General features: G+C 41.3%; 1 protein-coding gene, 2 non-coding genes and 1 pseudogene across 4 annotated transcripts; 2 read left to right on the top strand and 2 right to left on the bottom strand.

The window, feature by feature from the left end:
* The first annotated feature begins 23,004 nt into the window (after positions 1-23,004).
* Positions 23,005-23,121, top strand: LOC126163782 (5S ribosomal RNA; annotated as a pseudogene).
* A 101,201-nt stretch (positions 23,122-124,322) lies between these two features.
* Trnas-cga (transfer RNA serine (anticodon CGA)) lies at positions 124,323-124,397 on the bottom strand. Its single transcript has one exon. It is a non-coding gene; the product is annotated as a tRNA-Ser (tRNA).
* Positions 124,398-124,835: 438 nt separating this feature from the next.
* Positions 124,836-124,910, top strand: Trnas-cga (transfer RNA serine (anticodon CGA)). Its single transcript has one exon. It is a non-coding gene; the product is annotated as a tRNA-Ser (tRNA).
* Positions 124,911-299,873: 174,963 nt separating this feature from the next.
* LOC126161801 (serine/threonine-protein kinase mTOR) lies at positions 299,874-576,061 on the bottom strand. Of its 2 annotated transcripts, XM_049917889.1 has the most exons (42): positions 575,819-576,061; positions 570,573-570,684; positions 557,953-558,082; positions 557,571-557,806; positions 542,551-542,747; positions 535,618-535,816; positions 524,575-524,828; positions 519,125-519,293; positions 511,331-511,541; positions 507,904-508,083; positions 506,706-506,912; positions 499,439-499,644; positions 494,183-494,389; positions 493,715-493,935; positions 483,609-483,754; positions 472,092-472,228; positions 470,773-470,970; positions 470,111-470,278; positions 461,317-461,685; positions 446,580-446,624; positions 425,100-425,210; positions 412,979-413,109; positions 405,495-405,699; positions 404,396-404,567; positions 400,453-400,633; positions 395,233-395,449; positions 391,953-392,138; positions 384,037-384,162; positions 376,105-376,250; positions 373,923-374,027; positions 368,328-368,556; positions 344,518-344,715; positions 343,581-343,802; positions 342,788-342,970; positions 326,790-327,099; positions 322,814-322,956; positions 319,328-319,468; positions 318,988-319,193; positions 318,655-318,802; positions 309,110-309,395; positions 306,895-307,075; positions 299,874-300,038 (listed from the first exon to the last, which is right to left on the bottom strand). In XM_049917889.1, exons 2-42 carry the CDS (start codon positions 570,663-570,665, stop codon positions 300,023-300,025), a joined length of 7,416 nt encoding a protein of 2,471 aa, XP_049773846.1. In that variant the 5' UTR covers positions 570,666-570,684; positions 575,819-576,061; the 3' UTR covers positions 299,874-300,022. The 2 variants fall into 2 exon arrangements, with proteins under 2 accessions (XP_049773846.1, XP_049773847.1); XM_049917890.1 differs by lacking the exon at positions 446,580-446,624 and having other exon boundaries at positions 575,819-576,060.
* Between the last annotated feature and the right edge of the window lie 655 nt (positions 576,062-576,716).

Raw genomic sequence — 576,716 nt, 5'->3', positions numbered from 1 at the left:
AATCTTACGTAAATGGTTCAGAGGTTATATACCGGAAAATTGTTACTTCCATACTTCTCATTTCGATACTTCTTGTTAAGTCTGTTGTTACTGATAATGAAACTTTGTAAGGCGACGTTTCTAAACCATTTGCGAAAGATTAAGTACTATAAACGATATAAAATTACAGAGACATCCAAAACCTGTATGAGTACACCACTACCTAACACAAAGAAAGAGTGGAGACATTTGCATAAGTGTTGCAGAAGTAAGGTACATCTTGGCCCAAAAATACTGTGTAATTCATGACCAATTCTTACTTGTATCTTTTACAGTGTGACTTCGTTTGGAAACATTCACCCAAAACTCTGAGAGGAAACATATAACGATTACGAGGCTGTCGTGCGTCTGGGTCAGAGGTGTACACATTCCGCTTTCAACCTACCCATGCTTGTCTACTAGCCAAGCAGGTAAGCTGCCGCACGGGAGCAGCAGAACAGGCAGGCTGCTTCCCTCCCATTGAAGCCCAGCTTCGCTCAACCCAAGCAGTCTAAAGGAATCTTGCTTGTCTGCCCATCTTCCAGTTCTGCTACATTGCATAGCAGTTTTTTCTGCATGCTTTCATTGTAGTGTTATTGGTAACATTTGGAAGCTGATGTAAAGTCTTTTTTTTTTTACCCGACCATCAAAGGACGAGGCTCAATGAAATACACATTCATTTTAAGTAGTTGTAGGCTAGAAAATGGTGAATTTTATTTGTCCATTTTTCCTTTTCGGCGTATTTCGGGATTATTTATTTCGATATGAACTGTTTTCTCTGGAAATTCACCCTCTTTCGACTAGATGTGGTTACTCTCAATTCGAACCACCATCAGGTCACCTTAATACATGTCTTCTGTAGTCAGCAGAAGCATCTCTGAAAGTCAAGTTCCTTTGCACCTAAGAACCTGAACATGTCACTTATATGCCAACTAAACAAAGGTTTTGGAAGTCTAGTTTCTGTAACCTTTGTGTGTTTCAGGTAAATGTGACCCCAGTTATATCAGTTTTAATTAATTTTTCCAGGATGTGTCTTGCGGATTCGCTGAATTCATTCTAAGTGACCGAAATATTCATTCTAAATTCCCCAAATGTATTCTATAATAGAAAACACGAAGTTCGTTTTTCATATAATGTTAATGTAAAACGTAAAAACTAGAAGAAAAGCTTTTCTTTTGTACAAAACCTTCTTCACATTATGTTGCATACCACCAGAATGTGGTTTTTAATATCCATTCTGCTACTTTTTCCTGCTTCAGTCAATGCTTGCCCTAAACTTAAAAAGCCTATGTTAAATGGCCTCAAGTCCTTAGAACACGTTTCCACACACTCATCAGCTACTAAATCTTTGCTCTCATCCAAAATATTATGGAGTGAGGAAACTGCTCATCAAATTTACAGACATGTCGTAAAATACTCGTGGTTCCTGAATGATTGTCTAGTAACTTATTACATCGTTTGCGTTGCTAGATACCTACCGACTTTTTTGAAACTGCTTCATAAATACACGAAAAATGTTTCCGTACTATACTTGGCCTCCTTTTCGTGACTGGCATACATTCCCCAGTCCTTAATTTCTCCTCGATCGCCTCTAAGTTTGGTTTGTTTGTTTTGCTGCTCCCATCGTTATAACAAATGAGCTGCAATAAAATTACCTGAGCAAACATACACCTGGCTGTTCTGTTGTTACGTTGGACTGATAGCGCAACCTGTTGGTACACTCAGCAGGCTGAAGGGGTCCTGTGAAACTTTCCGGTCTTGAGGAAACCCAAATTGACCTGATTTAACCACAGTGCTTCAATACACATGCTCTCTCTTGTGTCTCCGTTGCGGCAGGCTGAGTTGCTTTAATGGTTGCAGCGGAAATAGGGGCAGGAAGGCTGGAAGGAGAATTTGTGCGCCCCTGGTCTGGATACCGTTGCTGATACACACGTACTGCGGGTTGCATAAAACGAATCGGTAGGAGCAGCTGTATTATCTCGTGTATCATCTTTGATGAACTTAAGGGGAATGTGCATTGAGTGTCATTGTTGTCACTGACATTCCGAAGCCTTCAGTGGCTCAGGATTACTTAAATGACCACGAGTTCCTGTTCGAAAGTTATATTTTGAATGCATTAATTATCAGCTCCTTCAACTTGTGCGAAAGCTTTTGACCCACCCTGTATACACTGTGGCACATGGATGCGTCCGTTTTTCTCATCTCCTTCCGTCATAAAGAAACTACGGGAGTGTCTGCGCGGGAAGGGGAAATGTAACGAGGCCTCTTGAGCACTGGTTGGGCGGACAGCAATCCGTGCTTGGTGTTGGGCCGTGTGGACAAAGCCCGCGGTGACGAGCTTCGCGTGCGGCTCAGTGCTGTTTTTCTGCAGCGTCTTCCAGGGATCCGAGCCACTCAGCCACGACGAAACGAGGCAATTGCGACTCGGTCGCATTCCTACCAGGTCTACCGCTTCCTGTGGGCCACCAAATCGCCTTTAAAAATGTTAAACGCCTGTACGTGCTCTACTTCCTGTTTTCGGTAGGCCTGTTCAAAAGTGCCGAACCGCTACAGGCTGTGGCCACAAGCCACGGCTCTTCTCCCCTCCCCCCCCTCCCTCCACTCCCCTCCCAGCTCAACTTGTTATGAAAAGAGCTTCAGGCATGCTTTGTTACTTGAGTGACAAAGCTGGGAGGACAGAATATCCTGCCGTCTCACTGAGACGCTACAAAAGGTGGACGCAAAATTCAAAAGGTTTGTTACCTCTGTGTTGGCTGTGTGAGTACAATCAGACGAGCTTTGTTACGGGAGACACCACAAACTTGGGAGTGAACACTTGCTGTGCCTCGGTTACAGCACGGGACGACAGCGTTGTTCACGGTCTGAAGAAGTAAAAACATCGAGCCTGTTAGGTCCATCATGTCTTTCGCCTCATCAAGAAACACCGTGCAAACCCGATAACCGCAATTTTAGCTCCATTAGGAAGTGAAGGAAAGTAATTTCCCTTTAACGTTCTCGAGTGGTTTCACATCCTACTATGAAAGGCGACATTTGGTAGACGTAGTAGGTTCGAACCTCAGAAAGTAAGTTAACACATGTAGGTCGAGAGGAGGAGATTAGTGTTTAGCGTTCCGTAGACAACGAGATCATTGGAGACGGCACAGAAGCTCGGATTAGGGAAGGATGGGGAAGGAAATCGGCCAAGCCCTTTCAAAGGAACCATTCTGGCATTTGCCTGAAGCGATTTAGGGAAATCACGGAAAACCTGTATCAGGGGGGCCAGACGCGGGTTTGAACCGTCATCCTCCGGAATGCGAGTCCATTGTGCTAACAACTGCGCCACCACGCTTGGTAACAAGTTCCACATGTAGCCCCACGCTATGACTAATACGCAACAAGACTGACACTGCCAGAAGAGAGTGCATTTTTCAGGTTTCCTGCAGTCACGGTTCTGCTGCGGAACGGATAACACGTACTCCACAGTGTGCGACTGAAATGGCCCAGCAACTGGAAACGTACTCCAAAATTGAAGTGTGCGGGACAGTACGATCTTTGTGGACAAAACGTCTAAACTGCACGCAGATTCACCGTGAAATTCAGGTGTTATAAGAAGCAAATGCAATGCCGCATCCAGCCGTAGTGAAATGGTGCCAACGGTTTGACCGAGGCCACGGATGTAGGTGACACTGGTGGGGAAGCTGAAAGAACATCTGGGGCGAAAGAGATTTTCCAATGATGAGGACGTTCACAAAGCGTTTCTCGGACGGCTCCATGGCAAAGAAACGTATTTCTATCGTCGAGGAATTGAACGAAAGTTACTTGGCCTGCCATAGTAATATGTAACTTACTTGTGGAAGTACCCCATAGTAGCAGTAATGAGCCAACCTCAGTTCGAAGACTAGTTCGATGCAGGTCTCCAACCTACGTAATCCTATGCAAGACTCTTCGTCTTTACATAAACACTGAAAGTAAATTCCATTTGAATATTAGTACTGTTTTCAAGCCTCGCGCATTACAATATTTAATCATCATACTCCCTCCACTGCCAAATTAACTATTCCTTGATGCCTTACGACATTTCCTAAAAAAAAAAAAAAAAAAAAAAAAAAAAAAAAAAAAAATCCTGTCTCATAACTAGTTATGCCTTAAATGTTCCCCTCTGATTAGATTCAACATCTCATCATCATCATCATCGTCATCATCATTATAATATTCTTGGAGATGTGTTTTGTCTATGCAAGTAAGTAAATTCATGGGGCACTAAGAAAGAATGGACTCAAACAGGTTAACGCACAAAATCCATACATTTTTAAAGAACAAAACTACAAGACCGAACTGGTACAAACAGACGGAAAAAGACCTGAGAGAATTAGGGTCTCCACATCTACATGATAGAAATGAAATCAGAAAAATCACAAACACACGGGGTTTTGAGGAAGAAGAGAGAAAAACTAACCGACATACATGGTCTACGCAACGAAATCTAGCCCATTCGTTGTTTATGAAGGAATACTGGGCGAAAAGGAAGGCCAACAAATGTTGATTACGCGTGGTCCTAAGTGATCCATCCGCGAAGAAGAAGAAGAAAAAGGTCTGTGTTTGAGCCACTCGCGCGTTTTGCTTCATTTTACTTACGAAGCGTTGTAATATACGTTTTCTATCTGTGTATAACAAATACGTTATATGCTATTTCCAGATATATTATCATACTGCAGTTTTTTCGTTATTCTCTTATTGTTAGGTAAGAAACTACTTTTGGAGCATAAGTTTCGTAAGGGTAAATTACTGTTTAGTTTTACCTATGATTTTGCGATCTTATTAGTGCACATGTGTCGCTCTGGAGTTGTACGTCGTGCCTTGAGTACACCAGGAGCCCGATTTTCGGAGTTTACGAGTACATTTCACTTGAATTCTTCTCTTTCTCTGTATGTTGGTTGTATATGTTTACTGCATGTGGTATTGCCAGCTGGTCGGTATTTGTTTCTCGGCCGCCTTTTGTTTGCATTGTGCTGCCTGTATGCAGTTTGATATGTTTGTTTCACTAATTAAAATGCTTCGGCGTCTCCAAGGGGAATTGAACCTATTCTAAGGTCTTATGCACGAACTAGCTCGCAACCAAGCGTGACGTTACATGTTCTGAATCGTGGCCAACGAGATAATCGGGCCCTGGGGCGGTCAGGTACGTCACAGCACGTGACACTACAGTTGTTGCGAGTTGCAGCGACCCTCTCCAGGAGGGAGCGAGTTACTACTTGAAATCACTTTAAACACCTCGTAGCTGCGGGTTTAGACTGACTCATGCTCTCTATAACATATGGCAAAGTTAAGGACTTTATTCGGTACCTCTTCAATCAATTATTGATTTTCCACCTAGCTCCGGACGTCGAAGAGCATTCGTGACGAATGTCTTGCGGGGCAACTAGTGTGACGTTACAAAACTATTGCGACGCAACAAGTTCGTTGCGGGGCTTGTATTTCGCGTGGGTCTCGTTTCGAATAATCGAGAACAGTTGTCCGTTGTATAAGTCTTCCACCTGAGGTGACGGCAACACCGGACGATACCAACCGACAACAGCCAAATGCACTTGAGCATTCAAAACATATGACATCATGCCTGTGGGTGAGAGCACGCGCCATGCGGAGACCGAATTTTCTTCAGCTAGTACCGAGCCAGGGTGTGCACCGTACCTTCAAAAAAGCTTCAGCCCTCTTTAAAGATGTCCTCCACAGATGGGGACGGAACGTCCGGTTTCAATAAGAAAGTCAACGACCACGCCGCGCGGTCTATGGGCGTCTTGCCACGGTTCGCGCGGTTCCCCCCGTCGAAGGTTCGAGTCCTCCATCCGGCATGGGTGTGTGTGTTGTCCTTAGCGTAAGTCAGTTTAAGTTAGATTAAGTGGTGTGTAAGCCTGGGGACCGATGACCTCAGCACTTTATCCCTCATGAACTTACCACAAAATCAACGACCACAGCATAATAGCCCGGAATATTTTAGCAAGTTTGCCATCCCTGGTCGTTATAGTTTACATTTTACTGTTAGTTTATTTTGTGTTGGAAGATGTTCTTGGGAAGAGGGAAACGCATATACAACTCTGGTGCGACCAATTCTTGAGTACTGCTCGAGTGTTTGGGATCCGTGCCAGGTCGTAGTCAAGTAAAACATCGAAGTAATTCAGAGGGGGGCTGCTAGATTCGTTACCGGTAGGTTCGAACAACACGCAAGTGTTACGGAGATGCTTAGGTAACTCAAATGGGAGTTCCTGCCGGGAGGGCGACGTTCTCTTCACGGAATACTATTGAGAAAATTTAGAGGACCGGCATTTGAAGCTGACTGCCGAACGATTCTACTGCCGCCAACATACACTCCTGGAAATTGAAATAAGAACACCGTGAATTCATTGTCCCAGGAAGGGGAAACTTTATTGACACATACCTGGGGTCAGATACATCACATGATCACACTGACAGAACCACAGGCGCATAGACACAGGCAACAGAGCATGCACAATGTCGGCACTAGTACAGTGTATATCCACCTTTCGCAGCAATGCAGGCTGCTATTCTCCCATGGAGACGATCATAGAGATGCTGGATGTAGTCCTGTGGAACGGCTTGCCATGCCATTTCCACCTGGCGCCTCAGTTGGACCAGCGTTCGTGCTGGACGTGCAGACCGCGTGAGACGACGCTTCATCCAGTCCCAAACATGCTCAATGGCGGACAGATCCGGAGATCTTGCTGGCCAGGGTAGTTGACTTACACCTTCTAGAGCACGTTGGGTGGCACGGGATACATGCGGACGTGCATTGTCCTGTTGGAACAGCAAGTTCCCTTGCCGGTCTAGGAATGGTAGAACGATGGGTTCGATGACGGTTTGGATGTACCGTGCACTATTCAGTGTCCCCTCGATGATCACCAGTGGTGTACGGCCAGTGTAGGAGATCGCTCTCCACACCATGATGCCGGGTGTTGGCCCTGTGTGCCTCGGTCGTATGCAGTCCTGATTGTGGCGCTCACCTGCACGGCGCCAAACACGCATACGACCATCATTGGCACCAAGGCAGAAGCGACTCTCATCGCTGAAGACGACACGTCTCCATTCGTCCCTCCATTCACGCCTGTCCCGACACCACTGGAGGCGGGCTGCACGATGTTGGGGCGTGAGCGGAAGACGGCCTAACGGTGTGCGGGACCGTAGCCCAGCTTCATGGAGACGGTTGTGAATGGTCCTCGCCGATACCCCAGGAGCAACAGTGTCCCTAATTTGCTGGGAAGTGGCGGTGCGGTCCCCTACGGCACTGCGTAGGATCCTACGGTCTTGGCGTGCATCCGTGCGTCGCTGCGGTCCGGTCCCAGGTCGACGGGCACGTGCACCTTCCGCCGACCACTGGCGACCACATCGATGTACTGTGCAGACCTCACGCCCCACGTGTTGAGCAATTCGGCGGTACGTCCACCCGGCCTCCCGCATGCCCACTATACGCCCTCGCTCAAAGTCCGTCAACTGCACATACGGTTCACGTCCACGCTGTCGCGGCATGCTACCAGTGTTAAAGACTGCGATGGAGCTCCGTATGCCACGGCAAACTGGCTGACACTGACGGCGGCGGTGCACAAATGCTGCGCAGCTGGCGCCATTCGACGGCCAACACCGCGGTTCCTGGTGTGTCCGCTGTGCCGTGCGTGTGATCATTGCTTGTACAGCCCTCTCGCAGTGTCCGGAGCAAGTATGGTGGGTCTGACACACCGGTGTCAATGTGTTCTTTTTTCCATTTCCAGGAGTGTATATTGCGCGTAAGGTTCACACTGAGGCATAAAATTATGGCTCATACAGAGGCCATAGACAGTCGCTTTTCCCTCGCTCTGTGTGCGTGTTGAACGGGAAGAGAAATGACTAGCAGTGGTACTGGGTACCCTCCGCCACACACCATTACGGTGGCTTGCGGATTATGTATGTGGATGTGGAAGGGAGATATTTGAGTGGAGGGAATCGTAAACATCAGACTTTTTCTTTCCTTCTTATGTAAGCAAAGATGGCAACAAAAGAGTAATTTCCGACTTTTATTTGCGAAATCGAAAGCAGCAGAAAATTTCGCTTCATTACTCTACTTGGCGTAACGAAGTACCATAAATTATTGACACTAAGCTTACGATTTCACGACAGACCAGTTGTTTCGTCGCCGGTTTTGGCGGTTAACTACCGACAGTGGACTCTAAAAAAAAAAAATGAAGGCGTTTAACAGCAGCAGTTCGCCGCTGCCACACACTTGTTCCTGGAAGTTCCAGGCCGCAGCAGCAGAGTCGCTCTGAATGTAGAGCTGATGGCTGCTAGCCGAGCAGAAGAGAATCAGTTCAAAATTATAGCTACTACACAAGTATGTTACCTTTGAAGATTTCCTCCCTGTATACTCCATGCTCAGTGACAGACCAGTTGCTACACTGAAACTTTCTGGCAGGTTGCGATTGTGTATCAGTGTACCAGACCAGGACCCGAAACTGGAACTCTAAATTTCGCGGGCAGTGCTCCTAACGACTCGTGATCCGCCCTTTCAGAACAGCTGGTGCCAGAAGTTCTCACAGCTGGTCTGTTGCCGGGCACGGATCCAGGGCTCAGTACTAGTTGGAAGGGGGGGGGGGGGGAGGGGTGAGTGCCATAGTTGGTTACAGTCTCTCGCCCCCCTCCCCGCAGAACTAACTTGCCACCAACCCCTCCCCCCGCCCCCCACCACACACACAACACACATATGTACATTTTTAAGAAGCTGTGAAGGAGGGTTCTGAATCGTTCTTGGATAGCTCAGTCGGTAGGGGCATTGCTCAGGATACGAAAGACACCAGATTCCAGGCTCTGTCCGAAATCTGAGAAATTTGCAAATTACTATCTGCAAAGATATAAACGCTTCTACTTTATTTTTTGCGGGAGGTGAAGAGGGGGAGAGAGGGGGGCGCTCATGGCGTCCATGTAACCCGGTCTCCCTCGGATCCGCGTCTTTGTGATAACCCAGATGCTCCTCTTGTGATACCACATCATTTATTAGGGAATTAATACATTCCACACTGCTATCTCTCCTCTTCGATTGCGTTGGTGAACTGGCTATTTTCTAGCAAATTTGGAGAATCAGTACACAATAGTCAGGCTTCTTAGAGGCATACACCTAGCGTCATTTTAAACCCCTTACTTTATATATCAGGAAATATCCTTGGATATACAGGGTGAGTCACCTAACATTACCGCTGGATATATTTCGTAAACCACATCAAATACTGACGAATCAATTCCACAGACCGAACGTGAGGAGAGGGGCTAGTGTAATTGGTTAAAACAAACCATAAAAAATTGCACGGAAGTAGGTTTTTCAACACAAACCTCCGTTTTTTAAAGGGAACCACGTTAGTTTTGTTAGCACATCTGAACAAATACGTAATCAGTGCCGTTTGTTGCATTGTAAAATGTTAATTACATCCGGAGATATTGTAACCTAAAGTTGACGCTTGAGTACCACTCCTCCGCTGTTCGATCGTGTGTAGGAGAGCACCGAATTACGTAGGGATCCAAAGGGAACGGTGATGGACCTTAGGTACAGAAGAGACTAGAACAGCACATTACGTCCACATGCTAACACCTTTTTATTTGTCTTTTTCACTGACGCACGTGTACATTACCATGAGGGGTGAGGTACACGTTCGACGGGCGTTTCATAGGACGTGGAGGACCCATAAATTGGCCAGCCCGTTCTCCTGATCTTACACCTCTGGACTTCTTTCTGTGGGGTACGTTAAAGGAAAACGTGTACCGTGATGTGCCTACAACCCCAGAGGATATGAAACAACGTATTGTGGCAGCCTGCGGCGACATTACACCAGATGTACTGTGGCGTGTACGACATTCATTACGCCAGAGATTGCAATTGTGTGCAGAAAATGATGGCCACCACATTGAACATCTATTGGCCAGACATGTCGGGACACACTCTATTCCACTCCGTAATTGAAAACGGAAACCACGTGTGTGCGTGTACTTCACCCCTCTTAGTAATGTACACGTGCGTCAGTGAAAAAGACCAATAAAAAGGTGTTAGCATGTGGACGTAATGTGCTGTTCCAGTCTCTTCTGTACCTAAGATCCATCACCGTTCCCTTTGGATCCCTACGTAATTCGGTGCTCTCCGATACACACGATCGAACAGTGGAGGAGTGGTACTCAAGAGTCAACTTTAGGTTACAATATCTCCGGATGTAATAAACATTTTACAATGCAACAAACGGCACTGATTACGTATTTGTTTATATGTTCAGATGTGCTAACAAAACTAACGGGGTTCCATTTAAAAAACGTAGGTTTGTGTTAAAAAACCTACTTCCGTGCATTTTTTAATGGTTTGTATTAACCAATTGCACTAGCCCCTCTCCTCACGTTCGGTCTGTGGAATCGATTCGTCAGTATTTGATGTGGTTTACGAAATATATCCAGCGGTAACGTTAGGTGACTCACCCTATATATATATATATTAGCATCGGTACTGGTGTATTAGCGTTGCTAAAAACAAGAAAAATGACTTTTACATTTGCTCGCGGCCGGCCGCGACGCTACAGTCTGGAACCGCGCGACCGCTACGGTCGCAGCTTCGAATCCTGCCTCAGGCATGGATGTATGTCATGTCCTTAGGTTAGTTAGGTTTAAGTAGTTCTAAGTTCTAGGGGACTGATGATCTCAGTCTCACAGTGCTCAGAGCCATTTGAACCATTTTCTCGCAAAGACTAGAAGTAGAAATAAAAACAAAAATTAAATTCACGAGTGCGTATTTATTACATATTTTTCAACCAAAAGAATTAACTGTAATTTATACATAATTTACTTAGAAATGGTAGTCTTGAAAACATTGTGATACGCGAAGTCCAGCTTTGCAGTCTTTGTGCCCTGCTTCCTTTCCTTATTCTCAGTGGCAAAGGGTGTTTACTTTGTTGACAGTCGGTGATACCTTTTCTAGAATATGTCTTGGGAAAACGCGAAAGAAAAGTTTTATCACCACGTCATTGTTTTGTTTGCGAATGAGTAGTAGCTGTAAAGTTGATTGACATGGTCTACACCAGTCTTGGCCGTATTATAATGTATGACAATATTTGGTTTTACTGTTCTTGTAAAATCTCCTTTTGAATGTACAGAAACTGCTTTGGTGGTTGCCTGATGTATTATGGAGAGGCAACATATCTCACGTTCATTTTTCCACTTGAGCGCTAAAATACGATCCTTCCTGGAAAAAAAAATAAAAATAAAAATAAAAAGTTGCTTCATCTTCCTTGTTTTGAAACTTGTTGGCAGGCACTTTCTGTTCTTCATGACAGTTCCGATAGCTAGTGTCTGATCTACCTACAACATATTTAGTAAATGCGTACTTGCATGTCGACTCCTGCTGCATTTAGTGGACAAAATGTGAACTGCTACATCTATCCCATAGCCGGCAGTCGTGTAACTTGTGAGAAAACACATTTCTGCGAATGGAAAAGCTGCCCCAGATTCCCCGAGAAGAGAGGTGACGGAAATTACTGAATATTTGGCAACGCCTTTCGAACTGTGACTACCGGTGGTCAACAAAATGGCGATCACCATGGGAGAAACTCCTCTTTTTGAAGAATGATGGAGCACAATCCTAGGTGGTAGTTTGCGACTAGGGCCTGTCAGGTACTGGCAACCTAACAGATCTGGAGATTTCCCTCGCAACTCTCTGGTAAGACAAACGCGGCTTTTGCAGGAACGACCGTTTAGGTTAGCATTAGAAACTAGTGCCTACCCTGACAGTCTGCTTACTGGCACCGAGTAGTTAAATAGGGCCCAGCAGGGTCACTCATCCTGAGTTTTGTCGGTGTTCACCACGTAGCGTAGCGCCAGCGTCCTTCACCAAGGACCTCGCGGACAACAGCCAACCGCCGTCGCCACAGCACGACGAGATGCTACGGTTTATAGAGCAGGTAACGCGCCAAATGCTCCACTGTTGTCCGTCGTTGCTAGCATTTTTCTCTCTCTCGCCCTTTTCGACTTTATAGGTGCTTCATTGATTACAATTTTGTAACTTTTGTTTTAAGTGATGGATGGTAACATGTGAACTTGATAGTTAACATTAGTGCTCTCTTTCCTTCCGATTTCAGTTCTAAATATCCGTTTCCTGTTTCTTGTAAGTCTTGAATGCAGAATATATCGCAGTTAAGGACTAGGATTTTGGCTCTTTCCACTGTTATAACCCTTCTTGCTCGACCATTGAATGGTTAGCTACGATTAATCAATGTTCAAAGTGACTGATTGACACACATCAGCAAGTAGGATCGAGTCGATAGCTTTCAAGGCCACACGGTCACACGGTATGGCATCACCTTCACTGGATTCTATTTGTTAGCGGAAGTAGTGCACAGAGAAAAGTAACACTGAAAAGATCTCTAGCTTATTTTTGATTGCTATGAGTTCTTTTTATGTACGACAGGTCTTCATACTTGTACGCTAGATATTTACAAGACACAAGTCTTTAATAGTCGACATGTTACGCCACAGAGGTTCTGACTTCAAGTAATGTGATCTTTTCTTGCCAGTAGTTTCGTTGTTGCCAGTGAAGCATTCGCGATTATTGTTAAGGGGCACAGTCTGGTGTCCGTCGCGCTGCTGTGCGGGTTGAGAAAATAACAAGCAGAACACGGAGATGAAGACGCAGAAGATGTTCGTTTTTGGAAAAATGGTTTCGTAAAGGTTGATTTTAGAAGACTGAAGACATTCAGATAATATTGGCGCTGCATTGCTTGCTCGTCCGTAATTTATGATGAGATGAGAGGGGCCAATTTTCTTTATGATTGTTCTTTATTGATTCGGATCGCTTAGTTTGATTCAGGAGGCGAGATTCAACAAAATTATCTAGTCACGTGCCTTGAAGTCAGAGTCACAGATTGCCACTCCTTTACCATCTCATTAAAGAGTTACATGGCACAGTTATATTTTTTTATAATAAGCAAATTTTGTAAAGATTGTTGTAATCGTTAACAGTCAGTTTCATAACACAGTTTTTAAATGCTAGCTCTTTTGTATCACTCAGTAGCTACAGCTTCTTTCGCCGGCCCCTTGCTAAAGCTTTATTCAGTAGTCGAGTGTTACCGCATTGCAGTTACGGGAAACATATACTTTAAGCTTAAAGTGTAATGTGCTTATCATAGTTGCTTTTCCTTGCACTGCACTTGATCAAGGTTTTCTTTAGCTGGTCTGAATCTGAAGCAGTGCTGAATTCTTACATCCATCACTTTCGAGCAGTACCGAGTTTCCGTTGCAACGGGTTTAAGTTACGAAAGTTTGTTGGGGCCAGTTTAACATCACTGTTAGGACACAGTTCTGACGATTACAGCTGCGATAAACTGTACGAAATACATTCGCATTCTGCGATTGTGCATCGACGTCAGCTGTTTGCGTCAAATGACTTTTGCGTAACATATGGAAATTTGTATCGGTCCTGGAGGCGAGCACGGATAGCTGAAGTGGTTAAGGCGATCCCCCGCGATAAGAGGTCCCGGTGCGGCACGAATTTTCATGTGTCGCACACAGTTGACGTCAATACACAATCACAAAAGACAACTCTGTTGTTAAGTAGGCGACAGTGCGATACCTACGGAACGCTTTCTGGAAGTCACGGAACATGGAAACAACCTGGGCGCCGGCATCTACATCTCATGAGAGGTTGCATCGCGTAAGCTGTGAGAGGGTCGTGTGACTGAAATGTGGACGGTATTACCGAGTTTGGCTGAAACCGGAAATCGGCCACGTGATGTCCCTCGCTCACTGCTTTTGGCACACCATATTGGATTTACTTATTTCGTCGTTTTCGTGTAACAAGTTGTGTTCTATTAGAGTATGCCGCTTCAAGGCAACGGTGCACTGAAGAGGCACAGTTTGTTAGAATTCAATGCCAGTTAATGGCACATCGTCGATTAAAGCCTTGAGGAGTTCCTGAGATGAACGATAGTAATGTTCAGAGGTGTATGTGTTCACCTTGGTCTAATAGTTAGTGACGTGCAGTTCTGGAATCTAAAAAAGTAGTGTCGTGTTCTGCTACATGCTAATATTTTTATCTTCGCGTTTGTAACACAGTCTGGGACTTCCTTTTTCTTGTAATAGAAGTATGTTGTGCAATATTGGATGCTATTTACATACAGGGTACTTATAAATAAGTAATCTTTTACTGTGAAAAAGGTGCATAACTTACAGAAATCTTTGATACAACACTGAATGCAGTATATGTTCAAATTTTATTTACAAATTTTCATTGTGGCTACCTTTTGTAACACGACAATAGTCCCATTTGTGATCAGTTGCCTGCCAAATCCTATGGAGCAAATTCTGATATACGGTGGCAGCTGCTTGTTTTATCCTTTGTCGCAGCTCGTCGACGTTCCCCGAAAGCGGTCGAATAAACACTCTGTCTTTAATGTAACCCCATTCACAGAAGACCATTGAAGTTACAGTAGGTGATCGTGGTGGCCAGGATATTGGTCCATCACCTCCGATCCAGATCGGCACATTGCTACGGAGATATGAAACTACTTCACAATGACAATACGGTGACGCGCCCACTCGCTGTAAAATAAATTCTGTGCCCATATCCCTATTCTAATTGAGGCATTAAATAATGTTCAAGCATATCCAGGTACGTCGTCACACCTTCCACACTGTAACACTAGGAGTATTCAATTCTACGCTGGCAAGTTTCGTAGATTTACCCGTAATACGAAAGGAACACAGCCAAACTACACTGAAGCGCCAAAGAGACTGGTGTATTCGAATGCAGAGGCACGTTAACAGGCACAATACGGCGCTGCGGTCGGCAACGCCTACATAAGACAACGAGTGTTTGGCGCAGTTATTAGATCGGTTACTGCTGCTAAAACGGCAGGTTATCGAGATTTAAGTGAGTTTGAGAGCGGTGTTGTAGTCGGCGCACGAGCGATGGGACACAGCACTTCCAAGGCAGCGATGAAGAAGGGATTTTCCCGTACGACCATTTCACGAGTGTACCGTGAATATCAGGAATCCGGTAAAACATCCATCTCCGATATCGCTGCGGCCGGAAAAAGATCGTGCAAGAACGGGACCAACGATGAGTGAAGAGAACGGTTCAACGAGACAGAAGTGCAACCCTTCCGGAAACTGCAGCAGATTTCAATGCTGGGCCATCAACAAGTATCAGCGTGCGAACCATTCAAGAAAATATCATCGATATAGGCTTTCGGAGCCGAAGGCCCCTCTTCTACCCTTGGTGACTGCACGATACAAAGCTTTACTCCTCGCCTGGGCCCATCAACACTGATATTGGACTGTTGATGACTGGAAACATGTTGCCTGGTCGGACGAGTCTCGTTTCAAGTTGTATCGAGCAGATGGACGTGTACGGATATGGAGAAAATCTCACGAATCCATAGACCCTGCATGTTAGCAGGCTGGTCCTGGCGGAGGTTCGAGTCCTCCATCGGGCATGGGTGTGTGTGTTTGTCCCTAGGATAATTTAGGTTAAGTAGTGTGTAAGTTTAGGGACTGATGACCTAAGCAGTTAAGTCCCATAAGATTTCACACACATTTGAACTTTTTTTTTGCATGTCTTCAGGGTTCAAGTTGGTGGAGACTTTGTAATGGTGTGGGGAGTGTGCAGTTGGAGTGATATGGGACTCCTGATACGTCTAGATACAACTCTGGCAGGTGACACGTACGTAACCATCCTATCTGACACCTGCATCCATTCATGTCCATTGTGCATTCCGAAGGACATGGGCAATTCTAGCAGGGCAATGCGACACACCATACGTCCAGAATTGCTACAGAGTGGCTCCAGGAACACTCTTCTGAGTTTAAACACTTCCACTAGCCACCAAACTTGTGAGACATGATCATTATTGAGCATATCTGGGATGCCTTGCAACGTGCTGTTCAGAAGACATCGCCACCCCCTCGTACTGTTACGGATTTATGGACATCCCTGCAGCATTCATGATATCAGTTCCCTCCAGGACTTCTTCAGACATAAGTCGAGTCCATGCCACGTCGTGTTGCGCCACTTCTGTGTGCTCGCGTGGGCCCTACACGATATTAGGCAGGTGTACCAGTTGCTTTGGTCTTCAGCGTAGTTCAGCTGCTGCGTCAGAGATTGCTAAGCTAATCTTGACCGAGCATCCTATGTGATACACAGCTATTTTCGGTGGAACGATCGTACCAATTAACAACAATTTGTCTCTGAGGTAGTAGTTTGTGATATTTACAATTGGAGTAAGGAACGATGGCTGTCGAGTTTAGGCTTGTTGCCTTCATCTGCGTCACGTGTTATTCGACAACCAATGAGCGTTCATTGGTGTTCTCGACGGTCTGTTGTGAATGTCGGAACCAATGAAGGCATTAAACGTGATTGTTGCGAGTTATTTAGTAAATTTTTATTCCACCTGTTGCGAGCTGTCAGGTCTGACAGTGGTGGTAAGCGACAAATTCTGCACAAGCAAGCTAGATACATAATTTGCAGTATGCACGCTTTCTTAAAACGCACAGCTTATGTGCGTTCCGCAACCATCATTTGGAACCAGCAATAATGTAATCCCCGTCTCCGTCCCGAGCTGAGCGAACCGCATCGTTCGTGGATCGGACTATAGTCGCAAATTGTCTCTGAATTGTAGTAGCGGATTTGGATTCATGAGACCATAAACGACAAGGCAAACGTTCTGCACCGTTGCACGACTCGATAATGACTGCTGGAATAACTCATTCGCGCATTCCACCTGTCGGGAACGTCGGGAGCTAACAGGGTTAGGCGGGAATATAACTTGGAAGATATACTGCATTCAGTGTATGAAACATTTCTGTAAGTTTTTACCTTTTTCGCAATTAAAGGTTACTTCTGTATAACTATAAACACTTTATGTAGGAGCGCTCTGTCTCAGGAATGAGTGGATTCGATTTTGTCCCTTCAGTCTGATTACAAAACGAAAGATGAATTCGCTTGTCATTTAGCCATTTTCCGAGGATGCGGCTGGGCCGAAATCTAAAAGCACAGCTTAAATTGCTCAGAGTGGAACGAGCAGCAGTGGCGTATATATTGTTGCTTGTCACAAATATTTAGCTGCGATCGAATCCGTAGCAACGCTACGGCCAAGAGAAACGTCGCACCACACAGGGAGCAAGGGACGTCGTGTGACCCGAACGCTGTTCTAGCGTCCTCATTTCAGTCGCTCGAGTGAGGGGCGCGGCGTGGAATAGTTGTTTGGTTGATTTGGGGGAGGGAACCAAAAAGGGAGGCCATTCGTCCCCATCTGATTAGGGGAGGATGGCGAAGGAAATTGGCCGTGCCCTTTCAAAGTAACCATCCCCAGCGTTTGCCTGAAGCGATTTAGGGAAATCACGGAAAACCTAAATCAGGATGGCCGTACGCGGGTTTGAAGTCGTCCTCCCGAATGGGAGTCCAGTGTGCTAACCACTGCGCCACATCGCTCGGTGTGGCGTGGGTCGCGCCCAGACAGCTCACAAGGTAAGAGCAGTACCTACCTCTAAGGTAAGGTTCTGGTTTTGAATCCCGATCCGGCACATATTTTACATTGCTAATAAATTCTAAAACAGCTGAAGAGTGAATTTTAACTGTGCACTTTACAGCATGTAGTATGCACATACATACACATACACGACACTGATATTTTGAAGGAAGAAAGAAGAATGAAATGTTTCTTTTAGGCAGGAGACGTCTTAAGCCGCAGCTTTCTCTCGCGCCGTACTTATCTCCTAGCCACGGGGATGTCAGCTTATCTCTGATGGCAATAAAGTCACAGAGATGAGTTCACGTGACGTGCAGCTTTCTTTCTAAACCTGAGTGGAAGTACGTGGAACGTCGACCCTAGACACTCCGATGGTACGGAAATATTCAAAGTCCTTAAACACTTATCTGAACCATTTTTGAGAACTCTGCTGCATTGCTTCGTAAAAACATACTCCACAATTTTACGGGCTGTTCTAGGAAGAATGGTTAGTATTCAGGGATATGACAGCAACGATGATTCGAAGGAAAAAAGTCTAGTAAACAGGGGCTCTAAACCGCATATCATAAGACCTATGACCTCTAGTTCATCTTCACTACTGTGAAACACATCTCTTCTACTGAACAAGTGCTCGTAGCTCTTAAGTTCTGCATTTCAGAGCCAATTTTTAGAAGCCTTTTTGTTCCGAATGGTCGTTCTTGTCACATTCCTGAACACTGACAATTCCTCCTGGGACATATGTGTATTAAAACTTCGTACGTATAAGAAAAGTATTATCTGCACCATAGTACTGCCAAATCCCCTATCAGTACCCGAAAGTCTTTTATGCGCATTCGTGGATAACAAATTTTTGAAAACCACTTCGACCCATTCGATTCGACGGAGCTTAGAGGGTAGGCTTCCGTTTTGGCTTAGAATCTACTATCGGTGCCGCTTCGTGCGAAAGACCTCATCGATCGCATGTAACAAAAATCCTGATATTGGCAGTGTCCTTTAACTCTCAATCACAAAGTATGTATTTCTGTGAATGTCCGCCGATATAACCACGGATATGCCCACAGGAAAATCCCTGTACCCCAAAAATAAACGACTGATGACCTTAGAAGTTAAGTCCCACAGCGCTCAGAGCCATTTGAACCAAAATAATTCGTTACTGTGTCGACAGAAATCCGCATCTGCGCAAATATCTACAAGGGTTTGAACTTTAACAGTGGCAACTATTTATTTACAACTCGTACAAAATAGATAAGCTTTTCAAAGTTTTACTGACATTCAAAGTAGTCACCAGCATTGTGTATAACACGTTGCCAGCGATGTGGAAGTCGTAGGATACTCTTAGCAGTGCCATTTGTGTTGACAGTTCGAGCGGCGCGGTCTATTGCCCGACGAATTTGCAGCAGTTCTGAAGCGAATGCCGTGAAGTGTTTCCTTCAGGTTAGAAATCGAGCTAAACTCACGAGGGCCTAAGTCAGGGGAGTGCAGTAGGTGGTATAGCACTTAGCAACCCCATCAGTCAAACAAATCAGTAACAGCTTGCACTGTACGTGCTTGAGCATTGTCCTGCAAAATGATGGTCAGGTCGTGCTGAAAGTGTGAACACCTCTGTCTCTAAGCTGGTCATAGGTTGTGTTCCAAAAATGAACAGCATAGAGACAGAAGTGATGACACTTTCAGCACGATCTGGCCATCATTTTGCAGGACAATGCTCAAGCACTACAGTGCAAGCTGTTACTGATTTGTTTGACTGATGGGGCTGCCAACCTACTGCACTCCCCTGACTTAAGCCCTCGTGAGTTCAGCTCGATTTCTAAACTGAAGGAAAACTTCACGGCATTCGCTTCAGAACTGCTGCAAATTCGTCGGGCAATAGAGCGCGCCGCTCGAACTGTCAACGCAACCGGCACTGCTAAGAGTATCCTACGACTTCCATATCGCTGGCAACGTGTTATACACAATTCTGGTGACTACTCTGAAGGTCAGTAAAACTTTGAAACACGTATCTATTTTGTACGAGTTGTAAATGAGTAGTTGCCACTATTAAAGTTCCAACCCTCGTATAAATGGTACATCAGAGACTTTTTGGCAGTAGAAATTTTGCGATGCAGGAGCTGTCAGCATTAATTGGAAAAAAGTAGTTGCAGTGCCATGTGGGAATTCTTTCATCGGCGTAGGGCAAATTTACTGAACTCAATAACGGCACAGTAACAAAGCACTAGCGACACATCGGAAATGAAAGAAATTACACCGTTCAATGGAGAACACACTATAATAAAGAGCACGTCAACAGTTGGCGAAGCCGGCCGCGGTGGTCTAGTGGTTCTAGGCGCGCAGTACGGAACCGCGGAACTGCTACGGTCGCAGGTTCGAATCCTGCCTCGGGCATTTATGTGTGTGATGTCCTTAGGTTAGTTAGGTTTAAGTAGTTCTAAGTTCTAGGGGACTGATGACCACAGAAGTTAAGTCCCATAGTGCTCAGAGCCATTTGAACCATTTGAACAGTTGGCGAAACAAGTCCAAGTCTCAACTGCAAGTACAAGTCCGTAATCAAAGCGTGGCAACGTCGAGAATCGATGGGTGAAGGCAGGCGAGATTGGAAGAATTATTTATTTTTTTCTTGCTTGCAATCACGATACCAAACAGCAGCATTCTAATGTGGGACGTGCTTCCACATAGTTATAGAAATTTGTATACGACGGTAAGTAAACATTCACTTCAGGATTTCTAATGTAGTTTACCAATTTCCGATAATTGGTGAAATTAGGTATAATACCAGGAGCGTTAAGTAAGGCAACACATTTTTTCTTTTGAAAGCAAGTTGGTTTTATTCAGGATTCCGATACACCATGTTATTCGCTAGTCATACGGTTACAAAACCCTATTTTTCAACATAATTTCTGTTCAATGCGGCGGCCTTACCCCACCTAACGTGGAGAGCCTGTATGACCAATAGTGCCACTTTACTGGTCGACATCGGAGCCAACGTCTTGCTGTATCAATATCTTCTCCATCATCCACGTATTGCTTCTTGTGGTGTGCGTCCTTCATTGGGCCAAACAGATGAAAGTCAGTAACCGCGAGATCCCGGCTGTAGGGTGGACGAGGAAGAGCAGTATAATGAATTTTTATGAGCTACTCTTGGGATCGCAGACTTGTATGAGGCCTTCGATTGTAATGGAGAAGTAGTTCACTTGAATTTTTGTGGTTAGGAACACGTTAAAGTCGTGCAGGAATCACAGTTGTATGCGGCCGGTCGGCGGGGACATCGGCCGGGTTTGCGAGGATGGCAGAAGCCTCACCCAACGACTCATCGTGCTTTTGTTCACTGCCAGGTCTCCTTAACCACTGAGCAGGTGCCTATGAATATCTACGATGCTCTTGTTTTCCACCGAAAGAAACTCAATGACAGCTATCTGCTGGGAACGCACCTCTGTTAGAGACACGTCTTTGAAGGCTACGTATACATCGGAACGTCATGAAATACATCGTAGTAAACAAAAATGAATAAAACGTTGTTAACTGATTTTTGGACGTAGCATAAAATATATCCCCCAGAAGATTAAGAAACTCATTTCAAATAAGGAGGAGGGCTACAAGTGGTGCACATCATCTACTAAATACAGCTACAAATACATAAGAAATAAAGCATTTAGCGACTGTTGAAACTGTAAAAAAAAAAGCGACTAAAGTGGCAATATTCTACGATGTCCCAAAACAAATTCCGAATTTTTCCAACTGAAATTGGGCGATAAAATAATGTTGTATTTATAACTGAATACCCTCGCATATAAAAGAAAAACCCTTAAACCATGATATATTTGTTGCTCGCCTGCACTACCGTCGCAGCAGATGGCTTACAGCCAGTTCCTGATCTTAACCGCTGGGACATCTCAGGAAGTTATATTCTTTAGGAAACACCTGTTGCCGAATTCTGCATGTATGACCTATGCTAGCATTACTTCTTTGAGTGTGGATTCCCCGGGAGAATATGCTAAATCTCTGGAACCGGAGTTCGAGGATACCCCTACTATCCGCTAACAACCCTAAACTCAAAGCTCTGAGATGGGGGCCACAGGTGGTCTAATTCCGACTTCGTGTCAGCCAATGGGGCTAAAGAGCCATAAAAACGCACCAACCGACCGGCCAATTTCGTATGCAGTCGAAAATACCCCGATTACAGCAACGCCTTTTCCAGTCGCTGGTTGCGAATTGTTTGTAGTGAGTTCATTGAGCTTATGGACGACGAGATGCTGCTTGGTATGACACAGAAATAAAAACCGGAATTGTTTTGGTTGCTATAGATGCAACAAGGCTAAGAAAGTCAGAGAAAGCTGTGGGCAAAGATCTGGCGAATGCGTAGAAAGAAATTCACCAACGTTCTGTTACTTCAGGGGATGGGAGCCAATCATTTTCGTTAACTATCTAAGATAAGCTGGAACACGCTTTTCGGAGCTGCTGAACATCATCAAACCTTTCTTGAGCATCATCAAATCATTCTTAACGAAAATGAATACAGTCATAAAAGAGGCAGAAGCTGCGAGGAGAGGCTATTAGCTACAGTGCGGTTTCTAGTCACTGGTAGAAGTCACGAGGCTCCCAAATTCAGTTCAGGTCTATCCCTACAATTGATATGTAAAATGACCGTTGAAAACTCCAGCGTGATTTATAATTGCCTGGGGAAATACATCGTAATAAAGCAAAATGAATAAAACGTTATTAACTGATTTTTGGACGTAGCATAAAATATATCCCCCAGAAGATTAAGAAATTCATTTGGAGGATTGCAAGTGGTGCACATCATATAATAAATACAGCAACAAATACATAAGAAATGAAGCATTTAGCGACTGTTAAAACTGTTAAAAAGGTCCAGGATTTTGTTCTTGCCGGCCGGAGTGGCCGTGCGGTTCTAGGCGCTACAGTCTGGAACCGAGCGACCGCTACGGTCGCAGGTTCGAATCCTGCCTCGGGCATGGATGTGTGTGATGTCCTTAGGTTAGTTCGGTTTAATTAGTTCTAAGTTCTAGGTGACTGATGACCTCAGAAGTTAAGTCGCATAGTGCTCAGAGCCATTTGAGCCACTTTGTTCTTTGTAGCAGAGGGCATGGCGAAAGCCTGGATTTTTAACACTTCACAAAATGAAGCAAGCATTCGAGTAGAAGCCCGTTGACAGTCGGTATTTTGGTTTATAGGTTTTATTTCCGGAGCGTATCGAAAGTGAAACCTAAAATTTAATCTGTCTCTGTTTCAGTCTTTTCATTTCCGATGCATCTGAAATCCAGTAAGTACATTTCGGCTGTTAGATTTCATTTTCGAAAATCATCGGAAATACTAAAAACACAGACGGTCGAAGGACATTTATTCAAAAAATATATTTATCCTTTAGCGTATCTGTGACACATGGAACAATAACGGATTCGTTAAAAAATGAAACAAGTGTTTCGTATCTTACATTTCTGTTAATGTACTCCTCGCACGCTATGGCAACGGCCTTGCCACAGTGGATCCACCGGTTCCCGTGAGATCACCGAAGTTAAGCGCTGTCGGGCGTGGCCGGCACTTGGATGGGTGACCATCCAGCCGCCATGCGCTGTTGCCATTTTTCGGGGTGCACTCAGCCTCGTGATGCCAATTGAGGAGTACTCGACCGAATAGTAGCGGCTCTGGTCAAAGAAAACCATCATAATGACCGGGAGCGCGGTGTGCTGACCACACGCCCCTCCTATCCGCATCCTCAGCTGAAGATGATACGGCGGTCGGGTGGTCCCGATGGGCCACTTGTGGCCCGAAGACGGAGTGCTTGCTACTCCTCGCACGCTGTGTCTCACAAATGTCTGCAGTCCTTAAATTTCTCCAAAAATTCTGTGGTCAAAGTTCCGTACTCCTCACACTCTCCCATATAGGTCAAATCTGAAAAGCGTTTAAACTGCGCGCAGTGACATGAGACCAACTTTTGTTCGGCGAATAGCGCGATAGCGCTGTACACGGCACATTGGTTCAAAGGGAAAGGGGGGGGGCGTCTGTCAGTTGTTCATATCTAACGACCAACAGCTAGTCTGCTGGTCGGTCGGCCGATTGGTGGCGCGTGTAGGGCCCTTTAACCGATTCACCACAGCACAACACAGAACACAACACCCAGCAACTTGCTCTGAATGGGAGAGACACGCATATAATCACCTACAACTTCCCATCCATTCTGCTGGTTCTGCCGCAGTTCCCATATTGTTGGCCACATATACACACACTGAAGAAACACGCACACGATCAGAACTGCCTGTAAAAAGCTGCGTGAGGGTAGATACAGGCCTCTGGTTGGCTACTTACAGCGCCACGCTCCTGACGTCGCATAGTCATAGCATTTTTCGAAGCTTCCAAGACTTCTTTTTATTTCATCGCTAAACAAAATAATATACGGCTCTGTAGATTGAAAATCTTTAAAACAACCGTGAAACGTATTGGAGCCTCGCCAACAGTGAAAGTAAACCTTGAAAAATTTGCTTCCGTGTATTCTTGCTACAAATTGCAGCTTGTTCACCATTGGTACCAATTGCAGAGCACCAATTTTATCAACGCACTTTTTAACTCCATTAAAAATATCCAAACTTTTTGTTCCGTGTATTGTATCTAAAGCGAGAAACTCTTCATGTACAAAAAAGTCGTTCTCCATCACGCGAAAAAAATTAGTAAAAAATGCTATTTTCAGTCTAGAGTCCACATCCTCTCTGCTTCGACCGTCGCCATTTATTTTGCTGCCAAAACGCTTATTTTAATATGAATCACTGTGTCAAACGTATAATTGGTTCAAAAATGACTCTGAGCACTATGGGACTTAACATCGGAGGTCATCAGTCTCCTAGAATTAGAATTACCTAAATCTAACTAACCTAAGGACATCACAAACATCGACGCCCGAGGTAGGATTCGAACCTGCGACCGTAGCAGTCGCGCGGTTCCGGACTGAAGCGCCTAGAACCGCTCGGACACCGCGACCGGCCGAACGTATTATTTTGCTTTGCTTTTTTTACTGAGCTGTGCAGGAAGTAAACGTTCCCTTTAGTGTAACGGATTGACCTAACAAGCCTTGTTGACACTGGTAATGCTTCTGGCATTCCGCGAGCAATGGATGATCTCACTTCTACGCCGGCGTCTCATACACTGTACTGGGTCAGCCGAGGGTCCGCCAAAATTCAGTTAACTGGCTCTCCCACGCCCTTACTTCTACATAGCAGCCACCCGGGCATAGCAGAGGCAGCCGTAACGTTGGGAGGTGGGGAGGGAGGGGAGGGCAAGAAGAGGCACTGCAGGCAGTGGAGGGGGGTTGTCAGTTGCCGGCATTGTTTGCTGCCGGAAGCCTGCGTCGCTGCGACAGCAGCGCCGGCCGCTGGTGCTGGAGAATTTGCGCGCAGCAGAAGGGACGGCAGCGCGCATCCAAGACTTCCATTTCAGGGAGGTCACAGTTTACTCACGTTTTAGGGTGATATTCAAAACATGTTTTTTTTTTCTCATCGCTGTACCCATTATATTTGGAGTCGGGAGGGGGCTCAAACTGACAGCTATAGCCTCCAGAAATCTTTTCCTTCTTCAGTATGTACTCTAGTTTCAACATAAATTCTCCATGTCCACAGATATTGTCCTCTCCCACCCCCACCCTCTCTCTGGGCAAGTACAGTTTGTTTTAGCAGAATTAGTAAATATTTGGTAGTTTAGCAAGAATGGATGACCAAGGAACGCTTGGATTAAAAAGGATGCTATAGGGATGCAGTTTTCCGTCTCTGTGTTCAATCGATATTTCGAAGATGCAATGCTAGAAAGGAAAGGAAGGTTGAAGAGTGGAACTAAAATTTAGGGTGAAAAGATTTTCAATGATAGCCGGCCGGAGTGACCGAGCGGTTCTAGGCGCTACAGTGAGGAGCCGCGCAACCGCTACGGTTGCAGGTTCGAATCCTGCCTCGGGTATGGATGTGTGTGATGTCCTTAGGTTAGTTAGGTTTAAGTAGTTCTAAGTTCTAGGGGACTGATGACCTCAGAAGTTAAGTCCAATAGTGCTCAGAGCCATTATCAATGATAAAGATTCGCTGGTGACATTGCTATCTCCAATGAAACTGGATAAGAATTACAAGACCTTTTGAATGAAAAAATATTGTCAAATAATTACAGAAGGCGAATTAAGGGTGAATCGAAAAAAGACGAAAGGAACGAGGAGTATCAGAAATGAGACTAGCGATAAACTTAACATCAAAACTGGTCATCACGAAGTAGATGAAGTTAAGGAAATCTGTTGCCTTGGAAGCAAAATAACACATGATGGAAGAAAGAACACTAAACGCAGACTAGCACCGGCAAGGAGTGAATTCCTCGGCAAAGATGTCTACTACTATCGAACATGGACCTTAACTTGAAGATGAATTTTCTGAGAATGTATGTTTGGAGCACAGAGTTGTGTGGTACTGAATTATGGTTTGTGGGAAAACCGGAAAAGAAGAGAATCAGAGCGTTTGAGGTGCGATGCTACATAATGTAAGTGGACTGATGAGATGAGGAATGAAGTGTTCTGGGCAGAATCGGCGAAGAAAGGGGCATATAGAAAACATAGACAAGAAGGGGAAGGATAATAGGACATGTCTTAAGATATCATTTTAATGTGCATAAGACATATATTTATTATAGAAAAAAATCCAAAATCATTATGTGATGTGTGTGGTGGTAGTGGTAAGGTCTTATGGGACCAAACTGCTGAGGTCGTCGGTCCGACATGTGTAATCCACAAGTTGTGGAGAACAGAGATTTCAGAGAGAAACGTGTTACAAAAAGTTTGCTTTTAAGTAAACTGTATGTAGCACGCAGTTAAATTTGTGCTTTAAATATACTGTGTGTTACATGGATCAAATACAGAAACACTGACTCAGTTATCAGGTATAGTACGACGTAACCTACCCAGCCAGTCGGATAAGCCACGGTTGGCTGATCGTAAGTTTATGAAATTACGACACTACGAGCCCCGCTGCCAGCCATGTTCTACAACGGCCCGCCTAGCTTTCATGAGTAGGAAATGAAAACAAAACATACAATCCTATTATTTTGGACAGGCAAGGAATACTGTGTAATCCCGCCTCATACTATTATCAGAAAGATGAATCTCATGCCAACTACGCAACATAAATTAATCAACATTTACGTCCCAAGCACCTCTGGAGCGCAATTAGAACAGCGCGAATTTAAAAAAAAAAAAAAAATTGGCCCAGTTACTTACTTGCTAACCAGAGCACTCACAATTGTTGCCGAATGCTGAAACGGCGTTATAGACAAGAAGGATCAACACTCCAACTTTAATTATGGTCTCAAATTATATAACATGTTCAAAGATGGGAATTTAACCAATCACTGGCGTAATGACTACCTCACGCAAATAGTAATCACTTAGGTCGCAAATAATAAGGGTAGAGTATTTGATCTATGTACGCACAAACAGAACTGTTACCTAACACTTGGAACAGGAAATTTATGCCTCTCAGATTTTCTGACCACACTGCTTTTGTTCCTTAAAAAAAAGCAAACTATACGAAAAGTATATAAACTGCGAGGTCTGTGGCACTTGAATGTAAATCAATTAAAGAGCGACTTATTTCTGATGTTTCGATTCTTGTCCTAAGTTTCAAAAAGGCGTTGACCGGTCGTTATTCTAACCCAAACGAAAATTGTACGCATATTAAAGCAATTTTCGGCACACGCTGCACGTTGGAGACACCGCTTCCAAAATTATTATTCGATAGCGCTGAACTAGAGATATACAACACAACGTACCGCAAATTTAAAAAATCTAGAACAGTACAGCTAACACATATCGCTAAACAGGGATATGTCGTAAGATCAATGGATCACGAAGCCAAATCCAGAAAAATCATATCATAAAAGACCAATTATCAAATATAGCAACACATCATAAAGTCGCTAATGGAATCCGACATGAGATAAAAATACATTTTACGACCTTTCCAGGGTCTGTACATCAATTCATCAGCGCCAGAAATTCATATCCCGAATTCCACACCAGCATTACTTCCTCGGCGCCGATGATATATCCCACAGAACTGTGTACATGCTATTGGTATCAGACAGGACCGAAATTGACACGTATTTATAATGATTTACTACGAGCAGACGTGTTGGCAGGTAATTTTACGGAAGGGATCACAAGTTTTAATTGAGTAACAATCTTTTCAATCGTCATATTCTTCCTGTAACGTGTTTCAGTACTGATTAGAGACTTTATTCGTGCGTTGTCAGCTCACGCTTACACCAAGTTGTTCACCGAAACTTGGGTGATAATGAAAAACATGTAATTCCTAGACGAATACAATCAGTGTACTGGCTACATATCGTGATATGCTGGCAATGGCTCGTAGCCAAGTTTCTCTATGGTATTTGCGATATTACATTTTAAAACATAACGCATGCTGTCGAGTAGGTCGTTCCTATACCCTTGAGTGCATGCATCAAAACGGTATCGTCGATTGGTCTGTCAAGATAATCATGCGATGTGTCACTACCACCAAAATTAAGATTAAGAAATTCCCAATCCGTCAATGCAGCAACATTGTTTCTACAAGGTTTCCGGCAAGTATACCAGTATCAGCTACATTATTTGTTTTGGCAGTAGAGCTGCTGCTGCGAAAGTCACTCTGATGAACCAAAACGTTATGGTCGCCTACGAGGGGCGTTCGGTAAGTAATGCACCATTTTTTTTTTTTCTTTGGGCAGTTTCGTTTGAGAAATTTCTTTTGAGACACCGTGGAATATCCCCTTCTGCTCCTATAGTTTCAGGAAGTTCCGGAACGTGGCGGAGCTATATGCAGCCTTCAAAATGGCATATGTAACTAATGTGCGTTCCAAGCAGAGAACTGTCATTGAGTTTCTTTTGGTGGAAAACTAGAGCATCGCAGATATTTATAGGCGCTTGCACAATGTCTACAGAGAGCTAGCAGTGAACAAAAGCAAGTTGATCGTTCTCGCTACACAACTGGACGTATTTGTTGGTAGTGCTGACATATTCATCAGCAACACGTTGGCTCCGACATCGATCAGTAGAGCGGTAATACGCGGGCATACAGGCCCTTCCAGTAAGTTGGCATAAGGCTGTGACCGTGTACGGCATCCTGGTCTCCTCTTTAAATTCCAAACCTACGCCCTGCCTATCAATTTTGGCCGTCTGGTCGCTTCCTTCCTCTCGTGCCGCCCTTCCTATGTCACCCTCCACAACACCAACTCCCGTATCTTTTATCCCACAGCTGGCGTCCCCCAGGGTTCTGTCCTCTCCCCTCTCCTCTATCTCTTGTATACAGCTGATATGCCCAAGCAACCCCCACCTGTCCACCTTCTCCAATATGCTGACGACACCGCCTTCCTGGCTCTCAATCCTACACTTCAACGGTCCCAATGCACCCTCCAAACCCACCTTGACCAGTTCACCACTTGGTGTAACCAGTGGCTCCTTCCTCTCAACCCCTCCAAAACCCAGGCAATCATCATAGGCCGCACCACCCGCTCCTTCCATCTCCATGATTTCTACCTCACCCTTTGTGGTCGTCCCATCCAGCTCACCCCCACCCTGAGATACCTTGGCCTCACCCTTGACTGTCACCTCACAAGGACCCCTCACCTCCTGACCATCCAGCAGAAAGCCCATTCCCACCTCCACCTCCTGAAACTTCTGTCTGGCCAGACATGGGGATTGCATCCTTCCACCATCCTCCAGACCTACAAATCCCTTATCCATCCTATTCTCTATTATGCTAGCATTGTCTGGATCTCTACACCCACCTGCTTTTACAAGGCTCTCCAAATCCTCGAACGCCATGCGCTTTGCCTTGCCTTCCGTATCCGCTTTCCTTCCCCCACACGGCTTCTGTATGAGATCATCCCCTTCCCCCACCTCCTCCTTTTCCTCTAACATCTCCATATCCTTTACACTGTCTGCAGGCTTGATCCCCCCCACCCCCTGGTTTCCTCCTCCCTCTCCACCCCCTGCCTGTTGCCACACCTCTATCGCTGTATCCCTCCCTCTCTCCACCTCCACACCCTCCATCTCCTGCATCAGGGCAATTTCCAGAACCTGACCCTCCCAGATGATGAACATCGCCATGACGTTTATCCTTCCTTCCAACTGTAACCTGGTCTTGCTCCCCTCCCACCCCCTGGGCCCCCCTTTTCCTTTCCCCTGCTTCTCCCAGAGCGGATTTTCCTGCTCCCCCCCACCTGAGTCCTTGTGCCCCATCTGCAACTCTTTCCCTCCCACATTCTTCCCTCCCCGGTCCTCTTCGGCGCGCCCCCCAACCGTCTCCCCCTTCACCTCCCCTCCCACCCTTCTTCCCTTCTCCCTCATCACCATGCGCCTGGCAGATCCTCTGTTTGCTCAAACTTCATCAGTGTGGTACGTCAGTGTTGTGTTGGTGCTGTTTTCCTGTGTGTCGAGAGCTGTGATTTTGATTGTGTGCTGGACTTGTATATAGTGTTACTGTCAGTGATTGTTATGTGCTACGCCGTCCGTCGATACTGTTATGCTCTGGTCATGCTTCACCTTGTGTTCTTTTAATTGTCCCAGAGTGTGGTTTTTTTGTGTGTGCTACTTTTTTACGGCTTTTATCTCCTTTGTACAGTCGCCCCCTTTTTGTCTATTGTCTTCATGATGTTCCCTCCCTTTTTATATCTCTGTACACCGTATTTTCTCCTTTGTTATTTTTAATGTTTCCTATTTTTTGATCTCTGTCTTTCAGCTTAAGAGCAGCGTATATGCTGCTGCCAGCCCGCCCCTATGGGGAATTGAATCACAATAAAGGAAAAAAAAATGGCATAAGGCCGGCGCATTGAACGGGGATTTTGTAGCCAAAAGAGTGGGGAATGATATGGTGTATAGCGGTCTTGAATGAAACCAACCTGCTTTCAGGAAAAAAAAATGTATTGCATTACTTATTGAAGGCCCCTCGTACTTAAAAAAAAGTTTGTTAACTTTTGGAACGCAATGCAGCAGCAATTCTGCGTGGCACGGATACAAGACCTTGGTAGTTTTCTGGAAGGGTGTGGTGCCGGATTTCTACGCACAGATCACTCAATGTCCGTTAAATTGTGTGCCACTGGTTTCTGGGCGCGGAGATGCCACCCTGATAGCGTTCACCCAGGTTCATATTTGCTGAATTCGGCGACCAAGAAGAGTTCGCTAGCACGCTACTCAAGAAGAAGTAGGTCGAGCCTGGCGTCAACCTCTTGGAAGATGCCATCACCTCAGGAAAGACATCATGCATGAAGGGATGCAGGTGGTCCTCAATAATGTCCACAGCTCTCATTGTGCCCTGGATTACTGCCACAGGCCCCACGGAAGCCCAGGTGAATGTCTCCCACAGTATAACACTGTCTCCATCGACCGACGGAGCAGCCATTCGCCTACTTGATGGCATACCGAGGACGACCATCAATCTGTTGTAACAAAAAACGTGATTCATCGGACCATGCGGCACGTCTCCACTGATCTACGGTTCAATCTCAATTGTAGTAATAGAGGATGTCATTGGGCCAACATAGGAACAAGCAATTGCCGTTTGCTGCGGAACTCCATGTTCAAGAACGTCGTTTGAACGATGTACTCCGAAAGACTTGTGCCTGCAACGGCATTGTAATCGTCATCCTGACACAGTTGGCCGCCTATCCTGCTTTACATAACGGGCACAATTTCGAGCTCCGCGTTGCGTAATGACGCGTGGGCGACCATGACATTGTCCTCTACACGTGGTTTCAACCGCTTTCCATGACAGTAGCACACTAACAGCCGACCGCCTTCGGCGTTTCCGAGCTTCTCGTTCCCAGCCGCCGTGCCATAACAATCAGCACTTAATCAGGGTCCCTTATGTTACTGGAGTTCTCCAGTTGCGGTCCCTTTCGGCGCCAGAACGATTCCCCATTCGTCTCTGCTCCGCTTGTATACTTCCTTGCCGCTTCACCTAGCACAGACTACAAGTTACACCCTCCGCACACGGAACGATCCAAATGCAACTCGCCGACGTGAGTTGGTAATCACTTCCTGCGTCGTTAATAGGGCTCCGCAAACGGCGCGACTGCAGAGTTACTCACCAGGTAGTCGCTTGCAGTGCGTTGCCAACCCTTTGCTAGCGAAACGGCGCCCGCGCCCTACCCTCTGCGCTCGCACGCGACAATTGCAGAGTCTCATATCTGAGTTGCCCCGTATACGTGACTGCGTTGCCAGGTAGTCGACAACCAGTTGCCGATGTAGACTGCCTGTCTCTTACCTTCCTTTCCAGTCGCTCAGTGTGCGGAATGCCTTAGGCTGCTAGTCCACCGGTGCAACGCGACTCAAATGCGACGTTTTGGGTACAATTACATGAGAGTTGCGTTGTACGTTCTTCGTCCACTGATGCACCTCAGATGCAACGACGTGCGACCATCTCAAAAATGCTGATTTTTTTCTGCCTGCTCCACAATGCCAAGTATGCAGTTAGTAATGTTCTTGTTGCGTATTGGTATTTGAGCAAGCTTAAAAGAAAGTGTAAATTCTCGAGTCATCCATTCATTCGCGATAATTAAACACGTTCAGCTTTCGTATTAGCGCAAGAAGAAAAGGACGAAGTAAAATTAAAAGGAATTTATAGGCTGCTGAAGAATGTGTGAGGAGCTGGCTGAAAATCTTCGCTCAATCATTACAAAAAAGAATAGAAATTTCAGGAAAAGTGTCTCAGTTGAAAACTACTTATTGATTTGCGGTAAGATCCATTTTATTAATCGTTATAATATATCAGAGAAATTTATTATGAAGCAAACCCATATAATTACAAATTGTACCCGTGTAAATCTATGAGCCAAAACAAGCTTAATAGCTTGTTTGTCCGTCTTTGGAACTAAACAGATCACTGATTCTCCGTACCAGGGATCCGACGGTTTGTTGAGCTATGTGGCATTATACGTCTACGCACAGATCATGTAATCCGCGTAAACAACGGGCCGCTGATTTCCGTACGTGGTGATGGCCCCCGACAGCGACCGAGATGGGTTCCATAGGATTTACATGAGGCGAATTTGGTCGCGGAGACATAGACGTGAGTTCACTATAATTCTCCTCAAAGCACTGTAGCACGGTTCTGGCTCCGAGACAGGGACAATTCTGCTGCTCAAAGATGACATAGCCGTGGAGGAAGACATCAAACATAAAGGGATGCAGGTGGTTGGCAGCTGTCAGTGTGTCTTCGATTGCTACCGTAAGTCCCATGCAAGCGCAGGAGAATATCTCCCATAGCATAATACAGGTCCCAACAGTCTGTGTCCGTGACGCGCTGCACGTTTCGAGCCGTGCGCCGTTCATCTCGATGACGGCGTTTGTGGAGACTAGCATCAACCTAGTGCAGCAAAGATGTGATTCACCAGAGGAGTCGACACGTTTCCACTGATCGACTGCCGAATCCCGATGGTCCCGTGCCCACTTCAGTCGTAATTGACGGTGTAGTTGGGTCAAGATATGAACACGTAGAGATGAACATATGAACACGATCAACAGTGTGCTCCGACACATTTGTTTGTCCACCATCGTTGCTCTCTATCGGTAGAGATGCCACAGATCACCATCTATACTACTTAACAAAGGAGAAAAGCCTTCGAAGCCCAGGTCGTGGACGTCCAGCCATTTGGGGCCTAGTGGTAGTTTCACTGCCCTACCTCTTTCCGTAAATACGCACGACAGTAGCACGTCAACATTCGACCAGCTTCGCCGTTCTCGAGATACGCGTTCGTACCACCAGACAGCATCCAACGTCCCGGTGGGCAATGGCCATATACAGGGTGGTCCATTGATCATGACCGGACCAAATATCTCAAGAAATAAGCATCAAACGAAAAGCTACAAAGAACGAAACTTGTCTAGCTTGAGGGGGGAAACCAGATGGCGGTATGGTTGGCCCGCTAGATGGCGCTGCCATAGGTCGAACGGATATCAACTGCGTTTTTTTTTTAAATAGGAACCCCAATTTTTTATTACATGTTCGTGTAGTACGTAAAGAAATATGAATGTCTTAGTTGGACCACTTTTTCCGCTTTGTGATAGATGGCGCTGTAATAGTCACAAACGTATGGCTCACAATTTTAGACGAACAGTTGGTAACATATAGGTTTTTTAAATTAAAATACAGAACGTAGGTACGTTTGGACATTTTATTTTGGTTGTTCCAATGTGATACATGTACCTTTGTGAACTTATAATTTCTGAGAAAGCATGCTGTTACAGCGTGATTATCTGTAAATACCACATAAATGCAATAAATGCTCAAAATGATGTTCGTCAACCTCAATGCATTTGGCAATACGTGTAACGACATTCCTCTCAACAGCGAGTAGTTCGCCTTCCGTAATGTTCGCACACGCGCTGACTTATGTTGTCACGCGTTGTCGGTGGATCACGATAGCAAATATCCTTCAACTTTCCTCACAGAAAGAAATCCGGGTACGTCAGATCCGGTGAACGTGTGGGCCATGGTATGGTGCTTCGACAACCAATCAACCTGTCATGCAATATGCTATTCAATACCGCTTAACCCGCCAAGGTCGCTGATGTTCCACTTGTCGCAGCCATCGTGGATTTTCCGTTGCCCAATAGCGCATATTATGCCGGCTTACGTTACCGCTGTTGGTGAATGACGTTTCGTCGCTAAATAGAACGCGGGCGAAAAATCTGTCATCGTCTCATAATCTCTCTTGTGTCCAGTGGCAGTACTGTACACGACGTTGCAATCTATGTTGTAGCACTCTCAACATCGACGTTTTTGAGATTCCCGATTCTCGCCCAATTTGTCTGATACTGATGTGCGGATTAGACGCGAAAGCAGCTAAAACACCTACTTGGGCATCATCATTTGTTGCAGGTCGTGGTTGACGTTTCACATGTGGCTGAACACTTTCTGTTTCCTTAAATAACCTAACTATCCGGCGAACGGTCCGGACACTTGGATGACGTCGTCCAGGATACTGAGCAGCATACTTAACACACGCCCGTTGGGCATTTTGATCACAATAGCCATACATCAACACGATATCGACCTTTCCCGCAATTGGTAAACGGTCCATTTTAACACGGGTAATGTATCACGAAGCAAATACCGTCCGCACTGGCGGAATGTTACGTGATACCACGTACTTATACGTTTGTGACTATTACAGCGCCATCTATCACAAAGCGAAAAAAGTGGTCAACTAAAACATTCATATTTCTTTACGTACTACACGAATATGTAATAAAAAATGGGGGTTCCTATTTAAAAAAAACGCAGTTGATATCCGTTTGACCTATGGCAGCGCCATCTAGCGGGCCAACCATAGCGCCATCTGGTTTCCTCCTTCGAGCTAGACGAGTTTCGTTCTTTGTAGTTTTTTCGTTTGATACTTATTTTGTGAGATATTTGGCCCGGTCACTACCAATGGATCACCCTATATATATAATTCTACTGTTTTCAAATTTTTTAACATAAAGAAATGAAAAACAACGATGTGAGTTCTTATTATTAAACATTTCGGGTGGCAGCATCAAATTGCCACCAGCTGACTGATGGGTGCCTGAAATCCTGAGCGGTAGATAGCTCGTGGGATGTGGCAGTGGGAATTGAGGTTACACGTTCGTGAGTGGTATACTTAATTGCAAAAACAATGAACGCAGTAATGCCTGACACATAATGTCCTTTACTTCGGCACTGGAAGTATTGTGTTAATAACTGTTTTTATTTTGATTTAATTATTGCCACCTGTACAAGAGCATGATAGTTTTGTTGTTGCTCTAATACAGATAACTCACAGCAATTAAAAAAAAAATCAGATGATACTGAACAATACTGTATCTACAGATAGTTAAAACTGACTTACGTTTTTCCACGAATTCATATATATAATGGCACTATGAAATAATCAACGTATTTATCACTCGCATCAGTTTCTTTTCCTACAGTTCTCCATGCCTTTTCCACAACAGTATTGTTCGAATACTCTGGCAAACCTTGATTGTATAGACACAGCTGTCTCCCCACTGCTTCAGCCAGCTTGTCGCAAAACTTGGTCTCAGTCTGACATAACTAATAAGTACGAAAGAACACACAATGCGGCGGGAGATGGCACTAGTGATGCATCAGTTCGACAACTGCCAGAGCAGCTGCATCGCATGTGGTCCCATAGGAGTTGCAGTTGCAGTTGCGCCAGTGGACGAGGTACAATACAGTGTAATGGGTCAGACTCGCAAGCGACTTTCTTTCGACGCTGACGCGACATTTCGTTGAAGTTGTGTTGCGCCAGTGAACGAACGGCGTTTCCTCGCACGACTTAATTAAATAGTCTGCCTAAGCAAGGGAGATAGGAAACCTGATAAACAGCACGGAAGTTTAGGTTTAAGTAAAGCCGGAAGCCGGAACTTCATTTATTAAAGTACTGCCGGCCATCTCAAAAGCCAGAGCCGGCTCTGCTGAGGGAAATTAAGTTTCATGGAACGCATGAACGCCGTAAACTAAAAGTACATCAAAGCATAGCGTAGTGGGCACCGGAAGTCGAAATGTAGTGCGAAAAGCGTCGCAGATAACAACGAGAGCACAGTCTGAAGTCGGTGAAATAACACTTTAAACAACATCGCCCGTCACAGCTGAAGAAGATGGCGAAGTCAGTCACAGAAATATTATACGGAAATACATAAGCGCCAAGCCGACTGGGTAGCTGGAAACACACGATGTGATCAAAAGTATCCGGACACCCCAAAGAACATACGTTTTTCATATTAGGTGCATTGTGCTGCCACCTACTGCCAGGTTCTCCATATCAGCGACCTCAGTAGTCATTAGACGTCGTGAGAGAGAGGAATGGGGCGCTCCGCGCCTCACGGACTTCGAACGTGGTCAGGTGATTGGGTGTCACTTGTCTCATACGTCTGTACGCGAGATTTCCACACTCCTAAATATCCCTAGGTCCGCTGTTTCCGATGTAATAGTGAAGCAGAAACTTGAAGGGACATGTACAGCACAAAAGCGTACAGGCCGACCTCGTCTGTTAACTGACAAGAGACCGCCGTAATGTGTAATAGGCAGACATCTATCCAGACCATCACACAGGAATTCCAAACTGCATCAGGATCCACTGCAAGTACTATGACAGTTAGGCGGGAGGTGAGAAAACTTGGATTTCATGGTCGAGCGGGTGCTCATAAGCCACACATCACGCCGTAAATGCCAAACGACGCCTCGCTTGGTGTAAGGAGCGTACACATTAGACGATTGAACAGTGGAAAAACGTTGTTTGGAGTGACTAATCACGATGCACAATTTGGCGATCCGGTGGCAGGGTGTGGGTATGGCGAATACCCGGTGAACGTCATCTGCCAGCGTGTGTAGTGCCAACTGTAAAATTCGGAGTCGGTGGTGTTATGGTGCGGTCGTGTTTTACGGCTCTGAACACTATGGGACTTAACATCTGAGGACATGAGTCCCCTAGAACTTACAACTACTTAAACCTAACTAACCTAAGGACATCACACACATCCATGCCCGAGGCAGGATTCGAACCTGCGACCGTAGCGGTCGCGCGGTTCCAGACTGAAGCGCCTAGAATCGCATGGCCACTCCGGGCGGCGCGTTTTACGTCGAGGGGGCTTGCACCCCTTGTTGTTTTGCGTAGCACTATCACAGCACAGACATACATTGATGTTTAAGCACCTTCTTGCTTCCAAATGTTGAAGAGCAATTCGGGGATACCGATTGCAGCTTTCAACACGATCGAACACCTGTTCATAATACACGGCCTGTGGCGGGGTGTTTACACGACAATAACATCCCTGTAATGGACTGGCCTGCACATTGTCCCTACCTGACCTTTTCGATGTTTTGGAACGCCGACTTCGTGCCAGGCTTCACCTCTGTGCAGCAGTCCGTGAAGAATGGGCTGCCATTCCCTAAGAAACCTTCCAGCACCTGACTGAACGTATGCATGCGAGAGTGGAAGCTGTCATCAAGGCTCAGGGAGGGCCAATACCATACTGAATTTCAGCATTACCGATGGAGGGCGCCACGAACTTGTAAGGCATTTTCAGCCAGGCGTCCGGACACTTTTGATCACATAGTGTGTATCGTGTATTCGTAATTTTTCTTTCGATTATTGGAGTCTACTTCCATTCATCCGCAGGTTAATTTCATCATTCAGCTCTGTGTTCTTGTTCTTTTATGTGTGTTACACTTTTATTTGATAATTTTACCACATGCGTTTGGTATTTTGTAAAGAGATTGCCCGCATCTCGTGGTCGTGCGGTAGCGTTCGCGCTTCCCACGCCCGGGTTCCCGGGTTCGATTCCCGGCGGGGTCAGGGATTTTCTCTGCCTCGTGATGGCTGGGTGTTGTGTGCTGTCCTTAGGTTAGTTCTACGTTCTAGGGGACTGATGACCATAGATGTTAAGTCCCATAGTGCTCAGAGCCATTTGAACCATTTTTTTGTAAAGAGATTCCTTGTGAACGTGCCCACGGCCTTGTCGCAGATCACCGAAGTTAGGCGCTGATGGGCTTGGCTAGCATCTCCATAGGTCACTGTCCGGGTCTGCCGAGCGCTGTTGGCAAGCAGGGTGCACTCAGCCCATGTGACACCAATTGAGGAGCTCCTTGCCGGCCGCGGTGGCCGTGCGGTTCTAGGCGCTGCAGTCTGGAACCGCGGGACTGCCACGGTCGCAGGTTCGAATCCTGCCTCGGGCATGGATGTGTGTCATGTCCTTAGGTTAGTTAGGTTTAAGTAGTTCTAAGTTCTAGGGGACTGATGACCTAAGATGTTAAGTCCCATAGTGGTCAGAGCTATTTGAACCATTTTGAGGAGCTACGGTCTCGTAAACTGACAGCGGCCGGGAGAGCGGTGTGCTAACGACTTGTCGCAGCATTCGACATCTAGTGACGTCAGTCGGTGAGGATGAAACAGTGGTCGGTCGGTACCGTTGGGCTTTCCGAGGTCTGTTCGGACGGAGAGGGAGAGATACGGAGGGACTGCTTTTGAACACAATGGAAGGCGGTCAATTTGTGGTGTTAGACTACTGGCACCATACGCTGTACATGTTGCAAGCGAGCAACGAGCTGAAGTCTATATTCGGATTAAAATTACTTTGTGATAGACGTTTCAGCGAATCTAGTGGTAGAGGCCACCATCCAATCGTTTCTCGAGTGTCACATTCTAGCTGTGTTGCCCGTGTCGTAGGTACGCGAGCGCCTTGTGAAAAGTGACTGGCTGTATGGCGGCAACACTGCCTCCCTCCCCCTCCCCCCCCTTCAACCATTGCATTCTGCCAGTCACAGTTATTTTAATCGGCGTATAGAAATCCGACAGTGGCGACGGTGCGGCAATGTACGCAACACGTATTGTGGTATGAAAGAATCGAAAGCAAACAGATAAATAAATAGCGAATGAAGGCCACGTTACGCACTTCAGTGAGGCGAATGTGCCGTGACCAGCGCACGACTGCACCGGCCGTGTCGCCTCAGCGACGCCTGTTCACAGCAGTCGGTGTTTGTTCGGTCGTGTGGCAGTGCACATCAGCGGCCGGGACGAGGATCTCACGCTGACTGCTGTGATTTTGGATGAAGAAGAGGAAAAACACACGAAAGAAATAGAAAAAACGGAAGTGGGTCCATCTGGCGTGCAAACAAGAAGGAACATAAGAGGGTTTGACACTGTGTACAGTGAATTGATGGACCATGCAACAAAGTTTTATCAACATTTGAGAATGTCAGGAATACATTCAGCTAACTATTGAGCAAGTTAAAAGTTCACCTGTAAAAGCGGAACACACACTGGAGAAAAGCCATTACAGCGAGAGAACGGCCTCGTCGTTTGCCTGAGGTCAGTTAGTATATAACTAACGCAGCCTTTGGCAGTTTATTGATAATTAAATGTATGAAATCAACATTCATCTTTATTGGCTTCTATTATATTGTCTTGAGTGTTTTCTTCTGTTTCGAGCGATACTGATTCACAAACTGCCTATTGGCTTCTGTCTCGGGTTCTTCGGCCGACGTTCGTCTAATGCTTTTTCTGACGTTTCGCCAGCACGAGTGGCTGGCATTGTCAAATCTTCACCCTCCATTGCCGGTGGTGAACTGGAGCCCAGCTCGCGGCCGCAGACTATATGTACCTGGCGCGCCAACGTCCAAGGGGTTCTCCGCGGTCATTTCCGGTGCGGTTCTCCTCTTGCTACCTGCGACGGTCGTTCGCTGCAGTACGGGAAGCCAGGATCCGTTTACCTTAAGGCTTTCCTCTTTCTTGTTCAAACTGTTCGCGTGTTTTTGTATTTCTACAGCTTCTCTGAACAAGCGCATGTGATAGTGCTTCTCTACAGCCAGAACTTCCGTGTCGGCGAATTTTATTACGTGGTCGGTCTCATTCAGTGCGTGCTGTGCCACGGCCGATTTATCCACCTGCCCCAACCCGCAATGTCGCTTATGCTCTTTGATCCTGGTGTTAATTGATCGTCCAGTCATTCCGACATAAACTTTTCCGCATCACCTCGGTTCCGAGAGTTCCGCAACCTGTACAGAAAATTGTAACAGAGATCAGCATAAACATTATTTCCGCCCTTTTTATTGCTTATGAAAACCACACATTTGTATGCTGTACCACCATACAACGAGAACTACAGTGGTGGTGGTCCAGATTGCTGTACACATCAGCATTTCTGATACCGAGTAGCACGTCCTCTTGCACTGATGCATGCCTGTATTCGTCGTGGCATACTACCCACAAGTTCATCAAGGCACTGTTGGTCCAGATTGTCCCACTCCTCAACGGCGATTCGACGTAGATCCCTCAGAGTGTTGATGTTTGAGTTGGTGAGTCACGTCGTCTATAAACAGCCCTTTTCAATCTATTCCACGCATGTTCGATAGGGTTCATATCTGTAGAACATGCTGGCCACTCTAGTCGAGCGATGTCGTTATCCTGAAGGAAGCCATTCACAAGATGTGCACGATGGGCGCGCGAATTGTCGTCTGTTGTTGTTGTTGTGGTCTTCAGTCCTGAGACTGGTTTGATGCAGCTCTCCATGCTACTCTATCCTGTGCAAGCTTCTTCATCTCCCAGTACCTACTGCAACCTACATCCTTCTGAATCTGCTTAGTGTATTCATCTCTTGGTCTCCCCCTACGATTTTTACCCTCTACGCTGCCCTCCAATACTAAATTGGTGATCCCTTGATGCCTCAGAACATGTCCTACCAACCGATCCCTTCTTCTGGTCAAGTTGTGCCACAAACTTCTCTTCTCCCCAATCCTATTCTCGTCTATGAAGACAAATGCCTCGCCAATATGCTTGCACTATCGGTCGGAGGCTGGCATTCACGTATCGTATAGCCGTTACGGCGCCTTCCATGACCACCAGTGGCATACGTCTGCCCCCCGTAATATCACCCCAAACTAGCAGGGAACCTCCACCTTCGTACACTCGCTGGACAGTGTCTAAGGCGTTCAGCCTGACCGGGTTGTCTCCAAACACGTCTCCGACGATTGTCTGGTTGAAGGCATATGCGACACTCGTCGGTGAAGAGAACGTAATGCCAATCCGGAGAGGTCCATTCGGCATGTTGCTGGGCCCATCTGTACCGCGCTGCATGGTGTCGTGGTTGCAAAGATGGACCTCGCCATGGACGTCGGGAGTGAAGTTGAGCATCATGCAGCCCACTGCCCACAGTTTGAGTCGTAACACGACGTCCTGTGGCTGCACGAGAAGCATTATTCAACATGGTGGAGTTGCTGTCAGGGTTCCTCCGAGCCATAATCCGTAGGTAGCGGTCATCCTCTGCAGTAGTAGCCCTTGGGCTGCCTGAGCGAGGCATGCCATCGATAGTTCATGTCTCTCCGTATATCCTCCATGTCCGAAAAACATCGCTTTGGTTCACTCCGAAACACCTGGACTCTTCCCTTGTTGAGGGCCCTTCCTGGCACTAAGTAACAATGGGGACGCGATGGAACCGCAGTATTGACCACTACAGTCAAGATGAGCCGTGTACCTCCTTCCTGGTGGAATGACTGGAACTGACCGGCTGTCGGACCCCTCAGTCTAATAGGCGCTGCTCATGCATGGTTGTTTACATCTTTGGGCGAGTTTAGTGGAATCTCTGAACAGTCAAAGGGATTGTGTTTGCGATACAATATCCACAGTTAACGTCTATCTTCAGGAGTTCTGGGAACCGGATCATGCAAAACGTTTTTTGATGCGTGTCTATCGCTACTGATGTCAAGGTATATGGAAAGAAAATGTTACAACTATAGCGAACACTCACAGACATTAATGTTTTACCTAGCTGGATGTATTCGTTGATGTAAGATAAGAAATATACATGAATGTACTTATCAGGTGTTTTTATTTCTGCTCTTATTTCATTCCAGTGTGTAGTCTTCCATATCTATGTCCATGAGTTTGGAATTGGAGAGATCATACAACGCAGGGTAGTTGCGCATTAATTCAATAAGTTTTTCCTCATTCATACTTATGATGATAAACTACTGCATGGTAACACAACGACTTGACCGTGTCTCGGCCGCGAAGCGAGGAAGTATCGGCGCAAGAAATACAGGGACGACAGTACTGCGCCGCCGCAGCTCGGTTTGCACTGTCACGGTCACGCCACAGGCGAGCGTGAACGCTGCCCCTTAAATTCCCAGAACAGTACCTTCAAACACGTCGGCGGTATAACGGGATAGTCACGGCACTGTCTCGTCACTGATGTGTGTTAAGCGGCTTTTGCAGGATTAATCTGATTGGGAATGCAAGCTTTGGAAGAAAAGGTAGTAGGCTTTTTGAATAAATTTCTGATTTTTACTTTTTATAAGACCTAGATAAAAAGAATTGTGTGCACACAAGCAGCGGGATGTGGGTGATGCAGCTGACGTGAAAATAAGTAATAATTGATTTATTATATTGCCTATTTTCATAAGGATGTGTAATTTTTTGCCTGAAAAAAAAGTGTCATTTCTAATCCATCCTTAGTGGAGATGGCTTGGAACTGTACTAAAGTCTTATCTGTGTTACAGTACATTCAGGTACTTCCTTGTTCTTTTCGAATCTGCCCGGATCGCCGAAAGCGTTAAAAAGCACTCCGTCCTCAGATCACAATTGACCTGTCGGGACCATCCGACCGCCGTGTCATCCTCAATGAGTATGCAGGTAGGAGGGGCATGCGGTCAGCACACTGCTCTCCCGCTCATTATGATAGTTTTCTGTAACCGGAGCCGCTACTATTCGGTCGAATAGCTCCTCAATTGGCATCACGAGGCTGAGTGGACCCCGAAAAATGGCAACAGCGCATGGCGGCCTGGATGGTCACCCATCCAAGTGCCGGCCATGCCCGACAGCGCTTATATCCTGTGATTTCACGAGAACCTGTGTATCCACTGCGGCAGGGTCGTTGCCGAGAGCGTTAAAGCGCCCGCTTTAAAGAACTACTACATCGAAACTATCCCAGCTGGACTCACACTGCTTATTCCGGGTCTGTCTGTCTGCCAGTTTTAGTAGACCGTACTGCTTCATTTTCATAGCACTGTGACAAGCGATACTCAGTTTTCTGCGATCTTATGGCAGGATTATACCGGAGCAAACAACCATCAGTGAACAGCTATTCTGTTATAAACGTTTGGCTAGCATGAGCAAACAGCATTCGGTCGTGTTCGGTACGCATTGGCAGATACTGGTCGGTGTTCGGTTGGTTGTCGGTCTTTCAGCGCGAAGCGTCAAAGGAGATCACGCGCTCACAGCACAGCCTGCGTTCCTCTACTGTTTTGCGTGCGAACACCTTTTCTTGTTGGCTTGAGCAATTTCGACCAGGGTAAACAGATGCGAAGATGTATCTATTACACTGAATAATGTAAAATTACAAAATATAGCTTTTGACGTAATAACCGAATATATGAAAATCGTTTCTTCCTCAATGACATCAAATCTCCTCTAGCAAAAAAATGTAGAAAATTTTATCAAATAGTTGGCTCTGAGCACTATGGGACTTAGAATCTATGGTCATCAGTCCCCTAGACCTTAGAACTACTTAAACCTAACTAACCTAAGGACATCGCACAACACCCAGTCATCACGACGCAGAGATAATCCCTGATATCAAATAGTTGTAAGGTTTCTGTTTTATTTTCGGTATTCAAGGAAAGTCATTTGAGCTTTATATTTTCATTGGATGTGTCATATTTCACATTTGCTCGCTAAACATTTTTCAGACAATACGTTACGCCACAGAGGTTCCGAGTACATACACTTTGATCTTTGGTTGTTAGCACCATTGTCATTTGTCTCTGCAGTCGGCATTGTAAGATCATCTGGTGAGACAATCGTTTGTTGGCTGTGCTACTGAGCGGATGGAAATGGCTTGCAAAGCTCGGAGATAAAGATACAAAGAAGGATAAGTTGTGAATTACGTTTTCGTAACGATTAATCAGGCAAGTGTAAATTTTTTTGAGGTAAAGTGTTACTGCATTTCTTGCTTGCACGTAATTGTGGTGTTTGAAAACCGAAAAGTTTTGGTTGAACCTTTTTATTTGTTCGGGTTTGTTGGTTTCATTGTTCAGATGAGAGTTGGTGAAGTATTCTGTTCATATAGTTCGTACTCAGAAGTTAATGATTTTACCACTTCTTTACCGTTTCACTAAATAATTTTGGCAGAGAAAAATTTGTTATAAAGAATAAATTTTGCAAATATGATTGTTATAATCAGAGAATGAATTTGTTTGTGTTATGTAGTTTTTTTCTGGAGCACAATTTTTAAAGGTCAGTTTTCCTTCAATTATTTAAGAAGTTCAAAATGCAGCGCTGTCTCTTCACAAAAGAATTTTATTTTCCTATTATGTGTGTCACCGCATTGCACTGCGGAACAGAGTGGCAAAAAGTGACACATGATGTCTTTGCAATAGTTGCACGTTCTTACACTGCACTTTCGCAAGACTTTTCTTTCCTATTTAGCTTTCTTGCTTGCTGCTGCGCTGTGTATTTCATGTCCGTTGCCACTTGGAAGCCACATGAAATTTGTTAGGAGCCAGTTTTGCATTACCGTCGAGATAGTTAGATTATTTACTGTTATGTTTGCTTTTTTAAAACTCATTGTCAGGTCAGTTTAGGCAAGGATCAGTTCACAAGACATTTCACATGCAGACAATTTTATTTTCACACTGCAGTGTCACATTTGCTTGTGAATTTTCTGTATTTTAAATTTTGTTTAGTCGATCAGAGTATGTAAATTTGAAGGGCATTTTTGTAGACACTTTTTTTTGTTATTTTTTCTTAATTCGATTGGTAATTTTTACAGCTTTTTCACTCTGTTGAAATTGCAAGTCAGGTATTGTGACGTGATGTATTGGAGCACTTCCTGTGCTGTAAACCAGAATTTCACATAACAGTTAAGTTTCCAGTCACCTTGATAAGGTTAATAAAAAAATAGTTATACAATTTTAGTTTTTCTTCATCTTGGTTGGCTCTACAGTCCTTGAAGACCCTAGGCCTCCTGTATCACCTGCCTCCATTCTTCTCTGTCCATCGCCTTCCTTCTCCAATTTCTTATTCCCATGGCCCTTAGATCGTCTTCCATATCGTCCAGCCACCTTTTCCTGGGTCTACCTCATCCCCTTCTCCCATCAGGTTTTCCCAAGAAAACTTTCTTGACACTCCGAGTTTCTGGCATTCTCTGTACATGTCCTGCCCATCTTATTCTTCCCTCCTTAATTTTAGCAACAATATCCATCTGTCCAAAAAGCGTTTGTAGTTCTACATTTGTCCTTACTCTCCAGCCATCTTCCTCTCTCACTGCCCCAAAAATCCTTCTCAGTGTCTTTCTTTCCAATCTCAATAACCAGTTCTCCTCCTTTAATGTCAATACCCAGCCTTCTGATCCATGTATTACTATAGGTCTTAATATGGTCGTGTATATTTTGATTTTTGTATTCCTAGGAAGCCACCTGATAGAATTTTGCACAGAGCACAACTTAATCATAGCTAACACTTGGTTTAAGAATCATGATAGAAGGTTGTATACATGGAAGAACCCTGGAGATACTAAAAGGTATCAGATAGGTTATATAATGGTAAGACAGAGATTTAGGAACCAGGTTTTAAATTGTAAGACATTTCCAGGGGCAGATGTGGACTCTGGCCACAATCTATTGGTTATGAACTGTAGATTAAAACTGAAGAAACTCCAAAAAGGTGGGAATTTAAGGAGATGGGACCTGGATAAACTGAAAGAACCAGAGATTGTACGGAGTTTCAGGGAGAGCATAAGGGAACAATTGACAGGAATGGGGGAAAGAAATACAGTAGAAGAAGAATGGGTAGCTTTGAGGGATGAAGTAGTGAAGGTAGCAGAGGATCAAGTAGGTAAAAAGACGAGGGCTAGTAGAAATCCTTGGGTAACAAAAGAAATATTGAATTTAATTGATGAAAGGAGAAAATATAAAAATGCAGTAAATGAAGCAGGCAAAAAGGAATACAAACGTCACAAAAATGAGATCGACAGGAAATGCAAAATGGCTAAGCAGGGATGGCTAGAGGACAAATGTAAGGATGTAGAGGCTTATCTCACTAGGGGTAAGATAGATACTGCCTACAGGAAAATTAAAGAGACCTTTGGAGATAAGAGAACCACTTGTATGAACATCAAGAGCTCAGATGGAAACCCAGTTTTAAGCAAAGAAGGGAAAGCAGGAAGGTGGAAGGAGTATATAGAGGGTCTATACAAGGGCGATGTACTTGAGGACAATATTATGGAAATGGAAGAGGATGTAGATGAAGATGAAATGGGAGATACGATACTGCGTGAAGAGTTTGACAGAGCACTGAAAGACCTGAGTCGAAACAAGGCCCCCGGAGTAGACAACATTGCATTGGAACTACTGACGGCCTTGGGAGAGCCAGTCCTGACAAAACTGTACCATCTGGTGAGCAAGATGTATGAAACAGGCGAAATACCCTCTGACTTCAAGAAGAATATAATAATTCCAATCACAAAGAAAGCAGGTCTTGACAGATGTGAAAATTACCTAACAATCAGTTTAATAAGCCACAGCTGCAAAGTACTAACTCGAATTCTTTACAGACCAATGGAAAAACTAGTAGAAGCCGACTTCGGGGAAGATCAGTTTGGATTCCGTAGAAATACTGGAACACGTGAGGCAATACTGATCTTACGACTTATCTTCGAAGAAAGATTAAGGAAAGGCAAACCTACGTTTCTAGCATTTGTAGACTTACAGAAAGCTTTTGACAATGTTGACTGGAATACTCTTTCAAATTCTAAAGATGGCAGGGGTAAGACAGCAAAGGACTTGGAAGAGCAGTTGAACGGGATGGATGGAGTCATGAAGGGAGGATATAAGATGAACATCAACAAAAGCAAAACGAGGATAATGGAGTGTAGTCGAATTAAGTCGGGTGATGCTGAGGGTATTAGATTAGGAAATGAGACACTTAAAGTAGTAAAGGAGTTTTGCTATTTGGGGAGCAAAGTAACTGATGATGGTCGAAGTAGAGAGGATATAAAATGTAGACTGGCAATGGCAAGGAAAGCGTTTCTGAAGAAGAGAAATTTGTTAACATCGAGTATAGATTTAAGTGTCAGGAAGTCATTTCTGAAAGTATTTGTATGGAGTGTAGCCATGTATGGAAGTGAAACATGGACGGTAAATAGTTTGGACAAAAATAGAATAGAAGCTTTTGAAATGTGGTGCTACAGAAGAATGCTGAAGGTTAGATGGGTAGATCACATAACTAATGAGGAAGTATTGAATAGGATTGGGGAGAAGAGAAGTTTGTGGCACAACTTGACCAGAAGAAGGGATCGGTTGGTAGGACATGTTCTGAGGCATCAAGGGATCACCAATTTAGTATTGGAGGGCAGCGTGGAGGGTAAAAACCATAGGGGGAGACCAAGAGATGAATACACTAAGCAGATTCAGAAGGATGTAGGTTGCAGTAGGTACTGGGAGATGAATAAGCTTGCACAGGATAGAGTAGCATGGAGAGCTGCATCAAACCAGTCTCAGGACTGAAGACCACAACAACAACAACAAAAACTAACATTCCTGGAATTAATTACATTCTACAAGGAAAAATAGCAACGATTTCCACTTGCTATCCTTTCTTGAGTTTCTACTGCTTCTTTATTATTGTCCTCCATTATTACAGAACCTAAATATTTAAATGTTTTCTCTCTTTCATATTCTTTCCCATTCATTACTATTAAATTCTTTTCTCTGTTTATACTGGGCTCCCCCATCACCATATACTTTGTTTTGTTTACTTCTAAACCTACTTCTCTTGCTGCTTCCTCTAACGCATCGTAGTTCCCCTTTAACGCCCTTACATTCCTTGCTATTAATGCTACGTCATCCGCATATGCTATCACTTGAACTTGTCATTTAAGTACCGTTCCTCCTGGGTTTATCGGCATTTGCCGCATCACCTTTACTAAAACTAAATTAAAATGCATTGTAGACATCACATCTCCCTGTCGTAGCCCCCTCCGTACTTGGATTTCACCGGACAGTTCTTGCTCTATTCTTACTTTACACACTGTTGCTCTCATTGTCATTTGCGTTAAATTGCTCAGTTTGAGTGGTATTCTAAATTATTTCACGATCTGTATAATTTTCTTCCTGTGTAGGCTGTCGTACGCTTGCTTAAAATCCATGTACAACTGATGTAGTTGCTTCTCATACTCATAAAACTTCTCTAGCACTTGTCTTAATAAAAATATCTGATCCATCGTGGATCTGTACCTCCTAAATCCATCCTGATAGTCCCCCAATATCCCTTCTATCATCCCTTCACGTCTGAAGGTTAAAATTTTATTAAATATCTTACATGTTACGTCCGAGAGAGTGATTCCACGATAATGGCTACATTCTGACTTGTCGCCTTTTTGATGTAACAGGCAGATAATTCCCATTTTCAATTTTGGCGACTGCGTTTCCGTAATTACACTACTTGTATTGTTCAGCACAACAACAAAACTCTCCCTCTCTCACACACACACACATGTAGGTGTATAAAGACCAACAGTTCAGTATACTCCAGAAGACAAAAATAAACAAGTAGAAAAGTTACATAATTCATGATATATTACATTAATCATATTTCGTGACTCTTTCTTATACGTACTTTAGTAAAATATTACAGAGTTTCGCAGTCGTCAGGAACTAACAGAAGCCATTGAAATGTGAAACAATTGTAACTTAAGTTGCTAAGAACTAATGTAAATGCTAGCCTTTCTACAGATTACATTACTCGTCTGTAATTAGTGACCCGCTTTTGTGTTTTCTACAGGTTATATTAACTGTCGGTAATGATAGAGTAACGCTTTTCTAATTCCTCCTCAAATGCAATGAGGAGCCAGCGAAAAGCGACAACGACATATGTGCAGGGTTTATAATAATGCTGAGGAATGCTGGAACTGCTGTTCAGTGATAGATGCACTACTTTTAAGCATTTCTCGCCTGCGTAAAAATTCAGACACTTCTTTTTTCCCCTACCTCATTTTTCTTTCTTCGTCAAAAACAGCACCCCAACCATGCAAAATAATCCTATCTAAATACCACTGCTCTGAATCGCGGATACAACTGTCTTTGTATCGAGTGAAAATGTGCAGTTGTGGCGATTATGCCACATCTCTTCCTTACGTTAGTACATTTTATTGTTACGATTTAACGTGCAGTACAGAAAGAGTCACGTCGCTGTATGCTAGCGAGGATACAGGATCATTAGGCGCACAGGTAGCGAACGCGACAGATGGTCTCCGAGCGTGTGAACGTTGGGGTGAGGACAAGCCTCTTCTGCTGAGACCTACACAGACAGCGAGAAATCAACACCTACGAGGTTTGGCGCCAAGAAGTGTATCGTACATTATTTGGAATTACTGTCTGAATGTTAATATAGATATCCAACCGAACCGCTGACGTTACCTGCACTGAAAACTTGCTAACAATAATTTTCAGTAACTCTCAATTCATATGCAAAAGATAAGTGCAGTTACTACTGCTAATCATTGAAGCGCAAGATGAACCAATCTCAAGTGCCCCCTTAGTGGACAGGCTCCAGATTGTTAAATGGATCCACACACGAGCGACGGATCGCTTCCTATAACGCACATGTGTAGGCAAATCGCAACGATCGGTCGCTGGTAGCTGATCGCATGGAAATCCCAGACAATCTACCGGATCGCAAGCGATTCGTGCACGCAATTGACTAGTTAGCAGTGGTATGTAGCAATATGGTTGCGACTCTTTCTCCACTGATCAAGCGTGGCTGGGCAGTTTTGTTACGTTTTGCTTTGCTCACGCTGAGTAATAAATTATCATTAGAATTTATAGTTGTCCGTGGGCTACGAACTACTCTGAGAAGTGAAGTGGAAGCCCGAATAGCCATTTATATGAAAAGAAAACTAAACTAAACTCCATCTGCGTTTGATCGTAAAAATTACACTTGCGATACCCCCTTAAATATACTCATTCACTTGTGTTCGCTTCCATTTGCTCCGATGCAAACGAGGCTTTCATCAGCATGAGCACAGTCTGTTGCAGACATCCCATAGCACCTCTTGGCTGCGAGTAAGCATCTAGGCTGTGACTAGCTTACGGGCGATTCTGAAGGCTGAGGGTGCCGGAACAAACACCAAGGCATGTGTGAAGCTTAGTTTTTCCCTGTATTTCAGTCGCATTATGCACACATTTCCTTTCGGCAGTCACTGAACCAGGCGTCGCGTAAGTGCGAAGCCTGTTGTTGACTGTCATGACGTGAAATCAACAGCGTTTTCGCGTGAAACGCAGGGACAATACCGTGTCAATCCATACTAAGTGGTCCAGCAGTGGTTGCTTGACGATCTCAGAAAAAATTGATATTTTCTGGGTGAATTCCCTAGTGTTTAGTGGACTCGTAAATATTTAAAATTTGTTGTTGTTGTTTATCATTTAGAAACGGCGCCCATTTTGGTTTCAAGCCGCAAGCGTTTTCTCATTTGCAAGCATCTGTGTTTTTTTTTTTTTAATTGTTCAGTTATAAGTTGCCCGAGGCCTTTCAAGTGAAAAGCATTTAGTTGAGCACACACTGACCTACAAAGCCGGCCGGGTGGCCGAGCGGTTCTAGGCGCTACAGTCTGGAACCGCGCGACCACTACGGTCGCAGGTTCGAATACTGCCTCGGACATGGATGTGTGTGGTGTCCTTAGGTTGGTTAGGTTTAAGTAGTTCTAAGTTCTAGGGGACTGATGACCTCAGAAGTTAAGTCCCATAGTGCTCAGAGCCATTTGAATTTGACCTATAAATTGAAACTAGTATCACCTAGCTGAATGTATTCCTTAATATATTGAAATAGCCCAGATTTACTGGTCGCGAATTAAATTTTTTTTTTTAGGAGTAGATTTCCAAAGGAGTGGTGATTTCTCAGCCCTAATATATTTTTTTCTATTAAACTATATAGTATAGTTACTTTGTAGGAGTATCAATGTTCAGAAGCTTACACTTAAAAAAATACTGTTTTAAAAAACTGTTTTTTTAGTTATTCCATTTTTTGGCCTGCAGTATCTTGTTTATTTTTATTTAAAACGCCTAGGGCAACCCATTACTGCATAATTAAAAAAACCGCAAATGCCAGGAAATGCTTGCCGAGTAAAACAAAAATGGCAGCCGTTTGTAAGTAATAACACTAAAAAGTTTTTAAAAGTGTTTTTCAGTCCACGAAACATTCGGGAATTCACCTAGCAAATATCACATTTTTCTGAGATGGTCAAGCAACCAATTTTTGCTTTTTGCACCGCTTGATATGGAGTGACCCTGGCGTGGCGGTTCGCCACATTCGGCGGAACACGCGCGCCCGCATCCACTCTGCTCGCAGCTGCCAAGAAGCCGCGAAATACGGATGGTGGCACACACGGCCGCGCCAAGTTCCGCTCGCGCGAGCAACTGATGAAGCGACAATGAAATATTCATATCCCTCGTACAGCTGTTCCACAAAAATATGGGAACAACAAAAACACAGCACATTACCTTACGGTGTAGGAAACACGTTGGCATTCAAACAGTTTCCAGTCGTCTCTGTATGGTCTTTAGTGGATTCTTAAACCACCCTTCCTGCAAAATTGTGCCAAGTTCAGATAACGGTGATGGAGCTGTATGGCGATCACGCTCCCTTCTCTCCGAAGTAGACCACAAAGGCTCAGTAATATTGAGATCTGGTGACTGGTGGCCAGGGGAGATGCAGCAGTTCATCCCTGTGCTCACACGACCAACCCTAAACGATGCGAGCTGCGTGAAAATGGGCCGTTTCGCCTTGGATCCCAGCGTCACCATTGGGGAACAAACATTTTTCCATAAAATGCACCTAATCAGCCAGAACGGTCACATAATTTTTTTGCAGTACTGCGACCTTGCAAAGTAACCAAGGGGCCCATGGAATAACGCGACTTGGTTGCCCAAATCAAGAAAATGGCTCCAAGCACTATGGGACTTAACATCTGAGGTCATCAGTCCCCTAGACTTAGAACTACTTAAACCTAACTAACCTGAGGACATCACACACATCCATGCCCGAGGCAAGATTCGAACCTGCGACTGTAGCAGCCGCGTGGTTCCGGACTGAAGTGCCTAGAACCGCTCGGCCACAACGGTCGGCTTGCCCAAATCATTAAGATGTTCAAATGTGTGTGAATTCCTAAGGGATCAAACTGCTGACGTCATCGGTCCTTAGACTTACACCACTACGTAAACTTACTTACACTAACTTATGCTAAGAACAACACACACACACCCATGCCCGAGCGAGGACTCGAACCTCCGGCGGGAGGGGCCGCGCAGTCAGTGACATGGCGCCTCTAACCGCGCGGCCCAAATCATTACCGAACCCTCGTCATGTGAACCCTTGGGACGTAAACTCCACCAAATGTTGGAAACAATGTGAAACAAGGCTCATCCGCCCAAAATGGCATTCTTCCATTGGTCCATGGCCGAGGTTTTAATGGCTTCGGCGCCACCTTTTTTTTGTTAGCATCACTGATGAGTGGTTCTGAAACTGCAGCTCGCTCTGATATTCCCCGTTTCTGGCGCTGCCTTCATGTTATTTTGGTGATGGCAGAGTCATCACATTCCTCTTCAATGACTGTCCGTCACGATCACTCAACACGCACTTTCGTCCGCGTTGTGACTTAGCGGATGATGTTTTTTCCCTTTCCCTGTATGCTGTGAATATCTTCGATGTGGTGCCTCTTGAAACACCAAACACGGCAGCTGCCTTGGTTTCGGAAGGACCTACTATACGAGCACCAACAAATTTACCCACTTAGAAGTCACTTTGCTCCGACATAATGCACTCGCAACTACACAAACAGTGATCTGTTCACGACTGACATTTGCAACGCTGACGGCATAGCAGTCTCGGCTAGCATCTCCATTAATGTTCAAGCATGCATTTCTCGCGGCATTCCATACTTGTCCAACACCTGCATCTCATAAACGGTCTATGAGACATCGAAACGAGATTTTGACAAGTGATAATCCGCAAAGAGGAGAGTATTTCGCAACATCGTTAATATGTGAAATTTTCTTATACTGCGACAGACAGATTTTTTTCAGTGAAGTAGTGTAATTTTATAAAGGCTGCCGGTAGCTGGTGACATTAGAATTGCTGTGGGTTTTGCAACAATAAAAGTGAAAAGAATTACCCTTTTATACCGAGACTGGGTTTTTTCGCTGTTTCACGGTTTAGAATGTTAGTGAGATGGACTTTTGTAAACTCTGCTATGTTTTGGCAAAAGAAGCAAACTGTCACGTGGCTGAAAGAAAAGTGTAGGTCTTACTCAAAATTCGTCACTGATGACACTTCTTTGAAGGAAAAAAGGATGAACAAGTTTATAGAAAATAAATCGCCACTTAAATTGTAGTTTCAGCAGAATCCTATATCCCGAGTGGGCCTGAAACTCGCCAATGGATTTTATTTCCAAACTGACAGAAACAAATTCTCAACACCAAGAAGGAGTGGTGCGCATAAACGAAAGATAGCAGGCGTGTTTCTACGACTGAAAGATGATGTCTATTCAAATTTCGCGCCACTTTGAGGGTGCAAATCAGGTTTGCTTCAAATACACCGTGTAACGGTCGTGAGCGTTAGCTACCTTTGAGGCTGGACGTAGTGAGTTGATGTCAGTGAAGAATGCCTTTACGGCAGGAGTGTGCAAGACTTCGAATCGCGGGCCAAGTCGCGGCCCGAAAACCATAGCGCTCAGTCTCGCTTCCCCCACTGCCACGTGGAGCTGTCTGTGCGCGTGGAGGGGGAAGAGGGGACAACAGCGAACGCGCCGCATTTAAATGCCAGCCGAAATTGGAAATTTGTGGTAAGGGCTTATGGGACCAAACTCCTGAGGTCCTCGGTCCCTATAAATGGCAGTACAGTGGCTACTGCATACGACTTGGTTTTGTGTTTCACATTTTTCAACAACATAGATCAAAAACAAAATAAGTTTTCAGTATCGATTAATTATTTTTGGCGCACTGAAGACATAATACAATTTTTATCTGGTACAAACCGTCGACATACGGGCAGGGGCATACAAGTTCACAGAGTTTTGCACTCATGTAATTGTGACCTACTTAAGTTTCATAATCGAAAAATGGTCTTTCACACAAATATGACGATCGAAATATTTTGCACTTTTGCAACCTCTGTATGGCGATTTGGAGAATCTACCTGAGCAAAGCCTTGTTGATCTTCTGGATAGTTTTAACGTAAAAAGATTTGTAATTAAAAACTGGGATTACCTTGTAGCTCAATCTGTTACATCTGCACATGCACAGGGATGCTTTCAACTGAAGCGAAAAACGGTCTCGAAAACAGCACGAAAACAGGTGTAAGATTGACAGTATCCTCAAAATACTTGAAAAAAGAGACAGCATTGGTCGTATATTTTTTACTATCGCAAAATCGATTTTCTGTCACTGAGTGACCACCTTCAGTGCTATATTGTATAACTTAAATTACGATGCACTGTTCACTAAGCTTACGGCAATCACATATGTGATTGCCGTAAGCTTAGTGAACAGTGCATCGTAATTTAAGTTATACAATATAGCACTGAAGGTGGTCACTCAGTGACAGAAAATCGATTTTGCGATAGTAAAAAATATACGACCAATGCTCTTTTTTCAAGTAACTATGTGATTGCCGTAAGCTTAGTGAACAGTGCATCGTAATTTAAGTTATACAATATAGCACTGAAGGTGGTCACTCAGTGACAGAAAATCGCTTTTGCGATAGTAAAAAATATACGACCAATGCTGTCTCTTTTTTCAAGTATACCTGTTATCTGGTCTTGGTGCACAAGACAACATGGAGTCGCCAATCAATCCTCAAAATACTTATAATACTATCATTGTAATAGACCGCATGGTTGGCCGTGCGGTCTAACGCACGGCTTTCCGGGCGGTAAGGAGCGCCTGGTCCGCGGCACGAATCCGCCCGGCGGATTTGTGTCGAGGTCCGGTGACCCGGCCAGACAGATGGCTTTTAGGCGGTTTTCCATCTGCCTCGGCGAATGCGGGCTGGTTCCCCTTATTCCGTCTCAGTTACACTATGTTGGCGATTGCTGCGCAAACAAGTTCTCCACGTACGCGTACACCACCATTACTGTACCACGCAAACATAGGGGCTAAACTCGTCTGGTGTGAGACGTTTCCTGGGGGGTCCACCGGGGGCCGAACCACACAATAACCCTGGGTTCGGTGTGGGGCGGCGGAGGAGTGAAGTGGACTGCGGTAGTCGTCGCGCGGTTGTGGCTCAAATGGGTCTGAGCACTATGGGACTTAACTTCTGAGGTCATCAGTCCCCTAGAACTCAGAACTACTTAAACCTAACTAACACACATCCATGCCCGAGGCAGGGTTCGAACCTGCGACCGTAGCGGGCGCGCGGTTCCGGAATGTAGCGCCTAGAACCGCTCGGCCACTCGGCCGGCGTGGGGTTGTGGACCACTGCGGCTGCGGCGGGGACGGAGCCTCTCCGTTGTTTCTAGGTCCCCGGTTAACATACAATACAATACAAATCATTGTAAATCTTGCACGGACACAATGAATTCTTCACGCTTTGCGCTTTCTATAACGCCAGTGAGCTTACGTAACTGGATTGTCTTTGTCAGAATTTTTTTTTTAAATGCATCTCCATCAAATTAGAAAGAACTTACCTTGCAGTGTCTTACTGTGGACAATGTGCGGTAAAGTCCGCTTAAAATGTGAAGTCTGCAATCCATTCCGCCTGTTCTAATTTTAGTTCCTACACTTTTTTTCCTTCGTAAATTCAACAATAGCGAAGTTTAAATCGAAAAATCGTTCCAAGCATACCCCTTGACTTAACCAATGTAATTTGCAATAATATATGAGGGCTGTATACTCTTCCTTCATTTCCATTGAGAACTGTTGCAACTCGAAATAATGGGAGCGACTTCAGAAATTTTACTATTCGTACCATCAGTTTCTACAAGTGTTCCATACCTGCAAATTTAACACAGAGCGCTTCTTGGTGTACTGAACAATGAATCCCATCTTTAGATCGTCGTAATTTTTTGCTCTTTCATTGTCACCCAAAAATTTAAATTCTTTCTGGATGGTACTATAAAGTCGTTTCGTAGCAAATAAGCAGAACTCATCGCTTGTGGGATTTGACAATTCTCATCTCTCGCTCTCTTCTGTCATTATCATTCATTTTAAATGATTATGACTATAGGTCGCTAGCTGCCTCTTTTTGTGCAAACAGCCCTGGACCTGTGAACGTTCTTCATACCACGAACAAATAGCGAAGGGTAAACAGCGCTGATATCACGATTCTGCCGAACTCAGAGAGCTGTGCCGACCGCAAAATGCCACACCGCACTGCTAAATGAATGTCGCGCTGCACCGGGTACTTCCGAGAAGGGCCGAACAAAGCCGATGACAGCCAGGCCTCTCCCCGTCCGCGGACCGCGTACGCTGCACACGTGAAGTGTGGCACGCCGTGACCGGCCCTGATTTACGGCGACAAAGGCACCATTCTCAACACCTCACTGAGTTTAAACGAGCTCGTGTAATAGGGCCACGGGAAACGGATATTCCTTCTGCTATGTTGCAGAAAGACTTGGCAGCACTGTAGCCACTGTACGTGGTTGATGGTAGCAGTGATCAAGAGAACTTACAGCCGCAAGAAGACCAGGTTCCGAACGGCCGCATTATACTACAGAGAAGGAAGACCGCATTCGGCGCGTGCCTCTGGCGCATCGTACTGCATCTTCAGCTCGTGGTCTCGCGGTAGCGTTCTCGCTTCCCGAGCACGGGGTCCCGGGTTCGATTCCCGGCGGGGTCAGGGATTTTCACCTGCCTCGAGATGACTGGGTGTTTGTGTTGTCCTCATCATTTCATCATCATCCAGGAAAGTGGCGAATTTGGACTGAGCAAAGATTGGGTAATTGTACGGGCGCTGATAACCACGCAGTTGAGCGCCCCACAAACCAAACATCATCATCATCATGCATCTTCAGCAGCAATTCGAACTGCGGTCGGCACCACAGTGACGCAACGAACTGTTTCAAATCGGTTACTTCAAGGATAGCTCCAACCCAGGCGCCTTGAAGCGTGTATCCCACCAGCCCAAACCACTGCCATTTGCTACTTCAGTGATGTCAAGTGAGAGCTCATTGGAAGGAAGGGTGGACGTTCCTGATGAAAGCTCTTTCTGCAGTTGGTTTGAAGGAGGCCGTCTGAGTGCCTGCAACCAACGTGTCTGCATGCTAGACACACTGGACATACACCTGGATTTATAATCTGGGGTGGGATTTCGTATGACAGCAGGAGCACTTTCGTGGCTATCTCACGCACGCTAACTGCAAATCTATGCGTCAATTTGGCGATTCGACCTGTTGTGCTGCCATTACAGCATCCCAGGGGGTGTTTTCCAACAGGATAACGTTCGCCCATATACCGCTGTTGTAATCCGACATACTCTACAGAGTATCGACGTGTTGTCTTGGCCTGTTCGCCGGCCGTGGTGGCCAAGCGGTTAAAGGCGCTACAGTGTGGAACCGCGCGGCCGCTACGGTCGCAGGTTCGAATCCTGCCTCGGGCATGGATGTGTGTGATGTCCTTAGGTTAGTTAGGTTTAAGTAGTTCTAAGTTCTAGGGGACTGATGACCTTAGAAGTTAAGTCCCATAGCGCACAGACCCATTTGAACCATTTTCTTGGCCTGTTCGATCACCACTTCTGTCTCCAATCGAGCACATATGGGACATCAGCGGAAGACAACTCGAGCGTGTTCACGAAAGGCATTAACTGTCCCTGTATTGAGCGACATGTTCACGAGAAGCATTAACCGTCTCTGTATTGAGCGACCAAGTGCAAGAGGCTTGGATCCCCATCCCACAAACACATCCAGTACCTGTACAACACAATGTATACACATTTACATGTTTGCATTCAACATTCTGACGGTTACACCGGTTATTGTATGAGCATTTCATGAAACCGCAATGGTTTAACTCGCATTAAATTAACCTGTGATCTTGCAGTTTTAATCGTTTAAATATGTTACCTAGACAAATCTATTCCCGAAATTTAATTGCTCTAAATGGATTATTTTTTGGTACTGTGATATTTTTCCGTCAATGTATACCTCAATGATCTCAGGAATATCGACTCACAGCACATGGTGTACCGTCTTTTATCTCGTGTCCCTATACAGAGTGAAGGAATGTACTTTTTCATCTCAATTGTCTTTCAGTTCGACACAGATACTGATAATTTATAGAAATGGTTCAAATGGCTCTAAGCACTATGGGACTTAACATCTGAGGTCATCAGTCCCCTAGACTTAGAACTACTTAAACCTAACTAATCTAAGGAAATCACACACATCCATGCCCGAGGCACGATTCGAACCTGCAACCGTAGAAGCAGCGCGGTTCCGGACTAAAGCGCCTAGAACCGCTCGGCCTAAGCGGCCGGTTACTGATAATTTTTTTTCCCTTGACAGTTAGTAGACAGGATTCTGCAAATCATCAGTGTGTCACAGCTTCGCAGCTACGAAATAATTGTATTGTCTCTGCAAAAACTATTCCGGTTCCATAAAGGACTATGTTTCTATTCGAAAAATTTCGGTCGATTCCTTTTTCGAGCCTTTGCAACAGCCCGTCAAGCAGAAAATAGAGTCTATCTTAACATATCGAAAAGTATCTTACTCCTTCTTCATGTTCAGAGAAACGTGATGAGAGGCAAGTTTTACCTAATGCCTACACTGGCGACACGACGAAGCATTCATGTCTCTTTCTATATAGAACGCACGCCATTATTGTGCTAGAGAAGTGCGAAATTGTTGTAGTTACAAACATTACTCATAAGATTATGTTGTTGTTGTTGAGGTCTTCAGTTCTGAGACTGGTTTGATGCAGCTCTCCATGCTACTCTATCCTGTGCAAGCTTCTTTATCTCCCAGTACCTACTGCAACCTACATCCTTCTGAATCTGCTTGGTGTATTCATCTCTTGGGCTCCCTCTACGATTTTTATCCTCCACGCTTCCCTCCAATACTAAATTTGTGATCCCTTGATGCCTCACAACATGTCCTACCAACCGATCCCTTCTTCTTGTCAAGTAGTGCTACAAGCTTCTGTTCTCCCCAATCCTATTCAACACCTCCTCCTTAGTTATGTGATCTACCCATCTAATCTTCAGCATTCTTCTGTAGCACCACATTTCAAAAGCTTCTATTCTCTTCTTGTCTAAACTATTTATCGTCCATGTTTCACTTCCATACATGACTACACTCCATACAAATACTTTCCGAAACGACTTCCTGACACTTAAATCAATATTCGATGTTAACAAATTTCTCTTCTTCAGAAACGCTTTCCTTGCCATTGCCAGTCTACATTTTATATCCTCTCTACTTCGACCATCATCAGTTATTTTGCTCCCCAAATAGCAAAACTCATTTACTACTTTAAGTGTCTCATTTCCTAATCTAATACCCTCAACATCACCCGACTTAATTCGACTACATTCCATTATCCTCGCGTTGCTCTTGTTGATGTTCATCTTATATCCATTCCGTTCAACTGCTCTTCCAAGTCCTTTGCTGTCTCTGACAGAATTACAATGTCATCGGCGATTATGTATTAACAACAATAAATTCATAGTTAATACAAGATATATAGCCCTGTTGCTAGTTACGTTTTTTGTAACTCATTTGCATGATTTTTAACGATAAGATGTGGAACAAGTCTGTTTACAGACTACGTGTTCCTGAAAAGTCTTACAGGTACACGCTGGCCATTTTCGGCATAAGAATTAGAATATTGCTTATATTCAATAACAACGAACAAATTAGTCTTTAACACTATTCTTGTAGCTTTTGATTCACTTATATGGGGCGATCAAAAACTTTCCTTTTGAGGGCGTTTCTGCAGCGCATATGCAACGTTGCGCGACTCTGATGCGGGTATATAGGTACCGACACGTACACAAGGAGTTGGTGTGGAATTCGTGTCTTTCTGAACTGCGTGCGGTAAATGCGGAAACGTGAAATGTGGCGACGTTATTATCAAATGCGTTTAAACAGGCCCAACGTGTTGTTATTCTCTTCTTGGTTCCCGAAGCACAACCACCAATAGACATCAGTCGGAGGATGAATGTGTACGGGGCAGCTTGCCTATTGAAAACCATCATTGCGGAATAGTGCGCAAAGTTCCCTGCTGGTTACGATCCAACACAAGGCGCCGGTCGATCTGGGAGGCCAGCCTCATCCATTACAGACCAACTAAACTCATGCTCATAAATTAAGGATAATTGCAGAATGTGGTGCCACACAACGTGGCACTACACAAAACTGGCGCTAATAGCAAAGGCACATAGGGAACACACACGACACAGATATGTAAGTCCACGGTATTGGTGACATGTGAGAAAACCGTCCCGAAACTCATGTGCTACAAAACGCCACTGTTTCCTGCGCATGTACCCCGCCATCAGTATGGGATATGGTCACCATACACACGTACACAGGCCGCACAACGGGTTGGCATACTCAGGTGGTCCAACAGCTACTGGGTTGGCTTGGCTCTGAGCACTATGGGACTTAACTTCTGAGGTCATCAGTCCCTTAGAACGTAGAACTACCTAAACCTAACTAACCTAAGGACATCACACACATCCATGCCCGAGGCAGGATTCGAAACTGCGACCGCAGCAGTCACGCGGTTCCAGACTGTAGCGCCTAGAACAGCTCGGCCACTCCGGCCGGCGCAGCTACTGGGGTATAGTCTCCCATTCTTGCACCAGTGCCTGTCGGAGCTCCTGATGTGTCCTAGGGGTTTGAAGACGTGCAGCGATACATCGACCGAGAGCATCCCAGACGTGCTCGATGAGGTTTAGGTCTGGAGAACATTCACGGCACGCCATTCGCCTGATATTTTCTGTTTCAAGATACTCCTCCACAATGGCAGCTCAGTGGGGCAGTGCGTTATCATCCATCAGGAGGAAGGTGGGATCCACTGCACCCCTGAAAAATCGGAGATATTGGTGCAAAATGACGCCCCGATAGACCTGACCTGTTACAGTTTCTCTGTCAAATACATGCAGGGGTGTACGGGCACCAATCATAATCCCACCCCACACCATCAAAACACGATCTCCATACAGGTCCCTTTCAAGGACATTAAGTGGTTGGTATCTGGTTCCTGGTTCACGCCAGACGAAAACCCGGCGAGAATCACTGTTCAGACTATACCTGGACTCGTCCGTGAACATAACCTGGGACCACGGTTCCAATGACCATGTACTGTGTTCTTGACACCAGGCTTTACGGGCTCTCTTGCGACCAGGGTCAGTGGAATGAACCTTGCAGGTCTCCGGGCGAATAAACCATGTCTGTTCAGTCGTCTGTAGACTGTGTGTCTGGAGACAACTGTTCCAGTGGCTGCAGTAAGGTCCCGAACAAGGCTACTTGCGGTACTCCGTGGCTGTCTGCAGGCACTGATGGTGAGGTATCGGTCTTCTTGTGGTGTTGTACACTGTGGACGTCCCGTACTGTAGCGCCTGGACACGTTTCCTGTCTGCTGGAATCGTTGCCATAATCTTGAAATCACACTTTGTGGCACACGGAGGACCCGTGCTACGACCTGCTGTGTTTGACCAGCCTCTAGTCGCACTAGTATTCTACCCCTCATAACGTCATCAATATCTGTTCTTTGAGCCACTTTCAACACACAGTCACCATTAGCACGTCTGAAAACGTCTGCACATTTGCTCACTGCACCGTACTCTGACATGCACCAACACACCTCTGCGTATGTGGACTGCTGCCAGCGCCACCGTGCGACGACCGCAGGTCAAATGCACCGCATTGTCATACCCCGAGGTGATTTAAAACCGTAAACTGCGCACCAAAGCGTTGTTTCACCATGTATCGGCATTATCCTTAATTTATGAGCATGGTTGTAGGATGGAACGCACTCAGGCATCCGCCATATAGTCCTGATCTCTCTCCTTGGTAATATCACGCCTTCAGTCCCTTAAAAAAGGCCTTGAAGGGGGACGATTGCTGTCGGACGGATATGTGTAGCAGGCAGCTACGGACTTCTTCACGCAGAAGGAGACGGCGTTTTACCAAGCGGGTATATTCAACCTGGTGCGTCGGTGGGATGGTTGCCTCAATGCTCATGGCGATTTGCCAGATTGGAGTACCGGCTCTGGACTGTAGGCCATCGAAATGAATTTTTTTTATCGCCCCTTATAATTTCACTTTCTTTAGCTATACAACACCTCTCAGCTCTCTTTCCTAGCTGTTATCCCTGCTCATGGAGTAGGGTATTTCGTGATTTGGAAAATATATATTAGTTATTTCATATTTGTGGACGGATGCCCTCTGCCTCAACATAATCATTCCCTAACCTAAGGGACGGAATTTCTGTGCGCCATCCGTCTGTGTGCTGTCGTATTTTAACTGTGTGTTGTATGCTTTGACGCGGAGACTGGGAACCAGCCCAGCATTTGCCTAAACGTGCATGGAAAACAATCTAAAAACCATAATCAGGCAGGTCACTGCGTCAGCACGACGGTCTTTCATCCACTGCACGTATTCAGTACATGTCTGGCTCACATCCGTCTCGCAAGCTAGCACGCCACGTGTTAGGCTGTACGAGCATAATTTTAGTTACAAAGACTATCAGTTACTGTTTAAAGGTTCGTCTGCAGTATAAAAGAAGTTATCCAAATGAAATGTTTTTAGGCTAGATTTAAAATCTGCTTTGATATCTTTCATAATATGAGGTGCATTCAATAAGTAAAGCAACATTTTTTTTTTTTTTGTGAAAGCTGGGCGGTTTTATTCAAGATTCCAATACACCATATTATTCCCAACTCTTTTGGCTACATAAACCTATTATTCGACATATTGTACGTTCAATGCGATGGCCTTACGCCACATTACTGGGAGCGCCTCTAGTGCCGCTTGATACCACTCGACTGGTCCACGTCGCTGACAAAGTCTTGCTGTATCACTAACCTACCCATCAACCACGTACTGCTTCCCGCGGAGTGCATTCTTCAGTGGGCCAAACATATTGCGAGAACCTGGTTGTCGGGTGGATAAAGGAGAACAGTCCAATGAAGTTTAGTGATTTCCTCTCGGGTGCGGTGACTCGTGTGTAGCCTTGCGTTGTATTGGAGAAGGAGAAGTTCGTCTCCAATTTTGTGGCGTCGAACACGCTGCACCATGAGGAAGGACATCAAACCCCGTCAAAGTCCAGCTTTGAACTTCGGAGGAGAGGTGGTGTGGCGCCACTTTATGGATTGCCGTTTTGTTTCCGGTTCGAATTGATGAACCCATGTTTCATCGCCTGTGACGATGTTCCATAAAAATTTTTCTCAATCAGTCTCGCAGCGCGCAAGCAATTCTGCGCGGCATGTCCTTTGTTGTTTCTTACTGTCTTGTGTTAGGCGGCGAGGAACCCAGCGGAAACACACCTTTGGGTACCCCAGCTGGTGGATGAGTGTGTCAACATTACCATCCGAGACATCCAGTTCTGCAGCGAGGTGTTTGATTGTGAATGAGAATGTCCGCACGTTCCAACATCATTGCATTGAGTCACGGCTGTGTGCGGCCGGCCGGCACGTGGGAGATCGGACAAGTTTGCGCGACCCTGTTGGCGACGATGACAGAGGCCCCGCCAGCAAACTGCGTACTTTTGTTCACTGCCGGGTCTTCATAGACATTCTACAAACGCCTATGAATGTATGCGATACTCTGGTTTTCCGCCAAAAGAAACTGCTGGGAACGCAGCTCCTTTACAGACGCCGTTTTGAAGGGTACGTATTGCGCCGTCACCTATCGGAACTACATAAACTATAGGGGCTGAAGCAAAAATATCCCACTATGCCCGACAACAGAAATTGGACGGAAAAAATAAGTGTTGCATTACTTATTGAACGCCCCTTTTGTGCTGTTGAATAAATGATTAAAATTTTTGCACTGCTTATTGAACTTCTTTCTAAGTTACCAGCGGCATTAGTAATGAGCGATAAAACGTCATACTTATTGTTCTATAGAGTTGTAATGCGAACATCACTACAAATTCGAAGTTTCTGTCACTTGCGAATCTTCGGCCTCTATGGAAAAATGCCATGTTACCCAGTGTTTCGCAGTCCACGTTAAACTGAAAAGTTGTTTTTGACTGGCTGCGTAAGCCAGTTTACAAGAAGGAGGAAGGCAATGGTATACCATCTCTAACAGAAACTGCCTAGTTGAACAGTGTTGTGTATATCAGCCTTCGGGCTGAGGACAACTTTATTTACTTACAGAGAAAGAGCTATAGACAGGGATGTCTGGGATGACCGCATCCCAGAATGCAGTTCTGGGCTCTTTGTATTTTTCACCTTGAAACGGTGGCGTATATAAATTTGTTGGTGACTTAGAATTTAAAGCCAGCAAACATCAACTCGCGGCTTCATACAGCACTCAGTGCCGTCGAGACTGTGCCACAACGAACGTCAACCTGCTCTCGTGCCGACGTCATATCTACAAAGCAGCAGACCCGTACCGAGGTGATCCTGCGCCCTTGGCAGAACTGCCAAATCTGCGCTCCTCCCCCTTTTCCTTCGTAAAACTACGAAATGCAGTGGTAATGAATATTGGACAGCGGGAAACCGGAAAAGAAGAGAGTTGAAGTGTTTGAGATATGATACTACAGCAAGATGTTGAAAATTATGTGACTTGTAAGATAAGGAGTGAGGAGGGTCTCCGCAGCATCGGCGAAGAAAGGAAAATATGGAAAACACGGACAAATAGGAAAACTTACAAATGAAATCCGTCTACTGATTTCTCAATAGGGTTTCTAATACGCCAGTTTACAATTCGAAGTCACAGCTTCATCAAGAGTTCATTCCTTAGATAACGAATATCACAGCGATGTTAACATGCCGGAATCGCATATATGCGAATCTTGTTGGTTTCTTTTTTATATTACATCGCACTGAAGTCTCTCCCATATGCTGTTTACTCTTTATTATCAACATTCACAAACTGGGTATGTTGATGTTACTGTCCAACCAACGTAAGGAAGGGACTTCATTGTGATATCATGTATAGTATAAAAACAAAATACAGATACACGTTTCCGGTGTGTTGACATCGTAATGAAGGTCCTTGCATAAGAACTGATACAGCGGACGGACTTTACTATTAAGCTCTTCAGATGTGTACCTGATGATGGTAGCATGTTTCCGAAACGTGTCTTACTAAAGTAATTATTGCTATTAAACGGGACTGAAGCAGCAGATTGTGTTGTTTATAAAAGATAAGTCAGTCGCGTACTTCATCTAGATGAATACAATACGGATAAATTAAATTTATAGCTGAATTGTCAGTAGTTGACACTGTAAGGGCTTCTTGGTTGTATTATAAGGTACGTTATAAAAACAGCTACAACTATTAATTTAAAGACTTTTGTTTACCACATTTTCTTATAAGTTTGTAAGCCATCATTGCATGTAGAATACGTGAAATTATGGTGAAATCAGATTATATGTAAAAGTGCTAATGATGCCCCACCTTTTACTCTGTTCGATATTGTGTTCATAGTACAGGGTTGCGGTTATCATCACAACATTGCTTTACACGGAAAATAACCACTTTACAATTCCTCAAAGGTATCGCGACACGCTCAGTGGAACCATGGCACGCGAAACACACAGCATCTGTTTCACTGTTCGTCTTGTAATGCAACCACCTGATGATGAATGAAAATTTGGTACCGGTAATGGCAAGGAACAATAAAATGTGTCAAACGAAAACGTCTTTAAATTAATGGTTAGCAGTCGTTCTTATAACATACACTATTTGAGTACCCGACGCTGCACAGGTACGTATTCATTCCAATCTTTTTTTAGTCCATCTTCTCCTTGCCCCTCTTTCCATCTCCTCCTCCCGCCACCCTGTTTACACTTCCTTCTGCCCTTCTCCCTTTCCATATGTTCCTCACCCCTCTCTCTGTCCATCTGCTACTCCCTCCCTCTCTGTTCATCTGCTCCTTCCCCCACTCTATCACCTCCTTTCCCCTTCTTAGCTCATCCCCTCTTTCCCTCTCTAAATTCAACTCATCCCCTCTCTCTCTCGCTCTTCTCACCCCCCCCCCACCCTCTCTATCAATCTTCTCATCGTCCCTCTCTCTGTTCATCTCCTCATTCTTCTCTCTCTCTATTCATTTCGCCCTTCCTCCCCTCAGTTCATGTCTTACACCCTACCATCTCTCTAAATCACAAAGTTATCACCCCTACCCCAAGAGCAGGCTGGTGGTTCTTACCCCCACAGTATTTTTTTCTAGATAGTAAGGAATGCGAGTACCGATATTGGTAGAAACTGATTCAAAGGTTTAGGAAGAGCTTTTTGCTTGCGTCCTTGCCAGAGTATGCACATGTCACACATATTTCACATACATTTAACATATTTCACTCATATTTGTACACATATTTCACCTATATCTGTACCGAATTTCACCCTGCAGTTTTTTTTCCACGTCATATGACCTGAACTATGTGTCGTACAATGATATAATTTACGGGTATATTCGATGGTGTTGCGACGTGTGTTGTGAATAGAGTTAGAAGACGTAATAAATCAAAACGACATGCTTAATGCGGCAGTCTTTCATGCATCTCCGTGTTTCTTATGTATATTCTGAATTACGTGTCGTACATTGATACAGCTTTGTAGGTACATTCAATGGCATAAACGAATATAGTCTGTGAAATTTTTTTGTTGCGAGTTAAGTTATTACCAGGTAAGTAACAAATTTAAACGTAATGCTTGATACGGAGGTTTTTCAGGCATCTCAGTTTTTATAACACAAAATCTCCCTGAACTATGTGCCATACAATGGTATAATTTGGTAGGTACATTCAGTGGTATACGTGAATATTGTCTGCAAAATGTGTCGTGAATATAGTCAATAGTGATGAAGTAATAAATCAAAACATCATGTCTGATCCGGCAGTTTTACTGCATGAACAGCCAAAATGTAGTAAGCGATAAATATTTTTTTTCGTTTCATCATTTTGTGCGGCTTGTCAACTAGTAAAAATTTCGTAAAGGTCTGAAATCGTGTGAAATTCGCTGCACGTCACTAAATGCTCTCATTCTCAAATGCTGGATTTTTTTTTTTTTTGATAGGTACATCGTTCTTACTCCCAAAGTGATTCTTTTCAGAGAGTAAGTGATACGTGTACCAATTTTGGTTGAAATCTACCCAGTGGTTTCGGAGACGTGGAACATAAATACATACATAGACATATAGTACAGGGTGATCAGAAACAGTCTGAAAAGCTTGTAAGGGCGTTGAGGGGCGGTTGTGCTGACAAATAATTGTCAAGAAGAAAATTTTTGAATGTTGGTCTCCATAAGGTTCACTTTCTGTGTAGCGACCGTGGAACATAAAATTGTAAAGAATGTAGCAACCAGTCGCGGAAACACAATTGCCGCGCGGGATTAGCCGAGCGGTCTTAGGCGCTGCAGTCATGGACTGTGCGGCTGGTCCCGGCGGAGGTTCGAGTCCTCCCTTGGGCATGGGTGTCTGTGTGTGTTTGTCCTTAGGATAATTTAGGTTAAGTAGTGTGTAAGCTTAGCGGCTGATAACCTTAGCAGTTAAGTCCCATCAGATTTCACACATTTTTTTGAAACACAATTTATTTAACTTGTTGCAAATCGATTTCGACTGATATCAGTCATCATAGGCGCAGTTTTCTAACCGATACATGCCATAAGTAGAAGGACTGTTCTTGGAAGATTTCTATCATGGCATGTATCGGTTAGAAAAATGCACCGATGTTGAGTGACATCAGTCGAAATCGATTTGCAAGAAGATGAATAAATTATGTTTCCGCGACTGGTTACTACATTCTTTATAATTTTAAGAAGAAAATTGCCGATACGATTCATTTACCATCGAAGATAGCAAATTAGGTCGTCGAGAGCGCAAATTCAAACACCTGACCGCGCTAAAATGCAATAATACATAGGTATCTGTGAGCCCGTGAGTTACCACTTGTTCCAATGCCCATTACTATTTAAAATATACCTTTTCTGGAAATGGTACATTGAGCTAGATGAACTAAAAGCTACGTTTGTTCGGCATGAGCAAATCAAAAAAAGAACGCGTTGTGCGACTCTTGCCTCTGGGAGGCTGGTTGAATTTGCTCGTGCGACCACCCGATTGGCTAACTTCGATGCTAAATAATTCGGGAACGAGCAACGCCTCGAATTTTTTTCCTTAACAATTATTTCTCAGCCCTACCTCTCCCGCGGCACACTTACAAGCGTTTCAGACTGTTTCTGGCCTCCGTGTATACGTACACCCATTTTTATAATATTTGTGATTTAAGTTTATTTATCGCCGTGTGCACATTAGGCCAATGAAGGCCAACCAACGACAAAGCCTGAATTCAGCCGAACGTTGGTCGCCAATGCAGTTGCGTTCGGCTTCTCATCCACACCAAACGAAGAGCTTGTGGCCAAGGGATTCGGCTATTTGATATTGCATTTGACCCCGGTAACTTGCCAATGTTACTCCCGTTTTGTTATCGTTATAAAGTAGCATTTTAATTACGAGTACAATTTAATTTCGCCGGCCGATACTGTGAGGGAAGAAGAAGATTTAGCTGTCATCGCAAGTGCAGCATTTATTTTAGTGCAAGAAGCTGGTCATCAGAGAAAGAAGAAGAAGAAACGACGCTAGAGGACGCCTGCTTTTAAGAAGTAGGGAGGAGCGTGGTGAGAACAAATTAATGTCTGACCTGAAAACTGAATTAGAATATGGGCTATTTCATATTTTTTTCCCAAATGAAGGCCAGAGATTTCGAACTTTTATTGAATTGTGTAGGACCTAAAATTTCCAAAAGATAACACCACTTTTAGGAGAAATGTAACTGCAGCAGAAAGTTAATAGTCACTCCCAGTTTTGTTTGTTTTTCTTTATCATTCACGGCGATGTCAATAAAGATACCGTTTTCTTTTCAACACGCGCATATCACTCAGTAATAGCCGAGTTATTTTCCTCCAAGCGTCTAGTCTTTTCAGTTGGTTTTTACAGCCGCGTTTCGCAAGGGACCATTAAAATTCCACACTATACTCGATATTCCACAGTATACTTCAGCATTTTTAATCACAAAAAATACACACTTTTAGAGAGAGAAGGCATTGCCTACAGGGAAAACAGCGACTGCTGAAATTAAAGTTTTTCAAGGCGGCCACAAGTCGCACTCAGTATGTTTTATTGAGTGATTTCGGTCTTTGATTTAATAGCCAACTACTGTACTTTATAAATTCCAGAGTTTCTGATGATGCTCTTGTTAAATAAAAAACATTAAGTGCAACTTGTGTCTATCCTGAAAAATTTTGCAGGGCCGCCCATAGATTTCAAGGGCCTTCAAACTTTCTTAGCTCATGAGTTAAATACCACAAATACTGATTCTTCAGTACATTGTTTTCCAGGTAATTAAATACTGCCTGTATGGAACACTGTGAACAATTTATTTATTTATTCAATGTAGCGTTATATATGAATAATAGTACGCGCAATGTTAATAACAGCTACTAAAAGAAACAAACCTAATATTCACTGAAAAACGTTTATAGCAGAATTCATTATACTGATTTTAAAAGTCTTTTTGAAATTGTCAATGCCAGCTAAACAGTTTCGGGCAACTATAGATAGAACACTGAATCTTCCATTCTTGCATCAGTGAAGCTCATTTTAGAAGCAAGTTCATGTTCTATTGATAACTGTGCTAGCTGACTAAGTTCTATTGGTTTAAAATTATTGCTAAATGATTTTTTGATTAATGTAATTTACTAAATCCTCTCTCAGCTGAAGCAACAGTCATTCGTAGGGTAATGAAAATCCTGAGTTCAAAACGAAGTTTCGGATTGTAAATTTCATTTAGGAGAAGAAATGGAAGTCCTTTGTTTTCTGTTGTCTTTGTCCAGTCTAGAACAGTAGCAGTACTCACTGACTTCAACATTTGTATTTCTTTGATAAGATGATGACTCATGTTATCAGGAAAAGTTCTGATCATTTTCTTAATGTTATCACGATCCATATGAGAAACAATCTTGCTATGATCACGCCGAAAATCTGTTATTGAAACTGTTTGTTCATCAGTTTCATCTGAGAGTATGTCAGGTGTTCCACTACTACCCCAGTCAGATTCATCAATGAAAATCTTCGTCTTCCTTCCTCTCTTTAACGAAAAAATTGTCTCAGTCTCAGTTTCATTAGCCATTTTTTTAGTTCTGCTTAAGCATTGACACCAGAAAGCTCTTACCTCCTTATCTTCCGTAACCGTCAGAGCTTTAATATTTTTCATTTATCAAGAGAAATAACTTTTGACTACAGAATCAAAGTTAGATGGTCTACATTCCAACCATTCAAGAGAATCAGTGTCCCAAACTTGGAGTAGTAATTGGTCAACATTGCCCAAGAAAAGTCGGACAAGCTATAAAATCATTTTGTTGCGTCAATATATTTTCTGTTATCTCAATTTATAAACTAACAAAACCAATGACCGCACGTGCTTGTACGATCGTCCAGCACAGACAGTTCGCCGAAAATTTCCATCTTCAAAAAAATGAGAATTGAATAAAGAGCAAAAATAGATATAAAGACATAATTTTTTTCCATCCTGAGCTAACGAACATTCGACCCGGCATCTGCCCTAGGAGAGGGATCCAAACGCCGAACGCCAACCAACTAGCCACGCTTTGATGTTACCGTACGCAGATCGAACCGTAACCAAGGCCAACCGCTTCGTTGGCTCCCATTTACCGTCCGCACACAATAAGCAGATATCGGAAAACGAAACGGTTGTCTGTCGTTCGTTGGCCTTTGTTGACCTAGTGTATACGTGCGTTTACAAACTTTTCACATTGCTCCTGACCACCCTGTGTACGTATATCGAGTTTTACAAAGTGTATGTGTTCAACTTATTTGACAGAACCACTTAGTGCGATCATACGGGGTATCAAGTGAAATTTTTGACTGGATTGAGGGCTTTTTGGTAGGGAGAACGCAGCATGTTATCTTGGATGGAGTGTCATCGTCAGATGTAGAAGTAACTTCGGATGTGTCCCAGGGAGGTGTACTGGGATCCTTGCTATTCGTGTTGCATTTTAATGACGTTGTTGACAATATTAATAGAAACCTCAGACATGTCGCAGGTGTATGATGAAGTACTATCTGGAAGACGCTGCATAAATATTCAGTCAGTTCTTGATAAAATAAGTGGCGCAAAAATTGGCAACTGGCTTTAAATGTTCGGAAATGTAAGATTGTTCACTTCCCAAAACAAAAACAAAAAAACATAGTATCCTATGACTGTGATATCAGTGAGACACTGTTGGAGTTGGCCAACTCGTACCTGGGTGTAAGACTTTGTAGGGACATGAAATGGAATGATCACATAGGGTCAGTAGTGGGTAAGGCAGGTTGTAGACTTGGTACAATACTGGGGACGTGCAGTCAGTCTACAGAGGAGATTGCTTACGAGTCACTCGTGCGACAGGCTCTAGAATATTGCTAAAATGCGTGGGGCCCTTACCAAATAGGATTAACAGGGGATATTGATCGTATACAGAGAAGGGCAGCACGAATGGTCACGGGTTTGTTTAATCAGTAGGAGAGTGTCACAGAGATACCGAAGAAACTGCACCGGCAGAATCTTACAGATAAACGTGAACTATTCGAAGAAAACAAAATTTCAAGAATCGGCTTTAAATGATTTAGCACAACTCCCTATATATCGCTGACATAAGAATCGTGAGGATAAATTGGAATAATTAAACGACGCACAGATGCATTCGAACATTCTTCCCGCACTCCGTACGTGAGTGGTAGGTGAATAAACCAGATTAACTGATACAATGGGTCGTAGCCTCTGCCATGCGCTTCACGGTGGTTTGCGTAGTAGATGTAGAAGTTTATCTACGAGAAGGTTTTACGTGTGCGCTGTAGGCGAACCGGCAGGCACGCACCTGGTGACGACGACGTCCAGGTCGAGGTAGGTGCCGCCGAACTTGTAGAGCGTGAGGAAGCGCAGCACGTCGGAGGCGTGCGAGCGCGGCCAGCGCGAGGCTCGCAGCGCGCCGCCGCGGTACCAGCCGGCGAGCGGCGTGCCGCGCACGTAGCGCTCCAGGCTGACGCGGCGCAGCCGCACGTTGCCGTAGTGGCGCAGCTGGCGCGCCGCGCGCGACCACGACGCGTTGGCGGCCGCGGGCGCCGCCGCCATCAGCAGGTAGACGGCCAGGTGCGGGTTGGCGCGCGCCGCCGACTCGACGGCGCACGCCTGCCGCGGCGTCAGCGTCACCTCGCCGTCCGTCGCCGACGCGCACGACGTCTCGTGGAAGAAGATGGCGGCTCCCGCGTGCTCGGCGGGCTCCGCGCCCACGTCGGGCAGCGCCCACGAATCGTCCGCCGTCGGGGAGACGGAGCCGGGGGCGGCGTCGTCGGAGGCGGCGCCGCCGCGCTCGTAGCACGCGATGCCGTCGGCGGAGGCGCCGACGCCCGTGACGTCGGAGAAGGCGGCGCCCGCGCCGGCCAGCACGGAGCGCAGGAAGGCGTCGTCGGCGGCGGCGGCCCACAGCGTGAGCAGCAGCGCGGCGGCGGCCGCCAGCGCCAGCCCGGCCGCCAGCGTGGAGCGGCGCGCCAGCAGGCACGGCGCCCGCATCTCGCGAAGCAGCGCACCCACCCGCGTCCGCGTACGCGGCGCTACTGACCGCCACCTCGCCGGCGAGGGTCCTCTCCGGCCCAGTGCGCATGCGCGCCGCGCACGCGCCCCGCCACCTGACCCCGTGCTTAACAGCTGACTGCCACTTCCCCTGCCGCGGCGACAACCTTTCGCGACGACTACCTTTTGCTTCCGAAACGCCCGCGTGATCGGCTGTCTGGCTTCCGGCACAGAGTGCTTCCGGCCATCCATACGGGTCTGCAAGGGGGTGATTTCACCCAGAATTCGGTCTTCTACACTACTGGCCATTAAAATTGCTACATCAAGAAGAAATGCAGATGATAAACGGGTATTCATTGGACAAACATATTATACTAGAACTGACATGTTTGGTTTTGCCAATGAGGTTATCAGCGTATATTGGTTCATTAACGTGGTGAAAGTAGTTGATGTTTCTACACAGTATATGATGCATGGGTAAAATCAGTGCGTGAGTAAGCATTTATCATTTAATTAATGAAAGGTACATTTGCCGTTTCACAGCAGCTCTCTTTATTCTAAAAATGGTGAAAATCAATGCATTCTGGCAATATATTCAGATAATCAGTTTTGGTACTGGAAACTTCAATGCTCTTTAAAAACCTGTCCAGTGGATTTAAGAAAGGAAGTAACAAGGTTTCTGCTGGCAGTTTTATTTCTGATTGAGTGTAGTTTTTAACAAAAGGATATCAGCTATAGGGCTACTACAATGTCGTTTAATGCAGTTGTTCGATACCTACCGGTAGCCCCAAAATTCGGTAGAGAACGGGTTTAATATTTCGTAGTACTTGGAACGCAAGAGTGAAAATATTAGCCTTTAAATTAATCTATACGGCATCGTCAATAACATCCAACGTTTCATATAAAAACTTTGTAATCGTAGTTTCAGAAGGTTGTGTAGGCCTACATATTGGAAAGATGTAAACGCCAGATTTTAAATATTCAGGTGTCACTTCTAGTTTTACTCGAGCCAAAATGGACCTTTAATTTGAGAAGGGGATTTTGTGGTAAAACTCGAATCACACCTCGAGTAGCATTTGAAAAGCAAGATTACAAACACTCTGTTCTGCTGAATTAATCTCCAGCTGTGCAGACGTACGCCAATTAATCTTTAATATTGTCATCCAGCATACGTGCGAAAGACAAACATGATGTTTATAATAAGATACTCTGAATACATAAAGCACTGAAAAGTGGAAACACATTACACCACATTCGCAAACCACTTCATGTAACAGAATCACCACCCTGCTCGCGTAGAAACGCCAGTAAGCAGTAATAATAATTTGCAGCAGTTAATGTCCACCTACCACAACTCAAAAAAGATGCACGACAGTAACTTAAAGCGGTAAGATAGGCCATCCTTCTCACTTGAACAAATTATTTTTTGAATATATAATTTACACCTAAAATTACCGATAAAGGTCTTGCCTACTTGTGGTTTTCAATAAACCTGCTAATTTGGTTCGTTGATTTAGATCTATATCACGACAACGATATTTCTCGTCCTCAGAATGCCACAAACTCCTTCTTTGACTAAACTTACGTTTCTCTCAGTCCATATTTCATGTTATTTCGGCCGATATGACCGAAGAAAACAAACTGATTTGAATTTCACCGATTGTCATCCGATATTTGTACGTTCGGGCGATGAGATCGGCTGCATTGTGATGGAGTACATAGTGGCGTACCGATTTTAAAAAATCGACTATCTTCGACCGATGTCGGTTATCGCGGAATCCGCCGATATCGGTTCCACTGTGACCGCAGCCTTACGGTTCCCAACCTTTTCTCGGTCTGCCAGGATCTCTTTTGGTTTAATGTCCTTTATCTGACGTGGAAGCCCCTCTGGATCCATTACTTGTAGATCTTCCTTCCATTTATTTTTGTTTTCATCTAGCTTTACTTTCATACTCCAAATTTTGAACTCCTTTAGAATATCTTCATTTCGTATTTTGTCTACCCCTTTACATCCCTTCACCGCTCTAAGCAATCTCTTTTCTATTCCCTGTATTTGATTTTCTTGTTTTATATCAATACCCGCGATTCACTTCCATTTAATAGGGTTCGCAATGCGACTTTCGTAAAATTTCAGTCGTGTTTTTCTCCATGTCTTATTCTTTAAAGTCCTGTTAACTGTTTCACAAATCTATTCAAATTAATATCGATGTCTTCTTCGTATTCATATGGTATTGGTGGGCTGAAAAGTAATGCTTCCGAATTTTTTATGCGGAAATTCTTAAAGCTTTTTAAATAAGTTAAACGTTATCGACATTCTACATCTTTATTCTGCATGTCTATAAATTTATTTCTCAACATATTCACCCTGTTGACCATCACATTTCTCTCAACGACAGACCGGTGTGCTGGTACCGTCATTGTAAAATGCTTGTCTTTGTTGAAGGTGCGACAGCCTCAGCTCTGCTTGCACCATTTCATAAGCATGAAAGTTAAGTCCTCGAAGGTATTCTTTAAGTTTTCGAAACACATGAAATCTGATGCGGTGAAGTCGCATGGAAGATGATTAGTGACAATGAACCCAAGACGTCGGACTGCTGCAAATGTTGCATCGCTTTGTATAGTCTGGTATTGACATGCTGAAGGAGAGGCTGCTTCACGTTTGAACGAACTCTTCAAATTTTAGATTCGATTACAGCACACTGTTTCTCACGCACCGACAATTTAGTTACTCACCGCCATGTTGTTCGCCCCGATAGCTGAGTGGCCAGCTTGACGGATTGCCGTCTTACGGGCCCGGGTTTGATTCCCGGCTGGGTCGGGGATTTTCTGCGCTCAGGCACAGGGTGTTGTGTTGCCTTCATCATCATTTCATCCCCATCCGGCGCGCAGGGAGCCCAATGTTGCGCCGAATGTAATAAGACCTACACCAAGGTGGCCGAATGACACCAAACGTTCATTTCCATCTTACCGCCATGTTATACGCTACAATTCAGTACACACTAGCGGCAGAGTGCTGCAAATATGCAGACATGGAGAATAACGATGTAGAGTGTAAATAACGTTTGTTTTATTTAAAAGCTTTGAGTTCTTACATAAAAAATCGGGGCATTACTTTTCAGCACGCCCTTGTATATCGAAGATAGTTAAAATATTTTACATGTTCCGTTGTTTTCCCAATAATTATGTAGTTCTCACTGAGTAGTTTCCAAAAAATGCCGTTGACTTAGGTTTACTAAAAGAAATTTTTTTCACATATTTTATTTAGTTAGCAAATTCCTTTTTTAAACCATATTCCCTTCAGAAAATCAGTATGAAATCATCAGCACATATGAGTGATTTTAGCTTTATCGAATTATTTAGTACTACCTCAGTGTTTATATTAGATTTCATGTGCGAACTGCATCATCAGTGTCAATACTGAACAGCATAGGGAGTAAACAACGGCCTTGTCACATCCCTTAATTTTAATTATTTGCATCGGTCGTGGTATAAATATCTTCTGTATCTACGATTACTGAACTTTCTTCACACAGACGTTTGATAGATGATTAAAGCTATTGATGGTAACCTCTGTGCTTCATTATTCCCTATAACTTTTCTCTGATCAAACTGTCGAAAGGCTCCTCAAAATCTACAAAGGCAATACACGTCTATTTGTTACAGCCTCTGCTTTTCAAAAAAACTATCCGAAAGTAAAAACTGCATCAGTCGTTGAGCATCCGTTTCTAAATTCGACCCGTTCTTCCACAAATAAACATTCTGCTGTCGTTTTCAGTCTTGTGTTTAAAATTCTTGCATAAAATTTGTATGCTGTGTCAAGTAAGCTACGGAATGTAGCTTTCGCATTGTCCCGTCCTTCCTTATTTTTCGTTATTACTTTTGCTTTATTCCAATTTCACGACATGTCTGTATGCTTCCGGCATATGTTGAACAAATATAACAATTTCAGGCGTAATTGTAATCCTCAACATTTAATTATCTCTGGATTAACTGCATGTAGACCTGTTGCGTTTCGACTTTTTTTGTTCTTCAAGGTTGTTGTAAATTCTCTTATTGTTTTATCATCTGGTCCTTTTGCTTCCATTTCCGGATGTTTTCCTTTCTTCTATTCCCTGTTAGCATCATACCATAGGCTTTTATAGTGCTTAGCCCACTATACTTTCGTAATTTTGTTCAAATGAAATGTATTCTTTTCTGTTTTATTAAATGTTTTCATAGTTTTATATGATATCTGTTGATGCCCATGAATATCATGTGCACAGTGTTATTATTCATTATAGAATTCTGATACACTTCTAGAACTGAGTGAATGACCATCAATTCTCTGTGATATAATAAGTTCTTTGTCCAATTTAATAAAATGTATTTCTTGTGACGTGACACTGACCAAATCATTTATATAAAAAAGGGCAATTTTAGAGACTTGTTCGCCCCTCCTCCTCATGGATAAAATTTCTGCGGACGGCCATGCATCCACCGAACCTCTCCCCCAAACATTCACGCTAAACCTCTCGCCGCGGCTATGCGTACTTCGCGCTGCCCAACTAACTCGTTCAGCACCCGCGGTGTTGAACAACGATTGTGATTTATCGCCAGTTGACAAGTGCCGAACGAGACTTGTTCTAATTAGTAATGACATCACTGGGCTCTACTCGACGCAAATGGTCAGCTGATGACTAAATCAATGAAAAATGAAAAGCAACAGTACAAATCGCTATTTATTTTTGTTCTCTTTCATGTAACCGGTTTCGGTTACAATAACAATCATCAGAGTAAGGTGTGAAGTGGTATAAGGACCCGGTCAGGTGTCCAGTTGGTAACAAGGTACCCTACGGTATTACACAGCAGCGCCGGGCACCGGCTCTATATGTCATCTCGTATCTTGATCAGATGATGGTTTTTATAACTGGTCACCTCCAGCAGAACAGCATAAATCGCTTTTTGGAATGCTACTGTTTCTTTTTGTATCTAGTACACGCGCTGAAATTCTAACATGGTACCAACATTACTTTAGAAGGAATTAGTTTCATATGAGAGGAAGAAGAAACACAGAGCAAGCCTCGAGGCGTTTGAGCAGTGGGCGGGAAAAATAAGTTGGATGGGTGCCGAGGTACTGAGAAGAGTGTGGTAAAAAGAATGAAAGGAATTAAATAGGACTAATAAAAGCAGGGGCACAGTCTTAGATGAGTACACGGAAGGGAAGGAGAGACGAGGGAGAATAAACAGACAGAAAGAGTTATTATTGGATCATTAAACGATTGCATAAGAGTTCCTGGAAGCAGTCACATCCATTAAATATCTGGAAGTTCGCATAGGAAGCCGTTTAAAGTGGAACGACATCACATAACTAACCGCAAACAAGGTTGATGCCAGAGTCAAGATTCGTTGGAAGAGCCCTCAGATAGTGCAGTCCACTCACAAAGGAAGTAGCTTACAAACCCCTCTTACGACCAATACATGAATATTGCTCGTCAATCTGGAATCTATACCAGGTAGGACTGGTAGAAGAAGTAAAGAAGATCCAAAGAAAGGCAGTACGTTTCGTCACAGATTCATCTAGTGAGCACGAAAGCGCCATGGAGATGCATATCAAACTCCAATTGCAGACGCTACAAGAGAGGTTACGTTCCTAGAAGAGTCAACCAAGATATTGCTTCCTCCTGCGTATATATCGCGAAAACATCACGAAGATAAAATTAGAAAGATTCCAGTTCACAAGGGAGCTTGCCAACAACCGTTCTTCCCGCGAACCATCCGTGAATCGAACAGGAAAAAGGAGTGACAGTGGTGCAAAAAGTACCTTCCGCCATGCGCCATAAGTAAATGTAATCCAAATGTAGACGTAGAAGATAGTCCAGATCCTACAAGATGTCCTGCACGGTACTGCATGCTGTAACGGAACGGAGCAAAAAAAATAAGGAGATAGCCGGTGTCAGGTTTTGTGGTTGCGATGAACATTGGTGTGAGGGCAGTTAATGGAGTGTAAAGACGCCAGCCAGGCTTGACGGGAGTCTGGAGTGAAACAATAGCCCTTTGTAAAAACGTGGGTGGAATGCGACACGGCGAATTCCGAACTGCTGCCAGGCAAAACAAGCCGTTGCCCGCTGCACAAGGCTACAACGCGTCCAGCCTGGCACGCCTTGAAAAACAGTGGAGTCCACCAAAATGTGGAGTTGACGAATTGGAGCCCTGTGTTTAAATTGTGTATGTCCTCTTTACCATGAAAAACAATCCATGTGTTCAACATACACTCTATGAAGAGGGGGAACAAACAACGAAGGAGTTTTTCCGAATGGGACGGATATCGGTTAATGTGATCTAAATGTACAGACAAACAAATGATTACAGTTCCAGAATAATTGGATGATTTATTCAGGAGGAAGAGGTTCACAAACTGAGCAAATCAATAATGTGTTGGTTCACTCTGGTCCCTATACAACCAGTTATCCGGCTTTGCATAGACTGAAAGTTGGTGGATGTCTTTCTGAGAGTGATTGTGCCAAATTCTGTCCAACTGGCGCGTTAAATCGTCAAAATCCCGAGGTAGTTGGAAGGCCGTGCCCTAACTACTCCAAACTTTCGCAATTGGGGAGGGACCTGGTGACCTTCCTGGCCAAGGTAGCCATGAAGACAAGCCGTAGAAATACTCGCCGTGTGCGGGCCGGCATTATCTTGCTGAAATGTAAACCCAGGATAGCTTGTCAACAAACGAGGTGTAGAATATCGTCGACGTACCACTCTGTTGTAAGGGTGCAGTGGATGACAACCAAACGGGGGTTTCTGTGCTATGAAAAGAAATGGCACTGCAGACCAGCACTCCTGGTTGTCCAGCTGTATGGCGGGCAATAGTCGATTTGGTAATCCATCGTTGTCTGGAGCGTCTTCAGACACGTCTTCGCTGGTCATCTGGGCTTAGATCGTAGACAGACATATCAGTGAAGACAATTCTATTCCAGTCATGAGATTTCAGGCCGAAATTACGTTGAGATTACTTTTTTCACGCAGCACGTTGCACGTTGCCAAACATATTTTATATTACTACAGGTAAGTCGATTACATTCTGTTATTGTATAAAGATGGAAACGATTGCCTGCAGGAGATCCTTAAAACTTTCAATGCCCATCATTCTAACAAAGCTTTCACACACGAAGTTGAAGAGAATTGCAAGATTAATTTTTTAGATGTTTTAATCAGTAACGATGACAGGCATAAGTTTGACATTTAGAGAAAGCCGATCACTTCAATTAGTGCACAGAGAAAAATATAAGATGGCTTTCTTTTACAGTATGATTAGTAGAATGATTAAAATCGCACTAGAAGAAAATAGATGACCTGAAGGATATAACTGTCAAAGACAGGTTTCAAACAAGCGTGATCGACTACGAGTACATGAAAGTCATGAAGAGAAAATCAAACTTGTTAAACAATATTACGCTTCACTGGGTTACTAAAAAGAAAAAAAAGATTTTTGAAGTATGAGCTATCAAGGCGGATTGGATAGCTCAAATACTCCGGAAGGCAGACGTTTGTGTCGGATTCCGAAGCAGTAACACCTTGGCTAGAGTACTGACTAATTCAATCAAACAATCTGATATTTATTCAAACTCTGGAGTATATAAACAAAGTACAATAAATGCGATTTCTTAAGGAGCCAGGAAGGATACTTAACGATCAGACTGAATCGAAAAATAATTGAGTACTTTAGGAAGGCCCTTAGATGAGGCATACTAATCTTTTATCTTGACTATCCCTCAGGGTGGTAAACTAAATGATCATCCCCTCTGCCATACATATTCCCCCCCCCCCACCCTGGAATCTCTACCCCTCTCTTTGCCGTCCCACTTTTCCCCCTGTTTCTCTCTCTCCTCTCACTATTCTGTAATAGGACATTTTCTGTGTCGGTTCATATACAGGTCCTTTCTATTTCGATGTACTGCCTGTACACATATTATTTACATTACACCACCATAATAGTATTCGTTTTCAGGTTGCTTTTACTTATGACTTTTCCTGATGGCGCTTATACTTTCTGGTTATTCTGTTTTAAATAGCTAACGTAGTAGATCTTTCGCCATTGGATACGGTGTTTATCTTCTACCAAGGGAGACTCCACATCGCATGCCCCCCCTTCCCTCTCCCCCTCGTAAAATGGCCCAGTGGATAGCCTGTAGAAAACTGAACACAGATCATTACCATCCCGAGTAGATGTTTATATGCCGTGACGTATTTAATATATATGGATTTTATGTCTGTGCGTTCGTGGTTATGTAGCTGAGATTGCGCGGCGACATGATACACGGTTAAACGTTTCTTACTGTGGAAAGTAAACTGCTGCATATGTGTTTTTTTTCTATTTATGTATGATGCTGTTCCATAATATGCTTGTTTCTTCTCAGATATAATGGGTGTACTTTACACGCATTATTTTAGCTGCGTCTACGGCGTGGTTTGCAGCTACATATAAGTGTTATCGATAGATAATTCGGTCCCTTTACTTTATAAGATATTTCTGGTGTTTCTGTTATTTCTGAGATGTTTTGATTGGAGGATTTTTACCCTGTACCACGTCTGTCTGCTACTTTGTAATGTTGAGCATTGTATATGACTGTTCGATTTCGATGTTGTGTAGCACACACAAGCAATACTGACGCAACTGAGATGCTGTGTTATTTGTTTTTGTGCATTTGGTTTCCTTAACCAGATGTTAAGATGCAAGTATGTTCTTGCGCTCGTATAGAATTTGTATGCGATCAGGATTATCTTTTTCTGACACCACACACTGCATTCGCCATAAAGCTTTGTGTGGTATACACTGAATACTCTATTTTCTTTTAGATGGGGCTTACGTAGAATTTTATAACTCTATCTCCTAATGGTTACTCACACATTAATTTTTGTGATTCGCTGCTTTTATTGGTCCAGATTTTAGAATGATGGTTTTATTTTATTCACATCTTATTATTCCTTTTACTAACTAATATATTGGGAACCTACACATATTGCTGTAGCGGTGTAGTACTACTTTTAAATTCTGCCAGTTTGTAACGTTTAGTTGTTGGCTTCTTAATATAATTATGTATAATGATAATGGGTAATTCATATGAAGTTTGTTACCCATAATTTTATTCGCCCTCAAGTGTTCTCATTGCTTGTGTTATGTCGTTCATAGGGCCTGGTGACGGCATAATAAAATTCCGAAACCGGTGGCTTCTGGAATAAATCAGAGATGAAAATGTAGCTGTTGATTTATTGCTGGTTATACTCTGTCGGCTGTCGTCCCTCATAGTAAGGATGGATGAAATGAAATTAGATTGTAACATATTTTTCTCTACAAAACAGCCAGGCTGTCCTGAACTTCTGAAAAACACCGAGAAAAACCACTGCAACACAGCACCTACACTGATCAACCATAACATTATGACCACCTATCTAATAGCCGGTATGTCCATCTTTAGCAAAGATAACGGCAGCGACACGTCGTGACATGAAAGCAATGAGGCCTTGGTAGTCGCTGGCGGAAGTTGGCACCACATCTGCGGACACAACTCACCTAATTCCCGTAAACTCTCGGAAGGAGGGCGATGAGCTCTGACGTCACGTTACAATCACAGCCCAGATGTGTTTGATGGGATTCACATCTGGTGAGCTGAGGGGCCAGCACATCAATTGGAACTCGCGATTGTGTTCCTCTAACCACTCCATTACGCTCCTGGTCTTGTGACATGGAGCGTTATCTTGTTGAAAAATACCACAGTCGTTGGGAAACAAGATCGTCATGAAGGAATGTACGCCGTCTGCAACCAGTGTACGGTACTTCTTGGCCGTTATGGTGCCTTGCACGAGTTCCATTGGACTCTTGGATACCCAGAGTAATGTTCCCCAGAGCATAATGGAGCCGCCACCAGCTTATCTCCGTTCCACAGTACAGGTGTCGAGGAGCTATTCACCTGGAAGACGACGGATTCGTGCCCTCCAATCACCATGATGAAGAAGGTATCGGGATTAATCATACCATGCACCGCTCTGCCACTGCGCCAACATCCAGTGTCGATGGTCACGTGCTCGTTTCAGTCGTAGTTGCCGATATCGTGGTGTTAACATTGGCATGAGCATGAGTCGTCAGCTGCGGAGGTCCATCGTGAGGAGTGTTCGGTGCACAGTGTGCAGACAAACTTGCACTTTGCCCAGCATTTAAGTCTTATGTTAGCTCCGCCACAGTTCGCCACCTGCCCTGTTTTACCAGACTGCTCAGCCCATAACGTCAGATATCTGTAATGAGGAGTGGCCGCCCAACCCACGACATCTGAACGTGGTTTCACCTTAGTTACCCCACCTGTTGAAGACACTCACCACAGCACCCGGCAAGTCGTACAGTTTCCGAAATGCTCGTACCGAGTTCCGAGTCATCGCAGTCTGCCCTCGGTCAAACTTGGATAGATCGCCGCGCGGGATAGCCGCGCGGTCTAGGGCGCCTTGCCACGGCCCGCGCGGCTCTCCCCGTCGGAGGTTCCAGTCCTCTCTCGGGTATGGGTGTGTGTGTTGTCCTTAGCGTAAGTTAATTTAAGTTAGATTAAGTAGTGTGTAAACCTAGGAACCGATGTCCTCAGCAGTTTGCTGCAATAGGAACTTACCACAGATTTCCAAAAAGGGAGTGTACCTTCCGCATTCTACATACGTACAGCACGCTCAATGATACTACATGCACCGTACACGTGTCTGACTAGCAGCCATTCCTCGCCAGGTGACACTGCTATCTCCTGGACAGGTTTATTTCGACAGTAAGTCGGTGGTTGTAATGTTCTGGCCGACCAGTGTAAGCTGCAGGTCCATGTGGGTTTCAGGCTGACTGCACTAACGGTAGGAGATACGTTTTTCTGTAGTGAATCAACCCAACAACATGTGACCAACCACTAGCTTTGGGTGCTATTTAAAAGTTCAAAGGAAACAGTGGACTGTCCAGGGAGGCTGTAACCTTTACAGCCAACGTAAATGTGTTTGAGCCGTGGCGCCATTGAATTATTAGACTGTTCTGTCTGGCGCCACTGGCTCAGGTGCAGTATCGATTAACCCTCTTGCAGCCCCATTGCCAATATCTAAGAGGACGAGTTGATATATGTGGGTTGTGTCCTTAGAAGGCCTTTGATTGCCGATATATATACGGGGTTCGCTGGTCCGAGAGGAGGCACCAAGTTTGGGGATTGGCGGTAGCGTCGCGACAAAAGATGCACACGAGGTCCGAGCGGCCGAAGCCACGAGCTGCGCAAGGAGGGCCTGCGCACAGCGAAGATACCGGAGTATTTCACCGGTGTCAGTGTCGGCTACAAGCAGCAGGCCGACATCCTGTCTGTTGGTTGGCAACATCCGTGTCGGACGACCGCTCGTGGCCTGGCTGCCCTCTTCTACCTGGCTTTCATAGGCACCACTCAGTAACCGCTGCGACGCACTGTGGATCAAATGGTTCAAATGGCTCTGAGCACTATGGGACTTAACATCTGTGGTCATCAGTCCCCTAGAACTTAGAACTACTTAAACCTAACTAACCTAAGGACATCACACACATCCATGCCCGAAGCAGGATTCGAACCTGTGTCCGTAGCGGTCGCGCGGTTCCAGACTGAAGCGCCTAGAATCGCTCGGCCACTCCGGCCGGTCGCACTGTGGATCCATGGAACTGCTTTCTGATAAAGGGGGGTAACATTCTATAATCCTCATGGTGATTTGCGTCATCGCCTAGCTGCCTTCCTTATTATTTTCTGGTTTCTACCCGACCCTCAGAGTTTTACACGGTCGGCTCTTTGGTCGTAAATATAGGCCGTAGTATTGTACTCAGACACTCGTTGTCATTTAAAATTTTGTCCCGTTATTATATTGCCTTTCCTTTCTGGTTTGTACCCGATCATTAATGTTCTAATGAATCAGCTCCTGGTCGTAAGTACAGCCGGAACAGTTGTAGTAAGGCACAGGCTGCCGTTAAACAAAAGAGGCACCTTGTGGATAGATTTGGATGTTAACTGGTTCAATTTTTTGATTGAAACTACATTTTCAGTCATTAGATATAATCTGAACAACCTGTTGTACTAAGCTGCACGTTCCAGTGTTTGAAAGACCGGGTCATTATTGGTGTATTTTAGCTGCATCTTGTGGTTCCGCCGGGTGAGTTTTCTTGTAATAAGCGATCACAAGTAATTTTTTAAGATGTTCCTTCAGAGCGGTCTTAATAACTGACAATCGGTTTAACTTTGAAAATATTAACAGCCAACTGTCACCATGGTTTTGTTGACTAAAATTTGTCAAAAGGGACGGGGTTGGGATCCAATGGCACCTTGGTTGTCGATTGAAATTAAGAAGTTGGTTGCTTTGAAGTAAGCATTATAATTGTCATACTTTTTCCTAATATGTTTAATCTTTAAGCACAGGTGCACATCTTAACCCCGAACCTTTCGACATACGGTTTTCAAATTATCAGTTACGTCATCTGTTTTGAGTAATTGAATCACCTTTGTCATCAATGGTGCTTATATAGTTTTCATGTGTTGCAGAAGGGCGTTTAATAAAAGAGACTGTGTCCAGAGAGACAGTAAACACCGCTGTTTGACCCGGTAACGGGCGGGCTACAGGTCCGGCCGTCTTGTAAATTTTGCAAAGTTGCTCAGTTTGTAAAAAAATAAAGGTTATGGTTGTATATTGTTAAATAAACAGGTTGTGTGAAAAGAAATTTATATTGGTGGGTCCTCCCTTCCACGTTTTCCTTAATTCCAGTAAGTACCATGTCTCAGTGTTCTTTTCGATCGCTTTTAGGAGGCTTCTCAGACCCACGAATCGAAGAAGCAATGATGGCAATAAAACATAGGTTCAAGAGTGGCACCAAAATTCAATATGAAAAGATATCAGTATTAAGACTGACTAACGACATTGCTGTCCTCAGTGAAAGTGAACTGCAGGATCTGTTAAATGGAATGAACAGTCTAATGCAGGGCTTCCCAACGTGTGGTCCGCGGACCCCTTAGGGGTCCGCCAGCTCTTTCTAGGGGGTCCGCCGCCACATTTCACCAAATCGTGTAAAATAATGAGTAAAATTATTGAATAAAAATGTTAAAGTCAAATTCATCACTATATTTTTTTATGTGTGAAAAACATGAGTACTTCTACTTCAGGTCGTATCCCCAAGCAGCCTTTGCGGTTCCTAAGTGAGAACGCATACACAGTTTAGTGCCGGAGAATGCGGCTTCTCTGACCGACTGTTTCGCAACAATACGGGGGTCGTTTGTGCGCCAGCTCACGGCGCTAGATGCGCTGAAATGTTTTACGCATGCGCGGAGCGAGCTTTGTCGACCAATCACAGCGCTCGCTGGCACGTATGCGGCCCCAGGCTTCGTTAAATGTTAAACTTGCTTTGTCAGTGCACTACCTATTTTATAAGTCGATTTTTGACCAGTTTATTACTTCTAACGTGGATCGGTGGCTGAAGTCAGGATCATTGAAGAAGGGTGCAGTTTCTCCATCATCTTCACAACAAGGGAAGTTTCCAGTTGAAATGAATGGGGAAGGAGGACGACCAAAGGAAGACTCTACATACATTTGAACATTTTTCTTCGGATTTCACGAAAAACCACACACACACACACACACACACACACACACACACAAGACTGTTACGAAATATGCATGATCCTTACACAACAGTAGCCAAACAGTGGAAGTGAACAGACCATAAGCGGCAGCTTGTCAACAGCGAACAGTTTGGACGCGACGTTGATTGCTCTTGGAGGAAGACGGCTCCATCGTGTGAAATTTCAATTACCAAGTAATTTTAATCAGGCTACAGTGTGTTGAACAGAGGGAGTAAATCCACTAGCAAGTGTCTGGATACAGTGGGAATTCAAATTGGATCGTTAATTTCAAGTTGTTTTCATTCATCTCTAAACCAAAGACTATTGATACTTGGGGGGGGGGGGGTTCATTGGGAACACGGCACTTGCATTAAGAAGCTTTCAGTTCCCATGGGTTCTCTCTGAAATTTAGTGTGTTCTTGACTGACTAGGGGTCCGCCATGGATTTTCGACTGAGGAAGGTGTCCGCCAGCTGAAAAGGTTGGGAAGCCCTGGTCTAATGAGTACAGAATATGGATTGAGAGTAAACTGAAAAAAAAACCGAAAGTAATAAGAAGTAGCAAATATGGGAACACCAAGAAACATAACATCGCCATTGGCAATCACGAAGTATGTGAAGTTAATGAATTCTGTTATCTAGGTAGCAAAATAACCCATGACGGATGGAGTAAGGAGGATATCAAAAGCAGACTAGCGCTGGCAAAAGGAGAATTTGTAGCCAAGAGGAGTCTGCTAGTATCAAACATAGGTCTTAATTTGAGAAAGAAATTAATGAGAATGTACGTTTCGAGCACAGCATTGTATGGGAGTGAGACATGGATTGTGCGAAAACCAAAACAGAAGAGAATAGAAGCATTTGAGATGTGGTGCTACAGAAGAATGCTGAAAATTACTTTATCTGATGAGATAGGGAATGAGGAGTTTCTCCGCAGAATCGGCGTGGAAATGAATAGATGGAAAACACTGACAAGAAGAAAGGACAGAATGATATTACATATGTCAAGCCATCAGGGAATAACTTCCGTGGTACTAGAGGGAGCTGTAGAGGGCAAAAACTGCAGAGGAAGGCAGAGATTGGGACACATCTAGCAAATAGTTGAGGACGTAACGCAAAATGACTTCTTAGTGAAAGCACTAGAACCTGTCCCTAGAGCCGGCCCATAGTGCTCAGAGCCATTTGAACCATTTGAACCTGTCCTTGGAGGTCCCGGGTTTCTGGGGTATCTTCCTCGTTCCTGTCCTTCCACGATGGTCTCAAGTAGCGGGGATTACTGGCTGCCAGCGCTTAAAGGTGGCCGGGACCACGACCTTGCCTCCATTCCTCTCCAGTGCTACGGCGAATAATGGTTGTAATCTACCTGTGGTCAGGCCAATACCCCGGTCACGGGGTTGTGCCACAGACTTCAACTTTTAAGCACACATTATTCAGTTCAAATATCTATTAAGAAACAAAGGAAAAGTTCGGATATCTATTAAGACATAAAGGAATTACAGACATTGGTCGCAAGCGGACATTGATTGAAATCAATGGAGGAGTTGAAAATTTGTGCTGGACCGGGATTCAAAGCCGGATCTTCTACTTAATGGGCAGGTGCTTTCACCCCCAAGCCATCTGGACACTGCACGGTCAAGCCTAGCATGCCTCCTCTCAAACCCAAATTCTCAACTCATCCACACACTTCTAATGTACTGGCCCTGACCCATTATCGACATTACACGCGACATTTCGCCGATTCCATTAAAAGTTCGAGCCTGGTATGCATCCTTGCTGAAGAAATCATTGGCCGTCTCGTCTTAATTATCCATGGTCGCAGGAAAATACTCACGCAACAGCGAAAACTAATTTCCAAGTTCGTTTTTCGATCAGGGTTTGGATGCATCATGATCGGTAAATCAGTCATTTCAGAAAAGCGAATGACGGGACAGAATTACTTGCATTTTTTTAAGAAATCGTTTGTCGAACACCTTGGCGACGTTCCTTTGGTCACGCCGACTGCAATGTACTTCTAGTGTGACGGAACCCCTCCAGATTTTACCACACGTTTTGGAAAAATTCTCAACTGCGCTTGCCCTAATCGCTGGATTGGTAGTGGTAGTACAATTAACTGGCCGTCAGACCTTACGCCATTAGGTTTTTGTGTATGGTGTTGGTTGAATTCTGAGGTGTACAAACTTAAGGTGAATACGCGAGATGAACTGCTTGGTCGCAACTTGGACGCTGCTGCCGTCATTAAGGAACGTGCAGAGGCCCTCAGACAAGCAACACATTTTCTCCCAAAAGTGAGCAAATGGACTGAAGTTGTCGGTAGGAGTTGATGGTGGGATATTCGAACATTTAATGTGAACTGTAAAATAACTGCAGCGTGACTTGCCCAATAATGCTTACAGGTGAACGTGTTGGAAATACGATTGTTTCAATTGATACTATGTAAAATACGTTTGGTAATGCTTACTAACTGCTGTACATGTGTAAATCCGACAACCTGTTGAATTATACGGAAAACAAATAACTAAATACATTAAACGTGTTCTGGCTCGGAAATCATTCAGAATGAGACAACCAGTGGTGAGCTAAAACATCATGACCGCTTGCTTAATAACTTGTTTGTCTCTCTTTGGAACGAAATACATCACTGATTCTGCGTATCATGTATCCTACAGTTTGTTGGTAGGTATGTGGCATTAGATGTCTACGCACAGGTCATGTAATTCGCGTAAATAACTGGCAGCTGATTTGCGTGCGCGGTGATGGCCCCTAATAGAATCCCAGAGGTTCCATAGGATTTACATCAGGCGAATTTGGTCGCCGAGACATCAACGTGAGTTCAATATAATGCTCCTCAAATCACTGTAGCGCGGTTATGGCTTCGAAACACGGAAGACGGACAATAATACTGCTCAAAAATGACATGGCCGTCGAGGAAGACATCTACATCTACATTTATACTCCGCAAGCCACCCCAGCCGTGTGTGGCGGAGGGCACTTTAAGTGCCACTGTCATTACCTCCCTTTCCTGTTCCAGTCGCGTATGGTTCGCGGGAAGAACGACTACCGGAAAGCCCCTGTGCGCGCTCGAATCTAATTTTACATTCGTGATCTCCTCGGGAGGTATAAGTAGGGAGAAGCAATATATTCGATACCTCATTCAGAAACTCACCCTCTCGAAACCTGGACAGCAAACTACACCGCGATGCAGAGCGCCTCTCTTGCAGAGTCTGCCACTTGAGTTTGCTAAACATCTCCGTAACGCTATCACGCTTACCAAATAACCCTGTGACATCAAGGATGAAGTGATGCAGGTGGTTTGAAATTGTCAGCCTGTCTTCGATTACTACCGCATGTCCCATGCAAGCTCAGGAGAATATCTTCCATAGCATAATAATGCTCCCACCAGCCTGTGTCCTTTGCGCGATGCACGTTTCGAGATCCATTCACTTCAATGACGGCGTTTGTGGAGACGATCATCGACCTAGCGTAGCAAAAATGTGGATTGCCCGAAGAACCGATTCGTTTCCATTGATCGAAGGTCGAATCCCGATGGTTCCGTGCCCACTGCAATCGTAACTGACGGTGTCGTTGGGTCAACATGTGAACATGGAGGGGTGGTCTGCTGCACAGTTCCATGTTCAGCAATGTACGATGAACGATGTGCTCTGAAACACTTGTGCGTGCAGCATCTTTGTGCTCTTTTGGCACAGATACAACAGATAACCATCTATGCCACTTCACAGAGCAGTCAAGCTTCCGAACCCCACGTTCGTGGACGCTCAACCATTTAGCGCCTAATGGTATTTTCACTGTCCTACTTCTTTCCGCAGGTGCTCACGACAGTAGCACGTGAACATTCGACCAGCTTCGCCGTTCTAGAGATCCTCGTTCACAGATCCGCAAAATAATACTCTCCACTTAGTCAAAGTCGCTTATCTCAATGGATTTCCCGATTTGCAGCCGATATCTTCGCCAGGGTGTTCCTCCGTCCCTGTCTGCTCCGCTTACATACACACACTCCTGGAAATTGAAATAAGAACACCGTGAATTGATTGTCCCAGGAAGGGGAAACTTTATTGACACATTCCTGGGGTCAGATACATCACATGATCACACTGACAGAACCACAGGCACATAGACACAGGCAACAGAGCATGCACAATGTCGGCACTAGTACAGTGTATATCCACCTTTCGCAGCAATGCAGGCTGCTATTCTCCCATGGAGACGAGCGTAGAGATGCTGGATGTAGTCCTGTGGAACGGCTTGCCATGCCATTTCCACCTGGCGCCTCAGTTGGACCAGCGTTCGTGCTGGACGTGCAGACCGCGTGAGACGACGCTTCATCCAGTCCCAAACATGCTCAATCGGGGACAGATCCGGAGATCTTGCTGGCCAGGGTAGTTGACTTACACCTTCTAGAGCACGTTGGGTGGCACGGGATACATGCGGACGTGCATTGTCTTGTTGGAACAGCAAGTTCCCTTGCCGGTCTAGGAATGGTAGAACGATGGGTTCGATGAAGGTTTGGATGTACCGTGCACTATTCAGTGTCCCCTCGACGATCACCAGTGGTGTACGGCCAGTGTAGGAGATCGCTCCCCACACCATGATGCCGGGTGTTGGCCCTGTGTGCCTCGGTCGTATGCAGTCCTGATTGTGGCGCTCACCTGCACGGCGCCAAACACGCATACGACCATCATTGGCACCAAGGCAGAAGCGACTCTCATCGCTGAAGACGACACGTCTCAATTCGTCCCTCGATTCACGCCTGTCGCGACACCACTCGAGGCGGGCTGCACGATGTTGGGGCGTGAGCGAAAGACGGCCTAACGGTGTGCGGGACCGTAGCCCAGCTTCATGGAGACGGTTGCGAATGGTCCTCGCCGATACCCCAGGAGCAACAGTGTCCCTAATTTGCTGGGAAGTGACGGTGCGGTCCCCTACGGCACTGCGTAGGATCCTACGGTCTTGGCGTGCATCCGTGCGTCGCTGCGGTCCGGTCCCAGGTCGACGGGCACGTGCACCTTCCGCCGACCACTGGCGACAACATCGATGTACTGTGGAGACCTCACGCCCCACGTGTTGAGCAATTCGGCGGTACGTCCACCCGGCCTCCCGCATGCCCACTATACGCCCTCGCTCAAAGTCCGTCAACTGCACATACGGTTCACGTCCACGCTGTCGCGGCATGCTACCAGTGTTAAAGACTGCGATGGAGCTCCGTATGCCACGGCAAACTGGCTGACACTGACGGCGGCGGTGCACAAATGCTGCGCAGCTAGCGCCATTCGACGGCCAACACCGCGGTTCCTGGTGTGTCCGCTGTGCCGTGCGTGTGATCATTGCTTGTACAGCCCTCTCGCAGTGTCCGGAGCAAATATGGTGGGTCTGACACACCGGTGTCAATGTGTTCTTTTTTCCATTTCCAGGAGTGTATTTTTTACCGCGCCACGTGCCCGCAACGCCATCAGGCGGCATCCAACATCTCGATGGGCAGTGGTCATAATGTTTCGGCTCATCAGTGTATGTCCATTTGAAGTTTTTTGCCTCATACTATCGTTTTCGTCATGTCCCTGAATATCGGCCATTTCTCCTGGGACACCCTGTATAAGGCTTTAACCGAAAACCACTAGTAGTTATCCTTGTCAAGGCTTCCTGTAATAATGGCAGCAACGTCTGTAGTTTTGTCATAATATCTTCACATGGTCACACGACTAGCAGAATTGTACTGAAACGGGCTTCATAGTAAATAAAGTTTCTTTATAGTAAATAACTGAAACACCAGCTCCTCGATGACGTCGTGATGTCCACTTGTTTTTGGGCGGCCACCAACTTCATTTGGATGCACCATGGAAGGCATGTCGCCCTCTCAGCTACTGTCAGCTTTCCCACTGCTGCTTGTCATTCACGTCGCTTCTCGACGGCGCTAGCGAGGCTGAGAGCACCTCGATCCAATCCTGCCACTAGTACCGAGAACTGAAACCGTGGAAACTTATTTCGAAACTAGATAGCCCACTAGCTTCGGAAAATAGAAGAAATCGCGTAAGAAGTGTAAATTAAAACAAGGAACTATTGAGTGAGAGAAAGAATGACAATGTAACAGAAACAAAGCGGTCGTTGTGGATAATGTACCAGTATTAAAAAAACTAGAGCAATGTCCATTAGTTGGCGTTGTAACGTGTCCTTCCTTACTGGCAGAATAAAATTTAGAAAAAAAAATTGTTACCACAATGTGTGCAGTGGATTCAAGAAAGGTTTGCTTCGAGAAACACACGTCACAACTATGATGACACGCTGCAGAGATCATAACACACATCGCTATACAGGGTGGTCCATTGATCGTGACCGGGCCAAATATCTCACTAAATAAGCATCAAGCGAAAAAACTACAAAGAACGAAACTTGTCTAGCTTGAAGGGGGAAACCAGATGGCGCTATGGTTGGCCTGCTAGATGGCGCTGCCATCGCTCAAACGGATATCAACTGCGTTTTTTTTAAAATAGGAACCCCCATTTTATTACATATTCTTGTAGTACGTAAAGAAATATGAATGCTTTAGTTGGACCACTTTTTTCGCTTTGTGATAGATGACGCTGTAATAGCCACAAACGTATAAGTACGTGGTATCACGTAACATTCCGCCAGTGCGGACGGTATTTGCTTCGTGATACATTACCCGTGTTAAAATGGACCATTTACCAATTGCGGAAAAGGTCGATATCGTATTGATGTATGGCTATTGTGATCAAAATGCCCAACGGGCGTGTGCTATGTATGCTGCTCGGTATCCTGGACGACATCATCCAAGTGTCCGGACCGTTCGCCGGATAGCTTCGTTATTTAAGGAAACAGAAAGTGTTCAGCCACATGTGAACGTCAACCACGACCTGCAACAAATGATGATGCCCAAGAAGGTGTTTAGCTGCTGTCGCGGCTAATCCGCACATCAGTAGCAGACAAATTGCGCGAGAATCGAGAATCTCAAAAACGTCGGTGTTGAGAATGCTACATCAACATCGATTGCACCCGTATCATATTTCTATGCAGCAGGAATTGCATGACGACGACTTTGAACGTCGTGTACAGTTCTGCCACTAGGCACAAGAGAAATTACGGGAAGATGACAGATTTTTTGCACGCGTTCTATTTAGCGACGAAGCGACATTCACCAACAGCGGTAACGTAAACCGGCATAATATGCACTATTGGGCAACGGAAAATCAACGATGGCTGCGACAAGTGGAACATCAGCGACCTTGGCGGGTTAATGTATGGTGCGGCATTATGGGAGGATGGATAATTGGGCCCCATTTTATCGATGGCAATCTAAATGGCGCAATGTATGCTGATTTCCTACGTAATATTCTACCGATGTTACTACAAGATGTTTCACTGCATGACAGAATGGTGATGTACTTTCAACATGATGGATATCCGGCACATACCTCGCGTGCGGTTGAAGCGGTACTGAATAGCATATTTCATGACAGATGGATTGGTCGTCGAAGCACCGGATCTGACGTACCCGGATTTCTTTCCGTGGGGAAAGTTGAAGGATATTTGCTATCGTGATCCACCGACAACGCCTGACAACATGCATCAGCGCATTGTCAATGCATGTGCGAACATTACGGAAGGCGAACTACTCGCTGTTGAGAGGAATGTCGTTACACGTATTGCCAAATGCGTTGAGGTTGACGGACATCATTTTGAGCATTCATTGCATTAATGTGGTATTTACAGGTAATCACGCTGTAACAGCATGCGTTCTCAGAAATGATAAGTTCACAAAGGTACATGTATCACATTGGAACAACCGAAATAAAATGTTCAAACGTACGTACGTTCTGTATTTTAATTTAAATAACCTACCTGTTACGAACTGTTCGTCTAAAATTGTGAGCCATATGTTTGCGACTATTACAGCGTCATCTATGACAAAGTGAAAAGGTGGTCCAACTAAAACATTCCTATTTCTTTACGTACTACACGAATATGTAATAAAAAATGGCGGTTCCTGTTTAAAAAAAACGGATTTGATATCCGTTTGTCCTATGGCAGCGCCATCTAGCGGGCCAGCCATAGCGCCATCTGGTTTTCCCCCTTCAATCTAAACAAGTTTCGTTCTTTGTCGTTTTTTCGTTTGACGCTTATTTCGTGAGCTATTTGGCCCGGTCACGATCAGTGGACGACCCTGTATATATAATTATTTGGTTGACTCTCATTCACGTTGTTATTTAATTTATGCCGACACAATTTTGGTGTTGTCTCGACGCATAAGGACCCTGGTAACTATTGTACATAGTCATTTTTTAAAGGCACTGAACGCGAAAATATTTTATGTTGACTTTCACACACAAGGTGGTAAAGGGTATGAATTCGGACTAAGTAGGAAAATACATAAAAGTGAAATGACCCGACGCGATAAGCTTTCTGCCGTTTTGCTTCCAAACAATGTGCGCACAGTCCTAATACACAGACCTGAAATATTAAAACTCATAAGCCAGATTAGCGTGTGTGATCCAAATGGATTCTACAAATGATTGCAAACGCATTTGTAAGAAAATTAACTTATTATTCAGTAATAATAATAAATTACTCATGAAACACAAGAACAAATGAAGCGAACATCAAGAGGGGATGACCACATTTCACTACTTTTGTTTTAAAAGGTAAATAACATATAGATATAATCTTCGCTGATTTTCGCTATACACAGTGTGTAACACTACATTTATCTTTTACGATACAGATGACGTATAGCGTAATCATTTCATCACAATATACAGGGTATCCATAATTAAAGTTCCAGTTTCAAACCACTGTAGAAAGAGAACCACTGCTCAGAATGACGTCAAATTTCAACATCTCATTATTGATGCACGTGGAAACGTCATAGGAAAAATTAACCCAATAGATGGCACTGTAAGTCTCAGAATATGTACACCAACACACGCGCGACACATGGTTGCTCCTCTGTTTGCGTCGGCGGAGAGCCCAGCATGATTGTCCCCGTAAAGGGTCGCGCGCTGCGTGCACCAGTAGCCCTGCAGGGGTTCCGGACGAAACAGGCATGCGCCCGATGCCTACTAAGAGTCTGCCGGGGGCTAGCAGTGTATTTAACACTAAATTCTTCTAGAATCTTCATATGGAAATGATGCTCTAAGCCCCTCCTTTTCTAACTCCGACTTTTGCTGTTGCACATGGATTAAGAAGGAACGCGAATTGACTGTAATCGACCCTTCAAGTGGAGTAGAAAAGAGTTTGGCACCTGCAATAATTTAATTTGATAGAAATTAATTTGATAAAGGAAAGTTTCATTAACGTAGTGAGAAATAAAGGGTTGCTTTACTGACCCACAGAATGAAAGTTCTGTCCAAAATAACAATTTGATTTGTTATGACTAAACTCAAAATAATAAACAAAACACATGAAACATTTACAATACGTCAAATTGAATACTCAAATAAGCTGTGAAGGTGTAGTCGATAAACTAGCTTGTGACGTTTATGACCAAGTGGTATGTGGAGCCAATTCCTTGCAACTCAAATATTAAGAGAAACACCCAACCAACCCAACATTAATTGCTGCTACAGTAGTGAGAACTCAGAAAATGAACATCCAAGACAGAACAACGTAAGAAAAGACGGGAACAGGTGCGCTCTGCTGAGCTCTGATTATCACAGAGCAAAATTCCCTAATCTGCCGGTGCTGCGGACATACATTACCAAGCTGTCTTCTTAACTGCAAGGACACGATCTGGCGTACCGGAGGCGATGGCTGGTAGCTTCGACGTCCCGTCGTGTTGATGATAATGTCGCGAGTATAGTCCGAAACAAATTCTCCTGATCTGGTTGTTCCAGACTAAAGACTTCCTAGCAACACAAATTCGCCTCTGAGGGAAATGAAGAAGGCTCGCCACACAATCACTGATACAGTGAGTGATTTTAACAAGCGAAGCCACACAGTAACTCTGATACAGTCAACTTTAGCCAAAACTGCTCGAGACAGACAACATAGGCCGCTTGTACCCAGAACTACCCAGAACGCTCAATTGCAAACTGTACTCGGAAAGTTACGTTGAAGTCGGAACTTCAGCAACTTCATCAAACAGTTACAATTAAATAAAAGTATATTAGACAGCCAACGGAAGGCAGGCTGTCCAGAGCAGCGAGAGCTCAGTCTTGTAACCTACTCCGACTGAAAGGCAGGAGCCGACCCCTCAAGAGCACCCATACAAGCCAAACACAGAACATTCCTGCTCCCACTACAGTGGCCGTGGTTAAACGTTCCAATCAGCAACTCGAAAAACGGCGGAAAATTCCACTCTATTGCCGACGCACTACTATTCCACCAATGGAGATACTTGGCGCCAATTTCTGCGCCGATTTTGCTACGTCATGGAGCTATCCCGTGAGCAAGTCAATCACAGTTATGATTTTGCAGAAAACGCGGGAATTTGCCCGCCAAGACTGCCTGGGAACACAAGTCATAACCACGCCTGGGCCTGCATCTCGTGGTCGTGCGGTAGCGTTCTCGCTTCCCAAGCTCGGGTTCCCGGGTTCGATTCCCAGCGGGGTCAGGGATTTTCTCTGCCTCGTGATGGCTGGGTGTTGTGTGCTGTCCTTAGGTTAGTTAGGTTTAAGTAGTTCTAAGTTCTAGGGGACTGATGACCATCGATGTTAAGTCCCATAGTGCTCAGAGCCATTTGAACCATTTGAACCACGCCTCGCTGGTAGCCCGGAATCTCTAGCCTTCTGCGAAGTAACGGAATCTCTAGCCCAGCCGCTCCGTCGGGCCCCTGTGGGCGTGTCGCCCCCGCTCTTATGACAATGTTGGCGTCTGGAAAGCATCCACTCGACTCCCTCACACCCGTCGGCTTAATCCTTTCGAGATCAACAGAACGCGCCTGTCACCGGACCACCCAGGTGACCAGAGACGCTGCGTGGGAAGTCCGCATGTGAAGGAATAGCGACTTTTCACCGCATGCAATTAGAGAGGAAAATCGAATTACTCATAGTAAGAAATATGAGAGGGGGCTCATGCCACCTCTCAAGTGTGTAACACTACATTTATCTTTTACGATACAGATGTCGTATAGCGTAATCATTTCATCACAATACACAGGGTGTCCATAATTAAAGTTCCAGTTTCAAACCACTGTAGAAAGAGAACCACTGCTCAGAATGACGTCAAATTTCATCATCTCATTACTGACGCAGGAGGAAATCTCATAGGACAAATTAACGAAAATTTGCCCAATAGATGGCACTGTAAGTGTCAGAATATGTTCACCAACAGACGAGCGACACATGGCTGCTCCTCTTTTTGCGTCGGAGACGCACAATATGACTGTCCCCGTAAAGGATCGCGCGCTGCGTGCACCAGTAGCCCTGCAGGGGTTCCGGACACGCAAGGGTATGAAAAAAAGGCATGGGTCCGATGCCTGCTAAGAGTCTGGAGAAAATTATTGCAGAATTCGGAAAGACAGGTCCTTTTGATGTGCCGTCTGGCGGAGAGAGGAAAACAGTTGATCCGACATCTATCGAAGATGAGGCCACAGCATTACAGGAGGGGTCGAGCGGTGACGTGCAAACACACAGTGCACGGGGAATAGCCCGATTGATGGACATGCCTGCGAGCACGGTGCACAAAATTCTATGAAACATCCTGTATTGCTAGCCATACAAAATCACACACGTTCATTAGTTACTACCTGCTTACCTGCCTGCAAGACAAATGTTCGATCTGGAATTTGTTGTACGCATGGAAGTGGACAATGAATGGCCATGGAATATTCTGTGATCAGAAAAAGTCCATTTCCATCTCCAAGGACACGTCATTACGTAGAATTGCAGATTATAGACGACGGAAAATCCGCACGCACATCAGCCGGTACCAGTACGTTCTGCAAAGGTGACTATGTGGTGCGTGTTGACAGCATCGTTCATCGTAGGGCCGTATTTTCTCGAGGAGATGAGTTCTGGGGGTCCTGTTGCTTGCACCGTCACTGGTAAACGCTACGAGAGTCTTTTGCGCACCAACGTCAGTCCAACCTTTCAACAGCGAGGATGTGTGGATAGCATCATTGTTTTGCAGGTTGGCGCTCCTCTGCACATTGCACAGCCAGTGAAACGATTGCCGCTGAGGCATTTCGGAAACGCTAGAATTGTGAGCCTTGCTTTCCCAACAGCCTGGCCTTTCAGATCACCTGATCTCAATTTGTGTGACCTCTGGCTGTGAAGTTATCTGAAAGATGTTGTGTTCAGTGCTACATTTACGAACGTTCCTGCATTTAAGGCACGCATTGCCCAAGCACTCTGCACGCGACCCTCGAGACACTCCGATCTGTTGTGGAACATGTTGTTTCTCGATTTCAACTTGCGGCAGAAAACGGTGGACAGACTACTGAACGTGTCTAGCACCAGTCCCACGACAATATTAGAAACCGGTGTCATTTTGTTTTGCATGCGGTTTCTGGCCTCATGCCAGTTAAAAACCAGTTTTTCCCATCGGATGTGATACGGGCTTGCCATGCTGGATGGGCTTATCTAACCAACAGCGCCACAACTGTTGACTGCAGAACTTGTGTAGTCATGCATATTGTACAGTACGGATGGTGTAATGCGAGCTCAAACCATAGCCGTCGTACTGCGATTCATCTGTCATTTGTAGTTGACCCCATTTACGTTAAAACTCTTACTGCTCCGTTTCTCCTTGCGCCAATAAAGTGCTGTTCAATGTTGAGGTCATTCTGAGCAGTGTTTGTCTTTCTACAGCGTTTTGAAACTGGAACTTCAATTATGGACATCCAGTAGATAAGAAACAAAATTTATTACATTTTTGTATTTACAATATTCATTCAACCCTTTGTATTATGCAATAACCGTCTAATAATGAACCGTAGTCCTAAGACGGGAAGAAAAACCCAAGAATTTCTTATTTTAAAAACTGGAAAAGAACTATATGAGTGTAAAGTTTTCAGTCTATCTCAATGATGGGTCAACTCTAACAACGGAAGCACATCCTCGGGGCTCCTGTTATCTCATCTTTTGCACAACTGTACTACGTACTAACATGTAACAAATGCTGCTGTGATACGATGCACTTAAACAAAATTCAAGAAATGGGATTTCAAAGTTTTAGGAGCAACGGTAGCTGCATCTTTGTGCAGCAACGTCTGTAGGGAGCACTCTGTTGCGTTAGGTTGCCACGCTCTGGAGACTTCTTACCGCCCCTTTAATCTTGCAGGACATCTCTGCGCGTGGAGAAGTGACCTTCCTCTCGAAGTCTATGTTTCAATGAAAATCTCCACCTTAGCAATAGTTTGTATCTTAAAACAATTATCTGTGTCAGTGACTTTCTTTCCTCCCACGACACGTTTCGAGAGTGAATCAGTGGGTAACATTATATTCGTGTTTGCTGGACATAGCCATTTAACTGTTTTGAACTTCGTTTCGCTGAAATAAGGCATAGGCTAATTTGCACTTGCTCTCGTAATATCGTGCTGGAATTATAAATTTTAAACAATACTGAAGCTAGTTATAATGTGGTGCAGTAGAAAGAACCCTTAGGTTCGTTATAAATGTACACTTTCATCATTATATGGCACATAAACACGAAAGAACATAAGCAGTCCATATATTATACAGACGTACGAGTGAGTTATCACTTGCTACTCTCCATTTTCTGTATTAAATAATTTATTGCCTTTCTATAAATGCCCAGTTGAGAAGAATTTATATGTAAAATAGTTTTCCGCACCGAGAAGACAGTATATTGCCGAAACCGGTAGTAATGATGAAGGTGCATTAATATACCTCTGATCATTTATTTATTTAAAAATTAAAGAAAAGCATTTTTGAAAGAGACAAATTTGTTACCAGAGGATATAAATTTAAGTGCTTAGAAGGTTCTGGAGGTTTCTGCCTCTATACCGCAGCCGTGTAAAGAAGTGAAAGTTAGACAACAGTTCAGTTAAGAAAAGAATAGAAACTTTGAAATGTGGTGCTACAGAATAATTCTGAAAATTAGTCAGTTGGATCGGATAATTGATAAAGAGGTGCTGAATCGAACTTAGAGGAAACGTGGCGCAATTTGACTAATAGAGATCGGTTAATGGAAGAAGATATCTTGTGACATCAACGAATCTTCAGTTTCAAATAGAGTGAATTGTGTGTATGGGGGTAAAAATTCAGGAAGAGACCATGGTTTAACTACAGCAGGCAGGTTTCAGTGGCTAAGTTGGGATAAAAGTCTGACACAAAATAGACCAGCATGGAGAGTTATATTAAATGACTGTTCGAATTGAAGACCACAACAACAACAATCACACACTTGGAAACATTTTTCGTCACGAAAGCAGAGGCATATGTTTTCCGTTCAAGTGAGAATCGCAGTATTGCCGATTCCTATTGTGTTTCGTGCACAAATTTCCAACGTGATAGGCACGTGTGACGTGCCGCTTCATATGCACTGCCTTATGCATACACCTGTTACGAGGCAAATATGGAAAGATAGCTAATGATAATGACATCCACTTGAGCAGCGTGTTGTTGAGGGGAAATCCTGAAGGCAATTTGCCTAATCGTGTGACACGATAGCAGCTTCTGACTGGCACGCCAGCAGCTGATTTCCTTCCTGGTCACACAGGGCGAACGGCCTCAGTTACAGTGGTGTGCTCACAAGAAGTTTGGTGGTAGAGCGATGCTCAGTGGCAAGGAGCAATGTATCACGTGACATTCCCACTAATATCGTCAACCTGCCACGTTTCTCTGTAATGTACGCTTCTGAATGAGCGTAGATTTTTTATCGTTGATATTCATGTTAGTTTATGCATAATGAGAATATTTAGCCACTGTAATGTTTACTGAGGTCGGGATAAAGCTGTCGTGACAAATATTACGTTAAGAAGCGACATCGATAGTTTTCCGATATAAGTGTTTGTAAGGAGAGTCACAGTGACAGTGGCCTGATGTGGCACTTAGTCACCGTTGCCTGTTATGATGGTGGACAACAGCTGCAGAGTATAACTTATTGTTGTGTCTAGACAAGACAGTCTAGACACAGGGCGAGGAAGCCGAAAGGGCACGCGCTTAATTCACGCAGGCTTGCTTAGGTCTGAAACAGGATACGTAATGAATGCTATAAAGAAAAGTACGTAGCTGCTGGAATACTTAACTTTAATCCATCATTTGTATACAGCATTCTTGATGATACAAGTGAGACTCTCTCTAGAAATGGTTAATGGCGCCTTGCTAGGTCGTAGCCATGGACTTAGCTGAAGGCTATTCTAACTGTCTCTCGGCAAATGAGAGAAAGGCTTCGTCAGTGTAGTCGCTAGCAAATCGTCGTTCAACTGGGGCGAGTCCTAGTACGTCTCTCTAGACCTGCCGTGTGGTGGCGCTCGGTCTGCAATTACTGACAGTGGCGACACGCGGGTCCGACATGTACTAACGGACCGCGGCCGATTTAAAGCTACCACCTAGCAAGTGTGGTGTCTGGCGATGACACCACACTTATGACAGAGACACAGAGCACAATGCCAACCCTGCAAAGTAAACTCTCTTCAGAATGCTATTTGTGTCGTGGGATTACACATGAAAGTCATTTTCGTTTTATTGCATATCCACCAGAATGAGCTTGGAAATGGTTTTCTCCTCTTTTCGAATCTTTACGGTACTTAGTTAACTGCGCAGTCCTGTACTTGGATTTTAATAAGGAAATGTGTGTTGTGTTTACAAAAGGAATGAAATGTTTTCACTTTTATGAGTTTTGCTTATAAACTGACAGCTGAATACTTTTGCACTTTGAGCACAAATTAGATATCCTCACCCAGAAAATCTACATCAGAAACAATTTTACTGGGATGTATTCATCGTCTCAGACAGAGGCATTAATGGAACTGTGTTCTTATAGGGTATGTCACATAATTTGGAGTTCTTTGAAGTTTCTTCCTGGGAACTGCAGCATCTTTATAGCTATATTCCTCTTCTCCTTCTCAGTTCTTCTTCTTGCTCTCTCTCTTTACCCTCTTTCTCCCCCCCCCCCACCCCTCCCTCTCTCTCTCTCTCTTCATAAAAATACATTAAATTCTACGCTATGTGTAGTAGCAACAAATACAGGTTGCAATATTTTCCTTTGTCCACAATTCGTTTGTTCCTTTTCAATGTTGGCGCCACGCTGAAGCTGTTGCAGAGTCATCACTGTAGTGGATTATGCTGACTATCCATTTCTTGATTTGACCTCTCATGTATGCTTCCCCGGAACACTTTCTATGAGGACTTCGCAACCCACATTGTTGTTGTACCTTTTAACTACGTTGGGTCGAGGACTCCAAAGTATTTTCCATCTTGACCATCGTCTACAGTCTTCAGCTGGTTTAGCACCACACTGTATTGAGATCAATTATATAGGTTTATTATAAAACCATTCTGTTATTACCAATTTATCGTCACATCAGTGAAGTGGCTCGTAGCAGCTCCTTCGTAGTCTCTTCAGAACGAACCAATCTTGCAATTTTATGTTTCGGGCACACAGCTGATGATGACTATGTCATATGTTAAAATGCCACAAACAAAAACGTTAATGCGTTTCCTTACTTTCATCTTTAACTAATGTGAAGTAGACTCATTTATTGTTAAACTACTGTTCAAAATGCGAAGTTCCAAAGTTAGAAAATGACTGAAACATTTGCAGTAGTCAGAAAACGTATTATTAAACACCTGAAAAATAATGAAAACAGTTTCACTTAAATGTGGCAGTACTGGTATTTGCTGAAAGTAGAGCCAGGGCTGTAATGCTGTATCTTTGTCGTTAAATAAAAAATCACTTATTCGACAGTATAGAGTACACTGACATTGCACAACACATTCTAAATACACTGTCGGAAAAAATAAAGCATCTTGTCCCTTTTATTGCAATTCTTACAGGCCCTGGAGGATAAGTAAGTTGTCGCTTCATCGTTTCACATAAGAGTTCAATTTGTGAGAGATTTTATAGGCGAGTGTAGTTGCTGCACACCACGAAGAGAACTTTGCGTTGCAGCAGCCGTATGTGGACGTGCGTTCTCCTGCTGAACAATCACATCACTTTCCTGCCGCAGATATGACAGTAGCACGACGCTATAGCCTGTACAATATAGCAGGTATCGGTTAATTTACCCTGCAGAAACACTAGACGTGACTACGAGTTGGCCCATTACCATGAAGGCTCGGATGGGACCTGCGAGCTGTGGGCGAATGCGGTCGGGAATAGGCATACGAGGTACAGGGATGGATTTAGCTGAATTTGCATGGTAGGTGCTCATGCACAATCCTCGCTTTAACTATCACCTTAACTTATGCACAGTGTTGAAATGGAAGCTAAGAGAATTAATAAAATGACCCAGTAGGTGAGTAGTAAAAAGGTTTGTACACATGCTATAATTTAATTAACTTATTAATCAATCTCTATACTCATTGGTTAGAAAAATGGGCAGGAAAAGAAATTTATCATCTGATTACTAGATGATAAACAAATTAAGTATCACAAAGTAGCCGGTCGCTGTGGTCGAGCGGTCCTAGGCGCATCAGTCCGGAAGCACGTGACTGTTACAGTCGCAGGTTCGAATCCTGCCTCGGGCATGGATGTGTGTGATGTCCTTAGGTTAGTTGGGTTTAAGTAGTTCTAAGTCTAGGGGACTGATGACCTCAAATGTTAAGTCCCGTAGTGCTTAAAGCCATTTGAACCATTATCACAAAGTGATTTATTTTATCTAGTACACACGTAAATGTGCGATTCACTGACCTGTGCTTTAATAGAAAAAGCGCACAAAATAATGGAGTTGAGAAAAGGAGTTGGCAGGTTTTTTAAAGGGGCACCTACTCTGAAATACTGAGTACCGTAATCTGTTATGAGTGGGTTAATCGTGAAACGTCCCCTTTCAACAATTATACACGACTGTGCTTAAACTGACACACAATATTTTTAGCGCAACGCAATCTGGCTTTCAAAAATCCCTACAAAAGAATGGCACTGACTAACATTAACCTGTACCTTTCACAAATCACTTACCTCACAAAGATCTTCGTTACTCAAGCTACAGCAATACAGCGAGCGCCACTACTGCCAGCTAAATAAAAGATACAAACTATTGAAGGCACTAACTACTGATAGGCATAGTTAGCAAATGAAAGATTTTAATAGAGAACAAACAATGTATTTACCTCAATAATCATAATATCCTCCCCATGAACCATGGACCTTGCCGTTGGTGGGGAGGCTTGCGTGCCTCAGCGATACAGATAGCCGTACCGTAGGTACAACCACAACGGAGGGGTATCTGTTGAGAGGCCAGACAAACGTGTGGTTCCTGAAGAGGGGCAGCAGCCTTTTCAGTAGTCGCAAGGGCAACAGTCTGGATGATTGACTGATCTGGCCTTGTAACAATAACCAAAACGGCCTTGCTGTGCTGGTACTGCGAACGGCTGAAAGCAAGGGGAAACTACGGCCGTAATTTTTCCCGAGGGCATGCAGCTTTACTGTATGATTAAATGATGATGGCGTCCTCTTGGGTAAAATATTCCGGAGGTAAAATAGTCCCCCATTCGGATCTCCGGGCGGGGACTACTCAAGAGGATGTCGTTATCAGGAGAAAGAAAACTGGCGTTCTACGGATTGGAGCGTGGAATGTCAGATCCCTTAATCGGGCAGGTAGGTTAGAAAATTTAAAAAGGGAAATGGATAGGTTAAAGTTAGATATAGTGGGACTTAGTGAAGTTCGGTGGCAGGAGGAACAAGACTTCTGGTCAGGTGAATACAGGGTTATAAACACAAAGTCAAATAGGGGTAATGCAGGAGTAGGTTTAATAATGAATAGGAAAATAGGAATGCGGGTAAGCTACTACAAACAGCATAGTGAACGCATTATTGTGGCCAAGATAGATACGAAGCCCACACCTACTACAGTAGTACAAGTTTATATGCCAACTAGCTCTGCAGATGACGAAGAAATAGAAGAAATGTATGATGAAATAAAAGAAATTATTCAGATAGTGAAGGGAGACGAAAATTTAATAGTCATGGGTGACTGGAATTCGAGTGTAGGAAAAGGGAGAGAAGGAAACGTAGTAGGTGAATATGGATTGGGGCTAAGAAATGAAAGAGGAAGCCGCCTGGTAGAATTTTGCACAGAGCACAACTTAATCATAGCTAACACTTGGTTTAAGAATCATGATAGAAGGTTGTATACATGGAAGAACCCTGGAGATACTAAAAGGTATCAGATAGATTATATAATGGTAAGACAGAGATTTAGGAACCAGGTTTTAAATTGTAAGACATATCCAGGGGCAGATGTGGACTCTGACCACAATCTATTGGTTATGACCTGTAGAGTAAAACTGAAGAAACTGCAAAAAGGTGGGAATTTAAGGAGATGGGACCTGGATAAACTGACTAAACCAGAGGTTGTACAGAGTTTCAGGGAGAGCATAAGGGAACAATTGACAGGAATGGGGGAAAGAAATACAGTAGAAGAAGAATGGGTGGCTTTGAGGGATGAAGTAGTGAAGGCAGCAGAGGATCAAGTAGGTAAAAAGACGAGGGCTAGTAGAAATCCTTGGGTAACAGAAGAAATATTGAATTTAATTGATGAAAGGAGAAAATATAAAAATGCAGTAAATGAAGCAGGCAAAAAAGAATACAAACGTCTCAAAAATGAGATCGACCGGAAGTGCAAAATGGCTAAGCAGGGATGGCTAGAGGACCAATGTAAGGATGTAGAGGCTTATCTCACTAGGGGTAAGATAGATACTGCCTACAGGAAAATTAAAGAGACCTTTGGAGATAAGAGAACCACTTGTATGAACATCAAGAGCTCAGATGGAAACCCAGTTCTAAGCAAAGAAGGGAAAGCAGAAAGGTGGAAGGAGTATATAGAGGCTCTATACAAGGGAGATGCACTTGAGGACAATATTATGGAAATGGAAGAGGATGTAGATGAAGATGAAATGGGAGATACGATACTGCGTGAAGAGTTTGACAGAGCACTGAAAGACCTGAGTCGAAACAAGGCCCCCGGAGTAGACAACATTCCATTGGAACTACTGACGGCCTTGGGAGAGCCAGTCCTGACAAAACTCTACCATATGGTGAGCAAGATGTATGAAACAGGCGAAATACCCTCAGACTTCAAGAAGAATATAATAATTCCAATCCCAAAGAAAGCAGGTGTTGACAGATGTGAAAATTACCGAACAATCGGCTTAATAAGCCACAGCTGCAAAGTACTAACACGAATTCTTTACAGACGAATGGAAAAACTAGTAGAAGCCGACCTCGGGGCAGATCAGTTTGGATCCCGCAGAAATACTGGAACACGTGAGGCAATACTGACCTTACGACTTATCTTAGAAGAAAGATTAAGGAAAGGCAAACCTACGTTTCTAGCATTTGTAGACTTAGAGAAAGCTTTTGACAATGTTGAATGGAATACTCTATTTCAAATTCTAAAGGTGGCAGGGGTAAAATACAGGGAGCGAAAGGCTATTTACAATTTGTACAGAAACCAGATGGCAGTTATAAGAGTCGAGGGACATGAAAGGGAAGCAGTGGTTGGGAAGGGAGTAAGACAGGGTTGCAGCCTCTCCCCGATGTTATTCAATCTGTATATTGAGCAAGCAGTAAAGGAAACAAAATAAAAATTTGGAGTAGGTATTAAAATCCATGGAGAAGAAATAAAAACTTTGAGGTTCGCCGATGACATTGTAATTCTGTCAGAGACAGCAAAGGACTTGGAAGAGCAGTTGAACGGAATGGATGGTGTCTTGAAGGGAGGATATAAGATGAACATCAACAAAAGCAAAACGAGGATAATGGAATGTAGTCGAATTAAGTCGGGTGATGCTGAGGGAATTAGATTAGAAAATGAGACACTTAAAGTAGTAAAGGAGTTTTGCTATTTGGGGAGCAAAATAACTGATGATGGTCGAAGTAGAGAGGATATTAAATGTAGACTGGCAATGGCAAGGAAAGCGTTTCTGAAGAAGAGAAATTTGTTAACATCGAGTATAGATTTAAGTGTCAGGAAGTCATTTCTGAAAGTATTCGTATGGAGTGTAGCCATGTATGGAAGTGAAACATGGACGGTAAATAGTTTGGACAAGAAGAGAATAGAAGCTTTCGAAATGTGGTGCTACAGAAGAATGCTGAAGATTAGATGGGTAGATCACGTAACTAATGAGGAAGTATTGAATAGGATTGGGGAGAAGAGAAGTTTGTGGCACAACTTGACCAGAAGAAGGGATCGGTTGGTAGGACATGTTCTGAGGCATCAAGGGATCAGCAATTTAGTATTGGAGGGCAGCGTGGAGGGTAAAAATCGTAGGGGGAGACCAAGAGATGAATACACTAAGCAGATTCAGAAGGATGTAGGTTGCAGTAGGTACTGGGAGATGAGGAAGCTTGCACAGGATAGAGTAGCATGGAGAGCTGCATCAAACCAGTCTCAGGACTGAAGACCACAACAACAACAACAATCATAATATATACAGCAGTTCATGACATCCATTTTTACAAATTTCAAAACTCCGCCATTTCTCTCCCCACATCCACCACTGCTAGCGGCTCACCTCCAACTGCGCAACGCTACGCGCTGTTCACATCCAGCTGCCGCTGCCCAACACTACAATGGCAGACAACAATGCAAACTAGCTACAGACTGCACACAGCACAGCCAGTGATTTTCATACCGAGCGCTACGTAACGTTGCCGATAAGAAAACATAAACAGCCTACTTACAATCGATAGAGATAATGATAAACCCGACTGTACGATAGACTGACGATCGGAAATGAGTGTAAAAAATCCTCATGCAAAATCGTTGGTATGTAGCGCCACAATGAGAGCATACGCTGCTGATGGCATCAGAGATGAATCAGGGGTCCCTATTATGCCGGTGCTGCAAATACTTTACAATCAAGATCTCAGACAGTGTGTAGACAGCAAACAGCAGTCAGACGGTGCAGTTGCAGACCTGTGTACTGCTGGGCTCTCTGATGATCGATGACCGTGGAGAAAACCCTATGAGATAAATTCCAGAAAGAATCTAAACGTCTGCCCGGATCATCGTGACAGTCCTAAGCCTGCGCAGGAGTATCTGCAGGAGGAGACTGTCGTTACAACTGTTCTCCCTGGTCGTCCTTACTCGTGCTCAGCACGCCAACACGGAAAACTAGTGCTTCGCGAGCCCAACCCGCTCGGATGTTTCCAATCGTAGGAGGCCACGAGAAAATGCAGCGCTGAAAAGAATACTGTCACCTGGCGTCTGGCAGACGCAAACATCAATAAAACCTTTTGCACTGTCGCGCTCGCCGTCGCTTCATGCCTAATACAACGACCAAGAGCCGTAGCAGATTCGCATCCCTGAGGAGCTGCCACACGCTATTTTCCAGGCTTCCTCGTATTCGCAGAAAAGCCGGCCCGGCCCGACCTCACGTTTCTCTTCCAAACACGATGCAGGTGACCCTCTTCCAACCCCAGCTCATCTACTCAAGAAGGACAGAAGAGCAAGCTGTGTCCCTCCACCAGTTGAAATATCACAAATAAAAATCAGAGTCCTCATTGCCGGTTTCATTTATAGCAATGACCTTTCTCGGCCCACCTCCACTGAGACACATTAATAAAATGATAAAAAAAATCATTGCAAAAATGAGAGGAGACAGGTCACAAAAGGCTTGTAACCTCTTATAACCCCACAGTCATAATATATTTGTTTCTGACAGTGGTAGGCAAACTTAGAGTAAGGATAGTTTGTCAGTCACTCAAAAAAATATGACTAGTATTTACCAACATGTGAATAGATAGGACAAGTTTGAGTCAAATATTGATGACAAAAGGGGAAGTCGATTACGGCGATGTCGACTTCTCATTCCCGTTTATAAACAAACCACATCCAACATATAAACGCACTCAGGGATTCCTCAGTCATCCACAGAGGGAATCGTACATTTACATAAACTTTGGACGCAGACCAGATGGTCAGGCTAGAAGCTGCGATCACCTGGTCTTAGAAAGCTTCGCATTTACGATTTAGACAACTGAAATTCAGTGACTGGAGCCCATCTCAAACACAATCAGACTTTTCCACGAAGCGTAATGATACACTATTTTTCATGCATGTGGATTTAAATGATGACCTTCTCTAATACTGCTTCCTTGACCGAGCGAGGTGGCGCAGTGGTTAGCACACTGGACTCGCATTCGGGAGGAAGACCGTTCAATCCCGCGTCCGGCCATCCTGATTTTGGTTTTCCGTGATTTCCCTAAATCGCTCCAGGTAAATGCCGGGATGGTTCCTTTGAAAGGGCACGGCCGACCTCCTTCCCCGTCCATCCCTAAACCGATGAGACCGATGACCTCGCAGTTTAGTCTCTTCCCCTAAAACCACCTAACCCAACCAATACTGTTTCCTTGATCAAGAAATATGACTTGTACAGGGTTGGTAAATGACTGATGGTCCTATCCTCTCATTGCAACCAATTCCCATGAATTTGTAGTAACAGGCATCCTTCAAAAATGCCTCTGAGCACTATGCGACTTAACTTCTGAGGTCATCAGTCACCTAGAACTTAGAACTAATTAAACCTAACTAACCTAAGGACATCACTCACATCCATGCCCGGGGCAGGATTCGTACCTGCGACCGCAGCGGTCGCTCGGTTCCAGACTGCAGCGCCTAGAACCGCACGGCCACTCCGGTCGGCACGCATCCTTCACTTATACACGTCAGTAAGAGCATTTTAAATGTGACATACAATTCACATGACATTCGGTAAATTTTGAAATGAAAAATAATATTGTATAACCTATTACACATACCTGTTTGTGTGTACACTCTGAAATATGTGCATATAAATGTTTACCTGGACAAAGTTATTTAAAATGTTATGTTATGTGAACAATGTGATAAGTAAGTTGACTAAGTAAGTTTTAAATGTTACTAACAACTGATGACATTTAAGATATGAATATTAAAATTTGAAAATAGAACCACAAGCTTGGGGAGCAATGATGTTTTCACTGGTGAGGCATATTCTGGTTCAGGACTGTGGCCTACCCAAAGCAGAGTCATAGTATGGGAAGCGTCACACGCTAGCACTTCACATGTCACCACACTAAACACATGGACTCCTCTGCAGAAGTCTGATGAGTGCTGAATGTGGACTGGTGTAGGTATGTTCATGTCTGCTGGGAAAGGTTTGATCAGAGGCAAGGGCCACTAATCTGATGTCCCTCAGTAGCAGGTGGATGGAACAGCAACAGTGAGCAGCTCCAAACATCCTTCTGGGTGGACCGGGTCGTTGTTTGTTGGAGCAAGAGGCTCCCGATGTGTAGTGATAGCTCATCATGGAAATAAAGCTCCGCTGGTCAGGATGGCAGGCATTTTCACGCCTCTTAATATCTTTGACGACCACCACATTCAAGGCTTTTCAACAAGACTAATTATTGGCTGCCTGAAGACAGGATGCTATTGCTCAGACCGAGCACATAAGGATGGGGCAATATTATTGGAGTGACGCAACAGACGTATGGAAGTCACCCATCATCAAACGAAGAAGGACAGCAGATAGATCCACATGTGGACAGTTGCTCCTTACTGCTCTCATTTGGAGAGAAGAAAATAAATGGTCCTCAACAAGCACTCAACAAGCTCTAAGCACTATGGGACTTAACATCTGAGGTCATAGACATAGAACTACTTAAACCTAACTAACCTAAGAACATCACACGCATCCATGCTCGAGGCAGGATTCGAACCTGCGACCGTAGCAGTGGAGTGGTGGGAAAAACATTTGTGATCACAGTAATAAAGCAAAATGAAACAAGAACCTATGTTTAATCTATTATCTATAATCTGGTTACCAATACAGTTACCCCAGTCCTGTCATGGTGAGTCGACCTGATGGGGCCCTGCTGCGCCTTGCGTCTCCTCACGGCGTTATGTCGATCTCTTTCGCTCAGTTCTTCGACAGTGTACTGGTTCCCCTGCAACTCACACAATAGACTTTAGAAAGAAGTAGATCTCTAGGTCGTACACGTTAAGGACGTAACATTATTACCACAACTCGGTATATCTAGGTAGTAGCCTGTAAAACGTAAACATTCAATTCTGTCTGCCCGACATTCGACGAAACCTATAATCCTGAACTTGCTGGGGAGTTGCTGTCGTATTGATTTCCATTGCTCAACTATGATTTGAGCGCTCACGTTCATGGACGTGGCATTCTTTCTCGCTAATAGCTCACCATACCGTAAAAGATGTCTCCACAACATTTGCATCGGTGGGCATGATTGCCACCTTATCAAACGTCTCTAAGCCCAAAACTCTCGGAAGTATGGTGCTATGCAACTGTGGCGCTCCCAAAACACTAATGAAAGATGACGCAGTACGACTGTGGTATGCCCAAAACACCAATGATAAACAAACACAGCCAAGAAAAGACACAATGCTCACATGGCGTGCCCCAAAACCTCTTCAATACGCATACCGCAAGCTCCTCCCCAACATCGTTACAGTCATAGATTTGGTCAAAATTCTAGACACACAAAGATATTCTCTGTATGTCCATCTGTTGCGGGACATCGGCTGCACAGTACAGAATGTCATCACCTTTCACCCATCTAAAACAACAATTTGGAAATTTAGATGGCTGAAAAGCGATGCGATTTGACATTCTGTACAGGAAGTTATAGTTGGAGCCTCTGTTGCCTAGGAAGGTTGGTAATTCTCCCAGACAGTAGAAAGTTGAACACAGCGAGAGAAGAACTACACATTGACATTTCATCAATACAAGGAAACAATAGGTTTGCGTATGATAACGTAGCGTGGATGGTCTGCATTATCGGGCATTCACAAAATCACACGTAACGAACTATGTTATGTGCACCAGTTCTTTAGACTAACCTATTCTACAAATGGCTTAATATGTGGTGGAGGCCGACTGATTTCTTGGTCTTGAACGTCTCCAGTTCAAATGCATTTTGGTGGGCGATCCTCTGTATTCGGTATGGTCCATTGTACACAAAAAAGAATTTCTGACATTTCAGCTCCTGTTTACTGGACAACCGAATTCATTTCACCAATATTTTCTGTCCAACATAAAATTTTTGTTCTCGCGCTTTTTTGTCAGTGCGTTCCTTCCCGCTCCGAACAACCGACTGAATCCTCTTGAAAGCTTCATCAACGATTGTCCTTTTCCGTACACGGGTCCTCCTAAAGAAGTCCCGTGATTTTCCGTTCTTCAGTACTGTAATTGGTGCTAGCTTCATGATCCCATCTTGGAAATATTTGAGGAAGACGTCCGAAGAAATGTACTGTTTGTTGTAGTACAGCCGACATTGGTTTCTTAGCTCTTTTATCAGTCGTTCGACGAATTCGAACCCTTGTGGTGGGATAAGATAAATATTGGTTCAGTCCTGTGCCTTCTTTGTGTCTCTTTCCATCTTTTTGACTTCTGTTGTGGCTCATTATCAGGGAAGATTCTCTATATGTGCCCTGCATGAGGTAGGAAATCTGTCCATAGCGCTCGTTATGTTGTCAACCAAAAATGGTTCAAATGGCTCTGCGCACTATGCGACTTAACTTCTGAGGTCATCAGTCGCCTAGAATTTAGAACTAATTAAACCTAACTAGCCTAAGGACATCACACACATCCATGCCCGAGGCAGGATTCGAACCTGCGACCATAGCGGTCGCTCGGCTCCAGACTGTAGCGCCTAGAACCGCACGGCCACTCCGGCCGGCTGCTGTCAACCATGTAGCCTTTTTGAGTGGTGTGAAAGTGCAAACTCTGTGGTTGGTTCGATGAAAACTGGGAGATAATTGTAACCTTTCGGTGTCGTGGGCAATGGTCCCATTAATCTGAGGCCACAGTGTGCGTTAGTTTGTTGGGAACAATAGGAAACAGTGGTTCTTGCTTATTCACAGTTGTATGCCTCACCTTTACAGACTGACAGCACACGACAAATTCTTCTTTCCATGTCCCCGAAGTAACACAGTTACCTTAGCTTCAAGAAGCACTTTGCCGGACCAATATCCCCCTAGCTTAAGTGGGTGTGCCACACCACTTTATAACCATTTGTTCAGGGAGACATAGATATCATTCTGAGTCTCCTCTGTTACTTCTGTGGAAGAGAATTCCTTACCTTAATAGGTATAATTGTCAAATGACCACTTGAATTCGATCTTTCCATTACTTCTAGAGCCTTAACAGGTCCGGACACTTGTCCTGTTCTCTTTTAATGTCCCACATATTTCAGGTCACAAAGTTTTCAGACGCTACTTTTCTCATGAAATACATGCTAAAACGGTTGTCCTTAAGACCGTCAGTGACATAGTTCTGTAAGCTAATAGGAGAACGTAATACTGTATATCCTGTGTATCCTTACTTCCCTCTATGAACTGAATGATGAAATTATATTGCTGCACGCGCATTACCCGATGTATGAAGCTTTTATGGGTAATTTTCCAGTAGTAAAGAATTCCAGAGCTTTACTACCTGTTCTTCCATACAAGAAAAACCGCCACACGATCTGGAGGGCCTCCAGTTCAGTCATGTAGTAATTCTTTTCACATTTTGTGATCACTCTACTCACAAATGCGATTGTTGTCCACACACGGTTTTCATTCTCGACATAGTCATGGAAAACAATCATTCCCAATCCCAGTCCTGTGTGTGAGAAAACAGTGACCATACAGGAATCCTCTCTGACTGGCTGGGTGAGTATTAGCACCTCAAGTAGTTCTGACTTCAGAGCCTGAAACTTGCCCTCCACTGTTTTGTTCCCAGTCCCATTTACTTTTCTGACCTAGAAACTTCACTGACAAAGTCCTGAAGGTCAACATTTCAGTACTTATGGTGACACCATGCTCCTTGAAGTTGTCGAGGAGTTCCTTCAGAACTGCAATGTGTTGTTCTCAAGTCTTTTCGACCATCAGAAGATCGTCGGCTATGTTGTTACGTGCTGTTTGAGAAATTCGCTGAGAATGCCATCAAGGCTTCATATAAAGGTGGCAGACAATATGTTTAGCCCACAAGGCAGTCTGCAAAATTGATAGTGCTTGCCAAAGGCAAGGAATGCTGCATAATGCCTGCAACTGGGATCGAACTCAATTTGCCAGAAGCTCGACCTAAGGTCTATTGAGGAAAAAACAGATACTCCGTGAAAGTTCTGGAGAAGCTTTTTAGCATCTCAGCTCCGTCTGGTTCTGACTCAATAATTGTAGTTACCTGGCGAGAGTCTAGGACGAGATGGATAGATCCATCTGACTTTTCAACCACTTTTAGCAGGTTATTATATGTAGATCTGGTAGGTTCTATCATCGCCATCTGCTAGCATTCTCGAAATCTCATTCACGACTTTGTTTCTCTAAACCTGGGATATGGCATAAGGTGGCACTACGAATTTCTTTTGCGGACACACATTAAATTTATATTGAAAATTCTTTATCGAACCTGGATTTGAAAGAAAAAGTTCTGTGTTCTGTAGCAGCATATTTCGTAACTCACTATGCTCAGCAGGCTCAGTGCATTGTACAGTTTTTACTTTGTTTCCTATCACCTCTCTCATTTCGCTGATCACTGCTTCCTCCTTGTGTTCATTGTCTTCTTCAAACAATTGTTCAGCAGATCAGTCTTTCCCATTATGCTAATCGTGTAATTAAGCCTAACACAATTGACTGGAAGTTGCGCTTGTATAACCTGCTCATCGAATCTAATGCAAATGAGTGTCCCCTTGCGAAACACAATTTCCTCTCTTCCAAGGTCAAGAATCGCTTGGTATCCATCCAAAAAATCCATGCCTACAATTATGTCTATTGCCAAATTTGACATGATCAGGAAGTTGGTCCTTAGTTTGCGTCCTTGACGCACGAACTCTAATAGAATCTGCAGGTTTACTTCCATCCATTCCCCTAGCTGAGCCCCTTTTACTTTCGTCGTTTTCATGGTCAGTGTTGGCTAGCTTCTTTTCTCAGAGCAACGCTTGTATCCTGTCTGAAAAGTAGGAGTAATATGGCTGCCAGTGCCCAGAATGACTTCCTGCCACTTGCACTGAGTTATACTTGTATGGAGAGGGAATGTGTTGACATTGGACAGAGCTGATGGCGCTGTAGCTAGTGGACAGGGTGTTCCAGAAGTAGGATACACTGGCCTCTCTGCCGCTACCTGTCATGTATTCTGGTGAAGGCCAAAGCAAATTCCCTGCACAAAGTTCACTGTCCTCACACCAGTTAGTAGCGTGTGTGGCATTCTCCCAGAATTCAATACTGCAGCTGACCTCTGACTGGCAAGTAGTGTTCTGTGTTTTAGTGTTGAGATGATGGAGTTCACCGAGACCACCAGATGAAAGCCTTTACTGATTTACGATGGGCATTGGCATATGGTGGGCTACACAAACAAACAAGATGTGACTTACTGGCGTTGTGTAAATTTTAATAACAATACATGCAAAGGAAGAGTATCCCAAAAAGTGACACATTTTTAGAGGAAGGTAGCCTCGTTTGTATTCCAGAGGAAGCAGCAAATGAAGTGCGAAAACATTTTCTCAGCGTAAAGAAACAGGGAAAAGAAACAGACGCTACAGTTTCACCAATTTATGTGGTAAAAATAGGGTATCTCATCAAACGAAGCTACTCCTTAGTAACGTCATTACCATCACACAGAAGTGCGAAAACAATCGTTACATGCATAGGCGAAAAAATGTGGGAACTAATGAGTAATGGTAGCAGATTTTTACTTGCAGATGATAGCAGGGGACCGAATGAGAGAATACTGATGTTTGCCAACAAAAAGGGAGAAACATGTATATCAAATTGCAAATCATTGTTTGTGGATGGAACATTCAAGAGTTCAGACAAGCAGTTTGAACAGTTGTTTATACTCTACTCGGAGCTTAGGAGGAAACATAAATTATTCCAGTGTTTACGATTTGCCGCCAAATAAAATGTGAGGAACATATGAAAGTTTTTTTAAGCTATTAAAAATAACGTGCCTGGATGGAACCCTGTGTCTCTGTGATGATGGACTTCGAACTTGCCATCGTCCAAGCAGGTAACTGTTTGTTCCCTGGAACAGAGGTTACTGCTCTAGCACATCTTCCGCTGGAAATATTGGATGATGGTTGGCTATGTGTTCAGGAGAGCACGCCTGAAAACCATAATCTTCAAGACTTCTGTTACTATTTAGTGGGCCAGTGGCTCGATAACGAACATATGCCAAGAGAGATGTGGAACTGCAGTGGAAGACGCCATCGCACTAATAACGCCTCAGAAAGATGGAACCGAAGAATAAATACATTAATATCAAAAGTTCATCCGAATGTTTAATCGTTAGTGGAAAATATTTGAGGAGATGCAAAGTACCACGGACACCAACCTGACCGACTAATTTTGAACTTTAATGGGAAAAGAAGATAGAAGTCAGCATTGAAGACTGACGAAACGATTGCAAAGGCTTTAAAGAAACTCCAAACTGATGGGAACTTAAAATCATTTCTGATTTGTGTGACCTACTCACAGAAATTACAATGACGAAGAAAACGTCAGAAACATTGAAAAACTAGAAAATATTGAAATGTAGTTTAATGTAATTATTGGCAACTCGTAAATGTTGTACATAAATTTAATAGGCCATGGAAAGAGACGACCTTCTCATGGTGTTCCCTGGAAACGACACAACGTCGGCTCGATGTCTCTTGAAATTTGTAAAATATGAAGACTGACAAGACTATCTCAAAGGCCGACCATTTTTGGGAATAATCGCAGCATTCGCCTTGAATGGTTCTTAGAATCAAAATCTATAGGGGTGGACACCGAACACAAAATCTTTGCAGCGGAAACAGAGACAAATGACAAGCAATTAAATCCATACTTTCTTCCTCCGTTAGAAGATGAGCAAACCAGCATGAAACTGGTAAAGACAAAATAAATTATCATAAAAAGCGACTGGTTGCAGTTTTGCAACCTTTCAACATATGTTAGAACTAATTTCTAGTAACACATGACTCCAGCAGGCTTGTTGAGGGTGCGCCCAGGCGAGCAAGGGCGCTGACGCTCGCTCACCATCAGGGCTGTGAGCGCTCGCTGAAGAATGGGTCGGCCAGACGTCATTGCGTAGCGCAGCACGGTCAACTGTTAGAGCAGAAGTGCGAACAGTATGCTGCCTTCGGAGCAATGACCATAATTAGGTTCGGCGTAGCCTTAGATACGCATATACACTTTATAAGGCGCGGTGCTAAAAGGGAGACTCCACCCAAAAATTTAACTTTTCTTCTACTTTGCGGATGGAAATAAAATGTAAATTTGTAGCAATACCCAAATTTTGAAGGCCATAGCTTCACTTGTTTTAGAGTTTTGAATTTTTAATTTGATTTTAGTGGTGATCTTGAAAACCAACTTCTGGTACGCCACAATTTTCACATGCCCGATTTTGTAGGTACATTCACAAGACATAGTTCAACGGTTCTGTGCATTCGTTTTATGATAAATATTAATAATTTGTTTTTAGTCTTTATTTCAAATATTAACATTAAATTTTCTTTAATTATCGGCAAATAAATGAGATGATGGAATAAACAAATTACATTTTCTATAAGATTAATACATAGAAGTATGTAAACACAGCAAGACTAATTCCTGCAAAAATTTCATTCGTGTTAGTTAATATTTGTGGTAAAAAGAAATTGACACTCGGTTTAGAAAAAGAAACTTTTGTTGAAATGGATTTTTAAAATTTTATAATAAACTATCCCATTACAGTTCACCGGCACCATAATGTTTTCCATTCCTGCTTATATGAGGCTTCTTCTTCTAATTTCAAGATCAAGTAGATTTTCTGCTGACTTTTCTGAATAAAAATCTGCATACAGTCTTCTTGAGGAGGTGCAGTGATAGGGATATCTGATCTTAAGTCAGTGCCTATTTTCTTGGAGCTTGTAGACTGCACTGAACAGGACTTCAGAGCATTCCCTAAATTTATATTTACACAGTCAATAGGCAAACAGGCAAAGCAATTGATTTCCAACGACTGGCTGCCAATTGTTTCGCTTCAGTTTTTCTGGAAATATTACGACCTGTTTTTCTCAGTTTGAGTTTATCCCAAGTTCGGAGTAAAGATGGTTCTGTTTGATAAAAAAAAGACAACTCCGCTTTTAAGCAGGATGACTGAAGAAAGTATTCATCGTACGGAGCTGATAAACAAATGTCTCAATAGTTTTCCCTACCGTTTCACCATGAAAATACTCAACGAATGAATCTACACCTAGTTCAAGTTATCATACTGCTTTTCAGGTTGCAAAGGATTGAGGAGTTTCACTGATTTTCGTGTTATGTTGACAGTGTGGAAACTCTGCTATAGCTAGAACTTATACATCTACAGTGCGATGTTTGCGTGATTAGTTTCATAAGAAAATTAGTCTCGTAGAATAGTATACACAAAGTAAATTATCACGAGTTCACAAATCTGCAGCTACGATTACGTCGATGTTTAGACTTACATGTACCTGCTGCTTTTTTTCGCAGTGAAGAGAACGAAATCCACCCACAGAATCTCACTGGCAGTCTTCACAACATCAGAGCTTCTCTTCGAATTAGCATTATTCGAGAAGTGGCAAGAGACATTAATCCTTTAGTGAAAAGTAAAATATGTAGTACTCATTGACATTCTGTGTTTGATTGTTTAACGATTAAATAAAATAGAAACGAAACATAAATTTGTCAATTTAAATTTCGTTCTAAAACGGCAGTCATTATAAGGCTGCAACAGTCGTAAGAAATACCATTTTTCTTACTTACTGCTCCCCGTTCTTTTCACCAAGATATTAAAAAGGGACATTGAATATCCTTTTCAGTTCTCTTTAACACAACAGTCTCAAAAATAAATTTGCCACGAAACGCTTTAACGAGCCACCCTGAAGCGATGAATGGTTGCTCACTGCTGTGATATGAACAGGACCCAGCTTGCATGGGCAGCTGTGCTGAAACGCTAGTCTTCTTGGTGTGCCTGTTCCTGTGAAAAGCCGGTTAGCCCGGAAAGAGTCCCAGGCATCATGTAAGTGTCACTGTGTGCAAATGTTGTCCGCCTGCTTAGCTGGGTGGTAACGTGCTCGCCTCCCATGCAAGAGGGCCCAGGTTCGATTCCCAGCCAGGTTAGAGATTTTCTCCGCTCGGGGACTAGGCGTTGTGTAGTCCTCATCATCATTTCATCCTCATCATCAGCGCACAAGTCGCCCCATGTGGTGTCTATTGACTTGCAGTTGGCGGCCGAACTTCCTCGAATGGGGCCTCCCGGCCAATGATGCCATACACTCATTTCATTTCATATGTGCAAATGTTACTCCACGTAAGCATTCCAGCCCCGAAACCCTGACGACATTCCACAATGGATTGAAGAAAGAACAAAGCGAAAAATGCTCCCACTTATAAATATACACATCCTATGTGTCTCTTTTACACCGACTGTGACTGTAATTGACATAAACTGTTAATAGAATAAATTTAAAAAAATCAGATACTGGATCTCCGTGACCTTCGATATGACCATGTTGCACTTCATGATGGTGGTATTCGTTATATTAGCTTTTTCTACTCTTTGACTAGGTGAAAGTACACTAAAGAGACAAAGAAACTGGTACACCTGCCTAATATCGTGTAGGAGAACTGCCGCAACACTTATTGTGACAGTGATCATAGGATGAAGGTCCTGTCATGAGATTGCACTGAGTCCTCCCTGTACGACCCTGGTGTCAGTTTCTTATCAGGTTACGATTGCACTGTCGGTTTGTGGAGTTTAATCCCCAAACTACCACCTCCTAGCCTTCCTCATGACCTCGGCTCGTTTCCCGTTAGTGGTGCTATACCGGAGATCTTCGCAAAAGCTATCGACAACCCTTCAGGCACCTCGGTCACGCGTGCAGCCTACATTGCCCCTGCGCGTTTCAGCGCTGTGAACTCGCTCTGTCGCTGTAACAGACGCACACCAAGCGGTCGTACCAGCGTTAGCAGAGGCTGCCACTTCCAAAGGACTGATCCATGTCCGCCACACAGGTGACCAGAAAACAGTGCCGCGAGTATTTCGCCGCAGGCCGCTATAAAGGTTGGCGCCAGGCCTGCAAAGGTCAGTTCTTCCAGCTTCGAGAGCCTCTCGTAGCCTCTGGGCAGGTGCTGTAACACCCCACCCGTCACTTATCTGGTTTTGGTGTGTGTTCACCCCAGGTAATTGACTAACAGATCAACAGAGAGTGCAAAACTGCCGCAATGTCGGATAATGCAAAGAAAGTAATAAGGCCCTGTGACTCCTGATTGAACTGCGGTGGCAGTGTTGACATTAATTGGTTCAGAATTGATCCCTTTTAATTAAAAAGGGGTGCACATTGATGTTATGTTCAGCTATTGGACACCAGATGCAAATGTTGAACATAAAATTAATTAAGAAAGTGACTTGGGATTTCAACTACTTGATTGAAAACAGATGCAGTCGATTAGCACAAATTTATTTCAACTCCCGACCTTCAATCATCACATTACATGACTCTCCTAACAGGCAGTGGTAATAAATTGCGTTTGCATGGAGTAAAGCGCGATAACTCAAAAGTAATTCCTATCGACTGACCCAGGCGTAATGCAAAGTGCGAGAAGAATTCTACAATACACGGCCCATGAAACCCTCGTGGAAACTTTGCCGACGTGATCCAACAAATTAATCAGTGGCCGGAGCAGGCGCAATATCACCGAATACAGCGTGGCGGAGCGGCGTCATGGGGATGTCAGCCGACCTCATGGTGCTGCAAGGCTGCGCTCGCCTATTCACTCCTAGCTATCTTGCTCAGTACATAGCTGAACCAAAACTTCCTATCTCCAAGCTCAATCGTTCCCTTTGCTAAGTCCTCAACTGCAGAGATGCTTACTCTTTCTCAGGCAAGCTGAGTCAAGAACGCCACGTCCGCACTCTAGGCAAGCTGGGAATGGAAGACCTCTATGGAGACTTCTCACAGTCCGCTCTTCGCCTCGGTTTCCCCTCCAGCAAAATCACTTACGCCAATTGCAGTGCAAGTCCCGTTAATTATGCGTCACTTCCCAGCGCCGACCAATGCCTGCTCTGGGAAATGAACAAATTCCCACAAAAGTTTCTTTCCTCTCATCTTCTGCTATTTCGCTCCTCCCAGGCCACACATCAAGGTTAGCATCTGCACAAACACCAATTTTTCCAGAATTCTGACTCCCAGGAGAGTACTTCAAATTCCTTGGTCCTACGTTCCCATCGGAGGCCGGCGTATTTCATGCTGTCGCTCTTCACCTGATTTACTTCAAGCTCTGTGGACTGTGAATTCACCGTGAAGTTGCTATAGTCACCAACATGCATATTTTGACCCCTGTTGACCGCTCCACCATAGCTTTGCACGGCTTTCTCGCATGTTTCCCTGAAAACGGGATGACGGACATTTATCAACAGGGGTACAAGTTCTCCGTCTGCTACCTGGTAAACCAGCATGGGGTCGGGATCAACCACCCATGCTGTCACTCATCTTAAGGCGGCTGGAGGCCACGCCGCATTACCACTTTCTCAGAGCTTGAGCCGCCCTAAGCTGCCTATTGTCGCTTCCCTTCGCCGTTCCCCAGCCGGCCACGGTCAACTCTAAATACTTCCATGGGGTAAACTAGTGTCCAGTAAATCGACTCGTTTCCACAAAGTTTTCATGTCATGTGAATTACCTTAAAACCATCACCCTACATTAATTATTCCAATACGTCCATACTATATCCTCTACGAGATGCATTGTGCCTTGTCAGTCATTTTGTTCAGCCCTACTGTTCGCTCAACGTGAGTTAGGTGATCTTTAATGACTTCATGTAAGGGGCATAGTTCTTGCCATCTTTCAGTGCTACTCACACCATCGTCTTAGGACGCTCTCAAAGTCCATCGTACATCTACATCTACATTTATACTCCGCAAGCCACCCAACGGTGTGTGGCGGAAGGCACTTTACATGCCACTGTCTTTACCTCCCTTTCCTGTTCCAGTCGCGTATGGTTTGCGGGAAGAACGACTGCCGGAAAGCCTCCATGCGCTCTCGAATCTCTCTAATTTTACATTCGTGATCTCCTCGGGAGGTATAAGTAGGGGGACGCAATATATTCGACACCTCATCCAGAAACGCACCCTCTCGAAACCTGAGCAGCAAGCTACACCGCGATGCAGAGCGCCTCTCTTGCAGAGTCTGCCACTCGAGTTTGCTAAAGATCTCCGTAGCGCTATCACGCTTACCAAATAACCCTGTGACGAAACGCGCCGCTCTTCTTTGGATCTTCTCTATCTCCTCCGTCAACCCGACCTGGTACGGATCCCACACTGATGAGCAATACTCAATTATAGGTCCAACGAGTGTTTTGTAAGCCACCTCCTTTGTTGATGGACTACATTTTCTAAGGACTCTCCCAATGAATCTCAGCCTGGTACCTGCCTTACCAACAATTAATTTTATATGATCATTCCACTTCAAATCGTTCCGCGCGCACACTCCTAGATATTTTACAGAAGTAACTGCTGCCAGTGTTTGTTCCGCTATCATATAAGGATCCTTCTTTCTATGTATTCGCAGTACATTACATTTGTCTATGTTAAGGGTCAGTTGCCACTCCCTGCACCAAGTGCGTAGGGACTGACCTCACTGAATTCAGCATTCATCGTCGTTTCCTTCGGTGCAATCAGAGTGTATCCAAGACAGTCTTCTCTGTTCTTATGCTGGTGTTATTCAGGATAGCTTCATCGGACTTGTGAATTTGTTTATGAAGATCCTAACTGCGTTACTTTGTCAGACTCTGGAATCACTATACTATCAAGTTTTCGTGGTTGTGAGACTCTGAGTGTGATTTTGTTATTATCGTCGAAGCAGACGTTTCTTTCCTCGGTCAATGAACTTTTGTTAACTTTGACCACTGTTTTCTCTGTGTCGGTGTGAGAGACACATCAGGTTCTGTTCATAGTGACGCTCATTATCACCTTTTCAGAATTCTTACTAATTTCCTCTTCGTCCAGAATTTCGTCCATGATATTCTTGCCTTCCTGACTGACTGTCCCCCTCATTTCTTCTGTCATTATGTATGTTGGGTGCCTGAAGTTCCCATTCTATCCTCTCTTTCGTTCTTGCGCAGATTTTGTTTCAAATATAAGCTCCAGCTCACGAAGTATGCTCTTAAGGGAAGCCGGAGGAGGTCAGATCCAAAAAAATTACGATCTTTTTGCTATCAAGAATTAATTGGAACATTGATCTTTAATGCAAACTTTTAATTATTGTTCTACCCGCCATAGAAGTGGAGTTATTACCATTTTCTCCCACGTCTACAGAGGAAATGGGCGGGGCTACTGAAAGCATCTAACACCCTCTCGTTAATTCTTGGCAAACAACTTGGAACTTTCTCGTCCTGAAGTTGAATATTTCCTTATGTTACCCATGCAGCGAGTGTGCAAGGCTTGGCTACATTCTTTTCTGTGACAAATGAAGCGCTAAGAGCGCCGAACATCGTCTCTTTGTTATTGATTGTTTCGAATACTTCAGTGTTGCGCCTGTTGTTAGTAATATTATATTTCTTGTGAAAAGCGTCCTTCTGGTTACGATGCCACGTTTTAGTAATCGTGTATATAAGAAGAGGAAGAACGCAGGGAAAAGAAAATTAGCACTAATACCAAGTTGCGATACTGTAACTAAAGAAACAATGCGTTCTTCTGATAAGCAACATATGGCTGGCCATAGCTCTGAGACATCTTCTAGCAAGAAGTTGACTAGTGGAAGTGACAGATTTTGTGAATATGTGGGTGACAGTGATAATATTAACGAAGTACTGAATGAAACTTCCTGGCAGATTAAAACTGTGTGCCCGACCGAGACTCGAACTCGGGACCTTTGCCTTTCGCGGGCAAGCGCTCTACCAACTGAGCTACCGAAGCACGACTCACGCCCGGTACTCACAGCTTTACTTCTGCCAGTACCTCGTCTCCTACCTTCCAAACTTTACAGAAGCTCTCCTGCGAACCTTGCAGAACTAGCACTCCTGAAAGAAAGGATATTGCAGAGACATGGCTTAGCCACAGCCTGGGGGATGTTTCCAGAATGAGAACCGCGAAAGGCAAAGGTCCCGAGTTCGAGTCTCGGTCGGGCACACAGTTTTAATCTGCCAGGAAGTTTCATATCAGCGCACACTCCGCTGCAGAGTGAAAATCTCATTCTGGAAACATCCCCCAGGCTGTGGCTAAGCCATGTCTCCGCAATATCCTTTCTTTCAGGAGTGCTAGTTCTGCAAGGTTCGCAGGAGAGCTTCTGTAAAGTTTGGAAGGTAGGAGACGAGGTACTGGCAGAAGTAAAGCTGTGAGTACCGGGCGTGAGTCGTGCTTCGGTAGCTCAGTTGGTAGAGCGCTTGCCCGCGAAAGGCAAAGGTCCCGAGTTCGAGTCTCGGTCGGGCACACAGTTTTAATCTGCCAGGAAGTTTCATATCAGCGCACACTCCGCTGCAGAGTGAAAATCTCATTCTGGGAAGTACTGAATATTGGACTGTTATCTTCTGTGCTGAAAGGAAGTGTTCTGTGCAAAATTTGTTCAAATGTAGGAGTGGGACTAGAGATAACAAAGAACTTTGGCTTAGCTTGTAAGATGAAGATATTCTGTACTTGTTGCAAGAATGAAGTAACTTTCTACGGTTCATATGCCAGTCTCTTTGGTGAAAATTGGCGACCTAGAGAGTTTGTGTGAACATTCGACTTTTGGATGGTCTTCGATCCATTGGGAAAGGGTCTGCTGCTGATAAACTGTTGTGGTATTATGAACTTGCCATCGCCTCCAAACAAATTTGAGTGCTACGGTGAACTGGCAGGATCCTCTATTGAAGATGTGGCTTTGAAAACCATGAATTAAGCAGTGGAGGAATCTACAGAAATGAACGGTGGTGCTAGGGACTTGGTAGTGGCATTAGATGGTTCCTGGCAAAACAGGGCTCATAAATCCTTGAATGGGGTCGTAATTGCTACTTGTGGTGATAGTGCAAAAGTGATAGATGTTGCAATATTGTCAGAACATTGTAGGTGCAAAAATAAAATCAAAGGAGAGCACAGCAGTACCTGTGAGGCAAATTTTAAAGCATCAAGTGGAGCAATGGAAGTGGAAAGAGTGAAACAAATTTTTGAATGTTCAGTTCCCAGATACAATATTAGGTACAAATACTACCTTGGGCATGGTGACTTCAAAGATTTCAAGACTGTAGGGGGCTTGAAACCATATGGAAATGAATTTGTGGTTGAGAAGTTGGCATGCATTGGGCATGTGCAAAAGCGTATGGGTGCACGGCTTCGGAGGCTCACACAAACTTTGGGTTCAAGTAACCTCAGTGATGGAGAGTCAATAGGAGGGAGAGGCAGGCTTACTGATGAGGTGATTGAACGTCTACAGAAATATATGGGTATGCAATAAGGCAAAGTAGTAGTAATGCTAGTGACATGCGAAAAGCGCTGTGGGAATTGTTCCTTCATACTGCCTCTTCCAATGAATGTCCTCAACACAGCCTGTGCCCAAATATAATACAAATATGCAAATATAATACAAAAATGACTATGACCACAAGCATGGCTTGCAGCAACTGTGATAAACGCAATAAAACCAATTTTTCATGACTTAGCACAGCAAGAAGTGTTACACAAACGTCTGCAGGGAAAAACGCAGAATCCTAATGAGATCATTAACAATTTAATTTGGACAGTGATTCCTAAAAGGGTGTTTGTAAGCATAAAAACAATGCACTTTGCCATTTATGATGCAATAGCAACCTACAACCAAGGGAACAGTGTGAAGTATTGAAGGTATTAGGATTTCCAGCTGGGTTGAACACTGTACGAGCAGTAAGAAATATTGAGAGAGAGAGGATAAGAGGAGCAGAAAGTAGAGAAATGGATATGAAATATGGTGGATCAACATGTCAGAAAAGAAGACCAAAAAGGAAGCTTTTGGAGGATGAAGAAGAAGACCATAATAATCCATCCTACAGTGCAGGAATGTATTGAGAAACTTTGACAGCCATTTCCTGTAAATTAGAACTTCTGAATGTAAGGAACATTTTCTTAAAATCCACTCAAACTAGGGAGATGAAATTTTTATACAGCACTCCTAGTGGTAATGCAGCCTTGTGGCAAAATGTTCAGTAGTTTCATTTCAACTTGATTAAATAAAACATTTTTTTGTAAAAAAGTTTGCTCATTAATAAAAAAAATTATTGAAAGGAAACTAGAAAAGATGCTCCGATATCCCTCCATCATAACTGTAATATTAAACCACTTTATACGCTGAAAAAATTTCGAATTTTTCTATTTGGTAGATTATTCATAAGTGTCCCTCAAACTTAGTGATTATAACATGGGCAGCATAGGCACCTCCAGCTCCCCTTAAACGACTCGATGTTCAAAAATGGCTCTAAGCACTATGGGACTTAACATCTGAGGTCGTAAGTCCCCTAGACTCAGAATTACTTAAACCGAACCAAACAAAGGACATCACACACATCCATGCCCGAGGCAGGATTCGAACCTGCGACCGTAGCAGTAGCGCGGTTCCAGACTGATGCGCCTAGAACCGGTCGGTCACACGGGCCGGCACTCGATGTTCGTCCGACATTTGTCCACCAGTGATTGCTGGTAATTATTGGCAATTTCCAAAGGCAAAATCTAATTATCTCACTGTCAATAAATGAAGCGTCTATGAACTGGTCCATTTTAATGGGTCCTTCGAATAACTTGGTATGGCTCTTATATCCCAATGACTCAATATCCGGACACAGTGTAATTTCTTGTTTTCTCTCCTGCATTTCCCGCGACGAGTCAGTCCCGTCTTGGTGCCTGCCGCTTCTGCTGTTGCTACCGCCTGTGTCTTTTTCGCAACTAAAGCCTCGCTTCGGTGCTAATCTTTCCCGCTTACGTAATGTGCTCATCGATTTTACTCAGTAGATTATTCATCTCCTGTACGTGTTCCTTTGCGTCTCCTTCTCTCTTCCATTGCGCCTATTCACGTTTCCTTTCTAGCTCTTGCATTTCCTGCTCACATTTGCTTCCTGCTAGCTTCATTGCTTTCAGAATTTGGAAGAATAAATTCGGCCCCTGCTCGTGCTGTGTCCCTCCTACTAGTGCACCGACGTGGCAGGATTGTCCTATGTTCTCTTCCGTCTTTGTCTTCACAGATGTGCACTCTGCCTTGATCATGTCTTTTTTGTTTGACTATTCCTTCTTCCTCAATCATATTGTGATTCTTCTTTCTTTATCTGCTGGAAAAATATACCATCTCATCCCCCCACCCGTTTCTATCCTTATCCTGTGGAAAGTCCATCGCGCTTGGCCTCTCTATTTGAGTTTCGCTCAGTGACACTCTTGTTTTGCTCCGTGTTATCTTTCACGAAAGCAAAGAAACGAACTGCTCTGTATGACACCTAACTCTTGATTAAAAAAAAAAAAGTTTTTCATAACCTACTAAAATTAATCCACAACATAGATTGCATATTCATGTCCCCTCCAAACTGGTGAAGATGCCGTGGCAAAACCGATAATCTTCACAAGAAAATATAATGCGGTGTAAAAACCATATACATGAACCAAAAAAATTTGAAGTAGCTAAATAAGTTGGAATGAAAACACAATAGTTAGTACATTCACTCAGCTGTTTAAAACTATCACGAAGTTTCCAGAATGAGATTTTCACCCTGCAGCGGAGTGTGCGCTGATATCATGAAGTTTAATTAAAAAACTATAAATGATAAAATATGAGTATTTAATCCAATAAAAAATTTTAAACCTCTCAGCTTTCACAGGAAAGATCCAACTGAGGGTCGCCATATTATGTGAGATGCTGGGGTGGCAACGTGTGTGTAACACTTGGATTCAACTGATTTTGCGTGAGAGCTGTTCATACGCACAGCCCTTCCCTCCCCCCTTTAACTACTATCTTAACTTATGCACAATGCACAAACGAACTCTAAGAGAATAAATAAAAAATGACACTGTAGATGAGGCAGTGAAAAGGGTTCACACACACACACACACACACACACACACACACACACACACACACATACATGCACGCACGCACTCACACTATAGCTTAAAAAAGTTACTAATCAATCTCTATGCTGAAAAGTAACAAAAAATGGGCAGAAAATGAAATTTATCATATCACTACTAAATGATAAACGAATTAAGAATCCCAAAGAGATTTATTTTATCTAATAAACATGTAAATATGCTATTCACTGAACAATGCTTTAATAGAACAAGAGCACAAAATAATAGTGATGAGAATAAGTAGTCGGTAGGTTTTTTTAAAGGTGCACCTACTCTGAAATATTGAATATGGTAATCTATTATGAGTAACTCAGTCAACAGAGATAATGATAAATCCCGACTGTGCAATAGAATTCTGATCGGAAATGTGAGCTCTGCGGAAAATTCATAGGTAAAATCGTGGGCACTGCGTCGCCAAAGCGAGAATATACGCTGCTGAGACCCTCAGAGAAGAATTACACGTCCCTATGACGCCAGTGCTGCAAATACTTTATAAACAAGATCTCAGACAATGCGTAGACAGCAAACAGCAGTCAGAGAGTGCAGCCGCAGATCTCTGAAATCTCTGAACTGCTGGTATCTCTGACGATCGACGAATGTGGAAAAACCATATGAGATAAATTCCGGAAAGACTCTAAACTTATGTCCGGATCTGCCCTTAAGTCTGCGCAAGAGTACCTGCAGGAGCAGACAAAGTCATTACACCCCTTCTCCCTGGCCGTCTAGAGGAGACTCACCTCACTCTTGCGCAGCACCCAACACCGAAAACTAGTGCTTCGATATCTCACCACGCTCGCATGGTTCCAGTAGTAGGAGGCTGTGGGAAAACGCGCCAGTCATCTGTGTTCAATGCACACTGCAAATCCAGCCTAACTACACAGCAACATGTTTTGTACCCATCGTAGCCGTTGCCACCAATTTTCAGTAGAGCTCTCTGACGTGAAATCGCATCCTCTTGAGTTGCCGAATCAACTCCCTGTATTTCGTGGGATGGGCAGAAGCAGCCGTGAAAAGCGGCACCAAAAACGAACAAAATATCTCCTGGACGCCAGGCGCTGGTGCGACAGGTGTCCCGTGGCTTCATGACCTCATATTCCGAAGACCATTGAAAACAGTACTAACACTTGGCGTTGGCCAAGCAAAGCCTAGACGGCAAACAGAAATGAAACGTTTAACACTGGCCGCAGAAAGTCGCGCTCGCCGTCACTTCATGCTGAATACAATGGCCAAGAGCCATAGCAGGTCGGTCGCCCTGAGAAGACGCTGCACGCTATTGTCCACTCCCTCTCGTTTTCACAGAAAACCCGACCTTACATTTTCCTGCCACAGCCAACGGAGGTGGCCCTCGCCCGGTCCCAACTCATCCACACAAGAAGGACAGAAGAGCAAGCAATGTCCCAACGCCAATAGAAATATTATTAATAAAAACGGGAGTCCTCATTACCGGTTTCATTTACAGCAATGACGTTTCTCGTCCCACGCCCACTTAGACACATTAATAAAATATTAGATAAAAAAATTGCGAAAAATGAGAGAGGACATGCCACGAGAGCTTTGTAACCTCTCTGGCAGTTCACCAGGTGTGAGCGATACATGTGTATGTCCATAACTTACATATCGACTGAACCTACTCTCATCACTGATGCATTGCGCCCAGTTTGAGCAACAGTCCGTCGATATGTCCTTCCAGCTTCCTTCAGGCTCTCAATGATGATGATGATGATGATAATGATGTTTGGTTTGTAGCGCGCTCACCTGCACGGTCATCAGCGCTCGTACAAAGTCCTAATTTTTACACAGTCAAATTTATTTAAGCAATCCAATGTAGCCACTGTCACGGATGATGATGATCACGATGAAATGATGTCAACCCGGCTGGGAATCGAACCCGGGACCTCGTGATCCAGAGGCAGCAGCCCTCAATGGAACCACGCTGAAATGACTGAAGGTGTTTATGAAGATTACATGCTCTTCGGTGGGGCATAGTTGTACCCTAGAATGAATGTTGGACACACAGTTCACTTTTGGACTCAGCACAATTACTGCCAGCAAAGTCAAAACTGGGGGTGCACTGACAGGCCTCCTGAGCGATATTTGATCGCCAGTGACCGTGACAAATGAATCGCTAGCACTGAAACTCCTTAGTAGGCACATATTATACCCTGGTGCCAGTGAACATAGTCCTTGAGGGTGTTTCATTTTTTCCTTCAGTGTATATTCTTCTTCTAAATTACTAGAAACACATAGAAAATAACTTCAATTCCTGAAGCCATGCTAACATTGTGCTACAAAGCTTAGTTAAAGCTGATGATGCCACTTCAGCAAGAGACAGAAATGAAACCAAGTGAAGTGCAGAAAGCACGGGGTGTAGTGCATGTGCTGCAACCGAACACACACTTTGTGTGTTAATACTAACAACTGTTGCTGCAAATGCTGCAGTTTAAATATGGACACCCTCAGATAGTTCAGGTGATTTCGATCTGAGATATTTTGTGAGATGCCTTGCCCCTAGCGCACCATTACGAAACTCTAATTACCCTAATCGATTATTGGATAGTTGAAGTCTCCAATAACGGCAGTATGATAGAGGAAAATATATATTAGCGAGTTGAAGGTTTTTCTTGAGGTTCCGGTCACACTGGGGACGTGGAGAGGGGGTCTAGTGGTCGTAGAAGACCCCAATTATAAATTTATTTCCACCACTTCCTCAAACAGCCTCGCATGCAGCTTCAGTTTCTATTCTAGTTGATTTGAGATTCCTCTCCACTGCGATAAATACATCAGCTCCATTTCTCATTAGTCTTTCCTTTCGACATACACTTACAGTTAGATTTAAGCGAATGACCCAAGTCCAGGAAGTCACAGCCTATCTTGCCACAGAATCTCCGGAGCCTCTACTCGGCTGAGAACCAGGGAGCCCCTATTGCGGAAAGTGCTGCATATTTTGAGCTCCGTTGAAACTCCTTCAGGAAGTATGGTCTTCTCAGTCTTCTCCGTCAGTCGCTGGAAAGAACCAAGTATGAACTTAGAGCCTAGACGACATGCATCGTTCCTTCCAATGTGCGCCACTGTCTACAGTTGACTGAAGATTGTCCTTCCCAAAAAAGAAAAAAGAAGAAAAGGAGAAGAGGATTCACGCTAAGATCTCTTGGGAGAGCAGCCACCATGTCTATCCACCTGAGCACAAGCTTGCCGAAATCTAGTCTCGAGACTATTGCGAGAGCTGGTTCTAGAAGTTTTCAAATCGTTTTCTTCATGCGCTGAATCACAAACATGATGTTGTTAAACCGTAAAGTCGTCTTTTCCATTTCGGAAGCTTATAATCTCATCTGGAGATTTTTCCAGTGCAAATGCACAGATGGTCGGCTCGGGAGCCTGTATCTACATCTACATACGAGCTGTGGGTGTAAAATAACGGGACTATTGATGTAAAACATTTTACTCCAAAAACATATATATTTAAATATGGTCACCCTCAATAAACTCTCCTCCTCTATCCCTACAACGATACATGTGAATTTTCCATACTTGGAAACAGTGCTTGACGTCTTCCTCTGTGAGCTCCTTGCTGACGCATGCCGCTTTTCCTTTCACTGCTTCAGCGGACTAAAATTTTGACCTTGGAGAACACATAAACGTCACTTGTTGCTAGGTCAGGTGAATAAGGTGGGTGGTCTAACAATGGTATCCTGGACTTCACTAGGTGCTCTTAATAGACAATGTGGTATGCATCGGTCCGTTGTCTTGACGCCGAACCCATGACTTGTTCTTTCACAATTCAGGTCTTTTTTCTTATTTTCTCACGGAGTTAAGCAAGACCCTCAAGATAATAGTGTTGACTAATAGTCTGACCTTCCGTAACCCAGTGAAGAAACACAGTTCCATGAATATAAAAAAAAACAATCATCATCGTTCTGCATATTGATTTGCTCATTCAGGCTTTTTTCGCTCTTGGTGAGTTTGCGCCTTTCCAATGCATGGTTCAAATGGCTCTGAGCACTATGAGACTTAAATTCTGAGGTCATCAGTCCCCTAGAACTTAGAACTACTTAAACCTAACTAACCTAAGGACATCACACACATCCATGCCCGAGGCAGGATTCGAACCTACGACCGTAGCATTCGCGTGGTTCCAGACTGTAGCGCCTAGAACCGATCAGCCACTCCGGCCGGCTCCAATGCATGGAGTGGTGCTTAGTTTTCTGATCGTAAGTGAAAAACTAAGAGTCATATGTCATCACGCTTTCCAAGAAATTAGGATAATTTTCGATGGTATTCAAAGTGTCAGTACCAGCATTTTCACGAACTCCTTTTTTTTCGATCGTGAGAATTTTCGGCACCATTTTCGCACGCAATTTTCTTATATTAACGTGGTTATGTAAACTTTGCCTTACGCATTCTTTATTAATGCCTACAGTTTCAGCAATAGGTCGAATAGTCAACCGACGGTCAGATCGAATCAGATTACCTACTTTTTTCGATATTTTGATGCGTTTTTGATGTCGAAGGGCGTCCCGGGTGTGAGTCATCTCCAACGTCTTCTCAGCCATCTTGGAAACGCTTGAACCACTCAAAAATTCGTGTAAATGGTAAAGAGTCTTCGCCATGCACTTTTTTTAGTAAAACAGAGATTTCAGTAGCAGTTTTTCACAGTTTCGTTTGAACCGTCACGACAATTCGTTGCTCTGTTATTACGCTTTTCATTTTTCCGTCAGAACAAATTAAGGAGTCTTACACAAATGAAGCACACTGATATGTCTACAGACAGCAGGGATGCCGTATTGGACTAAGAAGGCTTCACGCTTCACAGCTATTGGACATTCATCATTGGTGCATGTGTACTTACCCTGTGTCAGCATCAGTCCCGTTATTTTATAGCCACGCCTCTTATATTATCCGCTAGACAGTGCACAGTGCAGGTTCCATCATATCAGTATTATCAATTTTCTTCCCTGTTCCATTCATGTAATGAGCGAGAGGAAAAAGTGACATTCTATATGTCTCTGTAAACATCCAAATCTTTCTTACTTTATTATACTGATCCTTAAGTGAGATGGACAATGGTGGCAACCTAATGGTCGCCCAGGCTTCATTGAATACAGGTTCTCTAAATTTCCCCCAAAGGGTTTCTCGAGAACTATGTTGTTCTTTTTACAAAGATTCCAATTTAAGCTTCACGAGCATTTCTGCTTACATCCACCTGTTTGGAACCCAGCAGCGTGTCTCTGAATCTGTTCGATGCCCCTCGGCATGCCTACTTGATAGTGACTCCAGTCACGGGAACAATACCTATTCTGCAAATAGTCGTACTAGCGTCTTGTATGTGACTGCCTTTGCAGATGCATTACATTTTTTCCAGGAACCTTCCAGCATATAAGTCTTCCATTCATCTACCCTAGCACTGCTTTTCATACTTATTCGATGTGACGTGCTAGAGAACTTTACCACCTCAAAAGGCATCTGGATCCCGCAATCTGGCGTGGTTTCGAATGTCCATCACAGCCTCATCACTCTCGATGAGTGAAGCTGTGCCCAGGCGCGACCCCAGAAATCTGCATGCCACTATTGATGGTTGCCAAAATAGCGTGCAGGTGGAAGACCCAGCAGCAACACGACAACCTGTGTGGCGGTCCCAGCATACAACCGCCAAGGCAGTACTTGTACTGCCCCGGTAGTGGCGACACAGCCTCCCAACGCCCACGTTGAACAACTTGCAGATGGCCATATCGGTTCACCATATGGGGAATTCCGTGCGGCCCCAGTCCTCAGTCAGTTACTGTTGTGACTGGCAGGAGTTCAGCTAACAAATATCAAGTCCCCTCCACTGCTGGGCGGCCGTGGGTTTGCAGCAGTGGACTCGACGTGGTGGCAGCTTGTACACACTTGTTGAATTCACCAGAGCAACCTGCAGCTTAATAGAGCTGGTCTTCCGTCGGTATCTGTAATGCAGATGGAATGGCTTAACTCTGAGAATGAGCTTGAGGAGGTCAGAGGTTTTATAGCAGGCGATGACGTGCTGCCTCCCAGACTGATGACCAAACATGCTCTAGTTTCCTGAGTCTGTCAGCGCTCTCGGCTGCTGTAGTGTTTAACTTGAGGGGTTCAGAGCGTTAATTTATGCGAAGTTTGCATTTTTAAAGGCTTTCTTATGACATCTGTAAGTGAAGTTACTAAAGTTAGCCTCGTTACGGTAGAGCGTTCTGTTTGTCCTCTGCACTGCTGTTAAGAGTGCTGAATCTGTTGTTCTTGGCTCCCCTCTCGCATTATCCGATGAAACCAACACCCAGTTTGTTTGTACTTCGGGCTCCGGTGTTGACATTCAGTTACGACACCGTTGCGTAGCCAGCAGACGAGTCCCACTTTCTGACGTCGCGGCCGGCCTGTAACAAAATTTTATTCCTGCACGTATTTATTATTCTGCTGTGCGACAGTATCTCCGTCCATCGATTTCCAAATGTCCACGTTTCACTTCCATATAATACTTGTAGTGTGGCATCTACATGAGGTCCACACTTCATTCTGCCTCATCCCGCCTTAGTAAGTATCGAGTATTAATGGTACTCATGATCGTGGCAGGGTAAGCTATGTGTAATCCTTCTGTTATTAAATAAAGCGGTTCTAGGCGCTTCAGTCTGGAACCGCGCGACCGCTACGGTCGCAGGTTCAAATCCTGCTTAGGGCATGGATGTGTGTGATGTCCTTAGGTTAGTTAGGTTTAATTAGTTCTAAGTTCTAGGGGACTGATGACCTCAGATGTTAAGTCCCATAGTGCACAGAGCCATTTGAACAATTAAATAAAGTAAACGAATCTCCGCAACTCTATTAGTTCTGGCGCAACACTTCAGGTCCACAATAAACCAAAAGAGTCCTTGTGGTCACAATGGTGACAACACGTTTTGAATATACGCTCCTGATGTATCCAATCCACGACAACTTGTGTTACATAGGTTCTACGGTACAGAGGGCAAGGAATGGAAGTACTCTTTGGTTTATTGTGTACCTGAAGATAGTGTAAGTATTACGCCGAAATCAGTCGTTTGAAATAAATTTATTTGATGATACTGCTATGGTGGTTAGTTTTCTTTATTTATATCATCAGCCGCAGACCCACATTCTGTTATTGGTGACAAAATAATCCCGACAGATTAAGCTATGTGTTGTATGTATTAAACATGGGGACGCGACTGATTATATACATGTATTACTATATTCTGAATTGAGAGGAGTGAAACTGACCCGATATTCAAATATAAATACAACGGCAAGTGCTGGCATACGAAAACACCTAAGCCATACTGCTGGCGAATGACATACGAAGAACTATTGACCCAACAATCAAGTGAAGAGCTGTTTTCAGTTCATATCCGTTCTACGTTAAATTTCAGATCCTAGCCAATGGAACAGAGAGAAAGTGGCTTTCTGTCAACCCCTCATAACGAGACTGTGTGGAAATTTTCCACAAACGATTACTGGAGAGAGACAAAGACAAGGAGGAAGAGAGAGAGTGCACGCTTGCACACCCATTCCCCTGGCGCCAACGTGTTGCCGAATTTCGATCCTTTTAGAGAATTTATTTGTGTCGGAAACACAAAGAGTGCTTCTATTTCCATTATCAGAGATGTCCGAGCGTCTACCAAGAAGACACATTTGTTTATCCCCACCTCTCCTAGCGCTGCCTGATCGGCCTGTCCAAAAGGACCCATTATGAGACAAGCAAAAAGTGTGTACCTAACTCGAATCTCGCTGTTGCCGTACAAATCGGCGCTTGCAAGATGGCTCTAATGTCGCCTCACACCACACGAGGAACACGTAACTATCTTCTTTCACCAGGGGGCTATCCAACGGGGCGTGGGCTACCGTCGGAGCGGCATTCCCGCCTATACAGAGTTCCCTTCCGAAGGATTCTCCATAGCTGTGGCCTAACGCACGGCTGAAGCCGAAAGTCAACTTTAAGTTCAAATTCACTCTCTTGCATCGAGTAGTAAAAACTGTTCATACTTTGCCTTGACAATGAAATCCATGTACATTAAAATCAGAGGATTTTGACAGGGGAAATTTCATACATTGATATTCTGTAATTGCTCTTGGTAATAATCATTATCCTACCCATTACCTTCCTGTTAGAGGGGGCGAACATTAAAGACACAGCAAAGGTAAAGGTTCCTCTCGATGTAACAGCTTATCTGGTAATTAGCAGGACACTCCAATATTTTGGTTGTATGTGATTTATTTTATGAGCTAATGTGAGCTCGAATTATGCACCAGGGCAGGGTGAATGCGCAAAAGCATTGACAGTCAACACGGCTGTCTTTACGCAGGTTATCGCCGGAATGGGAGTAGCTGTCCGTCGGGAAGCTTCCAGACGCGTTGGCGGAGTAATACGGCCGTGGGTTATTTAGATTAAGATACATATTTCATGCAGGGCATCCCCTTCCCTGCAGAATGGGATCATCCGTTTTACCTGGACAGGGGTGAGAAGCAAAATAATGCATCGTTTTTTTTACATCTGATAAGGAAGAGAAGGACGTGAGGCAAGGTGCATGAATTAAATTTATTCAGGTACGTACGTACTTATACAAAGATCTAGTCAAAATGGCAGTTACTTTTCACTGAGTCGAGGCGTCTTCTAACATTCGGAGAGAATGTGTTATAACCGGCCAGGCGACGAAAGCCTGTATGAGCGCTCGATAAAAACAAAGAGGTAGCTGAGATGGCTATTGTGAATCTACCGACTGCAAGAGCTACAGAGAAGCTACCAGACTCTTCTGCACTCCATCACGATGTAATACGCTTAGGGAAGCTTCAACGTCGGCAAACCATCTCAGCAGCAGCTGTAACGCCACAGCTTGGTGTTTTAGACATGCTGATGCAGCTTCGCAGCTTGCTTCACGTCTCACGTGAGTTTCTGACGTACTAGCATTTCGTGTTTGCGTCTTTCTGACAGTAGTATGGTAAAGTGCCCTTGCCTAATTCCAGGTAGATGAATATCTCCTTTACTTGGTGCAGCACTCCCTAACTCGCTCCGACAACCAGTAGCGGAGGTCAATTTGATATGCCGTTGTGAGTTTGGTGCCGGTGCTGTTAACGTTTCGTTCTCCTCACTGTTTTTGCATTATGATCAAAACAAACATTTGGAAAACTTCCAAACTATTTCAAATGAGACAGTGCCTTAAAGCATGCCCTTTCTTATGTAATTAATGAATGTGTCGCTCACCGCTCGCTTAAGGGTTAGGTTGTGCCTAAATAGAAGTAAGGGTGGTCCCTAATAGCGCGTAGTAATAAGTTTCGCTACTTCGCGCACCCGAAATTTGGTGTCACTTCGTACAATCGGATGATATGAATTTCATTGCAGATACCACCTTGAGACAAAGACGTTGGGCCATTGATGGGTTGCGCATACGGCATACTGCACTGCCGCGGCAATACAAGTGGCTGCAAATGGTTTCAAAAATGTGATGTCTATCCTTCTGACCTGCTTTTTTCATCTATTAACTTTCTTTCCCAGAAATCTGTAGCATATGCTGAGAAGACCTCAGAAGCTACATCAAGAGCGCTGTAGTCTGCAGTTAGTGGAACGGAAGAAACAGCGGTTTCTGATTTAGAAATCAGCTCACCTCCTCAGATTCCACCACTACCCCAACACCAAGAGCAGTTAAAGCAGCAGTGTTGACGTCATCTCCTTTTAAAGAGGCTTTGGAGATGGTTAAAGGAAACGAGAGAGCAAGTACCAAGATTACAGGAATGACACTACCTTAAATAAAATCAACTTCAACAGCTTCATGTGTTGCATCTGATAGACCTTCAACAACGGGGGCTACCAAAAAGAAAGGTCTTCGTAAGAAGGAACCCGAGAGTCACGAAGCAGCAGAATCATGGTGAGAAAGACTTCGATTCAAGGGTTAATGAAACTACGTCGAAAGGGTAATTACACTACTGGCCATTAAAATTGCTACACCACGAAGATGACGTGCTACAGACGCGAAATTTAACCGACAGGAAGAAGATGCTGTGATATGCAAATGATTAGCTTTTCAGAGCATTCACACAAGGTTGGCGCCGGTGGCGACACCTACAACGTGCTGACATGAGGAAAGTTTCCAACCGATTTCTCAAAAATGGTTCAAATGGCTCTGAGCACTACGGGACTTAACATCTATGGCCATCAGTCCCCTAGAACTTAGAACTAATTAAACCTAACTAACCTAAGGACAGCACACAACACCCAGCCATGACGAGGCAGAGAAAATCCCTGACCCCGCCGGGAATCGAACCCGGGAACCCAGGCGTGGGAAGCAAGAACGCTACCGCACGACCACGAGATGCGGGCCTGATTTCTCATACACAAACAACAGTTGACCGGCGTTGCCTGGTGAAACGTTGTTGTGATGCCTCGTGTAAGTAGGAGAAATGCGTACCATCACGTTTCCGACTTTGATAAAGGTCGGATTGTAGCCTATCGCGTTTGCGGCTTATCGTATCGCGACATTGCTGCTCGTGTTGGTCGAGATCTAATGACTGTTAGCAGAATATGGAATCGGTGGGCTCAGGAGGATAATACGGAACGCCGTGCTGTATCCCAACGGCCTCGTATCACTAGCAGTCGAGATGACAGGCATCTTATCCGCTTGGCTGTAACGGATCATGCAGCCACGTCTCGATCCCTGAGTCAACAGATGGGGACGCTTACAAGACAATAACCATCTGCACGAACAGTTCGACGACGTTTGCAGCAGCATGGACTATCAGCTCGGAGACCATGGCTGCGATTACCCTTGACGCTGCATCACAGACAGGAGCGCCTGCGATGGTGTACTCAGTGACGAACCTGGGTACACGAATGGCAACGAATGAATCCGGGTTCTGTTTATAGCATCATGATGGTCGCATCCGTGTTTGGCGACATCGCGGTGAACGCACATTGGAAGCGTGTATTCGTCATCGCCATACTGGCGTATCACCCGGCGTGATGGTATGGGGTGTCATTGGTTACACGTCTCGGTCACCTCTTGTTCGCATTGACGGCACTTTGAACAGTGGACGTTACATTTCAGATGTGTTACGACCCGTGGCTCTGACCTTCATTCGATCCCAGCGAAACCCTACATTTCAGCAGGGTAATGCATGACCGCATGTTGCAGGTCCTGTATGGGCCTTTCTGGATACAGAAAATGTTCGACTGCTGCCCTGGCCAGCACATTCTCCAGATCTCTCACCAATTGAAAACATCTGGTCAATGGTGTCCGAGCAACTGGCTCGTCACAATGCGTCAGTCACTACTCTTGATGAACTGTGGTATCGTGTTGAAGCTACATGGGCAACTGTACCTGTACACGCCATCCAAGCTCTGTTTGACTCAATGCCCACGCGTATCAAGGCCATTATTACGGCCAAAGGTGGTTGTTCTTGGTAATGATTTCTCATGATCTATGCACCCAAATTGCGTGAAAATGTAATCACATGTAAGTTCTAGTATAATATATTTGTCCAATGAATACCCGTTTATCATCTGCTTTTCTTCTTGGTATAGCAATTTTAATGGTCAGTAGTGTAGCTGAATATGAAAGGAACAAGGATTGCATTTACTGCGATCAACAGCGGTCAACTGGTACTTCTAAAGAGACCAGGATTAAGAGGTTCAGTTGCTTTCGCTTTTGTTATGAACTTTCTGCAGATGCCGACGATGAAACATGGAAAGATTTTAAATTACCAGTGTGACTTACGTGTTCCACAATAAATTTATTTCCCTGAGTTCACAGGGGCATCAAATTCCCATATATGTGTGGTCCTGCGTTCTAGCATTGAATGTATCAATAATTTGGAGCCAACAGACCCGTTGTTTGGCACTTAATGCGCTATGTGTCGCTTAATTCTTTCAGCCGTGCACTGTGCGCCCTGTTTTTTACCGGTTTTATGTAATTATTTTTCCTGTCTGCAATGGATAAGCTCAGTAAAAGTATTTTTTGACTTTTTACATTATTTTCTGCAAATACACAAACTTGTGCACTTACTTATTGATAAAACACTTTTAAATTTGTTTAGTGGTTTTCCTTATGGTCAGTGTGCGAACAGAATTTCTATTTGTACTTATGTTCATATTTGTGTGTAAATTTTTACGTTTATGTGCTTTATTCGGTGCAGTAGTCATATTTCATTTCCCTTTATTTGATATGAAATGGAAAACTCTAGAAACTCCTTTATTTACTATTGCAACATCCTATAGAAAGTAAGAAAAACCAGTCACCGTTTGAATAACCTACTGCCAATAACAAGTATTTCCCTCCGCTGGTCGAACCGTTCTACATCTCATTACAGATGTGTACTTTGCTATGGATGGAGGACAGGATATAGCTGAGGTGGTACCATTTTTCTTTTCTTGTGACAAATCTTATAATTTCGCGTGGTGAGCAGTTCACAGAATTGGCTCATTATCTTACCACTTTACTGCAGATACTCATCCTTTTGTACGTATGATGATGTGAGGGTACATGCGGTCGAAAACATCTTCCAACATATGGACGCCAAGGAGGTGACGCAGATCATGCAGCACACAGAAGCAAGAGATAAGGACTATTGTAATGTGTAGCTGCTGCAAAGTACCACCTTGTATTCAGCAATGTTATTAAAAATTTCATAAAAATGTTAAGCTGTGAATAAATAAATTTAAAAAAATACGGGAGGGGTGTATGTCCTGCTGGGCTGGAGGAGGAATAAATTTGATGAACCATTCATTCATTCTGCAATCCAGAGGGCCGTATACGTCACACTTAAAATAATTATAAAACTATAAACAACAGTCGAGAGTTACAAAAATGGTGCGACTCAGTATCCATTTGTAATCTCCCCCCTCCTTCCTAATTCCATCTACCGTCCACATTAGTCTTTTATGAAAATTTGAGAGGAGCGAAGATTACAATAAACTTTCTAGGTTACTTAGCTCGTCATACAGAGTTGGCTCCAGTTCTTCTTGTCTAGGGTTTTGGTTCTTGAAGCTGAAAATGTCACATTTTACGTCCTCACGGCTGGATTGATCTAAATAAATTTGAAGATTTGTTGTTGCAGAATTTTTTTTTACGTAAATATATTTTTTCACATTTTAGTATATCATATAGTCTTTTCATTTTTCACATTAACAAAGCCGAAATTACACTGTTCGCACATCTCACATTCTGCGGAAATAACCATTTTCCAAAGTGTTTACAATTTTCCTTAACAAATGAATTTCTACTAGTTTCTGATAAATTATTATTTCATAAATGATCCAGAAATAAACATAGTAACCAGTACAGTATTGCGTAATTAATAATATAAATTTTAAGTGTGCCAGTAGTTCATAATTTCAAATGTTTCTAAAAAAATAATGTTAACTGTACATTCAGAACTAGTACTTATCGATTATATCATTGGGACTAAAGCATTTTATAAAATAAATCGTTTTCATACATATTAGCTTGAGATATAACATACTATGTATAAAATTATATGAAAGTTTTCAGAAAAGCAACTGAGATAATATTGACCTGTCCAAAATTCGAAAAATAATACTACTATCGACAACTAATGCCGAGGTTGTGGAGCAGGCAACGCGTGGCGTCCGCATCTGCCACCGAGGACCTGGTAGAGGACAGAGAGCAGCCGTCGGCACGAGACGACGAGATGCTACAGCAGTGGTCGTCAAACTGCGGCCCGAGGACCACATGCGGAGCAAATCAAATTCTCATCCGGCTCGCGGTTCTCAGCCGTATTTCACAACATGCGACTAGCAACTAACAGCCGAATCCAAAAATGTCAATTAATAGCTTCTTAAGAGCGTAATTTTTATCACAAGGGAAACTTCTCATCGCACCTCCCTCAGGTTTAGTGGTAAGATGGTCCAGTGGATAGCCCATCAAAGTATGAATACAAATCACGCATGAAAACAGGAGGAAGGTGTACTGAACTGTGAAAAAAAGGCAAAATAGAAACAGTGAGCGATCCAGGGTTAACAAATGCAGTATCGAGAGAAGTAGAACAGTTGCGTTGTGATTAAGCACCGGCACGGTAGCTCAGAGTGTTAGGTCAGAGAGCTGGCTGGTCTCTGTAATAAAAAACTGAGTGAATGGGTCAACAACCAACTTCAGCGGATGTCATGCGACGTCCGCTATGACCAACTACAACAGAAAAAGAGAGTGGTCACGGCGTTGGACTATCAACACAACAAGCCGTCCAGAATGAGATTTTCACTCTGCAGCGGAGTGTGCGCTAATATGAAACTTCCTGGCAGATTAAAACTGTGTGCCGGACCGAGACTCGAACTCGGGATCTTTGCCTTTCGCGGGAAAGTGCTTAGTTGGTAGAGCAAAGGTCCCGAGTTCGAGTCTAGGTCCGGCACACAGTTTTAATCTGCCAGGAAGTTTCAGAACAAGCCGTGTTCGAAACTTTCTCGTGCCGTTTATATTTACCTTTTTTTTCACAACATCATGAACTATCAGCCCGGTCACTGAAACATTTATTCTCTTTCTGTGGTCTTGGCAGTTGTCATATGAGTCATGTGGAAAGAATGTGTTACCGTCGCAAGTAAATGTGATGAAGAGTGAGAGCAGGTGAGAAACCACACAGACGTCTCACAGAAATGAAAACAACAACTAAACGGCTGTGAACTATTTTACAAAGGAATGCAAGAGTCAACACTTCCAAAACAGAACGAAACCTCAAAAACGTTAAAAACAATTTTTTTGACGCGGTACAGAGAAACTGCGTGATTGTAATACTTGTGTTCATTTGTTGCAGCTTACGTGACAGACTATCATGTTTTCATCATTTCCTTGGGAATGATCACATTCTCATCATGCGAACACCTAAATCGGTCAAGGAGGCATATCTCAGTCACTTACCAGGCTTACATGATAGATGCGTCAATAAGAGATTTCTACCATATGACACAAGCACTGTCACTTGTGCCGTGTATGACACACTACACGTGTTTTCCGACGGAGGATTCGGTTGATTTGTCGCCTTGTCATCAAAAGCTTGCGGTTGCTATTCGAAAGCCACTTTCTTTCGGCTGCTAGTAGAGTAGTTGCGCAGAATCAACTGTCATTATAGGTTCCTAACTTACACCTCGCTGTTTCAAAAGGACGTTACACCACGAGACAGACACAAATTTGAAAACAGTGAACAGGGGAAAAGAAGTTGACACGAGTGAGGTTTCAACACGGCTCGTCCCGTTGGCAGTCCACGACACTTAACCACGACGCCGTTGCACTATTAGCCTGTTGTATACTACACTTCTTACTCTTGGACCGTTCACTATTTCTATTTTGCCGCGTGGTCTTAGGCGCCTTGCCATAGTTCGCGCGGCTCCTGCCGTCGGAGGTTCGAGTTCTCCCTCGGGCATGGGTGTGTGTGCCGTCCTTAGTGTAAGTTAGTTTAAGTTCTAACTTAAACTAGATTAAGTAGTGTGTAAGCCTAGGTACCGATGACCTCACCAGTTTAGTCCCATAGGAACTTGTAACCTCCCCCTCACTTATCGACCTTAATGACAGTGAAAAATTAAACCGCGTGTACCTAATGGAAATTTGGGAAAAGCAATCGTCACCGCAGTTAATCTGTCGGTAAAGAGGGAGGATAGGGTTACATCTAAATGAAAGGAAAAATGCTAATGAAACAGGTGGAAATTAATTTTGGAAGGGGGTAAAGTTAATATAGAAAGTAAATGTGCGGCCGTTACGTTAACAGTTAATTAGCGGTAATTACATATTTGAGATTTGGGGGAAATTACGGTCGCCAGTCCTAAGGACAATTACTATAGTAACTGAAAAAGAAAGGTTATTACACATATAATTAGCACTAGAAGCGTGGCAACTGAAGGTTGACACGTGCAGTGTGAAAACTGAAAGTTTGTCAGAAGTAATAAATTTCGCTACACTCTGACTTAATTTAGCAAAAGAATTAATAAAACAGGAAAATCGAAAGTTAATTTAGTGACTGAAGTTAATAGTGAGCTTTCTTTCTGAAGCACATCGAAATTCAGTAAAATACGGTTAGTCTTGGACTACCTCAACAATCATTTCAAAAGCTACTTGAATCTACGCAATTTAGAAATAAGGGATTTAACTTTGAACTTGAATTAAATGATTCTGAACAATTAACAGTAGTAAAATTTAGTACGTACCAAGCTGAGCTGCAGTCACAGGTAAGCTAAAATACGGTAACAAAACTCGCACTCTTAATTTGTGCTTGTGTAATCTGAATATTGTAGCCAGCTATGAATACCTTAACTGAACTTTGAAATTAAAGCAGTGAAACCGAATGATGCTGGCGTTTGAATTTCAATGACACTCGGGTTCATTCCGGAAAAGGAAGGGACCCTGCTTGGTAATGCAATGGGGACAATGAGCAACAAACGTTCATGCTAAGTTGCTGTAATTTTGTGATGCAACAATTTTAAAAGTTTGAAAAGCTGAGGTCTGCCATACAGTTCTAAAACTTTACGTGCTTCCAGTCTTCTTTGTTGGCTGATTGAAGGTTTGAAGCCGTCGATCGAGGAGGTGGCGACAGTCACTCATTGTCGGCCATCGCTGAAGCTGGATGTTGGCGCGCCTTTTTCTCGACACGGTCACCAGACGAAACGGGTTCTTGATGTGCGCCAGCTAATGCTTCCCGTCCGCGACACCATGTCAGAAACTATCATCGCAAGTCGAGCGCAATTACATTCTGCCAAACCCCGAAAGCGCGGCAACTCGCGGGAGCTTCACACAACACACCTGCTCCACTGCACCACCCCAGCCAGACTCTCTCTGCTCAGCCCGCGCTCCACGCGGCAGAGTTAACACTACCAAAGATCCTAAACACTTTCGTTCTCCACACGACCTATCGATGTATTCGTTCGATAGCATAGTTTTCCCTAGGCCAGACCCAGCGTATAAATACAAATAATATTCACAAAACAAACCAATTATACATCGACATAAATGCATATATATACAAATAGTAAAACAATTACAATATACAAAGACACAGAAATGTTATATCTTGAGGTAACAAAACAAGGAAAAATTATAGTACAATAGATGGAAATAGGAGGATATGCATTTCCGGCGTTACAAACTTACCACTACCACCCTTGCCAGTACAAACAAAAATTCTTACAGAGACAGTAATATTTTAAAATGTGCTTAATTTTAATTGTCGTGTGCTGGCCGTTCACCTCAAGGAGAGACAGGGAAGTCGGGCTGCCACTGTTCTGCTAGAGGACGTGAGAGAGGGAATGTTTTATTGTTTGCCTTCCAGTACTGACAACTCACGGGCGTGCACGACTGATATTGATCAACTGCTATTGAATCAATTCTGATAAGGACTCGTGAATGTGCGTTACTGAGGTGGCCATCTTCAAATGCTTTTACTTATTTGTAGCAAGGAACATGAAATTAAATTGACGCTGTTGTAATAAAACGCAGTGATTAGAAGAAAAATGACTTCAAAACATTTAGTAAACATTTGTTTTCGTGTCTCGTACTGGATAATGTATTTAAATATAAGTACAATTACGCTTATTAATCGGTTAATCATCCCCGCACACAGATAACGCAACTCCTCGTCAGGAATTACTGTGTCAGAACTTTGGGGTCGCTGAGGGTGGGAGCAACCCGCAACAGAAAATGGGCTGACACTTATGAACATTTCACGTATATACATCATCCTGGGGGCCAGAGACCAACTTATCATAGCTAGTCTATTGGGGGTTTATGAAATACTACTGTATGCACGTTACCCTTTAGTAATAGATCAGTACATAGGCGGCTCGATGATGTGCCCACAACGTCAGTATTGACTCTTGGGCAAAAAAGTTTGACGACCACTGTGCTAGAGCCTACATGGTAGGTAGGGCGTCGTCATGCTCCACTGTTGCTCCTCACCGTTGGCATTTCGCTCTCTCTCGCTCTTCTCAACATTATAATGGCTTCGTTGATTATATTTTTGTGTAATTTTATTTTAATTGATGCTTGATAACATGTGAACTTTTTATTATACACTAGCGAATTCTTCCCTCCCGATCTCGTTTACTGTTGTTCTGTAAATCTTGAATGTAGAATACCTTGCAATTAACGAGTAGTATTTGGGTTCTTCCCACTGATTCTGGTGCTGTCCTTCCTGTTCACTATATCTCAATGATTACCTTCCATTAGTCAGTGTTAAAAGTGAGTACTTGATTGACAGCCACAAGCTCGGATTAGAAAGAGTGTAAGACAGGCTCCTATTCTTCAATCTACACGTAGAAGAAGCAATGGCGGAAATAAAAGTAAGTTCAAAAGAGGATTACAATTCTGGGTGAAAGGATATCAATGATAATATTCACTTGAGGGCTTTCCTATTCTCAGTGAAAGTTAAGAAGAATTACAGGATTTAGTCAGTGGAATGAACAGTCTAATGAGCACAGAATGTGGACTGAGAGTAAACTGAAGAAAGACGAAAATTATGGGGAGTAGCAGAAATGAGATTAGTGAGAAGCTTGTATTGAAAATTAGGTATCATTAAGTAGTCGAAGTGAAGAAATTCTACTACCTTGGAAGTAAAATAACCCATAACGGGCGAAACAAGGAGGACACAAAAAGCAGACTGACACAAGGAGTAGGGCTTTCTTAGCCAAGAGAAGTCTACTGGTATCAAACATAGGTTCAAACGGCTCTAAATACTATGGGACTTAACATCAGAGGACATAAGTCCCTAGCCTTAGAACTACTTAAACCTAACTAACCTAAGGACATCACACACATCCATGCCCGAGGCAGGATTCGAACCTGCGACCGTAGCAGCCGCGTAGTTCTGGACTGAAGCGCCTAGAACCGCTCGGTCACAGTGGCTGGCCAACATAGGTGTAAATTTGAGGATGAAATGTCTGAGAATGTACATTTGGAGCACGGCGTTCTATGGTAGTCAATGATGGACTGTGCGAGAAGACAAACGAAGCGTTTGAGATGTGGTCTTACAGAAGCATGTTGAAAATTTGATGGACTGGTGAGGTAAAAAATGACCATGTTCTCCGCAGAACCGGCTAGGAAACAAATCGTTGGAAAACACTGACAAGAAGAAGGGACAAGATGATAGGCCATGTTTTGAAGACAGCCGAGAATAAATTCTATGATACTAAAGAGAGTTGTAGAGGATAACAACTGCAGGGGAAGAAAGAGATCTAAATTAGCTAACGTTTCGATTTTAGTTCAGAGGTGTCATAACGAACTTGCTAACATTGTGAATGATTTATAGGTTTCCAGTTAAAGAAGTAATGCAGTTATACACTCCGAGAGGTGTTGCGCACGGCTCAGTGCATAAAGTACCCTTTCTCTCGGCATGAGTCACCCTTTGCTAGGTCATACTGCTTAGCTGAACTCTGTTAACTGCAGTACATGGCATGAAATCATCTGTTGTTCGGTATCCGACCGTTTCAAGTAGCAGATCAATAAGGCATACCTTTCAGGTTGGTACTGGAATCTTAGCTGATACTCACCATGGCCTTTTCTACAGAGAAGTTTCGTACGTTCCAATGTTTTTATGATACTTTAAGCGCCAATTTCTAATATAACTGGTTAGGCGACCTGGTTTTCAAGCAAATACATTGAGGAAACTACTTATTTATATCCCAGGCATCAGAGTATACTGTTATACTGCACATTATGACGTACAACAAAGTCAAATAGAACTACGTACCAATATTTTGCGCTCGTCTTCAGATGTCTTTTAGTATGTTCATCGAGTGGAAAGCGTTTCTCACTATGTTTGGGAGGTGTTTCGTCCACAAATCAGGTTCTAATTCGTACGTTGTCATCGCTATTCTGCACAAATACGCCTAACACCGACTTGTAATATTTCGTAAGTATACATATTTTCTTTATAACATCTGTTTCGACAAGTATTTAAACGCCTTTTTCTTTCATGCGGTGTGACGGTTATTAGTACAAACTGCTGGATGAAACCTAGTTTAAAAAAAATAATAATGTTTCAACCACCTGACAGTAAGCAGTCGCCTAGTAGAAATTACTTGTGAGTTTTAAATGAAAAAAGAACAACACAAACAAAAGCAGCTGATTATAGACGTTGTAACTATGACTAAAACAATCCATCAATTCTTACCAGAGGTTTTTTAGCTCAAATCATTTTATTCGGCTTCCAGTTCATTCGTTATCTGCATTTTTACTGTATCGCCGGCGTCATTGTGTTGGTGACTGTGACGTTAAATACTTTACCGAACGATAGGAATCTCAGTGTAAGCTGGCTCCTGCAGAGGGTTCCAACCTAAGCAGGGTCTCGACAACATACAACATAGTCCCGTTTAAAAACAAAAGCACTATGTTAAAACCACCCTCCGGGTTAACACTTCTTTACTTCTTGTACGTCGATACCGGATGACGAAATTCTGCAGCACTACAGTGATAACATGGATCTGCAATCTGATCCTAAATCTGGCGTAATTAGCTAGATACGCATTTCTTCATATTTCTCCCAACAAAATCTGAGCTGCTACTACTAGGGAGTCCTTCATCGTGTTCGAGATTGTGCAGACTGAACCAGATTTCCTGTTCTAATGACCCAGCTGTTGAAGACATATTAAACTGCAAAACATTGATGCTTAGACTATTCTTAATGGCTGCACATTACCCATCATAATCAGCTGTCCAGCACAATGTTACACTTGAGTGAATTTGGACTATAATCACTGATATACTTTCTACAGAATGAGAATAATCCAGTAAATGATTTTTACTTGTTTCCTATTCTTTGGCATCTTATAGACAGCAACAGCTCTGGTTTTCTTTGAGTTGGGTAAAATTCCTTCAGGTGTCGCTGATGAGCCAAGAACAATAATTCTGCATGCACAGATTCAAACTTGCTGAGCTCGAATGTATCCCCCAACATAAATTTCCTTGAACACAACCTCTGACAGCTGACGGTGTTCCTGCCATTACGAGTAGTCAAGATGTCACCCTCAGACACTGTTACTCTCAGTAATTCACGTGTTAGCACTTGATTCAGGACTGCTCAAATACAGCTGCAGATATAGATAAATAAAAGGCACTACCCTAAATATATAAGTTCTTTCTTCAAATAAGAAAGTATTGTACTTTCTGCTATCCTCTACCAGAGGTGCCTGTCAAAAGCCATATATAATCTTTGCATTAAAAAAAATTCTGCAACAACTCATTCCTATTTTCAGGCTGATCAGTTTCCTTGATTGTTATCTTGTTCAGCTTTCATGAATCCAACGCTATTCTTACGTACAATAGCTTCCTTCTTTTTAATAGCCACAGTAGAATTGTAATATTTAATTCTGCCTATCTGTACAATAATCCAAATCGACATATTTTGTATTGTGGCCATCACTGCTTCTTCACCTCCAATGCAATATTAAAAGTTTGATCTTTGTCACCCAAATGTGGTATCACCCTCAAAATTTAATTAAAATTTACAATTTCTCCAGGTGTATCTGAGAATATATGTTTATATTTACATAATAAATCAGTAAGTTGAAATTACTGGTCCTCACTTAAATGAGCCACCCGAGTCACCTTCTGACATATCTATTCTTTACTACATATTTCATCGCTCAAATCATCCACTTTTTGCAAGTGCGCTATTGGCTCACCTCTTTTCAGTCTCCTTGTAAATTTTATTCATTTCCTGTTCCCCACAGCATCCAATACCACAACTGCATCGTTCACAAGAATATTACAGTGAGATTTGTACAAGAAATACATTCCTAACATAACATTCATTGCCAGGTCTAGTATCACAAAACAACAGACAGACAATATTCACTAATATTAAACTCCAATAATACTTCAATTTTTATAGTCTTGCTACGTATTCCAGTTGCTGTCTTAATTTTTATTCCTATTACAGACAATTCCACTAACCCCAAACATTTAATTTGTTGCCAGAAGGATTCAGAAATTACAAACTTGAGCCTGAATCCAATAATGGTGTATTTTGAATTCTCCCAAACTGATATCAACAATAGGATGAATCCCCGTAACATATACTGTGTTCAACTCTATTTCCTCTAATAAATCATTTGCTATTTCTTTTCTGCTTTCTTCTTGCATTACACAAATTCACTTACCTTCACACCCATATTCCCATATTACACATCAGTACTGTGGTGAACTGAGAATTCTTTGACGTCTTGCATAAATTTGACATACATATTACTAATTATATTGCTCCATTTTAGGCGCCAAAAATGTAGAGAACTTAAATTTCTTCTCTCTGACCTGAAATGACATTGTGAATAAAGAGACAGCCTCAAATTTGGGGCAAGTAATTAAACTACAGGAATAATTAACTGAAATCCGAAAACGAAGGGTTATGAGATTAAGGGATTGATGAGCGAATGGGACAGATTGTTTAGATGAATAAAATATGAAATAACTGCATTTGTTTCAATAAATTTTAGACACAAAACAAAACAGAAAATTTAAAATCTCAGGGCCAGTTTCAATGGGCGTGGGCACGACTCAGTTGTTAATGGGAATGGGGAGGGGGGGGGGGATTGGTGGTGACAGCTGCAGGCAGAGTGTCGGGATGGCATTTTGTCTCAGAGCCTTGTGGTGGCGAGTCGACTGCGCTTCTTGATGGCCTACAGCTGTCCAGAACGGTGCCCGGATTGACAGGTTGCCGCATGTTGCCATAGCCGAATCAGCATTATCGCAGTGTTGGAAGACAGGCGTAGGTGATGCCCAAAGAGCTCCCATGTCCTCTTGCTTCCGTGCTGTCTCGCCGACCCTCTACATACTTATCACTCTGCTAAGCTCAGTGACGCCTCGTAATTTTCCTCCTCTCGACGTTGTAATTGGCAGACTAAATTTGCAATGCTGCCCAATTGCTGATCGCCGTTTCATGACCACGCCTCCCAGTGCAGGGTGGAAATTTTCCACCTTGTATTTGCTGATGTGTGACTCCAGAATTGGCATCTTTCCCACAGTTTCACTGTTAACTCTGTTCCCAACGTTGGTCCCACATTGTTTCGATGGTCCTCTGCAGTCCTAAGTTTCTGTAAAAGCAGCCGCACAACACTTCATTGTAATGGTTCTCTCTGAGTGAGGCCTGGACAATTTCGTGTTTATGACTCACTTAATAAACAGCTGGCTTTCAAGATTTATAAGCAATGTCCTTCCTGTCCAGAAAACATCTTTATAATCAGGCTGACTTCTTACGTAATTATTTAGTCTCAAACACGTACCAGTGCGATTTCTTGACACTTTGTGTCAACGCTCTCATAGCGAATGCAAGGTCCTTGAATCCTTAACACGTTCTCGCTTTTGAAGGCAGGTAAAAAGCGGCTGCCTGATGCCAGGCCAGAAGATTCGCACCCGTCCAATGTGCGTTCTTGAGGGATTTGTGTCTATGCTCTGTCCTAGTGGCTGCAAGGGTCCATCAACTTTTGGCGCTCTTCTCATTGTCCTCCAGGCTCTTCGTAAGGAGTCCATTCTTAAGCAAGGAGAGGGCATGCTCCCGCCTATGCTCTGTGTGGTTGCAGAACGGCTCCAGCGTCCACATCCCGGGCGTTCGCCGTATGGGGTCTGCCTTTCTCTTTGTCCTGAGCCTCTGGCACTGTGAGTTGGCGAAAATTGCCACCAGAGGAGGTATCACACAGCTACTCGTCATGAGTTCTAAGCTTTTGGTACAGAAAGTTGAGAGTCATGTCAAATTGGCTCATCGATGTTCACTTGACCCATCTCACATGCGCTTTGAAACGGAAAACAAAAATCTTCACTGCCTAATTGTAACACTCTGTAATTTGGGGTTTTGAGTGATATTACATTTTCAGTTGTGTCCTAATGTGTTAAGCCCAGTCTACTATATGCACAAATGGTTGCCCAATAAATAGATTTAAGATATGCACAATTAAACAAAATGGAAACAAGTAAGCAGTATATGAGGAACACAAGTCACATTGAATGTGGTGATAACATCACAGATGTAAATAAGGAATGTGCAGATAAATATGGAGCCAAGATGTGTGAAAACAGGCAACGGCCTTGCCGCAATGGATACACCAGTTCCCGTCAGATCACCGAAGTTAAGCGCTGTCGGGCGTGGTCGGCACTTGGATGAGTGACCACCCAGGCCGCCATGTGCTGTTGCAATTGTTCGGGGTGCAATCAGCCTCGTGATGCCAACTGAGGAGCTACTCGATCGAATACTAGCTGCTCCGGTCAAAGAAAACCTTCATAACGACCGGGAGAGCGCTGTGCTGACCACACACCCCTCCTATCCGCATCCTTCGCTGAGGATGACACGGCGGTCGGATGGTCCCGATGGGCCACTTGTGGAGTGAAGACGGAGTGCTCTTTTTTACGTGTGAAAATAAATGTAAAGCATATACAATAATACTATTCTTTACAGATATATACAGGGCTATTACAAATGACTGAAGTGATTTATAAAGTCACTGTAGCTCCATTCATTGACATATGGTCACGACACACTACAGATACGTAGAAAAACTCATAAAGTTTTGTTCGGCTGAAGCCGCACTTCACGTTTCTGCCGTCAGAGCGCTCGAGAGCGCAGTGAGACAAAATGGCGACAGGAGCCGAGAAAGTGTATGTCGTGCTTGAAATGCACTCACATCAGTCAGTCATAACAGTGCAACGACACTTCAGGACGAAGTTCAACAAAGATCCACCAACTGCTAACTCCATTCGGCAATGGTATGCGCAGTTTAAAGCGTCTGGATGCCTCTGTAAGGGGAAATCAACGGGTCGGCCTGCAGTGAGCGAAGAAACGGTTGAACGCGTGCGGGCAAGTTTCACGCGTAGCCCGCGGAAAATTGGCTCGTGCCAGAACTGGAGACCGACAGCGCCGACTTCATCTTTCAACAGGATGGTGCTCCACCGCACTTCCATCATGATGTTCGGCATTTCTTAAACAGAAGATTGTAAAACCGATGGATCGGTCGTGGTGGAGATCATGATCAGCAATTCATTTCTCCACGCTCTCCCGACTTAACCCCATGCGATTTCTTTCTGTGGGGTTATGTGAAAGATTCAGTGTTTAAACCTCCTCTACCAAGAAACGTGCCAGAACTGCAGCTCGCATCAACGATGCTTTCGAACTCATTGATGGGGACATGCTGCGCCGAGTGTGGGAGGAACTTGATTATCGGCTTGATGTCTGCCGAATCACTAAAGGGGCACATATCGAACATTTGTGAATGCCTAAAAAAACTTTTTGAGTTTTTGTATGTGTGTGCAAAGCATTGTGAAAATATCTCAAATAATAAAGTTATTGTAGAGCTGTGAAATCGCTTCAATCATTTGTAATAACCCTGTATGTCAGAAATATGTATGAGAGAAACTATACACGTACGAGACATGTGAGTGAAGACATCTGAAACAAAAATTAACTTTGAGGTGCAATAATGTTTTTCAAAGTGTTGTATATCACAAATGCCAACATGTAAAACATACAATACACTATGAATTAAGACATATGACACTACAGTTAACCTTACACAGTAGTAATGTTCATGAAAGAGCTCTATAAAACGGTTACATAATGAGTGTCAGTTCAAACACCTGGCCACGCAAAAATAAATTTTATGATGACGTACATTATTGGACTACCATGCGCCAAGCCATGTAGGATGGGATGGGTAACACTTTAACATTTTTACTAACTGCACTACGTTCTTCTCAGTGAGTTTGTGTCCTACCTTATAAAACAAACAAAAGTAAGATTAGTACCTTCTTTTCTACGCATCACTGATCTTTGAGAGATCTCCTTCGTATTTACTAGGTTGCATAGTGTCAGTTGCTGGAGATGCGTGAAGATACTCCAATGTCAAAATCTTGCGTGTACCTAACTTTCTATATCGAGCGATCTTAGCCTACCCTTAACTTCTAGAATGCAAAATAATCTTATAATTAAAGTTCTGCACGAACAGACTCGAATGTCAACAACAATTTTTTAAAAAAATCATGTGTGTGTCTAACTTTGTACACTCGAGTGATTTCAATCTACCCTGAAATTCTAACATGCAAAATGATCCTTAAATGATCATCTTGGGGTTGAAGCTCTTTTTCCCGTATTTGCTTTAACAATACATATGTTTTTGGATAGGGTCCGCCTGTAGCAAAACACAGTTTTGTTTTTTAACCCAAAACATGTTTCACTGCAGTTGCAACATCTTCAGTGGGCTTTCGTTTTATGGCTGTTAAAGATAAAGAATGTTCTTTACTGTTTGTGTACATGTAAATACTAGTTTTTAAAATCGTAATTACAGATATTTGAAGAAACACATAAAATTATGAATTCATACCTTTTTACCACATGGTGTGATTTTCCTGATGTGTTATGTTTTTACAGTCATTGTTTTTTTTTCACAGTTTGTCATCTGCAACCACTTGCACCTTAAAGTAGACAAATTATTTAAGCCAAAATTACGATTTCAAAATTGTTATGGCTTTGCCTGAAATGCTTCAATCCACGTTTCATGCACTATGTTGCAGAGGTGATATGTCTTCACCACCGACCGAAACGTATTAGTGGTGCGTCTCTGTATACTGTTTTGCGTCTCTGTAAGCTGCAACAGAAATCTCATCAAATATTGTTGTGTTTCTGGTTTTCACCACTCATGCTTGCGTCATTCGATTGAATACCTCGCGTGATCGTAGATCCATCACACTACATTAAATTAATTTTACACAACGAACAAATAAAGATCAAATGTCAAATTACAAAAACTTTACAAACTTTCTAAAAAAACCTCTTAAAACTTTCAAGATTTTCTATATATTCTCTCAGTCGCATTTAACATGAAATTTTTTTTACAAATTGATGACCAGTTTCTGTAGCTTAACTACCATCTTCAGATCTAAGAACAGACAAACCAAAAGGATTATTACCTTAAGTAACAAAGCTATATAAAAACTGCTATTGGCTTACTTTTAGAAATGCACAGGGGATTAACATACGACATATAGTATTATAAACTCACTTGCAATGTTCAAGACCGTTACACCGTCCATAACATTCTTATTTTAAATCTTCAGGTAAAATGTGCTATGTACAATCTAAAACGAACGGCCGGCCGCGGTGGTTTAGCGGTTCTGGCGCTGCAGTCCGGAACCGCGGGACTGCTACGGTCGCAGGTTCGAATCCTGCCTCGGGCATGGGTGTGTGTGATGTCCTTAGGTTAGTTAGGTTTAAGTAGTTCTAAGTTCTAGGGGACTTATGACCTAAGATGTTGAGTCCCATAGTGCTCAGAGCCATTTGCACCATTTTTTAAAACGAACGCAAGGGAAACTGTGTTATGTACTGGCAAAGAATTAAGAATAAGAAATAATTATTTACAGAAAAGGCTAGTTCATTGAACACACCACGCTATCTATGACAGCAGTTGCAACAAAAAGCCTGTAAGGCGTCGTAAATATTTTTTATACATCTCAGCGTCCATGTAATTGTTTCCGTTACAGCCTGTACTTACAAGCGGAGATTTGTATACGAAAAGAAAGAAACAAAGTTAGAAATGATTGCGTTTAGTTAATAGCGCATAATAGTGATACGATTATTCAAAACAGTAAAATATTCACAGTGAAACGTGCCATGCAAGCTGTGCTTGAAGTCAATAGCAAAACATAGGACGTTGTCATACTGGGTAGCTTGTCCAAACGCTTAAAGATATATGTACACTGGGTGACACATGACCCCTACGTACTCATGGTTACAGAAACATTGATAGTTGCGTTTACGTGAGGTTACAGAAAATGCCTCCCGTTAGGATTTTGGTATATAAGCGATAAGTGTGAGAAAAGACTTTTCTTTTCCTTCTTTTCCTTTTTTAACGCAGAAAGTACTTAAATTAAAATTATGTTAATGAAAACGCAAAGGACAAACAATATGAAAACACATTACACAGTTTGCAATTTAAGAAGATTATAAATGTCGAGTGACTGTAACGTAAATAATTACATGGACGCTTCAGTGTATTAAAAAATACGACGTTGTACAGACTTTTTGTTTCAGCTGCTGTCATAGATAGCTTGGTATGTCCAACGATCTAGTCTTTTCTCTAAATAATTATTTCTTAATCTTATTTGTTTGCCATCACATAATACATTTTCACTTACGTTCGGTTTAGGTAGCACATAGCACATTTTCCCTGAGGATTTGAAATAAGAAAGTTGTAGACGATGCAACGGTCTTGTGCATTACGAGTGCATTTATAATACTACAGTTGGTTATCTTCATTCCCTGTAAATTTTTAAAAGTAAGTCAATAGACCATTTTTACGTAACTTTGTAACTTAAGACAGTATTTCGTTTGGTTTATCTGTTCTCAGATCTGAAGATAGTAGTTAAACCACCAAAACTGGTCATCACTTTGTAAAAAAGATTTTAATGTTAAATGCGATTGAGACAATATATTGAAAATTTTGAAAATTCCAAAAAGTTTATAGAACATTTTTAAAATATTCATAATTTTACATTTGATTATCAGCTTACGATCGCTTTCTTCTATTCTGACAATGCGAGACATATTCAACAAGCAAACAAAAATAAAGTAGGCGGAAACGGCAATGCGCTTGCGTGAGCTGCATGATAATCCCGCTCGACGGGAAGTCTCACGTTACCAGATGTGGGCGGTTCCTGTGAGCCTCATGCTGTGTATTGCGACGGTACACGGAACCCATACTCACACACATGCGACAAGCATATCGCCTGTCCACACTCACACACTAAGTGTTCCACAGTCCAGCCACACACAAACATGGCCGGCCGTTGTGACCGAGCGGTTCTAGGCGCTTCAGTCTGGAACCGCGCGACCGCTACGGTCGCAGGTTCGAATCCTGCCTCGGGCATGGATGTCTGTGATGTCCTTAGGTTAGTTAGGTTTACGTAGTTCTAAGTTCTAGGGGACTGATGACCTCAGATGTTAAGTCCCATAGTGGTCAGAGCCATTTGAACCATTTGAACACAAACATGACTATCTAAGCACAATAAATATCTACTAATTACTGTGACAGAAAATCTATTCACAAAATTCAAAGAGTTGTTAAGAGTCATCTACAGTTTTCTGTACCGGTGCTGCTGTACACTACTCGATTGAGCCACTTTCGCTCACAGTCTATGGCGTTAAATATTCCAACGTTGCCGTCGTCACTATAAATTGCATAGGCATACGGGGCTACTACGGGGCTACTACCTGTCGCACTATCATATAGGTGGAAGAACTTCGCTATCTTTTTCATTTCGGCGTCCAGCGGCCTAGGCATTCTCACGAAGCCTCAGTCCTCGGTTCCCTAAGTCATCGTCCTTTTTTCCTGCCCCCTTTCGACTCTTTTCGTCGCCTTCTCATCATGTAATTGCGGGCGCGATTCACGCATTGCTGGTGTGTCGCTGCCTCTCCTCCCGTTGGGTTTGACAATCCTGTCAGCCACTGACTTCTCCTGTTTCTAGACCTGTAGGTCTCTTGGTCTGAATCTCGTATTGCAATGCACGGCTTCATTTAAGTACCTTTCTATTTTCGGTAGGTACTGCACCTAGGCACTTTCCTGTCAGAATCCAATATCCTAAAGAACATTCCCAACTGGCGCATGTATCGTTCTGCAGGATTGGATTGAGGGTTTCTATTCGAGGAGATTGTCACTCTGATCCCATTCTTTTCTAATCCTGCCTTCTAGTTCAGGGCTGTGAAAACTGTAGCACTGTCTGAGTGGGCTCTCTTGGGCTTACCACATGTGCGCAGATAATCTTCCGTCAAAATTTTTACACAGCTTTTCGTTGTGGTGTGGTTTGTGGTGTACAGCCGGACGTGCTTAGTAAATGCGTCCACGACGACGAAAATAAACTGCCGGCAGAAGTCCGTAATGAGAACACACGCCAGGTCATTTGGTGCTTCTGGCATGGTGGCAAGCATTTCACTTCGTGCAATTGCGTTCGGATGTTTTAGACGCTGGTACATGTCGCATTTCCTATGTTGGCAGCCTTTCGTCTGGGCACGGTATATTCCCATTCCTTCATTCCTTGTCGATTGTCGCGTACAACTTCGGCGCCCCGCAGTGGCTGAGATGCTGGTGATAGCGCTGGATTAAACCCTCCAAACAAGCGCCAGGGAGCCAAATTTTCCACCATAATACTTTCACATGCCACCGAAAACATACCTCCGCTCAACTGTGCACAATAGAGCAGTATTTCTCATTCGGTCATCTTTTCCAGCAACGCTGTACATCAGAAAGTCCTTTACTCTCCGGATTTCAAGCTGTTGCTCTCTCCAGCTCCACTTCTTGCTCTTCTTTCTACAGCGCATATAGAGGGCTAAACATCTACGCGAAGTTGGCAGTGTGCCCCCTGTAAAATGAAATCAGCCCCAAGAACTGTCCTAACTCTCGTACGCGGGATGAGCCTTTCATTTTCGTGATTTCCATCAACTTGTACTTTACCAGACGGATGCTTTCCGACGTTATCTTGAAACTGAGATATACCACTGTGCTTGGGCACAGGTTCGCTTTGTCAGGCCTGAGAGTAACGACATATCTCTTGAGTATCGCCAACACTTGCTTTATGTGGCACACGTGTTCTTCAAATGTTGCAGACACGACAATTATGTTGCTGTAGGTAGCACAAATTTCCCTCATCTCTGGTGTGATTATACCGTTTAGGGCCCGGACTTAAGTTCTTAGGCCCGAATGGTACTGGCTGTACACGATGGGATGGATGTCAAAGATTGACCGCCAAATGTTTTCCAAGAATTGACCCAGTATCTCCTGTATAGGTACAGGCCTTGTTCTGTCTGCCTCAATGTGATCATTTAACACACTCGTATCGATGCAACAAGGGACAGTCCCGTCTTTCTTAGGCACATTTGCGAGCGGATTCGCATATTCCGACGCGGCCCGCGATATGATTCCTACTGCCTCCATAGCCTGTATCGCTTCCCTGGTAGCTTTTCGGTGTTTCCAGGCCACTGACTACGCTTTCCTCGTCGGTGGCAGATTACACGTTATTCTACGCTTGTGGACCGCTCCCAGAAATCTTCCCCGTATAAACTTGAATGTATCCTCGAATTCCAAGATTATTTTCTCCACTTCCTGTCTCTGCTCCCGACTCAACCATGGGTTATCTTGAATATTATTTATAAGTATTCCAGTCGGATCAGCCTCTGCGTTCTCCACACCCAGTTCTGGTTGATCATATGTACACAGGCCCCCAACAACCGTGTCCCTTGTTTCCGAATGAGACGTGATTAATTTATCTCGCCACTTTGACGCATGGAAACATCTGCGGTCCTGCGAAAACCGTCTAACTTGCGCTCATTTTTCGACCGTGGACGGAACAATATTATCTTGTGCTGCTGGAGAGGGGCGTCTACAGTACCCGTAATTTCGTGACGCACCTCACAGTGCTTGCCAGCCACTCTGCAATCTCCTTCGCATTCTCCGCTGCATATGAACTTCAACACGTGTACTGGGGACAAACGTCGCCCCAAAAGTTTGCAGAGGGGGAGTAGTTGAACGTGTGTTACTCTGAATGTACAATCACAAACTGGCGAAAATTAGAGGCCCTCTTAATCCCCTTATACCTCCCCCTCCCTTCCTCGCTCCCTCCCTCCCTCCCTCCACCTACAGGGCGACACAGGCTGAGCCGTGCACGGCTCTCGTTTATCCAATTTATTGTTTCTCATCTTCTATTACGGTACTCCCACCTCGTTTTCTTATTCCATTTACTGGCGTCACTAACTTCCTGCACCAGCGGAATCTTCTGCCTTGTGGCCTTTAACGTTCCGGTTACCTGCCCTGGCCGGGGACGTAAATTTCAGGCAGTATAGTTTCCTCATCGTGTTTTTGCTGTCCAGCAAGGTGTGTAGTGTGAGAGTTTTGGTCGTGGGCGCCAATATCTTCTACGTTGTTCCGTTGAACTCCCTGTTGTGCCCTGATCAGTTGAAGTGGACGTTATCTTGTCGGTGGGTCCGCTGACTGTCCGTCGGTTGGGTTGTCGTCAGATCGTGAATGGTTGGGCCGACTGCCTGTCTCACCTAAGCGAGCGTTAGTGTTTGAATTCCAGGCCGACCCTCGAAACTTCTGAGCGCCCTTGGGTGTATTGACTTTTCTTGTTTGTTCTTGTATGGCTTCCAGCTGATTTTTTAAAATTAAGTTTGTTTTGCCCGTAAGGCGTAAGAATCTTTAGGCCTTTAGCCTAATTTAAAGAACTGTTTCACGTAAGGCCTTTAGCATTTTAAAGGTTTTAATGTTGTTGAATTTTAAGTGTTGGGCCTTCAGCCGATTTTGAGTTTGAGTTGTTTTGGTCTTAAGGACTTCAGCTTAGTTCAAAGAACTGTTTCACGTAAGGCCTTTGGCATTTAAAAAATTTTAATGTTGTTGAATTTTAAGTATTGGGCCTTCAGTCGATTTGATGGTTCAGATGGCTCTGAGCACTATGGGACTTAACTTCTGAGGTCATCAGTCCCCTAGAATTTAGAACTATTTAAACCTAACTAACCTAAGGACATCACACACATCCATGTCGGAGGCAGGATTCGAACCTGCGACCGTAGCGGTCGCGCGGTTCCAGACTGTAGCGCCTAGAACCGCTCGACCACCCCGGCCGGCCAGCCGATTTGAATTTAACTTGGTTGCTCTTGAAGTGTCTGTTTCTTTGGGCCTTCAGCCTAACTAAAGGACTGTTATAAGATTGGGCTTTGCCTTTTAAATTTCTGTTTTGGTTGATTTTTGCCTAATTAAGAACTGTTTTACGTAAGGCCTTTGTTTGCTTTTTTTTTTAAAAAAAATAATTTAGAGTTGTTTAGCCTTAAGCGTTGGGCTTTTAGCCGATTTTGAATTCAGATTGTTTGCTCTGAAAATCTCACATTCTTTGGGCCTTCAGCCTAAATGAAGACCTGTTGTAAGATAAAGCTTGCCTTTTTAAATTTCTCATTATGCTTGCGTTTTAAGTTATTGGGTTTCAGCCGTTTTTAAATTAAATTGGCTTTCAGCCGGTGATTAAGTCTCAAAGATTAATGCTGTGTGTTTAAAGAAAAAAAATTGTGAGGCTCTTGTAATGTTTGATCAAATAATAAAGTTGTATGTTCGAGTGTAACTGACAGCCCCTTATTTTGGCCCCTTTCCACAATTTAAACTACCTGCCCTGTCCTGCGGATTAAGCTGAGCGTATCACAGGCTTTTCAAACGGCCAGCTGCTACCGCTGAGCACCTCGTGGCTTTCTGCAGCCTACCACCATTCCATTGGCAGAAGAGTAGGCGCGCCAAAAACTCGCGGTCTCTTTGAGGCGATGGTCCTTCGCCAACACAGAAGCATGTAAACCCAAATAATCAAGAGGAGATAAATGAAGGCCGCCCCGTCCCATAGGCTGCGGGACACACCTGCCTAGCATGACCACCCACCCACACACACACACTGTATCATTCTCCACACGTTCCCACCGTAAGCGACTGCAGATCTGCGATGGAGAACACCTTTCTTTAACGTCAATGCATCTCTTATAATCAAGCGTCTTTTAAAAAGGAGTGACGACTGGGTGTTGTGTGATGTCCTTAGGTTAGTTAGGTTTAAGTAGTTCTAAGTTCTAGGGGACTGATGACCATAGATGTTAAGTCCCATAGTGCTCAGAGCCATTTGAACCATTTTTTGAAAAAGGAAAACACAGTCCCACCAATAATACATGCCCTCTTTCCACGAAAATAGGCGCCGTCCATTTTATTTTAGTTTATGAGCAAAATCGGTATAGTTTTTACGTTCGACTGCAGAAAACAATTAACATCTCATCATTTTGCGACATGCAGCGAAGTGCACCGCCGCCAATTACTTATGACCAAAATTAAGAAGCCTACACATGTCCACCCTGCGTAGAATTGGGAAAAAGCTTTCACTATTTTGCTGTGAAAACTACCGATCACCTCAGGATGCCCTCGTTATTTGGAGACCGTCATCGGAGTAAAGAAAAAGCAAACAGGTATAATTCGAGAGGATGTTGCTGTTTTGTACACTATCACAAGTCCCATTTTACCAATGGAAGCTATATCACATCTGCGTTTACGAAACAAAACCGTGAGAGCCTGCCTTGTAATAGAACCTCCTATAAGATTTTACTGCGTCTTTGTCTCTTCTGTTACATCGAAACCCATTACTATCTGCGTGCTTACATTTGACATTTTTGCTCCATAACTCCGCTCTGTCGACATGCCTGTAAAGTTTCTCTCATACAGAAGATCCTTTCGTTTCAATTTTGTAAGCAATTTGACCATCACAGACTGTTTCACATAATCTAATCACATGTCCGGAAAAACACTGTCATTTCTAATTTCCACGACGAGCTTTAATTCAAATGGTGTCTACTTTATAATTAGAAGTTATGAAGCATGAAATAACACAGGACTTGAGGTAACACCTAGTTTTTAAACAAGCAATCGTGAAGATAATAATAAAAACAGTCATGATTCTACGAGAATAGATACAGCCGATTTCTATTAGTTTTATGAACAAAATCGGTGTAGTTTTGAGGCAATTATCTGCATCCAAACTTCAACCAGTTATACCACTCCTTGTAATAGAATCTCCTATATTTTTTTACCGCATCTCTCTCTCTCTCTCTCTCTCTCTCTCTCTTCTGATATATCGAAAAAACAAATCTGTGTGTTGACATCGAGCATGTTACTTATACACGTATCGCTCCATTGGAGCACGCGGCCAATGCTCGAAGTCCCTTACACAGATCTGCGTAAAGTTTTGTCGACTGTACTGGATTAAGACCATCTCCAACGGAATATCAATCACAAGAGAGGGTTCCTGTATCGGTCGTTCGGACATCTAGCACACAAAATAGCGTAATTGGGATGATTACGTGCCGTCATCATGGATCTTTAAGAGCATAAAAGGAGGCGTGATAGGCTCAGCAGTAGGCAGTGATTTGTTGTTATTACTAGAGAATCTAGACAATACTGTTACGAAATACCTGTAATATAATTTGCATCGTAGATGTTATGCTCGTCAATGGGATGAATTTAGATGTGCTTACATCAACTGCAGAATCGTTTTGAGAAGACTTTTTCTCTATTTGTTGAAAATAACCTACAAGCGGTTGAAATCGAGACTTCGTGATTGGTAATATGCACGCAAAGTCTCTCTACGTATGTGTGTAGAGCTGTCAGCGGTGGGTGGTTGCGGTTCGAATGCATAACTTGCTAATTGTTCGTCTATAAATTACGTTGCCGTGGGTGTGCACTCTGTAGAAACGGGGAGGAGAAATTGTCATAGTCCAGGATACTAAGCGCACTCGACACGCTGCCAGCTAACGAATAACTTATTATTGGGATAAAAAAAATACCGGAAATCTACAGTCTGTAGATATCCTGACATGTGGGGACGTAAAGGAAAGTGTAAACAAAAGTAGCGAGTTCATCTGGTAAGCAATAACAGCAATAGCAGAAATCAACTCTGTACATATGTCAACTCCCTCTTGCAGATCCCTATGGTAGAGTGGAAGTCTGATGAACATGTAGAATTTTGTCAGACTTTGAGTTTCCATCGAGTGTATCCCTACATGAGCCCGCAGATAAGCTCTCTGATGTGCCGTAGCAGTACAAGGATTTGTTTCCAAACTACGAGTTTCCAATCTGCACCACTCGCTGAGTCTCACCTAGGTACGGGGCGAGTGTTGCTATACTTTTCACGATCTTCCTGACTAACACGCATGCATGTAGACCATCGGGACGAGGGGAATTCTTAGAATTTTTTAGTAAACTGGTGTATAGGACAAAATGAAACAACGTATTGGTATGCCGGCAATATGACCATATACATACGGAAAAAAATCAAGAAAATATGAAAAAATGGCATAAAATCGGTAAAAATCGATGAAAACCTGTTATAATTACGACAAATTGATGGGAAATATGTAGAATTGAGGGAAATACGACGAAATATGTAAAATCGCGAAAAAAACTTGCAAAAATATTTAAATTGATTAAGAATACATAAAATTTGAGAAAAAGTACCACGAAATATGGGGATTTGAGGTGGGTTGGGGTACCCGGACACTCAAGACCAAGAAAATATTAATAATTATGCCCTGGCTGCATTCAATTGTAACCCTCCCCCCCCCCCCCCTATAAACTACGTGGGTTTTCGTAACACATACTCCAACGAAGTTGACGTAAGTACTACACAGAGGTGCCATATTAAAGCAGGCAAAACATATGTATCCGAATCGATAACTGTGTTCTCACACACGCAGGCAGTCGAATATAGATATTACCGAATTACGGCTGGTTCTCACAAACAATGTTATTCCTTAAGTATTAAGGAGAAGAATCAATGCGTTTATCCGACTTAATCCATTCCCTAGAGTGTTCTGTAGAAGAGTGGACCGATGTCACATGTATGGTGTGATGGGGGATGTACTTGAGAGATGCAAGGTTTTGACGAAATGGCTATATTATCCTACACGTGAGCAGAACTACCTAATAGCACTCCAGGACTTTTTTTGTGTAAGAGGAACGCTACCACAGCTATGGTGATGTTACTCTAAACAGCAATAAGACAGCTATATCTCCTTTCGCTACTGATGGTGGTGGTTACTCCCTCGTAAGAAGTCGCTGCTTCTTCGTGTGCATTTTCGTGCAGCAGGGAGTGGGTGGTACCTCAGTGTATCAGCTACAGAGAATATTCATGTTTGTATTTCTTCACTCTATTTCCTAGTAAGACATAGTCACATCTATCAAAGCCGATACTACTACTAATATTACTACTACTAATGATAATCACGACTTAAAAAGACATTTAAAAACCATCAATTTTGTAAGAGACAGAACAGCCGTCTCCAGACTTCATTCTAGTTGGTTTGTAAGCAGCTCGAGAGGTGGATACACAATGACGCTGCCTTTCTAGGACACCAGAATAGCGTAAAATGAAGTAGTTTTTTACCGTAGTGGTTAGGGTAGGAAACTTTCTGGGTGGTGGTATATCTGATGTTGGATAAATATACCCTCCATTAGAGTATTAAGAGCGTTGCATTCCGCACGACTAATACTTCGGAAACCGTATGGCTTTAACAATATAGCATTTTTAGGTGCAGAACCGAATAACCATCGGCGTGTGTGTTTATGCTCTACGATCGTTTCTCTCATGGCGATACCTTCCTGGTACTGACTCCAAAAAGTGGAATAGTGCTTCACGATGATAGCACGGCTGATTTACGTGAAATGTTTCAAACTCTTTACATCTGGACCTCCATCATGTATAGACCGTCTGTTATACCAACGCAACAATTTCATGTCTACTATACACCGATAATAGCTGCGATCCTCCTCAACACGCACGCATATGGGGAGATCTTGTGCTTTTGGACGGGTGCCGTGGATAAGATTAGTTTTATAGGCAGGATTGCTCAAGGACGATGTGGCAGGGCTGGTTCAAATGGCTCTGAGCACTATGCGACTTAACTTCTGAGGTCATCAGTCGCCTAGAACTTAGAACTAATTAAACCTAACTAACTTAAGGACATCACACACATCCATGCCCGAGGCAGGAGTCGAACCTGCGACCGTAGCGGTCGCTCGGCTCCAGACTGCAGCGCCTAGAACCGCACGGCCACTCCAGCCGGCTAATGTGGGAGGGAATTCGTGAATAGATTCTCAACATACGACAAATAATCGAGAAATCGCGAGACTTCTGTGTACCTGTTTTCATCTGCTTCCTTGAATGTAGGAAAGCCTTTGACTGTGTTGTCTGGGAAAAGTTATGGTAGGTGCTTACAAAGTTCAGTGTCCGGCCAGGATTGACAGCACTGATCAGAAGCGTATACAGTAATCACCTCGCAGCTGTGAAGACAAGTGGTGCTGGCACATCTCATTTCTTCAGTGCATCAAAAGGTGTCAGACAGTGTTGTGTTTTATCCCCCCCCCCCCCTCCAAATGCACAACATTTATGCGGAACAAGTCATTAGAAATGCTCTTGATGGTTGGACTACATGAATCTCAATTGTTGGTAAAACTATTAACATTCTACGATTTGCTGATGACACAGTGCTTTTAGCCAAGGGCGAATTTGAACCTGCTACGGTCCTAACAAAAGTAAAGGTTGTTAGTCTATCATATGGATATCAGTCTCAGCAAGTCCAAATCAAGATAATTAATCGGGTAGTATAGATTCAACTCACAGATCGACTAAAGGAACTGGAAGTCGTGCATTCTTTCATCTAACTTGGCTCAACCATCTGCGACACGGAAAGCTGTGAAGATGAGATATGAAGACGGATCACTCTAGGGCGAGTGGCTATGAGAAAGCTCACCAAGATCTGGCAGAACAGAGCGATAATGGACACCACAAAGGTCCGACTTGCTGGAACACTCGTGTTTTACGCCGTGTTTTACGGTTATGAAACATGCACACTTAAGGCCAGAGACCAACAGCGTATTGCTGCATTTGAGCTTTGGTGCAGGCGCAGGATGCTCCATATAAAATGGACCGAAAGAAGAACAAATGTTTCCGCTGCTGAGCAACTCAGTATCTCCAGGCGCCATTCCTCTCGTGTCAGCTTAAACATTCTGTGGTTCTTTGTCCTTATTGTGGAAAAAGATGGAGAAAATCTAGAGAAAATAATCATGGAAGGGAAGATCGAGAGCATGAGATCGAGCGGAAGAGCGGCAAGCAAGTGGATAAACCAAATCAAGATTACTCTCCTACGCCTTCAACAGGCTCTAAGAGAAGCTGGTAACCGTCCAGTATGGAGACGATTAGCTCAAGGACTAACGACGTTCAGCAATGAGCACGACGACTTGTGATGATGAATAATACGAGGGCATGGTGAAAAGTAACACCTCCGATTATGTTGGGAGGAGGGGAGGGGGTGGAGGAGTTAACGTCTCATTGACAAAAAGGTCATTAGAGGATTTTTTAAATATGAAATCTCATAAAGGCTTTAAAATAAAACAAAAGTTATTAACATTTACATATTTATTCTTCGTCTACGTACAAGGTATACAACTTTGTTTGCCGATAGGTGGCAACAACGGTAAGTAGCGGTCGAAACAGATCGCAGACGTCAGTCAACATAACCTGATTCAAACAGTATTCGATTTGTATCTGCATCATAAAGTTGTTCTTGATTGAAAATGTCAGTTTAAGAGCCTAATTCTCGTCATTTGGGGGAGGTGTTGCTGTTTTGTTTCAATATGAAGGAAACAGCGATTGAGTCTCATTGAATGCTCTCAAGTACGTATGGTAAGGACGCTATTAGTGGAAGAATGTGTCGTGAGTGGTTTCATGATAGAAATCTGCCAAGGACAGTACTTCTACTTATGGCATGTATCGGTTAGAAAAATAAACCGATGATGACTAATATGAGTCGAAAACGATTTGCAACAAGATAAATAAATTATGTTTCCACGACTGGTTGCTACATTATTTATAATTTGGTTTCAACGCTTCAAGAATGGTGATTTTAACTTCGTAGACCGGCATAGTGGTGGAAGAGAGAATGTTTTCGAAGATCGTGTGAGTGGACATGTGGCTCCTTCAGCAAGGTCCGAGCAGGCACACGGGGGGAGGGGTTTATTAGTTATTGGGAGCTCCAACGTTAGGCGGGTGATGGAGCCCCTTAGGGAAATAGCGAAAAGGTCGGGGAAGAAGGCCAGTGTTCACTCTGTCTGCTTGCCGGGGTGTCTCATCCGAGATGTGGTGGAGGCCATACCGGCGGCGATAGAGAGCACTGGGTGCACCCGACTGCAAATTGTTGCTCATGTCGGCACCAATGACTCCTGCCGTCTGGGTTCAGAGGTCATCCTCAGTTCGTACAGGCGGCTGGCGGAATTGGTGAAGGCGGAAAGTCTCGCTCGCGGGGTGGAATCAGAGCTAACTATTTGTAGTATCGTTCCCAGAACCGATCGCGGTCCTCTGGTTTGGAGCCGAGTGGAAGGCTTAAACCAGAGGCTCAGACGATTCTACGGAGATCTGGGGTGCAAATTTCTCGATCCGCTATCGGGTGGAGAAATGTAGGGTCCCCCTGAATAGGTCAGGCGTGCAGTACACTCCTGAAGCGGCTACAAGGGTAGCGGAGTACGTGTGGAGTGCACATGGGGGTTTTTTAGGTTAGAGAATTCCCTCCCTAGGCCCGACAAGACCCCTCCTGAGACGCGGCAAGGTAGGAGTATGCAAAATGCAACAGGGAATAACAATATTAATGTGCTAATAGTAAACTGCAGGAGCGTCTATAGAAAGGTCCCAGAACTGCTCTCATTAATAAACGGTCATAACGCCCATATAGTACTAGGGACAGAAAGTTGGCTGAAACCAGATGTAAATAGTAATGAAATCCTAAACTCAGATTGGAATCTATACCGCAGAGACAGGCTGGACAGTGAAGGGAGAGGCGTGTTTATAGCGATGCGAAGTGCAATAGTATCGAAGGAAATTGACGGAGATCCGAAATGTGAAATGATTTGGGTGAAGGTCACGGTTAAAGCAGGCTCAGACATGGTAATTGGATGTCTTTATAGGGCCCCTGGCTCTGCAGCTGTTGTGGCTGAGCACCTGAAGGACAATTTGGAAAATATTTCGAGTAGATTTCCCCACCATGTTATAGTTCTGGGTGGAGATTTTAATTTGCCGGATATAGACTGGGAGACTCAAACGTTCATAACGGGTGGCAGGGACAAAGAATCCAGTGAAATTTTTTTAAGCGCTTTATCTGAAAACTACCTTGAGCAGTTAAACAGAGAACCGACTCGTGGCGATAACATATTAGACCTTCTGGTGACAAACAGCCCCGAACTATTTGAAACAGTTAACGCAGAACAGGGAATCAGCGATCATAAAGCGGTTACTGCATCGATGATTTCAGCCGTAAATGGAAATATATAAAAAGGTAGGAAGATTTTTCTGTTTAGCAGAAGTGACACAAAGCAGATTACAGAGTACCTGACGGCTCAACACAAAAGTTTTGTCTCAAGTACAGATAGTGTTGAGGATCAGTGGACAAAGTTCAAAACCATCGTACAATATGCGTTAGATGAGTATGTGCCAAGCAAGATCGTAAGAGATGGAAAAGAGCCACCGTCGTACAACAACCGAGTTAGAAAACTGCTGCGGAAGCAAAGGGAACTTCACAGCAAACACAAACATAGCCAAAGCCTTGCAGACAAACAAAAATTACGCGAAGCGAAATGTAGTGTGAGGAGGGCTACGCGAGAGGCGTTCAATGAACTAGAAAATAAAGTTCTATGTACTGACTTGGCAGAAAATCCTAAGAAATTCTGGTCTTATGTCAAAGCGGTAGGTGGATCAAAACAAAATGTCCAGACACTCTGTGACCAAAATGGTACAGAAACAGAGGATGACAGACTAAAGGCCGAAATACTAAATGTCTTTTTCCAAACCTGTTTCACAGAGGAAGACTGCACTGTAGTTCCTTCCCTAGATTGTCGCACAGATGACAAAATGGTAGATATCGAAATAGACGACAGAGGGATAGAGAAACAATTAAAATCGCTCAAAAGAGGGAAGGCCGCTGGACCTGATGGGATACCAGTTCGATTTTACACATAGTACGCGAAGGAACTTGCCCCCCTTCTTGCAGCGGTGTACCGTAGGTCTCTAGCTCTAGAAGAGCGTAGCGTTCCAAAGGATTGGAAAAGGGCACAGGTCATCCCCGTTTTCAAGAAGGGACGTCGAACAGATGTGCAGAACTATAGACCTATATCTCTAACGTCGATCAGTTGTAGAATTTTGGAACACGTATTATGTTCGAGTATAATGACTTTTCTGGAGACTAGAAATCTACTCTGTAGGAATCAGCATGGGTTTCGAAAAAGACGGTCGGTGAAACCCAGCTCGCGCTATTCGTCCACGAGACTCAGAGGCCCATAGATACGGGTTCACAGGTAGATGCCGTGTTTCTTGACTTCCGCAAGGCGTTCGATACAGTTCCTCACAGTCATTTAATGAACAAAGTAAGAGCATATGGACTATCAGACCAATTGTGTGATTGGATTGAGGAGTTCCTAGATAACAGAACGCAGCATGTCATTCTCAATGGAGAGAAGTCTTCCGAAGTAAGTGTGATTTCAGGTGTGCCACAGGGGAGTGTCATGGGACCGTTGCTGTTCACAATACACATAAATGACCTGGTGGATGACATCGGAAGTTCACTGAGGCTTTTTGCAGATGATGCTGTGGTGTATCGAGAGGTTGTAACAATGGAAAATTGTACTGAAATGCAGGAGGATCTGCAGCGAATTGACGCATGGTGCAGGGAATGGCAATTGAATCTCAATGTAGACAAATGTAATGTGCTGCGAATACATAGAAAGATAGATCCCTTATCATTTAGCTACAAAATAGCAGGTCAGCAACTGGAAGCAGTTAATTCAATAAATTAACTGGGAGTACGCATTAGGAGTGATTTAAAATGGAATGATCATATAAAGTTGATCGTCGGTAAAGCAGATGCCAGACTGAGATTCGTTGAAAGAATCCTAAGGAAATGCAATCCGAAAACAAAGGAAGTAGGTTACAGTACACTCGTTCGCCCACTGCTTGAATACTGCTCAGCGGTGTGGGATCCGTACCAGATAGGGTTGATAGAAGAGATAGAGAAGATCCAACGGAGAGCAGCGCGCTTCGTTACAGGATTATTTAGTAATCGCGAAAGCGTTACGGAGATGATAGATAAACTCCAGTGGAAGGCTCTGCAGGAGAGACGCTCAGTAGCTCGGTACGGGCTTTTTTTAAAGTTTCGAGAACATAGCTTCACCGAAGTGTCAAGCAGTATATTGCTTCCGCCTACCTATATCTCGCGAAGAGACCATGAGGATAAAATCAGAGAGATTAGGGCCCACACAGAGGCATACCGACAATCCTTCTTTCCACGAACGATACGAGACTGGAATAGAAGGGAGAACCGATAGAGGTACTCAGGGTACCCTCCGCCACACACCGTCAGGTGGCTTGCGGAGTATGTATGTAGATGTAGATGTAGATGCAGAACTGGAGTGAAAACTCGCGTCAAACTCGAGAAGAATTGGCACGATTAGTGGGAGTGACACATCAAGCCATTTCAAAACGTCTCAAGGCTATGGACATGATTCAGAAAGAAGGAACTTGGGTCCCGTGTGAGCTGAAACCAACAGACGTTCAACGGCGATTTTGTGTTTGTGAACAGTTTCTTCAGAGGCAAAAACAGAAGGGATTTCTGCATCGTGTTGTGACCGGAGACGAAAAATGGGTTCATTACAATAACCATAAACGCAAAAATTTATGGGGATATCCCGGCCATGCTTCCAGGGCGACGGCCAAACCGAATATTCACGGCTCTAAGATCATGCTCTGCATTTGGTGGGACCGGCTCAGCGTAGTGTACTATGAGTTGTTAAAACCAAGTGAAACATTCGCAGGTGCTCGTTATCAAACGCAATTAATGCGTTCGAGCAGAGCATTAAAAGACAAACGGCCGCAATACAGCGAGAGCCACGATAAAGTGATTTTGCAGCACGACAACGCTCGACCCCACGTTGCAAAAGAGGTCAAAACATACTTGCAAACGTTAAAATGGGAAGTCCTACCGCACCCGCCGTATTCTCCAGACATTGCTCCCTCTGTCTATCACTTGTTTAGATCAATGGCGCATGGCATGGCTGACCAACACTTCCGATCTCATGAAGAAGTCACAAATTCGCTCGATTCGTGGATCGCTTTAAAAGATGAACATATTTTTCGACGCGGGATTCGTACACTGACCGAAAGATGGGAGAAAGTAGTGGCCAGCGATAGAAAATACTTTGAATGATACATGTGAAACCAATTTCTTTCATTAAAGCCTCAAATGCTGGGGAAAAAACGGCGGAAGCAAAGTTGTACATCTTGTATTTATTTCTCAACATAGACACTCTGACAACGAACACATTTCTTCCGAGAGACGAGTTTGTTGATAACGCCACTGATTTGACTTCTTTTACAGGATCACAATCCCATCTCCGGTTACAGACCTTCATCACTATCAAGTTGAAATTCTCGAAAATTTTCTTTAAGTTTAGGAAACATGTAAAAATATAATGGGGCCATGTCTGGACTGTAAGGAGGATGATCGATGACAGTGAACCCAAGGCGTCAGATTGTTGCAGATGTCGCAGCGACGTATGTGGTATGGTACTGTCATTCTGAAGGAGATGGTGCTCCACATGTGGACGAACTCTTCGAATTCGAAACTCGATTACAGCACGCTGTTTCTCACGCACCGTCACAGTTACGTTACACACCGCCATCTTACATGCTACAATTCGGAGCCCTCTAGCGGCAGAGGCCAGCAAATATGTAGACATGAAGAATAAAGGTGTAGAACGTTAATAATATATGTTTTATTTAAGAAACCTTATAAGAGTTTTCACATAAAAAAATTGAGGAGCATTATTTTTCAGCACGGCTTCATAGTAGTACTGATTTTTAGTTTGAAAGGTATGAACAGTATAGCACTAGCTTTTACTTTATTAAACAACTAATTTGCAAAATACTATTGTACACTGGGGATAAACTGAATGAGGTAGCACTGTTTTAAACAGACTGACTTGGTATTTGGCAGGATGGAGCCTCCAGTCCTCGTCTGGCAATCCTGATTTTAGACAAATGTTTTAAATCAGAAATGTTGCACATTTTCTTAACATGCACAGTTTAGAAAAGTGGACATTACATAATGATACTACTTTCGTAAATCTAAACAGTCTTTAACTTGCAATTTTTGCCGGTCTTCATATGTATCTAAACTGCATACAACTGGCAGTACCCAAAACCCGACTTTTCTCATTAAAAGATGTTTCAGATAATAATGCGTAGTCATTATCTGTTGATTCATTTTGAGAGCGAACAAAAACTTTACGAAGTATATAACACAAAGAATTACTCTGTTCAGCACAACCAATGATTGTAATTCACGAACACCAATCTCACTTCTGGTAGTCACAGCTGTATAACGAACACTTGCCACAGCATAGCTAGTGTTTGGTGATTCACCGACATCAGTTTCTCTTGATCCACTTCTGGTATTAATAGCTACATAACGGATACTTTTCAGATGTTTAGCTACACCCAGTTTCATTCAGGAAGTCTTTTTTGGAAAAGTGGTCCTCACAAACAAAAACACTAGTATATTTCACTTCAGATGACAACTGACCATCTCTTTCACACTTCAGAAGCAACTGATGAGTTTGTCTAGGAAATCTGTAGAAATGCTTGTTTTTAAGCTACGTAGTATCCAGATGAACGGCCTAAAAATTTAAAGGAGTATTTGGACGTTAATTTCTGGAGTTAAATATTCTGAAAAAACACACAGTTCTTGATTACATTCACTGGAACAACTGTTAACGACACATCAAGCTTATTTAAATAAATAAATTGAAAACACACAGCTTAATTCACAAGAGAAGATAATAAATTTACACATAATTAAAATACTCTAAGTTAAATATCTTGCCTTAGTAGTAATCGTGGACTTTTTCATCAGGAATTTTCTCCAGTTCCACGGTGAAGGTTCAGAAAGCCAAAGTGTAAAATCGTATTATAACGAAGATGTAACCAAATACAATTTGCAGAATACAGACACGACACGATAGAACTAGCCACCAGTGGACAGCTCTCTTCAGCCAATCAGACGGCTTCAAATGGTTCAAACAGCTCTGAGCACTATGCGACTTAACTTCTGAGGTCATCAGTCGCCTAGAACTTAGAACTACTTAAACCTAACTAACCTAAGGACATCACACACATCCAGGCCTGAAACAGGATTCGAACCTGCGACCGTAGCGGCCGCTCGGTTCCAGACTGTGGCGCCTAGAACCGCACGGCCACTGCGTCCGGCCAGACGGCTTCATTTGACCCTCCAGCGCCCCAAGTGATATGGAGATCAACAATTCCAGTGTTTCCAGTTTTTCCATACAGCTTTCAGCTCTGCATCTGTGATGCTACTTAGTTATCTGCAAGCATCTTACCCCATTACCAACACAAAATCCACTCTTCCCTCACACTGCGACATTACGCTGTATCTGGCACTGACCCGACCAGTGTTGGAGCATGCGGCTGTGATGTGGGGTAACGCCGCAGACAAACATGACCGTCTGCTTCAAAGACTGCAAAGTCCAGTGCTGCGACTCGCCATGCTCCTACACCGTGAATTTCCAACAAGGCGATTACACGAACGCACTGGAATTCCGCTACTGCGAGATCGTTTTGAATTGACTCCTCGACAGTTCTGTGAAAAATCGCAGCGTCAGGCAATAACTTAATTTCAAATCTGCGACACCAGATACACAGATGTGGAACTACTAGATGGCCCGACATGCAACGAGTACAAACTGCTCCAGGTCGGCAAATAAAACAACGACAAAGGTACGAAGTGCAGGAACAGTGCGACGCTCTTAAACTGCGAAAACATCGAGACATATAGGGCTGTCTGTTGAGGAAAATAGCGATTTGCCTTCCAGTTTTTAAAATGGAAACTTTTCTGGATACGAAAAAGTCACTTACTTTCAGAGGAGACGCATCTTCAGACGTAATTACAATCAAGAACAGATTTTAGAAATGCTAAAAGATAATATTGGGATCCATGCTACACACGTAACTAGATTTAAGAAAACAAGTGCTCAACAAGTCGCTGGTAGTCCTCTGCAGAAATACTGAGCCACGCTGCCTCTGTAACTGTAATTCTGTAACTACAAAAGCGTTACCGGTGCAGGAATTTCGGCACGAACCGACCTCTCGATATGGCCCATAAATCCAGAATGACATTTTTACTCTGCAGCGGAGTGTGCGCTGATATGAAACTTCCTGGCAGATTAAATGTTGATCGTTGTGTTTGGTCGTTGCGGACGTCACATGACATCCGTGCAAGTTCGTTTTGTTGATGCTACCACTCAGTTTTTTATTAACCAACTGAGCTACCCAAGCACGACTCATGCCCGATCCTCACAGCTTTACTTCCGCCAGTACCTCGTCTCCTACTTTCCAAACTTCACAGAAGCTCTCCTGCGAACCTTGCAGAACTAGCACTCCTGGAAGAAAGGATATTGCGGAGACATGGCTCAGCCACAGCCTGGGGGATGTTTCCAGAATGAGATTTTCACTCTGCAGCGGAGTGTGCGCTGATATGAAACTTCCTGGCAGATTAAAACTGTGTGCCGGACCGAGACTCGAACTCGGGACCTTTGCCTTTCGCGGGCAAGTGCTCTACCAACTGAGCTACCCAAGCACGACTCACTCCCCGTCATCACAGCTTTACTTCCGGTAGTAGAGCACTTGCCCGCGAAAGGCAAAGGTCCCGAGTTCGAGTCTGGGTCCGGCAGACAGTTTTAATCTGCCAGGAAGTTTCATGTCCCATAAATGTTAGAGGGATGTTGGGCAACCTGGATGTCCAAATCATTCGGTCGAATTTTCCAGAATGTTCTTCAAACTAATCGCGAATAACTGTGGAATATAATCATTTCCAGTCAACGATCGGTTCAACTGGAGCTGAGGACCCAGTCCATTCCATGTAAAGACAGCCCCCATCATTATCTAGCCACCATCAGCTTGCACAGTGCTTGCTGACAACTTGGGTCCATGGCTTAGTAGGGTCCGCGCCATACTCGAATCCTACCGCTAGCTCTTACGAACTGAAGTCGGGACTCATCTCACCTGGCCTTCGTTAGCTAGTCGTCTAGGGTCCAACCGCTAATGTCACGAGCCCAGGAGAGGCCCTGCAGGCGACGGCGTGTTGTTAGCAAAGGCTCACATCGGTCGTCTGCCGCCATAGCCCATTAGCGCCAAGTTTCGCCGCACTATCCTAACAGATACGTTCGTCGTACGTCCCACATTGATTTCTGTGGTTATTTCACGCAATGTTGCTTGTTTGTTAGCACTGACAATTCCACGCGAACTCCGCAGCTCTCGGTCGTTACTTGAAGGTCTTCGACCACAGCGTTGTCCCTGGGGAGAAGTTGTAAGTAGGCTGTTTATGTTTTCTTACTGTATGAAAATCACTGGCTGTGCTGTGTGCAGTCTGTGGCTAGTTTGCATTGTTGTCTGCCATTGTAGTGTTGGGCAGCAGCAGCTGGATGTGAACAGCGCGTAGCGTTGCGTAGTTGGAGGTGAGCCGCCAGCAGTGGTGGATGTGGGGAGAGAGATGGCCGAGTTTGGAAATTTGTAAGACTGGATGTCATGAACATGTATATTATGGTTTTTCAACACTATTAAGGTAAATACATTGTTTGTTCTCTATTAAGGTCTTTCATTTGCTAACTATGCCTATCAGTAGTTAGTGCCTTCCGTAGTTTGAATCTTTTATTTAGCTGGCAGTAGTGGCGCTCGCTGTTTTGCAGTAGTTCGAATAACGAAGATTTTTGGTGAGGTAAGTGATTTGTGAAAGGTATAGGTTAATGTTAGTCAGGGCTATTCTTTTGTAGGGATTTTTGAAAGTCAGATTGCGTTGCGCTAAAAATATTGTGTGTCAGGTTAAGCACAGTCTCGTATACAATTCTTCAAAAGGGGACATTTCAAAGTAAATCCTCAAATTTGGTATTCTCGGCCTGCACTTAACGCTGTGGATCTCGGAATACTGAATTCCCTAACTATTTCGGAAGTGGAATGTCCCATGCGTCTAGCTGCAACTACCGTTCCGCTTTCAAAGTCTGTTAATTCCCATCGTGCGGCCATAATCATGTCGGAAACGTTCCAACACAAACCACCTGAGTACAAATGACACCTCAGAAAACCTTGTATACGCGATACTACCGCCATCTGTATATGTGGATACTGCTATCGCATGACTTTTGGTACCTCAGTATACATAGCAAATTCAATGCTATAGCCGGCCGCGGTGGTCTAGCGGTTCTAGGCGCTCAGTAGAGAGGGAATGGATTGGGTCACTTTCCCGACCCTAACCTCACCTGCAAGTCACACATGAAAAATAAATCAGCAGTACAGCAGATACAAGAATATGGCGAGAAACATCTGGTGTCTGATATAAAGGAAGATCTTGAACTCCCTATAGATGCGTTTAGAAGGCTGGAACTGACAAAAATAACAAGGCAGTGAAATATTTTGCGATGTCGCTGCTCCGGACTTCTCTTCTGTCCATGTAATTTACCCTGGAAGGAAAACACATCAAGGATTTACTGAATGATTAATTTGGTTCTGGGAAATGATGATGAGGAACCGGCTGCAGAAGAAGAAAATGTGCATGCTGAACTGGTTTTGGTGAATAAAAAAAAAAAGAAAAAAGTCCGGGACTGCTACGGTCGCAGGTTCGAATACTGCCTCGGGCATGGATGTGTGTGATGTCCTTAGGTTAGTTAGGTTTAAGTAGTTCTAAGTTCTAGGGGACTGATGACCACAGATGTTAAGTCCCATAGTTCTCAGAGCCATTTGAACCATTTTTTTTTCAATGCTATATGAAACTTTGGAAGGATCTGTTGTTGAATGAGGTATTTTGGCAGTCAATGAAAAAGAAGTATATATGAAGTGATAAGTTTGAAGTTTTTTCGTAGACAAGAAAATTTCCGCCCATCCATGCAAGAAATTCGTACCTCTGTCGCTAATTAAAATTAAGAACAGAGTTTTGACAAACTTAGAGACATTATAGAGATTTACATGACATGTGAATTTCACATGTTTTATATGACTTTTGTAGAAGATGGAGATTCCGAACCGACTTTTTTTATCGATGCAGAGAACGAAGCGCTACGGCGGCTGCCTGTAGACAATACTTGTCGCGACGTCATTCAGATTCAGATCAGACTCACGGGTGGGCAGCAGTGCTTTCAGAGAGCACCCAGAGGCCACGACAGGACTTGCGCGGGGCTCAATCGAAACTGGGCTTAGCCCACTCCGGCACGGCGTGCGATCGTATCTTCCGGGCAATTGCATCGCAGCCCAGCGTGGATTACGGAAACCGTACAAGGTGAGAAATCCGCAACCGCTAGGCGTTAAAAAGGGTCGGGGAGTTAACGTCGCCGCAGCTGACCACAAATTCCCACTCTGACGGTTACAAATAAACTGCACTGCCGCGACTGAAGGGAGATATGGTGGTGCCCATGGAGGTAAGAATAGAGGGAGACGCCGTGACGTCACAGCTGTGAAGCTATGTGAAGCCGAAGGTAGCCATCTCAATCCGACCAAAACATTGCTGCTATAAGCTTGTGTGCGTAGGCTTGTCGCTCGCTTTTGGAAGGAATGGTTCAAATGGCTCTGAGCACTATGGGACTCAACTGCTGAGGTCATTAGTCCCCTAGAACTTAGAACTACTTAAACCTAACTAACCTAAGGACATCACAAACATCCATGCCCGAGGCAGGATTCGAACCTGCGACCGTAGCGGTCTTGCGGTTCCAGACTGCAGCGCCTTTAACCGCACGGCCACTTCGGCCGGCGCTTTTGGAAGGATTTTGCGCTATTATGGTGACGTGTGTGGTGTTCGGATGTACGAATCGTTCTGATTGTGATGCGAAATCGAAGGGAATAACATTTCATGTGTAAGTTGTCTCGTTAAATGTGATTTTACAACTTGATTGTGAATGAACGTGTGCTACATCGGTACTTGTACTGTAGCGTGTTTTTCTCCTGTATGATTTTAGATTTCCTAAAAATGAAAGTCAAAAAGCTCTGTGGGAGAATGCCGTGAGGAGGAAGAATTGGCGCGCGTCTAAATGGAGCACTATATGTTCTCAGCATTTCCGAGAAGAGGACATAAACCGAACTTCCCTTTCAACAGTAAGGCTCCGAGAAAATGCTGTACCATCAGTTTTCCCTACACACCCAAAACATTTGCAAAAGGTATGTTAATTCAAAGAATTAAATTCTTAGTTTTCAAGTTCACGTTTCAGTATAATACGTACGTATCGTCTATAATCGAAGTGTTGATTAACTCACTTTGTCTTCATCATGTACCAAATTAAAAGCTAACACTACATTAACTCGCGTAAAGTATAGGCCTAAACAGGACACTGTGTAGATTTGCCATTCTATGTACCGTATTTCAGTAAATATTTGGTGGTAATGAACAGTGTTTCCCAGTAGTGTAACGTAACTGAAATGTCCCAGTACGTATTACAAACAAGATGTATTTATGGGGCTTTGGAGGGAGGGTATAGCTAACTTAGTTTTCAGTTTCTATTATTTAGTTTGTGGTACAAGTTTATTACTGAATTAACAAAATTGTATCGTTTACATTGAAGGCTAGCCATTCGTAATATTACATTAAAAACTATTTTTAATCAGAAGAAACGCGGAATTTCGCCTTTACGAGATTTTATTTTAAACAAAAACTTTGAAACAACCAATCTGATGACGTTACATGCGTATATGGTGCAATTAGCGACTGTAATACACGCAGCGCTATAGCACACTGGCAATGTTTTGGTCAGAGTGTCATGGCAGCGAGCCACGCCCCCATGGCTTCAAAACGTAGTACGGCTGGGATACGTAGCGCCATCTCCCCTTATTCTTACCTCCATGGTGGTGCCAGTGTGACGTATGGACTCATACTGTCACAGCTTCTGCTATTGTATGGACGTTATCAACTGAGTAACTTGTTCGCAGGCACACTGGTTTTAACCAAAAACAGATAAAATAGTGTTAAAATATCACTTGTCGGCTATGATGAAAAGCGTAGAACATACGACAGTGTGCACAGTCATAGAAAAAATTTCCAGACGAACGATTTCTGTCTGAAAAATTTCTGCGAAAACGAAGTGCCCGAGTGTTTTTTTTTTTTTTTTAATTGTTATTTCAAATCTCGTGAAGTCGCTGCCTAGTAGCGGATAAAACCGTATCTCAGCCAGAGGTTATACATATATAATGCAAGTTTTGAATGCATAAAAACAGATGAAAATAAATGATGATTTTAAAAGCACATTCGTGGACAATAACTATGAGTTTTCAAACTCTTTAGATGATTTTATATTATGTTGTGGTCTTTAGTTCGAAGACTCCGTCTGATGCAGCTCTCTCCAGTAGCTTAGCCTCTGCAAGTTTCTTCATTTCCGGTTAACTGCTTCAACCTTCATCCATTTGAACCTGCTTACTACATTCACGCCTTGGTCTCCCTCTATAATTTTTGTCCCCCCTCCACCCCCCCTACTTCCCTCCAGCGCCAAAATGATAACTAATTCATGCCTCACAATGTGTTCCATCAACCGATCTCTTCCTTTAGCCAGGGTGTACTATCAATTTCTATTTTCCCCAGTTCAGTTCACTATCTCATTAGCTTTTCGTCCTGTCCATCTAATTTTCGGTATTCATCTACATCTACATGCATACTCTGCAAATCACATTTAAGTGCCTGGCAGAGGGTTCATCGAACCACCTTCACAATTCTATATTATTCCAATCTCGTATAGCGCGCGGAAAGAATGAACACCTATATCTTTCCGTACGAGCTCTGATTTCCCTTATTTTATCTTGGTGATCGTTCCTCCCTACGTAATTCGGTGTCAACAAAATATTTTCGCATTCGGAGGAGAAAGTTAGTGATTGGTGGTGGTTTTGGGGGAAGAGACCAAACTGCGAGGTCATCGGTCTCATCGGATTAGGGAAGGACGGGGAAGGAAGTCGGCCGTGCCCTTTCAAAGGAACCATCCCGGCATTTGCCTGTAGCGATTTAGGGAAATCACGGAAAACCTAAATCAGGATGGCCGGACGCGGGATTGAACCGTCGTCCTCCCGAATGCGAGTCCAGTGTGCTAACCACTGCGCCACCTCGCTTGGTTTCGTGAGAAGATTTCGTCGCAACGAAAAACGCCTTTCTTTTAATGATGTCCAGCTCAAATCCTATATCATTTCTGCGACACTCTCTCCCATATTTCGCGATAATACAAAACGAGCTGCCTTTCTTTAAACTTTTTCGATGTACTCCGTCAGTCCTATCTGGTAAGGGTCCCACACCGCGCAGCAGTATTCTAAAAGAGGACGGACAAGCGTAGTGTAGGCAGTCTCCTTAGTAGATCTGTTACATTTTCCAAGTGTCCTGCCAATAAAACGCAGTCTTTGTTAAGCCTTCCCCACAACATTTTCTGTGTGTTCCTTCCAATTTAAGTTGTTCGTAATTGTAATACCTAGGTATTTAGTTGAATTTAGGCTTTTAGATTAGACTGATTTATCATGTAACCGAAGTTTATCGGATTCCTTTTAGTACTCATGTGGATGACCTCACACTTTTCGTTATTTAGGGTCAACTGCCACTTTTCGCACCATTGCAGATATCTTCTCTAAATCGTTTTGCAGTTTGTTTTGATCTTCTGATAACTTTATTAGTCGATAAACGACAGCGTCATCTGCAAACAACCGAAGACAGCTGCTCAGATTGTTTCCAAAATCGTTAATATAGATAAGGAACAGCAAACAGCCTATAACACTACCTTGGGTAACGCCAGAAATCACTTCTGTTTTACTCGATGACTTTCCGTCAATTACTACGAACTGTGACCTCTCTGACAGGAAATCACAAATCCAGTCACATAACTGAGACGATATTCCATAAGCACGCAATTTTACTGCGAGCCGCTTGTGTGGTACAGTGTCAAAAGCCTTCAGGAAATCCAGAAATACGGAATCGATCTGAAATCCCTACGCAATAGCACTCAACACTTCATGTGAATAAAGAGAATGTTGTGTTTCACAGGAACGACGTTTTCTAAACCCATGGTGACTGTGTGTCAATAGACCGTTTTCTTCCCCTGCATTAGCATATTTCAAAAGCTTTTATTGTCTTCTTGTTTGAAATGATTGCTGTCCACGTTCACTTCCGTACAAGGCTACACGCCAGACAAATACCTTCAGAAAAGACTACTTATCACTTAAATTTATATTCTATGTCGGAAATGCTTTTATTCGTAGAGACAGTCTGCAATTTATATCCCCTTTATTTTTCAGCTTTAGTCTTTTTTTTTTTTTTTTTTTTTTTTTTTTTTTGCTGACCAAATAGCAAAACTCATCTCCTGCTTTTAGTATCTCATTTCTTAAGCTAATTCCCACAGCGTCACCTGATGTAATTGGCCTACATTTCATTATCCTTGTTTCATTTCTGTTGATGCTCATCTTATAATATTTTTACAAGACTCTAACCATTCCGCTCAACCGCTTTTGTAAGTCCATTTTCTGACTCTGACAGAATTACATTGTCATCAGCAAACCTCAAAGTTTTTGTTTCTTCTCCCTGAACGTTAATTCCTTATCCAAATTTTTGTTTCGTTACGTTTAATCCGGTAGAGGTTATGGTTCCAAAATGATGGTGTACCTTCACACTTTGGAATTAATGTGCGAAGGTATTTAGCAAGAACATTTCCAGGGAAATGGCTCGGACGGAGGAGTCCAGTTGTATGGTCTCCGCGTTCACTTGACCTAAATCCCCTGCATGGCTTTCTGTGAAGACACTTGAAGGAGCACGTGTATTCTGCTCCGCCAACACATGTTGAAGAACTGATAGCGCGTATTCATGCTGCTCTTGTACCTGTGGACGCAACCATGTTGCGAAGAATCCAGAGCTGTATGATTCCAGCGGGTCACGCAATGTTTGGACGTGCGGGGGGTCGCTTTGAGGACAGCGTATTCTTTTCTAAACGTCATGCGGTCAGTAATATGGAATTTATTATTGTCACTGGTTGCTAATGTGTTACATCTGAGCGGACGTACTGCATGTAATATAAACGACTGGTACATATTGAGTTATTCAAGTGCGCAATCATTTTAGTCTCCCGAAATTGAAATTGTTTTTGTAGTTATTCTGTCCTACGGCAGGTAATTTGTTGCAGCGATTTATGCCTTGTCTTACCACATTTTTGTTATGTTCCCCTTCCAAAACACTGTTCTATTTAAAAGTCGTATATGTGTGGCTTAAGAAACGGTGTATACTACAATATTATATGGCAGAATGAAATTGGCAAATAAAAACAAATACACCTCGACCCAGAATCGAACCCTCGACCTCCTGTGTGCTAATCCAAAAATGCTGTGCTCTGCAACAACTACACAGCACTTCTCAGATGTGCTGACAGAGGTAGTTACCGTGTAAGTGATTACAGTGTTGCCAGACTGCCAATTTTTAACGTCCATTTACCGTCGGAAATATGCGCAGGACGAAATTTATGGCAGACATTTTTGTACTGTATTATGTGAATCGCGCTGCGAAGTGCGAGTGTCCGAGATATTTTTTTCGCCCTTTTTAGGTGATGAACTACAGAGCGCCTATAACACTATATTGGGGAACGCCAGAAATCGCTTCTGCTATGTTCTATGACTTTTCGTCAGTTGCTACGAACTGTTGCCCCTCTGACAGCAAATCACGAATCCAGTCGCATAACTGAGACGATATTCAATAAGAACGCAATTTGATTACAAACCACTTGTGAGGTACTGTGTCAAAAACCTTCTGGAAATCTAGAAGTACGGAATCAATTTGAAATCCTTTTGTCGATAGCACTCAACACTTCGTGTGAGTAAAGAACTAGTTGTGTTTCACAAGAACGACGTTTTCTAAATCCTTGTTGACTTGTGTCAATAGACCGTTCTCTTCGAGGTAATTCACAATTTTCTAACACGATATATCTTCCAAAATCCTGCTGTATATCGACGTTAATGATATGAGCCTATAATTTAGTAGATTACTCGTATTGCTTTTCTTGAGTACTGGTGTGACCTGTGCAACTTTCCAATCTTTGGGTACAGATCTTTCATCGAGCGAGCGGTTGTATATCATTGTTGCGTATGGAGCTATCGCCTCAGCATACTCTGAAAGGAATCTAATTGGTATACAGTCTGGAGCGTAAGACTTGCTTTTATTAAGTGATTTAAATTGTTTCAGTACTTCGGGGATATCTACTTATAAGTTACTTGTGTTAGCAGCTGTTCTTGATTCTAATTCTGGAATCTTTACTTCGTCTGCCAGAATTGTGAGAGACGTGAAGCGCAGTCCACCGTTTCTGCAGGGGTTCTGCTATTGTTTCCTGCTTCTGTTAAGTCAGTATCAGATTAGCCCGTGAAACCGTTTCACTCAAGCACTGCCGGTGGCCGGACACTGGGTAGGCGGGAATGCTGTGGCTTTTTTTTTTTTTTTAAGTTACTTGCACGCACAGAATTGCGCAGTTTCCTGTGCTCGCAAAGTTATAGTATGTTGATTGGACTGTGGTCCGCGACGTTAGAAATCGTCACATTATACGTCTGTCGATGTACTGGGATAGGAGAAACAGTTTCTTTTTTTTTCTTCTCATGGAGGGAGGCTCGATGGTATGCGAAGTGATGCTCAACTGGTACAGGTGAGCTTTCTGAGTTTTCGGTTCTCTTGACAAAAACCCCACGGAGAGTTTTCCGCGGCCTGGCAGATAGTGTGAGAAGCAGAAGATTTGGTGGTGAACTGCAGAGTGCGGACGAGATTCGGTCACACCCCAGGGAGGAGATTTGGTGTTCTGGACTTGGAATCTGGTCGCGAATGTGCATCCGAACTAGGGGAGGTGACAGAGGTCTAGCGTCTAACTCGACACCGAAGCGCACTGGGCACTCCATCTCAAGATTTCTGCACGTTTATGATAAGCATTGCACAGCATCAGCACTATCAATCTCTAGAATTAATTCTCTTACTTGACTGCACGATCACGGCAGCAGGAGCTGTTGTCCGATTGAAACGCATAGTAGTTGTTCAGTCCACAATCTATGCCATTCAAATTAATCACAGTCAGGTCGCATCCACTTAAACGCCATAATTACAGTCGAGTCATCATCCTTGTTTCAACTCTGTCAACTGCCAATCAGATCACTTTACTTTAAGAACACGAGGTAGAGTATAATCAATATAATATGTTGGCCTTTATTCCTTTTAACTCATGTTTTTATGGATAAATCAGCAGTGATATTTAGTTCTATCTGTCATTAAAGTTCACAAGATACCGTCATCACCTTTGATTATTTTACTTACTTACTTGAGAGATAATAGGGGTAGTCTTACAGTAATAAATACAACGTGTCATCTTCAGTTTCACAACACAGGGCCACACTTTATAAACGAATTCCGTTAAAATCCGTTGCGATCAATTTTCGTAGTAGTGTCACTGAAGTGATGACTCTGTGCCTTAGCCGGAAGCTGTGGTCGAGAGGTTCTAGGCGCTTCAGTCCGGAACCGCGATGCTCCCACGGTCGCAGGTTCGAATCTTGCCTCGGGCACAGATATGTGTGATGTCCTTAGGTTAGTTAGGTTTAAGTAGTTCTAAGTCTAGGGTACTGATTACCTCAGATGTGAAGTCCCGTAGTGCTTAGAGCCATTTGAACCATTTTTGAACTCTGTGTCTTAGAATTATTGAGAGATAGAGGTTCGTTAAAGGTACTCACAGGCTTGCCCAGCAGACAGAGACGTTGTAACATGTGTTCGGATTTCAGCTGTTGTCATCCGTCTATCCGTCAGATCTAGTCAAACAATGCTACGATCTTCTTGTGTTGTCCTTTTGGATGAACCCCTGCTTACTCTTCCTGGTACATACTTACCTGCATATGTCTTGTTCTGCAGTCATTGCACTACAGCCAACTGTCCTTGCGGTCTGTCGGCATGAAGCTCCAATTGCCCTCATGCCAATGATTTGACCTTCTCCAAAGGCTGAAAGATGGCGATAAGGTGCACATGAACATTCTTCGAGCATTCTGTGTTGCTACCTCAAGCTGAAAAGTTACAGTATCGTTAAAACACCCGATATCCATCATGGACTCAGTCCTTTCTCTTCGTCTATAAGAATGATTTTTTTTCTATACTGTGTAACACTGCCTCTCGTTTTTGGGCGTTACCCCAGAAAATAGCAGTTTGGCCACAATAGTAGAAGGCAGCCGAGAGGTGATAAAATCCAGACACGCCGATTGCAGCATCAGAGCTGCTCGTACAGACGAGCTGGCCTAGGCCAAGCACCTCAATACCGCAAAAACAGTGGGAAAATGGAGCTCTTGCAGGATGAGGCAAGCCTTTACCAGACTTCCAGGCCACGGATTTTTTGTACCGGTAACAGCGCATCGGCCCCACGAGTGTGCTATTAAATAATAATATTAATAATAAGTAATTTGAGTACAGGCATCAGCAGTCCACCAGCATCTAGAGAGACGAAAAGGCCGCGCTGGATGACCAAGCTACATGGGACAGCACACAGCCTCTACAAGTTTGCCTTCAATGCCATACCATTTGATAGTGCCAAGTCTTCCTCCTCGAACCTGGTGCTTCTCCAGCGGCGAGCTGCCTCCTGGCCCATTCCAGTAGCTGCCGGACTTCTGCCCCGGAGAGCAGTGGAACAAGACCTAGGCAGTACAGCTGCTCTCTCTTCCGTGCTCGTGTGGGTTCCTAGGCGCCACACGCCCTCATCTTCTGGGGCGAGTTCCACCACCAGAGGCTGACATCCACTGCAAGTAACTTGGCAGTCTTCAGAGCCAACCGTTTGTGACAGAGTCCTACATGTGTGATCGCACGCTGATGTGTAAGATAATGGACTCAGCCATGCTGGGTGTTAACGTCACTGCGCACTAGCCGTTATGTCGCTGCCACCGTGCACAACACTCACACCTGCTGCAAGGGGGCGTGGCCGCCGGCATCGCTGTGATAACCACCAGCATAGTCAAATGAGTGCTAATAAAATGTTTTGCCTTTTGATGACGTTTGAATGAGCTACCAATGGCCTGTTCCCGCGACCTCACCACACCACCACGACCTAATCCTGCACAAAAGTTGTCCTACACCTCCAGACTGCTTCAACTGAAAATGCGATTGCGTAAGATTAAAACTGCAATCAACATAACGCAGAGAAGAGTAAAAAACGGAGTATCAATTTGGTAGTATTCAGAGAATTGTTATCGAATGGGGCTTTGTCGTGTAAGACTGGACTGCAGGCCGTGGGAAGTCGTTTTATATTTAAGGGACTGCCGCACCAAGTTAATGAGCTGAATTCTGTAAGTTTCGATAAAATTTATGCAAATGTACCCCCCCCCCCCCCCCCAACCACAATTGCGACGGGGAACTTACGAATACTAAATGAAACAAGTGTTCTAATGACTTTCATTTTTTACAGTAAACGAATATTAAGCAGTGGCAACTTGCGGCACCATTAACAAGTTAAAGTCATAGACATGTAAACAACTGAATGCCAACCTGTGGCAACTTCAATATCATTGGCATATCTGACATAGGGGCATAGGCTGTAAGTAGGCTGTTTAGGTTTTTATGTTGGTAACGCCACGTAGCGCTCTGTATGAAAATACTGACTGTGCTGTGTGCACTCTGTGCCTGGTTTGCATTGTTGGAATATTTGCTATTGTAGTGTTCGGCAGTTGGATATGAACAAAAATGGCTCTGAGCACTATGGGACTGAACTTCTAAGGTCATCACTCCCCTAGAACTTAGAACTACTTAAACCTAACTAACCTAAGGACACCACACACATCCATGCCCGAGGCAGGATTCGAACCTGCGACCGTAGCGGTCGCGCGGTTACAGACGGATGTGAACAACGCGTAGCGTTGTGCAGTTGGAGGTGAGCCGCCAGCAGTGGTGGATGTGGAGAGAGAAATGCTAGAGTTTTGAGAGGTCACTATAAGCGGACGATCTGATGAGTGTGTCCGCCAGAAAAAGGAAATTTGTAAAGATGGATGTCATGAATTGATATATAATGACTTTTGAACACTATTAAGGTAAATACATTGTTTGTTCTCCATCAAAGTCTTTCATTTACTAACTATGCCTATCAGAAGTTGGTGCCTTCAGTAGTTAGAATCTTTTATTTAGCTGGCAGTATTGGCGGTCGCTGTATTGCAGAAGTTTGAGTAAGGGAGATTTTTGTGAGGTAAGTGGTTCATGAAAGGTATAGGTTATTGTTAGTCAGGGCCATTCTTTTGTAGGGATTATTGAAAGTCAGATTGCGTTACGCTAAAAAAAAAAGTGTTAGTTTATTGTTGATCAGAATAAGTAAATAGAGAAATGACTGAGTACGTTCAGTTTTGCTCAGCTGTTTGAAAATCAAATAACGTAGAGGTTTTCCAGCATTGCCATTCTTAATTTTTCTAAGGGGACGTTTCAATGTGTTCTGGCGGGAAAAGCTAATAATCTTGCAAGAAATTTACTTACAGTCGTAGAATGCCTACTGTTTGTCACAAGGTTAATGGAAGTAATTCATACTGCAGAAAGCAAAAGCTTCACACCTGTGGATGAGCTTGAAACCAAACTGTTCATTTCTGACAAAATGCAAGTCTTCAGAGTAAAGCTTTTAATAATCAGATTACAATAAACTGACTCTAATTTCCTTTCGTCTTATCTCATGTCTGCAACCTCACCATAGTATTACAGGGGGTGCTTCAAGTGGGTGTAGAATCGATCATTGATGGAACCAACGACCTTCACCAGTGGCCAAGACCAAATCAGACCGAAATGCATCATCTCGGGAGGCTCTGTGGAGGCCCTAAGCTTCGAAGTCGGATGATGGAGGCTCCGGACCTTCGTCTTGTTCTGAAAGCTCCACTTTCACATCCGATTTCCAGTCGAATGAGAAGTAAGAGGATACCCCACATTGCCACATTTTTTTGTCTCTCACAGTATTTGGTTGGCTTGGCTCTGAGTCTTCCGAACATGACCGATCAAAGTTGATCGTGAAAAAAAAAACCTCGTCTTGTTGTCCTGACTGTTAACCAGTGGCTTGTATCCTACCATACTCTACCAAAAAACTCGCGTCACTTATCTCTGTCTCTCTGTAACTTAGAGTTTGTTTACATTAGCCAGGTAAGTTTCACATCAAACAAACATTGTTTTTCTGGAAGTCAGAGCATTCGGCGACCTCCCACAGTTTCAAAGGGTCAGGACCAAGCGTCCTGTATTCATCACTGAGATGTTTGTCTTTAGTTTTCTGCGCTTTTATGGGGAAACGACCAGCTTTCGATATCTCGTGTACAAAGGCGCGTTCCAGCTAAAGAGGACGAGTTTCACTCCATTTCCTGGTCGTAAAAAGTTTTCGCCAGGCATTTCTCTATGGGAGATGCCACTTGCGTTTCTATGCAATGGCCCCACTTCCTGCGGCGCCTCTGCACGGCGACAACCTCTGTGCAGTGGTCACTGACCCCTCGCACCACCCCCAGCGGCCTTCCCAAGAACTTACCCCTGGGGCGTAACCTCTTATGGCTTCGACTGGTGTGTGTCCTTGCTCATCGCCTCACAGTGCTTTCAACATTTCCTACTGATGCATCGTATGCAAATACAATTTAAAGGTAAGAGAGCAGCAAGATTGCATCAGTTATCTACTGCGGTATATCAATTTTATCGACGTAAATGGAGTCTTCAGATTAAATGAGAGTTCTCTTACTGATTTGCATCTGTGGCGAGACACTTTCCGACAAAGTGTCCCATCACAAGGCTATCGTGCCAGTAGTCATTGGAGGTCAAATCTTCTAGGATGTTAGGCCACGTCAACTTCTGTTTCTTCCACATGATCGAGGTTTCCACCTCTCTGATAGGATCTTCTGGTATTCAAGGTTAGCTGAACACTGTCAAGGACCAGTGTCGCTTTCATATAGGAAAGGGAGAGTGTACCCATGCTCATACTGAAGAAGTGGGGTTACTAGATAAAATCCTTCTGGCTGCTATTGATAGGCGATCGTCATTAGGTAGAAAGCGAAACAGGAAAGGGCATGTTCATCAAAATATTATTTTCATGCCGCAGAGTGGCTTCCTGGTCGTTGTTTGTACCCCTCGATCAAGAAAACCACCATTCATGGGAGGAAAGTCGAGAAGCGATTGAGATTTCCAATAACGAATGTAACTTCAATAGAAAAGAGGGATCTAGGCTTCCGGCTTCGTGTCTTCGCTCTATCAAAGAAGTAAATATAAAACTGCGGTGCGCGAGTAGTGCAAACAACAGCCAGGAGCGGCATCACCACAATAGTTTGATAAACATTCCCTCTCTCGAGCTTTGCCCGTTTTGCTTTCTGACCAGTTACGGTGGCTCACAGTAGTATCTGGAAGAATTTTATCCAGCAACTCCATTTCTTCAATATAAGCGCGGGAAAATTGCCTTTTATGAGTGAACGTGACACTGATCCTTGACAATGGTCAACTGCGGTGAACACCAGAAGAAACCAGCAGAGGGGTCGAAAGGTCGATCGTGTGGAGAAACTTGAACATGACGCGGCCTAACATCGTAGAAGATCTTACACCAAGAATTTTTTCAGTCGTAATGATTGTTTGTTCTTTTTCAGATTTTTAATTTTCAGTGAACATTATTAATATTTGAACAAAATTTTTTATTGTGAATAACTCGTTGAATGCCATCGGTTTGATAAAAGAGTAGTGTAGTTTTAGATCATTGAATTAAAGTAGTGACATCATACTCATATTAATAACATAACAATATGTGCTTAGTGCATACTAATGAAACGTTTTTACCATTTTGGTATCAAAGTAAAGCACAAAAACGTGGATAACGGTCGACTGTAAGTTTGTATAAATTAAGCTTTTGGGACATTACGAGTTCTCTGGCTCACCGAATCAGTTATATAAGAAACGGCAATTTTAGAATCTTGGTCCCTATTGCATAAATTTTTGCTTATATGCATGCTGAATGCCAGAAGTCAATGAACACACAATCAAGCTGGATGTCATGGACGAACAGACAGAGTTGAGTTTCGCAAGATCTCTGTTTGCAGGATCGCAGTTGATTTTTATAGAGGAGATTTATGTATTCCAAAACCTAATGCGCGAGCATAAAACATGTTCCGTAACTCTACAACAAACTGACGTTAGCGATATAGGCCTATAATTACAACATTTGTTTCACGACCTTATTAATTTGTTTCATGACCCTTCAAAGAAAGAGGCGTGTTGTCGCTTTCTTCTATTCGATTGGTTTCGTTTGTTGCTCGAGCAGCTTTCGATGAACTGCTGCTCCGTATAATTTCACAGACACCCGGTCCACACCTTTCACTGTTAAGCGCTTTTTGTTAATTTTCTATCCCTTCATCATTTATCTCAATATACGCCATTTTTTGACGTTCGTGTTACGATCTTCCACGCTGAAACGGTTTCTGAAGACTGAACTCAGTATATCGGCCTTCTACCTGACACCTCCCATTTCGATGCTGGTAATATCATCGTGTTACTGAATAGATGATTCCGATCTGCTTATATACTTTACGTAGGACCAAAACTATTTAGGATTTTTTTTAAATCGGTTGGAAAAAATTTTACTTTCGAATTCGTTTAACGCTTTTTGCATTGCTCTGCTTACGCTCGTTTTGGTTCGGTTCAGCTTTTGTTCGTTAGAAAGACTTTTAATTTGCTTGTGTCTATGACGCTTTTGTAGCAACTGCCTAAGGTCGTTATTGGACCACAGCAAGTCTTCCCCATCTTCGCAACCTTGTTCGGTACATACGAGTACAACTGCAAGGCGTGTTGTGCAATGGTTTTGAGTTTTATCCATTTGTTCTCACTTTCGTCCCCAGAGGTGAATATCTTATGTAGACTGGTAAGATACTCTGCATTCTTTTACTGTCACTATTTCTGAGAAAACTATTTTTCTACTTTTCTTGTAACACCTGTAGTAATTGAAATTATAACTACGTTAAGGTCACAGTTTCCCCCTATATTAACAGTTTCGAAAAGTTCTGGTCTATTAGCTGTGAGGAGGCTGAGGTACTGCCCTAACGAATCGGTTCTCTAATTAGGAACTCGAAGTACTTTTACAAAAAAACTTCAGAATATCTCACACGTATCCCTGCGTCTCTGGTTCAAATTCTAATTCTCGAGATACCTAGGATGAGGAGGGGGTCGGGGCGGGGGGGGGGGGGGGGGGGAGGGGGACGGGTACTTTGTACCCACCATTTGTAAACATTGTAATCTAGTTAGGTACTTAATATTTTAAAAATTTGGAAAAAATATTTATTGGTTTTACTGAAGTCTTCTACTAGATTCCAAATTGTTTTAAATTTTTCAGTTAAACTTAACCTGCAGATTTAAGTCTCATTAGTAGATGCAATTATTCACAATGAATGTCATATTCAATTTATCTGGTTCAGAACCGCATCTACAAATCAGTATCTCTCTAAACGTCGCTTGTGATTAGGAATCAACAATAATTAACGAAATTTGTATTTTTCTATTTTTTTGTGGGGGTCACAAAGTATCCACTCTCCCCTTGGTAGTATGCGTTACTAAAAGCGCGTTGGGATTTTTAAGAGTCTGCTAAAAGGTATTTTCAGATTCTGGGCGCTACTTGCATATTAGCACCTCTTTGAAGAGTCTGTTGTTAATATAAGTCAACAACAATTAACTTGTCTGTGGGCACAAAGTATCCCCTCCTAGGTAATACACGTTATTTGAAATACGTTGATATTGCGATGGTTAATCACATGACTTTCCAGTTCTATAGCTGGTACACTGAAGTTCACCCCCACAGCAACAGCATGAACAGGAAACTTACCACTATTCCAAGTTGTCTCTGCAGCGCGTTGCAACCAGGAACGTTAAGTGCAATCATGGGTACCCTGGGGCAAGTACATTAAGCTGCTCCCCATCCTCCTCCTTCATGTCTTCCTCAACCTCATTCCATTTCCAAGTGAGCATAACGCCGCCCATCCATCCTAATGTTCCTTCCTTGCTTTCTGACAACGCTGCTCCTAAGAGGTCATTGTAGCTTCAACGCCCACACTCTCAAGTTGCAAGATCTTTGATGCTAAATTATTTCTTTCTAATAATTAACAATAAGTCTTAAAATGGTAACAAAGATTTAGGATTCAATCATGTTTTTAAAACCTCTTGCTACACTTCATTATTTACATTTATTATTCGTACGAGCTATGTTCGTTAGGGTCTACAGAACGTCAGTGGCGCTCTCTTTAAGCGTTTAGATGGTGTCGCATCTGCCAGCTCAAGGCGTTGGAGCTAGTAACTTTAGAGTTTTCTCAATTATTTTGAAATGATAGATTGTGTCTTGATTAGCTTTTTAGTATCTACAGCGCTTTCAAGGATAAATTTAAATGGCTCTGAGCACTGTGGGACGTAACATCTATGGTCATCAGTCCCCTAGAACTTAGAAATACTTAAACCTAACTAACCTAAGGACTTCACACAACACCCAGTCATCACGAGGCAGAGAAAATCCCTGACCCCGCCGGGAATCGAACCCGGGAACCCGGGCGCGGGAAGCGAGAACGCTACCGCACGACCACGAGCTGCGGACAAATTTAAATTGTGACTTGATTCTTTTTTGCAGACCTTTGTATCTGCCAGTCACGATAGGTGTTACGCCATAGCCTTGGTCGAAACGCTTGCTCACATCAATTTCCTTTCTTTCTCTAGATTCTGTTATCTGATTTTCCAGTTCTAATTCTTTCTCTTCGTGCGTCGGCTGCCAGGGGAACCTTATCCTCGTGGACATTGCCACGGTTGCTCCACTCTCTTTAGGTCCTGTGCTATTATCGCTGTATAGTTTCGTTGGTTGTGCAGTGATTGCTTTCCGCGCATCCTCTTAGAGTAAATAACTGACTACGATGTGACGCAGTATTCAACAATACAGCGGTTCCCGTAGCGGACCATGCCGTTGCTTAGCATCAGTTTGAGAGGAGTCGAATGGCGAGCGACATAACAGTTTCCTTCCCCATCCGCAAAATCTTAAGAAACTGTGAAATGCAGTGAAGAGCACGGTGTAATGACAGCTGTCTGTAGGTAAGTCATCAACAAGAATCTGAGTTTTGTCAATTCGTGGCACCTAAGACACACACTTCAGTGGACGCACAAGATAAATTCTCATAGGCATGTATGTTTATTTAATCTGGAGGTCTTTGACACATCAATTATATTCAGAGTAATCAGATTTTTCAATCATCCAAACTCCTACGTCGTTTCCGTGCCAAGTTCAAAATGGCTCTGAGCACTATGGGACTTAACTTCTAAGGTCATCAGTCCCCTAGAACTTAGAACTACTTAAACCTAACTAACCTAAGGACATCACACACATCCATGCCCGAGGCAGGATTCGAACCTGCGACGTAGCGGCCGCGCGGTTCCAGACTGTAGCGCCTTTAACCGCTTGGCCACCACGGCCGGCTCCGTGCCAAGTGCTCTCTGCTTTCAGCCGTATGTACATTATTCGAGAAGTCGAGTGTATCACCATGGTGTCTCGAAACATACTCTTCCTGGGCGAGTTCTTGTGTCCGATTCCACCCGTCGGCTTTGACTAGTGAGGTAATGTGTGATGACATTTTGTTTATGTCGCAGATTGTAGTAGTAGATGCTAAGTGTTGCCTATGCATGTGTATGTATATTAAAAACTTAATGTATACCGTCAAACGGGATGAGAATATGTCTAGATGTGTGAACGACGTACTTGACGCTTGTGTGCTATCTAATCGTTTTTCTGTTGAAATTGGGGGTTCTGTCAGTCGCTGAAGTTCGCTAGAGCGTCAACAGTCACTTTGGACTCGTTGCACTGTTTATTTTGCCTCATCATCGCTATCAGTATTTATTCAGAATTATGGCTGCTTCATAAGTTTTATTCATAACAGGAGTATAGTCTTGTCTGCACATTGTATTGTAAATTAATCACGGGAAGATATGTTATTACATCAGTTCATAAAATGGTTCAAATGGCTCTGAGCACTATGGGACTCAACTGCTGGGGTCATAAGTCCCCTAGAACTTAGAACTACTTAAACCTAACTAACCTAAGGACAGCACACAACACCCAGCCATCACGAGGCAGAGAAAATCCCTGACCCCGCCGGGAATCGAACCCGGGAACCCGGGCGTGGGAAGCGAGAACGCTACCGCACGACCACGAGATGCGGGCTATTACATCAGCGCTATAACTATTGTAGAAGATAAATGTATAGGGACGTTTCTATAAATTCAATAGTTTCCGCATTATACATGAAGTTCTGAGAAACTTCTGCACTTATGGGGGTGAGTTGTGCCACTAATTTTTTGCCCATTATTCTTTTGTTATTGATAGATACAAATTTCTTGTGTATGTGCCATTAGTTACAAAATGTTATACAAAATAATATGCCACACTTACACGAGAGTATTTTTGTTTGTTTTGCGTATTTGAGCGGGATATCAGCGGTTACAATTCTGGTTAGTGGTGAATGGACCATCAGTCAATCAATCACTGTGAAAAATTATCATCCTTTCTGTTAAGGAGAACGGCGTGAGTGTGGTTAAATGTTTCAACCATGAAGCATAGAAATATTGTTTGTCTTTTTGGCTTCATGCAGAAGTATGTGTGTTTTTGAGTTGGGCACCAGAAGCTAATTCTTAAACGTTACCTTAATGAGAAGCTTGCAGGTCCAATAAGCCAACGTTTTATTACAGCTTCCAACTTGGCCTTCTGGTCTGTGTTCCACATTTGTATGACTGTGCAAGTATGTCCATGAATGGCAGTGGGTTTCCTGAGGGTGAATTAGTGTTGCGTGTGACTTATTCGTCAATGTGAGTATGATGTTTTGCAAAGTCATAAGAAAAATTCCACCTTCCATTTTATCATCAATTTCCAGTTTAATCTGCCAATTTGTTGTGACATTTTGGAAACTGGTTAGACAGATCCTCTTTGGGTGATGGACACACTACCTGTCAAGTGAGTCAACCACAACCAAAAATAATCTAAAGTGACTGGGGGCTAATGAGAGGCTGGCTCTGAGCACTATGGGACTTAACTTCTAAGGTCATCAGTCCCCTAGAACTTAGAACCACTTAAACCTAACTAACCTAAGGACATCACACACATCCATGCCCGAGGCAGGATTCGAACCTGCGACCGTAGCGGTCGCGCGGTTCCAGACTGTAGCGCCTAAAACCGCTCGGCCACTACGGCCGGCCTAATGAGAGGTTCCATGCCTTCTTTTGCATGTCGCCTCTCATTTTCATCAATTTTATTAATGTTTTATGTCACTGAGCGGTGGTAACAGGCCGAATAAGGTTATTCTAATGAGAGTATTTGTACTGAGAGCTCAAAGTAGATTTCACTTGATTGCCATACATGTTGGGAACTGTATGTGGTCTTGCTTTTAGTTTCCTCTGTTACTTCCGTGGGTGGCCTGTTGCGAGTCTAGCACCGGAGGGTGCGGCACACTGTGCTTCTGGGAGGGGGCGGAGGAGGAGGGGCTGCACTTCTGCAAATACTGAGAGGGCCGTACATCAGTGGGCTTGACCGCCTGGCGGGACGACTGACGTCAGTCGAGTTTCGCCTATTTTATGCAGGGGAAACGACTGGCGATCCGTCTGAGTCACGCCACAGTTTATGTGTTTACCATTCTGGAACGAAGACTACTGGCGCCGACTGACTACATTGTCCTCCTGATTCTGAGAATACTTGTGGACCGCGCCCTGCTGCTGGGTGGCCGGCCGGGGTGGCCGAGCGGTTCTAGGCGCTACAGTCTGGAACCGCGCGACCGCTACGGTCGCAGGTTCGAATCCTGCATCGGGCATGGGTGTGTGTGATGTCCTTAGGTTAGTTAGGTTTAAGTAGTCCTAAGTCCTAGGGGACTGATGACCGCAGAAGTTAAGTCCCATAGTGCTCAGAGCCTGCTCGGCGCGACTGTCTGTTGCCAGATGGCCAGTGGTCTAGGCAGGTTGTTTTGTTAGCTGGTTAAACAGCAAGTTGGAGTGCCCTCAGCTGAATAGCAGGAGCATGATTGGTCATCTTAAACTGAGGGCAGTAAACGTCATAAAGCGCTGCTCGAAATTGGAGGGAACAGTCGCTATTGGCGCGAATGAAGTTCTGAGATAGCGTGAGGGAATTTTGGAATCAGCACTGAATGCTGATTCGTGGTTTTCGAGGGCAGTGGGGAATTGAGTAATGTTGACTTCGCTCTTGCGTTGCGTGAGTGCAGGGCAGTTCAGGATCTGATCTTCGTCGGTGTCGGACGGTCTTGCGACTTAGTCTCACTTTTTCGGCAGAACTTAGAATTCTCGGTCAGCCTTTGAGGCCAGGGATTCAAACAGAGTTTCTGCACAGCAGAAGTCGGCGCCTACATCATCAGAACGCTGCCTAACGACGACGCCCTGCAGGTTTCAGGACTGGTAAAGTATTTTGCGGCTCTGGCATTGTAAGACCCATCATTTTTATACCGAAGTCTTCAGCAGCACGCTCGCTCGCTTTGCTACAAGTCCAGCTTGCTTGTTTCTCCATGTGATCCCATTTGAGCTCTCACTCCTAATCGCAATACTGCGTTATAGTCGGGGGAGTAATATTTGATTCATTAGGACTTCCAGTCATTATCGTCAGTGTATTGCATCACAGAGAGTAGGAGTCCCTTGTTCTCGAGCCAACTTTTATTCTCATAATAGTTCTGTATAACCTACCCTTTAGCCTACTGTTTGTATTGACAATTAAGTACCTTTGTGTTCTGATTTATAATAAATCACATTGTAATTTTTAATCCGCATATCATTTCATAGATAGATGCAGATTCCCATTTCCTGTCGTTTATTGTGATAAAATTCCCTTTTTCTTTACCGAGTAGATCATGATTTTTATTAAATTATTGTGAGTATGCACTCCTTATTTTACCAGCTAGCAGGGTCCACCATCAATTCCTTTCGTTACCGTTGTGACATAATCAGTTAGGTGGTAGGTAAGAAGGGGGTCGAGTGCATGTCCAGTTCTCATGTAGAATTCACCAGAATTAAAGAGGTACAAGCTCATCTCCACCCCGGCACCCCGAAATATGACACTAATGTTTTGCCCATTATTCTTTTGTTATTGATAGGTATGGGTCATACATACACGAACGAGGTCGGAGGACGGCCGTATCGCAACTGGACAGACGAACAGTTATGCTAGCATTGGAGGAAATAAAGAATTGGAAGATTTTCATCAGGAAGCTACTAAAAAGTGAGTTCAGACGACATTTTAATTTCACTTTTTCATTGGAGTCCTTGTTATTATTTTTGAAACATTCTTTTAGGTACCTATGTATCTGTGTTGGGTGGTAACTACTTTGCTAGATGATAGGTGACATTAGGTATGTTGCACTTTCATCTTAAGATTTGTTAGCAAGTACCTATTGCCATTGGCAGAAATGACTGTTATGTGTATTGAGGGTATGGCATATGTCGCAACACCCTGAACATGAAAGTAAATGGGAGCTTAACTAAAACTTCTGGGGGGACAAACTATACTTTCTGCCGGTGACGAGAGGTGATTGTTTCTCATTTGTTATACTTGTCAACATATGGTTTCCCCACTTCATTATTTGAATTACGTTCACTGATAAATAGCCATTTGACAGGTACAGATCGTCGTGTGCCACTGTTTAAAGATAACATGCCAGGAAGTGATTGGAGACAGCTTTTCTCAAACGACACAAAAATGATCTCAATAATCGAATGTCAGAGAGCATAATACGTTACCGAGCTGCTCTGTATGAGACATCGATTAATTCGTTTTTTGACAATTTGGAGCAAGAACCAGAAGTCGTTACAAAAGAAAAAATTGGGAACTACGGCAAGTCCAATTTACAGGATGATCCTGGGGCTTGTAAAGTCATTGTAAAAAGGGAAGCAAAGGAACGTGATTTCATAAAATATGCCACAAAGGTGGCGATTTCCATCGGGATATGGGAATGTGCTGTTGGGGAGATTGCTCCTATGCACGTTACGTACAAGGCATATGGAATGTATCCTATATGGATGTAGTGAGACCATCTGCAACCCATTTAAACCGCTGAGAGAGTGGGTAGTTTGACAGTGTTGTGTTTGATGACAGGTTTGAGTTTTTTCTGTTAAAAAAACTTGGCGCCGAAGTACCGATAGATGATAATTTGAGATCCCACCTCAGTTTCCATGTACTTACCTTAAGCCACGAAAATAATGTTAAATTTATTGTATTGCCACCTCACTGTACGCATCTTCTACAGCCACTGGTCGTGGCTCTTTTTCGTCCAAGGAAATATGTGTGGCGAAGAGTCCTTAACAATTGTAAGGAAACTTCTGAAGTGAGAAAAATGATGACACGTCCTAAGACAATTTTCCGACGTCTACAGAAAAAAATGATGGATGAGTTTGAACCAAATATTGCTGCTAATATTTGCACTAGGTTCAAAGCTTCTGGTATCTGCACTCTGAATCGTCCAGTGGTGATCCGTGAACTATGTGACAATGTAATAGAGTCAAAGACTGATCACATCCAAAATGTCAGTGCAGTCTTTCTTGATGAACTTCGGGGGAGACGGGAGGAAATTTGCAGACCACGGACCAAGAGGTGCAAAAAAGTTAATGTCGCACCTGGCATGGAATAAAATTTGATGATTTGACAGAAAAGTCTGACACTGCCCAAGAAGCAAAGAAAACACGTGAGCCTAAACCAAAGGGCGAGGTAGGAAAGTAGGGGAAACTCACCAAATCACGTGATGTATTGTCTTCAAGTAAGTGTCGTGTGACTAGGGCCTCCCGTCGGGTAGACCATTCGCCGGGTGCAAGTCTTCCGATTGACGCCACTTCAGCGACTTACACGTCGATGGGGATGAAATGATGATGATGACTGATGAGGAGTTAGACGAAGATGATATTGTTTATGCGGACTATGATGACAATTTGGGATACTCAACCGATGGAATAAGTCAACATGAGAAGGAACATGTGAATGAATGGTGAAATAGGTCAACAGGCTGCGACGCGAGCTGAAGATGAAAATACGTTGGACATAACTTCAGGAAAGCATTCAGGATGATAAAAGGAATCGGAAGGGGAAACTCAAATTGCGGCAAAAGAGTATAGTGAAGAGCCAAAGATTAATGATTTCGTGGTTGTACTGTATAAAGGGAAACTGTATCCTGGGCAAATGCTCAAATTCTTTGAGAAAACTGATGAAGCATGTGTATCGGCTATCTCCAAGAAGGAGGGGTGGCAGGGGGATGGGCTGTGACCTGATCACCTGATGTTCTGTGGTACAAAATAGGAAATATTACTAACAAAGGAAACTTCCCATCGCACCCCTCGCATTTAGTAGTAAGATGTCCCAGTGAATAGCCCGTCGAAAACTGAACATGGATCAAGCATGAAAACAGGATGAAGGTGTACCGAACTATGAAAAAAAGCAAAATAGAAACAGTAAACGGTCCAAGAATAAGAAGTGCAATAAACAGCAGGCCGAGACAGCAACGGCGTCATGGTACTAAACTGCCCAACTGGCGACCTCTGTTCAAAACTCCCTGGCACCATTTATTATTATTTTTCCAGAACACTATGAACTGTCCGTCCAGTCATTGAAATGTTCGTTCTCTTTCTGTAGTTTTGGCAGTTGTCGTACTATACATTGGTTATAGAATATGAGTCATGTAGTAAGAATACGTTAACTTCGCAAGTAAATGTAATAAATAGTGAGAGCAGGGGAGATACCACATAAATGAAAACAACAAATAAAAGGGTGTGAACAACGTTACAACAAAGGAATTCAAGCGTCGAGACTTCCAGAACGGGGCGCAACTTCAAAACGTTCGAAACATATGTTTTGACAGAGCACAAATAAACCGTGTGATTGTGAAACTGTTGCGTTCATTTGTTGCAGCTTATGTGACAAAGTATTACGTTTTCGTCTTCTTGGGAGTGATCACATTCATACGAACACTTATATTGGGCAAGGAGGCATATCTCACTCACTTACCAGCAGTACAAATTAAGTGCCTTGATAAGAGATTCCTATAATATGATACACGCACTCCCACTAATGCTGTGCATGGCACACCAGACCTGTTTTCCCGTGAAGGATTCGGCTGACTTGTCGCCTGGTCACCTAACGTTTGCGGATCTCATTCGAAAGCCGCTTCCTTTCGGCTGCTAATAGAATAGCTGCGGAGAATCAACTGTAATTACGAGGTGCATTAAAGTTCTAAGGCCTCCGATTTTTTTCTAATTAACTACTCACCCGAAATCGATGAAACTGACGTTACTTCTCGACTTAATCGCCCTGCAGACGTACACATTTTTCACAACGCTGACGCCATGATTCCATGGCAGCGGCGAAGGCTTCTTTAGGAGTCTGTTTTGACCACTGGAAAATCGCTGAGGCAATAGCAGCACGGCTGGTGAATGTGCGGCCACAGAGAGTGTCTTTCATTGTTGGAAAAAGCCAAAAGTCACTAGGAGCCAGGTCAGATGAGTAGGGAGCATGAGGTATCACTTCAAAGTTATCACGAAGAAACTGTTGCGTAACGTTAGCTCGATGTGCGGGTGCGTTGTCTTGGTGAAACAGCACACGCGCAGCCCTTTCCGGACGTTTTTGTTGCAGTGCAGGAAGGAATTTGTTCTTCAAAACATTTTCGTAGGATGCACCTGTTACCGTAGTGCCCTTTGGAACGCAATGGGTAAGGATTACGCCCTCGCTGTCCCAGAACATGGACACCATCATTTTTTCAGCACTGGCGGTGACCCGAAAATTTGTTGGTGGCGGTGAATCTGTGTGCTTCCATTGAGCTGACTGGCGCTTTGTTTATGGGTTGAAAAATGGCATCCACGTCTCATCCATTGTCACAACCGACGAAAAGAAAGTCCCATTCATGCTGTCATTGCGCGTCAACATTGCTTGGCAACATGCCACATGGGCAGCCATGTGGTCGTCTGTCAGCATTCGTGGCACCCACCTGGATGACACTTTTCGCATTTTCAGGTCGTCATGCAGGATTGTGTGCACAGAACCTCTGGAGGCGATCTGTTCAACAGTCATTCGGTGATCCCCCAAAACAATTCTCTCCATTTTCTCGATCATGTCGTCAGACCGGCTTGTGCAGGCCCGAGGTTGTTTCGGTTTGTTGTCACACGATGTTCTGTCTTCATTAAACTGTCGCACCCATGAACGCACTTTCGACACATCCATCACCATATGTCTCCTTCAACTGTCGATGAATTTCAATTGGTTTCACACCACGCAAATTCAGAAAACGAATGATTGCACGCTGTTCAAGTAAGGAAAACGTCGTCATTTTAAGTATTTAAAACAGTTCAGTTTCTCGCCGCTGGCGGTAAAATTCCATCTGCCGTACGGTGCTGCCATCTCTGGGACGTATTGACAATGAACGCGGCCTCATTTTAAAACAATGCGCATGTTTCTATCTCTTTCCAGTCCGGAGAAAAAAAAATCGGAGGCCTTAGAACTTAAATGCACCTCGTAGGTCCCTACCTTACATCTCGCTGTTGCAAACGGACGTTACACTACGACACAGACAAAAATTTGAATAAAGCGAACAGCGAAAAAATAGTAGCCAGGAGGGAGGTTTGAACACTGCTCGCCTTCTTGGTAGTCCAACACCGTAAACACTGAACGACGACGCCATTTCGGTTCTTACGTGCTCTATATTGAACTTCTTGTTCTCGGACCGTTCACTGTTTCTATTTTGCTTTTTTTCCCTCACAGTCCAGTGCACCTTTTTCCTGTTTTCATGCTTGATATGTCTTCAGTTTTTGACGGGCTGTCCAATGGGCCCTCTTACCACTAAATCTGAGGGGGTGTGATGGGGAGTTTCGCTTGTAAGATGAAGGAACCACCCACAGAATATGCTACAGGCCAGTCCGTGGTGGATTTAAAACGATAGCCTAACTCGCAACTGTTGCATTTATGTGTCGTAGGTACCTATTAGACTATTTACTTATATGGATATGGTGTCCGTTCTGTCGGACATATCCGAAAGAACAGACACCGTATCCATATAAATATATATTCTGGCAATACCGGCCATGACCTTCCTCTTCTGTGCGGATGCACACATATGACACGAACTCTTATGGGACTTGGTAAGAATGTCTTCCACCAGTAATGCGTGTGTTGGGTAGGGACACTACGAATGTAGTGTGTGGAGATATAAGGTGAGAATGTGGGTCTCGCGGGAGGCGTGGGCGAGATAGTTCCTGGAGTGCACTATCCTCTGTGCCCTCGGTGGCTCAGATGGATGCCGGCATGGTAGCTCAGCGTGTTCGATCAGAGGGTTAGCTCCCCTCTGTAAAAAAAAAAAAAAAGAGTAAATAGATCAACCAAAAATCTAAACCTGTGTCATCGGACGTCCCCTCTGAACAAAGTCAACGAACGATATAGGACAAAATGAGATAAAAAAAAGATGGATAGAGCGTCTGCCATGTAAGCAGGAGATCCCGGGTTCGAATCCCGGTCGGGGCACACATTTTCGCCTGTCCCCGTCGATATATATCAACGCCCGTCAGCAGCTGACGATATTAATATATAATTCTAATTTCGTATTAGACTATCTGTCACATTTTGAAATATCCTACCTACCTAATTTGGAAAATTTGTTACCTACGTAATTTTTAGGACCTAGGTTTCTTTTTGATTTTTGAAACAGAGATCAGTTGGTTATCTTCCATGATTCGTAACGAATTTCTTTCGCTGCTTGTGCTCAACCATTAGACAACTTTCTTACCTACAGGATTTAAAAAATCTGAAGATTGATGCATATTGATTTGTATATTCTAACTGATGCAACGTAATCATTCTATCGTTTTTTAATGGTTCAACGTTATTCTTAAATAAATGTGATTATTGTTCCTAAAATTAGTTCAAACAATATTGTCTTCCCCCAAAACTGTGAATTTGTAGCAAATGTTCAAGTGGAAATTGTGGATTGGTGACTCGTGGGAGGTGGTAATTTGCCTCAGATTTCTTCCCATTTGTTTCAGGCTCAAGTGAGTAGTGGTGCAGTCTCACCTCACATGCGGGGTGAGAATGTTCCACCACAAAAGCTGTATTCTCCCCCTCCCCCCTCCCCACCCATCCTACCACAGTCAGCAAGAGGATATGTGTAGCAACCTTGTAACAAAATAGGAAGGTCATACAATCATTTGCCAGGAATCTGTGTAAGAAAAACCATAAAATCTGACACAGTCTCTCGTTTGTTTTCATATCGTATTTGGTCTACAACTTTGCTTCCATCGTTTTGCAATAGACGGCAGTAGGGGAAAGTAGTGGTGCAAGTCGTTCCTCTAAGTGTCATACAGTAAGCTTAGCCATTTGAGAACATAACGCCATTAGAATATCAGTCATTTTTGATTGCATCATAAAGTTATTCTCGAATGAATACGTCAACTTATGAGCCCAAGTCTCGTCATCTGCGGGAAGTTTTAATTTTCTGCTTTGATATGAAGAAATCTGCGGCTGAGGCTCATAAAAGGCTGGGTAAGACCTATGATAAGACGCCTGTTAGTGACAGAACTTCCAACAAAATGGTTTCCATGCTTCAATAATGGTGATTTTGACGTTGAAGACCTGCATGGTTGTGAAAGAGAGGAAGCTTCCGATGATACTGCGATACTGCGACCAACGGGGACAATCACAGGAGATCGTTATCGAAAGCAATTGATAACGAAAGCAATTGATGTGTTTGAGCCGACCACTGAAAGACAAACGGCCACACTACAGCGATAGACAAGAAAAAAATGATTTTGCAGCATGACAGTGCTCGACCCCATGTCGGTAAGCCCGTCAAAACATACTTGGAAACGTTGAAATGGGAAGTTCTACCCCAACGCTGTGTTCTCCAGATATTCCTCCATCTGTCTCACCTTTCTCGATCTATGACACACGACCTAGCTGACTAGCAGTTGCGGTCATGTGAGCAAATGCAAAATTAGATCGACTCATGGCTCGCCTTAAAAGGTGCCTTAAAGGGATTCGTATGCTGCCCTAAAGCGAGGCGAAAGCAGTGGCCAACGATGCCCAATACTTTGAATCGTAAATTTTTTGTAATTTTTTCACAATAAAGTCTCGAACTTCGAGAAAAAACGGCGGAAGCAAAGTTGTAGACCTAGTAATACGTAGCAATTTTGAGACGCAGGGGCCCAGGGCGGGGGGAGTGTTGTTTTGGATAGTAATTGTTTCATTCATGGCATTTTGTCTTTTTTAGTGACGTCTTCATTAATCATTTTATTCGTTGGATATTGTATCATACACTCCTGGAAATGGAAAAAAGAACACATTGACACCGGTGTGTCAGACCCACCATACTTGCTCCGGACACTGCGAGAGGGCTGTACAAGCAATGATCACACGCACGGCACAGCGGACACACCAGGAACCGCGGTGTTGGCCGTCGAATGGCGCTAGCTGCGCAGCATTTATGCACCGCCGCCGTCAGTGTCAGCCAGTTTGCCGTGGCATACGGAGCTCCATCGCAGTCTTTAACACTGGTAGCATGCCGCGACAGCGTGGACGTGAACCGTATGTGCAGTTGACGGACTTTGAGCGAGGGCGTATAGTGGGCATGCGGGAGGCCGGGTGGACGTACCGCCGAATTGCTCAACACGTGGGGCGTGAGGTCTCCACAGTACATCGATGTTGTCGCCAGTGGTCGGCGGAAGGTGCACGTGCCCGTCGACCTGGGACCGGACCGCAGCGACGCACGGATGCACGCCAAGACCGTAGGATCCTACGCAGTGCCGTAGGGGACCGCACCGCCACTTCCCAGCAAATTAGGGACACTGTTGCTCCTGGGGTATCGGCGAGGACCATTCGCAACCGTCTCCATGAAGCTGGGCTACGCTCCCGCACACCGTTAGGCCGTCTTCCGCTCACGCCCCAACATCGTGCAGCCCGCCTCCAGTGGTGTCGCGACAGGCGTGAATGGAGGGACGAATGGAGACGTGTCGTCTTCAGCGATGAGAGTCGCTTCTGCCTTGGTGCTAATGATGGTCGTATGCGTGTTTGGCGCCGTGCAGGTGAGCGCCACAATCAGGACTGCATACGACCGAGGCACACAGGGCCAACACCTGGCATCATGGTGTGGGGAGCGATCTCCTACACTGGCCGTACACCACTGGTGATCGTCGAGGGGACACTGAATAGTGCACGGTACATCCAAACCGTCATCGAACCCATCGTTCTACCATTCCTAGACCGGCAAGGGAACTTGCTGTTCCAACAGGACAATGCACGTCCGCATGTATCCCGTGCCACCCAACGTGCTCTAGAAGGTGTAAGTCAACTACCCTGGCCAGCAAGATCTCCGGATCTGTCCCCCATTGAGCATGTTTGGGACTGGATGAAGCGTCGTCTCACGCGGTCTGCACGTCCAGCACGAACGCTGGTCCAACTGAGGCGCCAGGTGGAAATGGCATGGCAAGCCGTTCCACAGGACTACATCCAGCATCTCTACGATCGTCTCCATGGGAGAATAGCAGCCTGCATTGCTGCGAAAGGTGGATATACACTGTACTAGTGCCGACATTGTGCATGCTCTGTTGCCTGTGTCTATGTGCCTGTGGTTCTGTCAGTGTGATCATGTGATGTATCTGACCCCAGGAATGTGTCAATAAAGTTTCCCCTTCCTGGGACAATGAATTCACGGTGTTCTTATTTCAATTTCCAGGAGTGTAGTTCGAATTGTTGTCATTCTCATTGCTTTTCTGTCTTCCTTTTGTTCTTCTTTCAGCCTCAATCTTTTGTTCCTCTAGAAGTACATAATGTGGTAAGTTTCTTTAAAAAAATGGTTCAAATGGCTCTGAGCACTATGGGACTCAACTGCTGTGGTTATAAGTCCCCTAGAACTTAGAACTACTTAAACCTAACTAACCTAAGGACAGCACACAACACCCAGCCATCACGAGGCAGAGAAAATCCCTGACCCCGCCGGGAATCGAACCCGGGAACCCGGGCGTGGGAAGCGAGAACGCTACCGCACGACCACGAGATGCGGGCGTAAGTTTCTTTAGAACTACCTCACATTTTCCATTTCGATGTTTTTTCACTACTTGTGCTGCGGTTTTTTTTCAATGATATCTAATTAGCGTTTTTCTTTTTCTTTTACTCCTGACGTTTAGAAACCTTGCGTTCGACAATTCTTCATACCAATTCTAAGGTTGGTTATTTTCCGAATTGTTGAAGTGGACAGAGTCACGTGAAGTCAAGTCACCGATTCCAAGGTTTAGCATTTCTCCCATTTTCGCACTTGGAGTATGCAGTGATGTTTTTAAGTTTTTCGTTTTTGAAGATGTTTTGAGCTGTTGATTCTTGTAATGGGAATGTAGATTTGTCCAATATAAGCGAATTCTAGCTGTCGATTCCAACTACCTAAGTAACGAATGCTCGCAATCGGTAACTAGAATTAATCAATATACGTCAATTCTAGTTCCCAACTCCTTTATTTGTTACTTTCTCGCAGTAGATGGGCTTTGAGCACTATGTGACTTAACATCTGTGGTCATCAGTCCCCTAGAACTTAGAACTACTTAACCTAACTAACCTAAGGACATCACACACATCCATGCCCGAGGCAGGATTCGAACCTGCGACCGTAGCGGTCACGCGGTTCCAGACTGAAGCGCCTAGAACCGCACGACCACTCTGGCCGGCTTTCTCGCAGTAGATCAGTGAGCAAATAGAACTCCAGAAATTCTACGAAAACCCATTCCACACACCTAGTGCAAAAACGTTCAAAATTATAAGCCATCGAATGGTTAGAATGGGTAAATGCAATTGACCTACAAACACTGAGGAGACGCAAGTCATGGGATATCTCCTAACATGGTGTAGGACCTGGCATAGTGCAACAACGCAACGTGACATGGAGTCAACAGGTTGTTGAAGGTCCCCTGCAGAAATACTGAGCCATGGTGCTTCTGTAGCTGCCCATAATTGCGAAAGTGTTGCAAGTGCAGGATTTTGTGCACGAACTGACCTCTCGATTACGTCCCATAAATGTTCGATGGGATTCATGTCGGGAGGACTGGGTGGTCAAATCATTCGCTCGGCTTCTCGAGAATGTTCTTCAAACCAATCGCGAACAATTGTGGCCCAGTGACGTGCCGCATTGTCATAGGAACACGAAGTCCATGAATGGCTGCAAATAGTCTCCAAGTATCCGAAGAGAACCATTTCCAGTCAATGACCGGTCCAGTTGGATCAGAGGACGCTGTCGAGTGCAAGTAAACACAGCCCACACCATTATGGAGACATCACCAGATTGCACAGCGCCTTGGCTTCGTGAGGTCTGTGCCACATTCTAACCCTACCATTAGCTCTTACCAACTGAAATCGGGACTCATTTGACCGGGCCACGGTTTTCTAGGCGCCTGGGGTCGAACAGATGCGATTTCGAGCCCAGGAGAGGCCCTGCAGACGATGTCGAGCTGCTAGCAAAGGCACTCGCGTTGATCATTTGCTGCCATATCCCATTAACGCCAAATTGCGCCACACTGACCCAATGGATACGTCCGTCGTGCGCCCCACATTGATTCCTGCGGTTATTTCATGCAGTGTTGCTTGTGTACCAACACTGACAACTCTACGCAAACGCCGCTGCTCTCGGTCGTTAAGTGAAGGCCGTCGGCCACTACGTTGTCCGTCGTGACAGGTAATGCCTGAAATTTGGTATTCTCAACACACTCTTGACACTGTGGATCAAGAAATACTGAATTCCGTAACGATTTCCGAAATGGAACGTCCCATGCCTCTAGCTGCAACTATCATTTCGCCTTCAAAGTCTTTTAATTCTCGTCATGCGGCCATAGTCACGTCGGAAACCTTTTCCCAAGAATCAGCTGAATATAAATGACAGCGCCACATATGCACTGTCCTTTTATACCTGGTGTACACGATGCTACCGCCACCTCTATAAGTGCACGTCGCCATCCCATGACTTTGTCACCTCAGCGTAGTTTAATTCTAGTTACCGATTCCAATGTTTGTTACTTTTTAGCAAAAGTTCAGAGAGAAACTACAAACGCAGCAATCCTATTACATTTTAGTGCACATACCTGCTGGAAAAACGATCTAAATAATTAATCATGGAATGAATGATTGGAATCGGTAAGTGGGACTGATCTGTGTAGCTTAAATCTGGTTATTAATTTCAGTATTTGTTACTTTTTTGTGAATTTTCGTTACTTTTGTGCAGGCATCTCTTTTAGGATTTCTGTATCGGTTTCTCCACATTTTATGCTCTTATTCTTCTTACGTTTCATATGTGTTATTATTTATTTCATTTTCCCGTTGTTATGTTACATTTTAGTTTCTTGCCGCCGAAAATTTCCAGTTTTTCGCAGTAGTTTCGTTATCTTCAACAGTTGTTATTAACAGTTGACGCTATTTCACAATATTACTACTTCGTCATGAACAACACTGAGGTGACAGAAGTCATAGGATAGCAAAACGAACATATACAGATATCAGCAGTATTGCGTACAGAAGGTATAAAAGGACAGTGCATTGGCAGAGCTGTAATAATTTGTACTCAGGTGACTCATGTGAAAATGTGTCAAAAGTGATTACGGCCGCACGACTCGAATTAATAGACTCTGAACGCTGGATGGTAGTTGGAGCTAGACCCATGGGACATTGCATTTCGGAAATCGTTGGGGAATTCAATATTCCGCGATCCATAGTGTCAAGAGTGTGTGCTGAGAGTACCAGATTTCAGGCATTATCTCTCATCGTGGATAACGCAGAGGCTGACGGCCTACACTTAACGATAGAGAGCAGCAGTGTTTGCATACAGTTGTCAGTTTTAACAGACAAGAAACACTGCATGAAATAATCGTAGAAATCAATGTGGGACATACCACGAACGTATCTTTTAGGACAGTGGGTCCTTAATGGGCTATGGCAACAGACGACCGACGAGAATGCCTTTGCTAACAACACGACATCGCCTGTAGCGCCTCTCCTGTGCTTGTAACCATGTCGGCTGGGCCCTAGTACACTTAAAATCTGTGGCCTGTCCACATGAGTTCAGATTTCAGTTGGCAAGAGATGATGGGAGGGTTTGAGTTTGGGTACAGACCCCATGAGGCCATGGACCTAGGCTGTGAACAAGGCACTGTGCAAGCTGGTGATGTCTCCATAATGATGTGAGCTGTGTTTACATGGAATGGACCACGTCTTCTGGTCCAACTTTTTGTACGCTCCTCCCTGTGCCCGTGGGATGCTGGAATTGTCGGCACATCCCTGCTTTCTAAGACAGGAAAAATAACTGCCGCCAGGCCAGAAGAACTCAGATACTTTCGCGCGTACATTCTTAGCATTCCGTCATAATGGCTGCACGTGTCCATCAGTTCTCGGCACGCTTCTCGTTATTAGATAGGCCCTTCGCAATGTGTCCCTCCGTGAGTGAGGCGAGGGCATTTGCCCAGCTTCCCGCTGTGTTCTTGCAGAATGGCTTCAGTGTCCTCTCCTAGAGGGGGGGGGGGGATGGGGAAGAGGGGGGGGGGGCTAGCCCCATGGGTTCCTGATTCCTCCTCCTAGGCCGCTCGCAAACTTCAAATTTAAACAAAAATCTTTACTCCCTAACAGTTACATTAACACTTCATTCACTGATGTGTGATACTGTGGGGATATTACATTTTCAGTTGTGCCCTAGTGTGTCAAGCCCAGTCGACCATTTACATAGGTGATTGCTCTTAACAAAGAGGTACAAGACATGTATAGATAAATAAATTTCCTGTTCATGAAGAACACCGTTACATTGAATGTGATGATAATGTCGCATATGTACGTTAGACAAAATATGCACAAATATATGAAGATGAAAACAAGTAAACAATACATGAGTAACACAAATAGCATTTAACACAATGAACACGATGATAACATCACAGACATACACAAGTTGTATGCAAAATAAGCATGTATCAAGACGAGTGTAAATAAAAAATACGCGCTCACAATAATACTGTTCATCACATCACAGATGAGAATACTATACATCTAAACGAAACATAGCCTTAAGACATGTAAAAAAAAAGTGCACTTTACACAGCAATAATGTTCATAACAGACTTATTTGTCAGTAATGCCAATATGGAAATTACACAAGACAGAATTAGGGCAAGTGACGTAAGTGTTGACCTTAAGTGGCATTGATCATCGAAGATCTCTGTAAGATCGATACAGAATAGATGTCAGTTCAAACATCTGGTTACACAAAACAATAAATTTTCCAATGACACTTTATTGAACTGATAAGGTTATGATAGATAGGGTAGGATGGGATGGGTAGCACAAAAATAAGATTTGTATCGTTTCTTCTTCTACAGAACCGACAATCAATATGTGTGAAGTATTCATCACTGTTCTTTGGGTGGCCTCCTTCTCATTTTACTAGGTTGCATAGAGTCATCTATTCGAGCCGCATGGATGGACTCGAATGTCAAGGGAAAAAATTGTTTGTATAACCTTAATTTAAGCATGCAAAATATTTTTTTAACTATATTCAGTAGTATCAGCTGTGAGAGCTATACCGCGCCTATAATGTCAATAATCTAAAAACAAATCTTTTGTGTACCTTACATTGTACATTCGTGATATTTTTACCCAGCATTTTTACCCTAACATGCAAAATAATCCTAACATGCTTCAATTAACCTCTCATGCACTACTACGCAACAAACAAACAAGCAAAAATTGAAAGACTTGGAAATGGCAAATGCGCCTGCGTGAGATGCATTAAAATCCTGCGCTATGGGAAGTATCAATCTGCTAAATGCAAGCGGCTCCTCTCAGCCTTGCGCTGCGCGTCGGGACGGCGTACAGAACCGAGCGACATACACATGCAACACCAAGTGGTTCACAGTCCAGACACACTCAGAAATGATTAAGCACAGAAATTACGTATTAATTATTACAACAGAAAATCTGTTCACAAGATACAGCGTGCTGTCAACAGACATCTATAATTTTCTACACCACTACTGCCGTTCAGTACTCTGTTGAGACACGTATGCTCTCAGGCTGCGGTCGTTAAAAATTCCAACCTCGCTCTCGTCTTGATAAATTACTTAGGCATTGGGTGCTACTGCCTATCGAACCGAGTATGGGCCCTCATACAGGTGGGAGAACTTTGCTATTCTTTTCCTTTCGGCATCCGACGGCCTAAGCATTCCTACGGGGACTCGGTCCCCGATCTCGTAAGTCATCGTCCCTGTTTCCTGCTTCCTTTCGATTCTCTTCGTCGGCTTCTGCATCATCAACTCTCGGGCTCGATTCACGCGTTGCTGGTGTGACTCTGCCTCTCCTCCCGTCGGCGGTTTGATCATCCTGACAGCCACAGACATCTCCGGCTTTTGGAACTGTACGTCTATTGGTCTATATCCTGTACTGCAATGCGCGGCTTCTTTGAAGTACCCCTCTATCTTCGGTAGGTGCTGTACTCAGGCATTGTGCCTGTCAGGAACCAACATTCTGAAAAATACTCCCAGCTGGCGCTTGTATCGTTCTGCAGGGTTGAATTGAGGATTTCTAATTGAGGAGAATGTCGCTTTGATCCCTTCCTTTTCTAATCCTGCCTTCCATCTCGGAGATGTGAAAATTGTGGCATGGTCTGAGACGACTCTCTTGGGCTTTCCACATGTGCGCACGTAACCTCTCGTCAAATTTTTTACACAGCTTTTCGCTGTGCTGTGGTTTGTGGCGTAAAGCCTGACATGCTTAGTAAATGCGTCCACAACAACGAAAATAAACTGCCGCCCGAACTGTCCCTTTGGCAGAGGGTCGTAATGATCAATACACACCATGTCATTCGGTGCTTCTGGTGTGATGGCATGCATTTCACCTAGCACAGTCGCGTTTGTATGTTTTACACGCTGGTACACATCGCATTTTCTATCTCCGTAACGCCGGCCACGGTGGCCGTGCGGTTCTAGGCGCTGCAGTCCGGAACCGTGGGACTGCTACGGTCGCAGGTTCGAATCCTGCCTCTGGCATGGATGTGTGTGATGTCCTTAGGTTAGTTAGGTTTAAGTAGTTCTAAGTTCTAGGGGACTGGTGACCTAAGATGTTAAGTCCCATAGTGCTCAGAGTCATTTCAACCATTTACCTCCGTAACTTTCCGTCTGATAATGGTATGTTCCCACACTTTGGCGACTGTCGCATACAGCTTCGTCGCCCCTTTTGATTAAATCTACTAAACGTGCGTGAGGGAGCCAAATTTTCCACCTTCGTTCTTTCACATTCCATCGGAAATATACCCTCCGCTCTATCGTGCACAATAGAGCAGTATTTCTAATTTGCACATCCTCTCCACCAACGCCGTACATTAGAAAGTCCTTTACTCTCCGGATTTCCGGCTGTCGTCTTGTGCTGTGGCTAAATCCCTCCTGTATTGTCGGATGCACGCCAGATCCCATGGTTGCAACATTACCATTATAACTTAATTATTTTCTCGTGAGGCGTTTTCTTCGTTGTCGTCTCCTAACGAAGGATTTCGGCTTAGCCAGGTGGAAAATTTGTTGTGTTTACCCCAGCAATAAGCAATTTCCATACCGAATTCCTGAATCGCCAGGGCCAGTATATCTGACAGTTCTTAGGAATGTTAGAGCATGGTGGTCTGTATATAAACGAGTTTTTCGCCCTGTCAGGTAGCTCCTAAACTGTTATGTCGCATAGACTATGGCCAGCATTTCTAATTCTGTAGTGAATTACCGTATCTGTGAGTCCAGTAGCTTCCGGCTACCTGTGGTGATAATGTGCACGTTCCCATCAGTATTGGGCAAGGGGGGTATGGCCCCACTCTCCAATGTTCCAAGATGGCTACGATGACGTCATCCAGGATGGCAGTGTGTAGACTTGGCAACAGTGCATGACATCATTCAAGATGGAGGATTTAGGCGGTAAGTTTGAATTTTGGCGGGAAGATGGGACAACTGGGCAACCTCCACTAACCTAACCCCCTCCCCTCCCCCAGAAAAATGGTGGGAAGTTCAAATTCCAGCGGGATAATGAATCACATCACAATTATCTCTACTAACCTAAGAAAATCGCGGGAAGGTAAGTCACTTGTGCTGCCTCCACTAACCCAAGTCATCCGACCGCCACCTCTACCTAGGAACTGGCGCCAAGTTGGAATTTTGATGGTAAAGAAAGGTCAATTCGTGTTTCTCTACTAAGCTAAGAAAACGGTGCAAAAGAAGGGAGACTTGGACTACCTCCACTAACCTAAATCACCCAACCGCCACCTCCTCCAAGGGATTCGTGGGAAAAGGACTCGACCAGTGCTGGACATAAGTCTTTATTATTTTGCATGCACCAGTCTTTATTTAAACAATTTCATGCAGTACAGCCATCCAGTGTGATCAACATGAGGTCCAGACTCCAAGTGACCTAGTACACGCTAACACCAGCAGAGGGGCACACTCATCTGTGACATAATCCAAGATGGCAGGGGAAAATGGCGACAGACAGTGCCTCTACCAAGAGATCTAGAGTCCATCTCACCTAGTACACAGTACTACCACCAGAGGGCACTGTTGTCTGTTCCATGACATAACCCAAGATGGCGGTCTGGGGTGGGGGGAAATGGTGGGAAAGGGACTCTGCCTGTGCTGGACATGAGTCTTTATTTTGCAGGTAGTCTCTTCACCACGAAATCTAGAGTCCATCTGATCTAGTACACAGTACTGCCACTAGAAGATGCTGTCATCCCTCCTGTGACACAATCCATTTCCCTTATCCTGTCCTCAAACTTCTGAAATCGTCTCCCCTTTCTCTTTGTCATTGTACTTAACCTCTCTCTAAAATACCGAGTGCTATTCTGTTTCTTGTACCTTTGTAAAAGCTCTCCTTTCAACTGCTTAAACTGTCCTGCCTGCCTTAAGGCCTCAGAACACCTTACATATGTCTTCGCTTCACCTGTTAATCTAATCTTGGCTACATCTAACAACTGTTCATCAGACCAACTATTCATCACAGCTGAAATTTCCAAGTCCTCCACAAACGAACGCACATCCTCAGATGCCTTGCCAGAAAATGGAATAATCAAACTCGCAGTGGCTGGATGAGTCTCCTGCTGCGACACCCTAGGCAAAAACTACTGATTCGATGTGGTTTCCCACTCACTTCTAGATGTTAATTCACTCCTCAGTGCATATTGTCGGCTATTATTTGTGCTACCTTTTCCATCAAAATCCACACCGCTTCTGGTTCTGACACACCTTGCGTCCTCGACTCTGCCATTGTGATGCTTTTGTTCTCAGTAAGTCGTTTTGTTTCAGGAGTAAGTACAAGAATAATCTGACTTCCTGCAGCTCTGTATCGTCATACTCAGTATCATCATAAACCAATACAAAAGTAATCAAATGCCACAGAAAAAAATATTGTACTGTCTCAAAACACTAACACTTACTCTGACAATAGAAAATACTATGCCCACACAAAACACCTACAATGTGGCTTGCGATGAATCATACTCGAAAAAAACAAAAAAGAAAGAAAATGGCAAACACTCTAAAGAAAACTAATCAAAATTCACCACATCTTGTGACTGTACTGGACAGAGGACGTCCACTATTCTGACACCAAATGTTATGGGTTGGGTGCCAGGAGGTGCTGTATTAAAACTTGGCAAGAACTTTCCAAATGATTTATTTGCTTCCATTACAGTGCTCAATTCACCTCGGTCTGCGTCACAGGGCCCCGCAATGCTGAGGAAGCACCCCAGCGGCCTGTGCAATGCAACTCTGTGTCATGCCGGCTAGGCCGGCCTGCTGAGTTCCAATGATGTCAGGATGACTGCACTAGCAGCCAACTCAGCGCTGCTCGGTGTGAGCCGCGGGCAGCCAGCTGCATCCTTCTCCTTGCCGGTGGCTGAGATCACGGTGATGAACAAGCATCCAATATTTGGTGTCTGAATCTGCGGCCCTCACCTCGGGAAACCTCTGGCGTGTGTCAGGAGCCAAGACAACTGCCCGCGTTAGTGAGCCAAAGAGTGTCCCGCTGCTGGCTGACTGCGGACCCTGCGTCAGCCTCAGAGCGTCGAACCAATAACCCGCTGTGGACTGGGATGCTGGCGCCCCATCTGTTAATGCATGTAGCCCGGTGGTGTGACATGCCTCACTGTCCAGGAGAGCTGCAACACTTGAATGAATCTCGTTAGAAACGGCACCGATTTATACTCGGCTGTGTGCCTCTGTTTTGCCAAGCATGCCGCTTTGCGTGACGTATGCATAACACTTAGGTTGGCCAGTGGCCCTCTTCTGCCTGTGACTTGCGCCATGGAAACTGCTGTGTGCACCCTCTCCTGCAGTTTACACCCCTGTGGCCTCTATTTGCCTTCGCAACTGCTGGTATGTATAACTTATTGCAATCCGGCCCGCACCTGGCTGTAACTCGTGCTCCGAATATCGCACAAAACTAACTTTCCCTATCCTAAACGGTGGTGCCGCTACACCAGTATAGCTTTTAGGATGGATACCTGTGTGCACCTGTAGAACCATGACTGCTTGTGACAGTAACATAAGTAATTGTTGGGATCGGTTTTTTTTAACATCTGGCCAATTATTTCTCTCTTTCTAGGACACGGTGGTAGCACTCGCAAGAAAAACTTATGAGACATGTCCGCCCATGGTTGATTTTCTCTCAGTATTATTTTGTATTGCCAGCGATCAGTAATTGACGAAGTATTATACTTAGTAGTAGGGGGTGCTTGATAGGTTTGCCTTGAGCATCAGGCTTATAAAGTATGTGTTTGTGTTCTGACATATACAAATGAAATGACTATGTCCATTCATAAGGAAGGTATGGATTTGATGTTTAGTACTGTAATAGCAAAGGGAAGAGTATGTCAAGTTATAAGAATGGTACTGATATTTCTATTTCTGGAGCCATAGCCGGCAACAGGATCTATTTCCGATACTTCACTCATTGTCGAATGTCGTTCAACTGAGACCATGATCGTAATTTTAGTTGTAAGTGCAGGGATAAAATATATATGTGACCGATTTCTTAGGATAATTGATTCTAAATGTGCGTGCTCAGCTGCAGTGCTAGTGACCTGTGCGGGTTCGATTTACATTTCCCTTTAATGGTAGGAGCTGTCGGAATGGAGAGGCCTGTTGGAGTGTGGGATTGTAGATGAATTAATGTGTTGTCCTCTAGACTATCGAATAGGGAACTAATACTTATTACATGTTGGATAGCTTTTATAATCGTGTGGAAATTTGAGAATGAATATGGAGGTGCATTTGCACTGGACCATTATTCCCTGCCATGTGAACTGTTTGGTTGACTGCTTCTGCACACTTCATGCCTTTATTTAGTTCAGAGAAGATCGATTGTAGGATGTGCATCTAGCATGTGGAAGACAAGTTTGCTGCTTCTCTAGACATGAGAAACATCTTAGTTGACCTTGTAAATTATGGGGATGATTTCGAATCTGTTACATCACCGAGATTAGTATTTGTGGCTGGAAATATCAGTTTTCGTCTGTTTGTTTCTAGTTTCTCAGTGGTCTAGAGCACGCTCCACCTAGCTAAAGTTTTGGGATTGTATAGAAATAATTCCCATTCTATATCTTCAGAGTTATGTTGTGTGAGCGATTGGTAGGATAGTGCTGTGTGTGAATCATGTGAAATTAGATACGTTCTTGTAATCCCAGAGTCTGGAGATGGGTGTAGAAACGTGAGTAAGCAGGTAGGTCTGGACCAGAAAGTGTAACGTGTTTGTACCGAGGGGGGGAAATGAGCCAGTCTTTGCACAACAGTTCTGAGAGTGACTTCAATCAACTGACAGCTTTCTGATGTAAATGGATGATTTTGTATGGTGGAGGATATGAATTGCATGTTTACTACATTGACACAGTATGTGGTGATATATTGCTGGTTTGGAGATCGGTTTCACGCTCTAATATTCAAGCTCCTGTCCTCAGTGGGACAGTGGTGTAATTGAGTAAGAGTCTTTCCGTATTTGATGAGATGTATGGCACTTTGCGAGGTTTAGTTGTTGGTGCAATATGGTGATCAGTGTAAAATAGCTTTTTGCTACTGAAAGTCACGTCTGTAGAAAGAAAGAAAAGGCAGAAGGTGCTTCCGTAGGACTGAGGAGCATCATGACATATAGCCGGTGTGAGTGCAGGTGTACCATAATTTTTTTGGGTGCTGTACAGATATAAACGATAACTACATTCCTTGTGTAAATTATGTAGATATTGCACTGTAAAGTTACTGTGGCTTATATTACGTAAAATGTGTATATATTGCATTGAAAAGTTACTGTGGTTTATGTTGTGGCATGACTAGAGAAAATGACTGTGTCCTATCATGAGGGATGTATAGATTCAGCACACTGATAACTGCGAGGGCATGAGAGAGATTTTTTTACATGGAAAATTATGTGCGCTATAGATACTGAGATTCATTCCAGAAGCATGACCGTCACGAGGAGACATTACCTGTACATCGATTGGTGTCAGACTGTAGCACAATCGTAATATTTAATTGTAGTTACACTGGTAAATATGTTTCTGGCTTCCAATATTCTGCCGGCCGTGGTGGTCTAGCGGTTCTAGGCGCTCAGTCAGGAATCGCGCGACTGCTACGGTCGCAGGTTCGAATCCTGCCTTGGGCATGGATGTGTATGATGTCCTTAGGTTAGTTAGGTTTAAGTAGTTCTAAGTTCTAGGGGACTGATGACCACAGATGTTAAGTCCCATAGTGCTCAGAGCCATTTGAACCAATCCAATATTCTTGTGAGTCTCATATGTATTTGATGATCTGTATACAACTTTGCAGGCTTAACTGTCAATGCAATTTAGCGATCTGTGCAAAATAATTTTACTGCTTCAAGTCTCATCTGCAGAAAGAGAAAAATGTGGATGGTGCTTCCACACCAGCAGCATCAGTAATTCGAAGGGTAAGTTCGATAAGAGCCAATCATAATGCTCGATTCATTCACAAGACATTCTTTGTTCTGGGATATAGGAGTCTCTACATAGCGGTGAGAACATTGCTGTATGTTGAGAGCAAGAACGGAAAGACATGATGGGTTATACGTTATTTTTATAAGCAGGTTCTGTTAGGGCAAGAATTTCCATGCATGCGAGCTGATACATCACGAAAACTCCTACAAAATGGTATGTTAAGTATTTCTGGGATACTATGCAATTTACTTGAGTTCAACTCCGTTCTTATTTTAGGTAGTCATGTGGCTTCAGTATAACATTGAGAGCATTGATAGATGCACTTGTAGCTATGTGTTGCAATGCATCAACCACACGTCACACATGGTCGATTAGAATCGCTAGGGAGAAAGCAGCTTGTGCAGCTCTGTCATCAACAGTAAAGACACGTGCGGCCTGGAGGTGTCTCACATATGGGATACACGTGAGCGCGCCTTGGTACTCTCTGACGTAAGTATAACACTGACTGTATACCCGAAAATAGAGGCAATTTTCACTTGCGGCCAGCGGCGGCTCACGGCTGTGATGGCGTGCACACCCCTAGAGCATCTGCCCTCCAGGCCAGTTGCGTCAGCAATGGTGCCTGGGTGAACACATATTTTGAGAGGAATTTCTCAGGTATCAAGTATGAAAGGGATGTTGCCGCTTCATGTGTATGGGCATCTGTGCGTGGTTTGACAGCTGACGGCTGCATCACTTCGCTGGGGCTGCCTGTAGCCTCCTGTATGGTCTAGTGGATAGGGGGTGATGGAGGGTGTTTGCACTCATTGAATGCATGTTGTATTATTTTGTGAGTAGGTCAGAAGGCTATGCTATGCATTATTTGGACGATTTCATGTCTGCACATCAGTGTACTGCATTATTTAGGAGGAGTCTGCATGTCTGTACCGAAATTATTTCGTTAAATTAGGAGTTGTTCATGTCTGGAGAGCGTTATTTAGAAGTAGTTTACAGGTCTGCAGACTGTGTATTGTGGCCCCAAGCATGTGTTTTGTATCAGTGTGATAAATATACTCAATCCCTAAATAAAATGTTTCAAAATAAATAGAGTACACTCCTTCCTTACTCTCCCCAGTAGCCCAGTGTAGGCTGAGTCATTTTGGCGCCATTTTCCCCCTCCAGACCATCATCTTGGATTATGTCACAGGAAGGACGACAGCACCCTCTGGTGGCAGTACTGTGTACTAGATCAGTTGGACTCTAAATCTTGTGGTGGAGAGAGTGCCTGCAAAATAAAGACACATGTCAAGCACAGGCAGAGTCCTTTTCCTGTCATTTTCCCCCACCCCAGACCGCCATCTTGGGTTATGTCACGGAACAGACCACAGTGCCCTCTGGTGGTAGTACTGTGTACTAGTTCAGTTGGACTCTAGATCTTTTGGTGGAGACACTGTCTGTTGCCATTTTCCCCTGCCATCTTGGATTACATCACAGATGAGAGTGCCCTCTGCTGTTGGTAGTGTGTACTAGGTCACTTGGAGTCCCCAGGAGGAGCTGGCAGTTGGGTGACTTAGGTTAATGGAGGTAGTCCAAGTCTCCCTTCTTTTGCACCGTTTTCTTAGCCTAGTAGAGATACGCGAATTGACCTTTCTTTATCACCAAAATTTCAACTTGGCGCCAGTTCCTAGGAAGAGGAAGCGGTCAGATGACTTAGGTTAGTGGAGGTAGCCCAAGTGACCTATTTTCCCGCGATTTTCTTAGGTTAGTAGAGATAACTGTGGTGTGATGCATTATCCTGTTGGAATTTGAACTTCCTGCTATTTTTCTGGGAGAGGGACAGGGGGGGGGGGTAGGTTAGTGGAGGTTGTCTAATTGCCCCATCTTCCCACCAAAATTCAATCTTCCCGCCAAAATACACCATCTTGAATGACGTCACAGCCGCCATCTTGGATGACGTCATGCACTGTTGCCAAATCTACACACCGCTATCCTGGATGACGTCATCGCCGCCATCTTGGATTCATCTGGCAACAATGGAAAGTGGGGCCATACCTCCCTTGCCCCAATACTCCCGTCCCTGTCCCTTGTTGTTGACATCCCCCAATGCCTTGTGCACTTGCATCTGTGAAGAGTTGGAAAGGTGCCATGAAGTCAGGATGCGCCAAACAAATGCTGTCATGAAATGCAATCTTAACCTTCTCGAACCCATTTTCCTTCTTGTTTCACGAGCTCTTTGCCCTTCTTCAATAGTGCACGTAGAGGACTCAACATTTGCGAGAAGTTGACAATGTGGCCCCTGTAAAATAAAATCACCCGCAATAATTGTCTTACTTGTCGCATGCGAGAGAGCTGTTTCATTTTCGTGATTTCCTCCAATTTGCACTTTTCCGGACGGATATCTTCCGGCGAGATTTCGAACCCGAGATATACCGCCCTGTTTGTGCACAGGTTCGCTTTGTTATGCCCGAGGGCACTCCAAATCTCTGGAGTATCGCCAGCAGTTGCTTTATGTGCGACATGTGTTCTTCAAAGAATGCAGACGCGACAATTATGTCGTCGATTTAGGTAACACAAAATTCCCTCATCTCTGGAGTGATTATACCATTCAGAACCCTAAAAAATGCTGAACTTCATCAGCCCGAATGGTACACGTACTGTTCCCCTTCGGATAAGAAGGTAGTGTGTTTTCGGCAGGATGGATCGAGCTCAACTTGATTGAAACCGGCTGTAATGTCAAAGGTTGACAGCCAAATTTTTCCAGAGGACTGAGTATGTCCTGGGTAGGTTCTGGCCTTGTTCCAGCTGCCTCAGTATGATCATTTAACACCCTCGCGTCGATGCAACAACGTACCGACCCATCTTTCTTAGGCATAATCGCGAGCGGATTCACATATTGCGACGAGGCCCGCGGTGAGACTCCGGTTGCTTCCATCGCCTGTATCGCTACCCTAGTAGGTTTTCAGTCCTTCCGGACCACTGGGTACGTTTTCCCTGTCGCGGCCGGTCACACGTTACTCTGAACTTATGGACCGCTCCCCGAAATCTTCCCGGTAGGAACGAGAATGTATCCCTGTATTCCATGATTGTTTCCTCCACCTCATGTCTCTGCTGCAGGTTCAACCATGGGTTAGCTTGAATTCTCTTTCTAAGTATTCCCGCCGGATCAACCTCTGCGTTACCAACGCACGCTTCTGGCTGATCGTCTGTACACAGGGCGCCATCGGTAGTGTGCCTTGTTTCTGAGTGAGACGTGATCAATTTATCTCGCCACTTCGACGCATGAAAACACCTGCAGTCTCCCGAAAACCGCCTTACTTTAGCAAGTTTTGCGGCTGTGGAGGGAACAACATCGCCTTCTACTGCTGGCGAGTGGGCATGAGTACTTCTGTGGTGCACTTGACAGTGCTCCTCTGCCACTTGGCACTCGCTTTCACATTCTGCACTCCACATGAGCGTCTCTGTTGCTGTGAGGGCTTCACCTTCAACCTTTTTCATTTTCTCGGCGAGCTCATCGTCACGGCATTTGACTGTGGTCTCGCTCTGCATATTATCATGTTCCTTTTTTAGCATGTCATCAGTAATTGCATGGACTGCTTGGGGTATCACAGGAGCGTACTCATTTACGGCCTCTGGCCCTTCAAACCCCAGTAGCATATGTGCGATGGTTTCTAACCCATGACCAGTCGCATCATGTCTGTCAGATTCACTTCCATCGGCTGTGTTCGTGGAATTATCATCAAGACTTGCTGACGGCAAACTGACTTCATCTGGAAACCCTGTTCCCCAGTGGCCCATCTATGAAAATTTTCTCGTTCTCCCTACATTTTACTAAATTAACTGTGCCTTTTGTGCCATCTGCACCCCATGCGATCGGATCTTCGAAAAAACTGACCACGGCTTTAGTGGTCCAATCCATGCCCACCGCTCTACTCGTGGGTATGTCATTCCCAGTTATAACCCACAGATGAGAACTGCATTCACCTGGAAGGTACTTCTTCCGTCGCTTAACGACACAAAGAACTGTTTCTCTACTTTCTTTCTTTTCGCCCCAAAAGAGGGAATCAGTTAGATTCCTTTTACGGTTATTTCAGCTATTGTACTACCACTTTCTTCCAGTTTTGAGTAAAAAGACGTTGAAAGTGCTGTCACTTCCGACCCAGAATAAGACTACTTCCACAGTTATTTCAATGAGGGGACACCGATTGTGTGCTTTTTCCGGCAACTCTGGGTCATCACAGTACTAGTCAATGTCGTCTTGCGCTTATATTACCAGTACTGCATGTTGTGTATGTGATCGCCCTTCACTACCATGGCGTCCCCTGCAATATCTCATTTTCTCTGATCATTCATCTGTGTGATCTCTCTCTCCTCTGCCTGAGGTGGGGTCAGAGGTGGTGAACCTGCATTATTCTTACGGTCTCTCCCATAATGCGACGCTTGCACGCCGTTTACGTGGCGTCTTTGGTTTGGCACTTCGTTCCTGCCTTGTTCTCCATGGTGTGGACCATGACGCCTATCTCGCTCTCGCCTGTTCCCCTCCTCTCTCCTTCGTCCGCTATTGCGCCAATTCTGTCTGTCATTGCGGTACACAAACCCTTGCTGCGCCCCATTTTCTGTCCTAATTGTGTGTCCATTTGCTGTCCTTTGCTTCTCCTGCTCTTCTGTTTCGTCCAAGGACCTTAAAATATCGAGGAACTGTTCTCTCGACAGTGCCCCGACGAGTGCACGTTGTACATGAGCAGGAAAATGTGAGCGCATCGCGCTGCACCATTTCTCATCTGACATTTTGTCATCCTAGTATCCCGCCAGAACGAAAAAGTGAGGCCGGCCGCTGTGGGCGAGCGGTTCTGGGCGCTTCAGTCTGGAACCGCGCAACCGCGCAACCGCTACGGTCACAGTTTCGAATCCTGCATCGGGCATGGATGTGTGTGATGCCCTTAGGTTAGTTAGTAGTTCTAAGTTCTAGGAGACTGATGACCTCAGATGTTAAGTCCCACAGTGCTCAGAGCCAATTTTTTTTTTTTAAATGAGCAGCGTAGGTTACCATGGATTGGCTCTAGTGTGGCGCATACTGTCCCCGATATGTACTCATCTTTGTCCTCGCCTGTGCGGGCAGGTTCCAGTACGCTGCCAGAAACTTAGTGCAGAAATCATTGTAACTACTGTTCTCGCAAATTGTAACGTGAAACCAGGCAGGCTCCTCCTGATCAAGCGTCTGGAGTGCAACGAGTAAAGCGATACAGTCCGCCACTCCTTTCTCACGCGTCTAAATTCTTTAGGTAGGTCTTCGCGTGGGTGCTGCGCGTTCGGTCGAACTTAGGCAGTGGTATGTCCACCCGCATGCATCGGTAGTGCGGCCTGCAAATTCATTTGCGAGGCCTGTGTTGCAAGGATATTACCTTGCGGCATTGCAGACACTTCTTGCTCTTGTTCGTGTTTCCTTCCTCATTTATACGCACACAGATATCCGTCATCTTTGCGTTCCACACTCTTTACTCACCTAGTCCAGGATGTTAGTGGCCTCCATCCGTATATTTTCGGTTTCAGTCTCCAATTTGTGCCTAACTTCAGTGATCCGCCTATCAAGCATTTGATTGCAAAGTTTTAGTTCAGTTTCCAATCTTTCAAACCGTGTTTCACTCTCCTCCCTTATGGCTGTTAACTGTGATGTGTGGTTTTCTAATATCGCGAGAATTCGATGTAGTGGACTCTGACTTTGCGTATCCCCCATAAAAGTGCCTTGTGTTTCCTCGCACACCCCCAAACTTTCCTCAACTGGCTTGATTGTTTCCATATTTATCATTGTCCCAGACCTCAGTTGAACAGAGAAACTAAACTAAAAACTAAAAGCACTCCACAAAACGAACAGAGACAGTACAATGCTGATGACGATGCTGGTAACAGCGAACAGAACAATGGAAGTCGTGGAACAAAATATTCACAACAACAAACTACAGATTCTAAAACTACATCAAAAAATACGAGGAGGCTGTGGGAACTGGCTACTCTAGCTACCGCTATTTCTACTTTATATGCTCATTTGCAACGCACTTAGCACACACAGACACACCATCAGTGCGCCTCACATCTCACACAAAGAGGTTAACATATGCTAATAATGGAATGGGGATTCTTCCTGAGTCGTGTCTCGAAACTTAGAAGTTCTCACACTAACAACAACGTGAGGATGAAGTCAAATCGAAGCCCCACGCTGGGCGCCAAAAATGTAGTGAAGCGTGAATTCTTCTATCTGCTGTCGGACGTGAAATGACGAACAGATGACTGATGAGATTGCTCCACGTTAGAAGCCAACAATTAATTGAGGTCAATAATTAAATGTCATCAAACATAAAGGGTACAAAATTAAGAGGTTCATGTATGAACGTATAAGGTTGCTTATATGATCAAAACATAAAAGAAATGTATTTATTTTCGTGCTGTTTACACAAACCAAAACAAAATTATAAATCTCAGGGTCGATGTATCTCCCTCAAGTTCATTGGATTCTTACCGTCCGGCGTATACGTCGTTAAAGCGTCACTGATCGAATAACTCTCGAACTCTGAAAAGGCGAGGGAACACTTTTCCCACGCGTGTTCTTGTGTTTTGGCCCCCGTTAAGTGTGACCGCGCTCGTGTTAGAACAGTTAACACTGGCGCCACTTAGCGAGGTAGGCACAAAGTGTCCGCACTCACGGTCGCCGAGCTGTTTAGCCACATGTACTGTACAGACCGCTCCTTCTTGGTGTGGTTTCTCAAGTCGAAATATCCATCAGCTTTTCTGCCGTTTCACTAAAATGAGTCCCAGATACCAGGTATACAATGTGACTATATATTTGAAGTTCCCAGGCAGCATCGAAAAATAATTAATCTAGAGTAATGAAGTTTCTGGAATATACTTGTCTAGATAACATATTTAGGTGATTAACATTCTGAGACCTCAAGTTCACGTATGCGCGAGATAAGTCATTTCAAATGTGAAATGCTGGTATATTAATAACCGGTGTAACCGCCAGAATGTTGAATACAAGCATACAAACCTGCATGTACGAGGGACGTTTGTAAAGTCCGAGCGATGGCACCACCGTATCGAGGTCATGTTTAGTTAGTAGTATCTTTGGAAAAAACGCACACCACGTTTCAGCCATATTGGTCTATTTCTTTGTGTTTGGCATTCGTGGGAATCAAGGAAGTCGAGTGATTGTCAAAAAATAGACGAAGAAGAATTTCGTGTGGTGATTAAACACTACTTAATGAAAGGCAAAACGCCGCAGGAGACTAAAGAGAAGCTTGATAAACATTACAGTGGCTCTGAACCTTCGATTAGAACAGTTTATAAGTGCTTTCAAAATTTTCGGAGTGTTCATATGGGTACAAGTGATGCTGAACGTTCTGCATGCCTGTGGAGGTTACGACTCCAGAAATCATTGATAAAATCCATGATATGATGATGGATGACAGAAGAGTTAAGGTGTGTGAGATTGCTAGTGCTGTGGGCATCTCGAATGAACGGGTACATAATATTTTGCATAAACATTTGGACATGAGAAAGCTATCCGCAAGGTGGGTTCCGCGATTGCTCACGCTTGACAAAAAATGGAATCGTGTGAAGTGTTGCAAGGATGGTTTGCAGCTGTTCAGGAAGAATCCGCAGGACTTTAAGCTCGTTTCGCTACTGTGGATGAAACATAGATACATTACTATATTCCTGAGACCAAACAAAAATCTAAACAATGGGTTACCACGGGAGAATCTGCACCAAAAAAGGCTAAGACCATTCCTTCGGCCGGAAGGGTTATGGCGACTGTCTTTCGGGATTCGCAAGGGATAATCCTCATCGACTATCTGAAAAAGGGTAAAACTATTACAGGTGCATATTATTCATCGTTATTGGACCTTCTGAAAACCGAGCTGCAAGAAAAAAACCCGCGATTGGACCGCAGAAAAGTCCTTTTCCATCATGACAATGCACCAGCACACACCTCAGCAGTTGTGGTCGCAAAATTAATGGAAATAGGATTCCAGCTCGTTTCACATCCCCTCCTATGCTCCAGACTTGGCTCCCTCGGACTACTATTTGTTCCCCAATTTGAAGAAATGGCTGGCGGGACAAAGATTTTATTCAAACGAGGAGGTGATTGCAGCAACTAATAGCTATTTTGTATACTTGGACAATTTCTATTATTCGGAAGGGATCAACAAATTAGAACAGCGTTGGACGAAGTGTATAACTCTGAAAGGAGACTATCTCGAAAAAATAAAAAAGTTTACCCCGAACACGTTAGTTTTTATTTTTGCACGGACTTTTCAAACGCCCCTCGTATTGTGTTGTACAGATGTCGGATATCAGTTTGTGGGATGGAGTTCCACGCCTGTTGCACTTGGTCGGTTAATACAGGGACCGTTTATGCTGTCCGTGCTCTGTGCTGCAGTCATGGACCGTGCTGCTGGTCCTGTCGGAGGTTTGAGTCCTCCCTCGGGCATGGGTGTGTGTGTTTGTCCTTAGGATAATTTAGGTTAAGTAGTGTGTAAGCTTAAGGACTAATGACCTTAGCAGTTAAGTCCCATACGATTTCACACATTTTTTTGCTGTCTGTGGCTGACACTGGATTTGTCGTCTGATGTGTCCCATATGACTCGTCTGGACACATCGAGAAAGCCAAGGCAATATTTCGACACTCTTTTTGAGTATGTTGGGTTATAACAGCGGTTTGTGGACGAGCGTTATCCTGCTGTTCATAAATGCCATCTCAACAGATCGAGCCAGCAAACTAATGTATAATTTTCCAGTCAGGGTGCGTGGGACAACCAAGCTAGTACTCCTGCTGTCATACGAAATCGCACCCTAGGCAATAACTCCAGCTGTATGTCCAGTGTCCGCAACTCGTGGTCGTGCGGTAGTGTTCTCGCTTCCCACGCCCGGGTTCGATTCCCGGCGGGTTCAGGGATTTTCTCTGCCTCATGATGACTGGGTGTTGTGTGATGTCCTTAGGTTAGTTAGGTTTAAGTAGTTCTAAGTTCTAGGGGACTGATGACCATAGATGTTAAGTCCAATAGTGCTCAGAGCCATTTGAACCCATTTTGTATGTCCAGTGTGTCTAGCACGCAGACAGATTGCAGGTTCTCAACTGGCCTCCTCCTAATCAATACATGGCCTTCACTGGCACTGTGGCACAAAAAGATTTCATCAGAAAACCCACAACAGAAATCTACTGTCTTCCAAAGAGCTCTCGCTTCACACCACTGAAGTCGCAAAAGGTGGTAGTTTGGGGCCACTGGAATTCACCCTAAAGGGCGCCAGGCTCCGACCTGTCCTTGAAGCAACTGATTTGTAACAATGCGTTGTGTAGCTGTGGTGCCATCTGCTGTTGCAGATGCAGTACGATGTGTCATTGCCATATGCAGAACGCGATGGTCTTCCATCTCGGTAGTGCTACGTGGCCATCCGGAACCCGGTCTTCTTGCGGTAGTACATTCTCGTGACCACCGCTGCCAGCAGTCATGTACAGTGGCTACATTCCTACCAAGTATTTCTGCAATATCGCAGAAGGAACATCCAGCTTCTCGTAGTCCTGTTACACTACCTCGTTCAAACCCAGTGTGCTAATGGCGTCTTTGTAGCCTTAAAGGCATTCTTGACTATCATCAACCACCAGGTCCAATCTCAAAGGTAGCTAATGCTCACGACAGTTGCAGCGTGTATTTAAAGCAAATCTGATTTGCATCCTCACAGTGGTGCTACTAGCTGCATCATTTTTCGACTGGCGAGAAATCGGAATAGACATCATCTTCCAGGTGTAGAAACACACGTACCAACTTTCGTTTATATCGCACAACTCCTTCTTGGTGTTGCGACTTTCTTTCCATCAGTGTAGATGGATAATAAACTGAGGTGGCACGAGCGTACGGATAAGTTAAGCAGAAAGCTCAGTTCTGGCTGATTTTCACTCAGAACTTCTCTCATTGTGTTCATCTGCAGACCAGCATTATTAGTAGGGGAGAGTGTTGTACCCTGGAACATTTTTAGACTTTCGCCTCTAGCCAGCCCCTGCAACCAGGGCCATTGTTAGTGGTTTTGCCGCCCTAGACGAGACTTGAAATATAGCGCTTCGTCGTTTTTATACAGTACGTTTCCCTGGTATCCTTCCTCACTACCACCACCAACATCCAACGGCACAACAATGCAGATCTCCTATTACACTTTTAACCAGTAAACTAAGGTGACCAGACGCTCTCATTTTCTGGGGACAGTGCTCAATTTTCATACTTTGTCCTCAGTTCCTTTAAGACTAACTGAGGACAACAAATGTCCTCACCTTCTTATTTCTTGTCCTTAATTTTTGAAATTTTCCAAAATAACTGAAATAGAAAAAATGTGCTGACATTTTAGATTAGACCTCAACTGAATATATGAGTGCAACCAGATTTGGCTTAAATTACTTATTTTAATGCACGAAATTGGACTAATAAAGGTATGGAACTATTCTCCGGTGCGAATGAATGCTTCCTTGAATTTAGAAATTATGTTATACTGATGGTAGGAGACATGCCGAAGCATCAAACTAGGTCATATGGATATTCGTCGTGTTGTACCGTTTCTGTTTTAATTGAAATATTTTTAGAATGAAGAAGAAATCTCATCTTTCTAAGCATCCACTTTCTTGCGATTATATAAACAAATAACGCCTTGTTTACATTTTCTCTTGAAAGTTCTACAACTTTTATTAGTCGCCCCAGTGGCGCAGCGACCTTAGAGATTGGCTTCTGATCATTCGTGCAAGATGCGTCCGTGTTCGAATCACAGTGAGTCATGGATGTTGTGTTTGTCTAAAGGCACTTGCTCTTTCCCCTCCCTGGAGACGATGGCCCTAAATAAGGGACAGGCGACTGCTTATAGCCCACTGATTTGTTTACGGTGGTCGTTAAACCCTAAGTAAAGAGAAAAACAAATTCTGTCCGTTACATTTTTTCATTACACTGTTTCTTCAAGCATAGTTACTGAACTTGAAATATTCCTTCTTCTGTACAGTAAATTTCTGGCTTCAGATTTTATCTTGTACAGAATCACAATGACATTTCAGTTCGAAATAAAATGGTTCAAATGGCTCTGAGCACTATGGGACTTAACATCTGAGGTCATCAGTCCCCTTGAACTTAGAACGACTTAAACCTAACTAACCTAAGGACATCGCACACATCCATGCCCGAGGCGGGATTCGAACCTGCGACGGTAGCGGTCACGCGGTTCCAGACTGAAGCGCCTAGGACCGCTCGGTCACCCCGGCCGGCTACGAAATAAAATTGTAGCTTTGTCCTTATGTGATCCCCCCTTTGTGTAACATTTAAAATTTATCGCAAGTAACATTCTCAATGATGGTACTTCATTCTTATTTTACACTTATTTCACATGAAAAATATCACTCACATTCATCATACGTTCACTGGACAAACACGACAAGTTCATAAATTCTTTGCTCGGCAAGCCCGCGCATGTGCCCCGTTCCAGAGCTGGACAGAGATGAATCAAGATCACATTTGTTTCTGATTCGTATTCCGTAGCCGCTGCTTTAGTTTTGAAGTAGGTAGATGAACTTGTTTACATTCGACAAAATAAGTAAAGACTTATTCAGTAACTATTTAGTATGCCGCTGCAACAATTAGTTGTTTCAATGTTTCCTCTTTTTCATTTTTTTCTCCTCATTTGCTCAAGATTTTCGCTATTTGATTTTGAATTAATTTTTTTCGCCCTTTGCCGCCACTAAAATTTTACCACTCCAGGCTGTCGTCTTGTGTTGCCTAATGGTAGACACGGCACTGCCTATAATATAAATTCAGTATATGTTATTTTTCCTCTTTAAAATGGTATCATTCACTTTTTGCGTGCTGCAGTCTTTTTCTGAAATTGCATTAATTATTCCGGAAAAGTGAGGTTTTCTCAAATTTGAAAAACTGTTCGAAGGTAGAACTTGGTCATTTACTTAGAAACAAAATAATATTCCACACAAATTTAAAAACGTTGAAATCGAGAAAATCTTGTCAATATTGTAATTAATAGACTATTTGTTATATTATTACTTTGCTACGCAAGTGAAATCAAGGACTGCTCGCTCCGTACTATCGCTGAACAGGGACGAGAGTGTCACAGATATTATAAGCGAGTTGGGGTGTCAATAATTTAAAAAATTCCGGGTAAGTGCGAGTAGGTCTCGCGCACCGAGGGCTCCGTACAAACTTAATTACGTGTACAGATAGGCCATTCATCCCTGGAATCTAGAATCTCAACTATTTTTGAAACTTCCTGGCAGATTAAAACTGTGTGCCCGACCGAGACTCGAACTCGGGACCTTTGCCTTTCGCGGGCAAGTGCTCTACCATCTGAGCTACCGAAGCACGACTCACGCCCGGTCCTCACAGCTTTACTTCTGCCAGTATCTTGTCTCCTACCTTCCAAACTTTACAGAAGCTCTCCTGCGAACCTTGCAGAACTAGCACTCCTGAAAGAAAGGATACTGCGGAGACATGGCTTAGCCACAGCCTGGGGGATGTTTCCTGAATGAGATTTTCACTCTGCAGCGGAGTGTGAGGACCGGGCGTGAGTCGTGCTTCGGTAGCTCAGATGGTAGAGAACTTGCCCGCGAAAGGCAAAGGTACCGAGTTCGAGTCTCGGTCGGGCACAGAGTTTTAATCTGCCAGGAAGTTTCATATCAGCGCACACTCCGCTGCAGAGTGAAAATCTCATTCAGGAAACATCCCCCAGCCTGTGGCTAAGCCATGTCTCCGCAATATCCTTTCTTTCAGGAGTGCTAGTTCTGCAAGGTTCGCAGGAGAGCTTCTGTAAAGTTTGGAAGGTAGGAGACGAGATACTGGCAGAAGTAAAGCTGTGAGGACCGGGCGTGAGTCGTGCTTCGGTAGCTCAGATGGTAGAGCACTTGCCCGCGAAAGGCAAAGGTCCCGAGTTCGAGTCTCGGTCGGGCACACAGTTTTAATCTGCCAGTCCGGCTTTCGCCGCCGTGCAGTGCGGACGTGTTGTTGTTTCCGCCTGCGGAGCGAGCGCGCTCGCTGTTGTTTACATTTCAGCGGCCATCACTTACATGTCGCTTACGTGCTCTAGAACCATGGCCAACCGTTTTCTAAAATCAACATTACGATTCACCTTCTGCAACGAATACGCACGACCAAAGGCCTTGGAAGTGGAACGCTTCCTACGCGACGTTGCTAAGATCCCAGCTTCCGACATCTTGGGCATCCATTTGTCCATATTAAGCAGTACGGTGTACGTCAAAGTCGTCAATGACGCGGTATGTGAAAGAATACTTCGTGACACCAACCATGGATTACGCTTTTGCCACGCCGACGGCAATGTCGGAGCGGTCACTGTCGATCATGCCGGCTTAGGAATGCGCACCATACGAGGTTTCGAACTCCCGTTCGAGCTTCCGGCGGAAGACGTTATCGCGGCTTTCCGCCCCTATGGTACTGTACATGGCCACACTGCCGAACGCTGGGCGCAGTTCCCAAACGTACCCCGTTCTTAACGGTGTACGGTAGATCACCATCGACCTCCATCGCCACGTGCCATCTTACCTGCAAAAATTAGCGGGTGCCGCGCGATTGTCATATACGAGGGCCAACGCAAGACCTGTTCCGGGTGCGGCAAAGAAGGCCACCTCAGATCTGAGTGTGTTCAGCGACGAATCACCCAATTGCCAGCCGCTACCGTGGCACCCCCGGCTCCGACGACAGTTTTACCGATCACCTACGCATCGGCGCTCTCTTCTCCTCCCACCGGCCGCCGCCCATCGGACCACGTACCGGTGACCCTTCCAGCTGCTACGGATACCGCCGGGGCCGACAAGTCGCGCTCAAAGCCAGACGCTACTCCGGCGCCACTACCAACAGCAACGACTTCCGACACCCACCCGCCTAAACATATGGACGCCCCTTCATTTGACGTTCCCGCGACGGCATTCCTCTCAGAGCGACGCGACTCCCTTCCGTCTTCCGACACGGAGGGACGAACCGCAAACAACGTTCACCTAAGAGGCGCAAGAGGAGGCGCCGTACGGTCTCGGAACGAGACGGATCACCTCCCGCTGATGCTCCAGAGGCCGTCCGACCCGACGAGGCCTCGGAGAACCTACACGACGATACGAATGACGACAACATGACGCCGACTGTGGCTGTGTCGATGCCTACTCTACTGGCTCGCTCAGGTGCTCCTGAAACAATGGGCTCCACCGTTGCGACTGCCTCCGAGACGTCCTCCGCCCCTACGACCGAAGTGGAACTTACGACCATCACAACGACAACGCCTTCATTGGTGTGGAGCGAGGACGTCGATGAGGACCCGGACCACACGCTGGGGACAGAGTTACCCCAGACGGAAGCATCGTTACGCCACTGATAACGCCGTCAGGTGGCGTACGGCACGACTCGCCGTTGCCTCGCCCCTCTTCATCCTCCGCCGGTAGAGTTCCCCTCCACGGCGGGGTACGGCTCCAAACCTACCGAATAGCGACGATCAACACTAACGCCATTAGCTCACCCGTGAAACTTCAACTGCTGCGAGAGATGATATGGGCGTCGGACGTCGATATCCCACTACTACAGGAAGTACACTTGGCCACACTTCCAGGCCTTCTCCTGGTGACCTCCTGGGACGCGGCGTAGCCATCTACGCCAGAGAAGGCATTCCAGTGGCGGATATCACATACCTTCCATCTGCCAGAGGCATGGCCGTCACCGTCATGGGGACGCGTATCGTCAACATTTACGCTCCGTCAGGCTCCATCCACAGACGCGACAGGGCACTCTTCTATTCAGAAGAAATCGCTCCTTTGTTTCTTGGACGCTTCGACCATTACTTGCTTGGGGGTGATTTTAATTGTGTCTTGCACCCTAAAGATCAAGTGCCCCACTACAACACCTGTCAAGAACTGCGTCTTGTCGTCCGAGATCTGTTGCTCCGCGACACTTGGGAAGTTCAACACGGCGACGCGCTTGGACATACTTACCAGACGAGTCACTCCGCGAGCCGCCTTGATAGAATTTACGTCTCTCGGGAACTCACACCTGCAGTCCAAGGTGCAGAACTTTGGCCCCTGGCCTTTTAGGACCACTGTGCCTACATCTGCAACATTCTCTTCCCCAAGCAAGTGGTCTGGTGTAGTCGTGCACCGTGGAAGCTAAACACCTCCCATCTTCATGATCCCGAATGTCTTCAACGTTTTACCAAGACATGGGCCACCTGTGAACGTCGCTTACCTAAATACTGCACGACCTTGGCCTGGTGGCTGGAATGTGCCAAACCTGCCATTCGACGTACTTTGATTCAGTATGGAAAGGAAGTTGCTATGTGGCGCCGGCACACTACCGACTATTTCTACGCCGTTCTCCGCGACCTGGACGCCCAACCGCCCACCCCCGACACCCAGAGGGAACGCAGCAGGATTAAGGCGCAAATTGTAACTTTGACACGCCGTAGCCTGCAGGGGGCTATGGTGCGAACCCGATGTCAAGATTCGGCGGAACAAGAACATCCGACCATGCATCATATCGCCTCCGATAGGAAACATCGACGACAACAACTCATCACCGAGATCACCACCTGTCGCGGCCAGCGCGTCACTTGCCAGGCCGAAATCGTCAGTGCCTTTGTCGACCACTACCGCACAATGTACCAGGAGGAGACTACCAACAACCACGCTGAGGAGTCTGTGTTACCACACGTAACTCGCACCCTCACCAGCGACGAAGCGGACGAGCTGATGGAGCCCATTACTCGTGACGAAATCCACGATGCAATCAAAAAAGGTGCTCTGAATAAGTCACCTGGTGTCGACGGATTGCCGACAGAATTTTATCGCGCTTTCAAATGGTTCAAATGGCTCTGAGCACTATGGGACTCAACATCTTAGGTCATAAGTCCCCTAGAACTTAGAACTACTTAAACCTAACTAACCTAAGGACATCACACACACCCATGCCCGAGGCAGGATTCGAACCTGCGACCGTAGCAGTCCCGCGGTTCCGAACTGCAGCGCCAGAACCGCTAGACCACCGCGGCCGGCTATCGCGCTTTCTTCACACTAATGGCGTCACGGTGGACAACGGTGTTTCATGAACTGCTGACGGTGGGGAACGCCGTACCGCCGTCCTTCGTCGCGGGAATTATTATACCCATCCACAAACCGACACCAGGTGTGACGACAGCACATTACCGTCCCCTGACTCTGCTTAACGCAGACTGTAAAATTTTTAGACGCCTACTGGCAACGCGATGCCGTAAGGTCCAGCCTAGCATTCTATCCCCCGAACAGACAACTCCGGGCGGCTCAGTTAATATACAAACAGCCACAGGAGAATGTCGCGATTTAATTGCACTGGCAGCGGCGTGCAGACTCCGCGCCGCAGTGGTTGCCATTGATTTTGACAGCGCATTCGACAAAGTGCGGCATCTTTTTCTGTTCTCAGTGATGAACCGCATGGGTTTTCCACCAGCCTTTACCGACGTGATCCGGCGCCTGTACGGCACCGCCGAATCGCTGATTCAGGTTAACGGCCGTGTGGCGGGACCAGTGGCGATCCGGCGTTCCGTACGGCAAGGCTGCCCACTTTCGACCCTACTCTATGCCATAAGCCTGGAGCCACTCATCGGGAGTCTGACGAGCCACCTTTCTGGTCTCACTTTGCGACAGCACAGTTTTCGATGTCGTGCGTATGCGGACGACCTCCTCCTCTTGATCCGCTTACTGAGTGAAACACACACGGTACTTGATTTAATATCAACGTACGGCACTGCAGCGGGCAGTAACATGAATGTGGCTAAATCCGCGGCGATGCCCATTGGACGCGGCCTCTCACACGACGACTTAGCACCTCTCCCGTGTGTACAAAAACTACGATACCTTGGTATCATTTTTACCTCCACCGTGCGCCCCTCCGCTGCCATCAATGTTCGGCGTGCACTCCAAACTATCCGCACGACGGTGCGACAAAATCTTCTCCGACGACTCGATTCTTTACAACGTGTCCAATACCTCAATCAACATGTGGCGTCCAGAATGGTCCACATTGCACAGGTCCTCCCGCTGCCATCAACTATTGGACACAGCCTCCAGGCTGCCCTCGGATACTTCCTTACGGCCGGCACGCTCTTTAAAGGTCCGCTACGACACGCTCACCCTTCCCCCGCGAGCGGGGGGCCACGGCCTTGTCAATGTACGACTCCGCGCGGCGTCCTTGTACATGCCCACCACGCACAAGCAGTGGCACGGGGGCACCTCCCTTACGCGCAGCTTGCTGGAAATTCTTGTGCCCGCGACCATAACACCACCAGTACCAGTCGGACACATCAAGCACCATCTGACGCACATTTCTGATTTCATCGTCGACTTCAGTTATGCTCACACACACTTACCGACCACGCGTTCTCCTCGACCTAAAGATTTTTACAGCCCACTCCTCCGTTCCATATCCAGCAACAATATCTAACTGAGACATCCGTCCACGCGGTGGCCCACGGTTTGGCGTCACATCCACCAGCCTTTTCTTCCCTCCAACGTCCGGGCAACATGGTACCAAGTCGCAAATGAAAAATTCGCCACAAATCGTCGTAATCACGCCATCGGACTAAAGGACTCTCCCCTTTGTTCGATTTGCCACCTCGTGGATGACGATGTCCATCAACTGACTTGTGCTGCCACCAGTGACGTCTGGAAACTTGCCCGACAGTTCGTTGCCTGTTACCTCCGCGTTCCGCCGGACTCGATTGACCCATGGACTTTTATCCATCCTGAGAATACTTATTTCCCCGCCACCAAAAATCATGCGATTGTATGGGTCAAGGGATGGACGATCACCTACATGTATAATGATGGCGACAAATCACGCCTTGATTTCTGGCAGTACTTACAAACCGCCCACAGTGAAGTCGAACACCGACCGCGCTACCGCGCCTTCTTCGCCAATTACCTACATGCGATCTTTACGTCACCTCCGCTCAGTTGGATGGTGCCACACGCCGACAGCACTCCCGCCCCCCCTGCTGACATCTGAGACCCCCGCGCTACTTTCTACATTGTAACCCACAGTGGAGTAGGCGCATGGACACGCGCCTCCTTTCTTTTTTGCACTATACCAGAAAACACTGGTTTTTCCCTCACTCCACTGTATATTGCTTCACACCTCATAGCTTACATCAGTATTATTATTCTTTTTTTCCCTACACCTTGTTCATAAAAAAAAGTTGCTCGCCTTGTACGAGTGTAATGTCTTGTGTTATTTTCGCCGGAAGGATGGCATTTCTGTTGTATTTAAGTTTGTACCAATAAAGATCTTTTGTTCATTTACCCTGTTCCTGGTGAAAAAAACATAATAAAAATAATAAAATAAATCAAAAATAAATCAAAAAGCTACTTTGAGGGAGTGATTCAGGGACGGGAGGGGGGAGACATCGCGGCCAGGTCTCGGGTTCCGACCCTTCTCATAACTGAACACTCTTTAAAAAAATAATAAAAAATAAAAAACAACAAATATATAAAAAAACAACAAAAAACAGAAAAAAGATGGATAGAGCATCTGGCATGCAAGCAGGAGATCCCGAGTTCGAGTCCCGGTCTGGGCACTCATCTTCATCTTTCCCCGGTGACGTATGTCAACGCCTGTAAGCAGCTAAGAAAGAAAGAACAGGTACCATCTTAGTATATAGAATGTAAGCTTTCCCACACTGACACGGAATTTTGTACACACCGGGTTTCCTAAGTCCCAAATCATCTTTCACAGAGCTGAGCAGTGCCCTAATCCTAGAAGGTGTTAAAATTCCTTAAAATTCGTCCAATCGTAAACGATAAGCCTCCAGCATAAGGAAGAAAGGCCACCGATCTATGTTCCTCTTCATACACCTCCGGAGATGGTCCAAACTCCATAGTCCGACGAATCTGATTCTCGGAGTATCCATTTTCCTTAAAAACAGCCATCAAATGCTCAAGTACTTGGGTTAAGCTGTCCGCGCCGGTATTGGCATATGCTCTCCGTACCAAAGTCCTAAGGACGCGACTGCGTTGGTGTGGTGGATGACAACTCTTAGGATGCAGACACCAATCTGTGTGCTTCGGCTTTCGGTGAACACTATGTCCCAAAGTACCATATGGTTTTTTATAAACCGTAACGTCTAAAAATGGAAGCATCCCATCATTTTCAACCTCCATAGTAAATTTGATACGGGGATGAAGGCAGCTGAAGTGGTCCAAAAATCTGTTAAGAGCATCACGACCATGCGGCCAGACGAAAAAGAAATTAGTCAATAAATCGTTTTCTTAGAGACTATTCATTATTTTCGAATACAGAATATGTTCAAAGCCCCTACTGCAAATCGAAGTTAATGATATGGGTCTGTAATTAGGCGGATTACTCCTGTTTCTTTTCTCGAGTGTTGGTGTCACTTGTGCAACTTTCCAGTCTTAGGTACAGAGATATTTCGATGAGCAAGCGGTTGTATATCATCGTTAGATATGGAGATATTGTATCAGAATACTCTGAAAGGAACATGACTGGCATGCAGTCTGGATCGGAAGCCTTGCATTTATTAAGTGATTCAAGCTACTTCACTACATCGAGGATATCTACTTCTAAGTTACTCATGTTGGCACTTCTTCTAGATTAGAATTCTGAAATATTTACTTCGTCCTCTTTGGTGAACGAGTTTCCGAAAACCGTGTTTAGTAGTCTGCTTTAATGTCACTGTCATCAGTGACATAACCGCTGGTGTACTTTATACATGACCATAGTCTCTTTGGGTTTTCTGCCAGATTTCGAGACAGTTTCGTTGCGGAAACTACTAAGAGCATCTCGCACTGAAGTTCGCGCTAAATTTCGAGTTTATGTAAAATTTCACCGGTCTTGGGGATTTTGGATTCTTTTAAATTTGGCATGCTTTTTTCGTTGCTTCTGCAAGAGTGTTCTAACCAGTTTAGAGTACCAGGGGGGGGGGGGGGGGCGAATCATTACCATCGTTTATTAATTTATGTGGTACATATCTCTCAATTGCCATCGATACAATTTCTTTGAATTCAAACCACATCTGGTCTACGCCTACAGAGTCATATTGGAAGGAGTGGAGACTGTGTTACGTAGGCGCCTAGCTAATTCTTTAAATAGATGTACTTTGCGTTTATTTTTGTTGAATTTGGATGTTACGGCATTCAATCTCGCTACAACTGCCTCGTGGTCACTAACCCTGTATCTGACATTATGACGTCCATTTGTTCACGCTTATTTGTTGCTAATAGGTCAAGTGTGTTTCAGCAACCATTTACACTTCGAGTGGGCTCCACACCTAATTGTTCCAGTTTTCTGAGAAAGCATTCAGTACAATTTCGGACAACGTCTTATACCTACTGCCGGCTTTACACATGTATTTTTCCCAGCATATCGAGGGCAGATAAAGAAGGCACCACCCAAAAAAAGTCGATATCGATACTAGCGTCCCGGCAACTCCAAGACGTTCGAGAATACTAACAAAAATTTTTTTCGGGTAATATCACAAATTAACATTTTTCAGATTTCTTTACTTTACTTGCACTGCGAAACCTTATGTCTTGCCAAATTTCATGATTCTAGGTCAACTGGAAGTATTCTACAGGTTTTGAAGATTGAGTTTGCGAGTATCAACATATGTTGAGATAAATGGCCGTATCTTTTGACTGTATTGAGTTAGAAGCGTGAATGTTTTCCACCGCCAAGGGACGATATACCTCAGTTAGTGACATAAACGTTTACCCGTTCCAGAGAAAAAGAGATTTTAGTAGACGAGCAGGCGGGCAGTCGGATAACAAACGATAATTTTTTTTCGTTTGATATGATGACAAATTAACAATTGTCGGAATTTTTCCCTTATTTTTACTGTGAAATCTTACTGCTTGCCACATTTCATGAGTCTAGGTCAACGGGAAGTGGCCTATAGGTATTGATAAGTGAGTTTTCTGGTATCAAAATATGTGTCATGAATGACCGTATTTTTCGATTCCACTGGTTTAGAAGCTTACATTTATTACACCGCAAATGGACCGTATACCTTAGTATGTGACATAAATTTCAACTTGATACGTTTACTCGTTCCTTGGAAAATGGGATCTTAGCAGACGAACAGACAGACAGACAGACAGGAAACAGACCTACGTACAGTCAGACAACGAAGTGGGCCTATAAGGCTTACGTTTTTACCGACGGAACCCTAACAAAGGTTTTTTTTGTTGCGGGGAGATATTTTCACAACATTTCAATCACCAACTTTCTCCTCTGTAAACGAGAATAGTAAGCGAAAATATTTTACACTCCTGGAAATTGAAATAAGAACACCGTGAATTCATCGTCCCAGGAAGGGGAAACTTTATTGACACATTCCTGGGGTCAGATACATCACATGATCGCACTGACAGAACCACAGGCACATAGACACAGGCAACAGAGCATGCACAATGTCGGCACTAGTACAGTGTATATCCACCTTTCGCAGCAATGCAGGCTGCTATTCTCCCATGGAGACGATCGTAGAGATGCTGGATGTAGTCCTGTGGAACGGCTTGCCATGCCATTTCCACCTGGCGCCTCAGTTGGACCAGCGTTCGTGCTGGACGTGCAGACCGCGTGAGACGACGCTTCATCCAGTCCCAAACATGCTCAATGGGGGACAGATCCGGAGATCTTGCTGGCCAGGGTAGTTGACTTACACCTTCTAGAGCACGTTGGGTGGCACGGGATACATGCGGACGTGCATTGTCCTGTTGGAACAGCAAGTTCCCTTGCCGGTCTAGGAATGGTAGAACGATGGGTTCGATGACGGTTTGGATGTACCGTGCACTATTCAGTGTCCCCTCGACGATCACCAGTGGTGTACGGCCAGTGTAGGAGATCGCTCCCCACACCATGATGCCGGGTGTTGGCCCTGTGTGCCTCGGTCGTATGCAGTCCTGATTGTGGCGCTCACCTGCACGGCGCCAAACACGCATACGACCATCATTGGCACCAAGGCAGAAGCGACTCTCATCGCTGAAGACGACACGTCTCCATTCGTCCCTCCATTCACGCCTGTCGCGACACCACTGGAGGCGGGCTGCACGATGTTGGGGCGTGAGCGGAAGACGGCCTAACGGTGTGCGGGACCGTAGCCCAGCTTCATGGAGACGGTTGCGAATGGTCCTCGCCGATACCCCAGGAGCAACAGTGTCCCTAATTTGCTGGGAAGTGGCGGTGCGGTCCCCTACGGCACTGCGTAGGATCCTACGGTCTTGGCGTGCATCCGTGCGTCGCTGCGGTCCGGTCCCAGGTCGACGGGCACGTGCACCTTCCGCCGACCACTGGCGACGACATCGATGTACTGTGGAGACCTCACGACCCACGTGTTGAGCAATTCGGCGGTACGTCCACCCGGCCTCCCGCATGCCCACTATACGCCCTCGCTCAAAGTCCGTCAACTGCACATACGGTTCACGTCCACGCTGTCGCGGCATGCTACCAGTGTTAAAGACTGCGATGGAGCTTCGTATGCCACGGCAAACTGGCTGACACTGACGGCGGCGGTGCACAAATGCTGCGCAGCTAGTGCCATTCGACGGCCAACACCGCGGTTCCTGGTGTGTCCGCTGTGCCGTGCGTGTGATCATTGCTTGTACAGCCCTCTCGCAGTGTCCGGAGCAAGTATGGTGGGTCTGACACACCGGTGTCAATGTGTTCTTTTTTCCATTTCCAGGAGTGTATTTACGCCAGCCTACCTAGGAAGAAATGATCATCGTAATAAAATGACAGAAATGAGAACTCGTACGGAAAGATTAAAGTGTTCATTTTTCCCATGACCTGTTCGAGAGTGGAATGATAGAAGAATAGTCTGAAGGTAGTTCGATGAACCCTCTGCCAGGAACTTAAGTGTAAATTGTACAGTAGTCATGTAGATATTCCATAACCATTTTGTAATCGTTGGAGGAGACTAATCATCCCGCCAATCAGTTGGGATAATTATAGTTTTGTTAGTTGTAGGCGTGGTAACACATCCAATAAAACATTACTAACTGCCTTCTCTGAAAACTAACAACTACAGATAGTTCAGAAATCCACCAATGATGGCAACAAACAGGCCTGACCTCTTTGAGGAAGTCTACATCGAAACTCGTGTCAGCGACCAACGGGATTTATAGCAAAAATGAATACCAAAACACACTGGCAACTAAAACAAGCCGAAATATTTAATGTTCGGCATACTATACAGAGAAATAACACTGTCATACCTGAATGAGGCACTTGACACTTTTAGCTCAGGTCAGGAGCATGTAGAGGAACTATGGATTAGGGCTGAGTAGATAGAGAGGTGCTGAATGAAACGCGTTTGCCAGTCAAGAGAGCAGTACGTGACGCATTCTGTGATTTGCAAGCACTCTCCTACGACTGAACCTATGAGACCGTTCCACTTCATGTCCCTACCAGGTGATATACCAACGTATATTTTATGAGTTTAAAGAGTCTAACCGTGATTCACTAACATTATATTCATAGGACAATATGTTTTGTTTTGTGTAGTGCACAATTTCACATTTTTAAACGTTTAAAAGAAGCTGCCAATTATTGCATCACTTTGACATCGTCCCAAGGTCTGACTGAATATTTGTACAGCTTCGTTCAGACTGTCTTTCGTTGTAGATGACTGCATCATCTCCGAAAAGTCTGAGGTTCTACTAATATTATCCACAAGATCATTTATACACAACATGAACAGCAAGAGTCCCAGCACGCTTCTCTGAGGCACAACTAAATTCTACATCTGACTATGACTCTCCATCCAAGGTGACATGCTGCGTCCTCATTACCAAGAAATCCTCAGTTCAGTCACATATTTCGTTCAAAATGTTCAAATGTGTATGAAATCTTATGGGACTCAACTGCTACGGTCATCAGTCCCTAAGCTTTCACACTACTTAACCTAAATTATCCTAAGGACAAACACGCACACCCATGCCCGAGGGAGGACTCGAACCTCCGCCGGGATCAGCCGAAGATTGTCAAATGATCTTTCACATAACAAATGGTTCAAATGGCTCTGAGCACTATGGGACTTAACATCTGAGGTCATCAGTCCCCTAGAACTTAGAACTACTTAAACCTAACTAACCTAAGGACATCACACACATCCATGCCCGAGGCAGGATTCGAACCTGCGACCGTAGCGGTCGCGCGGTTCCAGACTAAAGCGCCTAGAACCGCTCGGCCACCCCGGCCGGCTTTCACATATCATCATCATCATCATCATCATTTAAGACTGATTATGCCTTTCAGCGTTCAGTCTGGAGCATAGCCCCCCTTATACAGTTCCTCCATGATCCCCTATTCAGTGCTAACATTGATGCCTCTTCTGATGTTAAACCTATTACTTCAAAATCATTCTTAACCGAATCCAGGTACCTTCTCCTCGGTCTGCCCCGACTCCTCCTACCCTCTACTGCTGAATCCATGAGTCTCTTGGGTAACCTTGCTTCTCCCATGCGTGTAACATGACCCCCCATCTAAGCCTGTTCGCCCTGACTGCTACATCTATAGAGTTCATTCCCAGTTTTTCTTTCATTTCCTCATTGTGGACACCCTCCTGCCATTGTTCCCATCTACTAGTACCTGCAATCATCCTAGCTACTTTCATATCCGTAACCTCAACCTTGTCGATAAGGTAACCTGAATCCACCCAGCTTTTGCTCCCATACAACAAAGTTGGTCGAAAGATTGAACGGTGCACAGATAACTTAGTCTTGGTACTGACTTCCTTCTTGCAGAAGAGAGTAGATCGTAGCTGAGCGCTCACTGCATTAGCTTTGCTACACCTCGCTTCTAGTTCTTTCACTATATTGCCATCCTGTGAGAATATGCATCCTAAGTACTTGAAACCGTCCACCTGTTCTAACTTTGTTCCTCCTATTTGGCACTCAATCCGTTTATATTTCTTTCCCACTGACATTACTTTCGTTTTGGAGATGCTAATCTTCATACCATAGTCCTTACATTTCTGATCTAGCTCTGAAATATTACTTTGCAAACTTTCAATCGAATCTGCCATCACAACTAAGTCATCCGCATATGCAAGACTGCTTATTTTGTGTTCACATATCTTAATCTCACCCAGCCACTCTATTGTTTTCAACATATGATCCATGAAGAATATGAACAACAGTGGAGACAGGTTGCAGCCTTGTCTTACCCCTGAAACTACTCTGAACCATGAACTCAATTTACCGTCAACTCTAACTGCTGCCTGACTATCCATGTAAAGACATTTAACTGCTTGCAAAAGTTTCCCTCGTATTCCATAATCTTGTAGAACAGACAATAACTTCCTCCTAGGAACCCGGTCATCTGCCTTTTCTGGATCTATAAAGCATAGATACAATTCGCTGTTCCACTCATAACACTTCTCCATTATTTGCCGTAAGCTAAAGATCTGGTCCTGACAACCTCTAAGAGGCCTAAACCCACACTGATTTTTATCCAATTGGTCCTCAACTAATACTCGCACTTTCCTTTCAACAATACCTGAGAAGATTTTACCCACAACGCTGATTAAAGAGATACCTCTGTAGTTGTTACAATCTTTTCTGTTTCCATGTTTAAAGATTGGTGTGATTACTGCTCTTGTCCAGTCTGATGGAACCTGTCCCGACTCCCAGGCCATTTCAATTATCCTGTGTAGCCATTTAAGACCTGACATTCCACTGTATTTGATGAGTTCCGACTTAATTTCATCCACCCCAGCCGCTTTATTGCACTGCAATCTATTGACCATTTTTTCCACTTCCTCAAATGTGATCCTATTTCCATCATCATTCCTATCCCATTCTACCTCGAAATCTGAAACATTACTGATCGCATTTTCACCTACATTGAGCAACTCTTCAAAATATTCCCTCCATCTTCCCAAGGCATCCACAGGATTCACCAGCAGTTTTCCTGACCTGTCCAACATACTTGTCATTTCCTTCTTACCTCCCTTTCGAAGACTGCTAATTACACTCCAGAATGGTTTTCCAGCAGCTTGACCCATAGTCTCCAACCTGTTTCCAAAGTCTTCCCACGATTTCTTCATGGATGCTGCAATTATCTGTTTGGCTTTGTTTCTTTCTTCAACATAACTTTCTCTGTCTATCTGGGTTCTGGTATGTAGCCATTTTTGATACGCCTTCTTTTTCTTTTTACAGGCTGCCTTGACTGTATCATTCCACCAAGCTGTTTGCTTCATCCTACTTTTACACACTACTGTTCCAAGACATTCTTTAGCCACTTCTAGTACTGTGTCCCTGTACCTTGTCCATTCCTTTTCCAATGACTGTAATTGGCTACATTCAACTAACTGGTACCTTTCTGAGATCGCTGTTATGTACTTGTGCCTGATTTCCTTATCCTGAAGTTTCTCCACTCTTATCCTCCTACATATGGACCTGACCTCCTGCACTTTCGGCCTCACAATCCCAATTTCACTGCAGATTAAATAATGATCAGTGTCATCAAAGAATCCCCTGAATACACGTGTGTCCCTCACAACCTTCCTGAATTCCTGATCTGTTATTATATAGTCCAATGACAGATCTGGTTCCCCTGCCTTCCCAAGTATACCGGTGAATGTTCTTATGTTTAAAGAAGGAGTTGTGATTACTAAGCCCATACTGGCACAGAAATCCAAGAGTTGTTTCCCGTTCCTGTTGGCCTCCATATCCTCTCCAAATTTACCCATAACCTTTTCATACCCTTCTGTTCGATTTCCAATCCTGGCGTTAAAATCACCCATGAGCAGAACACTGTCCTTGTCCTTTACTCTAACAACTACATCACTGATTGCCTCATAAAAACTATCCATTTTATTTTGATCTGTCCCTTCACAATGCGAATATACTGACACAATCCTAATTTTCTTGCTAGACACTGTCAAATCTATCCACATCAGTCGTTCGTTTACATACCTTATTGCAACTACGCTGGGTTCCATTTCTTTCCTGATGTAAAGCCCTACACCCCATTGTGCTATTCCTGCTTTGACTCCTGACAGGTAGACCTTGTATTCTCCCACTTCCTCTTCTTTCTCACCCCTTCCCCGAATGTCACTAACAGCTAAAACGTCCAGCCCCATCTTACTTGCAGCCTCTGCCAGCTCTACCTTCTTCCCAGAGTAGCCCCCATTGATATTAATAGCTCCCCACCTCATTACCATTTGTTTGCCAAGTCGTATCTTAGGAGTCTCTGGTTTGTCAGTTAGAGGTAGGACTCCGTCACCTCCAAAGGTCCGAGGCATTTTGCTCTGATTGTTGCCAGCATCATATTTTAAGTAACAGGGAAGCAGGTTGCTAGCCTTACTTGCCCCGAGTCCCATTGGGTTTTACCCCTAACGGCTGAGGGACTAACCGGTGGATTTGGTAGTCTTTGCCGTATGAGCACAAAGGTGACCACGACTCAGAATATGTCCGAGATGTCCAGCCTTATTCCAAAGTAATTGGTATCCCGACTGTCGGGACCACTTACTTGGCCACTCATACGTTGCCCGTGGTTCATGAACTAGGACATGTCTACAGGAACCCACACCATGAACCACTGCACCTACCTGGCTGTCTTGATACATGGCTTTCTGGATGTCACGTAAGAAAAGTGTGAGTTGGGTTACGTATGATGTATGCTGATTGGCATGGAGGCTTTCACATAACCCTAAGAAATTCTGCTTACATCTATGTAAAGCCTGTTAGCCGCAACAAAGTTAGTGTTCAGTCCCTAGCTAATGAGACAGGAACTGAAGTTGAGAGTTGCAAAGCAAAAGCCGAATTGCTTAACTCTGTTTTCGAATGTTCCTTTGCAAGAGTATTGTCCTCTCTTAGTGTCAATGGCGTAAAGAAACAGCTGAAATTGTTAAAACGGACGAAGCTCCAGGGCCCAATAGTATGCCTGTCAGATTCTATACCCAATTCGCATCTGTGTTAGCCCCTCTGTTATCTATATCTATTGCTGATCCCTCGAATAAAAAAGTGTGCCCAGTAGTTGGACGAAAGCACAGGTCACACCTGTCTACGTGAAGGGTAGCAGAAGTGAATCCACAAAACTACCATCCAATATCCTTGACATCAATTTGTTGTAGAATCTTAGAACATATTCTGAGCTCAAAGGTGATGAGGTATCTCGAACGGAACGACCTCCTCCATGCCAATCAGCATACATCATACGTAACCCAACTCACACTTTTCTTACGTGACATCCAGAAAGCCATGTATCAAGACAGCCAGGTAGGTGCAGTATTTCTCGATTTACGAAAAGCATTTGACTCAGTCTCACACCTACGCTTCTTATTAAAAGTATGATCACGAAATATGAGGACGCAGCATGTCACCTTGGATGGAGAGTCATAGTCAGATGTAGAATTTAGTTGTGCCTCAGAGAAGCGTGCTGGGACTCTTGCTGTTCATGTTGTGTATAAATGATCTTGTGGATAATATTAGTAGAACCTCAGACTTTGCGGAGATGATGCAGTCATCTACAACGAAAGACAGTCTGAACGAAGCTGTACAAATATTCAGTCAGACCTTGGGACGATGTCAAAGTGATGCAATAATTGGCAGCTTCTTTTAAACGTTTAAAAAATGTGAAATTGTGCACTACACAAAACAAAACATATTGTCCTATGAATATAATGTTAGTGAATCACGGTTAGACTCTTTAAACTCTTAAAATATACGTTGGTGTATCACCTGGTAGGGACATGAAGTGGAACGGTCTCATAGGTTCAGTCGTGGGAGAGTGCTTGCAAATCACTCGTGCGACACATCTTAGAATAATGCTTAGGTGTGTGGGACCGGTGCCAAATGGGACTGGCAGGGGATATCGAGCGTATGCAAAGAAGGGCAGCAGGAATGCTCACAGGTTTGTTCGCCCCGAGGGAGAGTGCCACTGAGATGCTGAAAGACCGACCTGGACTGGCATTCTCTTGAAAATAGGCGGGAACTATCCCAAGAAAGTCGGCTAATAAAGTTTCAAGAAGCGGCTTTAAATGATGACTCTGGGAATATAGTGCAACCCCATACATACCGCTCCAACAGGGATCGTGAGGATAAGATTAGATTGTTTACAGCACGCGCAGAGGCATTTAAGGGGCTCCGGAAAGGCTCAAAATCATGAAAAGTTCAATTTTTACTTTTTTGCGTTTTCTGAATCTGCAGACTATTACCTTTTAATAGATATATAATTTATTCAATTCCGAAGACTACAACTATTTTTAAATTTTTTTTTGAAATGTGTTCTACATGGGCGTGACCCACTGTCTCGCTGTTAAACTGCTGTCAAATGGTGTTATTATTAACGTCCGTGTTCATCAGGTACATTTTAGTGATGTGAGATAAAATATGTGTTGTGGCTAACCTATTTTCAGAGACTTAGGAGCACCTGAACTGTTGAAAAAGTGTATTCACGGAATAACTCAAAACCCCAATGAAAGTGTAAATAGTGTTATATGGTCGAGAATCCCCAAGACTGTATTTGTTGGAATAGAAACACTTCACTTTGGTGTGTATGATGCTGTTGCGACTTTCAATGATGGCAACATTGTAAGGTGCAAGGTATTTAGAAATATGGGAATGAAGATAGGTTCTAACATGGTACGAGCGATGCTTGCTTTACACAAGGAACGCCTTCGGGCTGCAGTCAGGGCTGTAAAGAGTCTAGAAATACAAGCAAGAGTAAACAGGAGGAGGAACAAGAGGAAGCTGGAGGAGGAGTTTGCAGGGGATGAAGATAATCCATCCTATGGACCTGGAATGCACTAAAAAGTTAATCCAATCTTTGTCGGTCGATTCCCAAAACTTTTATTTTCTCATACTAATTACATGTTTTCTAAGGATCTTCCAAACATATTTGTTTCAAACTTTCAGTAAATGTTACACAGTACCTTCTGCATAATTTAACACAGCCTTTTTCCAAAAAACTGTTATTTTTGAATATATAAATAAAAAATTGCAAAAAAATGTTGTGAATTTTCATTACAATTGAAAAAAAAATCATCTTTAATAACTGAACTAAAATTTTGTAAAATTCCTGTGTTAAGTTGTAGCCCATATTCCAATAAATAATCTGTAAAAAGTTCAACTTCCTACCTCAAATACTTTGTGAGGAAAGATGTAATTTATAAGCGTTATTTTAACATTGCAATTATAGGGCGTTCCGGAGCCCCTTAAGAAATTATTTTCCCCGCGCTCCACGTGTGAGTGGAACGGGAAAAACCCTTAACAACTGGTACAGTGGGACGTACCCTCTGCCATGCACTTCACAGTGATTCCCAGAGTATATATGTAGATGTAGTAGTATATTTCATCTTACAACTAGGCTACCCTTTTCAGAAAAAGAATTAGCGTCACCTCGAAATCATTCATTCAGTAACTAGAAGTAAACATAAGTGTGTTAGTGCAGTGTCTGTATTTGACAGTGTCTGTATCGTTCGATGCTACGTCCTTCTGACCTGCTTATTTTGTGCCAAAGCCAAGGCAACCTGACGAGAAAAATGAGTCTCTCACTGTGCGGGAATAACAATTTTGTGAGCACTGTGGGAAGCAGACACTGGGACATACGGAGATTTATGTCAGTCTCGAAGTTTTCTAGGATAGTCGAAGTGGTTAAGGTGACCACTTGCGATAAGTGGGAAATTCGTGTTCGACTCCCGGTTCGCCACAAATGTTCACAGTCATGTTTCCAGTGAACTGAATTGCTGTTGTGGCACCATATTCGCAATTTGCGAATATATTTCATGAGTAAATGTATGTTAGTATTGTCGAACCAAGGAAAGTCTGCTGCTACAGAGGCGAGGAGAAAGAGTAAGCAATATGTCCTTTACGCATGCGCAACATGAGTAGAGAAGTCTTTGTGGCAAACAGTTGTGCCATTGTCAACGTGGCATGTGTCGCAATGTTGGTAGTTCAGGTTGCAGCGCCGGCGCCAGTTCAAAATGTTCAAATGTTTGTGAATTCTTAAGGGACCAAACTGCTGAGGTCATCGGTCCCTAGACTTACACACCACTTAAACTAACTTATGCTAAGAACAAGACACACACCCATGCCCGAGGGAGGACTCGAACCTCCGACGGGAGGGGCCGCGCAATCCGTGACATGGCGCCTCTGAACCGCGCGGCCACTCCGCGCGGCAGAGCCAGTTGACATGCCTACAAATTGTCTGCGACTTCCTCTGTCGCGGTTGCATTTCAATCAGTAATAAAATTCCAGCCGCATCTTGACAGTATTGTCTTCCTTCTTGCGAAACTTCGTCTTCTTTGCACTTCAGCAAATGATGTTGCACAGTGGAAAAGTACTGAACTCGCATTCGGGAAGACGATGGTTCAAATCCTCATCCGACTTTCCATGCTTAGGTCTCTCATCGTTTTCTCAAACCACTTGCCGGTAATTTAGATACTGGGATGGTTAGGCTGACCAGATTTCAAGGAGAAAAAACCAGGACACTTGTGTTAATAACTAATTTCATTACTACACTTACGTTTACCTTTCTTGTCAGTTATCGGATGTTTTGAAATCGATAATGCGCCTATGAAGATGTAGCAGCTGAAAAACTCATAGCAAGAATGAATTTTCATTTTGTGAATTGGAAAGGAAAATGTAGGTACAGTACACACAACTAAAATTCTTTTCTTCAGAAACAAAAAATACTGATAAATACCTTTTTAATGCAATGGCTTGGATATATTTTGTGCAATGTTTAGTCACTTGCTAGTTAAATAGGTACAATTTGTTAATCCTAAAAACTATGTAATATAACTAATTAATAATCAGTTACAGATAATATATTTCATACTAAAATTTAAGATTTCGTTTGACTGCAGGCTGTTACGGCAAGCGTACATATATGCCATAAAATGATCAACATACACTACAAACGCATGCCGCATTGCTCACATTCTTCAGAAAATTAACTTCAATGTGACTGTAGTCTTTTTAGGAGAAATGGTTCAAGTGATGCTCCTTTATACCTCCTTTTGTTTTTGGTTCTACTTGTCTAGAGGGCCATAAAGTGGAAGGCCGACAAATTAGAGGCTCGGGTAGGTAATACCTGCTTTTCAACATACACTGCCGGCCACTGTGGCCAAGCGGTTCTAGGAGCTTTAGTTTGGAACCGCGCGACCGCTACGATCGCAGGTTCGAATCCTGCCTCGGGCATGGATGTGTGTGATGTCCTTAGGTTAGTTAGGTTTAAGTAGTTCTAAGTTCTAGGGGACTGATGACCTCAGATGTTAAGTCCCATAGTGCTCAGAGCCATTCGAACCACTTGAACCATCAACATACACTATGTGATCAAAAGTATCCGGACACCCCCAAAACACATGTTTTTCATATTAGGTGCATTGTGCTGCCACCTACTGCCAGGTACTCCAATCAGCGACCTCAGTAGTCATTAGACATCGTGAGAGAGCAGAATGGGGCGCTCCGCGGAACTCACGGACTTCGAATGTGGTCACGTGATTGGGCGTTACTTGTGTCATACCTCCGTACGCCAGATTTCCACACTCCCAAACATCCCTAGGTCCACGTTTGCGATGTGATAGTGAAGTGGAAACGTGAAGGGACACGTGCAGCTCAAAAGCGTACAGGCCGACCTCGTCTGTTGACTGACAGAGACCGCCGACAGTTGAAGATGTTCGTTATGTGTAATAGGCAGACATCTATCCAGACCATCACACAGAAATTCCAAGCCGCATCAGGGTCCACTGCAAGTACTATGACAGTTAGGCGGGAGGTGAGAAAACTTGGATTTCATGGTTGAGCGGCTGCTTACAAACCACACATCACGCCGGCAAATGCCAAACGACCCCTCGCTTGGCGTAAGGAGAGTAATCATTGGACGATTGAACAGTGGAAAAACGTTGTGTGGAGTGACGAATCACGGTACACAATGTGACGAGCCGACGGCAGGGTGTGGGTATGGCGAGTACCCGGTGAACGTCATCTGCCAGCGTGTGTAGTGCCAACAGTAAAATTCGGAGGCGGTGGTGTTATGGCGTGGTCGTGTTTTTCATGGAGGGAGCTTGCACCCCTTGTTGTTTTGCGTGGCACTGTCACAGCACAGGCCTACACTGATGTTTTAAGCACCTTCTTGATTCCCACTTTTGAAGAGCAATTCGGGGATGGCGATTGCGTCTTTCAACACGATCGAGCACCTGTTCATAACGCACGGCCTGTTGCGGAGTGGTTACACGACAGTAACGTACTTGGCCTGCACAGAGTCCTAACCTGAACCCTATAGAACACCTTTGGGATGTTTTGGAACGCCGACTTCGTGCCAGGCCTTACCAACTGAAATCGATACCTCTTCTCAGTGCAGCATTTCGTGAAGAATGGGCTGCCATTCCCCAAGAAACCTTCCAGCACCTTATTGAACGTATGCGTGCGAAAGTGGAAGCTGTCATCGAGGCTAAGGGTGGGCCAACACCATACTGAATTCCAGCGTAACCGATGGTGGACTCCATGAAATTGTAAGTCATTTTCAGCCAGGTGTTCGGATACTTTTAATCACATAGTGTTTTTCTTATTCTTTCTTTAGTCATAAGACTGATTGAATCAAAAGCGGTAGGCCTATATATTGTGAATATATATATTCACAAATAATCGGAAGAGAAATATTATTGCAAATAATTTGTTTCTCGATTAATGATGTGACACGAATGGTTTCTCGGGACACCAGGACATTTGTGTAAAAACCGGGACTGTTCCGGCAAAACTGGGACGTCTATTTAGTCAAGCGATGATTCCTTTAGAAAGAACACACCGGGGTCCTTCCCTATTTTCCTCCAATCGGAGCTTGTGCTCCCTTTTCCATGATCTCGACGACGAGAGCACAATCGATAATCTTCCTTCCTGTCTTTCTATGTACTACCTCCGTGATAAACAATTTATCGAATATTTTTTAGGAACACGGCGTCAACGTCTATGCCCTCAACACAGTTACCTCTTTTGTATATGAAATGTCTTTCAAATATTGGCGCTCTTGTAAATTTCTTTATGCTCGTCCCTTCCACACTGGCGCATTCCTGTCCTGTTCCCTAAGAAATTTCGTCCGTGAAATCATCCTGTTTGTCACCGTTAGTCACTTTTAGATATGCGATTATTTTCGTTCATGTAATTTGTTGAGTAATCAGACTGCTACACTTTTTCTGTTTCGTACTTTGGACAGGTCTGAGATCAGAATTCGTTAACGATGTGCGCCTTGATTTTTCTCTTGTATATTCAAAGTTATTTTTGAATACATCCAAAGTTATTCGATAGTTGTTATACTTCCATTATTTGCAAGAAAAATTAAAATCGGTTTGATAATGATTTTTAATAATGATTATTATTAAATGAATGAATGGCAGCACTACAGGTATTCATTGTTGACAAATGTGTCATGGTCACAGAAATGCGTTGTATCTGTTGCTAGTGTTCATCTGTGCATGAAGGTGTGACATCTTTCAGCATTCCCTGCATTTCTCGTCGCTTTCCGGGGTATATTGTTGAAAATATGCGGTGGGAAGAGAAGTGTGGATGTCAGAGTTCTAAAGTGCCGGATAGAGCTGTGGAGTGCCGGAGTTTCCTTTTGCTTTAAACTTCTACGGCCGTAGTAGTGTCAGTTTCTGTAGTGAACGATCTGGGTTTGAAAGGCATTATTACAGGTGTTCTTAATGAACATTATTGTAATTAATTATACTTTGCGGATCGTTAATCAGAGGTTCACACACACATCAACAGCTCTTTGTGCAGTACATTACACAGTGCGCAGAAATGTATGACATCAACAACGTTAACGATGAGATATGGAAGTAAGTACCCGACATACTGTTACAAAACCAGACACATAACGTAAAAATTGTATGTACTATGTACTAATAGAACTATGTAACTGCATATCGCTTGAAAACGGCAATGCAGGCGAAATAAGCTTATCGCTTAACTGTACAACGCTTGAATAAACCTTCAGAAAATAGCAGCGTTCTGCTACAATATTAACTATTCACGTCATTCATGCTAGTTAGGTACATTTCGCGCTGCCTATATTTCCGGAGTTGCCCTTTATGTTGCTAGTGTGGTTCGATATATTCTGCGGACACCTATAGTAACAGCTTATTGCTACAGGTTCAATTGAATATGATTTATTATCGTTAAGCAATTATTACTAAATTCATGAAAATTTTGTTTGAAAGCAGTTTAGACCATTTAATCATGAATTCTGAATGGTTAAAGACAATGTGTTGTAACGAACAGCCAGATCTCTTTAAAACTTTTTTCCGAAGCGACGTTATAGGAAAAACGAAATAGTGCACAAGATTTTAATATCACTACTTTCTGCCTTACCAGTATGGATGCGTCACTTCTAACAGGCAAAGATTTTTCTTTGTAAGTGAAATGTAGCGAATGTCCGTTTCGTCAATTCAGAGCACGTGTAATTCATTGTTTCTTATCTAATTGTTTTACACAATTTTATTATTATCTCATGAAGTCAGATCGTTAACCGTCAGGTTTGCCTGCACAGGATATTGATAAAAAAAATTTCAAAGCCGCATCTCGATGAGCTTCAGTACAACTATATTTTAAAAAGGTTCACGTTTTGCAAACGTCCGACAGATACTAGCTTCATCTCACTAAAAGATAACGTAGAATTAGACGGAGGTAAATGTACACTACAATCTAGTACCGTGAATAACCTCAGATGGATTTGAAACTCAAATGCAAACAGTTCATGACCTCAGTAAAACATATACTGTATATTTATCGTTTGATTTCTCGGACGCACTGCCCTGCTTTATTGCTTGGGTATCACGCACATCTCCGACGCACGACGTGTAACTTAGGAAACAAGTTTGCGCTGTAGTATAATATTAGATTCAGTACCGGTTCCACCTGATAGATATTTAACGCAGTTCTCTAAAATCAGTAACATGCATGTCAGAGCGGTTCCTAAACCCATGTCTCGATCGATTTCTTTCCTGGATCATATAAGCAATTGTTTTGAAACGACTACACGACATCCTTATGGCCGGAAGGAAGGAAGATTTAGGTTTAAAGTCCCGCCGACACTGAGGTCATTGTCGGGACAGCAAGGACAGAAGTCAGTGGGAAGACGAGTCTGTTGGAAATGGTAAACTGCGGTGAATCAAAACGATCACCAAGGCATGGCGAACCATATGCCAGCCACGCTGAGGGAAAGAAATGATGTTGACCAAGTTACAAATGGGACATTGTCCATTGACATAAGGTTTTCTTCCCGCGGAATCATCCAGGACTTGTTCATATGCTGGCGTACAAGAGCGCCAAATGATAGTTTGTAGGAGTGATGGGTTCAACCGGGAGAGATAGAGAGGCGGGGGGGGGGGGGGGGGGGGAGGGGGGATATATAAAGCATTTTCAATATTCTGGAAGACGAATAGCGACTTGTAAGTAGCCATGAAGACTTGTAAGTAGATATAAAATGGTTCCATTTCCGACCCTGTTAGAAAATTGTGTAATACCGTCTTTTAAATCATTTTCTTGAAAGAAAACACCTGATTATACTATATTTTTCCTCTTCCCCGAGAAGTAGGAGTCCGCCCCCACCCCATTTGCCACCAGTATGGGCGCAAGCAGGGCCCTCTACTTGTTTCAAGACCTGTTCACCATCCCAGACGACATCAACAACTATAACACTCATTTTAAATTTTTTTTGTGAAGTATCATGTTTCCTAACTAAAGTGTTGGGGAGGGAAGTGTTAGAGACTCTGAGTAGTTTGCTCGCTCACCCTCCTGCCCCTATTTTTTTTAAAAGTAGTCACCTTCCATATATGGGCAATGTGTCATTAATATCTTTTTCCAAACGATTGGAGGATTTTTATACGTGAAAACCACATATTTGTGCCAACATACCCCGACATTGTGAAGAAATCTGCTAACGTCTGTTCCACAGAAATTATCAGCAATTTTGCTTGTGAGAGCTGACATCATTCAAACCATGATACGTTTTTATTGATCTCCAGTAAGAGCTCTTATGATCGTGCCTACATCCAACATCGTCAATGTAGCTGGCATGTGTAAGTGTACAAATGTTTTGCACTAGTAAACTCTGAAGAAAAACTTAGCAATGTTTTCAGTCTTCTTTGTGTGTCTATTAGCCACTCAAGACCCCAACTACTCTGCCTAAGAAAAAAAGTAATGCACTTCCAAGAGGGAGGAGCAAATGAGATGAAACTTCATGGTTTGATTGGGTATATGATGTTATTTCAATTATTACAAAATCGAATCAGGTTTATAAAAAGCTTGAAGGTATGAGCCCACTTACCATTATGTTGTTGCACCTCCCCACTCCGCCACCCACCACCCCTGGCATGGGTTCATGCACTAATTTGGTTGGGAAGGGAATAATAAAGCTGTTGTAGCCTCTCCTGAGGTCAGTTGGTTCACAACTGTTGAAACTAGTCCTTCACATCTCAGATACTGCCACTGAGACAGAGTTGATGTCCAAGCTGGCCCCACATGTGTTCTATAGACGATAGCTCTGGGGATCCTTCTGGACATGGGAGTACATGAACAGTTCATAGAGACACAGACCATATGATGAGCATTGTCCTTTTGAAAAATGGCACCGCAATAATTTCGCATGTGAGGGAACGTATGAGAATGCAAGATGTCTGTGATGTACTGTTCTGCCACCAGGGTGCCCTCAATCACTACCGGCCATGACCTGAAATCATACCAGATGCCTCCTCACACTGTGATACCAGGAGTGATACCGCTGTGTCCCTCTAAAACATTGTAACAATGTGAGCTCTCCCCAGGTCGTCATAATACTCGCCAATGATGGTCACCCAGGGTACCGTAGAACTGCTTCCTGAACTGCTGAACACAATGCAGTGCCATTCATCAGCAGTCCATCCTTCCCTGTCATGGCACTATTCCAAATGCAGCTGTTTGTGTTGTGGTATTAAGATCAGCCTACATACGGGACGGAAATTCCCTTGTCTGACTGCTGCTAGTCTTCGACAATGGTGCTGGCTCACACAGAATGCTGTAGAGAGCCTGTTACTTGTTTTCAGGTGGGAGGTGCGGATATGTAGGAGCTGCAGTGTGCGTGACTCACAATACCGCAAACATTCCCTGTGGTGGTCAGACGTGGTCAGTCTGAACCATGATGATTTGCCTGCCCTCATGTTCACATGCAGTCCAAAATGGTCCACTGTCACGTCTGAATACCCCAAGTGAAATATAGTGTCACCCCATCTTTCATGAAAATAGTGATGTGGAAACATTTGCAGTCTTACAAAGCTGTATCACACAAGGAAGCCCTCTCAAGTGCAGATGTTACTGTACACTTGACAGGCCTGTGAAATATCATGTCCTCCAAGAAGAATGGACTGAGAATGAAGAAGCTTGTGAAATCACACCACACAGCCAAGTAAGCTGGGTTCAATGGATGTTCCTGCACAACATATGGTGGAGTTGAACCCATACATGACAGTTCTGTGCTTTCATGGCACTGTGTAAAGTAAAATGCGCCTTGTCCATCCAAAGAATATTCTCTGGTCACATGTCATCCATCTCCATGTGTGCCAGAAAATCGAGGGCAAAGTCATGGCATTGTAGCCTAGCTTGAGGCTTCATTTGGTTCATATTCTCATTATTGCAGCAATACCAGTGAAAAATGCACTACAAAATCTTTTGAACTGTTGATCAGGGGAGAGACAATAGCTGTGACACAGCATGAACACCAGCTGTGGAACTTGAGGTGTCTGCTGCATGGTCGGCTGCAGCTACAGCAACTTTTTCAACAACTGCCAAGAGATTGGGCCATCTCCCTCTCCCTGCTGCACCACCTAATTCACTTTTTTTTTCAAATTTCTTTATCATATTCTTAGTCCATTTATTGACACGAGATCACTTTACAGATGTTTCTGTTGGCAAAATACATGCAATGCAACACTGCTATTACTGTTGTTCTGATAAAACAGCTTTACCAGCAGTGCATAGACTTTCTTCTCATTACCCATTGTGTTTCATATGGAAATCTTCAATTTTCTCAACCCTATACACCAACAGTCATTTCACAAAAGGAATCAATACATGCTACCAAGCAATCAACAGCATAATGACATCAAAACAGGAAACATTTCATCTTCTGAGTGCTTGCAGTGCTAAATTTTCACCTGGTGGCAGAGAGTGGAGCTCCTCCCCCCCCCCCCCCCCCCCCCAGACTACTCCATGAGTGCACCAATTAATGAATGTGCCTATGATATTTCAGCATAGTGGGATATATACTGCCCGCACTACAGCACTCAGAACACTGTCATTTTAGTTATAACAACCCAGTATATCCCTGCTTGTGATGACGGCATATATAGTTATCAGTGTTGATTTGCTGTCAGTTCTGATGAGAATAATTCTATCACTGAACTGTTCGTAGTAAGTCACTGCCTGCAGCTCATGATATGATGGTTAGCATCAGTGCCTCTAGATCGCAGGGTCCTGAGTTTGGTGCCTATTTTAGTCAGAGATTTTGTCAGAGAGTTTGTGTTGTAGTAATCTTTTCATCTCCTGTTCATTGATGGGCATATTGCCAAAGTGATATCAAATAGAAAGACTTGCATGAGGCGGATGTGCAACCCTAGATGGGTGTCTCAACCAGTAACGCAATACTCTCTACCCTACCTTTCTACTCATTATGATGAATCCTATTACTATCACACCATTTTCTTCTGCTGTTGATTTTACCGTATATTCATCTGACCAGAAATCGTTATCCTCTTTCCACTATACTTCACAGCTCCCCATTGTATCTAGACTGAGCATTTGCATGTCCGTTTTCAGATTTTCTACTTTCTGTACTGCATTTGGACTTTATACATTCCACACTATGACTCTTAGAATGTTACACTTTCATTGGTTAATCAATCTTTTTCTCATGGTCACATCTCCTTAGTAACAAACAAGGTGGTGCAGTGGTTCACATACTGGACTCGCATTCGGGAGGACAACAGTTTCAAACATACATCCGGCCATCTAGATTTAGGTTTTCTGTGAGTTCCCTAAATCACTCTTTGCAAATGCTGGGATGGTTCCTTTGAAAGGGCACAAGCAATTTCCTTCCCCATCCTTGACACAATGTAAGCATGTGCTCCATCTCTAATGATCTCAATGTCAACCTGTCATTAAACCCAATCTTCCTTCCTTTCCTTCCCCCTTGGCAACTCCCTCCCAGAGATCCAAATGGGGACTAATCTGGAATATTTTGTTATTGGAGAGATCATCATAACATTTCTTCACTTGCGGGGCATAGGTCCTGTGGATACATGTCGTGTGTCTTTGCTGAAGTGGTTTCCATTGCCTTCTACATCCTCATGCTGTTGATCATTGCTGATTTTTCCACCTTTTAGGAGTAGTTTCCCATCTCAGGCACAAGAGGAAGTCCTATACTTCTTTCCTTTTCTCTGCCCTCTTTGAAAAGGCCATTGGCAGGACAAGGATGACTCCTTATGCCGGAAGTCTCCAGCCACCAATTGTAATGGTTTTCATTCAGAATTTAAGCAGCTGCTGGGTTGAACCTGCGACCTAGGATGTTTTGATTATTAGTCAAAGATACCACCCCTAGGCCACTGTGAAAACCTTCTTCTTTAAAAACAACAACAAATAAAAAAGAACAGTGCTTCTACCACCTTGTATAAGGCTTGCTCATCTGTGTACGAGATGGCGAGATGGCATGTATCTCCCCCTCCCCCTCCCCCTCCCCCTCCCCCCCCCCAGCCACCTGTGAAAGACAAAAAAACCTTCAATGGTTCAAGTAGACCTCCCCCTCCCCCTCCCCCCCCCCCCCAGCCACCTGTGAAAGACAAAAAAACCTTCAATAGTTCAAGTAGACCACTGGTTGAAACTTCAACCAAAAATTGTTTGTAGTAGTTCTCAGCCAGAGTACAAGCTAGCTGAAATATTACGACAGATTTTTTATTTAGTGTCTTTATAGTTATGCTTTGGCAAGTGGGAGCATTTCAGAAATCATCTCCCAAGTATTGTGTGAATAACAAGAGGACTGAAATGTGTAAAAAGATTGAGAAATGGTACTCCCTTAACCCAAACAACTACTGATGGACAAATGTCAAAATTTCCAAAATGCAAGATATCTTGTGAATGTCCAGTAGTGTGTGAGCTGAATGTCACCCTTAATTCAAGTTGTGATGTAGTACTGGACAAAAACATTGTACAAATCACACAGATAGAGGGGAGTTAGGAGCATCATTAAGAGATTTAACAGAAATTAAGAAAAGATGAGAACATTTATTTAGCTATCTTAGTTCTTTCACATAAGCATATGGAAGCTTGATATATTTGTATAGAAGTATAAGGGGCACTCAATAATAAATGAGCAAGAGGCATAATTACAGAAACCAGCACCTGTACGTTAGAAGTATAGGCCCTGGCTGTTAAGACACTTGTCCCACTGTGACACAAGGTGGTGAATGGCTGTCTCATAAAATTCCTGGGGCTGCAATGTTAACCAGTTCTGTATGTACAGCTGGACGTCGTCGTCTGAGGTGAATCATTTGCCCTTCAGAGCCTTTTTAAGGGGACCAAAAATGGCATAATCACAGGGAGAGAGGTCCAGACTTGGAGGGTGGCCGAGAACCTCCCATTTGAATTTCTGCAGTATTGCCATGACTGTGTTGGCCGTATGAGGCTTTGCATTGTTGTGGAGCAGAATGACCCCACGGGTGAGAATGCCTGGTCGATTTGATTTGATCGCTTGGCAAAGGGTGGTCAAGGTTTGTGAGTAATTCTGGGTGTTCACTGTTGTCCCATGGTGCAGGAAGTGAATCAGAAGGGGGCCATCTTGGTCAAAGAAGAACATCAGCATAACCTTTCCTGCACTTGTGTGGACGACGACTCCTAGCTGTACGTGCAGAACTGGTTAACATTGCAGCCCCGGGAATTTTATGAGACAGCCATTCACCGCCTTGTGTCTCAGTGGGATAAGTGTCTTAATAACCAGGGTCAACACTTCTAACGTACAGGTACTGGTTTTTGTAATTATGCCTCTGGTTTGTTTCTTTTTGAATGACGCTTATACATACATGTGTCCAAATACTAGAAGTATGGTCATTCTGTGGTCACATGTAATGATAGTGCTACTTGGGGAAAATGTGACCAAGCCACACACAAGGCAGATTTGGAATTTCCCTTGCTGCCTAAGGGTATGTATTGTTTTGGATCAAATGCAGCTTGGAGCAGGTAGTGTTGTGTTTATATTGCAGAAAAGAAGACCCAGGAAACCATACTGACTTAACATATGTCTTACACTGAAGCTGGCTACCTGAACTCCAGACTTGACTATATCATTAGCAGCAGCCCTGAAAACGTCCCTCGTTAAAGTTAATACAGCAACAGATATAAGTAACTGATGCACCTGGTGGCATGTATTGCTTCAAATGCTTCCATAAAATGGAGGTTACCATTGCAGCTGAGCTTAATGATGAGCCTGCCATTCCCTTTGCGATGGTGCCTATAAGTGTGACTTATTCACAGTTGATTGATAGAGTATCATCCACAGTGAAGAGCCCTGTGAACAGTTCCTTGTTTGTGGATGATTTATTCATTTTCTGCTGTACTTCAAGTGCCACATTATCCTCTCTTCAATTACAATTGTCACTTTACTGATTGGAAGAATGGTCTGCGCCTGAAAAAATAACGTGTGCAGATTTGGTGTCCATACTTCTTTCAATTCAATTGAAGTAAGCCAGTGGGATATTGTTTTACATTTTAAGGGGTCAGTGAGGTTCCTGAGCCTCTTATTTGATAGGAAAGTACTTTGGTTGTCATGTCTAAGGGAATTAATAGTAAGAGCCCTTAAAACACTCGACATCATGAAGTGTTAGAATGGGAAGAACTGGAGACAGACATCCTTCTTGTTGCAAATCTTTTGTGCACTCTTATCTAAATTATGGTTGCATGGTGTATGTCCCATCATAACCAAAATATTTAAAAGTGCTGGATTCGGTTCACCACAAGCACCTCAAACTGGTCACAAGATTTTCCAGAACAGGCCGTATACTGAGCTTATATGCCATTATCCAATTGAAGATTGAAAAAGTCTCCTTGTAGCAAAACAAGCATTCAGGCTCCAGTTGTTTCTGACATCATTGGCTTTTCCTGCAACAAGTAACATCCTTGCAACCTTGAAAAAACTTTACAGAAATTGCCCATAAGTGACGAAACTGTTCAATATGTGAACAAAATAGCATTTAACTGGTCTAGATGTGTCTCATGTAAATATACAGAGGCAGGTTTGGCACAAAGCACTACCGTGGTAGTTGTTGAAGCTGAGGATAATTTTAGACTTCACAGATTGCAAGAAACTGCTCACTTAAAGCTATCTTTTTAAGACCTTTTTTTGATGACACCATGATTTTAACACAGTATATACTGATGGGTCCAAGCATGGGGACACTATTGGTTGTTTGTTCATTTTTCCCAGTCTTGTCAACAGAAACCATCTGGTCAATGAGTTTAATGTATTTCTGAAAACTGTGGATCATATTTGCTCTGATTCACTCAGAGCTCTCCAGGATGTTCAGCTTGTGTCACAGCAGATACAATAGTCCATGACACCCTTCTCCATTTGCAAAGACAAGGCCAGGAGGTTTCATTTTCCAGGGCACCACGACATGTGGGAATTAGAAGGTACAGCAACCAAGTCAAGAAGACATGTACCACAACATGCTATTCCACTGTGGGGAATGACGTCAAGGTCTGTAATGCATCTATTTGAGGAATTGTGGCTGCACATAATGGATGATAAGTTGTGATCAATAAAAGGGGCTGTGACATGCAGTTTCATGGTGTCACTCTCGCAAGTTGCAAAGGAAAGATTCTTGAGCAGATGGTGAACTGCAACCTAGAGTGCACTAGAAAGGAATAAACTCATCAGTCACTTCAACTATAGGTTTAGGAAGTATCTGTCTACTCAGGACAACCTCACCCTACTGGAGTAGGCTTCACTTTTAGTACTTTCTGCATCTCATAACATTAAGGAGGTACAACACACAAAGCCATCTTCACAGCTAGGATTTCCATTTAAGGTAGCCAATTTTATTGAAATCTTTTTTTCTTCTTTTTATGGGGGACCATAGTCATATAGAATTTTTTGAAAGAAATTTCCACCATTTGACTGTCAGCTGTTCATTTATATTACACAATCATGGTTTTGGCCTTTGTAGCCATTCTGAATTACATGTTGAAATGTTAAAATATGTCTGTTCTGTCTGTGACATATCATTGTCGAAAAAACATATTTCTAGTCTTATAGACCAGTTAGTATATTACAGGATATGAGTACATATGGAAGATACATAATATGGTTGAACTGTGCACAATGAGAAACCATTAACATACAGTATGGCATACAGCTAATATATTCCTGTGACCTACATTCATCACTTCTCACTGACGAATGCAGGTCACAGGGAATATAATGCTGTTAAATATGCCATATTGTATGTTAATGGTTTCTCATTGTGCACAATGTCAGCCATGTTATAGTAGGGGAATCACCACATAAGGTAGTTTTAGGGTAAATTTGTGGCAGTGAATTGCAGCTGTGACCTTAAGTCAGGTGCCAGTTTGTTTAACTTTGTGCAACATGAAGTAGCAAAGTACATTAGGCTAACATAGGCAAAACTGTTGCCAAAATGGTGTGCTCAGTGGGACTGCATGTAACTCATGCCACAAACTACCATCAAAACCATCACACAGGCACTAGCTTCATGTGTGTTAGTATATAACATGAAGAGGCACATTTGCAAAACATATATGCTCTGCTGAGTATAAGTAGGCGGTAACATCAGTTTCTTTAGTGTCACAACTATCTTGGACAGTGGTGCTGCCACATGAAGCTTCTTATGGAGGACCACAGTTCCAGTCTGTGGCGGGACCATGGTTCGACCCTCTGAATTCGCAACGGACTCGGAGCCAATCTGCAACATGCCAGACCAGGCCTTCCAACAGCACAGTTGACTCCTGCCTGGAGGCGAGGGATTTGTATCTTGGCTGCTGGGGATACCCACTCACCATCATTTGCCTTCTGCCATTGTGGGGAATGAGTCGACGTGATGCGAGTGCCACTTGTCACCGAAGGCTGGTGCACGGTCCTCATCAAAGAGCTCACTGCTGGGGTAGTGTACCTCACCAGGGCTGTCACAAATGGGCCACAGGCAATGGGGCTGCATTCTCAGCAAAGCAGAGTGATCAAACCACTGAGTGAGTGGAATTTGATGTGAGTGGGATGAAGGACTTCTGTACTGCCTTAGACAAAGAAAAATAAAATGTTTATAGATTGTTACAGCATCTCTCTGCAGCCATGAGTTGCCCTGTGCCCCACCCCACAGCCTCCACTCCAGCATTCCCGTACTTCTGGTGACTTCATCTGATGTCAGAGCAGTGTGCATCATCTTTGCAAAACGGCATTTGGATCCACTACATACATTATCTGCAAGAACCATTCAGATACAGCAGTCACAAGTGATGAACAGCTTTGCATGCAAATGTGTAGGAGGTAGGGGAAGTGCAGAGTTACTTATGTGGCTTTTTTTCTTTTTTTTCTTTTGACAATTCTCAAGTGCATGTGATGAAATGTTAAAATATGTCTGACCAGTTGTATAAGTGGTAAGATGAAGGAATTAATGTTGTTTTGTTCTGAATTGTATTTGAGTGGTTCACTACATTAAGTGTGAGGAGTAATGGCATCCAGGTAGAGAGGTTCTTCTTTTTGTGGTTATGCAGTTTGTGATTTGGGATGTTGAAGGGTGCAAGCAGCAAAATGGCAGAGTCAGGGGATGCAAAGCATATTGAAACAAGAGGTGATGCAGATTTTACTTGAAAAGGTATCTCAATTAACAGCAGATAATACACATTTAAGTAATCAGTTAGCAGCCAGGGGTGAGCAGCTGTTGTTGCCTCATGTGCCACAGCAGGAGATAGATCCTGCTGCCACAGGGCTGACTGTGCAATTTTTGGGTAGAGCCTCTGAGGGTGTGTGTTCTTTTGTAGAGGATCTACAGATGCCAGCTGTGATGAATGGTTGGACCTATAATCAGTTGTTGCACATCACTAAGTTGTGCTTAGCGGGAGAAGCTGAAACAAATGTGAGGTGTTCTGAGGTTTTAAGAAAGGCAATGGAGTTTGAACAGTTGAAGGAATGGTTGTTGCAGAGATAGAAGAAACAGAATAGCACATGGTACTTTTGGGAGACTTTGAGTATGATGGTAAAGAGGACAACGGAAACAGTGGAGAAATTTGCAAATAGGATAAGAGAGATGAATGAGTACACTTATGAATTGGGATTGGGACAAAGTGATGAGGCAAATAAGGTTCTGATACAAAAGGCTGAGCAGGGGGCACTGAGCACTGTGGATGTCTTTTTGAGGAGGTTGTCAGCAAATTAACCTAGAAAGGTGCGTGAAGATGTGCCCAGGGATTTGTACTCTGCTATTCAGTTGGGAAGTCAGTATGAGAAACAGACTTAGCAATGGGGTAAGTTATATGCTGAAAGTGTTTTCTACTAGCATAATGTGTTATACAGGATATGTGAAGAATCAGTGTCATTAGCTACCTGGGGATAGGGGTAGAGGTGGTAATCAGCAATATGGAGGATGGAGAGGTGGACATGGCAATGTTAAGCAGTCGTTAAATGGCAGAAGGAGGAACCCGAGGTCCACCTAAAGAAGTTCCTGTTTAATTTCAATGCTATCAGTACATTTTTAAAGGTGGAATGTTCTGTAGTAGGATTTGTAAGAACCAGGAAATTTAAGTTTTCATTGGACACAGGGGTGCATGTGTTTGTGGCTAGTAAGGACCTAGTAGGTCAAAGGAAATTGAACCCACCACATTACAGGTGGTGTGGATTAGGGGATGAGGAGGTCACTCCATTGGTGCCAGTGCAGGTAAATTTTCAAATATAGAATGTTCAGTTTGATCAGTGCAGTTGTATCACTTGGCCGGCCGCGGTGGCCGAGCGGTTCTAGGCGCTCAGTCCGGAACCGCGCGACTGCTGCGGTCGCAGGCTCGAATCCTGCCTCGGGCATGGGTGTGTGTGATATCCTTAGGTTAGGTTAGGTTTAAGTAGTTCTAAGTTCTAGGGGACTGATGACATCAGAAGTTAAGTCCCATAGTGCTCAGAGCCATTTGAACCATTTTTTTTTGTATCACTTGTGAGTGAAGGCTATGACATGTTTCTACTGGTAGATTTCTTGTTTCAGAGTCATGTCAGAATTGACTATGGAGAGAAACTGTGGAGCTTAGCCAAATGTTATTTCAGTAAGGGGAAACTGTTGTCAATGAAGTACCATTGCAAGGGGCATTCATCGCAATGAACAAATCCATTGAACTGCATACATCATGCCAATTTGCATGATTTTATGTCTAGGGGCACCAAGAAGTCACTTTGGGTGAATGTGGAGTCAAGTCTATCTGTGGGTACAGTGTGCATTGTCGCAGCATTAGAAGAAAGTGATGTAGTATTGTACATGTATAGGAGGGGGAACAGCAGGTGAGTAGTACCTGTGAACATGGATAATTATAGAGCCATAGAAGTGAATGAGAAAAAGGGATATTTACAGTGAATTTAGATGTTCCAGTTGATGAGGATTGGTGCACGAGGGTTGTCCATAATGAACAACCACAAGCTGCCGATTGAACTGCATTACATAATAAAATTGAGCATTTGAAGGGCGTGGAGAAGGAGCAGATGGAAGAATTGTTATGGGAATCTGAGGATGAGTGTTTCCAGAAGAGCCGGCGCCAGCAGCTCCAGTAGTTCAGCATAGAATATCAATGGGGAAGGAGGCACAAGTTTACTGTAAACCTTATTGTATATCATGTATTTGCAACTGATAGTAGTGGATTTTATTAACCATCAGCTATCTGATGGTATAACAGAACATAGTAAGACTTCTTGGGGAACTGGGAATGTGGTTGTGACAAAAAAATCTATGGATCGGACATGGAAATAGAAATTCTGCTGTGACTATCATTCTCTCAACAGCAGGACAGTAATGGATTTGTACCCTATTCCTAATATACCTGAGACTTTGGATCACTTGGGACGATGCCAGTACTTTTTGACCATGGATCTGACAACTGGCCATCATCAGTTAGAAGTGGCTCCAGAGGGCCATCTGAAAACTGCAGTCTCCATGCCCAGAGTCCATAACCAACATAGAAGGATACCATTTGGTCTAAAGAATTCTCCTGCAACATTTCAAAGATTGTTGGACAGTGTGTTGAGGTGTTTGAAACCAAAGCAGCATCTCATACACCTAGACAACATCACGGTATTTTGAGTAGCATGGAACAGCATAGGCAGTGTCTAAGTGAAGTGTTTAACAGCTTTCGAGTGGCACAATTTATGTTTCTGGAGAAGTGTCATTTTGTGTTGGAGGAAATGAGGTATTTGGGCCATATTACTAGTAAGGACAGAATGCAGACTGAGGTTGGTACAGAACCAAAAATAATTAAAGTAGTTCAGTCCTTTCTTGGACTCTCAAATTTCTATAGAAAATTTGTGAAGGGATCTGCCGACATAGCACGGTTGTTGACACAGTTGTTATGAAAAGGTGTGAACTTTGAGTGGATGGAGTGGTTGGTAAGCATTTGTCAAATAGAAGGAAGTGTTGACATCGAGTCTGGTCCTAGTTTCCCCATATTTTGAGAAGGAGATTATTCTGGCTTGTGCTGCATCTAATCAGGAACTAGGGTGTGTTTTTAGCCAAGGAACTGATGGAAAGGTGTTGACAATGAGTCCGGTCCTTGTTTTCCTAGATTTCAAGGAGGAGATTATTTTGGCGTGTGATGCGTCTAATCAGAAATTGATGGAAAGGAGCATCCTGTGGCCTATGTGTCAAGACAGTTGAATACAGTGTAAAAGAATTACTCAATGACAGAGAGGGAAATGTTTAGTGTGGTTTATGGGGTTATGTATTTTAAGTGTTATTTGTATAGGAGAAAACACTGTGTGGTAACAGACCAAGCCACTTTGAAATGGTTACTGGGACTAAAAGATCCATCTAATAGACATGCAAGATGGGCTTTGAGGCTTAGTGAGTTTGACTATGAAGTCCCACACAAGCCAGGGAAAAAGCATGATAACGTGGACTCACTACCGTATTTACTCGAATCTAAGCCGCACTTTTTTTTCCGGTTTTTGTAATCCAAAAAACCGCCTGCGGCTTAGAATCGAGTGCAAAGCAAGCGGAAGTTCTGAAAAATGTTCGTGGGTGCCGCCACAACTTACTTCTGCCGTCGAATATATGTAGCGCTACACAGGCATCCTTTGTAGGCACAAAGATAAATACTGGCGCCAAAACCTCTATGTCAGGAAATAAATTTAAAAAAAAGGTGGAAGAAGCTTTTTTCTCCGCCCCGAGTTTCGACCACTGCATTTTCATACATTATCCAACGAAGTAAATACAAATTCCGTATTGTTCATCTTTGAATGCAGCAGCATTTCAATGTACTACGAAAATCCGACTGGCAAGACTGTTTTGGATGTTTGTCAATATGGCCAACTCTACGTTCTGAATTTTTTTCCTGTCTGTGAGACGAGTTGGTTGCTAATAGGAACTTTTACAAATTGTGAGTCACATGCAATATTCTCGTCACCATAAGAATAATACGAATATAAACATCTTGCCATGTATTGTTTCATGTTGGCTGCTATCTCATTTAAGTCCTGTCTGCCTAATAAACTACGAAACTAGAGTGAGACAACAGCAAACGCGGAGGAATATACATATCATGTCATGTTTATATTCGTATTATTCTTATGCTTAATAGTGATACAGTCAGAAATGAAGCACGGCAATTGACTAGATTTTTAAATCTACGATGACTCTAATTTCTGTATAGAATGTAATGTACTAAAGAGGCGCATGCAAAGATTTTCAAACGGAGAAAAATTTTCGCTAAACTCTCGTTCAGAACATCTTCTATCATACGCAGTCTATTATTTGGTTCTTGTTGATCATTATCAAAGAAAGCAGCAGTGTAAGTAACAGCAAATAGCGGTTTCTTGCCATTGTTTCGCTAATGAGACGATTCCTATCTTTTTTTTTATTGTAAGCGGCGGTAGCGCGCACAAAAGCAAGCCCTGCCGCGAGCGGCGACAGGCCGTAAACACGCACTATCAGAATGCGACAAACAAATTTGCAATAAATTGGTGAAAGAAGAACATTACTGTGGACCACATACATCCCTTCATGCTTGATGTATACCTTGACAGGGGTGGTAACTTCCAGCATGATACCTACTTGTTTCACAAGGCGAGAATTGTGTCACAGGTGGTTGAAGTGTGTAACAGTGAAGTGACTTTGATGATTATTTCTCATGTTTTCAGCTTAGAGTGATGTAAACACCTATAACAAAGAAAACTGCGCTGATCAGATCAAAGAAAAAATAAGCAATCAATTCAAACAAGACGAGGCACGTGGAAAAGGAAGGGTACCCGTATAAATACGGACGGAGCGCTTGACGCATAGCAATGGCTACCTGGTAAAGCTTAACTGCTAAGCTTACGACTCGAACCAAACTACTGTAGCTGTATCGTCATTCATTCGCCTGAAATTGTGTCTCCTATTACAATGGACCAACTTTGTTTCGATCTGGAGATGCGGCCTAAACTTCTCTCTCCCCTTGAATTCCGAGTCTCAAATTTCAGGTGCGGCTTGGATTCGGGAAAATTTATTTCCTTGATTTCGAGTCTCATTTTTCAGGTGCGGCTTAGATTCGAGTGCGGCTTAGATTCGAGTAAATACGGTAAATAGAAATGTTGCAATGGCAAAAATCCTGGGTCGCAATCTTGCAGTATGGCGGAAAATGCAGGACACTGACGTTGATTGTAAGCAGTACTGCACACAGCCACAGTGTAGCGTGTATGATGGTCTTCTGTGCTGAGAAACGAGGTTAGGACCATGAGTAGTGGTGCCATCAAAGTTGAAGGAGGACGTATTAAGGGAAGTGCATGGTCATGTATTGTCTGGTCATGGCGGATGTAGGTCAATGAATAGGAGAGTGGTCCTGATGAAAGGGAAAGAGGAATGACATATACCATTATGTGAGAAGGGCTGACTTGAGTTGCAAACAGATATAACTGCAGAGATTACCAAGAGTATCAAACCCATTTTCTATGTTGCTGATTAACGTCACGGACCATTAAGTCGAACACCAGCAGGAAACATGAATCTGGTCCAAGAGGGCAAAGGTGGTGTTCTGGTTTTTCATCAGTTGACAGTTTGTGGAAGAAGATAGCCCATACTGCCTGCTTCATGTTCAACAAATCCTCAGTATTATTTCTAATGGACATCCCATAATACTGCTGTAGTTCATCAACCATTTTGTCTGTCAGCTGCCTCTTATGGTTTTACCATCAGAAAGTTTCTTGTCTCTCAAACTTTGTTTCAACTTCCTCAACCTAGTGCCCATCTTCTTCTGGACATGACCAACACAGCAATCCACAGACTTCTTTATAAAAATTACTGATTTTGTTAGATCTTGAAGTAATGCACATAAAAATTTTAACATTTTCAACCGGTGTAAATTATATTTAAAAAATAAAATAAAATACTTCTAATGTGAGTTTATAAGTGATATAGGAAAATTGCAAATTTTATAATGAGGTAAAAAGCTGAAAATGTGGGAAAAAAAATTCCGTTCTAACTCCCCTTCAGTTTGGTAATGGAACCTAGCAAGCAAAACCTACCATTTTACTATCACATGGCATCGGTGGAGGTAAAGACTGACCAAGCATAAGTATACATTCTGTTTCAGTTTCCAGTAATGGGGAAGCACGCAAAATTTCAGTGCTATTCCATCTATCTGTATCCAGTAAAGTGAGGGGCTTTGAAGAAGTTTGTGGTAGTGAGGATTGAGGGCGTGTTACTAATCTCAGCAGATAAAGAAAGATAACTGTGTATCCAACCAGGATGATACACTTCGAACCAAATGCATGTGTGGTGCAATTGTTTCTACCCAGGCAACATGAGATAGAAAGCACAAGGAATATAGTGAAACCCAAGCTGAGTCTACAGCGAGTCAGCTCGGATTGGGTTTACTCCACTTACAGAAGTCTGGTGGTAGTAGCAAGCTAATATCAGCAGGGTGGATTCATGGAAGCTAGATGCATCAAACTTAGAGGAATTAGAATACTGATTAATGGGACGATATGCAGGACCCACTTTTCATCTACCAGCACCAACTGAACATCACACAATTGCAACTGTTCTGGGCAAAGGCAACAGGATTTTTGTCCAAATGAAATATAACCTTTCTGTATGCCGAGCAAAAGGAGCACATCTCAAACGAGCAGCTGATGCAGTATGTCATGCTTTACAGAGAAGCACAGCACTGGGTAACAGATGTAAGTGCCACTGTGCTGAGTGCCATAGCAGCAGCCCCCCCCCCCTCTCTCTCTCTCTCTCTCTCTCTCTCCATCTGAACTGGCCTCGGAAGGCCCAATGGTACTGACCAGCCGCTGTGTCATCCTCAGCCCACAGGCATCATGGGATGCAGATGTGGAGGGCCATATGGTCAGCACACCGCCGTCCTGGCCGTATGTCAGTTTATGAGACTGGAGCCGCTACTTCTCAATCAAGTAGCTCCTCAGTTTGCTTCACAAGGACTGAGTGCACCCCACTTGCCAACAGCAGTTGGCAGACCAGATGGTCACCCATCCAAGTGCTAGCCCAGCCTGACAGCACTTAACTTCGATGATCTGTCAGGAACCAATGCTACCACTCTGGCAAGACTGTTGGCCATAGAGCAGCCCCACCTCTGTTATATTTCCTTTTCATTCTTATAAGGCAGAAAGCCAGCAAACAAAAGGTACCATGAGTGCTACAAATCCCAGCAGATTGGATATAAAGACTGTGAGAGGAGAAGGGAACTCTGAAATTCTTGGCGTCTAGTGCTTAAGTAACAGTGGAACATTAGGAGTCAAGCACATGTGGGTGATGCAAAATGTGTGGAGTACCATAAAATAATATATTTTATTATTATCACTTGTAGAAGACATGTAATAGATTAGACTGTGCTTAAGAGAAGTCCCTGTAACTGAGGAGCGTGTACAGCAGTTAGAGGTTGACCTGGGAACTGGGCCTTCCCAGGGGAGAAAATAATGTAGTGGCATCACCACATAAGGCAATTTCAGTGTAAATTTGTGAGAGGGGATTACAGCCGTAACAGTAAGTCAAGTGTGGGCTTGTTGATAATAACCTTGTGCAACGTGAAGTAGCAAATTACATTGGGCTGCCGCTGGCACAAAGGTGTCTCAGTGAGATTGTGAATAACTCTTGCCAAAAGCAGCCATCAAAACCAGCACACTGGCACTAACGTACTGTGTGTCAGAATGTAACTTTATGAGACACATTCACAAAACATAGGCATACAGCTGAGTATAAATAGGGGGCGGTCAAGTAATACCACCGTCTTTTGAGTCACGGCTCTCTTGGACAATGGTGCTTTGCTACACCAGTGGCCACACGAAGCTTCCAATGGAGGACCACAGTTCCAGTCTGTGGCGGGGCCACAGATCTACTCCCTGAATTCACAAGCAACTCGGAGCCAGTCAGCAGCAGGCCAGACCAGGCTCTTCAGTAGCACAGTTTACTCCTGCTCAGAGGCAGGAGGGCGGTGGGGGAGGGTCACATCTCAGCTGCTGCAGGGGACAACCACTCAGTAACACCCACCTTCTGCCATCATGGGGAGTGGGTCAATATGCGATGTGGCGCAAGTGCCACTTGTCACAGGAGGTCGGAGTATGCCCATCATCGAAGTGTTTGCGGCTGGGTAGCATGCCTCTCCATGACTGTCACAACTGGGTCACAAGCAACGGGGTTGCATCCTTGGCAAAGCAGAGCAACCAAACTGCTGAGTAAGCGGTATTCAACATGAGCGGGACAACAGATACTTGTAACACCTGAAGCAAAGGAAAATAAAATGTTTACAGATTGCCACAGTGTCTTTTTGCAGCTGTGAGCTGCTCTGTGTCCCATTCCATAGCCTTCACTTCAGCATCCCCATACACCTGGTGACTTCATTATGTATTTTTCATATGTACTTGTATCCTTTAATATGACAACTGGTCTATAAGACCAGAAATATGTTTTTTTGATGATGACATGTCACAGACAGGTCTGACATATTTTTGCATTTCAACATGCACATGAAGAATGGCTTCAAAGGCCGAAATCATAATTGTGTGAAATAAATAAACAAATTAACAGTCAGATGGTGGAAATTGCTTTCAAAATTTTTATTGACATCTTTCATTGCAGAGAAATTGTTGTAATACAAGATAGGAGAGACACACTCACGGAAATATAAGCAACAGAATGGTGTCCATCAAAGAAGTGTTTTAAGTCTTATCCTATTAATTACTTATGAAGACAGCATAACCAGCACAGTGAAGTGTTCTATACAACTTGTCAATTACATATGATATTTCAAAGACTGGACTAGTGGGAACAAAATACAGTATAGATTTTTCATTTTCAAAAAATATTAACTGTGTGTGTCCGTGTTAATCCTGACTGTCGTAAATGTAATGAACTAGAACTACATTGCCAGAAAAGAAATTAGTACACCCTTTTAGAAGTTTCCAGTTCACTCTGTATTTATTGTTGCAACAGTGCATATGAAGTACATGAAATGATTACATTTACAGATCAAAAGTACAAGTGGTTCTGACATACTAGATATTAATCCATGCTGAAACATACATATTAGTATGTCGTATGTGGTGTAGCCTCCACAGGCAACAATGCAGGTGCTGACTCTGGCATCCAGTCAATCAAACCTAAAGCGAATACTGCCCTGCGATATGTTATTCCATCCTGCTTGACCGATTTATGTCGTTCTGTAAGAGTTGTTGGTTCCCAAGTCATACGAATCACTTATCATCATATCTTACACATGCTCAACTGGAGGCAAGTCTGGAGATCGTGCCGGCCTAGCAACTTGCTGCTCATCTTGCAGAGCACATAGAGATTCACAGGCAGTGGGTGGGCAAGCATTATTCTGTTGGAATGACACATCACCATCCTGTTGCAAGAATGGCAAAAGAACTTGTCTAACAACTTCTGCATGTACTAAGTGCTAGTTAGTGTCCCTTCCAGAAACACCAAGATGAACATGAGTTGCATCCTATTGCACTCCAAGCCATATGGCCTGGGATGGGGCCAGGCTGTTTTGGACAAATGCATTCTACAAGACAGCACTCACCAGATCTAAGTTGTACATGCAAATGACCATCACTTGCATACAGGCAAAACCTGCTTTCATCACTGAAGGACATGGATGCCATTCCATCTTCCAAGTGATTCGGTGATGGCACTAGACAAGCCGTGCATGTTCATGCTGTGGTGTGAGTGGAAGACAGGTTAGAGGTGTGTGTGCTCATAGTCCCATTGCTAGTAACTGGCTTGCAACAGGTTATGTTGACACGTCTGGGCTCACAAGCCCTCTTTGTCTGTCCTGTGATAACTCTTTGATCTGCCACAGCTACCCTTACAATATGACAATCCTGGCAGGCATCTGTGCTTCATGGACATCCGGAACATCATCTACAGCATTTAAAATTTTCATGCGACCACTGATACCAGCATCGTTGCACAACTGATGCAGCATATCCGACTTATGTCGTAATTCTCTGAAATGAAGGGCCACATTTTGACTCCTTTCAAACACATTCAGGTTGGCTGTAGGAAACATGAGTGTGTCTCCATGGCACGGGTGCCTGCTTAATTCAATTTGCACCACACTGAGTCCTGCTATGTAGTGGGAAGCCATCAGAAGAACAAGCATTCTGAACAACCATTAGTTCAATGATTAATGTTGTGGTGACTGTTAGAAATGATCATTCTCATTCCGGCTCCCACCAAGTGCGAAGTGCATGCTCTAATTCGCTTCCTAAATGCTAACAGCATGAACGCTGCTCTGATTCATCACAAAATTGTTTCAGTTTATGGAGAGGCCATAATGTCAAGACAGCATGTAATGAAATGGGTACAGAATTTCAATTTTGGAAGGACGGAAATTCACAATGAAGACAGAAGTGGAAGGCCGTCTGTTGTGACTGATGATGTGGTGCAGAAAATTGAAGAACATCTTCTCTCTGATTGCTGTTTAACAATGGACGATCTGCATGCAGTTTTTCCAAAGATTTCATGAACAGTTGTTCATGAAATCATAACTGATCAAATAAATTATCACATGTTGTCTGCACTTAACCAAATCGATGCCGGTTGCGAATTTCTTGATTGTCTTGAGACTGAAGGCGAGGCTTTTCTCAACTCTATAGTGACAGGAGATGAAACCCTGGGCTTATCACCATACTCCAGACTCCAGCAAACAACCATCAATGCAGTGGCACTATACTCATTCTCCTTCAGCCAAAAACTTCAAAATTCAGCGAACAGTGAGAAAAATCATGGTGTCAGTGCTTTGGGACAGAAAGCGGTTCTGCTCATTGATTTTCTGGAAATAAGTGAAACAATAAATGCTGAAAGATACTGTAAGCCATGCAAAACAAACATCACGGGATACTGAAAATGGAAGCCTGTTTCCTTCGTGACAACGCACATCCTCACACCAGTCATGCAACACAAGAGTTGTTGACTTCATTTGGTTGGGATGTTTTAAGGCAGCCCTGTCACAGCACCAACCTCACATCTAGTGACTATCATCTGTTTACTAAATTAGAGGAACACCTTCATGGAAAACACTTTTCTGATGACGATGCAGTGAAAATGAAAGTGAAGAACTGGCTGAAAAAGATGGTGGGATATGTCTATGACACAGGAATATAAAAACTCATCCCACGGATGACAAAAGGTATTGAGGTAAATGGTGATTATGAGGAAAAGTAATGCAAGACCTACACGAAAATGCATGATTTTTTTTCTTTTTGTTGACAGTGTATGTTTCAGTTAACACCATTCTCTATTTTAATGATTCAGTCTGGTTCCTGTGGGTCTTATATTTGACACGGGGCAAACATAGTTGCCACAACTACAGATCCTTAAAATATGCGCACTTAAATGCATCAGTAGGCAGATGTGAGATTCAGACAGGTCTTGTCTATCTATAAACCACACATAAGCCATAAGCCATCAGGAACCCACATAAAACAGTTAAAGATAGAGAATAATTTTAGTACATATTAAGATTCTCAGACTGTCCTGGAACAGAGCCACATTGGCTGTTTGAGGGCAAACATACAATTCAAATCACTTTTGGACAACTTGCTATTCCCAGTTTTCTGTCAACATGCATTCTGTGGGATTACATGTGTTTCAAGTTAGGTGTATGATTTTTGGCAGACCACTGCATCTGTTTGACTTGTGAATCAAACTTTCAGTTCTCTTTGGACATATACTACAACAGTGTCTCTGTTTTGGCATGAGTTAATAACGAATGTATATTTGTAAGTTGTGAATAAATTTTGGTTTTCACTTATCATTCTTATGTGTATTATTTCATGATCACGTGTCTTCATGATCATCTGTATATCATGACCCCATGAACTAAGCATCTCCAACCCCAATGGTTACCAGTGGGTCATTCCATGTCAAGTGTCCCAGTTTAGAAGATGATCGCAGCTCAGCCACCTTGGTTGAGGTGTTAGAGCCATTTTTGTGAAGACCACTTTTACAGAGACCAAAAAGTCATGAAGAAATTGTCAAGTTTGACTTTCCACTGTTCCTAATGTAAAAGAGCTACCGGTAGACTCTTGCTTCTGGGTATAGTGGTACAACTTTGTGTGCTCTAAACACAAATGTTGAAAGTAGAGTTCATAAAGCAATGCATTTGGCATAATCTCAATTCAAGTGGGCAACAAATCATATCACGAGAAATTTTCCCCATAGTTTAATGAGGCATAAGTAGCGGAGAAAGTGCGCTATGGACCTGGTCTTTTGCCAAACTACTGTCTGTCTGGGTGCTTAGTATATCACAAATTTTGGTCTAACTTGGGTGTTTAATTATTGTGCTACAATCCTGTAAATTTGCTAAAAAACATGAATGTATCAAAATATACCCATGTGCAAAGTCATGTATCTCAAAATGGACACCTATCACACTAAATTCATTAACATCATTCAACAGAGCACATTTCATTTTATTAGAAAAACTTATTTTCATTTTGTTTTTTTTTCATTTTTTGTTTTGTTTCTTTCATTCAACAAAAGCTGCTTGTTCTGTGGATAAATGCTCAATATATGGCTTCAAATTCTGATTCAAGACATAGAACAAAATATTGCTTGTGTGGGATATGAGACCATTAGTTCGGTATTTGGAGCAGTTCCTGATTGATCCTGTCTCATGTATGGGGATGAAGAGAGACTTTGAATCCCCTATTTCTCATATTCTTGAACACAATTGACACAGCACATCAGTACCCTCCTGTCCAATTTCTTTGATTACCTTCCAAGATATACTGTCTAGACCAGCAGAGTTATAGTTCTTCAAAGTTGAAAGCTGTTCTCTGTTTCACTGCATAAGATCGTAGGTTGTGATGTAAGTTGCTTTCTGTACTGTTGCTAATTCCAGAATACATTTTTTTTCACAGCACTGCTTCCACCTCACAGTTTTGTCTTCTTTGTCTCCAACAGGGTTCCATTCTCATCTTCTTTCTTCTACCACTGACATATGAATATTAAATTTACTGGTGATGCTGTAGAGTTTCTTGATGAGATCATGTAGTTGATTGTAATTATGATGATGTTCTTTCTCATCATACATACCATTAATGAAGTGTGACCTGTCATTTCTGCAATTCTGTTGCATTTCTTTGCACAATTTTTTATATCTGTCTTGACCCTTGGTAGTGTGGATACTAGTTTTCTTCAGATTGACTCTCTATTCAATTAACTTAACTGTGCACTGTGATGTCCAGGGATGTTTTTCACTTTGCAGTTGTTCTGATGTTGTAAGTGACAAGGAAATGACCTCCTTTCTTAGGTCCGATGTTTGTGATGCTGGTGCATCCTTATCAAGACTGATTTTGTGGAGTTTTGGTCTTACAAGCTCACCAAATTCATGAAGACATTCCTTGTTTGTGAGTCTTAGTAATTTAAGCTTAATCACATATTCATGGACAGAAGATTATGACCACTTCCACAGTCAGCTCCAGGGAAGGTCTTACAGTCCAAGACCAGTCTTCCAATATCTTCGCAGTAGGATGAAGTTAGCGGTTTCTAAATGTATTACCTATAATAATTATAATAATAAAGGGAAAAATATAATTATAAGATCTATAAAATCTATTACCAGGTAATACCCAAGTGCACAATCATGTTGAGTGATGGAGCAGAGTGTTACAGACAGCCAGTTCGTTAGTCACATAGAAATTTAGCAAGTACCTCCCTCGGTTATTTCTCTCACCCAGACCATAATGTCCAAGCAGTGGTTTTAAGTGTGTGTCTTGGGTAGTATCTCCAATTTTAGCAAATCTCCTGAACTATTGTCTGTTCTTTGCAAGGGATCTTACTAAGGACTTGTTCCAATTATTCACAGAATTTGTCTGTCTCCTCATCCAATTCTGCAGCACAGATCTGAATGATGTGTTTATATGGAGAAGCATTTAATTGACCCTGTCATTAATGGGTTAATAACCAATAACACAGTTGTTCAGGTGTTGAGAAAAAACTATTGCAACACCATTTCTGCTTTGGTCACTACTTTGTGACAAGTACACAATGTGCTTTCCTTGGGTCATGAAGTAGTCACTTCCTCTCCAGTGAGGCCTAGAATATACAGGTCACTCATGTTATCAATTGAGGTGAACAAGAAAGAAAGTCAGACATCTACAAAAAGGTAACACCTTAATAAGTTTAATTACAGTTTGTGCACTTAATAATTGAGATGTACTTAACTTTGAAAGCTGTGAGGTCTTCGACGGTCTTGAGTTATATACAAGGAGACTAATGTTCTTGATAGAAATAAACGGTCTTGAATGCTGATACAATCAGATAGTCACTGGTAACTGGTAATGTTTAGTAATGTCAGATTAAGTTGATGCATTTTCCTTACTGCAGTCTTCTGTTCAAATGGGTCTGAGCACTATGGGACTTCACATCTGAGGTCATCAGTCCCCTAGAACTTAGAACTACTTAGACCTAACAAACCTAAGGACATCACACACATCCATGCCTGAGGCAGGATTCGAACCTGCAACTGTAGCAGTCATGTGGTTCCAGACTGAAGTGCCTAGAACCGCTTGGCCACAATGGCCGGCTGCAGCCTTCCATACTCAGATTGATACGTTCTGTACATGTACTTAGTCCGGGGTGAAGGTCTGAGCGCAGCTGCTGAAAACAACGCAACGGCCAATTAAGAGTCATAGGCTGTGAGGTCATGTGAATTCAACAGCCTCTGGTTTCATATATACGTGGTGCCCCCCATCAGAGACAGCAAGTTGTGAAGAGCAAGCTCCCTGACAGCAAGCTGGTGGGAGATTTAAATGTGCCATCTCCCACGTAGCTGGGTGCGGCACACTGGGTGCAGTCAATACAGATTCCATCGTTACTGCAAGTGCTCTCCTCTGTTATGACATCATTCACTTGTTGGCTAATGAAGTCCTTCATAATTGGCTGTAAATGTCGAGGTATGTGATACTGTTGTTGTGGTTTTCAGTCCAGAGACTGGTTTGATGCAGCTCTCCATGCTACTCTATCATGTGCAAGCTGCTTCTTCTCCAAGTACCTACTGCAACCAATATCCTTCTTAATCTGCTTTGTGTCTTCATCTCTTGGTCTCCGTCTCACAATTTTTACCCTCCACACTCTCCACCAATACTAAATTGGTGATCCCTTGATGCCTCAGAACATATCCTACCAACCAATCCCTTCTTCTAGACAAGTTTTGCCACAAATTCCTCTTCTCCTAAATTCTATTCAGTACCTTCTCATTAGCTATGTGATCTACCCATCTAATCTTCAGCATTCTCCCGTCCCACAACATTTTGAAAGTTTCTATTCTCTTCATGTTAAACTATTTATTGTCCATGTTTCACTTCCATATGTGGCTACATTCCATACAAATACTTTCAGAAAACACTTCCTGACACTTAAATCTATATCAATGTTAACAAATTTCTGTTCTTCATAAACACTTACCTTGCCATAGCCAGTCTACATTTTATGTTCTCTCGACTTCGAGCATCACGAGTTATTTTGCTCCCCAAATAGCAAAACTCCTTTACTACTTTAAGTGTCTCATTTCCTAATTTAATTCCTTCACCATCACCCGACTTAATTCGACTACATTCCATTATCCTCGTTTTGCTTTTGTTGATGTTCATCTTATACCCTCCTTTCAAGACACTATCCATTCCGTTCAACTGCTCTTCCAAGTCCTTTGCTGTCTCTGACAGAATTACAATGTCATCGGCGAACCTCAACGTTTTTATTTCTTCTCCATGGATTTTAATACCTACTCCGAATTTTTCTTTTGTTTCCTTTACTGCTTGCTCAATATACAGATTGAATAGCATCGGGGAGAGGCTACCACCCTGTCTTACTCCCTTCCCAACCACTGCTTCCCTTTCATGTCCCTCGACTCTTATAACTGCCATCTGGTTTCTATACAAATTGTAAATAGCCTTTTGCTCCCTGTATTTTACCCCTGCCACCTTCAGAATTTGAAAGAGAGTATTCCAGTCAACATTGTCAAAAGCTTTCTCTAAGTCTACAAATGCTAGAAATGTAGGTTTGCCTTTCCTTAATCTTTCTTCTAAGATAAGTCGTAGGGTCAGTCTTGCCTCACATGTTCCAATATGTCTACGGAATCCAAACTGATCTTCCGCGAGGTTGGTTTCTACAAGTTTTTCCATTCGTCTGTAAGGAATTTGCATTAATATTTTGCAGCTGTGACTTATTAAATTGATAGTTCGGTAATTTTCACACCTGTCAACACCTGCTTTCTTTGGGATTGGAATTATTATATTCTTCTTGAAGTCTGAGGGAATTTCGCCTGTCTCATACATCTTGCTCACCAGATGGTAGAGTTTTGTCAGGATTGGCTCTCCCAAGGCCATCAGTAGTTCAAATGGAATGTTGTCTATTCCCGGGGCCTTGTTTCGACTTAAGACTTTCAGTGCTCTGTCGAACTCTTCACACAGTATCGTATCTCCCATTTCATCTTCATCTACATCCACTTCCATTTCTATAATATTGTCCTCAAGAACATCGCATTTGTATAGACCCTCTATATACTCCTTCCACCTTTCTGATTTCCCTTCTTTGCTTAGAACTAGGTTTCCGTCTGATCTCTTGATATTCATGCAAGTTTTTCTCTTTTCTCCAAAGGTCTCTTTAATTTTCCTGTAGGCAGTATCTATCTTACCCCTTGTGAGATAAGCCTCTACATCCTTACATTTGTCCTCTAGCCATCCCTGCTTAGCCATTTTGCACTTCCTGTCGATCTCATTTTTGAGACGTTTGTATTCCTTTTTGCCTGCTTCATTTACTGCACTTTTGTATTTTCTCCTTTCATCAATTAATTTCAGTACCTCCTCTGTTACCCATGGATTTCTACTAGCCCTCATCATTTTACCTACTTTATCCTCTGCTGCCATCACTATTTCATCCATCAAAGCTACCCGTTCTTCTTCTACTGTATTTCTTTCCCCCATTCCTGTCAATTGTTCCCTTATGCTCTCCCTGAAACTCTGTACAACCTCTGGTTTAGTCAGTTTATCCAGGTCCCATCTCCTTAAATTCCCACCTTTTTGCAGTTTCTTCAGTTTTAATCTACAGTTCATAACCAATAGATTGTGGTCAGAGTCCACATCTGCCACTGGAAATGTCTTTCAATTTAAAACCTGGTTCCTAAGTCTTTGTCTTACCATTATATAATCTATCTGAAACCTTCTAGTATCTCCAGGGTTCTTCCATGTATACAACCTTCTTTCATGATTCTTGAACCAAGTGTTAGCTATGATTAAGTTATGCTCTGTGCAAAATTCTACCAGGCGGCTTCCTCTTTCATTTCTTAGCCCCAATCCATATTCACCTACTACGTTTCCTTCTCTCCCTTTTCCTACTCTCGAATTCCACTCACCCATGACTATTAAATTTCCATCTCCCTTCACTACCTGAATATTACATTACATTATCCTCATTTTGCTTTTATTGATGTTCATCTTATATCCTCCTTTCAAGACACTGTCCATTTTGTTCAACTGCTCTTCCAGGTCCTTTGCTGTTTCTGACAGAAGTACAATGTCATCGGCAAACCTCAACGTTTTTATTTCATCTCCATGGATTTTAATTCCTACTCCAAATTTTTCTTTTGTTTACTTTACTGCTTGCTCAATATACAGATCAAATAACATCAATGATAGACTACAACCCTGTCTTGCTCCCTTCTCAATCACTGCTTCCCTTTCATGCCCTTCTACTCTTATAATGTCCACAGCTCGTGGTCTCACGGTAGCTTTCTCACTTCCTGAGCACAGGGTCCCGGGTTCAATTCCCGGCGGGGTCAAGGATTTTCACCTGCCTCGAGATGACTGGGTGTTGTGTCATCTTCATCATCATCATACATCCCCGTTATGGTTGGCGGAAGGCAATGGCAAAACACCTCTGCTAGGACCTTGCCTAGTACAGCAGTGTGGGTCTCCCACATCGTGCAGTACGCTCTGTCAAGGAGTATGGGACTTCATCATCATCATCACTCTTATAACTACCATCTGGTTCCTGTACAAATTGTAAATAGCCTTTCGCTCCCTGTATTTGACCCCTGCTACCTTCAGAATTTGAAAGAGAGTATTCCAGCCAACATTGTCAAAAGCTTTTTCTAAGTCTACAAATGCCAGAAACATAGGTTTGCCTTTCCTTAATCTATCTTCTAAGATAAGTTGTAGGGTCAGTATTGCCTCATGTGTTCCAACATTTCTACAGAATCAAACTGGTCTTCCCCAAGGTCGGCTTCTACCAGTTTCCATTTGTCTGTAAAGAATTCGTGTTAGTATTTTCGAACTGTGACCCATTAAACTGATAGTTCGGTAATTTTCACACCTGTCAACACCTGCTTTCTTTGGGATTGGAATTATTATATTCTTCTTGAAGTCTGAGGGTATTTTGCCTGTCTCATACATCTAGCTCACCAGATGGTAGAGTTTTATCATGACAGGCTCTCCCAAGGCTATCAGTAGTTTTAATGGAATGTTGTCTACTCCTGGGTCCCTGTTTCGACTTAAGTCTTTCAGTGTTCTATCAAATTCTTCACACAGTATCATATCTCCCATCTCATCTTCATCTATGTCCTCTTCCATCTCCACAATATTGCCCTCAAGTACATTGCCCTTGTATAGACCCTCTATCTACTCTTTCCACCTTTCTGTTTTCCCTTCTTTGCTTTGTACTGGTTTTCCATTTGAGCTCTTGATATTCAAACAAGTTGTTCTCTTTTCTCCAAAGGTATCTTTAATTTTTCTGTAGGCAGTATCTATCTTACCCCTAGTGATATATGACTCTACATTTGTACATTTATCCTCTATCCATCCCTGCTTAGACATTTTGCACTACCTGCCAATCTTTTTTGAGACGTTTGTATTCCCTCTTACATGCTTCATTTACAGAATTTTTATATTTTCTCCTTTCATCAATTAAATTCAATATATCTTCTGTTACCCAAGGATTTCTACTAGCCTTCATCTGTTTACCTGCTTGATCCTCTGGTGCCTTCACTATTTCATCCCTCAAAGCTATCCATTCTTCTTATACTGTATTTCTTCCCCCCATTCCTGTCAATTGTTCTCTAGTGCTCTCCCTGGAACTCTCTACAACCTCTGGTTCTTTCAGTTTATCCAGGTCCCATCTCTTTAAATTCCTACCTTTTTGTAGTTTCTTCAGTTTTAATCTACAGTTCATAACCAATAGATTGTGGCCAGAGTCCACATCTGCCCCTGGAAGTGTCTTACAATTTAAAATCTGGTTCCTAAATCTCTGTCTTACCATTATATAATCTAACTAAAAACTTTCAGTATCTCCAGGCATCTTACATGTATACAACCTTCTTTTACGGTTGTTAAACCAAGTGTTAGCTGTGATTAAGTTATGTCCTGTGCAAAATTCTACCAGGCAGCTTCCTCTTTCATTCCTTACTCCCAGTCCATATTCACCTACTACTTTTGCTTCTCTTCCTACTCTTACAATTTAATTCCAGTCCCCCTTGACTATTAAATTTTCTTCTCCCTTAACTATCTGAATAATTTCCTTTATTGCATCATACATATCTTTAATCTCATCATCATCATCTGTGGAGCTAGTGGCATATAAACTTGTACTACTGTGGTAGGCGTGGGCTTCGTGTCTATCTTGGCCACAATAATGCATTCACTATGCTGTTTGTATTAGCTTACCCGCACTCCTATTTTCTACACATTATTAAACCTACTCCTGCATTACCCCTATTTGATTTTGTATTTATAACCTTGTATTCACCTGACCAGAAGTCTTTTTCCACCTGTCACAGAACTTCACTAATTCCCACTACATCTAACTTTAATCTATCCATTTCTCTTTTTAAATTTTCTAACCTATCTACCTGATTAAGGGACCTGACATTCCACACTCCAATCCGCAGAACACCAGTTTTGTTTCCTCCTGATAACAACGTCCTCCTGAGTAGTTCCCACCCGGAGATCCGAAGGGGGGACTATTTTACCTCCGGAATATTTTACACAAGAGGACACCATCATCATTTAACCATACAATAAAGCTTCATGCCCTCGGGAAAACTTAAGGCTGTAGTTTCCCCTTGCTTTCAGCCATTTGCAGTACCAGCACAGCAATGCTGTTTTGGTTAATGTTACAAGGCCAGATCAGTTAATCATCCAGACTGTTGCCCCTGCAACTACTGGGAAGGCTGCTGCCCCTCTTCAGGAACCACACGTTTGTCTGGCCTCTTAACAGATACCACTCTGTTGTGGTTGCACCTATCTGTATTGCTGTGGTACGCAAGCCTCCCCATGCAAGGTCCATGGTTCATTTGAGGGAGGGGGGGGGGGGGGGGGGGGGGAGGTATGTGATTTGGTTTTCAGTATACAGGGTGTATCTAAGTCTTTGGACAATTATCAGTATTTATTTACAAAAACTATAGAGCATGCAAGTTTGTGGTTTTTGACAAACAAAAGAGTAAATAATCAAGATTGTTTGCATAGTTCTGTTAGCAGGTAGAAGCTGAATACCGAACACCACAGTTGCTGTTGTCATGAAATGGCATCACGCAAGGAGAAGGTGCAGTGTGTCCTGTCGTATCATGAGGCAAAATCTCCAGTTACGGTGCAGCAAAATTTTCAGACAGTATGGAAGAGAAGCACTGGATAGGAGGAGTATTGTTGCGTGGCACATGAAGCTTAAACAGACTGGCAAGGTGTTGGATCATTTGCAAACAGGTTAATGGCTTTGGTCAGTGAACAAAATGTTGGTGCTGTGCTACAGACATTAATTATACACAACAGATTGCACTTGCATGCATTAAGGTCCAGATAAGACATGTGCTATAACCAGTTTATTGAACTTGCAGATAAGACGTGCACTACAACCAGATGATGGAACTTGTTGAGCGGCTTTTTTGACTGAGGTGTTGGCACAGATTGACACCAGCGGTAGCTTTGACAAATTTGTTTTTTGAGTGAGCTACTTTCCACATCAGGTAAAGTTAACAAGGAGAATGCAAGGATATGGGGTTGGAAAGTCCACATGTTGTCTTAGATCACATTAGTGATTCCCCTAAAATGAATGTATGGTGTAGTTTAATGTACAAAAGAGTCATTGGCCCTTTTTTTCTGACGAAAAATCAGTAATGGCTAACATCTATCTGGGTATGCTAGAATAGTTTTCAGAACTGTAACAGAAGGACTGGCAGCATGATTATATTTTCCAGCAAGTTGGTGCACCACTGCACTGGAGATTGCGTGTTATAAATTTTCTTAATGGATCATGTCCTGACAGTGGATTGGGCTTGATGGTCCCACAGCCTGGCCTCCAAGATCACCAGACATAATGCCTTTAGATTTGTTTCTGTGGGGCTAGGTAAAGGACAAGGTTTATACTAAACAAGTATATGATCTGGATACATTAAGGAGGAGGCTAGCAGATACTGTTGCTGTTTTTGGAAAGTAAATATTGATAATTGTATAAAACCTTCAGGGTCCCTTGTACAGGTGCTTCATTCCCAGTTGGAGTTCTATGCTTCATTATGGGTGTCACTGGTAATGGGCCTTGAGGAGAAAATAGATCATTGAATTCTAGTAACAATTTCTCTGTTTTTACTCTCTGTCTCTGTTCCCTTCAAATCCTGTACCTTCACATGTAATGCATGTTTAGTCACAGGTGGCATTTGATTATGGTCCACATGTGATGTGATCAAATCATGTACCTCCAAAGCACTTAAACTCGCTACTAACAATCCTTTCATAAGCTTTATCTCATCAGTGCTGAGATTATCTAAGCTGATTCAAAAAATGGTTCAAATGGCTCTGAACACTATGGGACTTAACATCTTAGGTCATCAGTCCCCTAGAACTTAGAACTACTTAAACCTAACTAACCTAAGGACATCACACACATCCATGCCTGAGGCAGGATTCGAACCTGTGACCGTAGCAGTCCCGCGGTTCCGGACTGAGCACCTAGAACCGCACGGCCACCGCGGCCGGCATCTAAGCCGGCAGGCACTTCTCTTTCATTGTTCTTTTCTTGTATGTGTACATTACTCCTCAGGATATTTATTTTTATTTAATTATTTAGCATCCGTGTCATCGTACAAATGATATTAACAATATAGAATATACAAAATGAAATTGTCTACAATTGGATTTGTCATACACAGAAATTAAAATATAGAATGTACAAAATGAAATTGTCTATAATAAATGACAGCAAACTTACAGTTTCTTTCCACATAAATGGTTTATAGTAATTTGTTTCTCAGTAACAATATATAACTAGTACTACAGATTGTAAAGTATAATAAAAGCTGAAACAAACGAAGATAGAAAATTTTGGAGGTTAGTTTGTAAAGTCATTTTTTTGGTCTTCAAGATATTCATTTATTGAGTAGCAACATTTATCAATTAAAAATTTTCTACGTTCCAATTTCAAATTTGTATTGTTCTTTAAATCTTTAATGTACTGAGGCAGTGCATTATAGAGCTTAATGCCCATGTGGCTTACATGCTTCTGAGTTAGTGTTCTTCTTACTTGTTCTATGTGGAGATCGTTCTTGTTCCTTGTGTTATAGTTGTGACAGTCTGCATTTGTGTGGAGATTGCTTAGATTAGCTTTGGTTAAGAGTACACATTTAAGTATATAGACAGAGTAAGTATTCCTAACTTTTTGAAAAGAGGTCTGCAGTGAGTTTGTGTCGGGCTGTGGGTAATTATTCGAACAGCCTGTTTTTGTAAAATAAAAATGTCTTTCAAATTAGATTTTGACCTGGCCCAGAACACTATTCCAAATGAGGCAACAGAATGAAAGTATCCAAAGTATGCCATTCTGATGCCTTCTAGAGTGCAAACATTTGCAATAACTCTCAGTGCAAAGGAGGCTGAGTTAAGTCTGCATGTAAGAAATTTTACATGGTGTTTCCGATTCATCGCTTCATCTACATGCATTCCTAACACTTTTGCAAAATGCACTCTCTCTATTAATCTGTCATCCAGTTCTAGATTAATGTCTTCATCCTGAATCATTTTATCAAACTGTATGTAATTTGTTTTCTTTGCATTGAGTGTAAGTTTATTTGCACTGAACAAAGTCTCAATACTTTTTAGGATTTTGCTAGTAGTTGACTGTAACGAGTTTTTAAAGTCGCTCACTGTCATACTTGTGTCATCTGCATATAGTACAATTTTGGCTCTATCATATTGTAACTGTAAATCATTGACATATATGAGAAAAAGTAGTGGCCCCAATATGCTGCCCTGGCGTACTCCTAAAGGAACTTCTTTTGCTTCTGAAACTAACATTTTTTTATTTGAATTTACAGTGGTGAGCTCTACAATCTGAGATCCGTTTTTAGATATGACTCAAACCACATTTTAACTCTTCCTCTAATACCTACTGCTTCCAGATTATCAAGGAGGATTTCATGGCAGACTGTATTTAAAGCTTTAGACAGATCTAAATTGATTCCTACTACACTTTTGTTTTTCTCCAAATTTTTAATTATTTCTTGGGTGTAGTCTATGACTGCAGTTTCTGTGCTTCGCTTTGCATGAAAACCATGTTGATTACTATTCCAATGTTTATTATTGTCTAGGTAACTAGTGACTCTCAATTTCATCATTTTCTCTAATATTTTGGAGGAAGCAGGAAGAAGTGATATGGGACAGTAGTTTTCTCTTTTATGTCTGTCTCCATTTTTAAATAGTGGCCTCACTTTTGAGATCTTCAGTCGCAGAGGAAGCACACCTTCACTAAAGGATAAATTTGCAATATGTGCTAAAGGTTTTGCAATCTGCATCACGATGCATCCACATCTCATTCTCCTCTAGTGGCTCTATCACACAAATGTTAAAAGGCAGCTCCTGCCCCACGCTTACCCAAATAACTTCCTGGTGCTTTCCAGCACTATATCACACTAAGTAAACCTTAGTGATTTTGTGTGCAGTTTAACTGGTTTGTCCCTTACAGTAGACGAATCTAGCAGCAGTATTTGAATGGCAACAGCTTCATCCAGATGGAACACTGCCCCCAGAGTTCCAAAGTACGTCACTGAATGTCGATTTTGGCATGATGCTTAAACAAAAGTCCCGCCTCAGGATTGCGCAGTAATCTTCACTTACGTGAAGCCCTACTTCCTCACATTCCTCAAATCTTTCTGACCCAACCTGTAAACTCAATCCTGCTGAACGTAGTGACTTCACATCACTATTCTACACCTCGTGCACACTATAATTTTGTGGGTTTAACACTTTTCTATTTATGAGAAGACTTGCCACTGACACATGTACCCCTCAGCAAAAAAAAAAAAAAATTAAAAAAAAATCGATATTCCTTACTCCTGACAGCTATCATGTGACACTTTCCTCTGCATATGTAGCAGTGAAATTTAATGGGAATGTCACCTGGTGAACTTGTGGTTCCTGTGTGTGTTTAATGTCTGACTATTCTACTCTTATCCATTCCTTCCCGTTTCCACAGTACCGCTGTTGGAGCACAAACACACTACTTTCTCACATTTTGGCTGGCAGTATTGCCTCTGGACATGTCCTGGACATCCACAAATGTAACACCTTATGTCAGTAGATGAAATACTCTGCATATTGTGCATCCCAGTCACTATATCTACTTCTTCCAACTCTGTTGCTATCCTGATGGCAGCATTCAGGTCTTTCAGGTACCTGCCCAAGCCCTCCTAGGCTGGCAGAGCCCTCAGGAAGATATCCAGTGCTCCATGCTCAGTCCTCCGCCTCCTGGAGGATAATCTTATTCACTTCCCATTAATTCAAAAACATGTAGATTGACTTCCCTTACCCTCTCAGTGAAACTTTCCAGTGAGTCTTTGTCACATACTTACACTGTATTGACTTGAAGATTGTTAAGATTAAGACTGTTGGAAGCCAGCAAGAGAATTCCAAGGTAAAAAACCAGAGGGACACTGCAGAGAGTAGGCAATAACGTTAGCATTTAGGTTACTGGAGGTAAACAGTAACGTAAGAACCCTGCAAACTGCAGACACTCTGGGCAGCTGTCCCAGGGGAGAAGTTTAACTCCAGAGAATTAACTGGTAACTAGACACTGTTGCAAAGTGTCACAGTAGAAGATGGACACAAAAAGCCACATCTTAGCAAAGCTAGCAACCGTGATAATTGCTCCTGACTAGGGAAACTCCCCCTCGCACCACTCTCAGATTTAGTGGTAAGATGGCCCAGTGGTTAACCTGTCAAAAAGTGAAGACAGGGCAAGCATGAAAACAGGAAGAAAGTATCCTGAAGTGTGAAAAAAAGCAAAACAGAAATAGTGAACAGTTGAAAAACAACAAGTGCAATGAAGAGCAGCATGTGAGAGCACCAGCATTGTGGGTAAGGGGTCATGGTGTTGGACTGCCAAGTGGACAAGCCATGTTCAAAACTACATGGTGCTGTTTAATTTTTTTCACAACAGTATGAACTGCCTGTCTGATTATTAAAATGTTTGTGCTCTCTCTGTAGTCTTGGCATTTTCATACCATACATCGGCTCTGAGTCATACAGTAAGAATATGTTACCGTTGCAAGTAAATGTGATGAATAGTGAGAGCAGGCGAGATATCACAGAGATGTCTCACAGAAATGAAAACAACAAATAAATGGGTGTGAACTTCATTAGGCATTCAAGATTCAAGATTGACAAAATGGAACACAACTTCAAAAATGTTAAAAACATATGTTTTGGCAGAGCACAGACAAACTGTGTGATTATGAAACTGTTGCATTCTTTTGTTGTAGCTTATATGAAAACTATTATGTTTTCATCATTTCTTTGGGAGTGATCACATTCACATTCATACCAACACCTATAGCGGGAAAGGAGGCATATATCACCCAATTACCAGTTGTACAAATTAGGTGCATTGATAATAGATTCCTGCCATATGACACATGTACTGTCTCTACTGCCGTATGTGACACATCAGACATGTTTTCCGGTGGAGGATACGTTCATGGTTCCCATTCGAAAGCCTCTTCCTTTCAGCTGCTAATACAGTAATTGTGCAGAATCGACTGTTACTATAGGTCATTATATGTTACACCACAACACAGGCACAAATTTGAGTGAAGTGAACAGCAAAGAGGGGGGGGGGGGGGGGGAGAGGAAGAGGCCCATTTGAACACAGCTCACCATCTTGGCAATCCAACACTGTAACCATGACGTCATTTTTATTCTGGCAGCCGTATAATATAATGCACCTTGGACCGTCCACTGTTTCGGTGTTGTTATTTTTTTCACACTCCAGTACACATTATTCTTGTTATCATGCTTGATCTGTGTTCAGTTTTTGACACACTGTCCACTGTGTCCTCTTACCACTTAATCTGAGGGGTGTGCCATGGGGAGTTTCCCTTGTGAGAACTGCAATGTCAGTGGGTTTACACAATTCAGAGTGCTATGATAGTGGACCCCACTCATGAGAGGTCTCAGGGCAGAGTCAGTTGATGTAAAACACTGTTTTTGCTGGCCATAATACAAATGGCAGTGATCTTCCAGCTGAGTGCTGTTGCTACCAAACTTGGAGTCTGTTTATGTAAAGGACAAAAATATCCCTATCTACAGACTACGAGAAGGGGAGGAATCTGAATGTGGTTGGCCAGAGGAGGCCTTGCGGTGCAAAGCCATTTGTCAGATTGGCCCAAGCCTGTTAAGTGCCGGTAGATTGGTGGGCCACCTATAGAAAGGGAGAAACAGTGTGCCACTACTATCCTTCAAAAGCCCATGGGTTTGTTTTCAGAGTTCTCAGCCTGACTGCTGGCATGGTAACTCTGTCACCCACCACCACCCTCGGATAAGCTCCAATAAGTCTGTTTTTCTCACTTGGAGTGCTGCTCTCAAAGTTCGTACTTTGCAATGCTGTTAGTGATTGCTGTTTCATTAGCTCTCATCTCACGGACTCAGACACTGACTTTTGTTGAGCAAACAATTACACCCTTTGTTATTTCAGATGTTTAGAATTAGCCTTCACTTTAGTAGTTAGTCTGATTGCAGATAAATAGTGTTAATCAGACTCCTAAGTGTCATGAAGTCTCCTTCTGAGAACACCCTATCGAGACCCAAAATCCACACTTCTCGTGGGTGCCCTGTGACAGTGCTTGGCGCAACTGCCAGCAGTCAACGTGTCATTACTGGAAGCATATCTTTCTGCAATTGCTCCTTACCACTTATGAATTGTGAACTGACCAGCAACCCCTGTCTTCCTTCAATACTGTGTTAGGACACGACATTGTGTTTCTGTGCTGTGACATTCCACTCAATTGCTCCTGGGAGAACCTTGCACTATTTGCTTCTTATAATGTTGCTGGAGACTTTGTTTTAATTGTTCATATGTTAGTGTGTTCCTCAACCCTTCATCATATATAACAAAGCCTTTTGCCTCACCTGTCAATCCTAATTTAGCCATTTGCAACAGTTGATCATCCATCCAAAACTCAATCTCTGACACTGCCACCACATCATCCAGGAAAGATACTACATCTTTAGTTGATTTGCCAGAGAAGGGAGTGACTAAACTAACAGTGGCTTGATTCGTCAGCGGGCTAGCCAAACTGGGTGATGCCCTATCTTCTCTGACAGCAACCATTTGCATCTACGTTTATACTATGCAAATCACCATGAAGTCCATGGCAGAGAGTACGTCCGATTGTACCAGTTATTAGAGTTTCTTCCTGTTCCATTCACATATGGAGCATGGGAAGAATGATTGTTTGAATGCCTCTGTGTATGCAGTAATTATTCTCATCTCATCCTCATGATCCCTATGTGAGCTATATGTACGGGGTTGTTGTATATTCCTAGAGTAATTGTTCAAAGCCAGTTCTTAAAACTTTGTTAATAGACTTTCTCGGGACAGTTTATGTCTGTCTTCAAGAGTCTGCCAGTTCAGTTCCTTGAGCATCTCTGTGGCACTCTCCCATGGATTAAACAAACCTGTGACCACTGTGACCATTTTTGTTGTCCTTCTGTGTATATGTTCAATATCCCCCATTAGTCCTATTTGGTACGGGTCCCTAATATTGCTTCAAAACTGTGGCAAATGAGTTGGTTCCTCTGGCTATGTAAGTGTTACTTTAATGTGAGGATGGCAGTCCCATCTTGAACCTAGCTCCAGGGCATGCAAAAGCAGGAGAGAAACAAACAATTTGTCCACTCAACCCACTGTAACCCTCAATGCTAATAGCTGTGGCTGCAACGTGCCACTGGGACTGGCTGTAGTGTCCATCTCAACAGTGATGGTGGATGCTTCAGACACCAAAACATGAAGGCCTGGGGTGGATGACCTCAGTGGTGGCAGGGTTGAGTTCGGGCGATGGGTTGACATTGGGGTGATTACTGGTGGTTATTCAAGAAACATTCATTAAGTCATACATTTTATTTGGAAACAGCTACAATGCTCTGACCAGCTTGACATCAGCTGCAGGGCAAGAATGTTGACACATGGAGTCTGCAGCGTATCTGCTGTCTTAGCATGGCTCCACAACTAAGGGCAGAACGCGCCAGTGGGTGTAGAGATTTGCCTCGATTCTGGTTATGCAACACAGCCCTCAGCATTGGTGTCTGGCCTTTTAAGTGGAGGCATACTACATCAGTATGCCCACCCAGGTGTAGGTGGTAAAGCAGCTGCACCACACTGCACTCGAATGGCAGCATGCCCCACCCCCAGGCAGAAGACTGGCTGTGGCTGGAGTGAGCCTGGAAGTGGCCCACCAGCTAGAATGCGCTAATTCCATGGTATGAACTAATTCCATGGTATGAACTAATTCCATGGTGTGAACTTAGAACCAGTAGTTGCTCCTTATTGATGGAAGCCAAGTCTTATGGTTGGTGCTTGCAGAACCACGTGATTCCGGTGCCTGGTGTAGTCTTTCCCATGTAGATGGCACCACCAAACTGAGATCCCCTCGCTAAAAAGGTATTTGTACAGTTACAATGCCTACTTGTTTCGTTGAAGCACTGATTCCAACTACGTACACCAAAACAGGCCTGTAGCTTGGCGGTGTAGTAACTGGCCTGCCAGTGCTGCAATCTATCTGTTGTATTGGCGTTATTGTGTAGCTGGCCCCTGGCTGATACCACCATGTGGAAACAGACTGGTGGCATTACTGCTGGCCTGAGTCCAGGAAGATTGCTTGTCACAAAACCTTCAAAGTGTCTGGTTCAAGACACCTTCACAGCTCAGAATCAGATGGACCCAATCAGTTTTGGAGGCATTATTGCAAATTTTAAGTTTCATTGAAATGCTGTAAGCAAGGCTCATCTTTTCTATCCTCTGTGCCAGTCACTGGTATGATCCAAGTATTGCCTCAGACCCCAGATGATAGACATTTATACATTCCAACATGAGCCACAATCTACAATTGGTTTCACCTAGTTCACTCAATGACTCATTCAATATATCCCATACACACAGCATGCACAATGTGATATCTCCCATCTCTTGCTGCACTTTCCCTAAGGAGTAACATTATGCACCAAATGTTTGAACTGTCAGTGATTAACAGTGCAGTTTATGAGTATAATAGATTATAGTCCTCTTGTAAAATAGATTCAGTTATTGCTACACATGGAAGGTTGGCAGACCACATTTGATGGCAGACCAACCAATGCTATGGTCTTCAGTGGCATTACAAATTCACCATCGGTTGGGTATTGGGATTTTTTTAAGATGAATGTAGAGTACAAAAATTAGACACACAGCAAAATACTCACAACTAACATTGCCAGTATGATTTAACACACCAAAAAATATGAACAGAAAACAAATGTAATCAACAGAAATGATACATTTGATTAATATGGTTAACATTGACTGTTTATATATCTCAGTTGTTCTTTCTCATGCTGTACCTGTACACAGTAGTGAATAGATTAGGTTCTGCACACACTCAGAGCAGAACACAGTTGTAGGCTACTTCTCATTTACTCACTGTACAGCGGCTAGTAATAGAGCATTTAAATGTTTCTGTTTGCAGTACTCAACATATAAAGGTGTGGTCAGAATGGTTCATGTGTGGTGCGAGACTCATGGAGACAAAGAGCATATCAGTGAGAGACAAACCTAACTAACTGAGAGTCCTCTGGTGCCGGTAGACACTACTGATAGCAAACTCCAAAGCATTAGTCTCTATACTACAAAATTGTTAAGGCTTTCGTGGCCACTTGTTGACAAACTGCCTATTGGCTTCTGTCTCGGGTTCTTCGGCCGATGTTCATCTAATGATTTTTCTGACGTTTCGCCAGCACGAGTGGCTGGCATTGTCAAAGCTTCACCCTCCATTGCCGGTGGTGAACTGGAGGCGAGCTCGCAGCCGCAGGCTATATGTACCTGGCGCGCCAACGTCCGAGGCTTCTCCGCGCCAGGTACATATAGCCTGCGGCCGCGAGCTCGCCTCCAGTTCACCACCGGCAATGGAGGGTGAAGCTTTGACAATGCCAGCCACTCGTGCTGGCGAAACGTCAGAAAAATCATTAGATGAACGTCGGCCGAAGAACCCGAGACAGAAGCCAATAGGCAGTTTGTCAGTCTCTATACTGCTGTAACTACTTGATGGTACTTCCATAATACCGTTAATTCCTCTTGGAACTATATAGTGACATACTATAACAGCTTGAGCGTACTTTAAGCCTCTCTTGAGACAACTGGATCTACTGGGTCTCTTCTTCTCTCCTGTGGCTTCTTCCACTGACTTTTGACATCATTTGAAAGTAGGTTCTGTAAGGGAAATGAAAACATGTATCTCCTCTTTGCCAGCTCATGTTTGACAGCTTCGAATTGGCTGATTCTGAATACTTTATCAAGGATATGTGGAAAGCACTGAGTTTATTGTCATAGACTGGAAGTTTACCCACTTCCTCTCTGACGTGCTTTTTCTAATTTTTTTTCTACTGTCTATATTATGAAGTTGCCTTTATTACTTGTAAAAATCAATTATTATTCACATGCACTACATACTAAATCAGTTCAGCCATTATGAGTGAAAAGGTAGTTTGAAATAATAATTAAAATAATCTACTCTTCTTGATTCTAATAGCCTCTCATCGATAATCTGGCTCGTTGAAAAAAAAAATGCCTAGACAGTATTGTTAGGTTATTACGTTTGACAGTTTGGACACTGTATGATTAAATTTCATCATCATTCCTTTTATTTTCTTCATCTCACATTTCAGTATAATTTTGATCTCTGTTCTGGTACTGTCCATTCATTTGAATCTGACAACTTCATGAGGTCTTCTCCATAACTGCTTCTCACACCAGCTTCATAACAGCAACTACTAGTGCCATAACAGACCAACTACAACCAACTTGAAGAACAGAGACAAAAGAAGCCACACTTCAGCCATCTTATAATGCATCGATAATTTACAGCAAAAGAATTTCATAAACAATAACATATTATATTAAGTTCTAGAATGGCATTCATAATTTCAAATTAAATTTGAAGTATGAAAAAATAATAAAATTTTCTGAAAATAATTCATATATAAATTTGATGTTTTATATCTGTTTATGAAAAATATGAGACTAAGTTGTGTTACCAGAAATACAGAAAACACAAAGTTATGATTTTGATTCCGTTGGGTCGTGTCATCAGTTTAATGGGAGTATCGTATTCTACAATTCAAGACAAAAATAGGCACACTAACCATATTCATTATACTCAGCACACTTATGTATCAAACAGGATGTGACCACAGCTTAGGCTTTCTGCTGAAAAACTGATGCCCTCTGGTACAGCCCTCTGCAGCTCTATGCCACTCATAGGTACACTACGTTATGCACTCTATATTTATTCATGTAATTTGCTTGATATTGGTGTTGAAAAATCTGAGATCCTTGGGTTTTCTATGAGGTCTAGTTATTTGCACACAGCAGGAAACAAGTGTAAGAAACATCCCCATTGGCCAAACTGGCTGCAGTGCCACAACAATGTAGCCAGATGAGACAATGTAGCTCTGGGTGTGTGTGAGGACGCATGTGCGCGATTGCATGCAAGTGTGTGTATGTGTGTATGTGTGTATGTGTGTGTGTGTGTGTGTGTGTGTGTGTGTGTGTTCATCAACTAGTTCTTCCTCAGAACACTGTCTGAAAGTTTAGCAGTTATTTCAGTCTGGTTTGTGTTTCTAGCAACTGCTCGACACCTCAGTTATACGGTGTGTGGTTAGCTTTACTCAGTCCATTATCAATGCATGTCACACAGAATCAGCACTGGCCAAAGTATAGCTAGAATATACAACTTGCAACATGATATCTTCAAGGCTCATTGAGCAGCTGTCACTTTTTAATATTTTCACAGTGAAGGTCAGTGTCTCATGGCTGTAATTCAAAACTGCCAATACACACTTGTCTTTTTTATACAAATATATGAACATTTTGCATAAATACTGTCTTCAAGTTGGCAGTGCCCTATTCACACTGTTACCACCATTCAGGTACCATCTGTTGAATATGCAGTTGCACTCTCCAGCCTATCAAGTTATATTAAAAGGCATCTATGGTTATAGAGTAGAAATTCTCGTCCAGAGTTCCTCCCACTCAGTGGTGAAGGAGTTAAATGCTTCATTGCATGAAAAATGGAAGAAAATTCCCTTTAAAACTGTTCACCACTGTTCAAAAAGTAAGGTGACTTTTCAAATTGCGCGGGCAATGTACATTCAATTATCGATTTGTTTTATTTACTTTTTGTTATGTTGGTACACACTTCCCTACATATGTTCACAGTTTCAAGTGTTCAGCATACTTCATTTGTTTTTGACAGATAGGAAGGTTAGACGTGTGTTAGTGTGCCTGGCCATTTTCAATTATTATAAAAAATGGAGCAAAGAATTTGTATCAAATTTTGTGTGAAAAATGGAATGTTAACAGTGGCATAGAGTGAGTCTGCTCTAAGTAAAAAAATGTTTACAAGTGGTAAAATCTCTGAGAAGATGCCAGTGACAAACCTCACTCTGGACACCCCAGCACATCAACAATGGATGATAACGTTGAAACTGTGAAGAAAGCTGTTTTGGAAAATCGTCAAATTACAGTAAGATAAGTTACCGAGGATGTTGGCATATCGGTCAGCTCGTGTCCTGCAATTCTTTCAGATGTTCTGGGCATGAGACATGTGTCAGCAAAGTTTGTTCCAAGACTTCTCAATTCTGATTCTGAAGAACCATCGTATGAGCATCAATCAGGAGCTCTAGAATGACATCAGTGATGATCCTGGTTTGTTCATAAGGGTCATAACTGGTGGTGAAACATGGGTTTATGGTTATGATGTCAAAATCAAAGCCCAACCTTCTCAATGGAAGCATCCTGGAGAGCCAAGACCAAAATAAAGCACACCAAGTTTGATCAAATGTCAAAGTTTTGCTCACTGTTTTTTTCAATCAACATGGCATGGTGCATCACGAATTTTTGCCTCAAAGTTGTATGGTCAATGAGGAGTATTACCTTGATGTTACATGCTGTCTGCGAGAAGCAATATACAAAAATTGCCTGGAATTGTGGAAAAACAATTCATGGCTTTTGCATCACAACAATGCACCTGCTCATTCACTGTTTCTTGTGCAAGATTTTTTGGCCAAAAACATGACAATCATGTCTCAGCCACCATATTCCCTGGATTTGGCCCCCTGCAACTTTTTCTTGTTTCCAAAACTGAAAAGACCTATGAAAGGACGAAGATTTTCAATGATTGAGGAAATAAAAACTGCATCACTGGAAGTACTCAAGGCTGTACCAAAAAGTGCTTATGAGAAATGCTTCGAGGATTGGAAGAAGTGTTGGCACAAGTGTATATTATCTGAGGGGGATTACTTTGAAGGGAACAACATGAATAATGGTGAATAAATAAATATTTTTCCATAAATATATATAGTCACCTTATTGTTTGAACACACCTCCAATGTATCCATCCTGCAATTAATCACAGAAATTTAAGAGACTAAATTTGGTCTGATATTGTATAAATTAAGGTTTTTTACTTGTAATGATAACTATTTGCAAATAAAACTTGGTATACAGAAAAACAAGCAGATGTTTTTGACTACCATAAACAGGCAACAGGGACCAACCACTCCTTACATGATTTAAACATCATTACTAAGTAGATAGCCTGACAGATAACAAAAGTGCAAAACATAGTACAGTTTTCCGGGCACCAGATAACACAGATTTGCCTCTCCAATTAGCCTCACTGTAGGTACGAACCACTCTATTTGGCCAGGTCATCCTGTTATAACAAAAATCTATGTTTTAACAGAGAATATAATAGAGCGAAACATTCCACAGAGAATGTCGTATACACAAGAAGGAATGGCCTACTTCATGTTGCTTACAAGGATGTACAGAAATGGGTCACAGATAAGCTATTCATTTCATAAAGAAGAGCACATTATCCCTCTCTCCAAGTACCTCCATTCACTCATGATATTCTACTTCAACAGTGGCAGATGACAGCAATGTAATGACATGATTCATCACAGGCTGTCCCTGACAAACCTATAGCTCAACCACACAATAGCATTAATTACTGAAAGCAAGTTTCACTCTGAATGCTACCTTTACAGCAATTCATAGTGTTTAGTTGCGTCTTTGGACTGTATTGTGTTGGACCTTAATGTAAAAAAGGCCCACACATTATAACTTACAATTCACAAATATCTGCAATTTCTTTTTGCAGTCATCAGTAAGTAGACAAAAATAAGCAATAAAGTAAATGTGCATCACATATGTCTGTCATGATAAGATTTTTCAAAAGATTTGTTCTTTTATTAATTTGAGATGAATGTTTAAACCTTGAAGGAGCACTTAATCTACAAAAAATAAAGTTTTGAGCTCTGTTTTACAGTTCACTTGATCCACAAAAAAACATTATTACAGCATTCAACAAAATATATCTGAATATAATTTACATAACAATGGAATGAAAGTTATTACACTCAATACTTCATACAGTCTCAAAAATGTCTGGCAGTCTGAAGAATATATTACATGCATAATTATATACAATCACATATACATATAAATTTACAGTAGCTATGATTTTAATTTTCCAGTTACACATCACACAGACTATTACACTTTTCTTGTAAACATATGCACATAATCTGCTGACTAGCTTTAAGTGTTCTTAAATCAAATGACTTCACTGTAGAGAGACTGCAGTGACTAGCAGTTACCAGAAAGGGCACCTGGAATAAAAGAAGCATTGTAAAAATATTTCCAACAAAAATAGTATTTTTTTTAATAAAGCAGGAGAGAATCCGTAAATCATGGTCAAAACTAGTGATATCAGTCCCCCCTCCCACTGCTCATATGAATAGGAAGTGGCTCCACACACTAATCATTCAACAACATTGAGGTTTACATTGTCATATCTTGCGAATAAACCATTTCATAGACCTGCTTAAAGAAATCCTGGTAAAGACCACACGCACAACATTTTGACATTCTCCTTGCACTCTATACATGAATGGAATGTGGAATAAGCCCCAATAAGTAGTACAATAGGAAGTACCCTCTGCCATGCACTTCACATAGGTTTACAGACTATAGCTGAGCCTGTAAAATACATTGAGTGAATTACTTTAAAGCTCTTCTGAATTGTGAACCTCCAAAATCCACATTTCCCATTACCAACTATGTAGAAGTACACCCAAATTCATCCCCACCCATGAAAGAGGAAACCAAGCTAATTATTCACTCGCTTAAAATCAACAAAGCACCAGGGGAAGATTCTATAATTTCTGAGCTTTGGAAGTTTACAGAGGATAAGGCAGTAGATAAACTAACAGAAATTATCTGCCAGATTTGGGAAACTGAAAGACTCCCACATGACTGGAATTCTGCTTTAATTCATCCTCTTTGTAAGAAAGGTGACAGAACAGATGTAAGTAACTATCGTGGCATCTCTCTCATATCAACAACCTATAAGATTCTGTTGAAAGCTCTGCAAACTAAGACAGAACAGTTAAACAGTTAGACCCACAGCTCGGAGAGTATCCAGGAGGTTTCAGGAAGGGGCGATCATGCGTTAAATGGATAATGAACCTCAAATCCATACTTTCATACCTGAAGCTCAAGAATAAAAATTTTGTTGTGACTTTTGTGGATTTCAAAAAGGGCATACGACTCGATTGATTGTAAAATCCTGATCAGAATTCTAGAACAACTTGGCCTAGACAAGAAGACCAAAGCGATAATCCAGCAGACACTAACCAACACAACCTCAAAAGAGAAATTTAGAGGAGAAACATCAGAAGCTTTTGAAATAAAAACTGGAGTGAGACAAGAAGATGGGCTCTCACCTCTCCTCTTCAACTGTGCCCTCGAGAAGGTGATTCATGAGTGGCACAAAGAAATAAAAAACCAAGGAATTAAAAATGGTATCAAGGCTACCGTATTTACTCGAATCTAAGCCGCACTTTTTTTCCGGTTTTTGTAATCAAAAAAACCGCCTGCGGCTTAGAATCGAGTGCAAAGTAAGCGGAAGTTCTGAAAAATGTTGGTAGGTGCCGCCACAACTAACTTCTGCCGTCGAACATATGTAGCGATTCACATGCATGCTTTTCAGGCACAAAGATAAATACTGGCGCCAAAACCTCTGCGTCAGTAAATAAATAATAAAAAAAAAAAAACGGTGGAAGACGAAATTTTTTCTCCGCCCCGAGTTTCGACCACTGCATTTTCATACATTATCCAACGAAGTAAATACAAATGCCGTAATGTTCATCTTCGAATGTGGCAGCATTTCAATGTACTACGAAAATCCGACTGGCAAGACTGTTTGAGATGTTTGTCAATATGGCCAACTCTACGTTCTCATTTTTTTCTACCTATGAGAAGAGATGGTTGCTAATAGGAACTTTTATGAATCGTGAATCACATGCAGTATTCTCTTCACCATAAGAATAATACGTACATAAACATTTTGCCATGTATTCTTTCGTGTTTGCTGCTATCTCATTTAAATCCTGTCTGCTTAATAAACTACGAAACTAGAGTGAGACAACAGCAAACGCCGAAGAATATACATATCATTTCATGTTTATATTCGTATTATTCTTGTGCCTAATAGTGATACAGTCAGAAATGAAACACGTCAATTGACTAGATTTTTAAATCTAAGATGACTAATTTCTGTGCAGAATGTTATGTACTAAAGAGACGTCTGCAAAGATCTTCAAACAGAGAAAAATTTTCGCTAAACTCTCGTTCAGAGCATCTATCATACGCAGTCTATTATTTGGTTCTTGTTGATCATCGCCAAAGAAAGCAGCAGTGTTAGTAACAACAAATAACAGTCTCTTGCCATTGTTTCGCTAATGAGACGAGTCCTCTCTTTTTCTTTTTTTAATTGTAAGCGGCGGTAGCGCGCACAAAAGCAATCCACGCCGCGACCGGCGACAGGCCGTAAACACTGATTATCAGAATGCGACAAACAGTGCATGACACAGTACAGTAATGCATTTTCAGCTTAGAGTGACGTAAACACCTATAACAAAGAGAACGGCACTTATCAGATCAAAGAAAAATAAGCAATCGATCCAAACCAGACGAAGCACGTGAAAAAGGAAGCGTACCCGTATAAATATGGACGGAGCGCCTGACGCATAGCAATGGCTACCTGGTAAAGCCTAACTGCTAAGCTTACTACGCGAACCAAACTACTGTAGCTGTATCGTCATTCATTCGACCTAAATTGTGTCTCATATTACAATGGACCAACTTTGTTTCGATTTGGAGGTGCGGCCTAAAACTTTACTCTCCCCTTGAATTTCGAGTCTCATATTTTAGGTGCGGCTTAGATTCGGGAAATTTTTTTTTCCTTGATTTCGAGTCTCATTTTTCAGGTGCGGCTTAGATTCGAGTGCGGCTTAGATTCGAGTAAATACGGTAGGTTACAAGAAACAAAATTTTGAAATACATTGTCTCACTTTTGCATATGATCTTGCAATTTTTTCTGATTCCATGGAAACAGCTGAGAGAGATTATGAGCTTAACGTACAAGCACAGAAGACTGGCCTCCAAATTTCATTAGAGAAACCCGAGTTTATAACGAACATAAATTCACCACCAAGGGAGCTTGTAGTGGGTCAAGGCAAAATAAGTGAGTTGAAAAGTTTAAATATCTCGGAGAATGGATAACAGCCACCTCATCAGAGAAAGAAGCCTTCATATCACACACAAACAAAATGAAAATGGCATTCCATTTAACTTAAAACACCTACAAAAAAAGGTCAGTATCGTTCAGTGCAAAGTTAAGGCAATACTGCAGTGTTATCCGTCTGTAGGTCTTGTACGCTTCTGAAAGCCTAGTAATGAACAAATAAGGCCTAATCGAAAAACTGGACACCAAGGAAAGGAAGATTTTGAGAAAGATCTTAGGTCCCATCAAAGAGAATGGCGAATATAGAAGACACCATAATCATGAACTGTATTCCCACATAGAGAAGATACTGATACCACCCGGAGAAGAAGGATTATGTTTTATGGACATATGACCCGAATGAGCCCTGGAAGACTCATCAATCATATGATCACCTACTTTCAGGAGAAGAAAACAAAATGGGCCTGGTTCCCAAAGGTGGAGAAAGATCTTAAAGAAGTGGGGCTCACCCATGATAACATCTTGGAGCGTGTCCCACTCAAGGAGAAATTTATGGCATGGCAGTTTCCAAGAAAAGCGAAAACTAAAAACAGGAAAGGCTTGGACCCAGGAGAGGAAGGAGCAACACCGAGAACGAATGCGGGAGCACTGGGCAAACATCAGAACATGTAAAGCAAGACAGTTGAAATAACGTGGCCCAAAGATGGCCTATATGAAATGAATCAATGAATGAGTGAATATTATATTGAGATCAACTAATGACTTGCACCTTGTCATAAAAGCCCATTTCTTTAAATTGCAGTGTATCACCACTGTTTTCAGTCTTAAATTCGTGTCCCGTGAAACAGCAGTGTTCGTGTTGCCTTTACTCTCTTTGCTGATAGCTTCCATACGACAGTCAAAACTTCCCAATACCAAATAAAAAGTATTTTCTGCCAACCATGTGGCACATGATCTTTGATTTTTCTTCAATCTGGTGTCCAACACGTTCCAGACTTACATATGACTGAAAACCAATGACATGAATATCAACACTACATGTGGCTGTTACAATCAGCTGCAGAATACTGTCTTACAGTGAGCAACTATTAATTACAGGAGCAGCGGGTTTTTAGCACAAAAACAATTTTCTACAAATGTCCTTTTCAGGAGGCAACACAAAACCTAATAAGTCATAATCTAATCATTTGACATTAAGCTGCTGCTTTTATTTATGCAATAATTGTTGACTTTAAAGGACAGATCTAACTGTAGAGCAAATTTCCAGGTTGTGATAGTTCTAAGACACATATGTACATGTATGCATATCATTAGGCAAGAAATTAGAAATGTAAGTCATGAGAATTTATTTAAAAATAAGAAATCACAATAAACCATTGAACCGAGAACTGAGGCAGGGCAGCAGTGGAAAAATTGCAGACCCCCTCCATAATAATAAGGCAAGGTGCTTCTTGAGACTACTATGGGGTGGTGCTAACAGATTATGCTTGTAAGGGTAAACCACCACAGGAGCCAACTTATGAAATATCGTAATGAGGTTATGGGAGGCTGTCTGGATGACGCATTGTGGAAAACTGTCCAAGGGGGTGGGGGTATTTTTGCTCCAGGTCATTCTGCACAGGATGCAGTCACACATGCTGCTGCTTTGAGCTATCAGTTTTTGCATCCCCCCCCCCCTTCCTTCCCACCCACATTCCCCTGACATGGTACCAGTGACTTCTTTCCCTTTCCTTGGATGAACAAACAATTGCTTGGCAGATACTTCCCAAATGAAGATGAGCTGATTTTCAAGGTGGATCATTTCCTAAACAGCTGAGTTGCAGAGTTTTATATTGAAGTTCTCCACCATGTCATTCATTGTTGGGAGAAATGTGTTAAATTGAAGGATAAATATGCAGAGGGCTAACACTATCATCAAGTTTCATGGTTGCAGCTTCGTTTTCAAGGTGATAATGAAAACTTTATGACTACCACTTGTATTCAATAAAATCGTCAGATGGAAAAAAACATTGGATTTATAGCTGACATAATGATCAGCAATTGTCCACTGTTCGTAGTAGCCACTTCTAAGTTGTGAAAAAAATTATATAATGGAGCAATACATATCAATTACCATTCACATGAGATACGTAAACTTTTAACACAGTTTCACAAAATCTATAACAAAAGCCCTTGAGAAATACAGCTTTGCTTCAACCTGAATTAGTATAGGAGAACTTATATGCAAATGCTTACAACTTCCATTAGACTTCATCACGATAGTGAGAAATTAAGAATTTGAAAAGGGGTTGGGCAAAAAGATCTAATGCAGCAAATTACTATCAGGGGCCTCAGAGCAGATTCTTAACCTGGGACAAGAATGAGGGAATGTGTTGTTAAGGGAGCATATCCTAACATCCACTTTTGGGAATAACACTGTACTACTTGTTCTAAGAGGAGGAAAAATTCAGCAGTTAACAGAAAAAAAATTAATAAACAAAGATTGAAAGATAGTCTTAAAACCCATTGCAATAATACTTAAATAATGTATTAACAACACATCAAACAGAAAATTCTACAAATTAACAGTGAAGTTATTAATGAATTTTTGTATTTTGGACAGTTGAAGGCAACAATTGGAGTGGCAATAACAGACACAAACGAAAGATTAGAAGTTGACTGCACAGCACTGCTCTGCTTTTATTAAACCAAACTGTCCTATTATGTTTGTATTCTCTGACATAATTATGACAATCTTTCCTTTGTAAAATGATAATTTCCTCTTGCTCACTGTTTATTGTACATTTGCTGGAGGCATTCATTTGCAATGATACTATAAACATATCCATTTCTTTCGATTCAACACTGTTCAATATTTCTCTCCTTTCCCCCCCTATTGTTAAACCAATCCTACTCACCATTCATTGGTAAGACTAAGTATTTACCATCACATGACATTTTAAATTCCAGCCTCTCCTAAACAGTGAGTTGAAACTTTCTTTTTCATAATATTGTTACATTCCATCATGAAAATCCATTGTTTGATTGTAAGTTCTTTTCTAGTGTTTATAATTTCCCTTCTTCATTCAGAATATTATGTTTAACTTTTACTGAATCTTGTTTAGTGCAGTTTTCTGATATAACTGATGTAATATTATATATATTATAGTCACCTGCCATTTGGTAAAGAAAACTTTTCGTGTTGTATTTTTACTTATTGCAGATTTGATTCCTTTTGTAAATCACTTTAATCACACATATAACAATGCATTGTCATACATATGAATATAATGAGTGTGGAAGTTTTTTTAGCCATTTATGATAAACATTGTAATTTGTACACTTAGCTATTCTTTTTTGGCAATTAGGTAACGATATGCTACTCTTTCAAGAAGTTCAAGCAGTGGTACATATGAGATAATGTTACGGACAGTCCATGAAAGACAAGACAAACAACAGAGATATATGATATGATGTGATGACATTACATATCAATGACATCTCGTAAGTCTTATCAACTAGATTTCCCCCTTTAAATTCTCAATTACCAAAGGGAACAGACAACAACTATGGCCAATAACTAATAAACATCTTCAGAATATAGAAAATTGTTTTATGTTATTTCCAATGGTTCAAATGGCTCTGAGCACTATGGGACTTAACATCTGAGGTCATCAGTCCCCTAGAACTTAGAAGTACTTAAACCTAACTAACCTAAGAACATCACACATATCCATGCCTGAGGCAGGATTCGAACCTGCGACCGTAGCAGTTGCACAGTTCCAGACTGAAGCGCCTAGAACTGCTCGGCCACGGCTGGCTTTTATGTTATTCCTGTAGCTCTGTTATACTATGATAAGGTAACACATAAAAAGAAGGTGCTGTAAAACTTACTTCGCAAAGTGTTCTTTTTCTGTTTTTATATTATAGCTCAATGTTTTAACATGCAAAACACTCACCAGCCAATATAACATTGACACAGATTTTCATTAGAAGTGGCTTGTTGTATCAAGAGATCCACTTGCTTTTGAACTGTCAGATCTTTCTCATGGGAAAAGTCACAGCCAGTTAACTTCTCTCGAACACGTGTTATTATCGCTAAAGCCTTCTTGTTCAGTGCTTCTGGTTGGTTGTTGTCTCCTATATTGCAGAAAAGAAGCATTACTTCACTGTTTAACAATGAATGTAGCTATATAATCTATTGTCTGTACAAAAGACATTTAACATTGCATTATAATAAATTTATGGTTAGCAAATATGTTTGGACAGTGTTGTCAAAATGGTCACCATGGATTGGTGAGCATATATTTTTCTGTTATTTCCTTTACTGTTTCTGCATAAATATGTGGCGTCATTTGATTTTTTTAAATTATTATTATTATTTTCTTGTCTCTCTTAATATTGCTTATATTATCATGAAAGGTGGTCTAGTGTACTTTGCCCTCAAGTAATCAATGAAGCTAAGATAGTTTTCTGAGTAAATAAAGTTTGAGAAAAAGTTGGAAGAAGGAACATTTCTGCCATATAGAGCACACAGCTGGAGTGGAAAAAGAGACAGAGAGAACAATGATGTGTCAAATGTAGCATAATGAAGAAGTGTCTTCTTGAATATGAAAGAAGTTGAAGTATGCATTACAGTCAGGCTAGTGTAAATTGTTTCTACTGCCACTTCACATACCACTTTTCAAAATATGGAAAGCAAGGATCTTGTGCAGTAGAAGACATTTGTTTCCAGCACTGACAATGACAATGTGCTCATAGCTCTTGAGGCATGCATTTTAGAACCCAAGTTTACTAGAGTTTTTTTTGTTCTTAATGATTGTTCCTGTCATATCCCTGAATATTGACCACTCCTTCTGGGACACCACTTATCTAGCAACAATACTTCACTTCCTTTTGTCAGGACTGTCTGCAACTTCTGAATGTGATGGACACAGCAGCATGATGGTCAAGTTTATGTGAGACAGCAGGAACATTACTGTCTGCTGGTCGTCTATCATTTTTTCTCTCACTGTACTCTATGCAGCTTGTTAAGCTGAAAATACTTTGATTACTTTCTTTTAGGACCAACTCTGTGTATGGAGAACATGGTCTGTAGCAAAAATGTGGTTGCAGCAGTGAAGAACATAATGCATTCTTCATTTCACAGTGGCCACAAATTGAGAAAAGCAATGAATGTGTTGTGACTGTGTTGAACTGTTTTGTCATTTCAACTGGATGAAAACGTTCATCTTCTGAAAGTTCCTGGCAGTTTAAAACTGTGTGCTGACCAGATCTAACTCAGAACTTTGTCTTTTCACTGGCAATGCTCTTACTGACAACTATAATGGTGGGGACTGGTCAAGAGTCTCGCTAGGATAGCTATTGGTCACAGCATTACCCATAAACAGCGTGGTTTCAGTTTTGAGTCCCACTCTGGCAAACAGTTTTAATCTTCCATAAAGGTTCAAAACAACACACAATATTCTACATCTTCTGAGTCTACATAACAGTCACTGATTAAAACTGTTGGAAAAGTTGTGAGAAACACTTCATTGCACATTATGATAACTTCTTGTTTAAGTGACACTAAATTCATTAGCAATACCAGTGCATGCCACACTTCTAAGGAACTTGCAGTGCCTCAGCATCATGCTGTCACAAAATTTTCTCTGTGCCAACCAGTTTATTTTTTTCTATATCTGATTTTACAAGAGGTGTGAACACTTTTAATTTGTTTACCTGCTGAGCTGACATGTGTAACTGTGTTACATTTTTACATACTCTACTTCCCATTCTTTTCTAAAGTATTGACATGAAACTCAACATATCTTTAACTACTGTAACTTAGGAAACTAATTTTGATAAATTTAGCCACGTCTGCTATGCATTGCGAGTTACCTTACCGCCTATCTCTCCACACAGTTTTTTCTTTCTATTATATTTCTTTCTAGAATTAGTTACCATTACTTTTTTGCTCCCTCTGTCAAAGTTATTATACCGTTAATTATGTTAGGTTTATCATGGGTGTAACACAAGCTTGGGACTTAAAAAAAATCAAGGAAAAACTGGCTATCCCTTTTCTGATTTTTACTCTCAATATAGTTTCTTTTCGATTACAAACAGATGTCAAATTGTAAAATTAAAAAAAAGAATCATAATATATGGAAAGATCGTCGAATTCTCTGCACATACCTATATTTTCCATGCTGCCAGGCACACCCTTCTTAGCAGCAGTAGCACTTAGACTGCCACCCGCATCCAGTATATCACCATGTTCTTGTGATGATGATGAAACAGACAAATCAGTTTGGGCTTTTGAGCGTTTTGCTTTGGGTGTGGCATTATCAATGAGTCTCCAGTTCAGCAGTGGATCATACACAAATGCTTCTAGAACTGCCATTAGACTGTCCTTGTTGCGATGAAGCACAGACATAACGGACTCACATGTGCGGCGATATGTCCCTTCTATTCCTGTAACCTACAAGCAAACAATTAATGTTGTTTTAACTGCAAGTCATATTATCTTATGTGACAGTGTTATCATCCGCATGCAATTGCTGAGCATACAATAAAGTAAATAAGTAAATAAAATAAAGTTGTGAGCAAAGTAAACAATTGAGAAAACTAGTTTTTATTTTCAAAAAAGAAAACAAATAAGGAAAGAAAGCACTCATTGAGAAGAAAATGAAAATATGTTGACTGACATTAACTTCCTTTAAAGTGCAGAAGTTTTTCTTGAAGCTAAATTTTCTTCTGGGATATACTAAGTATGTTAATTTGAGACTTTCACATTCTTTCATTATCATGAGTCTCTATTATGTACGTTGTGTATTTTTCTTCTACATATTTTGCTCTGTTCCCTTCGCAGTTTTCATGCCCTCTGCATGTGTCACAAGATAAACCAGAAATGTTTTACAGAACAGCAAATGACAAACTGAAAATATGGTCAAGTATAGGAAGGAAGTTAGATCATAATTAAATAATCCCTCCTAATGCATTACAAGTGGAGCACCAACTCAGTTAGACAAAGTGAAAGAAGGAACTGCCCCTGGTCCAGTCAAAGAATTCTTCCCACTATTTACTGTTGTAATTTTGGGAAACTATGGAAAATATAAATCAGGATGGCTGAAAAGAGATTTGAATTCTACTCCAACCAAACGCACTGCAGCACACTCATAATTCTGAGTATACATATTACTGTATTTTATATTCTGGGTTGGATTACATGATTTCCATTTGCATACAGAGTCTTTTCATTTTCTGTCAACAGATCCTCCTTTGTACAGATTTGGTTCACCGTTGAACACAAAAGCACACCTCCAAAATGAAATTTTCATCCGACAGTAGAGTATGCACTGATATGAAACTTCCTGGCAGATTTAAATTTTAAAATTGTGTGCTGAACTGAGATTTTACTCCAGAGTTCAAGTCTCGGCCCGGTATACAGTTTTAATCTGCCAGGAAGTGTAATCAAAGCACATGTTGCGAATACTGTGGTATGTTGATAGATGTTATGAATTCTGTGGTATGTTGATAGACATTGGGAATTCTGTGGTATGTTGATAGATGTTGGGAATTCTGTGTTGTGCTTTCTGATTGTTTTATATCTGTCCTAAGTGAGCTTAAGATACTTAGGTAGAACTTAGGTTTGTGAGCTTTAACTGCAACATGATACATTCAGCATCCTATTTGCTTCTCAGTTATGCAGGAGTGAGAACATTTTGGTCTTCAAATGATTTGCATTCAGAAAGTTATCATCATAGTAAAATCAACAGACAATGTCAGCTTTTCTCCCACTTCTTCGAGTTCTTGCTTTGTGGAGCTGGCTAGTTTTGTTTGTGTAAATAAACTGTGCCATTCCATCAACATGTTGGTCATTTGCGAGGATGTTATGTAGACTGAAGCAAGAGTACTTGCTTAGGGAAATCAATTCTTCTATAATACCCATTTACTGTTTTTTCCAAGAAGACTCACACAGAACCTCTGGTTTTGCTGAACAAATCCAATAACAGATTTAAGATAGAAATCCTTTGTTAGCTGATGATGCTTCCACAGTAGCATATAAATTCTGAGTTCAAACATAATGACGTATCTAAAAAAGAATGATGTCCCTCATGACAGCCAGCATGGATTCTGAAAACATCGATTATGTGAAACCATACTCACACTTTTATCACAACGTACTGAAAGCTTTGGACTGAGGCAGTCAGGTAGATTTCTGAAAAGCTTACTGTCAAAAGTATGATCATGTGGGGTATCAAGCGAAATTTATGACTAGATTGAGGACTTTTTGGTAGGGAGGATACAGCATGTTGTCTTGGATGGAGAGTCATTGTCAGATGTAGAAGTAACCTTGGATGTGCTGCAGCGAACTCTGCTAGAACCCTTGTTGTTCATGTTGTATATTAATAGTAACCACAAACTCTTTGCAGATGTAGTTACCTATAATGAATTACGGTCTGAAAGAAGCTGCATAAATATTCAGTCAGCTTTTGATAAGATTTCTAAGTGGTGCAAAGATTGACAACTTGCTTTAAATGTTCAGAAATGTAAAATTGTGCACTTCATAAAAAGAAAAGAAAAAAATTCTTATAACTATACTATCAAAGGGTCACCACTGGACTCGGCCAACTCCTACAAATACCTGGGCATAACACTTTGTAGGGATATGAAATGTAATGATTACACAGGCTCACTGAAAAGTAAAGTAGGTGGTAGACTTCGCTTTATTGATAGAATACTGGAGAAATGCAGTCAGTCTACAAAGGAGATTGCTTACAAAACACTTGTGCCACCCATTATAGAATGTTGCTCATGGGACACGTACCAAATAGGACTAGCAGGGGATTATTGAACGTATATACAGAAGGGCAACACGAATGGTCGCAGGTATGTTCAACTTTTGGGAGACAAGTCTCAGAGATTATGAAGACATCGAACTGGCAGGTTCTTGAAAAAGTTTCAAGAACTGGCTTTAAATTATGACTCTAGGCATACGAGGGGGTACCAAAAAAAAAACCTGGAATAACATTGCCAAGTGGTGTGCTTGTGTAGTATGCATTTGTGCCGCCAGACACACACAGTGCACCTCATTGCCAGTTCAGTGCCACGTGCTTTGTTGGCCTCGCTTGTTCTGTTCATCTGCAGTGATTGTTTTTGATAGTGCTATTTCATTCTTGTTTTGTTTTTCATTATAGCAAGTTTAAGTGAACAACATGCAGCTGAGAAATTCTGTTTTCTACTGTGCTGGTACTGCAAACGGCTGAAAGAAAGGGGAAACTACAGCCGTAATTTTTCCCGAGGGCATGCAGCTTTACTGTATGGTTAAATGATGATGGCGTCCCCTTGGGTAAAATATTCTGGAGGTAAAATAGTCCCCCATTCAGATTTCCGGGCGGGGACTACTCAAGAGGACGTCATTATCAGGAGAAAGAAAACTGACGTTCTACGAATCGGAGTGCGGAATGTCAGATCCCTTAATCGGGCAGGTAGATTAGAAAATTTAAAAATGGAAATGGATAGGTTAAAGTTAGATATAGTGGGAATTAGTGAAGTTCGGTGGCAGGAGGAACAAGACTTCTGGTCAGGTGACTACAGGGTTATAAACACAAAATCAAATAGGGGTAATGCAGGAGTAGGTTTAATAATGAATAGGAAAATAGGAATGCGGGTAAGCTACTACAAACAGCATAGTGAACGCATTATTGTGGCCAAGATAGATACGAAGCCCACGCCTACTACAGTAGTACAAGTTTATATGCCAACTAGCTCTGCAGATGACTAATAAATTGATGAAATGTATGATGAGTTAAAAGAAATTATTGAGGTAGTGAAGGGAGATGAAAATTTAATAGTCATGGGTGACTGTAATTCAAGAGTAGGAAAAGGGAGAGAAGGAAACATAGTGGGTGAATATGAATTGGGGGTTAGAAATGAAAGAGGAAGCCGTCTGGTAGAATTTTGCACAGAGCATAACTTAATCATAGCTAACACTTGGTTCAAGAACCATAAAAGAAGGTTGTATACATGGAAGAACCCTGGAGATACTAGAAGGTTTCAGATAGATTATATAATGGTAAGACAAAGATTTAGGAACCAGGTTTTAAATTGTAAAACATTTCCAGGGGCAGATGTGGACTCTGACCACAATCTATTGGTTATGAACTGTAGATTGAAACTGAAGAAACTGCAAAAAGTTGGGAATTTAAGGAGATGGGACCTGGATAAACTGACTAAACCAGAGGTTGTACAGAGTTTCAGGGAGAGCATAAGGGAACAATTGACAGGAATGGGGGAAAGAAATACAGTAGAAGAGGAATGGGTAGCCACGAGAGATGAAGTAGTAAAGGCAACAGAGGATCAGGTAGGTAAAATGATGAGGGCTAGTAGAAATTTATGGGTAGCAGAAGAAATATTGAATTTAATTGACGAAAGGAGAAAATATAAAAACGCAGTAAATGAAGCAGGCAAATAGGAATACAAATGTCTCAAAAATGAGATCGACAGGAAGTGCAAAATGGCTAAGCAGGGATGGCTAGAGGACAAATGTAAGGATGTAGAAGCTTATCTCACGAGGGGTAAGATAGATCTCCCTACAGGAAAATTAAAAAGACCTATGGAGAAAAGAGAGCCACTTGTATGAATATCAAGAGCTCAGATGGAAACCCAGTTCTAAGCAAAGAAAGGAAAGCAGAAAGGTGGAAGGAGTATATAGAGGGTCTATACAAGGGCGATGTACTTGAGGACAATATTATGGAAAAGGAAGAGGATGTAGATGAAGATGAAATGGGATATACGATACTGCGTGAAGAGTTTGCCAGGACCCTACGACTAATCTTAGAAAATAGATTAAGGAAAGGCAAACCTACGTTTCTAGCATTTGTAGACTTAGAAAAAGCTTTTGACAATGTTGACTGGAATACTCTCTTTCAAATTCTAAAGGTGGCAGGGGTAAAATACAGGGAGTGAAAGTATATTTACAATTTGTACAGAAACCAAATGGCAGTTATAAGAGTCGAGGGGCATGAAAGGGAAGCAGCGGTTGGGAAGGGAGTGAGACAGGGTTGTACCCTGTCGCCGATTTTATTCAATCTGTATATTGAGCAAGCAGTAAAGAAAACAAAAGAAAAATTCAGAGTATGTATTAAAATCCATGGAGAAGAAATAAAAACTTTGATGTTCGCCAATGACATTGTAATTCTGTCAGAGACAGCAAAGGACTTGGAAGAGCAGTTGAACGGAATGGACAGTGTCTTGAAAGGAGGATATAAGATGAACATCAACAAAAGCAAAACGAGGATAATGGGATGTAGTCGAATTAAGTCATGTGATGCTGAGGGAATTAGATTAGGAAATGACGCACTTAAAGTAGTAAAGGAGTTTTGCTATTTGGGAAGCAAAATAACTGATGATGGTCAAAGTAGTTAATGGAAAATCTCATATAAAGATGTGAAACAAATACTAACAAAGAGATCTCTTTGCTAGTAGATGGTCAAAGGAGAGAGGATATAAAATGTAGACTGGCAATGGCAAGGACAGCGTTTCTGAAGAAGAGAAATTTGTTAATATCGAGTATATATTTAAGTATCAGGAAGTCATTTCTGAAAGTATTTGTATGGAGTGTAGCCATGTATGGAAGTGAAACATGGACGATAAATAGTTTGGACAAGAAGAGAATAGAAGTTTTCGAAATGTTGTGCTACAGAAGAATGCTGAAGATTAGATGGGTAGATCACATAACTAATGAGGAGGTATTGAATAGAATTGGGGAGAAGAGGAGTTTGTGGCACAACTTGACAAGAAGAAGGGACCGGTTGGTAGGACATGTTCTGAGGCATCAAGGGATCACAAATTTAGCATTGGAGGGAAGCGTGGAGGGTAAAAATCATAGAGGGAGACCAAGAGATGAATACACTAAGCAGATTCAGAAGGATGAAGGTTGCAGTAAGTACTGGGAGATGAAGAAAGCTTGCCCAGAGTAGAGTAGCATGGAGAGCTGCATCAAACCAGTCTCAGGACTGAAGACCACAACAACACAACACTAGGTAAAAATGCTTCTGAAACTGTTTTAGTGTTGAAAAGATGTTACCAAGCTGATGCTATGGGAAAAACTCAAGTGTACAAGTGGTTTGCTCGATTTAAAAATGGCAACATGCCAACTGATGACAAACCTCATTCTGGACGTCCATCAACTGCTCAAATCAATGAAAATATTGAAAAAATTGAAGAGCATATGCTCACAGACCATCAACGGGGAATTGATCAATTGTCAGACATTAGTGGGTTATCTTGGAGCTAGGGTCAGCAAATTTTAATGGAAGATTTGGGAATGAAAAGGATTGCTGCCAAGTTTGTTCCTCACACCTACACACATAGCCATCCTTATTAGACAGTTTTTGGCTAAAAATAGCATGGTTCCATTGCCCACACATGTTAATCATCTGACCTGGCTCCGTATGACTTTTTCTTATTTCCACACATGAAAAAAGGCACGAAAGGACACCGATTTGACAACACGGAAGAAACCAAGGAAAAAATGAGGTCGAAAAACAGTCAGCCATTTCTAAAGATGACTACAAAAAATGTTTTGAAGAGTGGAAGCACCAGTGGGACAAACATACTAGTTGTAGTGTAGATTATTTTGAAGGGGATAAGATTGTTTTTTTTTTTTTTATACCCCCCCCCCCCTTACATATGCTACAACCCTCTATGTATCGCTTGCATAGGGATCGTACTTCCCATGCTCTAGTACATGAATGGAATAGAAAGAACCCCTACCTAATAACTGGTATAATGGGACGTACCCTCTGCCGGTTCTGGAGTACAGACGTCAATGTAGATCATAAAAAGCAGTGTCATTTTAATTTCCTCAAAACTATCTTCAGCGTGCTTTACTAAGTTTAAAATCTGTTTCCAAGAAAAATAATCTTACTCTGGGATGTGTTTGAGATTATGTTTAAAATCAACCAGTATACATTTTCTCATGGTGAGAAACCGAAAAGATATGTGGTCATCTCCACAGTTTTGTGTATTTCATTGTTGTGGCAGAAATGCTTCACAGAAAAATGATTTCTGAAACTTAACTGTGTACTGATTTTGATTATCAACAGAGGCACAACTAATAAGAGTGCCTTGTGAGGTTTCATTAAGTAGCTGACATACATTTCTTTTATCTTATATTTCCATGATACTTTATCATATTTTCACATTTTAACAATGTATTACCTTTGAAAAGCATAATTTTGTATTCACAAAAACATTTTTAATGTTAATATGCACACTGAAAACCCTATAAAAGTTTAAAGTGTGGAAGGAATATGCTTGGTTCACATTTACTCTGTTATCAACAAAATTTCATGCATTTAAGTCTTAGTTGAGATGCACCAAGGGTAAATTGTCTGCATGGAAGTGTTCATGGAAAGGTATTCACACTCACCACCAGCCCCCATAAATTACATTGAACACTAAGCCTAATTCATGTGATGTCATACTAGGGGTTGACTTATCATCTCACCAAAATATTTCATTAGTAATGCAGGTCACGTATGTTCTGCATGATCTGTCGAAGTTGTGAGTGGTTACTATCTAACATTATGTTCAAAGGTATGTAGAGGATAAAGAGCATAAAAAATTTCAAATTTAATTCTCAAGGTCCATTTTTATCCCACCACATGATCACAGAACATGTCAGCACAATAAATATACTGAATAAAAAATAATAACAAAAACAATAATAATAATGTGTCTCTATGACTTAAACTGGTATGAAATGGGAAAGGTGTCAAGCCATATTAGTTAGCATTACTCAATTTGGGAATATCATGGGACACTCAAATCCCAGTACCTTATTACAATGATACTATTTCTGAAATTTAATACACTTTAGGATGTTAAAATAAGAATGGTTTGTTTGTCATATGTCAAGGAAGTTGTAAAAGGGTTTAGAGAAAATACAGTCAAATTCCAGGAAGAAAAGGAAGTGCATATCTAAACTACACTCGTACACATCACTGACATCAATAGTGGTTGTCAGGTATCAAGAAGACCAAAGCCATTGAATAGTTGTACTGTACTGATTAATATAGTTGAATTTTTTACCATGATTAATTTTAGTTTTCAAATTCTGCTTTTGGAAGTAGTTTCAGCAACATAACTGTCTGAGAATAAATAGTTGCTTTCTTTTACCAACATTAGTACAATGACAAACTGATTCTAGCTAAACCTGTCAGTTGTTTCATCTCAAGTATTGCTCTGTAGTCTGTGATTTTAATCTCTTGGCAAATTTCATCATGAGACACTTCTAACATTCCTGATGCAACTCATTCTGTACCATTCTAGATGCTTATACAGTTGTGGATGAAATTCAATGATTATGGTTGAGGTGCTCCTTCTTCAGCTCTGTATCTCACTTGGCAATTGAGTTTATTAACCCACGGAAAATTTATTTTCCGATTTCTCATCCTCATCACACCATTTCAATGTCATAAAAATGAATATTTTTTTATTACATTTGGGAGGTACATATTTTTTGTGACTTTCTCACAACGGAACTATTTGTTCTTCGCATACAGCTCACCGTTGCCCTCATGATATCTTCACATACGTAATTTGCATTTAAATTGGGTGTGACATAAGTGTCTTCAATTTGTCTTTGTGTAATAACAGATCAAACAATGTACACAGTAACTAATTGATCAGATTCAGAACAATGCTTTACTCACATTCTTCATACAGAAAAACACTGAGAAATTGCACAACATATGGCAGAGCCACAGTATTTGAATTATATGCAGAACTGCTGAATATGCTTTGAAACTGCTGAATAAGTAACATTAACACTGATTTACTGAAGGTGCAAAGTAAGACTGAGCATTTCATTGGTAAACATAATAGTGGCATAGCTAAGTTCTACTTTTAATTTGGCACTAACAAGGTCTTAGGCACTAGCCTAGTCAATGAGTCCTTCTTATAGTGGAATACCAAATTTAAGTTACTGTGCAGTGTGACTTGTTCCCAAGTGACTGATGGTTCCATTCCTCAGAGTGCAGGAAACACCTTCGCATGATTCATGACTCATTCATGAGCTGAATTAGCTATGGAGATGAAAATCTGGTTACACTTCAATTAAAACATGTCTCCTCAGGCAGCACTAAGGCACACAGATTAAAGCAGCCGATCACTTACACGCCACGGAGTAACAACATTATAAGAGTAAAAAATATGGAGTGACAGGTGTTCAACAAAGTGGTACGTACTTCAGACAAGCACTTGTGTGTTACAGTTTAGGTTGTACCACTTTTGCACAGAGAAACGAGCCACAACAATGTGACTTTGCACATATGAGTAATAGGAATGCTCATTCTGTATAAAATTATCTGCAAAATAAAATCACTGCAAAGCAATAGGATGAGAGCTAATAAAATTTCTGTTGAAAACAGCAATAAAAAAAATTAGGAAAATGACACTGGAGAGGGGAGGGGGGAACAACCCACAACCTATATAAAAAAAACATCAGACAGAATATTTTAGCAATCTGAATTCGTATGGTGGTAATTTTTATTTATGTACATATCTCAAAATTGGACATACGAGAAAAGGATAAGCTAAGATAAAATTGAAAATAAGTAATTTAAAGAAGAAGTCATTACTGCAGGGACAGTACACCACTTAAAAGACTACGCTATACAAGGAACAATGCATACAACTTAAAAAAAAAAGATTTGGTGTAAATATTTTACCTCCATTGCATTAATCAGCATGCGAGTAAGCCTAAATGGAATCTTCTCTGGGAACTTTTCTCTTGTCATTGCTACTTCAAAACAATCTCCAAAATCTATATGCAAAATTTTCCCACTCAGCCGATCTAACATCAAATTTGAAGGATGCCTGAAAATTAAAAGAATTGAATAGAAAATATTTAGTATTTTGTAAAAAAGGGAAAACAATAATTCTAATAATACCACAATAAATATACAAATAGCAAAAGAACTCAAGTGGGCCTGTTTAAAAGTAATCATCGTTATTTGCAAATAATGAAAATTGGTTTGTATTAGAACCAAATTTTTCTTTACCTGTCTCCTAAGCCCAGTATGTAACCAACCATTGACATGACAGCAAGGGAGCGAGTATAATTTGTACGTCTATCAAACCACACTTCTGATGACGGTGATTTAAGCCAGAGAAGTCGTGATAGGTCATCTCCTTGTGTGTGCTCTAAAGCGTGTTCAAACACTTCCACTTTTTGCATCAGTGTTAGGTGGTCATAATCTGGTGCCATCTATAATTATAACAAGGTATTAATTATATTTTCTAATGTACAGCAGTTAACAAAATTGGTACTGCTACAGATAATTTTAAAAAATCTATATCATTAGATAGTTCAAAATGTATTCTTTACTAAAGTGTATTTACCCGAAGCATAATTCTGTGTTCAATGTTTAATAATATTTTCTTTTTCTCTCTATAATCCCTTATAAGTGTGTGAAGTGTATCGCAGTGAGGCACCCAGCCAATCAGTCCACTGTTTGTTGATAATGGGATCACAGCATACCTCTGGTGGGAAAAGAACATTTTTTCGTGTGAAAACAAATTTATTCATCAGCCTTAAAAACTATTGTATATACTGATAAATAGTCAATAGATTACTAAACAACAATCAGCAGCGACCACTTCATGACAAGCTTTGTAAAATAATGTGAATTAAGATAGCTTGGTTCACCACGCAGAGCAGGCACTGAATAGTAAACAGGCAATTTAAAAGTAGGCTGTTGGATCCTCCCACCACCATCACAATTTTCCGTTGTTAAGTAGTATGAGAACAAGGCAACTGGTTTTTGAGTACAACAGTATTTTTCTAGTGAGTACATTCTATCCCTTATTTGATTCCTAAAGCCTTGCTATGGTTGCCATAAAACTTCCCCAGTAATCAATCTAGCCCCTGCATGAGTGATAGCCTAAAACTCACTTCTCAGTACGCCATGACTATAATCTAGCTGAGATCCTATAAAAACTTTGTAACACTGGAGCAGACTTGCTCAGTTTGCTACCCAGGACTTGTGACTAAGGCAGTCCAACGTGTTAAAAACCATCAGGGAACTTGCTTCCAGGACATTAATGTGTGATAACCATTACAGCTTTGACTCAAATATGAGGTCCACAAATCTCACCAAAACATTAAAACTTGCAATGGTGTCCTTATGCTGGGCAGGTGAAGTAAAAACACAGCAATAATGATTAAAATCAATATCAAACAATGGAAACTCTAGGTTGGAATACCAACAATGTAAGCAAAAGATAGATTGCTACTTATCATAAAGCTGATGCATTAAGTTGCAGACAGGCACAGCTAAAAGATACTTACACACTAGCTTTTAGCCACAGCCTTTGTCAGAAAAAGATAAACACACATACATTCATTCCCACAAGCAAGGACACCCTTGCACACGACTGCCATTTCCGGCAGCTCAGACCAGCAATCTATCTTTTCTTTACATCGTTACAATCAATATAAACTAACTTATCTGTCAAAAATCTATAAAACCAGTATGTTCAGCCCATTCCTCCAAGTTCTTCCTTCCACCTCCAGATTCCTTAATTATTCATCTTTGTCTTCTGGATGATGGATCTAAGGAATTTCATTTCTGATACCTCAAGTCTCAATGCCTCTCTCTTGTGAGTTGTACCTGAGGAGTTTCTGTGGCATTGTTGTAAGATGAACAATACTCTGAAAAACTGCCCACTAAGACGGATCAATCCACTGGAATTCTATTTACACCAAAGGGAAAATTTTACAATACCACCTCCAGGAACACCATTCTCCCATTCAATTCTGTCAGACAGAACTTTGTCACCGCTGCACCTAAAGAAATACTGAGAGAGGAAAACCAGTATGACTGTAAGAAAATGACAATGGTAACTAATTTCATGGCACTGTCTGCAAGTGTTCGATGCTGTCTTTGTAAGAAAGTCTGTTGTCTAACTGTCCCTGGCAGGTTCAGGTTGTCAACAATGGATTGAAACCTACAGACCTCACACTTAGAATGGTTAAGTAACTTCTTGGGTCTAGTTTCCATATGAAGGTTTTGAGGAGGCTCCCTGTAGCAATTTGAAATGCCTTGTGACATTTTTCTTTGGGGGTGCATTAAGGGCCGTATTTATGTACCCCCAGAGCTGAGAACACTGGAACAGCTCAGAGAATGCATAAATGCTGCTGTGATGACTGCTGATAGGATGTTCCTACATAAGGTACAAAACGAACTTGACTACCACCTGGACATTTTGTATGATCAGAGGAACACTCATATGACATTTGTAGAGTGCAAAATGGAAACTTGGTAAGTTTATAGTTCTGTTCTTGCATCTGTCATATTTTTACATGATACTTTGGAAAATATAGAGATTTCAAAATGAATGAATCATTTACAGTAGCACTGTGTGTGTGTGTGTGTGTGTGTGTGTGTGTGTGTGAAGAAAGATTCTATGCCAGTTAAAAGGGCTGCTAATTAATATTGCTAAGTAGTCCAATTTACACGTATCCTCTCAGTGTGATAATATTTACATACAGTTCCAAATACTGAGTAGGCAGCCATTCCTTATCTATGTTGCCTTGATAGTTACCAGATTTTTCAATTATTGCCATGTACTGAATTTTGACATACCTACAGCTTCAGCTATTTCATATGCCTTTAATTGCTGATCGTCCAATAACACATAGTACTTTTTCGATGTTTTCATATCTGCTTGCAGGTTTGGGCTGTCCTTCATGTAGATTATATTTTTAAGAATAATACACCCTTGTTTGAATTCATCTGCATTGAAGGAGTTTCCATTGGCAGTTAACGATTCATGAAAAAGATCTTCATGATGGCAGTTTTCAGGTTTACACATCTGAATGAAACACACACACACAATGTGACTACTTTAGAAAAAGCTGTATAAACAAAACTATTCTGCAGATATAGTTGAAATTTAATGAATATACAGTTTACCACCATGTTGCCCACATGGTATGCTGTTTAGAAATTACCTTTTGCTGTGCCTACCCTAGAAGCCCCCTCCCCACAATACTATTATGGTAATTTTTCCACTGTCCTGAGCATTTTCCTAATTCAACAGTAGAATTTTCTTTAATGTCAAAACCATGTTACGTTCTATTTCTATTACTGTCCCTTGCCTTGGGCAGGCATTTTTAAGCCTGCAGCTTTGAATGATTTCTAATTGCTCAAGCACCTTCATTTTCTTTTATTCAAATATTAAGAAAGTTTTTGTCACTATTAGAATCTTCACTTTCCCTTATTATTAACAGCTTTTTTCCTGGACACTGTTCACTTTCACAACTTATCACACTGAAAGACTAGGCTCAACACTCACCCTCCAGTTTAGTGACAAGTATATAATAAAAAAAATTCAGAGAGCTTGACTGATTTTGTTTTCAGTATTTTTCATCCTGTTATTGCACCAATTATTTCAACAGCATCAGCAATGGATGAGCAACTCAGTTTGAAAGAAAACAATAGACACTAGGCTCGTATTCAGAGTGAGCAAAGTTCAGACCCCCACCAGCTACCTGTATTAAGGTTCAACTTCTTTCCATGACAAGCTGCTAGTTGAAGAAATCTTGATATTCATATGGAGTGATTTATAGGAACTCCTTTCATTTATTATTAAAAATCTTGCTTTACACTTGGTTTTAATGCCATAAAAGACTAGCAATCTTTGTTTATAGTATAATGCATGACTTCTTAACTGTCCACTGCCGTCATTTGTCTCTTGGACATAACTCTTTCTTCTCCTTGTCCCCTTGATAATTTTCCACAATACTACATTCTGTGTTCAGTATCTTCTTAATAAGAACTAACATGCTGTCCACAAGATATAGAAAGGAAATACTGCACTTACCTGTATTGTAAGATTCCTGCGGAATGTATCAGGATCATTCAGCAACAGTGTATTAACAAGACCGAAAAGCTGCATTACACGTTCATCCTGTCTTAAGTCTTCATGACCTTTCAGTAGGAACATATAATCTTTTCCATTACTGCCTGAAAAAATTGAGAAACAAACATGTAAATTTAATGAGTGCCTTCAGTTGCCAGAACGTATGACTTTTACAAGAAGCATATGGTTTGTCAGTAATTTCAAACCAGAGAAATTATTTAAGAAATTTATGCTTTTCATGAAAAGTACATAAACTATTGTCTGTTAAACTGTTAGGAATAATGATTGACCAGAAACTTAGCTGGGATAAACATATCACATACGTCTGTACTAAACTTGCACGTGTTATGTTCCTACTTTATAAACTTAGGAATAATGTCTGCCAAAACTTACTGCTGCATTCATATTTTGCTTATATCCACCCCCATCTTTCATATGGTATTCTGCTCTGGGGAAATTCTCCCAATTCAGTATCAATTTTCAGATGGCACAAAAAAAGCTCTTCGATGTATAGTGGGTTTATCCCCTAGATATACACACAGGGAACATTTCAAAAAACTTAAGATCATAACAGTTCCTTGTTTGTACATCTATTATTGCTTATTACACGCAAAAGAAAACATAGCTCAATATCCCCTTAGGTCCTCTGTCCACACCCATAATACAAATTGAAACCACACAATTGATCTGCCATAGTCTAGATTGTCCAAGATACATAATAGTTATAAATATGTAGGCCTCAAACTGTTTAATATGCTCCCTAAAATTGTACAAACAGTATCTAAAAATAAATTTAAGACAACATTGGGTCAATGGCTCAGAGGTAAAGTATTTTACTCAGTTGATGAATATAAAGATTGTAACATGGCAGATTTGCTGTTTTAACATAGAGAAAGGTACCTAAATTTGGAAAAACAATATCTAACATATAGGCATAATAGACCTATTTCCAGTGCTCTATATTTGTATCAATATCTTAGGATAATAACATAGTGTTATCAACATGTCTATGATAATGACATAATGTCATCAACATGAATACTCCCTGCTTAATAAAAATTTGTATAATGTTTTCTTTTTTATTGTAAAATTAACAATATATAAAATTCCAAATGTGTGCTAGTGTACTACACTAACATTTATATGATTTATAAATACATTGTTATGAGAATATAACCATCTTTATACTGTAATTGAACTTATTGACAAAGCCCATTGTATAAGAAAATACTGAATGGCTAATAATGATTCTTATTCTTATTGCATTTACAGCAAAGACACCTAAGTAACAATAACAATGAAATAATGATGATTAACACAATGAGGACTTTATAACTGTATTTGAACCTTTAAAAGTGATATCTTCAAAAAATGCCAAGAACAAGTACCTGAACTGTGCACATTACATGAGTGAATGCACATTAAATGCATGGATAGAACAATACTTTAGTCTTCTAAGACAATTTATAATGTCTTCAATAACATTCAAGAGTCTTAACATGCAGACCATGAAATAAAAAAGTGTCTAGTCAAAACTGAAAATAACATAGCAGAGACTTCTGTAAACAGCATAGATAAAGCTGTTATTAACCAAACGGCTGCTTTGAATGCCATAATGCTTCACTAGGCATGCACCTGTTGGTGGTGATATGTCCTTGCCTTCCTCTGACCTTTTATTTGATTTACCCAGTTGAAGCTTGACATGGATTCCCAAACTACAGGTCAGATTCATACACTCCTGGAAATTGAAATAAGAACACCGTGAATTCATTGTCCCAGGAAGGGGAAACTTTATTGACACATTCCTGGGGTCAGATACATCACATGATCACACTGACAGAACCACAGGCACATAGACACAGGCAACAGAGCATGCACAATGTCGGCACTAGTACAGTGTATATCCACCTTTCGCAGCAATGCAGGCTGCTATTCTCCCATGGAGACGATTGTAGAGATGCTGGATGTAGTCCTGTGGAATGGCTTGCCATGCCATTTCCACCTGGCGCCTCAGTTGGACCAGCGTTCGTGCTGGACGTGCAGACCGCGTGAGACTACGCTTCATCCAGTCCCAAACATGCTCAATGGGGGACAGATCCGGAGATCTTGCTGGCCAGGGTAGTTGACTTACACCTTCTAGAGCACGTTGGGCGGCACGGGATACATGCGGACGTGCATTGTCCTGTTGGAACAGCAAGTTCCCTTGACGGTCTAGGAATGGTAGAACGATGGGTTCGATGACGGTTTGGATGTACGGTGCACTATTCAGTGTCCCCTCGACGATCACCAGTGGTGTACGGCCAGTGTAGGAGATCGCTCCCCACACCATGATGCCGGGTGTTGGCCCTGTGTGCCTCGGTCGTATGCAGTCCTGATTGTGGCGTTCACCTGCACGGCGCCAAACACGCATACGACCATCATTGGCACCAAGGCAGAAGCGACTCTCATCGCTGAAGACGACACATCTCCATTCGTCCCTCGATTCACGCCTGTCGCGACACCACTGGAGGCGGGCTGCACGATGTTGGGGCGTGAGCGGAAGACGGCCTAATGGTGTGCGGGACCGTAGCCCAGCTTCATGGAGACGGTTGCGAATGGTCCTCGCCGATACCCCAGGAGCAACAGTGTCCCTAATTTGCTGGGAAGTGGCGGTGCGGTCCCCTACGGCACTGCGTAGGATCCTACGGTCTTGGCGTGCATCCCTGCGTCGCTGCGGTCCGGTCCCAGGTCGACGGTCACGTGCACCTTCCGCCGACCACTGGCGACAACATCGATGTACTGTGGAGACCTCACGCCCCACGTGTTGAGCAATTCGGCGGTACGTCCACCCGGCCTCCCGCATGCCCACTATACGCCCTCGCTCAAAGTCCGTCAACTGCACATACGGTTCACGTCCACGCTGTCGTGGCATGCTACCAGTGTTAAAGACTGCGATGGAGCTCCGTATGCCACGGCAAACTGGCTGACACTGACGGCGGCGGTGCACAAATGCTGCGCAGCTAGCGCCATTTGACGGCCAACACCGCGGTTCCTGGTGTGTCCGCTGTGCCGTGCGTGTGATCATTGCTTGTACAGCCCTCTCGCAGTGTCCGGAGCAAGTATGGTGGGTCTGACACACCGGTGTCAATGTGTTCTTTTTTCCATTTCCAGGAGTGTATTTTTCATATAAGCAAGTCACTGCCAGAGGTGAAAGAAGTATAACAACACTGACTGAGGTTTGAAACCTTGGGCCTTTGAATTTGCAGTCTTTTACCCACAAAGCCCCCAAACCACATGCATACCACATATACTATATAAATAATTTTTGTGAGAGTTACTTTTAGTTTCAAGAATCTCTAGATTGTGATCAGTTGGTGCACAGGGTAGGGGAAGGTAATGACAAACTACTTCAGAAGGAAATTCCTAAGATCAGCATATAACCTAGTCTATTGTCTCAGAAATGCAGTAAATAACACCAAGTAACAGGTACACCAACACCATTCTCTCAGTCAGTTATCCAGAGTGGTGAAATGGAAACTGTTTTGGTGTTTGTAGGATCTTCTATTCTACATACATGAATAAATCATTTTGTTAATCATCTGCAAATTAACTAGTATGTGTGTGTGTGTGTGTGTGTGTGTGTGTGTGTGTGTGTGTGTGTGGAGGGGGTTGAATCTGCTCAACTCACTTTGAAGTGTATTACAGTGTGTGTATGTGAGACACAATTATTGTGGTCCATATTTTAGATCACAAAGTTAAGAGGAGCCTTAGCGAAGTTCTAGAGGCTTTTTCAACAATCTCTCACATTAACACAAACACAACACAACACTACACTGCCAATATTTTCCAAAGGATTACAGACAGTCCTTGATGGTCACTAAATCTTTAAATAGTAAACATTCATTTATCCCTGAAGGAAATCATATAAAATTGCTTTCTGTTGGAGGAAGTAAATTACCTCTGATGCATAGTTTACGAGGTCGCTGCTTTGATGTGATGACTTGTAAGGAACTGTTTATGTAAGCAATGCGTACTATTGGCTGATTGGGCACATATGAGCCAGGCACAGCAAGTTCCTGGTCACGACACAGAAGCAACTTATGGCTCACATACTGAAGTTCAAGGCTTGTAAGTTGAGGTAACTGGCGAGAGATGCGCCTGAATACATGATAGTACAGGTCCCAGGCCTGGTTTAAGTCACGCACATTGCCTGAAACTTTGTACCGGTGGCACCACTCTTGTGCTTCCATTAGGTCTCTTCCATAAGCCTGAAAAAGAAATGTAGAGAATGTCTTGTAACAAGATGAAAAGATTTCAAATTTTGTAGTTTTGTTGTATTATGTAATGACTACTAAAACATTTTGCACTAAAAAAACAGTTGGGCTACACAGTGCAACACTGAAGTAAAGCAAGCAATATTAGAGTCACATAATTTTCAAAACATTTCAGTCAAGGACCGTAACAGGGAAATATCTCCATAAATGTTTACATATTAACTATAGATTTTTTTCTGTGTCTAAGTAAGAAAGCAAACAATACATATAGAACTGAATTTGAAACTAAATATATCCTGAAATGAAACAACCATGATGCAAACTATAACTCCTGTCCAGTGCAGTAATAATACGGGAATTATAATTGTGACTGATGACACAGACAACAGAAAATACTCTGACAACATAAAGAAGATTTAGTGCATACTATAATATTTGTAAGATGCTAACTGATTATGAACAGACAGACACATTATGAACAGACAGGGACATACAATGAAATTAATTTTAACCATGAGCATCAGCATACTTGCGGAGGAAGAAAAAAATAGAAATAGTAAAAAAGTACGGATGGTGTTCAGAAAGAGTAGGAAAGACAAGATCAGTGTTACTAACAAGCATGATTAGAGAAATCATTAGTTTGAGGTATTTTAATACAGGCAGTTTCTTTCCTGCTTTTAGATGGGAATGGGAAAAATGAAGCTTGAACCCTCAATATCAGTGTTCAGAGCAGCAAGTTGGGAAGAGGGGGTGATAAATGCTGCCTCACTCTTGTAACATTGACGACAGAGAAATAAAAAAACAAAGAAGCTAAGGGTTTAATGTCTCATTGGAAAAAAAGTCACAAGTGATAAAGAGAAGGGAATTGGCCATACCATTCTCAGAGGAACCATTTCATAATTTACCTTAAGCAATTTATGGAGATCACACAGTACCTAAACATCAATGAGTCGATAGAGATAACTGCCATCTTCCCAAATGTCATATATTAGTATACGCCAAAGGCAGGGTACAAGCACACAGAAAACCACATGAAGTGATGAATCGTGTTTGCCAAAAGGTTACTGTTCAGGCAGGCATAGCCTCACGTGGAGGATGTTTATCTGGAATGAAATGAGGTGTCTGACACACTGATCAGCCAGAACATTATGACCACCAGCCTACTGTTGATATAAACCCTTCCTGGCAATAGCATAGTCACCTGGCGAGGAATGAGTGCTAGTCAGACACAAGCTCACTGTGTGTAGTATCAGTGAGCGTGCTGTCTCTGTGTAGAATGGGCAAGGTACACAATGTATCTGAGTTTGACCGAGGATAGATTGTGATAGCCTAGATGCTTGGCATAAACATTTCAAAAAATGCTTGACTTGTAGGGTGTTCCAGAAGTGCTGTGGTGAGTGTCTTCAACATGTGGCAAAACCAAGGTGAAACCTCTCTAGATGTTGTGGGGTTGGGCAGCTATCCCTCATTACAGATGTCGGATGTCATTAGGCTGGGCAGACTGGTAAAACAGGACAGGCAGTGTGAACTGTGGTGGAACTATCATCAGACTTTAATGCTGGGCAGAATACAAGTGTATCTGAACAAAAAGTGCATCCAACACTCCCAACAATGGGCCTCTATAGCTGACTACCCATGCATGTGCCAATGTTAACACCACAACTTTGGCAACTACAGCTGCAACAGGCACATGACCATCAGCACTGAGCATTGGTGCAGTGGCAGAGCATTGCATAGTCTGATAAAGCCTGATACCTTCTTCATCATGCCGATGAGAGGGCGCAAGACCGTCGTCTTCCAGGGGAACAGCTCCTCGACACCTGCACTACTGTGGGATGGAGACAAGCCGGCAGAGGCTCCATTATGTTCTGGCGAACATTCACACGGGTATCCATGGGTCCAGTAGAGCTCTTGCAAGTCACCATGAGGGACAAGGGGTATCATGCAATGGTTGCAGACCATGTACACCCCTGTGTGATGATTATTTGCTGGCAGCAGTAACATTTCCCAACAATATAATGCATCACGTCACAAGGCCTGAAGTGTGATGGAGTGGTTCGAGGAACACAGTGCGAGTTGCAATTGATGTGCTGGCCCTCCAACTCACCAGATATGAACCCGATTGAACACATCTGGGATGTGATTGAACATGGCGTCAGAGGGTGTTGAGGTTACATTGGTACTATTTCTGAAGCACCTAGGAAAGTGTGAAAGTATGACATTCCTATAATGTATGTAATATAGTGAAATAAAATGAAACGAATCAAGGCAAATCATTAACTAAGGCAGTTTCACTACGTTTAGGTGTAGGGCTAAAATTAATTCTTTTTTATACTATGGGCATTCATCAAGAGAGAAGGCCAACAATTTCATGACTGCTTTATATGCACAACATAGAGATTCTTCATCATTAATACACATGATGTAACCAAAAACAATATTTTCTCTGCCATAATAGCTCTGATAGTAATCCACTGTGTCTCACATATGACACTGTGAGGAAATGACTGATAGAAAATAACGAAAATATGCTTGTACATAGAGAATGGTTGTTATCTTTAAACTGTGCAAAGGAAATTATTCAGAAAAAAAAGTTTGTGCATACATAGCTCCTTCTCCAACCAAAATATAATAAATTCAGGCAAACATGACGTCATTATGACTTGTAGATGCTGTATGGAAGACTACTGAACCCATTTGGAAGCTATCGCTGCTTTTCTTTCTTTGAAAGTTAGATTCTGGCAACTTTACAAAAACTGTCTAGCAATACAGTTTGTGAATAGTAAATTAGTGTTAACAGTTGTTACATCATTGTTGCTCAGTTGTTTAAGTGCTGTCATACAAAGGTAGAGGTACTCTATTTGAACCTACTGTGATTTCAATATTTTTTTCTTTATCTGAAAAATAACGCAAAGCTGCACCACAGTATGGAGTCCACATTAAAGTCGATAAGTCAATTCTGAGATCGGAAGTAGTTAGCCAGGGCATACCATGAGTAACAGGACTATTCTGGTGCCAACAGTATTTACTTATTATAATGTCCTTTACATGGACATTCTTACTCTGCAAACTACAACTGACATGCATGGAAGTGAGTATTTCCCACTTTATCACAGAATAGTGTTTCTTCCCATTTCATTCACGTATGGAGTATTGGAAGAATGATTACTTAAACAGCTCTGTGCACACTGTATTTGTCTAAAATTGTCTTTGTGGTCTGTACAAAGCAATTATGTAGAGGGCTGAAGAATATCTGCAGATTCTTCACTTAATACTGGTTCTTGAAACTTCCCATAATCGTAATCTGATGATAGTGACTCTAGCAGCAACCTTCTTTCTGCTCACTGCATTGTATTACAACAGCATTAATTTGACAGTCATTTATACAACTAAACATCACATTTTGAAGATTGCCATCTCTATAAAGGGCTTTCATGAACCATTGTTACTTCCACGTGAAATACAACGGTCTGTACTAGGCGCACAGTCTTAGGCTGGTACGACCTGTTGTCAGACATAAGCAGTCCTCCTCAATATGCTTGCTTCACAAGATGATGCCAATTTCCACTTTCTTTCTAACTCAGGACTTCCATGAACCGAAGTGACCTCCTTGTTGGCAACAAGCTGTCGATCTTGCACTTATCGATCTCTGTTTAAGAAGTCCCCAACTTAAGTGTTTTCATCAATATGATGTTAAAAGTTTTTTATTTAGCATAACTTTATAAAGAATTATCAGTAGTAAATCTCACATTAGAACACGAATATCCTTTCAATATGATTTCATCACAAAAGACTTTTGCTTCCGTGTTTTATCTACACCACTGGACATGACTGGAATGAAGAGTGCATTTGTGTCTGTCAGCACTCACCCACTCTCTCTGTGACTGATGCTTTGTATACTGTGGAGAGACAAGTACAGCTAATTGCTGTTGTAAAGAAACAAAAATAATTAATCATTTCAGATTTTTTAAATAGGCAACATTTAAATTGTTTTAATTTAATATTTTGATCAATATAAAGAGAGCGTCAGCAAGAGTAATTTATACATTTTTGCTTGTTGTGTTTCATATGCTTTCCCGTATTTTACACTTTCCTGCATTTTAACACTTTTTTTGAGTCAGTCTGCTGAAAAGTGTAAAAAGGGGGTTTCACTATATTTGATAAAGGTCCCACACATTTGAGCAATATTCTAAAATGGGATGCACAAGTGTTTTGTATGCGATCTCTTTGGTAGATGCCATCTTGAATAGTTTTTGGAGAAAACTGCTTTACAAATCTAAAATTAGTTTCCTTTCTGATTTGAATCTTCTATTTTTTCGAAGATTGCACTCTCTAATCTCAAACAAGCTATTACATAGTAATCAAGTGTTACTGGAAACTTTCTGAAGTGCATATGTTATCAAATGTGGGGCACAGTTAAATTATTTCAGGCATTGGTCTTCTAATCCTTTAAAAAGATGTGATGCTTCAACATGTGCAGGTCGGCTAATGTGAGAAACTCTTTCAACACGTTTCTCACACTTACCTATGAAAGCCATTCTCGAATAGTACCACTATGAAGGCTTACAGTAACTAATATTCTTCTGATTTTAGAACTAACTTATTGAATTTAACAGACTCTGTACCACATTGCAACTGGTGGCATATTTACATAAAAGCTGAATCCAAGTACGTTTGAACACAGAACATCTACCTTCATACGACAGCACTTAACTGACTCAGCCCAGATGACTTAACAACTGTTAACACCAATTTAACATTGAAAAACCATAATGTTAGATCCTTTTTGTAATGTTGCAGGTTCTCACTTTCAAAGAAAGGAAAGACAGCAATAGCTTCCAAAATTGCAATGAATATACCAGTTGAATATATATGAATATTAATACTAAACAGGATATAAAATCTATTAAATCTGAGCTCAAGAGAGTAATCAATAAGTCAAAAACTGATTATTTTAGGACACTCCTCAGAGACATTCACTGGAGTGATGTTTACAGTGCTCATGGCATGAATGAAAACTATAACACTTTTGCTAATAAAGTGCTTACTTTATTTGAACACTTTTTTCCCCCAAAACCAACTGAGGTTAGAGGAAAGTCTACAAAGAAGCCATGGATTACTCATGAAATAGAGGTATCTTGTAAAACAAAAAGAAAACTGTATCTGTCAATCTGGAACAGTTCTGATGTTGATGCTATAGCACATTACAAGAAATACTGCAAAATATTAAAGACTATAATGCAGCCATCAAACCAAATATATTACAAGGGAAAGATAGTCATATCAGATAACAAAATAAAGACAATATGGAATATAGTGAAGGAGGGGACCGATAGAACTAGACATGAAGAGGGACAAATAGCATTAACAGTACATGATACATTGGTGACAGATGTGTATAGTGTTGCAGAACTTTCTAGCAAACATTTTATAACTGTTACTGAAAAGATGGGGTTGTCAGGTTCTGTAGATGCTGCTATGGAATACCTCGGACCAGACATTTCAAGTGACTTCCATAATATGAATTGACCCTCACTACCCCAGCAGAAGTAACGTCCATCATAAAATCTTTAAAATCAAAAACATCTAGCGGGTATGATGAAATATCAACAAAGTTAACTAAAGAATGTTATTCTGAGTTAAGTATTTATCAGTGGAATATTTCCTGAATGGTTGAAATATGCTGAAGTTAAGCCACTGTTTAAGAAAGGAGATAAAAAAGTATCATCAAATTTCTGTCCAATTTCACTTTTGCCAGCATTCTCAAAAATTTTTGAAAAGGTAATGTACTATCAGCTTTATAACCATCTTATCACAAATAACATATTTTCAAAGTCGCAGTTCGGAATTCTAAACGGCTCTGATATTGAGAAGGCTATCTACATTTACAGTGTAAATGTACAGGGCTATTACAAATGATTGAAGCGATTTCATAAATTCAATGTAGCTCCATTCATTGACATATGGTCACGACACACTACAGATGCGTAGAAAAACTCATACAGTTTTGTTTGGCTGAAGCCGCACTTCAGGTTTCTGCCGCCAGAGCGCTCGAGAGCGCAGTGAGACAAAATGGCGACAGGAGCCGAGAGAGCGTATGTCGTGCTTGAAATGCACTCACATCAGTCAGTCATAACAGTGCAACGACACTTCAGGACGAAGTTCAACAAAGATCCACCAACTGCTAACTCCATTCGGCGATGGTACACGCAGTTTGAAGCTTCTGGATGCCTCTGTAAGGGGAAATCAACGGGTCGGCCTGCAGTGAGCGAAGAAACGGTTGAATGCGTGCGGGCAAGTTTCACGCGTAGCCCGCGGAAGTCGACGAATAAAGCAAGCAGGGAGCTAAACGTACCACAGCCAACAGTTTGGAAAATCTTACGGAAAAGGCTCAAGCAGAAGCCTTACCGTTTACAATTGCTACAAGCCCTGACACCCGATGACAAAGTCAAACGCTTTGAATTTTCGGCGCGGTTGCAACAGCTCATGGAAGAGGATGCGTTCAGTGTGAAACTTGTTTTCAGTGATGAAGCAACAGTTTTTCTTAATGGTGAAGTGAACAGACACAATGTGCGAATCTGGGCGGTAGAGAATCCTCACGCATTTGTGCAGAAAATTCGCAATTCACCAAAAGTTAACGTGTTTTGTGCAATCTCACGGTTTAAAGTTTACGGCCCCGTTTTCTTCTGCGAAAAAAACATTACAGGACACATGTATCTGGACATTCTGGAAAATTGGCTCATGCCACAACTGGAGACCGACAGCGCCGACTTCATCTTTCAACAGGATGGTGCTCCACCACACTTCCATCATGATATTCGGCATTTCTTAAACAGGAGATAGGAAAACCGATGGATCGGTCGTGGTGGAGATCATGATCAGCAATTCATGTGATGGCCTCCACACTCTCCCGACTTCTTTCTGTGGGGTTATGTGAAAGATTCAGTGTTTAAACCTCCTCTACCAAGAAACGTGCCAGAACTGCGAGCTCGCATCAACGATGCTTTCGAACTCATTGATGGGGACATGCTGCGCCGAGTGTGGCAGGAACTTGATTATCGGCTTGATATCTGCTGAATCACTAAAGGGGCACATATCGAACATTTGTGAATGCCTAAAAAAACTTTTTGAGTTTTTGTATGTGTGTGCAAAGCATTGTGAAAATATCTCAAATAATAAAGTTATTGTAGAGCTGTGAAAGCGCTTCAATCATTTGTAATAACCCTGTATTTAATCCATTAGACAAAAAATTGCAGGCAATTGGTATATTTTGTGATCTGTCAAAGGCATTTGACTGTGAAAATCACAATATCCTTTTACGTAAATTAGAATATTATGGTGTAACAGGAAATCCTGCAAAATAGTTCAAATCTTATATCTCTGGCAGGAAACAAAGGGTGTTATTGGGAAAGAGAGATGTATTAAGCTATCAGGCATCATCCAATTGGGAACTAATTACATGTGGGGTCCCACAAGGTTTAATCGCAGGGCCCTTACTTTTTCATGTGTATATCAATGACCTTTCATCAGTGACATTACCAGATGCCAAGTTTGTTTTGTTTGCTGATGATACAAACATTGCAATAAATAGCAAATCAAGTGTAGTCTTAGAAAGATCGGCTAATAAAATATTTGTGGACATTAAACACTGATTCCTAGCCAATTGTTTGTCACTAAACTTTGAAAAAACACACTACATGCAGTTCAGAACTTGTAAGAGGTGTCCCACAAGTATATGCCTAACATACGATGACAAGCAGATAGAAGAAGTGGACAGAGTTAAATTCTTGGAATTACAGCTTGATAATAAATTCAATTGGGAGGAGCACACCACAGGACTGCTGAACGTCTTAACAATGCGAATTGTGTCAGACATAGGGGCTATAAAAATGAAAAAGCTGACCTAATATGCATACTTTCATTCCATAATGTCATATGGTATTATTTTTTTGGGGCAATTCATCGAGCCAAGCTAAAGTTTTCCGGACACAAAAACATGCATTAAGAGTTACATGTGGTGGGAACTCAAGAGCATCCTGCAGCAGAAGCCTTTTTAGGGAACTAGGGATACTAACTACTGCTTCTCAATATATTTATTCCTTAATGAAATTCAAAGAATAATCTTCACAAGGATTTAAAGTCATTACTCTTGTACAAAAAGGTGTGCATTATTCAGGAACACACATTTTCAATAACTTTTCAGCAATCATAAAAAGCTTAACAATCACTGAATTTTTTTTAAATTTTAAATTCAGTGCATTAATGCGATCTTTGTAAATGAGTGTTTATAAAATGGCGATCGTTCTACTTGGGACCTGTGGAAGGTACATTAGCTTATTTGTTTCAGTTGTAAATATTTGTCATGTATTATTGTTTTTCTGACATGTTCTACAGCCTGGAGGACCTCCTCCCTACAGATCAATTGGAATGAAAGGAAATCTAATCTAATCTAATGAGCTTCTCCTTTAATTCCTAGAACAGCTACTACAGTTTAATGTTTCAATCACAAAAGTTGATGCACAGCTTCTGTTGTCTTTAACACAGTGTGTATACATCATAATTATATCACATTCAGCTGAATTGGTGTGAACTGGGGTTACCTTTGTACAAGCCACTGACAGTTGTCATAGGATGTAGCCAAATTAGGAGCTTGAAGGCAGAGGTCAGTTATCATGAAATGGATAAAAAGTAGGTGTGCCTAAATCAATTACTCATGTGTGTACTATACACGATCCTTAACTATGAAGTTTCTTTTGACAATTAAATGCACAAAACAGAAACACAATTAACAGACATTACAGAAATATGCATAATAATAATAATAATAACAAATAAGATTCAAACTTACTGTAAAGATTTTTTAAAAAAGTTGAAGATTGACGTGCTTACGAGGTAACGCCGCCGAGTAAGTGACGCCAGAAGCCATTTCCAGAAAGTTAAGTGATTTAGACAGGAATATAATCTAATTTAACGCCGACAACAAATTAAATACATGCATTAGTGTATCATTTAGTCTTGCCGTTAAAGGTTTGACTCTTCTTTGCGTATTTTTTTAGAAAACACGAAAAGATCGTAACTTCGCGAAGTCGCGCTTAGGCTTAAATTTTGTAAACGTGTTTGTTTCTTGTTTCACGGTAATTTAACTAATTTCTCGGTAACAAATAAGTAAAATACCGTAAATAGCGTATAACTTCATTGTTTTAATACTGATTTCAGAAAAACAGCGTAACTTTATATCAGAAACTTGCTTATATACATTTGTTTATAGGCCTAATTCTCGTACCGTTTTTGGAGAATCAAAGTTAAATTATCTCGTTTAACTGTCCTTTTTTCATTCCATCGAGTGAAATATAAAATAAATAGCGTATACCTTCATTGATCTCAGGAAAACAGCGGAATTTTAAATCAGAAACTTGCTTATATACATTTGTGAATAGGCTTAATTCTTGTAACGTCTTTTTTGATTTTCAGTAATTTAATTGATTTATTCTAGCTAAAGCATTATTTTTGCCATGAGTGAGAAGTGCCTGACTTGCCGTAGAATTGTTAGTTCCGGGATTTGGTGTGATGGATGCAGTAGTTTTTTTCACTGGGGGGACTGCAGTGGCGTGGGTGTCGGGAAAGTGGATCAGGCTCATCAGTGGTTATGTAGGATTTGCAGCAGAGATAGGAAGATAGTGGAACAGGAGGGGAAAATTGCTGCCCTTCAGGCTGAGCTAGATCAGGCTAGGGAAGATCTGGACAGGTTAAGGAGGGAGAAGGGCAAAGAGAGGTGGGAAGTGGCAACAGGTAGCAGAAGGAACAGGCCTAGAACTAAGTCTGACAGTTTTGTGATGAATGTCAATAATAAGTTTGACCTGTTGCTTCAGTTAGAAACTGATGAGCCTCAAGCAGAGGTAGGTGTAGACAGGACACAACAAACTTTCAATAGGAAATTGAAAAAGAATGTAGGAAAGGCATCGAAAAGGAAGAAAGTTTTGTTGTTAGGCAGTTCTCATGCCAGAGGTGTAGGCCAACTTCTGCAGGAGGAATTAGGACCAGAATACCAGGTCACAAATTTTTTCAAACCAAGTGCTAGTCTGGATCAGGTGACAGAGGATTTAGGTTCACTCTGTAAAGGATTTACCAGGGAAGACACCGTGGTTATTGTGGGAGGGCCAGGGAACAGCATTGACAGAGATCCTGGGTACAGCATAGAGTGTGACCTGGTAAAGATTGCGTCAGCATCGAGACACACCAATGTTGAATTTGTATCTGTCCTGAGACGCCATGACCGGCCTCATTTGAACTCTTCTGTTGGGAGAGTTAATTTGGAGTTGGAGCGGCTGCTTGGGTCGGGTGCGGGGGCTCATATTGGTGTGGTTCCTGTTGATACTATCAGTAGGTGGGACTATACCAGGCACGGCCTACATCTCAACAGGAAAGGGAAGGGGAAACTGGCTGGGGTAATAGCAGGAAATTTAAGGGGGGGAGGCACTGCCATGAATGGTAAAATACCAGTGGTTACAGGTGTTGGAGCAGCACCTTTTTTAGGATAGGTAAGACAGAAAGATGTCAAGTTCTACGAGAGGTCAGGATTGAAACAAATCTTCAGTTTAGGAAAGAAATTAAACAGCACAATTATATCACATTGGATCACCAATCACAGCTGTCAATTATAAATTTTCACCAATCACTAGAAATTTTATCTCCACCAAGTTGTATCTCAGTCCTAGGTAATTGCATTGATGAATTAAAGTCACCCAACCCAGTTGACATAATCTGCCTCTCTGAACACCATGTGACCACTGGTATAGCAACTAGGCCTAAGCACAATGAGAAACTCAGACAGGAGAGTACTGCAAATGTTAGAATAAGGAAAGGTTCACATAAAAGTATAACTAAAAATAATGTAAGTATATTTCATCAAAATATTGGGAGTTTAAAGAATAAAATAGATGAGCTTCTGGTTTGTTTAGAAGATTTAGAAGCTGAGGATGAAATAGATATACTATGCCTGTCTGAGCATCACATTGTTACTGATATGGATAAGGTAAATGTAAGTGGATATAAACTCTCTGCACATGTAATGAGAGAAAATATGGAGAAAGGAGGAGTTGCCATATATGTCAAAAGTTATCACTGTGCAAAAAGTATAGAAACAAAAAAGTTTTGTGTAGAGAAACATATAGAAGCATGTGCCTGTGAGCTTAAATTAAATAAAGGCACATTTATAATTGTAACTTTATATAGGTCCCCATCAGGAAATTTTCATCTATTTCTGAAAAATTTGGACTCCTTGTTGTGCTATCTGTCAGACAGGGGGAAGCAAATTATTATTTGTGGGGACTTCAATGTAGATTCTCTGAAAGAGGGTAATAGGAAAAATGACCTTGAAGTATTACTTGGTTCTTTCAATTTGACACCCGTTATTGATTTTCCTACTCGGGTGGTAAAGAATAGCAGCTCACTGATAGATAACTTCTTTATAGACCAAGATAAGTTTAACCAGATAAATGCTCAGCCTGTTGAGAATGGTCTTTCTGATCATGGTGCACAGCTAGTTACAATATATGACATAGCTCCATTCAGCAATACTAAACAGTCCTCCAAAGTAGTACGTTCAGTCAACGATTTAACAATTGCAAATTTCAGGGAAAGCCTACAGCAGTTAGACTGGGATGAGGTGTACCGTGAACCTGATGCCAATTTAAAATATAATTTATTTCATGACATTTTTGTAAATGCATTTGAAAACTGCTTCCCCAAGAAAATAGTTAAATATACTCGTAAGAAACCTTGTAACAAACCATGGCTTACTAAGGGTATAAAAATATCTTGTAACCGGAAAAGGGAAATGTATCTGACAGCAAGAAAGAGTAGTGACCCAGAAATTATCAAACATTATAAAAACTACTGTGTTATATTAAGAAAAGTTATTAAAAAATCCAGAAGTATGTGTATCATGTCTGAAATCAGCAACTCTGATAATAAAATTAAAACAATTTGGAATATTATTAAAAGAGAAACAGGTCAACCAAGAGCACAGGAAGACAGTATTACCATCAAATTGAATGAAAACTTTACGAACAAAAAGTCAGACGTTGAAAATATTTTTAATAATCATTTTCTAAATGTTGTGGATATAGTTGGATCAAGGTCTTCATTAGAAGATGCTAGGCTGTTAATGGAAGAGGCCATACCTATGCAATTTGATACAATTGAAATCTCACCCACTTCTCCCTATGAAATTAGGAAAATAATAAACTTGCTTAAAAGCAAAAACTCACATGGAATTGATGGCATTTCCAGCAAAATACTAAAAGCTTGTTCTCAACAGATAAGTAAGATTCTCAGCCACCTGTGTAATAGCTCTCTGGAACAGGGCATTTTCCCTGATAGACTGAAATATGCTATTGTTATACCTTTGCATAAAAAGGGGGATAGATCTGATGTCAACAATTACCGTCCAATCTCCCTTCTAACAGCTTTATCCAAAATTTTTGAGAAAGTAATGTATTCAAGAGTAGCTTCACATATCTGTAACAATGAAGTACTAACAAAATGTCAGTTTGGTTTCCAGAAAGGTTTTTCAACAGAAAATGCCATATATGCTTTCACCAATCAAATTTTGAATGATCTGAATAACCGAACACCACCCATTGGGATTTTTTGTGATCTCTCAAAGGCTTTTGATTGTGTAAATCATGAAATTCTGCTAGACAAGCTCAAGTATTGTGGCATGAGTGGGACAGTGCACAAATGGTTTAATTCGTACCTAACTGGTAGAGTGCAGAAAGTTGAAATAAGTAGTTCTCATACTATGCAAAGGTCAGCACATTCCTCAAACTGGGGAACTATCAAGAATGGGGTTCCACAAGGGTCAGTCTTGGGTCCTTTGTTGTTCTTAATATATATTAATGACTTGCCATTCTATATTCATGATGAGGCAAAGTTAGTTCTCTTTGCTGATGATACAAGTATAGTAATCACACCTGACAAACAAGAATTAACTGATGAAATTGTCAATAGTGTCTTTCAGAAAATTACTAAGTGGTTCCTTGTAAACGGACTCTCACTGAATTTTGATAAGACACAGTACATACAGTTCCGTACAGTGAATGGTATGACGCCATTAATAAATATAGACCTTAATCAGAAGCATATAGCTAAGGTAGAATACTCCAAATTTTTAGGTGTGTCCATTGATGAGAGATTAAATTGGAAGAAACACATTGATGATCTGCTGAAACGTTTGAGTTCAGCTACTTATGCAATAAGGGTCATTGCAAATTTTGGTGATAAACATCTTAGTAAATTAGCTTACTACGCCTATTTTCACTCGTTGATTTCATATGGCATCATATTTTGGGGTAATTCATCACTGTGGAAGAAAGTATTTATTGCACAAAAGCGTGTAATCAGAATAATAGCTGGAGTCCACCCAAGATCATCCTGCAGACATTTATTTAAGGATCTAGGGATATTCACAGTAGCTTCTCAGTATATATACTCTCTTATGAAATTTGTTATTAACAACCAAACCCAATTCAAAAGTAATAGCAGTGTACATAACTACAATACTAGGAGAAAGGATGATCTTCACTATTCAAGATTAAATCTAACTTTGGCACAGAAAGGGGTGAATTATACTGGCACTAAAGTCTTTGGTCACTTACCAAATAGTATCAAAAGTCTGACAGACGACCAACAAGTATTTAAGAAGAAATTAAAAGAATTTCTGAATGACAACTCCTTCTACTCCATAGAGGAATTTTTAGATATAAATTAAAAAAAAAATAAAAAAAAATAAAATAAAAAAAATAAAAAAAATAAAATAAAAAAAAACACAAAAAAATTAAAAAGTTGTTATATTAACCTAAGTATGTTGTTAAATTAACTTAATTATGTCATGTATTGGAAAATTTGACTCGTTCCACATCATTACGAAATATCGTATTCATGATCCATGGAACTTGTATTAATCTAATCTAATCTAATCTAACTGCACTGTGTCATTACATCTACCAATCCATTTTGCACATTCAGAAAACATAAGTAATTATAAAGCTGTTAACTCTGGCCATTATCATGGGAAAAGACTCACTCAATTTAAATTTGGCAAGAAAAATTAATGGAAAACTAAAATTAAGTTACCAATTAACAAACAAAATTGTACAAAAGAATTTCATTTGCACACGAAAAAGATTATTTAAGAGAGTATTACCACTTAAATAATATATTCTCAACAGTAACGGTCTATTTAGATAACATACAAGTTGGGCTGGAAAAGATGTGTCATAAACTGATAACAAAATGCACAAGCTGCAATATACTTTCATAGTACCACTAGTCGCAGTGGGAAATATTATGGACCCCGATCCACGCTGGATACTCTTAATCTCTAATATAAGATCTCAGGTTTCCAGCCTGAGTAATTTAGTAAAATGATGCAATGTCTGATGAATGTCACTCCCATTACCTTCTTGTGAATTGTTAAAACAGTATCTGGCTCATCCAGATCCATTTTGACACTTTACCAGAATAAGTCATTCAAACATCATGCAATTTCGATGAACTCAATTTTCTGAAAACTAAAAACTTTATATTAGTTCAACTTGCCAGGAAAGACAGCACGACCAATATTAATTTCCTTTTTCTGTGCTCACTCATTATGTACAGAAAGTCAACAGGACCTGATTTCTGTGTCAGTTGTCTCTGTACGTAAGGTGTGCAGAGATATGCAGCAACAGTGTAGCATTAGCTTCAGCATTATCATCTCATTTGTTTAAAAGTATGTATACATAAAAGAGCATAAGGTACACGTATGAAAGGAATGAAATGGAATGGTTTTTGAGTGTGGCCTACATGTGGAGTTGTTATTATTTTCAATGTTTCATGTAGTATTATGCAATGCAAGACAAGTAATTTCTTTTCTCCCATCTTCATAACATACAGTTCCTCTCATTATGGGGTCTCAGTGACCACCCCTCCTTTCTCATTTTCCCCAACCAAAGCCTCTTTTATCACGGAAAGCTACGAATAAGCACTTTTCAATTTCTGTTTTTAATTGTTTGTAATAATGGTACTACGAATATCGCCTCATGAAGGTTTGTGAATAGTAATAATGGTAATAGCAATTTCATCTCCTGAAGGTTTGGAGTAAGCACAGCCCTTCTTTATTCTTGTAATTTAAAAATAATGTGTTTTGCTGTTTGGAAACTTTCACTTACCAGCTCTGTCTTTCCAGAAGGTTGTTAAAGGCCCTAGAAGTGATTTTTTCTGTCATTTTATCCAATCATTAGCAGTTTATTTTACTTTACTTTGCATTCTTGATTGTGTTATGCTCATACCATCCAATACTGTTTCTTTACCAATAAGGTAAACTGACTTACCATAAAATTACATCACTGCCATTGTCATGGAAGTATTGAGCAACATATGAGTATAGATGTGGTAAAATGTGCCAAAAATGGCATTTAGAAGATTTTGTTTTTGCGTACACTTCTGCTTGGAGCATTTGTAACCATACCCAGTGATTAAATAGGCTATTAGAATGGAAAACATGAGTTATAAAGTAAATCACTGAATCAATGGACACAATATAAAAATGAATTTATTGCATTGAACAATCTGTTGTTAATCACCAAAATGGAAAAATCTTATTTTCTACAAAATCCAAAATTAGTAGATAATGCCATACCTGATTAAAGGAAGTCTCCTTGTGTGTTTGTGGGCCACGTTCCAACATAGCATGTAAAGGTTCTAAAGTATCAAACATCCCTTTTACATTCCTTTCACCAAAATAAAGTCTACTGGCTTCTTCCAAGCCTTCATGCCAGAGTTCATGCCATAAGATTGCTACACGAATGAGCTCATCACTAACCTAGAGACAAAAAAAAAAAAAAAAAAAAAAAAAAAGCAACAACTTAAAAATGAATAAAAACAAGTCACTTTGTTATTACATTTGGAAGTCATTCTGATTCTTACAGTAAATTTAAATACATTTAGTATCAAACTACATTACATTTATTAGCTAATAAATAGCATTCCCCTGTTTTCAGTGCAGTTGGATTTGAAAAAAGCAATGAAATGGTGGTTTTTAATAAAGAATGCCTTTGGAGCCGCATATAGAATTTTGTTCACAATTAAATTCTTTTATTACTCAATTTCAGGCAATTGCCATCATCAGCTCATAATGATGAAACACAAAAATACAGATGCAATGTATCTCATACAGTAATAAAAAGTGTCAAACTGATTATTATGACAACTAACTAATGATGGTGACTGGCAAAATGTAACATATGAAAATTAAATAATAATAAAATAATCTGCAGTCCACACAAAATTATGTATAAATGCTAAAAAAGACCATTGATAAGTTTACACGTTTTTATCCTCTGTTGTGGATTTAAGAAAATACAATGACAGCTATAGTACAATAATGCCTATAATAAGTCTAAGGTCAAAGTACAACAAAATGGAACACTTACAAGAATAGCCTGGCTCACAAGTAAAGAGCTATGTTCACGCATACTGTTGAGAATTTTGTTAGCAGCATTTCTTCGAGATAAACTTGCTGATTTAGTAGCTACAGTCAGTGGATAAACCAAAGCCTGTGGGTGTTTTTTTCCTATATCAATTAACAAGTGGTGAATCAATCGTCCCACCAACACTCGAGGTGTATCAATTCTTGCAATCAGTTGTGGTATTACCTAAAATTGTAAAATTATGCATTTTTAATATTATGAGATAATTTTCCAGTGCTTAACTGTAATTATACATTTTAAAATATTATTGGTGATTAACTAATGAATGTGTGAGTTATGCAGTGGATTGCCTCAAAAGTGCAATCTGGTCTGCTGTGAAAGATGTTACACTTATGAGACATATGCAATGAGGAGAGATTTGATGAGGGTAGGGCTCACTCAAAAGCATGGCTTACTGCAGACAGTGAAGTGTATGGATGGGAGGGAGAAAAGTACAATGATAAGACTGTTACGATTAAGCTTTCAGCCAAAGCCTTCTTCAGAAAAGAAAACACACACATTCATTCATTCACACACACGCAAGCACACCTCACACATACATGACCACATCTCCGGCAGCTTGGACTGGAATTGTTGTTATACAAACATGGGAATTCTTAAGAATAATGTAATACATATTTACGAAAAGTTTACAATGTATGTCAGGAAAGAAAAAGTCATGTTACACATGACATGTACAACAGTCATTGTCCATGATGTGAAATCTTTTGACATTTACAAACAGCTACCTTTTACAATGCAGAAGACTATAAACAAAGAAACAAGAGTAAGAGTGACTCTTTTTAACTTTTGTTGAGTCTATTTTCCTGTTTACTGACACTTGCATAACAGCATAGAAAATGAAATCTTTGGTATACAAGATACTGATTTCACAAATTACCTGTAGCCATGTGTCAATGTCTATGGTCCTTATTCCTTCGACTAGGGCCTCATACACCTCATTACACTGTCCATAATCAAACCAGAGTGTAAGTAGTCTCAGAGTATCTTGCAGAGAACTCCCATGAGACAATGCTATTGATCGGAAGAAACCTTCCACAGCTGGGACGGTGAACTGTGTTATATAATCTGAAGCTTGCTGAAAGAGAGGTACCATCATTACCAATACAAGATCTATATGTATTTTCATTTGACACAAGATTCAAATACGAGTGCACAAAAATACAAAAATTATGAACAGAATGTTCCAATGTAGGGAATATTACATTTCAATAGCAATTGGTGAAGATTAAACACGAATTGCACAGATATACTGGCAAGTACACAAACAGAATAAATTCAATTAAATAGGAAATAAATAAGCAGTACACAATGAGATATTTAAGTAATATAAGAGCAACAAATATAATTTTTCCACCAAATTGCCTCCTATCTATCACCTAACAATTAGTGAAATCAAAATAATAATAATAATAATAATAATAATAATAATAATAATCAAAATGGAAGCATAAACTGTTTCTAACAACAGAACTGTTACCACGAAGCCAAACCAAAAGTTAGGTTCCAGATACAAGTTTCAGACTGGCACACGATTTCAATTTGTCAAGAAGTTTCAAAACAGCACACACTCCATTACAGATGAAATATTCATTCTGAAAAAAGTACTTAGATAATAAACTAAAAATGATAAGGAAAGATTGCTATTTTATGAAAGTCAGTAATTGGGTTCTCACAACTGAGGTCACTCTGAATTTCAATACTATTATTATATGTTATATTACTGAAGGTGAAAAAGCATCAGAAATGTAGCACAACATTAACAGAAGTTTGAAGGTAAACATGTCCAAGTCCTTATTTCCACCTATTTAGAAATCTCAAAACAGTAATGGACACATTCAATAGTTATTCACTCATGAAACTATCATCACCAATCCTTTCCAATTTGAGAAACAGAGAGAATCACGAGGCTAATTGCCAAATGAAAAACGTAGCTGAAATGTCAAAAAAAAAAAAAAAAATTTAAAGAAGGTAAAACACAATCTTCCTAAAAATTGCATTTACTCTCTTCTAATCTCTACCACATCCACCTGCACATTCATATTATCACACAGATTGTAAAACTGTAAAATCTGATCAAATATTGTAAAAAAATTTGAAAATATGAATAATATAAGATGAAGGCTAAAATAATGATACAGGGATTTGTAATTTCAAGGACTGTGCCAAATTTTGCATCATCACTTGGAGAAATTTTTAGTCCATTTAGCCATGAAAGTTATTTGGTCATTCATACATAAAAATTGATGAAAACTGTCAATATCTGTGGCAGAATATTACTAAACTTTCTTTACCACAAGTATTTTGAAATTTTCTACCACTCTTCTCATTGATTATTAGTTGTGCATTTCAGCAGATACAACAGCCTAGGAGACCAGTACAATATTTACAGCGGTTAGTTGTTAAGTGCATATACATATTGTTGCCTCCCAGTTAAGGAGCAGGATCATACACCTTTGGTAGGAGAAGTGGCTGGAACTGAGGGAAACAAACTGTGGTCACTGAAACCTACTATAGACACATGGCATAGCTTCATCCGGACGCTGAGGCCTCCAGATACATTACCGAGCTTGGATGTGAAGTTTCCTATTCCAGGCAGAGAAGCCACCAGTCTGATGTGCCTGTGTGTACATCTATTCATACACTAAATTTTATTTATCAGAATCAGCATTACTCACTTCATTATTTGGAGGGGGGGGGGGGGGGGGGGAGGGGTGCGAAACTTTTTGTGCAACTTTAATATCCATTGTTACTGCAAATTTTGAAGTACAATTGCTCTTCTGTAGCAAGGGTTACTTAGTACACATACATAAGTACACTACAACATTAAAGAAAAGTCAATAAGTTCACAATAAAATAAAATAATTGTCTTGAGCCAGAGGCCAACTGGAATATAGTAAGACAGAAGTGGTGAAATGATAACTGGTAGTGGAAACCAAAGTAACAGTTATTTCACATGGCTAAATAAGTATAATAGTTCACAGATGTCAAAGTGTAACAGCACTCTAGCAATCGCATGTTGTGACACATTCAACTTTGTACAGTTGAGAGCAGACCATTTTGTTATCTGTCACAGTCTGTAAATATAGTGGTGGTACCTAGGGAAGAGTCAATTAAATTAGAACATGGTGTCAGCTGACTTGCAGAGAATGAGAGTGAATTCAAAGTCACTTGGGCTTAAATCGACCAGCTAGCTGGTCTCATGTTCAGTCAGCTGCAGATGCGGTGTTTTCCTGTCAATTAGTACGTATCTTTCATAAATATATATTGTGTGTTAATAAGACCACAACATGTAATTCTGAAAGATATCTAATTTGAAAGCTTTCTGTTTCAAAAATAGTATTTTTTTGTTGGCTGCTAGGGCCCCAAATGAATGTATTCCAGTTAATGTTAAAAATGAAAGGTATTTTCAGGACTATGAATGCTATCAATCTATATCAAGTTTAAGTTTTGTTGGTGGACATTATTTGTAGAATAAAATATTTTAAATTTTCTGTAACTCCATTGTTTAAAAGTTTGACTCTGAGTATTTTTGGACAACTATAACATCTCCAGTTCCACACACAGTGTGTTTCAAAGTCTTTACATCAAACATCTAGAGGTGATATATCAGGTCACAGAGGACAGCTTTTGTTAGAGACAAAATGTTCACTGATATTTCCCAATGACGCTAGACGTCCTTTAGTATTCTCCAGCTCTGGGTTGACAAAATTTTACTGGCCTAGCAGGGTCTATTTACTCCTATAATTAATGGAGTGATTTTGCTGTCCCTACCCCTTTTCATACAGAGAAGAAGACTGGATTATAGGCAACACATAAGTTACGTCTGCACTGTAAAGTGCCCATGCTCTATCACCTCTCAGGGGCATAACCAATATTAAAGGACACCTACACCTAGTGTTGCCGGGAAATGTCAGCAAACCTTTTGTCTCTAACAATAGTTTTTTCTCATGTTATAATCAATCACCTCCAGACATCTGATACGAAGAATTTGAAACACCCTGTATACGAGCCTCCTTAAAGCTCGAAGTGGTATAACTCCACTTTTCCTTATATTTTTAATACTGTCAGGATCTTGTTCAGCAAATGGCATTCTGTAAACACAGCAAATGATGAAATTCACAACTCACATAGCAGCTGTACACATAGCAGCATAAGGTGTAACACACATCGATCTGTTAACAGCTGAATTGGTGTAGTTGGGAGCTACACTGCTATGCCTAACTATTGTTTTGAGTTTACATGCTTAATTGTCTCAACTGTGCTAAGTGTGATTCACCATGAGTTATGGCAATAAAGACAGCATTGTGGAACCGGTTATTTAGGATGATAATGTGTTGGATTGTTTTGGGGAAGCAGACCAGACAGCGAGGTCATCGGTATCATCGGATTAGGGAAGGACGGGGAAGGAAGTCGGCCGTGCCCTTTGAAAGGAACCATCCCGGCATTTGCCTGGAGAGATTTAGGGAAATCACGGAAAACCTAAATCAGGATGGTCGGACACGGGATGGGATGATAATAGATCCGGCAGTAAATATTCAGAGTCATCCACTGCTGGTCTTTTTTTTTTATTTTCTAATTTTATTATTGTACATCAAAATTATTAGTTTTTTTTGCGTGTTTTGGTTCTTTTACCAATATAAAGTACAACATCTGAACGTAACAGATGTAGATAAATTCTATATTACAATAAAATTACTCAAAATCTCTGATGATAGAATGAGCTGAGCCATAAAAAAGGTAAAACTTACAGAGGCTCCAGATGAAGATAAATGAGGCAACACAGTTCTTGTTAACAAAACCCAGAACAAAAAATGCAATAGAATGTCATCGCATTCATTCTCCTCTTATCAATCACACTGTACTAGATCCTGTGAACCATATAGAAGACATTCACCACAAAATTGGAATATTTGACTGCTCTATAAATTGTACAAAAACATGCTGAAATCCAAGGAAAAGAGCCAATTGCAGAAAATGTTTATTGTGGACCTTTTAACTAGTTGAACTTGCATTTCCACACTCCTCACAAGGACAATGTGATACTTTTGCTAATTAACTGAAGCATTCAACAGATGAACAAGAATTGCATCTGAACTGCTGAAAAAGCTCATGAGTCCATGAAAGTGGACACTGAAGAAATCAGTTTCTGATTGTTCCTCCTATGATTTTTATTTTAATTTAGCAAAATCTCTATCATTTCCTAGACTGACATGTCAAGTAACGTATTACACACATAATTTATACGTTTACACTTTGGGTTGCCACAAGCTGTTTTCAAAATTAGGATTTATGTATTCCTGGGATGAAGTGGCTGGATCTCGAGGTTCCCAAGAAAATGGTGCCTGTTTGGTCAAACACATCAAACTGAGAGCAGCCTGCAAAAGATGTTGTAATGTACAGTAGTACTTGTACAGGGCAGAATACAAATTGGAAAATACCCATGACATTAATGAAACCAATTTTAAGTGAAAAGAATAAAACTGAAATTATGGACCAAGAGTTTACACAACAGATATTTTGTCACAATGACTGGTAGATTGTCAATTGAAAGAAAAAACATTCCTTGCATGTCACTGTAATTACAATCCCTTACATGTCACTGTAATGACAAACAATGACTTCTTGTCTGTGTACAAATTGTTAAAGTCAATCGCCAAAAGGAGGACTGCAGTGAAAAATAGGCAGTGTCATGGCAAAGATGCAGGGGATTCCATACCAAAAGAGTGGTCCACTCACACACTTCTTCAAAAATCTCTTTCAACAGAGATGTATTTTCACAAGTTGGACTTCATGCCAAGATCTAAAACAGGATGCACAGTTTCCCCAACATATATTATGTAAAGCTGTACACAGAACCACAGTGTTTAAAAAGCAAAAGAAGAAAGGCATGGAAGAACTTTTTACCATTTATTTCATTTGTTCATACCCTCTGGAGTCAGTCTTCTTTCTTCATACAATACTGAAAAGATTGGGCCACTGAAGAGAAGTAACAAAATAAGTAACACAGATTATATAAAAGTACATATGTAAAAACAGTGATGTTGACTGTGAAGCGCATTTTTATAGGAAATAACTAGAAATCTGTTTCCATGAAAGCAAAACTCTGGCAGAACAATACTGTCATTAGACCACAAAGCCTTTTGTTAAATATAGTCAATCAGATGAAATACCGAAAAAGGAAAGGAAAATCTTGGGACCAAAATATGATAATGGGAAATGGAAATTAAAAAGTAGTAAAGAAGTTTATGAAAAAATAGAATGAATATTAGACACAATGAGGTAGAGATGCATTGTATGCTATGGACAACTAAAGAGGCTAGACATATAAAAAGAATTTCTATCTTTTCTGACAGAAACCCAAAAACATCAATGGTCTGGATCAAAGAAGCTAAAGCAGACCTGAGCGGAATGGAAACAACAGAGCAAGAAATAGGAGAAAAAGTTTGGAGCAAAAGTAAAAAGTCTCAAGGCCTACCAGGAAAAAAACGAAAAAGGCAGGTGCATTACGAACAGAAGAAAGAAATAATGAAGAAACCACAGGAAAGAAAGAAAGAGAAAAGAAAGAAGAGAGAAGTCATTTCATGTGGTCCTTAGGAGGGGGGAATCTTATCTCTTTATAGCATGGGTGCTGCAAATTCAATTAGGCCTTTATATTATGTCTGTAACTTGATCAAATTTGTTCACATTGCTAACTCAATTGCTCGAAACTTCTGATAATGTATATGATTAGTAAAGCACTATTAACCTTTGTATAACAATCCTAGTAAACCATTAAATATCTTGAAATGAGAACTATGTGAGTTACACCACTTGTGCTCTAAGTGCTCTACGGGACTCATATCTTGTCTTCAGTCCTAGCTAATAAGGCTTCACATGCAATAAAAATTATTTGGACATTTGAATTTGAATCTGCAAATACATAACAAATCTTTTGATGAGTAAAACTTTGCATTTCTATTATTACAAATTATGTAACTGTTTTCATCAATTCATTACAGAAGTGTAGTCCTGCTGAGAAACTCCAAAGATTTTATTTAGCTGCATCAGTTTCCAGTGTATTCCACCAGACTATATAAATGTAATGTGCCTAATTCATACTAATGTTATAAATGCAAACATAACTCTGGTTGTCATGCTTTTATGATGAAACGGCTGAACTGATCTTGATTAAATTTAGTCTGGAAATAGCTTGAATGCTGACGAAGAACATTGGATACATTATGAAGCATGCAGCACAACATATTTATTGATTTGAAGAGTATAACACTTAAGTATGGAACAATAATTATGCTTTGAAAAAGTTATTTACTCTGTAACTTTTGAACTATATCACATTAGTGAAAATGCTATTGTTTGATATGTTTTACATAATACGACTCAGTGTAATGATATAATGCTTGTACAACTCTCCATGTGTTTCATCCATACTTCCATAATAACATGTCACAAGCCCTTGTATTTCAGTCACTGTGTCACACATCCCTTATAGCTTCTCAAAGATGTAATGATCTGCATCAACAGCTTGTGGTCATGCGGTTAGCATTCCTTACTGTCCCAGGTTCAATTACTGGCCAAATCAATTTTTTTTCCAGTTGTGACTGGTGGCATCAAATAAAAAAGACTTGCACCACGCGACCGAACAACTTTACCGATGTCTCCTGGCAAATAAAGTGATATACACATTTCCATTTCGGTTTACTGTTAAATGAACACAGCCACAGCTAACAGCTAGAATATGACACTTATACAATCCTCAATATGTTTAATCCAAGCTAATATTATAGCATGAAAGTAACTCACTCTGTTATGTTTTTACAACTAAACTTCTGAACTGATTTTGATCAAATTTGGTATGAAATAGCTTGAACCCTGAGGAAGAACACAGCTACATACTTCACAAAGTATGTAGTACAAGCTATTTATTTATTTGAAGAATATTACACGAATGAGAGAGTAATACTTATTCCTTGAAAATGTTATTTACTCTTTCACATTTGAACTCTTAATCATATTTGTGAAAATGCTTTTATTGGTTGAAATGTTCTGTGTAATATGATTCAACAAAATCAATACAATTCTTATACATTTCTTAATGTGTTTAATCCATGCTTATACCAGTATTATTAAATACGAAAGTAAGGGAATAGAGCAAGGTGATTCCACCGACCTGCTTTGAGCCATGACATATTCTGAGTAAGGAGTACAGTTTATACAAGTTTCTAAGACAATCACAGATAAAATTTGACAACAGGCCGATTATGTTCTTTTGAGATGGCGACCCCAAGGCAGACCATAACAATAAGAAACTAACATAAAAAGCACATGAAATGGCTCAGCCAGCTAATAAAATGAACTTATCTGGACAACCAAGGGAATGAGACAGTTTTGAGGGAGGGGGGGGGGGGGGGGGGGACAAACTAAAAAGAAAATCAAAGACACTAAGATCATTCCAAAGCAACCAAAAAACCAAATAAATAAATAAATAAAGCACAACAAATTCCTCTATAATATACTGAACTAAAATATACTGAAAACAGAAAACTGGAATCAAATAATTCGCTTGACCCATACATATCAAATGAAGACAGTGATTCTAGACCTAGACCCCCCCCCCCCCCCTCACAAAACAAGAAGATAATTGAAAAGTTACATAAATGGATTAGAAGACAGTGATACCACATACATGCCCACAAAATGACATAACTGAAAAATAACACACAAAGATTACTCCAGAATAAACATAAAGTATAAAAAGCCAAACAAGGGGAATCACAGCAAACACTGGGACTATATAGCTGAAACAAACAAAGAGCACTAGACCACTGTGAGAGAGAGAGAGAGAGAGAGAGAGAGAGAGAGAGAGAGAGAGACAGACAGACAGAGAGAGAGAGAGGGGGGAGGCACATATTCTTCTAAAATAAGCCTGGAGAGGAAAAATGGTAATCCAATATTTTGCTTGACCTGTACAGCTAAAATGAAGGCAGAGGTACCACACAAACCTCCACAAAACAACAACTTAATTAAATACACTCCTGGAAATGGAAAAAAGAACACATTGACACCGGTGTGTCAGACCCACCATACTTGCTCCGGACACTGCGAGAGGGCTGTACAAGCAATGATCACACGCACAGCACAGCGGACACACTAGGAACCGCGGTGTTGGCCGTCGAATGGTGCTAGCTGCGCAGCATTTGTGCACCGCCGCCGTCAGTGTCAGCCAGTTTGCCGTGGCATACGGAGCTCCATCGCAGTCTTTAACACTGGTAGCATGCCGCGACAGCGTGGACGTGAACCGTATGTGCAGTTGACGGACTTTGAGCGAGGGCGTATAGTTGGCATGCAGGAGGCCGGGTGGACGTACCGCCGAATTGCTCAACACGTGGGGCGTGAGGTCTCCACAGTACATCGATGTTGTCGCCAGTGGTCGGCGGAAGGTGCATGTGCCCGTCGACCTGGGACCGGACCTCAGCGACGCACGGATGCACGCCAAGACCGTAGGATCCTACGCAGTGCCGTAGGGGACCGCACCGCCACTTCCCAGCAAATTAGGGGCACTGTTGCTCCTGGGGTATCGGCGAGGACCATTCGCAACCGTCTCCATGAAGCTGGGCTACGGTCCCGCACACCATTAGGCCGTCTTCCGCTCACGCCCCAACATCGTGCAGCCCGCCTCCAGTGGTGTCGCGACAGGCGTGAATGGAGGGACGAATGGAGACGTGTCGTCTTCAGCGATGAGAGTCGCTTCTGCCTTGGTGCCAATGATGGTCATATGCGTGTTTGGCGCCGTGCAGGTGAACGCCACAATCAGGACTGCATACGACCGAGGCACACAGGGCCAACACCCGGCATCATGGTGTGGGGAGCGATCTCCTACACTGGCCGTACACCACTGGTGATTGTCGAGGGGACACTGAATAGTGCACGGTACATCCTAACCGTCATCGAACCCATCGTTCTACCATTCCTAGACCGGCAAGGGAACTTGCTGTTCCAACAGGACAATGCACGTCCGCATGTATCCCGTGCCACCCAACGTGCTCTAGAAGGTGTAAGTCAACTACCCTGGCCAGCAAGATCTCCGGATCTGTCCCCCATTGAGCATGTTTGGGACTGGATGAAGCGTCGTCTCACGCGGTCTGCACGTCCAGCACGAACGCTGGTCCAACTGAGGCGCCAGGTGGAAATGGCATGGCAAGCCGTTCCACAGGACTACATCCAGCATCTCTACAATCGTCTCCATGGGAGAATAGCAGCCTGCATTGCTGCGAAAGGTGGATATACACTGTACTAGTGCCGACATTGTGCATGCTCTGTTGCCTGTGTCTATGTGCCTGTGGTTCTGTCAGTGTGATCATGTGATGTATCTGACCCCAGGAATGTGTCAATAAAGTTTTCCCTTCATGGGACAATGAATTCACGGTGTTCTTATTTCAATTTCCAGGAGTGTATATTACACATGTAAATTCCTCCAGAATGATGGAATTGGATTGTGTGCTTGCCCTTAAAGTAAATCTGCCTGTTATGTTTTGCAAGACTCTACCATTGAACCGATTCTGACACTGAACTGATTCTGATTTTATGTTGAGTCAGCCTGAACCCTGAGCGAGATCATAGGTTACTTTAGAAAACTGTATTATCCTTTTGAGTATTATTACCATTCTTAAATATGGTTTATGTGAGTGAGACGCAGACAATGCTGGGGTGATGGTCAGCGACTCTTAGTGTCTACAGATTATTTATGACTGGGTATCCAATGTTATTGTGTACGAGTTTTTGTGTAGCTAAAAAAATAAAATTTGACAGTATGCCCAAGAACTATGTTTAAAGCTCTTATGATATGCCTCAAACATGTAAGTCTGATTTACGCATAAATCAAAAATAGCTTGAGTTACTGAAATACAGAAAACTTCAGAGTACTGTCAGTTGCGCCAAACCTTAGACGCAGAATGTCATGTGACTCTAAGACTACAGAGACAGTAGAACAGTCACAAGCCTGTCAAATTTTTGACACTGAATGTTATGCATCTCACAGCTTTCAAGAAACTTGAAGACTCATGATGACAGCATCATTTAAATGCTGTACGACAAACAGAGAGATGCTGTGTGCATTTACCTCCAGCATCTAGGGCTGGAATATAGAGATGCTGGAGATGGCGGTCGTGTGGATGAGGTGTGCTTGCTTATGTGTATGAATGGTTGTATGTTTCTCTTTTGCTGATGAAGGCTGAGCTCGAAAGCTCTATGTAAGTGTCTTTTAATTGTCCCTGCCTGCAGCTTAATGCATCTTCTTCACTGTAAATAGCATTCTTTCTTTTCCTACACTATTAATCATTGATTAGTCACCTTAGGAAAAATTGATAAAAAATATGGGCACATGAACAACAGTTGGTATGTGTTGCTCTGGTGGCAAACTTTCACTTTCAGTACTACGTGAGCCAGAACAACACCTAAAACTCTGTTCTAATGTAAAGAATTGAAGTGTTTTTAAATACAATCAGAAAATATAATGCATGCTTCCAGATGACTTGATTTGGTATGGATGCAGAAGTCTAAATGCCAGGTTCCTTGCCTACTTTTACGAGTTAAGATCTAATTTACCATAGAACTGGCTCTTTGCTTCCACCAGATAATCACCAAAAATGAAGCAGACATTAGGCGTAATAATATCCAAGGCGAAGAAAAAGATACGGTTTTGAATATTCAGAGAATTCCTTCATTATGTACCTTTACACCAGTGCTACAAACATTTATTCATACACACATACATATCTATAAAACTACATACCCATATAATAGAGGGAAAGATTCCACGTGGGAAAAATATATCTAAAAACAAAGATGATGTGACTTACCAACCTGCCAGCGCTTTCGTTTGGTAAGTTACATCATCTTTGTTTTTAGAACCAGATTGTTCTGTGTGTAGTAGATGTTCTCATTCCATTATGTGTTATATTGTATCTAACATTAGATTGTACATATTTTATTATTGTGCGGTTCATTGGTTGCTAATGCTTTTTAATGATTTAAAAATGGAGGGTTTTCAACAGTTTGAGTTCTATATTAATCCTTGTAATAATTCACAAAATGTGTTTTGTCTTCTGCATCAGATGATCACTGATAACACTGATGATGTCTCCTGGGTATAGCTCTGCTGTGTGTCTCCTGAGAATGCAGCTGTCTAGCATTTATTCAGTTCCCATGACGAGCAATCCTGCCATTTGTATAGAGCAATGGTGTAATTTTCATCTTTGTTTTTAGATATATAAACTACATACCCAGATATTTATAAATTACTAGCATACTTCCTCATCATCAGTCATCGCAACAAAACTACTGATATGCAAGCACAGCCAGGGGTAGCTGCTAGTTTATAAAATATGATCCATGGGCAAATAAAAGAACTACCACTATTACTAACAGAAATGATTAAAATGGGCGCCTTAAGGCTTGAAACTAATAGTAACTTTGACACCCAAAAACAAAGTGAACTGTTCTGAGTTTGCTAAATTAATGCAATAATAAATGCAAAAGGATAGTTTTCATAAAAAACTTGTCTTTAGTGTTAAAGCAACACTTCTGGGAACATTGGATAGGTACTACACACGAATCTGAGGCACAGAAAATCATTACACTATCATACATATTCTTGACTTATCAAAAATTAATGGGTCTCAGATAACTCAAATTTTGGAGTTTAGACGTCCTTTTTCATAATGGACTAGACCGCTACAGGAGACATGTATCTGGAAATGATGCACAACTGGTTCATTCAGCATGCAGAGGGAAGATAGATTATGAGTTTAAAACCCAATTGATGGCAAGGGATTTATACACGCGCTGGAGAAGAAAATACACCATGCTTTTTTAAAGGAACTATCCCAGCATACACTTTAAGCAATTTAGGGAAAACACAAAAAAACTAAATCTGAATGGGGATTTGAAACACCGTCCTCCCGAATATGTTCCAGCATCTTACCACTGCGCCACCTCGCTTGGCCTGCAGCTAGAGATCAACAGTGTGGACATAATCTGCCTGCAGAATGTTGCTCCACCCAACTTCCATCTCAATGTCACTGAATACATAACTACATTACTGTGGAAATGATGAGTGTCCTATAATGGAAAATGATCTAACATTTCCATTGCAGCATCAAGAATTCATCTACTTTAATCCAACACAATTTTTGTGTGTAGACTTACGTGAAAAATTCAATGTTTTTGCCTCCATTAACAGCAGACCTACTGAAATTATGGCGCCACATCAAAAAAGTCTCTCAAATGACTGATACAAACGTGATACATCAAATGTGGGATGAACTTGATTACAGACTTGACAAATACCCTAAGCATTTGTAATACAATATTTTTACTGTATGACTAGAAAGTTCCTTAATTATATAAAAAAAAGTACAAAATTATTATTATGAGTATTGTGTGTCATTAGAGAACACACATACAAACACAATATATTTACGTGTTAATATTTAAAATTCACAACCAGATTGCAGCACTTAATGTCACATCGTCCATGTTTTTTCTGACCGCCTTCAAAAATATGGAGTATGCAGGTCTCGACAATATGTATTATACCCACCACAGTAACAAGCAGTACAATCATAATGAACCCACTATGTCAAGATGTGGTCACATCTCCCTTGTCCCATTTGGATGTGGTGTTAAGTCTCAACCAATTACGATGGAGAAGATTAAACCCGAGTTTAAGGGCAATGCCAAGTGGAAAGTGGTCGCAGTTCTCAGGTGGATGTTCATTCCAGAATTCTTTCACTTCTCAGTGGTTTTGGAATAAGATTCAGTCATCAGTTGCACAACTAGGAAACTTACATCCATGATTAATAGGTCATTTTCAGAAGCTTATGTAATCTGGCCCCCCCATGAACCATGGACCTTGCCGTTGGTGGGGAGGCTTGTGTGCCTCAGCGATACAGATAGCCGTACCGTAGGTACAACCACAACGGAGGGGTATTTGTTGAGAGGCCAGACAAACGTGTGGTTCCTGAAGAGGGGCAGCAGCCTTTTCAGTAGTTGCAAGGGCAACAGTCTGGATGATTGACTGATCTGGCCTTGTAACAATAACCAAAACGGCCTTGCTGTGCTGGTACTGCGAACGGCTGAAAGCAAGGGGAAACTACGGCCGTAATTTTTCCCGAGGGCATGCAGCTTTACTGTATCATTAAATGATGATGGCGTCCTCTTGGGTAAAATATTCCGGAGGTAAAATAGTCCCCCATTCGGATCTCCGGGCGGGGACTACTCAAGAGGGTGTCGTTACCAGGAGAAAGAAAACTGGCGTTCTACGGATCGGAGCGTGGAATGTCAGATCCCTTAATCGGGCAGGTAGGTTAGAAAATTTAAAAAGGGAAATGGATAGGTTAAAGTTAGATATAGTGGGAATTAGTGAAGTTCGGTGGCAGGAGGAACAAGACTTCTGGTCAGGTGACTACAGGGTTATAAACACAAAGTCAAATAGGGGTAATGCAGGAGTAGGTTTAATAATGAATAGGAAAATAGGACTGCGGGTAAGCTACTACAAACGGCATAGTGAACGCATTATTGTGGCCAAGATAGATACGAAGCCCACACCTACTACAGTAGTACAAGTTTATATGCCAACTAGCTCTGCAGATGACGAAGAAATTGAAGAAATGTATGATGAAATAAAAGAAATTATTCAGGTAGTGAAGGGAGACGAAAATTTAATAGTCATGGGTGACTGGAATCCGAGTGTAGGAAAAGGGAGAGAAGGAAACGTAGTAGGTGAATATGGATTGGGGCTAAGAAATGAAAGAGGAAGCCGCCTGGCAGAATTTTGCACAGAGCACAACTTAATCATAGCTAACACTTGGTTTAAGAATCATGATAGAAGGTTGTATACATGGAAGAACACAGGAGATACTAAAAGGTATCAGATAGATTATATAATGGTAAGACAGAGATTCAGGAACCAGATTTTAAATTGTAAGACATTTCCAGGGGCAGATGTGGACTCTGACCACAATTTATTGGTTATGATCTGTAGATTAAAACTGAAGAAACTGCAAAAAGGTGGGAATTTAAGGGGATGGCACCTGGATAAACTGAAAGAACCAGAGGTTGTAGAGAGTTTCAGGGAGAGCATAAGGGAACAATTGACAGGAATGGGGGAAAGAAATACAGTAGAAGAAGAATGGGTAGCTTTGAGGGATGAAGTAGTGAAGGCAGCAGAGGATCAAGTAGGTAAAAAGACGAGGGTTAGTAGAAATCCTTGGGTAACAGAAGAAATATTGAATTTAATTGATGAAAGGAGAAAATATAAAAATGCAGTAAGTGAAGCAGGCAAAAAGGAATACAAACATCTCAAAAATGAGATCGACAGGAAGTGCAAAATGGCTAAGCAGGCATGGCTAGAGGACAAATGTAAGGATGTGGAGGCTTATCTCACTAGGGGTAAGATAGATACTGCCTACAGGAAAATTAAAGAGACCTTTGGAGATAAGAGAACCACTTGTATGAACATCAAGAGCTCAGATGGAAACCCAGTTCTAAGCAAAGAAGGGAAAGCAGAAAGGTGGAAGGAGTATATAGAGGGTCTATACAAGGGCAATGCACTTGAGGACTATATTATGGAAATGGAAGAGGATGTAGATGAAGATGAAATGGGAGATACGATACTGCGTGAAGAGTTTGACAGAGCACTGAAAGACCTGAGTCGAAACAAGGCCCCCAGAGTAGACAACATTCCATTGGAACTACTGACAGTCTTGGGAGAGCCAGTCCTGACAAAACTCTACCATCTCGTGAGCAAGATGTATGAAACAGGCGAAATACCCTCAGACTTCAAGAAGAATATAATAATTCCAATCCCAAAGAAAGCAGATGTGGACAGATGTGAAAATTACCGAACAATCAGTTTAATAAGCCACAGCTGCAAAATACTAACATGAATTCTTTACAGACGAATGGAAAAACTAGTAGAAGCCGACCTCGGGGAAGATCAGTTTGGATTCCGTAGAAATACTGGAACACGTGAGGCAATACTGACCTTACGACTTATCTTAGAAGAAAGATTAAGGAAAGACAAACCTACGTTCCTAGCATTTGTAGACTTAGAGAAAGCTTTTGACAATGTTGACTGGAATACTCTCTTTCAAATTCTAAAGGTGGCAGGGGTAAAATACAGGGAGCGAAAGGCTATTTACAATTTGTATAGAAACCAGATGGCAGTTATAAGAGTCGAGGGACATGAAAGGGAAGCAGTGGTTGGGAAGGGAGTAAGACAGGGTTGTAGCCTCTCCCAGATGCTATTCAATCTGTATATTGAGCAAGCAGTAAAGGAAACAAAAGAAAAATTCGGAGTAGGTATTAAAATCCATGGAGAAGAAATAAAAACGTTGAGGTTCGCCGATGACATTGTAATTCTGTCAGAGACAGCAAAGGACTTGGAAGAGCAGTTGAACGGAATGGACAGTATCTTGAAAGAAGGATATAAGATAAACACCAACAAAAGCAAAACGAGGATAATGGAATGTAGCCGAATTAAGTCAGGTGATGTTGAGGGTATTCGATTAGGAAATGAGACACTTAAAGTAGTAAAGGAGTTTTGCTATTTGGGGAGCAAAATAACTGATGATGGTCGAAGTAGAGAGGATATAAAATGTAGACTGGCAATGGCAAGGAAAGCCTTTCTGAAGAAGAAAAATTTGTTAACATCGAGTATAGATTTAAGTGTCAGGAAGTCATTTCTGAAAGTATTTGTATGGAGTGTAGCCATGTATGGAAGCGAAACATGGACGGTAAATAGTTTGGACAAGAAGAGAATAGAAGCTTTCGAAATGTGGTGCTACAGAAGAATGCTGAAGATTAGATGGGTAGATCACATAACTAATGAGGAAGTATTGAATAGGATTGGGGAGAAGAGAAGTTTGTGGCACAACTTGACCAGAAGAAGGGATCGGTTGGTAGGACATGTTCTGAGGCATCAAGGGATCACCAATTTAGTATTGGAGGGCAGCGTGGAGGGTAAAAATCGTAGGGGGAGACCAAGAGATGAATACACTAAGCAGATTCAGAAAGATTTAGGTTGCAGTAGGTACTGGGAGATGAAGAAGCTTGCACAGGATAGAGTAGCATGGAGAGCTGCATCAAACCAGTCTCAGGACTGAAGACCACAACAACAACAACATGTAATCTGGGATAAATCATTAGAACTTGGCCATACATTTATTTTAAGTATAAGAAGTGTATTCAGAAACTTACTTAATATTAGTTTAAGAGCTCAAACAAGATACGGTGCCCAATGCACTGCGACCAGTTTTTGTCTGAAGTGCTGGGCAAGTTTTCAAGTTTGTTTGGAACGGGAGGCCAACGTTGTTTGCCCACTTTCGGCAAATTGACTATGCGCTGCAGTACCAGAATTGAGGCATACACAGTGCAATCTTTTTCTAACAACTTTATGGAAACTATTTGGTAAAAAAATTTCATTTTTGTGTTACATATAGCTTTATATATCAGCCTAATGATGACATGCCCATCATGTCATTAATAGTCACAGTTATAAGACACTGCATGAAATTCGTAAAAGTTAACAATGAAAAATGGGGGTCAGTATGATTATGCTTTTGGTGCATATTACATAATATTTTGCTATGTGTGAAGTTTAGCTAACATCTTTAATTTATCTTTTGACTTGGATAGAGGTCTCTATCTGTCACCAATCTCAAAAAAACTGGCCTTATGTAGTGCAATCATTTACAATCATGAGTGCCAGTGTTAAAGACAGAATGAAATATCCTTAACATTCCTCATATCTCATAAACGGTTTAACATATCGAAATGAGATTGCGGCAAATAATAGCGCACAAAAAGGAAAGTATTTTGCTACAATGCAAAACTTCATTATCTACTGTGTTACTGCACTAACTAAAAGCTTCTTTGATGGAAGAATGTAAATTTTTGAGGGCCATCAACTGCTAGTAAAATGAGAAATGCTGTAGGTTTTGGAACAACATAAGTGAAGACATTATATGTTTATTTTTGTGCTGAGGATGTGCTTTTTCATAAGGCACTGACCTTACTTTTCCTCAGTTCCTCACTTAATAGAATTAATAAACTACTCTTTCAGAATTCTTTCGCAACTGCATCCACACAACATGTTAGGAGGTGACAGAGTGTTGGCAAAAGAAGCAAATTTTGTCATGGTCTTAAGGGAAACATAGGTTTTACTCAAAATTCGCCATTCATGATGCTTTCCTGAAAGGTGGTTAACAAGTCAGGAAAATATAAATCACTAATTTTTTTGCATTTTCAGTGGGATTCTTTTTAGATACTACGCAAAGCAAAGATAACAGAGATCTTTTCAGATGGTCACCATCAAGTGTAGGTGTGGAGAGGCTTCACTTAATATTTACAAAAATGTAATTGTACAGTTTAGAATGGCACTACCCCTTTAGCACTCAGCATTTCTCTTACAGCATGCTGTTCCTGCAAACCCCCCCCCCCCCCCCCCCCCCCACTACCACTCTCCCCATACTTGCCCTGTGGTCTGTGCATGAACCGGCCACATTATTCTGCATGCACTCAAGTAAATGTCTGAGATTTTATATGGCGCAGACAGGGAGGGCATTTAAGACCTGCATTTGTGAGCACTTTCTCAACAAAGACAGCGAAAATTCATATAAGTCAAATTTCCCAGAATGTCTCGTAATTGAAAAACATCTTTGCTTAATATGGAAAAATCGCATTTGGCCGAGAAGGGCTTCAAAATGAACCTCTTCTAAGAGTTTAAAATAGGAGGTTTGACTGAAAAGTAATGCCTCCATCTTTGTAACTCTTCAACAGTTGGCAGCATTGGTATGCAGCAGCTCCAGTTGGCGGGAAGCCTTAGCATTGAACGGTTGTGTTGTTACAGTGTAAGGTACGGAACCCTGTGCAGATGGTCGGTCAATGCGATTTAAGCAACGTGCAGTCATTGAATTCTTGACAGCAGAAGGTGTCACCCCAAAGGAGATTCATCAGAGAATGAATGCAGTTTATGGTGATTGTGTTGATGTGAGTACTGTGCGTTGTTGGGCGAGTAAGTTTAAAGATGTTGAGGCGGGAACAACTGTCCTGCGTGACAAACAAAGAGTTGGACGGCCTGTGACAGCAACCACCAAGTTTCACAAGCAAATGTTGACAGATTGATTCAGGGCAATCATTGTATCACTCAAAGAGAAACTGAACAACTGGCATTTGACGAGAATGTGTGGGACACATTATTGCTTTGCTTGGCTATTGGAAGATCCGGGCACAATGGGTACCCCACATGCTGACTCCTGAAATGAAGGGGCACAGACTTGAAATTTGCCAGGAACTCCTCTCGTGTTATGAGAATGAAGGTGGCGCCTTTCTCCATTCAACTGTGACAGGAGACAAAATGTGGGTACACCATTATGACCCAAAGACAAAACATCAGTCTGTGGAATATTGACACAAAGACTCGCCCCAGAAAAAGAAATTCAAGACGCAGCCCTCAGCTGGAAAACTCATGGCCACAGTGTTCTGGGATGCAGATGGTGTTATCCATGTCGATTTCCTTGATCATGGAACAACAATAAATTCAGAGCATTACATCACAACACTGAGAACTCTGAAACGACAGCTAACAAGGGTCCAAAAGGAAAAGTGAAATGTTTTTTCTGCAGCATGACAATGCCATACCACACACTTCATGTACCACCACTTCAGAGACTGAATCTCACCACCGTACAGCGTCCTCCACACAGTCCAGATTTAGCACTGGACTTCCATCTGTTCCCGATAATGAAAGATGATTTGCGGGGACATCATTATGCTTCTGATGAAGACATTGAGAGAACAGTGAAACTGTGGTTGCGGAAACAGGGTGTCAACTTCTTCTGTGATGGCTTCAGAAAACTTCTTCATCGTTGGCAGAAATGTATCCAATTGGCTGGTGATTATGTGGAAAAGTAAACATTGGTAATTAAAAATCACATTCTAAGAATTATTTCTGCATTTGGTTTATTAAAATATTCCCATCCAAACCCAATTAATGAAGGTGGAGGCATTACTTTTCATTCAACCCTCATACATAATAAACATTCCTGCCTAAATTCCAAAGATTTGTTCAATTGATCAGCTTGCACTGAAGAACAGACCCTACTTTGACTGTAGAGTATCTCTTATACAATGATGAAAAGTAGCCCTTTTCTTTTAGATATTAATACCAGCAATAGCTTACATGCAACTGTGTGCCTTGTTTGTTGTATGTATTATGTAAATATGTTCCTTGCTGCTAGCACAACAGCATAATTGCGCAGATAAATATGATTCATTTTCTGTGAATTATCAATCTATGTGTATAATTATCACATATAATATGAAGATTTTTGAGCATGTCATGGCATTATATTTCTGCAAAGAAAATATTGACATCTGCTAAAGCAGTGTGGAGCAAGTTTCTGTAGTACCCTTCTTATACTTTGCATACATGTATTGCCAAATTGAAACCGATAAAGTGAAACAAATTTCCTAACTGGCAACTGAATCTTATTCTGAAATATGAATTTACCATAGCAGATTAAAATAAAAACAACTGATGGTTCAAATATGCATTTATACAAAATAACAACTGTTAATAAAATCATACTTCTCAGAGATACTGAAAACGTCTGTGGACTGGAATGGTCCAAAGGTAGCTTGTTCACTTTCAAGCACATACCTGATGGATTGTGGAATGGAAAGCACTAAGTTCTTGCAGGACTTTGTCTTGTTAAGATTTTGTAGCTGTTCTTCTGGGATACTGTGAAGCAATGGTAGATAGAACAGGCAATCATTGAATGGGAACTGATCAGGCAGTGTCAGCAATGATCCTCTTGGCCTCATTCAGATGCACATCTATCTTATTTGTATATGTGGAACAATAGTATGAAAAGGACAGGTCCCTACTCACCATAAAGATGAAATGTTGAGTTGCAGACAGGCACAACAAAAAGACTGCTACATATTTGAGCTTTTGGCCAAAGCCTTCTTCAGAAAACACAATGTGTGCGCACCCACCCTCCAACACACACACACACACACACACACACACACACACAAAACCAAGTACACGATACCTATCTCTAGCCACTATTCCTGCTATTTTCTGAATAAGGCTTTGGCTGAAAGCTCAATGCGTAGCAGTCTTTTTGTTGTGGCTGTCTACATGTCAATGTGTCACCTTTACAGTCAGTAGCGATCTATCCTTTTCATAATACTGTTGATAATCCAACCTGGACTCTTCCATTATTTGTATGTGTGCATTTTTGTCATGAAAAGGGCACCATACTCGTCAGCTGAATAAACATATGAAGGCATAGCATATCTACATTAGCTACACAGTTGTTTCTGGCTATTTTTTTTTAGAGAGATTAGTGTTGTGTTGCATAAATTACTGTCCAACTGGGGAGGGACACATAGCTATTTAGGAGAGTATTTGTGGGAACTTTGATCAAATCAAACTTTCTACATTATTGTTTACCATAGAGATGTAACACTGTCCCCTCTGTTTTACATGGGTTTGACTGGAGTCTCCATTTGTAAAAGTACTTCTTCAATATGATAAACTCTCACAATGCTTGATGTCTTTTCACTGACATAATAATGCCAGGCCATCTGCATTCTGGTTTTTCTTCCAGTAAGGAACTGGCACATCATGAACATAAAATTAAAGGGAAGGAAGCCAGGAATGATCCTTGAGAAATACCACTGTTGCAAGTTTCTCCATCTGCTAGCTTTTCCGTGAAAAGAAATTGAAAAACGGCAGTTAGAGCACATTTGCTGAGTAAACCTGCTTGCTATCTTCAGATAAGGAGTTACAAAAATGAACTTGAGCCTCAGGCCTTCTCTGCATACTGTTACCATTAAGTTGCTGTCATACTCACAAACACTGCAGCATATTTGAGGCTTCCTGAAATCCAGATTCAGCCAATTTTGTAAGGGTGTTAGTACCTGATCACAGCAACTTTGATTTATGCTGCTCAACTGTGATTATTTTATCGACAGGCTCCAGAATGACACTGAGAATTAGTCTTGGCAATAATTTGTGTGTCATACCGAGTACTCTAGGTCTATAGTTAGACACTTCAGCTTCATTTTTTATGGTTTAGCTTTTTCAAACATCTTAGATTGTTTTCCAGTTCACAGTGCCAATATTATCTTTATCCAGCCTAGTGTTCCTGCATACACGTAGGCCTCTGTCTACAAGCCACAAAAACATTTGGATATGTTACATATACCAGCAGTTTGTGAAAAATTGTTGGCTAACATGAAAATGACGATTTCTGACATAGTGTTGTTAGACTCAACCTTAGTATACTATTTTTATGTCTACAATTTATGTAGACATTAGACTACTTTTCACAGACATATTGTTTTCTGTCACGTGCAGATATATGACTGTGTTCTCAGTATTTTTCATACTTATTCACTAGGTTCCTACTTGTGTCTTTTCTATATTAATTGCCAGTTTTGCATCCTATAATCAAATTGCACTCAAGCTACACATTATTCTCATCCCAATGTCAACCATAATTCTATGTCGTTGAAATATGTTGCTACCTAAATGCTGTGTAGGTCTGTTGTTTGCTAAGGTGATATACTATTTATTAGATATGATTAAATTGCATAAGGTTTACAATGGTTGCTACCTACAAATCAGTAGACGCAGCTGCTAAGGATGCTGATGTAAAACCCACAACACGCTTCTGGATCACTTGGAGCATCTTCTTATTATGGGGCTCATGTTAATTTTACACTTTCATATGGCTCTGTAGTTTTTGGTACTTAAATATTTATGGTTACCTATCACTGTATACTATCATAAATAATACAAATGTTATTACTAGTATTTTAAAATATATTCTACAAAAAAAATTTATGTCAATAAGGGAATTGGTTTTTAATTGTATGAAGCTTTCATGTTGTCTTTTGTTGCTGAAATAATTTTTATTCCAATTGCTACAATTTGTAAATTTGTCACTAGTTGTTTTCTGCCTTAATGAATATTCTACCAATAGTACCATAGGGGAGAACATTGTTTTCTTGTAAGCACTGATGCATAACATCGGTTAGTATCTTGCCTGCTATGATGCTGGCAGTTTCCTTGTTGTTCACCAATGCTATGTCATGGTTTAACCCCTTCTATAAGGTACAATGTTTAAGCTCCACATGTGGATTCTGTGTAATGCAATATTTGCATAGTGGATATAACAACCTTATATAACTGAGTGAAAATGATATACTGTTTTTTGCATGCTACATCTCTAGCATAATGTAATATGTTCGTTGCGATCTTACTCTGCACATGTGGAGATTACCTGATATAATGTTATTACACAGTGGATGCGACAATCTCTTGGGGTAAGAATTATGTAGTCTTAACTTTTCTTTTGAGTGATGATGCATTGCAGAATACTTGTTCATGATGTAAACATATATTTTACAAGAACTTGTCATTGAGCTGTAGGTTAAGGTTGAGCTATGCAGCTCACAAACCAGTTAGTGATTGTACATGGAAAAAAATTTATTATCCTGTGGTATGTATTTATGCCATGGAAATATTTGTTATTGGTTATGTGTACCATACTATTTTTCTTTATATGCAATTTTCTGTATAATTATAGATCTGAGGATGGAGCTTCAGCTGAAACTAGAGATCAATAAAAATAATAAACTGTGATCTTGACCCATGAAGAATTTTTCTGAATCCAATTGCTGTACACAATTTTTTTTAAATGGACATGAAGAGCTTATATAGAAAATAATGAAGGTTAATGTTTATAAATGTGAAACAGATCTCAAATACTTCTATTGGTGAGCTCTTAACCATTCCATCCCACAGTCAGTGCTAAAACACAACTATCTTAAATTTAACAGGAGAATGTACAACCAAGCTGCTGGACAATCCAGGGGAATTGCCTGTTAATGTGTAACTTCACTTCTTCCACAAACCTGAAGGCTCTCCTTTATGATGGGGTTTACAGAACACAATATGTGCATGAACGAATGTAAATAGGATATTCCTGTCACATCACCTATCGATTAATCACAAAGATCAATTAAGTATAAGCACCAATGAAATTGTTTGGTTTTTTTATATTTTTTGTTGTCTAATAAAAGATTACGTTGTTATATTGAGATGTCACAAGAAATAAAACAGCAATATTTGTTGGCTCATAATACGTTTAAAAAGTCTTGATATCAAATTACCTTCCACTAGGAATGTGAATGCACTCAACAACTGTGATATGACTTGCAAAATGATGGAGAACAGAAATCAAACGTCCTTTCCTTTCATGCTTTATTAAAACAAATATACATTTCAGCTAGTAACTGCTATTGTCAATATATTGTTTTAATACATGCCCTTGTACATCAATCCCCTGTTGTTCAGGCTTCTGTCACAATTCACTCAAGACTACTTGATACTGGCTAGTTACTAACTGAAATCTTGATTTGCTTTAATAACGCCTGAAAGGAAAGGACGACTGATTGCTGTTCTCCATCATTTTAAAAGTCTCTCTATGCTCTTGTGTGGTTCTTCCTAAAATTAATTGAAACTCTTGCAGATAACAATTCATATAGCATTCAAAAACAAAATCAAGATATATTTTTAATACTACTTCAAGATATATTTGTATTACTTACCAAGCCAGAATTTCGTGCCACTGACTCATCTTCAACTATACCACCCTGTTTCTGCTGTTGGGTGTAGAAAAGGACAGTCTCATAGTTCATGTATGCCCAGGCATGCCAAGCCTTATACCAGTTAGGATCATGCTCTGTTGCAGAGGCATAATAATTAAGTACAGTTATAATTGAACTTTGGTTGATACCTCTGACAGCTTCATGCCACTGCCCTAATTTCAAGTAGCATCTGAAAACATTTAAATCTTTTTATTCAAATATTAAAAATAGAAGAACACTACTATATTCATTTTAATTGTTGGTTATGGCTTCATATGCATAAGAAATAATTGTATCAAATTATTGTACAATGACTCAGAAAAACAAAATATTCACAAGTTTGCAAGTATTGTAAGACTGATTAATTAATTAAACAAAGAAATAGTACTTCAGAATTTCAATGCTATAATTACAAGGAAACAGACTACACAACGTAAGTCTAAAGTGTATTTGTATTAATAGGAAATGTATGTATCATTTTGTCCGTTTTGGATGGAGAACACTGCAGCTGTTTTGATTAATTACACTGTATTGATTAATTACACTGTAGGAAATACTACAACCAGGCACAAGTTTTCTTGAAATGATTTCATTATACCAGGGCTTCCGGATCTTTTCAGCAGGCGGACCCTTTCTTCAGTCGAAAATCCATGGCGGACCCCTAGTCAGTCAACAGCACAGTAACTTCAAATTTCAGAGCGAAACCCATGGGAATTGAAAGCTTCTTAATGCAGGTGCCTTGTGATCTTGCTAGAAGAGTGCATTTTCTCTTGCTACAAGTGTGCATTTTCTGTGCCACCATAATACAGGGTGTTTGAAAAAGAACTCCCTAGTTTCAATGTGTCCTAGAATCCGTAGAAAGTGACATACCCTATTCTAGTTTGTGGTGTCTAATTCATCAACTCCCCAAGTTTGGCTCTCCTGCAGTTGGCTGGTCTGCTTGACATCGAGATGGCACCAGCACTGTTTTTTCCCTCAGCTCAGTCCAGGTGTGCGTGCAGTGCAGTGCGCAGCAACTCAGCAACATTTCCTGTCAAAGGAACTGTCAATCGTCATAACTGCAGAATTTGGGGGGCACAGCATCCACATGATGTTATTCAGCATCAACATGACTCTCCCAAAGTTAATGTCTGGTGTGGTTTGATGGAAGATCGTGTGATAAGGTTTGCTGGAAGATTGTGTGATTGGTCCTTTCATTTTTGTAGAAAGAACAATAATGGGGATGTTTACTGTGACATGTTGACAGAGCACGTCTTTTCCCAAATGGACGATATTGAGTCAGAAGAGGAGCTTGTGTTTTTCCAATAAGATGGGGCTCCACATCATGTGCGTGCGGCTCTTGACACTCACTTTTTAGGAAGGTGGATAGGCAGGGCTGACCCAATACCTTCGCCACCATGAAGGCAAGACTTAATCCCACTGGACTTTTTCTTTTAGGACCACATAAAAAATGTTGTGTACAGTGAAAAGATCAGAGACATTAATCATTTACGGGAAAGCATTGTCGCGGTGGTTGGGACAGTTACACCTGAAATGTTGGTGAATATGTGGCGAGAAGTGGAATATCATCTCGACATGTGCAACACAACAAATGGATCCCATGTTAACGTCTACTAACATTAAACAAAACTTGAAGGAATTCTCTTTCATGATATGTACTCATTGATGTAATTTTTCATTTATTTCTCCATTAAACTAAGGAGTTCTTTTTCAAACACCCAATATGTATCAGAAGGCTGTAAGGACAGCATGTGCATTGTACCAGAGTGAACTAAAGGGCACAATAATTCCAATAATTTCAAAATTTTCTGTTAAGGTCACAAATGCTACAAAGCCAGTGCAAAGATGCACCCTGACGTTGCTACCTTATGTCAAAATAAGTGAATGCACTGGTAATGGGAAGCGGCAATGATCCAATAAATTGAAGAACAAAAGCTCTTCCTGTCTTACCTACAATCTGTATAATTTAGAAATGGTCAACCAGTTAATATATGTTGTATCCTGCTATTAGTGCATGTGAGTGTGAGCGCGTTGAGTGTAGTGCAGCTGTGAATGTGTACTTAAATCAACCTCCAAGTGTATCAGCTCAGGCCGGCCACTAAAGGCCACCTGTAGGAAGTATGCACACGAAACAATCTCAACTGTACCATCTACAGGTGACTGGCGTGCCTATATATGTGCAGAGCAGTGCTCCCTCATGCTCACTGTGTTTTTTAGATTGTATTATTTACATCAGTTGTTCTGTGTATGGCTGATGATTCTTTTGTCTTTTTACATGTTGAGTCACAAGTGGCATATTTCCATTGTTGTTCAGAGGTTTATGAATAAAGCCATATTTGTTTTACTTCGATAGGTTTTGTGTTTTACTTGGTTACTACGATATACACCAATCAGCCAGAACATTATGATCACCAACCTATTATCAATATAAACTCGTTCTGGTGATAGCAGTTTCACCTGGTCAGGAATGACTGCTGGTGAGACACACGTACAGTGCATGGAGTATCATTGAGAGTTCTGTCCGCGTGTAGAATGGGGAAGACGTGCAGTCTATCTGAGTTTGACCTAAGGCAGATTGTGATGGCCCAGAGGCATTTTGGAAACTGCACAACTTGTCAGGTGTTCGAGGAGTGTTGTGGCGAGTGTCTTCAACATGTGGCAAAATCAGGTGAAACCACATCCAGACATTGTGGGGTTGGGCGGCCACCCCTCACTACAGATGTCGGATGTCGCAGGCTGGGCAGACTGGTAAAACAAGACAGGTGGTGAACTGTGGTGAAACTAACATCAGACTTCAATGCTGGGCAGAGTGAAAGTGTGTCTGAATATTGTGCATTGATGATATAATATTAACACCATGACAATGGCAACTACAAGTGAAATGGACATGTGACCATCACTGGATGTTGGTCCAATGGCAGAGCATTGCAGGGTCTGACAAATCCCAATGCCTTCTTCATCATGCCGATGGGAGGGCACGAATCTGTTGTCTTCCACGGGAACAGCTCCTCGACACTTGTACTGTGGAATGGAGACAGGCTGGCAGCAGCTCCATTATGCTCTGAGGAAAAGCCACATGGGCATCCATGGGTCTAGCAGAACTCAAGCATGCCACCATAATGACCAATGAGTATCATACACTGGTTGGAGACCAATTATATCCCTTCACAATGATCATGTTTCCCAATGGCAGTGACATTTTTCAACAAGATAAAGTGCCATGTCACAGGGCCAGGAGTGCGATGGAGTGGTTTGAGAAACACAGTGGCAAGTGTCAGTTAATGTGTTGGCCCCCCAAATCACCAAATCCAACACATCTGGTATGTGACTGGTCATGGCGCCAAAGCTCATTGGGCACCTCGCCAAAACTCATCAGGTACCTCCCCAGAATTCATGTGAAATAGGTGACCTGTGTGTGCAGATGTGGTATCAACTCTCCCCAGTCACCTACCGAGGCCTCAATGCTTCCACGTCATGATGACACGTCACCGCTGTTATCAGTGCCAATGATGGACATACCGGCTATTAGTTAGGAGGTCATAATGTTCTGACTGATCAGTGTAAGTTGAACATCAGTGATGAAAATTTGTACCACTGGGAAATATAAAAGCCCTGTTAAAGCAAAACTAGTGGTAGTAATTTTATTTATTGTAATACAGCCCCTGCAAGATCAACTTACGCTGGTGAGTTAAATTTCTCTTCTGAGATCACAACCAAGACAGTGCATTTATATTTTGTGCTGTACATTCACAACTTCTTTTATTAGGTATTATTCTCTTCAAAATCATCACTGAATCAAGTTAGTGTTCCATTATTCTTAGTATGACTATGGAATTTACAGGAGGAGTCAGAAGAGTATTATTAGGCCTGACAAAAACAAATTAACTGTCAATCTATTCTTTTATTATGAGGGCTTCTGTGGTTTAAACTAAACTCTCAATATGCTAAAAACATATAAGAATATGAACATTGAAGAGTATTTATACATAGATATATAATTATGGGCGGTTTTAATTTAACTGGTGGTGCTCTGAGTGCTGCTGTGTGGACTATACAGATTGAAGCTTGTTGAAACATCATAGGCATATACATTAATCGATGTGCTCGCAGAGCTCTGAAAATAATAGTACCAGTTTTTGCCATCAATGGCACTGTAATCAGTCAGAATGTGAAATGTTTTATGTTTTGCCATCAGTATTCTGTCTGTCACTTGGCGATGCAATGTTGATATCTTTTGTGAAGTGACTGTTAGTGCTAGAAAGTTTTCTGTACACAATGCAATAGCTATTGAAAAGAGAGAGCTTGTACAGTTGTTTTATCAGAATGGCAGCAATTGCAGTGCTGCACTGTGAGAATATTGCCGACAGGAACAGCTGTGAAGAGGCCCCATGTCAATAAATGGGCTAAGGAGTGTGATAAAGAAATTTGAAGAAACAGGTGAATTAGGTGTTGCATCATGGGATGGGAGGTGGCCCATTTCCATGGCAGGTGTTGATAATGTTGCTTTAGCTATAGCTGACTGTGCAGCACATGCCTCAAATTCTGCAGCCAGTGATCGAGCTGAGTCACCAGAATTCTCTTTTCCCTGGTCAACAATTCAAAAAAATTTGTGGCACATTTTACACTGTTAACATACACGATTCAAAATGTGCACCAAATGAAGCCCTAAGATATACTAAAATGCTGTCAAGTCACCTTTAATTTTTTGACATGCATGGAAATGGATGACATATGGCTGCAAAATATTCTTTGGATAGGCAAGTAACATCCACTGCACTCAGCTTATATAAGAGCATGGTAAGATTTCACCGGCTGTTGCATTCTTGGTATATTTTTCTTCCCAGGAGATGACACCTCGTTGGCCTTTTACATGTGCAGTGACACCTGGGCATGATAAGGACCTCCTTGTACAACTTGTGATTCCAGCTTTGCAAGAAAGCAACTGTGTCCACACCACTGTTTTCATGCAGTGATGGAGCAACATGACAGGTCACTTGACAGATAAAAGATTTGATTCAAGAATCCTTCACGCATTACCTATGGGTGATTTCAAGATATGTGGCCTTTCTGATCCCCTGAACTAAGTCCATGTGACTTCTGAATGTGGGGATATCAAAAAATCCTGATCTGAAGGACAGCATATGATGACATATCACTCTGATTACACCAAATATGCTGTGAGCAACTGTCAACTATGCCGTGTTATATGTGCAGCATATTGCTGAGTTGGGAGACCGTACAGAAAGCATGTTGTAACTTATGACCATATCCTAATAAATATGACAGAACCACCTCTACCGCGTGTTCCACCTTTCCTCCCCTTTTCCTGCAACAATAGCACATTCTGACTGCTTAAAATGCTGTACTTCCACCAGGTGGCAGAAGGTGGAACTATATTTTTTTCAGCATACTCCACGAAGACACCAATTAATGAACATACCTACAATGTTTCAGCATCCTGGGATATGTACAGCCAGAGTTTCAAACACTGGCAGTTTATTTGTAACCACCCGGTATAAAGGAATTTATTGTTTTGTTGTAAAAAGACAGTAAAACCTTGCAAGAAGTCTTCGGTGTAGCTGCTGTTGTTTCTGGTCCTCAGGGCTGATCATCTGCATTGCTTGTGGATTTAGCCAAGTTTGTACAAACTGCTTCAAATGACTGTAAATAATACAAAATCATCAGAAGACTACAGTAAATTAACAAATATCTTATTAATTAACATCACACAATACATAACATTTTAGAAACTGTCTCCAATTATGTAGGAAAAGCAGAAAAAATTTTCAGCTAGTATTTTCATAGATTAAAGCACAGAATTATTTACTATAAATTGATCAAAACTAACTGTTCAAAGATCTCATTTCACACACTGTAACATACTTGCTTTTATAGCTTTATTTATCGTTGCTCTGACATAAAGACAGTTTCCTCCATCAGTTACACTTTTCAGAGAAAAGATTTATGTGAGAAGACACAACTATTAGTTATAGTATGCAATTTAAAAATATTGTGCATAGGTCTTCTACAGCAGGGTTAGTAGTTTTTCCTAGTTAGTAGTTTTTCATACTCGTTTCCAATGATGAATATTTTATCATCAAACATGATATTACCAAGCCTAATTGTAGTTGCTTTCCTGGAATTTCTCATATCTGTACTTGAGATAGTAATCACTGTGGCCGTGTGAGCTCTACAAGAAGCAACATAAATGATTCCAGGCATGTTCAATAAAAATAAAAGTAGCAGTTAGATTGAAAGTACAATGTAGAACACTGTTAAACTACTCAGTTTTCTCTCGCAACTCTGGTTTATTGGTGCTTGTACAACTGATGATGCTAGGCTATGAACTAGTTTCTGAAGAGTGTAGACTAGTGTTACACTGTCAACCGAACTCAGTCATTTATTGCATCTTGTAATTGTACAATACAGTGCAGCTGTGAGTCCACTTAAGAACATTGATTTTGGTTCAAATCAGTTCTAATTATGCCTTGGGGTTTCAAGAGTTTACAAGAATCTGGAAGGCAGTACTAATATCTAGTATCCTGCAATGGAGACCTTACAGGGCACAGAAAGAACCAGCTGCATTCATATAGTCTAAATAGTATGTCTTCCATAATATCAATGTTTGGCCACTTTTGGCCATGCTTTAATTTTTCTAACACCAGAGAGCATTATCCAAGTTCAATGTCAGTAGGCTTAAACCACGTCTGCACAATGCATTGGATATCACTGCCAGAGTCCACATCACTTTGAAATCAGTAACAGGTTTTTGTCATATCCACTGAGACCTGGACCATACCAGCAGAAAATTAACACAAAATCCAAACTGTGCCGATGAGATATGTAAGAACATATCTGGTTTCTGAATATAGGAAACACAACATAATGCAGTGAAAGTGTTAACAAACAGAATAAGAAATATAGAAACAAGCAAGCACACAATAGCCCAATAATGATCTAACATGGTGTGAAAAGCCATTAGGAAAGACTACAATGCCGGCCGTGGTGGCTGAGCGGTTCTAGGTGCTACAGTCTGGAACCGCGCGACCGCTACGGTCGCAGGTTCGAATCCTGCCTCGGGCATGGATGTGTGTGATGTCCTAAGGTTAGTTAGGTTTAAGTAGTTCTAAGTTCTAGGGGACTGATGACCTCAGAAGATAAGTCCCATAGTTCTCAGAGCCATTTGAAAGACTACAATGAAATACAAATATGATGAAACAATGACATCAAGTAACAATTATGTGGAAATATGATGAAGCATGCAAAGTGCTTACATACAAAGTAAGTAGTGATAGTATGTGTAGTATGAGGAGGAGATACACATCTAGAACCTACAAATCTCTCATGAATCCTTGGTACCAAGGAATAAGAGTCATTAGTACTACACATGTGAACACAGAAAGGACAGTTTTATAATAAACCAAGATCAACAGTTCACAATTACTATAGCGGCAAACACAATACACTCATTTTATGACCCATTCAAGATAATCATTACTTTATCTTTGGAAACAAGTTGTTTCTTCATCGAAAAGAAGGGTCTGTATTTTAAGGTATCCAGCCTGGATGATGATTCCATTCTTATGCACAGTATTTTGGTGTCAAAACAGTGAAAACAACTAAAATGTTATTCACACCAAGTAACAAAAGACATGCACATAAATTGTTGAAATATTTCGCATAAAAAAGAATTGTTAATCTTAGTGTGAAGCTATACTGACATATCGCTGACACTTACTTGTAAGCTTCTTCCCGTTTCCCTGACATCCACATATGTTTCGTGTAAGCAAATGTGACTTGTGGATGGTGTGTGGGGAGTGGTTGATCTGAATTTTGAGACGGATCCACACCAAGCAGCATCACTAAAGTTTTATGAGACAACATCTGCAATACATAAAGATATAACATCGCAAACATATCAGGGTTTCCTGCTCTCTTTTACCCACTATTCTTATATAAACACCACATTCTGAACTGAAAGCGTGTGATTAAGTGCATTTGCTTTGGCAATGAAAACAAAAAAGTTCTGATATCTTGTCACTATTCTTATTGAAGTTAATGAGAGAGAAGATAAGAAACAAATAGCCTAAACACACAGTTTCTGAATTTACAGCTGACTATTTGCAATACCTGCATTTGGTCACATAAAATTATTATTTTTATCATAAAGAAGACATGTCAAGTTGCAGACAGGTGCACTTCCCCACCCCATCCATACAGCTAATTGCACTCCACATGATAGTTGCATTCCAGCCCAGGATGCTGGAGATGCCAGTTGCATGTGTGTGAGGTGTCCTTGCTTATATGTGAGTGAGTGCTGTGTATGTCTTTTGCTGACGAAAGCTGTGGCCAAAAGCTTTACGTGAGTGCTCTTTTAATTGATGTGACTTATTTACAGTACGTAGTAATCTGTCTTTTCCTACATTGTTGATATTCCTACCTGGAGTTTCCATTATTTAATTTGAAAATTATTCTTCTGTCAGTTATGCTGCTTTTGTGAGGGAGGGAGAGGGGATATCTTTCTTGAAAAAGTGGCTGAATTAGGGGATATCTTTCTTAAAAAAGTGGCTGAATTTGTTGTTTCTCACATCCTAGTTATTAAAAATAACCATGGCTTATCGAATTACACCTACCGTCAATGAGCTTGCTTTGACTCTAACAATAACTTTCATGTTTGCTTATATTCAAGTGTTTATTACAATGACTGTTTCAGTAGTATTACTATTTTAGTCCATTTACACATTCTCAGAAATTCTTCAATGTGCTGATTCCTCTCCCAGTACATCCTGCAGTGACACGACTTGCTTTATCATTTTTTGTTTAAACTTGCAACGACCAATTAAGCTCCCAGTACATAAATGTAAGGTGTGCTTAACAGATATCTTCAGATGTGTTTGGTTTTCAGTTGACTAAACATATTGATAATGTTCCTACTCTAGAGATGACTTCAATAAATGTCAAATCTGTAGAGGAACAAAAAGCAAGAACGTTGGCTCAAAAAAAGTTCAGGTAGTAGTTCTACAGCATAGTGTTTTGGGACTACTTTCATATACAACAGGCCAGAAGAGATGAGCACAAAAGTTACAGTAAAAGATTGGTGCAATTCATTCAACTTCAATTTCAGCAGATGTTATGATTTTAAAAAATATTTCTCTTATGAATTATTTCTTGTGGAACTTACTGACTTTACATGTAGAACCCATATATGGTATATTCTATGATTGGAAACTGATACACAAGCATATATAGCACAGAAACTTCTAGCAGAATGTAAATAATTTAGAAATAAAGGTAACAACTGAACAAGAAATAGAGGCATTGAGTCATTAAAACTGTAATACTTTGGGATGCCCCCCTAATGAACCATGGACCTTGCCGTTGGTAGGGAGGCTTGCGTGCCTCAACGATACAGATAGCCGCACCATAGGTGCAACCACAACAGAGGGATATCTGTTGAGAGGCCAGACAAATGTGTGGTTCCTGAAGAGGGACAGCAGCCTTTTCAGTAGTTGCGAGGGGCAACAGACTGCATGATTGACTGATCTGGCCTTGTAACACTAACCAAAACGGCCTTGCTGTTTTGGTACTGCGAATGGCTGAAAGCAAGAGGAAACTACAGCCATAATTTTTCCCAAGGGCTTGCAGCTTTACTGTAAAATTAAATGATGATGGTGTCCTCTTGGGTAAAATATTTCGGAGGTAAACTAGTCCCCCATTCGGATCTCCAGGCGGGGACTACTCAAGAGGACATCGTTATCAGGAGAAAGAAAACTGGCATTTTACGGATCGGAGCGTGGAATGTCAGATCCATTAATCGGGCAGGTAGGTTAGAAAATTTAAAAAGGGAAATGGATAGGTTAAAGTTAGATATAGTGGGAATTAGTGAAGTTCGATGGCAGGAGGAACAAGACTTTTGGTCAGGTGAATACAGGGTTATAAATACAAAATCAAATAGGGGAAATGCAGGAGTAGGTTTAATAATGAATAAAAAAATAGGAGTGCGGGTAAGCTACTACAACAACATAGTGAACGCATTATTGTGGCCAAGATAGACACGAAGCCCACGCCTACTACAGTAGTACAAGTTTATATGCCAACTAGCTCTGCGATGATGAAGAAATTGATGAAATGTATGATGAGATAAAAGAAATTATTCAGGTAGTGAAGGGAGACAGAAATTTAATAGTCATGGGTGAGTGGAATTCGAGAGTAGGAAAAGGGAGAGAAGGAAACGTAGTAGGTGAATGTGGATTGGGGCTAAGAAATGAAAGAGGAAGCTGCCTGATAGAATTTTGCACAGAGCATAACTTAATCATAGCTAACACTTGGTTCAAGAATCATGAAAGAAGGTTGTACACATGGAAGAACCCTGGAGATACTAGAAGGTTTCAGACAGATTATATAATGGTAAGACAAAGATTTAGGAACCAGGTTTTAAATTGAAAGACATTTCCAGGGGCAGATGTGGACTCTGACCACAATCTATTGGTTATGAACTGTAGATTAAAACTGAAGAAACTGCAAATGGGAATTTAAGGAGATGGGACCTGGATAAACTGACTAAACCAGAGGTTGTACAGAGTTTCAGGGAGAGCATAAGGGAACAATTGACAGGAATGGGGGAAAGAAATACAGTAGAAGAAGAATGGGTAGCTTTGAGGGATGAAATAGTGATGGCAGCAGAGGATAAAGTAGGTAAAAAGATGAGGGCTAATAGAAATCCATGGGTAACAGAAGAGATGCTGAATTTAATTGATGAAAGGAGAAAATACAAAAATGCAGTAAATGAAGCAGGAAAAAAGGAATACAAACGTCTCAAAAATGAGATCGACAGGAAGTGCAAAATGGCTAAGCAGGGATGGCTAGAGGACAAATGTAAGGATGTAGAGACTTATCTCACAAGGGGTAAGATAGATACTGCCTACAGGAAAATTAAAGAGGCCTTTGGAGAAAAGAGAACAACTTGCATAAATATCAAGAGAGCAGAAGGAAACCTAGTTCTAAGCAAAGAAGGGAAAGCAGAAAGGTGGAAGGAGTATATAAAGGGTCTATACAAGGGCGATGTTCTTGAGGACAATATTATGGAAATGGAAGAGGATGTAGATGAAGATGAAATGGGAGATACGATACTGTGTGAAGAGTTCGACAGAGCACTGAAAGACTTAAGTCGAAACAAGGCCCCGGGAATAGACAACATTCCATTTGACCTACTGACGGCCTTGGGAGAGCCAGTCCTGACAAAACTCTACTATCTGGTGAGCAAGATGTATGAGACAGGCGAAATTCCCTCAGACTTCAAGAAGAATATAATAATTCCAATCCCAAAGAAAGCAGGTGTTGACAGGTGTGAAAATTACCGAACTATCAATTTAATAAGTCACAGCTGCAAAATACTAATGGGAATTCTTTACAGACGAATGGAAAAACTTGTAGAAGCCAACCTCACGGAAGATCAGTTTGGATTCTGTAAACATATTGGAACATGTGAGGCAAGACTGACCCTACGACTTATCTTAGAAGAAAGATTAAGGAAAGGCAAACCTACATTTCTAGCATTTGTAGACTTAGAGAAAGCTTTTGATAATGTTGACTGGAATACTCTCTTTCAAATTCTGAAGGTGGCAGGGGTAAAATACAGGGAGCAAAAGGCTATTTACAATTTATACAGAAACCAGATGGCACTCATAAGAGTCGAGGGGTATGAAAGGGAAGCAGTGGTTGGGAAGGGAGTGAGATAGGGCTGTAGCCTCTCCCCGATGCTATTCAATCTGTATATTGAACAAGCAGTAAAGGAAACAAAAGAAAAGTTCGGAGTAGGTATTTAAATCCATGGAGAAGAAATAAAAACTTTAAGGTTTGCCGATGACATTGTAATTCTGTCAGAGACAGCAAAGGACTTGGAAGAGCAGTTGAACGGAATGGACAGTATCTTGAAAGAAGGATATAAGATAAACACCAACAAAAGCAAAACGAGGATAATGGAATGTAGTCGAATTAAGTCAGGTGATGCTGAGGGAATTACATTAGGAAATGAGACACTTAAAGTAGTAAATGAGTTTTGCTATTTGGGGAGCAAAATAACTGATGATGGTCGAAGTAGAGAGGATATAAAATACAGACTGGCAATGGCAATGAAAGCGTTTTTGAAGGAGGGAAATTTGTTAACATCGAATTTTGATTTAAGTGTCAGGAAGTCGTTTCTGAAAGTATTTGTATGGAGTGTAGCCATGTATGGAAGTGAAACATGGACGATAAATAGTTTAGACAAGAAGAGAATAGAAGCTTTCGAAATGTGGTGCTACAGAAGAATGCTGAAGATTAGATGGGTAGATCACATAACTAATGAGGAGGTATTGAATAGGACTGGGGAGAAGAGGAGTTTGTGGCACAACTTGACTAAAAGAAGGGATCGGGTGGTAGGACATGTTCTGAGGCATCAAGGTATCACCAATTTAGTACTGGAGGGCAGGGTGGAGGATAATAATCATAGAGGGAGACCAAGAGATGAATACACAAAGCAGATTCAGAAGGATGTAAGCTGCAGTAGGTACTGAGAGATGAAGAAGCTTGCACGGGATACGATTAGCATGGAGAGCTGCATCAAACCAGTCTCAGGACTGAAGACCACAACAATAACTATTTTGGGATGCACACTATACTTGTAGAAGAGATTCACAGACATATAAAACTACTGATGCTACTATTACCCCCTCTACTACTACTACTACTACTACTCCTACTCCTAAGGAACTACTTTTCAGTGACTGGTGAAGTTGTGTCGATACAGTTTTATCTGTGTATTACCCTTGAAGCCCACAACAAATTCCAAGTCTACTGCAACTCTGTTCGCTCCATAACAAACTGTGGATTTATTCTTTGATAATTTTCTTTGAGTATGGTTCCACAGACGACAAGAAATTTTTTTTTTTTTTTTTTTTTTTTTTTTGGTGCTGCCGAAGTTGTGCCAGCTATATTTCAGTTGGATTACATTCTGTCTGCTACAAGGTGACATTAAGATCCTATTCCTGAAAATTTCTACAAGGTTTCATGTATCACTGCCATGATTGTGTATTCAACATCATCTAAAATAAAGTTATATCCCCAATTCAACATATTACACAAATAGAGGAATAGAGTAAAATTCTTGAACATGGCCTTCATCAGAAATTTTTTTAGCATTTCTCTGCTTATGATATATTACATCACATTGTACTTGACGATGCTGTAAGCCATGCTGAGGCTGAGTATAATATATTAATAAGCAATAAGAAAGCTCAACGTATTGAGCAGTAAATGTTTCCCCACTGGTAAACATCTACAAAATGAAAACAAAGTCTATATTTTACATGTTACACACTGTAGCCGAAAACACTGCTGAAAACAATTATCTGATATTTAATAACATTGTGACGATTAACTAGTTGTTAAGAAGCTGCATTAGAGCAATCTTTAAACAGTATGGAATTTTAAGTGAAATGTAGTGTCTCTGAAAAAATGTCTTTTATGCAGCTATTTACAACTGCCGCAATATCATTCTCATAATGGGCTTTTAACACCAAAGCATTCAAAAATGGAATGTCGTTCAGCGATAAATGAAGAGAAGAATGCAGAGTGAATGCAGAATGCACAACAATACACATGAAATTATCAGGAATCCAACTGGAGAGCTTGATTCACAGTACAACATGGTTTCAGGAAAGGCCGATCAACTGGTACAGCAATTTTTGAACTATTAAGTGAAGTGCTTCAGAAACTAGGTAATGGCAAAAATGTCATTGGAATATGTCTAGATCTCTCTAAGGCTTTTGATATCATGGATCACATAAAACTATTGCCCAAGCTTGACAACATGGGAATTAGAGAAACATCTAACAATATGTGAATGACCTAAACAAATTCAGTGAGAACATCATCCAGTTTGCTGACGATACAAGTGTGCTTGTGAGTGGTAAAGATATGGAAATGTTTCAGAAGTCTACAACAGAGACACTGAACAATACTGAAAACTGGTTGTCACAATAAATTGGTAATAAATGCAAGTAAGACAGTGGCACTAAATTTCCATAATGAGAAAAAAGGGGAGCAAACTGTTCAGATTCAGATATCTGACAAAGACCTTCAGAATACACACAACATTAAGTTATTGGGAGCACAGCTCCAAGATAAATCTTAAATGGGGGATGCATACTGAAAAAGTCTGTAAGAAATTAAGCACTACATGCTACTTAATGAGAATATTAGGGGATGCTGCAACAAAGATTCTCTGAAAAGTGTGTATCATGCCTATATATACTCACAACTGAAATATGGAATTATTTTCTGGGGTAACTCTTCTCTCAGCCAAAAGCTCTTTAGGCTAAAAAACAAAAAAGAATTACAGAATAATTGAATGTGTAAAATGGAACAAAACCTTTAGACTACTCTTTAAAAACCTAGAAATCCTCCCACTTCCATGTATATATGTGTATGAGATAACAGTGTTTGTGAAAAAATATTCAATGGAAAATCCCACTCTCTTCCATAAAAATGAAAATATCCACTCCTGTAACACCAGGCAAAAAGGAAACTTTCCTTTAGAGCCCACACCACCATCCTGAATAAAAAAGGAACCCTGTATTATGGGAAAGTTATTTATAATAAATTTTCCCCCACACATTAAATGAATAAATGACCTGGCAAATTTCAAGTCAACTGCTAAGGCATATTTGATTCATCACTGCTTCTATAGCCTCCCCGAGTTCCTTCAGGAATGTCACTAACGATTTGTGTCTTTGCCTTAGAGATGTATCATACAAATGTTACTAGAATTTAATGATTTACCACGTAAATGTTGCTGTAATACATATATTAATATGCCAGTACAGTACATGCTCTTTCTGCTTTAAAATATCTACCCTTTATTTTTGTACAATACTTGCTCTGTATATTGTAACTCAGTGATTATTTAATGTAGAAATAATGAATTTAATGCAAATTTAATATTATATTTCGTTGTACATTGACTTGTCCTACATCAGACTATACTATTTGTGTACTATGTGATTACCAGGACCAATAAAACCCAACTCATCTCTACTCAACTCTAGAGTAGGGAGCAGAAGTGAATGGAAGACGTAGTTATGACTGTAATGAAAATGAAACAGAGGCAGGGCATGTAGCCAGGTGAAACGATGGTGTAGATGGGCAAAGAAAGGTCCTTACTGGACTCGACATTTGTAACCGTTGAGGATGGCTGTAACTGTCAAACCACATTTACTAATAAATAAAAATGAACATCTGGGTAAAATGTAAAGATTAATTTGGTGTGTCTACTTAAGAGGAAGAAGCATCTACTTGGATGTGGTCATTGGATTATCAGTCTGATATACCCTTACTTCTATTTCCTATCTTTTTATTTCTTACTTCATTCAGATTCTTCACATAAGTATCTTAATTTCTTTCCTCTTGCTCCTTTTTTCTTTAAGTTTTTTATTTTAGCCATTAATTATATCTTCTCCTGACACTGCATGCACCAGACAATTATTCTTTAAATACAGTGACATGCTACACTGATAACTATCACAGCATTCAAAAGCATACCACATACACAGTGGGTAGTAGCACCCCTTCATAGCTATATCTGTCTTTTTGTTTGTGGTCCACCAAATGAAATATAGTATTTGGTACTCACCAAACGTCCAGACTTTCGGCACAAAGAAGCATACTTAAGCCAAGTGTACATATCCTCCTGTGGAGAAACAACAAGTGTACGCACTTGTATGATGCGTTGCCAGTCTTCTACTACACGCTGACATCCCTGTGAAATTGAATAAGTGATTTGCAGTGTTTTGGAACTGTCCTTTAATTTATGGTTACACAGCAAATGAACATGAATATAAAGTTTGAAGTGAAAAAAGAAATTCAAACTTTGTGAAAGATCATGTGACATTACATTCTTCAATTATTATTATGCTGAAAGAAGTGTAGAGTAAATAATAGCTAAACAATCTAAAGCTAGTGACAGACAATGCAAATATTAGACCATTAAGATGCTAGAATAGCAGATTGTAAACTGAAGATACCATTAATCTGTATAAGAAGATTAATTTAAATTACATTTTTACTGTCACGTCTTTAAACAGTCATAGGCATTATAAGAAATACTATTCTTAATTCCGAGAGCCAGTTTACAGTTAAAATCGCTTCAACAGATATCATGTACATATCTCAAAATTTTACTAGATAAAAATGTACATAGTAAATACTTTGACAATACATTCTTCGATTGCAATGATCAGGTAGAAATGAAGAGGAAAACCATAAATGTAATAAAGTAGCAATTTACTGTATGTGAGCGGGTGCTACACACACTGTCACTGTTATAAGATATGTAAGTGGCCACGAAAATACAGTGAAGTGATGAAATTTCTGAGATTTACGCAGACTAACTGACAGAGCATAAATTTTCAAGTATCCAAATGGGTTGACAAGAATAATTTTATGCACAATAAAAGGACAGTTTTTTGCACAATATTTCAAGAATGTGTCTCGTCTTCCTTTAAAAGGTGCTGTGAGTAGCCCTATTTGTGCTTGGTGCCTAACTCCAATTAGCCTACAACACCTGTTGAAGACTACCAGGATCTGAGCTAATATTACAGTTCATAATTGCAAATTACCTTGGCCTGACTATGAAATTACATATGAAGATTACTCAAAAGACAATAAAATAGAAAAAGGCAGTGTTAAATGATTGGAAAAAAATACAGGCAGGATCTCAAAGCAGAATATCCAGACTCAAGCTAGAATGGATTCTTAAGTTTGACAAAGATTTTGTGACAAGATAAATTCTGAAACATAAAAAAAGAAGGCAATAAGTAGCAGAAAATCAACAGCAAATATGATTTGAAATTAAGTATCATCGGAAGATTCCCAGAAACAAAGTTACAGATGCAAAAAAATACTAAGCCTCAAAATTTAACCTAATCACTCTTTAAAAAAGGAATTCTCATTTTAATAAAGAATAATAACTATGAACAAGAAATAAGGGAAAAGGTTACACAAGTAGCAAATATAAGTGAAAAAAATATATTGGGATTCTGCTCCAGCTGCAAGTCTTAACAAAAGGGGCAAGACTATTAGGAACAAATATCACGGGAAACAGTGTATAGGAAGGCAAGAAGTATGCCCAACATTTATTCAACTTTAGTTACTGTAAGTGTTGTGGAACCATTAACTTATTATGGTATTTCCGTTAAACATAATCCAGCACACACAATATTGTTACTAGAAATCCTTTGATGGCAAAGGATTAACTTAAATTAAGAATTTGTTCCAGGCAGAATCTGTTTGGGTTAAAGCCTACTCGGTACTAACCAATTATAGGTTCTAACTGTTCTTGGGCTCGATCAAGTAAACACTGTGGACGAATTTTGTACATGATCTGGAGAAGAGAGATTCCTCGGTAATTATTAACTTTGCTTCTACCCCCTTTTTTATGCAATGGACAAATTAGGGCAGTTTTCCAGTCTTAAGGCATTTTATCAGTTTGACAGATATGTCCTATTAGTTAAGTGATCTCTTATACTGTTAGGTCCAGCTGATTTCAGTAGTTCTGCAATTACACCATCTTCTCTGGATGCTTTATCATTTTTATGTCTCTTAATTTGTTTAGTTGATCTTTTTTCCAAATTTTAAAGGAACGCAGGCTAGATAATAAAACTCTAACACTGATTAAGGAAATGTTAACTGACACTAGTTCTAAAGTTAAATTCATGGGAGAAATTCCTGAACCATTTGATATAAAGACTGATGTTAGACTGGGAGATGGACTCTCCCCATTACTGTTTAACTTTGTTTTGGGAAAGGTAATTACAGAATGGTGAGAGCAAAAGTTGAGTCAAAATATAGATTGATCAATCAATCGAGTTAGGTAGAAATAATATTAGAGTAGACTGCCTCACCTTTGCAAACGATCTGGCAATTTTAACTAGGGATATTACCACAGCTCAAAAACAAACTGAAATTCTTAAAGAAGTTGCAGAAAAATTAGAACTACAAATATCATTCGAAAAAACGGAATATATGACATTTAACAAACAAGCAACACAGTTTTTGAACACGAAATATGGAAAAATAAAAAGGGTTTCTCAGTTTAAATACTTAGTGGAAATCATAGAAAACAGTCTGGAAAAAGCTGCAAATTAAGTTCGGGCAAAAAAATGGCAACTTCATTCAGATAATACAAAATATTTGTAATAAAAAAATCACTTTCTAAATTCAGTAAACTTAGGCATTACAGCACAGTAATGAAATCTGAATGTCTTTATGGAGCAGAAACTTTATTTTAAATAGAAAGAGGGATAATGAATAAATCCAAAAAAAAGAAGAAAGATTATTAGAAAAATATTAGGCCCCAAAATTACTGATGGACAAACTTATCAACTGAGAAGTAATAAGGAAATAGAAGAATACACAGACATACATGTTGACATGAGAACAATAAGACTTAAATTTTATGGGCACATTAAAAGAATGGCACCCACTAGGTTGACAAAACAAGTAGCAGAATTCTGTGAAAACAGAAGTAACGCCAAAACTGAGCCAATTAAATGGATCCCTGTGATTAAGGAGGATCTTAAAGTAGCCCGTATAACTCAAGACAGATGTTACATATAGAAAAACATTCAGACAAAAGATATTTTACTGGAAAATTGGTCTGAGGGAAATTAGGAAATGGACTGGAACACCATGGCCTGGTGAGCGAAAGACTTCGTTCTGAAAGGGTGAAACAAATTTGGACACAAACGAAGGCCAGCCATCAAAAGTGACATTGACTGATTGTACGTCACATAGTTCTATTGGGCCCATTCATGGAGAATAATAATAATAATAATAATAATAATAATAATAATAATAATAATAATACAGTAATGGACTCAAACATCCCAGAGCAAACAAACAAAGAACAACACACATCAATTAAACAATCAGAGGAAAACGAAATCTTAAGACAGCCACCAGAACAAGCACAAATAGAACATGAAGTGACACACATGTTAGATATAGAAGAAAAATTTCAGTTGACATATATAGAATACAAAGACACAAATACAGACATTAGACCATTCTTGCATAGACCACCAAATAACCCACAAGTCGAAACAACAATAAAACAATCATACACAACAAAATAAATGAAAATACAACTATGGAAGAGTTACAACTACTGGTTTATGTAGGAGCACTCACTACACTAAATATACACACTAGGCAGAGATCAGAACCAACCAACACACAGAAGAAACCCACAAAACCAGCATGGCAACACAGGCTACAGATCAGAATAGAAAAACTGAGAAAAGACATTGGACAGCTAACACAATTTATAAGAAATGAAATATCAGACAAAAAACGAAAAAGGTTATGTAAACTCTCACAACAAGAAGCAATAGAGCAATTAGATGAAAAGAAGCAAAAATTATAAGCATTGGCCAAATGACTTAGAAGATACAAAAAACGCGAAAATAGAAGGAAACAAAACCAAACATTCAACACAAACAAAAAGAAATTTTACCAGACAATAGATAACACACACATTAAAATAGACAATCCACCAAACGATAACAGACATGGAACACTTCTGGAGCAACATATGGTCAAACCCAGTACAACATAACAGACACGCACGGTGGATACAAGGAGAAACAGACTCATACAAGATGATACCACAAATGCCTGAAGTGATAATTTTGCAACATGAAGTCACCCGAGCAATTAATTCTACGCACAATTTGAAAGCCCCTGGAAATGATAAAATAGCAAATTTCTGGCTAAAGAAGTTCACCTCAACACATTCACATCTAACTAAATTATTTAACAATTACATTGCAGACCCATACACAGTCCCTGATACACTTACACAAGGAATAACTTATCTGAAAGCTAAAGATCAAGCAGACACAGCAAACCCAGCTAAATATCGCCCCATAACATGCCTACCAACAATATACAAAATATTAACTTCAGTCATTACACAGAAATTAATGACACATACAACACAGAACAAAATTATAAATGAAGAACAAAAAGGCTGCTGCAAAGGAGCACGAGGATGTAAAGAGCAACTGATAATAGATACAGAGGTGACATATCAAGCTAAAACTAAACAAAGGTCGCTACACTACGCATACATTGATAGTGTACCCCACTCATGGTTACTACAAATATTGGAAATATACAAAGTAGATCCTAAATTAATACAGTTCCTAAACATAGTAATGAAAAATTGGAAAACCACACTTAATATCCAAACAAATTCAAATAATATCACATCACAGCCAATACAGATTAAGCGTGGAATATACCAAGGAGACTCATCAAGTACTTTCTGGTTCTGCGTTGCTCTGAACCCACTATCCAACATGCTAAATAATACAAATTATGGATATAATATTACTGGAACATACCAACACAAAATCACACACTTGCTATACACGGATGATCTAAAACTACTGGCAGCAACAAATCAACAACTCAACCAATTACTAAAGATAACAGAAGTATTCAGCAATGATATAAATATGGCTTTTGGAACAGACAAATGTAAGAAAAATAGCACAGTCAAGGGAAATACACTAAACAAGAAGATCACTTATTGGATAACCACAGCGACTGCATAGAAGTGATGGAAAAAACAGATGCCTATAAATATCTAGGATACAGACAAAAAATAGGAATAGATAACACAAATATCAAAGAAGAACTAAAAGAAAAATATAGACAAAGACTAACAAAAATACTGAAAACAGAATTGACAGCAAGAAACAAGACAAAAGCTATAAATACTTATGCTATACCAATATTGACCTACTCATTTGGAGTAGTGAAATGGAGTAACACAGACCTAGAAGCACTCAATACACTTACACGATCACAATGCCACAAATATAGAATACATCACATACATTCAGCAACAGAAAGATTCACATTAAGCAGAAAGGAAGGAGGAAGGGGATTTATCGACATAAAAAACCTACATTATGGACAGGTAGATAATTTAAGAAAATTCTTTATAGAACGAGCAGAAACTAGCAAAATACACAAAGCAATCACTCATATGAATACATCGGCTACACCACTGCAATTTCATAACCATCTCTACAACCCTTTAGATCACATAACATCAACAGATACAAAGAAAGTAAATTGGAAAAAGAAAACACTACATGGCAAGCACCCATATCATCTAACACAGCCACACATCGATCAAGACGCATCCAACACATGGCTAAGAAAAGGCAATATATACAGTGAGACGGAAGGATTCATGATTGCAATACAGGATCAAACAATAAACATTAGATATTACAGCAAGCATATTATTAAAGATCCCAATACCACAACAGATAAATGCAGACTTTGCAAACAACAAATACACTCCTGGAAATTGAAATAAGAACACCGTGAATTCATTGACCCAGGAAGGGGAAACTTTATTGACACATTCCTGGGGTCAGATACATCACATGATCACACTGACAGAACCACAGGCACATAGACACAGGCAACAGAGCATGCACAATGTCGGCACTAGTACAGTGTATATCCACCTTTCGCAGCAATGCAGGCTGCTATTCTCCCATGGAGACGATCGTAGAGATGCTGGATGTAGTCCTGTGGAACGGCTTGCCATGCCATTTCCACCTGGCGCCTCAGTTGGACCAGCGTTCGTGCTGGACGTGCAGACCGCGTGAGACGACGCTACATCCAATCCCAAACATGCTGAATGGGGGACAGATCCGGAGATCTTGCTGGCCAGGGTAGTTGACTTACACCTTCTAGAGCACGTTGGGTGGCACGGGATACATGCGGACGTGCATTGTCCTGTTGGAACAGCAAGTTCCCTTGCCGGTCTAGGAATGGTAGAACGATGGGCTCGATGACGGTTTGGATGTACCGTGCACTACTCAGTGTCCCCTCGACGATCACCAGTGGTGTACGGCCAGTGTAGGAGATCGCTCCCCACACCATGATGCCGGGTGTTGGCCCTGTGTGCCTCGGTCGTATGCAGTCCTGATTGTGGCGCTCACCTGCACGGCGCCAAACACGCATACGACCATCATTGGCACCAAGGCAGAAGCGACTCTCATCGCTGAAGACGACACGTCTCCATTCGTCCCTCCATTCACGCCTGTCGTGACACCACTGGAGGCGGGCTGCACGATGTTGCGGCGTGAGCGGAAGACGGCCTAACGGTGTGCGGGACGTAGCCCAGCTTCATGGAGACGGTTGCGAATGGTCCTCGCCGATACCCCAGGAGCAACAGTGTCCCTAATTTGCTGGGAAGTGGCAGTGCGGTCCCCTACGGCACTGCGTAGGATCCTACGGTCTTGGCGTGCATCCGTGCGTCGCTGCGGTCCGGTCCCAGGTCGACGGGCACGTGCACCTTCCGCCGACCACTGGCGACAACATCGATGTACTGTGGAGACCTCACGCCCCACGAGTTGAGCAATTCGGCGGTACGTCCACCCGGCCTCCCGCATGCCCACTATACGCCCTCGCTCAAAGTCCGTCAACAGCACATACGGTTCACGTCCACGCTGTCGCGGCATGCTACCAGTGTTAAAGACTGCAATGGAGCTCCGTATGCCACGGCAAACTGGCTGACACTGACGGCGGCGGTGCACAAATGCTGCGCAGCTAGCGCCATTCGACGGCCAACACCGCGGTTCCTGGTGTGTCCGCTGTGCCGTGCGTGTGATCATTGTTTGTACAGCCCTCTCGCAGTGTCCGGAGCAAGTATGGTGGGTCTGACACACCGGTGTCAATGTGTTCTTTTTTCCATTTCCAGGAGTGTAGAAACAGTAGATCACATCACCAGCGGATGTACAATACTAGCAAATACAGAATACCCCAGAAGACATGACAATGTAGCAAAAATAATACATCAACAGCTTGCCATATAACATAAAAGAATAAAACAACACTTTCCCACATACAAGTATGCACCACAAAATGTACTGGAGAATGATGAATACAAATTATACTGGAACAGAACCATTATAACAGATAAAACAACACCACATAACAAACCTGACATCATACTCACCAATAAAAAGAAGAAATTAACACAACTAATCAAAATATCCATACCCAATACAACAAATATACAGAAGAAAACAGGAGAAAAAATTGAAAAATACATCCAACTGGCTGAGGAAGTCAAGGACATGTGGCATTAGGATAAAGTTGACATTATACCAATTATACTATCAACTACAAGAGTCATACCACACAATATCCACCAGTACATCAACGCAATACAGCTACATCCAAACTTATATATACAACTACAGAAATCCGTAATTATTGATACATGTTCAATCATCCGAAAGTTCCTAAATGCAATGTAACATATACCGTACAGTTAAAAGGAAGTCACGCTTGATCAAGGTCCGCATCACTTTCCATTTTTGACCAGACATAACGTCTGAGACAGGAAATAATAATAATAATAATAATAATAATAATAATACAGTACCACCATCAAATAAGCTTAGGGAAGATAAATGAGTTTTTAGACTTCTGCTGAATCATGTAGAGTATTACCTGAAGTCTGTCCCACCACATTTTTCTTATTGTAGGTCGGCGCTCTGGAACTAATTTATACTGAATCACTTCCTCAAGTTCTGCCAACATCTGCACAGACACCATTGCACCATATGCACGTTGGTAGCTTTCTCCTGCCATTGCTGTGAGCTCAGTATCTAGTAGATCACGTGCTGAATCTATAAGCTGGACAGATGCAAGAAAGATACATTTCTTAGTCTACAGAACAAAATTTATAAAATTATGTACTCTAAAGATAAGGCTGTTGTCTGTAACAATAAATAGACTGTAACTTTCTTCCTTAATGAATAAAAACTAAGCATGTTCCAATATAAAATTTTTGTTTGTTGCAATAGGTTCTACCTCCTACGCTCTTATTAAAAGATGACTTTTATGTAAGAAGTACTTACGTCAATAGTTATTACACTTTAACATAACAGGTGGGTGGAATATAAAATAACTTGGGCCATAAAATTCACTTCTGACCATCCAAATTGCAACACCATGAGGACGGTACACACAAACATCGAACTGGTATCGAGTGTATTGCATGCTTGGATATGCAAATGACAAGGTTTTCATTGCTAAGTAGGTAGGAGTTACACTAACCCACATTCTTTGTGTAAGGATGGATTTTTACAGCAGGTTTCTCATTCAGAACTCTCAACATTGGCTGCTTGTTAGATCACATTATGCCTTGCATCAGAAAGAGAAACATACATTAGCCCATGCTGGAATTTGAAAAGGGCAGGATAGTGGCCTATGGAGACATTTACTGTTCTGTGATATTGCTGCTCAAACATATGGGACTCTATGACTGTCAGACAAAAATGGAATATACGGATTCAGGCCCTCAACAGCCCTGCACGAGTAGTGCCCGAGCGGACAGATATATCGTTCACTTGGCTGAGCAGGATTTCAGAGCAACATCACATACATTGATTCAAGAAATGAGCTCGTTTTCATCAAGACAAGTATCCACAAGGACAGTGAGACAGTGTCCAGAACAGTCCAGACTGTCAGCATTGCAAACATTGTCACAGCTACCCTAGAAGGAGCAGAAGACAGACATGCACTGACAGTGGTGCACCCAACAACAACACCAGTCACATGAGTGGCATCCTGTTGTCTTTTCAAATGAATCGTGGTTACATCTTGATGTGTCAAGGCTAGTGACTGTGCCCTTCCATGTCTTCATCGTATAATCTTTCAACAATGGATTTTCACCCAGCAGCAGAGTATGCACTGATTTGAAACTTCCTGATTTTTATATTTTGTTAATGAACTTATTGACTGCTCAATATATCATTTACATAGTGTTGGTTTCTTTTCTACTCATGGTTTTTTTTTTTTTTCACACCAGTTAGATCCTAAGTTTACTGAGTTAAGCAACTGGGGATCCCTTGCAATCATGTACGTACTCCTAAGGGTATACCATGTAATACTTGGATGTAGATACAAATCTTTTGAAATATGTGTTCATTATTACATAGTGAATATTCATTCTCCTTATCTGATACCTAAATAGTGATGCAACCACCAAAATTACAAAAGATTAAATAAAAAAAAATTAAGATACCGTAAGCTCATTTATTGAGGAAAAAAATTACTGTGAGTTGAGATAATGGTAAGTAGACATAAAGATCGATAAAAATAGATGTTTAATGAGCTCTTTTTAGTTGAAGTCAAATGTAATGCACACAGCAAATAAATATAAAAAATACAAGAAATGTTATCACACTGAAAATATGGTGATAATATGGTGATAATACTGTGGAGCAGATTTAGTCATCAGAAATTAGAAGCCTTTTGACCTGTGCCTATGTGTATTGAGACAAATAAGACGAACACTGCCACTGAACAACTCAGCTGTCTGACACATGTAAAAGGCGTGCAGAAAATACTGTAGTGAAATACCAATCCTGGATACATTCCTAAGACTTCTCATATTTAGTATATTTTCATGTGAATTGTGAAGTACATTGTAGAAAATACATTATTATTGCTCATCTGTCAGTTCATAAAAAATTAAATTTTGATTACGTGAATAATTAAGCAAGTTAGTTTATAGTGATATACACTGAGGTGACAAAAGTCATGGGATACCTCCTAATACTGCATTGGAACTCATTTTGCCTGGCACAGTGCAGCAACTTGATGTGGCGTGGACTCAAAGAGTCACTGAAAGTTCCTGCAGAAATTCTGAGCTGTGTTGCCTATGTAGCCATCCATAATTGTGGAAGTGTTGCTTGTGCATGACCGACCTCTCGATTATGTACAATAAATGTTTGACAGGATTTATTTTGGGCAATCTGGATGGCCACATCATTCGTTTGAACTGTCTAGAATATTCCTAAAACCAATCAAGAACAATTGTGGCACGGTGACATGGAGCATTGTCATACATTAAAATTCCATCGTTCGTTCTTTGGGAACATGAAGTCCATGAATGGATGTAAATAGTCCATGACTGGTTCAGTTAAACCAGAGGACCTAGCCCATTCCGTGAAAACACTGCCCACACATGTATGGAGTCACCACTAGACTGCACAGTGTCTTGTGACAACCTGGGTCCATGGCTTCGTGGGGGTCTGCACCACAATTGAACCCTACTGTCAGCTCTTACCAACTGAAACTGGGACTCATCTGACCAGGCTGTAGTATTCCAGTCATCTAGGCTCCAATCGGTATGGTCATGAGCCCAGAAACTGTCCCAACCAATACATTCATTGTACCTTCCACATTGATTTATGTGGTTATTTCATGCAGTATTGCTTGTCTGTTAGCACTGACACCTTTATGCAAATGCCGCTGGTCTAAGTCTTTAAGTGAATGCCATCGGTTGCTGCTTTGTCCATTGTGAGAGGTAATGCCTGACACTTGGTATCCTCAGCACACTCTTGGCATTGTGGTCTCAGAATAGTGAATTCCCGAACGATTTCCAAAATGGAATGTCCCATGTGTCTAGCTTCAACTAGCATTCTGCATTCAAAGCCTCTTAACACCCGCCATATAGCCATAAACAAGTCGGAAACCTTTTCACGTGAATTGCTTGAGTAAAAATCACAGTTCAGCAAATGCACTACACTTTTATATCTAGTGCATGTGATACTATCACCATCTGTATATGTGCATATCGCTAACCCATGACTTTTGTCACCTCAGTATACTGGTGTGTTGGGAGGAAACTATGAACAAATGCTGAAATTGGTTTTTTCCTGTAAAGCTGTAAACATGCAGCATCATGAACTTGTGGTACTACTGTACTGATTGCATGTACCTGTTGCGCAACGTGATACTGTTCTCGGTGCACAGCTAACACGGCACGGTAGAATGCCCCATCTTGTGAATCTCTTGGTACGCAGGCCACAAATTGTTCCATAGCTTCCCACTGGCCAAGACCCCAAGCTGAGGCAGCAGCCATGCGGGACATCCTTTGTCTCCCATCTTCATCAAAGTGGTTCCAGTTCTTGCGAGCTACTTCGTGCAGTTGACCCCTTTGTTTCAATTAAAAATTACTTTTTACATTAAACAATAATAATTTATTGCTTTCCTGAATACAAAATTATTCTACTAATCATATACACAAACACACAACATAAGTATGACTATTTAAAAATTTAGAGTATATTATGTTAAAACACTTTTTTTATGAGAAAGACAGTTTCAATTTCTGTTGTTTCATGATCAGTCACAAAGATACATCAGTGCTATTAAAATGAAATGCAAGAATTATAATAATGCCTTTATTAGTGACCATCTCATACTTCAGATACATGTACATTTACAGCGATCATAGTTTTTTGTATTGAACCAATTATATACATTAAGTTAATATATACACAAAATTCATAGCTTTCTTCCTATTTCTTGAGCAGGTGACTTTTACAAGCATTTTACATCTTTGTCATCACACCTATCTTAAAGGACATTGTCAAGTACAGTGAGTGAATGTTTTAATGGCATTCTCAACTGAGAAACTTTTTCTGAAATCCAAACTGATTTATTAAAGATATTATTGCTACTATTCTGGACTACATCAGACTCTCAAAAATTTTGGAAAATTATGTCGGTAATGAATGCATTCAATAGCCATTGATGTATCTCCTGTCAGATCTTTTAAAGCACTGTTTAACAGTGGTGTATTTCAATCTCTCTAGGAAAATGTCCTGAGTCAGTGATGAATTACATATTTTGTAAAAGACACTACTTATTATGTGAGAACAACTCTTTAATATTGGGTTGGAAACACTATCAAATCCAGATGAGCTTTTATTTTAGTGCAAATTTATAATTTTCTTACTTCCTGGATGAATTTCACTCTGCAGTGGCATGTGAGCTGATGTGAAACTTCCTAGCAGATTAAATGTGTGTGCCAGACTGGGACTTGAACCCAGGGCATTTCAAAGCAAGGAGATGAGGTACTGGCAGAAACGGAGATGTGAGGATAGGCTATGAGTTCTGATCAGGTAGCTCATTTGGCAGAGCACTTGCCCATGAAAGGCAAAGGTTCCAGTTTCAAGTTTCAGTCTGGCACACAATTTTAATCTGCCAGGAAGTTTCTTGATTTCACATGGAGAAGTGATTGGGATATCCATATCTGCCTGTGACTGATAGTTACATGCAGAGATAGAACTGTAGAAGTCAGATAAGCTTCCCAGATCATACCTCCTAGACCCAGTTCCGCACAAATTTTGAACTTATCACACAAACATTAATTGCAGCATATATTCTGCTAAAGAATGGAAGAATGTCATCTCTGGAATTAAGATACATTTATTCTACATAAATAAAACAAGGAATTACTGATGAAACAAAACTAAATGGACTGCAACACAAATTCCCAAACATCAATTTATGAATAGCAGAAGAAATGCCAAGGAGAATAACCTTGGACCATAACAAATGAAGTACATTTAAAGACCCCACAGTTTATTTTGTTTGTTCAGGTGGAGGGAAAGAAAACAAATTTTATTGCAGGAATTCTGCAAAAGACTGCATGTGCTACAATTTAAGAAGGAAAACAACAATTTACCAACACAGCTTCAGGAAAAGTGTGTTTAATATAAATGAGAATGGAATTATCAGGAGTGGTAGGATTGTACTCACAATTACTTACTGCTCATCATGTTTGATCTTAAGTACTGCTTACAATTCTGAGACACGACATTTGTGTTTCTGAGAAGGAATTTTTGAATCAGCTTATTTTTACAGCAGTACCACCAATGATGGAAAACTGGGGAAAAAATCACGCAGTCACAAATTTTTGTACAGTGGCAGGATGGAGTGCCATGAACAACATACTAGAAATCCTGACTGGTGTGGTGAGAGGCTGGGAAGGGGAGCAGTTAAAGGTCAATTTTTAACATTTCTCACATTTATACAATGGAGTTATTTTAAGCTTATTAGCTGAGTACTTATTTGCAGTTATTAAGGGAACTATTACATCAAGAAGTTCGACAGCTGGAGCTGTCTACTACACTGGAGAGCCTGTTCCAAGTGTAACACGCTGTCAATATGTATTCGACAATGTTAAATTTTGTCCACTATCAACAGCTGAAATATTTTTCATGGCATGATAGGTACCAAATAGATCATCCCAGCCTCAGCTCTCTCCCCACATATGAAGAGGCCCAGTGCTTAACCTGGTTCCCTTTGCAACAGAAGTAGGTCATTTAGGTATTGTGGAACATCGAATATTTAAACATAAGTCACGCAATGCATTAGAGAAGATTACTGCCTAGACTTGAACATAATCAGTCCACTGCAAATAACATATTTACATCTACCTTGCAAGATATACTGTGATTGTGTGGAAAGAGCCTCCACTCAGTGCAGCCCATTTCTATAAGTGCCATTAATTTCTGAGTGTAAGAATTAGACAGTCTACGATTAACACAAGTTATGGTGAGGGAAGTGCAGTAACTTTCTGGTCACTCACTAATTCTAAGTCAAGTGAATATAACATGGTCGCACGGCTATACAATACACTGTCACTGAAAGACAGCAGCAAAGTGGCACATTTACCAATGCCACCCTTTTCTCACCAACACAGTCTAGGTCACTGTCAACATCACACCAATCAATTAAACACTTCTCAACCACTGCTTGTAGAAATGTATTTTACATAAAAGCGCACTTAACAATTGGAAATAAGTACTCATGTAACACTAAAAACAGCACCATTATACACTCCTGGAAATGGAAAAAAGAACACATTGACACCGGTGTGTCAGACCCACCATACTTGCTCCGGACACTGCGAGAGGGCTGTACAAGCAATGATCACACGCACGGCACAGCGGACACACCAGGAACCGCGGTGTTGGCCGTCGAATGGTGCTAGCTGCGCAGCATTTGTGCACCGCCGTCGTCAGTGTCAGCCAGTTTGCCGTGGCATACGGAGCTCCATCGCAGTCTTTAACACTGGTAGCATGCCGCGACAGCGTGGACGTGAACCGTATGTGCAGTTGACGGACTTTGAGCGAGGGCGTATAGTGGGCATGCGGGAGGCCGGGTGGATGTACCACCGAATTGCTCAACACGTGGGGCGTGAGGTCTCCACAGTACATCGATGTTGTCGCCAGTGGTCGGTGGAAGGTGCACGTGCCCGTCGACCTGGGACCGGACCGTAGCGACGCACAGATGCACGCCAAGACCGTAGGATCCTACGCAGTGCCGGCCGTAGGGGACCACACCGCCACTTCCCAGCAAATTAGGGACACTGTTGCTCCTGGGGTATCGGCGAGGACCATTCGCAACCGTCTCCATGAAGCTGGGCTACGGTCCCGCACACCGTTAGGCCGTCTTCCGCTCACGCCCCAACATCGTGCAGCCCGCCTCCAGTGGTGTCGCGACAGGCGTGAATGGAGGGACGAATGGAGACGTGTCGTCTTCAGCGATGAGAGTCGCTTCTGCCTTGGTGCCAATGATGGTCGTATGCGTGTTTGGCGCCGTGCAGGTGAGCGCCACAATCAGGACTGCATACGACCGAGGCACACAGGGCCAACACCCGGCATCATGGTGTGGGGAGCGATCTCCTACACTGGCCGTACACCACTGGTGATCGTCAAGGGGACACTGAATAGTGCACGGTACATCCAAACCGTCATCGAACCCATCGTTCTACCATTCCTAGACCGGCAAGGGAACTTGCTGTTCCAACAGGACAATGCACGTCCGCATGTATCCCGTGCCACCCAACGTGCTCTAGAAGGTGTAAGTCAACTACCCTGGCCAGCAAGATCTCCGGATCTGTCCCCCATTGAGCATGTTTGGGACTGGATGAAGCGTCGTCTCACGCGGTCTGCACGTCCAGCACGAACGCTGGTCCAACTGAGGCGCCAGGTGGAAATGGCATGGCAAGCCGTTCCACAGGACTACATCCAGCATCTCTACAATCGTCTCCATGGGAGAATAGCAGCCTGCATTGCTGCGAAAGGTGGATATACACTGTACTAGTGCCGACATTGTGCATGCTCTGTTGCCTGTGTCTATGTGCCTGTGGTTCTGTCAGTGTGATCATGTGATGTATCTGACCCCAGGAATGTGTCAATAAAGTTTCCCCTTCCTGGGACAATGAATTCACGGTGTTCTTATTTCAATTTCCAGGAGTGTATAAGCTTGAGTACAGTGAAGTTCTTTTGCCTACTCACATAAGAGAACTTGACAGGAAATGCTGAGAAGGTATAATAATCAATCTGTAAAGTGAAAAGTGAGCAGTGCTCATGGTGGGTGATGTTGCCTTTCCCATAGGAACATTATAGTTGCCATACAAGATGACTAAGAATCAAGTTTCCCCTCTAGCAGTGTACGACATTGTGCAGAGATTTACATAGAATCCATCCACATTCATTTCTTGTGTTAGTATTACTAGTGATTGTAACCATATAACAAGTAGTGTTAATGCACTTTGTGGAAAGTACCCCCGCCCCCTTCCCCCAGGTATAAATACAAACTATCAGCAGCGATTCATAAGGTGAACCGCAGAAGCTTCTGTATAACTTTGTGAAACACCCTATAGTTGCTTCTTGTGACACAGTGGGGTACAGAGAGTAGGGACTCGCCTGCTTGCTCTTCAGTTTGCAGACCTACAAAGGAAGTATGTGCATGACCACAACCCAGTGATCTGCCATCCTTCACGCATCTACACAATTAATCTCTTAATCTCCTTCACTTAAGCATGGCACACATTTTTCAAATTTGTTCTTAATCCACTTCTTTTAATGATAGTCATTGATGTTTTACCATTCAGTCTGTGATTTTTCCATCCTCTTTTTAATATGTTGTTCATGACACTCTCTCCTACCACCGTACAAAGATTTGCAACTGTACGAATTATTTCTGTTGTTCATCCTTTTTTGGTTTTCATTGACTGAGTTACGCATATAATTTCTTATTTCTCTACCAAGCTATTCTTTTCATTTTACTTTACCACATACAATAAACTCCTGCTAAAGCAGGAAAATGCAGACAGAGAATACATCCTTAAACAACTCACCATTCACCAAGGGCTTCGAGGCATCGCATTTGCCCAAGTGCTAACTCAACATCACCAGGACATTCATCTAGACGCTCTTCATATGAAATAAGAGCTTTCTCCCAGTTATGTAGTTTCTCATACCACCTCTCTTGGACTTTGAGGTCTGCACCCTGGTGATTCATCACATATTCAAGCAGACCTGGAGAAAAAAAATAAAAAAAATAAATAATAATAATAATAATAATAATAATAATAATAATCATATATGCTTATCATTTCTCAGTGGTGTTTTTTTGTTGGTACACCATATCTCCCATATGTCTTAATCAAAATTAATAACTGATATATCATTTTCAGGATTTGGTTCACCACTAATGACTAAAAATACACAAGAATTTAGAAGGTGCCATCTATTGACAATCTAATTTTGCTATTATGCACAACAGTGGTTGGAGTTGTTTCTTTAGGAAAGCATTTGTACGTGCAAATAAACTGAATTACACCAGTAGTCATCATCACAGATGAGCACTGTTCACTTCTCTAACTTAATTTATACTTATTTATTTAACTTTCGGTTCATAATTACTTTACAATATTTGCAACATAAAGTTACATTTCTCCTAACCTCAATACCATTAGTCTACAGTGCATATTTCTTTTTATAACTTAATTCTTCATTACTTTATAGAATTTTTAGTAACCTCAATGCCATATCAAAATTCTTAAACATTGTTAACGTATTTATGATAATTTTATTACCACCATATTCAGTGCCAAAGAAATCAATGAACAAAATGTTTCGCAGTTCTATTCCAAGGTGATTCTATGTTAAAAAAATGATGATTGTACAACAGTTAATAAATATGTCACTTTCAATTTGTTATATAGCGAGGCAATGGCTTACATCAGTATTGATTCTGCACAACTTGAAGAAATAAACAACATTCAGTTGTACCCGTAGAATTTTAAATCCATCTGGTTTACCACCTTATCAATTGCTTTTAAAAAAAAACATTATCATCACATTATTATGAGAAGGAAAGTTGTCGCTCACCATATAGCGGAGATGCTGAGTCGCAGATAGGCACAACAAAAAGATTTTCACACTTAAGGCTTTCGGCCAGTGGCCTATGTCAACAATAGACACACACACACACACACACACACACACACACACACAAACACACACAAATGCAACTCACACACATGCCTGCAGTCTCAGGCAACTGAAACCACACTGAGAGCAGCAGCACCAATGCATTATGGGAGTGGCAACTGGGTGGGGGAAAGGAGGAGGCTGGTGCAGGGAGGGCGAGGCATAGTATGGTAGGAATGGCAGACAGTGAAGTGCTGCAGGTTAGGCGGTGGGCAAGGGAGAGGTGGGGAGTGGGGGGGGGGGGGGGGGGGATAGCAGATAAGGAGAGAAAGAGAGAGAAATAAATATAAAATAATAAATGGAAAGAAAAAAACTGGGTGTGGTGGTGGAATGAAGGCTGTGTAGTGCTGGAATGGGAGTAGGGAAGAGGTCAGATGGGTGAGGACAGCAACTAACAAAGGTTGAGGCCAGGAGGGTTATGGGAACAAAGGATGTTCTGCAGGGAAAGATCCTACCTGTGCATTTCAGAAAAACTGGTGTTGGTGAGAAGGATCCATATTACAGGTTGTGAAGCAGTCACTGAAATGATGGATATCATGTTTGGCAGCGTGTTCAGCAACAGGGTGGTCCACTTGTTTCTCGGTGGCCATTTATGTGGACAGACAACTTGTTGGTTGTCATGTCTACATAGAATGCAGCACAGCGGTTGCAGTTTAGCTTGTAGACCACATGACTGTTTAACAGGTAACCCTGTCTTTGATGGGATAGGTGTCATTAGCGACCAGATTGGAGTAGGTGGTGGTGGGAGGATCTACAGGTCTTACATCTAGGTCTATTACAGGGGTATGAGCCCTGAGGTAAGGGATTGGGAGCAGGTGTTGTGTAAGGATGGACAAGTATATTGTGTAGGTTTGGTGGACGGCGGAATACCACTGTGAGAGGGATGGGAAGAATAGTGGGCAGGACATTTTTCATTTCAGGGCATGACAAGAGGTAATCAAAACCCTGGCGGAGAATGTAATTCAGTTTCTCCAGTCCTGGGTGATACTGAGTTATGAGGAGAATGCTCCTCTGTGGTCGGACGGTGGGGCTTTGGGAGGTGGTAGGAGACTGGAAAGATAAGGAATGGGAGATTTGTTATTTTACAAGATTGGGAGGATAATTACGGTCAGTGAAGACTTCAGAGAGACCCTCGGTAGATTTCAAGAGGGACTGCTTGTCACTCCAGATGTGATGACCATGGGTGGCTAGGCTGTACAGAAGGGACTTCTTGGTATGGAATGGACGGCAGCTGTTGAAATGGAGGTATAGCTGGTGGTTAGAAGCTTTGATATGAATGGAGGTACTGATAAAGCCATCTTCGAGGTGGAGGTCAACATCTAGGAAGGTGACTTGTTGGGTTGAGTAGGACCAGATGAAGAAAATGGGAGAGAAGTTGTTAATGTTCTGGAGGAATGTGGATGGGGTGTCCTCACCTTCGATCCAGACTGCAAAGATGTCGTCAATGAATCTGAACCAGCTGAGGGGTTTAGGATTCTGGGCGTTTAGGAAAGATTTCTCTAGATGGCCCATGAATAGGTTGGCATAGGATGGTGCCATGCAGGTGCCCATATCCGTACCCCGGATTTGTTTGTAGGTAAGTAATTGTTGGTGAGGATACAGTTGGTCATGGCAACTAGGAAGGAGGTTGTTGGTTTGGAATACGTCGGGCATTGGGAAAGGTAGTGTTCAATAGCGGTAAGGCCATGGGCATTAGGAATGTTTGTGTACAGGGAGATGGCATCAACAGTGACGAGCAGGGCACCGTATTGTAAAAGGACAACTGTGGAGAGTCGGTGGAGGAAATTTTTGGTATCTTTCGTAGGAGGGTTGGTTCCAGGTAATAGGTTGAAGGTGTTGGTCTATGAGAGCAGAGATTCTCTCAGCGGGGCACTGTAACTGGCCACAATGGGGCATCCTGGGTGGTTAGCTTTATGGACTTTAGGAAGCATGTAGAAGGCAGGAGGCGGGGAGTGGTAGGGGTGAGTAGAGAGAAGGACTCTGGGGAGAGGTTCTGCGATGGGGCCCCCGCCGCCCAACCTAGCACTTCACTGTCATCCACCCCCACCATACTGTCCCTCCACATCCCCGCCTCAGCCTTCTCCTTACCCCCACCCAGTCGCCAATCCCATCATGCACTGGTGCTGATGCTCACCATGTGGTTTCAGTTGCCTGAGACTGCAGGCGTGTGTGGGAGTTGCGTTTGCGTGAGTGTGTGTGTGTGCGTTTGTGTGTCTATTGTTGACAAAGGCCATTGGCCAAAAGCTTTAAGTGTGAATATCTGCAACTCAGGATCTCTGCTATTTGGTGAGTGGCAACTTTCCTCCTTATAATATTGTTACAATCCATCCTGGATTTTCCATTGATGAGACAACGATTCCCCATTTGACCTTATGCTTTATTAATGGTCATAAAGCATAAGGTCAAATGCTTCAAAGGGCAGGTTTGCATTTACCAGTACCTATTTTTCACATGGACAACTGACCAGATCGCATGTTCAGTGATATTTACATTAGTGCTGAAGACATGTACAACCAAAAACTTAACAATGATCACAATATAAGTGCTAACATTCTTTACACAGAAGTTTGGTAAAACATAGGCAATATATGCTTTCTACATGTTTTGAGTAAACCATATCGTACTGAATGATGTCGATTTTTTTATAGTGAGACTATAATTTGATACTACTATTGATGACCGATCAGGATCGAGTGCAAAAAATTTGCAAGGCTCAAATAGTAATAGTAGTACTAGTATTTATTATAATATGCTATATAATGAAGACAGATGCAAAGCTTAAAAACTACTGCACTAATAGTTCACCTGCAGCTGCTTCTTTCTGTTGCAGTTTGTTGTTAATGGAGATAAGTGCCTCAAATACTTGGTTATTTGGTTCTTTGTGAAACTCATCCTCTTTATAATGAAGTGCTTTTGCATATGCTCTGCAGTGCATTGCACGTTCTCCTAACAACTGTGGATCCAGTGGCAATGGACCCTGAAGAAGAAATTAATTTTGATAATAATATACACAAATAATTCACATAAGAATACTCACTTATCTACCATAAGCAGACATTTAAATGTCAAACAGATATTTTTGAGTAAATGGAAATATAATGATACAATGCCAGAAATGGATATTTGATTTTCATAAAATGCTTTTATAAGATGGTAAAAGTGGCAGTTGCTCAAAACGTTTGTGATGATAGTGTGAATAACAATACGCTAAAGCTGCACTGCTACATTACTTAATAAACCATTTTCAAAAAATAGAATTTAGTATTTTGGTCTTCACTTCTTCATCATTTATTTCATTCCTGGTATGACAAACAAATAAGTGGTTAGGATATTTCCACCTGTTGCTTGACGCTATGAAAGTTTTGGCAAATTAAGTTTTGCTTCCAAATTTATTGAATATTTCTTGCATTGCTGTTTTTAAACTGGTTTTGAATCTGTCTTTTTTTTTAAGTCAGCAGCTTAGATCTGGAAAGAAACTCAGCTTTTGCTGTTGAAGTAGCGTGAATTTTTGCCACCCCATACAGTCTTCTTGAAAAATAAATATGTAGCATGTTTGCTGCAGTATTCTGGAGTTCACACCAAAGATCACTGACATATTCCTCCAATCTGACATGAAATTTTGCTGCTGGTTGAAGAGACAAAGACTAAGCCATACTGGGTGTCTTCCAAAATGTATTTGCATTATAAAAGTTCATTTTTATCTACTCTGACCTACCACTAGTACAGCAATCGTTATTTTTTACTTCACATAGTGACAGAGGAAAAATATGTGTAAAATATTCAGTACTCGATATAAAGTGGCACCATTTATGTTATTATTATCTGTGTTGGTTCTATTTCAAAGCCAATCACAAAATTTTTATTCATGCACATACTGAATCATTGATTAAATGAAGATACATACCTTATCACAGTGTTCCATGAATTCTGCAAGGTTCAGAATAGTCTGTGTTATTTCAGGAAGGTCTGGAACCATAAGAGCCTGTTCCAAACTCTGAATTAGCTCATCCTGTAGTGATTTGCTAAGTTCAGTCCAGCAGGAGACAAATGCAGCATTGAAAAGATCACGTGGTAATTGAGAATATGTCTGTGCCAGAGCCCAACATGATCTGAAACATTAAAAAAAAGAAAAACAAATGATATGCTGTAGCAAGCACATTTTTCTGTCAGATATTGATGACTGTATCCAGCCTATGTCAAATAAAATTAGAAATATTTCTTAGAACACATTCAAAGTATACATCAAAACAGTCACAATTATGATTCTTGATGTTTTTAAACACTTAATTACTTTCATTTTTATGTTTTCTGGCATTCCTTAGTTACTTCTATATTCTTAGGAAGTGATTTGTTTACTGCAGCTAAATGAAAGGCTATTTTCACTTCTTTTTATACGCAAATCATTTTCAGTGGCCTGCAATATATGTTTCTTTTGTGTATAACAATTGCTTCACATAGCAATTATAGATTTGTTACTACATTACATGTTTTTGTTAGTCTTTTGCTGTTAGGTGCGAAACAACTTTTTGTAGCACAAGTTTTGTGAGGTTAAATGACCTTTTTTTCCATTTAAGATTTGTGGACTTATTAGTGCATATGTGCCATCCAGGAGATGTACTTAGTTTTGTACACAGCATGTCCGATTTTTGGCATTTTATGAGCACGTTTCAATTCACTTCCACTGTTCACTGTGTTTTGTTTTGGTTTGTTTACTGTATGTAGTATTGTCAACTGTCACTCTGTGTTTTTCCTTCATCTTTTGTTTGTGTTGTAGTGTCTGTATTGTTTAATCTTGTTTTGTTTGTTTGCAATGGGCACGCATATTTTTTAAGTTATTGTTTAGTCTGGGTATGTTCTACATCTCTGTTTGTTATTGACCGATGAGTTTTTACTTATACTGATTTGGTCATTTGTTACTTTCTTGTACATTGCATGAGCTCTTTGCATGTGAAAGTTTCCTGTAATATTCGTTCATGTCCTAGCTTTATAAGGTGTCCAGCAAAGCTGGAGTGGCTATTTTCATATTTCCAGCTTCTTATGTGTCCTTTTATCTAGCTTTGAAATATATGCTTGTCGATTCCCAGGTAGATGGATTTGCAGTCTTGACATTCTAACTGACATACATCGGCTCCTTGGCATACGTCTTGTTGTTCCACTGGTGTTTATAAATGTGATTGGAGTGTATAATCCTTGTATCTTCAGTACATCTGCTGTTCTGTGTGTCAATTTGTGTCTTTATGTCATCATTTCCTTTTGTTGATCATGTCATGGGTGTTCCTGTTCTGTGTGTTTGGGTGTACAGAAATATCTGTGTTGTTTGTGTTCTGTTTATTTTCAATTTTCGTTAGTTTTGTTTTGATTTTTAGTTGAGTTCTTGCATTATCTGCGTGTTACATACACTGGTTTTGTCTCTGAGCTGTATTGTTTCTAATTCTTTTTCATCGTTTTCTCCACGGAGTGGGATTTTGTTCAGATGTATTGTATGTTGGAAACCTACTAGTTTGTGGTTTTCTCAGTGTTTCCGTGTGGCATGTATAATTGTACCTGTTGCTGTTGGCTTTCTGTAGATGTGAAATTGTGCTTATTATAGTATCTCTCTCTACTATATTTGTTTATAAAGTAACTGGATAGATAAAAAATCTACTCACCAAGCAGTGGCAAGAGAACACACACATACAAAAAGATTTTACTTTGCAAGCATTTGGAGCCACCGGATCCTTCTTCTGGTAGATGGGTTGAAGGGAAAGGAAGAGGGGTGAAGGAAAAGGACTGGAGAGGTTTAGAAAAAGGGGTATAGTTTGGTAAAGTAACCCAGAACCCCGGGTCAGGGGAGACTTACCGGATGGAATGAGAAGGAAAACTGATTCATGGGGACTGCCAAAAACTCATTATTTCATTTTGTTATATTTGTTTGTGTGTTTCCTTTTCTATGGTGAGCTGAATATAAAAATCAAATAAATATTGTCCCTGAAATGGATATTTTTATTTATATTGTTTATGTCTGCATGCATGAAGCTGGTTTATTTTCTCTACTGATTCATCTACCATACTAAGCCATTTTCAGTTGAATTTCAAAATTAGGGTTTACTGAACTTCCTAGATCTGCAAATTTTGGGGTGGATTCAAAACTGAATATAGACAATTTATCATAAGCCACATACAACGGACCTAATTATCATGACTGACTCATGTCACCCAGCTGCACAATAATGTGTGTATTTTTCTTCATGTTCTATTGGGTGGCAAAGTTATGATTGGAGAGTGTCACAGTTAATAAAGAAATTAATACGATAGTAAAGGTTGGTTTAGCTAATGGGTCTGCAGTTAAAAAAAATTCAGATTTAGATAAAAAGATTTACAATAAAGTACAGAAGCAGACAACCTTGAGGTCGTCAGAGACAGAGTACAAGCTCAGATTGTTTGAAGGATGGGAAAGGAAATCAGTCGTGTCTTTTCACAGGATCTAGCCCAACATTTGCATGTAGCAATTTGGGAGAATCACACAAAACCTAAATCGGTATGGCCAGATGTGGGTTTTAACTGTCATCCTCCCAAATGTGTCTATAGTGTGTTAACAACTGCACCACTTCACTTGGTGAACTTCTGTGATACAAACCATCACTAGAAATGAAGTATTATTCACAGCTTAGCTTCAAAATATGTTGAAATGCAAACTGATGACAGATATTCGTGTATTCAACATCACTCTTCCCTGCCAACACATTTTCTTTATACTTTTTTTCACTCCCATCATTCGCACATCAGTTCTTTCTGTATGGACTTAATGTTGTGTTCATGATTTTCTTAATTTCTCCACCCTCATAGAATTTCTTCTTTTTTGATTTGTCTAGCTCTGGGACTGACATCTCACATGATGTTCACAACATCACTCATGCCAATCTTTGTCTCAATTTCAATCTGAAACTTAGAATGTTGATTGAAATGATTATACTGGTAATTGCATTAACCCTTTGACTGCTGCGGACGTGTTAGCTCATCATGCCTCGCTGTTCCCCTGGCGCGCCTGACGTGTAAACACACAGCCTTGGGTCCATACCACCGGCCTTCCCACCATTAGGGACGAGTTTAGGCACGCTGAGTCACAGCTAACTGAGCGCTATGGACATGCGCAGAGCTGTCTTTCCGCCCTGCTCTTCTAGTAGCTGTTCAGTGGTCTGACTGCATAGTTCGAGAGTGCATATATCTTTGTTGCTGTGTTCACTCTTTGCAGAATTCGACTTAAATTCCTGTATTTTCATCAGTTTTCTTGTCTTCTATGTGAGAAATGTCACATCATTGTGGTTGCACAGATAAAGAAATCCTGGATATGCTCACTAAGAGTGACAGTGAGTGTGAATTATTTGACGTTGCTAACAGTGAGGAGTCTTCAATAGAATCTCGAAGCTGTAGTCCTCAGCCCTTTACATCAAAGGGGAGAGCAAGAATTACAGTCAGCAGTTACTCTGACTCTGAGGAATCAGAAAGTGACAGTGAAATGGTTCAGAAAAGAGCATGCTTAAGTGACACATTTGACTGGAAAGAAACCTATTTCCAGCCATTAAACCATTACTTCGATGACTCGAGTTCAGGATACAAATTTCAATTAGATACTGACCCAAGCATTCTTTCATTTTTTGTGATATATATGTCTCAAGAACTGTTGCAATTTATTGCAGATGAAACAAATCGTTTTTACGTTTACACCAGAGAAAATACTACAGAATCTGTGAATTCTCAACTGTCAAAGTGGAAACACACTGGATTTGAGGAAATGTATTGTTTTGTTGCTGTTTGCCTTCTATTGACGCAAGTTAAGAAGTTAAAATTAAGTGATTATTGGTCCAGAGATACACTTTTGAACAAACCAGTTTTCAGCGAAATTATGTCCTGAGACCGTTTTTGTCTACTTCTGAGAATGTTACACTTCAGTGATAACTCTGCAAGTACTGGAGGCAACAGCCAATTTAAAATTAGGACGATTGTTGACAAAGTTTGTAAAGACATTTCGTAATTAATTTCGCCCACATCACAAGCTTTGTATGGATGAAAGTCTCCTGCTGTTCAAAGGATCACTATCTTTTAAGCAACTTATTCCAACCACGTGAAGTAAATTTGGAATAAAGACATTTGTACTGTGTGACTGCCAGAGAGGGTATATTTCTGATTTTACTGTGTATACAGGTCCAACAACAGAAATTGGGTTCCACAATGTGGGAAAACCTGGCAATGTAGTGGTGGTAAAACGTGGCAACGTAGTGGCAACTCTTATGAGACCATATTTGGAACAGGGTCATATTCTATATGTCGATAACTGGTAATCCAGCCTGGACCTGTTCCTCTTGCTTCACAACCATGTAACACCTGCATGTGGCACTGTTCGTAAAACCGGCGCAACATGCCAAAACTGCAGAAGAAATTAAAATGAGGAGAAACTGAGTTTAGGTCCACTGAAAAAGACCTTGCTATCAATTGGTGCGATAATAGAGAGGTATACATAATGATCACCAGTCACACAACACAAATGGTTGACACAGAGAAGACTGACAGAAATACTGGCGAAAAAATAAAGAAACCGCAATGTATTGTAGATTACAATTCGAGTATGGGTGCAGGTGACCGTGGTGACATGGTACTGAGCTCTGTGGGATTAGTGCGTAAGACTGTGAAATGGCATAAGAAATATTTTTTCCCCATTCTGGATTTGTGCATTCTAAATGCTCATGCTCTCCACTGGTCGGTAACAGGGCAAAAAATGGCACTCGCAGAGTTTCACCTTCCTCTTGTAAGGGATATTGTAGAAAAATATGCTACAGAATGGAGAAAAGCTGGTGGGGGAAGGCGCTACGATGACGAGAAACCTCTGCAATTCACAGGGAGACATTTTCCGGCTGTTATCATGAGTGAACATTCACAGAAAAGTATGCTAATGCACAGATGCATGGTTTGCACGAAACAGAAAGTGCACCGGGAAAATATATACCTGTGCAAAACTAGCAACGTTCCATTATGTGTTGCACCCTGCTTTGAGACTTATCATACAAAGAAGCATTACTAATCACTGGTCCTTTACTAATCGCTGGTCCAAAGCCCGGATCGAAAAGAAGGATGGGAAATAGATGCAACAGGTGTAAAATTATTCATACGAAGCCTGACTTCTTCATATGTAGCAGTTTACTGGCAAATGAACGGACTTGGTGATTGAGATTGTGCAATATCTGTACTGTGGCAAATATAATTACGCCGAGCACATTGCGCCAGTATAACAAAATCTATACATTAATCTCTGGGTACGATACATTTAAATTATTAACACGTAACATGGACAGTTATATTCTTTTATCCTTAGTAGTACAAATGTAGATCACACTCAGTCTACTTGTACAAAACATGTTTTCCATAACTGATTTAAACACCTTTGATCAACGAGAAACAAAATGCCAAAGTTAAAACTATTTTCTAAGTACGATTTTTCTTGCTACTTTGCCTCTGTTGTTAGCCAATATTGAAAATTAAACTCTTTGTTCTGGGGAGGGTGGGGGGCTTAAAATTTGTTGTTTGAATGAGACTGACTTTGAAGCATTAACGGAAAACGGTATTTGAAAAAGAAGTATCAAATACATCCTTCTTTCATCTTTTCATAAAAATCAAAACCTTCTCAACTAATTTGAAGTTTATCGTAAAATAGTAGGGGAATAAAGTTTTTTATTCCTTATCATTGTGCAGTCGATCTATTGCACTCTAAATTTCATTTTCATCATGCGTTCACACTACTAGACATGCTAACCCGAAGTTAGCTTTGAAGCATTAACGGAAAATGGTCTGATTTTCGCGCTCAACTTTCATTCCAGTTGTACAGCTTGGTATGTTTTATGGAGCACAGTTTTTTAGCAAAATTAGAATGAAAATACTTTTGATGTTGTTACAAAGTCTTCAATTTAGTGCTTATTTCATTCAGTACTGAAAAGTGTATGGAAATGAAACTTTATATTTAAGAACCTTGTGTTCTTAGGTTACTACATGCCAAGTTTAATGTTCGTCATAGCACTACCGGAGATGCAAGAAGCCAAACTTCAAAATTTTTTGGGGCGTGTATTTTTTTGGCCAATTTACCTACAATTTTCTGGCTCAATATGGCTCGTAAAATTCTTTTCATTATTATTCTTAAGAGAGCGCATAAAGTTGTACTAGATGACCAAATTTTATTTCTTTACAAAAACTATTGCCTGAGATATTACAGCTTTAAGGTGCCAAAAATTCACGCTGGCTCCACACTAGTTGTATTCAGCCAAAAAATATTCAGCACAGAGCAGGCTGAGCAGAGCGGGCCGATCCAGTCCCAGCGGCAGCTCCGAGAAACAGGCACGCAGTGCAGGTAGACGGATTACGCTACAGGCTGCGGCGCCTCAGAGCGCTAAGCCTTCAGCAGTCAAAGGGTTAAAGTTAAATCATTATACACATCACTTGTGAAATTAACAGTGAATAACATGGTCTTGAATTTGAATTTTTTAGCTGATTAATCAGAACCTAAGTGAATATGATTTTGTTAAGCTTTGGATGTGATGGATATAATAAATGCCTTAAAGATGCTATTAGATAAAAGATTCTGTAATTAATGTCACAAACCTACAAATCAATTAAAAATAATGTAGCTTCTCATTTTTAAAATTAAAATTCTTACTATAAAATACAAAATCCTAATTCATGCATTTGCAGGTTGGTTTTGAAACCAAACTGCGTTTTTGTTGAAGGATAGTAGTAAACCATAATACAATCACATCTGTATAAAAGAAATCCTCCATTGACTAATCTGTATGATATGCTAGACCTCATACACTGCCAACTTCAATCAATGACAAATACGAAAATTTGAGCAGAGAATATCACCATGTCTTCCAAAGTCTCTCTACCCAACATTGCAGGACTAGCATCTCTATGAGGAAGGATGTCATGAAGAATGGTTTATTAACAGCCTAAAGTTTTAGTTTCATAATGACTCTTTTACTTCACATTACAACAAAAAAACATTCCTGACATTAAAGTTGAATTGGTTCAATAGTCAGACTAGGTTATCTGCTATTTGCTGATGATACTGTGCTGTTTAACTTATTAATGAACAACTTAATATGAGAGTTACAAATGTTAAAAGAAACACTGTTTGAAATAATGATGTTATTAACAATCAATGAAACAATGGCAAATCCAGGATGGAATGTGAGAGTCTTTTTGTTGTGCCTATCTGCGACTCAGTATCTTCGCTATACAGTGAACTGTAACAATCAATGAATTCTTTTAAGTGCATTAACTGCTTCAAAAGTGGCATTAAATATTTTCTCCCTTTTCTTACATAATGTGCACAGCTGCACAGATTTTAATATTTCTAGTATATACCTAAGGGCTGGAGATGGTGACTCCTTCAAAAGCTCAATACTCAATCTGCGAAGCCATTCTAACCAGTCATCCTTTGATACTCTCCTTGTTGCAGTCCAGGCGCGTTGCAGATTGGCTGGAGAAACGTGCAGCTGAAACACAAAGTAAATATTTCAGTAGACACAATTGTACACAGAAACAGAAAATCAGGCAAAGCCTAGAATAACTGCCAGAAAGGCAGATCATTATTCACCTTTACATTAAGTAGTAAAAGAAGAAATGTTGCTCCACTGGTGTACAAAACTGACTTTCTCTACCACTGACCACTGCTTCCAACAGACGGGTAGGGGAAAATGCAAAAAAGGGCCAAATACTTATTCATTGTTAACTTCACAAGTAATATGTATTACAATTTATCTTTAATCAATTACCAGTACAAATGTTGCAATCAACATTCTAAGCTTCAGATTCAGATTGAAACAAAATTTTTGTATGAAATTTATGAACATTATGCTGCTTATTGAAAGAACAGGCAGATAGAAAAACCCATTCTACAATGATTACAACAAGGATAAAGATTATAATTCACAGCATGGGATGTTAAAAAGTGTTGCTTGTACCTAAAGAGTACAGAAAAAAGGAAACAAAAAATCATCTCAGATAACTTAGGTGCTCACCTTGTAGATGAAAATGGGTGAGAGGTGTGTCATTCACTCCTTATCATGAGATCAAAATTGTTACTAATGGGTTAAACAAACAACAGTTTGCAGTTGAATAGCTTTTAATGATATTTGATAGCTTGTCAAAATATAATTAAAGTAATACAACATAATTTCAATGTCTGCAGTGAAATGTTTCACAAAAGTATAAGTAAATATGCATAATGTCCTGTACTTCTCTTTTTATGTGCTACTGTATGCCATAACAACTTGACTTACAAAAGCAATAACTTGATAAACATAAATGTTACAAGCATTAACTCCACAGAAAAATACTTGTAGCTTTGTATACTATCAGCTGCTGAAATCCTTGCTTCAATATCTAACACTATTATGAAATTTTAAGAATACCTATTTCACTAAAGGGACGTCTAAATTTTGTGCCTTCTAGGGCTGAATCAAGTAACAACAGTTGTTATTTATGTGTCTGTTGGTCCTGAAGGAGGGCTCTCTCTGAATGCCTCTTCTTTTTTTTGTGGCTGTTCACTGACTAGCAATCAATTAGGCAATAATGATCCATAAACCAGCCCAGAGTTTCAGTCAATGTGTGAACCAATAACGTTGCTTTACTGTGCTGTGATACCAATAACTTCTCTCTTCATGGGACTAGAATCTTGTGTCCATAACAAGTAACATTAAATTATTATCAACAGACATAAGAAAAAAATAGACATGGGAAAAACAAATAAATTATAAATTATAGGAAAAGTAGCTAGTCAGGCCCTCTTAGAATTTTCTTGGGTACATACCTTATGCCTGCAGTAAACTTCTAGAAAATCTTTTGCACCAGAATATAATTTTTAAGAGTCATTTTACAACCTTGTTGGTGTATCCAGAGATTCCAATGTCAATACATGCAACTGGGTTTGCTCAGTCTCATTGCCAGTGGCACACAAATCATTGTGTTTATGATGCAAGCAGTGCTACAAGGAAAGAACATGCCTCCCAGTGCCACATACTGCCATGTGGTAACAGCCGGCTTCTTCCAACTTGGAATAAAGATGCCAACACATCTGGTGAAGAACCAATTGCATGTTGTTCTTGATCAATGCTCAGACACTGAGATTGGGTGTTATTTATATGCTGACCACTATGAGGGACTTGAACTTTGACTATACCTGGACTTAGTTTTCAGTATCGCACCTGTGTTTTGTGAAACACACTTTGCTTAATAAATAAGCGACATATCATTGCTCAGCACTTGTTACATCCTCATCCTCATAAGAAAGTATGTCATAACGCAAGACACAAATAACAGTGCAGCCACAACTAACCGAAGTTTATTTATTCACATATAAATGAACAACAAACATAGAAGCTGATACAAGTAAATGGTAAGATCATATCTGAGAACGAGTGCCTGCTGCACTGTCATTATAAGGAGCAGAACTCCAGTAGACGGTGTGCCAGCTGATGTGCCATGCGCAGAAGTCGTATCAACCAATGCAGAAGGCCTCTGGTGCCCAGCCCATGCAGATACTGTTGGTGGACAATTATACATTATGTGACCAAAAGTATCCGGACACCCCCAAAAACATATGTTTTTTGTATTAGGTGCATTGTGCTGCCACCTTCTGCCAGGTACTCCATATCAGCAACCTTAGCAGTCTTTAGACATCGTGAGGGAGCAGAATGCGCTCCGCGGAACTCACGGACTTCAAACGTGGTCAGGTGATCGGGTGTCATCTGTAGGCAAGATTCCCACACTTCTAAACATTCCTATGTCCACTGTTTCTGATGTGATAGTGAAGTGGAAATGTGAAGGGACACATACAACACAGAAAACATACAGGCCGACCTCGTCTGTTGACCACTGACAGTTGAATAGGGCCGTAATGTGTTATAGGCAGACATCTATCCAGCCGTCACACAGGAACTCCAAACTGCATCAGGATCCATTGCAAGTACTATGACAGTTAGGCGGGAGGTGAGAAAACTTGGATTTCATGGTTGAGTGGCTGCTTATAAGCCACACATCATGCCAGTAAATGCCAAATGACGCCTTGCTCGGTGTAAGGAGCTTAAAAATTTGACGACTGAACAATGGAAGAACATTGTGTGGAGTCATGACTCACTGTACAAAATGTGGCGATCCAATGGCAGGGTGTGGGTATGGTGAATGCCCGGTGAATGTCTTCTGCCAGTGTGTGTACTGCCAACAGCAAAATTCAGAGGCGGTGGTGTTATGACGCGGTCGTGTTTTTCAAGGAGGGGGCCTGCACCCCTTATTTTGTGTGGCACTACCATAGCACAGGCCTACATTGATGTTTTAAGCACCTTCTTGCTTCTCACTGTTGAAGAGCAATTTGGGGATGGTGAGTGCATCTTTCAACACGATCAAGCACCTGTTCATAATGCACGGTCTGTGGTGGAGTGGTTACACGACAATAACGTCCCTATAATGGACTGGCCTGTACAGAGTCCTGACCTGAATCCTATAGAACACCTTATGATGTTTTGGAATGCCAACTTTGTGCCAGGCCTCACCGACCAACACCGATACCTCTCCTCAGTGCAGCAATCCGTGAAGAATCGGTTGCCATTCCCCAAGAAACCTTCCAGCACCTGACTGAACACATTCCTGCGGGAGGGGAGCTGTCATATAGGCTAAGAGTGGGTCAACACCATATGGAATTCCAGCATTACCAATGGTGGGCACCACTAAACTTTTAAGTCATTTTCAGTCAGGTGTCCGGATACTTTTGATCACATAGTGCAAGTGTAGTGTGCTGGTGGCCTGGTGCCATGGCGTATATCCAGGTACTGCGTACAGAATTATAGCACCCCTCTCCCCATGGGGAAAGGGTGCTCCTCTGATGCAGATTTCAGGGTGACTGAAGAAACATCTATAGCCTCTGCGGCAGGTGCTTCAGGCAATGAGAGTGGCAGCACAAGGAGATTCCGGGCTGGAACAGGTGAGTATGGGCAGAAGCAGCATATCCGTGCACACGCACAGCAGCTGTCCACCTGTGAAATACAGTATGAGAGGACTGGTGACAATAGCACAAGTAGAATTTCAGCGTCTAGGACCTCAATGTTGTGGAACAGTGCCGACAATGAAGCTGGCAGCCACTAAGATGAGGGTGCCGGGACACATATGGTGAAGGACCTGAAGGTCCCAGACTTGACGGCGATGACCCAGCTGGCAGGGAAAATTCTGGCGGCAGTGTCGTAGTGGGAAAGGCCAGCAGATGCAACAGGCAGCCAGACAATGGAGGAGTGGCACGAGGCAGTGACATTACAAGGAGGGCTGGTCTGCTCATGCAGCAGAGACACCCCACGAGGCCTGAGGCCTGGACAGGTACTGAGGGAGAAGACGAAGGCAGCGGTGCAGACCCATGGCCCTTGCCGAGGCACAAAGATACAGCTAATCATGGTGACATTCTACCACCACCCCCCCCCCCCCCCCCCCTCACTGGTGACAGCCATGGCAGTTGTGGATCATGGCTGGAATCCACTTCCTTCTGCAGCCAAACCACTGAGCCCAGACTGTGGAACCAGGGATGACCCGAGACAATGGATACGCTGACGACCATTGGTGGAGCAACATGAACAGATGTAGGAGGATGCATGACTGATGACAATGGAGCATCTTGTCCAGACTACACGGCCCATCGGTGCAAATCTGTAGGAAGTCAAGAAGCATGTCAAGGCACCCACTGTGGAAGAGTTTGCAATTTACTACATCATTTGAACCTTTAAAGTGTGGACTAGATGTTCAATCTTGCCGTTAGAAGGGGGTGGAAAAGAGGAGCAGTCACATGGTGAAGGCCTTGACGGATTCAGAAATCTTGGTGGGACTGAGACACGAACTGCAGACCAATACCCATCACAAGCACATTAGGCAACCACTCAACAGAAAAATGTTTGGAGAGGACCTGAATCATGGCTGTGGCTGACATAAGAGGACAGTGGATAACATTTGGAAATTTAGAGAAAGTATTTCCAACCAACATCCAGTAAAAGTTCAAGGAAGCATTCCCACAGACACTGCAGTGTGGCACATTGAGAGAGCACTGCCTGTGGCACTGCCTGTTGGGTAGCATATCGAGAGTATGCTGTCATGAACATGTTCTGACAGGCCAATGACTTGGTACAGGAGACCCCTAATGTAGGCACTGGAGCACATCCTGCCACAGGGCATCAGAAGAACACTGTACAATGGCCTATCTGTAGTTAGAACACCCCCATCAAATACTGAAAGGCAGTATGCAGGACAAAATAGATACACAAAGGATCAGAAGCTCTGCCCGGAGGCCTATCGGGCCAACCGTGCTGAACAAGATGAACAACTTGACACAAATACAGATTGGTAGTGACAGTGGCTGTGATCTGGGAGCCTGCGATAAAGAAACCCTTCCACTGTACAATGCACCTCAATATCTACATGAAAACAAAATAGTTCATCTTGTTCAAAAGTAGGATCCAATCCCATCAGAAGCCACGGCAGTGCATCAGTATTGGCATGTTGTGTGGTAGGCCAAAAATGTATTTCATAGATGTAGCAAGACAGAAACAAAGCCCATCGCTGGAGGCAATGTGCCACTTTGTTGGGCAAGAAAGCAAGCTTGCAGTCAGTAATGAAGTGGAACTCAGACCCATACAAGAACACATGAAACTTTTTGAGAGCATATATGATAGCAAGTGTTTTCTTTTCAACTTGGCGCTGCTGAGCAGAGCTGAGCGTTCCTAACGCATAAGCTATGGAGCATTCAGAAATATCCTCATATCAATGTGTGAGAATGGTCCTGAGTCAATACTGAGAGACATCCATAGCCAAAACCAGTTGGTGGCCAGAAAGGAAAGTAGCTAAACAAGAAGCAGAATGTAATTTGGATTCCAAAAGTGTAAACATGTGCCCACAGGCTGATGTCCTCTGAATTAAATGTTCTTGTGGAGCAGCTCGTGCAGAGGATGGCGCAACGTGCCTCACCCGAAATGAATTTGTGATAATATGCAATTTTAACTAAAAATGCTTGGTGTTCTTTGACAACGGTAGGATAAAGAAGAGCTGTGACAGCATCAAAATAATGATGTTATGGCTTAAAACCACCCTGAGGAATCTTAAACCCCAAATACACAATGGGTGGCTGAAAAAAGTGTGACTTGTCTAAGTTGCATTTCAACTCTGCAGTTTGTAAGACCGTGAACAAGGTGTGTTATCTTCAGTGGGTTTGTTTATTTTCCTTCTGGAAAACTGTTACATGTTAACCTTTAAAGAAACATTTCATACAAAATATTTACATTTGTAAAATGCTGTTTATTTATGATAAGTCTAAAGTTTCTAGTTTTACAGTACTTTTGAAAATAAAGTAGATGTTCACATGTGTTTACATACATCACATGGACATATTGGATATATGTGCTAGTAGCTTTAGAGGTTTACTAGGCTATCTACAGCTTGTTGTCTGCATACAGCAAAATTTTATTTTATTTACTGTTTATTATGTATTTCTGACTGAGAATGACTATTTATCATATTGTTTAGTGTGTTACTTACAGTTTTTTATGGTATGGTGTTTCTATTTTTTTGTGCCAAGATGACATGCTTATTTCTTTCGTTCTTGTCATTACACATTCATTATATATGATTTCTTGCCAAGCACAGAGTTTGCACCATGATTACTTGTTGTTGTGACTGTGTAGTGTTAATTTGTTTATTTTTCACTTATTCATGTTTCGACGGTGAATTGTATTTGTGGCTGGATGGTGTTTTATGTCCCCATGAAGTTCTTTTATATGAAATTGTGGTTCATCTATGACGCAAATAATATTGTCTACATATCTGTACTAATATTTTATTTTGTACTGCTTTGGTTTTACTATTTTGTCAAAGATTTAATTTTCTGATTCATGGAAATGTTAATTAGGAGGCCAGTGATTAGAGATTCCTTCTTGTTGAGAGTAAAATCTGTTGTTGAATGTGAAGCAGGTTGGCTCCACGATGAGCTTGAGTATGGCTGATATTTCTTGTATGTTTGTTGTGGATATGTTTCCTTGTAGATGGATATTTCTTTCTAAGCTGTTGATGGTTTCTTCTGTTGGAATTTGTGTACATGGAGATTATATCAAATGAAATTATTGTTGCTCTGATTGCTGTGTTACCATTTTTTATTTTTTCTATTAAGTCACTTCGGTTTTTCTGTCTTCTTTTTTGGTGTGTTTGTATATTGTCTGTAGCAGTGTGTCTGGATTTGTTTGGCTACGTAGTATGTTGGTGCTTTGGTAAAATTAATCATTGGGCATATAGGGATACCTGGTTTGTGAATTTTAGGCAATGATTTTAGAGTGGGGACCTTGGGATTTTTCTGTATCCTTCTTTTAATCTGTGTGTCTGTGAAAATTTTTTCTTTGTTTTCCCATGTTTTCTGTAAGTTTCTTTGGTATGGGTTTGCTGAGTCACTTGTTGATTCTGTGATGATGTGTTTTGGATGAATTCTAATTTTTTGTCAATGTATCCTTTTCTTTTATGAATACAATTGAACTGCCCTTGTCAGACTTTGTTATTATGGCATTTTATTATGTTAATTTCTTCTGTAGCTTTCTGCAGGTTTTTCACTAGTTGTCATTATGTTTTCTTTCATGGTGGTTTTATTCTCTCTGATTGTGTGTTTTATTTTACCAGTGACTAGTTCTCTTTTTATGTTTGCACTGAATTCAGATGTGTGTTCAATATTTCCTGTTGCTTTATGATGGGTACAGTTTCTGTAATATTCTTTACTGTCCTGTGTGAGACCATTGTGTTTATGTTACATTTGGGACCCTTCTTGTTCAGATAAATTTATGTCTGTTAAATTAACCACTCCTTTGTGAAAAGTGTGTTTGCTGTACTGATGATGTGATTGAGGATGTTTGTGTGATTTATCATTTTGGTGAGTTTCTTTTGTTGGATTGTCTGTTTTCTTTCTATTATGTATTGGTATATGTTCTAACCCTGTGCATTAATTCATCAAAAAATGGTGGACACTTTATATGGTTTGGTAGTTCTGAACATTATCTGTATAGTTCAATGTTCACTGCCTTTTACTTAAAAAGAAATTTACAGAGACTGGATTTCTTGCTTTATTCACGTAATTTCAGTTTTACGTTTTGTCTGTTGTGTTGTAGATGACTTGTTTCCTACAGTTATGATTAAATAGCTGGGTATTATTTTATAGGCCAAACATACTTTGTTGAATTTTATGTTAAGTATTGTTTCTTGAAGTTTGATGGTTGTGCTCTGGAATTTGTTAAAGAGCTGGGAAGAAAATACCTGGCTTGGCATAGAAATAATCATCTTGTGAATGTAACTCTTCCGTGGTTGCACCCTTAACAACAATATCAATGAGGTAGTTGATGCACACTTGAATGGTCACTGACAATTGTTGAAAAATGGCTGGTGTGCTAGCCACACCAAATGGGAGGCACTCTGAAGGGTGGGTTAATCACAAGGAACCATTTAGAATCCTTATCCAATGGAAACTATGAACAGGCTTCAGACAAATCAATTTTGGAGAAAAACTGGCCCCCAGCTAGTTCAGCCAACAACTCATCCTGACAGGGCAGAGGGTGGATGTCAATGATAGATTGAGTATTAATGGAAACTTTAGTCTTACCCAGAGGCAAAGCTGCCCAGTCAATGTCTTATCAGCCACAAGGGGGGATAGACCACTCACTCGATGCAATCAGGCATATGATCTCCAGTGCCATCAACCTGTCCAATTCTGATTTCACTTGATTGCACAAAACTACAGGAATAGGATCCACACAGAAAAAGCTTGGCCGCACTGTAAGTTTCAGGGTAATGTGGGTCGCAAAATAAGTGACATAACCTAACCCACCAAAAAGAAGAGATGAGAACTCAAAACACAGTGAATTTAACTGCTGGTACAGGACCTGGTCTGTAAGAAGATGCACCACATCCAAAATGGAAAAACTGAAAGCACCAGAAGCACCCAGACTCAATAACTGTCAGCACCAGCATCATCCACTACCAAGAAAGTCAAGGAACAAACCACACATGTATACACAGTAGGTGCCATAAATTTTCCCAAAATTGGAATATACTGCTTGTTGTAACTTACCAAATGTTGAGTAAACCAGAGACAATGATGAAGATCCCAAATCCATAAAAGTATATGATTTTAATAAAGTGCACACGTGTACACCTGTAGTCTCAGCACTATGTATATCACTCACTTCAATAAACAGTTTGTTATGAGTCATAAGCACTGGAGACACACAATTAACATCCATGTCCATAGGAATGACACACACTGAAGTTATATGTCCTTTTTTTCCTAAGTTTCTTGCAAGTCACCCAGCACATAGGGCACACGGCCCTATCACGACTCATGACACAGATGGGAGGGCAGAGTGCTGCTTTTGTTGAGGTGGTTGTTTTCATTTGGCACAGCACTGTCCAGTGTGGTGCGGAGGTCATATTTGTACGGCTGCCATGTCATCCTCAATCCAAAAACTTACTGATGTCCAAAATCCAGTAACTGGAGCCACTGTAGGTGATGTCATACCAAGCCTCAATCTGATAACCTGCAGAATGAAACTGATCAAAAGACTGAGCAATATTTAACACTTCAGCCAAAGATGGAGTCTTGCACTGCAATGCCTGCTGACTCGCCTCCTTGTCGGCAGCCGACTGAAAGATGGTGTCTCAGATTATAGAAACAGCATAGGAATCATTATGGGCATCGGTAACAGACATATATTTGTGATTGCAGATGTGGAGTTCTGCCACTCAAGCCCAAGAGGGCTCGTTTGGTTGTTTCTGACAATGACAGAACTCTACATGCACCAAAATGTGTGTGCATTTACAATGATAATTTCACAACTTACACATTTCGTCAAATGAAAGCAATGCTGGTTCCTGGAGTGGGGCTAAATGGCACAACAACTGGTAGATCTGAGCAGAAATCCAGGAAAGGAACAAGGCCTTACAAATACAGTGTTACCAAAGCAGCTTCTCATAAACCTCCCTGTCTTCAGCCACATCATCATAAGTCAGCGAGTATCTTGATGGTGTGGAAGTTTGTGATTGCAACCGTATGTTCACCTGAAGATGTGGCTTTTTGTGCCACAAAACTGGTAGTGATCCAATAATAAGGGACTAAATATGGCTGACAAAGTTTTTAATACCCAAGATGATTACTCATAGCTGTGGCTGACCCATGTACAAGGTTGTCTGCGCAACCCTAAGAGCCTACTACTGCTTCAGAAGAGATCTGAGCACTGCCTCCATGTATGACAACATAAGGAACAACCAAGTGGACTCAGCACATGCAAGTAAATGCCTTACTTGTCACCAATTGTCACAACACAAGACACAACTAACAGTGTGGCCACAATTAATCAAAGTTTATTTACCCACATACAAATGAACAACAAACATGAAGGCTGATACAAGTAAATACACTCCTGGAAATTGAAATAAGAACACCGTGAATTCATTGTCCCAGGAAGGGGAAACTTTATTGACACATTCCTGGGGTCAGATACATCACATGATCACACTGACAGAACCACAGGCACATAGACACAGGCAACAGAGCATGCACAATGTCGGCACTAGTACAGTGTATATCCACCTTTCGCAGCAATGCAGGCTGCTATTCTCCCATGGAGACGATCGTAGAGATGCTGGATGTAGTCCTGTGGAACGGCTTGCCATGCCATTTCCACCTGGCGCCTCAGTTGGACCAGCGTTCGTGCTGGACGTGCAGACCGCGTGAGACGACGCTTCATCCAGTCCCAAACATGCTCAATGGGGGACAGATCCGGAGATCTTGCTGGCCAGGGTAGTTGACTTACACCTTCTAGAGCACGTTGGGTGGCACGGGATACATGCGGACGTGCATTGTCCTGTTGGAACAGCAAGTTCCCTTGCCGGTCTAGGAATGGTAGAACGATGGGTTCGATGACGGTTTGGATGTACCGTGCACTATTCAGTGTCCCCTTGACGATCACCAGTGGTGTACGGCCAGTGTAGGAGATCGCTCCCTACACCATGATGCCGGTTGTTGGCCCTGTGTGCCTCGGTCGTACGCAGTCCTGATTGTGGCGCTCACCTGCACAGCGCCAAACACGCATACGACCATCATTGGCACCAAGGCAGAAGCGACTCTCATCGCTGAAGACGACACGTCTCCATTCGTCCCTCCATTCACGCCTGTCGCAACACCACTGGAGGCGGGCTGCACGATGTTGGGGCGTGAGCGGAAGACGGCCTAACGGTGTGCGGCACCGTAGCCCAGCTTCATGGAGACGGTTGCGAATGGTCCTCGCCGATACCCCAGGAGCAACAGTGTCCCTAATTTGCTGGGAAGTGGCGGTGTGGTCCCCTACGGCCGGCACTGCGTAGGATCCTACGGTCTTGGCGTGCATCCGTGCGTCGCTACGGTCCGGTCCCAGGTCGACGGGCACGTGCACCTTCCGCCGACCACTGGCGACAACATCGATGTACTGTGGAGACCTCACGCCCCACGTGTTGAGCAATTCGGCGGTACGTCCACCCGGCCTCCCGCATGCCCACTATACGCCCTCGCTCAAAGTCCGTCAACTGCACATACGGTTCACGTCCACGCTGTCGCGGCATGCTACCAGTGTTAAAGACTGCGATGGAGCTCCGTATGCCACGGCAAACTGGCTGACACTGACGGCGGCGGCGCACAAATGCTGCGCAGCTAGCGCCATTCGACGGCCAACACCGCGGTTCCTGGTGTGTCCGCTGTGCCGTGCGTGTGATCATTGCTTGTACAGCCCTCTCGCAGTGTCCGGAGCAAGTATGGTGGGTCTGACACACCGGTGTCAATGTGTTCTTTTTTCCATTTCCAGGAGTGTAGTAAGAATACATCTGAGAGCGAGTGCCTGCTGCACTGTTCCTATATAGAGGAAGGCTCCGATAGATGGGACGGTGGCTGCCGTATGATGTGCACAAGTCCAGTGACCCACTGATGGTGGCTTCTGGCAGCCAGCCCACACAGATGGCATTGGCGGATAATTTAAAGTAAAGTTCGCTGCCCAACAAAATGTTACACAACAATATAAAGAAACAAACGTCACACTATAAACCCGAAAAAACTCTCTACAGATAACAGTTGATTCAGTACTCACAACACTGAATAATTAATCCATGTGAACTATTTATCAATGGTTAAGATCTAAATAAAATCACACAGTAGCACACCAAACCCTCCTTTTTTCCAACACACACACATTACTATATTGCATCAGTAGCTTCTTCTTTACACAGTCCATTATTTATAAATATTTTCTTTATTGAAGATTGAATCTGCCTGTGCTTTAAAAATTGCATGCAGATATTAATACACTATTTTTTAATGCAAATGCAGTATAAGGACCTAGTGACATTTGCCACTGAAAGGGTATGAGATTGCAACAAAAATTAAATGACTAGTCATCACACTCACTCTTTTTATTGGTGGTGGTTCTGAGGAAGTATGAGCCACATCACCTCTCTTTGGTCTTGACAGTCTTGGCTCAAAGAGTAAGGAATCATCTGGTTCGACCAAATTGTCATCCTAAATTAAAGAAAGATACAAAAGAAGAGTTTTTACAAGACAAACACTGACACTGACTCAAAACAAATTTATTAACATTCTGTGATCAAACTGCATTAATAGTGGTAGCAGTAATAGTAACAGTAATGATCAACAATGTAACTGGTACTTAGCTGACAGCACTGTCACCGTAGCAAAAATTGACTGTCGATAATATTTAAGATAAAACGCAGTTTAGCATGTATGTACAAACTAGCCTCACAGGTTGACTAGCAAGTGTGATCAAAAGAAAAACTGTAAAAATACATTTGTACACCCTTCTGTCTTTCACATCACTAATTTACTGCATGCTTTGGATGTTTGTATATTAATGCTCATATGTTGCCCAATCACTGCATTATCCTGTAAAATATTTACTTCATTTCCAAAAGAGAATTCCAGATTTGTCAATAATACACAAATAACGTTTTTCAAAATTGTCACTACTTGCTGTATTACTGTTAATCCTTAGAGAAGAACCCTAAATGTTCTATATGTGTCTGAAATACTCAGCTCTGTGGAAATGATGATTGTACAGCAACATTTCACTCTCTCTACCTCAACAGTCATTGAAGTTTTTATCAAGAAAGAGGGGGGAATAAAAGGAAAATCGATAATACTGGTATGACGTACCCTATGCCATGCACTATACACTGGTTTGTGGAATATATACATAGATAATGCTCGCAAGATTAAAAGAACTGTCAACAACTTATCATTATACATAGCAAGTTTCTATGAAAAAAGATAATTAAAATTGGTGCCATGCTACCACGCTATGCTCAGTACCTCAACAAAGGTTGCACTGATGTGCAAGCACAGTCGAAAGCAAATCTGTATGAACAAGAAACCAATTTTAGTTGATTTCTGTAATTTTTTCCATCCCAATTGGAATTTATTTCCCGAAGTACCCAGTTATTTAAAATGAGTAAATTTAACAATGGATGACTTAAAAAATATTTTTATTCAACCAGTATCATGCAAGGTAGCATACTCCTTACTGCCTTTGGTGGGTTATAGCTACCTTCTGATACAGTAGTATTACAGTTATTGCCACACTTTCAAAAACAGTCCAACATCGACATATTTTATGCAAGAACATCTCAAAAAATTCTGATATATCTGAGACAAATGGTCTGCTGTTGCTATTTGTTTAAGATTATCAAAGTGTTTTGAAATGCTCTTGTACAGTATATGTTATCTTTTGCTGCTTTTTGATTAATCGTATTGTGACAATTAAAACAGTAGTGCCACATCAGACCATGGCTATAATCACCAAAATCAGTACGGAGTTCATTACTTGTGACTGGAGTAGGATGTGCCAGGAGGATGTGCATTGCACAGGTCTTGCATTTGAGTCTTCCACAGGGATATGACCCAGTGGCTAGGGGAGTGGAAAACCTCGATGCAAGACCTACCCGATACACCCACCCAACAAATTCTGCTCCACCCCAGTCCCATACCAGACTTATCTAATCCCATTACAGGCAGGGTCCCCTGTGAAAATAAGCATGTCACGTACCAGCTTTGTTGCAATTCTGCACAGTATTTTATGTGAGCTTGAGCACCAACCAGTGGCTCATCTGAAGTAATGGTCACTGCTAAACTGTGGTCAAGAACAGAGTTGATCACCCAATGGCAGAACACACTGCTGAGCACCTCATGCTCAATTTCAATGGCTATTTCCATTTCCCCCCCTCCCCCCTTCCCTTCCCCAACACCAGCTTCTAGCTTCTCTGAACTTTGCAACACATCCATTATTTCCATAATCCTCCTGGCCTGAATCTCGAATCTCCACTAGCTCTCTGTCCCATGCAAACCTCCATCCTGCCTCGGGAGGGAGGTGTTATGCCCACTGTGGTGATACCATTCCATGACGTCACTATGACACGTATATGCCCAGTTTCAACCGTTTTGGATGTCTATCAATTTCCAAGGTGTACCGAGATCTGAGAAGTGAGAGATGCCTTATTGGATTTTGTCATTTTAGTTGAAGCTCATATTTGATGGGTTTTATATTGTAACTTTATGTTCTATGAATGTACACCATTTCAAATATTGAGGATCTCTCAAAAACACGTCAGTTACTGGTACTAAAACAAACTAGGTACACCTCAGAATAAAAAGCATAAAGAAAAGGAATTAAAAGGTAACTTAGTCTCGGCTTTTTATAAAGTATAAAGGAAAATTTACAAGCTAGTTATTTCAAGAGACTCCTTTTGCAAACAAAAACATCTTCAATTAAAGTACACAGGCAAACAAAATGTATACTGGTACCGGTACAGAAATATTCCTGCTGCTGTTTTCTCTTGTAGTTTCAGTTATCTTCAAGTGCAAGGGAAGAAGTTCATTTTTCTTGCAGTGAACTGTAATTTTTTGTACAAATTACAACATACTTCACACAACCAGTACACTTTTACTACTGGGGGAGTTTATTGTTAAGTACTTTTCATAATACTTAGGTAAATACCAAGTATACAGTTGGCAGATTTGCACTTTCACAGAAAGAAAATGCAGTAAAGTTTCCAAAATTGCAGTGACTATACTAATTGAATATTCAGTTAAAAGCTTTAATTCACATGCAATAATGGCTACCACACAATGACTCTCTATACTTACAACCTTTTTATGGTTTCAGATATTTATTATGGTGATACTACAATCATTATTCTGGTGTACAAAGCACATATAACTTTGTATACATAACTACATGACTTTACATTATGTGTATGGTTGCCAAATGAATAAACAAATCAATTAAAATGAAGTCAATATACAGGTTAAATCGAATAAGATGAGGCAACTGGGGGGCAATATACAAATACCTTTTGATTTATTAACATTAACCAGGCATAAACAATGATTGTGCATTTGCAGACAGAATTTCTGAAATGAACATAACCTGGTTAATCACACATTACTTTCACGACTGGAAATAATTAGGTATTGAAAATGGCAGCAGTCATACAATTTTTAGAATTACTACATCACATTAGCAAGTATACTAGAGGCAAGCTTCATTCCATGGGAGGCTCACCACAGTCAGACCCCATAAGGCCATCAACATTCCCAATGGTTGAAACTGGGCAGATAAAGCCCATTGTGACATTACGGAGAGGTACCATAACAATTCAGTGACCCTACCCACATCCTCCTTCCCACAGTCTTCTCCCTTCTCTCTTCTATCAAGCCCTCCTAATTCACTCCTTCACATCATTATCACTGTCACTGCTCAAACTCACCAGTGACTGTGTACATGTCACATTCTTATCTCATGCACTTGCTGCTTCTCCCTTCGGCATTTCTGTTATGTGCATTTGTTTCCTCCCTCCCAGCCACCAGCCAATCCTCCTGGACCATCCCTCCTGCTCACTGCTTACTTTCTTCCTTTTCCCACTCCACTTGAAACAATCCCTCATCCTAGTCAAGCTGCAGAACTACAGTCCTGGCATACTGTATTTAGCTGGCACAATTTAGTCACACAGGGGTGTACATGCATATGTGTATATATGTTTACTTTAGCTCAATAAAGGATTCAGACAAAAGCCCACGAAGTTTTCAGTCTCGTTTATATGCCTGTTGATGACTAAAGCATTCTGCAAGTTTTTACCTTTCCTTAAAAAATAAAAAAAAGTTAAGTTGAAGACTCATAACTGGGAAGTGATTCACCCTTCAGCATACAGAAATGCCTTGATTGATCTTCCATTTCTCACTTATGAACAACATGGAGAAATTGCTCTCTCCAGTTTCTGTATACATAACTCAAAACACAAAACTGTACAACTAATGGGTTAGGAGAAATGAAGCAATGGTTCATAACAAAATACTTTTGCAAATGTATTCTTAAAAAGAGAGTGGAAATAAAAGTAGGAAAAAATTATTATGAGCCTTTCGTAATTTCTGAGTATGCCTCACTGCTACAATTTTCCATTCTGGTTGGACAAACCTATGGATGCAATTCTAATGTCATACATCTACCAGAAATGTGTGTGGGAGGATGAAAGATCTCACCTACATCTACATCTAAGTGATTACTCTGCTATTCACAATAAAATAAAGTGCCTGGCAGAGGGTTCAATGAACCCCCTTCAAGCTGTCTCTCTACCGTTCCACTCTCCAACAGCGCACCCGAATAACAGGCACTTAAATTTTTCTGTGCGAGCCCTGATTTCTCTTTTTTTATCGTGATGATCAGTTCTCCCTATGTTGGTGGGTGCCAACAGAATGTTTTCGAAAAATGCGTTTGCTTTAATAATTCCCATTCCAATTCACATATCATGTCTGTGGCACTACCTCCCCTATTTCATGATAATACAAAATGTACTTTTTCGATGTCATCCGTCAGTCCCATCTGATGTGGATCCCATACTGCACAGCAATACTCCAGAATAGGGCCGACAAGCTTGGTGTAAGCAGTCTCTTTAGTAGACCTGTTGCACCTTCTAAGTGTTCTGCCAATGAATCAGTCTTTGGTTTGCTCTACCCCCAACATTATTTATGTGATCGTTCCAATTTAGGTTATTTGTAATTGTAATCCCTAAGTATTTAGTAGAATTTACAGACTTCAGATTTGTGTGACTTATTGCGTAATCAAAATTTAGTGGATGTCTTTTAGTACTCACGTGAATAACTTCACACTACTCTTTATTCAGGGTCAATTGCCACTTTTCGCACCATACAGATATCTTATCTAAATCATTTTGCAATTTGTTTTGGTCATCTGACAACTTTATACGATGGTAAATGACAGCATCATCTGCAAACATCTAAGAAGATTGTTTCCCGCATCGTTAATATACACTCCTGGAAACTGAAATAAGAACACCGTGAATTCATTGTCCCAGGAAGGGGAAACTTTATTGACACATTCCTGGGGTCAGATACATCACATGATCACACTGACAGAACCACAGGCACATAGACACAGGCAACAGAGCATGCACAATGTCGGCACTAGTACAGTGTATATCCACCTTTCGCAGCAATGCAGGCTGCTATTCTCCCATGGAGACGATTGTAGAGATGCTGGATGTAGTCCTGTGGAACGGCTTGCCATGCCATTTCCACCTGGCGCCTCAGTTGGACCAGCGTTCGTGCTGGACGTGCAGACCGCGTGAGACGACGCTTCATCCAGTCCCAAACATGCTCAATGGGGGACAGATCCGGAGATCTTGCTGGCCAGGGTAGTTGACTTACACCTTCTAGAGCACGTTGGGTGGCACGGGATACATGCGGACGTGCATTGTCCTGTTGGAACAGCAAGTTCCCTTGCCGGTCTAGGAATGGTAGAACGATGGGTTCGATGACGGTTTGGATGTACCGTGCACTATTCAGTGTCCCCTTGACGATCACCAGTGGTGTACGGCCAGTGTAGGAGATCGCTCCCCACACCATGATGCCGGGTGTTGGCCCTGTGTGCCTCGGTCGTATGCAGTCCTGATTGTGGCGCTCACCTGCACGGCGCCAAACACGCATACGACCATCATTGGCACCAAGGCAGAAGCGACTCTCATCGCTGAAGACGACACGTCTCCATTCGTCCCTCCATTCACGCCTGTCGCGACACCACTGGAGGCGGGCTGCACGATGTTGGGGCGTGAGCGGAAGACGGCCTAACGGTGTGCGGGACCGTAGCCCAGCTTCATGGAGACGGTTGCGAATGGTCCTCGCCGATACCCCAGGAGCAACAGTGTCCCTAATTTGCTGGGAAGTGGCGGTGCGGTCCCCTACGGCACTGCGTAGGATCCTACGGTCTTGGCGTGCATCCGTGCGTCGCTGCGGTCCGGTCCCAGGTCGACGGGCACGTGCACCTTCCGCCAACCACTGGCGACAACATCGATGTACTGTGGAGACCTCACGCCCCACGTGTTGAGCAATTCAGCGGTACGTCCACCCGGCTTCCCGCATGCCCACTATAAGCCCTCACTCAAAGTCCGTCAACTGCACATACGGTTCACATCCACGCTGTCGCGGCATGCTACCAGTGTTAAAGACTGCGATGGAGCTCCGTATGCCACGGCAAACTGGCTGACACTGACGGCGGCGGCGCACAAATGCTGCGCAGCTAGCGCCATTCGACGGCCAACACCGCGGTTCCTGGTGTGTCCGCTGTGCCGTGCGTGTGATCATTGCTTGTACAGCCCTCTCGCAGTGTCCGGAGCAAGTATGGTGGGTCTGACACACCTGTGTCAATGTGTTCTTTTTTCCATTTCCAGGAGTGTAGATTAGGAACAATTGAGGGCCTATAACACTTCCTTGGGGAATGCCGGATATCACTTCTGTTTTGCTCAATGACTTTCCGTCTATTACTAGGAACCGTGACTTTTCTGACAAGAAATCACGAATCCAGTCACACAACTGAGGTAATATTCCATAGCACGCAGTTTTGTTAGAAGACATTTCGGTGTCAAAAGCCTTCTGGAAATCTAAAAATATGGAATCAATTTGACATCCCCTGTCAATAGCACTCATCACTTCATGAGTATAAAGAGCTAGTTGTGTTTCGCAAGAACGATTTTTTCTGAATACGTGCAGACTATGTGTCAATAAATCGTTTTCTTCGAGATACTTCATAATGTTCGATTTCAGTATATGTTCCAAACCCCTACTGCAAATCAATATTAGTGATATGGGCCTGTAATTCAATGGATTACTCCTATCACCCTTTTTGGGTATTGGTGTGATCTGAGCAATTTTCTAGCCTTTAGGTACAGATCTTTCTGTGAGTGAGTGGTTGTATATAATTGCTAAATATGGATTTATTGTATCAGCATACTCTGAGAGGGACTTGACTGGTATAAAATCTGGACCAAAAGCCTTGTCTCTATTAAGTGATTTAAGCTGCTTTGCGACACTGAGTATATCTACTTTTATGCTTGTCATCTTGGCAGTTGTTCTTGATTGGAATTCAGGAATATTTACTTTGTCTTCTTTGGTAAAGGAGTTTCAGAAAACCGTGTTTAATGACTCTGCTGTAGTGGCACTGTCATCAGTGACTTCAAAATCACCATTGTTATCGTGCAGTAAAGGTATTGATTGCATTTTGCCAGTGATGTGCTTAATGTATGACCAGAATCTCTCCGGGTTTTCTGCCAGATTTCAAGACAGAATTTCGTTATGGAAATTATTAAAAGCATCTCGCACTGAAGTATGTGCTATATTTCGAACTTCTGTAAAACTCTGCTGCCAGTCTTGAGGATTTTGCGTTCTTTTAAATTTGGCATGCTTTTGCGCTGCTTCTGCAACAGCGATCTGACTCATTTTGTGTACCATGGGAGATAGTACCATCACTTATTAATTTATGTGGTATATATCTCTCAAATGCTGTTGATACTCTCTCTGTGAAATTATTCCAAAACTTTTCTACATTTACATGATCAGATCGGAAGGAGTGAAGACTGTCTCTTAAAATGGCATTAAGAGCATTTTTATCAGCTTTTTAAAATAGATAAGATAAGGAAATGCAAATTTACAGAAAAGTAACATTTGCAACATTCACTTTAGAGATGCTGAAGATGAGGATTTATCTCAGCAGTGTTTAATTAATATTTTATTTGTAATCACACACAAGATAAACTCAGAAATGAGATGAAACAGAGGATTAAAAACTAAATTTTCTGTAATATACCAGTACTCCAGTGATCATGTATTATTTGCATGGAGAAAGTGCTCAATATGCAATTAAGGCAATTACTAGAAAATATATTGCCTATACTATATAAAATAAATTTATAACAAGTGCCATATTTCAATTTCTTTTGCAATACATTTCATTCATGCACATTAGTAGCAACTTTATTTGCATTACTAAGTCAAAAATTATAAAAATTCACAAACATTATGGTGCATCATATGTAATACCTGACTAAGGCCCAGATCAGATAGAGTATTGTGGCTTCAATGTTAAAAGCTGCTAAATACTAATAAATCATTGCAAAATCGCAGAACAACATGCAACACTAAAAAGATATATAATTTTAACAAAAAAATAGTTTTTTTCTGATTTGGTTGCATAGCCTATTTCGAATTTCTCTTATATGACACTTTTTCCATTAAGACCGAATCTGTTAGTTTATTCACAACACTACAGGTCAATTTCAGCTGTACAGCCATTTTTAAGTGAACAAGCCCATTATTGTGTTACCGTATTGAAGTTTTTCCGGCAGTTTGAATATTGCATCATTTTTCTGGAGTACATTTGGTATGTTACTGACTATTGTACTGATATTTTCTCTAACAACATTTTAGCCATTCTCAATGTGAGCCACTTGCAATTTTAAAGCACTTTACACTGTGGAATAAATGCACATACATCCAAGATAACACTATTGGTAACAAGAATGTCAATCACAGATAAAACCTTATGCCTTTAAGTGTAAAACAGAGCTAGTGCAGAGTCAGTGAATCCACAGTGCTTATGAAGTATCTGGTTGATTACTGTGAATGGCATATGTTGGAATGGCAGGCAGTGAAGGTTAGAACAATATATCCTTTGAGAGCGCAGACATTAAATGAAGTGTTTCCACGATTTGTCAAGGTCTCTGTTCAGGAGGCTGCCTGTTAATTGTATTTCCACAGCATTCTTGACAATTGAATCCCAGTAGGATGAGATGGTGGCCAGTATCTTAACTTTTCTGTAGACCAAGGTACGGCCAGTGGAAATTTGTTGGGTTCCAGTAGGCAGGTGAATCGCTGGTGTTCAGTGTAACAGTCTTTTACAGTGTGTGTTGTCTGTCCTATGTACCATCTGCCACACTCACAAGGAATTTCATATACATCTGTCTTTTGTAAAAGCATATTGTCCTTCACAGATCCCAGAAGAGCTATTCTCTTGTTCGGCGGAAGGAAGATCACACCCACTTAATTCTTTTTCTTGCAATTTTTGATGAAATATTTCCCACATAAAGTAGAATGACCATAGATTTTACATCTATTTCTTATTGCTCTTCTTCTGGTTGGTCTGGTATTTTCAACTGCAGAGCTCTCTTAATTTGTGGTTCTATGTATTTATTCTTCCATAATATTTCTTCAAAGTGTACCATTTCACTATGTAGGCTCCCAGTGTCGAATTTATTCAAAAACTGCCAGAATAATGAAGAACAACAACTTGTATGAAATCTTCCTTCCACCGTCCAAGACAGCAGCTCTTCTGGGATCTTGCAAGGATGACCTGCTATTACAGAAGGCAAGTATATATTCAATTCCCAGTGTGTGTGTGTGTGTGTGTGTGTGTGTGTGAGAGAGAGAGAGAGGGGGGGGGGGAGACAGTACACAATAAGTACTGTAATAAAATGTTGCATTGAACACCAGTGATACACTCACCTACTACAGCCCAACAAATCTACAGAGGGTGAACATTGTATTTCCAATTGTGATTTCTTGGATAATAGAAAACTTAAGATACTGGCCACAGTCTCATCCTACTGTGATTCAGTGGTCAAGGATGCTGTAGAAATACAATTAGCAGACAACCTTCTTAACAGAGGAGGGTTTCCAGCTTGACAAATGACGGGAAACCTTCATTTCACATCTGCGCTCTCAAAGGCTATATTGTTCTAGGCTTTACTGCCTGCCACCCCAACATACGTCATCCACAGTAAGCAATCAAATGCTTCGTAAGCACTATTGATTCACTGACTCTGCACTGTCTTTGTTCTACTCTTAGAGGCATAAAGTTTTGTCTATGACTGCAACTTTCATTACCAACAATGTTATATTGGACGCATGTACATTTATACCACAGCATCAAGTGCTTTCAAAATCTTGCAAGTGACTCACCTTGAGAATAGCTGAAAGGTCATCAGCCGAAATATAAGTACAAGAAACAATAATATCCTGGATGAACTCCTGAAAAATAATGCTATAAATCAATTAATGTTTGTCATACAACATCCAAACAACAACTAGATCATACAATTGGACAATGTGTCATGCAACTGGTACTCATGAAAGCATGAGATGCAAAACTGGGCACAGTACATGTGTTCACTCATGCTTACATGGTTACTGACTGTGAGATAAATTATACTGCTAGATACAACACTTCTTATTTGACTATCATAAAATACATATTCATGAACTAATCAACTTAAAAAGGCTATATAGCCATTAGTAGTTTAAATAAGAAGTAGAGCGTCAGTGGAAACAATTCCATCATTCAAGAAATAACAAAGAAATTGAATGTGACCTTTTTTTTCAATCTGTATATAAATTCCAAATTGTTTGGTTCCAGTTTGATGATAATATGCAATTACACAATGAAAATTAGTGCAAACAGTGTAGGGTGCAGGGACAGCCCTCTAATCCTATAGTGAGGACTTTGGGAACAAATCACAGAAGCACCGAAACTCCAGACAGTTGCATGATACTGTTAGCACCCATAAGGTACTGATCTCAATGGATCAGTTCATGAACAGTTGTGTTAAGTGGCTGTATTGATCCCAGGATTTGTAAATTACATGCACTCAGATCTGAGCTGTGTCTGCTGTGAGCATAACTCTCTCAAGGGTTTGTACTATTCTTGTATCCCACTAAACACTTTCGGGCTTGGAAGGCTAGTTTGCCAAGAGGAGGACTGTCAAAGACACCGCCACCAAGTGAAAGTTCCTGAAAAGCCAGTATTCCATTTACGTAAAACGATATTGAGAGTAATGGACTCTAATACTCCTGCAACAGTTGCAGGCCATGTGGCATACCCACCTTCTTGTGTGCCTTAACAACATGCATAATGAGAGTTACTGGGGGGGGAGTGGGAAACAAACACGACTCAAGTGATGGATTGGAGTAGTAGATGTAATTATGACAGTAACAAAAATGGGTGAGTGGGATATTTAGCCAGGTGACTGGATGGTAGATGGACCAAGAAAATTCTTTGCAATGTTCCAAGAGAAAGGAATAGACCAAGATGACAACATAACAGGGAAGGGATAGATGACATAGAAAACATCCAGGAAGAACATAGCTGAAGCCCATCATGTACGAGTATCATGGATGCATATAGATGAAGCCCACAATGCGTAGTGAAGTTCAGAAGAGACTTTTATCAGCAGGGACGTCAAATGGTTGCTGCTGCTGATGAGAATAATGATTTAATGGAAAAAAAGTGATTATGTATAGATATATTAAATGACATGTTCTGTAAATGGAAAAAAGGCATACCTCCTAACCAATCAGAAAAACTGGTAACAATGGCCAAAGGAAACAGATAAATCATTAGTGAGAGGTAATATGAAACATCACTTTTCCACACTTTAAATATACATTTCTAATCTTTTTCTCTGAGTCAGTTTATCAGAAACAAAACTGAAACATAAAGATTACAGCTTGTAACACTCAATCCTTATATAGTATTTATTAAGAAAAGGTCTACATCTACATCTATAGCCGCCAAGCCATCTTTTGGTGTGTGTCAGAGGGTACTTTGTGTATGTGTCACTTCCCCCTCTTCCTGTTCTAGTAGTGTATGGTTTATGGGAGGCACTATTGCTGGTAAGCCTCCATGTGGGCTCAAATCTCTCTAATTTCACCTTAATGGTCTTTTACTAGATATGCGTAGGAGGAGGTGATATACAGAGGGGTCCAAAAAAATGTATCCACTGTCTAAAAGTCCATAACTTGCAAACTAATTGGCAGAGTTGTCTCATTTTTGGTGAAAGTGTAGCTCAAAGTCCAACTTAAAGATATCACTGTAAGTGTTCGAAATGGTCACCATTAACATCCACACACAAACGATGCCGCTGAACTGCAGCACGAACTACTGACTATATACGTGTTCAGTTGGATATTTGCACATGAATGTATGATGGATTCTCGAAGTTCATTAAGTGTGCATGGCTTTTGTTGATAAACAACGTCCTTTAGTGTTCCCCACAAGTAAAAGTCCAGAGGAGTTAGGTCTTGGGAACGTGGTGGATACTCCACAGCACCTCTATGGCCTATCCATCTTCCTGGTAGATTTTTGTCGAGATACACCCTAACACGACTTTGGTAGTGGGCTGGGGTACCATCTTGTTGAAAGTAAACTCTTCCGTCTCCATACAAGTCTCGGACGACAGGTAAAATGGATGTCTGAAGCTTCTGAAGGTACACCTCATCAGTAACTGTGCCGTCAAAGAAGAATAGCCCAATCAAGCCCCGGTAAGACAACCCACACCACACATTTACTCCTGGAAAATTCACAGCTTTATCTACATGGACGTTCGGATTTTCGGCGACCCAGTAGATGCAATTTTGGTAATTTACTGTACCACTGAGTTAGAACTGTACCTCATCAGACCACACAATCATCTCTGCAAACTCTTCATCATTGCGAACCATGTTAGTAAACCACTCGCAGTACTCCATTCTATGATCTGGGTCGTCCTCGTTCATTGCGTGTGGCAATCGTGGGATGTAGCGCTTCCACTTTGCTGTCTTCAAAATTCGCTGAACACTTGAGCGACTCACTCCAGTTTCATGGGCACACTGTCTCTCAGACTTCTGTGGTGAGCGAGTGAATTGTCGTAACACACGACGGGAGCTAGCTGGACTTGTTACTGTTACAGGTCGTCCAGATCGTTGTTTGTCTACGGTGGCTCTGTTTGATACTCATTTCGCCACTGCTGTTGAACTTCATTAATGTTTTCATACTTAAAATACCACTTGAAAACTGACTTCCTTTCATCGAACGTAAGCCTTGCACCAGCCATGTTTACTCGAGTAACTAGGTGCAACTAAGAACAAAACACTGACTCTCTGGCGACTGCCATCTGACAAAACAAAACAACGCAATACAACGCTTGTGTGGAGATTGCCAGAACTACAAACTATTACACTACCAAAGATGAGACAACTCCGTCAATGAGTTTGCCAGTTATGGACTTTTAAACAGTGGATACATTTTTTTGGACCCCTCCGTATTGGTTGACTCTTCTAGAAATATACTCTCAGAACTTCAACAGTAGACCACAACATGATGAGGAATGCCTCTTTTGCAGCATCTGCTACTGGTGTTGGCTGAGCATCTCTGTGACGCTTCCACAAACACTAAATGAACCTGTTGTGAAACATGTTGCTACTCTTTTGATTTTCGTTATTTCCTCTATCTGTCCTATCTGATACGGATCCCCTACCAATGAGCAATATTCAAACAATAGTCAAATGAGTGTTTTATAAGCTACTTCCTTTGTTGATGGACGGCATTTCCTGAGGATTCTTTCAATGAATTTCAGTCTGGCATCTACCTTACTAACAATTTTATGTGACTGTTCCACTTCAAATCAATCCATATACATACTCCTAGATATTTTACAGAAGTGACTGCTTCCAGTGATTCTTCTGCAGTTTTGTAATCATACGATAAAGGAGGCTACATATGTATTTGGAAATGTTACATTTGTTTACACAGAGGACCAGTTGCCACTCCCTGGACAAAGTGTAAAAATCCTCTGCTGGTCTTCCTGCATTTCTTTACAATTTTCTAGTGTTGTGAGTTCTCCCTGCACAACAACAACATTCGCAGAAAGCTACATGGAACTTCTAATGTTATCTACTAGGTGATCTATATATACTGCAAAAGTAATGATCCTATAACACTTCCCTATGGCACGGCCAACATTACTTTTACGTTTGATGACTTCCCTCCATTCAGAATTACGAATGCCTCCTGGGAGTCAAGAGCTCATGGATGAAAAGAGCAACCTAGGTTTCATACAATCGTTGTCTTCAGAACCCACGTTGACTACATAGGAGATCTTCAGTCTCCAGAAATGTCACAACAGGCTGACGTCAGAGATATGGGCCTACAGCTTTGTGCATCTGTTCGATTACCCATCTTGAAAACAGGACTGATCTGGGTGGTTTTTTTTCCCACTCATCATGAATGCTTCACTCCTCTAGAATTCTATGGTATTCTGCTGATAGAAGGGTAAGTTCTTTTGCACACATTGTGTAGAATCAAAATGGTATCCCATCAGGTCCAGAAGCTTTTCCTCTGTTAAGCAATTTCAGTTGCTTTTTCTCCCCCTTGGTTATTTATTTTGATATCTGTCATTCATGCAACAGTTTAAAGGAGTTTTGGTGAAAGAAATTTAGTATTTCAGCCTTTTCTGTGTTATTCTCTATTTCAATGACATTAAGGGCACAGGGCCTCTGGACAGATGGCTTAAGTCAATTTACTGATTTAATATAAGATCAGAATTTCTTAGGATTTTCTGTCAAGTTGGTAGATAGAGTTTTACTTCGCTAAATGCTTCACGTATAGCCCTCCTCATGCTGATTTTGGTTTTGTTAAGTTTTTGTTTGTCTGTGAAGCTTTGGCCACATTTAAATTTGCAAAAAAGCTCTCTTTGCTTTCTTAGCAGCTTCCTAAAACGGCTGTCAAACCACAGTTGGTCTTTTCCACCCCTCACAGTTCTGCTGGGTACAAACTTGTCTAAAGTTTGTTGTCAATGCTCTTGAACTTTGTCCATTGATGCTCTCAACATTTTCAGTGCTGGACATTAAATTTTCATGATAACCTGTGAGGTAATCTGAAATCTGTCTCATGTCACACATGCTACACAAGAAATATCTTCCTGTCTTTCTTTGTATTCTTACTTACAAATGTTTTCAGTAAAGCTGTAATGGCCTCATGATCACACATTCCCTTTTCTGTGCTAACAGAGTCGAAAATGAAGATTTGATTTTTTCTTTGACCTGAAATACTCAACACTTCAACAGCCTCTCTCATCCTAATCTTTTATAGATTTTGTTAGATCAAGCATATCTACTTCTGAAAGCTAGTATTTTAGTTAACTTTTGCTTGGGCTGCATCTGCTGTATGATAAGTAGAAACACACACACACACACACACACACACACACACACACACACACACACAAAACTGGTTTTAACACTGATTTATTAGATATGATCCCGTTGGAAGTGGTATGCCCGTGCCTTCCTCCAACCTTTAAACCGACTTACACGCCAATTCCAGCCAGTTATAGGAGGACTACAAAGAGTTACACTGTAGCAAGGACTCGGAATCACAGTGCAGTTCACCATTTTTCACATTAACAAACATTGTCAGAGGTGAGAGAAGAGGTAAGTGACAGATAACAATCCTAGGAGTGACAGAGGATTAAAACCCAACAACTGGACACATAGTCTGGCACTCAAACCTGTGACATTTAAATACCCAAAATTCAATGGAGCTGCATGGTCAGAAGTAAGTGTGTGTGTGTGTGTGTGTGTGTGTGTGTGTGTGTGTGTTTGAGAGAGAGAGAGAGAGGGGGGGGGGGGTGGAGTCAGTGTGTGAATGCATGCATACTCCCTCATAAATGTCTGACAAATTATGTGAAAGAACAGCTACTATCACCCTTTTTGATGTGCCTGCCTGCTGCTAACAAAGATTTTTCATCACTCAGAAAAGAAAGTCACCTAGGATCTTTTAAAAGTTCCATCTTCGGCAACAACTGCTTCTCTGGAAAAAGCGCTCCATGTTCCAAAAACAAGGGGACTTTAAGCTTATATATAAATCTGATCTGATATTATCTAGCAAGTAAATGCTATTTCTTTCTCTGCTGGGTTACAGTTTCATTCGGAAATACTTCAGATAATGATTTCCTATTTGTGAGCTTGTAAGAAAAAGGCCATCTCCTATCTGCATGAAACATCAAAATGGGGCATTATGTTTATTTGTCTGAGCTGCTAATGGTACTTTTGGCACTTTATACATCCCAAATTGCACACCTGCTTTCATGTAGTCCCTTATGTTTCCATCGGCTTAAGTTCTACTATTTTTCAATTTCATTTCAATAATTGAGCAGACACAAGATTCACTGAAAGTAGGTTTTCAAATGGCTGGCACTGTTTCTGCTCCAAGGACAAAAATTCAATGTTCATCTATTAAATTATCTCAGTGCTCAAATCACACAACATTATTTAAACTTCAGCTTTCAAACAAATTCACCCTCTTCCTGATCAGGAGCTGATTGGCTTATTAGACTGAAATGTTTTGCTAAACTGGAGCTCTGTGTTAAAATCAGTGGTAGAAATTTGCCCATGCACTATTAAATTCAACAGAGACAGGCTATATTCGTAGTGGACCCTGGGGACAGCTGCTGTAAGCAGGAATTCATTCACAAACAAATAATATTAAATACTTGGTTTCAAAGGGAAGTGATGGTGCTATGGGTGGCCTCCATTCTCCTATCACCTCATAATTATGACCCCTGGGGTAGGGAGAACTGGACTCTCTTCACTGTCTGTGGCCCACATTTATGCATTCATATCCAACCTCAGGTGACATCACACGATCAATGAGGAGCTTCTGTGAAGTTTGGAAGGTAGGAGCCGAGGTACTGGCGGACGTTAAGCTGTGAGGAAGTGTCATGAGTCGTGCTTGGGTAGCTCAGTCAGTAGAGCACTTGCCTGCAAAAGGCAAAGGACCTGAGGTCGAGTCTCAGTTGGGCACACAGTTTTAATCTGCCAGGAAATTTCAATGTGAGGACTGCTCAAAAAATTCTGGAAAATTCGTAATTTTGTGCCAATGGTGTGTTCGAGTGAAATACAGTTGGCATAGCTGCACGTCTGTGTTTAATGCATAACTGCCAGAAATTTCATTGTTGTATGTCTGTTAGTTAATGTTCAGAGCTGCATAGAGTAGAACATTGTGTCGCACAATTTGTGAATTTCAAGATGGCATTGTTACACTATGTGACCAAAAGTATCTGGACACCCCCGAAACCATACGTTTTTCGTATTGGGTGCATTGTGCTGCCACCTACTGCCAGGTACCTCAAATGTTGACTGACAGAGACCGCTGACAGTTGAAGACGGTCTTAATATGTAATAGGCTGACATCTATCCAGACCATCACGCAGGAATTCCAAACTGTATCAGGATCCACTGCAAGTATTATGACAGTTAGGCAGGAGGTGAGAAAACTTGGATTTCATGGTTGAGTGGCTGCTCATAAGCCACACATCACGCTGGTAAATGCCAAACGACGCCTCGCTTGGTGCAAGTAGCGTAAACATTGGACAATTGAATAGTTGTGTGGAGTGACAAATCATGGTACACAACATGACAATCTGATGGCAGGGTGTGGGCATGGCAAATGCCCGGTGAATGTCATCTGCCAGCATGTGTAGTGTCAACAGTAAAACTTCGGAGATGGTAGTGTTTTGGTGTGGTCATGTTTTTCATGGAGTGAGCTTGCACCCCTTGTTGTTTTGCATGGCACTATCACAGCACAGGCCTACATTGATGTTTTAAGCACCTTCTTGATTCCCACTGTTGAAGAGCAATTCGGGTTGGCGATTGCGTCTATCAACATGATTGAGCACCTGTTCATAATGCATGCACCTGACCTGAATCCTATAGAACACCTTTGGGATGTTTTGGAAAGCTGACTTCGTGATAGACCTCACCTACCGACATTTATACCTCTCCTCAGTGCAGCACTCTGAAGAATGGGCTGCCATTCCCCAAGAAACCTTCCAGCACCTGACTGAATGTATGCTTGTGAGAGTGGAAGCTGTCATCAAAGCTAAAGGTGGGTCAACACCATATTGAATTCCAGCATCACCGATGGAGGGGGCCATGAACTTGTAAGTCATTTTCAGCAGGGTGTCCAGATACATTTGATCACGCAGTGCTGAAGAGCCATGAGCTGCATTAAAATTTATATGGAACCCAAGAAAATCTTTGCAGTAGCACACCAAACAATGTAGGATGCCTACGGTGATGTGTGCTTGTGCTGTACTCAGTGTTACAAATGATGCACACTGTTTAAAAATGGCCAGACGGAAGTTAAAGATGACCCTAGTTCAGGATGCCCTTCGATGGCTACTGATGACACCATATCGGGCACATCAATGAATTTGGGCAGTCAATCGAAGACTCGCAATTCAAGAGATTGCTAAGGAATGTGACATTTTAATTGCATCATGTCATGAAAGCCTGATAGCATCTTGGAATGCATCGTGTTGCCGCAAAGTTCATCCTGTGGCTAATGAGTGAAGACCAGAAAGACCTTCGCCTTGCAACCTGTGAAGGGCTTTGGGATTGCACAAATGAGAACGATATGTTCCTGACGAGAATCGTAACTCATGATGACACTTTTTTATTTCCAAAGTTGAAAATCCCATTGAAAGGACAAAGATCTGCAACAACAGATGAGAGAAAAGAAATTTCACAGATGGCGCTTCACGCAATCCAGAAGGTCGCATACCAAGACTATTTCCGGAAGTGGAAATGGTGTTGGAAGTAATGCACCAATTGTGGAAACAAATATTTCGAAGGAGACCATGCACAATAAGTAAAAGGTATGCCATCCTCACAAACTCTGAGACCAGTCAATGCTCACTTCATCATGTTAAGCAACACAGCAAACAATATAGATGATGGATATTAAAACTGTCACACCATAAGAGAAACACTTAACTGACTTGACATTTGCCAAATGTCAGCAAATGTCAGATGGAAATACTACTACATAACTGGATAATGTAAGGTTCAATGTTCTGTATGGTCTACATAGTTGCACTGCTGCTTTTCTATATGATAAAGGCAATTATACCATACCAATTCAATATATTAACTTTGGCCACATGAATAAAGAACAAATGACCATTTCCTGCACTGTAGACAAATTTATGAGTGGCACTGAAAATCTGTAAAAGATAGTTGTATATGTAAATGGAAAAGCATAGATCATCAATAAGCATTAGGAAAGCTGCAACAAAGGCACACAATAAGCTTGGCACTCCTTAATCAACAGAGTGGCATGTCCTGAAACATAAGCAGCACAAAACTGCCACAGAAGCTACAGCTTTTGAAGACACTATTGGTACTGTTCTAAATGACATCTAACAGGCAAGTTTTTCTTAACTTTTTTCCCTCAAATAAGACATTTCACTTGTCTGATAAAATGTAGTGCCATCATGTTAGAATTTGGGTGTGTGAAATCCTGTTGGTAGCCATTAAACATGAAGCAGACTTACCAAAGGTTAATGTTTCCAGTAATATTTCTGTACATAAAGTTTATGGTCTCTTCTTTGCATGGAGGAAACTAAGATGGATAATATCGTCTTTACACACAAGAAAATAGTGGGTCCCCCTCAGCTCAAGATGATGTGAATAAGTTCATGCTGGATGACTTCATTGTTCACAATGACATCCAGTTTTACCTGAACACCACAGAGGGTTGTAAGTGGTGAAGGAAATCATGTTCAGCATCAGAGACTTTCTAGTACCACACAGTTTTTATCCGTGAAAGTATATAAACAGTAAATTGTTTGTACTATCTATGCCTGCCACTCTACAAGATCTGTAATGCTTAGTTATTGAGGCTGCAAATTTAAAAAGGAAAAGTAACAAGTGATTACTGCATGGTGAGAAATGGTCAACCAGTTTATCATGCCACATTCTCTGCTCGTGGTCACTGCAATATACTTTAAACTTTTTTGAACTCTTTTCAGGTATTCAGTTGAGTCATGTCGCTCAAATGGTGTGATATTTCAGAAAGCTAACTTGTTGCTGTCTTCAGGTGGTTATGACGACTTTCTTCCATGGGCATTATTTTATATAGCCCCTCCATCTTGCTGTCGATCTAGCATCCATGGTACCTTTGTGAGCTCCACAAGTGAGGTGGAGAGAAAAGTGTGTGGTTCAGATATGACCCGTGGTCCTCAGTCCCTGTGCCACCACTACAGTGGTCAGGACACTGTCAATGCAGAGGAGGCACATCTTTTTGGTGTGGTGTCAGTTCTTCAGTTGAAGTAATGAGTAGATCTTCCCAAAGACTCTCACTGTGCTTCAAGTACACTATGGGATGGCTCTCAAACCTTGCTTGTTTGGAAGCCAAAGCTATTTGAAAGTGATCAAAGAACAGTTACGTTCTGTGGGAAAACTTACCCAGAGTACGCCAACTAAAGAGTTGAGACGACACCACTTTGTTGTTCCTCAGGAATACAGAAATCATTACACTGTGTGTAAATGTGACAACACAGAGAATGCAGAACAAAGAGACAGCATAATATTCTTCTACAGAGTTCATGTTTCCACTGAATTTAAATCATAATGTTTGGGAAATTTTAATGGTGGGCTGTGGACGACTAGATTTGCAGTACAAAGAGTGTTGACAACTTCATTAACACACTGGTGCATATCATCATATACTTTTAAGAACAACAGCGCATTCTGAGCTAATGTGTTGCCCTACAGTCCATCAGTTCAAAATCTTGAAAAGAATAACTATTCATCTGTCTTTGTGTGGAACAGGCGTATCTGGATACTGGTCTCTTCTATGTATGATATTGTATTATGAAATTGCCTGACAGTTTCAAAATGTGTTTCACATCAGAACTCTATGTCAGATCTCTGGTTTTCATGGTCAATGCTCTTACTAATTAAACTATTCAGGCACATCTCACAGTTTTCAGCTGCTAATACATCTCTTCTACTTTCTAAGCTGTATGAAGTTCTCCTACATATGTTGTTGGAGTAGCAACCATATGAGAACCTCTGTGAAGTTCAGAAAGTAGGAAGAGCTACTAGGAGTTTTCCAATATAGAATGGAACACTGAACAACTATCACATGAAAACCATGGTCTATTTTATTCTTAGTCTGTCCCTTCACAAGATCTGATGTCAACTGAAGACACATTGGTTCTCAGTAAAACAATAACAGTATCCTCAAAGTTGCTCAGTTCGAATGAATGAGGTATTTTACCAAGAGGTTGAATTTAGATGGGTGGGCATTCCAAAAACAAACATTCGAGATATATTCATCCAAATGTAGCACAAGCAGCAACAGGTGCTGGCAGTGATGCAGTACTTCTATGTAATCTCAATATGAAGCTGGGGACTATAGAGGGTACTGTCTTCCTCTAATGTCACAACACGCGCGCGCGCATACATACACACACACACACACACACACACACACACACACACACACAGTTTCTCTTCCATGTTCTCTTCATCCCAAAGCTTCAAAGCTAGATTTAAACACTGTCAATCTTCTGTGCAGTTTATATGACTTTGATAACAGCAGACTTTTAACATGTATCAGTTTTAATAGCCATAAATTGGTTACGCAAACTCGTTTTCCCATGTCTGAAATGTCATCCTGGAAACACTGCTTAGAATCTAGGTTGACAACCAACTTCCGATTTACATATCTGAGTGACAATGGCAAGTACAACTCACTTCAATTTGTCATTAAAGTAGAAGAAAGCTCTTCTACCTAAAATTAATATTTTACTCTTCCTGAAAAAGAATCCAAATAACAAATAATTCATAACAATATTCTTAAAATATACTCTGGCTGAAATCTGAGCCCAAGTCAAAAGAAAAAAAATTAATATATCAAAGCTTCCTTACCAGGTCACAATCATCCCACATGTCCAAACACAAAGGTTTAGCTAACTGAAAGTCAAGATAAATGAAATTTAGACTACTTTTATAAACTCTGTTTGGAATACATGAGAAAAATAAAAACCACATATGTGAACAATTTTGTTATGATACGAGTAATGTCATTTAATATAACCTGAGAATAAGTGAATTCATGCTGTGTGTCAGTGCTGAAAGGTTATTGCGCATATCGTCACATTTTTTTCTGGAGCGATTAATGGTACATTTATATTTTGTTTACAGACTATCCACACACATTAAATATCTTAGAAAGCATGGTATCCTGTTCAGGTTTCCACAAAAGTTAAAATGTGGAATCTAAAGATTAGTATAGCCTACAATTAAGTTCCACATCAACACTAGGGATTTTATTTAATTATTCTTATTTAAAAAAAAGAACCTGTTCTTTACATCAGCGAGCATTCCAGACTTTGCACTAGAATTTAATTTTTAAATCACTAAGGAAAATACAACACGAGCTTATGAGCATTATAAATGAATTACAGGAAGCAAAACATAGAGGATACAGGAATATATTTTCAAACAACTGTATTAAAATCTCAAGTAAATACTCTACACATTTGTCAACTAAATTTACTTCTTTTAAAGTATGTAATGCTTAGGAAATAAAATACAGAGAACATTTTAATGTTAAACTGTATGAAGGTCATAATAACAAGGTGCAGATAATATCGCATTGATCAGCAAACCCACAACTTCTTATTGTTAGTTAAATAATTATGTTTAGCAAAGCGCGATCCTCTAAACTAATCTCATAAAAATATCGTAACTAGAGCACCAGGTTTTACATACTTTGAAGGGTGAAGACAGGTCATTGATTAAAGTGTCATTTCAATACCAAGCCATTGCATAAGCAATTATATTTCTTTTCTTTTTTTTGTCATAACAGCAGAATATTATTACGAACATTACCAGTTCCAACTACATATCTCCAGAATCCATATGTCACATATGGTAAATAGATTCAGGTGGTGAGTGTATAGCCGAAACTAGTAATGGTTGTTATCACGTTCTGCAGTTATGATTAAAAGAAATAAAAGGAAGCATGTAATAAATCACTAACTTTTCTTTTTAGACGAAATTGATCTTTTTCCTTTGTATAATCTCTTCTCAGAAAGGAACACATAATAAACAGTAAAAAAGTATACTTTCTGCTGCTGATAATGATTATTTGTTTAAGGAGACCAAACACCTAAAGTCATCAGTCTCCTATACTCCCCTCCATGACAGAATCAGTGTATCCCATCTGTCTACATCCAAAGTAAATTCTGCATGCAAGTGTGAGACAGTTTTCTAAATGTTTTTGTCGATGCATCTGGGATGGGACATGGATACCAGCCCAGTATCCAGCTAGTGGGATGTGGGAAATTACCAGAAAAATCACTTCCACGCTGACTGGCACACCGACCCTTGTCGTTAATTCACCAGACGCATTCAAATCCATGGGCAGCATACCTCAAAAAATGGTTCAAATGGCTCTGAGCACTATGGGACTTGACATCTGTGGTCATCAGTCCCCTAGAACTTAGAACTACTTAAACCTAACTCACCTAAGGACATCACACACATCCATGCCCGAGGCAGGATTCGAACCTGTGACCATAGCAGTCACGCGGTTCCGGACTGAGCGCCTAGAACCGCTAGACCACAGCATACCTCACCACCCCGAAAGTGGGCACTTTAACACGCACAGCTATGCGGGCAGGAAAGTATACACTTTATCTTAAAAAGTACTACCATTTCATCCACTTTATAATGTACTTTGTATTACAACCAAGAACAGACATTACTTTCTCCAGGACAAAATGCATATTTAGCAGGACAGACACACACTGACAACTGAGAAATACTAGACAAACCACAAATATTATAATAACAGAAATACCATGATGGAAACAATAAATAATAATGAGGCAAGACAACCGCTCAACTGAGCTGATTTTTGAGTGACACAAGAAATATGTAACAGCTCTTGAATGATACTAACTATTAAGTTACCCTATGCTCATGATCCTACTCCCATGGAACACTATCATTTTAAGTACCCTCCAAATATCGAACCACCACCACATTCCTAGTCCTTTTGATCATCTACATTCTGACCCATAATTATTTCTCCTTCAACACCAATTAAAAAAAAAAAAAATTGTGTTGCCTTGTTTACACACACTGACAGAATCTTCTTGATGTGGATCAGTGGGAAGGACAGCACCTGGTTTTTCATCCACAATCTGTTCCACATTAAGAAGTCCCTACCCTACAGCCTCAGCATCTGCATTGCAAAGCATAAAGTTGGCAAATATGACAATTATTCTTCCAAAAGCTTTCCAGACAGACAGTATCCCATCCAGTTAGTCCAGAGACGAATTTCCCATAACCTCTCCCCCTGTGCCATCAACAAGCCTATTGCTGCATCATTCACAATTACCCCTTTACCACACAGGACACATTGTCCGGCAAGGCTTCACTTATCTCCCATCAGAGTATTCTATTGTCCACCCAATCTATGCAGTGTCCAAGTTCTATGAAAACCACCCATTCTTAAACCATATGGATCTGTCCCTTGTGATGACCCATCTGTAACATCAGCTCAATATACCCAGCTGACATCTACTGCAACCTTGTTGGAAACCATTATTATTCTATAGAACCTGCTCTTCCAATGATGCCCTATGGGGCACATGCACCTGTCCAAAGCGCAAGGCCACTGGAATACAATACATACAATATGTTAGGAGTCAGCTGCCCACCAGCCCCATGTGTGAAAGCAACCAAGTTACATATCAGCTATGCTGAAATTACCGAGCAGAATTCTATGAAGAGATGACAACTAATCAGCTGTCTCATCACACAAATGACCACAGCCAAAGTGTGACTAACCGCAAACTCAAACTTTCAGTTGTTGAACACCACGGACTTCAGAATGTGCTGCAGTACTCTTGCCATATCTGGATCTTCATCTCCCCCTTCCCAACAGGCACAAGCTCCTCTGAACTATGTAAATGGAGACTTTCCCTCCAACATATCCTTTGTTTTTGCCATCTCCCAGGTCTAAGCCTCTGCTAGTCCCCACACTACTCCTTCCATTCCATTAGTTTTCCTTCCTGTCATTTTCTACATCACTCCTCAACTATCCAAATATTGTAGTTATCTCTTTCCCCAGCCCCCCACACTTTCTCCCATCATATAATATTACGCCCTTAGTGAGTCTACTGTGTTTCTTTTTCATGCCTCCCATCCTCCCTGTTCCCTCTTTCTACATCTACATGTGCACTCTGCAAACCACTGTGAGGTGCATGGCAGAGGGTATGTCTCATCGTACCATCCAGTTCCATTCACATATGGAGCGCAGCAAGAATCTTTTTTTGAATGCTTCTGTGCTTACAGTAATTATTCTAATTTTATACTTAAGATACCTATGTGAGTGATACACAGGGGGTGGTAGTACATTCCTAGGGTCATCATTTAAAGTTTGTTCTTGAAACTTTGTGAACAGACTTTCTCCAGACAGATTATGTATATATTCAAGAGTTTTCCACTTCAGTTGCTTCAGTATCTCTGTGACAACTCCGTTATGGATTAAACAAACCTCTGACCATTTGTGCTGCCCTTCTCTGTATACGTTCCAATATCCCCTGTTAGTCCCATTTGGTATGTATCCCACACACCTGAACAATATTCTACGCCCAGTCAGACGAGCGATTTGTAAGCAATCTCCTTTGTAGACTGGTTGTACTTTCCTAGTATTCTATGAATAAACAAGTCTACCACCTGCTTTGCCCATGACTGAACCTACGTGATCACTCCATTTCATATCCCTACAAAGTGTTACACTCAGGTATTTGTATGAGTTGGGCAATTCCAACAGTGACTCATTGATATTATATTTATAGTACACTACATTTTTTTTCCTTTTTTGAGTGCACTATTTTAATTTATGAACATTTAAAGCAAGATGCCAAACCTTGCACAACTTTGAAATCTTATCAACATCCGACTGAATATTTATGCTGCTTCCTTCAGAGAGTATTTCATTATAGATAACCACATCATCTACAAAAAGCATGATGTTACTATTAATACTGTCTGCATGATCATTAATATACAACTTGAACAGGAAGGGTCCCACCACACTTCCATGGCGTACACCTGAAGTTACTTCTACATCTGATGATGACTCCATCCAAGATAACATGCTGCGTCCTCCCTACCAAAAAAGTCCACAATCCAGTCACAAGCTGCACTTCATGCCTCATATAATTGTAATTTTGACAATAAGCACAGGTGTGGTACAAATGCTTTTTTGAAATTGAGAAATACTGCATCTACCTGATTGCCTCGATCCAAAGCTTTCAGTATGTCGTGTGAGAAAAGTGCGAGTTGGGTTTCACATGACTGATGTTTTCAAAATCCATGCTGGCTGGCATTGAGGAGGCCATTCTATTCAAGATACCTCATTATGTTTGAGCTCAGAATATGTTCTAAAATTCTACACCAAATCAATGTCAAGGATATTGGATAGTAGTTTTGTGGATTACTTCTACTAGCCTTCTTGTAGCAGGATGTGACCAGTGTTTTTCCAAGAACTGGGCATGGTTTTGTGTTCAAGGGATCTACAATAGATTATAGTTAGAAGAGCTGAAAATTCAGAATACAATCTGACAGGGGCAACATCAGGTTCTGGAGCTTTGTTCAGTTTTAACGATTTCCACTGCTTCTCAACACTACTCACACTAATACTTATTTATTTCATCTTTTCAGTGGTATTAGGATTAAATTGGGGCAGTTCTCCCAGGTTTTCTTTTGTAAAGCAACATTTGAAACAGAGTTAAGCATTTCAGCTTTTGCTTCGCTACCCTCAATTTCACTTCCTGTCTCATTTGCTAGGAACTGCTCACTAACTTTGATTTCACTGACATCCTTCACATATGATCAGAAATTCTTTGGGTTCTGTAAAACATCATTTGACAATATTCTGTTGTGGTGATCATTGAAGGAAGCACACATGCTCTCTTGACAGCCAAATGCGTTTCATTCAGCATCTCCCTATCTGCATCCCTACACTTTGTTTTACACCTATTATGTAGCAATCTCTATTTCTTTAGACGGTTCTTTACAGTGACTGTATACCATGGAGGTTCCCTCCCATTACGAACTGTTCTACTGGGTACATATCTATCCAATGCATGACCAACTATTATTTTAAATTTGAGTCATAATTCCTCTACATGCTCCTGCCCTGTACTGAAAGTTTCAAGTTCCTGATTGAAATATGGTATTACTAATTTTTTATCTACTTTACTGAATACATGTATATTTCTGCTTGTTTTAGTTGTCCTTTGTACTGCATTAATCGCTGCTGCCACAACCGCGTCATGGTCACTGATACCAGTTTCGATGTAGACATCCTCAAAGAGGTCAGGTGTATTTGTTGCCAGTAGGTCCAATATATTTCCATCATAAGTCAGTTTCCTAGCTATCTGTTCTAGGTAGTGTTAGTGTCCACCACTAACAAAATTATAATTTTCTCAATTAATTGTTGAATGAATAAGGTCTCCACCGATGATTACAGTATGATTGAGGAACTTACATACGAGTGAAGTGAGATTTTCTCTAATGTTTTCTGTTACATTAGGAGATGAGTCTGATGAGTGATAGTAGGATCCAATTATCCTTTTGTGCGCGCCCTTGATACTGAGTCTTGCCCAAACAACTTCACACGTAGCTTCAATTTCTACTTCAATCGATTTGAGTTTTTTGTTTACTGCGACGAATGCACCACCTCCATTTCCTATTTGCCTATCCTTTTGATATACATTTAACTATTCTCCAAAAATCTCACAGCTATCAGTTTCAGGTTTCAAACAGCTTTCTGTACCAAGTATTATGTGGGCTTAACTGCTTTCCATGAACACTTCAAGCTCTGGCACTTTGTTGCAAATGCTTTGGCAGTTTACTATTACAATTTTAATATTCTCATCTGTGGGAGACATTTCTTTCTCTCTTACACTGATACTTTTAGGTTTTCTACAGTTATTATCTGGATTGGATGGAGAGTTGCCTAATCTCAAAATCCCTTGTGTGCACCCCACACACAGTCAGCTACCTGGGTAACAGCCTCTTATGTGCAGTGCACACCTGATCTATTTAGGGAGTCCTTCAGTTCTCAACCCTATAGGCCAAGTGCAGAAAGTTGCAGCCTAGCTTGTCACAGAGCCTTCAAAGTCTCTGGTTCAGTCCTTCCACTCAACTCAGAACCACAGGGACATAATCATTTCTGGGGATCGTGGTTTTCTCAACCTTCTCTGCCAGTCACTGAAATGACCCAAATATGACCTCAGAGCTCAGATGGCATGCATCACTTGTTCCAACGCGTGCCACTATCTGCATTTGGTTGCACCCTGTTCTCTCAATGGCTGCTGGAATAGCCTCTTCAACATGTTGAATGAGGCTCCCAGGCATTTACATTAAGTGCACCTGGTGTCGTTTCCTGTCCCTTGCTGCCATTTCCCTATGGGGTACCATCATTTGTCATACATTTGAACTACCAATGATTAATAAGATCCCTATCCTTTAGTGTTTGCCTCCTCTTGACACCAGACAAAACAGTTTCTCCAAAACAGGTGAAGTGAGTCCCACTGACTCTGTTTCAGTTTCAGTGAGAGAGAGCAACTCAAACTTGGTGATTATGGGGATCGGTACAACATCCTGAGTCCTTCCTGCTGCACATCCTCCCTATACAGGAAGCCTAGATCTACCACTGACCCGCCACTCGCAGTCAAGTGGTCAATTAAGGACAGAGCCTGTACTTTCTGCAGAGGAGATGTATTGCAGACTTTCTAGACTATGGAGCCACTACTTCTTAGTCAAGTGGTTCCTCAATTGTCATCATAAGGCTTAGTGTACTCCATATCAGTAATCCCAAAAAGTAAACAAATAAAAATAAAATCCTTGGCAGCTCCATGAATTGAACCCTAGTCGTCCACGCAGCAGCCATCTATACTGACCACTCCGCCATGGAGGCGCACCTTTATCAACAGCCTGTGTCTTTTTGTCAGTCTTACACATCTTCTCACAATGCAAAGACATTAACATGCATTTACTATTTCTGTAATTCAAGGCATTTTTCTCCCTTCACATTCAACAAGATTTAGGGAAATGCAAAAATTAAGTAAAGAACAATTATATTGTTTTACTATATATATATATAGGACTGAACACTGTGACCCTGCACAAAAGATCACTGTACTATGTCAACCTATAAAATGAGCCAAATGACAAAACTGTCGAGTTTGAGTGGAGACAAGCACAGGAATTAATGAAGATGGTCTTCTGTATCAAAGAAATCCAGCAATGCTGCTACAATGATAACACACACAATAAATGGGATGAAGGGAAAATGGTGAGTTTTAAATTTGGCAGTAGATGAAGACGTGGGTATGATATGGCACTCATTCTATCTGCATGGCAGTGATGGATCACATAACTACTATTTCTGGTTTTGGTACACTACTGAATCAATGCAATAAAAGTTAACTTTCTTCATTCATAGTTTGCTGGAGGATGCTGTGCTGCGGGCTGTGGAAGCACTCTTTTCACAGGATAACTGGCTATAATGGAGTAATCAGCACACACAGTAGCATGTTAATTAGCTAGAAATTGTCTTTTATGATTGTCTTACTTCAATTTCAACTAGAGTGTTTTCTAAGAAAGTGTGAAATGCTAGATATGTGAATATTATCTCATGGAGAACATTTCCCAAGTATTCTAAGCATTCATCAGTATTGCTTGGCAACTGCTGAGTTCAAATTGATAGCATTCCACCATCAAGCTGCATTTGAAAGAAAGGATGCTCATCCAAATATTTAAAGAAATATTCACAATGTTTTCTCTATAATTCAAATTCCACTTCCTTGATATGTTGCCAATTGAACAATTCTTGGCTCTGGTACACTATCAGAGACTGAGTGAAGCCACAAAGTAGAGGAGCCCTTAGCTTTTGTGTGTGTGTGTGTGTGTGTGTGTGTGTGTGTGTGTGTGTGTGTGTTTTATGTTCCAAAAAGAATGCCGTGATTTTGAACAGGTGGTACTGAAAAGCTGTTCAAGTGAAGATAAAATAACTAAGTTTTGTTTATCATGTCATATGGGGCCAAATGTTGACCTTAACATGTGTAAAAGAGTTGCCCATTGGCATGTCACCACTTTGACTCACATGCCAGCACAATGCTGACTGTGCAAAAGATGGCACAGTGTTCTTTGGTATGCTTAGTTTAAATAAATTGATAATGTGCAGTGTCACTTTTGGGGAACCTGTCCAGGACAAAATGCACCCAACAATAAAGCTCTTCACCACTGGTTCAATCAATTTCAAGATTCAAGCCCAAACAATTACTGCTTGTCACGTCTTTCGTGCAATGCCCAATATAACAGAAAATGTTACTTTGTTTCCTATTAAAAACAAAAATATTTTTAAATCAGAATTTTACTTGCCCTTTCAATAGAGTGCTCCCACATTAGCCTCATACAATATTTGTTTGATCGATATGTATTAACAGGAACAGTAAAACATGGAGAATAAACAGCAATCCAGCAGCAGCTAAGCAGTGCTGCATGCTTGGCAGTAGCATCAGCACAGGCACAGGCCAGAACAGTGCTGTCACTGCCAGAGTATTGCTTATTCTTCAAGTTTTACTGTCCCTGTTAACACAGTGATAAAACAAGTATCACACAAGACTAATCTGGGAGAGCTCTATCAAATGGGCATGTAAAATTCCATTTTAAAACTCATTTGCTTGTAATGGGAAACAAACCAATGCTTTACATCGACACTGGTCGTCGCATGAAAAACATAACGAGCAGTAATTGTTGAAGCTGACTCCATCTACACAATGCAAAAACGAAACTGCAAATATCTGCTCAAATGCCAGATAAATGTGCATGACGACTCATAGGACAGCCACCATGTACAGATATTAAAAATCACTTATTTGTTGATACTATAAGAGTTACCTACACTAAATTTAAACGATTTTGGGTGATTTCTTCAGAGAGTTTAAAATTTTCATGGGCAGTAATGTATCCGTGGAGGTATCCTGAACAGTTAGCACTACCTCTGCTAAAAAAATTTTCTTGGCATAAACTAGACATTCAGTTATTATGAAGTTCACATGGTGAATAACAGTTCAGTATTTTCAATTATGTAACACAGGAATAATTACCCACATAAAACAGTCATTTCCTTCATTATAAGCATTAAGACATTGGGTAGAATACAGAAGTACCAATATTACTGCCTGACATCGACCAGCACACTTCACAATAATGTACTAAACACCAAATATTAACATAAAAATGTATGGCCATTTCTCTGAATGGAATAAAAATTTGTCATGTTGCTAACTGCAGTTGGAAAATAATAACCCTTCTGTCTGCCTCTATGAATAGCTAAGCTAAAATGTGACACCCTCCACTACACAGCTGCACAGTGTATTCCTCAGCACAATGTGATCAACTTCAAAAGTTCCCAGAATGAGATTTTCACTCTGCAGTGGATTGTGTGCTTATATGAAACTTCCTGGCAGATTAAAACTGTGTGCCGGACCGAGACTCAAACTCGGGACCTTTGCGAGCAAGTGTTCTACCAACTGAGCTACCCAAGCATGTCTCACAATCCATCCTCACACCTTTACTTCCACCGATACCTCGTCTCCTACCTTCCAAACTTCACAGAAGCTCTCCTGCGAAACTTGCAGAACTAGCACTCCTGGAAGAAAGGATATTGTGGAGACATGGCTTTGCCACAGCCTGTGGAATGTTTCCCGAATAATTTTCACTCTGCAGCACAGTGTGCTCTGATATGAAACTTCCTGGCAGATTAAAACTGTGCACTGGATCGAGACTCGAAATTGGGCCGTGAGTCATGCTTGGGTAGCTCAGTCGGTAGAGCACTTGCCCACGAAGGGCAAAGGTTCCGAGTTTGAGTCTTGGTTGGCATACAGTTTTAATCTGGCAGGAAGTTTCAACTCCTATAGTTGTTTCACTGCTCTCATATCTTGTAGGTTCCTTCTTCTAAAAAACAATTTCTCTGGAAGACAGACATGGAAAGGAAGGCATCCATTGCTACAACACTTACACCCTTCATTACCACAAACCCCCCAGGTTACCTCTTAGCTAGCCTTTGTCCACTACCTCCTTCTGGCTCCTTCCTAGTCCCCTGCCCACTCCTACTCCATCCCATACTGCCCCTGTAAGTTCATACTTTTTTGCCCCTTACTTTATTTGTATTTATAGAGCTCCCTCTTTTTATTAAAATTTTCATTAGCTATGTTCTAATTCAGGCACCTATGATAAACTCACTTTCTGCATAAAAGTGAGAGAAAATTCTTAGAGGATGTGTATGGTGGATGGAACTAACACTCTCCCCACAAAAGTAAGTAAATAAATAAATAGACAAATAAAAAAAGTATACTTCCAATCATTCGTGTGCAAATTATCCAGCTTGCAGATTATTTGTATATCTAAAAAAAAGAAAAAAGATACGTATTGCACACATAGGGACCAGCAACATTACAGGCCAGTGGCAGATGATACGCCGGACCAACAGCAGAAGACAATTGCAACGAGCCGTTCCTAAGCGCGTGCAGACATTGGCCACCGATGTTGCCACTACTACTCGTCCAGCGTACACCGTATAAAATACATGCTTGGAAAAATCTCAATTATCATGTTTTTTGATTGTTCATGCTTCTTCTCCCTCACTTACCCCAAATAATCAGCAGTATACTGTAATTGTAAACCATGAATATTATGAGGCTATCAAATATAACTAAGTTCATCTGCTGGCATGAGGAGGTAATCCAGCAGAAGTAAAGCTTATAAGAAGAGATGAGACAAGCACAGAAAATCACTGTATGAAGAAAAGGTCAAGTTTAATGGATGTCACCTGTTCCTGTTCATTCTACTGTGTCATCCTGAATATTTTAGTCAGGCAGAGAAGGATCAGAGATAAAGTTGTATCAACAACACCATAAGAGAGACAACATAAGCTTGGATTACAGAAGGATGGGCTAGATAAAGATCCCGAACTTTTCTTGGAAACAATACTAACAGTAATGTGTCTAGTTATCAAAAGTGTGACAAGAGAAATACTATATACATACTGATGTTTGCCTATTTAAGTTAACATTAAGGAATCAGAAATCCAGGTGCTCAAATGACTTTTTGTGCAATGCCAAAAGATGGTCCACAAAGGTTGAAACTAGCAGCACATTTTAATAAAGGCTACACAACAGATGTTGGTGTTTATAAACATGTCTTTCCTTATACTGAAATATGTCTGAAATTATTTAGAGAAACCCCACAAACTTACACAAACTTATACCTGGATGACTGGATAGGGATTTCAACTCCTCTCATATGTAAGTCTAGTGCATCTTACATATTCTCCATTTATTCTATTAAGCATGATGGTGAATTATGGTCAAAGGGTTGTCTTTACTGTAGTATTACTGTACACTTTCAGCTTCATGTTTGCATACTAGAAATCAAAGCTAATCTTAAGGTTTTAATTGTATTTTAAGGAAAGTATTTCTATGAATATTCATGCAGAGAACATTCATGTTTTGTAGAGAACAAATGAACTGAGTTACAAGACAACATGCAAAACGTGAAATATAAATTAAAAATTCAGTGGTGAACTTCTCAGTACCTAAGTGCTGCAGATATATGTAAAGTGTAAAACATGAAAGTTGTGTAAAAACATTTACAGGTTCTGAAGTGTGTTGTTTAATGATTTGTACAATTATTCTTGGAATTCTTTAATATTTCTGCACAAAATGGTATGTAAAGCCATGGAGATCTTAATGTGGAGGATTTCATAGACATTTAAATATAAAAAGTTGTAAATAAATAGGAACAACATCTGATCAAAAGTATCTGGACACCTATTCGTGGACATTAATATGGGGTGAGTCACCCCTTTGCCTCAGAGACTTCGAACATGGCCAGGTGATTGAGTGCCACTAGTGTCATACACCTGAAAGCAAGATTTCCACACTCCCTAAACATCCCTAGGTCCACTGTTTCCAATGTGATAGTGAAGTGGAAATGTGAAGGGACATGTAAAGCACCAAAGCGTGCTGGCCAACCTCGCCTGTTGAATGACAGAGACTGCTGATAGTTGAAGAGGGTCTTATGGTGTAATAGGCAGACATCTATCCAGGCCATCACACAGGAATTCCAAACTGCATCAGGATCCACTACAAGTACTATGACAGTTAGGGGGTAGGTCAGAAAACTTGGATTTCATGGTTGAGTGGCTGCTCATAAGCCACACATCACGCCAGTAAATGCCAAACGATGCCTCGGTTAGTGTAAGGAGCGTAAACATTGGATGATTGAACACTGGAAAAATGTTATGTGGAGTGACAAATCACGCTACACAATGTGGCGATCCGATGGCAGGGTGTGGGTATGGCAAATGCCCCGTGAACGTCATCTGCCAGCGTGTGTAGTGTCAACAGCAAAATTCGGAGGTGGTGGTGTTATGGTGTGGTCATGTTTTTCATGGAAGGACTTGCACCCTTGTTGTTTTGTGTGACAATAACACAGCACAGGCCTACATTGATGTTTTAAGCACCTTCTTGCTTCCCACTGTTGAAGATCAATTCAGTGATGGCAATTGCATCTTTCAACACGATCGAGCACCTGTTCATAATGCACAACAATAACATCCCTGTAATGAACTGCCCTGCACAGATTCCTGACCTGAATCCTACAGAACACCTTTGAGATGTTTTGGAACGCCGACTTCATGCCAGACCTCACCTACCGACATTGATACCTCTCCTCAGTGCAGTACTCTCTGAAGAATGGGCTGCCATTCCCCAAGAAACCTTCCAGCACCTGGCTGAACATATGCCTGTGAGAGTGGAAGCTGTCATTAATGCTAAGGATGGGTCAACACCATATTGCATTCCAGCATTACCAATGGAGGGTGCCACAAACTCGTAAGTCATTTTCAGCCAAGTGTCTACATACTTTTGATCACAGTGTGTGTGCGTGTGTGTGTGTGTGTGTGTGTGCACGCGGCCTCGCGTGTGCGCTTTCGTGCATGTGCACGCACGCACACATGCACACACACACACACACACACACACACACACACACACACACACACTTTTTCACAAAATTATGAACTGTCCATCTGGTCATTGACATGTCTGGTTGTTGTATTCTAATTTGTGCATTGGTTGTGGTGTAACAACCATTTGCAATTGCGAGATATAAGGATGGGAGCTCCAGTTGTAGTACATACGTCCTATTTGTTCTACCTAAGTACCACATGTTAGGACTCTTACATTCTGTTCTGGCAGTTGTGACTCTTCGATTCCTTTGTTTTAATTTTTCACACCCATTTATTTGTTGTTTTCATTTTTGTCAGATGTCTGTGCAGCATCTCGCCTCCTCCCACTGTTCATCACATTTACTTGTGATGGTAATATATTCTTACCACATGACTCATATTTTATAACTCATGCATAGTATGACAACTGCCAAGACTACAGAAGGAGAACAGACTCTTCAGTGAACAGATGGAAAGTTCAATAGGACATGAGGTGGGTTTGAACATGAATCTCTGGGTTTGCAGTCCAACACCATGACCACGCAATCACGGCAGCATGATTGTTGCACATCTTGAGCTTGGACCGTTCACTGTTTGTATTTTGCTTGTTTTCTCACAGTTCAGTACACCTTTATCCTGTTTGACCTGTCCTCAGTTTTTAATGCGCTATCTACTGGGCCATTTTAACATAAAATCTGAGAGAGGTGCACTGGGGAGTTTCACTTGTCAGGTGACATCAAACTGACTCCCCATTCGAAGTCACCTGAACTCTCCTGAGGGACCCATTCTGCTGTTACTGTGTCTCCACTGACAACACAATACTCCCCACCTCCTTTTATACTGTTGTATCTGCCTCTCATGACATGTAGTGGTGAATTCCACATTTAACAGGGCTGGCCAAGTACTTTTGATCAGATTGTGTATATAAGAATGAAATGTTACAGACTATATTTTAAATACATCAAAACCTAGAAATATAAGTCACAACTCCCATGGAATCATAAATGCTATCATAAAGAATTAATACTTGAGAGTCATTTATTATGGTAATCATAAAGGTCTGTCAAAATGAATAAATACTTGAAAGTGGTTTATTATGGGCTGTGTTCTACAAGTCCTGTCTTGTTGAAATTAAATTTTCTGTTACTTTTATATCATTCATAAAGAAAGAAAATGCACATAATACTAAAATCAGATTTCAGAATATGTGGACTCATCTTCTTCAAACTTCTCCAGATCTCTCAAACAAACCTTCAATTTTAATTTTATTAATCACATAGCTACAAATGAAGGGATCAGAAAAGGACAAATTTTGTTAAGATTAACAGGCAAATCTACAGTGAACTGAGCATCTCAATATGCAGGCAAGCATTGACTTTTTATACATCCTTTTCAAAAGCAACACTAAAAATGATCAAATATAGAAGTGCAACTAGTAAAATATATCTAAATAAGGTAAATCAATATGCAGAATAGTTGTAACATTCAAACACTACATATTTGCCAATTACTTATCTCAGAACAGAACTTTGCCATAAGAATTGAAAGAACTGTACTTACTGTAACAATTTTACAAGTGAGGAGCTCATATCTTTGGCTGTAGATCTTATGCTTTGCAATAACTTTCTGCACAAGAGGAATAAAGATTTGGTATTTGCGACCAAGTTGTGTGACGAGGGAACAGAGTGTCTCCATTGCTGTTGCCCGAAGCTCTGGTGACGAATCCAATGTACGGACTAATGGATGTATAATTCTTGAGGCAAAGTCAGAGAAATCAAGTGTGTCAGCAAGGTGATCCACAGTTTCAAGAGCACAACGTCGTACTGGAGTGGGACAGTCTGGTGCATCAAACAGCCGAACAACAGGTGGCAAGATGAGATGCAGGTAGTCATCCAAATTATTTCCAAACTTCTGAAGGGCATTGAGTAGCTGTAACAAAGAAATATAATTTCAATATTCAATGATACAGGGACAGACAGATGTACACTTGTTGGACAAAGAGTGACAACAGAAAATCACAGCCAGAGTCAAAGTCTGGTACAATAGTGACACAAATGAAATACGTCATTTTACCCAGATTGCATTGTTAATGTAAGAAAGAGGAATTATGAGTTGAAATATTAAACAAAAATACAACCTTTTGTATTCTAGACCTATTAAAAAAATGTTTTTTCTGCAATTAAACTATACTGTTATCAGTTACACATGCACTACATAGAACCGTAACACATAAACTTTTGCTGGTCATCATTGTAGCTGAATGGTCAACCTGTAAGCTTCTTACGTAAAGGTGCAGAAGTTTGGTTCAATTTCAAGTTGTAACAGGTTTTTCCTTTCTCTTCCTTGCCATAAGAAACACATACTATAAGGAAAACATCCCTCTATTCTGATGAAATGCAGTCAATTTTTCACAGCACATGTGACAGGTATATCAACAAAAGCCACTTGTGGCAGCAAGTACGATATAGCTGACAGCAACATTTGCAGTTGCCCACCTAAATGAGATAGCTCTGACTTCTATAAATAATAATAATAAAATAATAATAATAATAATAATGAAAATAACAGCAACAATAATAGTATATTAATTCCAACACAGGTTATCAGAAGGGAGAAGATTATCAAAAGCTAATTATTCAGTCTACATAGCAGTAGCAGAATGAATACTGATGGTTTCTTATGATAATATTACTGGATTTTGACAAGGGGAAGTTGACCTGATGACACTCTGAGATCGATGCAGTTTTTAACACACTGACTGGGGCCACTCGAAAGTAACTTTTGCAAAAGAGTTTAGGTCACTAGGATTAATTTATACATAAAAATAATCATAATGCATATAGTTTCACATTATCATTCAGGCTGTCTTTTCCTGAACTCTGTTTTGACAATCTGTTGGGTGAGAAATGTCATAAAAGTATTCAAAACACACAAAACAATCTTCTGTGCCATGCTTACTGAATAAAAGACACTTTGAAGTATGAACATAGCACGAATAGAAACTTGGATCATATTCACGAAAAGCCATGTGTGTGTAATTTGTTAATGGTATGAAGCAACATGATTGACACCATGAAACAATATGTGTTATGATTATCTATAACTGCATATTGTGTTATTATTGTGCATATTATTATACTATCCTGTACTTTTTGTAAAAAGTAAAGTAAATCTTCAATTTTATCACATACTTTTAACTATCCAAAAATAATTTAAAAAATGTAAGTGTAGGGATTTGGCTCCATAATTTCTTGGTCAGTAAGTAATCACTTTAATTGCTGTAATAATCTCCAACTGAAACTAGTAAAACATCAAAATGTGGTGACTGTTGACCTCAATTTTGTTTTGAAAACTAAACCCTAGAGACTAAAGCCCTGTGGACACATTTAGAGAGACTAAATGCTTAACTTCCTTGTAGGGCACATTACCTGAAGTCCCAAGAAAAATGCTGTAATACTGTTCACAATGATGCATATCCAAGACATGTACTGGAATCTTAAGCTCTTCAACAAAATTCTACAAGAACAGTGGTTAGTGAAGTACCCACAAACGCTTGATATGAAACCAACATGGACTCTTTGCATAAACAATGTAAGTTCCAAGGCAAAAAGTGCTCTCATGTGCACTGTGCCTTTGGTAGAAACTGGGGGCTCCAGGAGCATGTACTGGGCACACAAATCTGTAATAAGACCTATGATAATTTATGGGACTACAGTAAATTGGAACAAAGCAGAACAAAAAGTGGCTTCTAAGAAGCCTGGGAAGCTGCAGAGACTTGCCAGCCTGGCCATAACAGACAGATTTAATAGCACACCCACTACCGGGATGGAGATCATGCTGGACATGTCCCCTTTACATCTCTGGATTACAATAGAGACAGTGGCACAGATATACAGATCACCTACTGGAATCTTTTAGGATATCCATAATCCCACACTAATATAAAGAATGTGGTAAATACAGGAATGGCTGAGGAAATGCCAACTGACTATATGATAGCTTCCAACTGCTTCAATAAACATTTTAGTGAACATCTGAAAGTAGGGAACAGTAGAAGACTGAAACACAATACCGTTCAGGGGACATGGCCTTGTTTATTGATGGATCAAAACCAGACGAAGGCACTACATACAGGTTATACAGAGCGCAGTCTAGAGCAGAGAGTGCAATCACTTGAGGAAAGTTGGCCGTGGTATTCCGGGCGAAGATATTTGCTATCGAAGTGCACACAGGGGATTATCTATCCGTGTGCTACAAGGATCATGGCATCTACATTCATTCAGACAGCCAAGCAACTCTGAAATCTCTATCAGCCGGAGCAACCAGATCATAGATCATTGCAGAATGCCATGAATCCCTTGTGAGGCTAGGGGAAAGTAACAAGATAAACCTGCTGTGGGTCACTCAGGAATTAGTGGTAATGAACAAGCTGATAGGAAGCCACGACAACTCCTTTTGTTGGACGAAAACCTGTCTTAACCATCACTAAGGTGATAGTAAAATCACAACTATGTAGCTAGGTCAGGAGAGCAGCATGCACTAAATTCCAGAAATGAAAACACTGCAAGCTAATGATGCCAAAACCACATTTTAAGAGATGTTCTGCAATCCTGGTCTTGAACAGGAGGCAAATTAAACTGATGGCAGGACTAATGATTGGCCATGGGAACTTCAGAAAACATCTGCATAGAAAAAGAAGCCCTTAAGTGTAGACTAAGTGGTGCGGGGGATGAAACCACACTGCACTTTACCCTCTCGTGTCAAGCACTTGAAGCTAAAGGACACAAAATATTTGCTTCATTAAGTTCTGAAAAAATAGTGTCTAATACTACTCTGCATGGGTGCTGGCAGGCTTTATTAGAGTGACAGGGAAAGAAACTGCACAATAAATTCAGTTTTGGTGGAGGTAACATAGGGTTAAGAGCACTGTTGTTTTGTCTCCTTGAGTAAATCATATAATTTTATAACAGTGGTGGGCAAACGCTGCATGCGGCCCACGAGTGCACAGCGCTGCATGTGTGCTGCTCATGTGCAGTCGTCGACCAGGGCAGTGGCGACAGCCGACAGGTTGCAGTAGTGTAGTACCAGGCTAACCTGCGGACGTTGATGCGAAGCGACCACCACGTAGTGAACGTTGTATTTCAAGAACCCGAAAATGCTTAGTGAATCAAGGAAACGGAGAAGTGGAGATTTGCTATCTTTTAAAAAGGAATGAGAGAATCATTTTTTTCTTTGTGCAAAAATGTGAAAATTCGAAATGTTTAATTATCTGGCAGTATTCTCGCTGGTCAGCGGAAGTTTAGTATTGAACGCCATTATAATAAATTTCACAAGGACGAGTACAATTTATTGTCACATTCTGAGCGGATGAGGAAATTGACTGAGCTTAAGAAGAGCGATCTGACGATGCGAGATGAATGTGATGTAAGTTGCTGTTGTCACGAGAGATCTGCGACTTTCTTTCATCTTGTCTCTCATCTAACTGATTTAACATTTTATGGAGCACTGTTTTCAATTTTTCAGGACGACAACAATGATAGCCCAGCAGTACGTGCAAGTTATAAGATTGCGCTTAATATAGCGAGAGCTGGATAACCATTTGCTGAAGGTGAGTTTATAAAGGAGTGCATCAATGACGCTGCTGATTTACTTTGTCCACTGAATGCAAATCAGTTTCGAGCTATCACTCTTTCTCAGTGGACTGTAAGTCGTCGTATAAATGCCATGGCAAGTGATGTTTACCGTCAATTAAGGAGTGCAGTGCAGGAGGTTATTGCTTTTTCCATCGCACTTGATGAGTCCACCGCGCAATTAGTGATTTATGTCTGCGGCGTGGACACTGCTCTGCACATAACAGAGGATTTTTTTAGATATGATATCTTTAAAAAGCACGACCACCAGCGCGGACATCCTAAAAGCCTGTCGATTCAGCTGGCTTAAACTGGGAACGTTTGGTGTCAGTGACAACAGACGGAGCACCTACAATGAAAGGGGAACAAATGGGATTTGTTGGATTACTAAGAAAAAAAGCTACAGCATAGAGAAGAATCATTGTACAGCATCCACTGCATTTTGCACCAAGAAGTACTCTGTGCAAAAGCAGCAAAACTGGGGGACGTCATGCAAATGGTTATTCGGGCAGTTAATTATTTGAGATCCCACGGGCTTACACATAGACAGTTTCACACATATTTAGCTGAAATTGGGGAAGAGTAAAGTGACATACCATACCGCAGTGAAGGCCGCTGGTTTAGCTGCGGTAATGTACTCAAAAGATTTTTTGAGCTGAGAATACCAATAAATCAGTTTTTAAAGGACAAAGGAAGGTACGATCCCAAGTTCGAAGATCCAGAGTGGGTTGCCGACCTTGCATTTTTAGTGGACATTACCAGACACATGAATGCATTGAACACAAGTTTGCAAGGAGAAAATCAGCTAATTTGTGAAATGACTGCAAAGGTGCAAGCTTTCACTAACAAGCTTGAGCTGTGGGAACGACAGCTCTCGTCAGGGAACGCAGTGCATTTCCCTACTCTGTCTACTGTGTGAGAATAGAATTGCAAAGTCTATGTCTCCGTACTTAGTGCAATAAAAGAGGAATTTCTCAAGCAATTTGGGGATATATCATATTTATCTCAAGCTTTTGAATGGTGCTCGAGACCATTTGCTGTTTCTGTAGATAATATTCATCCCAATTTGCAAATGGAATTAATAGATCTACAGTGTAATTCTCGTCTGAGAGACAAGTTCCTTTTGGCAAGACGTGTAATAGACTTTTATCACAACTTTCCACAGCAAGAGTTTCCTCGTGAAGCCGCGAAGATAATGTCAATGTTTGGTTCGACATACGTTTGTGAGAGATTTTTTTTCTGTTATGAAAATTAGTAAGTCTTGGTTAAGATCAAACATCAGTGATGAAAATTTATGTAACTGTTCGCGTTTGTCTGTACGTAGAAATTTTGTTCCAGACATTAAACGTATTGTAAACTCCACCTGTGATAATTAAATAAAACGTATCGTAGGTAATAGGTACTCTTTCAAACCATGATTTCTTTCAAGCACTCCTACTAACCTTATTCCTTCATTCAATAAAGCAAGCTAGGAAACAAAATGCATTACGGAGGAAGGAGCGAAGAGACAGTATGGTGGGGAGGGGAGAGAAGCGGGTGGCCAAATTGCCCTTGTGTGCACGCAGAATACCTGTTAACTGCACACGAGCAAGTGCACCGCACACGTGCAGGATTCCTACCCACCCCGTTAAAGAGTGTAACTGAAAAATCATTTACACTATATACATGTATTATTGTCAATCTCGTTTAGTCATTATATATCTACCCATAGAATTTCCACACTGGGTTTCAAGGTGGAAAGCTGTGTGGTTTTTAGCAAAATATTGTAGTTGATAATAAATATTGTGCTTTTCACACTTCTGAGAAGGGAGCAATGCCTGTGATTGCCCAGAATTAAAAGACAAAATACAGGCTGAATACTAAATAAGATACAAGTAATATAATTATTAAAACAATAGATAAATTATTTGATAGGATTCATCAAGAAGGATAAAACTAGAATTCTCCTAGTTCAATTGGACAAAATGCCATACATTAATATGAAAAAATGTGGCTGTTGGTGAACAAAAAAAAAATTTTGCTTGTGATGCTGCAGAACGATAATCAGAGTAATGCAGAGTTTGAAGCTGAGTATGTAATACATGTACCCATAAATTACCATAATCCATTCATCATCATCATCATCATCATCTTCTAAAAAAAAATCATGTGCAAAAGGCATTACTTGACTTTCTAAACTTCTTGAAAAATGAATTGCATTATAAAGGTTGTCCATAAAAGAATGTCCAAGTTATAAATTTTGATAGTATCAACTACAAGCTTTGTTGCAGCAGAATGGCAACCCCTGAGTGTAAAGCATTTTGTTTTCTGCAGTTTGCTAAGAGCGAATCTGTCATTTCAGTTCGATGGGAGTTTCATTTAAAGTTTAACTAAGATTCCCCATGTGGTAGAAACATCCACTAATGGTACAGTCAATTCAAAATTACTGGATGGGCGTGTCAAGAGAAAAGCATAGGACAACCGAAAGTGTCTGAAGAGGATGTTGACTGTGTCAGAGCACCTTACCTTCATAGTCTTAAAAAGTCTGTTCAGAAAACGAGTCTTGAACTTCAGTTGTCAAAGACGACAGTACAGAAGGTTTTAAGAAAACGTTTACAGTTGGTACAAGTTTCAAAGCCAGATTACTATTGTGTGCCTTATAGCATTACAAATGAAGTGTTGCAATAGGTGTTCAGTGATGATGCAACTTTTCATGTAAGTGGGAAAGTAAGTACTCACAATGTTCGTATCTGCAGTCAGAACATCCTCAAGAACTGGGCAATATCAAAGAGATTCCCCAAAATTAAATGTTTTCTGCACTTTGTCCTGATGTAAAGTGTACAGACAATTTTTTTTCACTGAAGCTACCATAACAGGTGTGGCTTATATGGATACACGGCAAGACTGGCTCTTTACCCAATTAAAAGGTGAACTTAAAACTTTATTTGGAAATCAGATGGTACCCCTCCCCATTGGCATCTCTTTGTATGAGACTGGTTAAACACTGAAGTCTCTGATCACTGGATTTGTTGTAAAGGTCAATACGATGCAGCTCTCTTCTGCTGGCTGAAGGTGAACTTCACGTGACCTCACGCCATGCATTTTTTCCATTTAGGGGTTTTATAAATGATTGTGTCTACTTTCCGTCACTAACTAACAATTTTTCAGAGTTGAGACACAGAACTGAAGAGGCTATGGTTTCCTTTATTCTGGACTTGATAAAATAAAATAATCGTACGGCATTGTTGGCCGGGAGGCCCCATCCGGGGAAATTTGGCTGGTGAGTGCTAGTCTTATTGCAGATGATGCCACATTGGGCAACTTGCATGCCAGTGATGAGGATGAAATGATGATGAGGACAACGCAACACCCAGTCCATGTGCTGAGAAAATCTATAAATAATAAATAAATAATTCTTTTGTCCAAGATAAAGGTACTGCATATAGCTTGTGATACTTCTACTTCCCCTCTTGTTTTGTGATCTGCCTCCTTAACATTCATTTTTTTCATTAATTACCATTACCATATGTGAGTATAATCTGCATTTTCATAAAAGAGAAAGGCTGGCCCTCAGTTTTAAAGAACAGAACACCAGATCTAAATTTGTGCTTAGTTTTGTGTATGTAATTAATTTCCTGATTTATTTCAACTATCCCTATTTAATATCTTTGTTATAGGGTGAAATCAATAATTGTTTTGTAACTTAAATTCTGTTGTTGACTTATAAACAAATATAAACTCTGTACTAATTATAAACATTTGGAAGACAAAACACTGGCATCTTTTAAGTATTTATTTGGCTCTATTCAAAATCATGTTAGCAAAGCCAGCCCTTAATTAATTCCAAAGTAATTACCAGTTTTGTCAAAAGCATTGTTTGCATAACTATATATTCATCATTTAAACAAATAATTCGGCCTAACCCTTGTAGTAGAAAAAACTGTTAAAAAGGAATGAATTTTAATTTTTTCATGTATTCAGTTAATTTAATGAGTGATGTTTTAATTGTAATTTCTGTAACTTAAACATCAAACAATGTATAGTTTCAGTACCTATTATTGTGATGATATATAAAGGACCAATTTTTGATCCTGAGACAGTCAGTCCACAGCCAAGTTTCAGACGAGGAACCCATATTGGTTAGCTCAACAGCAATGCATCAACTTAAATGTGAAATAAGTGTAACATTACCGTATTATGGGGCAAGAACTGTGAACTGTATGGTTCAGTTTTTACTGTGCATAGATATTCAACAGTAAGCTATTGTAGCAGTAAGCTGACGTATGCCTGAAAACTATTAATGGGGCTTACCGAAAATTAAACAACAGTGGACTGGCCATATTAACTGTGTATATTAGGGAGTTGCGAACAGTGAAAGTAAATGAAAGTAAAGAATTGTAAAATGCAACTTTGCACCTGTCGGCTACATTATTTGCAGCAGTCAGTGTTGAAACCCCCCCCCCCCCCCCCCATTTTTCAGCCAGTATCACAATGCAGTACGTCGACACCGAAGACGATCAACGGAGAAATAAAGCAGGTGAACGTCATAAGCTCCTAATTTAGTTTTCCACTGTATCTTGAAGCATACTTTATTAAAAACCTCTGACGTTATTTCTGCAACTTTTAACATCCCACACCAACTACAAAAATAGAACACCACAAAAGTCAGCAATACTAAGAATTGGAAATATTGCCCTCTGCATAGTTTCTTTTAATTTTTTGTCATACAAAAGTAACATATTTACCTTCACTGTCACAGCCCTATCCTTGCTCACATCATGTGCAAGAACACGAAGGATTTGAGGCATCAGCTGAGGAAGATAGATCTTGAATTCTGCTCCCAAAGCCACAGCTATATGTTCTGCTAATAAAATTAATGTTGTCTGCAAGGGACTGTTTATAGTCCAAAATTCCTGAAACATACACCACTTTCATCCATGTTTGTTGAATACCAACAGCAGAAAAAAATTGGTATGAGCAAACAATCACTTATAGCATATAGGAGGCATTGAAAACCACCTTCATCTTCTTTATCGAATTTCTGTTCTTGATGAACACTGATACACAGTACACAGGACACACATGTATAAACTCTCTCTCTCTCTCTCTCTCTCTCTCTCTCTCTCTATCTATCTATCTATCTCTCTCTCTCCCCTCTATCTTCTATCTATCTTCCTGTCTATCTATCTATCTTTCTCTGGAGATTGTGATCTAACTGTTGAGAGAAGTTGTCTTAGCAGCAGATGGGAACTGAATTTGTCTTCATACTAAACTTATTTTAAAAGGTATGTAAATAAGAGATCTTGCCACACAGTAAAACATGGATCACAGTCAGTTGAATTTTAAAATTTATAACCAAATGTATCCCTTAAACTTAAATACATTCTTTAAACCTGAACTTACATACCTTTATCAAGGTGAATATGTCATCAAGGTAATTTCTGATATGCTGTCTGACTATAGCTATCAGAACTGCCAATTGTTGGAATAAAAATTCACGGAAGTTGACATCGGCTGTCCTCACCACATTGAGAAAACTTGGCATTACTTGAGAAATGTATGGGACACATTTAATACCAAGTGATTTAAAGATAAATGTCACAGCCTGAAATATAACCATAAGGCTTATAAGTACTTGTAAGAAGAAAAATCCTAGTGGTTTGTCATGTTCCGATAAACAATTATTTCAAGTTACAGGTCCATTCATTATTCCCAAAATAAGATAATAGGACTATTACATTTATATATTTTTTGTTAGTAGCATAAAAATAAAGCAGTATACTAAGATATCGTTCTACTACACTGCTTAAGTGTGACAATGTTTAAGCAGTTTGTGTAGGGGGGTGTGTGTGTGTGTGTGTGTGTGTGTGTGTGTGTGTGTGTGTGTGTGTGTAATGTTCAAGCGATGATGATAAATGTATTAAAATATGTTCAATTGGTGAGGTATATTTAAATATACTTGCTATGATATTATGTACTATGAAAATTGTAGCAGAGTCAATGACAATACAATGAAGTAAAATATTACAAATCTTATACTTCTGATAGATTTTTCTGCTAGTCACAATCTAAATATTACAAAAAGTGACAACAAGCTGCCAAAATTGAAACAAGTAACAGCAGAATGTACAGCAGCATACAGAGTAAAATGTAATGCTTTCACACTTTCATAGCTGTATGAACCAAAGGGAAAAAGGATAAAGAAAAAAGTGTTAAAGCAGCACAAGTAGTAATAATATAACTTGAAATACTGTTACAGTATATCACATAATTGGGCGAGGACTGACTAGGCAAAATCATTTATTTATTTGCTACTTGCACATTCTGATTTTTTTCAACAGAATGCAGTACTTGATGTACACATTGTACCTGCAATAGTGCACTGTGTATATGAAATGAACACATTTTATATGAGTTCATGTGATTGCAGATTATTTACATCCCATGTTCATGTAAACAGTAACTGGTGAACATGTTTGGTTTTTACATAATAAATACAGATAATATCATTTTAATTTTTAACAATATGACATCCAGCAATTTGAAAACAAATGCTGTCCTTATGGCCTTTACTCTGAAAGTACAAACAATCAAAAAGTTAGTTAGTGTAATTTCTTGATATAAACTATGGCTAGGACAGTATTTAAAATATGAGTTAAGTGGTATACTTCACTGAACTGTTCGCATTACATACTAATTTAATGGCTTCATGGAAGACTGTCTTACCTGCACAACCATTGTGTGATGTTGTGACAGTGTTGGATCGCGTATAATCCTCATCAAAGTTGCTATAGCTATTGCTGGATAATACTCTTCTAGCGTTGAGGAACTCATATTCACCAACATTTCGCTAGTGGACAGGTCTGCGGTAACAAAGAAAAATACATATGAAGCTTGCTGTTCTGTTAATACAAAGAATTTTCTCATGGAGGTAATGACATTTAAGAAATTAAAACAAGAAAAATTATAAATGCATTTCATTACAATGACCATGGATGGTTTTTTTAACAAATAACAAACTATCACACTGAAATAAAAGAAAGCAGTCATTAACCAAAAACTTAAATTGGACATCACAATGATGTACTATAGCCTATTCACAAATGAGAGCAGTCTGCGCAGGTCGAAGTACAGATGGAGATTGCAGTGTTGCGGATTCCAAGTGGCATTTGCGGTATGCACATAGAGGGGTTTTGTGCTTGAAGAGAACATATATCCTGCAAATTATGGTTCTCACTTCTTTATGTAGAATGTGTCAGTTACCACCATCATCAGCTAAGACAACATGCACCAAACGGAATAAAAATTCATTAAATAACTCGTACAACCATGTTTAAAGCTCACACCTGCTATGATATTCACAACAGAGAGCTCAGAACCCCACTGAACACTCACTGGCTGTCAGACAATGCATGATGTTGGGTGTGCAGAAAAGCATAAACTTTATTACCATCATTTGTGACCCCAACTAATGGTCTAATTCAAGTTAACATGCCACTCTTCAGTTATGGCTTCACCCATAGATATAAAAGGGGACATAAAGTTTAATATGAAAAACCAACCACAGGCCACATTGTTTTTCTTTTTTTACTGAACTCTAAACATTTTATCTTTTAGTGGGATAAACACCCACACAGTACTTGGCCACACTTTCCCATCTACACAACCCCAAACAGATTCAAAATAATTTAATATAAATTACAAAAAAGGTTACAGAAACCCTTATATCTCACATAATCCAGGTGGTGCAACTGACATTATAGTCAGAGAGAAGAATGATTTCAGGTGTGCCGCAGGGAAGTGTCATAGGACCGTTGCTATTCACAATATACATAAATGACCTTGTGGATGACATTGGAAGTTCACTGAGGCTTTTTGCAGATGATGCTGTGGTGTATCGAGAGGTTGTAACAATGGAAAATTGTACTGAAATGCAGGAGGATCTGCAGCGAATTGACGCATGGTGCAGGGAATGGTAATTGAATCTCAATGTAGACAAGTGTAATGTGCTGCGAATACATAGAAAGATAGATCCCTTATCATTTAGCTACAAAATAGCAGGTCAGCAACTGGAAGCAGTTAATTCCATAAATTATCTGGGAGTACGCATTAGGAGTGATTTAAAATGGAATGATCATATAAAGTTGATCGTCGGTAAAGCAAATGCCAGACTGAGATTTGGAAGAATCCTAAGGAAATGTAATCCGAAAACAAAGGAAGTAGGTTACAGTACGCTTGTTCGCCCACTGCTTGAATACTGCTCAGCAGTGTGGGATCCGTACCAGATAGAGTTGATAGAAGAGATAGAGAAGATCCAACGGAGAGCAGTGCACTTCGTTACAGGATCATTTAGTAATCGCGAAAGCATTACGGAGATGATAGATAAACTCCAGTGGAAGACTCTGCAGGAGAGACGCTCAGTAGCTCGGTACGGGCTTTTGTTAAAGTTTCGAGAACATACCTTCACCGAAGAGTCAAGTGGTATATTGCTCCCTCCTACGTATATCTTGCGAAGAGACCATGAGGATAAAATCAGAGAGATTAGAGCCCACACAGAAGCATACCGACAATCCTTCTTTCCATGAACAATATGAGACTGGAATAGAAGGGAGAACTGATAGAGATACTCAAGGTACCCTCCGCCACACACCGTCAGGTGGCTTGCGGAGTATGGATGTAGATGTAGATAGTATTGAATAATTTGAACTGTCAAACACAAACAGAAGTTCACCCAGTAGCACTAATAATTACCACCGGTAAGGAAGCATAAAAATAGTTGGAACTTGTTTCCACACTACTTACTCAAATAATACTAATGATAAAATGCAATCAATCACCTATAGCTGACTGATGTATGGCACATAAAAACAGGCTACAAAAAGCAGTATTTACATTAGCTTTCAAGCTCTGCCTCTTTCTATAGCAAAAGTACACACATTCACAGACACCAACCAAACAGACACCCAGACATGTACACCCACATCCACGGTGAAACTGACTGTTGATAATCAATTGCTGAGAGCAGTTGCCTGGGCAGATGGAGGTGGGAATGGGGTGTGGAAGATACATGAGGCATGGAGGGGTAATGGGATAGTGTGAGGCAGGTTTTTCAACAGATAACTCAGCAGCTGCACAAAAACATGAAAGGGGTTGAGATGGTAGAGCGTATAAGTGGTAGACAGAGAGGGGGTAGTGAGGGGAGGAAAGTAGACGAAGGTGGAGATGAAGAGGGAGACAGGGAGGGAAGAGAGAATGGTGGAGGTGAAGAAAAGGGGGGGGGGGGGACTGTGGGAGGGATGGAGAGAGAATCAGGGGGGGGAGAAAGGGAGGGAGAGAAGGAAGGAGATGGGGAGGGAGGGGGAGAGAGGGGGGAGGGAGGGGGAGGGAGGGGGAGAGAGGGGGGAGGGAGGGGGGGAGAGAGGGATGAAGGGAGAGAGATAGAGAATGTCTGCATGGGGGTGGTGAGAGGTGGTGAGAGAAGCCATTACATGGTCTGGATGGAGAGGGAGTGGTGTGGACGGAAGAGAGAAGGGAAAAGTTAATGTTAGGTAGCAGGTGTGCAACCCATGGTCTAGGGCTAGTGTCTCTGACTACTTATCAAAATTTCCTGGGTCCTGGGCTCAAATCTCACCATTGCTTAAATTTTGAATAAAAAAATCATCAGCAACAGTAGCCTATGTCATCCAGTATAAGAAGTCAATCTCATTCTGCCAACTGCACTGTCAAAGAGAGTGGACAAGTGGACAGAGGTTCAGGGCACTCTCTTGTCCTTGAAGTGGGAAAGTGCCCATAAAATGTGGAAGAACCAGCAATGATCATCAGGATGTAGAAGGGAAAGGAAAACATTGCCTTAAAGACACATAATGTATATCCACAGGACATGTGGCCTGTAACTGAAGAAGTGTCATGATGATCTCTCCATTGGCAAAAGATTCCAGATTTGTCTGTCATTTGGGTCTCTGGGAGGGGATTGCCAAGTGGAAGGTGACCATGAGAAAAAGACTGAATAACTACCGAAAGGGTAACATTCTACAGATCGGGATGGGAAATGTTAGAAGTTTGAAAACAGTAGGGAAGGAAGAAAATCTGAAAGGGAAATGCCAAGACTCAATATAGATGTAGGGGGTTCAGTGAAGTGAAGCGGAAAGAAGACAAGGATTTCTGGTCAGATTAGTATAGGGTAATATCAGCAGCAGCAGAAAACAATACAACAGCAGTAGGATTCATTATGAATAGGAAAGTGGGGCAGAGAATGACTTACTTTGAACAACTCAGTGATAGAGTTGTTCTCAACAGAATCAACAGCAAACCAGAACTGACAACAATAGTTCAGATATACAAGCTGAATCTGCAATCACAAGATAAAGAGATACAGAAGTTATTTGAGGATAATGAACGGATAATTCAGTATGTGAAGGGAGATGTAAATCTAATAGTCATGGGGGACTGCAACGCAGTTGTAGAGGAAAGAATAGAAGAAATGATTATGGATGGATATGGGCTTAGTAGTAGAAATGAGAGAGGAGGAAGACTTCTTGAGTTCTGCAACACATTTGAGATAGTAATAGTGAATAGTCTGTTAAAGAATTACAAGAGTAGCAGTTATATTTGGAAAAAGTCAGAAGATGTGGGAAAATGCTTGAAGTTTTCTGTGGCTATAAATGAATAGCTCAGTTGGCAGTTCAGCTGAAAAGGAATGGACATCTTTACAAAGAGCAATCACAGAAATTGGAAAGAAAAGTGTATTTACAAGGAAGGTACACTATTTGATCAAAAGTATCCAGACACTCCCAAAAACATGTTTTTCATATTAGGTGCATTGTGCTGCCACCTACTGCCAGGTGCTCCATATCAGTGACATCAGCAGTCATTAAACATTATGAGAGAACAGAATGGGGAGGTCTACGGAACTCAAGGACTTCGAACGTGGTCAGGTGATTGGGTATCACTTGTGTCACACGTCTGTACATGAGATTTCCACACTCCTAAACATTTCTAGGTCCACTGTTTCCAATGTGATGGTGAAGTGGAAACATGAAGGGACACGTAGATCACAAAAGCGTACAGGCTGTGTCTGTTGACTGACAGAGTGTGCCGACAGTTGAAGAGGGTCTTAACGTGTAATAGGCTGACATCTATCCAGACCATCACACAGGAATTCCAAACTGCATCAGGATCCACTACAAGTACTATGACAGTTAGGCAGGAGGTGAGAAAACTTGGGTCTCATGATCAAGCGGCTGCTCATAAGCTACACATCACACCAGTAAAAACACCTTGCTTGGTGTAAGGAGCATAAACATTGGACGATTAACATGGGAAAAATGTTATGTGGAGTGACAAATCACGGTATACAATGTGGTGAACCGATGGCAGGATGTGGGTGTGGCAAATGCCTGGTGAACGTCATCTGCCAGCATGTGTAGTGCCAACAGTAAAATTCGGAGGCGGTGGTGTTATGAGGCAGTCGTGCTTTTCAAGGAGGGAGCCTGCACCCCTTGTTGTTTTGTGTGGCACTATCATAGCACAGGCCTACATTGATGTTTTAAGCACCTTCTTGCTTCTCACTGTTGAAGAGCAATTCGGGGATGGTGATTGCATCTTTCAACATGATTGAGCACCTCTTCATAATGCACGGCCTGTGGTGAAGTGGTTACATGACAGTAACATCCCTGTAATGGATTGGCCTGCACAGAGTCCTGACCTGAATCCTACAGAACACCTATGGGATGTTTCGGAACACCGGCTTCGTGCCAGGCCTCACCAACTGACATCGATACCTCTCCTCATGCCTCATGGCGTCCCAATCCATGAAGATTGGGATGCCATTCTTCAAGAAACTTCCAGCACCTGACTGAACATACGCCTGCGAGAGTAGAAGCTGTATTCAAGGCTAAGGGTGGGCCAACAACATACTGAATTCCAGCATTACCAATGGAGGACACCAGGAACTTGTAAGTCATTTTCATCCAGGTGTCCGGATACTTTTGATCACACAGTGTAACTGCAAATAAACTATGGATAATGGAAGAAATACTTCAGTTGATCAAAGAAAGAAGGAAGTACAAAAATGTTGAGGGACATTTAGGAATACGGAAATACAACTCACATTGGAATGAAATAAATAGGAAATGGAAGCTGCACGAAAAATGTGATGAAATCGAAACCTAAATGATTGTCAGAAGGACTGGCTCAGCATATAAAAAACTCAAGGTAACCTGTGGTGAAATTAAAAGCAAGGATGGTAACACTAACAGTGCAATAGGAATTCCACTGTTAAATGGATAGGTGAGAGCAGACAGGTGGAAAGAGGACGCTGAAGGCCTCTATGAGGGGGGGAGCTCATCTGATGACGTGATAGAGGAAGAAACAAGACTCAACAGGGAAGAGTTAGGGGATCCAGTATTAGCATCAGAATTTAAAGGAGCTATGGATGACTTAAGATCAAACAAGGCAGAAGGGATACACAACATTCCATCAGAATTTCTAAAATCAAGAATGTGTGAAACTGGAGAGATACCATCAGGCTTTTGGAAAAACATCATCCGCATAATGTTAAAGATAGCAAGATCTCACAAGTGGGAGAATCATCACTCAATCAGTTTACCAGTTGCTGACAAGAGCAATACGTAGAAGAATACAATAGATAACTGAGGACCTTTTAGATGACAATCACTCTGGTTTTAGGAAAGGTAAATGGACCAGAGAAGCAGTTCTCACATTTCACTTAGTAACAAAAGCAAAACTGAAGAAAAATCAAGATACATTCACATGATTTGTTGACCTGGAAAAAGCATTTGACAATGTAAAATGGTGCAAGACATTCGAAATTCTAAGAAAAATAGGATTAAGCAAGAGGGAAAGATGGATAATATACAGTATGTACAAGAACCAAGAGGGAACAATAAGACTGGAAGACCAAGAATGATGTGCTTGGTTTAAAATGTGTGTAAGACAGGGATGTAGTCTTTTAGCCCTACTGTACAATCAATATTTCAAAGTAGTAAAGACGGTAATAAAAGAAAGGTTCAAAAGTGGAATTAAAATTAAAAATAAACAGATATTGATGACAGATTCGCTGTGGGCATTGCTACCATCAGTGGAACTGAATGAGAATTACAGGAGCTACTGAATGGAATGAACAGTCTAAAGAGTACAGAATATGGAACGATAGAAAATCAAATACATACAAACATAATGAAAAGTAGCAGAAAAAAGAAGTCAGAAACTAAACTTAAGAATTGGGGGTCACACAAAGTTAAGAAATTCTGCTATCTAGGCATCAAAATAACCCATGATGACAGCAAGGATGACAGAAGAAGTTGACCAGCACTGGCAAAATGGGCATTCCTGGCCAAGAGAAGTCTACTAGTATCAAACACAGACCTTACTCTGAGGAATAAATTTCTAAGGATGTACATTTGGAGTGCAGCATTCTAGGGTAGTGAAACATGAACTTTGGGAAAACCAGAAAAGAAGAGAATTGTAGCATCTGAGATGTGGTGCTACAGAAGAAGGATGAAAATAATGTGGACTGATAAGGTAAGCAATGAGGAGGTTCTCCACAGAATTGGCAAGGAAAGAAATATATAGAAAACACTGAGAAGGAGGAGGAACAGGATGATATGACATCTGTTCCACATCAGGGCGTAGCTTCCATGGTACTTGACGGAACTGCACAGGACAAAAACTGCAAGGGAAGACAAAGATTAAACAATGGAAACTCCAGGTAGGAATATCAACAATGTAGGAAAAGATAGATTGCTACTTACCATAAAGAAGACACGTCAAGTTGTAGACAGGCATGATTAAAAGACAAGCACATGCAGCATTCGGCCACAGCCTTCGTCAGTAAAGACACACACACACACACACACACACACACACACACACACACACACACACACACACACGACTGACAAATCCAGCACCTCAGGCTGGAATACATCATCATGTGGAATGCAAGCAGCAATCTGGAGTGGGGTGGGAAGGGGAAGGAGAAAGTATAGTAGTATACGGGTGGGGAGAGAGATGAATGATGTCTGCTGGAGTGTGTAGTGACTAGACTCCAACAGGCACAGCATCAGGAGTCGTGGGTCAGAGGGGTGGGGAACAAAGGAACAAAAAATGAGAAGAGCGAGGAAAGACAGGCAGATGCATTGGCAGAAGGCTGCAAATAAACAAGGTGGGAGATAAGAATGGTGAGGAGTTGATAGGACATAGGAGGAGGAAACCGTTGGGTGGAGAGTATGGGGACAGTGTGTTACCTGCTTTCATAGGTGGCCTGTCCCCTGATGGATAGGACAAACCTGTGACATGACTGGAATAGGAAGTACTGGATGGGTGGATTGGGCAGATTTTGCACCTGGGTCTTCCACAGAGATATGATCCTTGTGGCAAGGGGTTCGGATTGGGCGGTATAGGGATGGACTAGGATGTTGCGGAGATTGGGTGGGTGATGGAACATCAGTTCAGGGGGGTGGGGGTAGGGGTGGGGATGAGGGAAGGGGGGGGGAGTGTCTCAGGTAGAATGTCCGTCATGTCAGGGCACAACGATTGGTATTGAAAGCCCTGGCAAAGGATGTGGTAGTTGTTCCAGTAAGGGGTGGTACTGGGTGACAAAGGGGACACTCCTTTGCAGCTGGTTTTGGGAGGGGGGAGGGGAGGGGAGGTGCGAGGATCGGGATTGTGAGGGGAAATGGTACGTGAGATCTATTTGCAAACTATGTCTGTCAAGTCATTTACCAGAATGATTAATGGAAAATCTCATATAAAGATGTGAAACAAATACTAACAAAGAGATAGAGGGGCTGGACAGTACTTACCTCAACTCAGTACAGCCAATAGATACACAAAACAGAACAGAAAATTTACATATCCTAGCTTTTCGAATTTTGTTCCTTTGTCAGGGAGGAGAGAGGGGAAAAAGGGGGAGGAGGGAAAATGGATTCAGTTGCTCACAACCCAGGTTATGAAGCAACAGGGGAAAGGTAACAGGGAGGGTAGCAAAGATGGAGGCATGGGTGTCAAAGGGAAGACAAAGATATTCTACTGTAAGTACTGTGCTAGCTTCAAACCAAAGAGGATGCATACAGAAGTAAAGAGGTATATAGTATAGAGATAAACACAACTATGTAGGGTGAAAGGATGCGTGAATGGCTAAAGAGGAAAGGGAAAGAGGAGAGGACTGACGAGTAAATGGGAGTTGTGTTTATCTTTATACTATATACCTCTTTACTTCTGTATGCATCCTCTTTGTTTTGAAGCTGGCACAGTACTTACAGTAGAATATCTTTGACACCCATGCTTCCATCTTTGCTACCCTCCCTGTTTACCTTTCCACTAGTTAGTAATTGTGTGCGTGAGGCATGCTTGCTTGTGTGTGTGTGTGTGTGTGTGTGTGTGTGTGTGTGTGTGTGTCTCTTTACTGAGGAAGGCTGTGGCTGAAATCTACATTTGAGTGTCTTTTAATTGTGCCCGTCCGCAACTTGACATGTCTTCTTTACAGTAAGTAGCAGTCTATCTTTTTCTACATGGAAGACAAAGATAGGAATACATCTAGCAAACAATTGAGGACATAGGTTTCAACTGCTTCTCTGAAATGAAAAGCTTGACACAGGAGATGAATTCATGACAGGCCACATCAAACTGTCATGAGATTGATGACTACAATAAATAAATAAATAAATAAAATGAGAGAGAGAGAAAGGGAGAATACACACATGAGGTGCGGGCAGGGGGGGGGGGGGGGGGGGGAAGAATGGTGAGATACGGCAGTACATGATCTCAATGGAGAAGGAGTGGCATTGACAGAAGAGAGAAGGGAAACAGGTTGGTGGAGGTTTAGACCAGGGGGATTGAGAGAGTGTAGGATATGCTGGAGAGACATTTCCCATCTGCATAGTTGACAGAAACTTGTGCAGGAAGGGAGTATGCAAATAGCTCATGTAGTTACACAACTGATGAAGTCATTCATGCTGTTGTGCATAACGTGTTCGGCAACTGGATTGTCAAATTTTCAGTTTGCTCCAGTTTGGCTGTGGCCATTCATGCACATAGACAGTTGTTTACTTGTCATGCCCACATAGAATGCTGCACAGTAACTACAGCATAGCTGATATATTACATGACTGCTTTCACATGTGGCGCTGCCTTCTATAGGGTAGGAAATGCCTGTTACTGGACTGCAGTAGGAAATGGTGGGTGGGTGTATGGGGCATGTCTTGCATTTGGGTCAACCACAATGGTATTACCAATGGGGTGCAGGATTGTAATAGGGATGGACAAGAATATTCTGTAGGTTGGGTGGGTGGCAGAACACTACTTTGGGTGATGTGGGCAGGGTTTTTGGTAGGACATCCCTCACCTCAGAACACAATAAGAGGTGGCTGAAACCCTGGTGAAGGATGTGGTTGAGCTTTTGAAGACCAGGGTAACACTGAGCAGTCAGAGGAGAGTTGATCAATGGCTGGTTAACTGGATTAATGACGCCAGAGGAGCAGGTGGCACAAGAGAGTTGTCAGGCTCTAGTAGGGTTATCGGTATATTTCAACAACTTCTGCTTTCTACTGCGGACATGGTGTCCCTGGATGTCGAGGATGTAAGGAAGAGATATTTTGACGTGGAATGGGTGACAGCTGTCAAAGTGGAAGTACTGATTGTGGTTGGTGCACTTAATATGAACACCTGTATTTATAAAGGCATCTGAGAGGTGGCACTGACCCGTGTAGAAGTCTTACTACTTCCTAAATGTCTCACCTTTAGCTCTAAACCCATATTTAATTGTGCTGGACTTGCAAAGGACCTTGTTTCTTTTACTCATTCTCTGCAGTGAAAATATTTCTTTGGCAAAACCCCACTGAAAACAACCATCCAAAAACCCAATAAAGTACCTTGTTTAAAATAGTTTCAGTCTCCCTCCAACAGTGACCCTCCTCCCCTTACACAGTCATCCCATGGTAAACTTTCAAGAATTCCTCACTTTTATCTGGCTACAGCTTCCTTTCCTAAATCCCTATACGACATCACTCTTATGAATATACAGCTATCTGTAACCTGAAAACCAATCCAGAACTTATCCTCCTTCCCACAGCCAAAGGCTGCACCACGATGTTCATCAATCACAGCAAGTACATGGATGAGGGTCTCCACCTACTTTTCAACAGCTCTGCATACAAATGTTACAACTATGATCCCATGCCATAAGTCCAACAGGACCTCCAACAGTTGCTCAGGGACTTCAATCCGACCCAAAACTTGGCTGCATCTCTCTCCTCTAACCGGCAACCACCCCCACTCCTACCATTTATGCACTCCCCAAACCCAAGCCCACAGTTTTACCTAATGGCCATCCCATTTTGATTGAGTGCAATGCTCTCACAAAGCAAACCTCTGCCTTTGTTGACCAACAACTCCACACTATTTCCAGTAACCTCTAACCCTAAATTCAAGACATCACTCACTTTCTCCACCACATTTCTGCAGTTCCTATCCTGTTACAACCACACTTGTTCTTGGTCACTGTGATGCAATGTTTTTATACATCAACATCCTCCATGCCCAATGCCTCTTGCCCATGGAACACCACCTAGCCTAACATCCTTCTGATACCAAACCCACCACCTACCTACCTCTGTATATACCTCTTATTGCTATATTGCTATACCCTCCAAACTCCATTCTGGTTTTTGTGCAGCTGATGAGTCATCTGTTGAAAGATCTGCCTCACACTAATCCTCCTCATCTTGTGTGTCCTTCCCTAACCCGCCCTCACCTCCATCTTCCCAGGCAACTGCTCTCAATAAACAATAATCAATCGTCAATCCCACTATGGTTGCTGGAGTGTGTGTGTATGTGTGTGTGCACTCTTACTACAGAAAGGGCAAGAGCTCGAAAACTAATGTAAATATCATTTTTCCTGGCATGTTTCTATTCACCACCCATCTGTCAGCTATGGGTGAGTGGTTGCCTTTCCTTTACTTTATGTAATATTCCATCCGGGAATTTCCACTGTTTTAATTTCAACAAAATTCCACATGCCACCTTTAAATGAAAGGTGCAGCACAAGAAGCTTCTCTTTGGTGGTAAATGCTACCTATACAGGTCACACTTAGATGTATTTTTTTAAAATAATGAGACTAAAGGAAACTATCACAATTGTAAATGCTAAGACAGTGAAGCTCAATGTAAAAACTATAAATAACAGGTCAGTAAAAGGCGAAATAAGATCTATGTTGTACATACCCTGACTTGACTCTGCTTCGCTCTTACTGTCACTCATGGAAATTAAAGCAGTTGACTCAACCTGAGTATCAATCTGGCCTAGATTCATTTTGTGCTTGTATGGATCCAGTGCTCCTAAAAGACCTAGAGCACGTATTGTTCCTCGTCTGAAAAAGACATAACATTGTAATACATATTCATACATAACAAGATGATCATAAATAATGACTAGGGATGGGCTAAAATATTATTAATTATGAGTAATAAGTTATAACATTCCAGTTCCAAACTAGTACCACAATTCCAGTAATCTATTAATTATTTAATAGGCTCCACACAGCTCACGAGGTATACTCAAATCTGCAAAACAATTTACAGTACTGTAACAAGGTTTTCTAAGTTTATTACATTGTTATGGAAATAATTTTGAATTTTGGTTTATATAAGATTCTAAATAATGTATTTACTCTTGGCCCAAGAGTCCATATTTAAAAACAAAAAATTTTTACACATAAAATTGAAAATTGCTATACTTTACTTTGTTATTGTATATCACATCTGCATAATGCGTGAGTATAGAAACTCTCACAAGAGTGCACAACATATACCGAACTGTGAGCATATTGAGGTGTCTGCAAGGGAATGGTAAAACTGTGACCTCTCATATTTTCTCGGTACAGCAAAATTTGCAGCATCTGAAGGAGACAACTTGGTCGGTCATGCTATAAATGAAAACAACAACTCAGCTCTATACTTGAAAGCACACCAATGATGAATAATGGAACAGTTCCAATGTGACAGGTAACTGTTCCTGAAACAACGATAACAGTATAACCCTACTTTTACGTTCCCAGAATTAACGTTTTCCTGCCGTTTATGACACTTTTCATCATTTCCGTCAAATTTCCTATGTCCACAACTTTAATTTGCACCCGATTTTGTGTCAACATATTTATTATTTTCCTGCAATTTACAGATTATGAAAAGATGTTCGTGGAGAAAAAATATGACACTGGCATGATGATGGCCATCCAGTAGTGTTTGCAAATATTCAGTGGTTAAGTTTCTTATCTCCCACCACTGCCTAGCTCTATTTGGCATGGTGGTTGATGGGAGTAACTAAGTTCATTTGAAGATATTATGATCAATCACAACCATTTCCAAACTGTCTCTATTGCACGAATGCAGTTTCGTTATTGTTTTGATCATCATGACACCTTTATCGAACCATCTGTAGCGTGTTTCAAGCATTTGGCCATTTGTAGTGATGGTTGACACTGTCATTCACTTTGCATTACTCAAATGTTTAGTTTGCACGCGCATGTGTGTGTGTGTGTGTGTGTGTGTGTGTGTGTGTTGTTTCCCACATGAGTGAGGAGGCACTGTACCTAATAACCTCACAAAGATGACTACAGTGCAAGAGATGCAGAATGACACCTATTCAGACACCACAGAAAATATTTATCTACATATTTGCACTAGACAACGAGAAAAAATTCTCAAAACGCATCATGCTAAGCATGAAAAATACATAACTAGTGCAGTATTTCATTATTTAAATAATGAATGACAGCTGAAGACTTTCAAAAACATTGATTATGATGTATGAAATTGAGTCAAATGTTCCTACTTCCCAGACAGTTATCAGTTCCAGTTACATCGGCGGTTTTTATTAGATAATAAACCTTAATTAGATAATAAACAAGTCATTGACAAATCTTTTGAAGCCTGTTATGTGTATATATCATACACAAAGTGGGAAAATGCAAGGGGGTATTCTACACGTAGCTTTTACAGCTTAAAACATTTCCCACATTTTATATTTTCCTGCATTTTACACCATTATTTTGAAGTCCCTTGAAATATGTAAAAGTGGGGTTTCACTGTATGTTGCAAGCATGCAAATGACACCATGACTACATTGAGCTATATGTGTTTAAAAGGTTACAAGATGGAACTCTATTATAGTGACAGGGCACAAATGGTATTCATTTCTTTTAAATTAGTGAAATTTTTATGTTGAGGATAATATTATTACTTTCAAAAAAATGAGGTGGATAATGAAAATGCAATTTTCTGTAGGTGAATCCTAAAACACAAAATCTCAAAATTCTGAAATCTAGGAATAAGGAATCTGCCTGTTGCTCTTCATCCACAATTCACATGATATTGAGGGCTAGCCAAGTTTTGCAGAAACATTACCTTCTAAATACATGCTGATTTGTGGATAGAATCAGTTGTGTCACACTGAACTTTGTTATATTCCAACTTTGAATATGTTCAGGAATTCTGTAGCAAACCGTTGTTAAGGTTACGCAACTGTATTTTGCAGGTCTGTCTTTTATCCTTCTTAGATATAGGAGCCTGCACTTTTTTCTGGTCACTTGGGACTTGGTGCTGGGCAAGCGATTCATGATAAATGCAGGCTAAGTAATGACCCTGTACCTTTGGGTATTCTCTGTAAGACCAAACTGAGATTCCATCTGGACTTGGCAACTTATTTGTTTTCCACTCCTTCAGCTGCTTCTCAATCCCAGAGATGCCTATTCCTACGTCCTCCATACGGAAGTCTTGTGAGATGGTCAAAAAATGGTACGTCTGTACGACTCTCCCTCATGAATGACTTTATAAACGCAAAATTTAAAACTTCAGTTATCACCACACCAGACTGGTTGACAAGTGTTTGCGTACGTTACTGAAAAGATCCTTCACTAAGGCATGATGGTGGAAGTAGTTGTATGCTTTGCAAATTGATCTTTTTACAGACACATATATTTCTACTAAGTTTCAGCTGTCGACACTGCCATGTTCTTTTTAGACCCAAGACCGTAACAATTTCTGCTTCCTCAGTATTTTCTAAATTTTGTAATTAAACTATGGTGGGCCTTCACTGACCTTAATCCACTCATTCAGCACACATTTGTCTAGTGTGCCATTTACAATCAGTTTCAACTTTGCCCATGATTCCTTAGTGCTCCTCATATGGGAACTAAATGGTGTCCATTCACTCTCTAAGTACGCTGTGAACAACTGCTTACCTGTTCTTTCCAGCTTAAATACTCTCTTAGCAGCCTTCTTCACTGATTAACTTTAACAACCACTGTTGCTGTGATGACATAATCACTAATCCCTCTCTCTATACTGATGCTGTCGATGAGGTAAGATTTCTATGTAGCTACAAGATCTAAAATATTTCCAGTGTGTGTGAGTTGTGGAACAAGCTGATCAAGACAGTTTTTGGAAAACACACTCAGAACTGAAGTGCCAAACTACTGCTCAACATCTCTGCCATTTGGTGAATGGTAATTGATCATCATGTGGCAGAACTGCCAGAAAATATTAATATCTTTGCTTTTTTGTACTTCATTTTACTTACTTTGGTTGTTGACCAGTTGGTGTGAGACATTCGTCATGACTGTTACCGTGATTGTCGAAAACTATTTCTTTGTGTTTTGAGTGATCTTGTGCCAATAAAAATATTACATAGTGAAAGTAAATGGTGTTTTCTGTATTATAAGTATAACACGCGCCATACTGGTGACCCCGATGTGCAACATACGTCCGATTCAACAATGTGGCCGTTTACTTCGACATCTCCACATCACTCACCTTCCGCTCCTTTCGGACTACAACATGATACTAATGGTGCCTCTACTCTTCCTTTCCATGGTTTCCTACGCACAACACCACCAACAACTGGGATAAAATTGGAAGATAAGTACAACGCTGTGGAGTTTTCTCCGTCATCAACAATGCCATTGTGGACTCTTTCAACATCGTCAGTGATGTCACCTGCTATGAAATCTTTTTCTAAGTTCGTCTATAACAAACCAATCATGAGTGCTGTGCCTAAATTTGTGACTCACAGTGCGTCGTATGTACAACCTCCTGTGACATGTAGTGTGCAACAGTGCTCCAACACTATGAACCTCACACACTTTTCGAGCCCACAGATCACTTGGAGCTCCCCATATATTGCAGATAAATCGGTTTTGGACACATTCTCTCCCCACCCACTACAAAACTCACTACAAAAACAGATGGGTACATATTTCAGTGACAACAATTACTGGTTGGACAGTCGTCCTGCCCCAATTGTTTCCGCAGCCCCGGCTGCACCTGCCGTGCCAGCCGTGCTTAAACCAGCCACTGCGAACGCCGAGAGTGACAGCTTCATAAACACTCTGCCACTCCCATCCGCTGTGTATCAAATCTGTTACATCCACAACACAAGGTTGAGAAAATTCCTAAATTACCAAGGTTCACGATGGACAATCCGCATACGTGGTTTATTTTGGCAGTGACTATATTCACCACCCTAAACATTGATTCAGACAGTGCTAAATTCATTGTGCTTATTAATGCCCTAGAGGACCACGCTAAGTGGGTACAGGACTTAGTGCTGTCAGCAGCCCCCACAAATCGTTATGCACTGGCAAAACAACAGATCTGTGAATGTTTAGCTAAGACTACGCAAGAGTCTGTTTTATACATACTGCAAGACGTACATCTCAATGACTCGACTCCTTCACAACTGTGGTGATGTATCAGAGCAGTCTTCGATAGCAAAACTATGCCAGATGAAGCTTTACTTTCTTTCTGGGTTGCAAAGCTGCCGCAAGCTTTCCAACTGCAGCTCCTATCACACGATCAGGAACCTCTACAAGTGAAATTACTGCTGGCCGACGTCGCATATGAGATAATCAACAGAAGAAAGTTAGCTACGTGTGCCCCCCCTCGATATTACGCCTCCCCCGCGTGGCAGAGGCCGATCTTTCCAAAACAACAGACAGAGGACACTGGCTGAGCACCAGATTCCACACCGTCCTTCACCATCCCACACCACAGCTTCAAGTGACGTCCTTCACCCGGTAATAACACAGGATCAGCAAGTTTATCCTCTCTGCTGGTATCACTCCGTTTATGGTAATACAGCCACGAATTGCCACTCACCCTGTGCAATGTGCCCAAACACGCACAGCGGGCCGCTATAGGTGCACCGGTCCGCACTGTGACGTCAAGTCGCCTAACAGATCACAGGCTAGTAATTTCGAATTATTCTCTCGGACGTTTGTATATCCAGGATATAGCTTCTCAGAAATGGTTTTTAGTGGACACTGGTGCCAATGTGAGCGTCATTCCACGTTCAATGGTCACTTCTACAATCACGCATTCGCCTCACCAAATCAGAGCAGCCAACAATTCCTCATTAAAGGTTTATGATGTAACGCAACTTCGCATTTACTTCGACGATACACATAATTATGAATGGACATTTTCGGTAGTAGAAATCAATGAGCCAGTATTAGGATTGGACTTCTTAACTGCTCATAACTTTTCTTTGGACTTAATTACACCTGCCCTCTGCTCAATGGATTTAAACAAAAATTTTCAGCAAGATTTTCCCCATCCACGCCGACAGAATGCAGCTCGATACATACTGTCAACAAAACAAAGAGACAGTTTCTATTCTATCTGAGGAGGTCAAAGCTGCCGTAGTGAACTTAGTTACGCAACGCCTTGAAATCGACCAACTGTCCGAAGACAATGCAAAGCTACTTCAACGTTGTGATGTCCTGACTGATGAATTGCGCAGGTTTAGAGAGGAGATCAAGATTGAAAGTAATAACATGCACGAAACTACATGGGACCTGCATACCGCACTGCTGTTTATACGCAGCCACAGCAGCGCCTGCCACGACCCGGACAGTGAAGGCGGCAACCCGCCCAGCAACCCCCCACCCTCCGCTTCACCGTCCGCCTTTCATCAAAACACAGAGGCAACAGCTGTTACAGGGGATACAGGGGATGCCGCGCATGCGCGCTCAACGATTCCTTCGTGCAGTAACACCATAGTCAATGGAACCCCGCCGGCTGTCGCACAGCGCAGCTCCACGGACAACACTGCAGCTTTCACTGAACTACCGTTCAATGATAACGTATTTCAGGTTAGTTCCCTTTCATACTTACCACGCACCGACGATAACATCACTCCTTCCTAATCCCTCCATGTATTTCGGCCACACCTATTCACAAAGTCAAGGCCATTACTACGAGCGTCTGTCACAGGCTTAACACAAATTCTATAACATAGTGCCGCACAGGCCGCTTATCGTCTTGCTGGTTGGTTACGTAACCCATCTGGCTCAGCGTTGGCGGCGCGTCAGCGGGCACGCACACTCTAGAACACCCATTGTGCGCGTCCAGCATAAAGCTCCCGCTGGCCACTGCGAAAATTCTAAGTCCCTTATCTAAGGTCAAAGTCCTCACACAGTATATAAGCGAGTGCACTCCCACGCTACGCTCAGTCTGTGTCTTGCTGCTGCACAGGCAACTGCATTGAACGCCGCCAACATGCCGTACAGGAGATATCGACGTCGTCGTCGCACAACATATATAGAAAACATAATATAGAAAACATTGAACTTACTACAACATCAGGTGACAAGAAAAATCGTATTCCAGTCAAGAGTGTTGCAGCCCACGCTTTAGTCGATGGACCTTGTATATTTCTTGGATGTTCTCTTAATTTTAGCTTGGATATTAATGACACATTCTCACCCCTAACGCCTCAATGCAAAAAAAACTTACCGCTGCCAAAGAACGTATTAATGAACTTTTACGCTTGGGTATAGTCCGCCCCTCGGACAGTGCGTGGTCTTCCCCAACACATGTCGTTCCCAAAAAGGACAATTCCTTTCGACTCTGTGGAGACTATAGGCATTTGAATGCCAGAACAATACTTGATAACTACCCTGTCCCACACCTCCACGATTTTTCACAATCCATATTCGGTGCCAATTTTCTCTCTGTGTTAGACTGCAAAAAGGCATACCATCAGATTCCGATGCACCCAGAAGATATCCCCAAAACCACTATCATCACCCCATTTGGACTATATGAATATTTGTTTATGCCTTATGGATTGAAGAATCCCGCCCAGACCTGGTAAAGATTCATTGACACCATTCTATACGACCTTAATTTTTGCTATGCCTACCTAGACAACATTATTATTTTCTCCACAACTGCCGTGGAACACAAACAACACCTCCAACAGGTTTCTGATAGATTGGCATGACAAAGAGTTGAGATTAATCATGACAAATCCCAACTGGAGAAGCCAGAGGTTATTTTCCTGGGACATTTGGTCAATAATGAGGGCATTCGTCCCACCTCAGATAGAGTACAACAAATACTTGACCTTCCCCTCCCTCAAACCTATAAAGAGCTACGTAGATACCTTGGAATGGTAAATTTTTTTAGACTCCACATTCCACATGTGGCATCTCTTCAAGACCCTCTCACTGAGGCCTTAAAGGGAAAGAATACCACAGGTGACAGACATAGAATGGTATCAGACCATGCAGCGAGCCTTCGACTCGCTTAAGTACGCCTTGGTGAACGCTATTACCCTGTCTCACCCTCACCCTGACGCCTCCCTCACAATAACCACAGACGATAGCGATAATGCCTTTGGCACAGTTTTGCAACAGACCCTACCAACAGGTACTACACCCCTGCGTTTCTTTTCAAAAAAGCTCACCGAAACACAAAGAAAGTGGTCCGCATTTGATCATGAACTTTACGCCATTTATGAGGCCATAAAGTACTTTTGTACAGATATTGAAGCCCGACTTGTGACAGTTTACACAGATCACAAGCCCCTTGTCGAGGCTCTCCGCAAACCAGCATTAGATGTACTACCCAGAAGGTTTCGCCATATGGATTTGGTATTACAATATGTTTCAGACTTTCAATATATCAGGGGTAATGACAATGTTGCAGCAGACTACCTGTCACGCCTGTCCTCCCTGAAGACAGCTATTGATCCTCACCACTTACACGAGCTCCAGCTATCTGACCCAGAGATACAGCACCTTCTCTCTGACTCTGATAGTTCCTTACAAATTGCTCTACTTCCCTTCCCTAATGATGATTGATCTTTGTATTGTGACATTAAAACAGGTCATCCTCGTCCTATAGTACCTGAAGATCTTAGGGAAGACGTTTTTGACACAATCCATAATCTTGCTCACCCAAGCATTCGTGCGACTACGCGCCTAATTAGAGAGAGATACGTTTGGCCTAATGTAAAAAGAGATTGTAATCGGTGGGTGAGAGCATGCATACCTTGCCAGAGAGCCAAAATACACAAACATACTAACCCACCATTAGGCAAATTTACTGTGCCCTCAGGTATATTCCGTCATGTCCATTTGGACATCATCGGTCTGTTACCGATATCTAACAACTTCCGTTAGTTACTGACCATGATAGATCGTACCACATGTTGGGCCGAGGCTATCCCCATCACGGACATTACGGCCGACACTGTAGCTAACGCTTTTGTCCATCATTGGCTTTCTCGTTTTGGTTGCCCTACTTCACTTACCACAGACCAGGGGAGACAGTTTGAATCTAATCTGTTTAATCGCCTCTGTCAACTGTGTGGTATCAATAAATTCAGAACTACAGCCTATCACCCGCAATCCAACGGCCTAATAGAACAATGGCACCGTATCCTGAAGGTCACTGACATGTGTCATTCTTCCTCTTGGACTGAGGCACTCCCCTGGGTCCTTTTAGGTTTGAGGACGGTTTTCAAAGAAGACCTTAAAGTGTCAGTTGCTGAGATGGTATACGGAGAAAACCTCGCACTTCCGATGGATTTTCTTGATGATCCTCCTCTACTTCCTGAGGATCAACTTCCCGAGTTGGTACGACAGGTTCGACAGCATATCACCAAGTTGTGTTTTCCGCAACCTCGATCACATGCTACCCCTCCGGTTTTCATTCACCCACACCTCAGTTCTTGTAACTATGTGATGCTTAGAGAAGACACCGTGCGTCCACCCCTTGCTCCACCCTACACTGGTCCATACCGGGTCCTGTCATGTTCTGAAAATACTTATACGATCCTCTTTAAGAACAAACCATCTGTCGTGTCCATTGAACGCTTGAAACCAGCATGGATCCTTAACGACACTGACATACACAATAATGAATTTGTTTTGCAGGAAACTTCAGAGGCCTGTCCTCTCCCTTCTCCACAAGCTAATCAAACACCCTCTGCAAGTCAAGGCCACCCTCTACTATACTTCACGCCTCCGAGTGCCAGCAGTAATGAACTAGTGTTTCAAGTGAACTTGAGTGACTATGATGTGGACTCTATAAAAGTACAACTTGTGGACGCTTTTCTTTTTTTATTTGAAATTCAAAACAATTCTGTGCCATCTGACCAGAAAGACATTAGGATATTACAGTGATTCAATGTGGCTCCTGGTACTTCACAAAATGACATTTCAGCCTATGTAGTCTCCAATAATGTTTTATTTATAAGAGTAACCGCCCCTTCTCCTTCTTCTTCCCCGAATCCTCCTACCCCTATTGCTACCACCCGTGCTGGCCGCACCGTATGGCCACCTCTCAGACTTCAAGATTACATCATGCCTTAAATGTTTACCTTCCCTTATCACTTATTCCTCATCACTCCTCCTATGCGCTCCACGCTCCTCGGTGCTCGGTGGTGGGGGGGGGGGGGGGGGGTGCACTGTGGCAGAACTGCCAGAAAATATTAATATCTTTGCTTTCTTGTACTTCATTTTACTTACTTTGGTTGTTGACTAGTTGGTGTGAGACATCCGTCATGACTGTTACCGTGATTGTCGAAAACTATTTCTTTGTGTTTTGATTGATCTTGTGCCAATAAAAATATTACATAGTGAAAGGAAAGGGTGTTTTCTGTGTTATAACACACGCCATAATCATATAGATTCTTAAAAAACAAAAACGTGTAATAAATTGTACAAGAACTAATTTGCCATTAACATTTTGAAGTGTCACATTTGTCCTAATTACATGAATTTTAAGTATCTTTTCTTTACTTTATTGAATTTTTTTGCTAATCATGAATAAAATCTCTACATAAACTTTGAACTTTTGCAAATTACAGTAATTTTTACAGATAAAAGTAAATTGTATACAGCAGGCGAAGTACATGCAACTACCAACAAAAGCTGAATCAAGTGAAGTAACTTACAGGAAACGACACTGCAAACACAGTAGCATATGCGGTTTCATATGTTGTTTAAAGTTAAATGGTGTTCTTTTATGATGTTGCTTACCGTATGACAGTCTGCTGCTCAGTTTTCAGGAAAGATATAAGCGTATCCAGGAGTGTAGGGTATTGCTCATAAGGTTTTACAACATGTCCTGTGGCACCTACAAGTTGGCCTAGAGCCCAGAGAGCAACACATCGCTTCTCTGGGGAACTTGCATCTCCTAGCATTTCAAGTAAGATAGAAAGCAGCTCTGGCATCCACTGCTGCATTTCATTTCCATTAACCTTTAAAGTAGCAATAACAACAAGTAATAATAATTAGCATAATACAGTGTTGTCATAATATAACAACATTTATTATTATTTATCAATTGTCTGATGCAGTGTAAGTACTTAGCTGTTATAAGGTCCAAGCATTCTAACTGAAATAACACATCTTTGGTAAATAAGAGCTGTTCCAAATATTTACAAACTCATGCAGTAATTTAAACAAAGATATTTGAAATTGCAATAAAATATCTAATACTCATACCTCTGCAAGATTTCCTATAGCTGTGAGAACGCTTATGACAACTCCTGGATTTGGTTCTAGATCTCGTAGCTTGGGAACTAAGACCTTAAGAATGGGGTCCATATAGTGCCGAATGAGACGAGGGGCATGCACAACCAAGTTGTCCAACATTCTGGATGCCTGTTCCTTATTTCGTCCCATACCACTGTGTTCTAGCTCTGTCAGTAACTGAAAAAAAAAGGATTAAATAGACACGACAAACAGTTATTAATACATGATAAAAGACACACACATTCTTTTCAATGTCGTTAACATTAATTTTAAATAATAATTAAATTCTTCATTTTGTTAAGCCAAAAAAAAAAGCCCATCTCCACAGCTTTCAGTAGTGGTCATCCCATTTCACACTTTGTATGCACTCTAGTATTCAGACCAACCTTCTGGTTGCTGCTGATTTTGTGTGTTTAGATGCAGTACAACAAATTGATTATGACAATAGAAGACAATTTACATGTTGAATGCTAATCATTAAAACAATAAAGAAATTGATCTAAGACTCCATTTTACTGATTTGACAGCAACAGATAATACACTTTCATCTTCCTAGAATCACCATGAACTACAAGCCCACTGCACAGTGAAGTGTCAGATATCTGAGGACAAGATGGTTTCCACAACAGGCTATGCAACCTACTCCATGAATTGGAGCAGGAGAAGGAAGAGGAGGAGGAAGTGGAGGAGGAGAATACTACACTCTGATCTTAGGCAAAAGAGATGTCAGAACCATTGATGTGGCATATGCACCACACCCCATGTTTCAACACCTCAATTTGTCTACAAACTCAGAAATCTAGTAATGCTACATGGACCGACACCTATCTCCCTTCGAAAAGTGCAGTCAATACACGTACAACACTAATTCAGTTACTGGTAGAAATGAGATAAGAGTAAGTACCCATGACCTATCCACAGCATTCCCTAAGCTGGAGTGATCTAGTGAAGCCCGTTAGTTCACCACCTAACAATCTTTTCCATTGAGTTCTCTTACATAAAAAAACATAGGCTGTACTGGATCAGTATGCTGTCAAAAATTTCTCAAAATTACAAAAATTGAGTAAATCAGGTTGACGGCCACAAAATATTACTCCCTAGTTCAAAATGCAAATTCATTTCTGCAGCTGAAATTTTTCTTACGTCCTCAAATACCTGCCCCATACCCCACTCTAATACCTGCTATACCTGTCCTATTGTCAATATATCCTACTCCATTAGAGGAAGCAGCACTTAGAAAAACAAACATATCACATACCTCAATGTTACTACAACCAGTACATAGCTTTCTATGTGAGCAAAGGCATGTATCAAAAAGAACAGCCATCCCAAACATCGAATTGCGACTACTACAAGCTATAACACGTAACTACAAAAGAATATTACTCAGTATGTCTGGGGGCCTTGTTCAACTTGCTGAAGAGGCTATTCCAGCAGCCACTGAGGGAAAAAGGTGTAATCAACTGCAGATTGTGGCCCATGTTGGAACAAATGATACCTGTCAGCTGTGTTCCGAGGTCATACTTTGGTCACTCCAGAGAGTGGCAGAGAAGACTGAGAAGGCCAAACTAGCACATGGAGTTTCAACGAGGCTCACAATTTGCAGCATTGTCCCCAGAAATGATTGTGGCCCTTTGGTTCAGAGTCGAGTGGAAGGATTTAACCAGAGGCTACAAAGGTTCTGTGACAAGTTAGGCACTGACTTCCTGGACTTGCACCATATGGCTGAGAACTGTAGGGGCCCCTAAATGGGTCAGGTGTGCACTACACATCAGAGGCTGCTACTCAAGTAGCTGACTGTGTAGGATGCACACAAGGGTTTTTTAGATTAGGCAAATCTCCATCCGATCCAGATACCTGTAGGAAACCCAAGTGTATCAGTGTAAGATCAAATGAAATGCCTCTCACAGGTGAGAGTATCAAAATCCTAATAGTATAGTGCCACAGTTTGAAGAACCCATGAAAAGCAATGAAGCTTACATAATACTAGGTACAGAAAGCTGGTTGAAACCTGAAGTTTATAGCAGTGAGATTTGCAGAAAATTTAAACTTATATCAAGAAGGTAGGCAAATGGGAAATGAATGTGGTGTATTTGTCTCAGTAGACAAGAACTTCAAATCCATCGAGATAGAAATTTGAAGCTGCATGTGAGATTGTTCACAAAAGAGTCAGTATCAGGAGTGGGCATAAAATGATAATTGGATCCTCCTATAATCCAACTGACTCATCTCCTGATGTAACCAAAAACTTTAGAGTAAACCTAAGTTCACTTGTAAGTAAGTTCCCCAATCAAACTGTAATCATAGGCGGAGGCTTTAATCGTCCGACAGTTAACTGTAAAAATTAAAGTTTTGTTAGTTGTGGGCATGATAAGACATCCTGTGAAACTTTACTAAATGAATCCTCTGAAAACTACCTAGAACAGATAGTTTGGATCACCACTCATGATGGAAATATATTGGATCTAATGGTAACAAATAGACCTGACCTCTTTGAGGAGTCCACATTAAAACTGATATAAGTGACCATAATGCACTTATGGCAACAATGATTACCAAAGTAAAAAGGACAACTAAAACAAGCACAAAGATATATTCAGTAGATAAGAAATCAGTAGTGTCATATCTCAATGAGAAACTTGAAGCTTTCGGCACAGAGCAGGAGCATGTAGAGGAACTATAGTTCAAGTTTGAAAGCGAAGACTGAGAAGACCAGACTTGTGCACGGAGTTTCAATGAAGCTCACAATTTGCAGCATTGTCCCCAGTATTGATTGTGGCCCTTTGGTTCTGAGTTGAGTGGAAGAACTGAACCAGAGGCTACGAAGGTTCTGTGACAAGCTAGGCAGTGACTTCCTGGACTTGTGCCATATGGCTGAGAACTGTAGGGCCCCCTTAATGGGTCAGTTGTGCACAACACATCAGAGGCTACTACTCAGGTAGCTGACTGTGGGATGCACAGGACAGACATGTGCCCGTGCGCAGTTTTCACAAAATCGATTGGTAATCAGGAGCTCATATTGTAAGCCAATCAACAGGTTGTAATAATACTTAGGAAGAGTTCTCTTTTTATGCAAACATACACCTTTTTAAATGGAACAGTGTCTATTGACACTAACAAAGTAAAAGTAGGGTAAATTAGAATGTCAGTGGCGTCTGTTGCAGGATTCTAGTGTGAGTCATTTACGAGATATCGTACTTTCAAAAGTTTCCATACCGACACTTACTTGTCCCCTTCAACCTGTGTAGTTGGTGGGTACAATGTTGTTATGTTTCCTTACAATGTAGTTGTGTGTTCCTCGAGTGCACTGTTAGTGTGTGACAGTCCAAGCAGTAGGTTGTGGTGGACGATGGGATTTAACAAGCTCAACCATCTCGGCAATTATTTATCAAACTCTTCAACCAGTTATGTGAAAGTGGTAGTGTAACACATAGACAATGAACAGAAGGAAAGAAGTGATGACAGAGGAGGGGGGAAATTCATATTCTTGCTGCTGTTGAAGTTGACACACGTGTTAGCTCCCACACAATCGCACAAGGAAATGGCACAAGTCACGCAAGTGACCTACAAAATCTCCATCGACATAGGTTCCATCCCTATTACATCTTCCTCCATCAAGAGATGCATGGGAACAATTATGAGAATTGTGTTAACTTCTGTGCATGGGCATTAAGGCAGGACATGTCAGATATATCGTGTGTCTTGTTTAGTGATGAAGCCACATTTAGCAATCATCGCCAGACAAATCGCTGAACATGGACTACTGGTCTGTTGACAATCCCCCTTGGCTTCAACAGCTGGAACATCAGTGTCTATGGAGTGTAAACGTACATGTGTGTGTGTGTGTGTGTGTCTGTGTGTGTCTGTGTGTGTGTGTGTGTGTGTGTGTGTGTGTGTGTGTGTGTCTGTGTCTGTGTCTGTTTGTGTTCGCACACGCGATTTGTAGACACTCAACAGCAAGGTTATCAGTGAGCGAGTGTAAACTTGTGGGGTGGGCCAGTGGACCATCAGCTCATAGGTCTGTTTCTCAGATACGGAACACTGAACACGCACAAGTATCACAGCCTCCTGACATACTATTTTCCATGGATGCTAGAAGAGGTTCCTCAACAGACTAGGAGGAACCCGTGGTACCAACATGATGGCTGTCCTGCCCACAGTGCATGAAGTACTACAGCATGTCTTCACGAATTTTTTCCAAATTGTTACTTTGCATGCAGCGTCTACAAGGACATACCAACCCAATGGTATGCAATGATGCCTAATCGGACATCTTTGCTGAAATATAGCACATGTGCAGCAGTCATTTCACACCAGACTGGAAGCATATTATCACTGCCGGTGATCATTTTGAACACAGCCTGTGGTGGTCAACTGTCTCATAACTGACCAGAATCCATGTAATTAGTGTACGCACTTGTGTTGTTCTTTAGTGTGTACTACTACATATATTGTACAAATGTCAGTGTGGGAACTTTCCAAAATACAATATCTTGTAAATAGCTCACACTAGAATCCTGCAATAAACACCACTGACATTCTAATTTACCCTACTTTTAGTCTGTGAATGTCAATAGGCATTGTTCTATTTAAAAATGTGTATGTTTGCATAAAAAATATACTTTCTAAGTATTATTACAATCTGTTGTATGGCTAACAATACGAGCCCCTGACTACCAATCCATTTTGTGAAAACCACACATGAATAGCACTTTGCATTTCCACAATACTTGTGGTGCAAGTTTAAGGCGATTCACCATGTACTTGCTTAACCTTTCCTGGAATACATAACCTTAATATTCATTTCATTATGAGTAGCTAAAGATCAATAGCACTTGCATCTACAGTATGGAGATGGCAGCTATTAAATGCTATGTTCTTTTGTTGCATCCTGTGTACATCCTGTCTTCAATGTAATACTTATATTTAGCTGGGCTGATTACAGCAGCTTCTGTAATTTTTTTATCTGTCTTTGAGAATTACAAGCATAATTTGTGATATTGTATCCTGGCAAACAGACATAATTTAAGAAAGAACATCTACTGCACAACAGGTAGTAGCAGGAGTTCTATAGTTAAACCAGCTTTGTGTTGTTAAGTGCTTGCAGGCTACAAAGTCATGCCTCATTTCTTTACTACCATCAACAGAGAAAAAATTATACTTCCTTGATGGACAGTATTAATGAAAAACATAGATGAACATTATAAATCAATTTTCTGTGTATACCTGTATCAATGTCTTTCGAAGAGAAGGCATTACATATGCAGGATTCATCGAACTAAGGCGGCCAATGGTACAAATCGCACGCTCTCTTATTTCAAATACTTCATCATTCATTGCAACAAAGAGAGCACTTAAATTTTCTGCTTGAGCTAGGTGGCTGTCGAAGCTGTGGTCGAGAGAATCAAGGACACAGTACCTTACATCTGCATCTGAAAGGGAATATTTGTATTATTAAAAAGAAATACAAACTAATATATGGCAATACCACAGGCAATTTTGTTTCTGTCAGAAACAACACAACTACTAGAACACAGATTTTTTTCATTGAAGCAGTTAAGCAAGTACACAAATTGAGGAAATAGTATAAACACTTGAAAATGCTTAACATACACTCTGAAGATGACTGATCACTATTCATTCAAGAACACACAACACTGAACATTGAATAGCTAACAATAAATATAACACTTCAGTTATTAATCTACTGATTCACCATGAAGACAAGTACAATGTAACATTACAGTTAATTTAGACTGTTTTCACAGGGCCTCTTGAACAATGATCAAAGGTTCAGTAGGAGGGAATGTTTAAGAGTAAAATATTTTATCATTGTTGAGGTACAGATCACTTGTTCAGCTGGAGATGTACAGAGTGATTATAACGATTCAATAAGCTTCTTCACATCACAGAATATAACAGCCAGAAGCCAACAACGATTAAAAAAAAAAAAAAAAAGTAAATAAATCTACTACCTCAACAACACAAGTACTTGTGGAATATCTACTGCAAACACTTGACAGAGAGGTATCTATAATTGGAGTATTCTATGATATATAAAAATTTTTCAACCTAGTTAATTACAACATTTTCCTCGAAAAACTGAAATTCTATGGGTGAGAGGCAATTGATTTAATTTTATAAAATGCTACTTAATAAAAAGATAACAAAAAGTGGAAATAAGAGATGAGGAGAGAGGTAACTACTACTCAGACATGGGGATGACCCAGAATGGCATGTCACAGGGAAGAGTCCTATGGCCACTGCTGTTCTTGATATATAGGGTGATTATAATTAAAGTTAAACTTTGAAAACACTGTAGAAATAACACCACTGGTCAGAATGATGTCAAATTGCAACAGAATGTTATCAGAGAAGGGGGAAAATGTATGGCAAAATAAAAAGAAAAATAGCATGAAAAGTGATCAATAGATGGCGCTGTATGTGTCAGAATAAGTAAATGAAAACACTTGTCATGTGCATGACCCACTGAAGTTAGTATAAACATGCTGGGTACATGGCTTTTCCTCCTTTCGCATCTAGGACATTCAACATGACTGTCTCAACTCAGGATCATGCTCTGCTTGTAAAGCTGTATTACAAGAATGATGCTTGTACGCACGTCACTCTGCAGAAGTTCTGGACACTGAAGGATTTGAAAAAAGGCGTTGGTCTGATGGCTGCCATGGGTCTGGAGAAAATGATTCTAAAATTTAAAAGACCAGTTCTTTTGGTGTGCAACCTGGTAGAGGGAGGAAACGAATTGATTCAACATCAGTGGTCACAGCAATGCAGGAGGAGACAAGTGGTGGTGTGCAAACATGTAGTGCATGGAGAAATGCCAGAACATTGGACATACCCATGAGCAGGGTGCGTAAAATCCTACGAAACATCCTTGTTTGCTATCCATTCAAAATTACCCGTGTGCAAGAGCTGCTTCTGTTGACCTGCCAGCAAGAGAGTCCTTCGCTTTAGAATTTATTGCTCACAAGGAAGTGGACAATGATTGGCCATGGAAGATTTTGTGGACAGACGAAGCCCACTTCCATCTAACAGGACATGTCAATACACATCATCATCATTCATCATCATCATCATTTAAGACTGATTATGCCTTTCAGCGTTCAGTCTGGAGCATAGCCCCCCTTATACAGTTCCTCCATGATCCCCTATTCAGTGCCAACTTTGGTGCCTCTTCTGATGTTAAACCTATTACTTCAAAATCATTCTTAACCAAATCCAGGTATCTTCTCCGCGGTCTGCCCCGACTCCTCCTACCCTCTACTGCTGAATCCATGAGTCTCTTGGGTAACCTTGCTTCTCCCATGCGTGTAACATGACCTCACCATCTAAGCCTGTTCGCCCTGACTGCTACAACTATAGAGTTCATTCCCAGTTTTTCTTTGATTTCCTCATTGTGGACACCCTCCTGCCATTGTTCCCATCTACTAGTACCTGCAATCATCCTAGCTACTTTCATATCCGTAACCTCAACCTTGTTGATAAGGTAGCCTGAATCCACCCAGCTTTCGCTCCCATACAACAAAGTTGGTCGAAAGATTGAATGGTGCACAGATAACTTAGTTTTGGTACTGACTTCCTTCTTGCAGAAGAGAGTAGATCGTAGCTGAGCGCTCACTGCATTAGCTTTGCTACACCTCGCTTCCGGTTATTTCACTATGTTGCCATCCTGTGAGAATATGCATCCTAAGTACTTGAAACCGTCCACCTGTTCTAACTTTGTTCCTCCTATTTGGCACTCAATCCGTTTATATTTCTTTCCCACTGACATTACTTTCGTTTTGGAGATGCTAATCTTCATACCATAGTCCTTACATTTCAGATCTAGCTCTGAAATATTACTTTGCAAACTTTCAATCTAATCTGCCATCGCAACTAAGTCATCTGCATATGCAAGACTGCTTATTTTGTGTTCACATATCTTAATCTCACTCAGCCAGTCTATTGTTTTCAACATATGATCAATAAATAATATGAACAACAGTGGAGACAGGTTGCAGCCTTGTCTTACCCCTGAAACTACTCTGAACCATGAACTCAATTTACCGTCAACTCTAACTGCTGCCTGACTATCCATGTAAAGACCTTTAATTGCTTGCAAAAGTTTGCCTCCTATTCCATAATCTTGTAGAACAGACAATAACTTCCTCCTAGGGAGCCGGTCATATGCCTTTTCTAGATCTATAAAGCATAGATACAATTCCCTGTTCCACTCATAACACTTCTCCATTATTTGCCGTAAGCTAAAGATCTGGTCCTGACAACCTCTAAGAGGCCTAAACCCACACTGATTTTCATCCAATTGGTCCTCAACTAATACTTGCACTTTCCTTTCAACAATACCTGAGAAGATTTTACCCACAACGCTGATTAAAGAGATACCTCTGCAGTTGTTACAATCTTTTCTGTTTCCATGTTTAAAGATTGGTGTGATTACTGCTTTTGTCCAGTCTGATGGAACCTGTCCCGACTCCCAGGCCATTTCAATTATCCTGTGTAGCCATTTAAGACCTGACATTCCACTGTATTTGATGAGTTCCGACTTAATTTCATCCACCCCAGCCGCTTTATTGCACTGCAATCTGTTGACCATTTTTTCCACTTCCTCAAATGTTATCCTATTTCCATCATCATTCCTATTCCATTCTACCTCGAAATCTGAAACATTACTGATCGCATTTTCACCTACATTGAGCAACTCTTCTAAATATTCCCTCCATCTGCCCAAGGCATCCACAGGATTCACCAGCAGTTTTCCTGACCTGTCCAAAATACTTGTCATTTCGTTCTTACCTCCCTTTCAAAGACTGATAATTACACTCCAGAATGGTTTTCCAGCAGCTTGACCCATAGTCTCCAACCTGTTTCCAAAGTCTTCCCACGATTTCTTCTTGGATGCTGCAATTATCTGTTTGGCTTTGTTTCTTTCTTCAACATAACTTTCTCTGTCTACCTGGGTTCTGGTATGTAGCCATTTTTGATACGCCTTCCTTTTTCCTTTTACAGGCTGCCTTGACTGTATCATTCCACCAAGCTGTTTGCTTCATCCTACATTTACACACTACTGTTCCAAGACATTCTTTAGCCACTTCTAGTACTGTGTCCCTGTACCTTGTCCATTCCTTTTCCAATGACTGTAATTGACTACATTCAACTAACTGGTACCTTTCTGAGATCGCTGTTATGTGCTTGTGCCTGATTTCCTTATCCTGAAGTTTCTCCACTCTTATCCTCCTACATATAGACCTGACCTCCTGCACTTTCGGCCTCACAATCCCAATTTCACTGCAGATTAAATAATAATCAGTGTCATCAAAGAATCCCCTGAATACACGTGTGTCCCTCACAGCCTTCCTGAATTCCTGATCTGTTATTATAAAGTCAATGACAGATCTGGTTCCCCTGCCTTCCCAAGTATACCGGTGAATGTTCTTATGTTTAAAAAAGGAGTTTGTGATTACTAAGCCCATACTGGCACAGAAATCCAAGAGTTGTTTCCCGTTCCTGTTGGCCTCCATATCCGCTCCAAATTTACCCATAACCTTTTCATACCCTTCTGTTCGATTTCCAATCATGGCGTTAAAATCACCCATGAGCAGAACACTGTCCTTGTCCTTTACTCTAACAACTACATCACTGAGTGCCTCATAAGAACTATCCATCTTATCTTGATCTGTCCCTTCACAATGTGAATACACAGAATTGTCGAATTTGGGCAATGGAAAGTCCACATGCAAATCAACCAGTATCACTTCATCCTGAAAAGGTCACTGTGTGGTGCGGGTTTACGGCATCATTTAACATAGGGCCACATTTTTTTGAAGAGACACATGTGCTTCCAGTCCTGTTACCTTTACCATCACCGGTAAGAACTATGAGTGTCTTTTGCACAACAATGTCATTCCAGCTCTCCAACAGCGTGGATGTGATCATTTTTATGCAAGATGGTGCACCTCCGCACATTGCTCATCCTGTTAAGCAGCTGCTGAAAGCCATTTCCAAAATGCTAGAATTATCAGCCGCCATTTCCGTACAGCCTGGCTGTCCTGATCACCTGATCTTAACCCGTGAGACTTTTGGCTGTGGGGCTATCTGAAAGATGTTGTGTTCAGTGTTCCGATTGCACACTTAGTTACATTGAAGGTATGCATTACACAACACATTCTGAATGTGACCCCAGAAACACTTCGATCAGTTGTGGAACATGCTGTTTCTCAATTACAACTAGTTGCAGAAAACATTGGACAGCATGCTGAACATGTTTTGTGCCAGTCACACAGAAATTAATAATCCGATTTGATTTTGACTTATGCTTTTTGTGCAGTTTTTGGACTCAGGACAATTAAAAACTAATGTGATCGATGCTTTTTATGCGGTTTTTGGCCTCAGGACAATTAAAAACCAATTTTTCCCGTCCAATGTGATATGACTTTGCCATGGAGAATGGGCTTATGTAACTAAAAGTACACCCATGTACAATGGGTAGTACAGTTTGTTTAACATCAAACGTACACATGCCTTAGGCATTGTTATATGATTCATTTGCAATTTGTAGACGATCACTATTAAATTTTGATGTTTAAAGTGCCACCCATTCATATTTTGCAACTATTTATTTTTCTTCTGCCTTAAGTTTTCACCCTTCTACGATAATACTCCGTTACAATTTGATGTCATTCTGACCAGTGACATTATTTCTACAGCAGTGTGAAAGTTTAACTTTAATTATAATCACCCTGTACAGGAGAAATAAACAACTATGACCCATTAATAGAACTGTACTGGACTTTGTCTATGATGGCTTCAAAAGCTCATGCAAAGGAAAGATGGAATATGCTACTGTGATCAAGAGGGAAAAGAGGCATAGATCACAGCAGACGTGCAGAGGGTAATTATGTCATAGAATACTAGGCCAAGAGAAGGAAATGCAAAAAGAATCACTGAGGAAGACGAAAGTTCCAGGCAACGGGATGAGAAATAAGAATGGACATAGGAAAGTTGCAGTGTCACATGAAGAGAAGTATAATTAATGCACGAAAAAACACAGTGGAACTATAGACAGGATGAAACAAAGCAATCTGGAAGAAAAAGAAAAGGGAACAAAAACAGAGATCTCTTTTTCTTGTTGAGGGGAGAGGAGACTTTTTTGTGTGAGGGAAGAGGAGAGAAAAGGGTGGGGGGCAGAGAATACCACACAGCAAAATTAAAGGGAGAAATGAGTGTTTTAAATGATTCTGATTACTAATTTGAGGGTATGCACCACAAAGATATTCTAGAGTGAAGTCTAATTACATCACCACAGAGCAATAAATATTTACCACACATTCTCTCTTCACTAATGTGCAACTTGACTATGGTCTGTAGTTTCACACAAGAGCAGAAATAGGATTACAAACATGCTAACCTCCACATGATATGAGAAGCAGACAGGCCATGAAAAGCAAGTTTCATCACTGACATTCTTTGCATATTTTGCAATTAGTTCTGGGCTATTAATCCACATTTATAGGCACAAAATACATAAGTTTATATTTTATAATGTGTTGAACACTACATCAGCAGAACTGACAACTCAACTGTCAAAGACTCTAATATTATGAGGAACCATAGTTTTAGTCAAATCAAGGCATTACTGTGTTATGATGTCTAGAAAGAACAGTTTGATTACAAATTTAGTAAAGTTAAAATAAGACAAAACCATGATGATATTACTGAATAAATCAAATAATAAAAGTTTATTAGATAAACAAGTTCCAGGACTCTCATCCAATTACACTGGAGATAACTGACAATATTCCTCTAGCAAACAGTGTACAGATATACACAGCAGTTAGAGAGACATACATGCAGTGGATAGCACAGCTGGTTGAAGTGTTGCCATAAGAGGTAAGTGTGTGGGTGGATTCAAATCCCATTGCAGTAAACAGGTTTAATCTGCTGGGAAATTCACAAAAGTGAACATTCTACTGCAGGGCAAAAGGCTGATACACAAGGTATGGGCCTGAACGAAGCTCTGAGGTGGGTCTTGAGTTATGCCTCGATTGCTTAATTATTAAGAGCATTGCCTAAAAACAGCAAAGGTCCTGGACTGAATTCCAGTTCAGCACAAAGTTTCAACAAGTAGCCCTGTTTCAAATGAAGCAGGGTGTTTGTATAAAATACTGGGGAAATCAGTATTGAACCAAAAGGTTATCTAATGATATACCCTGCAGAAGTAGATGAAATATTAATTCATACCATTGACATAGGCTGCTGCATTAGAATTGACTGTCTGTAACTGCAAAGAATCTGTCGGGTAATAATCATGGTAGAAATAATAAAATTCATGGACAAAACACATAGAGAATTCTCAACATTGACTTTAGACCTGTAGTTATGTAGTAAGAAGCCGTTGTATTACATTTCCCAAATTTTTGTGGGTAAATTATGCTCTATAAAACTGAACAGCACAGAGACAAAGTACAGTACCAACCTGTGTCAGTTATCCCAACAACAAGCAATTTTGAAAGAACTGCTGAGACAGTCGCAGTGACAGTTTCTGAATGCTTGCTTGAAGCTCCCTGTAATGCAAGGTGTAATAGGCGACTACAAGTTCGTACAGCTTCCAATCTCACTTCCTGTTCATTTCGTGACAGAAAATGGTCAGCACACTGTCTCACAAAATGCAGCAGTGAATGTCCTGTAAAACACATATATTATCTGTTTACATGCATATTATGAATGAGATGAAGACAATAATCTAGAGTTTATATTTCACCAAATCACTACATCTAAAATTTTATGAACTTATGTTACAATCTTGTTACAGTAATAATTTGTTCACATCTTTACACACGTTAACTTCTCTAATTTTATCATCAGTCCCTAAGTGTAACATGTAAAGGGAGCAATAGGGGGATTAGTACATTTCTGCATCTTTCTGCAAAGGATGGCTCTTAAATGTTTAGGAATAGCTCTTCACATCAAACATTCCCAGTCAAATATCCTGCAGTGTGGTTCCAGTGCACGACCAGTGCAGCATACTATTTTTAATTTTCAGTTTTATTCATATTACAGATTTTTGGAACAACTTAACAGATTTTATTGTTGTGGCCACAAACATATCAACACTGGAGCACTTTCTCACGGTACAAAGAATGGTGGCTCTTACTATGTGACGAATCACTTGCTCATTCATTCCATATTCTCTGCAGGGATTAAGAAGCAAGTCACAGCAAACATTTTAATAACAGCATTGTAAAGATCAGTGTCATGCACTAAAGTGTTCAGAAATGTGCTGTTCTATTCATTCTACATATTTAAAGTTTTACAACAATATGTCAAAGTATGTTACATCCTTTATTTCCTTCCTTTTTTATTCAATTTATGCCACTCTTCTCATCCTCATTGCAACAGATGGAATTCTGCACATATTACAATTTCTTGGTGGCCTTAACTTCTGGTTTTCAGATGCCACAATATAGAGAGAACCTCTTTAGGGTCAGCAGTGGCAGACAAACAACCCTTTACATATGAAATAAGTTCAAGAAACTTAACAAATGTTTGCAATTCAGAACACATTAAGGCACAAATACAATTGCAGCAAGTGCCCAATTATTTGTTAATGACCATATGAGCAAGAGAAAAATTCTAAAATCATTGAATGTTAAACAAATTGTGTAACTTCCTACCATCGAAGTTGAAACTGCCCAAAGTTCTGAGGGCTAATACAATGCTTGGTACATCTGGTACCTCTTGGGCATGCAGAGAGAGTGGTACAACTGCAAATCCAGGCGATGGTAAATGCCGTGGCATACCAGGATGTCTAAGTGGCATTTGCATGAGTACCTGTGATAGCATCCTTAGCAATCCTGCAATTAAATGATAGAATTTCAGTGTGCAAATAAATGGATAAACACAGTAATAAATCAATTATCATGAGATCTGAGCACCAATAATGGGGTCAGGAAATTTCAGGTGAGGGATGGAAAGATGTCATAATCATCAGGTAATGGAGTGACAAATTTAACAATAGACTGTTTAATGTCTTCCTAAGGACTGGGGAACTATTAACCTCAATAGGAAAAGGGCTGACATAGTACAAGCACAACATACAAATGGCTACTGCCTCCAGCCTCTGGGGCCCCATATGTGACTGGTTAACAATCCGGACTCAGTAGCTGCTGACTGTCACCTTGTGTGTGTGTGTGTGTGTGTGTGTGTGTGTGTGTGTGTGTTTTCTTAAGGACTTTTTTTGTCTGAAAACTTAAATGTTTAGCAGTATTTTCATTATGTCTGTCTGCAACTCGGCATCTCCATTATGTGGTGAGTAACAATCTAACCTTTTCATATTGTTGTTACTCCATCCTGGACTTTCCATTGTTTGATTTTGCCACTGGCTTTCCTTCTAATCCACTATCCAGTGCTGTTTCCCTTCATCACTATTCCCTAAAGTGATACTTTACCCAATGTCTGTACTTCTTTTTCTCATCTTTCCTTTGTTTTACTGCCACTTTCCTTTGTTTTACTGTCACCTTCCCTACCACACATTCTTTGACTTCTGAGCCCCACTGTATCAACGGTCTTGTCCATGTACACCACACAGCTATGTGAACACTTGTATTGTTGATGCAGCATCTCGTGTCCCACATTCTTCCTACTAAGATCATTATTCTGGACCTGCAAATTGATCACACTTTCTCCAACAACCTCGCATAACTTTGTGTTATTTTCCATACCTTCCTTTGCTACACGTATTTTGTCGAACCCCGCAGCTGAGCCCCCAGCCCAATCTCTTATCTCCTACTTCCTATCCCTCCCCCCCTCCTTTCCCCACTTCATTTTCATGTTTCGCTATTGGCCCTCTTCCCTCAGGTTTTGACCTATTTCTTTTTTCACTTTACTTAATCTGTTTCATCCTTTTGCAATTTCCCCCCCCCCCCCCCAACATATTTTTATGCTCTTTTTGTTCTTCTCTATGGACCCTTACTACTTCCATGTGCGCCAACGAAGAAATGTTTCCCTGTCCATGGCCAGAACCCAGACCCATATACTGTTCCTGTGTTGCTGCCTATCTCATGGAATCCATTCCAATGGCCTGACCATCAAATTACTCATCTTCAGCAACAATCCCCCCTTTCACAATGGTTCACAGTCAGGCCCCAGAGGCCAGAGATCGAAGAAAGAATTTTCTGTCTGAAAGCTTAAAAGTTTAGCAGCCTTTTCATTGGGCCTGTCTGCGACTCAACCCCTCCTCTATGTACTGAGTAGCAATCTATCCTTTTCATACAGTCAAAATATTGTCACATAATGAAGAAAATGATCACTATGTCAAATTTTGTATCAGTTGTGTAGTAAACTAAGATAATATGTGTGTCTGGAATTTGGAGTCTCGTCAAGAAGGAAACCACTGAAACAGAGGTGGACCTCCGGATGGATATGTGTGTGTGTGCGAATGTATACCTGTCCCTTTTTCCCCCTAAGGTAAGTCTTTCCGCTCCAGGGACTGGAATGACTCCTTACCCTCTCCCTTAAAACCCACATCCTTTCATCTTTCCCTCTCCTTCCCTCTTTCCTGATGAAGCAAACGTGGGTTGCGAAAGCTTGAAATTTGTGTGTGTGTGTTTGTGTGTTTTTTATTGTGTCTATCTTCCAGCACTTTCTCGTTTGATAATAACACTTTTCCTGCACAATGGATAAACGTACTAGATTTTTACACAGACTAAATGTGCACTGTCTTATGGAAATACACTGACTGCCTAGTAATTTTTTACTGTATAATACAGCCTCAGATCACACGTATGGTAGAATTACTATTTTCATCTTATTACCAGGTAATCACCAAATGACTTGGATACACCATATTTTGGGTGTCTCCTCTGGCTGTGCAGCTGAAGAGTTACTATGTAATATATTCAAATCACCTGAGGGTGACCTGAGACTGTAATATATAACAAAAAATAGATTTTTCTCTGTAGTGTTTCTCCATGGCTAATGTCTAAACAAATCTTGTACAAGGTACAGAAATTGTGAAATAGAGAATATAGACAGCCATTACTGATCTCTCCTGTGCTGAGGCTAATATATAGTATGAAATCAATATCAACTAGTTGCACTTTAAGCAACCGAGGTTGGTAATAAGGAAACTTGTTAATGAGTTTTCCATTTGTCTATTTAATTATGTTAGCTAAAGAACACTCTGGCATCAGTTTCTACACAGTATTGCATTCATGGTAAAAATACACAAAGATAGTCAAACAATGGAAAATTAGGATATAAAAATGGCCAATATTATCAAAAGTCTTTCCTTCTCATCTCATCTGGTAAGTGTCACCTGATGCAGGGTTCTGGGTGACTTTTCTGAACTTTACCCCTTTTCCCAAACCTGTCCAGTCCTTTTCCTTCACCCATCTTCCCTCCCCTTCAACCACTCAGCCAGAAGAATGAGCCACTGGCTCCAAAAGCTAGCACAAGTAAAACCTCTTTTCGTATATGTGCATTCTCCTGGCACCACTTGGTGAGTAGGTTTTTTTGTCTATCCAATTATGTAATATTATGAAAAAGATTCACCATATAGCAGATGTATTATGACACAATAGGCACAACAGAAAGACTGTCAAACAAGTTAGGTCTTGGCCAGAAAGGCCTTCCTCCAAATCAGACAATCACAAACACACAATCACACAAACACAACTCACACACATTTGACCACTCTCTCTGACTGCCGAGGCCAGACTGTGAGCAGTCAGGAGGTTAGACTGACTGCACCTAGCTGCCCTAACCTCTCTCCGCCTCATCCATGTATGCTCCCACAAGCAGCACATTATCGTCCCCCACCCCTTCTCTGCTATTCCTCCCCCCCCCCCCCCCCCCCCCGCCCCAGTCTCCTCCTTACCCCCACCACCCAGACTGCTTTCCCATCATGTGCAGTTGCTCGCAGTCTAGCCTCGGCAGCCAGAGAGCGTGGTCACGGAGGAAGGTGTTTTTGGCCAAAAGCTAATTTGTCTAACAGTCTTTTTGTTCTGCCTATATGTGACTCAACATCTCAGCTATATGGTAAGTAGCAATCTATCCTTTTCGTAATATTGTAAATAGAGATTGTGATGTACAAAGACTTGCCTTCTGAAATATCCCTTTTCAATTGTGGTATATTTGCTGCAAGCTCTCTCAGAGCCATTGTCAATGCTGGGCTGAGACCTGTGGCCAACATTGGTTCCAGAAGATCTTTCACATCCTGTCGTATCATCAACCCAACTGCATGTCCCAGGAGAGTGATACACACAAATACTGCTGGTTCCAAGGTGGCTGCTCGCTTTTTACTTGGTGTATCCTGGAAGCAAGCAAGCACACTACCTTACAAAAAAGTCTGAAGAACACATTGCACTTAATAGAGAAAAATTAACAAGTGGCAAATTATTAAGAAGAATACATTATGCAATTATTTCAGGAGTTCATAAACCCGTTCCATATTCTTCCATATTCTCTCTCCTCATAGTCTAATACACATAAAGCTGTGTGTGTATTTTGTTCACATTTATGTCCCATATCAGAAAAAAGTTTTCATTTTTTAAAAGAGTTTTTATTTTTAATCTGACATGTAAACTAGATATAATTGGACAAGCATATAGCATACAGCTAACACAACTGTAGTGGCTGATACAGAATTAAAAGCAATTTATATCAGCCAAAAAGACAAATCTCGAGGTTAATTTGGGACATACAGGTGACCAGTTAAACAATGGAAACACCAAAACAATCAATACTAGAATCTCACTCAACCACCTTGAGCCTGTCATGCAAATGAATCTTTCTTACAGATCATCATTTGCTTTTGATAACCTAAAATAAGGAGATAATCATTAGCTGTGTCTGTCCTTGGAGACCAACAGCTCAACCAAGCATAATAATGAAATGCCAGAAACTCAGTCTTACCAGATACAGCTCAGATTGAACTAGTACACAGCAAACAGATAAAATCTGAATCTCACAAAGACTCATATCATGCCATTTCAAACAAGCAAAAATGGCTTAGAATGATTACCTTTTACCAGAAGTAGTCCTTAACACTCATATTTTAAGGAAAACACTATTTACAAAATTCTTTGGTGGTCAGAAGGGATAAGGAGTTAAAAGAGTCAGTACATATATAATTTAATTAAGTAGTTCAGTCCAGCATGTTTTGCGTTTAGAAGTGTCTCTCATTGTGTTAACCTAAAGAGAAAAAATGTTGTTCTTTTTCTTTTGCTTCTGCTGTTTTTGGGATTGTCTTCTTGTGCAGTATACCTAAAGGCAAAATATGTGTTAACTTAGCAAATGCAAGGAGTAAAAGCATTGTGCAAAACTGTTAAAACCACATTAGCACAGCTCTCTTTAAGAATCTTGGAATACTTACATTGACATTAACTCATTAATTGTTTTTCTTGATAACAACAGAAACCTTTCAAATCAGTTTCAGCTACACTATGGCTTGCGCAATCACTATACAAGACACAAAAATAATATTCATAAAGACATTGATTCCTTATTGACAGTTCAGAAAGAAGTTTTTTACGCTGATAAAAAGGTAAGAAACAAGATCCTGTCTTATGTACAGCACAAAATTGGAAACTCCGACCACTTCAAATGACAATTAAAAATATAAAGAAGAAAAAATAGTGAAATGAAGCCATAAAATAATGTCTGCTGAACCTGTAAGTATCTAGTCACTAATGAAAGACAAGTCTTAGAATTTATTTTGAAACTGAATCTATGTAATCAAATTTAATGCATCAGATATATAATGAGAGATTCAATGAATCAGGGAACAGGTGCACTAAAAAACTGCAAAATTTTCTACGGTAAAAAGATATCCATATCCAAATCACATAAGACATCAGTATGACATATGCCTCATGGCTGAGGAAGGGAATTTGACAGTAGGAATATATTTTGCCTGTGTGGAATGAAAGCTGCTATTTCTTTCACTTCTGAAATGAATCTAGCAGCAAAACCTGATGTAAAATGCACATATTTGTGTTGAAAACTAGTCATGAAAGTAATCTAGCAGCAAGAACTGATGTAAAATGTGCATTTTTGTGCTGAAAACTAGTCACTTCCTAGAAATACTATAGTCAGGGGATGCAAGTGAATATTTTCATCTTTTATGTCAAGTACAACAAATATCTCCACATCTTTGTATGACAAAAGGCTGAAAGAAGAGTGACAGTGAAGAATTTATATTCTGTATTGTTCAGTTTCTAGAATGGCAAGACATCTACAAGAATACAATTCTCACTTACCATGGCTGTTCATGCGAGAATAGGAAGCAGATTTCAAACAAGTGCTTTGGCTAACCTTTCTGTCTGACTTGTTCAACAACCAGCAAGACCTCGACTCACTTCACCAATATTGCCACTAGTTGTGATGCTAGCAGTGTAGCATAGTGCTTAGTTTCGCTGACTGGCATGCTATGAGTTGCATTTCAAACTTTGTATTGTATCAAAACATGTGGTGTTTGCTAGAAATCTTTTCTGTGACAAACCTAAAGTGTTCAGCAAGAAAAATTTACATGTGCAACAATAAGAATGCAGTGGAAATGTATTCACATCTGTTGTACGAATGTAATGAAAACAAACACTCCAAACCGACATTTCACATAACTCACATCCAATGAAAATCTATAACACAACCATCGATGTGGCATGTGTATAATTATGTATTATTTATATTTTAGGACAATTAATCTCTGAAAAAAAACATTGTAATGAAAGCATGAACCATCTGAAGATGAATCATAACGATTCGAAACTGGTAACAGAACCCTTTGAATAATGAAACTGAAAATAAATTTGTGGCTGGTTGCTGTCTCAACACCAATAACATTTGTCTTCAAATAACAGCCATGGCCTCCAACCATGTCATCATATGACAAAATTGAATTATAGTTGACCTGTGAGGTGAAGCTCATCGCTGAACCCTGGATGAAGTTGTTCCCCAACAATCCAAGCCATTTCCCACTGCCAAATGGAGTTACCAGCTGCTTGTTCAGCCACCAAATTTAGGAAAATTAAGCAAGGAGACCAACTATAGAGGTGAGGCTGCCACAGATGAAAATCCTCCATGGACGACAGTCACCAAGATATCAAGAAATCTCAGTGATGTCATCATTGATGGACAATCCATCCACATGTTAGTCATCTTAGGAGCTTCTTTTTCTATAAAGTCAGATGCTTATCATGGTCAGATAAAGAAGACTATGTTCCTTGATATGAAAAAAAATTGTGCTGAATATGACAAATACGTCTCGCCAGCAGAAACATGAATAGCAAGAATCACTATCAATGACAGGACACAGCACTTTGAATTTGTCATTTTAACAGATTGTAATCTCAGACGGGATTTCTTGCAGGCATCACAAGGACGAGAGCTCCAGGTCGAAGAGGCTATTGTGACAAGCATACACAACGAAGATTACTCAACGCAGATGTTTGCTGCTGAAGATTATAATAATTCACCATCATCACAGAGACAAGTTCTAGACACAAATCAGTTAAATTGTGAAGCTTTTGTTGATTGCAAAAAGCTACTTGGGTTGACAAAAGAAACCTACACACTAGTGATGATCATAAACACTGTAGGTGGTCAAGGAGAATTTTGAATCACTAATCATTGTGAGCAGCCACAATTCAACCCTAAAGGTATGTGCATAGGAGGAACAGCTGAACTAGTCCTGGAAGGGCAGCTTATTGTCATCCTACCACTGTATGTAACGCAGGGGAGGAAGCTACTATTGAACAGCTAACAAGGTCTGGCCTGACCAAGGAACAACGTCGGCAACTGATAGTCATACTGCATCAATTTTCAGGTATTTTCAAACCCAAAGCACAGAAAAGACAGACCAAGCAGTCCATGGCAAAACACCATATCAACACTAGGGATCACCCATCAATTAGTCAGCACTAATATAGTGTGTTGCCAGCTGAATGACAAATAATCTGGCACGAAGTGAAGAAGATGCTGAAGGAGGACATCACTGAACCTTTAGAGTCCTTGTTTCTCTCCTTTCCTGTGATGCTTGTGAAGCAGAAAGATGGCACATGATATTTCTGCATTGGCTAAAAAATCAAAACAAAAGATGTCTATCCACGTAGGACATTGATGACGCCCTAGACTGGTTGAAAGGAGCAAAGTACTTCTCAATAATGGACATGCAGACAATTTACCATCAAACTGAGCTTGATGACGCTTACCAGGAAAAGACTGCCTTCATAGCCTGATGTCTTGTATGTGTTTACGTTATGCTGTTTTGACTGTGTAACACTCCAGCCACATCTGAATATATGATGGACAATCTGCTTCAACACCTTAAATGGACAATGCGTCTTTTTTATCTGGTTGGCACTGTCATTTTTTGAAGACATTTGAAGAATATCTAAGCCCCCTGACAACTGTGTTGAAGTGTGTTCAGATTGCTGGCCTTAACCTGAATCCAAAAAAGTGCCACTTTATCACCAAATAAATAAGAGGGGCATTTGAATAGTCCATGCGAAGTCTGAGAGATGGCACCACCGGCGTGTATCGAGATTATGTTTAGTTAGTAGCATCTTTGGAAAGAACACACACCAAGTTTAAGCCATATTGGTTCATTTCTTTGTGTTTGGCATTCGTGTGAATCAAGGAAGTCGAGTGATTGTCAAAAAATGGATGGAAAAGAATTTTGTGTGGTGGTTAAACATTACTTTATGAAACACAAAATGCTTCAGGAGACTAATGAGAAGCTTGATGAACATTACAGTGACTCTGCATCTTTGATTAGAACAGTTTATAAGTTGTTTCAAAATTTTCGGAGGGGCCATATGGGCACAAGTGATTCTTAACGTTCTGGACGCCCTGTGGAGGTTACAACTCCAGAAATCATTGATAAAATCCATGATATGGTGATGGATGACAGAAGAGTTAAAGTTCGTGAGATTGGTAGTGCTGTGGGGGGCATCTCGGACGAACGGGTATATAATATTTTGCATAAACATTTGGACATGAGAAAGCTATCCGCAAGATGGGTTCCGCGATTGCTCACGCTTGACCAAAAACGGAATCATGTGAAGTGTTGCAGGGATGGTTTGCACCTGTTCAGGAAGAATCTGCAGGAATTTAAGTGTCATTTCATCACTGTGGATGAAACGTGGATACATTACTATACTCCTGAGGCCAAACAACAATCTAAACAATGGGTTACCAAGGGAGAATCTGCACCAAAAAAGGTGAAGACCAGTCCTTCAGCTGGAAAGGTTATGGCGATTGTCTTTTGGGATTTGCAAGGGATAATCCTGATCGACTATCTGGAAAAGGGTAAAACTATTACAGGTGCATATTATTCATCATTTTGGACTGTTTGAAAACCGAGCTGCAAGAGAAAACCGGCGATTGGACCGCAAAAAAGTCCTTTTCCATCATGACAATGCGCCAGCACACACCTCAGCAGTTGTGGTCACAAAACTAATGGAAATAGGATTTCAACTCATTTCACATCCCCTCTATTCTCCAGACTACTATTTGTTCCCCAATTTGAAGAAATGGCTGGCGGGACAAAGATTTTATTCAAATGAGGAGGTGATTGAAGCTACTAATACCTATTTTGCAGACTTGGACAATTGTTAACTTATGCTTCCAAGAGTACTCTCCAAGTTCGAAATGAACTACTCTACAACCAAGAAAGAGTTCCTTGCAGGTGTTTAAGCCATCAACAAATTCTGGCTGTATTTACTTCGCAAACCATTCACTATTGTTGATAGGCCTCCATTCTGTATGCTGGCTGAATAGCCTGAACAAGCCATCGGGTATATTGGCAAGATGGGCAATGGCACTTAAGGAGTACAACATCACAATCATACACAAAAGCAGACAGAAACACAAGGACGCAGACAGCCTTTCATGGAATCTTTTGGTGGAAATCAGTAGAATAGACGAAATCTCAGCTGCTGAACACTGAACAAAGGAGAATTCCAACAAGTAAATGTAACTTTATACATCAGGAACTATGATCCAACAGGGCACTAATTGGTGTTCATCATACCATCACAGCTACAGTCAGCTACCCTGAAGTATTTCCATGATGCTCCAACATCTGGTCACCAGGGATTGGTGAAGATTCTAGACAGAATCTGATGCAGGCATCACTGCCCATGTCACTACTGGGACACTAGACACTATAAGAGCCACTATAAGGATGTCAACAATGGAGGCATGTGCTGCAATTACCTCAGGGACATCTGGTACAGCCTTGCCTGAAACATCACTATTCCACCGTCCGCTCTCGAGGATGTCCCTGAAGTCACCGAACCTGAATTGATGGATGACACACCGCAATATTTCACCTGTTATCCTGGCAACAAAGCTGTGCCAACTGCTGGAGCTCGAGAAATTGCAAAATTGTATAAGACATCATTCTGAAGCACTGAGCACCCTATGGGATGATTTCTGATTGTGTTAAAGTTTGCTGGTTGAGACTAGGATAAAAGGTGGGTCATGACATCACCCACAGGATGACAAATACCTGACACTCATAGACAAATATCCTCACAGAACACTTTAATAAGACATTGGCAGATATGCTCTGATGCCCAGGAGAAAGACCGAGTGTGCTGTAATGCCAAGCACCAGACAGAGAGATACAGCCCAGGAGGCTTGGTATGGATTTTCCTGTTTATGTGAAAAATGGTACTATCTGAAAAGTTACTAAAGCATTAATTGAAGCCATACTGTATCCTTTGAAACTTTTCGGACATGACATATTAAGTCAAGGATTATTACATTTCATCAGGAATACAAAAGTGCAGAGATGTCATCCCTTCTCTCTGCATGAATCCCTACTCATGTGCAGATAGATGATGGAAGACTCAAGAAAGCTGAAGATTCTGTCAGCAATTTTGAAGCTTCGACAGGAAGGGCTACCTTCAATGCTCATTACTGTGAAGAGGTTGTGGGAACATAACCAGAATGCAAAGACCTGCCAGTGGTGCCATACAGAGGGTGGCTGACAAGATGTAGATCCAGGGCACTGTAGTGAGCTCCAACAAGAACTTCTACAACAGTGGATCACTATCTCTCCAGGAGAAGGAGCAGTGTCATGAGTTGTGGTGCTACCAATGTTGCATTGTGATTGTCTCGCTGGATGACGTGCTGCAACCTGACTGTAGTTTTGAAATGGCAATATGCCCAATTTCTACATTATGTTAACCAAATATTTTTCAAAACTTACAGAGACCTTTCCTCTAATTTAGCACCTATCATATGCAGGATGATGGTGATTTATTAAAATGAATACATTTTGTAAAAAGACAATCAGCAGAGAAGACTAACAGCCATTTCCCCAACATGGAAATATAATTTGCTTGAGACTTGAATCCTGGTCTTGTGTGAAAACACAGTCAACAGAGACAAACAACAGCCACTTCAGCAACAAAGAAAGATAATTTGCTTGCCACATAAGTCCTTGTATGTCATGTATCATGCAATACGTAACTGTACTTTCCATGAGCACGACCACCTTGTAACAGAACAGTTCTATTTCCAAAATTTATATTCACCTACGCCTGTTATTATAGGAACCCACTGCTTATCATTCACATTGCTCTAATTTTTAACTGATTCTTCCCAACCCCTTTCTCCTTAAAACTTCCATCCCACAACTACAGTAAAGTCAGGAGACTGAAAAGTAAAGCTTTTAATTCCAAGTAGTATATCATCTTCACTGAGGAAAATATCCCCATATTACTCTATCTGTGATGTCTATCTTGTTGTGTGCAAGAGAGATGGCATTGATGTATCTCTGCTTCCAATTTTATAGTACCAGCAAAATCACATCTCTCCACAAAAAATTATACAACGTAAATGGAAAAAGCTTGAATAATTATACACACTGGTGCCTAAATTTACCTTTGACGGTAGAGAAGCACGAATAACATCCATTATTTTTGGCAGGTAACTCTGTATATCTTCCTGAACAGCCACTGCAATTAGTCCAACTGTTGTAAAGGCAGCACTACGGTCTTTCTCACGAGTTCGAAGACTTCCAAGCAGAAACAACATTGTTTTGTTCAAATGTCTGAAAACAGAAAACATAAAGCTATAACAGATGCTGAATTCTGTCTAAATGCGTAGCTGTGGACTACAAAATTTTCTATCATATCTAAGGAGTGAGCAAATATATCAACATTCTAATCAGGACAGATCTGTCACACAGAAAATTTATGTAATAAATTGAAATCTGCTGGCAATTAGAAAATGAAAATACTTATGGGGAAAAGTCCAATATGCAACTGAAAGAGTAATATCAATGGCAACACAAATCCTCTAACGATACCTTCAGAGTTTTCATGAACGATGAGCTGAAGGAACAGCACATCAGAGGAAACCAAATGGAAAAAATGGCAGAGACATATGGCATAAAAAGCTCAAACTATAAAAATATGAGAGGCAGCAAATACTCTTTACAATTCAAGTTCTATCAGGCATAAGAAGACATTTTAAGTGCTCACACAAAATGGACATAACAGATGAGGAGAGTGCGTGTGTGTGTGTGTGTGTGTGTGTGTGTGTGTGTGTGTGGAGACGGGTATGGGAAGGGGGGGGGGGGGTGTAAAGAACTGGTAAAACATAGAAACTGACTATAAGAAGACTGGAGGGCAGTTTATAACCTTTCTTTAATATGAACACAGCTGCCTTTTCACCAGTTCATTTGTTACATAAATGGAAGTACTGAAGCTGCTAAGGATCATGCCGTAACACTTAGAACTTACATGTATGAACACACAGTAACATTTCTATGCCAAGAGTGCAACATAATTCCAGCATCTTTCAAAAGAGCACCGGGACAAATTACGAGGGTTATTCAGAAAGTAAGGTCTGATTTCTTATATAACATAAACTATCACAGGTTTTTCAAAAAATCTGATTTTATTTAATTTCTTACATGTTTCTCTATCTTAATACATAGTTTCTACATTTGTTAAAACATATGTCATAAACTTTTGTATCTCTAAGCCATGGATGCCTGTTACCTTTGAGGATAACCAGTCTTAATTGCTTCTTTCAACTCATAATCTTTTGCGAAGCGCTTGCCACTGAGGAACTCCTTTAGGTAGCAGAACTACCAAAAATCGCTTTGGACTGTACGGTGCATGGATAGTTCGTTCCCATCCAAAAGATCTGATCAGACTTCGGATGTGAACAGTAGAATGGGATCTGGCATTGTCAAACAGCGACAAAACTCCAGACATCAGAAGACAACATTGTTTATTCTACATTATACATTGAAGTTTAGTCCGGGTAATGCACTAAGTAGTTGTATTTATTGTAATCCATTGGTGCATAAAGACAACTAATGAGACTCCATATCTATCCCAAAACATGGTTGACATAAACTTGTGTGATGAGTTTGTCTGTCTGGTCTTGACTTTGACTGGTGATGTCATGTGATACCATTCCAGACTGATGATGTTTTTAGATTCAGGGGTCAAGTGAGAAACACTACCTTTTATCCCCAGTGATGATAACCTTCTTATGATATTGGTCCAAAAAACCACAAGAACAAGTCATTGTTTCCGTTTTGTGTTTCCCAGTATGCCGCCTGGGAAACCAACATGCGCACCATTTTCAAAACTGCAACTTTGCAGAGACAATTTTGTGCAAAGTTGTTCAACTCACATCTGGAAATTCCAATGCTAAAGTTGAAATTGTGATCGCTGGTATTCATGAATCTTTTCATCCATGGCTTTGACCAAATCTTCTGAGATCAAAGAAAACAGAGAGAAAAGTCATGAAAGCTGTAGACAGACAACGTGGAACAATATATAAACTCTCTCAGAGTTAGAGGACCGTGCAGAAGTGCACTAGAGATGGCAGAATGAAGAAAACTCATTGAAGAGGCCAAGACTCATGCAGGGTTCTAATGCCATAAGAAGAAGAACAGCAACAAGAAGAAGAAGATGATGATGATGATGAACTAAGGTGGTCATTGCTCCAGGGGATGAAGCATCTTCAACTGCAGCAGCAAAGAAATTTCTCAAATCTTCAAAAGTAAGAAATTGTTTAACTTTCACTGCAGCAGAATCTGGTTTCCTGCCACAACTGATTATCCAGTTTCAAGAAATAGGGCAGCCTTTGATGCAGTCAGTGAAAATGTTGACTGATGCAGTGCAAAGATTCAAGGATTTGCCAGGGAAATGAGTTTCTTTAGTTATGGAAAAGTGTAAAACAGTGTTTTCAAAAAATCCTGATCTTGACAAAGTTAGAACCACATCAACAAAGTGGAAAAGATAGATTGCTCCTTACTGCAAAGATGACATGTTAAGTTGCAGGCAGGTGTAATTAAAAGACACTTACACACAAGCTTTTGGCCGCAGAAAGACAGACACACACTATTCATTTACATAAGTGAGCACACCTAATGCACACATAACCACCAACTCTGGCAACTCAGACCAGAGGCATTCAGGCCAGAGCTACCAGAGCTAGCAGTCACGAGTATGTGAGGTGTGCTTGTTTAAGTGAATGTACAGTGTGTGTTTATTTTTTTTGCAAAGGCTGTGGCTGAAAGCTTATGTGTAAGTGCCTTTTAATTGTGCCTGCCTGCAACTTAATGCGCCATCTCTATATTAAGTAGCAGTCTATCTTTTCCTACAGTGTTGATATTCCAACCTGGAATTTCTATTGTCAGAAACATATCAAAAATTCTACAATGTGACAGTCCTGTTGCAGTAAAAATGTGCCTTGCAATAGTTAAGTGTTTTAAGTTTGCTCCAATACCTCTGTAGATGTTGAGAGCTCCTTTTTTTCTTTTTTTTTCAGATGAAAAATGTATTACCTGACATGAGAATCAACATGACTCCAGAAAATATAAAAAAGCATTTGGTTGTCATGTACATCTGATTAGCCACTACAGCACTGTAATGCATATTCTCTCAAGAAACACATTCTTCTTTTTTTTTTGTTTTTAAGTACAATTACAATTTGATTCAAAACTTTAAATTTAATTTAAAAACACAATATAACTTGATATTAACATGAATATGCAGTTTTTGTGATTATCTTAACATGCACTCTAGTAAATAAACAAGCACAGCATAAGATTTTTCTGTATTACACTTTGTTGCATATTTTTGCTATTTACAGACCCTTTTCACCTGCCTGTTTTAACATTTTATATTGTCCCAACTTCCAATCTATTTCTAAACACAGAGATTCACACAAAAATCAAACACTCAGTTTAATATAACATACTATAAATACAGAGATTCTCTTTAATATACACAGTGATTATAACAAAGTTCAGTTTCAAAACACTGCAAAAAACGAACTGCTGTTCAGAACAATGTCAAGTTTGAATGGAATATTATCGAAGAAGGGGAAATTTAAGGAAAATTTTCATGCTAGATGGCACTGTAAGCATCATAATGTAAAAGGGTTCAGCTACAAATAACAGATTAATCACAGTATGACAACTATGATGGGAGTTGCACTTTAAACCAACCATACTGTACAAATGTGCAAGACCGCGAAAGTCTAGCATTCAACAGTAGTGGCACTGTTAGGTAAGCCCATCACTATGGCAAAGTACTACCGCATCAGATGGGAAGAATATGTTTTTAATTGTCCTGACACCAAAATTCACACAAAAAGCAACAATGATATCAGTTTTCAACTGTCCTTAGGGCTAAAACTGCATAAAAAGCAATAATTAAATCGATTTTTAATTGTCCAATAAACCACATAGAAGCCAACAGTTGAATTGGTTTTTAACTATCATGAGTCTGGCATAAGATGTATTCAGTATGCTGTCCATCATTTTCTGCCACAAGTTGAAATCCTGCTCCAAGCCCAAATAAAGAAACAGCATGTTCTATGACAGATTGGAGCATCTCAGGAATCACATACAGAACACTTTGTGCAAAGCTTGCCTTCAATTCAGCTAAATTTGGAAACAGGGCAATGAATACAGCATCTTTCAGATGACTCCACTGTGAGTGGTCTGAGGACAGTTAAAAACTGGTGTCATTGTTGCTTTTTGTGCGATTTTTGGCATCAGGACAATTAACAACAGATTAAGATGAGGTTCTGAGAGCCACCTTGCATAAAAATGAGCATACACGTGCGTCCAGGCTGTTGAAGGGTTGTAATGTCATTGGGGTGCAAAAGACTTTCATAGTGTTTGCCCGTGACAGGACATGTAACACGATCTCAGGACCCATGTCCTCAGAAAATTATGGCCCTACAATAAACGATGCCATCAAGCTGCACCACCCAGTTACCTCTGCAGAATGAAGTGGTACTGGTTGATGTGCAGGCAGATTTTCCATTGCCACATTCCTCAATTTGGTGTACTGGCATGTCCTTGGAGACAGAAATGGATTCATTTCCCCACAAAATGTTCCATGGGCATTCATTGCCCACTTACACATGAGCAAGGAATTATTACTAGCAGGACAGCATGAAGCTACTCCTGAACATGGGTAATTTTGTGTGGACAGCAATGCAGGATGTTTTGTAGGATTTTATGTAATGTGCTCACAGGCTTTTCCAAAGTTTGGGCAATTCCTGTGAACTGCCTGTTTGCACACCACTGTTCGACTCCTCCTGTAATACTGTGGCCACACTTCAACTGACACCTGGTTAATTGTTTTCTACCCTCTGCTGCGCTACACATTGAAATAGAAAAATAAATTAAAAAATGTCTTTTTGAAGTTTGTAATTATTTTCTACAGACCAGTGACAAATGTCAGACCAACACCTTTTTTCATACCCTTCAGTGTCTGGAACTTTTACAAAGCTACTGGCACACATTCCCAGTTCTTGTAAAAGAGCTTTACCAGCAGCACACATTCCTCCATAGAGACAGTCATGTCGAGCTTTTCAGACACAAACTGAGGAACAGCTGTGTATCATATTTTGCATATTCTGCTGTTCACAGCAGCTGAAATATTTGTTACATTATTTTCTATTTTCAAATGTTTCCCCCTTCTTCAATAACATTATGTTCAAGTTTGACATCATTCTGATGAGAAGTTCATTTTTACAGCATTTTGAAAATGCAACTTCCTTGTAATCACCATGTCTATATAAGTAATATGAAGGTGCTTATATACACTAACAAACAAATGTATATAATTTCATTTATTCATCTTAATATTAGGCACTATCAACATAACAACTTAAGAGAGTCGAGTGTCAGAAGAAAATAACAAAATCATTAAAGCATACAATATTGTACATCTCAACTCAAATTTTAATTCACTGACTTGGTTGGAATATTGAAAACTGGAATAAAAAGTAGGCCTTCCTACAAGGTACGACAGCTGTCTGCATGGCTTTTAACAGATGCTACTTACGCTTGGACAAACTTCTTCCTGTTGAAAGCAGACAGGCGGGGCAGGACTGCAAGAAGTGTGTGCTGGATATGTGGATTTCGAATTATGCGTTGTGACAAAACTGCATTACAAATTGTATCAAAGTTTTCTGTCATCAGCTGCCGACATGCTGCACTTTCATACAGGCTTGTATGGTTGTTACTTGGTAAAGACACCACAAGAGGACTATGCTGCATTTTTGGTGACCTTAACCACAGCAACATGGTCATTGTCTCCTGTATAACAGATAAAGTACAGTTCGTATACTAAGAGTGACTCGTACACACTACATATTTGCTTCATATTGATGGAGACAACACAGTTTATATCTATAACCTGAAAGAAATCAATGTCAGCCGAAATGTAACTTCAAAAGTATACTGCACATTGTTGACATAAATCACGACTGAAGATACATTTCATCATGTTGCCTAGATATGATCTACTAACAAAGCGCCAAAAGAAAATTCTGGTAAACTTATGAGGTGAATTCAAAGTCTACAGTTAAATCACACCTGCAACACCAGTGTCTTACACTTATTCTGCATGCTGTAAACCTACTGTCTCTTTTATTTCTTTTCACATCATACTATCAATTTGTTTTACACACACACACACACACACACACACACACACACACACACACAAACAAGACTCAAACTCGAGACCTTTGTCTTTCACAGGCAAGTGCTCTACCGACTGAGCTACACAAGCACAACTCACGACCCATCCTCACAGCTTTACTTCCACAAGTACCTCGTGTATCCTACCTTTAAGTTTCACAAAGAAGCTCTCCTGTGAAACTTGCAAGACTAGCTCTCCTGCAAGAAAGGATACTGTGGAGACATGGTTTAACTGCAGCCTGGGGGATGTTTTCAGAATGAAATTTTCACTCTGCAGTGGAGTTATGCACTGATATGAAACTTCCTGGCAGATTAAAACTGTGTGCCAAGTCAAGGCTTGAACGTTTGGAAGGTAGGAGATGAGGTACTGGCAGAAGTAAAGCTGTGAGGACAGGTTGTTAATAGTGTTTGGGTAACTCAGTCAGCAGAGTGTCTGCAAAAGGCAAAGGTCTCAAGTTCAAGTCTCAGCCTGGCACACAGTTTTAATCTGCCAGGAGGTTTCAATGATGTACTTGCCACTTTATTCTTTGATATCTTAATAAAATATAAAGTTCTTGGAAGATGATAAGAAGTTCTTGGTGACTTTGCTCCAATCTCAAACAACAGCACAGAGGATAAAAGTTTTATATTCAGTGCATATCAAAATGACTCCTTTACTTTGTTGAAAAAATTAATAAATAAAACCGCTAACTTGCTGGAAACTAGTTTCCACTGTGCGCTGTTATATAAAGTACCATTGCAAGTCTATTTCATAAATGTACTAGAATTCTATTTTATATATTTTCCATCCTTTTGTTGCTTGTATATATTGAGACTTAACAGAGAAGAAAAAAATTTATTATGCATAAATGCTAAGAATAGTTACATAATTATGCCAGCTTTTGATATTACAATAATAATAATAATAATAATAATAATTATTATTATTATTATTATTATTATTATTATTATTATTATTATCACCACCACCACCACCACCACCACCATTATTGTTACTATAATTTCCAGAATTTTATGAGAGTTGTGTCTTACGTGCATTTGTTTAGTGTGAGTGATTATAAAGAAAGTGTGTGTATGGACTGGTGTCATGGCTGTGCTGCATGATAACAAGAAGGGAGAGTATGAAACCCAGTATCAGCACATAGTCTTCCCCTCTCAAACAGCACCAGCAGGGTCACTGAGCGTAACATATTCCTCAAATGGACAGATCACCAGCAATAGTGTCACATGCCCTCACTATGTAAGACTTCCGCAGCCCATGGTCTAGTAGTTAGAGTCTCTAGATCGCATGGTCCCAGGTTGGATTCCCAGCTGGGTAGAGATTTTCTTCACTCAGAGACAGGGTGGGTCTGTCATCCTAATCATTTCATATTGCCTTCATCAATACACAAGGGCAAGGCACCAAACTGGCATCAAATAAAAAGACTTGCACCACTCTCCTTCCCTTGTTGGCCAAATACTAGTGGTGAAAATTTCTTCGGCCATCATAATTCGAACCAGCTACCTCCCAAATGAGCATCAACATATAAGTGGGTGTTAGTGACCTTGATTATGGAAGCAGGTAATGCTTATCACACCTACATTCATAACAATAGCTCTGCACTGATAATGTCAGTCTACTGTAAAATTATAGATCATAGTTTATGTTCACAAATTATGATTGTTTTGTAGTCAAATACCTCATGTTGTCAATCAACAAGGATTCTGTACATAGCTTATTTCCTAACCATGTTCCAAATGAGACAACCAGCTGGCGTAACAATACACACATCTGTTCATTTAAAACTGATGGTTGGACTACAGTGAATACACTCATAGATGTTCACATCTCAGAGATACTTATTTGCTGAGTGACAGTGTAGTTTAAATTGTAACTGATGAGGAACAGAAACGAGGGTCAGATGTTCAAAACATAATGAGTTACTGATGTGTTGATGGAAGTCGCACTGTAGCCACATGTTTGAGTGATAATCAAAGGTTCAGATCCTATGATTAAATTAATCCATCACCAGCTGAATTTCTACTGATTTTATTACAATTTGGTCTCAAAGGATGAAGTCAAAACCCTATCATATCTACAAAACAGTCAGTGTCAATGCAAAGCTATGCAGTTTTATGTTTAAGCTTTATGTTACACTGTCACGTAATGAAGTTCAATGAACACAAAAATTAGTAAAAAATAAAGAATTTTCTTAATAGCAGCTAAGCTGTTGACATGCACGTAGCTTAAACCAACAAACTGCCACAGCTGAATTATCGAGCTTGAAGAGCTGCTGTATCATTCATTCTTGGGAATTTTTGTTTGTAATAAATCTAGCGGCACCTTGGAGGATGCAATATATCACAAGCTGATCCACATGGATTTATATTTATTCACACATAATAGGTACCCTCAGAAATTGGGTACAAAGGGCAAACAGTATTACTGAAGAGAGGGGTCTGTAGAATGACCTTATACACTTAAAACGGCTTTTTTAAGAAAATGGATACTCTTCAAAATATCACTGGAAGAAAGAGAGTACTTATAGATACACACCCACAATTCAGTGAATTAAGAAGTTTGTTCTGTTGACCCATGACAACCAGGAGGCAGTTGATAGCAACACCCAGATTGATAACATGTTTCCTCATTCCCAAAAGATGTTTGGCCACTCTCACCTAATGAACAAAATCTGAGGTTACTCAACATTGGTTTTGTGATTAGGCTGCAGGACACCAACTCTTAACATATAAAACTATGAAACATTAAAGTGGCCTTCAGTGTAACCTATGGGAGGTTAATCACCTCTTGTGATATATACATAAAATGCCTGGTGAATAACACTGAAAGTCCCATGAGGCTGGATGATAACATATGTAATAAAGTTACATTTCAGTAACACTGTCGCAAAATGCAGGAAGATGAGCAGGTGATTCACACTTGCTGTAGGGACTGCGAATTACTCCTTAATATACATAAATTTAATGCATTCCATATAAACAGGCAGAAAGACCCATCATTGTTCAAGGACATAATTCATGAGTCAACACTGAAATTGTCACAACTGTTAAGAATCTAGGTGCATGTATCCACAAAAATGATTTATGAATGATTTATGAAATGAATGATTTGAATTATTTATGAAATTAGTTATTAATTTGATAGCACCTCCAGGTAGGGTGGAGAAGATTAATGAAAGAGCAGCACACTGTGTTATGGTTTCAAGGCTCATCTAACTTCAGAAGCAAATGTTATAAGAAACCCATAATGAATCAAGGAGAAATTTATTTGTAAAATTTTGAGAGTTCATGTTCTGAGAAGAGGCATGCAACATTTTACATATAAGGGGGGATTCCACTGCACAGAAATGACCATGATGGTAAAATCAGATAAATTTGAGCTGACACGGGGGCTTACCAACAGCCATTCTTCCAATGCATCATTCAAAAATGAGCCTTAAAAGGGAGGAAATGACAGTGGCACCTGAAGTACCCTAACCAAATATGTTCCCAGACTTTTGAGTGATAAACAAAAGGAAAATTGTGTGTCAGTTTGCACAGAGTTGAAGGATCATCTTCATTTAGGTCTGGACTTCATGTCCAAAATTGTAAGTGGAGTTGGGTCTATGCATTGGAAACTGAGACAGTAATTCAACTTCTCAATGGGAACTCAAACCAGTGAATCTTCTCACCCTATAAAGGCATGTCAGTCAAACCTGAATATCAAAGTCATACTCATTGTTTCTTTCGATACTTAGGGCATAGTGTGACCAGAGTTAGTTCTGAGGGGAACAACCATAAATGCCAAATTTTACAAGGGCATACCGCAACATTTGTGAAACAATGTATGAAGAAATAAACAAGGAAAATGGGCCAATGGCTTCCTTCTTCATCACACCAACATGTCATGCCACAACTCACTTTTGATTCACAAGCATCTGGCCAGAAAAAGTCTTCCTATTCGTTTACACCCACCTTACTCACCAGATTTAGCACTATACGATTTCTGGCTCTTCACAAAAATTAAAACTGTGCTTAAAGGAAAACATTTTGACATCATTCCTGATGAGAGGGCCACAACAACAGCTGAATGGTCTTCCAAAAGAAGTCTCTCATGTATTCTTCCAGTTATGGATTCAACATTGGGATAGGCACATTGATAGTCAATGGCAGTGCTTTGAAGCAGATTAAATCAATTTCTGTGTAAGCTTATTACTTTGTTCCTAATAAAATTATTCACCTTTTTTAACACACTTCAATTAGTACAGATATTTATATTAATTTGTTGACAGAATCTTTTAAAATCATGCAGCTGGATTATGGTAATACCAAGTTGTAAGTGAACAATCTTATAAATATCACAGAACAAAACCTTCTGAAAGTAACAAGTTGTGAACATACTGATGAGCAATTGCATAAGAAATATACAATATAGTATGAGATTATGAGTAGGTTTCAAATTTCTAATTTACAAATGTTTCACTATAGCATACCATGTTTACACCTCCATAAAATGTCTGCTGAGTTCAAGACTGGCATAAATGATGAATCTTTATATATCTGCTGAAACTGTGCTATGAGCACTATGATGGGAGTATCTTACACCAGTCTACTGATAGGTTTTGTTGAATCTTTTCTAGCAGTAACCTTAACTCCTCAACTGGTTCAGATTTATTGAGAAGACGTAAATGGAGAGAGATATCACACTATCCTCATTTCTCCAAATTCTCAACACCTCTTTCCCCATTCACTTTGATCACCCATGGTTCAGCATGACATCTGCCTTGATGTCAACCTCCAAATTTTTTTTCTCATTATTGCCAGCAATATTTCAACTTCCACAGCTGCCACTTATGACATACTGAAATATCCTTCATATACAACATGGCCACTCATGGATGCTTCATTTGCATTGACAAGTGGTGCTTCTTCAAGTGTGCTGGAGGTCTCGCCACATGCTTCACAAGCTGAAAATTCTCTCTCTACTTCCTCTGTATCAGATACCATAAGCCTTATCTCCAAATACACTCAGTACTTCTTATATAGCTGCTGACCATACACAAAACAGCACTCTCTTCCATCACTCAGAATCACCATGGACTGAAAGATAGTAACAAGTGAATCACATTCTATGCTAGAGCTTTGATCACTTTGTATCATAGCTTGAAATGAGTAATATGTACATCTCCACCATCCTTTGCACCCACCACAAAGTGGCACGCTTCTGCCCTCCAACATCCAACTTACACATCCACCCACTGCCCCATATCTTGGTTTTGTCACTGTATTTCCTACATTATCAGAGGAAGAGCTACCTGTAAAAGCAGCCACATTGTCCATCAACCGACTGCAACCACAGCACAGGATTCTATATGGGAACAAGTGTGAAGAAAATACTGGCCTGAGAGAAATGGCCTAGAGCCAATTATATGTAACATAAGTTGCAGACAAAGTCACTCAACATAATGTAGCTGACTTCGGTGCCTACAAAAATGACTCTGTGTGTGTGTGTGTGTGTGTGTGTGTGTGTGTGTGTGTGTGATAGGTGTGATTGATAGAGAGAGAAAGAGAGAAAGAGAGAAAGAGAGGGGGGAGGGGGGGGGTTTCAAGGAGGATTTGGTCTGAAAGGTTAAAATGCTTTCCAAAAAGTAAACTCCTGTCCTTAAGTTAGAAAAGGCATGGTACTCACTGGCTACAATGAAAAATATTTGTGTCAATCAGAACAAACTCTTCTTGGTTTACAAGCTAAATCATGTCAAATAAAACATTCCAGCTTTCCACTGCTATCCATACCATCAACTTTAGGAGTTAATTTTAGAGACTGCCGGGGCTAGCATGATATTCCACTTGTATGGGCATGATTACAGAGCTTGCAGCTGCTCTGGTCTGCCTTGGGACCAATGATGTCAGGTGATGTCCAAAGGCTGCCCTATACCTATATTAAGTATGTACCCCTGGTTCCCATTAAAATTGTTTTCCTTTAACCTAAACTCAACCATCTCCTTTACAACAGAATCCCAATATGATGATGCATCAGCCAAGACTCTCATAATTTTAATCTGAATTTATGATCTTTTCCAGGCAATGCAGAGCTATGGCCGACGCTCCCGCCGTTACAGGGAACATCATACACTCTGTATCTCGAAAAGCTATGTAGTCTTTAACTGGGCAGTATTGTCTGGAAAATAGTTACAGAAGACAATTTGAAAAGATGAGAGTCTGGGCTCATGCGTCATCATATTGAGAGACCATCGTACAGGAACTGGCAGTGGTTAGACTGAACAGCAACGATTTTAACAGAGACCAGGGGTACAAGTTTATGAGGGCATGTGGGAGAGGTCTGGATATTGAGCGAAAGTGAAGATGGATGATTGACACTTATATGGAGGTGGGAGCGACAGTTTCAAACCTAGCACTGGCCCCTCATGCCACGTGACGTCATTGGTTCTGCAGTGAACTGGAGCTGCTGTGAGCAGCACAACTCATCTATTCCGCACGTGTCACTTCGGCCCTCTTTAATTGGTTTCAGATTCTGCAATTGTGACCACATAAGCGGAATTCGAAGCCAGCCCCGGCAGTGACCAATTTTTACTCCTGAAGACAATGATGGAGATAGCTGTTGAAAGCTCGAGTTTTTTATTTGAAATGATGTAGCTTGTAAACCAAGAAGAGTTTATTCAGGTATCCCACCATGAAAGACTCTCGAGGACATAAGTGTCAATGAGTTGGAAACACATTCAACAAAGACACAATAGTTTCTTCTTGGGGCGTTAGTCCCACAAGGAATATAGAAAATCTTCTGTGAAGTCTGGAAAGCAGGACAGGGGAACTGGCAGAAGTAAAGCTTTGAGTCATAAACTTGGACAGCTCAGTCAGTAAAGGATTGCCCGCAAAGGTGAGGTCCTGGGTTTGAATTTTGTCCAACATACTGTTTGAAATTGCCAGGAATTTTCGGATCACACATTCTACTTCAGAATGGAAGATTCATTATGGAAGCTCGTGACAAGATTAATACACTGTTGCCTGAGAAGCTGCAAATCATGTTAACCCAGGATCCTGAGCAAATTAATTTTTTTAATGAATTTATGAATGAAAAAAAAGAAAAAAAGAAAGAAATGATCATATGGAACTGAAGGCTGGGAGTCCACATCTCGGGAAGTTAGACTAACGAGCTGAAGTCTTTTCAGTTGACATCACATTGGGCGACTTGTGTGTCAATGATGATGATGATGATGATGATGACACAGCACCCAGTCCTTGAGCAGAGGAAATCTCCGACCTGGCCGGGAATAAACTTGTGCTTGCTGCACGGCAGTCACACACACTAACCACTCAGCTACAGGTAGCAGACAAATTTATAAATGCACTTATAACTTTCAGAAGTATATCAGCTTGAGTCTCCATTTTTCTTTCTTAAAAATATGTACTAAACTTATCATGAATCAGTTCTACACCAACAATACCCACATCTCATTTTGAGTGCATGGCAGAGGGCACTTCCCACTGTACCACTTATTAGGGCTGCTTCTCAAAAATGGTTCAAATGGCTCTGAGCACTATGGGACTTAACATCTGTGGTCATCAGTCCCCTAGAACTTAGAACTACTTAAACCTAACTAACCTAAGGACATCACACACATCCATGCCCGAGGCAGGATTCGAACCTGTGACTGTAGCAGTCCCCCGGTTCCAGACTGAGTGCCTAGAACCGCTAGACCACCGCGGCTGGCGGCTGCTTCTCATTCCACTCACTTATGGAGCATAGGAAGAATGATAGCTTAAATGTCTCTGTGTTGGATTTAATGTGTTTAATCTTGTATTTGCATTCCTAATGGGAGCATATGTAGTTGGTTGAGCATATTCCTAGATTTCTCACTTAACACCGGAGAATCAACAAAAAATTTATTAAAAATTTCAGTCAAATGTTTTAAGAAATGATGTTTCTAAAATTAAAAAATAAACTAGATTACAAAAACATCTGACACACTTCATTTGCTGTACACAGTTCTGAGCATCATTCAACAACACATCAAATGTTTCTATAACCTATTTTTTTTTTTTTTTTTTTTTTTGAAGTGTCATTTAACAAAACATTTGACCAAATTTTTTCTATTTTTCTTTTCTTCTCTTTTTTATTTTCAAATTTTGATCAGTAAGCATGCTCTTGTCGGCACCTCATTAGATTTCATAGCATCTTCTGTACTGAAATCTTCTGAATATAGTACATGCTTCAAAGGAAGCTAATTTAAAAATCAAATACTAAACCAGTGCAACTTTTTATGCAAAATGACTACAGCTGGAGGAGATGAACTTTCTACAGTTAAATATAACACCAATGTAGCTTTTTATGAGCAGAATGGCAGGCCTTGAAGAGATGAACTTTTGGACACTTCATTTACATTGCTAGCAGCAGCTGTTTGTGTAATACATCAATTTCCTCTCAAACAACTACTTAAGTTTTTCTTCATTATGGTACCTGATTACTTTCAATCAATCAAATATTTTTCTTTGTGGAACTAAACCTCACACTAGTCAATAGAAGTAAACATCACACTGGTGAATTCAATTTCCCATTTCTCCATTTTCCACCCTTCGCTTGACAATGAAAACTGTGTAAAAATTCATTGTTTATTTTCCTCTCAAATCAAAAATTAAGTAGTAGTTTTTTGTTTTTTTTTATTTTTATTTATTTATTTTTGCATCAAACTAGACATCATCTGTTCAATTTGATGCCTTATTTATCTGTTTTACACTTTGGCTATGAAAAATCAGGCAAAAATTTTTCCTCAAATCAATAATTACTTGTTTCTGAATTATGCCGATTACTTTCAAGCAAATAACACTTATTTTTCCAAAGCTAGATCTCACACTGATCAATTCGTTATCCCATTTGTCAATTTCCCACTTTCCATTCAGCTGTGAAAATTCGGACAATATCCCATTGCATAATTCACAGGAAGCCTTATTTTTGCTCTGTTCTAACATTTTACCAAACGTTGTTCTCAATATTTGAGAGAAAGCCCAGTTCGTATCCATCTCCAAGAAGGTAGCAGTAGTAATCCCCAGATAACTATACATCAGTATCACTGACATCCATCTGTTGTAGAATCTTTAACATATTTTGAGTTCGAAACATAAAAAGGTAGTTCACTGTATTCCATTTCTTCCTCAACAAGGCTTTATTCTGTTCTGATAGCAAAATACACGAACAATATCAATTTATGTTTGACAATACTTTTAAAAACTTGATGGTATCTAAAAATGTAACAAACAGTGTAGTACTGTTAACAATGTGTTAACACAAACCCAAGTGTCACTAGTTTTCTCAAATGTTGGTAATTTGGATTGTGCATAAAGTTATGAAGGGCAGGCTGCTGAAATGAACAATCAATCTAACTTATCAAAACTTGTGCATTAGGTTCTTCATAATCATTTTGGTTCCTCCTACCTACAATGCAGAATTCATTCTCCAAATCATGTAATATTCGTCATCTTCAGAACAGTTACCATTTTCATCCAGAAGATCTTGTTCTGAGCTATTATTACAAGTGTTCCTGCATTTGTTAGTTTGACAAATGATATCTATGAGCCACATTACCTGAGTATTCCTATTTACATGTTTTTACACACATGTGAAAGGAGGAAGGATATGTACAACAGAAAACGGCAGTTGATGCTAAAACAAACAACCTTCAACATCACTGTTGCACACAACATTGGCATACGTGTGAGCTCAAATCTCACTAATTTTACCTTCATGGACTTTTCATGATATACAGGTTTCATTATATGAAACACAGAAACATGTTACACAGTAGTAACAAATAAAGAACTTCAACTGTCTCCTAGCCCTAAACAATGTGAGTAAGAAAAATCAAAAAACTATTGTCACAACTTACAAATTAATACATATTTCAATAATTCATAATAAACTGAAAGGGAATAATTTATTACCTACATATTGCAAGTTTAAGGCTAAAACTAATTGAATGTATGCAGTATGTTGGTCAGCGCCAATGTGTTAGCACATTAGAAGACCTATTCAATAAAAGCCATGAAATATTTTAATAATTAATCACATTAACAATTATGATACATAAATTTAAACAATGGAACTAAGGACAACAGTACAAGTGAAATGATGGTCCAAAGAATCATGAATGTCCTTCTTTTTTTTTTTTAGAGCATCATTACTTATAATTACCATGTATAGTTTCTGTTTAGTTTGGTACATACTGCAAAATATACAATGAATAAAATGGAGTGATTTATGAAACATGCTGTAGCATGCATTATTTTGTAGAAGTGCAATTGTTACAAAAAACGTTTCAGTTGGGAAGCAAATGGTCTGAAATGGGAAGCAAATGGTCTGAAATAAAAGTATACATATATTTTGGTTTAAAACAAACAAATAATCACTTACATTATTTTGAGGATTGGGTTGGCAGACAATTTTTTCCATCAGTCCTTCATAATTTCGTTCCCATTCAGCATTGCTACACCGCAAAAGTTCATTAAGGACAAGTAAGGAGCCATGAATTCTATCATCCCTGTTCACTCCCTTTTCTCTTGTGTATATATCTTCAAATCCAGTAATTGCCTCATCATAGCACTGTTTATACCTGAAAAACAAGAAACAAAAGACTGATAACTGTAAGACTGTCAATCAGTACAAATAATCATACTGGCAGTAGTTGCCGAACAGGTGGTACCGGCAAATGTTCTCGCCATTAGATTACTGCTAAAAGTTAAATTTGTCTGCAGAAGACATAGTAATTCTGTATCAAAAGGAAAAAATCACTCCATATAATTATAAAATTATGAAAGAACTGATGGCCTGTACTTCCATTCAGGAGGTAAAATATTTATATTTAGTACAGTAAAATCTCAGTTATCCATGAGTGGATTATCCACGGCCTATTATTTCTCCTTTAAGATGCTAAAAAAATTTCTTTTAGCTGGGAGTGATCATCAGTGAACAATGATATTGCCTTACAATACAAGTGTAGTAAACAATTTTCTGCTCGAACACCTCAAGCACTGGATGGCACTGTTATAGTGAACATTGTTCTGTTAATGCACAAACTGGAAATAATACAGAAACTCGAAAAAGGAAATGGTACAGATTTACAATGTGGATGACATTACAATCTGTGATATTTGTAAAAACAAAGAATCTGTGATATTTGGAAAAACAAAGACAAAATATTCAATCTCATTCATCTAAAGGGTAGTCAATGTGGAAGGTTATGAAAATGTCTACATACACAGAACTGGATAAATCCACGTAGAATGGTTTCAGCAGAAAACAGAAGAGAGCACACAAGAATGTGGCCCAATATGCAGCAGACCGGTCCAGTTTCTCTTCAAAATCTTTGGGATTGAAGTAGATTTAAATGCAACTTCAGAGTGAGTAACAAGATTCAAACAGCATCATGGCACCTGGGAGATTGCATGAGAAAATTTAAAGCTGGAGAAAATATACCACATGGATGAAACTGGGCTGTTTTGGAAGCTATAGCTTTTGAGAGAGAGCATAGTGCACCTGGCTATAAATCAAGGAAGGGAATGATAACTGTGTTGTGTCGTGCTAATGGTACAGGATCACATAAAGTTAAGTTTGATACAATAGGTAAAGCTAAAAAATCATGCTGTTTCAAAGGAAAAGATTGCACAATTTACCTGTCCATTATTTTCACAAGAAAGGGGCCTGGATGGACTGCACAATATTTCAAACATGGTTCCACAATTGCTTTGTGCCACAGTTGCAAGAACATTTTGTGGTGTCACCGCCAGACACCACACTTGCTAAGTGGTAGCTTAAATCGGCCGCGGTCCATTAGTACATGTCGGACCCGCGTGTCGCCGCCATCAGTACTTGCAGACCTAGCGCCACCACATGGCAGGTCTAGAAAGACGGACTAGCACTCGCCCCAGTTGTACGGACGACATTGCTAGCGACTAGACGTACGAAGCCTTCCTCTCATTTGCCGAGAGACAGTTAGAATAGCCTTCAGCTAAGTCCATGACTACGACCTAGCAAGGCGCAGTTAACCATATCTGGAGAGAGTCTTACTTGTATTCACCATGGAGATGTACCACACAGGAGAATAAAGTTGAGTATAAGAGAAGCTCCGTTCTTTTCTTTATAGCATTTATGAAGTATCCTGTTTCAGACTTAACGCAGGACGGCGTGAGTTGACGCGTGCCCTATTCGGCCCCTTCATAATAACACTGTGTCGGCACTTCTGTCGACACACATAACACATTTAATGTCAAAGGGTCTATCTGCAAGAGCTGCACCATTACTGAATGACGTACCGTTGCATCTGAACGAACTTGTTCTGAAATCGGATGACAAGATAATATCTGTAAAATATTTACCCCCTAATGTGACAGCTTTAATTCAGTCAATGGATCAGAGTGTCATTGCTGCCATGAAGAAAATATTGTAGAAGAAATCTGCTACAAAAACTTGTTGATGATGGCAACAATATTCAAAGATTTTGGAAACAACTGAACATGCTAGATGCAATTTACGAAATGTCAAAGGCATGGCATAAGGTAAAACAATCAACCACAGCCAAGTTGTGGATAAATATTAATCCCAAATTTGATGAAATCAGTGATTTCAGTGACAAAGAAGATAGCTCATTAGAAATGTTAGCTGCTGTTTTAAAAAGTACTCCAAGGTGTGAAACTGTCGATAACAAAAATAATTCTCATTAGTTTGACATGGACTGCACAGAACTAGGTCATGAGATATTAGTGACAGTGCTACTGTTCAGTGAGTACAAGGTGACTGACAGTGACATAGATGAGAACATTCTCCTCATTCCAGAAGCACTAATCAATTATGCATCAGCACTTCACTTCAATGGACCAAAGGGTTATTGGACTACCTGCAACAGCATGAAGATGCTCCCCTTTCTGACAAGCCAATGTTGCATTAGATTTATACTGCAATGTGTAAAAGACAAGCTACCTTACTGAGGCATAACCTAATTCAAGATTATTTTGTTTCAAAGAAGTGTAGTGTAAAGTGAAATTGGTTTGCACTCTATTCTTTGCAAGTACTGCATTTTCACAAATAATATGATGAATAAAGTAGAATTTATTATAAACATTAGTTAAGTGAGTTTAATTATGACATTGTAATTAATTTTACATTAATGTGTACTTCAACTGCAGGTTATTCATGGAATTTCATTATGCATGGGTTTCAAATCCCCAATTACTGTGGATAACCGAGAGTACACTGTACTGTCAATAGACGCGCATAAATATAGATGACACTATTGTAAGTTTTGTCCACTCAGTAGTTAAATAGCAAGTGTACCTAAGTATTATGTGGAGGATTCGAGTTCAATTCCCCGTGCTGCAACACACAAACGTAAATATATATGACACTATCGTAGTTTTTGACCACTCCAATAGCTATATGGTCAGTGTAACTGAGAGTTAGAGGGGGTGGATTTGAGTTCAATTTCCATGGCTGCAAGGGATTCTTTCGCAGTAGGAGAGCTAGAACGGGATGCACTCAGCCTCATGATGCCAATTGATGAGCTGCTTCAGTGACACGTAGCAGCGCCAAGGTCTGGTAAACTGACAATGGCAGGGAGAGAGAGATGCTGGCTCCTTGTTCCTCCATACCACATCTGAATGACTGAATGATGCCATTGGCAGAAGATGACACGGAGGACGGTCAATATTGAATGACTCAACAGGGCCAGTACATGGAGCTGGTATTGCAGCTTTTGGAGGTGTTAGTTCCTTACTTCTTGGGAGGGGAGGAGGACAGAGTGGAGGCATAGGTTGGGGGTGGTTAAAAATGGAAAGCAGCAAAGACAGAAAATTATCAAGAAAGAATATGTACAACTATAAGTACAAGATATGTATAAAAGAGTGTTACACAGATATTCATGGACCCAACATTGAAATTAATGGAATGAACATAGAACAGTACTGAGAAAACTGAGAGGATAAGTAAAGAAATAATCCTGTCTCCTTTTTATATTACTTTTACAATCACAAAACTATGTAAAAAAGAACAGCATTAATAAATATCCTTGGAAATCACAATCTACTTCTATATCTACACTCCACAGGCCTTCGAAGGGTATGTGACATAGGGTCTTTCTGGCAGCATTACCTTTCTTCCTCTTCCCAGTTCCATTCACAAATGGTGTGTAGAAAGAGTGACTGATTGATAGATTGTAAAACTCCATACATGTTCTAATCTCTCTGATTTTCTTGCTGAGGTTATTTTATGAAGCACATGTGGGAGGGAGTAATGTGCTCCCTGACTTTTCCCGGAACATACTCCCCCAGCATTTCAATAGTAAATGTTTTCGTGTTGTACAATGCCTCTCTTGTAGCATATGTCACTAGAGTTTCTGAGCATCTCTGTAACACCTGAATGACATTGTGATGAATGTGCTTCTCTTCATTCAATCTTCTCTGCTTCTTCAATTAATCCAATTCAGTAAACATCTTCTTTAATGGATATTTACATTGCTATAAGAGTCTTCCAGTCAGTCTCAAGCTGGCATCTGATTCTCTTAAAATTTGCTTTATGTCGTTGTTCCACTTTAGGTTACTCCTAGATATTTTGTGGTAGTTCCTGTTTTCAGTTATTTGTTGCAACAGTGTAATAGAATAGTAGTGGATCTATTTGTGCACAATGCATTATGTTGATTTACATTGAGTTTCAATTGCCAGTCCCTGTATCAATCATCAATCCTCTGTAAGGCTTCGATACAGTCTTTCGGTGTTGCTACCCTCCTACAGACAAATACATCATCTACGAAAAGCCTCTTGGTGCTTCCAGTCTTACCCACTATACCATTTATATGCATTGTAAACAGTAATGGCTCCATCATATTTCCTCTGGGTACTCCTGAAACTACTTGTACCTCTTTTCAATTTGTTTAGTTAATAATGACATGTTAAATTCTGTCCACAAGAAACCCTGAATCCAGCTCAAAATCTTGTCTGACACTTGGTAAACTTGTATTTTGTACACTAAACAACAGTGCTGAACTGTACTAAATGTCTTCCCGTAGTCAAGGAATATGGCATCAAATAAGGCACAACTGTCTATGTCACTCTTGGATCTCATGGATGAACAGAACTTTGCAAGATCTCTGCTTGCAGAAACCATGTTGACTTTTATAATGGAGACTACTGTTCCTCAAAAACATCATAATGTGTGGGCATAAAACCTGTTCTGCAATTCTACACAGACTGACATCAGCAATATAAGCCTATACTTATGCACTTCCGCCTTATTACCTTTAATTAAAATGGGAAAGCCTTGTGCATTTTTTTCTAACTGAATGGTAGCCTTCGTTTCTACAACAACCGATGATAAACTGCTACTAGAAGGGAAACAAATTCTACCGCTCAGTCTCTGTAGAGTCTAACAGGTTTCTCACTCACTTCAGATGCCTTTCCACTATTAAGTGGTTTTAGTTTATTTACTTTGAGACCACTTGTCAAAAACTGCCATTTCGGCATTAGTGCGAATATTGAAAGGAGGAACTGTGCTGGCGTAAGCACACCGGCCAGCAAAGATGTAGTGCAAAGATCAATAGTAGGCACTGGCTCAAGCTTGCCTATCATGAGAGAGGCCATAGGCACACTGACAAGCAACATGTTACCAACACCCTCTCGACAGCAACTATTTACGCCACCACCACTGACCGGAGGGCCTGACTAACTCACACTTCAGTTTGGTGTCTGTCAGTTTGATCGCAGAGCGGGTGTAGTTCATCTCAGGCTACAACAGTGGATAGCAACCAGACTTGGGACTAAAGTTTGTAATAGCAAGATTACCGATATTATCTGCAAGAGGGCTATTGCTGATGAGCTTGTATCACAACACATGGACTTTATTCCAATTAAGTTCATGTAAATAAAGAACTGTATTAATCCACATGTGCATTTGTGTTGTAGAAAGAGGATCCAGCCACCCATAACAAAATCCTCTTCCTTGTTTCCTTGGTACAAGACCCTACAGGAACCACATTATGATCTTCCACTATAAAGCAGTTTCGGAAGATGGAATTAAGTATTGTGACTTTGTCTGTCATCTTCTGTTTTTGTTGCAATGTGACCACTGAGCAACAGAACAGGTAGTTTTGATCTGTTTACGAGACTTATGTAACACTGAAACTTCTTAAACTAATGGCACAATAGATGATCTACTCTCACAAAGTTACACAATTCTAATCATGTCAGGTGGAAGGTGGCACACTGGGCTGAAATTGTCACTCTGTGAAGTTTCCTTGTGCAACTGTTGCTGTGCAATGAGCTATGGTCTATTTCTTTTATTTTGTGGCAATTGTCACTGGATGACCTGTCCCACTAAGTTGTTTCTATCACAAGTAGCACAGCAGCCACAAGATTTACTGTGCTGTACTATACTTTGTTTGTTTGTGTGGTAATACCTGAAAACTGTGTAGTAAGTATCATCCTAAGACAATTTCTTAAAAGAAAGAACACAACACAGTGCTGACCTACAGTCAGTTACGAGTGTATGGTCCGTTATTTATTTGCATGTGTTCTTAAAGTCAAAGCATTACATGAATAATGTGACATACATTTACCTGTCGTGTACGTCCCTTACAGTATGGGTTACTGGAGTACATAAATTGTCGGGAATGTTACATGTTACAAATTGTACAACTGTCGGTTTTATACATGTGAATGGCATTATCACTCTGTACATGTTACTTATCCTTATATTTTTAGTCTCCAATTTTAGAGTGGAACACTTCTGACACAATGTTTCCACATAAATTCTTTACTACCTTACATAACTTAAATAACACTGTAATACATTGTGTGTGTGTGTGTGTGTGTGTGTGTGTGTGTGTGTGTGTGTGTGTGTGAGAGAGAGAGAGAGAGAGAGAGTTAGAGAGTTAGAGAGAGAGAGATAGAGAGAGAGAGAGTTAGAGAGAGAGAGAGAGAGAACATTCCATAGAACTGAAAGATTTCACTGGTTTCCATGTATGAATCAGAACATTTTATATATGTATGATGCAGCATACAGGAGCGCACACACACACACACACACACACACACACACACACACACACACACACCCGCGCGCGCGCACGCACACACACACACACACACGCACGCGCACACACACACACACACACACACACACACACACACACACACAGAGGCAGAGAGACAGTAGGTAATGTGAGGCGAGAAGCATGTTTTAATTTGTTATGTAGCATGGCGTCCCACATTTAGACACCATCAAAAACAACTGGAGCCACAGTCACACATAAAAATTGATTTAATTAGTTGATACATCAATTGAACATAACTGATAACTTACCACAATGGTTTCTGGGTTTGTTTAGCTGTTTCACGCTGTGTAGTCACGACAAGTGCAGCCCTGAGTGCCTCTACAGCCCCTTCGCGAATAACTGCTTTTGAATCACGAATAGCATTAAAGATGAGATCAAAGAATTGCTGAACTTGTTGAAAGAAGTATGTTGGCATAGAAACAGCCAGTTCCCTCAGTACTAAAACCTGCAAATTTAAGACATGTGTATCACAACAGCTCATTGGAGATACATTTAAAAATTACACACTGATGCATCAGGAAAATAAGGTTGTATATAGTAAGTCACTAGAAGTTTACAGTAACAGAGAAAAACCCAAAGCTTTATCTTTGGGTTCACAGTTATGAGAGAACTCAGGCTGACATAACGAAATCTCATGTATGAGACAACCTAAGATAAACTGGTAACTTATATCTATACTCTTCGATCTTTATTATGGTGTGTTGTGGACGGTAACTTGGGTACCACCGTCATTTCCAACCTTCCTGTTCCAGTTACAAATGGCGCACGGTACTGTTGGTAAGCCTCCATTTGGCCTTGAATCTCTCTATTTTTATCTTAATGGTATGCTTCCAGATGTTAAGCCGAATTGTTGTTCCCATCTTAGCCACCATATTTTGACATTCCACCTGTTGTCTTCTTCAAGTTGTGCTGTTGTGTGTACTCACTGGAAGCATACCATTAATCAATCACGCCCAGAAAATCTGAGAGATCACATCACTTCACTCTACAGGCAGGTGTTCCACAATGTACACAAGTTGGATAAGCTGTGCCACAAGAAAGGTTGTCTTCTCAGTATGCTAACCTTCCTAATCCCATGTCAAGATAAATAAGTCATAAGTAAAAAAGCATCAAAGGATGTAGCAGATGCTGAGAGTCAAAACTGACTATAAACAGTGGCATCAAACAGTCAACAGTTCACTGCTTGGTTGGAGTCCAGGCAGCAAGTACACATAACACCATTTTTCGCAGCACTTGAAGGAAAAAAACTGACTCAGTTTTCAACATATTGTGTGATGTGTTGGCAGAAGAGCCAACACCGTGTTGCTAAAGGAGGCCGAAATGCACGCGTTTAAGCTCACGCAGACTGGCGTGAGGTCTGGAACAAGGTAAAGTAGTTGAGTCTAGTAAGAAAAGAACGTAGTTGCTGGAATACTTAACTTTAATCCATAATTGGAGAACATCGCTCTTGATGATACAGTAATTACAATCTCAATATAAACTGGTAATGGCGCCTTGCTAGGTCGTAGCAAATGACGTAGCTGAAGGCTATGCTAACTATCGTCTCGGCAAATGAGAGCGTAATTGTCAGTGAACCCTTCCTATCAAAGTCTGCTGAACAACTGGGGTGAGTGCTAGGACGTCTCTCTAGACCTGCCGTGTGGTGGCGCTCGGTCTGCAATCACTGACAGTGGCGACACGCGGGTCCGTCGTATACTATCGGACCGCGGCCGATTTAAAGGCTACCACCTAGCAAGTGTGGTGTCTGGCGGTGACACCACATTGTGCATAAAATGGGAATAATTTCAAAGTGATGTTATTTACCTTTCTGATTCATTTTATTAAAAGTCTTCCGAAGCCCTATTAAACTCTGACTCTAATACTGTGTCCTCTGTGTCTTCCATACCGACTCCCTTTTCTACACTCCTGGAAATTGAAATAAGAACACCGTGAATTCATTGTCCCAGGAAGGGGAAACTTTATTGACACATTCCTGGGGTCAGATACATCACATGATCACACTGACAGAACCACAGGCACATAGACACAGGCAACAGAGCATGCACAATGTCGGCACTAGTACAGTGTATAACCACCTTTCGCAGCAATGCAGGCTGCTATTCTCCCATGGAGACGATCGTAGAGATGCTGGATGCAGTCCTGTGGAACGGCTTGCCATGCCATTTCCACCTGGCGCCTCAGTTGGACCAGCGTTCGTGCTGGACGTGCAGACCGCGTGAGACGACGCTTCATCCAGTCCCAAACATGCTCAATGGGGGACAGATCCGGAGATCTTGCTGGCCAGGGTAGTTGATTTACACCTTCTAGAGCACGTTGGGTGGCACGGGATACATGCAGACGTGCATTGTCCTGTTGGAACAGCAAGTTCCCTTGCCGGTCTAGGAATGGTAGAACGGTGGGTTCGATGACGGTTTGGATGTACCGTGCACTATTCAGTGTCCCCTCGACGATCACCAGTGGTGTACGGCCAGTGTAGGAGATCGCTCCCCACACCATGATGCCGGGTGTTGGCCCTGTGTGCCTCAGTCGTATGCAGTCCTGATTGTGGCGCTCACCTGCACGGCGCCAAACATGCATACGACCATCATTGGCACCAAGGCAGAAGCGACTCTCATCGCTGAAGACGACACGTCTCCATTCGTCCCTCCATTCACGCCTGTCGCGACACCACTGGAGGCGGGCTGCACGATGTTGGGGCATGAGCGGAAGACGGCCTAACGGTGTGCAGGACCATAGCCCAGCTTCATGGAGACGGTTGCGAATGGTCCTCGTCGATACCCCAGGAGCAACAGTGTCCCTAATTTGCTGGGAAGTGGCGGTGCGGTCCCCTACGGCACTGCGTAGGATCCTACGGTCTTGGCGTGCATCCATGCGTCGCTGCGGTCCGGTCCCAGGTCGACGGGCACGTGCACCTTCCGCCGACCACTGGCGACAACATCGATGTACTGTGGAGACCTCACGCCCCACGTGTTGAGCAATTCGGCGGTACGTCCACTCGGCCTCCCGCATGCCCACTATACGCCCTCGCTCAAAGTCCGTCAACTGCACATACGGTTCACGTCCACGCTGTCGCGGCATGCTACCAGTGTTAAAGACTGCGATGGAGCTCCGTATGCCACGGCAAACTGGCTGACACTGACGGCGGCGGTGCACAAATGCTGCGCAGCTAGCGCCATTCGACGGCCAACACCGCGGTTCCTGGTGTGTCCACTGTGCCGTGCGTGTGATCATTGCTTGTACAGCCCTCTCGCAGTGTCCGGAGCAAGTATGGTGGGTCTGACACACCGGTGTCAATGTGTTCTTTTTTCCATTTCCAGGAGTGTACTTCTATCACACCATCATACAGTACCTCCCATGTAGGGGGCACCAATGTACTCTTTCCATTTATCTGCTCTCTCCTCTGTGATTAACAGCGGAATTCTCATTGCACTCAATGTTGAGATCTTTGCTTTTAACATCAAATACAGCTGTTTTGACTTTCATGTATGTTAAATCAGTCTTTCAGACGAGCATTTCTTTTTCAATAACGTCACATTTTTCCTGCAGCTATTTCACCTGGGGTTCCCTGCAGTTCCTATTTATTTCATTCCTAAGTGATATATAGTGCTGCATTCTTGTCTTTCTCTGAACATTTTCGTACTTCCTTCTTTTGTTGACCAACTGAAGTATTTAATTTGTTACCCAATGTTTCTTGGGAGTTGCCTTCCTTGTACCTGTTTTTGTCTGTGCAACTTTTGCAATTGCTTTTTTTAAAGATTTCCACTGCTCTTCAGCTGAACTGCCTACATTGGTAATCAATTTTTCTACTGTTTTAGAGAGCTCCAAATACATCTCATCATTCTGTAACACTTCAGTATTCCACTTTTTCACACACTAATTCTTTTGCATGATTCTCTTACACTTCAGTCTACTCTTCATCATTACTTATTGTGATCAGAGTCTGTACTTGTTCCTGGCTACACCTTACAGTTCAATACCTGATTCCATAATCTCTGTCTCACTATGATGTAATCCAGCTGGAATCTTCCCTAAGTATACATATAATGTTCATAATTAAAATATATCACAGAAATGCACCAGTAAAATTTTTAGCTGAGTCCAGTGACTTATCCTCAAAGTTTTCCACAAATAAATTAGCTACCTCAGAGGAGAGAGAGCTTCCCGTAGCACTACATCAATTTGCTCATAATAATGACATGAATGTCTGATCTTCTGAGCTCAAAATACTTCTAAATGGTTTGTCATCAAACGCTCTATGATTTAAGAAATGCATCGTACATTCTCGCACATAGTTCAACTTGTATAAAAGGAAATTTACTTTGAAAGTAATGCTTTTCAAACCACCATTCACAATATTTTCCCATAACCTATTAGAAATAGGTTCATTTCAGTAGTCGTCAGAGAGCACCAGATAACAGGCACCACTGTGCTTTGGCAGCTGCTATGACACAGGAAGTCTGTATCTTTGTACGTGTAAAACATTAAAAGATCTTATGTTATGTCATAAAAGAAGAAAGACATCCAGAGGATAAGCCAAGAGCATCGGAATTCCGTGAACCATACTAAAATGGCACAATTAAAGTGCATACTTAAAGAGCACATTCGTATGTCCAGATTCCCAATGAAGTAAGCCTCGACCTGATATTAAGCTTTTCAGTGTGGGTTTCGGGATGTAAATTTTCTTGGAGTACCAGTACTGTATTAATTCATTTTTGATTCTTTATTATGGCATAATGCCATACGTGCTAGAACACGAAAACGTACTCTTGAAATGCAGTGAGCAGTTGAAATTAGCCAACAGCGTTGAACTAAACACTTTGTTTCAAACACAATGACTGCCTCAGTGTAAAAGATTAATAAAAACCAAATTTCTTTAGCAAACTGACAAAAATAGCTTCATTGTTCTACAAGACGATTAATGCATGGCTGTCAGTGAAGTGTAAATAAAATAAAATCTGAAACTAATAACATATTTAGCCTTCCATACTTATGTGAATGTATTTTAATTCACTTGATAGCTCCTGGCCACAGAAATCCATTTTATTTTGATTTGATGTGTGAGCAATAAACGAAGAGGAAACAGCAAAATCACTAAATGTTAACACGAGTCACATGGAGACTACACACTTTCCCACTATAACTCAGACTGCGCATCAGCCTCGGATCTATGATATTTCTGAACCAGGGCAATGCTTAGATAGTGGCGCAACCCCCCCCCCCCCTCCCCCCCCAATCTGTAACCCGGTCCCCTCCCTCAAGCGTTTGAGATACGAAGTCAAATATTTAAAAAAATTGAATTTTCAAAAATATTTTCATTTTGTAGTGTACATCCTTCTGAAGAGTCTGATATACATAAAACATATATGAGAGGCGTTTGAAAAGTCCATGCAAAAATAAAAACTGCTTACATGTTTGGGGTAAACTTTGTCCAACACTGTTCTAATTTGTTGATCCCTTCTGAATAATAGGAATTGTCCAAGTCTGCAAAATAGCTATTAGTTGCTGCAATCACCTCCTCACTGCCAGCAATTTCTTCAAATTGGGGAACAAATAGCAGTCTGAGGGGGCCAAGTCTGGAGAATAGGAGGGATGTGAAACGAGTTGGAATCCTATTTCCATTAATTTTGTGACCACAACTGCTGAGGTGTGTGCTGGTGCATTGTCGTGATGGAAAAGGACTTTTTTGCAGTCCAATCTCAGGCATTTTTCTTGCAGCCCGGTTTTCAAACGGTCCAATAACGAATGAATAATATGCACCTGTAATAGCCTTACCCTTTTCAAGATAGTCGATCAGGATTATCCCTTGCAAATCCCAAAAGACAGTCGCCATAACCTTTCCGGCTGAAGGACTGGTCTTTGCCTTTTTTGGTGCAGATTCTCCCTTGGTAACCCATTGTTTAGATTGTTGTTTGGTCTCAGGAGTATAGTAATGTATCCATGTTTCATCCACAGTGATGAAACGACGCTTTCAGTCCTGAAGATTATTCCTGAACAACTGCAAACCAATCCCTGCAACACTTCACATGATTCCGTTTTTGGTCAAGCGTGAGCAATCGCAGAACCCATCTTGCGAATAGCTTTCTCATGTCCAAATGTTTATGCAAAATATTACATACCTGTTCATTCAAGATGCCCATAGCACTAGCTATCTCATGCACCTTAACAACTCTTCTGTCATCCATCACCATATCATGGATTTTATCAATGATTTCTGGAGTCATAACCTCCACAGGGCGTCCAGAACGTTCACCATCACTTGCGCCCTTATGGCCGAAAATTTTGAAACCACTTATAAACTGATCTAATCGAAGGTGCAGAGTCACCGTAATGTTCATCAAGCTTATCTTTAGTCTCCTGACGCATTTTGCCTTTCATAAAGTAATGTTTAATCACTACACAACATTCTTCTTCTTCCATTTTTTGACAATCACTCGACTTTCTTGATTCACATGAATGCCTAACACAAAGAAATAGACCAATTTGGGTGAAACTTGGTGTGAGTTCTTTCCAAATATGCTAATAACTAAACATGACCTCGATACGTGCTGGTGGTGCCAACTCTTGGAATTTGCATGGACTTTTCAAATGCCCCTCGCATGTTCAAGGAAATGTAAGACATGTTATTTGGTCTTAAGTGTGCCAAAGTGCAGTGCCACCCCTCTTCACACAGCATTCTTCTATTGCACATCACTGAATTTCACTCCGTGGAACTGAAACGTGTATTTAGTACTGGATACCATCAAACTATATTCAGGACAGTGGAAATTAAAATGTCCTGTGGTGCCTCTCCTGCTCCAGTCGCCTGGATTGACATCCTGCCCCTCTTTAAAAAAAACGCAATTAATACTGGACGGGATTATTTGTGATCAGGAGAACAAGAACTATTGCCTGTTAACCAATAACTTTCTGTTTTGGGTGACATAAAATTAAATATAGGATACATAAAACCAGTAAAGACAAGAGACAAGCAATACAGTACACATTTCTTCAATCCTTACCTCCTAGCATTATTTTCTCTCTAATATTGCTACAGCTTTACATGGCATGCTTTCCTTTCTGCGAAAGTATCTATTACCTCATCAAAGTTCATCAAACGTTTCGCTTCATCAAAAATCGAAATATCGTTGTCTAATACTGCATAAGCTGTTAATACAAATAGTACCAAATACTGGTGTTGTTTCTCGACTTGATTACGTCTTTTTTGTCACTGTCTGCTAGATAAAACAAAATAGGCCTTTCTAACACTGCAAAAATTGTAACACACACCAAATAAACGAGACTGTTTTGGCACAAATGGTCATTTTTATAACACGACAGAATATAATTCACAAAGACCAACATAAAATGCCTATTAGGCCTACTACAAGCAAAAAGCTTTATGTCAGAAAATAGTTTCACATTTCATTCATATGCTCCAGTTTCTCGAGCATGAGATCGAAAAGCAGTAGTATGAGATTTTTATATAAATTTGGAATAATCTTATTCTTACCTAATTTGTGCTATGTCCCTGTTTTTTCTCCTTCCTCGTTCTAATAAACAATCTTGTCATGACTAATTCTGGAACTATTCCTGCCTTCATCAAAACTTATTCGCTGGTTAACTTCACTAACCCTGCCAGAATCACCAGTTTAATTATTCCTGATTATTCTCCAGTTAGGCGTTGTTATGTTCGCACAAACCATTTTCCACACTACTTCCAGAATAGAACTTAAGCGGCTGTACAACTGGCTCTTAATAGTGTAGCAATCTGGCCAAAAGTGTTCTGACAAAATTTCATTTTCCTGGATACACCAAGAAGATAATAGATAATCTTTCTTACCTGTTCTTACTGTTAGTCGTTTATTTCCACTCTGGTCGTCTGAATCTACGGATTTCCCTAGTAATTATAGCAACACTGATCATTCCCAAACCCAATCAACAACAAATCAGACAGCGATTGGGATTCACTCATTCGGCTTTACTCCGCTCAGCTTGTATAGCCCGGTCCCCTTTTGCCTGCAGTAAAGTTTATTTCTAGATGCAACAAGGATTCCCCTGACAGAGACATCACGTACACTATGCACGCATTCAAAAATCAACTTATGATTTTTTTTTAACTATGGAACCAAACTGCTGATGTCATCGGTCCCTAGGCTTACACACTACTTAATCTAACTTAAACTAACTTACACTAAGGACAACACATACACCGATGCCCGAGGGAGGATTCGAACCTCCGACGGGGGGAGCCGTGCAAACCATGACAAGTCGCCTCAGACCGCATGGCTACCTCACGCAGCTTATGATTCATTCAGAAATCAGCTTACAGAGTGTGTTCAAAAACCAACAGGGATGCACATCAAAATCAAAATCATATGAGTAATCGATAGACCAATGTGCGCTGGATGTGAAACAAGGTTTTTTCTCCTCAAAAATATGAATTTGGTTCCCCCCCCCCCTTATAGATCCGGGCCCGCTGCACATGCGAGAATCTGGCAGCTTGGGCGCAGCAATAAAATTTTACCTCATTGCATCTAGCTGCTTGCTACGACTCCTTACACAGCCAACAGCCACATTTCTGCAGCCAGAAACAAGAGAAGGTACTACTGATACGCCACTCAACTGCGCATGCATGTGAGCCCGCTTGTAACTGCTAAAACGAATCTAATGTAAACAGCTGTGACATCATGCTCATCGGAGGCAATTTGTTGATATGAAGCACTGCATAGCTTCCTAAGGCCTTTGATACATTTTGCTGTTGGCAAACGCTTATATGAGCACTGTGTTTTGTTGTTGTATATGGCACATTTCCTTTGCAATTTACATTTTATTTTTGTTTTTTTCTTGTTCACATTTTATTGGTGCAGTATTGTTCTGCAGTAGTGGTATACAGTAATATCCTTTGTTAGAGGGCTGATTCTTACCAGTCAAAACTACAAAAATTTAACTGAAAACTAAAACAACAAAACATTCCTGGAATTCTAAAAAATTCCCAGTTTTTCCCAGTTTTCTCCCGGATGAAAAAAATTCCAGGATTTTCCCGGATCTCCTGGTTGTTCCGGGTCGTATACACCCTGTAAATTATCATCTCCCTTTACATTCTGAATTACACATTTAGTATCCTCATATATTTCCACTGTCTCTACTTCTTCTGCTTTGGACATTAGCTTGTATATTTAAACTATTGTTGTTGGTTCGCTGTTGATTCTTATTTAAATCTACAAAAGCTATAAAGAAAAGTTTGAATTTAGTCAGTCTATTGTCTAAGATTAGTTGTACAGTCAAAATTACCTTACATCTTCCTAAATTTCTCTGGAGCCCAAGCTGATCTTTCTCACAGTTGGCTTCTATCATTTTTCCCTTCTTCCATAAATAATTTGAGTCACTTTGTGCAACCATGACATAATTCGGTAATAAGCACGTGTCAGCACATGCCTTCTTTGAAACAGAAATTACTATGCTCTTCTTCAAACCCAATAGCACTTCACTCGTCTCATGTATCTTGCATAAGAAGGTGCAATAGTTTTGTCATGACTGGATGTCCTAAGTATCTTGATAATTCCGAAAGGATGTAGTCTACTTCAGGACCCTTGATTCCACCAATGTCCTTCAGTGCTCTGTCAGATTCCTCTTGCAGTATCAAATCTCCTATGTCATCTACATTTAATTCTTCTTCTCTTTCTGTAAGATTGTATTTGAGTTTGTTTCACTTGTACAGAGCCTCTACATATTCTTTCCACCCTTCAGCCTTCCTTTCTTTGCTTAGTACTGTTTTCCCATCAGAGCTCTTTATATTCATAATAGTGCTATTCTTTCTTCCAGAGAATCTTTTCAATTTTTCTGCAGGTAGCATCTATCATTCTCCTAGCCATTCATGCTTTCACAGCCTTGTGTTTCTTATCACACCATTCCTGCTTTGCTACTTTGCACTTTCTGACAATTTAATTTTTCAGACATCTGTACTGTCTTTTTTTCTGCTTCATTTGCTGCATTTTTATATTTTCTCCTTTCATCAGTTATATTCAATATATTGTGTGTTATCCCGGGATTTCTACTGGGCCTCATCTTTTTCCCTGTTGGGTCCACTGCTGCCTTCACTAGTTCATCTCTCAAGGCTACCCATTCAGCTTCTATTCTATTCCTTTCTTTTTTAGTGCCCCCCCCCCCCCCCCCACACACACACACACAAACATACATTTCCCTCCAATACTAAATTGGTGATCCCTTGATGTCTCAGAATGTGTCCTAACAACCAATCCCTCCTTTTATTTCTTGTCTCCCCATTTCCATGCAGTACCTCTCTCATTAGTTACATGATCCACCCATCTAATCATCAGCAGTCTTCTGGAGCACCACATTTTCTCTTGTTGTCTAAACTGTTTATAATACATTTTTCACTTCTGTAGATGGCTACACTCCAGGGAATTAGCTTCAGAGAGGTCTTCCTAACACTTAAGTCAATATTCAATGTTAACAAATTTCTCTTCTTCAGAAACATTTTTCTTGTGATTCCCTGTGAGCATTTTATATCCTCTCTGCTTTGGCCATCATCAGTTACTTTGCTGCCCAAATAGCAAAACTCATCTACTACTTTAAGTGTCTTGTTTCCTATTCTTATTCCCTCAGCATCAACTGATTTAATTTGATTACATTCCATTATCCTTGTTATGTTTTTGTTGTTGATTGCACTTGAAGTACAGTTACCTCTATTGTAGAGGTACTCAGAGCCACACCACCTATCTAATTTAAGCTTTGTAAAACACAGTCAATTCTCATACTGTGGCACGGCCCAGGTGCCAGATGGTGGGAGAGGGGGTCCTAACCAGCCTTGCTGGCAGACGTGGTCAAAATAAAATAGCTCTCGCGGACCAAACACACTCCACAGTATCATTCATCATCCCACCATATTTCATTTATCACTTTTCCAGATCACATGTGGAATCATAAATCCTGACCACGGTCAGATCACTGATCAAACAATCAGCCCAACATGGAGAGTCTTCTAATGAGAGAATCCACCTTCTTGGATACAGAGCATCATGGGTCCAAGAAAAGTCCTTTGTGGGGTGGACATCGATTCAGATCATTACATTTCAAAGATAAAAATGAAGTCAACCCCAAGAAAGAAAACCAAACCATCAAAACCCATTAGGAGGAGAAGATATGACCTCAGCTATTTAATAAATAATGTGTTATATTCAGAGAGATCCAAAACAATTCCAAGCGATGAACTGGAAATAATTATTGACAAACTGAAAAACATTGTCGAAGAGATTGCTCCCGTTAGAAGAAGAAGAAAGAAACATGTCTGGTGGAATGAAGAATGTGATAAAGCAATACAGAAAAAGCAGGAAGCATGTCTGAATGGCCAGCAAAAGAAAACTGAAAGATCTCGAGAAGAGCTAACCATTGCCAGAAGACAAACAGCCAAGGAAATCAAAGTAGACCAAAAAGAAACCCTCAATTTCATAGAGGAATCATTCAAACAACATAAAACAAGGGACTATTTTAAGACATTCAGAAAATATCAATCAAAGTATTACACCACCCACATTCATGATGAAAAATAAAAATGTGAAACTAGTGCACAATAATCAAGACAATGCCAACATTCTAACTGATCACTTCAAAGAATTACCGTATTTACTCAAATCTAAGCCGCACTTTTTTTCCGGTTTTCGTAATCCAAAAAACCGCCTGCGGCTTAGAATCGAGTGCAAAGGAAGCGGAAGTTATGAAAAATGTTGGTACGTGCCGCCACAACTAACTTCTGCCGTCGAATATATGTAGCGCTACGCAGGCATGCTTTGTAGGCACAAAGATAAATATTGGCGCCAAAACCTCTGCGTCAGTAAATAAATTAAAAAAAAAAAAAAAAAGTGGGAGATGAGCTTTTTTTCTCCGCCGCGAGTTTCAACCACTGCATTTTCATACATAATCCAACGAAGTAAATACAAATTCCGTATTGTTCATCTTCGAATGTAGCACAATTTCAGTGTACTACGAAAATCTGACTGGCAAGACTGTTTGGGATGTTTGTCAATATGGCCAACTCTACATTCTGAATTTTTTCCTATCTGTGAGAAGAGATGGTTGCTAACAGGAACCTGATGAAATTTGAATCATATACAGTATTCTCTTCACCATAAGAATAATACGAATATAAACATTTTGCCATGTATTCTTTCGTGTTTGCTGCTATCTTATTTAAATCCTGCCTGCCTAATAAACTACGAAACTAGAGTGAGACAACAGCAAACGCGGAAGAATATACGTATCGTGTCATGTTTATATTCGTATTATTCTTATGCCTAATAGTGATACAGTCAGAAATGAAGCACGGCAAGTGACTAGATTTTTAAATCTAAGATGACTCTAATTTCTGTGCAGAATTTGATGTAATAAAGAAGCGGCCGCAAAGATTTTCAAACGGAGAAAAATTTTCGCCTAACTCTCGTTCAGTACGTGTTCTATCATACGCAGTCTATTATTTGATTCTTGTTGATCATTATCAAAGAAAGCAGCAGTGTAAGTAACATCAAATAGCAGTCTCTTGCCATTGTTTCGCTAATGAGACGATTCCTCTTTCTTTTTTTTTTTAATTTTACACGGCGGTAGCGCGCACAAAAGCAAGCCATGCCGCGAGCCGCGACAGGCCGTAAACACGCACTATCAGAATGCGACAAACAATGCATGACACAATGCAGTAATGCATTTTCAGCTTAGAGTGACGCAAACACCTATAACAAAGAAAACGGCACTTATCAGATCAAAGCAAAATAAGCAGTCGACTCAAACCAGACGAAGCACGTGAAAAAGGAAGGGTACCCGTATAAATACGGACGGAGCGCCTGACGCATAGCAATGGCTACGTGGTAAAGCTTAACTGCTAAGCTTACGACTCGAACCCAACTACTGTAGCTGTATCGTCATTCATTCGACCTAAATCATGTCTCATATTACAATGGACCAACTTTGTTTCGATTTGGAGGTGCGGCTTAAAACTTTTCTCTCCCCTTGAATTTCGAGTCTCAAATTTCAGGTGCGGCTTAGATTCGGGAAATATTTTTTTCCTTTATTTCAAGTCTCATTTTTCAGGTGCGGCTTAGATTCAAGTGCGGCTTAGATTCGAGTAAATACGGTACTAAATGCCGAGGAACCGAAAGAATACCTAGATTTTGAACCACATCCAAAAAAACAAAGCACTTCCAGAAAAGATTAAATCACCAGATCTCAGTGAAGTGATAGAAGAAACTAGTTGGCTCAAGAACTACAAAGCAGCAGGGGAGAATCAACTGATCGCAGAGCTGTGGAAGAATGCAAATAAAAAACACTTCAGAACCTCCATAACCACATAGTAGACATAAGGAATTCTGAAAAAATACCAGAAGAGTGGAATACAGCTATAATCCACCCAATACACAAAAATGGTGATAGATTGGATCCAAACAACTAACAGGGGATTTTGCTGCTTGATGTCACATATAAGATCTTGTCTAGAATTATCTTTACAAGAATTCAGGAACAGCTCCACCAAGAACTTGGAGAATATCAAGGAGGATTTTGTCCTGGAAGAAACTGTCCAGATCAAATTATCAGCCTTAAGTGGATCATGAAACATCAAGGAGTGAGAAACAAGAAGTTCGTCACCACTTTTGTTGACTTCAAGAAAGCATATGACAGTATCTATTGTGAATCATTTCTTAAAATCCTCGGAAATTGGATTGCTATTTGAAACTCATTAATCTTATTGGACTCACCCTTGAGAATACTAAATCAAAAGTTAAATTCAGAAAGGAACTATATGAATCATCTGAAACCTGGACTGGACTTCGACAGAGGGATGGTCTCTCACGACTACTATTTAACTGCACACTGGAGAAAGTCATGCGAGAGTGGAATAAGAAATGCCAACCAAACATCAAGATTGGCAGAAATACCAAACTCAATTGACTGGCCTTTGCTGATGATCTAGCGCTGCTCGCAAATAGCACGGAAGAGGCTGAACACCAAATTGAAGAACTCGAAAAAACAGCAGCAAAAGTCAGACTATGGATCTTGTTTGAAAACACAGAAATGATGCCATACTTCAAGGCTGAAACATCAGCCATTACAATGAACGATAACAAACAAATTAAAATTGTAAATAAATTCAAATATTTTGGGGAGGTTATAAATTGGAATGCAAATGTGAAAATGTCAGTAAAAAGCAGAACAACTAAACTGAAACAAGTGCAACGCATCACCTGGCCAACATACAAGAAGAAATGTCTCTCGATAAATGCAAAATTCAGATACTACCACTCTGCTATTAAACCTGAAGCAACCTATGCTACTGAAACACTGTTCAAGGTGAATACCAAATCAACCACAGACAAACTACAGAAGGCAGATACAAGAATCCTTAGAACAATTATAAACAAAAAATACCAAGTAGAGAGGCAGTGATGACTGTTACATAACGAAGTTGGATACCAAGAAACTGAGTCAGTAATTGACACAATGTGAAAAAGGAGGGTTGCTTTTTTCTGCCACATTTCCAGACTACCAGAAACCAGGCTACTGAAACGACTGTTCACCTACTTTTGGAAAAGTAAGACCAAGAACAACTGGTTCAAAGAAGTTCCAGATGATTCAGATGAGTTAGGCTTGACAATGCAACAAATTGAAGGCAGAGAAGAGAAGAAGATCCTGAAACACAATGACACGAGATTTAAACTAAAGACATTTACAGGCCAAAAATACACCATAGAAGAAAGAGCAGCCAGGTCGGAAAGGATGGGAAAGTTTTGGGAGCAGAAGAGGAAAACCAAATCTACAACTAGCATTAAAATTGAAATGTATATGGATTGAATAAAGTTCTCCAATGTGGTCGTAAAATGTGTAAATAAATAAATAATTGTTGTTGTTCTCATTACTGTATTCATTTTGCCTGATGGAACTTAAAACTTTATTAGTTATAATTCTCTTCCTTTAAAATAAATAAATAAATAAATAAATAAATAAAAATGCAGATGTGTGCATTAAAGACAGAGGAAGCTTAAATGTCTTATTGACAACCAGGTCCTAGGAAACAGCACACGCTCCAAATGAATAAGTGAAGATATGGAAATGTTCTGTGTCCTTTTCAATGGAACCATCCCAACATTTGCCTTAATGTAGGATCTTATCTAGGGAATAAATGTCATTTATCACTTTCTGTATGTTAACAGAATGTTGCTGTTCAATATGAGAACACTTTAATAGATAACAGCTGCACAAGAATAAAACATTAAATGTTGGAAATTACCGCTGCAAGTCGTTTTCCCTCTTGTCGATCTCCACTGAGCCACTCAAATGCACGCTTTACTTCAAATTCAACATATTCAGCAGCATACGTTCCAGAAACTAGTGCTAATTTTCCTACTGTTTTTGCTGCTAATTCCATAACAGTGGTGTCATTTGATGGAAGCAAATTTCGAAGGTAATTTGCAAATCTGCTCACTCTTGTATTCATGTTTCCAACATCAGCATTGATCAAACACACTGTTGACAATAATGGTATTTTATTATATGCATAGTAAACAATATAGAATCTTTACAACACACATTTTAAAGTAGTTCAGGCACAAAGGTGTAAAGCAAATGACATGAAATGAATTAATTGAATGCATATCCTTAGATTAACTTACCTATTGCCAATATTCCACCTTTCTTTTCATTAACATCTGAGCCAGAGACCATTTCAAAAATATGATGATTGAATTCATCCATGAATGAAGTCTGTTCCTCCACAGACACTTCACGTAACTCTGTCTTCACCTGGAAATTTTTTTAAAAAAAGCATGTGTATCTGGACAATATTCACTGACAGGTCAATGGAATATAAATCAATTACCTTAGTACAGCAAAAATTAATTCCACCATTCTCCCTGCTTCTAATATATTAGCAAATGACACACATATATTTAAGAATACAAACCATGAACAAAAAAATCAGACTAATAACAGCATGTACATGTATTAAGTCCCTTCTTCTGTGTCGTATATGTGAATGCATACGATACAATAAAAGGATCCTCTTCTGAGCAACTGACTATATTTGCAATATACAGGCATATATGAGTAGAAATCACTTCTCAATTTAACTACACAAGCTAATTTAAATAATCACAGTCTGGCTGCAGTCCAGCGAGCAAGTACACACAACAGCAAAACTCACAGCAGCTGAAGAAGACATCAGGGTCAGCCGTCAAAATACTGTGCATAAAATAGAAATAACTCGGCAGCACACACGGAAGCACATTATTGACTTTATTCAGTTTTTTTTCATTGTGTTTTTATATATAAAAGTTTTGATATATGAAGTACACTGGTCACATTATGATTATTTTTATTAATTTTGCTTTTTATTCATTAATTACAGATTATATCTGTGTACTAAGATAAGGCCCAAAAGAAAGAAAGTTACACATTTCATAGTTCATCAATGTTCTTAGAAACAGAGCAATAGCTCAGTTACCTGCCTCTGTAGCTGATATCATTAATACTATGGCTGTGAAGTTTATAACCTAGAGGCAGGCAGTTTGTATCATCATACAGTATTTGGAAGGTAATGGGAGAAGAGGTGGTTCACAATTCCTGATCACTAGTCTGTGACTCAGTGTCCTACAAATTTTCATAGTGCTTAGTTTCTTTGCATTTTCTGTTTGTCATCACGTGGAACATGTCAAGTTTACATAAAAGATATTTTTTCTGTAAAGACATACATGCTGGTCATTTTAATCTTAAATTAAAACAGAATTTGATGAATGTAACCCAACCGCATACGTACTATCTACTCAAAAATTCATCTATACAGTAGGGGTGGCCGTCAAGTAAAAAATATTTAATTTTTTAAGGAAGTTGGCAATTTATTTTTATGACTGCACACTTTACTCTTTCTATGCAGGAGTACGGTCAAATTGTGGGAAGTGGAGTCTGTTCCTGTTCCTATTGTTATACTTGTGAATCCTATTATTATTTTCAAATACTGTTTGATTCATCACAACAAACTTTATAAGAGAGTAAATGTATAGTGAGACTGTTGTTAGAACGTGTAAGTTTTTACACAATTACCTAAATGAAATTCAAGGATGTCATCCTTACAGCATGTTCCTGTGCATTGAATACTTTGTGTCTATGTATGAAATTGCCCCATAAAATTTGTCTGTATGGCATCACTGAATCAAAGTATTCAAAATAAGCTTAGTTGCACATCTTTTTATCACCAAAACCAACAATTATATGTAGAATACCTACTGATGAGCTGAAGCATTTGAGGAGCTCTATACTATATGATTTCCAACTGTACTTCTGATCAATCTCACACCCAGTTTTACATACTTCCTTTCCTCAAGCTGTATTGTTATTGGTAATCATATACCTTGCCTTGTACATAACAAAAAGAAATGCTTTTTCTAACTTAAGTGACCGATCATTTACGAAGAACCAATCAATAATAATGTTAAATATTTGATTTAATGCTTGTTTTGTAGTTGCAGCACTTTTGGGCTTGATAGGAGCGAGTGCACGTGCACACACGCGTGCGCGCACACACGCACCTGGAGAGAGAGAGAGAGAGAGAGAGAGAGAGAGAGAGAGAGAGAGAGATCCATTCATCTTACACTGGTTGGCAAAAATATCTCAAGAATAGGAGTGGTCCCAGAATTGAATCCTGTGGAGTTCCAATAACATTTTGTTTCACTGTTTGGAAGATTCATCATGAAGAAGCATAACCCACCTGATAGGAGTGGGCCTTAGCTTCATATCAGTTAGTTATGATGTAAACCACTTATTGAATACATCTCAGCAAGCATAAACTTCAAGTTTTTCCACATGAATGCTGTGATTTACACAGTTAAATGATTAGGCAGATTAAAAAAAGTTATTTGCAGATACGCTCAACCGTTTTTAAATATCGTACACTACCTTTTTGCAAACTTTTGAAAGGGAAATTAATAATGAAACAGACTGATAATTAGTAATAACCATCCTAAGACTTTTCTTCAAGAGGGATTTAATACTGACACGCTTTAGTCTGTCTGGGAATATACCTTGAGGAAAGGGATACATTAAATGTATGGCTGAATACAGTAGCTTTCCCAGAAAGAACACGCTTCTAATGTGTTACATGGAATGCTATCAACCTTACAAGAATTTTGCTTTTGAAATAATTAACTGTTTTCCTGATTTACTTGGAACAAGTTGGGATGCTCTCGAAACGATTGGATGCTTGTGGTTTTCATTGTTGCATAAACCGTAATACTTTTTGCTTTGAGCCCACTGTACCGAGGTTCTCAGGAACATTTAGACAGGTAGAAGCCTCCATTTTCCTTCTCACTATGCAATATACGTTTTTCTGCTTTTGTTTTCTTAGCTATAGATCTCTGACATAACATGTAACCTTTTTGATTTTCCAATAATTCTTCTCAATAAAGAACAATGCCTCCTATAATAGGAAAGCAGTCATACATTGGTATTTATTCTGGTGATCCTGTATAGTTCTTTCTTTCTTTTACATGATATTTTGATGCCTGTTGTTGTACACATTTTCTCTGATATTCTACTGGTGCTGTATTTGACAGTTTCCATGGGCAACAATAGTTTAAGATGTAGAGTAATTTATTTAAAAATGTACTAAAAGACACTACCCTTGTCATCTATTAACTAACCACAGTTCCTGTCCCTTTATCACTAAGCACCAAGCTCATTGCTGTCAATGCCACCTCACTCTACACAAACATCTCCAATGCCTTGCCGCCACTGAACACTATCTTTCCCAATGCCCGAATGACTCCAAACCCACAACTTTCCCCCTGGTCGCTGTGACCAACTATATCTTCACCTTCACCTTTGAATGCACTACCTACAAACAAATCTGTTGAATGGCTATGGACACTTGCATGGCACTATCCTATGCCAACTTACTCAAGGGAGGAAAGGCATCTAGAGAAATCCTTCCCAACTACCCAAAATTCCGAATCCCTCGTGTGATTCAGATTCAGTGATGAAATATTCATAATTCTGACCAAGGGCAAAGACACAATACACATTCCTCCAGAACCTCAACAACTTTTCCCTCATTCGCTTCACCTTGTCCTCATCAGTCCATCAAGCCATCTGAAGGAGGGCTCAATCAGCATCTCCATCCATATCAAACCCACCAACCAAACCCATCAACTTCATTTTGACAACTGTCAACCATTTCACACCAAAAAGCCCTCTCCACACAGTCAGATTTACAGGGATAGCAGTCCATGAAATACATCCAGAGTCCTGCCCAGTCCTTCACAGACAGAAATGATCCTCTCCACCCAGTGATCTAGTGAGCTACCATTCCCCATGTACCTGCTGACTGGCCACAAAGGAGCTCATGACCTAGTATTACGCAGAACTGGAGCGAATGAATTATGTTCTCTGCCTGAGTTTCAACTACCTCTCATCATGCCCTGAAATGACAAATATTGTCCTCACTATCCTCCCCACCCATCCCACAGTGGAATTCCACCATTCACCCAACTTAGGCTGTTTCCTTATCTGTTCCTTTCGTATCTCTGAACCCAACCTCTGCTCCAAGTCTCGCATATGCCCCTAAAATATCAGGTTGCAAGACGTTCTCTATATATCCTCCGCCACAGCCATCTACTCCAGTTCCGTCACAGGCATTTCCTACCCTATCGGAGAGAGAGCCACCTGTGAAAGAAGCTATGTAGACCACCAATTCAGCTGCAGCCACTGTGCAGCATTCTAAGCAGGCACAGCCACTCACATGCAATCTGTCTGCATGAATGGCCCCAATCAAACTATGACCAAGAGACAGCTAGAGCACCCAGTTGCCACTCGTGCCATGCAATACGATGAGCTTGACATTAATGGCTGCTTACAGCCCATGCCATTCTGACCTTACCAGAAACACCAGCTTTTTTGGACTGCTCAGATGGAAACTATCCCTGCAATATGTCGTTCATTCCTGCAACCCTCCTGGCCTCAACCTTTGCTAGCCCTGTTCTCCATCCTCCAGCCTCACACACACCTTCTACCCACCTGGCACAGACATCTTAGTCCTTCCCCTTTTTGCTTCTATCCCCTCTCCCCCCCCCCCCCCTCTCACCCAGCAGATCTCTCAATGTTGCACCACCATCCTGTTCCCATCATATCAATGCTACCAGAGACAGCACTTTCCCCAACCCCTATTGTGCTAATGCTCCCCTTCTCCAACCCGTACTTCTTCCGTACCTTCACTAATGAAGATCAACCAAGATCGCTACTCACCCCAGTGTGAACACAGTGTCCAGGGAGAAAAGTGGTGATACGTGCCATGTGTCTGATAGCTAAAATCTTGTAGTCTAAAAATGTGTCTGTGTATGGTTCTACATCTCCTCTAAATGGGTTTCTTAGTTAAATATGATTTACAAAAAATGGTTCAAATGGCTCTGAGCACTATGGGACTTAACTTCTGAAGTCATCAGTCCCCTAGAACTTAGAACTACTTATACCTAACTAACCTAAGGACATCACACACACCCATGCCCGAGACAGGATTTGAACCTGCGACCGTAGCGGTCAAGCAGTTCCAGACTGTAGTGCCTAGAACCGCTCGGCCACTCTGGCCTGCTATGATTTACAGATGTTGTGTTGTCTATTATGGCTAATTAATCATCATGGTCAGATAACCCATTTAAAACTGGATGAACACTAACTACTTTGTTGTTATACCCTCACATACAAAAATGTTGTCTGTTAAGGTGGTACTGTGCTGTACAATAGTAAATTACTATATCATGTGGACCCTTTCAAAAAATTAATCTCAAAATCCCAACTGTCACTTACTGTCAGGCATGGGGCATAATAGGTATATGGTTTCAATTTTTGAAAGAACTTTAGAAGATTTTCCTACAGAGCTCTGTAAAGTTTAATAATTAAAACTGTGCCATTACAAAATTTGCTTCCATTTGTTGTTCTACAAAAGAGCTACTTGTGTCTATTGGTGCTCAGTCTAGTACAGGACATCAACTAATTCCTGCTTCCTAGGTCATTAATATAAACAACATGATTATTAACTTTGTTTTTCAAGTGTCTAATTTTTTGGAGCATGATACTGCATGTAGTCTCTAATTTTTCTATTCTTCCTATATTTTCAACTTAAATTATTTTACTTCCTTATGAGGAGAGATTACTGTTAGATCAGTAATTACAGGTGTTTTCTCAAGTCTGATTTTTCTTATTCTCTCAGCTAACAAATATCCTAACTCCCCTTTCCACTTCCTATTGTACAGTAGGCTGCCTACACAATGTGTATTCCAGTCTCACAAACACATCAAATGGGAAAGTTCCAATGTGAGTTCTCCCCGAAACCCGCAACAAATCTTTCATCATCCAGTTAACTTGCTGTACAGCTTTGTCGTGCCAAGATTGAGCACACTGCCACAGAACCTCAACAAGACTCTCATTTATGTGCGTAGTTGCTGCCCCCAGTGTGTCCAGATCACTACTGGTAGTATATCTCAAGTTCATAGCCAGGCAAATACAAGCTCTCCCAATTATCAGTGCCTGATCCTCCGAATTCATATCCTTAGTTAATGACTTAATATCCTCTATTTCATGGTCAATGCTTGCACCTGGTTTCACAATGCCTGCGAACTGAAACCCTGATCCCAACTGTCCCTACAGTCGTTGCTTTACACCCCTCCCATGACTGCTACCTACTAAGCAACAACACTTTTTTTACTGTCTGACTGTTCTGCAAACTAACACCTCTTCGTTCATTACCTCTAATGGTGGGCATGTTACATTTATGGTGAGCTAACCACTGGATACCTTAGTTCAGCTCGACAACCTCAACAGAATTTTTTCAGTACTAGTGGTGGTGGTGGTAATGAGTCGCCCTAACTTATTTACAGAACAGCTTACATTAAAATACTATTGTGGTTATGTATATCTGTGATGCATTTATGTAAATAGTTGTGAAAAATTGTTACAGTTGGGGGGGGGGGGGGGGGGGAGGTTGGAAAGATACTGTGAGCTGTGGGTGTTGGATGTTTCCAGCCATGCAACAACATGAGCGACAAAAAGTGTACACTGAGAGGTTACCAGCTGCTGAGAAATTTGCTGACAGCCATCACGCACAAAACTCAGTTGTTAAAAGTGGTGGTAGCATTACTCAGTTGTACAAATTTAATGGCTCCTAAAAATTTAGTATGATCTTAATGGCAGTTTGATTTTGGTCAGGGCATCAGAGAGTTGTCTGACCATGAGTTTGATCTGGTTACAGATGGGTTAATGTTACGAGGTTGGATAAATCAGAGTGGGAACTTGACTACCTATGAATACAATAGTTTAATGGGTTGCTTTAGCTGATTTCTAAAGAAATGTTAGCATGGGTTCCTATAGAGGTTTCAAGATACCGTTCAGCTGATATTCAATGTTGAACTGGATTCGCATTCTTGGTCAATCCAATGCAGTCCAAAATCGGTAGATGTATTTGTAATGGTATTAACCAGATTATTGGATGCCAACAGATCACTTTCAACTTTGTAGTTTGTGTTTGAAGATTATTTGGAGCTGATATAATTTCCGACCTTGTTCAGACAGCGGTAGTGGTCCTAAACACTCTTGTGGAAGAGTGGTTACTTGCTGAGTCTTTAGTACTGGAGAGCGAATTTCTTTGAGTTCATAAGTATGACTCACATCCTTAATACTGTGTTAGTAGGCACTACATTAATTTCACCAGAACTGCAGATATCAAATGCAAATCAAATACAGCAATTCACTGACTAACTGTTGAACTGTTTAGACAACACATCTGTAAATCATATTTAACTAAGAAACCCATTTAGAGGAGATGTTGAACCATAGACAGACACATTTTTAGACTACAAGATTTTATCCATCAGGCACTTGCACATATCGCCACTTTTCTCCCTGACACTGTGTTCACACTGGGGTCCTGCTTGCTCTGAATGTGACAGAATTAACTAACTCGAAGTCTAGATTTCAATATTTGTATAAGGAACCATTTGGTCAGATTTTAGTGCTGCTATTCACTTCTGCAGAAGTTGTATCAAGTACCCAATAAATGCTTTAACACATAATGGGGATATGAAGTGGAAAACATTTACTTGTCTGATTAAATGTCAGTGAAAAAATGGTGATGATGTTAGTTCTTCCTTTTTTTTCCCAAGGCCATAATAGCAGTACTATTTACAAAGGACACCATTACAGCAAGCAAAAGTGTAACTATCATCACTGATGAATAAAAGAATCCGACTAGCAGATGAGTTAAAAAATAAAATTAAATCCCAGCTTGTCATGTCATAGCTGTTGGAGTATATTCAAGACATTATAATCTCTAAGGAAAATAAAAGTCTAGATCAGAGTTGAAAGGAAGGTTTCAACTGGGGTTAGTTTTATCTAAAAAAAATTTGTTACTAAAAATATTTTAAAGGCAAGGAAATGAACTAATAGCTCCCATAAAGAGTAGGTTCAAAGATAATAATCTAACGTTATAAAAAAATAATTTATTGTGATCACACATTTGATCTTGGCTCCTTTCTGATCAGTGGTTGTCAGTTGAGTTCATGCTGCTCCGGAATGTTTACGGTTGTTACCAGCCTCAGTTACATAACAGTACTGTGTGCCATAGCAATAAGTAGCCATTGTGAATACAGTGCTAATCTACATGCAGTGCTGTCAATGTTAATTTATTTACAAAAATGACTGAAGAAGCTGTACCCGGTCCTTCTAACGATTCACTATCAACTTTTGTATGACTTCAGAGATGCGTTCAACCATAACATTTTCATTCTGTACAAGAGTCATTAGCTGGCTGCTCTGGGAGAAGGAGATGGCACTAGTCTCAGCAGCCACTGTGCTACGAGCCAACTGCGAGCTTCAGCTCCCAGCATCCTATGCTCAGGGGCCAAATACAAGCATGCAATCAGCATTTTATTTAGTGGAATGTTCGGATTACTCCAGAAAAGAAGCATAACAAAAGATGGAAGGTGATGGGTGTAAAATACATAAAAGGTTGAACAGTTAGTGAGTGAATTGCTATATTTGATATATCTATAACCGAAACTATGAAAATTCAGAATCTTCTACTGCAGAGGAGTGTATGAGTAATTTTGATTTGTAGAATCAGAGATAATAGTATATGTTTTGTTGTTTTAGAAAGCAGCATGCTTACTTGGCTTTACAGTATATAATTATTTGATGAAAACCAGTAAATAATTTCCTCTTAATGGGACAGTTAATCTTATATTTTTTTGAACACATTAGCTGCTGCACTCAACTGAAGAGGTAATCAACTGCTGGACATGAGTTGCAATTGTGCAGTAGTAGTGTTATATATACAAAACAGTTATACCATATTTAGACAGGACATAGGTTGTCAGGCTATACATCTATTACTATCATAGTTACTGTAGAAACTTTTCATTGGGAACAACGTACGTGCAATCTTTTAAGTAACCTTGAGTATATTCGGATTAATGAGTCAAGTGGCAATGTACATAAGATTGCATGTATGTGGCTGAGTAATATCATTATATTGGGAAGAAGGGCAGCATTAACCAAGTACATCTTACGAGGCAACTTATGAGGAAGGGAGACAACACACAACTCAATATTCAAGTGTCGTAAAGTGGATATATTTTGACCACTGTGGTTACTCTGACCACTCATACACCAAAGGTTTTACAGCTCTCTGCTGGTTCTCAGTTAGGTGTTTAGTATATACTTGGTGGTAAAGTTCCATCAATATAAGCTAAATGGCACCATGTTGTGCCAGCTTTCTTGTGTAACAGTTAAAAATAATGGAGTGTGTTGTGACATAATTGTACACAGAAAAGTGTGTTAAAATCATGTTGTCGAAAATCCAACAATATCATTTAATATATGGCGTTTTCTACTACATGATGTAAGCTATGCAATTAATTCTCAAAATGGACCCCTGATTAGCTTTTTGTTCACATGTATGTATCTGCCACTATATTATGATTTCTGAGGTCATGTGCATGACTTCTCCGTTTCAGGGTTAGTTTGACCACTGGTCATTTTTAGCCCAGGATTACAAATACAGAATTTATTAAAGACTGCTGATGCCAATGAAAGCTGAAACCAAGGAATACAAACATTAACCACTGGTATGAAGATAAATGATAATTTGTGATTGTTAAGGTGCCTACAACTAAGAAAAACAGATGTCAGTCATATATTGCTCAAATTGCAAGCTGTTGTGGTTCAGGCAGAGATTCAGGTACTACACATAATGTCAAATATCTCTTGAAACAAAGAGTGAAGTTTGTTTGGCCACAAAGTGCCAGACATTGTCTCGATTAATGGAGAACCGATAACCTTAATTCTAACTGTAACAGACATTTTGAGATGAGGCTTTAGGTCTAAGAGAGATGAAACTGAAGGCATTATGCTCAGCTAAATTTGGAGCTATGTGTGTGGTACTCCAACTTAGCACCTGTCATTATGTTTATAATTCTGATGGTGATGTATCTCAATTTTATGTACTGCACTAGGTTTTTTCCTTTTATGAGGCTTCATAAAGCACTAAAGAAAACTTTAGATCAGTTTTTTTTTCTCTGTGGTCAAAGTTTCATTGTGTTTTTGAAATACTGACCACAATGGAATGGCAGCTAACTGTTGTGGTGGAAGTACTGGTCGGTCAATGTACCCCCAAATCCATGATAACTTCAACCACCTACTGTTTTTCCATTATTTCCTCTGCATTTCAGACAGTGTTCTCTACTAATTCATATATAATCTTTCCATACAAGCCCTTATTTTCACTGACAAAAATATCACAGACATTAAAATACAGTCATGATAATCCCATTGAGTACCTGGCTTACAGTATGTTAAGAGACCACCCATGGATAATATGTCTGAAGGAAACACTTGGCTGAAACCAGCTCAGCCAGACTAAAAAACTTAAAGAACTCAGTTGTTGCCCATTACTGGAAGCACCATTGGTATTACACTTTGTCGTGCACTTCACAGTGGTTTGCAGATTATAATTGTAGGTGTAGATCATGACATTCAGGAACATAAGATTACAGTTTTAGTATATTCATCCTGAATGAGAGTCACTGTGTTAACAACTACACCAGTTTTCCGTAAAGTAGTAAGACCTCAGCTGTGATGTCCAGACACTGCAGCCAATGCTCTATTAATGACATTGCAAAGCATGCTGAATAATCTGATTGGCAGTTTTTATGTGCCACTATAACACTTTCTTCTTTTAAACATACCGGTAAGTCTTTTGCAGAATGAATCAGACATGAGCTACTGAGCACTCACTAACACTGCATCCAACCAAAGTAAAAAGTCTCAGTTCTACAATCTTTATGAGCGTATTGTTTACTGAATACACTGTGATGCTACATGTACTTTAAAAAAAGTTGATGAAAATAGTTACAAGATATAAGATGGTGGTTTGATAGGACTGGTAAAATAGCAAGTAAAATGTTTGTTTCATAAACAACTCACTTCACTTCTTGACATAGTCTCCTTTGAGAATACACTTGCTCCAGAGATCCTTCAAGTTTTTTCATCCCATCGGAAAAATAACCTCAATCAAACTCCATAAAATACTCGTTGACTGCAACTATGATTTCCTCATTTGATGTAAATTTTTTTTCAGCAACAGAAAGTTTCAAGTTTGAGAACAGGAAGTAGTCATTGGGGCTAAGTCTGGTGACAGGGGTGGATGGGGAACCAATTCAGAGCCCAATTTGCACTCTTTTACCATTGTTATCACTGATGTATGGGATGGTGTACTATACTGAACGGCACTTTTTTGTATATCAACCATGGTCTTTTCTTAGCCAAGGCACGTTTCAAATGATCCAACAATGAGGCATGATTGGGTCCAGTTATGTTCTACATTGTTCCACATAATCTATTAGGATTATTCCTTTAGAATCCGAAAAAATAGTGGCCATTAAACTTACCAGCTGACACAACGGTCTTTGTCTTCTTTGGTGCATTTTCACCAGCCTTTGTCCCTTATTTTGACTCTGGTGCATAATGATGGATCCACATTTCATCAACAGTCACAAATCGGAGCAAAAAGTGTTGCAGATTGGGATTAGACAGCCCCAGGTATTGTGTTGAAATTTGCCAGGTGTGCTTATGGTCAACTGTGAGCAGTCACAGCACACATCTTCTTCATAGCAAATTCTCCATGCAGGATATTATGCTCTCACTCAGATGAGATGCCTATGATCACAGCAATCTCTCAAATTTTTATTCAGTGATCTTGCGGTACCATATTAAGGATTCTGTCAATGGTTTCCTTTGTGGTGACCTCAACTGGTCGGCCAGAGCACGCTTCGTCTTCAGTGCTTGTCAAACTACATTTAAATTCATTAACCCAAAAGTAAATGGTCTTCAGTGATGATGCAGAGTCCATGCAAAATTCATCCAGTTCTGTTTTGATCTGTGCAGCAGACCAACCTTTTAAATGAAAGTGTTTGATAACAGTATGAAACTCAGTTCTCTCCATTTTCTATCACAGTCAACAAATGACCAATGCAGACAGCTATCAACAATTAAATGTATGCAGCACAAATGTTCCATTGTTTTATGGAAATTTACCAGATTTATCAAATCACCCTTGTATAATGAAAGAATTTCAGCTAGTTAATTGCTTTCATTTTTCATGAATAATTTGTATAAGTCATAATTATGTGGAATGAGTCACACTACATGCACATTACACATTCATATGTAAATATGACTACTATTTCCATTTTTTTTTTTTTTTTGGGGTGTACAGTTGTGAGTTAGTAATTACTACCCACCACCTTCTGCACGGTACAAAAATAGATATTCTCACACAGAACAGAGCATGTTGTCAAGGAGAAACTTTTCCAGTATATTTTCAAATTTAATTTTGTTGTCAGATATTTTATATCATTTAGCAAGTGATAAAAACTTTGGTGGCAACATTATGTCCCTTTTGTGCTAAACAAAACCTTAAAGAGGAGTAATGAATGTCATTTTTCTTCTGGTATTGTAATTATGTACATCATCACTTCTTTTGAACTGCAGCGGATCATTTACAACAAACTTCATGAGGGAATAAATATACTATGAGGCAGTACTCAAAAGGACTTACTTCTTAAAAATGTGTCTACAAGGTGGTTGTGAATGAGGACCAAATGCCACTGACTTAGCAAAACATGAAAAATAAAAACACAAATACTTAAAATATCTTTTAACACTGCTTACTCAGTAAAAACAAACAGATACTTACATAATGGTATAGATCTCTTGCTGCCTTAAACCTGACTTCATGGTGTCGGGACTTCAGTCCCGTCACAAACTGTTGCATTAATGTATTTGACATCTTGACCACTCAGTGTTGCCTATAAAAATGCACCCAGATAATTACACAAAATTAAGAAGTATTCTGAGCAATAATGAGAAGTTAGCTGCATTACTTATTCATCACACACACACACACACACACACACACACACACACACACATACACACACACAAGGTCAAGCACATATTTGTAGCTTATGGTTTCTAATGTCTATGGTACACTCTAAAAAAGTCTTACAATTATTTCGTGTGACTTCAGGAACTGTATAAGTTAAGGGACAGGTAACTCAATTTCACAATGGCACAGCTTTGTTACCTGTTTCAAAAATGTTGTCTAACTTTTGAGTCTACATGAGAAGCTAAAAGAATCATCACTCATATTCCCAATTGTGCACAACAATGTGATAAAAGTCATGTTAATTTTTCAGCTTCTCTTCTAATTGTTATTGCAGTCGCTGGTGAAAGAAGAAGCAGAGACAGAAAGGGAGGGGAAGATGTTTCAATATCTGCAAAAACAGCACAATATGCTAAAAATTCAAAATTCTGTGAGATTAATAAACACAGCAACCTAAATTATGTTTAATTATTTATGGCAAATGGCTGCAAGATGATGGCAGATTCATATCACTGACCACACAGAACAATGGAATCTTCATAACACAGGGAGAAAAACATGGCTATAGATCCATTGGATTTGCATACTTCACCAAGAGACAGTGCTTGCAAACTCTTAGAGATTTGGTCACTGAAAACAAGTGACTCTTCTCACAATCTTGGTATATCAACCACAGTACTTAAATCATGCTGGCTTGGTAGTGGCTCTCTGTGAGTTAACACTGTAATCAGTCAATGTGACAGTGTGTGTTGTGTGAAAGAGTGAAATAGCAATAGTTACTTTTATTTACACAAGAGAGGGTACATAAAATGATCCCTACCTACAGGTACACCTCCCTCCTCCCTGTTCTCAAATTTTTTTTGAGAAAGTAGCTTCAAAAGAAATACTTCTCCGACATTAACAGTTTAAAAATTGCTCAGTTTAGCTTTCATAAAGGCATCCTCTACAGGGAAAGCAATATATTATATCATCAATCTCAGATCTGCTCAAACTGAACAATAAAATTAGCCTGCTGGTATTTTCTGTGAATTTGTCAAGGGGTTCAAATATGTAGATCACAAAATTCTATTAGGGAATAATCATCTTGGGGTTGAAGCTCTTTTTCTGTGTTTGCTTTAACAATACGTATGTTTTTGGATAGGGTCTGCCTTTAGCAAAACACAATTTTGTTTGTTAATCCAAACATGTTTCACTGCAGTTGCAGCATCTTCAGTGGGCTTTCATTTCTCATCTGTTAAAGATAAAGAATGCTCTTTACTGTATGTATACATGTACCTATTAGTTTTTAGATAATAATTACAGATATTTGAAAAAACACGTAAATTATGAATTCATACCTTTTTACCACATGGTATGGTTTTTCTGATGTGTTGTGTTTCTACAGTGTTCCACAGTGACTGTTTTGTTCCACAGTTTGTCATCTGCACCATGTCACATCCAAATTATGATTTGAAATTGTTATTTCTATGCCTGAAATTAATTAATTCAATGTGTGTGTGTGTGTGTGTGTGTTTGTTTGTTTGTTTCTACTTACATAATGTTTCACTTACGTTTTCTTTTTCCTCATCTTCATCACTGTCAAACACTATATATTGAGTTGCCACTGTTTACAGCTGGTAAACAGTGAGACAGCGACAATGGCAACTCAATATCTAGTGTTTGAAACTGAAGAACACTATATATTGAGTTGCCCCTGTTTACAGCTGGTAAACAGTGAGACAGCGACAATGGCAACTCAATATATAGTGTTTGAAACTGAAGAACATGAGGAAAAAGAAAACGTAAGTGAAACATTATGTAAATAGACGCGCGCGCGCGCACACACACACACACACACACACACACACACACACACACAGAATTAATTAATTTCAGGCACCGAAATAACAATTTCAAATCGTAAATTTGACTTAAACAATTTATCTACTTTAAGGTGTAAGTAGTTGCAGATGACAAACTGTGGGACAAAACAGTCACTGTAGAACACTGTAGAAACACAACACATCAGAAAAACCACAACCATGTGGTAAAAAGGTATGAATTCATAATTTATGTATTTTTTTCAAATAACTGTAATTACGATTTAAAAACTAATAGTTACATGTATACAAACAGTAAAGAACATTATTTATCTTTAACAGATGAGAAATAAAAGCCCACTGAAGATGCTGCAACTGCAGTGAAACATGTTTGAGTTAAAAAACAAAATTGTGTTTTGCTAAAAGTGGACCCTATCCAAAAACATATGTATTATCTACTAGGGAAATTAAAATTTCGTGACATTAAAGGCAGCCGCTTACACTGATGGAGCCATATGTTAACAACAGAAAACAGAGGATTACATTAGCAAATGATAACAGACCAAGAAAACAAAATTCAGAGTTGGGAAACATTAAATATGGAGTCTTTAATTGTAAGGTACTTGATCCACTCACAACAGAAACAGAACAGAACTCTGACAATATTTCTCGGTATCTATATGAGCTTTGGGACTGTAAGTTGTGGTGACAGACTAATCTATTTCGTAGCCCAAGGTCTATATGTTGGAAGGTGACAAGTTTGGTCTATGAGTTAGCAAAGAGATATCGATCACTTCAGTTAAACTAATTTCTAACCCTACAAAAAAACCATGTTAACACAATTTCAAACAAATAAAAAATACTTACAGTTAATAGAAGGAGATTAATGGGCAAATAAAACCCTGTGTGAAATTTCCAGGCACCGAGATGGATAACAAACTGAAGTGACACAAACAGGTGAATAAGTTAACCTAAAGCTCAGTGCTGCCAGATTTGCTCTTAGAAATTTCTTTCTCTCTCTCTCTCTCTCTCGTGTGTGTGTGTGTGTGTGTGTGTGTGTGTGTGTGTGTGTGTGTGTACATATATTCTGTGCTCGCTTTCACTCAATACTCTCCTACTGCATCATCTTCTGAGGCGATGAGGCTAAGGTAAGAAAAAATACCATAATCAATTTACAGAAGGCTACATGAAGTAGAGCACTAATACATGCCCCAATGATATTTGAGGTCAGTAATAAGAGTGAATTTAGGTTCGGCTACAAAATATACTGTCATAATACTAAAAGTGAAAATGATTTCTATACAGACTATACATCTATGTCTATAGTTCACATAGAAGTTCTATATTCTACTGAAAAATTCATTAAGTGATTGCCAGCAGGCATCAGGCAGGAGAGTTGAAAATCCCAAATATTCAAAACTAAAGTAAAAGGGTGCCTTATTTGAAATCTGTAAGAATATTTAAACTTGGAAATTGAAACTCCAAAAACACTCATTTTCATATTAAACAGGTTCAACTCTAAATGATCTCTCAATGAATAAATAAATGAAATGAAAACAAGAACTGTTAAGTTTGAAGTAGGCCCTATAAAAACAGCAGGCAAATCGTGTACAAGTAATTTTTTTAATAACTGGTTTCTATTTATAAAATACACTAGAAGTAACTCCTGTAATTATCAGTTTGAGTAGATTGTCACCAGTAAAAATTAGTTGCTAATATCTGCAGTAGCTGCTTCTGCAAATCAATGTATAATTATACTCATTCCAGATCTCTGAAGGCCCTCCTTCATCAGAATATATGGAACACAATGACTCAATGAATGGACCAGAAAAACTTCAGTTGCCTCGTGCAATGGATGCCATGTTTTATAATACTTTGATCCCCAATTAAGTATCATCTAAAACAAGCATTTTCTATGTGGAAAATGATACAAAGTGTTCCACAATTCAGAATCATGTGACAGGACAAGTTTGGCATGCTGCTACAAAATAAGAGAAGATGTATTACTTGTATATATTAATACGTTCCATGAGTATGCTTCAGATGATAAGTAAGTCCTTGACCCCTCCCCCGCCAAAGAAACTGTACATATATCTGTAACATAAAGTACTTCGCAAGTGTGTCTCATTACAATTGGCTGCAAGTCACCAGCAAATCTAGATTACCTGCAGGATCAAAATCAACTGCTGAAAGGTTGTTTAAGATGTGTGAGATGCCCAAGTCATGAGTAACACTGAAACACCCAGTGTCCAACTACTGTATCTTTGCCTCCAAACTAAGACTTGCTGTTTTAATAACAAGACCTCGAGTGACTCAGCTACTACGCTACTGTGGGTCCCATGAACAACATTAGCCATCCGTATATTCCTTGAAGTATGACAACTTGTCACATTGATGGCGCTTAGGATGTTTATGTAAGTGTATGTTATAGCTGTACAAACTGATTGAACATTTTGTTTATAAGACATTATTTCTTTAGGGTGGTGAGGGAGGTGCCAATTCATTGGAGGAAACAAACTTTTGGACAGTGCTGCGTTGTATGCTGTCAGAACACAGGGTATTTTCTCATGTACAGAGCTTGTAATGCAAAATGCTGTTACACACCAAACTCACTATTTGGAGCAAGAGTTTCAAGTTCATTGTAATTTTTGTAAGACAATTCCAATGCACTTAATTTTGTGAGAATTACAAATGTTCCATCCTTAGTGAACTACCTGCTTAAACATTATCTTCCTAATAGCCTCTTCTGTTACATTTTTAAAAGGTGTTAGACTGGCTGAAAGCTACAAAATATATTTTAATTTTACCCACAATACTCCCAGCAGCCGTGATTATACTGAACATGTAAGAGATATAACATGATAACGCCTTTCATCACAAATATTTCTGCTGTATTTCTTCTGTGCTCAATACCCATGCCCGTACCTGCAAATTACAACCGGAATTTGCCTCCAGGCATTAACAACTACTAATATCTGTTACTGTAGCTGACGTCTATTGTACTTCTTGAGTACCTAAAATATATTACTTTCGTTTTCGGGTCTCTGCTAAAAACAATTGTTTATGAAATTTCTTCGGTTTTGGCCTGTATGTTAAACTTCTGTTGCGCAGTGATATAATGTGCAATACATTTAAGAATAGGCCTAATTATACAAATATCTTAAAATCATAGAAACATCATGCCCCGACCGGTGTCAATGCTGGCAGTCAAAATTTACGTGGTGCCTAGAATCAACGCATAGTGTTTCGTCCCCTTACCTGTAGATAATGTGGTGTAACTCTTAGTTTTTTGAATGAATTAAATTCGTGGAGGAAAATTTGGTCTCCCTGGCAAAATTTGTAGGGGCTATTAAATACTGTAATCCTAGTTAAGAAAAAATACGTATTTTCTTTAAAATACGATTTTCCGAATGATGTATCGCACGTCGTATGCGATACATCTTTAATTTTTTTGTCTTCCGGATAATTCCACTAACAAAAACGTCTAACAAAACCCAATGTCAATAAACATTTCAAAGATATTCGACCATAAACGAAAATAAATACGATGCATTCGACAGAAACCAATCATAAATTCAAATGTCAGAGATAACGTAGTATTTGAAATATCTTTGATCAATGTAGAGTTAATAATTTTTTTTTCGTGTAATTTATGCTGAAATTGGAAAGTAAATTCTCAATCTTGTCAAAAAAGGAAATATGTCTGTTTTCAAATGTACATGGAAATATTTATAAACTACAAATGAAACATTTACATACGTCTGTTTATCTCAACAAAAAATATACAAATAGAAATGGGACAGAATAAAAATAATTAAGTTATTCAGTTTATTTTTATACGCATCGTTAAAGAACAACATGTTTCATTTTTGTATGAAAAATATATTTATAAGGCTTAAACATAAAAAATTTTTCAACAGAGCGTTCGTTGTATTGTTGCAACTTTTTAACACTATTATATTTATTTGGTAGTATTAGACATGTTAGGTGTTGCTATGTGATAACCAATTTTGTGATTAAGTTTATTGCCGCTTAGTATAATGGACTAAGTAAAAAGTAAATCCAACAATTACTTGTTTTTCGTAGCCCTATATACTTGAAGTATGTTCAGGTTTTTCCTGGAATATAGTAAGCAGTTATATATGTGCATATCGCA

Source organism: Schistocerca cancellata, chromosome 2, assembly GCF_023864275.1.
Source record: "Schistocerca cancellata isolate TAMUIC-IGC-003103 chromosome 2, iqSchCanc2.1, whole genome shotgun sequence".
In the NCBI taxonomy this organism is placed as follows: domain Eukaryota; kingdom Metazoa; phylum Arthropoda; class Insecta; order Orthoptera; family Acrididae; genus Schistocerca; species Schistocerca cancellata.
The sequence above is the reverse complement of the archived record's forward strand: the minus strand, read 5'-3'. Positions and strand labels throughout refer to the sequence as shown.

What these genes read in the sequence shown, in the direction of transcription:
- LOC126161801 (XM_049917889.1), bottom strand. Translation starts at nt 570,665, where the DNA reads ATGTCAAATACATTAATGCAACAGTTTGTGACGGGACTGAAGTCCCGA. An exon ending in GCCGAAAGTCTGGACGTTTG is followed by an intron (nt 376,251 to 384,036) that starts GTGAGTACCAAA and finishes TATGTATTGCAG; the next exon opens with ATGTTGTCTCATAAAACTTT. An exon ending in TGCTGATTAATGCAATGGAG is followed by an intron (nt 309,396 to 318,654) that starts GTAAAATATTTA and finishes GTTTGCTTGTAG; the next exon opens with GTTACAGGAATAGAAGGGAC.